Source organism: Drosophila melanogaster, chromosome 2L (assembly GCF_000001215.4).
Source record: "Drosophila melanogaster chromosome 2L".
Lineage (NCBI taxonomy): Eukaryota > Metazoa > Arthropoda > Insecta > Diptera > Drosophilidae > Drosophila > Drosophila melanogaster.
Genome location: NT_033779.5, coordinates 18,811,994 through 19,353,717, shown reverse-complemented (window position 1 = coordinate 19,353,717; position 541,724 = coordinate 18,811,994). Strand labels below are relative to the sequence as shown.

Below are 541,724 nucleotides of genomic sequence, written 5' to 3'. Positions count from 1 at the left end.
TATATGCATATATTTGCATAATTCATTCATAAGTGAATTTTTGTATTCCGTACCTTGATCTGTAATGAACGTCTTCATTGGACCGTACTTCAGTACAAATAATTCAAATATAGCCTTTGCAACTGTTTTAGCACTTTTATTTGGTGTTGGAATAGTTACTAAAAACTTGGTTAGATCGCATATGATTGTAACTGCATACTCATTTCCGTCTTCCGATTTCGGTAGTGGACCAATGGTATCAATTAAAACAGTATCAAATGCTGTTGCTGGCGTTGGCATCAATGTTAATGGAGTTTTCGTATGTGTTGTAATTTTGGCTTGTTGACATTTCAAACAAGTCTTTACATACTTTGAGATTGTCTTGGTCATCTGGGGCCAATAATAAAATCTTTTGATTTTTGACTGGGTTCGCGAAATACCAGTGTGGCCTCCTTCTATAGGATCATCATGGAATTTTGTCAAAATTTCTTTAATCTGAGCTTCGTCATTTTTGTCTATAATTATCACCTTTTGTAGAATAGCTAGTTCTACTTTTTCGAGTACTCGGTTGCCCTTTATTTTAAATTCATTTAGTGATACAAATTGGAACATCTGTTCGCTTGGTGATATTCGCATTTTTGTTATTTTATGCATTCCGGCTTTTGAAATAAGCCTTTGAAAGAATTGATTTAGATCAAATGTTTCATTAGAATACAAGTCATCAACATCAAAGCGTGAAACAATTGTTTTTCCTCGTTTTAATAAACACTTGTGTTTATCTATTTTGATTAAAACATATTTCTTTGTGTCATTATTATTGACAACTTCATAGACTTTGGGCTTTTCTATTGTTTGCTCTTTTTCCTCTTGTATTTTGACTATTGCTTCGTCCTTACAGGAATTTTCCTGTTTAGCTTTTGATCTGGTGGTAACTTTTAATATTTCTCTGTTGATTGTTTTCAGATCTTTTATTGTTATGCGAGACAAGGCGTCCGCAATATGGTTATCTTTCCCCTTAAGATATTCTACAGTAAAGTCATACTCTTCTAAATCCAGCCTCATACGAGTGAGTTTTGAACTTGGATTTTTCATAGAGAATAGGTATGACAATGGTCTATGATCGCTTTTTACCATGAAATGCTTGCCATATATGTATGGTCGAAAATGATTTATGGCCCAATGAATGGCCGTTAATTCTTGTTCTGTAGTGGACTTATTACTTTCACCTTGAGTGAACATTCTTGAAGCGTATGCCACTGGAAGTTGTTGACCATTGTGATCTTGTGTAAGTACCGCTCCGCATGCCTGTTTACTAGCATCGGTTGTTATGCAAAATTCTTTACCGAAATCTGGGTACTGTAGTAATGTTGGTTTCATTAATTCTGTTTTAAGGTATTCGAATGCATCATTGCATTCTGCTGTCCATTCGAATTGAACATTCTTTTTACAAAGCCTCGTTAAGTGGCGTGAATGATCAGAAAAATTTTTAATGAAACGTCTGTAATAATTACAGAAGGCTACGAAACGCCTAGCACTGTCGGCATCTGTTGGTATAGGATATTTTTCTATAACTTCATATTTGGTGTCATCTGGGAGTATACCTTTATCGGTACATTTGTGACCCAAATATGTTACTTCTTTCATAAAGAAAGAACATTTCCCTGGATGTAGTTTCAAATTATGTCGTCTACATAGCTCGAATACGTTAGTCAAATTTTTGAGCATATGTTTTTCTGAACAACCTATTACTACTAAGTCATCCATATATAGAAATGCTTGCGATGGTTCAAGACCAGAAAATGCAAGTGTCATCATACGTTGGAAGGAGTTTGGTGCTACTTTCAGTCCGTATGGTAATCGCGTGAAGCGATATGAGCCATTGGCTGTTGAAAATGACGTTATATCTCTATACCTTTTTTCTAGTTCTATCTGGTGGAATCCAGACATTAGGTCGAGACATGAAAAATACTTTGCTCTTCCTAATTGATCAAGAATATCTTCTATTCTTGGAAGTGGAAATTTGTCTGATAATAGTTTCTTATTTATTTGACGATAGTCAACTGCTAATCGCCATCTTTTTTCCGTGGAATTCGGAAGTGGTTTCTTTGGAACCAAAAGTAATGGACTATTATATTCAGACATTGATGGTTCAACTATTCCATCATCTATTAATTTTTTTACCTGTCTGGCGATTTCTGGTTTTTGGCTATCTGCCATGCGATAGTTTTTTATATAGACCGGTGTTTTTTCCCCTAATCTGAGTTTTTGTTTGTAGAAATTGTTAGCCGATATTGGTTCTGTTTCTAGACCAAAAATATCGCTAAACTCGGTGCATAACTTAGTTAGTTCATTATTGAATTGTTTAGGGAATCTTAATTGTTTTAAAATTTCTTCAGTTCTATTTTCCTTTTCTACTGGTGTTGTAAAAATGTCATAGTCTTTCATTGATTCGCATTTGATCTTCGCGCTATCTATTATGGCGTCTTTATTATTTGTATTTATAATGCGAATCAATGCGTTTTTGCTATCGGCAATGGTGCTTGCTACTATTATACCTGGTTGCAGCTCCTGATTTGGTACTACCACCGTTTTTTCGTTAGTGAGTAATTTGACTTGTCTGATTACTTCGCATCTAGCTGGCAATAAGAGTGTGTTGGAGTCTAAGTTATGTGTAATTGGTACACTAATCTGTCTACTGAAGTTATTGGGTCTTATTGTGAACCAGTCTTTGTTATTTTGAAACTCTAATACGCAATTGTATTTCTTGATAAAATCTATTCCGATTATGCCATCGCATGGTATCGGAAAATTCTCAGGTACTACATGAAATTCATGTGGCACTAGAACATCCTGCATGCGTATGTCAAGATCTACTGTACCTATAGACTGTATGGTTCCTTGCCCAATACCTGTAATATTTGATATATTACTGAAATTTATATTATTATATTCCTTTGCTTTGGCTTTTAGCAATGAAATTTCTGCACCTGTGTCTATTAGTAATGTAAGAACTGTGTTTGTTTCATGGTTTTTTGTCTTAATGAAAATACTCAGATTTAGGTTTACTTTAAACACTTTTACTGTTGATCGCTTAAGGGGGTCTGGCTGTTTTCCGATTGTACGTTACGCACATTTCGGTTGTTATTATTATTCTGACTTTGGTTACCCCTTCGGTTACCTCCGTCTCTGTTATTACCGTGGCCGCGGTAGCCTCCGCGACCTCTGTTGTTATTATTATAACCTTGGTTATAATTCTGGTTATAATTATGGTTATAATTATTTCTGCCTCTACCACGATAGTAGGCATTATAATTACCACGTCTATTATTCCCATTATAGAATAAGACTGTATTTGAATTGCCGGTTATTTCTGTACTGCAATGTAGGTATTTTTCCATTGCGTCGTTGAATGTACTAAATGTACCTGCAGTTAAGATCATTTTAAGTGCCTCGTTGGCACAGTTTTTGGTCATTGCTGATATCGACTCTTTAGTCGCGAATTTGTCAGCATTATCGGCGTCTAATCCGCCGTCTATGTAAGCTGCCTCGAGCTGCTTACGCATACTGTCTATTTCTGTAACATACTGAGACGCGGTCTTGCCTCTTTGTTGGGCATTTATTAATTTGGCCTTTATAACGTCAGGCGATTCGCCTTTTACGTTTGCCTGCAATATGGTAATTATTGCCTGTATCGTTGTCGCATGTTCTACTTTATAGTTTAATGGGCCAATAATTTTGGTCTTTATGACCTCTACTGCTAAAGTTTCTTGATCTCCTTTAGTTAGATCCGTCAACTTAAGTGCTGTCACAAACCTGTTTAAATGGAGTTTCTTACCATCGAATTCAGGTACTGTGGCAGATACCTGTTTAACGTATGCTCTCTGAGCTTCTAATGCGTTGGCCATGTTTCTTGTATTTGGTTGTACGGTATTAAATTTTAATTCTTCTATTGATTCGATATCGCTTTCGATATCTAAATCTTCTAACGGCTGCGACTCGTCCAAGTCTCTTAACTGGCTTTCGTCGAATTCTGCTATTTTGGTTAGTTCTGTTGGGACTTCTATTATAATACTGTGTCTAACGCTGGTATTATGTAGTCTTTTACCAAATGAACTGAGAACTTTGAAGCATTGGACTTTATGTTCTTCAGTGAGTTTGCTTTTGTTTGTTACTATTAGGTTTTGTAATGTGTTGTATTGTGTTATCAATACCTTTATGTGAAAAATAAGCGTCTGAGTTTTGATCAGCGCGGTTTTATTAATACATTTATAGGATTTATCAAAAGCATCTCTAATATTGTTTATGGATATGGTTAAGTTTAGCCATTCCATGTATGTACCTTTTAGCGATGTAATCGCACTTGTACCTTTTTGGTGTAGTTTCTATTAGATTTTGTCTAAATCATTGGCTCGACTCATGTAAGTCTTTTCAACGATCTTTTGTGAAACTGATAAAGTTTTAAGGCCAGGTTAAAAGGCTGATAGGATAACTAAAATCAAAAATAGTAAGTACATTGAATTTAACTGTGGGGTTGTATCCACGACTTATGTCCCATTTTGATATGGGGAAAATTAGTCTTTATTTGTATATCAAAAGTACAAATAGAATTTTAACTTTGAGAATTGGTCAATTATTGTTATCTCGATCAGATATAAATATAGCTCGAAATTTTAATAGGTCTAAACTGTTGTTAAACATATTTTTACTTGATAGATGAATTCATTATACTCAGTTTACATCGGTTGCAATTTGCAATTTTACAATATTATTACTTATTTTAAGTTTAGGACTGAGTATAATGTGTTAGTTATGAAATGGGTCCCTGATAAGTTAGTAATTTTGTTGCAGCGGAAACCGCATCGACAACATTAATATAATATTTGGGCGGTTGAGGCTATGGCGTATAACGCAGCCCGCCGCTTTACTTCGCACCACGAAGTTGTTGATTGATGGCTGCAAGGCGCTCTTTGTAGCGCTGCCGGTCTTCCTCATTAGTTGCCGTCTTCAGTAGTTCGATGTTGAGCCTCCGGGCGCTGAGCAACTTAATCCGGCGGCCACCCCTCTTCTTTTTAGGTGGCTGCTCCCTCGCTGCAGTCCGTGCCTTGTACTCTTGTATGGTCAAGGGCTTTGGTCCCGCGGACGGATCTACCTCTATTACCTCTTTGATACTTGGCAGATCCCTTTGCTCGACAGGAGCAGGGTGTTCGAACGTCTGCTTGGTAGACATTCGCTGTTGTCATGTGCGGCGCGCCGGTGGAATCCTTTATCCTTTATCCTAATCCTACCCTCGCAGGATGCCGTGCTAATTGCTGTTGCGGCTTACAATGGTCGAGGGCAGTCTTTCATGCAGACGTCTGGTCTTTTCGGCTTGGGTGATGTTGAATTTTCAGTTATTTCTTCATTGATTATTTCTATTTTTGCTGAGTGAGTTGTGGTATTCGGCTTTCTTTGCTGGAGGTTTTCTTTCAGAAAGTCTAATTCGGCAGTTAATTTCTGTGCCGTTGCCCATGGGGGCGGTGTTTTATTTGTATATCATAGCCACTTAATATGTGCTATACCTTTATTTTTGATTTCCTGACATCCGCGTTTGCCCATTACCACACTCTACTCACTCAGTATTTTTGTTTCTTTTTTTTTCATCAGTGTCCCGTCTCTAGGTCTCCCGCACTGGTGTAAGGGGCGGCCTGCCTCTCACACCTGTTGTCGCTGTTTAGAATTCCCAAATCAAATCGGCAATATTAGCAGCATTTCCTCAGTAATCCGAAGATTGCAGGTTCGAGTCCTGTCACGGTCGCCATGTAATAAACCAATATATGCCACCAATTGAGAACACGTGTTTTCCTTGCAGTTGGGTGCAGCCGTCAGGCCACCTTTTTATTTCTTCTTATCTCTTCGAGTAGCAGAAACGGTTCTGCCCGCTTAACCTCTACAGAGTGTCTAATCTTACCTAAATACTGCGACTGCGCCGCCGTCGACAGCGGCAGAAGAGCAGCGTATATATATATATGTATAAGAGAGAGAGAGAGAGAGCTTATGCGCATATATGGCCAGCGGCCAGCGTGGGGATGCTGACTTAGCTTAAAGCATAAATGGGTGATCTTATATCACGCTCACTTGAGACATTTATTTATGCAATGCAACTAAGTGTTGCTGTGTACTTATAGGTACAGTGTACCCTCGATATATGCACATACTACACAGGTCTGGGATTTTTCTTGGGTCTGCTGGCCAGTATGTAGGCTTACCCGGGGATACATAGTCTAGCTTGTTTTCTGGCTTCGTAAGCGCATTGTACAATTGCTTACCCTTTGGCGACACAAGTCGAGATCCCCAATGGGTGTGCTTGGCGTTATAGTCACCCGCTGCGATGAACCTGTCACCTAGTGTGTTAAAGAATTCCATGAATTGATCCTCAGAGATTGGAAAGCGCGGTGGGCAGTAGACTGCGGCTAGAGTCGTTGAACCATTGTTGAGTTGTAAGGCTATGGACGTAGATTGTAAGTAGTTTTTGTCAAAATTGTTTAAGTGGTGGTGTTTTATGCGATTTCTGATGAGTATTCCAGTGCCTCCATGAGCTTTACCATCTGGATGATTTGTACCATAGAACAAGTATCCTGGTATATGAAAATTGTTTTTATTTGTGAGGTGCGTTTCTGATAGTAGCATTACGTCGATGTTTTTTTCGTAAATGAACTGTGTGAGCTCTTGTGTATGCCGTGAAACGCCATTTGCGTTCCACAGAGATATCCGTAGGGAAGCCATTATGGGGATTTTGAAGATACAAGAAGTTGAATCAGGATATTTTGGTTTTTCATGAGCTCTTGCAAAGTATTTTGCATGAACGTCATGAAGTCTTTCATGCTTTGCTGTAGGGATAGCATCATAGCTTCGATGCCACTTTGTTGTGTTTGTTGGATGTTTGTCGGTGTATGTTCGGAATGAGCAGTTCTTGTCGGTGGGGCGGGCACTTCTAGTCCGGATTTTAGGGCGCTAGCGAAAGAAATTGTTGGAGTAGTGCTTGGGACAGTTAGGGGTGGTTGAAAAATCGGTTGCGGAGAGTAGAAATTGACTTTGTTGTATGTATGTGCTGTGGCAATACGTTTGTTTAGGCGGCTCTTCAATTCTTTGTACACCACACAGCCTCTGTAGTTTGCAGTATGTTTTTCCCCGCAGTTACTGCATTTCTTCACAGACTTATCGTCCTTGTTTTTGGGGCAGTTTGCGGTAGTATGAGGTTCGCTACAGACAACACATACGGACTTAAGGGTGCAGTATGCCTTGGTGTGGCCGTATTCTTGGCAATTAGTACATTGAACTGGATTGATACGTTTGTGCGGCTCCTCCACGGTGATCCTCCGATGTAGCAAGTACTGTAAATTGTATATTGGGTGCACTTCGTTTTTCTTTAGTGCCTGGAGCTCTGGTTCGAGTTCTATTTTGAATAGTGGCTGCGGAACTTTGTCTTTGTTTAAAATATTAATAGCTGTCTTTGCAGAAAAGTTTTTGGCCTTCAGAGCCTCAATTATCTCAGCTGGTGTCACTGTTGCTTCAATGCCCTTAAGTACTACCTGTAGCCCTTTGCAACTTTTTAATTGGTATGTGTAGTAGTTTTTACCAGCATCATTTAGGTATTTAGTCACTATACGGTGGTCTGCTTCTGTTTGGATCTGTAGTTTTATTTCATGAATATTTCCTTTTTTAAGTGGGATAATGTGGAACTTGCTGTCACCAATCAAAGCAACGAGTTTATTTACAAGTGCATTTGTACTTTGTTCTCGTATGAAAATTGGTGGAGGCCTGGTCTTTTTTGGTTCCCCTACCGTTTTTTCGTTGGGTTGTTCGGTCGCAGAATCAGCCAAGATAGCATATCGGTTTGAATTATTTACTGCAGAGTTTTCATTGCCGTTGTTGGTTCGATTGATTTTGGGTTGATTACCTGCCTTATTGTTTTGAGGGCTGAGCTTTCTCTTGATTTGGATGTAGCGATCCATGCCAGTCTGCACAGTCGAAATCGACTTCTGCTTTTGTTTTGATTCTTCTTTACGTGCATTATTGTTGTTGCAAACGGTCAGTGCTGCTGAATTATTTACAGCTGGCACAGCGATAATTAGTTGGGCCGCTGACGAAGTTGATGTTGTGGCAGTTGCCAGTGAGGTCACTGCACTCGTTATTGCAGTGTTACAGTTACCCGGGACGGTCGTTTGGCGCTGCGAGAGGAGCGGGGTAGGAGAGGCGGTCTCTTCGCTCCACGACTTGTGAGCCGAAGCAGGCAGAGAGGGAGAGCAAGAACGCGGTCTGTCGTTCGCTGAGGGCAAAAGTTTCGAGTTAGTTGAAGGTGAGGGTGCTCGATCACCGATTTGCGGTGAGACGAAAGAAAAGTATGCATTGTTGCGTTGTAAAGAGAGCCGGCGCTCGTCTTGTTCACATTGTCGCTGAGAACGTATGTCGTTTTGATTCATTGTTCTAAGTCCACATATAACAATTACCAGAACAATATGGAATAATTATTTATTTTAGTAAATAATTACTATAGTCAATAATTGTTAGTTGTGCAAACTGCACTTTACACTTTGTGTTTAACTTTCACTATACTGTTGTAGTTTTTAGAACTTGCTATTCGTAGCTTGAAAGAAACACGTCTCCACCCGAAGACTGTGGAATGCCGAACTGACAAAAAATGAATAACGATTAAGGTTAATTACTATTGATTCTGGATATTACAATAAGCCGGCTGGTCAAAGCCGTTTTTTCTTTGGTGCTTTTGTCAGCCGGCCAAAATTGTTGGAAAACGTCAACTCTTGAAATTTGAATGATTAATTTGAACCTATTTTCGGAGGGCCGCCACCAAAAAGGGAAAACCAAATCTCTGCGTTAACTGTGCCAAATCGCTTGACTTGGCAGAGATTTTGCCCTAAAGAGATGGCTAATTTCGCTGGCACAAATTTGTTACAATCAAAAGCCGAAAACGAGAAACGAGAACGATGAGCCCACGGCTGGAAAAAAGGCCAACCGAGCAGGCAAAAAAAAAAAAAAAAAAAAAAACAACAACAACAATGAATATTAGGCAAAACAAAAGGAGCAGCATCATTTATCATAACGACGTGAGGCAACTAAGAAACGATTCACACAAAGATACGGATGCGACTGGGGGATTCCAGGGGGTTCGCAGTTTCCAAGGGGTGTTGCCAGTTGGGCTGGAGACATGGCTCAAAAGCATGTTAAATGTTGACATGTGGTGGGCGGTCGTTTTGGGGGTGGTGCCCAGAGCTTGTAAGCGAGATTGTTGTGCGTGATAAGCCGGGCGAAGGGGTCGAAGTGGGGAGCTTAGAAGGCGGTTCCCGGCAGGCGCCGATCATTTGTTTTATTTATTTTTCGATTTGGCCACAAACTGCACAAAAGAGCCGGAGCGGATTGGAAGCCAATGCAGCCACAGTGACATATTAGCCATTAGATGGGGGAAACCGAAACCCAGGCGCAAACTGATGTGGTGTAGCCTCGAATATTGGCTGGCTGGGGTTGCAGAGCCAGAGGTTCAATGCGGTTACGGTGCAGATGGAGTCGCAGCGCCATCATTTATCATCTATTGCAATTTTGTTTGCCTGCTAGGATTGGACAAGATAAAAGACGCCTGAGATACCCAGAGGGTTGTCCATCTGCCCCACGTTTCAGACTGTTTGCTTAAGCAAAATTACTTGTAGTCACAGCCTGAGCCTGGTATATTTGTCAAATGGAGATAATGGCGGAGCAGAAGCCCCGGAGTTGATGAAGGAATACGACAGTAAATCGAAGGTGTTGCAATCGCACCAGTTTCCATAAATTGCCCACCACTTACGATTCATTTATAAACATCAGTGATCTATCTTCCTTACACAAGCCATTTATCTTTAAAAGTCCTACAAGTTAATACGAAGTTAAAGCTGGCTTTTGTTGGTAGAAATCACCACAGAAACATTGGATAGAGTTCAATTACATCCATCTATCTGTTAATTTCAAGCCTTGAAACTGCATTTATTTTAAATAAATCAGCATCGTTAACCTCAAATGGTGCATTTGCAAAGCAAATACTTGCGCCCTTTACCCTTTGGAACACCCCTCTTTAGATCCACCACTCCCTGGCCAGAAAAAGAACCCAAGTTATGAGATGGTCACTGCCAAAGCGCTGAACCCGAAGAGTGACCCCGGCGAAAACTCTAATTTTTTGCCGGCCTTTGTTTAGCTTTGGGAAAAATCAGCATAGGAAATCGGCACAGCGGAAAGCACTTCACGAATTGCAACGCTAATTACATGAAAATGGAAACCGAAACGTAGACATTTTTCGTTTTTTTTTTTTTTGTTTTTCTTTCAATTTTTTATTTTGGAATTCGAGTGTCTCCGGCCAGGCGGTTGGGCTGTTCTATGTGGATACTACTCCGCTCCTTGGAAGCGGTGTAACAATGGTCACGACTGTGACTCTGAGCAGTAGCAAGCTATTAAAAAGTTGCAAAAAACACTCGCAACGACAGCATCATGACTGCACGCTCCGAAAAATTCGACATACGATATGGGAGACCCTCGACGCCGCCACCACTACCATCACATCTCTGAGCGGCTCCTCATCGCAGGCACGCCCACACCGAGAGAAATTCCATCGCTTTTCGCACCAAAGATCCTTATTATAATGCAAGCAATCACCCATTTTAATTATGTGAACTTAACTGTAAGAAATCATGATAAAATAATAATATCTTTATGCTGTTGAGTTCTATTAGCGACTCCTTGTCCTTGCAATGGAAAATGAACCACCTTTGATTACATTTCATGTAGATTTGAAAAGATTACATTGCCGTTTTCTCTCCATGCACCACCAAAGGCAGCCAGTTATGAACATGGCGGATAATACGGGCACAAAAAGGTTAAAAAAGTTCAAGAGCCACCCGCGCTGGGCGCATGCAAGTGACATTTGCTCGTGACATGAGGTAGACGACAGCGTATCCACTTCAAGACGCGGCCCTCGACAATCCCATATACCATATACCATATCCAAGTCCCATCCCCACCCCCATCGGCATCTGCGAGCACCTTATAAAAATGCAATAGAGCGGCAACTTTCACGTGAACCTGTGAACTCTTGGCATGGGCATGGGCATGGGCATGGGCATGGGCCTGGGCCCAAGTGACGACTCTTGGCCGGGACACATCTTTCTGGCCTCGGTGAAAAGGGTCAATGGAAGCGTGTCTGAGGCTGAAAAGCTGACTGCCTGACTGCTTGCCTGCCTGCCTTAGGGAAATTGCGATGGGGACAGGACGCGTTGCATTTGATTAAGTCATGGGCGCTATTTTTAAAATGCTGCCGAGGAATTTGTCGTAGCCGCAGCAGCTCGGCAACAGCAACGTGCAACATGTTGCACATAGCAAAGGAAGTTGCTGGCAGGGCCCATTGGGGAGCCAAGTCTGCAGGGCCCAAGTAAACCATGCACAGGGAAAAAATATGTAAACTAGTATGTTTAGAAGTAACTACACATCTTTGCAACATATTAATATTAGGTAAATACCATCCTACGAAATCATTTGAATCACGAACCTACAATTGTCTATATCAATATTGTAGGTATTGTAGAAAGAGAGATTTTTCTAGAAGTGGATGTGTATACCCGCATGTCTGACACAATTTATACGCCACCCAGTTGAGCCATTTGCCGGGTCTGCCTTCACCATAGCCCTCGCCATCGCCTTGGAGCACATATACTGCATACTATAGTTCTTCGTCTAGGGCGATGTCTGGACTGAAAGTCGGTCTACCTACAAGCTCGCTGATTTTTATTGTTATTGCCAGTTGTCAAAGGAAGTGCGCGTGGCGTTCCTCCTCTCGGGTGTTCCAGCGATTTAAGTAAATTATTTCCTGGGCCGCAGTTTGCCAGTTTTATTTGGGGGAAAGTTGAATGCACTGAATGCCCCCAAGTGGCAGTCGAAAATTGGGCAACGGCCGAGTGCCGTTGTCAATCAATGTGGCTTCACTTCACATTCGGTTTGTGGGGTCCCAGGAGACAGGTTAGGACGATCCGTGGAATCAGTTCGAAGCTACCTGCTGGCCTCATTATCATTAGCATAAGACGTCATAACAATCCAAATGAGTTGGCAATCGCGGCCAGACATCTCGGAAAAAGAGGGAATAAGACTAAAACAAATAAAAACACTACTGGAGATGCTTCATTAACTCGGAGAATCGGCCTGGTCAAACCGCAATCAGCCAGGCAGGTAATCGAAGTAAAGGGCACAAATCCCCCACACACATGGGTTACTTTGTTTGTCTTACCTTGTTCTTGTTTTGCCAACCTCAGATCGTCGCTGTTCCATTGCCGCTTCTCCCTAAATCCAGTTCGTGCTGTTGTTCTACATAGATTTCCAGAAGATACAGATACAAGAGATGATAAACTCGAAAATAGTTTCCAAGGAATTCCCTGAACTCGAGCGCTCGTCCGTGTTTATTTATATAAAATGTTGCCGGCGACCGTCTGTGGATCGGGTTGAGCAAACAAGCCTCTGGAAAAACTCATTGCACTGAGTGCATTCAGATAGATTTACATACAAAGTACTGGATGAGTTTGTTTTATCAACGACCATTGGTAATGGTAATGGTCCCAAGGAGGAAATGGAAAGTGCACGTGTTCAGTTTATAGAAAAATAAATACGATAGCTTGTTGGGGATTTGATATTTATGATATGATTATTTCTCAGTTACTTCAACCACACCCTGCATTCAGTGCATCACATTTCTGTTCTCATCGTATCTTTCATAACTAATCGAGAATTTTCCTTTACTTTCAGGCGTCTCTGCTGAGGTTTACTACGTTCGCGAAGGTCATATAAATAACTACGCTTTGAACTTCATTGTACCAGTTCCGGCGAATGTCAAGGACATTAGTTTCACCTGGCAGTCGCTGGCGGGGCGTGGCCTTCCCTACAGCATCAATGTGGTCAGCTCCGATCAGGAAGTGCTTCCTCGACCGGCGATCAATGTGTCACACAGTGGGGAAATCCCCACGACCATACAAACCTGGTCCATTGCCCTCAAGTGCAGCGGATTGAAAGCGGCGGAGGTGGATGTGACTGTCAGCCTGGAAGTGGTGCTCAACCGGTCACTGAACAATGTAACTCATCTGGTGTTTCGGAGGAAGAAGATCTGTCTTATGAATGACAGTGCCGAGGATTTGTCGGAGGATGTGGACGATCCCCAGTTGCTGGAGACCGTAATGTTACCACCCACTGGATTGATCACCCTGGTCGTTGGTGTTTCTGTGGCCATGGGATCTGTGTGCCTGCTCCTCATGATTGCCTATTGCGTCAAGGGAGCAGCCAACAAGAGGCAGCATCATCAACACGGAGGACAGCCCATGAGGACTTCGAGCTTTCAGAGACTAAATACCCATCCGCCCTGCCAGTCTTCCATGGGATCGGCTGCTTATATGACGCCTTCGATTATAGCTCCAATTCATGGCTCCTCCTTGCCACGGAAAGTTCCAGTTTCCGTAGAGCAGCAACATCCGGAGGAGCTTCATCGCCGAATTTCCGAGTTGACCGTGGAGCGCTGCAGGGTACGACTATCGAGTCTCCTGCAGGAAGGAACGTTTGGACGAGTTTATCGTGGCACCTACAACGACACTCAGGATGTTCTGGTCAAAACGGTGGCCCAGCATGCTAGCCAAATGCAGGTGCTTCTCCTTCTCCAGGAAGGAATGCTGCTCTATGGCGCCTCTCACCCTGGAATTCTCTCGGTTCTCGGCGTTTCCATTGAGGATCACACCACACCGTTTGTCCTCTATCCCGCTCTGAACAATACCCGCAACTTAAAGCAATTCCTGCTGGATCCAGCTTGTGCTCGCACTGTGACCACCATCCAAATTGTGATGATGGCCTCGCAACTGTCCATGGCATTGGATCATCTGCACAGCCATGGAGTGGTGCATAAGGATATTGCCACAAGGAACTGCGTGTAAGTACTAAACAAAATTTTGGAATTCTTGTCTCACTTTTCCCGTAAATAGAGCATTTAAAATGGTGAATGAAATATTTGAAAGTCTAACCTAGGATCGTTTTATATTCCTTTCTAGTATTGACGATCAGCTGAGGGTGAAGCTCTCCGATAGCTCCCTGTCCCGCGATCTCTTCCCCTCGGACTACAACTGCCTGGGGGACAGCGAAAACAGGCCAGTTAAGTGGATGTCCCTGGAGGCACTGCAGCACAAACAGTTCTCCGAGGCCAGCGATTCGTGGGCCTTCGGAGTTCTGATGTGGGAGTTGTGCACCTCCGCTAAGCAACCCTACGCCGAGGTGGATCCTTTCGAGATGGAGCACTATCTCAAGGACGGGTATCGTCTGGCCCAGCCCTTCAACTGCCCCGATGAGCTGTGAGTATTCGAGTCGATAGAGATCTTAATCGATGGTTTTACTAATTCAATGGTCATTCTCTTATCTTTTCATTTAAGGTTTACGATCATGGCCTATTGTTGGGCCCTGTTACCTGCCGAGCGGCCGACCTTCGCCCAGCTGCAGTCTTGTCTCTCCGAATTCTATTCACAAATCACGCGCTATGTCTAGGACAAAGGTCATCAATGTCATCCGCATGGGAATCGGCTCTTTTGAAGAGTTAAGGAGTTTAGGCTTAGTTGAATAAAGTCCTCTAGCTTACTCCACTTTGTTATGACAAGATTTGCCAAATCGAATGTTTAGCCCTTCCTTGGTCCAGCATCTGTACATATAGTTTACACATTCAGCTCTTTAAGTAACTATCTTTAAGCTTACTCTACGATAAACTCAACTCTTACCACTTAGATGAAATACATAGTTCAGCTTGCACAGTTCTCCTTGTAATCCATCAACACTAGCTAAAACAAAGGCCGAAATCAAATATAGTGATATTTATAAATAGAGATAGCGATGTCTATAAGATTACACATACATATTTATGATGCATATAATACATGTTGTATGTTTAGCATTTTTGACAATTTACCGTTTATACGAGAGATCAAACATGATATACAAATATATACACACATATATACACTCATATATATGCCAAAACAATTCCAGCAATTACCAATTTGTTTTTATGCGATTTTATGGTTTCGTCGTTAAGGTTTTATCACCGTTCTCCGAAGGGTTCTTTTCCAGCTCAGGTCACGCCTTCGTCCTTGAGCCTTGAGGTCGGGACTTAGGCTGTCTCCCACACTTTTCCGGTGAAAATCGTCCAGGCAAATGAAGGAAATTTACGGCTTTCCTACTCGAAGGCACCGAAGCAAATGGCCGAGCAGCAAAGTTACGTTCACGCACACAAATTAGCCATAAATTTTAATTTTACATGACAATGTTTCTGGGCTCGAGTGAGGACGAGGAGAAGGAGGTGCGGGGATATAACCTGAAAAGAATTTTCCCAGCGACCCTGGCAGATGAATCAATTTTTCTTCTGCCTGCCAAGCCACCTTAAACTCGATGTGTGTCCTTGGCAGCGTGGATGAGCGCGGAGATATACGACTATAACCTGGTGCTGGGAACAGTATGTAGCCCGCAAATAGCATGTGCTACACATGTCCGTCGTCCTTCGGCTATTGTGTTTGTGCTCGTGGGCGGACGTCCTTACACTTCGAAAGCCATTGCCAGAGAAACGACGACGACATATCGTAAATATTTTGACAGAATCGCCTTTTGCTTTCGTCTTGGCGTTGTGGCCATTGTGTTGCCAGCATCAACTTCCTTTATCCTTGGCACCTGCTGTCCCTAAACAGGACAACATCAACAACCACAGTTGCCCCGTTCCTCCTGGTAATCCGCCTGTTTGTGCGACTTGACCCGCTCCGTTTGCCTGGCATTTCTGGTTATAGCCTTAAGCGGCTTTAAACTTGCTGCCTGTTGCTGTTCGTGTTGCTGCTTGGCTTGTTTGGCTTGTCGTCATTGCTGCTAATATATATTAACCCGAACGGAACAACAGGGCTAACATTACGTATGCGATCCCCCACCGAAACGCAAACACAGTCGACTTGAGCACATAGTGTGTTTATAGTACCAACTTTATACTTATTAGTTGGTAATGTGGCATGTTGACTGCAGTCCAGGGACAAAATCGAGATGATGGCCAAGTGGGGAGACGATAGGTGAAGACATTCACAGTGCACTTGCGGGCCAACTAGTTAACTATTTTATGAATGTGGATTTAGGGTAAATAGTACAGAATACCTAACTAAATTATATCTCCTTATTTTGCACACATACATCTTTGAATGTGGGTGGGTACTGATACTTGAAAATACATTTACCATGTGCCAGTGCAAAAAATTTAATCATTTTATCTGCATCGTATATTCGTCTAGACAGCTCCTTGTAGAGATTCCGGCATGAAAATCTTAAAGTGATCGCTTCCGAAATCCGTCCATTGTAAATTTTGCCTTCCACCCATCGAGATTTCCCCCTGTAAACAAGCTTCGCAGACAATAAGCAAAATACTGACTTGCATTTCCGGCTTCTGTTGGGGCGCCAACGCCAGACAAGTCCCACCAACATTGATTCCATTCGGAGGAACAGTTCCTGGCCCAGCCCCACCTCATCAATGCCGATGTACGTTTTCGAACATTTCCCGGGAAGTTGAAAGGGGGCTTGTGGTGCCACCATTTCCATTTCACATGGCCATGCGATTTCCATGTTACATCCACGTCGGACTCAAGTGGCAGCCACGCCCCCGAGTTCCCCCAATTTCCCCCATCTACTGCTCGGCATAACCCTACCACCCGCACTCGCATCGGTGATAATTTAAAAAGTTTATATGGCCAAACTGCCACGGATTGCCAGTGCTGCCGTTGCCTTGCACCATTCTAATGACAACTTAAATAAACATCAACAATGGGGCATTGCGAGGAAAATTGTTGGGGAAAATCCAGCCAAAGTCTGAAGAAATATTCATGAAAAGATGTGCCAAGCTTCGACTGAAAGATACTCAGTAGAGCGGAAAAATACAACTTTAAAGTTTAGATGGTTAAACTTAAACTTTTTAAATAAGAAATCGAATAAAAGATACCATTATTATAATATATTGTATTATTACTATGCATAGTGAGTAGTAAATTGCTTGCCTTGTCCAATGAGATTCCAGTTTGTTTGGCGTCAGCTCACAAGTCGATTGAACCATTCAACTCCTTGAGTACCCATTATAAAAAACGATCTGCGAGAAAATGGAAGTTCAAGTTTCCCATCGTCTAGGGCGGCCCATTGTGTGGAAATATTTATTTTCTATAAATTATTTTCGATTATCGCTTCTGTGCTGCGCTTTCCCGAGCTGGAGAACTAAATAAATACACTGAACTGCAATTAAAGCTAAACAAAATGCATAATTTCTGCTCATTTGTCGATAAGCCGGCACTCGATTGGGAAATACCATCGTCCCGCTGCTTTTATTGGAGTGGGGGCTCAAATTTATGTGCCTCGCTTCCGCTAATGGAATTTTAATGTTTCATTGGAAGTAGACGCATAAATTGAGTTTTGGTCAAAACCCAATAACGGGGTCCGCAGAGAAGAAAATACTCATTGTGTTCCCAATATTTTTATTTTGAAAATCACGGGAAATTGTTGTTACAAGCAAACGAGTTGGCCCATTTAGTACTAGTACATTGGCGCCGCATTTCCACGGAATTGGACAACAAACAGAAATAAATAATAAATAATACCAAACACATTTTGGAATTGGCTTTAAGTAGAGAAATGCAGCAGGTAACATGGAGTTTGAAAGTGATAGAATTTTACAAGCCATTTGCATTTGTGTATGCGAACGAAAGCCTCAAAAATGTCAATTATTATTTGAAGTAAGAATCAACTCTATTGCAGAAAACTTAATACTATTTGCTTAGCAATAGTGTTACTTTCGCAAAGTATTTTATAGCACGAACTCTCCAAATTCCTTTGGTAATCCGCACTGGGAAAACACAGCTTCCGACTCACTCTGGAAACATATTCGATTGCACATTTTGTTTGCAAAGCGAAGTCCTTGCCAACTATTTGGCAGATAGAAAAATGTAAGCCCTAACTCAGTTATTCACGCAAATCCTTTAATGCCATTTATCATATGAGGTGCGCACACACAATTCAAATTCATGTAAAGCACAATGCATCCTGTCCTGGCACCGATCCTGATCCCTCGGCAAGAACAACATTAAATTGAAACAAATTGAACATAAAAAGCATTCAAAATAAGGCAAACACCTCGACGATGAGGAAGGTGCCAGGACTCAAGTCCCTGGAGCCAGGACCCAGCAGCCGGCAGCCAGGACCCGAAATTCAGGACACAGACGAAGACGAGTTGCTGCCAAGGTAAACACACACAATGACACCGAAAACTACGAGCGAAAGTTTCTAGTGGTAAGTTAATTTTTTGCCAGCGCTGCAGCTGCACTGTGAAAAATCGGGAGAAGCATTGTAATGATGCATATTTGATTTTAATTTAAGATTTTTATTTATAAATATTACAACTAGTACAACTAACAAAAGGAATGAGATAGAATACTTGTACTCTGATTATACATTTATTTTAGTATGTCTCTATAAACTTTCTCGCAGTGTGCTCTGCTGGAAAATCAGCAAAGGTACACAACAGCCAAGGGAAGAGCATAGGAAACGGAAGTATTTTCTGTTGATACTGAACTCAATTTAGACGAAATCAAGTCAAACATGGCAGCTACCAGAAAAAGGGGCAGGGGACGGGCGGGTGGCGTGGCAAGCGGCCACAGGAAATGTTGTAGTAAATCATGTGGGAGCCGTGAGGTAAGTGGCAGCCGGAGGATGTGGGTTGTGTGTGCAGACCAGACGCCAAGGAAATGCGAAAGCGAATGCGAGTGCGAGTGCTCAAGACGATGTCCTCCCACACTTTCCCGATGCCGAAAGAAGTTGACAAAAATACAAGGAGCAGGAAGAAAAAACGAGGAGTTGCCGCCAGGAGCTTGATTGATGTTTGTGCTGTTGGTTGTTGTTGTTGTTGTTGTTTGCGCAGGGCGAAGCGAATCGGCGTATTAAAGTTTCGATTAAAGATTTCGATTTGGGCGGACGGCGATTCGGGCTCTTGGCCACTAATCAATCCTTGTCCAAATATTTATGTGTTCCGAATTGAGTGGCTTGGACCAAAGTGAAAGTCAACTAAATAACTAAACATAACTAAAAAAATCGTGGGAAGAAATCATGCATTTCGTTATAAAGCAGTGCCATTTCATATAGATTTGCTCATGTTTTCAATGAAAATATATGTATGTCAACTGAGTTTTTGCCATCACTAGTATAGAAACTATAGCTATGAGCTGTGCTGAGCATAACAAACAGACAAAAAATGGGTAGGAACCATTCCAGGTTGATATTTTTTTTAGGTTCCACTACGGGACTCGTTTAATGGCCTTAGTTTTCTGCTCGTTTGCTCGTTTCGAGAGGAAGGAAGGATTTAGGGTTGGAGTTAGGGGTGCTCAGCATGTGGTGGCAGGACTTTGTGTCCTTGCAGTCCGTCCGCACTTTCACTGCCCGCCGCGCTCTATTTACAGTTTTCGGGAAAGAGGGAAGGAGGAAAGGACAACGAGTCCTGTGGCCTGTGGGACACTGCGGATTTGCCGGAATTGTGTTTGGTAAACATTTTTCGGCTCTCTGTTGTTTTTAATAAGAAAATTGGCCAAAGGCCACACAGACACACACACCCAGCGGACGCAGCGGAGCCATGGATGAGGATTTCGTATCCCAGATTGCTTTTAAATTTTGGCTTCAGTTCTGCCTTTTTTCTATCTATCTGGTTTATTTTGCCTGCTTTGTCTGGCTGGTGATTTATGTGTTTGTTTTGGGCTGCTCTGTGGGTCAAGCCGTGGATGAGTGAAACCGTTTATAGGAATTAGTCGGGTAGTGCCAGTTCAGCTCGGGTTGAGCCACGAATGCTGGCTGGGTAAACAGAACCCGAAACAAAATATAAATTTGAAAAAGCAATTGAGTTGACAATTTCCACCCTGGTCAAAAATAACATTCAATAGCTCTCACTCCAATCTCCCAGTCGCACAAATAGACTTCGATTATAATCTTGAAAGAAAATACAATCGAGACGAAACTGATTCCCTAAGCAAACATAAATATGCATTAGATTTTCTCATCATATTAAAATTTAAATAAATATGAAACGTATGGCATACGAAATATGAAATAGGTTTCGGGTAGAACACATCAAAAGCCAATGAAAAAGCGATACAAATCGCAACTGAAAAAATCACATGGAATGATGCTTGCAGCGAGGGAAAATATCTGAGGAGGAGTGGGAAGGACCGTCGTTTATCTCAGCCATCAGCAAAGGGTTATGTTTTTCAAATCGGGATAGGGAAGCCTTCGATCTGGGCGTAATCAATTAGGCCTAAAGGTAAACAAACCCAGACGAAACTCGAAAAAATCGTTAGCCATAATCGAGTCTAACGATGATGACGATAATGACGATGATAATGCAGCTCCCGTTGACAGAGACCCCAGCTTAGACGCAATTCATTTGCCGATAATCTCCCAGACAGAACCCCTTCAAGCCAACTGATTAATGTTGATTATTGTTATCAGATCCGGCGTTGGAAGGAGCAACTTTTCATTTGATAAATTAATGGGAATATTGGGAAGGTCTTTAGCCCACTCAGATACTCACTGCTCAGTCGATTTGAGAGAGAAGCTAATTAAAAGTGTTCCAAAACTGTTAAAAGGCCTGTTGAAATAAAAATAAATGAATTTTCAATTAACGAAGCCTAGAGTGTTTAAAATAGTCCAAATAATACAGTGAAAAACACAAGGAATTTCACACATGAGTATTTAAGAGAGTGACTTAAATATTTATTCATTTATACTCAGTACAACATCCTTTATAGTTATTGCAATTGTATAAGCATATATTATTACCCCAACACAATTGTATTGTATCCAATAATTATGTTATCCCCGCATAATAGTTTCCACCTCGCTTGCCACACACAACTATGCAATCTTCGACAACAAAGTGCCTGCATTCTATCTAAATCATAACCAGCTTGCCTCCAAAGCACCTTATTTGTCAACTCAGTAACTTGAAAGCATCTTTGACTTCGCATCTCAACAGTATTAGCTGTGCGACGAGAAAAATGGCTTAAAAGAACGCGCCAACATACAGATCCTTCCATCCTGGCCTTAGCCCAACTACCAACCCAACTTATACAGTTACTACGAGGACAGTGCGTTGCAAAAAATCAGATCAAAGGAGAGCTGTCACCTCTCTCAGTTTATATATATATAAATCATAAAATCAGCGTTGTTGAAATGCTTTTATCATAACTACAATGAATGAAACCAGTGACCTAAATTATTGAGAATTAGTTAACTTATTTGCGAACTTGGCTCTCTCGCAGTTGCCATTCAGCATTTACTTGTCGTAACAGGAAATGTGCTATATTTTCCATTTAAAATCGAACTTCCGCTATGACACGGACTGTATCTAGACCAAAATGCTATATACAACTGTCAGGCATCAACGCAAAAGTGTTGACAAAAGCGGCCGACAACATCAGACGTCAACAGATGCGGTCCACACTATCCGACCACCGAACTGCCACGCCCCTCTGGCTACCGCCGCCCCCTTATGCCAGGACAGCGGCAAATCCAAGGTATTTTGCAGCGGAAATAAACCGCGCACATTGCACAAACTTTTGAGTCTTTATGGCAGTCGCGGAAAATTGTCTAAGGGGGAATAAAATTTGCCCAAGTTTGCTGAGCATATTAAAAAGTGGGATAAAAGGAGGAATACGGATGGCAGGGGATGGGAGTACATATGTATAGGAAAGGAACTGTAAAAATTTGCCGCACCGCCAACGGAAATGAAATAAATAGGAAAAATAACTGGCTTTAAAAGGAGGAGACAGAAGTTTATAGTTGTAGTCTTCAGCTAGTTTTCTTTTATGGGTGGAAAGTTCTTTTTTCTCCTCGCATGCGACTTCTCGCCCACGCCCCAATCTCCAGCCCCCTCTCAATCTTCCACCATCCGATGCAGCTGCTCTACAGGGGGCGGAAAGGGCGTGGCCGGGGCTTATTTAGCATAAGCTTTGGCCAATGCCACCCATCTGGAGAAGTGCGCACACAAGCTGCCAAACATGGCAAACTAATTCCGTATGCAAACTTGGCCCAAACCCAAACCAGAGCTCACCCAGACAACCAAGAACCAAGAACCGTGAATGCAATGAAGGCCCGTTTGGCTCAGACGGACCACCCCAAAATGCTATTGAAATTTCGGAATTTGCAATAGCAGAAATCACGAGAACTAACTGAGTTTTATGGCAAAATAATCATTGGCACCCGTATGGCCTATTGATTAGCATTTGCCTCCAATTCCGATTGCCTTCATCTCCATCGTCTCCTGAATGGCCTTATGCTAATGCCCATGTTCATGCTGTTCATGTTGCAGGTGCAACGCGTTGGCATTTGCATGCAAATTAGTTGACAACGTTCAACACTTGGCTTCGATTGGGTCTCGTCGGATTGCCATTCTCGAGATGGTCAGTAATCGAGGGGCAAACGGGGGGGGACTCATCGAGCAGGGGGTCAAGGTGATTTAGTAATGTTGAACTGGGTAACACTATGAGAAAGCTTACATATTCTGTTGTATCATCAACCAAATGCGGCTAAAAGATACAAATAGAAGTTATCTAATAAAAATATGCTAAAAAGTTTGATCAATTTTCTTTAATTCAGAAGTAAGATAGTTAAAGTCGAGCCGCATATCATTTTCTTTCATCTAAAGTTTTCTTTTAATGTAGTTTTCATTCAGTAGAAGTAGAGCCGAAGAATTCTAAGTAACATATTCCCCAGTGCGATTTTCCCCCTTGAGCCAGCACATACTGAACTTAAATCAAATCAAAGTCAGGGCGGGCATAAATGTAAATCTTATATTTGGCCATGCAAAAGTATTTTCGTTTGTCTACATACCCTGGATGTGCTGCCCACGTTGTTGCTTCATTTGCATTGAGGAAAGTCCCACACAGAGAGCTGGAAAATGGGGAAATCTATGTGCGGCAACTCCTCAATTTGGTATTCCGTTCGTCGTCTGCTGCCTACTGCCAAAGCCCAGAAACTCCTTCTCCCTCTTTTTAATCAATTTCTGTCAGTTTGGCTGTCAGTTTGGGCCAGAAATCCACTCGGCCTGCCTGCCGTTCGGGCCACATACAACAGGATGGCCAAATGTGCGGCCATTTTCATGGGCTGGCTGAAATTATGCGCATAGTTTTTCCAGTTCGTGACACTGTCCAGTGGACGCGGCAAGGTTTTTGGGTGGCTGAACTTGGTGATTTTTAATTATGATAAGTCGCTAGAGACATTTCCGCAGCCGATAAGAATCTAGAGCAAATTGTTGCAAGCTCTGCACAGCAATGGCATTGCAACAGAAATTGAAGTGCAGGAAAACAATTTTGTTCCGTGTTTATCCGGCAACATTGAAAGGCCGTGAATAGAGGAGCGGAAATGTGGGCGAAAAGTGGGCGGAAAATGGGGGCGGAAAATGGGGGCGGAAAACGCACTTTGATGCCACTGACCCATTGATTCAGTTTCCGCCATTGAATGACGGAAAATACTTGCATTCAGCAGGGAAACACATTCTAGTAAGGAGTACACAATTCGCAAATGGTCAGGGAAGTCGGAATCAGTTTTAACTCATCCTTAATTATACGTTTTAAAAACCCCAGAGAAATTGAAGAAACAAAGGAAACTAATATTAAGATACACTTCAGCGATACGTGTATAATAATAATTCGCCTTAGGCATAATCAGCTTAAACACATTTTCCCATTTAAATGCGATTTTCCAATGAATGTGCACTTGCATTGAATGGCTCTGTTTATTTTGCCATTCAAAAGCAAATCCCTCAACTGATTTCAATCTGGGCCTTTTGTTGGCCTCTGCCCGAGTACTCAACCCCGATTAGGACCTCACAGAGGGTCTGGAGGATCGGCGACCACTTAAGCACCTTAAAGACGCTGGATGGCGTGGGCTTGTCGGCACCTCCTTAAAAAATGGTCTGGCGACCCGCCCATCCTGCGGTTGCCGCTTCCCTGGTCCACCTCCGGATTCTCCTCCTCACAAGAGCTAAGCAGCAAGTCCAAGATGCGTGCATGACGCACTGCCTCGTTGGTATTCTGGCCCAAAGCGATCGTGTTTGGGAGGCATCTTAACTCATTTCATTTTATTCCATCTCATCCGGTCTTTTGAGTATTTGGAGGCTGCTTGTTGGCACCGCGTATCGCGTTACTTATGCAAATAATTTCAGTGGAACCAAGCAGACATGGACAACTTGGCTTCGTCTTCATTTTTCCATCGAATAATTTTTGGTGTCTTTGCCAGTGTCTCAGTGTGAGTCGCAGCCCCGTTGTTGTAATTTAATAACCAGGCAAGTCATATTTTTCTGCCTCCTGCTGCTTGGGGCCAGAGCGGCATCGAAATGGAAATGGAGCTCGGCATCGGGAGTGGGAGGAGCCGTGGGTTGTTGCTGTCGTGGCTTTTAAAGCACTTGTGCAATAAATTAAAAAGGCGATTTCGTGTCGCCCGTTGTCGCTGCCCTCCCCCCCAGCCCCACCCCTGGCCAAGGAATCTACTGCTGGGGGCTGGTGGTGGGGAAACGGGCAGCAGACAACAAGTGGTGGCAGACATGCAGATTTTTGACATACTTGTTTGCATTTTGCTGCCGTGGCTGCGGCTGCTGCTGCTGTTGCAGCTTCTCCGCCTGCTGCAGTTGCTGCATCAGCATCCGCATCAGCAGCAGCTACAGCAACATGTCGCAGTTGCCTCTGCCCGACAGCCACCTCAAGCTATGGGCGACACAGAAAAAAGCTGGGACACTATATTAAGAGAATAAGTCCACCCTAAGGTGGACCAAAAAGAAATTAACAAAAAAACCCTTTTAAATGTTAGCTTTTATTATATAGAGCTGCAAGTATTTCCCACAGCAGAATCTGATTAAAAACTTTTGTAGTTTTGTTTCCACGTCAAGTAATATTTTCTTGCAGTGCTGTGGCCATTTCCCGCCCTGTTACATGCCACGCCCCCTGGCAGACATGACACCACAGTTGGGGCCAGCTCATCATCATCCTCATCATCTCCATCATCATCACGAGCGTCGCCGGCATCTCTGGATGTGAATCTGATTCCGAATCTGAGCCTGGACAGGCGCTCGGGCATCGTTTGTCAGCTTAAACGTGTCCCTGTGACCACGCCCCCCTCCCCCCCACCACACTCCCCCTGGCCGGCTTTCCCCTCGCGGACAGATGCTTAGCATACCCGGGGAAAATTGTTTTTCAACTGCAGCGTAAGGATTTATGTCCCCACTGGGGGTCTCGATGCATCCAGCATCTCTCAGCTGCTAACTCCCGATTCCCAGCTCCCAGTGGCCAGCTTGGCCATTTAGTGGCTGCCAGTCACGCTATGATTTGACCCACTTTTATTGGTTCCAAATAAGCCGACACGTAATGAGCTCAAGGCTTAGCTGCGAAGTGGACATTTGGAAAGAAGCACATTGCGAGAAATCGAGATCGTTTTGAAATCATCTCAAATTTAAAGAGTTGACATCGGTCTGATTTGATTTCATGCTAATGAGTTTGCACTCGAAATAATCCAATCACATTCTAATATTTCTTTGCCTTTGCCCTATGCCTTTTCCAAATACCAAATACAGATTTCTATGAATGCCTCTATTCTTAGTCTGTAAATAATAAAGAAACTACACATGTGTATTGATATGTGGCCACATTATTATTATTATGTCAAAGTTGCAAAGAAGTATTAAAATTTTATCAGTGCATTGGCAGTTGGAGCACCTGCCGGTAGGAGACCGGTACATTGGCACCTACGAAGCTGTCGACCAGAGAGTAGTGGTCCTGTTGTCCTGTCACCCGACAATAAGCCGGTTCCCGACCCCCCACACCGCCTGCTAAAAACACAAAAGACCCAAACACACAACTTTGGCAGAAGTCACAGCAGGCCGTCGGGAGATCGGACAAATTGCTGGGCAGCTCTGGTGGGGGAAATGCAAAATTATGACAACTGCATTTGCAGTGAGCCAGCTTCTCCTGGCAGGAGGTCTCCACCGGGCATCCAGTTCTCTGTTCCTCCGGTACTCCGGTGCGCCTGTGCTCCGGTTCTTCTGTTCTCCGGTCGAAGCCCAGTTCCAGTTCCAGTTGCAAGTGTCAAAGTTAACTCGAAATTATTGTTGGCTAAACTTTTGTGGCGCTTAGTTGCAGTTGCTGTTGCCGGGGCTTCCCATTCTGGCCAACTGAATTTATTGTTTGCGGTGTTGGGCAATTGCAGTTGTTGTGCCTCGGCTTAATCAACTGCAATTGCCGCCGACTGTTTCACAATGCCTGCATTTTATTCAACCGTTTTTCCCGCAGAGTTGCACCAAAAGTTTTGATTGTTACTGCAGCAGGCACATCGGTGGCCAACACGATCAATTGAGTACCCAATTTTCCACTTAACCCGCCGTTTGACCTCAATTAAACCCAGCCTAATCCGAATTTCACGCTGCTCAGAGACAAACACTCAGTCTTGACCCAATCACCTTGGCCGGTGGCTGAGGTGTCCTCGCCCGACTACGTTTATACCTGGGTGGAAAACAAACCAATTTTCCATTTCCCAGTCGTGACCTTTCATAAAGACAGCGTGACACTTTCGTCGGTCGGGCTGACAGGCACGCCCCTTTCCAAATGTTTCTCAAAACCCTATCTATATGTGTGTATTTTTCAATTTTCGGGCTGTCAGTCCCGCTGAGAGGCAATCAGTGTCGGGGCCTCGCCCACGAATACTACACATACTATTTTACTATAAATCGAAAGGACCCGGTACACTCGGCTTTGCGGTTAGCAGCTGGAGGCTGCCATCTCCTCCAGGAATGCATCTTGGGATCACGCACAGTCTTTCGGGGAAACCCACCGTGGAATCGCTTTAAATGTGCATTAAATAGAATGCTAAAATATTTCGTGTCAGCACACACGATAAAGTCGAATAACTGCCGCATCAAAATGCAGAAAGTTGCATTCGCAGTTTTACACTGAAATACTTATGCAAAACGCTGTATATTCATTAATAACTAAAATTTCCATTTGGTTATTTCATTATTTACAAGAAGTACTTACAACCGCGCAAATACCAATTCTGTGCAAAATATTTAGTTCTTCTATTGGGGTTTTCCCTTTATCCTTTATCCTCAGAGAACAATAGCAGATTTTAACTTTCATGGTGCGCTTCGTCACTACGTGAACTCGGTAGATGCTGCGATGCAGCGATATTAAACTTAAATTACTATTTTCCTTTGTTGTAGGTATTTCATAGCCGCATAAATCAAGAAAATAAAATATTTATTCAATGTCTATGTGAAAATCTTTTAAAGACAGGTACAAATAGCTGTAACATTTTATGTGAATACTTTGGTTGCCATATTTCTCTAGCAAATATCTTTTAAGTTAAATATATTCAATACTATATATTTTCTTTCAGTGCCGGCTGGGGCGCAGGACACGAGTACGAGTGCCAGGTTCAGGTTCTACCCACACACACTTTGTCTTGCCATCCCAGGCACAACTCAAACTTTGATGATAATGACGCTGCATAAATTGCATTTTAATGTCAACAAAGAGACAAATATTATAATATCCCCAAGAGTCCGGAGTGCAAAGAGTGCATCGCAGACCCCAAAGACCCCAATTGGAGGAATCCCCACCCCATTTCCCCATTACCCGGCCAGATGTCAAAGTGCGAACGCAAACGTGGAGAATTATTTGCGGCTGGCGAAAGATATTTCCTGTGGCGCGGCGAAACTTTCATGCCACATGCAACTTGCTGCAATCTAATGGAAATTTATGTTGAAAGCATGCCATCCCGCCCCTGCGACTCTCCTCCGCCCCACCGATGATTGCTGGCTGGTTAGTTGACTGTCCGATCGGCAACAATGGCAGCAACAATTTGTAGGCATTTTCATATCGAACTGGCCAAAAAAGACGACCCAAGGAATGACACTGGTCAGCAAAGTTTCAGATTGGCAAAGATAAATGTATGGTTTTTACCCATTTTATGTGTTTAGGAAAGTTAAATAACAGGGACATAATGAACTGTTCCTCATACTTTATATAGGTATTTAGGGACTCCATTAGTATTGCTAATTTACACTATATTTAACTATTGCTTGTTGCTCAGTGTAAGCTTCAATGCAAGTCACAAATGGCCGTCGGAAGAAGGCGAGGGAAATGTAATTTCGCAATTATTTGCTTGCCATGGCCATAACTCACAGTACTTGTCATCAGTGGCGGTGGAGAGGGGGAGTGGGAATGGAGTTGCTGGGGAGTGTGGGTGTGGGTCCTAGCCCCGGCTAACCCACCCACTCCCCTTTGAGCACTCCTCGATCCTTTGTGGCCTGTGGATTTTTGCGGCCTGCACGTTTCCAATGCCTGAACTTTGACACACATTCACCCGCGCCCATCGCCCATCGTCCATTTAATTGATAATCGCAGGCCGGCGAGGAAAAGAGAGAAATATGCTCCACGTTGGAGCCTTTGGGGCGTTTGCCGTGAAAGTTTGTGGGATGCAGATATGGCCTAACTATTTTAATGTTTTTTTTTTTTTTTGAAAGGTTTCGCGGGTTAAGCGGCATATGGAAGTGGTCCAACTACCTGGTATCCATTCCCTTTTCTCAGTATATCTCCCTCGGCTATCTCGTGACCCTTACACGATCAGTCTGCGCAGATAAGGATTATAAATCATTTCTACAATATTTTCCACATAAACACACACACACACACACACGCACACGACAATAAATCAAAGCAGCAGGGAAAAAACTGTCAGTTGGCGCCAGTCACCAGCGTAAAGACAGTTTTCCTAAAGATTCTCACATTTAACCAAAATCGTTTAAATGATTAATGTCAACGCTACGCGTTTATGATAAACCGTCCAAAGGTAATTTGCATAATTGCGCCTGCGACCTTTGCCGTCGAGGAAATAAAACCTGATTGGTTTCGAGTAAAACAATATTCAAGCAATGAATAATGATTTCCCTGGAAAATCGTAGTTCCCATCGAGTGAATACATTTTTTGGCTTGCATTTTTAAACAGACTGTCATCCTAAATGATCGAAAAGAAGGGTGTTTCAAAGTTTGGGAATATGTATATTTATTTTAGACAAGATTAAGTTATATAAGATACATTATATCTGTATTATATATTAGCTATTTAAGTTTAAATTGTGAGGTAATTGTAGGAAAAAACACAAAAATCATTACAAATATAATAGGTTTTAGGTATTTTGCTTGCATTTAATGATTTAATAATTATTTTCTTAACTCCATTTTTGTGTTTCCATCGTGTAAATTGCAAAACGCACTCATTGAAAGCAAAACGTGACATATCACTGTAATAACAAAGCTTTTCAAATAGTATAAAAATAGTTTTAATTAATTGTATAAAATGTGACATTTAGCGAACAAACAAACAACTCAGCGCAATCATGGATTTATACAGCTAATATAAATAGCAAAAATCGCCATAATTAATTGCGTGAAATGTGAATGGAAGCAAACAATCGAAACTAAGGCAATCAAGCCGGTCTCAAATATCCCGATTTAATGAAATCGTTTTCAATTCAGACGTTAGTACCTACCTGCATTGTGTCCACTTTTGTTGCACCTGATCATAAATCACGTCTTTCGACGAACTTCTTATCAGCAGCCGAGTTTAGGACCTCGGGCTGTCCTACATGCAATCGATAGATAAGAGCAAAGGCACACGAATCGTAATCTCTGACCCGAAATCGCTGTGTTGCTCTGCTTAGAATTGCTTTATTACCCCGTGGATAGCAACACTTCCCAAGAACTTTTCACCTATACGAAATCGGTTGGCTGCCTTTTTAATTGATTGCTGCCTGCCTCGTCCTCTCTCTCTCTCTGCATTATTATCACAACAGGGCAATCTGGCTTTGTAGCCAGAAACACGATAAATAACAGCTCGCAGCGGGGATTTGCTGGCTGGAGGAGAACCGAAGACCCTTTCTAGGGTCTCTGTACGTGCCCTGCCTGCCTGCCTGCCGAGGGTTTGGGCCACAAAGACCATAATGAACCCTTTCGCTCCGCACCTCGTCCGCCCAGGGGCGCGATAAACATCGGGCATCGTTAGTCTTTCACTCCGTCTTCGTCTTCTTATGTTTACCCAACACAGCATATCGCCAACCTCCAGGTTCAGGTCCAGCTCCAGCTCCAGCTCCATCTCCAACTCCATCTTCATCTCGATTTCCATCTGAGGCCTTGTTTTGACTGGCCGTTTTGCTCCGCCAGTTGATCTTTGTTTGCTTCGTGTGCTCTTAACGAGCTTGTACTTGGGCTATCGATTAAGCGATCCCAATCTGAGGCAGTGGACCCAGTGATTTTCACTTAGCCAGGAAGCAGCTTATTAAGTGTTTTATAGCCCGCTCGAATTAATTTTATAATCGCCTTACGTCGGTAACAAAAAGCAAGCGAACTTCTGTAGGAAAGTGGTTATCACTATGATTTTATAAGATCATTTAGGATTTCCCACCTCCTAAACTTGCAAGTAGACTTCAGAGTATCTTGACTGTTGTGAGAATATCTTTCAGTTGAAGTACAAACTGAGGCCCTGCTGCTTTGTTGTTCCTACAAATTACTGACAGGAAAGGACGATAAAACTGTCTGCTGCCTGCGGCTTAGTCAGCTGTCAGCACTTGATAGTTGTGCCACCAGAACGAGATCAGGCCGCACCCAGATGAAGTCTTGCACTGGGAAGTCGTATCCGGAGATCCGAAAACTCCTCCAGAACCGAAACGGTGCCAACACATGTGTCGTCATTCCCTTTCGTCGCTGGCATTATTGTGACAGTTCATTTGTCACATCTCCTGATTTGACGGAATGGGAGCGGGAATGGCGGGCGAGTAGTGCGGTGGGCTGGGCTGGGATCTACAGTGAGCCCTCGGCAGATGTGTGAAAAGTTACCAGTCACCATTTTCCATTTTTTCCATTCAGCTGCCACTTGAGGGCCTCGAAAGGGGCGTGACCCGTGATCACAAAGGAAATCTTAATTGCCGCTTAACGAGCAATTGAGGACTCTATTCAAGGGAGTGGCGGATACAGCTAAAGACATACTTATAAGGCGGTAGAAGTGCTGCATACGATAACATTTCTTTGTATACGCATATTACTTAAAATAATACGAAATAGCTTAAAAGAACCAATAAATGGTATGTATATATTTTCCATAACTCATGAGCATTCTAATCAGCGCGGGTCGGTATCGAAGAAAGCCACCTTTAAATGTGAATTTATTGCCCCCATCGTATTTGTTTTCCCCCCTCGTGCGTTGCCCCAACCCCAGCTCGATCCCAACTGGATCCCGGCTCCCATCATCGATGACCCCATCGGAATCCACAGCGGTCTTGTTAGCAAAATCACCTGCAGTGCAGACGGCCAAGCGGGCCGAAGGAATTAATAATTCAGTCTGGAGCCGCCCAATGGCTTTTTGCCGGACTCGATTGGGCCTGTATTTTGTATTTTGTATTTTGAGTTGGGGATCGGGATTTTGGCTACCTGCAGAGCAATACGTTCAGCGCCCATGTGAATGATGCATTCTGAAGCTGACTTGGGGGCTTTTTTTTTTGGCTCACTGAATTATGGAGGCGACTCTTGTCAAATTTAAGGTAATTGATGGCTGCTGTGAGTGGAAAGCCAAGTATCGTGTGTAAGGCGGGTAGCGAAAAAGTTGATTTCAGGGTTAAATAAACACTTTTGGTAGGATGAAAGGGTGGTAGAGACGGAGGAGTAGCTGCCCAGAATGCTCCGCGTATTTGAGGCTTCCTTCTTTTTACCGAACGTTTTGGGAATTTCATTAAAAATGTGCCTGAGTGACAGCGGACATTAATTAATTAATTTAAAATACGCGAAAGGTCTTGATTGAATTTTAATCTACATCGCTACGTGAATTCCTACTGTACAAATATGTTCGAATCAGAATTCTCAATAATTATTATTTGTTTATTTCCCAAAAGGAAGAAAACAGGACACATTTGTGTTAGAGGAAGTTGAGTTCCTTAATTACTCGAATTGAACTGCGACCCCTCGTTAATTAAAGCACCAATTCAAAGTTAAGGCCAGCAATTTCATCCAGTTAGTCCCAACCTTAAGTGCATCCCATTCAAATCCATTGTTAACATCCAAAATCAGAGCCAACTAGTTCGTTTTACGACCCACAAAACAGGCCCAACATTTGACTTTGATTTTGGTTCTGGCCCCACAGAGGGGGCATGGAAAATTATGTAAATTTGTGCACGGACAGGCAGTGAGAAGACTGTAAACATGTCGCATAAATTTAATTAATTACGATTTCTTTATCCAATCGACCCAGTTCGGAGTGCAGTGCTCCAACTCCACCTCCACCTCCACCTCCACCTTCGCCTCCTGGGACTTTGGAGTAAGCGTTTTATGGCCGCACAGCAGCCGCCTACAGATCATCGAAGATTAGGAACTATTTGGTGGACAGAAAGGGGGGTCCACATGCCCCAGGGCCGAAATCACTTGATCACACTGCCCCAGGCTGTTGTCATCCAATCAATGTGGAGTTTCACAGGGCCCGTTTCTTATTCAAATTCGATTTAGTTTTCCATTCCGGTTTGGTTCGGGGATATGGCGATCCAGGGGGAGAAGGGAGATGCGGACTGACCGCCTTTGGCAGCTCATTAAGAAAGTTGTTCCGCATTCATTTTTTATCGCCATTGTTTATCGTGCCGCTTGATTATCTCGCTGTATTCCTATTTGGAGCTTTCCTCTCTTCATCTGGTCGCCTTTTTTATTGTCGGGCGTTTATTCTATCTAAATGTTTTGATAAGTTTCCCGAAAACTAAGGCCGGGCAGTTGGAAAATTTATGTGGCATTGTTTGTCATTCGGTTTATGGCTTGTTTAGGTGAGATGAAAAGCGATATGGGGCTTTATGTTATGTCCGCGTTAGTTAGCGCAACAATATGCACCTGTCATTATATCACGATGTAGTTCCTTATCTAATCTTAAATCGCTTTCTATTTCCCATATCGCCGTTGGATTTCCCTTTCTGCATCACTCATCCCAAAAACATTATTCATCTAACCAGCAATTTATTATCATATGCTTTACATTTATTATAAATTCAATTCACAATCTAGTGGTAAAGAGTATTCCATACAAACATTTTCATTTTAAATACTTATTTAATTACAGCATTTAATGCATTAGAATATACATTGAATTTTTAAAAACATCTTTTATTACAGCATTTCATGCCTTAATTTACACATTGCCAGGGGGTTAATGAACCTTAAATGCGAGTTTCGTTGAAAGTAACTATGAACACGGTCGTAAAATTAGCCTGTCTATACATTGTCTTGTAAATTGTAAATCTTGTCTGAGCTTAAACATGTCATCGCTGCTTGGGGACATCGTCATCATATAATCATCGGACATATATAAACTATAATTTTTTTACGACCAACTTCCCAAACTGTCCGATGCGGGACATAATTTCGACATTAGGGCATCGTAAAACCGTCATGATAATTGAACGAAAGAATAATTTTCCTCCTCCGCCTCTGTACGAGTATTTCTGGGCTTTTTATGAAGAATTACGAAAATTTCATTAAAAAAGAATCGAAGGGCAGACCGAGGCAAGAGGGAAATATTTTATTAACACTTCGTTCCAATGAAGATCAATATTATTTTTAAACGTGAATCTCTGGAGCGCCGCAGACGCCTAACATTTCCAAGCAAAAGGGTTGAGCTGATCAAAATGGGCGGATGGAAATCTTTGTGGTATTTTTCATCAGCTGCAACAAGGCGGAAATTCATTTCAATTTACCAACGAGTTTTCCAAACACGCACTTTAATTGTACCATAAAAACGTCAGCGCCTCGCAGTCGAAGAACTATTCTTAATTTGTTTATTTTAATTTATATTTGCTGAAGTTTTTATTTATTTCCCCAACTAGCTATTTGTTTTTTGTGGGCCTCGAATACCGAGAAGCGAGCAGTTTATAAACACATGAATCACTCGGCAAGCGGAAACTTTTTTGGGCCAGATTTTGTATTTTTCCCCACTTTCCTCGAGTATCCTTTTGGCTTTCTTGGTACTTTCTGCCTGGGATGGCCAGTCATTAGCCGGGAAATTGCATGAGGCGCCCCCTGGCGGTGATGTTCGCAATTTCTCAGGAAAACGAACCACACCAACCCAACCCATCCCATTCCATCCCATAAAGTGCGATTCCCCACCTCAGACTCCGCCTAGGTAATTACCGGTCATTAATAATATGCAGATGTGCACTCGGTTCCTTTTGGGGGCCAGGACTCATCAGCTCGCATTCACTTGTGCCATTTCTGTACCACTTTTCGGCTGTGTTGTGTTTGTTTATGTTTCTATGTTTTTATGATTTTATGGACCACATATTTTTGAATACATAACCATTCTCAAGTGGCCGTCCCTTCGTTTTCCTCATTTCCACTGCCTGACCCCCCGGGACCGCCGGCAAACAAGAATTTTATGATGGGAGAAATGAGCATCTTCCGTTTTGTATGCCAAGGTGACAGCGAACAGGATCCTAAGGTATGGGTAAGTAGCATGGGATGTGGGGAATGGAATTGCCCGGGGGAGGCAAATTTAATTGTATAATAAATTGTATTCAATAAAAAATGTGTCCATTTTTCATATCCTCTCAATCGATTGGCATCACACACTCAATTTTGATATATTCGCCCGTCTACATACAGCAAACCAGTTGGTTGCTATATTTTCTCATTTGTCCAAAATACGAAATACTGGCATGCCAAAATTGCAGCCTAAAATGAAAAATGGAATATTAAAATAGGAAAATGTTGCAAAATAGAACAAAATATGTGTATTTCATAGTAAATCATTTGTTCGAAAATGGCTTTATTAAACTACAAATAGATGATGGCCTAAAAGAGAATGACCCGACATTATTGGGTTTATAAAGGAAAGCGTATATGAAAATGGCCAGTTTTTACTAGTTTACAGTTTATTAAAAGTCGTTTGTGCCACAAAACTACATAGATGCCTTTGAAAATACCAATTTTCGCCATCCACAATGACAGTTTTTTGCATCTGCTCTCCGACTCGATTACATCGAATCTGGCTCGCCTAATGAATTGTCTCGAATAGTGAAATAAAATTTTATTATGCATCGCTGCAGCTGTTGCATGTTGCAACTAATGAATAAGTGTAAATCTAATGGAAAGGCGTTAAGCCAGAATGGAAAATAGGTGGGATGGCAGCTTCATAGCATCAAGTGCTGCAAAAGAATGCAAACTGCGGCGAAATTCAATTAAAAATGTAAAACAACTCAAAAGCGTGCAACAAGAGTGAGGGGGGTGGGGGATGGATGGTGGGCGGAAGCGGGGGCTGACCGATGGGGCGGGTGAGTGGGAGCCGATGGAGCGTACGAGAAGCGACAATGCAAACGAACCCACTACATGCAATTAGAAGAGGAGGCGAGTGGATCCGGCAGAGAAGCTGCCCAGAGGAGACTATCCGGGAATAATACACTAGGAAAAAATATAGTGTTTAACAAATAAAATATGACATTACCTTTTAAGTTTAAAATCCTGTCGATCGTTGCATTACGATAAATAATATTTATCTGTCAACAAAGATGCATTTAATCTGTTTACAGCAAAGATGCATTTAATATTTACAGATACAAAGATACTTTGCCAGAACTGAGATACTTCTTAAACTATCATTTTCAGAAAATTGTATTTACCTAGTTCCTGATTACATTTTTAAATACTAAGCCTTTGCATTTTTTTCAGTGCATGTGCTGGCACAGTTGGCTTTGATTGCTCAATATGCGTGTCTGGTGGGACGGTTGGTTTATTGTATCGCGGCTTTAGTGCGAATAGAGAGTGGTTCTCCTGACCCGACATCCCCATCCACCGAATCCCATAATGCCCAGCGGAATGGATGGACCCGGGCCGTAAAATTGACAAAGAACTTAGTTAAAGTGGACACAACAGCGTCATTACATCCGCGTGCAGACTCGAAAGCATGGCCTAAATGCAGAAAGGAACCTGGTTGCAAGGACCCCCAAAGGATTATGCCATAACTAATGGATAAATATGGTTAAATAAGCCAAGATAACTTCAAATCCGTGTAAGCGCATAGTCTTTTAAGATTATTTACTGTACAAAATGATGTTCTGGCTAACACCTGTCAAGTGCAAAGCCTTTTTCTTCAATCAACCTCTCGAGGACCCAAATCAACCCTGGAAAATGACCCAGCTAGATAGACAAATAGAATCCCCAAAGCTAAATATTTCTGCTGATATTTTTACTCGACTCAATTAAAGTTTCGCTCCGAAGGCGGGAATCCTTTGGCATGCCCACAAATCGCGGTCCTGCAGCCAGGACTATCATTTATATGGAGTCTAAGGAGGAATAACTCTGTTCCACCCTCGTCAGAGATTTATTTGCCGAGATTTTCGGGGAAAGAGTTGTGGCCCCAGCCGCGTGATTATCCAGTGCATTGAACGCGGCCAGACATTAATTACCAGCAGCTGTTGGAGATGCCTCTCCAGCCCCCAAAGATCCCATTGGGTTTTTGCGTTTCTTTTTTTTTTTTTGAAGATCCCAGTTCCCAACCGCATTTTTTGGCTATTTGTGAACGATTATTTGCCCCAGTGTGGAGGTAAAATTTAATATTTTTCACTGCGTCCGCTAAGGAATTTCTGTGTTGTCTTTTGTGACCCAAAAGGAAAAGAATTCCGTGGGATTTCCCCAATTGTTGGGGTTAGTATAAGTTTCAGTTTTTAGTTGCACCCCCTTGCTTTGAAATGGTTATACAAATATCCGTGATTTCCCTTTATGCATTTTCCCCTGCTCTGCGGTGTGTGAGCACCTCTTTTATGGCTGCACGGCTTTTATGGTGCTAAAGACATTAAAACTGTCATAGCATTGGGCACTTAATTTGATATTCGAGCGCGGGGGATAATTGGAGCAGACTCCGTCGTGGCGCATGAGGATGCCGCAGGAAACGGGATCCGCTGCAAGTCCCGTTCGGCGGCGCTCTTCTTGCGACGTGGAAATCATTTATGACAAATACTCGACGGGTTCATGGGTGGGCCACACACAGCAGGCTCGGATGGTGGGGGATTTTTGGCGTGGGAGTCGACGGATGGGTGGGGCAAGTCGCTCTATTTCGGGAGTTGAGCAAACATTAGCTGGCCCTTCGAATGGTGGATCCAGTTACAAATGTCTGGGAAAGACGTCTTGAAAAAGTACTCTCTTAATCACTAATGTTTTTCATTTTGTTTAAAACACTTCCTTTTTTTAAAAAGGGGGGAATCGCTAAGTAGAGTGTCTCGACTATGGACTGCCCATTACTCAACTAAAATGAGTGCGGAAAAGAGCGCGTTGCAAGTAGCAGAGCGAGTGTTACTATTAGTATATAACCTTTTATGAAAGCCCATCTGGGCGATTTAGATCTGGACTTAATAAAAAGCAGAGCACAATCCGTTTTAAGCTCTTATAATGGATATATCGATGTATATGGACGGAAATGCCTCCTGCTCCTTCGCAGTCAATCAACAGGTGTACAAAATATGTAGAGAGTGTTATTCGCTAAATAATTAATCTTAACAATATTTGTATGTTTTTCTTATACAATATTTTGTCTATAAAAAACGGTTGAGCTAATTAAACAAATTTATATATTATTTACAGCATCAAAAATGTCAAGCTTTGGAATTATTAATGATATGTTAACGCGTGTTAGCAAATACAATAAGGCCTTCAGTTTTAATCAATATTAATGTAACTTTTTTTGGATTAATGTAATTATTATTGTTAGACCGTTTTTAAGCCTAAAAATAATTATTTTAATGGAGTTGCACACGTTTCCAATGACCACAAATGAGGGTCATACATGAGTTCATGATGGTCTGGCATATTGTTTCCAGGGACATCGTCACTCCATGACTTTCTTCAACTTTTCTTGCCCCAAAAGCTGGCACGTTCATATCGCAACAAGCTGCGGCATAAATCAGAATCGTAGTCATCGCAGGCCGTTTGCAATTGCGGCGCAAAGGACTTTCCCACGCCCGGAAAGGGGTGGTGATTCAGAGGGACTCAGAGGTTTCCCTCCCGGCCATAAACCATGCGTTGTTCTCGTTGCTGGGGTGCACATAAAAAAGCTCTCTCCCACAATATAATAAACAATTTCCTGATAAATCGCCGCGAGCTGGGATTAAGTCTGCCATTGGGCAGTGGGATTGCCATTGCCATTTCGCCGGGTTCTGCAACTCACTCATTGGCATGCCGCGAATGGCCAAGAAGACGACGACGGCGGACCATGAAATTTATGGCAAACTCAAATTTATGCATTTTAAAAAGTAAGCGAAGGCGAAACAGAGACGTACGTGTCTAATGTGCGAATAGGGAGAGCCTCATTAGGGCCTCCGTCCCCCTTTGCTTGGTTGCCCCCCGGTTGCAATGTTGCACAAATAACTCAAGTTGCAACTAATTACGACGCATTTCGTACTTAACAACTGTGGCAATAAATTTCGAGCGTGGCCCATGACACGACTGACGTCAACGACGGCGACTGCTGGTCGCCGTATTTCCCGCGGAGCCGCCAGATTTCAGACCAGATTTTTTCCGGCCCCTCCCCCGGAAAGCCCACCGTTTTTCTCCTTAACACGCCTCGTCATCATATTCGGAAGCAATACATCATTCGCGTCGGGGAGTTGCGAAAAGAGCACTCAGAGAAATAAGTTGCAGCCATATAATATTACGATATAAATTATGTTATCCTAATAATTCTTAAAAGCTGCTCTGTATTCTCTACTCACATACATGCTGACCACGAACTGCAGTTAAAATCATTTCCAAAAAAAGTCAAATGTATTCCTAGTAGTTCCTTAAAATATCCATAAGTAATCTGATCTAAAAGAAACTACTCCAAATCAATAGGTTTTCGAGTCAATAAATGTCCGTAGCACGTAAGAAACTCTACTTGTTTCTTTCAGTGTGGTAGAAGTAAAATCTTTCTTATTTTGTATTTAGCCAATTATAGGCTAACAACACTTCTCCTAGTGTACGGGGGGAGTAGGGTCCATGTACGCGGCATGTGTCACGATGGCAACCGAGTCACTTGCCGCAAATTGGTTTGCATTTCGCAGGGGCGAGGGCTGAAAAGCATATCCCATGCCTCATGCACCATGCCTCCCATCTCGTTAGTTGTGCTGCATGCGCAGATTGTGTTCTTGATGGGTTAAGAGGAAAATGGTAAGTAGGGGGTTAACTTGGATGTCGAGTCAGGTAGTCGGTTCGTATAACTGAATTTCAAACTGCGGACGACATGCATCACAAATCGAATTATATCTTAGGTACCAAGATTTAGATATGTATGATGATAACATTAAATCATTGACCAGTTGCATTCGTTTATTTCATTGATTTATAAAATCAATTCCAGTATAGAGCAGTGTGGCTTAAGCTCATTGTTTAGTATTACTCGCTTTAAATTGTTCCATAAGTTAATTACTCCATTGTTTAAATAGTGCCGTTCTATGCTAATTGAATTAATTCGCATCGGCGTGCCCCTCGTTTTATCGTTAATTTCAATGCAACCAGACAAAGCCTTTATTCAACTTCATACCTCAGACGTCGAATTAACAGCTATATTAGCACCTGACCGCAACAACTGCAACTTTCCCACCTTGCCATCCGAAACTCACGGATCGCCGACTTTGTTAGGAGGGGGAGGGGGGTAGAAGGACAAAACACGCGACACCCACAAATTCGCGACAAATTCGATAATCAGTTGTATATAAACGCATTTAATTGTAAGTCAAATGTCGCATCAATTCCCGGTCACGCACCGAAACAAAAAAAAAAACACAACACAAAAACGAGGAGGAGGAGGTGCATCGCATGCATGCATATGTATCCCCATGTCTGTCCAAATTTCAAGGGCTGCATACAAATCGCTGCCACGCCCCCTTCGCCTAATCAGGCAAACACATGTGCGCTCCATAATTACATCGGAGCTGCAGATACGTGCGCTGTTCACTGAAACCCGAAATTAAGAGCAGTGCAACAGCGGCGTGCGGCAATGGGAATGGAAATGGAAATGCCAACAAATAACTCGTACTACTCGTACCCTACACTCCGCCCTCCCCACCACTGTACAATATGCCCCGAATGCAGGTAGTGCAGAGGTGTCGCATGCCCCAAATCAGTCGGCAGTTGTGAGTGGATTAGATATGAGCAGAGTGGGTCACATAGAAGGGAAACAGTGATTGAACAAAGTTTTCAATTTAATTTTCATATATACTGGACAATGCTGTAATATAGACTAAGAAGTAGCTAGCTAAGTAATCAGCACATATTATATCATTATAGATATAATCAGTATATCATTAAGTTTAAGAAAAAGTTCGAAATACTGCTTAGTTTAATATATTTTCATTTTATAAATATATTTAAACTTTTTTAACTTATTGAGATATGTTTTATTTCAAAGATATTTAGTTATATTTATTATGATATTCTATATAATACACCTTCTTATCGCATCACATTCAGCTTAAATTGCATAGATGGACTTTTTCCTGGTAACCCAACCATCCAATCTGGCCATCCTTCTCTGCATTTTGCCACCATCGATGCGCACAGCCCAATCGCTTCCTCGCTAATCACTTTGATTGCCAAGTCACCGACGACCCCCTATCCTCACTGTCCCCTCCCTTTTCTACAAGCCAACCTCCATCCCACGCAACCCCGCCCCCTTCCCCGCCCCAACAAGCGCCTTCATTATTGCACTCATCACGTGCGAGCTGCACCAGCAACAACTGCAACAAGAACGCCGGCAATTGTAGCAACAACCGCACAATCAGTCGGCTTGTACCCAACTCCCCATTCCCTGCGCCCACATTAACCCCTTTCCCAAAAGTTTTCCCCCGATTTTCCACTGATTTTCCCCCCTTCTCCCGCTGCGGACTGCGTAAAAATCACTCGTTGGCTATTGAAGTTTTATTGGGCAGCGCCGACGATGTTGCAGCTTGATGTTGCTGTTGCGAGTGCTGTTGCTGCAGTGCCACAGTTGCTGCACACAGTTGTTGTGTTGGTTACCGCTGTTGTCATCGGCGGCGTCGTCGTTTCCGTTTGACATTTTGTTAACAATTTCGACCACAATGCGTTTTCATTGCGATCCGAAAAAGATGGGCGGAGATTGCGGGGGGGATTGTGAATGCGTGTGAATGGTGGATGAATACTTGAATGAGTGCAGTTAGTGGATCCCGAGGGGGAGATCCGGAAAATCGGAAAGGGGGGATGCCTTATTGGTCGGGTGAATTGAAACGACAAATGTCACGAATCTAATGAATCGAAACGTGCCAAAGATTTGGCCCCCAAATTAAGGAAGTGATTTGGGGAGTGTTGATATATGTGGACATGACATGCTTGAGATGGAAAACTTAGGGGAAAATTGGGAAAATAGCCACATTGACTTGTGTAAAAATATTGGTGTTGATGTGACAATCATAAATTGGATAAGTCTGGATAGTTTCTAGTTCAACTAATGACATTTGAATCAGCTTCACCTCAGACCAAGAAAGGCCATCAGATCCTGACTACCAAGGTTAACTTGGCTCTATCTTGAATTACTTACGACTGACATTTTCCGTTGGGGGACGTCCAAGGGGCTTCCTGTCTCCTAGTCTCCTAGCCTCCTAGTCTTCTCGTATCCAGCTGGATGAGCAAGGACAAGGCCACGCACTTACTCGCCGAACAAAGCTCGTGCCCCACCCCAAGCACCACCCCAACCTCCTGCTCATCAGGCGCAATGTGGCAACATTGTGCAGCTCTCACCCGCTTGCTCCCCCTCCCCGGAGACACTGACATTGCAATTCCGCCTGCCATTCTTTTTTCAAGCACTTTCATTCGAGGGACCGTGTTGGGGTGGCGCATTCCTTCCACAAACCCGAACCGGGACCACCCTTACCCGGATACGGACTTGGGGCCTGGGGCCCACTTGTAACCGTCGTCGTCGTCGCTCGGCTGGCCGCCCATTGTCACTGCAACTTTTGTTGCAAGGCGCTGCGCTTTAATCTTAAACACGCCAGCGGAACACTCGAGCGATGTCAAGTGGACGCCTTGACTGCTCGACTGCTTGACTGCCAGCTGCCGCAGTTTCGCTCGCAATGCCAGTCAGCGGCGAGATCTGGAAGTCAAGACCTGACGAGCGGAGATGGCACAGACCTGCTCCAGGATGCCAAGATGTCATGGGGGAATTCTGATACATATATATATTTATGGTAGATTTAACAATATGTGTAGCCGTTGAAATACCTTTTACCTACGTCAAATACCTTCGTAGCGTACTCAAAATTATTTCATGTGAGGTCATACTATAACTATTTAAGGATCAGCAACATTACTCAACGACATTCTTCTTAATAATGTCAATTTGTTGCATTAACATTTTCGTTATTAAAAGTTCTTCATTGAAGTCATATATTTGGCAAAGAAGTATTATGTTTTCAAGCATTTTTTAATGTTATTGAAGACATTTATAATTTTCTTTCTTATTTCATTATTATGCCCAAGGAGAAGTTAATTGTCGTAGTGGAAGTCTGTAAAGTCTCCTTTTTTCGTAGCATACAAGATATTTTGACGTGGTTCATAAGTGATAAATATAAATAAATAATATATATTGAAATAGCTTGAAGCTTTACTTAAACACCTCAAGTAAAGTTTGGAAAGCAGTCAACTGAGCATATCTGGTGACTACGCCCTCAACGCGACACCGACAATTGTCCTGGGCACACGCAAAGTAGACGGTTGACTTGCAGCCAGCTCGTGGATGGTTGGGGCCCCTATCCGCCCCTCGACGACCCCTTTTAGCACCACACCCCCAAACCCCCCTCCCTTTCATGTGACCTACGCGCGAGGAGGGGGCGTGGACCCTCCAAGTGTGGCATTGGCTAAAGCCCTGGTGCCTGATTTCCATTTCATGCCACGCCCTCGCGCAAAAGCTGCTTAGACACCCAAGTCGAATCCCCAAATCCTTTTAGCCATCCTCAAGTGTTTATCTATATCGCTGCTGCGGAACCCGAGTTCCGCCATTCCAGATCGACTGCTGATTCTCCTGCCAGGGGTGATGTGAATTTAAGCGACACTTTTCTATTGAATTATTTTAAGCGGCTAAAAGCAAAAATAATTCTATAAGAATGTGAAAGGTGCTCATATGTAATCATTCACATGTTATTGCAATTTGGAGTAATCAGATGCGTATATATAGATTACAAGAACAATACAATGATTTGGTATTTTAGAATATCTAAAAACGACTTGGCTCAGTTTCGCCTTTTTTGGCATGTGCGCATTTAATTGAAATTTCCACAGACGCCCACTTTTCGGGCAGAGGGCGTTGGCGTTGGATGCCACGCCCCCTTTGCCAGCTATGTTACGCACTCGCTTTCGTCTTGGCAAATTTTAATTAAAATTTTCGTAAAGCATTCACGTTTTGCCGGCATTTTTTTCCAATTGCTTCGCCGCCGCTTTAAAGTGTGAAGTTCCGAGACATTTTCCGGTTGCCGCTGGGCCCTCAACGGCCCATTTCCACCCACTTTGGTTGGTGGGGGCTGTGGGTGGTGTGGCTGTGGGTGGTTGAAATATTTAACATGCAAATGAGTTTGGCTGTGCATAAAGTTTCGCTTTAAATGTGTTTATTTTAGTTGCCACGCCCACTCCGCCCAACGCATCGCTCGTTAAAAAGAGTTACAAAGTTGGTGAATATTTTAACACTTCTTCGCTGCGTTTTAGCATTTATTTAGTCCCAGCCAGGATTTGCCATCTGACCCCCCTTGCTTCTTACATCCTTAGCTTCTTTGCCTATTTGCCGGCTTTTAATGAGTTTTTCAATTTCAATGAGTTCGGTTCGGTCCCTTTTCTGTCACTTCATTAGGCTACTCTCTGCAAACACCTTTGGCTCGAATCTGGCACTTGTCGGCGAAGGCAAGGACAAACAAACATCGCTACTTCGGAGAAAGGATACTCGATACTCTGAATGGCACTTGTTACCTAACCCGTGTTTTGCCTCCTTAATTGAGGAGACTCGGACAAATATTTGTTGTGTTAAAGAACACTTGATTGCTGGCGACATGCAGTTGGGAATAAAGAAGTTACATTATAAACGCAATAAATACAGAAATCTTTAAGCGGGCCTGATAATTTTGCTCATTCATGGGATACAGAGGTATGTATAACCAACTCAATTATGTGCAACCATTAGCAACGTCTAATCTAATCGATCCTAAAGTCAATTTGCTCTGAAAGAAAGCACAGTATCCCAGTTAGAGTCCAGTGCTCCTCCCACTTCAGATGGATTCAATCATGACTAACTATAAACAGACTTTTCAAGGAGTCTCCCTCCCCAGCTCACCTGTGTTTGCTTAGACGTAGATGGCGCCACACCAAGACATTCCCAGCCATCTCCATTCAGGCATCAGGAGTTGGAAAACTTTTTGCATTAGCAAGTGCAACCGAACCCGTCCTCTGCCACCCAACAAACTGGCTCTTTGTCTCCACTGCAGCGACTTTCTGGGCTCGGAACTGATTGCAACTGGTGTCTGTGGCATAATTGATTCGCCAACCACCGAGGAGTCGGCAGTGTGTATCTTGCCACTAAACGCTTTGCTGACAAGCAGCCACTTGTCTGCCTCCAGCTCTCCAGATCTCCAGCACGGCTCCTCATCGTGTTAGTCAATCAGTGACTTTTCTTTGGCAACAAATTTCCCAAATGAAAATGCAACATCATTTATCAACATCAAAACGGCAAACGGCAGCACATTGGCCAAGCCAAATGCACTTGAACAAAAGTAAATTGGGAATTAAGAATTTAAGTTAATGAATATCAGGAAACTAAGGACATTTTTGTGATTTTTGCTTTAAGAATAGTATATATTTGGGAATAGGTGTGGTTTAAAGTTAAGGCCAAGATGTTTAAACCTGGTCAACTTCACTTAGGTTGCAAGTTCCTTTTCCTAAGTGTATATGCAAATGGGGAAGGGAGAGCTAAGGAGCCACCTCTTGGTTACTCTTGAAGTAGCAAAGTTGAACACTCAGCACTGCACTTTGCAAGTATCTGAAGGGAGCTGGGCTGCAATAAAACTTGGGCCAGATGCCACACCTCTTAGCCACAAAGTTGGACTCATTAGAAGGCGCCGGTCCTAGGTTCTCACATCAATGGATTTGCATGCACTTCATTAGGCGCAGTTCCAATGGACGCCCACATGGTAGTCACATCACCAGCCCAGCTCCGATCATCCGTCCATGTCCTCCGGCCACATCAATGACAATCCCAAAATTGCTTGCTGCCTGTTTACTTTGAGCCCCACTCCCGGCATTCGAGCCATCCTTTTGGCCAGGCTAAGTAAACACTGCCCAAGTGGAAATAAATTACAGACGACTTTGTCATGTTGTCCACTCTGCCAAGTCAGCCTCCTTCGAGAGTCTTCGAGGGACTTGCCCTCCCGCCCGCCACCAGCGTTTTGGCTAAATAATTGCAATTTTTATCAGAGAACGCAATAAATGCCAGACAGTCGCCGAGAGTGGTCAAACTATCCACTGACTATCACTATCATCGCATCGTGGTTATAATAATCATCGTCATTGCCATCGGAGACTACATCAATGAGGCTGTTGCTTCGGGGACTGGCGAAAGTTGTTGACCGGTCGGTCGCAGTGGGGATACCATAGCAAAGGGTATTTCGATTCCTCGACCAAATACAGAGCACATATTTGAGAATTCACTTACCTTTGATTTAAGCACTTTGATTTGAAAGTAGGTACATTTTAGTTTCGATTATGAGGTATCTACTTTTGAGATGTTGTTTCATTACTTCGTGGTTAGTGTATTCCATCTTCTAGGTGCCACATTTTTGACGAATTTCTTGTTTCGCCAAATGGCAAACTTTCTTGGAGAGACGTCTCGGCTCATATGGCTCGGCACTTAATTGGATTTCTGCTAAAATTGCGTTTATTATTGTGGTCACTTTGACAGGGCCTCTATCCCCACCGCCTGCCGTCAGTTTGAGTGGCTCTTTATGAGGTGTAAAGGGGCCAATCAGGTCCATGGATCCCAAGCATCAAGCTCCCAGCTGCCCCACTCATCTAACTCCCCCAATAAGAAGCTGCTGACCAGGCGGTAATTAAGTTTTTGGAATGCCCTGGTCTATGCATAGCTTGTGGTTTCTGTGGTCTGTGGTTCGCCCGGATCGAGGTGCGAACTGGGTGGCAGATATATAGGTGTCTTAAAGCCACCTGACTTAAAGGCGAAGCTCGTCGGACAGGCAGCAACCGAAAAATCTCATGTCAATTGTAGGACATAAATCAGCAGCTAGTTGAATTGAGCAGATGTAAAGATGCAAATGTGAGACCCTTTGGTTCGGGGTAGTACATTTATCCAGGTTTACTTTCAGTGAAGGACCTTTGGGTGCTCAGCGCCGGTAAATGGCGACAATTTGTAAAGCGAGAGGAAAAGCTGTTGAATGGAAAGCTGGGTGAATGTGAATGCGAATGCGAATGCCTGGCCCACATGTGAGGAGGATGCCGCTTCTTCAGCTCACTTTTTATTTGCCTGACCCAGTTTGGCGACGAGTTTTGTGTTTTTGTAAGTCTTTCGACTTGATTACACTTTTCTGGCCCAGCTGAATGGCGTTCTGATGGGATCTAATGCAGCTATCTGGCTACGCGATGCAGTCCACTTAGTGCCGGTTAAGCTAAGTGCACTAAGTCCACTTTCACTGCCACACTTTGCTTATCTGCCAGTGCGAATTCCCCCTGTTCTATGCAAATCGGGGTCCTTGAGCCTGGACACTTCCCCCCAGATGCTGCCTGGTTCTGCCCCTTCCGCCTGGCCTGCCATAATACACTTGATATATACGAGTATTTTTGCATACCACTCGACTCGTTGTTTCGCCTTGTGACAAAGTGTCAGGAAGGGTCGGTCGCCCGACATTCCGGCCATATCTCGAGATGGAGCTAGAGCTGGGAAGCTGTAGCCAAATCTGAATGCTGAATTATATTAAAAATTACCGCCTCTGCTGGCACTCGTTTGCCACTGAGGGCTCTTGAGATTTATGGCTCTGTGATTATTGCTTCACTTGTCTGGAGATAGAACAGAATCTGTCTCATAAATCCCACGTCACTTTGGATTGGTTTATCATCCGGAGGGGTTGTCGTATGCTCAACTCAGTGGATTTAATCCTAAGCAACTTCCGGTTTCGGGTTCTTAAGAAGCACTCATTCCTATGTTCCTATAAGGGTAAGCATCCCGCCACGGGCCACACATTCATACAATTAAGCACTTAATTGTCTGACAGGCAAATTGCTTTGTCAATATTTTCACCGAGTCACCGACCCTCTCTATCCATCCAGCTATCCGTCCATCCACCCATCCATCCCTATTCCTATCCATACCCATCGCACCCACTCTGACAGCTCGAGTGGCGAACTTCATTACCCAAACCCTGGGAATCGGGAGGAGCAAAACCATCAAAGAGGCTTTCAAGTTTGACCACAAGTGTTGTTGTTGTCGTTACCTAAAAAGCTTCCTTTTTCCTACCAGCGGAGGGGATGGGGGATGGTTTGCCTGATGTCTGCCTCGTGTCACTTATAAACTTCACTTTAAGCTGTCAATATTTATAAATATTTACACGCCACGAATGGTGGCAGGATTGGCTGTGGGTGCGGGATGCGGGTTGGGGATGTGGGAGTGGGCAGCCTTGGAGACCTGGTGACCTGGGTTCTCTGGAGTGGCGCTTGATGGTTTTACGTTTCCATCTAGGAAGATTATGGCTCTGACATGACCTAGACTTGCAGTAAAAGGAAGCAGGTATTTTATAACAGCTCGTTTTTTTGGGGAGCTTAAATAGGTGGTAAAGTGATGGCTTTAAGACTTTACGTAAAGGAAAACTTATTTTACTTAGTAACTATTTTTTTTGTGCTTTAGAAAAGATAACTTTTCTGCTCGGATATTCTACTTAAAGAAGAGGGCTTTAAAAGCAAGTCGGTGGAGTTTTTAATCATTGTGCATAATATAGTATCATATCCTGCACTGTAAATAAAAAGATATTATTGGCCTAAGCCCCAGGATTTCTTTAACATCCAGCCGGTGGTTGAAAAAGGCTAATCCACATCTGACAATCATTAGGCGTAATAAATTTCGGCTGTCATCCATCTAAAACCCTTTCGAAGAGACTACCTTGTGGACCCCGACTCCTCCAGGCGGATAACAAAGGAAAACGATAAAAGACAAGAGCTCGCTTCCTTAAAGTCTGAATTCGAGGGCCATAAATGTGCAACATAATTCTCGGGGCTCTCGATTGGAACGATATTTTTATGCAAATTGTAATCAAGGAGCAGAGGGCACACAATCGGAATCACACACGGGCATATGCCGAGCCCAATTCGAGCCAATAAAATGCGAACAAATGCCGCTTGGATAAGTGTAAAATTTACAATTCCAATTCCGCATCCGTTTTCAATTTCCCAGCAGTTGTGCCGAGAGTCTTTAAAATCGAACAATGGCCTGGAAAATTGTTAGGGCTTAAGCAAGGGTCTGATAACAATGGGACTTAAGGAACAATCCCGCAGATGTTTAACACATATTTTGCACAACTATTTAAGCCGTTGATTTCGACGCCCAATGAAATTAAAATTTTTCAATGCGATTTGTGCTGTATGATGATTTGTATTTGTATTCCTCGCAGGGGTTGATCTCTAATGAAGCCATTAAGGGTAGGCAGCTCCTCCATCTTGGCATGTGTGTGGTTAACTTTCGGCAAACACAGAGGTCCATAACTGTTGTCGTTCCAGCCGGCAAATGAATAAATTATCAACTGTGTATGTGAGGTAGGAAAAGTCCTTCGGCCCCATCTCCATCCCATAGTTGACTCCCAGCTTGAGTGTGCTCTAATTGCAGCTCCTTGTCGTCGGGCCATTAGAAGCCGGCACTAATGGCTCTCATTCAGGGGGTGGTCGGGTGGTCAGGTGGGTGGCCAGGTGGCTGGTTGGGTGGTGCTCCGGTAACTTAAAGTCACCAGAAGCCGCAGTAACATTAGCGCATAAAAAAGGCATTTGTAAGACATGAAAGGTACTCAGTCAAGTGAGTTGTGGGCGGCAGGTGGCATTTATCTCCGCCCACCAACTCCGATGACACATTAAAGGCAAGCAAATCGAATTCACGAATAAATGTTACCCTACAAATTAAGGGAGGTTACCAAATAACCCAAGCTGGTTTAAAATCTACTGCATTCCTTCAAGATTAATTTGATAAAGGTGACAAGAAATTTGAGTTTGAGAAAAGCTGTTTAAGTATAACTCGTTATTTCCAGAATACCTACCAGCTCAAAATATTTGCCTGTTGCTCCAATCTCCAAGTACAGCATACCCCGTGAATTGCTTGGCAACGGGGTACAAAAAAGGAAGACAAATCAATGCAGGTGTCACAAATGTCAGCCGACAGCTTTTGGATCCCTTCCCGCTTCCTTTGAGAGAGGATATTAATGTCGCCAAGTGAATTGATGATGCCGATTGTTGTTGTCCCAGGGCATAAGCCGATTTGCCATCTTATCACAGGCCCCGTCGCCCGACGACGACTCCGTCAGTAAATCCAGCTCCATCTCCGACACTCCAACGACAATTCCTATTCTGATTCCGATTCCGATTCTGACTCTGATTCCGGTTTCAATCTCTGAGGCGAGCTTTCATAAAGGGACCCCCCCCCCCTCCACCGATTGACAGGCATAATAAATCATGTGTTATAGTATTAATCAAGCTCCTTCTGGCTTCTTCGACTGGTTGCTCCTTTGACTGCTGAGCCTGCCATTGTTGTGCCGGATAATCGCTTGACATTTATTGCAGCTACCGGCAGGATGTGCTCGCATCGACTTAAAGTCCTCGCTTCAAGTTGTCCTCGCAAAGTGTCCTTTAATTGCGCCTATTTCGTCTGCTCCTTTCGGCCTGCCAGTCGTGCATTTTGCAGGCATTGTTTCTCTAATTGCTATTTGTCGCCAGTGTCCCATACAAGTGGGCAGCCATTCGTCCTCCGCCGCCCAACTTTTCTGTCTGGCCGTCACATTAAGAACTTGTAAAGTTAAATTAAGTGTTTCGTCTAGTAAGCGGGAAAAAAGCAAATGGCAGCAAAAGCGCCAAGAAGCTGCAGAACTTACGAAAAGGATAATTGCGGGGGCGGAAAGGTAGTTTTCCCTTGCTAATAGTTGTCTGCTTTTAAGAGATATATTTGTTAAATTTTAAAGGAAAGAATTGGTTAGAATTCAAATGATAGGGAAGATAAATGTATTGCATTTTGAGAGGAGGTTCAAGTTTAAATTGGAAGGAAGAAATTCAAAGGGTCTGCTCAAACTAGTTCTGCAAAATGTGTAAAAATGGGAGTCTGAAATATGCTTTGCCCCATTTCATGTGCAAATTCTACATCACATTGCAGTTTGACATTCAAAGCGCATAGTTTATCTGCAAAGTTCGAAGTAATTGGGACAACAACTGTGATAAACAATTCTAAAGCTCAATTTCGAAACTGAAAGTATTTCAAGAAATGCTCAAGCAACCCTCGCATCAGCGTGGCCTCGTTTCACCTACACCGCATTGCTGGCAATATTATTTAATTCGCAGACAGTTAATTGTAATGCAATTAAGGGATTAGCTGGGAATGCCATTAGGCTTTATTGTTCATATGAACAGGACAGAATGAATTGGTATCTGCGATGATAAAATTCGGAGAAGGCGGCGGCTGCTCATTTATCTAAAAGATTCATTTTAATGACAGGCACTTCAAAAACTCAAATCTAAGCGGGCATAGAATGCGTTACTCAATTATTTAAATTGCAGGCAACAAATCTAAAGTGTTTGCATGATTTTACTAAGAGCCAGCCCCATGCCGCCAAGCAATTTAATGTAATTGCTGTCGCACTCAAAAGTAAAATCCGAAATGTACAAAAAATGACTGCCGGGCGCTGTGGGCCAACTTGCGGGCCAACTTGTGGCCCATCCATACGGTCCATTTAAATAAACCAAATGTTTATTTTGCCGAACTACTTCGATTTCGATCGCTTCGTCTTACCATTGCTTTTTGTTTTTTATTCTTGCTCGAAATAAATGTCTGTGCATTTTAGTTTGCTTTCCGTTTGATTTGATTTTTAGGCTACGTATATCGTCGAGTGTCCTGTCGGTAGTCCTGGGAGTTTTCCTTCGGGCTGATATCAGCAAAAATCGCAAATCAAATAAAGCAAATTGAATAAGAGACAAGTGCCACGCCTCCGCTGGCGACTCAACTCAATGCCCTGGGTGGGCGTACGTGTGGGCGGTAGGTGGAGCTGGAGCGGGGGCGTGGCAACGGTTCTCGGGCACAAAAATTAGTTGGTAGTTCCATTCGAGCCAACGTTGTTGTAAATGCGAGGACAGAAATCAAAATGTTCGCATAAAAGAATTATCTGTGCTTAAGTTAGATTATCCCCGGGCCATAGAATCCAATTGGCAATTGAATGGAAAGATGTCGCAGATTCGATTTGCCAACTTTATTTTCTTGCCCATCGCTTTGTCCTTCCCTGATTTGAAGTTCGTGTGCCACTTGAAAGTTGCCCAGCCTCTGGTATCTCAGTCCTCGAATGCATTTCCTTTTTATCGGATTCCATTTGATTTTCTTTTGGGCACGGAACAACAATGCCCAACCGAATGTTGTGGGTTCTCTAGTTTTTTTTTTTTTTTTTTTTTTTTTTGGGAGGGCTGGCAAGGTTTTGGGGTTAGACAAATGTTATGGGTGCCATAAAGCTGAAGGTGGAGCGCCCATTTAAGTTCTTAGGAATGAGAGTAAATCTGAAAGGATGTAAGGCCTCTCGGTTCAAACAAAAAACCCTAAACAGTTTGGAGCTCATAAATCAAGTCGTACATTTATTCCTTCGCTACAACCCTTCTAATCTCTGATTCGGCTGAATTTTTTTTAAATATTTGCAGTAAAAATAACCCAAACGGAAATTAGTAAAAGCTATTTGAACTTCGTTCCATTAATTAAAGGATTTAAAATCATTTATTTATTTATTTATGCTCCATGAAAAATATTATATTTTCCGACTAGCACATACGTCCAGCGCCGACTTTATCGCCCTTATTGGACTCCAATTCCTGGAGGACCGATGAAAGAAGACTTATTTCGCGCATGATGAAGCTCATGATTTTGTCGATCTCATAGCTGTGGTAGCTGGGAACAATGTCTGCGGGGGTGGAGTTGGTACATCAGCTAGAGTCAAAGGATTTCAAGGACATACCTCGACGTTTGCAGAGCATGCGGTACAGGATTTGAATGCCATCAAACATGCGCTCCTTGTCCAGGTTGTAGAGCGACGTGGTGTCCTTGCAGGCACTTAGTATCTTTTCCCACTTGAGGCAAGTGGCCCGCGAGCTGACATAGGAACGATCCAAACGGGCCAGATCGTTTTTGAGGCCCAAAACGGTCAAGGCCGCCTCGCTGGTGATCTGAACCATTCGCAGGCGCATCTCCTCGATCTCGTTGAGTTTCTGGCTCTCCAGCTTATTGATCTCCACCTGGGCCAACACTGCACAACAAAAACAAATTTAGAATGGAAATTACAGGAGGTGTGGAGAACCCACTTAGAGCGTCACATCGATCGATGCAGTCTTTCGTTGAGATGAAGATGTCCGACACCTCGACTACCTCCTCCAGGACCCTCTCGTATGGCTGAAACTGAGCCACCGTGGCCTTGAGCGCATTGCGAAAGGTGCTCAGTTCGGCAATGGAGGTCTTGAACTCGTCTATCTCCTTGGTGACCTCCGCGTGGAGAACGGTCTCCTCGCGAATCGACTTATCCGCACTGCGCTTTTTGTCCGCACAATCCTTGATGAATCCATTCACCTCGACGAAGCGTTTGCGCAGGCGCTCCTGAATCTTGTACATCTTGCGAATGCGCTGCACATTTAATGCGGCTTGCCGCTTGGCATCTTTGAGTAGCTGGATCTGAACCTGCTTCATGGCGTCGTACTCCCGGAGATTGGCTATGTACAGCATCTCGATGTTATCCCCGGCCGAATCCCAATTGGGCGGTTTCCTAGACCATCCAAGTTTCATTAATAGTATGACTTACATATTGTAGTTGCTCTTTTAGCTTACACGAAGAATTGGTCCTGCTGGCGAGAGACGCGATAGTCATCGATGGCGACCTCTGGACTGAGGTCCAGATCCCCGATCACATCGGTCTTAATGGTGGGCTTACGTCGCGGCATCTTGTCCTATTAAAATATAATCTTTTCAAATATATTGATATATATTGGGGGAATATCTATTGGAGAACGATGTGTGATGAGTAATTCTACATGTATATGGGCAGACAGCACAGTCAAGGATAAAAGGATTAAACCATTTTTTATTACTACATTCAGATATTTATGCAATTGCTGACGTTTCCTTCATAAGTACGACCAGTCGTTAAATCAAGTAAAAACAATTGAAAAGATATCATAATTCTATAGTTGTTGATTAAAAATTAATCATCATCGAGTATCAAGAGTATATTAGGTTCGGCTTGCCGAAGAAGCTTCCTATTTTGTTTTTTCGAAAGAAACCAAATTGTGCAGTTACCATGACACAAAACTGGTTACACCTTCTCAACCATTGCCACGGTAATAAAAGAACCTCCTGGCAACCAATTGTTTTTATGTGTCACCCAAATAAAAAACATGTTCCAAGTAGGTCTTGTTAATTTTTATTACAAAACAATAACACACTTTGAAAAGTAAGCACACAGCACACACAACTACTACTACAAAACGCACAATCCGCGCTGTATCGCGGTAACCAAAGCAAAAAAAAATATAAAAAACTAACAAAAACGTACACTTGAGCTTTTACTTTCGGCAAAGAGATCCAAGATGCCCCGCGTGAAGCCCACCAAGAAGCTCGATGTTCTGGGAAATCTGGACCTGCGGCCGGAGGATGCCGTGGGGGACTATATCAGCTCTAAGCAGCAGAACAAATTCTTCGTGTAAGTAGTGAATCCCACACTGAAAAAAGGCTGAAAGAGAAGTACCCAATCCTAAAATGATCCTGGTAGTGCAGTTTGAGATTTTTGAGAAATTTTACAGCTTCGTAATTTACTGTTGCAAGGATGTCTCTATCTGGTATCAATTATTTGACCTATTCGTAACTTCCTGTAGAATTCCACCGAACTCGGACTCTGCCGGCGACTCCATCGAACTGATATATGTGAACAATCTCCGCGAGCACGAAGCCATGCTCAAGCTGCAGGAGGAGATGCTGACCAGTGCCAAGCGGCAGACCAAGCTGAACTCCGCCCGGGTGAGGAACATGTACAAGATCCAGGAGCGGCTGAGGCGGCGCTTCATCGAGGTGAACAGCTTCATCAAGGACTGCGCGGACAAAAAGAGAGTGGCCGAGAAGACCGCCCAAGCGGAGACGCTCAACCATAAGGAGCTCGGCGAGGGCATTGAGAGCTTCAAGGACTCGATCGGCGAACTCAAGGCCTTTCGGGAGGCTCTCAAGGCCACCGTGCAGGAGTTCCAGCCCTACGAGAAGGTGCTCGACGAGGTGGTGAAGGTATCCGACATATTCGTCTCGCCAAAGGACTGCACCGATCGCTGTGATGCGCTGAGTGAGCATTGCTAATTTATAAAATGAAATAAAGTTATTAATTTTTTTTTGTTCTACAGTGCTGGCTCAAGTGGAGATCAACAAGTTGGAGCATCAAAAGCTCCAGGACATCGAGAACATGCGGCAGCGTATGGTGCAGATCACAAATGATGCGGCTCTAACTGTGCTGGGTCTAAAGAACGATCTGGCCAAACTGGAACGATCCTACAACGAGTCCAGAGTGCAGTGCCTCAGATGGGAGAAGATCCTGGCCAAGACCAAGGACGCCATCAACAACAACTACATGGACAAGGAGCGCACAATAGATGCGATTACCAACCTTCACCGAATCCTTCTACGGCGAAGAGGTTAGTCAAAAAATCTTGCTATTATTAAATAATTTATTCATTTTATTATTTTAGATGTACATTCGTTTCCCGCTCGCGGCGACTTGGACAAGGTGTTGGATGCCATCATGGGCGAAGTGGAAATATTAACTGGCGTTGTAAAGGAAATCGAATCATCTGATCCCTCGATAAAGCACGAGGAAGCCAGAGATAAGTCGCTGTGCTAATTGGATATCAAAATTCAAAGAGTTCATAGGGAAGACTAGGCACACCTCACAGCTATTACAACTATAAAAGCTTATTAAAAGCGAAACTTTTAAAACGTTTGTTTGTTTCTATAGAAAGAAGTGCTTTGTGTGATGGTTCGCTGCTCTTAGCCTGCTCCTGCAGCTTGTGGCAATTGTTAATTGTGCTGAGCTCTGCATTCGGTTGTTAATGCCACTTTCTAATTGCTTTTACCTCATAAATCTTCTCCGCTGCTCCTCAATGCCTCCGTCCAAGTGGATGGTCCGAATTGGGGTCCTGGAGCGGCTTTCGTCGCGTCCTGCTCTGCAGTCATCATAAGTCACCGAATTGTCGGGCACTCAAGACAAATGTGACACTTGCTTATTTAATTAGAGATCTGCAGGCGGGATGGAAGGCCAGTACTTAAGCTCCAGAGTCTGTGCATCAACTGGACGACATTTAGCGCTAACTGCGCCAACTTCGCTTGACGGCTTTTTAATTACGTCAGCCCGGGAAATGTTCCTCTTACCACTGCTCTGCATGACAATTAGCCGGTCTAAAAAAAAAAACCCGCTCTCTGGTCAATTGAAAATTTTCTTGCTATTTTTCAGCAGGGAAAAACTTTTTTAATTACCACCGAAAAGAGACGGTGACAAAAAACAATAGTCGACCATTCGGCCGGCGGCTCTGATTTTCAATTATTTATTGACAGGAGTCTCGATTCGTCGTTTAACCTGTCGAACTCTTGACACGACCTCCGCTTTTTCAGCAAATGCACAAGTTGGGTTTGGGCTCAACACTTTTGCTGCAATGCAACTTTAATGCCGGCTAACTGACAGATTCAACTTCAATAATTGATGCGAAAATGCATAAAACAATTTCGATAAAACAGTTTTTAGATGTCATCGTGTTAATTATGCATATGCTAGAAAAACAATCCCTTTGACCGGCAAAATAATTGGCTTAAACATTTGAATTTGTGCTCTGCCAAAAGTTTGCACTTCTTCAGTGCGAGGAGTGGCAAAAATTAATCAGCACCACAAATTATCGGGATGACAAACGCCCTGCGGACAGAAATAAGTTTGAAAACATCCATACACATATGCGATTCAGAATATGTTTTTAATACCCCAACCCACTCGGTTTCTCTGACATCTTTATGCCATGTCGGCTTCTAGTCGTGTTTTGGTTTCCCGGTGCCCGCTGGTGACATTTCCGCTCTGCCTGGTCTTTGGGTCTTCGGGATTGGATTGCCGAAAAAAGAAGGTGTAAGAAGTCGGACGAGGTGATGTATGGAAACATTTTAATTAATGCTGACAGCTGGAAATGTCGCGGCCACCTTTTGTTGTGTAAATTTCATCGACTCGAGGCGTTGGACTCTATAATTATGATTGGATATCGTTGCACGTTCCTCGCTCCCACTTCTTTCTATTTTCAATTTGCCCCACCCGTTTGCTTCCCCATTGAGCAGCACGTCACTAAATTAATCCGCTTAGCAGTCGCATATTCCCCTCGATGTTTACCCGACCAGACAACCCGAGCAGACCCCATCCGAGCCCAAAGAATCAGATTCGGAGGAGGAGGAACCGGCCAGACGCTTGACCAGACGGTTAAGCCTTAATCCTCGATAGTTGTTGGCCCTTAAACTCTTCTAGGGTTTCCATCGCTCGGGCGTTTTTTTTTTCTTCCAGGTGTCAAGGTGAATGAATGGCACATCGGGGAGTTGGGGACACCAACTCCACTTGACCGGGGAGCTAATTAATGGGTCCGATTGTTAGGTAAATGCTTGTTATATGAATACAGATAGCATAAATTGAGGATTAAGCACACAACTTGATTTCATTCAAATCAATTGAAAATTTATTTCTCTTGCGATAGAAACCTCATAAATAAGTGGGAAAAGATGAGACTTGCGACTAATATATGCATATGAATGCATTTCGATTTGATGCACTTGCAAATTAGAATTAACAATACCAACAATAAAGGCTTTTTAAAATTCTATATGATATTGCATATTCAACTTCTATACTTTCCAAAATCCTATTTCGAGTCCCAACAACATTATAGACTAATGATAAATAATCCAGAAAGCATCAATTTGCTGGTCTCCAACGGGCAACCTCCTCAATGCCAAACGAAACTATTGACCCTGTCCAAGTCGCCTTAACCTTTGCTGTGCCCGTCGGCAAGAACAAGTGAGCTGCTCCTGACCAACGATTTCCATTGTAATAACAATATATAACACACAAATTTGAATAACAAATTAACTGCTACACACGCACACACCATCTCCAGTACACGGGTGACATTCGGGAAGTCTTGGGGACCACTCCTCGTCCTTCTCCTTGTGGCGTGGAACTGGAAATAGCCATTCGAGCTGGACTCCTGTGCGATACAGCGTAGGACATCATACAACATGCAATATAATTGAATGCCTGCAGGATGTATAGACACATGTGTGTATATGCGCCATACACAATATACCAGCTAGCCGGCTACCATAGCCACAAAATATTTGCTTATGTGGCCCAAAGCAGACCATACCCGACCCGACCAGACCAGAACCAAATCCAAGCCGGAGCTGAGTTCGAGCCCAGCCCAAACAGCTTTCGACCACCAGCCAAATGTGACTTTGCAGCGTCAACGTCAATGTTGCATAAATCAACACACCGACGATGGCGATGCCAATTTTGTGGCTCCATATCCGCCCCCGAACCACTGAGCCACCCAACCACCCGACCACCGAACCCCACAACCCCTGAACCGCCGCACCACCGCCGTCTACTTGATTGAATATTTCAAGCTATGCATCTTTAATAATGCGCCACGACGGCGATGTCGATGTCGATGACGTTGCCTCGGGCCAGTTTGTGGCACCGGCCATGCAAATGCAAATGGGCAAATGTAAAATGCAAACTGAAAACTGCAAAATGCAAAATGCACAGTGGCCGTCGAGGATGTAATTTGGGCGTTTTTTCCGTCTTCCTACACTAAACTGACCGCTGTCTAAGTCAGGCACGTCAGTACCGACTCCTGCCGGTTTATGGAGCTGGAAACGCCTTCTAATCAAAACCGACTTGACTTTTATTTTCTACGTGCCGCCTTTTACCCTTTCTTGAGGTGGGTAGGTACACTTTTTCCGAGAGCTCTGATCTAAGAGAATCGAAATAGGTCTTTTTAATTAAGACATTCCGTATCCTTTACAAAGGGAATCCACAATAGATAGTCTTATTCAAGGATTAGATTATATATTATTATTGTACATATAAAGTGAATACCCTGTTTTTCTTCAGTCACTATCTTGTGGCCGCCCGAATATAACTTTAAAACTTGAATTGAGCCAGGTTCTCGGTTAAGGTTTCCTTTTCGGTTTCGGTCTGGCGACATCTAATTGAATCCGACCGCATCAAGATGAAGTTCGTCTTTGCCGACAGTTTTGTTTGGGGTTTCCCTTCCTTTCATTTCATTGCCTTTCCCTTCTCTTCCTTTTGGGTCCATCTACTTTGTGTGTGTTTAGTTGACCGCAGTCAAAAATAGCTTTGAAAAACTTTGGCTGGCAAAGTCTCGCCTGCGGAGCAGTCGAGCTGCTCTCGGTTTCTCGGAGGAAGATGATTCGAAACCGGGTGGATTTTCGGTTGCTGGCATCTTTGTCAAAGTCAAAAGTTTGTCATAGTTCAAGTTAATGTTCTGTGACTTTTCGCCATTTTTATTTTGGCCAGGCAAATGAACCATGTTTCGGATGATGTATTGATGTATTCCCAATTGTGGCATAAAGATAAAGTTTTAATAAGTTTGTCAATTGCTGGCATAGATTGCACTCACTATTGGCAGCGTGTTGAAGAACTTTCGTGGCTAATACAGAACTCTGAACTCAGCTGAAAGGGTCTAAAAAGCAGTTTACTTATCTCGTCTCCGACATTGCAGTTAATTAAAATGTTGCATAAAAATCAGCTACTGCGGCGGCTAATGCTATTATTTCAGCTATCGTTGCGTATACGCCACGTTGCAGCTGGGTGAAACGGCACCCAATCGGCTTAGTTCGGCTCAGCCCGGACTACGGCTAGTGCTCTATCTCCAAGATCCAACAATGGCTGAATTTAATTACGCCTCTGCTGTATATTGTTCGCCATGGCCTAGGTGAGCTGCCCATCTAGGTAGCAACATGAGACGCATTACACATACGCAGCGTTGTCCGGCCATTGTGGCCTTTTCCCACTGGGGCCAACCACAGGAAATTAATTTGGTGTCTGTGCATTTTATTCCCTGGAAAATACGCTGGGGATCCGCAGACAACAAGTCCTAATCCCGCTTGGAACAGGGTGGGTCAACAACAAAGGTTCTCAAGTTGGTTCTAACAATGTTAACTTAACATGCGAGCTTAAATACAAGGAAGTTTTTGATACAATTAAAGCCACAGCAGATGTTACCGTAATAGCCGAGAAGTTCGAAAACATTTTGATTTTGACCAATTACTAGACCTTATTTAAAAACCCATTTGAAATGTACAGCGCACTCCGCACCTGGAATTTATTCAGTGCTTGCAAATTGCCCAAATGTCCAGCCAGAGATCAAGCCCCTCGAACAGATTGGCCGTTAAGCGGCAATTAGTCACACGACAGATTCCACAGGCACTCTTGATTAGGGCGGGGCGTGGCAATCAAAATTACACCCTGTCAATATTATCGACACGCATTATAAGCCCTCTCCACAACCCACCGCCCACTCACACGCCCAAGTCGGTAGCATTTGAGGCGCCTCCGCTGGAGATGATATCCTGCTGACACTTTGGACAGGCCGCAAACCCCACGACTTTGATGTGGGCACCACGACAAGCCAAAGGGCAACGATATGGGGCCCTGACAAAGGTGTGTGTCCACCAGCGGAAGCTGTGCATAATTGGAAAATAGTTTGGACCGTGAACAGCCGGGGGCCATTAAATGGCTTTGCATTTGAGCTGGCTGTGGCTTTCCTCGAATAATTGGCCATGAGATGGGATCTGTTGAAGTGCCTAAAGTTCGGAAATCACTCCGCAAATCAATCTTACGTGAGCATTAATTAAAACGACACTAGTACGAGGGGTCCTGATGAGCTAATTTATACCCCGGACTATCGGGTGATATACAATTTTATACTATTACAGAAACCTAAAGAATCTGAAATCACACAGCATTCAACCTTTTACTACATAGCTGGCATGTTTTTAATTTATCGCGTTACCCTACTTTTGGCAGTTTCTCATTAACATTTTATTAAAACTACTTAATGTCATTCAAATTTATACTCAGTGAATAATGTTCCAATAAAACACTTTTCGAAATTGTACCTGAAATTAAAAACACACTAACACCCTAGGTCTACTCATCAGGCGCCACTTTAATATTCACTTTCCCATTAAGTAAAAGTTGTAGAGTTACCTCCACACTTCTTTGGCAGCTGGCTGGTTGGTAAAAGTTTGCTGGCGTCGGCTCATAAATTTCAAATTTGAACCCATAGACATAAGTTCTGGAGTTTCCCAGTTTTCCGAACAAAAAAGAAAATTCTGCAAATACACAAATCGCAAAACTCATTACGGTAATTAGACGCGGCATGGCACAGTAGGCGGATGCTATATATTTATGTGGATCGGACTAAGTGCCTCTGCGGCTGGTGGGGCATTTGGAGTTTTCAATATTTCAAATTGATTTCTGCTTCCCGCCAACAAGCGCTATCATTTAGGCCAATTTGATGTGGCTGAACTGGGCGGTGCACTGCATGGTCGTTGTGAAGCGGGTTGTGGGTGGGCCCACTTTCTACCTACCATATACAATGCTTATCAACTGTCAGTTGAATTTCGCTCTTTTGGGTCAGTGAGCTCAAATGGGATTGCTAATTGAGTGGAAGGTGGTTAGGGCAGCAGAAGGCGGGGTATGCATCATCCAGTAGCCAGTATGCAGTATCCAGCCACCCCGCACTTTGTAAACACTTCATAAATAATTTGTTGATAAATTTGTAGTTGTTGCTGCTGTGTTGTCGGACATGCTGTGAAGTAAGGCAATAAGTGCATTGACAATGGCCGCGTAATTATGAATTTTACATCGATAAAAATAGCATTTAAATTCATTAATTTTTGCCGCAATAATAGTCCGCACTCATTTCATATTGTTCATTATTGTGCCTGTCGTGCGCTCAGTAATGCGGCAGTTGTTAAGTCCTTTAATTCATTTTCAAACCACTGACACTTACAGGCCATTTATTTTCCCAGCTCAACTGTCCCAGATTGGGTCGTTGAACTCTGATTGCATTTTGACACCGTTTCGAAACCACAGCCTTAAATTCGGCCCTTCTACGCACTTCTCACTGTTACGAGTGCCCGGCGCTCTGTTGCGTAACATTGAGCTTATGTCGGCCAGTAAGTACACTTTCCGTTCTCTTTATTTCGACTCTGTGTGCACAGGCGGGAAAACCACAGCCACGCCCTCGTTTCTCTGCAGCCACCGCCTTCGGGCGTGTATATAAATGCACATGTATATGTAAATGTATATACTCGCATGTGTACACACTGAAAAGTCGACCCTTTTGTCTGAGGCAACCGCATTGAAATTAACTTTAGTGCCATTTAAAGTTATGCGCTTCATAAATTTGCAAAAACAGTTTCAATTAAAATGCGGCCATCATAAAAAGGAAATGCTGTCGGCTCGCACTGCTCCTGCAAATGCAATACAGTTGCTGTAGTAGTTTCTGTTGTTGCTCTAGTGGCTCGTCGTAGTTGCTATATAGAGAGGAAAACAAAGGCGCAGCATCCGTCCGCACGGCCAATAATGCAACTGCCCATGGGCGTGCAGCCAAGGAGGAATTAGAAGGAATTAGAACATTATTCGAAACTTGATATTTACCTAGGGTTTATTTAACCTTATTAGAGCTAAATCCTTAAAATGCGTATTAATTTTCCATAAAGCCAACTCTGAAGCAGTGCGGCATTTTAATGGCTTGAATACTGTTAATTATTAAACGCATTGAGTCGCAAGGCTATTCAGCTTGCATAAGAGGACTTTCCACGCTTCAGACTTTTCCAAACCACGCCACTGGTCCCCAATGGCGGCTCTGCTCACAGTTGGTTCGTTTGCATGGACTACGTCCGGTTATCTGCCGCTCTGACCATGTCCACGTCCACGTCCTCTTCGGCCAGGCGGCCAACGTCATCAACATAATTTGAATGCAATGCTTTTAATTGCAAACTTGCATTAATTATGATTGAACAATTTTAAAATGCAACTGCGCATACAAAAGACATTCTCGCCTTTTCCGCCTTTTTCCCGGGCTGTGAATTTGCGGTGGCTGTGTTATCGGGAAATAAAGGGATTGTTGGCAGCCTTTGTCTGTGTTATCTATTCCTCGCCAGAACTTCAAAGGCGCTTGGGGCGTTTGTGGGGGGGGGCGGACTCTTAATTTTCCCCCACCCTATCCTACATTTACCTCTTATCGAGGCAGCCATTTCCATAGGCTCACCTTGCCTCTGGCCTGCGGCAATTGGGATCGATAAGGGGAAATTCTTAACCTGAGTGAGTTGAGGACGCTGCCCTAGTTAGGTGACGCCATCAAATTTATCGAATTTTGTAAATTGACGGTAAATTGCCGGAGTCAGTGAAAGTTTTTCGTCGCGAAATTATACAAGTTTTCTTCTAACGATGGAAAACTCTTAAGTCGTGGGTTTCGCGGTGGCAAAGTTACCGAAAGAACTTTAAGAGTCGCTGCTTTTAATATATACTAAGAGCTTGCCTGCAATTAATATTACCAACGCTTTTCAATATTATCCTTTCCGCTTAATGAAATTACAATTCAACGGGGAGACCAAGCCAATCGGTGGCAATAGCCAATGGCCATGTGGAAAATTCCGAATTTAATGTATAAATATTTGGTGTTAATTTGTTGTGTAAATTTACTGGCGATATTACCAATTCCGAGTACCGACGGCATTGGTTCTTTCATTCAATCAGGATAATTTCTTAAAAGCGAAAACTGTTTGCGAAATACCCAGAATCTTATTAAAAATTCGTTTCATTTCGGTGGGCTGTGTGGCAAAATGGCAGAAAATATGATAGTGGATGGCAATTGAATCTCTTCGATTAAGCAGAGATTGGTATTGAAAAAATTGAATTTACAGTTAATCAGACATGGCCACAAATGCGCTATAAGCAAATACAAAAGGCAACAACAGACCAAAAAAAAAAATGTTAATAAAACCAAGAGGAAGCGCAACAGTCGAGTACCTCGATTATCAGACACCCTAGCACTCTTCTTTAAGAGGCAAAACGAATGTTTCCTAAAGTTCACATAAGATCAGCATTTTTGTTTTAAAGGGTTGGATTCAAACCATTGATGAGCAAAGTGAGGTGCGATCTACAATTTTAGCAGAATAAGATGTGCATAAGGGCTAGATAATATGCCAGATATTCTTATAGCCGTTACATACTTCTCAACGAATCGAATATACCCTCATAAACTACGAGGTACGAGTATAATAAAAATGGCTAACGATCCCGATGGCCTGCAGCACGGATTGAAGCATTGGCTTTCATTCCACACGTACCTTTTTTACATTTATGTTCCGTTTTTGCCTCAGCTGCTGTGAGTTTCCCCTACGCACCCACTGACCGGTATCATAATTGTTGAATACACCGTTGACGATGGCGCCTATAAAATAAATCAAGAATAATGCCGAGCGGAATTAAAAATTAAACGAAGTGCACCATTTACGGTTCTTGTGTGTGTTTTTTCTGTGTTTTGTGTTCTCCCCCATGAAATCAACCATGGCCACAGTGAGTATCAGATCCTGATGACGGTCCACGTAGTCTACGGGCATCTATATTGCATCCATATCGTGTGGGCATAGCCGATTTTCATAGACGCTTTTTATTGCGCATTTCCCATTGATGTTGGAAATTCTCGCCCGTTTTTCCTTATATGTACATACGTACCTTCTCATGGACCACCATACACCCGCCACTCGCCCGATTGCGTTCAGTTTTTTCTGTTCGCTCTGCTCGCTGATTTTATTTGAATGAAAATTGGCGAATTGTATGATAGACGTTGTCTACGATAGGGCGTGGCATGCGGGCGTGGCGTATGCGTAATATTTTACAGCGCCGCAGGACGAGGAGCTCTCAATCAAAATGGGCAGACTGGGATTGGGGAGCCTGATGGTGGTGGGGTCGTTTGCTTGGCTGCACATCTGTTCAAGTAGCTGATTATGTTTGGAGAGCAAACATTAACTTTAAGAACTTTAAGTGGACTCAGTGGAATTGAAAAATCGATGCAAACCGTAAGGAAATCATTGGTGGTAAAAGAACGATGTTACAATAATTGAAATTAAATATGGTTTTGGGCAAATACGAACAAAATTGATATCGTTTGAACCTTTTTTTAAATTTTACTCAACCAAACAAATAAATAAACTTTCACATATCCATTTATTTCTGTGACCCGTTCTCCGAAAATTGATTTGGGTGGGTGCACGAAATATTTGTCAATCTAACCTAACAAACACAGGAAACTGTGGAAACTGTGGAAGGACTCCCAAACATATTTCCACCAACGTGTCTCCTTTTTGGGCCACATTATTTATGTCAAATGACCCTCATTATTCTGTCTTATTACCGAAATAAATTGAGTTTTGGCTGAAAAATTTGCTTTGTTGACGCTCCACGAGCTGCTCCTCATGTGTAACCCAGCCAAGTGAGCTGTTGTGGACATTCTTTGGACATGTCTTTTTCGTCCTTCCGCAAGTTTTTTAAGTAATTGAAATTAAAATTAAATGGGCATTTACTTTTCGCACTCAAATTGCGAGAAATTGAAGAGAAAATTGAGTTTACCTGGGGCCCGGAAGTGGGGGTGAAACTGTTTGTCCTACTGCTCCATTGAAAATCCGCCACGGGAGACTTCGAAAAGCAGTTTTCACCCCCCCCCCCCATACCACGGTCGAAACTTTAATTGGTGTTGCCGTTGGCGCCTCCGTAAATGTGAGAAATGCCAAATCAAATATTGACGCAAAGTAAGTAAAAGCGCGGACTCTCATTCGCGTGAACAACATGGTGAATTCGATTAAGTGCCACGCCTCCAGCGCCGCATTGTGAAGCCATTAGAGGGGCTCCTCCGCACCATGTCCCCTTCGAGTCCGGCACAAATTGAATTAAAAATGCATCATAAAATGGACGTAGATTTGATTAATGGTCCTCGCCCCAGCTAGGGACACTTAAAATTTAGATTTCAGACGGCTACAAAGTGGCGAAGTATGCAAAAGGGGTTTTCGAAATAAATGACGGTCGAGACTGGTGCGCAAGTCAGTCCAACTAATCATAAAATTGGGTCGTTGCTCATATGCGAGCGACTAGCAGGAAGGACTAGTTTTTCGTCCTGCCACACAGGTCCTTTTCGACGCATTGCCTGTTAATGAATCTCCTTCGTGGATGTAAAAACTTGCAGAACTTGAGATGCTACCATACCCATCTGGGCACAAATTGGGCAAGGACGAGACGCATAAATTAGAGGACAGCGACTGGCTTGCCGGAGAAACTTTTTGCGAAATGAGGATTGAGATTGAGGAATGAGGAGGACGGAGGTTGGAGGGCGGCAATGGCAATGGGTTGGATGGCCGTCGTAAAAGTCAACTGCCATATGGTGAGGTAACAAAAAATAACAAGCCCAAGTGCGAGGACTTCAGCATTAGTCACCCTCTGGTGACACATTACCCGAACCCGGACCCGAAGCCGAGCTCAAACCCCATCCTTGATGTCCCTGCCGCTGATCCTTGGGCGTCGAACGTGCTTGCGGCCCATAAACGTATAAAAATATATATTTCAATTAGTCGCCGCTCTTTTTTAAGGATGGTAGTTTAACTTTGAACGAACAACCATAAAACGTTCGTGAAGCGGTTGCGAGTTCATTTCTGGTCCGCTTCGACAGACTCGTAAATTACGCGGCGGCAAATCGTAAATAATTTTAGACTGCTAATAGGTTTTTACAGCTCTCTCCTAGCAGCAGATGTTCCTGTCTGTTTTCATGACCCATAAAGACACGAGCCTGTTCATTTGGCAAAGGGTTTCCGGGACTGCATGGGGCTTTCTATTCAGAAATACGATATGTTCGCCGCACCGATGATGGATGGAGTGTTTATGAGTTGTCGGCTGGAAAAGTTTGAAGTGGGCGCTTGTATAATTAGGAACATCTATTCGATGCTTTTATTCAACTAATAAATATAGCAGTTTATGTATTTATCAAACGCCTATTGCTGATTTTTGTACACTTTATCGACTCGTTTCAAATACAACGACATTTAGCCACAATTCGTTTTATCTGCTCGACCCGAAAGTTAAAATTTTTACCCAACATTAAGCGCATTATGAATACAGGCCCGAACTATGAAATGGAGGTCTATTTGGTAGACCAACACCCGTGACGATTTAATTCAAATGGACAGATGCGAAAACTTTCGGTGCGCCGCCCAAAACCATCAAAGCAATGCAAATAAAATCAAAACGAATTATTTTCGTAGCATTTACGGATCGGAAACATGGGGGTTTATGTATATGAATGCTGTGCGCCATGTCCTGCCTGCATATTTTGCTTTGCGTGCAATGAAAATTCGCTGCGAATAAATTCAATTTGAATTTGACCGTTTAGGAGACCGATCCCAGGGAAAAAAAAGCCCCAAAGCCCACAGCCGAATAAGCCCAGTGCCGAAAAAGGAAAAATAATCAACCAAAAACCAACCACGCCCTACCAAAAACATTTTGATATGCCCAAAACAAATTGAATTTTCGCTGACGTAAAAAGCGACATAGTTTTGTATGTATGTCTATGGTGTGCATCCCCGATTCCTTTTTCCCTGGACCCACGGGGCTATCCGGATCCGGAAGTGGCATCTTGGTGGCTATGCAAACCAGCTTAAGAAATTGAAAAACCAAATTATTTTCTTGCCCATTTGGTGTTTTTTGTTCATGCTCCTGTTATGTTCATCATTATTCTTCCAAAACTTGTCTGTGGTTTTGTCGATAAGAGCCAATAGCAAAATATAAGTTCGGCCAAAGTAATAATAAATGGCCAAGACAAACGTTGATAGATATAAGCACGCCTTACACTTTGGTGCCAAATAGAAAAGTTTCAGAAATGATTTCAATCTGAGGTGCATGTCGAAAAGAGGTCGAAAAGATTAATTTAACCAATGAACAGTTGTTATTTCAATGCCGAATGGCAATTAGTGTATTTTAAGTTTGAAACTGGGCTATAACTACTGAATAAAACTTGGAAAACATAGCATATTAAATTAAATAAGTTGTGTAATACATGTCAGGCTTCAATAGTGTCAGAAAAACTCTCCAGTTTCCCCTTATATCCGTACTTTTTTTTAACAATTTCCTTCAGCTCCATCAAATTTCCCACTGGGCTTACCGCATCCGCAGCTTCCTTCTGCCGCCGACAGTGGGATCCGCATTCGCATTCGCATCCGCATCAGCATCCGCAGTTAGCAGTAGGCAATTTCAGTTACGACGACAGTCAGCAAAATAAAATGATTTCTTCTATTCGGCGGTCGCTCTGGCAGTCCAACTGTCTGCGAGCAAAGGAAAAACATCATAAAATACGTAACGAACGACGATTTGCCTGCCATCTACATGGCCCGCGTGATACCCTCTAATCGGAAGGTATGTCCTGTTTGGTAAGAACTCCTTTTCAAGGAGTATTTAACAAAATCATATGTATGCTTGTGAAAGCAAGAAAAGCTTAGACACAGCATTAAATAAATTTGCTTAAACAATAAGTTAAATATTTTATAATTAACTTGAGCAATGGGTATCATATCCTTGTAACCAATAGTAGACGTTCCGGCCTGAAATCTACTCACATGTCCTGGGCAGCAGTCCTGCATTTAGTTTGCTGTTCGCATTGCTTTTTGCATGCTCCGTCCGCTGGCAGATAGAATTTTCCGCTTTGTGCGAAAGTTTTCCTTTTCTAGGCTTGCTTTTCCCGGGCCCAGTGAAGCGTGTAAATGGCGCTGACAATGGGCGTTGGGTGGCTTTTCCACGGGTGGAAACGGGTGGCACGTCAGTGGAGCAGCAGGGAAATTCCATCTATCAACAAATCAGCTGCCAAATTCTTGTTCACGCGTGTAGCCATTGACAACGACCAATATGCAGCTCCCCCTATTTCCAGATCGCAAAACTGCTGATGGCGCAATGGTGGCGCACTCGCAAAAAAGTAGCGAATCAGCCGAAACAAGTGCAAAAAGGCGGCGGGCAAATCAAATAAAATTGTTAAATTGAATAAAAATCGGCATCTGGAAAACGGAAAAATATTTGCGCATTTAATGCAATTGCAGACATGGGAATCCCGCCGCTGCCGCGAGGCCAATTCGTACTGTCCCCGCGGTTCTGTAGCCCACCCCCGCACCCGCTCACAAACCCGATTCGGTTCCCGTATCCCGGATCCCTCCTGGTGAATCCGGCTCCCCCGCCAACGGAGCATGCCGTAATTAATGGCCCATCGCCGGCATCGCGTTAATGGACAGATGCTGAGCCCGCGACCCTTGACCCTCCGCACAATGCGATAAGGTCTTCATTTGGCATTCTCATTGGTAACTCCATTAGCGCCGCCATGAGCGGCCCACATTAAGCAAATGTAAATGGCCAACAATCAAAACGGAGCAAACGTTTTCCGCCTCGTACATTAAAGGCACTGGGCTGGTATGTTGGGGATTGCTTAGCGGGAAACTCAATATGGGGCCAGAAAAACGGGAGCCTTAAAGCTGCAAGGATAAACTCTAACACAGCGAAGGCCGAACCAAAATTTCTGGTGAATGAAGTATTGTGCTATCTTTAAGGAATTTGAATTACTCTATTTGTGCTGTTACTTTTTATATCATAGGAGGAAATTCAGACTAACCATAGTTTAAAAAACATAAAATTGCCACGATTATCTTTAATTTAAATAATTGAGCAGAATGCGAGCTTTGCCTAAATCACATTTGAGTTGTGGTCTGCTATTCAGCTATTCACTCAAAGATTGTAGCTCCTGCTCATCTGATTCAGTCACCTTTGTGCTCTGATTTCCTCTGATTAATTAAGGGCCAACCACAGGCCAGTCGGAAGTCGGCAAGTGAACTGTTTCCAGCTGCAACTCTTCTACAAATTGTGTTTACAGTTGCCGCCGAGCAGTGGGCACACTCCAAAGTAAGTTTCAAGTTCAGTCGCAGTGCGCCCGACTCATTATAGTTACACAAAGATGTTCCGGCGCAGAGAATGGCCAATGCAGGAGGAGCAGGAGCAGATGGAGGACATGGACCCGGACCAGGACCTGATGTGGCAGCTCAATCGGAGCTGCTCCTTGGAGAATGACCAAGTTGATGTCTCAAGCAGCCCACAACTTTTTCCTCCCTTCCGCGTTGTTTGCACAATAAATGCCACAAGAAAATGAACGGAGAGAAGGAGTTGTGGGCACTTCATCAGGACGAAACGAAATCGTCAAAAATCGCACTTATCGTCCTGGCTAAGAAGTCGTCGAGCAGTGCAGTTCAGGGCGAAACAACTGAAGCGCTCTTCTTCTTATTGGAAAAACTTAATTTCCGCTTTCGGTGCGAGGAGCGAGGGCCCTGAAAGTTTATGGCTGCCTCAAGAGCCTTTGGAACAACAAAATAAAACTTAAAATAACAACAACTATTTGCTCGTAAACAAGGAAATTCCACCCAGACACTAGATGGATGGATAGATGGGGGTACTACTATGCGAAAAACTTTGGGGCTGAAGCGACCGAAAAACCCTGCCAACGAACCAAACTCTGAATTTGTCTGCCGGAAATCCGCCGGAAATCGTTGGATTGTCCCACTCCCAAACCCATTCCTTAAGCGAGACGAAAAAGGAAGGGTTTGCGGAGCTGAGGAACTGAGGAGCTGGGGAAATGAAGACATTGAAGGCCAAACCTCGAGCAAATTGTCTCGTCTTTAGTTTAATTTCCATGGCTCTCCGACTCACGTTCATCGCCTGGTAATTATGCAGCCAACAATTGGGCCCTGGACGTCGGCCAATCGAGTTAATGTGGCAAACATTTGGCATTAGCCTCTCATCCAGCGCCTGATGAGGAATCGAATTGCTAGCCATTTGACGTACAAATAATTTCCAATGAGTTTGCGGCCCATTGAGCTTCAGGACGTGAGCGAATTGGCAGGATGGGCAGGATGGCAGGATGGGAAACTCGCTTTTGTCCCGAACAATTTGCGATGGTCAGACGTTTGGCTTAAATGTTTGGGCCGACTTCGGGGCTAACCATTGCGTATTTTCCACTGTCTGGGAGTTCCGGGCCTGCGAAACAAAGTTCCAGGCATTCAGGCAAAACAATTCGACATCAATTAATGCAAATGAATGTCTTCATATGTTGGGCTTCTTTACAGCCTTTTGGGCTCCACTGGCAGCAGTTGGCTTTTGAACTCATTAGAGGCCATGAATGCAGGAATGTTGGCTGAGAATGTAATTCCATATGAATTATACAAGGTTTGGGGAGAATTCGAACAACTATGCGACTGTTCCCCTCATGAAGATAGAGCATTAATAAGAGACAGATTAAATATATTTTATTAATATGCTGATTAATTACAAAGTAAATGATATCTAATTCTTCATATGCACTACCTTTGTTGCAAATCGAGTCAAAGAACTTAACAAAAGCCTAAAATGCTTTAATATCATTAATATTTGCCACAAATATTCACATACTGGCTACATTCTAACTTTCGTATTGGCCAAATTTATGGGTATAACTTTCAGCGATTCAACGCACTTAAATTTCAATAACGAGCAGGTAAAGCAGCAGCTCCACGTGATGCAGTGCCGCAGCCCAACATTCAACGACCCAGCACAATGCTTACTCATTCCTCTCCAGTCCCCCGTGGGAAATGGAGGAGTTGGAGCTGAAGCAGGAGCAGGAGCCGGAGCCAGGAGACCCAGGAATCCTGCCCACGTGGGTGCAATGGAAAACTGGCACTTTTCAAGTGGCTCGACACAAAGAGCAGCTGAAAGGGGTTTGCATTTTCATAAATGCCATCGCATAAAGCAAAGTTGTTGAAGCTGTTATTAAGTACATAATTTCGGGCAGGCAGAGAGCAACTATGGTTGCCACACCCACCCATTCGCCCGTTTCCGTTCAGCTTCCTCCGCGACCCGCCCCACGCCCTTCGCCGCAGCAATGTGTTTCTATTTAATTTTTATGAAATTGCAACGCAACCAAAAATGCGAGAAGGCAAAGGCAAAAAGGCAAGCCGCCAAGAACTTTTTGCCGGGGAGGTCGTTAACACGTTTACTACCAACTCGAACCTCGCTTTCTGGTCGGTAAAGGGCGTTCTCCGAGGAGCAACAGTTAACGTGGCGTATGCGCAACGTATGCATTTAATTTAATTTCATTATATTTATGCGCATCTATAGAACATCTGCGTGTGTGAGTGTGTATGGTGTATGTGTGTGAGAGAGGCGTGGCAGGGAAATTGCAAAACTTTCTGCTCGTCCCCGTTTTATGTTAAATAATTTATGTGCCAATGTATGCCACACACACACTCGTTGTCGTTTATGAATTTAATATTAAAGTGCCATTTAATTGACATTTTTTGATCAAATATAACGTTTACGTATATCGCATGCATATATTTAAGCTCATTTATTTTTATGCAGAGCTTGCGTTATATTAAAATGGGCTCTGAAAATAACTCAATTAATTAGCAACAAGTATTTGGACTTTAAAACGATTCCACCGCTCTTGGTGGGCAACAAAAAGGTGCAGTTAAATTTTCGAAAATATATTTCGCTGGAATTCAATTAGCCACGAACTCAGACTTTGCGATGGGGATGGTTGATACCATGACACCATCTGCTATTTAAACAGTTTGTTAATTTGCATTCGCTTTCAGCTAAAACACCTCCAACACTCGTCGGTTTCCTAAACGCTAATAGCCAAAAACGGTGCGATATCACCAACGCCAACTGGGGTTTCACGAATCATTTTATTCGTCGCGACAAAATGCATAAATAAATATTGCGAAAAATTATGCGGAATTTGTGAATGGGAAATTTCATAGGATGGTATTGCGTGCCGGATTTGCTTTTAACTAAGCACTTGGGCGAATGCATTAATGCCGGTGCAATTTAAAATTTGAATTATGTTTTTGGGATACAAATTAGACGGACCAGCTGCATTCGTTAGCTATGCAGATGCTGAATGGAGCACCGAAAGGGTTAGGATATCAAAGGCGAGGATTTTCGAGGGGTAATGAGAGTGTCTTGGCTGCGGTGAATCGGGGATCCAATCCCCAATGTTGGTTTCATTTGAAATGCAAATCGGGTTTTGGATGGGTTTGATAAAGCTGGGATGACGTTTAAGGGCTTAACTTAACAATTTGTTCATTGCTCGATAGGCTAATGAAACACACTCCTGTTTACTAATAAAAAAAAACAGTAATAATAATGAATATAACTGAAGGATTCCATCCACTTATCTCTCTGTATTTTTGATTCGAAGCACGTTGAAAGCATCTGCCAAAACAATGGAACACACTTGAAGCCACTTTCGCCCATCTCCAGCCTACTTGAGCTTTGTTGCGAGCTGGCCAAAACTCTTTGACCAAGTTATTTACAAGCGAATTAACTTATTATCCATAAAGTAAACCCCATTTGGCGGGGCTTTTAAATGCAACAAGCAGCTGGCTTCTGCCGTGCTCCGCCCCTTCCTGCCGCCCATTGTTTGAGTTACTTGCAGTTGGCAATTGTCGGCCCACAATGGACCAGACCGGGCTCCAGACCGAGCAGCAGCATCATCATCATCATGGTCGTCGTCATCGCCGCCGTCGTGGAGAGCCGTGGAAGTCAAACCAAGCGGAAATGCTGCTCTTAGCTCGTTTTTAGCTCGTTTTCAGAACAGCATTTTTGCTCATTGTTTTTAGCATTTCTATGTACTATTCGCTCCATGTTTTCCCGCTCGGCGAGGAGATTTTTGCACGACTAACACAGTTCCGCTTTTTATGTGCCATATTTTAGCTAAAGTCCTTGTTTTTCCGCACGCCTTTGTTGGCTTTGCTGCTATTATTTTTGCCGTGTTCGCCTTTTGTTTTATAGATTCGTTAGTTGGCAACAAAGTGACTAAGGAAGGGGTGGGCGGGGTGGTGTGGGGCTTGTGGAATGGCTAATGCAGATGCAAATGCGAACGTGAATGATTTTTAAGTGCACTTTTAGCCAGATTAAGCATACGCCACGGGGTCCCCATAATTATGCACAAAGCCAGGTGACCCAGTTCCCGCTCCGTCGCTCCCTGCACTCGACTTTTGTTCTCCATACGTCCTTTTTTATGGTGGTCTAGGATTACCCGCTTTGATAGCCGTCAATTAAGCTTTAAGTCAGTCATTGTTGTTGATTAACCCATCTACCCAAATGAACCGCCTCCTTTAGTTAAAAACATAAAAGAGGATGAAAACTCGAAAAATATTTTCCCATAATTGAATTCCGCTCTGAAGTTTTGTTTGTTGTTTTCGTTTTGACGCCCCAAAAAAAAAAGATTTAAATAAACATATACAAATGCCATAAATGTGCAGGAAACTTTTTAATTACTTTATATGCGAACGAACTTCGTTCTGTTCTGTTTTCCTTGTTATTGTTTATATTTAAATAATTTTTCCATTGTCTCGCTCGCTCGATTGCCCTCTCTCTGTCTGAGCTAGGCTTGTGTCCTTGTTTGTTGAATTATTATCATAAATTTGTGAGCTACCCCCCGTTTTGCTACCCCCACTAATTAGAAGTCCTTGTTCCGAGTGGGCTTCCTTCCATTGTGACCCTGTTTGTGTCCTTTGCGTTTGGTGTGTGTACGTGTCATAAAAGTTTCCATAAACTTTTTCACTTTTTTCCATTTTTTTGTTGATTGCTTTGACACTTTTGAGGAATTTCAGTTATTGTTTTTTTTTTTGTGGATTTCGAAGTATAATTGGATTGTTTGGCCTGGATGATTAGCTGTTTTTGTGTTTTCTTCTTGGAGAGCAGAGAAAGGAAATCAATTGTTTGGGTTTTGTTTACAGTGTGCATGGCAATTTTGCCTATAAATTAGCAACATGAGTGGTATATATAAACCAAACTTAAAGCCTGCACTTAGCAACCCGATAATTTAGTTGTGTTTTCTCTTTAAATTGCTATTTTGCAATGATACGGAGACTAGAATGTTCCATCCAACTGGGGACTTAATCGCCAATCTAATTAAAGTTCACCATTCCGCCTAATCCAAGATACCTTAAAAGTTTGCAAACATCCAGAGAGCAACAGTTAAAACATTTGAAAGTTTACATTTCCAGCTCATTAACTGGCACAAACTGTGAACATTTCTCTGAATTCCCAAACAGTCGTAGAATAGAGGGACCTTCAGGTCATATACATACATATATACTCGTATAGTCAACCAGGAAGGATGGAGGCTAAAAGCCCGGGCTTGACCTTCCGCCAGCCAAAAACCAGCAAAACAATGACAGGAGCAACAACTAATGCCTAACTAAGAACATATATTAGGGGTAAGAGACGCCAGTCAGCCCCAAAACTATTTCGCAACCCCAACTTCGTGGGAGACACGCTTCCAAAACTTTCGGGCTGCACAGAAACTTGCCGAGAGAAATTGATAAAATTTCTTAAAGTCGCCTTGGGGACACATTCCTGGCAACGGGCTGATCCAAAGGCAGGAGTTCCTGTGGTCCTTTAAGGACTCGTGGCGAGCAAAGCGCATAATCATTTGCACTGAGTATTTGGGCAAGGCAGAGATACGAGTACTATAAGTGGAAACTGCATGCGCACGCACACAGCAACTGCCAAATTTGCATTTAAAACTGTTGACGGCATTTTATTAAGTTGAAGATAAAACCAGGAAAGCCACAAACTAAAAGTAAAACACGAAACTTTTCCCCCAAAAGCTGCCGAGCGAAGCTGTGAAACGCCACGCACCTACCAGCCGCCACCCAAGGGGTTCGAGTTTTGGGGGCTTGCATTCGGATTCGGGGGCAGAATAGTAAGGCAGTTGGGGAGCCGCAGAAAGCAACGGGTTTCGATGGGGCACTGTGGCAGAATAATATTGAAATTAAATACACGAAGAGAGATTATTTGAGTGGGGTATCGCGTTGGAAACTTTATCCATTGCACTCGTTCTAGAGTCACCCTATTCGCAAGTGGACTCTAGGCCAAAATATGTTATAAATATCGTGAATTTAGTGTTATGGTTATTTCTTAAATCAAATTTAATACAAAGACATTGTGTTAGTTATTATCGAAAGGTGTCTTACACATTTCCATAACATTTCCTATCAGCTAATCCGACATAATTTCCCGACAACTTTACTTGGCATGTTTTTGGCTGAGCCCGAAGGACACTGTGCATCGTTGATGTCGACGCCCTGGTTGTGAATTGTGGGTCCTGCGCCACTCTTCTTCTTCTTCTTCTTCGTGCAGCCAGTGGTCGACGGTCGACTTTGTGTGTTAAGGGATATGTAACTTGTGGGCTGCCTTACACAGCCAAACAATCCCACAGCCCAACAAACCCCACACCATTCCAACCTTAACCCGTTTTCGGGGCAGGTTTTATTTCGGCGAGTTTTTTTTTGTTGTAGGGCCAAAAGTTGTATGTAAACGAAAGTGTTTACAAAATGAAGTTGCCACTTGAACGAGTAAACAAATGAATGAATTCATTGCTTCCTCTGGGTGGCCGGCGGGCAGGTGGGAGGACCTTTGCCCGGGGGTCTGCCATCAGTTCCGGTCTGGGAATCCGCTTTTCGAGGTCGTACTATTTGCCCCTCGTAGGTGTCAAAAGTTAAAGCATCGGAGCGCAAAAGTTGCGCAAATTTTAAATGCCTCACCATTTATATATTTGGCAGTGGAGCAACTTTTTCGGGTCACAATGTGGGCGAGGTCGAGTGGGTGGCTGTGGCTTGTAGGAGTTGGCAGTGGCAGTTGGCAGTTGGGTGGCCTGAAAGTGGGTGGCAGTGGGAGGTGGTGCGTGTGCCAAAGCAATTATTTCCCGCTGGCAGCATTCTAAATTGAGGCTGCTAATAGAGCCAGAGATGGCCGGGAGCAAAGCTCAGTTAGCGGAACACTTGCCATAAGCTATGTCCTCGATTAAGTTGAGTTGCCACCGCAAGAAGGACACAATTAACTGTGTGGCTCAAGCAGCAGAATGGGGATTTTCGGCAATCGCTTTAAACTGTATTTTATTGGGTCAGGCGGCTTAAATTTAATTTCAGCTATGATTACGCACAAGAACTATGGAAATGCCATCATAAGACTTCTGATTATGATTCCTCTCTTCCATAGTGTGCATACTTTCCAATCCACGCCTGGCAAACTCACACTAAATCGTAGAATATAAATTACAGCAATCCTCTCCAATCAGATGTGTATTGTGCAATCCACTTTCGTAAATCCGCTGCAAATAAGTTATTCCTTGGACTCAGTCCGTCTGTTTTGGCCCATCCACTACTTACTGCATACTAAACATTTTAAGCAAATGGCCATAACCAATGGCCATTGGCCATAACTTATGCCATTCAAAATGTTGCCCATACTTTCCACTTTCACACTTCATGACCATAAAACATTTTCGCCTTCTTATATATCAGGGCTAACGAATATTAGACCGGAAACACACCAGAGCGCTCTCCTACTTTACGCCCTATAAACTAGACTAAAGCTTTGGGCCGCAGAAACAAGCCGGCAGCAAACCCAGAACTCGAGTCCCAGTCCCCCAAAATAGACAACTTGAACTTTCGCCCTGAAATTGCGCAACAAAATGCAAAAGTCAAAATTCTGTGGTCCTGTGGGTGTGGTGGGCGTGGCAGTGTGGTGGGGGGCGTGGCTATGAAATGAGCGTTGCCAAATTTTCTGTACTGTTGTGGAAACCTAATGCATGCATAATCAACTTTGTTTAAACTTGGGCGCCATTCTCGCAGTTTTTGTTGCTGTTTATGCTCCAATTGCTGTTAGCCTTCTTAGCTGGTGGCGCCTTATCTCGCGCGTTCTGGCTAAAATGGCGCCAAGTTAAACTCAAGTTAAAGGTTCATTTCATTAATTTGCAAGTCGCATTTAGTGCGTCGATGTCGACAGAAATTTGCATTTAAATCCGGTGACAAAACGAGCAGAAAAGCGTCGAAAGTCGAATGGCGAAAGACTACGACTAGGGCGGGTAAAAAAACTACTGGGGATTTTGGGCGGGTCGGTGGATGGCGAAGTATATGTACATACTACCAACTGGAGGGAACTTGGGTGGCCGGAAGCTGATTTCAGCGCCTGCCAGCCAACTTATGTCACTGGGACTAGCTGACAGATACCCTGCGTTGGCAAATCTGCTCTGTGGCCACTTGAATTTAACCATTTTCCCAGGCTTCTTGCTACCAAATATTCCAACCAACCAACCTCTTTTGCGAGGCATTTAGAATTCCTCCAATTAAAGTAATGGCTGTTCATAATGAGTTACCCACAGTTCATGAATCATTGAATTATTTTATCAGTTTATCATATATATATTAACAAGATTAATACATACCACTTTTGTTTCTCTGCTCCAGAGATGGTTACTTTTATTAATATTTAATCACAATCCGTATTAACTAGTAGTGTGCTTCAGAAGGCGACCTTTTTCTCTCAGGGTGACTCATGCAAATGGAATTGTTTAGCAAATTAAGTTGGCACTTGAGTCGCTGGTAACTTTTCCGCCACTCATGGCCGCACTCGCTATCTTTTCATTAGCCATTAATAACTTGATATCGATGAGCGAACCGAGGCCGCACAGATCCTTGGGGCAGAGTGCTCGGAATGGTTTTGGGAGCTCAGCTAGCCGCAAGTCGACAATTGGATACGTTGCCGGGACACTCGACCATATCCATTCCATTCGATTTGGATTTTGCCAGTTCCGCCTGCGGTTAGACGCAAAATTATGTTTACCACTCGGCCGTGCCCAAATGCCGCTAATTGGCTGGCCACTCGAGTTGGCAGATGGCTGGCAGGGTCTTCAGCTGCAGGTTCAGTTCGAGTTTCAGTTCCAGTCCCCCAGCACTCTGATTTAAGGCTTTAACTCCGCCATTAAGCATACGCCGCGTGGCCGCATTACAAGAGCAGCTCTCTGAGCACTCTATTGCCTGATGCGCGTCACGCTCCTTTGCATAATCAGCAGTCCCGTTCTCGTTCTCCTTCCCGATCCCGCTCCAGAGTCCTTGAGCACTCGAGTCCCGATTCATTCGGGGGCTCCTCCATTAAGTGCCGCGTGGGAAACGGCGCAGCTGGCTGAGTGGTGAAATAGGAGCCAAGGAATATGCGGCGTAAGGGACATGGCCAGGATGGACGGCTCTTTCGGCTATAAGCGTCGCCCTGTAGCCGTTAAAATAAACACAAATTATTTGTGTAAACTTTGCCGAGATCTCCCACTCCCAGCAGCGCACACTGTTTGGAATATGAATTGAGGGATTGAGATGCCTAAGTGGCCGCCACTCCCCATCCACTAGACTCTGAGTTTGATATGGGGGCATTGGGCATCGCATCCCAGCAGAAGTTGATTGATTGAAATTGATCGGTTTGCAACTGAAAGGAACTCCTTGGCTAGGGGCAACGGATACGCAACCCTTCTCAGGCCTGTCACGTCATCGGTTCTGAGAAGTTGGAGCTGCAGACCCAGTCCTGGACAGATTCCCTGGGTCAGGGATAGTTAGGTGTGCCAAATATGCAAATCGATATGTCAATTTGTCACGCTTTTCATTTGGATGCTGCGTAAACGGCCCAAATTGAAATAACCAACAAAGTTGTTTGTTATATGAGCGAGGTAAAAAACACAAATTGTTCCTCAACTTTCGATGGAATTAATTGTATTTATTTCCTTCCCCTTGAATGGTTTCTTAAGGCATGATTATATTTAATAAAAGTTCTGTTTCAATTGCCACTCAAATACGTAAACAGAAAACCTCATTTTGCGTTCGATACAATTTTTGTTAACAACTTAATTGACTGGATCTCGGAAGTGTCGGGGCCATCAAGAACAATTTCCAGTTTATGCTCGATTCGGTTTACCATTTCAACACCCACGCAATGTAGAACATAACTCATCGACATTAGAAACATCGATGACGACAACAAGAAAAGCGACACCGACGAACAGTGAACGCCCGTTTCATGTTCCGTTCGAATAATTCTGGAGTACCGAACGAAAAAAAAAAAAGTTGAAAAACCATCACAGAGACACACAAATCGCAGACGAATGTCAATTTCTTAGCACGGACATTTTCGGGGGTCGGATCTTTAAACGTTGCCGCTGCAACGCCACATATTGTAGTCATTAATTAAAACGTTTTATGGATTACATGGAGCGAGGCGAGGCGTGTTATTTTTTTTTTCATTTCTCGTTTTTGGGGGAAAGAAGAGCGTGTATTTTCACCTTTCCAATGATTTTTCACCATTTTTCAGCTGGCCACTAAATCACTTTAATATTCAAATATTTCCAGAGTCTCGACGACCCGAAACGCAAGAATGAAAGACAAACTCGAACAATAAAACATAAAAATGTCAGGGAGATGCCAAGGCCCCCCGACAGGAAGCCGGCGTAGTGGGGGCAGCTTGAAAGAATTCCCATCCCCACTCGTCTATTGATATTCTATAGGGGGCCTGGTCTGGCCTGGCCTGCCTGGCAGTCGGGGTCCTACGGAGGAGCGAATGTTCGCTATAAAAATGTCACATAAATACCACGCCGAGTCGATCTGAATGGAAGTTTCTTGGTTTTGCCGGCTCGTTTTTCGACAATTGTGACCCAGTTTTCGAGTCCAAGGAATTCCAATTTCATGTGTGGATGTGTGTGGATGTGTCGATGTCGTTGCCATTACCATCATCCGGTTGCCGGAAATTAAATGCAATGACAACCGAGTCCCGGCCAGGCCTAAAGCCGCATACTTAAACCCTTTGTTGACACAACCAGATGTCTAACCCATCGCCACCAATTCAGCCCATCCTCATACCCGCTCACTTCACTTTGACGCCTCAAAGTGTCAGAGGCAGGAATCAAGCAGCTCCTTTCACCTGTCTTCCGTGCTTGTATTTGTGAAATATGCCAAGGAGGTGCAAACTCCTCCCTCGAGGTTAACCCGCCAACTGCACATCAAAGGCAATTCCCAAGGCGGTAAAGAGTTTTCGGCTGACTCTCGCTCATTTGCGTGCGATGGGTATACCCATACCCATAAGCATGGAAATGCAGGGCCAAAAGCAGTTTTTAATTTATTTTATGCAACTTGTAAAAACACCAAAAGCGAAAATTGTCAAAGGCCGAGAGCCGAACACAAAGGATGAAATTCAGAAAACTTCTTTGTGCCTTTGTGCACCCTTCATGGGGTCGATGTGGGTTAAGAGCTGCGAGTTGGGTGGAGGGCAGCTGGATCTGAAGTGTTCGGCGGCAAGTCAAAGGTGTTCATCAAAAGGCAGCTGGCAAGTGCTTTTCGCGGCGTACAAACAAAGTTGAAAATCTATATGCTATGGAAAAGGCTGTCACTTAAATATTTTTTATTTGGACTTAGTATCTTTAAATCTGAAAAATCCTCATTTAGTATAAAAAAGGGCGTATATAACAACAGCACTGTATGACATTTGGCTTTGGCTCGTTTAGCGGTTTGATTCGTTTCAAATGGTATATATATTCTTGATCACGATCACTTGCCGAGAAGATCTGTCATTTTGTTATTCTTTTTGCCGTTTTCCATCGATATGCTAAAAATTGTTATGATTTCTTGTTCTCACTCCCGCTAGATTTTTTTATATATTTATTTATTTAGAAGCGATAAGTCCATACAATGCAGTAACAGTAGCATAACAGCGCAATTGACACATAAATGAAACCAAACCTCTCACTAATCCCCCACTAGCTAAGTTTTCGTAATTCGTGCAAATCAAACTCTCTTCTTTTCGAACTTCCTAGCCCAGTATACCCTTATTCTACGAGTAATGGGATAGCATTTTTAATGTTTTTTATTCATTTTCAGTCTAAAACTCCAGACACTTCTTTTCGATTAATCAGAGACTCGCTCAAGACAAACATCTCTTAATTGCATATCATTCAGCTTATGATAACCCTTCAAATGCTGAAACTGCATTAGGAATAAAAGCACTCCAGATCCATCGAGTGCGGATCCCATCAAAGACAGGACGATGCCACACCCCCACCAACCCGTCCAGAGGCGCCAAATGCAAGTGTCAAAAACTTAATTAAAAACGCGTTGCTCGAGCTGCTCGGCGGCCAAAGTGGCCTGGCAAACAAACTTGGGCGCCAGCTACATCTACTTGCACTTCTGCTGCAACTGCAACTACATCCACATCCACGGCAGGCACTTAATTAGACGTTAAACACTTGTAAAGCGCTCAGCGATAATGGATGCGTGAGAGGAGCGAGTCCTTAAGGATCCGGAGTTTGGGTAATTCGCCTGGCGTCGAGAACAATTAAGCAGGAGCTTACAAAATTATTAGACAATTTGTAAGACTTCATCTGATTCGGCTGATTGATGAAGAGCTCAATAGCTCAACTAATTGTGATCATTCTAGGTGAAATTTAATATCTTCCTCTATAGAAAATAGGTAAGTTTGTTTTTAGGAATCAGAGTAAAAGAACTCCCAAGATGTTGTAGAAAACGCCCACCATGACGGCTAAAGCGCAACTAAATGAAATCATTGCCCATTTCATGAAATTCCCTCTGGTTTATGAAATCATTTTTTAACATCATCTGTGTATTTAGCAAATTAATTACTGTAGATGCGATGTGAATGTGTGGATGGTGAAGTGCAGAATAGCAGACCAAAGATAGTTACTCGGTTACCATACGCCAATCTTGGTCTAGTTATTTCACAGCAAGGAGGAGGGGAAAGCAACCAGCTAACCATAAATAGAGGGGATATTCAGTGCCGCCGCCGTTGGAGGCATTAGAATCAACGATACCCGGGTGGTGCTGGGGAGCTGCCAAAGGGAAATCGTGTAAATTGGACCACACAGACACCAGTAACAAGCCCGTCCAGGCCGACCGGGTTAGGACCCAGCCAGCACCACGTTTTGGCCTGGCCAAAACATCAACTCAGGTGAGTTGGCATGCAACTCCTCGACGAAGGTGGAACGGGCGAAACTTTATGCATATCATGTGCGGTGGGACATTCGGGGGCAGGGGGTATATTTCAGTCTCCCCTCACATATATTTTGCATAAATTATCATCCGAGACTGGAAGGCCAGGGCAACAAACAAGATAATGCCACGGTGGTGCAACATCATTAAGGAAATTACTCGTAGTACCAGCAGCAGGTACTTACTGCTCGTAGTTACCCAGTTACAAGATCTCTGCACACAGCTCACCTCAAAATACTGCACTGAGAAAAAATTAGTAGATTCGGAAAGTGTCCTAATTAAAAAGGTGACAAATCGGTACGGACTAGTTATTCGACTTTGATTATGAAAGTGCGAGGTAGCTGATATGCTAATATACAAAACAATAGTTATCGAGATTACACATCAGCTCCACCTAGCGGTGGGGTACCTTATGAATGAAGAATCCGATTTGAATAATTGTTAGAATGTATTTTTTGGGCATTTTCTTCATGCTGGATCCCTTAATCTCTCTTTAACTCTTTAAAATTGTATTATAACACACTGATATATTGTATAATTAACTCGTTACTGGTTTCTTCCTCTGTAGCGCTGTTTGCTAGGTGGTAATTCTGGCCATTGAAAATTATCATAACTGCTGCAAGCTCTGGTCGCTGTACGTTCTCGATATTTGTAATGCAAAAATAATTAATGTGAGAAGAGCTTTGGCAGCTTGGTGTGGTTTTGGTTCTGGTTCTGGTTTTGTGATTCTGATTCTGATTCGGAGTCTCACCCTGATTCGGATCCCGTCTGCCTGATTGTGCGACTTTTGCTACTTTAATCGTGGTCGTGGTTGCTTTAATTAGTTCACCTGCACGTAGCTGTCTTGCCATCGAAAGGCTTACAAATTAAGCTATTTGCTGTAGTTGTCCTGTTGATTAGCCTGGGCGATGGGATGAGGGAAACTCAAGTCGACTCACGAATCGCAAAACAAATTGGATGATCTTGGGGTTAACTTTAGGGATGGAAGTTTGCTTTAGTCGACAACAATTTAAAAAAAAAAACTGTACAACTCCAGCTGATAATCCCAAATATATTATTCATTTGTTTAAAAAATAAAGAATAAATTGTTGATGTCAAGAGAGCAAATATAAAACTACAGTTGAAGTCATACATATATTACGTTTTGTGAATAAATAAAAATGTAAATTGTTATATAAACAGTGTGTGCAACACAAAAGCAAAGCGAAAGTGGGCGTGGTTTTGTTACTTTTTAAAACAAAGTATTATGTGCATACTGTAAAAATGAATTTTCAAAGAAATGTTGGCTTTGAAGAGTTTATTTAGTCTTTAGTATTAAATTAATGAACCCGTTCAAGTGAGAACAGAACAGAATATATTTATCCGACACCATATATTTTTATTTTATCAATGCTCTTTGTCCGCATAAAATGAAATTTCCAGTAATATTGGTTTGCATTTCCGCAGATGCTCCATGCGGGACACACAAGATTACTTTCATCTCGAACATTTGCCGCAGAAGGCAGCCTTTGGTAGACCCACAATCACTTTCACTGCCCGATTCCACCCAAATCCTGCACATGGCCCACAAATCCCAGCCCAGGCACACAGATTCACCGGCAGTTGGAGAAGAAATCCTTGTAAGGATGAAACATTTTGGTTTCGCTGGCTTTGCTCTGCTAGTTACCCGAAATTCTACTGCAAATTACACAAAAATTAAATGCATGAATAATTCGAATGGTTGCTGTGGTCAACAGCCCGAGACCCGTAGGCGTGGCACCGCCCTGGCCTTGGCCCCTCCCAAACTAATCATACAAAAGGACCAGAAGGACCTCAAAGGACGCAGGCAAATGTGGGGGAATTGGGTTAGATGCTTTGTATTTACACTGCATTTTATCGCTTTAACACTCTGACACAATGAATATAAATATTTGGACAGCAAAAACAGCAGCAACGGCATGTACTGGTCCTGCAGGACATGGGCTTCAGCTCGTCCGTGTGGGCGAATGTGTGGACTTGACCGGCGCATAAATTTTAATATCAAATGAAATGCCGAACGACAACTTTGAAATTGTACGTGAATTTCATCTGACCATTTTTATGTCCGCCTAACAGGTCAGTTTTTCCGCAAAAATGCTTATGACATATCGATTTATCGATCGAGGAGCAAATACCTTGTTCGGCTATTAAAAATTGAAAGGCATTGCCTTGTTTATGGACGCTTTTAGTTAACTTTTTGCAGCGGCACAGAGGGGGGGAAACGAAGTAGTAGCAAACTCGATAGACCCATAAATTGGGGCCCAACAAGAAGTCAAAGTTCGTTTAAAAGGAGCACTCCGTGTACTCCACTTCCACTTTGTCCGCAACCTTTTCGCCTGGCAAATTTGTCGCAGGAAATGTGCGTTGTGTTGTCCTTTAGCCTTTTCGGGTAGGTGCCAGTGCTGCTCCTTATTCTGCCCTCCGAGCGAAATCAATTTCCGCCGTGGAAAACCGCCTGCTCCGCTGTTCGCCCTTCAGACCTTGCAACCTTCTTCCTGTTGCACAAATAAATACTTCGCACCGGATGTTTGGGTCACAATTTTCGCCTGATTTACACACACAAGGAACTGCGCATTTTATTTTATGGCTGAAACTTCAAATATACAAAATAATTGCACTTCCCTTCATAGATTCCTTTATACGAAATAAGTTCGCAATGCAAATAATTCCATATTGCTAACTGCCTAAATATGGTTACAGACAGTAAGTTCTATTTAGCTTTGGAAAATATCCATACATCATCAATGACAAATGCAATAAATATTTAAAATTTAATCATTCCATAAAAGGTGAGCAAACAAAAAAGTGTGTCACATTTGTTTGCATGCGAATTAATTAAATTTCGGAAATGTTTGATGTTTATTTAAGTTTTAATTAAATCATAGAGCAAAATTTAATTAGTTAAAGCATCACATTGTGAAATTCAAAAATCAATACCTTACAAATTTCATTCGAGAATCGGAGTTTAATTATACGCGTTAATGCCTGGCTAATAGCGAAATGGTAACATCGAACGTGATTGAAATTACCTAATGTTCGTAGGTCATCGAGATTTCTCTTGTTTTACAAAAATCTCCAAATCCAAAGCCGCTGGAATTAAAGTGTGGCAACTGGAGATTCCCCAAGACTCAGGTGGCCTTTCTAAGCTGGATTTAAGCTTTGCCCGAGAACGGCTTCATTAGTTGCCCGGCACGACTTCGTCGACATCCACATCCACGTCTCCATCTCTATTTCCGTCTGCTCTGCTGTCTGAACAAAAAACCGCAAAAACTTTAAGGCACGCACTGCCTCTGTCCCACTCCCAATTCCAATACCAAGTCCAAGCCCAATTCCATTCCCTTTCTTGTTCCCGAACACAGTACCGATCCCAATCCAGATTCCGACCCCTGGCCAACCTGTCCGGGCCATCCTCGGAGTCCTTGGCCAGTGCTCAGCTAGCTGATTCTTAAGTCGCAAAAAGAGTGGCAAAGTTTGTGTGGACTTGGTTTTTTTTTGCACTCCTGGCGCTGTTCGACTGCCGACGGCAAAGTTCCTTTCTTATTGTTGTCCTGGCATGTTGCTAAAAGTTATATTATGATTTTTCCTGCTCGGTTTGGTTTCTGTTTTCCTCTTTTTTTTTCTGCAGCTTTTTGTATGATTTTCATCGTGTTTTGACTTTGTTGACAATTGAAATTGATTTTGCGGTCACTCACAATGGCTGTTGATTTTCGCAAAATGTATTTTTTATGTTATTCACATCACGCAGATTTAATCACACGTCGCATGACCAAATTTGAATCAGTTTCAATGTAGCAAATATTATTTGATATTTCAGTGCGATAAAATTTAGTGCCATGGTGAAAAATATCATTATATTCGTATTTATTTTCTGCCTCTAAACAGGAACACCTAAAAGTCTTTGGCAAATAACAAATAGCACGTCGATACAGCAGCACAAATAAAAATTGAAACCAAACAAATAAATCACGAACAAAATGCAGCGCATTAATTCAAATCCACCTGAAGGCAACCAGGATGCTGAGGGGTCGGCGGGTCAAACAGGAAGATATGTCCAACTTAATTGACATTTTAATACGCTGATAGTCGCCGGCGATAAAGCGCGATTTAATATTCTGATAATTGTAGCACTCACAGCTACAATTATGCCAAACTTAATCGAATTGTCAGTTGGGCGGATGGCGAAAATGCTTGCACTTCTGTATGGCAACGCGTCGTATGCGTAATGTTGTTCATCGTAGTTTACAGTCCCCAAATGGAGAAGCAAAGTATTCTTCACTTGTATTGAAAGAGCTATGGGAATAAATTATAGGCTTTTGTCATGCTCAGTTGGGGCACTTTGGTAAATTTCTTTATTGCTCGCCTCATTAAATATTTAAATATTTCATAGCATAGATCACAGCTTGAGTTCAATTAAATCGCTCAATCACCACCACTGCTTTGTTGCATTCTATTTTCCAAATCAACGTCCCCCTGCGGTTATTCCCACCAGTTTCCCTCGTCTTTCGAAAAACAATTTGTTGTGACAGATTTATAAATGAGGTCCAACACTGTTTCATGAAGTGTAGCCAAACATATCGGCTTCATAAATATTAAATTGGCTTTGGACGTTGAAAATCTATGGAAATTGTTAGCCAATAAAAATATTAATTCCTAAAATTGATAAATTTTTGAAATTATTCTATACTTTTAAATAATAAATGTTTTATATTATATTTAATCAAGCTTTGTGGTAAGTATTACTTTAGTTTGCTTTAACCAAACAGAGTTCCCTGTCTTTGTGTTATACTTTGCTCTGAACGGCTTCCACTCATGGGGCATTTTCTTGGTGAACCAATTTCACAGATATATCCTGCAATTTTTCGATAATCCCCTGATGCCCTTGCCACCTTGGCTGGTGGAGCACCTTGAGCAAATAGTGAGGAATGATGATTTCGTACGTTTTATTTGCGCCTTTTTGTAGCCGACATTAAAATTGAAATTGAAATGCCACCAGGCGGACCGCAGCAGTGGGAGCCAACTAATACCCATCCCAGCGAATCCAGCTGCTCCATCTGATGAGGATGACAGCGTGAGCGAAGCGAGGCAGCGAAACCACGTACAGTGGACACTCGGCTAGCGGGGCATGTGGGCAACTGGTGCCAATCACGGAGTCTTGCTGTTAAGGCCGAGGGCGCACTTTAGCCCGCTTTTTCTCAGTGGGTGGGCACTTTTGGTGCGGGGTGGAGTGTAAAACAAACGAAATGGCGACAAGCGCATAGTTTCATTATCCTTCGTCGGGCAGACGGCGGAGCAGGCACGGAGCAGGATCCGTCGCTACACGAGGCGCATTACAAATTTTCGAAATGAAACTGAAATCAAATAAAGGACGGCGTACGTACACAAACATCAGTCGGACGTCGGAACGAAATCTATATGTATATAAAGAACACCCAGCGAAACCAGCAACAATGCCGCGCAATTAAAAATGGCCGTACTGGACCAAAAAAGCGAAAAACCCATGGATGACCACGGGGGGGGGGGGGTCGTGGGGATTTCCAGAAAAAATAAATAAAACAACCGAAAATTGGCAACAGCAGCAGCAGCAGCAGAAACGCCAACAAAACTGCGGAATGACAAACATGCTGCGAATTTGTAATCTGTAATATGAATTCGAATTTTAAAGATACATTTCCAGTCAGCCAGTGTGGAGCATGGAGCTTTGAGCATGGGTCTTCGAAGCGGAAACGGATGCAGGTGAATATGATTGCAGTTCGATTTAATTGAGTTGCCCTGGAATGCCAGGGAAGTGCCGAACAGACACTTTACATGGAACAGACACACATGCGCAGGCAGTGCGGAAAATAAAAAGTGGGTAAAAACAATCGGAAAAAGATTGGCAACAATCCAATCAGCTATACTGTAATTGGCAAAATGCAAAATTGCGAATGAACGAATACTTTTTGCGGCAAATTGATTGAGAACTCAAAATTGGCGAAATGATGAAATGTAATGCAAATGCGGTTTCAGTTCGGTTTGCTCTTTATTCTGGCCCACAAGTAATGTTTTCGAGTATGGGCCAAATTGTGTGAATGATATGTGCTGCTATATCGAGCGGAAAAGCAAGTGCGTTGAGCATTTATCGTTCGTGGGGATATGTTGGCTTACATTAAATTTAATGCATCAATAAAAACAACTTTACGTGGCAGAGGAGCTAATAAATAGCATTGGAGTTCAATTTTACCTCAGTAAGTATTACTTGGCAAGCAAATATTTAATGGTTAATATTTTGTAGTTATGTATAACAGTTTGTTGTTAAACTCGATAATCATTCTGCTTTTTTAGACACTTTTTCAATACCTTAAAGCACATCTATTCGTGATGAAGTTTTGTTAAGGTACTTTACCACTTTTTCAAGCTAACTTTGTTTAAAGTTCTTCTGGAATTTCTTTTTACATCCGTATCATATAATTCATTTTACACTTCTAATCGATCACTTAACCAATTATACCATCCGTTGCGGAGCATCTACATTCGTTTTTCCCGTTCTGTTTCAAAAGCAAAAACCTTCATGTCGGGCAGTTTTCAAACATCCTAACTGACTGACTGACTGACTGACTGATTGCTTTGTCTTATCAATGCCCTCGAACCGAATACAATTCAATTTGTACAACTGCCACGCCCACCGGGCAAGTGAGTGAATTTGTCTTCTGCTTGTATTTATTTCCTTTTTGGCCTGGTTTTACCTCGGTCTGTTTTGCTGGCGCTTCTAATCAGAATTTGTAACCAATTTTCAATGCTCGGTGCGTTTCCTTTGTCGCTTACGCAATCATCCAAAAACCATTTTGTACCAGCTTCAAAAAAAGCATTTGACTTTGCGATTGAATCAAACAATCAATTATCTTGTCTTCTTTTCTCTGATGCTTTTTTCGTAATATTTCCCTCATCTGCCTCTGGTTCAGCCTTTGTTTGTTACCATTTGCCTCCTTTGACATTTTCCCCAAGTAGTTGCCATTTTTATTGGCCACATTTTTGGAAAATGCACAATGTCAAACGGAACTGACTGGAAAAGAAGACAAGAAATTGGTCTAAAACTGCAATTCACTTGCAATCATTGCCGCGGAATAAAGCATAGGAATCTTCATAAAAGATTGATTAAATTAGAATAGTAGTTTTTTTTGCAATTTAAAAGATATAGCTAGGCTTTTAAGCTGCTAAATCAGAACTCATAAATATGCATAAATTTAACAGCTTATTGCATTTACACTCAGGGTTTTAAAATCTTCAGAACCACTTTTGAGGTTGATATGGGCATTTGAATGTGAATTAAGTTATTAAGCTTAACTAAACGATAAGGTTTGATCGAAATGGAAGTCTGTTTGCTCCAAAAGAGGTCTTACGGATATTTCCACGCCATTTGGGAAGCGTTACCGACTTTTTAGTGGTCGACTCGGCATCGCCGGCCATCTTCAACACGTCAACAGGAAGTCAAATATACGCACACGCACACACGCTGACGAGGGCACTCACACACACAGACGCACAGTCACACTTATGGCGAGGCAAATACAAACATGTCCGCTGCAAAATGGCGAGCATAAATTTCCGCTTCCGCCAGCTGACGTTTTATGGCAGAAGCGAGCGCAGAGCGCGAGAGAGAAGAAAGTGCCAGAGACTGAGTCAAAGATTGTTTATGGTGGCCAACAGTTGATTCATCGCATTTAATGGATAACGCCGAAGCACATTCAGCAGAAAGGGAATCAAATTCGCGAACGGAGTGAGCATATGCGAGTGCTGCCATTTTATGCTGAATTTATGAATTTATGAATTTATTTCTGGCGAGAAAGCGCGAAGGGTCTCTAATATATTGGGGCAATAAATTCGCCAAGCAGACATGTCTCTGTGCAGATGCCCAGGGCGTGAAAGGAGCGTAAATTCCTCCACTCACTCAACTCCTTCATCAATTATGATTATTTACATGTGATGCTGCATGACTGCGCAGCACGCGCCGCTTAAAGCCCCAATTACCAGTGATTGTTTCTCGAAGCGGCCTGAAATTGCATCGCCTGATCCCTCAATTGTTGTCCAGATGGCGATGGCTTATCATTTAATGAACTGCTCGGATCACACAGTATTGCTACACAATATGACCATTGTAGTTATGGCCAATATTTCCCCCTCATTGTCCCCCGTGTGCATGGCCTTTGTTTAGCGCGCTAAAGTCGGCGCTTATTTTTATTTAGGTCAACTTTATTATATGCACATAATTACAAAAGCCAACACACTGAGCCACCCAGAGTGTGTGTGTGCCAGCCGCAGATAAAGCATTTATGAAGACAGACATGTGGGAATTGCGGTGCTGGCAGGACAAACAAAGTGCCATCGTGGGGAAATCCGTCCGCCACCCGCCTTCCGAGTCTCATTTATTTGCGCTGTTCTAATAATAAGAAATAATGTCGTTTCATGTCCTATTCCAGCTTGGCCTATTGTCCATGTCCTTGCTTCTGCTTCTCTGGTCGCCAGGACGCTCCAAATGCCCAAAGTAAAATATTTATGCGACAAAAGACAATTTTGGATTTATGCCCCTCTGTGTGTGCTTGTGTGTGTGTTAGTGTACTTTATTCACTTCCAACCACCAGTGCTAAAAGCAGCTGAGTTGGGCATTTTGTGCCTTTTTGCTTGAACAGGAAATGCTCCATAAATAGCACAGCCTTGTCAGACTCTTTCGTGTGCGAATTTATGTGGCAAAGGCTGGGAAATTGTATGGCCAACATGGCTCGATTGGGGCAGCATTGTGGCCTAAAACTGGGCCAAAAAACCAAAGTGTGCAAACTTTAATTGAGGTTCATTTGGATGGCTGCAAACGCATGGCATTCTCTGGGCAGGTCCCGTTTTAAAAATGATAGAAGTTCGTACTCGTTACTGGATTTAAGCATTGGGTCGAATGTTCTATTTGGCTACCAATTCAAGTCCTGAGCCACTTTTACAGTTAATGAATGTAATCGGCACGTATGTATCAACGTTTAATCTCTGAGACCTTGCTAAAACTCTCAACTCTCAGGAAGTCCTCAAATTTGGCGTAAAAATATAAATAACGACAAAATTTTATTAGTAAATGAAAATTAAGAGTGGTCCAATCCGATCCCATCGTAAATGCGCAGGAAGGCGTTGCAGCGGCGTCGCTCTGCTGGCCGAGAAAACGATCCACCACAGCTCGGAAGGCACGACCGGCAGGACAACCGCTCCCAACGAGCGGAGACGTATCCCTCGATCCGAAAAGGAAAGCCACATTGCGACCCCAACAAGAACGAGGCCACCACACGGTTGGCCAACACCCTCGAGGCCGATGGCAGTGGGCGACCCTACGACATGGTCAAAGACGACGTGCTGCTCGCTTGGCAGCAAAGTCCTCACAAGGACACGTTGGGCTTCTATGGCGTAGGATCGCCCACCCACCAGCCCGAGTCGGTGGTGTTCAACCAGGTGGTGGCCGCCTGCTTGGTCAAGGTCAACGGCGGCGGCACTCAGCGGAGGATCCCTAAACAGGATAAAAAGCCATCCCCAAGGGATACGTTAGCGCAAAAGAACCGTACCCCTCAGATTTGCAAGCCTTTTGTCTTAAACCGCCACGCATTGCAGTCTGATCTACAGCAGATTCCCCACGTTCAACAGCAACTGGATCCGCGACAGGCTTTCGGGACGCTATACTGCACTGATCATAATCAAGTTCCTCACGATTCCACTAGAGTGGCACGCCAGATGTACACCGGCATTTCCAGACATCAAGTTTCTAACATTGAGCCAGCAAGAAAAAAAGACCCACGTGGTCTGCGCCATCCCCAGTGGTACTGCCCCCCGGATGGCTTGGAGCCTCGCCATGGGTGCACCCAGTACGAGTGGGCCAAGCGCAAGCTGGATCCTAATCCCAATAACAATGAGTTTCGGCATTGTCCGCAAGGGAAAGATGAACACAAGAGTCCGGAACCACTGAACTACGATCAGCTGTATAGTAGAATCATTAAGTGCTTTGAGCCAAAGCCTTCTCCAGATCCGCTTTGCGAGCCCTATGAGAAGTGCTGTAAGCCGAAAAGATCCCATGGAAAGGATAATCAAGGAGGAGGTGACAGTCAAATACCCAAAGGACCCAGTAGGCCCACAAAGTCTTCGGGCGATCCAGGTAATCCAATTGGACACGGAAATCGCGAACCAGGAGAGGAAGATAAAGTAACTATAGTGCGAGATGATGGAAACGGAGATAGAGGGGACAAAGAAAATGACAAGGATAAAAATCAATTCGTTAATAAAGATAAGCCAAGAGTTTCAATTAAGGAAAATGATAATGATGGTGATCAAAACAACGATAAAAATAAAGACAAGGTCGTAAATTTTAATCAAGAAGAAAATAAATATAAAAATCAGGATAGATACAAGAATAAAGAGGACAAAGAAAAAGAACGAGAAAAGAAAAAAAGGGAAAAGGCGAAAGAAAAGAAAAAAGGCAAGGATAAAGAAACAGAAAAGAAGAGAGAAAAGGTAAAGAAAAAGAAAGAAAAGAACAAGGAAACGGGAAAAGGAAAGGAAAAAGCAAGGGAAAGAGATAAAGAAAATTATAAAGGAATTGAAAGACCAAGAGAAAAAGAAGAAGGCGAAAGAAAAGAAAGAGAAAAGGAAGAAGAAGAAAACGAAATAGAAAATGAAAATAACAAGGAAAAAGAACTTGGAAAGGAACAGGAAATAGAAAAATTTAAAGAAAGGGAAAGACCACATGAAAAGGATAAGCCAATGGAACGAGAACAAGAAAGGGAAGAAAAGGGAAAGCAAGAAGAAAAAGAAAGGGAAAGAGGAATTGAAAAAGAAAGAGAAAAAGGAAAGGGGAAAGAAAAAGAAGTTAACAAGGAACATGAAACTGGAAAACAAAAGGAAGACAAAAACAGAGGAAAGGATCAATTTCCAGAAAAGGGCAAAGAAAAAAAGCAACAAAAACACAAAGAAAAATATAAAGATGAAGATAAAATCAAAGACATGGATTTAGAATATGAAAAATATGACCGTGATGATATTAAAATTCCAAACAATAAAAAGAACAAAAATAAATCAAACGAAGATAGTAAAATTGAAGAAAATAAACCGAACAGCAACCTGCCAGAAGTGACCTCGCGATTCTTCGATATCCCCGTGGATATGGAGTTCGATAAAACTATCAAAAGAGGAACTAGGGTGGAAGATTACGAATTTCCAGCCCTAGAAATTGTCAGGGACGAGCCAGCGGCTCCGACTTGTAAGCTAAAGGATCCGCCCAAGAAAAAGAAAATGAAGAGGATTAAGAAAGTTTGCAAGGATAAGCCCAAGAAAGTCTGTCCACCTTGTCCACCGGCAGGTTGCCAGTGCGAGATCTGTCACTTCATGGATCGCCCTTTCAACGAACAGGAGGCTCCCTTCATGCGGGAAATGAGGCGTGTGGAGCAGAAGCGCCAGCTGCGTGCCTATTACCGCCAGATGCGCCATCAGGAATACATCCGGGATCGATGCAAGACAGAGTACCGGGCGCCCAGGCACCAATGCGATCCGATCTACTGCTCCAACTTCTTGTGCCAAAATCCCCGACTCGCCGAGCACTGCGATTGCCTGGGAGCCGTCCAGGAGCTGCAGAATCTTCTCTCCGGCTCCAAGGACAACGAGGATCACAGCAGACTGCTCCTGCGCGTCGAGAATCTCCGGAAACGCGTTTGCCAGCGAATGTGCGATTGCATTCTGGCGTGAACTGGATCGGAGGTCTTTGTGTTTGAGAAAGTACCTATGTGTGTATGGAATATGTTTGGCTCCTTGGAGTATCTGTTTTATATTAAACAAGACATAAAAAAGTTTTTTATGCAAGACAGCTTTTCCATATTGATGAAACCCGAATACATACTCTACATTTTTGTTAGTTTACAGTCGAAATGCGTTTTTTGAACAGCCTCTGAAGAAGCCTTTTAAGATGGCAGACTTTCCACTCCAAAACATTTAAAAAAGTAAGTAAAAAAGTAAAAAGTTAGACACTTTGCCACTCATTCATAATTCTGCTAATGCAGAGCAATCAGCAAACAAATTGTGAGTGTCAATCGCAAGCAAAAAATGACAGAATCCTTAGGCAATCAATGGGTTTGGGTGTGTTTTTGGCCAAGGCCCAGCATTACAGCCACTTTATTTTCAATATCGAATTTCCCAAAAATTTTTCAACAGCCGCAAACACTTGAACGTTTTCCCAGCGCTCAATTAAAGGCCATTAGGCAGCAGTGCGTGAAGGGGTTTGGGGGAGGAAAGTCCACAGAAAGCTATCAAATACTACCCCAACCCCTTGCCCAAATCCATTGCAATGTGGTGCTATGTATGGCCAAAGGATATACTGGAAACACGCATTGAATTTCGCAGACAAAGGACAGAGACTTGTGGGGAATTTTTACCCCATATGCACAAATTCACATGGTGAAAATCTGCCCCACGTTCACCCATCTGCTCCTCGGAATTCCCTCATAGTATTTTGCCCCGGGCACATTACCAGACGAAAAATTCAGTTTTGATCCTGTGGGCTGGGGAGTAATTAAAGTTTTGCTCAAGTGTCGATAAATTATGCGGAAGACGCTCTATGCAAATGGCTCACAACAATACGAGCAGCTGCCAAGCTGGGCTTGACGAACTGACAACCTGACACACTGCCGGACGGACAGATGGATAGATGGACGGACGGATGGACGGACAGACTGGCGGACGGAACGACGGACGGGCTGCTGGGCTGTTGGGCATTCTTTCAGCCTCCGAATGACAGACACTTCATCATCGTGTCCTTCGGCGAGTGTGTAATTCATCACGCGAACAACCGCAGCTTCCTCATCTGCCCATTCCCCCAAAAGTGACATGACATGTTGAGCCTGCAAAAGTGGGGGAAACGGATCCCAGATTCAGTAATTTCCCATCTACTGGAGAAGGCTTTAAGTTCGGTGAGCCGCTTTTCGTGATGAGGCAAAAGGAATGCTATTAAGCAAGTTGACATTAATCGTTTTGACTTCCAGCAGCAGAAGGATGAGGACGGGGAGTAGGCTGGGGGAAAAGTCAAGGCTGCCTCATGTGTCCTGGTGCTAATGAAGCTCTGGTAGTCAGTAGGCTGCTTGTAATGCGAAAACAATTAAGTATGTAAAATGCAAATGACGGGCCCTAAAAATCTTGTCAAAATGCTCGTCATGCATATTGATAAGCTTAAGGAGTGGAACCGAAGAGGAGGTCTGAACATTATGTGCAATTAGTACGTCCTACTTGCCTGTCGTCAGTGAATAAATATGAGCCATAAGATGGCAAAATACTCAGGTACGAGTATATGTATGCATTAGCCACATGTTATACATTAGCCACAAGCCGTTTGAAGAACATAATTATTACATTAAAATTTGAGTTGGAACTAACAATATGTACTATCAATGCATACGTTCGTTATAAACTACTCCTCAAACTAAAGCGCATGTTACTTTAGAAATCTAATTCAAGCTTTAGATTTCAGTGCTCAGTTTATTCCAGGTGCAGCCCAACGTTTAATGAGCTACTAATTCTCGAATCCAATCTTCAATAATGTGCAAATAAATATGCACTTAGCATCCTCCCTGACATTTTGAATGTATGTCCGTTTTATGAATTCGATTTTGACCAGAACAAAAGCCTAATTAGCCCCAATAAGCTCGTCTGCAATCAGTTGTTATGTGCTTAAATCCTAATTTATGTGGAGAATAGGTAAATTGTTGGTGCAGTTGGAATGATAAAACGCAAACTGGAAAATGGTTAGAGGGATTCGATAAACAGGATTACGCATACGCCGTGTGGCACACCGCCCACAAACTTCCGTTTAAGCCGCCGGTCTGATTAAACTACTGCAAATTCTTGCATGCACTACCATATATTTATGTTTGCTTAATTAATGAACACTAATACCCTTGTTTACTGGCCCCCAGTCCAACTCAACAACCCTCACTCTTCACCAGCCTTACTTAACCAATTTCCTGTTGCCCAGAGCCAGGAACAAATTTTAGTTAGTTAGTGAAGATGCTGGGATCTATTGCTTGTATTGCTTGCGTCGAGCTGCACATTAATGTTAATGCAATTATGAAATTCAAATCTTGTTTATTTATGTGCCGATAATTCCAGGCTTGACTTAGGTTTACCGAGTTACTGGCACTGACAAAACCAAATTGAATGCTAAAGAAATATGTTCAATATTTGTTAAGAGAGTGTGATCAAAACAATCAGGTGTATATTAAAAAGTTGCCTTTTTGATTGCATCATCCGACGCAATAAAACTGAAAATTGCTCGCAACCAATTTTCTTTCTTTGAAATGAGCAGCCCCTCACTTTTTCCACCAAACTTTTCAGTCTCTTAAGTAGCGCCAATAATATGAATGAAGTTTGAGTGCCTTTACGAGCGCTAACAAGGTATTATGATGGCGATTAGCATTAAACTGGGCCAGGACCCGCACATAAAACCGTTTTATGTACCAAATAAGCAGGTGAGGAGCCCAACGATGTGGGGGAAATGCAGGTGACACTCCCTGCCAACGAATCGCCCTCAAGAAGACGCCCAATTTGCCGCAAATGTTTCGGCTTTTTATTGGACGCGTGCTGCTCTTGTGAGTCTTCAAAATGGCCAGAACATAAAAATTGTATTAAGCCATAAAGTGGAGCGCAGAGTGTAGAAATAAAAGCAGCTAAAATAAACATAAAACGATTTTATATGCGGCTGCCAGACAATTGAATTGACTTCTTGTACTTCTCGCAAAGGCGTGTCTTGATTCATCTATTAAACTCTATTGTTCTGGCAGTCAAAACTCCATTGGATCTGAATCCATGTTTTCGTCCTTTCTACTCACAAGAGTAGAAAAAAAAAAAAAATAGAGATTTTATATTCGATTTTTTCGATTTTCATTTCATATTTTCCTTTTATATCCATTAGTCATTCTTTAAGGGTATATGCGCTTATCCTGCTCAACCCAAAGACTTCTCGGTGTATTCCTTCGCTTTTCATACACATATTCTTCTGGCGCATGTTCTACTCTACAATCACTGCCAAAAGGTAAAACTAAATCCAAAAAAAGCCTTAAACTGAAAAAGGCTAGTTAAGTTTTCTGAGCTGCACAAGAGTTTCATACCTAAACTCACTCATATACAGTTTGATGTGTTAACAGATTAACATATCCATGGACTTTAATTTCATTATGATTTTTGCAAGGTATCTTTTAGTCGTTGCCGAGTTGTAATGTAATATTTTTTGCTGAACTCCTCACGATGTTTGTCATTTGTGAGTTGTGTGATGTTTGTGCGAGGGAAGGTCGGACCACTTGAATCCGGAATCCCCCGACACCGAGTTCGTAGTCTGAAGTCAAGTGCGTTTGTTCCGTTCTCCTGCACTTGCCCCAAATATGATTTCAATATTTTTTCAACTAAGAACATTTCAATTTATGTTCCTTCGGTTCTGGTTTCGGTTAGTTTCTTGCTCAGTATGCGAGTGGCCGCCCTATACAATGTCCTCCGGCTTAGTGCAAACATAAATCGCAGAGCATATTACACAATGCGAGATGCGTGCCCGGCTTCCATGGATGAGGCAAGCAGGAGGCAAGCAGACGCCAGGAGCTGTGCATCTCCTTTTCCTGGCAGTGTTTGCATTGCAAATGGCTGAAACGGTGGTGGGGGCAGCGGATTGAGTAAGCATAGTTAGGGTTACGGGAACAAAGAGCAAACTTTTTACGCTACGATTGTCCTGTTGCTGAACTGCAGCGGCCAGGAGCGGCAAGGAGCGACAGGAGTGGAGACTACCGGCCACTAAGGATCCAGCTTGTGTGGGCAGAGATGAGGGCTCCGTGGCCCTAAGAACCCAGCACGCTCCGATTAGAGCCAGACAACGTGGGAAACTGTTGAACTATCAATATTGCAAGGGGAGCGTGAATGGGATTTTTAAAATATTCATTCGTCCTTGATTAATCTTGTTCTGCAATCAATCAATGCTTGGGAAGGGTCGAGGTTCGACTCATTTTATACTTGCTCAAATAAAGCACTTTACCGTTCTCACCGGAAGCACTGAATAATAAATATTTCGTTACAAGTAATAGTGCTACAAAAAATTAAGAATTTTATATAATATAAAAAAAATTGCTTTGAATGGGGTCATGGACAAATTATTATAAATATGATTAAACTTATTACTTTCAGCTTTTACATGTTTTTTTTAAACTTTAAAAAAGTCGAGATCGAGATCGAGCACTCGAGATCGAGCTGAAAAAAAGTGGCTACTCGAGACGATCCCAGTTCGTTCGTGTCACTCTGCTATCGCCATCGCCGATATAGTTTCTAGCTAAAAAGAGACATCCCCAGCAAGTGGTTCGCCACCAAAAGCGTCCTGGCTGCTCCTCGTCTACGTGTCCTGCCTGCCAAAGCATTCAAATTGTTTACCGTATGAGCGGGGTGCGCACGTGAAAGCCAAAAGAAATTGTAGTAAATTTTAAATGGTACGGCAGCAAAAATGTGCAGCGCCGGCTCCGATGCTCCTCCTCGCCGTGAGCCAGGAAACAGAAGCCGGGAGTTGGGAGCTGGGAGCTGGGAGCTGGGAGCTGGGATCCAGGGAGCCTTGCCTTGACGCAGTGTAATTTATTGGCAGCACGTTTATCATGCCGTCGACTCGGCCTGAACCTGGAGCCTGAGCCTCCTCCTCCTGCTGCTGCTCCTCCTCCGTGTGCTCCTCCTCAGGCCCAGCGACTCGGAGTCACCAGCTCTCTCGCCTACATGCAGTGCAGCATAGTCCTTGTTTCCCCCGTTTCCCCACAACTGCTGCCGTTCCAACTCCATGGTAAGCCCAAAAAATGCAACCATGCGCCGCATGCAAAATGCCTATGCTTAGGCGTGCACTGAGCTTTAAAAAGTGATCCAAAGTTCTTTTGGAAAACATATCTCTTTCTGAAGACCGTTTAGTTTTAGATAAGGAAGGTAAAAATACCCCGTACATTCTATCAAGGTTTTCATCCTAGCTTTGATCAGAAATACATATATGTTTTAGAGACATTTTGGATTTCCATTTTCTTACTCCCTTTTCTAGCAGTGCAGTCTCCACTCAGAGTGCTGCAGTTGGATCTGTTTCCGCCCCGTTTTCCTGCCCCCAGCTTGCCACAATATTTGCACAAATTGCATCCAACGAGCGGGCGATGGCGGGCTCCTTTGCCACATCCTTTTTACTTACTTTTATCGCTCGCCCCAATGTTTGTCGAGCATTTTGAAAGCCGGCTCGAAGCCCTTTTCCCATTGTTTGTCTGCGGCAGCGGCAGCGGCGGCTGCAACATTCATTAAAATGTTGCCAATGTGTTTTTGTGGCAAATTGAAGCTGTCTGAGGCCTCCGCTCTCGGCTGGGCATCTGGGCAATGCATTTTCCGAGTAGTTTCATATGCATAAACATGAGGCAACGGATTAGGCAGCAGGTGGGTGCAGCACGGATGGTTGGAGCAGATATGGCAATGATTTCAAATCAGAAGTCCCCGATGGGTGTGTCAGGTGTTGCGGTGGACTTGCTACGGGGTCTTCTTACTCGGAGACATAGGAAACATCTTTCAATTCCCTGAATACCACGATACCTTATCAATGATTTATTCGCAACTAGTTGGCAAAAAACATTTTAGGATTAAATTTAGATTAAGTCAAGTCAGATTCTTAAATTACGCATACTTATATCAAATCAATTTCACGTCGTCCTTGAGATAGGAAAGTATCTTTCGCTGCGCTTTCTTTTCCTGTTGGCTAACCCCACTCTAACTCTCTTTAGCTGCTTTCCTTCTTTCAAGACTGCCTCTTGTTTCAATTGCCGGTCATCCAGCATGAGCAACTGCATCTAATTGTTATTTAACTAAATCATAAACGTTGGCAATTAAGACGGCGTCCGAACTCCTTCTTTCCAAGGCTTTTGCCACAAACTGTTGACACTTTGTTAGCAATTAGTCTGGTCAATAGAGTGGGCGAAGGAGGAGGGGCCAAATCGGTTGGGAAAACTACTGAGCTCAAGTTGAATGAAGGAGACAGGAGCTGAGACGGAAAAAGTGCCTGGTCCAGACATCGCCTCAAATGTGGAAAATTGCAGCAATTTTTTGCCATCTAATTGGGGCAGTCGCAAAGAGGAAACGGCGATGGAGGAAGCGGCAGCAGGAAAACTGAAGAGGGTCGAGAAGGATGAGTGGCAGCCTGGCCAGAAATTAATTAAAATGCTGACTTCTTTTCTATTTACACAACAAATTGCGGCAAATGCGCATAAATCAAATTGTTCGCACCATTCAATGTTTGCCTTTGCCGGGCATCCTCCTAAAATATGGGACCGCGGGAAAATTTTCATTCAATTTTCCATGCATATTTCATGTGTTTGTGTGTTTTTCGGCGTGTTTAAAGCCGCACTCGACGTGGCCCCTTAAAACAAACCCACAACACCAAGCCCCGAAAAACCCCAGAGCAACCCAACCATGCGCAGGCCAACAGGTTTTTACCACTCGTCGTTGGTGTTTGCGGGGGTCAAATCGGTGGAAAACAAAGCAATGCAGCGGAAAAAATTAAAGAGCTTGCGTCTCAAGACTTTTAAATACCCAGCAAAATCGAAAAATCTGCCGAAAAAATGAATCATGAAATCAATATTCAATCAAATTTAACTAAAATGTTAACTTCGCTGTCAAAAGTTTTGAATAAATTCTGCATAACGGATAATAATTAATCACCGTGCTCACCATGAAATCAATAGACCCCATTAATTTCCACTTCTGCGTGCAAAAACAGCAGAAAAAACGAAATGCGTGAACAAAAAGCGACCCAGGGGAGCACGCCGGAAAATCAGAAAAAAGGGCATAATGGCAGTGGGGAATGGGGAGCTTTTCTGAAGTGGGGGTAAGGGCATTTGGAGCAGGGACACTCGTGCTGCTGGCAGTGACTGTCAGCCTGTTTTTGATTCATGCGTTAAATGAAAATTAATCCGATTTAATCTGTCGCTAATTAAGTTTACTTTGGGCTTGTTTCGCACCTCTCAGCGAAATCCAATGAACAACCCCCAAAGAGCTCCAACCTTCGCTAAGTGTAACGAATCGTATCGATTTCGATATCCACTTATACCCGAGATTGTGTTCGAAATCAATTAATGTTCCAGTTCGCCGTTCGAAATACAGTCAACAATTTGCAAACGCCGAAATAGATTAATGGTTTGACTATGGGAAATGCCTTGATTTATTGCACGGTTAAATAATTCGTTTTCCCATTCGAAATATTTATATCGTGGTGTAATTAATATCTGCCTCTTGTAATAAATTTAAGTGTGTTAATTATAATTGTTAATTGGTTGAAGATAAAAACGGTGCCACAACGCTTCAAGTGGATTACGGTCTTATGCTTGTGCAATTAAGCAAATCTGGCATGGTTATGAAATCCGTTTGTTGTAAAATCCACACCCTTACGACCAATTTCTCTTTTAGAAAACTATTTTACTATGGCTTTTATACGCATACAATTCCCAGAACCGATTCCCATAAACACCTTCATCAGGCTTTAAGCCGATTTAAATAACTGGCTTTGATCGCACTACGGTTTTACCTGCTCAAAGGCCTCCCCAAATCAATGCTGATGATGACACTCATACGCACTGTTGCCCTTTCATTTGAGCCCTTGCTCCACGTCGGCTGTTGTTGACAACATTGTTTCAAACGCACACCAGCACACACACACGCTGATACACCAGCCGCCCATATGTGGGTGTTCCTGGCATATGGCCATGTCTGTGACTTGGTTGGTGCACTTGACAAAATTATGGAATCCTATAACATACAATCGGATGCAATTGACAGAGAAAATCAAAAATCGATATCGATTTAAGCTCTAACTAATTCCATTCAAATAGCTTAGTTAGATGGAACATGGAATAATAATATATGTGTTAATCCATCATGATTAAAGTACTTAACTTCTGATCTATAATTTTGATCACTTCACTCTATAACATCATTTATATTGAATTAAGAGCTTGCCATTTTTTTGCAGTGCTGCTGCGTAGATGTGCTGCTGGCTGGTTTGGCTGTTGACTGCCTCATTTCCATAACGAAAACAAAGCCAAAAATCTGAAGTTTCATTAGACGAAACTTCCTCCGCCCGCCCCACAGCCCCTCCCGTGCTCCGTGTCATCCTGTTTTTGGGCTTCCATTCCGGCGATGTCAAGAGCCGGCAAATCCAAAGTCCTGGTGCGCACAGGATCGTCGTCTGGCAGGCGTCTGTGCCTGCCTAGATAATATGCTTAATACGTTTTTATGTGCTCGCAGTGGTAGGGCCAGGACCTGCATCCTTTTGTCGGCTGTTTCATTGTTAGTGCCAACTACCAACAACCAAATACCAGCTCCCATCTCCCAACTGCCAACTGCCATTGACTGCTACTGGTGCCTCGCGTGAAATCAAATTTCCACTGAAACGACTTTTGGGCCAAAACAAAAACTTTCTGCTGTGGTTGATCTCGTTCGCTGCTGGTGTGTTCTGTTCAGCCCATGAATTATGCAAAAGGACTCTAGGCTCTGGCTCGTTTTGGTTGCCTGTTGGTTATCAGAAACTATTGACCCATTAACGGTTGTTGTCTATACAGGGAAAACTGGGTGTTTGGGTGTGTGAATGGCACTCGAGTGCAACAGCAGACGATGCCAAACAATCCGCAAACTAATTAACATAACGCATTAAAGCGGCAAACACTTTGGAATTATGTCAAGTGGCTCAGCTGGCAGAGGCATCAAAGGATTTTCAGAGCTGGGTGGTTCAGGCTGGTAAGTACCCCGATTTGGGGATATTTAATATCCAATACAGTTGTCTTGCTTGTAAAGAATAATTACTGCAAATGGGATACAATAAGTTCGTAGTTATGAAGCTTAAAAATTAGTATAAGTATTACAAATTTTAAGAATTAGTTGGGTGCAGTTAACTTAACAGAGTGGAGGGTATCCCCCAGCCGATCATCGTTACTTACAAGCGTTTTTCTCCCTGCAAAAATGCATTTGCATCCATCAGGAAGGGAAATGGTGGATTGTGGAAAAGTGTGAAGGATGGGTGCGACTTGGTCGCTGGGAGCTGGAGCTGGAGCTTTGTTTGCGCTTTGACACGCGCTCCGACACTCAAAAGGCAGCTCAAAGAAACTACTGAGATGATGATGACGATGATGTGGATACTGATGGAGGTGGAGATAGTGATGGTGATGGTGTTGCGACGTCCCGACATTTTCGACAGCGAAGAAGGCTCAAAAGCACTAGACGCAGCATATTAAACACTCAAGTGGCGCCACTGGCCTCCAGTTAGTCAAAGAAACTGAGTTCGAGGGCCAAGATGCCATTTTCAATATATGGCAAAAGAATTCGCATGTGATTTGTTCAATTGCCAGAATGGATGGGTATTTTTAATTTTAATTTATTTGATGTTGTTTTAAATATCTTATTATATATGATATGGAAACGCTACAGTTAACAACACTACAGTCCTGCATAACTTGAACATTTCTCCCAAAATACTCAGATCCCAAGATACTCCAGATCGCCGTGTCTGAAATCGAAATAGCACTTTGAAATTTAGGTACTTGTGTCTTAATTTAACGTTAGCTTGAACTTAATTAATTCGATATGGTAAATGTAGTTGAATACAGAGTATGTCGGTGACGCAGGCATTTGGCGTGAAAAGTGCTCGAAACAATCACTTAATCGGCCGCATCTCTAGAGCTGTTAGCACTTGTGCTCGGACTCATTATTCGCTCATTATTTACGTTGAAACAATTGTCGTGGATGGCCGTAATAAGCAATTACATAAAAGTTGATGTAATTATTAATTATTTAATGTAAATATAAATAAAAGTCACGATGCTGTGCGCTCGCGATGAGCGTGTGTGGGCAGCAAAATAAATGTATTTAAATTTATTGCATAATAAAGATTAAATATTTATTTACACAACGTTTCAATTAACTTTCGGCTTTGCTGACCCTCATGCCCACGCACAGCACACTGCATTCCACTCGCGACTACTATCCGGTTTTTGCGCCAATTTAATTATAAAATTTATTGTTTAAGCCCGCGTCAGCAACAAAATGGCGTCCGACAAACCGGAAGTAGGTTGACGCCGGCAGCCAAAAACCAGTTGAACGACCTTCTGGCTCATCCTCGACACTGCGGCGTGTGTGTATTTGTACGCGTATCTAGATCTGTATCCCTTAGTATCCCCATCGTCTGGGAATGTGCCACATTTTATGCGGCAAGGCGCGGGAATGTAGGCCGTAAACTTGCCATAAATTCCCCCCGAGCCACACGCACGCACAAATGGCAAGGAATCCGCTGTGGGTTTCGCTTTATCTTTTCTCCTTTTTGTGTGTATGTAAATTTCACTCAATTGACATTGGTCAAGGGGCTGCAGTTTCCCCCCGGCGCCTGCAGTTTTCCCGGTTAGCTCTCGTTTTCCTGCACTTCAAAGTCAACGCAGCTGTTGCCAGGGCCAGGAAAAAAGCGAGTCCGGAAGCTGTACGGAAACGGAAGTCGCAGTGGCAGTGGCAATGGGATAAAAACCGGTGATGGGGGGGACAACAGACAGAGATGGCCAGAAGTACCAGCTGTGCTGACCAGCCACAGTCCACCCATCACTAGCCGCCCCACTCGTCCTTTTCTTCCGTGCCAAATGTCCGTGGAGAGATGAAAGTCGCGCTGCTGCTGTCGCTTTCAAAAATTCATATTCGTAATTGTTGACTGTATTGTCGCCCCAGGATTGTTGCCACTGCCACAAACACACACTCCGTTCGCCGGGAGGAGTGCAACAGTCAAGATTCGTTAACGGCGATAGCCGCCGATTGGCGGACAATGAAGTGCAAATGGAGGAAATTAAATTGAATGGACTCGCTCAATTCCAGAAATATTCAATCACATATTATTTTACGATGCATTTGCTTAGTGCAACTCTGTAAATGGTTATATTTATTATATTATTATTTATTTGTTCTTTGTACATATGGTATAAACCTTTTAAGACTTTGTAATTATTTTCAATATTAAATTACTTGGGCTTCACTTTGGCTTTCTCCCTCTAGTACTCACTGTTTAGAACTTTCCATTCTCGTTTGGGATTTGGCACTCAGTTGGACCCTCGTGCAAAATGTACAATATTTTACTGGCTAATCTTATGCGGCCGGATCCGCTGAGTTCCGGCTCAGCTTTGCCAGCGTTTTCCGCTATCCGGCTATATCCTCGCTGCATGCCCCATGCATATGTCTTGCACATCCTGTCCCGCCAGCAACATGCAACACGGGGCATGCAACATGCAACGAGCTTAAGAGGTTCCTTAAAGAGCAGCCCTAGGAAGCCATTCGCGGTGCACCAAATAAATTATTACGTTCTGAACCTTTCACTTCGCCATAAATTGTCGCCTGAGCCGCCACTTTATGGCAGCACACCCCCTGCAAATGGTGGGGAAATTATTTTTAGCCCCTTCCTGATAAGCAACTCGAAAATTGATGGAACTTTCTTTCGCCTCCCTGCGGCTCAATGGGTTTCGGCGACACAGAAAGAAAGCACTGTGACTTTGGCTTTAGGTACACTGAAATACGTATTTAAAACAAAATATTATTGGAATCTTCCTATAAAACAATAATCTATTCTAGGAAAAATACATGTTTTATAGTAACAAAGGCCTTGAATACTTTTACACATGATCTTGGCCATAGGTACAACATAATCGTATCGGAATCCTCTTATAAGTTAAAGTACATATTTTTTAAAAAATGGATATATTATATAAAATAGCTTTGAATAGTTCTCCAAAATTTCCAAATTTGTCGCGGTGTGCACTTAGCAAAGTGCCGCCAGCATTATTCCCCACATTATATTTGTGTGGCCCACACCCGCACGGAGTGCATTCTCCACTCCAATTCTCCCACTCCAATTCTTCTGCTCCAATTCTACGGAGCGGAGTCAAGTGCAGACATCGCTTTGTTAATTGCAGACGGGAAGACTGCCGCCACTGATGGGTTTAATTGAAATAATGTGATGCACTCTTGGCGGGGGCACAAGTGGAAAAGACATTAATAATAATTTTGTCTTTTTTGGTTTGTCGTCTCTCTAACGAAGTTCGCCGCCCAAAAAAAATAAGAAAACGGACATGGACAGAGAAAGAGAGGCTTAATTGCCTAAGCCTAATGAAGCTTATGATTTGTCACAGAAGTCATCTACATGCCATTTTGGAGCTCTACTTCAGTTGCAGCTGCTCCAGTTCGTAAGCTCTTGAGATTGACATTTATAATTCCCTCTCTCCGATTTGCTCCGTTTTGAGATATGATGCTGTAATTCTCACTTTATGATATAGAGACAGAGTTCCTTTAAAGTCTATTGTTAAAAATCATATTTCCTAAACTAATTCATCACATGTTAACTTCTTTATTACTGTTTGGCTTGAGTAGGTGTACCTCAAAATCTCTTATTTAAATATCTCTTCCTGTCTCTGATTGCGATTTACTGACACTTGAACGCAATCGAATCCGTAGCTCAGCATTCAATTTGCCAGCGGAATGTTAATGGGTTGCAACCCATCGACTGACCAAAAAAATAATTGAAGCAAGTTTCTGATGAAATGCATTCGAGTGGAAAATATTTGCACGCTTCCACCTCGTCGCTGCCCCAATCCAACTTGGTGGAACTTTATGCAGATTCCCCCATACAACCCCAGTTCCCCTGGACTGCCCCAGGTTTGATCTATTGTGGAGCTGATGCCGTTAAAGTCATCTTTTGGATGGCAAATGGAATGGGACGGGTCGGAGGAGTCGGAAAGGAGTCAGGAGTCGTACCCGGCGAAACTTGCGGCTGCTGCCCAAAAAGTTAAGTGAATTGTGCAAAGTTTTTCGTTAGCTGCAAATTTGTTCGAGGCGCCACGTGAAAAAAAAAGTTGTCGGAAATAAAATAGTATGGCTAGTGTACCGCATCCCACTGTCGAAAAAAGCTAAAAGGTAAATATGGCCCAGAAGCAGCTACAGAACTGAAAAGCAACAATGGCCACACAATGGGCCCCATGGAATGTGCCACCAAATGCAAAAATGGCTTCTGTGGTTTCAATGGCAACGCGACGACTCGGCTTTTCCGGCAAAGGGACTTCCCCGCTTTTCCAACAACATCGGGTGAACCGCTGACGCTACGAAATTTACCGTTGCGAACTTTTATGGTGTTGCACTTGGCCAGGCGTCCGCCAGGTGGCGCCCCAGCACACACACACACACGCCCGTACACACACACCTGAGCCACCAGTTGAATTGACACAGAACAACGTAAAATGAAAAGTTTTTATAAGCGGTACGAGATGAAGTGAAGGGTATGCAGGGCACTGAAGATAGAAGAATTAAATATATCAAATTGAATAATAATTAAAGCATTAAATTATGCCAAGGTTTTTATATTGTATTTTCCATGTAAATATAAACGAAAAATTTAAATAATTAATGGGTAATGTGAGTTCGAATTGCATTCCTCCTGCCGCGACCATCAGCACAGGTGTAATTTGCAACTGCTGTTGTTGCACGAGCTCTTTGCCAGATGAAGTAATAAATGTTGCATTTAATGTATTAGGGGTGTTGCGGTGTCGGAGGATATGGTTCGAGATGGAAATGAGGGAGATTTCATGCTCGCCATAAAAGTGATTTACGAACGAGATTGGTTCGGCTACCTTGGTAATGACTACTTCAAAGGAAGTTCATTAAAGGTGTACGCCAGATGCAAAAAGGTGAAAGTTTCATTGACATGAATATTATTGGCATGATTATCATGATGCTTTAAATGTTGTAAATAGGTGGCTCCGAAGGAGTACGAATACAGACAGAACCAGCAGCTTTTGAATAGTTTTCTACCGAATATATATGACACTCAAACAAATTCCCTAATGTACTTAACACACAGCCAGTCGTCAGCTTTTTCAGGCCACTTACCTTAATGTAGCGACTTATATCCCATTATCCCTCGAAACCCCACAAATGCGCACGTCTTCAGTTATATCGCCATAATCGCTTGTTAAATTCGTATTACATCCAAATAAAGTTTGAGCTTGGGCTTCCCGAACAGGAACCCCACCCAAAAACTGATACCCCACTTGTAGGACTTCCCGATACGAACTTAATGACATTGCTGGGCGAACACGGAGGCATTCGAAATATGTGCGGACCTTGTTCGCCTGTCATGCGATATCATAAATCAAGTTGGACACCCGACCGGCTTAGCTCCTCGATTGCACCATGGGACAGTGCAGCCGATTAATTGATTGTCTAAATGCACTTGTAAGCAACTCGGCAAATCAATGAAGTGTGGAAAACAGCATAAAGTCTTTCAAACCTCCCTCGCACATCGCACTCACTGCTGGATGCGGAGGTCAGTGGAGCTGACGGCGACTCCCAGACGGGCGAATAAAAAATAGAAAGAGGCAAAAAGACAGCGATAAAAAACCAAACCTCGAGAAACAAAGAACTCTTGTCTGGGAATTGGATTTTGCGGTTTCACGTTTCAAATTACCATCGACAGCAGCTGACAGATACACCGGGGGATGGATAGCCAGGCGAGCGGGTAAGAGATTCCCTGGAATGCCGCATCGGAGTTAGCCACTGTTAATTGTCACTATCGTTGTCTGGTCGGATTGGTCTGGTCTGGCCCTGGTTCTGGTTCTGTTTCTGGTGCCACCTCCGAGTGTCGCAATTATGCCGTATAGCATTTCAGTGGGCGTGTGTGGCGCTTTTTTATGGGAATAGCCGGCACATCACTGCGCGGAGAACTGCGGAGAAACCAGCGAATGATTCCATGGTAATCGTTTGGAATTTGTCTGGAATTCATCCGTATCCAAGCCACTCTTCGTTGGCTCTCGAAGGTCTTTGGCTCTTTGGGGTTTGAGGAGGACGCGAATGTGGAATTATGCTGGCAGGTGGTTCATCAAGCTGGTAAGAAATGAAAGAGTTCTTACTTATCCAGTGAAATGGAGAGAATTTTATATACACCTTTATGTTATGGAGCATAATCAATGCTTCAATGTCCATTCAAACATTTAGCTAGCCATTGTGTGTATAGATTATCTCTACTGTAAAGTTGCAACTAAAAGCTTTCAAGAAAGTAATCACAAAGGATATTCTTTCTTGAAGACTTATTGTACATAGATATAATGTCGAAAAAGCAAGCTGGTTTTCCTCACTCCTTGTCATCTTTATTCTTTGTTTCGCACTGCAGTAAGCCTGGTCGGCTGGTTGGCTTAATCATGTTAAACATTTTATGGACAAGGCACGCCGGTTCTCTGCTCCCAGGTCGACTACTTTTTGCTGGTGCACCAGAAAACCTTTTTGCGGCTGTCATAATTGTAATTTTGGTCACTGCAGGGCTGCGGCACAAAGTGCATAAATTTATGATGACTGGCCCGGAGTCAGATTGAGACCAGGAGACCAGGAACAGCCATTCCCGGTGCTATCCCTGACACAGATTCGGCAATGTCCGCATCATAAATGTCACAGAATGGCTTAAATATATATATATAAATATTCATTCCAACTATATGCTAAGTTATGGTGCGGTCCGTAGTCCGCACATCATCATTTCCAACTGGCAGGAGTCTAGTCAGAGTGGCCGGAGCCTTCCTGTGGTTAAGTGCATATTGAGCAGCCTTTTTTGATGGAAAGCAAAAGTTTTCAGCATGCTGTTGCTGCCACTCGAAGTTAAGTGCTTGACCGTTGGGAGGTGGACGATTCAAAGTTGGTTAATAGAATGGCCAAGTGAACTCGAGACTCGAGTTCACCAGGATCGTCTTGGTATTGGTATCAATAGCCGCAGTTTTAAACTTCCTCTCAATTGACCGGCCCTCTACTGCCCCACAGATATTAGTCCATATATATATATCTAACTTACCAACTTAGCCAACTTGTTGGCTAGTGCAGTCAGGCAATCAGTTTTGGCCACTCTTTGTTAGATCGAGTCCTCCCGGGTGCCGATTTTATTGTTGACTGACCATTTACACAATTTATACGTCAACGTTTGTTCTATTTAAAATTGAAAACAATTTCCCCTGGCTTAGGGAAGAACAATGCAAGGCCACAAATAAAGGTCCATCAGATACATCAACCGAAATTGTTATCCACATTCGGATGACTGGATGGCTGGATGGCTGGATGGCTCGATGGCTGCACGGCTACTGAATGGCTGTTATCAACGCATATATGTATATGCAGCCAAAATATATACATATCTAAGCTTGGCTGAATCGCTCTTAAATAACCAAACAATAACTGCAAGTGGAAAACAACACAGCAGGCGATTGCCGTTGGTCTGCACTGCTCTGCATTTTTATTTACTCCCACATGTGCCACAAAAAGGATTCAATTCGTTAAAAGGGCTAGAGCTAACAGAATAGAAAATTGAAAACGAATTTTGTTTGCCAAAAATTTGCGAATAACTTGGTACAAAATAAACAAAATAAGCTACTCAACCTTATAAGCAATACCTAGTTATGAAGTCGATCCTGTGTAACATGAGACGCAACTACCAAAAATCCCTGTTAGCATAAAATAGTTGAAATGTAATTATTGTTTTAGACAAAATCCATTTTTAAGCACACGAAGCTAAGCTCAAATTTATTTTTTAATGATTTCTGGAGCGTGGAAAAAGGCATTAGAAAAACCAGTCGCCTCGTTTTCATCCAATTAGAGTGTTTCCCCCTCCCGCCAACCTTTTCGTGATCAATTTCATTTCCTGCATCCACCATCCGCATCCGCATCCGCATCATATGCATCCCAGCCCATAAAGTTGTACGGCACACCGCCAATAAACATAACAATGGATGGTTTGCTGCAGAGGATCGGATAGGGGCCATGGGCATGGCATGCAGGACCCGTTTAGGAGCAGGACCTCAATTTGTTTTAGCGCTAAAACACACAAATAAAACACAACCTCCTCGCGGCATCGAGAGTGGGGGACCCTTGAAAAAACCACACCAATTTGCAGCTGCAGCCAACATTTTACGCCGGGATATTCAACACCAAAAACATCGACTGAAAAATCGTAAAAACAGTAAAGAAATATCGCTGGAAGGGGCAGAAAATGTGGGCGGTTGGGGAAGAAGCTGGCCGGCGAAAAAATATGTCTATTTAAATTTGTTTTGTGGTCTCGTTGTGTTCGTCTGCGGTTCTTTTAGGTAATTTGCACATTTTACACGCAGACAGGACGAGCACAGGACATAGATACACATTGAACCGTGGACGAGCGGGGCGCTCGACTATAACATAAATATTGAAATGTATTTGGCAGCTGCGCTCGAGTTTCGGCCAAAAGCAAACAAGTGAGCGGATACGAGTATCTGGGTACATCCCCCTTCTTCAGGGGGAAAATGGGAAAATGGGGTAGCTAACATATGGGCTTGTCATAGGACGGCACGTGATTTGCATTTTGAGGCGATTGCCGTCGCTTTGTAATGTGTAATATGTAATCATAATGCAGCGGGAATTAAGGACGATAAAAATATTAATCATACGCCGCGTGGCGCTCATTATGCGCCACTTGAGGAAAATTCCAAGACGCAGCCAGCGGCAACGGGGCCAAATGAAAGAAGAAAAGCCACTCATCGAGCGGCGAGGGGGTAAGCTGGTGAAGAGTGAAGAGTGAGCTCCCAGTGGAATGGAAAGTGAAAGGCTCCTCGCGGAGGGGGCGTGATGTAACGTTGCATGGAGCAGAGTCCTTTTTCCCAGCCCGAAACGGAAGTAGGAAAAATTTAATTAAAGCTGACTACGCTGTAGGCGCCCCACAAACGCAAAAGCTGGCTGGCTGGGCGGGCAAAGTGGGGGGAAAGTTCCCCGCCAAAAGTTTATTTTATTTAAGAATTTTGAGAGAAAGCGTAAATTGTGTTAGGCAAAACGGAAGCAGGAAGATCGATAGAAGAAGAAATCATAAAAGGATAAGGTAATCGAATAATAGTGCTTCAAAGCACTAGAAACTGCCTAATTGTATTGCTTTTCATGCGGCAGAAAATGTTATTTTATTGTCCATACTAACGGGATATTTCATTTCCGCATAACGATTATTATTCGTGCTGAACTAGCAATTAACACGCTATATAATTTTATTTTGATCAGAAGGACATAAATTTCACGACCAACTGCAGATAGGTTATCGCTTTTCGAACTCAATTCGATAAATGAGGCACATTCGCTACTGTTGCTCGCTAAGCGAGTCGCTTGTTTATACCGTGGCCTCCTTTATGTCCAAACCAAATGTCTAACCGAGCGTCTTTATGTCCTGACATGTCCTGTTCTACTCCCGCGTGAGTGTGTGTGTGTGTGAGTGCATGTGGGTTAATAACGTCATTTATTATGCACTTCTTTCCGGCATTTCCGGTATTTACCGCGCACGCGACACGACACATAAATGTTGCCATAAATTTTGCACTGCAGCGCCGCAGGACCCCCGCCTGCATCAGTGTGTGTGTGAGTGAGTCGAATGCAGTTCACGTTTGCTCGGCATTCCTGGTTACGACTCCTCCGACGATGTCTTCACTGCGGTCTCGCGAGGTACGTACTCCTGCTCAAATAACTTGCAATTTATTTGCCACATATATATACATATAGCACGTGTGTGTGTGTGTGTGTGTGTGTGTGTGTTGTGAAAAGCGACTTCCGCTGACGCCTCCGCCATTTTGTTGGCGCGCCGCAAACGCCATTTTGCAAGGGCAACAACATGGCGTCGAAAGAAATGCAAATTCAAGCTGCGAAATGCACGCCACCTGCCCAGAATCCCGTGGATCCACTCTTCACCTGAGCTGTATTTTATTTTATTCCGTTGCCTTGGCGGTTTATAAATTTGTATTTCCCCCCCGTTCTGCTTGTTTTTGCGATTTTACGGCGCAAAACTTTACGGTTTACGCGGTGAAAGTGGCTTCAGTTACGGCGGAGTTCCTTCGTTGCACATAAATTTCCATTTCGTTTCAGCCATTGGTTTTGCCCAGAAATTGAGTAGCTGCGACTCCTCATAAATCTCAGCCAGTTCAATAAGGTAAACAGCAAGCAAAAAAGCGAAGCTTGAACTTTGAAAGTTTTTGGTCCTGAGTTACATGATTTGCATTTATATGCAGTTCGGCTTTCGCAAGACAGCTTCCGCCGGAAGTATATTAAATGTATGTACATGCATGGGGAGTGGGGTTTAGTGAGTTCGTTCTGGCCTTTTAACAATCTTAAGTGCCTGCAATAAGCTGCTTTTGTGGCGGCAAGACATAATCGTATTATATGTTCTTTACTTCGTGTGCATAGTCGTATATAGATACATATATATGTACATACTTATTTGTGTTCACTAACCACATCGCGGACATCACAGCTAATTAATATCAACGGCGACCAGCAAGAAGTTGCTCAATTAGAGAACATCAATATATACATGGGTTTTATGGCTCCACCGCAGTGGAGCTCAAGCCACCCACATCGAAGAAATTGACATAAATTAATATCAGCAGCAGTGGCGTAGAACATGACAATTGTGGAGGGGTTTGCTTAGAAAGAAGTGCCTTGTCTTAAAGATACTTAATCAGGAAACCAACTGTTTATTAACTAACAATAAGATAAAAGAGCTGTAGTATAAATAGATTTCCTTTGTTTACAAAATAATTATTTCAATACTACTACTTATAACAGTTACCACATAATTAGTTAAATGAAATAAAAGCAACTGCCAATCGTCTGTCTTCAAGGTCTAAGATATTACTTACTTTAGTTCTTACTTCACTTACCAAAAACTAGAAGGAAAGCACCCTCTTTAGGCACATATTCTTTTTAAACTACGCCACTGCAGAAAGTAGCGAACTTGGACAGGCGCCATCCTCCGCTTGGCGGGTCTCCTCGTCCTGTTTATTTATTGCCATAATTCAAACTCAATTTTTATCTTTCAATGCTCGTGTTCCTCGTAATTTGCGCGAATTGGCGGCTAAAGGGCGGTGGGTTGGACTGTAAAATATGCAAAAATAATTATGCGCCAAGTGCAACCAAACAGGCAGGACTGTACCGCCTCGCAGTGAATCGCTGCATGAATGCAGTTGTAAATGTGTCCGTTTATTTGTTTGCTATTTGTTTGCCTATTTGCTTGTTTGCCGCTCCTGACAAACAAAATGGTGAGATGATGGTGATGTCTGTTTACTTGCCCGCCCGCCTGTTTTGCATAGAAGGGCGGCGATTTCAAAAATTTAAACTCATTTGATTTGCATGAAATTTCATTGGCTTTCCTCGCTTTATTTACCTCACTTTGATGTGCGTGCACTGGCAAAAGATCTAGTTTTTTATCCGAAATATATTCAGATTTATTTTACACAATGGTTCAGCCAATTTCCATAGCAAGCTATGTTTGTAATGATTGCCTATCAGTTTCTATTAATTAATCTTCCTTCTATGATAAAATTCTCGCAGTGTATTGCTGGCATTTCGCAAGCTATAACTACATAAATTGATGTGCATTTATAATTGTTCGGAATGTACGCACAGTGAGTGCTTTCGTTTTATCACCAGCTGAACAGAACACGAGCCGACCCAATTGCGAATGGCCATAATGAAAATGTAATTTCATTTCTGGCCAAAAGACCCATCACTTAAAACACTCCTCCACTACTCGGCCCACTCGGCCAGCTCCTCATCATCGTATCTGCCTGCGTGCCCCGCATCCGTCGGATTGTTTGTCGTCGGATGCCGTGGCGCGCTGTTGTTTCTCGCTTATGAAATTAATTTTCATTGATTTGGCAAACGTTGAATTCATAATTTTGACGCATTATTTTTGTGTGAATTTCGAATTGTATTTATCTGAATACATTGGCGCATTAAAAGATAATGAACCATTTGGGGGAAGTGTTCGGATTTATCGTTTTCGAGGCTGTCTTTGTTGGTAATTTGCACATGAAAAGCATAGCTTGGCATAATGCAGCACTAATTGCAGATGGGGCATGCCTTGTTTCGATAATGAAAATCGGTCTAGAAATCAAAATATGAAATGTGATAATCGATTGCGCAAAATTTGAAATTCATTATTTGAGCAAATATTTTTTAGAACTTTGACTAATTAGACTAAAATAGGATAATATTCTCTCATCATTCACAACAAGATAAAAATCATTATTGGATTTAGTAGTGAACGTATGTCGTATGTTTTAGTGTTGTGTATAATTGAAATGAAAAATACAGTTGAACATGCTTATTCTACTAATTAAATGCCAAATCCTTTAAAAACAGCAGCAGTCAGTGAATATTCGCAATTATAAATGCAGCCACTTCAGGGCCAATCTCGAGGAAACAATAACCTTGACATCTTAATTAAGCAACTTGCCATCCACAAAATTGGCACTCGAAAATCCGAGAACGACTCCAGCGAAAGGCAGAGGAAAACTTCAACAACATTTAACACATTGCCAAATCTAGCGAAAACCCCCTTTTGCCTTTTCAGGCCCGGAAAAGTGCAGAGCCGGAGCCAGAGAGCTGGACTGGAAAATCTGGGGAGAAAACTACAAGCAGCACCCACAGCAGAAGTTCATGAAAATTTTATTTACACGCTACCAAACGGTCCGAATTAATCTCTTGGCAAATTTATTTGAAAATGTGCCATAAAAATGCATACAAAAAAAAATAAGGAAGGAAAGGAAAATCCTGCAGAGGCGCAGAGGGTGAGTGCTGAGCAAACAAGCTCTATACAATTTTCCCTCACTTGACGCTTTTCACAATTTCCACCCAGCTTTTCGAGTACACATCCCAGACTTCTCTAGTTTCTTCAGCGTGAGCTGCTTGATTTTCGATTTGTTTCTTAATTTCTGCGAATTTGTTCGCTGCTCAACGATTTGGGCAAACACATCGGGAAAACGGCGAGGGGAGGGCGATGGGCGATGGAAAATCCCAGGAGCGTCCACCCAGCCGAGCCATAAATACTTCCTCCCCTTTCTGTCATCAACTGATTTCCCTCTGATTTATTTGCAAATGCGAAATTTGCTTTTTATGTTTCTATTTTTATTTACTTTATATTCGCACCACGACTTCGGTAAGCAGTGTGCACAACATTTCGAGGGTGTGAGTGTCGCCCATGCCACGTCCACGCCCCCTCCATTGCCGCCCCCCAACACCCCGATCCCTCGAAGGTGTGAACATGTTTTCTTTTTGGCTTCCCCTTCGGTGTGGCAACCACCCACCATCCCACAGTTGGGTAATTTTTCCCTATTTTGTTCAGCACTTTCACTTGGCTTCACCGCACTTCGACTTCTTTCCCAGCTGCCATCGCTTTTCCTCTGTTCTTCTCTTTTTCGCCGGCATTCACTATACACACAATAATCATTGCAATTTTGATGCTCCAATAATTTGGAAATAAGTTGGCAACGGTTGAAAGGGTTGTTGAATACTTGGGTACTTGGGATCAGAGGAGTAAAGTTCCTCGTAGTGTTCATCGAGTAAATTTGGGTCAAAGGCATTCTATTAACCAAATACTGCTTTCATTTCAGCCACTTAAACATTAAGAAATATTCAAAAATTGTAAATAAATCACTTGCTTTAATAGCAACTCCTTAACACTGAAAAGGAGTATTGTAAACCAGTCAGGATATTGACAGCTCGTTTGGCTTCCGATCACCCCAGTGGGTGGTGCCACCAACTAAACCAGCAGCAAATCCCTCAGGAGCTCTTTGGCAACACCCACCAACAACTGGCAGCTTTTCGGGTCCCATCCGCACTCGGCTCACACCTAATGAATCAATTCACCTTTATCCATGTGAATCCACCACCGGGCTGTGATTCAAAGACCACCGTGCACACTCCTATCTGGCGGACTCGAAATGAGTCATATGTGAGTTGGACCTGCCCACCGGGAGAGCGGAAATCACACCCGAAAATACCCGGCAAAGAAGCCATAACTCCAACCCCGGGAATTAACCAGGAATCTTCGCCTGCCCATGAATAAAAGCGACAAATGTCAGTTAACGCCTAACGCCTCTTATCCACCCGAAAACCCAAAACAGTCGCGATGTCTGATGTATATAAATTTGCATTAGAGGCAAACGAAGGGTCGCATTATATCGTTTCCTATCAGTTCGGTTCAGTTCAGTTCGGTTCGGTTCGGTTCGGTTTGTATGTTCTCCAACCATCGCCTGTCGTCCTTCTTCATATGCATAAATTATCTGCAGAAAAGGAAGTGCGCAACGATTTCATTGCTGTCAGGATTCCGAAATGGGAGAGTGCGAGAACTTGTTTATATTTAAATTAGTAGGCAACGCAAACAAGCCTGCCAAGGACATCGGCCAAAAGGGTGATGGCACATTCCCCGCACCACCATGGCCACCACAGCCATAGCCATAACCACCAGCCCCATCATAACCAACCAACCCCCTCGGCAGAAGCCACCACCTTCGGTGAAAGGACCTTGAATTGTGACATCTGATTTGCTTTGGTTTGCGCGGTAATGAGCATTTTATGAAGATGCCTCCGAACTGACAACTTAATTAAGTTGCTATTGTATGCACAGGCAGTTGGTGGGGTTGGGGGAGGACTTTGAGAACTCGGAAAGGGAATATGGTTATTGGGTAGAGTATCTTCTTTGTGCGGAACACATTACAGTTTCTTGGCAATCAGAGCTCATTGTGAGCAGAGTGTCACAGCAACATCGCAGTAAGCTCCTTGTGCTACATGCCACATGCCGCATGCCCCATTATGATCGATCGATCCGAACCCAAGTCGAGCTGGAAGTGAGACCGCTGACTGTGCAACAAATAACTGCAATTAATTTCAAGCGTTCCGCTTATTAATTAATAACTGGGCTGGCCAATGACTTTACACCTGTATAAATCTGGATGTTAAATCGAATGAGATATTCAATAATAGTAACTAACTGAATATATGTATATCAGATGTATTATGTACATTATGTATTTTTAAAAGAAAATTATATTCAAAGTAGTGCTATTTCATGGCACAACCTCTTTTAGCTCAGTGTAGGTGTGGACATATCGGTCGATAGTGGGGCCAAACTTGTTGCCGGCTATCTTGGGGCTCAATATGCCTCCGCCCCAGCCCCCCAAAACTGCGCCTGCCAACTAATTTGTGGTTGTTGCAACTCATTAGCGTGCAATTTTGGTGTGAAATTGATTGTTGCTTGCTGCAAGATTTCAGTTAGTCGATCAATCAACTAGAAAACGAGTTTTCGCTCAGGTGAGTGGTTGATAAGTTGCCGGGCATGATTTAGATACGGCAATGGCTAGATGGCAAGAATAATGGATGGATACATTCATTTGGCAATCGTGGTGAACCACATAAGTATGTAATTGATATTTTAATCAAAACGTTGCAGGCCTTGCAATCTCGTTCTTTTCATTCTATATTTCTATTTAGCTGGCTATGATAGGACTGTTTGCACAAACTTGCAAATATGGTAGAATAACTGACATCCAAGCAATTTAAAACGTCTCGTCTTCATTTCCTGGGCTTCTGCTCGTCAAACTCCTCGTTGACGATTAAACATGGTCCAAGCATTTCCATTGTCATACCCATTTCACGTTGGTGCTGTAACCCCAGTCTAATCCCAAACAGAAACCGCCTTCCGACAATGATTACCGACGGAGTCAAATATTTTAATAAAGTGCCCAAAAACTGTCAGTGGCAAAAACTCAAATTACACTTCATTCTACTGGGTGAATTTCGCCCACCCAACTCCACATTTCCCCATCTGCCGGGTGGAATGCTCTGTAAAATGCAAAAGACCCATTCTCAAAGGCATTGTTTGCTGCACGTTGGACTCGCTCGGAGCCGCCTGGTGGCATATTTATTTAAGCAATCAACAGACCGCTGCTGGAGTCTCATGCCTCCTTCCGCAAATCAAAAACACAGAACTAATTCCTTTGACAATGCCACACGCAGTAGCTGGCTATTCGGGTACTTTGAGTGGGAAACTGGGTCCTTCCTCAGGCTGATGTCCCCTCTGCTCGCACTGATGATGCTGTCAAAGATGCATTCAAGGATTAAATTAATGTCACTGCCACCGGACAATGGGAACAGGATGGCACTGGGATCCACGGAGCCTGCAGTGCCCAACGCTTAATTGTTTGTAGGCAGCGTAGTAGCCACTGTGGAGAACCTGCCACCGAAATGACGTCATAAAGAAGCTCTTAAATATGGAAATGTATTCCCGGGGCCAAGGGTCTTCAGCTACATCTTGATTCTGGGCCCTATTCTTTAAATCAAATCGCATTAACATTTCTATACAATTTTCTGCCCAGCTTGACAAAGCGGTGGGAAAAAAAAGTAAAACGAAATAAAGTAAAATACAAAACTCTCGTTGGAATATAAACTGTTCTGTTGTTGGGCGGCCAGAAAGTGGCTGGGGCAAAGCGCATAAAAAGGATATTTGACACTTTTAAATGTGCGCTTATTGTGACTGCTCCGCCGCCCTTCCTTTCCTATTTTTTTTTATACAGATTTTCCTCGTTTTATTTCCTTTGTCTGTTGAACTATTTGCTGGCTGCCTTCAATTTTTGTTATATTTCTTGCGCTCGTTTTTTATTGTTTGCTTTGTGTGTCTTGGGTCTTGACTGCCATCGCCGCAGCAGCCAGCAAAAGTCCCCGAGGTTCCCCGTCCGCTCTGGTAAAATCAAATCTATTGTCATCTTGCCAGCTTCGTCGTAGTGTTTATCCATACACTGCATGAAAATATTGGTTTGCTTTTCGTTTCACAGCTTTAATTGCAGGTTGCTTACATACTTGTACAACATCGATAGTATCAACTTTTTGTACAAATACCTTTCTCATTAGATACCAAATCTTTACCAGACTCTCTTTAAATAAAATAAAGTTATTTCTTACTGTGTATCTCCGCAGGTCCTTCAATAAAAAGGGCCTGCTCCGCGCTTAGCTCTTTGGCGGTGTCCCCATCCATCGCAACCTTCGTATCCTTGGGCTGTGTGGCACGGTTTAAAAGCTCGGAGCCTTTGCTTTTATTGAGTTTTTATTGTTTTTTATACGCCCTGTCCCGATATCGAATCCTATCCTGTCTGCCTGCTGCGGACTCGAGATGCGGTACGTCACTGCTGATAGTTTTATTATCAGGAATCAATGATCTATAAGTATTTTCTAGCCACGTTCCCCGTGGCTTCCTTCCGCTTCCCTTCTGCTTTTCGGTCGCAAACTGTCAGCACGTACAGTGGGAAATGCAGTTCAACTTGATTACAGTAAGTACTGGACTGAAGTTTTTCAAAAAAAAAATCAAAATAAAGGGACTTCTACTGAGAGTTCTGTATCACCAATTAATCTTCTTCGACCTCGTGTCCGATCTTATCATCTATAATATCCATATGCCATACAGTATAACGGTGCTTTTCGTGTGTGTTCACTGTTGAGTTTATAATCAAAAGGGCTTTTGCGAGTAAGTCCATTACTTCCTCCACTTTTAGTGTGGCAGCCACGAAAGCTGGAAATCGTTTGGCCTCCTGCGTGGCAGTCGGCACCATGCTCACAACATCAAATGTATGTCAATAACACTGGCCAACACAATTCGGTTGCTGTCAGCACGACTGGCTACCTTGTCTACATATAAGCCCCTCCACAAGACATTCGGCAAATCGTATTTCAAAAATGCATTCAATTTCCTCGAAAGAGAATGAAAAATAAAAGCAAAAATCGCCGGATGAAGTAAAGAAAATTCACTATACACAACGCAGTCGCAGCGTGAAGCTCTCGAGGAAAACTGAGAAATGAGAAGAATTTTCTGCAATGGTCCATTGAAATTATGACAAACGCATTTCTAAGCTGTCGCATTGATTGAATTTTCCGCCATCCATCGAATCTCTCGTTTCCGCATTCAATTCAGTTACCATCCATCCATTGTGCACTCGGAATTCAGCACCTTTTCATCAACAGCGCGCGACATTTATTCATCCAGATTAGGAAGGGCTCAAAGCGGCAGACATCGAATTCTATTTTGAGTTCGGCTTGGAAAAATTAATTTTCGCCTACAGTTGGCGATTGCATTTTCATTTGTGTCACCTTTGTGTCGACACCTTTTCCCACCTTTTGTGCCTCAATCATCATGAGCGACAGCTACAAGCGCTTAGAAATCAATTAACTAAATCTGCTTAAGTGGCACAAAAGGCACCTGGCTTTCAACAATCGGGGCATATGTTTTCCACTAAATCAAAAAAATTTTAGATACATTGTTTAACAGCTTATGTGCTGAAAAACCGATGGTTATAAACTACTTCGTTTTTATATCGTGTAAAAAATAATATTTCTGAAATGATTTTAGTTGGATTGTTATTCTTATAGATATTCCCCCCTTTCTCATCGTTTTGATTATGGATTATTTTAATTCAGGTATTATATGGCATCTTTTTGGGCCACCCCATCCATAACTCCAGTTAATTGGCTTTGACATTTGAGGGTTTTTATATGGCTCGCTTGGAGGAACCGAAATCAATTTTCATAAATATTGAGACAGGCGCATAATTGATGCCGGAAACCTCAAACAGTGCGAGAACTATTTCCGAGCTCTTTGCATAGTTTCGCATTTTGATTGATGGATGAAAGCGAGTCGGAAAATCGAGACCAAAATGTGGAAATGGCCTCCGCACCGAGACCCGAGACCCGCCATGGACAATGTTATTTATTAGCTATTGCCCAAGCATTTTCCCCATAAATTTCGACATTTTTCCACTCCTCCAAACCGACGATCTCCTTATCAGAAATGATTACTAATTGACTGATTTCCCCGACCCCCGATCGCCGTACTAATGCTGTTAGCCACTTTCCGGTTTCTTTTGTTTTATTAATGCGAATGGCTGAGGCAGATCAAAATCTTCAACCCACACTCAAATTGGATGCCAGGGGTGGTAATCAAGTCGATCAATCATTTGATTGACGCCACACAGCGCCGTGTGAAGGATATGGATGTGTGTGTGAGTGTATGTGTGTGTTGGCTTCCGTGTGAGTGGAAAAGTGGGAAAAGTGAGAAAAGCGACGCAGGCGGTTCCACCTGCTTTCGATGCGGGTGTTTGTAAGGAAAACATGCAAAAAGTTGTTTGGTCAGCAAGCTGACGCTCGTTACTGTTTTGCGGAAAAGTGGAAACAGTGGAAAGGCATCGCTCATCTGGCAAAAGGCAGTTACTTTAACTCTTTTCCGCCAATTGCGAACTGGATTTTCCCCACTGCTTACAGGCGTACTAGCCAAACATAGTACGCCCAAACTGCAATCAACTTTTTTCGCCATTTTCCCAGCCTCGAATCCTTTGCGGCTGACAGCTTTTGATGAGCTGCTCTTTTACACTCTCCCAACTAATCATCAAACAAAATCCATTGACATGTAAACAGCGTTTGATTAATTCTTTCATTTGCGGTTATTTTCTTTTTCGGTTTTCCTCTTCATGATGTTTTTTGCCAGTTTCGCACTCAGGTGGAGTAAATTATTGGCCGTAGCATGAGCACGCCATTTTGTTGTTAGCCTCTCAACAAATTTTTTGCGCCACCTTTACAGGGTATGCGATATTTAGATGGGTGGTCAAGGTCGAACAGACAATCGATAGTATTTTCATAAATACAAAATTATAACTCCCTATTCCTGAGTTAGTTAAATGAATTTCAAGGAATTTTCTAAAAATAAATTCAAGCGTCCCTGACGGTGTGAAGACTTTCGCTTTAAATAACAGAGATATATATATTTTCTTTTGCACCGCCTTTGACCCCGTTGAATTCCAATTAAAAACTCAATTTTCTGCTTCAAGAAAAGCGGAGAAGAAGTGGAAGTCTCCGAGTTGTCCATGGTATTTTGTAGTCGGTAGCGATAATTAAAGTTTGCCTCCTTTGTCGTTTTTGCTTGGTGCCAGTAACGACAACAAACAAGGCAGCAAACCAAACAAAGGTTCCAATTTTTTTAGACTTACTTTTATTATTGAAAATCGCTGGCCAAAAAAGGAGTCAGAACGGCGGGTAAGAAAAACAAAAACAAATGGCGATGCCAAAAAATTCGCTGCTAATTGCTTTTAAAATGCAAAAGCTCAACGGCTGGCAGACAGAGGGAGTTCCTCACAAAGGACCAGCATTGACTTTGCCATGGACGGTTGGACATTTGGACAGATAGACGGACGGACTGGCAGGCAGGCCGGCGAATAATAAAAACCGCAGCTGGCCAAAAACGCGAACAGTGAGTGCAAAAAGTAAACGGTCCCCGTAATTGTTTATGGCGAAAGGCCGAAAAAAAAACACACCCAAAGAACCTTCGCGCTCGGATGGATGTGTACCAGCAGGATACACATAAATCAAGGATAATGGCCAGCGTCGTCGAGTCGTCGTCATCCGTGCGGTTTGAAATCCGTAATTCGATGCCTCTTGCATTGGATTCCCTTCGATTCCCTTCGATTCGATTCCCGTTAGCCGAGTGGAGTCGCGTCGAGTCACTCGTTCATTTCAGCTTTATTAAAAATTGAAAACGCATTCAATTTATTCATTGGAGAGCAAGGTCGTAGTTCCTCGTCCTGCCCAGCATCCCCTTCAAATCGATTCAATAGCTCCGCCCCGGGGGGCATGGATATCTCGGATATTTGTGTATCGGGAGGGTACGGATGATGCCGCACACTATATATTCCTATAGGGAAGCGGGATTAGGGCGTTGTCTGGCCTGACGTTTCGTGGCAGTTGTGTGAAATGCCGCCCCGTCCTGGTTCCTTTCATTTTTTCCTCCTATTCTCTTCCTGTCCACCCCGAGCCGAACCGCCTTGTCTTTAAATCAATGTTAAAGCAATTTGTCACGGCCGACGTTCCCGGTGACAATGGGACCAAGGAGCGTTGAGTGGTTGGCTGGGCAAAGGGGTACCAGCACACTCAAAAAAAAAAAAAAAAAAACACGACACTTTAAATTGAGGCATTTGGTTACGGCGTTTGCCCTCATAAAAACAAAAACCACGATGTGATTGACATTAATAAACAGCACAGACGATTAAACAATATTACTTTATTGTGTTTCTCTTCTATTAAATATTACCCTTCAATTGTCAAACGAAAGCTAGTTGACATCAATCATCATCTCTTTCGAAAGCAATTTGGCATTGCTGCTACTTTTCGCCCAGTGCACCTCCAGCGGATGGCAGAGAACTTCCAGTGGGCTGCCATTACCTGTCAAGTGAGCTGAAAACAAATCGCAATGGGAATGTCAATAGGCCAGGACCAGCAGAGCCGAGTCGAATCGAATCGCAATGCTCCCAATCGAGAATGCAAAGTGGCGGCAAAAAGGCCAACATCGTCGCCGGGTCAAGTCAATTGAGTTAGTGGTTGGTTGACGGATAAAATCAATTCGCATTGCTGAGGCTCGAAAGTGAATTTCGCAGAGTCGAATTTATGCATTTTGTTGCTCCGGTTTTACTTAACGTTCGTTTAGGCCTGTTCAATGAATGCGGCTTAGAGCATTTGAAAGCTCTCGCCCAAAAACTCGCCGCCCCTCATGTGTAATGCGCATAATTGAGTTGGTTGGCTTCGTCCAGCAAAAACATAACAACTCCATTAGAGTGAAACGCAAGCACTCGTAGTGTCCTTTGCTTACAGATAATCCAATTAGAGAGCGGTCGGTAAGCGAAAAGTTCAATTGAATAAAACTGAACAGACACAAAAGCCGAGGCAGACAACGCTAAGCTGGACCACAGCTGGAAAGTGCAAGAAAATTTGAGCTGACCATCAGGAGCTGCAGATGGATGCCATACATTTGTCCGCAAAAGTTGCATGTGGCAGAAGTTTGAATATCCTTTCAAATTCATTCGGACACTTGAAATATTCAAGTTGATAAGCAGCAAGTAGTTTAATTTATGAACAAATAATTAACATTAACTTAACATTTTGAATGTTTTTTCTTGGTTTCTTTTTTTGACATTTTTCTATTCGGATTTTTCTATTTCTATAGTCAGATACAATTTAGGGAATCCAAGATATGTAGACACAATCTATTTTTATTTTCCGGATGGAAAGAGTGTAAATTGAAGAAACACACTTTAACACTAACTTAGGCTAATAAATAACTAGAACATTCGCAATTTAATGTAAATTGTACATGCTCAAAGTTTCGTTACAAGTTTTTCTGACAACTGATGAACTGCACTGGGATGAGAGCACTCGTCCAAAGTCGGATTCAGATTTGAATTCGGATTCAGGTTCAAATTGTGCCGCGTGCGGCAAAGTCGAGTCGATAGCGATAATTATGTGGGCGTGTTGGTTGCCAAATAAGGCCATGGCTAAGGCTTCCCTGCATCAAACGCGAAATGCCGCACGTGTCGTCTATGGTGGGCATATCCTCCTCCATGTACCATGCACCGTGTCCCACAGCGCACATCCCACATCCATGGAAACCTGCATCGCCGGCGAGTGTGGGTGTACGACAATTGCTGATAATCGCGCCTGATCGGCGGCGGCCTTTTTGCAACACCACCCCCGCGGCACCTGCCACTGCCACTCCATTCAGGCTGCACTTCACTTAATTAAATTGCAACGCAGCACCGTTCGCCACGCGGATATGGATGTGGATGTGTATGTGCCGCATTCTGCTTGAAAGTCGCCGCACCATAATCGAATTATGCGGCAAGTCGGTGCTGAAAAGAGAATTACGATGGCAAAAGGTGAATGCAAAAGAAAAAAGAAAGAAAACGCCGGCAGAAAGGAAAAACATTATTAAAAGCTCATCAGCAATTGACATGCGGAGGAGTTGACGAGGCAGGCGGAAAGGTTAGACAGCCACGACCCGCAATTAAACGGAAGCATCAACTTAAAAGTGACTTCATTAACCAACCTTTTAGGGGAACAATGGGCGGGTCCAACCACACTGGAGTCCCCATCGTCATCATCTCCACCCGGAGGAAGTAATGGAGCAATGCGAATATGGAAAGTCAGCTTAACTCGGTTAACTGGGGTCGCGGGATCAATAATTAAGCACGATTGAAACGTAAATCCTTTTTTAAAAAAGCGCTTGGGTGAAGAATATCGAATTAGTGAAACTTGGTTGACAATAAACCATCAGTGCATACATGCTTTTAGAGTGAGTTATACTAAGTCTTAACTAATCCAATCCAATCATAAATTTGTTCTATTATCAGCAATTCACAGTCTTCACTCTCTTGAAGCAACCGTCATTTCATTCTATTTGCCACACACTTTCCAACTTCCACATTGAATAGCTCAGAAAGTAGTGACTTGATGTAAATTCAAGTGCCACCATTCCATTTCTTGTCCAGCTATACCACCTACCATCCACTTTTCCTGCCATTCCGACCAAGTCGCTCCAATATCGCTCACGTGGAGACCCTGAGATGTACTTCGCAATGTGCAGATAACGTGTGCACATTGCCATGCCCATTATCGGCGACATCAGGATCCGAGTGCAACACTCTGGGCTCTCCGTTCTCCGGACTTCGAGCCCGCAACTCCCAGCTCCGGAGTCCTTCATCTGCGATGCAGTCCACGTGCAAGATTTTCAAGCTTGTTGTTTGTTTTTTGTTGCGAGCATCTCATATTGAATGCGACAGGAAAATTATGTCCACACATTAAATTGACGCTGCTCGTTTTTGGGGCGACAAAGCGCCCAAGAAGCGGGGCAAAAAATCGAAGATTGTTGGCAGTTCCAACGTTTAGATACCCAGTTACAAAAACTTAACGCACTAATAAGGGAAATTAAATGACTTTTAGGCAAAAGAGAAATATTTGGTTAAGAAAATGCTTTGCTCGATGGAACAAAGATCACTTTTACACTGAGAGCATAACTATATATGAAATATTTTTAACATCTAGTCTGATATGCCCCAAGCCTGACATTGTACAGGGTATTTGAGGCAGAATGGAGTGTGGAACTACGAGTACTAGTACAGACACTCAGTCACTCGATGTGGCAGCAAGGCATCGAAAACGGCAGTGCGGGGCAGGGGCACATCTTGCAACTCGGGCGCTTGTCAACTTAATTTATGCTCGATTCCGAAAGCAGGCAAACAGCCATATCCATCCTGAACACATCCACCTCCCCTCCATTGCTTTCCCGTTGCACACTGCATTTGGCAAAGGCCATCGATCGAGTCGAATCGGATCGGATCGGATCGGATAGGATAGGATAGGTTCCGTGAGGTGAGTTTCGGTTCGGTTCGGTTCGGTTCGGTTTTGGTTTTGGTCTTGGTCTGGCAGATACAAGATCGGAGGAGATCTGGGAGATCTCATTGCTGTGGCAACTTGCGGCGACATTTTTCATGTCTTCATGTGATCGAAGGCATAAATTATCGCAGATCGGGCTGCACTGCGCTGCGCTGTTTGTCTTCTTATGGCCCCCAGTCCGCGATTCTGCCTGCCGCAAGAGGCATTCAATCTTTGTGTCAACAGAAATTATTTTTAACAGCAACTACAACTGAAGAAGACGCGGCAAACTCGGAGCAACGGAGAAACGAGTCTCCAGATTAATTGGACCTGATTACAAATGTTTTGTATGGCAAACTAGCTGCCACTGCCACTGCAAGTTGCCACTTGAAGGCGACAGTTTAGGCATTGTAAAATAAACATTTGGATCCATTAAGGCTAAAATGTGATAATGGTTACTGGTTAGCATGGCACTACCCCATCTCTAGGTTGAATTTGCAATGCTAAGGCTGCGATCCCAAAAGGTCCATATATGTTGGGCCGATGTTGAGTGATGAGTACGTGGTCGGAATGAGATATGTCAGCCAAGCACCTGCAGAATCTGAGATATTTCGATGAATTGTCAATTCTTGAAATTCTTCGGTTATCTTGTTTTGATTGTGTGGCTTTACTTTATTGAAGTATTTCAGGAATTCATTTTTATAATTATATATGGTATAATACATTCCTAGGGAATCTTAGCAATCTGTTCGACACCCACTTAAGAGCTTTTCCTGGCGATTAACCATACTTTTAACCAAAGATTTCATTTAGGCACCCCATCCAATTTTCATTCTTAATGTGGATATCTGTGGCTTCCGCTTGGATATCAAAATACCGACGTCTGCCGCGAAACTTCGCTCCAGGACTTCTTCTTCCAGCCCGGAAGAAGTCCCAAACCAGGTTGCTCTCCAAGTTCGGAAGGGAGGCAAGAAATACCTTAATAGTTTATTAATGATTTTGCTGCTGCCGTCGAGGGCTTTTGTTGCTCGAGGTGGAAGTTTATTATAAGCGGCTCGAGTAAAGTGGAGTGCAACGAGGGGGATTACTATCTGCAAGTATCAAACCAGCCAACACTTTCTTTTCACGTTTTTTAAACCAATTATAAAAGTATTCAGTGCAAGAAGTTGCAAATGGGCGGCAAAAGGGGGCTGGCTGGCTGGGGCCAAAGTCTATGAAGCCATCATGTGGAAAAACACTTAATTACTTTAGAAGAGCTGCTATGTTGGCACAAAAGTGTAAAGTGCTTGGCCACGCCCCATCCGATGCCCCTGCCCCTGTCCCTACTAGTTCATAAACAGTTAACTAACTGAGGCAAACTGGTAACTCTGGTCGGGGGCCTTTGGAAGCCATCGCCATCAAAGGTTGCTCCTCGAATGCCGCCCCTCGGATCCTCAGCTCCCGGGTTTCCAGGCTGACGTGTATTCGTATTTAAATTAGATTTGCCTGAAATCGTGCGTGATTGTCAGCGTTCCAAGGGTTTCCTTCGCTGAGTTCGGAGTGGAATGCACGAGGAGCACGGTACATATTCCTGGGCAAACACCATTACCTATTGCCAGGAATGTGTGGGTGTGTGTGTGTGCCACTTGAGAAACTTGCAAATTGGATTTCGGTTTTTCGCCCATCACGCCCCCAAAAGTCGGCGGCAACTTTGAGTGTTAAAGTTCTTATTATACCGGAGCCCACGTGGATGGGTGCCTCATAAGTGGCAAAAGGCCTTGCAGCAACGCTCATTCACGTTCTTTTTCTCGACTCTCGAATCTCGAATCTTGAGCTTGAGTCTCGGGTCCGGTGTCCCGCTCCTTGAATTTAAATCATCTCTTCTTTCGGATTTCTGGGTCAATTAAAGTGAAGCATTTGCTCTTGATCAATTAAATAAAGTCCAGTGACAGGCCGCTCGTCTGAAGAGGGACGAGCGAACAGAAAGCGGCATTGTTAATTTTAGTTCCCACTTTGAAGTTCTTCAATGAGTCGGGGCATATCGGTTTGTGAGACGAGCCAGGCATATAACGATCGAAAAGTAATATCATAAAAAAGGGGAATTTCATTAAGAACTTTATCGATTTGAACATATGAAAACTGGGATTAATTGAAACCATTTAAGGTTATCTCCGAATAACTCAAAAGGTATGGCTTAGTCGAATTGCCTTAAGAAATGTTCTATTCCTTTGTTTGTTGTATTTAAAGTTCTGCGATGGGAAGGAAATGAATCATTTATGGGTCTCGAATGCTTGAAATGAATTGAGAATTTGTCTTAATCAGCGTTTGAGTGCTGGGAACGTCACTCCCGCTAAAAAGTACCAAAATTCCAGCAGACATTACGATATCGAGAAAAAACCCCCACAACAGTGTTAGATCCCAAAGCGGAAGTATAAATAATGAAATGAAATGGCTGACAATTAAAGCCGTTTTAACGCGCATTTGTAGCCCGGACACCGCAGGACATTTATCCCAGCCAAGGACAAGGATATCCAGCCAGACCAAGTCCCTGCATAACATAGATAATAAATGAGCCTGCCGGCGGACTGGGGGCGGCGGCTAAACTGTTTTGACTTTGTTAATAAATTGAAAAATTATGATAATGCCACCGGGACAACGACAACTGTGTGGGCACATTAAATTAAACAAAAGCAGCTCCTGGAGCACTCCAGCGACTGCCGCTGGGACTCGGACTTTCAGACTCGTGCAATGCGCAACGCAACATTAAGCAGGCGACGCGTCGCTCCAGGACATTAAGGCCACCGAGGCAATGATGCAACACATTCCGCCGACCGTTGAGGACTCCAAGACGCCGCAAATGCGCAATTACAATCTCCCGTGCCCGTGCCCGAGCCCCTGTCCGTGTCGTGCTTCCTACCCAGTCTCTGGTTTGGATCGTGTTCCACGGTCTACGTATGTATGTATGTATTCGCATCCGTGAGCCAGGACGAGTGCGTGTGCATATCCTGCAGCCGTTGCCTGTGGCACTGCAATAAAGTGTCACTATAAATAAATAATAACGCCCTCAAAGAGAAGCCAACTGGGATACTGTGCGAACTTTCTAGCGGAGCAGCACAACTATCAAATACCTCTTACTACCAAATATTACAAATTATATATAGCAAAACGTATGAGTGTATAAGAACTATTGGAAAAAAAAAAATAATAAGAATATACATTTTAATACATACTTTTAAAACCTTTTAAAACTATGCAGGGTAAATGATTATGCAATAATGATTATTATGCAATGTAAATCTTAGCATAGGGTAGCTGAACCATTTGGAGCTCGACGACTGAGTAGTTCGGCATACCCCGAAACTATAACGAGTGCGCGGTGCGAAACTGTCGCCCAGCACACGCCCGTGCAGCAGGGTGCCCGCTGTGCGAAAATATTGAAAAATTGTAATTGTATCTATAAGATACAATTACAGAACGGAGCCTGACACGTGACCGGTCGCATCGCATCGCATCGCTTCGGCGGATCGAGTGCGAAAAGTCACCAGCGGCGACGTCCTTCGACGACACTTAATGGACCAGAGTTCCGAAAAGCAAACAAAAGTAACGCTTGATTGCGGGCGGATCGCCGAAAAGGGCAAAGGGCACTGGCAAAAAGGGCAGTGCGTAAGCCCTTGGCGAATGCAAACAACCCGATTCGGGGAAAGGGGTGGAACGGGGGCACGGGGGATGGATGTGAGGAAGGGGAAAGTGGACAGGAAGACCGGAAGCGACTAACGTGCCACAGCAGATGAGAGATGCGATGTGATGAGCTGCCGGTGGAGATGGAGTTGGGGCAACATGCCACTGGACTGGGTAAAACACGCTGGAGGGCAGGACGACCGGCTCCTGCTAAATGCGAAATGTTCCGGGCCAACGAAAGTGTGAAGCTAAAAGCAGATGTCACTGGCAAACACCGGGGAGAATTGGAAAATGGGTTCCAGGCCAGATGAGCAGCGTGTTAATGCTTCCGATGGCATTTGCTTGAACAGAATGTTCATTTAGCCAAGAGCTTTGAAGTAAGACTGAAGTAAGGTTGCAGCAAATATTTAAAGGTCAATTTGCAGGTCTCATTGAGGCTAAAGCTATGTACACTACCTCAACATCGATATATATATATATATATACATCATAAAGCTAGAAGTAAATAAAAAATATGACAATATTCTCCCCTTTACTCGCCTCCACTATTAGTTACCCCATTAGCAAATCTCATTATACAAAACGTTTGATTTATGATTGCAATCTATGAATGTGAGAAACGCACACAAAGCACTTCCTGCTGTCTGCAAATCCGGACCTCAAGTCCTGAAGGACTCTCGAGGAGGGGCGCGTGTCCTTCGCTTCGAAGCCTCGATGCCAGGCGCATAAGCAGAGGCGCAGGATCAACTTAAGTACAGGCCACAAGGACGCACAAGAGACGCGTGTCCGTGGCCCAGAGTCGCATAAAGTATATATAATCTCTTATTACAAGTACGACAAAAGCGACCCGACCGCCATATGCTGCCCTGCCACGCCCCCACCCCATGACCACCCACTCGAGCAACCCATCCGTAATCTTGGTCTCCCATTCACTGCAGGCAGTCCGAATCTCCGGGCCCGAATTTATTGCCCCTGCAGTGCAATGCGAACTGGGAAATGTGACTTGGAAGCGGGGAGTGCAACAAGCGCTGGCTCGGAAAAGTATTTATAACTAAGGCATAATGAACTCATATTTTATAACCGCGTTTATTAACCCATTGATAACCAGGCCCTCCGAAGAATTTATGCGTCTGTCTCTGGTCAACCCATTTAAGGGGGTTGACAGATAGCCAAGCAGGGCGCTCTGTGTGTGTGTGTGGGGGGAGGGGGGGACGCAGTGCGTCTATCGGGCTATCGGAGGCAGTCCTAAGCAGGCGGGTCTCGTGACAAATAAATGTCATATTAATGTCACAAAACCCACAAGCAGAATTGATTCGCTGCGGTACTTGGACCCCAAACGCATGTATTCAAATCCCTGTGCTGCCAAACTCAAGAAATGGGTGGGCTGTCTTTGGAGATGAACGTTTAAGATGAACTAAGTTAGGATTATAATTATGTTAGTGATATATATTATACATATATTTATTATAGGAAAAGAATCAAACGCTAAGGATAATATAGAAAAAAAGTTATAATTAGTCCTAAGATATTAACTATTAACTATTAACTAAAAAAAACATTATTTATAGATGCAAGCATGTTAAGCTATGTGGATTAGGCCTTAAATCCCATATGTAATAATCCAATCTCATTCGATATATTTATATACATTTCCGGTCTGATTCGTGTCACGCTCTCATCCCTAAGTCCTCCAAGTATGTGCTTATCCTGCTTCAAAGACTTCGTGAATGGCTTTAATGGCAGTCGCTTTATTTTGGGAATATCTGCGATAAGCATGTATTATGTTTTTGGGATAGCCGTGAAGAGCTGCCTTGTTTTTTGCTTGAGCCAGGACTACTGGATTAGGAAAACTACTGGTTATCACAAAACAAATTGTTCTCAGATATTAAGAAAGAAATTATGGGATAATGTGAGCGTAGACAGGCCATTGGGAATTGGAAACGTCTTCATTCAGCCATCGATGACTCGCATTACCCATTGTTCATTTTCGTATTTGGCCAATTGTTTCAGGTGCTACTTGTGTGGCTTCGTGGATCGGCTGCTTCAGTTCGGGTTACCCAATTTCTGAATAAGCGAAACAAAAGGGAAAGCCGAGACCTATTGACCGCCTGCCAATTTCACGTTAATAATACCCGTAAAACGAGCCAATCCCCTAATGAAGACCTCCGTTCCCAGTCCACCTGCTTCTAGCTGTGATTCTGCAAAGAAGGAGAGAATAGCTAAGCCGTGACCAGGATGACCGGATCGAAACGTATTGTTCTCGGCTGATAGGAACGCGTGTGGTGGTCGACCCAACAGACAAAAGAAAGCAAACACACAGCTACAGACAATAAATAAACAATGGATCTGTTTAAGGACTGCTACCTCATGTTCCCTAACCCCGACCAACTGACTTTCCTTTGCCCACAGGACATGCGTTTTAAATTTGTCGCCTGCATAAATTTTCCATCCGCCTTCGATTATTCTTTCGCATCCATTGTTGTCCTTTCTCGAGCTCTCGAGTGCGTGTTTGGCCTAACAAATTTCTAGCTAATGCCTATTTCCTTTCCCTGGGCTCGCCTTATCCTATCCAATATCCAATATTGTGTAAACAAATGATGGCTGTAGGTGTCGCCTTACAGTTTCCTCTGTCATACCATCCTTTCCCCTCCAGAAACTCTGCGTGTGTCTCATAGATCATGTCTCAGTGGTAGCAGCCTGTTGGATTCGGTTCCGCCCATATCTTGTGCTATCGTGTACTGACGAATTGCTAGGGATAAACACAATTTCTGGAAATAATAGATATAGTTTCAATAATAAGCAATACCTTTCCAATGACTAAATTCAATCAGGTGTTATAATGATTATAATAATAGACGACAGCTATCTGAAATTGCACCGTAAAATGCCATAGAAAGTGGTATAGAAAGAGTGTAATATTAATGGGTATCTTATATTCCATGCATCTAGCGTGCTTTGAAAAAATTCCAGCTTGCTTGAGTCAGTTGACAGTTGCCGGCAGCTGTTCATGACCATTATCATTCTGTGTTTATCTGTCTCCGAATGCGGGTGAACCTATTGACACAATTGTTTTTCGCCCGGAGGAGACCAACCAGGGGTTGGACCTTCCTCCTTGGGACCTTTGACAGGCGGACAATTTGCGCCATTGTCTATCCCTGGGCTATTTTTAATTATTTGTATTATGTTTCAGTTGTCTCCGTTGATGCATTTCAAGTGTAGCCATATCCTCAACCTCTCCTCATTCCCATAAATTTCTCCTCGTTAATGGCATTGGAAATTAATGTACTGCTCGTTGAGGTTGGGCAGATAGATAGATAGATAGTTACATAGATATATAGATAGATGGCAGCTTTTCCAATATTTGCGCCTGCTTTGAGTTCGGTTTCACTTACATACATGGTGGTCTATCGCACTTATGAGGGATCTAATGCGGTTACTGTGTTAGGTCAGTTGGGTCAAGTACTTTCCCAAACGACTTTCCCTTCGATTGCAGCTGCCCGAATCTGAGACCTTGGCTTTCAATTATTCAACCTTCAGCGAATTACCATCCGTTTTTATCCACGAGCGTCTGGGGCGCTTAATGCCTTCAAAATTGCCAAGAGCCATGGGAAGGAATTAGGCTTTATTGCCAGATAATTTCATTATTTAGCCAAAACATAATCAAATGTGCCCATAACCATATCCATCACCGCATCTACCCCATGCACACATCGTACAATTAATTTCATAAGCCGGTGAAAACGTGCCGAGGCAAAGGCAAAAAATCACACAAAAAATATATATATCTGATAAACCAAGAGGTGCTAAAAAGGCGGAGGGTTGGGATTTGGGATTTTCGGGCAGGACCAAAAAGCCGTACAGAAATTATACATAATCCCGTCGTGCAATCAGCGTGTAAATTATAAGGGACGAAGCCTGTGCCAAAAGACCGCAAAACTTGCCAGCGGTCCTGAAAATAAAGTAATGCGAAATAATCCTCGGTTTGTTATCACACACACACCAGTACACAGGGAGAAAAAACCTAGCCCAGCACGACGCCGTGTGCCACACAAAAGCCTAATATTGCCGAGGGTCGGGGAAGACTGGAAAATGCAAAGTGGAAAGTGGAAAGCGGCAAGCGCAGCCACGATATGGAGACAGGATATTTACACAGCGTACAATATTTGCTTACCGTATGTGGGCGCATCCTTAATCTCGTGCATGTAATTCGAGCAAGGCAATAGATTTTCCACAGTACGGTTCTCAATCGTAAGGAAAGGATGTGCACAGATTCTTTCTTAAAATATATTCATCTTCATAATATTCTATTACATTATAGTTCTCTGTCTTAAATTTGTATTTCCATATATTACTACTAGTTGTTATTCGCTTGCATCACATAGAAAATCTTACATAACTTACCGTACATCTACGTACATAGTAAGCTGTACACTTTCGAAACGCACTGTAGGCCCGTACGTATTGAAAACCTATGTGTCCTCCCGCCAAAAAGGGGATGATATATGCTGTTTGCAGTACTCTGGCATCGGTGAAAGGCGATCAGATGTGGGCGGAGTTCGATAACAGGCAAGATATTTATTGAGCACCAAACTTAATTGGTGGTTAGAAACGGCTTAGCTTCAATAAAATGGCGCAACCGAAATCTAACGACATGAATGAATTTAACTGGAGGAGATCGGTGGTGAGATAAGATTCAATTCCAATTGATTAAGGGAAGTCTTCAATTGCTGATTGTGAAAGACTAAATTGAAGTAGAGAAAGTATTTAGTTTGGCATGGCTAGCAATTAGGTAAATACATACATATATAGAGTTTGGGAATATAAACAGAGCTCTTACACACAAAACCCACTTCAATTGGTGCGTATTTAAATGGTGCTCTGAACACACTTTTTGAAATACCCTCCAAACAGGATTCCGTCGCGCAGTACTCAGCAAGGATTCCCTCAAAGGATCCCCCTCATTATCCGGTTAAGTGTATAGCCTTCGATAGGCGTCCAATGCTCTTTCACTTGTAAGCCCTCTTTCGTATTTCTCCTCTCTCTCATTTTTTGTCTGCAACAAAATCAGTTTATAATGGTTTTAATGAAATTTTTTATCTTTTGTTGGGCACAAACACACACACATACCCACGCTGCCGAGGCGAGGCGATGAAAAGCCGCATTGTCATCAATTTTGCCTTTGAAAGGAAAATCACAGTGGACTGGATGGCATGGGCAGGGGGGAAGGGACTGACAAGGCAATATCCTTTTGCCACCCGTTTTTACGGCTTCATAGTTTATGTTGTGCACCATTTTTTTGTTTAATTTATGCACAATTTTGCTCAGCCGTGAGTGCTTAGGATATGGTTTTTGTGAGCCGGCGAACAACAAGTAGGTCATTGTCACTAAATAGTTGCGGCAGCACAGGCAATTGCCCAAGGGTAGAACCTCCAAAAAAATAAACCCATCCGGCCCTTTAAATCCGATTATGTGCGCATGCAACAATTTGAACAATTTGGTGACCTGAAATGGATTAACGCTTCAATGGGAATTCATTTTCGGGCGAATGAAGCGGGCCATACTCCGAATCCTTTTCCAATCAATTGTTCACAACGCTGGCTGGCAAAGTTTCGTGTTTCATCGCTGTCTGAAATTTGAGCTCGAGTAATTCTTCAAAACATCCCAGATACAAGATACAAGATACGTATTTATTTGAGCTCGCAAATCCGCTCATAATTCGTGGAAGTAAGATGTTAATTGAGTTATCCGAATGCACACACACCTTCAAAGGAGTCCCTGATAACTGAATCTTTTCTTCGAGTGTTGTTTTCCGCACTCGGAATTGGATTGAATTACATGGGATGACAGCTGTGTGCTTTATCGCCACTGATGGATTTATTGGATCTCAGTTCTCCCCCTTACGATTACAAAAGGTTAAACGCCATACTACCCAATGCTATGACCCCAAAACATATTTTTATTGAGCTACACATACTCTCCACCGTGACCATTCAGCATAAATATGTTCAGATATATATCTTTGCCCACACAAAATGTGCTTTCAGAGCCGAGAAGTCGAGCGTACCGAGCAATAGAGACTACTGACTTCCAACTGTGCTCCTTGCCAATCTGTCTGCTTATCCATCTATGCAAAAGAAATAACTCGTGTACCGCAGCATTTTATTGATAAACTTCTGCCCACACTCCTCTCGGAAGCCCCTCTGCCATTTCAGCCCCTTCCATTCCATTCCAATACCGAAAAGCCACACCTCATTGGACACAAACCAGCCACGTTCGGAACATGACCGCCAGACCAGGCAGGACGTCCAACTTTTTCATCACTGCAGGCCAGAAAAGCCAGACCAAGAAAGCCAACTCCGAAACAGTTTTTGCAAAAAACGAGAGGAATAAAATATTATATAAATAATGAAGAAGAACAGTGCGTTGTGGAAGTTTGAAATGTTAAGACAGACTTAATATAATCAATTTAAACCTAAAATAAGCTGCAGATGAAATCATCTCATATTGATGCATAATCCAGACAAAACTAAATAGCATTAATCCATAAAATTTAAATTTCTCAACCATTCATCGAATATTCTCAGTTTCCATTTTATATTCTCGCAATGGGCCGTAAATTTGGCCAATAAGTGCGGAGCTCCAAACTTTATGGCCGTGGGTCGGGGAGCAGCTGGAGGAGCGCCAAGTGGAAGACACCTTTTTGGAAATTGAATCGAACGTGAGCCAAAAAAATGCAACACCAGTATAAATACGATGGTGAAGTTGCTCCGTGGACATGGAGAACGGGGGACAGAAATGATTAACTGCTCAACTGCAAGCCGGGCGAGAACGAGTAATGCGAATGCGAATAATGTTGTCGCAGTCGGGTAGCTGGGTGCAAAAGAAAAATGAATTTAAATCAATAAAGTAAAATATATATATACACACACCGTTGAGTGTTGAATGTTGAATGTGTCTCAAGGAGTTTCAGCCGAGAAAAACTAATGAGCAGTGCCTACACGTTTATGGCCAAAAGCCAGAGGCAACTGGCAGGTGGCAGAGTGGCAGAGTCGCCTAGAAAGGCCAGTACGTGAGCCAGTTCGTTCGCAGCGGCTTTCAAGGAGTGTTTAATTTATGCGCCGCATATGTCGCCGTGCCACAGAATTTCCAGGTATATATACATACAATATATATGTTCCTACAGATACCATACCCATCCATGTGTGTGCCTGGATAGCGGCTCCTCGCTCCTCCGTTTCATTGGGCACGTATTCTGGTGCCCCAGAACTAGAGCTGGGCCAAAAAATTTAATTAAATTGCCGTTGCGAGCGGCACCATTACGAGTATTATTGTTTGTTATTGCCGCTTCCTGGCCACCGCTGCTCCTCTTGGCCATCTGCATTCAGTTTTGCTGGCTGGCCGGCAAGTTGCCATAAACAAGTTGCCGGAACGAGCGGGAAACTTCGAGTCAGATTACCGGGGTGTTGAACAAGTTTGCACAATGATAGTCAAATAAATTTAAATAGTGAAAAATATAATCATAATTCTCATTTAAAATTTATTTAAGTATGATTCTAGTTTTCTAGTTTAGCTTAATGATTGATTCGTAATGTTTGGAGAACAGATTTAACTCTTTTGCACACCCAATATCCTTTTTACTGATTCTGTTTTAAATATACGAAATCCTAATAAAGACGGTAGTTTGAAAATTGCGAAAAATTATTGAAGTTAGCTCTACGGATTTCCGCAATTTAAAAAGCCAAACATCAGTAGGAACTCCTGCCAGAATTGAAAGAGAGAATATGGGATGTTTAATCCGGTTGATACTCAGGCAGGCAGGCAGGCAGGCAGGCAGACTGGCAGAGACTGTACAGACACAACATTTATGGACTGGACCAGCAATCGAAGATGGTAGAGAAGCCTCATTATTCTCCGACCGCATTCAATAATCATACAGAGCACGGGAAATGGCAACGGAGGGGGCCGGGGAATGAAAACCGAACATCCCGTCCATGCATGGCACTTAGCCCCATGCCGACGGCCCAGTGGAGCCCCAAAAGAGAGGGTGCCTTAAATTATGCCAATGATTTGTTGCATAAAACCAAGTGGCAAGTGGCAATATGGCAGCAGCAAGTGGATGCCCCAAAAACGGAACCCCCAGCCGGCAAATTGTGCAACTGCAGTCGGCCAAAAGCCAGAGCTAAAACCGAAGCTGAAGTTGAAGCCAAAAATCCAGAGGCTGTGGCAGAGGCAGCAGCACGGGGCACGGTGCATGAGATTCGTAGCCAAGTCAAGTAGAGTAGTTAAGCCCCTCCAACTTGTGCTCCTTTTTGGCCGTGCTGATTTTGGCAGCAAGTGGCATGGCCACATTTGTCGGTTGAATGGAGCTGCACCACCCATTGCACCGACCACTGCGCCACTCACCACCCAACCACCCACTGCTCATTCGTCCTTGTTTCGAGTCTGCATAATTTTTATTCGAAGCCTTGGCAACGTTTCTGTTCTATTCGAGTTTGCCCATCTGCCGGTCATCCTCCTTCGGGCTCAAGTTTGGTTCCAGTTCCGGCCATCCAGTCAGCCAGCCATTCGACATCCTGGCTTTTGGACCGAGATCCTCATCCTTTCGGCCATCGGCATCGGTAATGGCCAAAAGGCAGCCGCATTGCATTGACAATGGCAAATGATTAAGTTGCTTATTCGACAAATTGATGTAGCGTTCGCTGCATCCCAAAGAGGAGATACGCGTGTGTGTGTGTGTGTGTTTTTGGCTCTGGGAGTTCGTATTTCGCCGATATAATGGCCCGACTGTCGCTGCTTTGTGCAATTGTTTCAAGCTGATGCCAAAGGGGTAAATCTGTGCGGTGAATCTGTTCATGGAGATGAGCTGGTTGGGAAAACATCACCCAGAATTACACTTAAAGGGTGCTAGAACAAACTAAGCTTGGCAAGATTTAAGCAATTTTTGACAAAATATTAACCACTGAAAACATACGATTTGTTGCTATCTTACTGACCAATAGCAGCCACACAAGAATCCAATTTATCGACGTTGACAGAGACAACCATTCGAATAACACCAATGCGACAGCGCTTGATTAAGCCAAGTTTATAAATCACATGAGTGAAACTTGTCACTGGCGGCCGCTTTAAGTTCAATTCCCCCGCCAATCGCAATCGCAAGTTCGGCCAGTGTTTTATGAGCCCTGACTGCAGAATTTAGCGTCAACACAAATAACCAGCAATAGAACCCACCGACTCACTCACTCACTCGATTCTCGTACATAGGCAGCCTGCCATACTTGCGACAATTAATCACACGGCGTCCGGCATATGTGGGAAATTTTCGGCCAACTTGCAACTTGCTAAAGGGAAACTCACAGTACTCAACAGTACTGGCCATGTGGAAATGGGAAATGGAGGTGGAAGTGGAGGTGGATGTGGATGCTCGCAAACAGTTTGCGATGAATAATGACAATTGGCAGAAAGTCAAAGGCAAAGTCAAAGGCGCCAAGCGACGAAAAGTGGCGGTGCAAAATGATAAATGAATGCAGGTGGTGTCGACCTTTTCGTTCGAAAAGGGAAGGCAGAGAGGCTAATCGATTGACAACGTTGGCAAAAAGTGGAAAAAGTTTTTAATGAATTTTCAAAGGCGTTATAATCAAAAGGAAGACGAACTTCCTACACAGCTCGCTTCCGTGAAAATCCTCCAACCACTCGAAAAGATAGACAGTCTGCGACTGGAGGCACGCCCGAGTAATTCAATAAAACTTTGCGACAAATGAAGCGGTAGCTGGAGTTGAAGGCTACACAAAAAAAAAAGCAGGGATTTAAGTTGATGGTCGAATGTCTCTTATATCAAAAGAGACTGCATACCGAACAGGAAGAATGAAATGATAACATCGAATTTTAAGGAATAAATAGTTTATAAAAAGTATCTTTATACCATCACTTTTTTTTCTGAGTGCAGCTAAAGTTGGGTAACCGTAACTCCAATCAGGCGATGGCTGGCAAATGAAAATCATTTCCTTCCATGTCATTATTATGTATTTTGAGCCAACTAGCGATGGTTTTCACTTTTCAACCATTGGATTTGACTCATCGACGCGGCTACATCTGCAGATACAGTCAGCGATAGAGCCACAGATACAGATACAGCTACAGATACTTGAAGATACATATATATGTATGCATGAGTACTGAGATAGAGCCCTTCGTTACACCACCGAGCAAACGAAATTTTCCTTTGGCGTTTGTCTGGCGTTGTATGCTTTCCGTTTCCGCTTCCTTGGCCGTTTGCAGTTTTGTTGCTGACGGTGCTGCCTCCCACTCGCTCCGCTTTTCCGAAACTCCTTTCCCATTTCGCAGCGACGGCGGCAATTTGGAGAATTTTTCACATAAAAAATAATAAGAAAAGTTGTATGCTAATGTTGTTCTCTGTTCTGTTCTGCTGCTTCGTTCCGCTGCGCGTATTGGATAAAAAAAAGAAAAGAAAAGAAATTGAAAAACAATTTTTGCATTTGGCATTTTCTCAGCGGGCGGGAAAATCGGTTAGGGTCGAGTGGAGAAAGTGGCTTAAGCAGCGCGCTGCTCTCAGCTTAAAAAACTTAAGAACTGTCTATGGCCATTCTTTAACCCTAGGGGGTACTGGAATTTAAAATCACTTAAAAACGGCCAAAAGTTTTAGGCAACATGGGAAAATGTTGACTTTTGTTACGATTGTTGCACATAATATGCAACTAAACGAACGACTTAAACTTAATGGACAGAGAATAGAAAATGACTGATAATGTGAAGTAGAATTAACTTAGTTCATTAAGAATATTAGTGAAAATATACAACTTATAGTTTACATCATTTACATCGCATTCGCATCTTAATTCCTTTCCTCTATTTATTGCCCGTGACAACCGCAGAAGAAATTAACTCTAACTTCTTCAAAAAACCCTTTTATTCCTCTCGAATTAAATCTTTAAAAGTAATTCCAAGCGACGAACTTCATCAACTTTTTAATTAGTTTTGCAATCGAAAAAAAAACTTTTTGAAGCGAGCCGAGCTGATGCAACAATCATAGGATTCGTACCAGAAGCTGGCAAACTTTGCCTCATAATTTCAAAGGTAAATATTTATTTTTCAGCTAATGCCCCGTGGCCATAATCAACAGCTTGAACATCCCAGTTGGCCAACCCGACCGCACTGAACCAAACTGGACCACGTCGCGTTCTCGACAAAGTAATCAATTTTTTCGAGGACATTCGAGGCCCCGCGACCCCCGACTTTAGCAAAGTTGGGATGCAGTTGGCCAACCCATTGCCACAACTGATGCCTACTCCCTACTCGTGGGTTCAGCCAAATATAGCTTTTTTTTTGGATAAATACTCCAAAAAGTGAAGGTATAAAAATTCGATTAATTGCACGAATGTGAATAAAAAATTTGCAATTTAATTATCGAGTTTATGAAGGAACGACAAAAGGGATTTTAGTGATAAGTGATGTTAAATGGCTCTAATTCATAGATTACATAATCAGGTCAGATCTTAGTGATATAAGTTATAAAATAATACATCTATTCGTGAGCCTTGACAGATCTGTAATCTATAATTTGGAATGATTTGCCCACTTTATATACGGGACTGGACTATTTACCTTATTAAGATTTTAAACTTGTATATAGTTAGAATGTTTTTTGACCCAAATTGTTTAGCTGTTTAGCCAATCAAAACCTGTCAGCACTGGCAACTACTCATCAACCCACGCCAGCTCATCCAACGAAAAGTTCAGACATCAGGTAGCCGCAGGGAGCGGAGAACGGTAAGCAACTGGGGAACATGGGCAACATGGGCATCATGGGGCAGGACGCAGGGGGCGGGAGGCTGGCATCCAGGATGGGGCATGGCCGATGGCATACCAAATGGCACCCAGCGGACGCCACTCTCGCTGACTGACGACCGAAATGTCGCCCCACTCTCACTCACTCGTGTTTTCCCCGCATTTCCACTTTTCCGCTTTTTCCGCTCACCGGTTGCTGGTGTTTTATGGTATTGGGCGGGGGGGTTTTCCCATTGCCGTTGCAGAAAACTTTTCCAGCAGGCTAAAAAATTGAAATGCTGCCTCACGTGCCACCAAATTTTTTATATTTGTTGATTTTTGGCTTAGAGTGTTGACCGAAAACAAAGTTCCAGTTGGCTTTTGTTTTTCAATTTCCACTTTTTTTTCCATACTCACTTTTTTTTAGCGATGGTTTCCATTTTCCGCCCATTTTTCGACTTCGGTTTCATTGCTACCCTTTTTGACGTACCAATGTGGCTTTCGTTTGTTTTGGTCGGACTAGCTCACCTTTTCTGCGCTTTTTAATAACTTAATATCCTTTGTACGCCCCTCGGTGTTCGGTGGTTTAATTTGATTGAAACGCAACTATTCGAGTTCAGCGATTTTGAGCCCTTTGATTGCGTTCCGAGTTTCTTTTGACTCCATAAATCTTTTTAGACCGCAAGGCGATTTTTATGGATATTAACTGACTGCTGGCAATTTGTTGAAAAAGTCAAAGGGATGCGCTTTTTCATCGGTGTCACTCGAGTCACGAGTTCGCTGCTCTTTCATCGATATCACTTTGAAGTTTTGAACTTTTAAGAGTTAGTTGAAAGTTTTTTGTGGCATTGGTTTCATCCTGCGTTGCAGATTGGCCACAAAGTATTTTTTGTGATATTTTTTCATAATACTAGGTTTACAGTTGGGCATTTAAATAAAGTAACTTAGCTTCATAACTAAACTGTATACAGAAGATTTTTCCAGGAATTGGTTAACGTAGCCAAAGCTGCTTTTTAAAAGGCTCTTTAGTTATCAATGATTCAAAGGTAATATTCGTTCGCTCTATAAAGAACGAGAAGAAACACTTTTTAAAATGAACTAAATTTATGCATAAAACAGGAGATTTGTGACTCAGTATAAGCCACTTTCGTGGAGGACGGGAGTCCTTGATGGTCGCGTACTTATTAGCTTTCGATTTGCGTGGTGGCTTTAGCCAAATTCCCCGCCTGTGGGCACGTGCCAAGCGGGCAGCCGACTCGGAGCGGTTTTAAAGGATCCAAGGAGGAGGATCTAAGAGGAGCAACGAAGAGGAGTAACCAAGAGGAGGCGGACAAAAACTAGTCTTCCCTCGTTGATGGTGTGACGGGCATATTAAAAAGGACGCTGCCAACATCATGTCCTCAGCATGACGTGCCAAAAACTAAGTAGTGTCAGCATGGCAATCAAAAGGCATGCCATGACCTGGTCCTTCCACTCGCCCGACCTACAATTCACGTGCAGGTGTGCGGGAAGGACCTTACCTGTGTCAGTGGATACAGTGGATAGTCCCTAAGGAGGACTTTTATGAAAACTAATAACTAATATGTACAAAATTATACAATTAAGTCACAAAGAGTTAAAAGGCATTGTTTAGCAATTCTAAGAAAACACATGATTTTTATGTAACTACAAGAGGAGAATTCATGATAAAGATATTATTTTTTTTTGCTATAAATGTCGCTCGAGACAGTTGCCATTATCGAGTGACACCTGTAGTGAGAGGTAGGGCACATTGCCTACTCTCAAATAGGCAGTTGGCATTACATGCTTTTGTGCTGCAAAGAGATTGGTTCGGCTGCGTTGGGTCTGGTTGGACTTACTCGGGGCTTGGGGCTTGGGGATAGGTTTCTGGGTGGTTGGGGGCTGGTGTAGGTGGTAACCAAACAGCACATTGCTCTTAGAGTGCGTTGTTTTAGGCTAAGTGACGGGCGTGGCCCGGCTCAATGAGAATGCCTTACTTACCGCAGAGCGTTGCTCGTGCCATTTCCCCTCGGCCCACTTCAAAAAAGAGGCAGCATTTGGTTTTGTTTTTAAATATTATGCACGGACGTTTATTGAAATCGTTTTCTTTTGTGTCTCTGCCATAGAAAACCATAAGAGTAACTTAAGAACTAATGCAAACTGCTTAAGTATATTACACAAAAACTTACAACTCGAGACTGCACTACGCGTACAAGGAGGCGGTAACTTAGGGTTAAGGATTTTGGGGTCGTATGTGCACTAACATTAGATAAATATTTCGAGTCTTACTAGCACTACGGTTCTTAGACATAAACACACACTTGAATACATGTCCATACATAGATATATGTATCGGTATCGTATTGGTATCCCATTATAATGGCAAACTTGCAACGCTCTCTGTTAAACTACGACATATTTTTTGGGTCCTATCCTAGCACTGGTTTTTCGTGGGGTTCTGATTTAATGGATCTGTTTTAGCTACGATTTGTATATCAATATTTGCTATTTATTTTAATTCATTGTGGATTTTTTCAAGGATTCTCTTAGTATCAATTTTACTGGGCCTTGGCTCTTAATTTTTTTTTTTTTTTTTTGAGAGAACATTTGTGTTTTTCTTAACAGGGGAGTTCATAGGGTGTGTTTATGTTTTTCAGATAATCCTAATTCTTGCATTGAAATGTCACATGTCCTTACTGACTAAATATATAACTAGGAGTTATGTGGATAGACGTTTTCAGGCCGCTTCACCGTTCACCGTCCGCCCTCCACATCTTCTCATAAGTCGTTCGTACATTTATGCCTGGGGAGCTGCTACGAACCCCAGTTTTTAGGCGCTACCATTTAATATGTCTTTGGGAACAGAGTGGACGACGTGGTCTGTTGGAAAATCTTGCGACGTCGCCTCTTGTTATATTTACAGGTCTTGGCATGCTTCAGCACCGCTGGTTAAACATATCTGGTAATCTGGGTATGGAACTCCGATAGGCAGATCTGCAGCTGGCTGAACGAAGGTCGCTCAGCTGGCATGGAGGCCCAACAATAGGCCATAATGGTGAAGCTGTAAGTGACAGAGATGGCAAACCATTGCATTAGTTTAAGAAAACAAACTGCGTTAATCATAATAACTTATCAAAATAATATATATATTGTACTATGTATAAGTACATTGGAGCAATACTTACAGCTCATCGGGGCAGTTGAATGGCTGGGCCAATCTGTATCCATCCTTGAGATAGTGCTCCATCTCATAGGGATCGATCTCGGCGTAGGGCAGTTTACCCAGAGTGCACATTTCCCACATGAGAACGCCGAAGGACCAAACATCACTGCCCTCGTTGTAATGGGACTTCTGCAGGGCCTCCAAGGACAGCCACTTGATGGGTCGGTACTCGCCATCGCCCAGAGAATTGTAGTCACCCGGGAAGAGATCGCGACTCAAAGCACTATCAGTGAGCTTAACTCGAAGCTGATCATCAATACTGAGGATGAAAAGGAATGCAAATTAAATTATAATATAATTATAATTATAAGCCTGTTAGTAATTGTTCCAATTCATTTAAATATGATCTTAATCCTTCATTAATATTCCCGCTATATCTACCCTTATTTCTCATTTGCAACCCCATTTTCAAGGGGAATACTTACACACAGTTTCTGGCCGCAATGTCCTTGTGGATGACGCCGTGGTTGTGCAGATGCTCCATGGCCATGGCCAGTTGTGAGCCCATAAGCACCGTCTGAATGGTGGTGACGCTCCTGGCGTACGACGGATCCTGCAGGAAGCTCTTCAGGTTCCTCACACTTCCGGTGGCGGCATAGAGCACAAAGGGCGTGGCATAGTCCTCGATGGAGATGCCCAGAACGGAGAGGACATTCGGATGCGAGGCCTCGTACAGCATCATGGACTCCTGGAGCAGCAGATTCACTTGCAGCTGGCTGGCGTGCTGAGCCACAGTCTTGACCAATACCTCCTGGCAGTCGTTATAAGTGCCGCGATAGATTCGCCCAAAGTTTCCCTCCTGGACGAGGCAGGAGAGCCGGACGCGGCACTTTTGGACTGTCAGCTCTTGGAGACGGCGGTTGAACTCCTCAGGCTCATGCTCATATTCGCGAAAGGGCCGCGTCAGCGTGGCATATGTAGGAGTGATGGTCGATGGGCAGACGTAGATCGAGTTGTGGGCCGTCGACGATATGGTGGGCAGTCTCTGGAAGCTAGAGGTTTTGATGAGATGCACTCCGTTCGAAGGATGTCGCTTGGACGGGCCCTTGGCACAGTAGGCTATCAGGATGAGGGTGGAAACAAGGACCAGAGCCAGAATGCCACCCACAATTAGGGTAACCAGGCCACTGGCCGGTGGCACCAGGTTCTCCCTCAGCATCGGGTCAAAGTCGCGCTTCGATCCACCGGAGTTTCCACGGCCCACTGGCGACTCTGTGACAACCGGACGTTGCTTCTCCGGCGCCTGGTGTCCATTGGCGACCACATGCTCATCGTTTCGATCCACATAGTGAATATCTCCGCCATGTCCCTTACGCGCCGTTTGCAGCAAGTCCAAGTCATCGTCGTCGTACTCCTCGTGCGCACTGTCCTGTTCCTCCCTCAAACAGATCTTCTTCCTTTTGAAGATCAGATTCGTATTGTTATTGGTAGCCCGATCCAGAATGACCTCCACATTTATGGTGACCGTAACCTCGGCATTCCTGGTGCCCGAGCACTTGAGCGCAATGCCCCATGTCTGTGGCTCCACGGGCACATCCCCGATCCGGGATATGTTCAGAATGGGTCGCGGCAACACCTCCGTGTCCGATGTGGCGATATTGATGCTGTAGGGCAGCGGATGGTCCACCAGGGATTGCCACGTAAAGGTCACGTCACTGATGTTCGCCGGCACGGGCACGGCGAAGTTCAAGGCGTAGTCGTTAATGGCGCCCTCCCGCACGTAGTAAAGCTCCGCCGAGACTCCTGCAAATGGATGGAAAAAGGGGTAAGCACATTTAGTACACTTGCAAAAATGGCTCGGCAAATGTATCTTAGCAAACAATCAAACTAACATTAGTACATTGAAGGTGCTTATATAAGTAAGCAGTTCATTCAATTCAATGTTGCGATTTTATTTCGTGTGCAAGCTTGTTGCACATCACCTAATCCGCCCATGCCAATGATAATCCCATCGAGTCGGGACGAAATTAATGATATATTTTTGTGGGCCAGTGAATGGGAGAAAAACTTTTCGCTCAGTCACTCGACCCGACTGCATAATCAATCACACGGGATAACAGTTTTCTTCTGCTCATCGAAGGCGTGGAAAATTGATTTTCCTCCAGCTGGATCGCAACTGGGCAAATATCTGTCGTTCGAGACACTTTAGTGACATATTGAAGGAGTTAAATGGCATGCTGTGCGCTGCCAAAGTGATTGTAATTTTTTTGCCCTGCCCGCTTTTCGACCCTTTTTATTGCGGACAATCAACAAATAAGTTGGCTAACAATGACGGGATGATGGACGAACGCAGAAGCCGTATAGGACCCGCAAGGAAAACCTACATTTTCCACCTAAATTTATGCCTATTTAGGAGCACCGGCTGACACCTGTTCCGACAGCACCCCTTCACTTGTCCTTATCCTTATCTGCAAATTAATCGGATAGTTTTGACAGGTCGTGCGTTGTTCAACCTGCAACTGTTACCTGTGCAACAATGCATTTTTAATTAAATTAGCCGGGCGTCGTGAGATCCCCCCTCCCTACTGTTGCTGTTGCAACTGCGCGGAGGCGCCTCCATGGGATACACAATAAATCAATCAAATTATAAAACAAAAAAAAAGGGAAGTCAGACCCCTGGCCAAGACACGCGACTCCCTTTCGGATGTGGCATGGAGGGGGCGTGGCCGTGTGGGCAGGTTAAATGTTCATGCTTAATTAATGCTGATGTCCCCGCTGCCGCTGCTGCTGCTGCTGCTGCTGCTGTGTGTGTGTTGCATGTTGCTGCTGCAGCATGTTTATTTTAGATTTTTATCGCAGTCGCGGCCCGGCCGCAGTTACATTTCATACTTGTACATTTTATTTTAATTTATGCCACTTATTCCTCGGTCTATTCATGCCACCGGGAACTAGAGGAGCGCATAAAGCGGTCCGCATTATAAACACATATATATCGTACTAATTAGTGGGGCAAACCCCCAGACCCCCAGACAAACCCCACCCCGCCGCTCGCACACGCTTCGTTTGCACTCTGAAAATGTAATTAGTAAGCCCTGTGAGTTGAGTTGAACTGAGTCGAGTCGAGTTGAGTTTAGTTGGGAATGGGTAGGGTAAGGGTTAGGGTATGGTAGGAATGGAGTTCGAGGTCTAAGGGTAGATATGAGAAACTGTCGCATAATGAGCCCAGCTAAGCCAGATAGAGAGCTCGTGATAACTGCAGCGCCGCCGCGGTGCGGGGTCAAAGGGTTAATGGGCCGGAGACATGTGAGGTGCAGCTCATTAAACAGAAAAAGAAGTGGATATGTGAGCGGATATACGAAATGCGATGATAAGAGCCCGAAAGCCGCTTGCTGCAATCCTTTCTGTAACTTAACTTAAGCCATCTTAAATGGTTTATAGAACATAGTTTACAAGAGTCGTGAGGACTTTTTCTAAGTCTAATTTGTATTATTATAGCATTATCATTATGTAAGCCCAAGTTGACCAACTATTAAAACTGCGAAACCCTTTAAACGCAATCTTTATTTGCCCTTCAATTCCTATCAGTCAGTCGCCCATTCTGGCATTCAACTTTGAATACAATTACAATTAAAATTCCGCAGATGTAAAACTTTTGCACCACACCCGCCACACCGCTCGACTTCTAACACAATTATAGGCAAGTAATAGCAATTTACTTTGAACAACCCATCGCCCACAACCCCTCGAACGCCCCTCGCAACGCGTTTTGCATTTCAACTTGGTCTGGTGCTAATTAGAGCTGATTGCCCAACAAATGAAGTCGATGCTGCGGATGTGGAAACGCTGGCGACACGGGGAAGCCAGGTGGCTCGAAGGAAAGAAAATCGATTTGGCCAACATCAATCAGGGCAAAGGACGAAGGGAAAGTGAGCGGGCAGGGCAGACGGCGCCCCAAAACTTCCATTTCCACTTCCACTCGCCAGTTCCACTCGCCAGTACCAGTGACACATAAATTCAGCGTTTGGAGAAAAGTAAAAGTTGTTCAAGCTGTGCGAAAATAGTTACCCAAGTGCAGGAAATATGTCTGAAGGGGAGGAAAAGCAATTGCTTTTCTCGCTGGGTGTTGATAAAACGAAGTGAAAAGAGCGCGGGAAAGAGTTGAGTTTAAGTACAGCCATTTGTGCTGAAGGAACGCAAAAAGGATGAATGCATTTCAGCTAACAGTTTTTGGTGGAAACTATTTTACTTCTATATAGCTGGAAGCTGGAATTTAATTTTTTGACAAAGTCTGCAGTTACTCGCAAAAATGATTTCACATCCTTAAGTCTTTAAGAAACCCCATTTTGCAGGCCAAACGAGGGCGATTTGAATTCATGGCACGACATCTATTTAATTTCAATTACAACCCTAAAAATGCCATAGCAAACGCATCAACCAAAAAAGGGAAAAACTCTTCCACACACACACAAGCAGAGATATGGTAGGAAAAAAGGAAAAAAGAAAATAGCCATTTTTTGCGCTACCAACTGAATATTCCCCCCCACCTAAACTTCCTTTTCCTTTCAGCAACCCGTCCAGATCCTAATTTATGCAAACCCAAGGCAGACAGACATGAGCGAGAGATTTCGAAACCAGGACCAGACTGAAACCCAGACCAGATCATAGTGGGTAGTTTGGATATCATTTTATGCTTTCTTAACATATTTTTTGTCGTTGTTGGTTGCTCGCCCACATTGCGTCATTCGCTGGATTCTGGCTGGGGATTTCGCAGGCCATAAATCCGAAATTGTCTTTTGACACATGAATATGTTGTGCATTAAACCCAGACAGTGGGACCAAAAACCAAAAGGAGACACCCCCGTCGAAAGTCAGACGACATTTTTATTACCATCTGGGGGATGCTCCATCTTTTGAAGGGGGGGAGGCTGGATGGTTCCCGCGGCCGATGATGACATTCGTTTGGGCATTGGCCTAGAAGTTGATGCTGATTTAGGGTCATTACCGCGGGCCAACTCTCTGTTTTCTTGGGCGGGAAAAGGCTTGTGTCGAAATCTAATGGGCTCTGCCATTTCAATCTGCATACGAGCCCAGAAAGCCCTGAATTTATCTCAGCCAGAGGCAAGTACATCGCAACCCAAGCGGATTCAATTTGCTGGCCTCCATGCAGAGGAAGGGTTACTCTCCATTGGGCCTGGGAAACTGCAAACTACATGGCCGTTGTGCCTATCATGCAACTTGCAATTCACAAAATTATATGTTAGTCGGCGAGGCTGATTAAATCGGAGCCGAGTCGAGTGGTAAGTCGGGAATCTGAGCTCCAACTAACCATAAAAGGTCAAGAAAAGTTGGAAAAATATACGAACTTGGTACACTGAAAACACTGGTAGTGAAAAAGAAGTTCATATTTGTAGTATTTTGAAATGATATATATTGTATTTAAGAAATTTATTAAACTGTTGGCTTAAAATGAATAAATCAATATGTCATTGTGTCTCGACTCCACATCATTTTCTTCCAGTGAACCATTGGCCAAGGAAAGGTAATTTTTATGCCCAAATGGTCATGATTCGTGCTCGACTGCGTTGGCCCGACATTTGGCCAAGTCTCGTCTGGCCAAACAACTTTACTTCACCCGGCTGCGATCCACGGAGCGTCAGAGTGTAAGACAAACAAGCCAAAGGACATGTGGAGTGACTGCGACTGACAGTCGGTGTGGTGCCTCCGGCAGATTCCCCCCCTGTTCCGACCAACCAACTCTGTGGCAACTTCATCCAACGTCCAGTAGCTGCCAAGTATTTCTATTTGTATTTCATCGCCCCGCTCGAGCAGCTGCAATTTATTTGCCTTGGTCTTTGGTCTTTCATCTTGGGGTTCTGGTCTGATACCGCTGGATACTGGTACAGCTCCTTATACCGCGATGCTGAAGCTCTTCTTATAGCCATAGCCATGCCTCCATGCGCCTGCAGCACACATGCTACCTCCACCCGAGCCCCACTCGTGTGTTTTCCCTTACATTATCACCTCGACGCGGCCTGGTGCGATGGATATGGATGCTCTCCGCTGGTCAAGACGATAAATTCCGCGCAGGAGGCGGGCTGTGGTGCATAAATTATGTTGCCAACTGTTGTTGGATCTCTATGACGAGGCCCATAAGAGAAACGCATTACATTTATGGCGTTTGCCTGTCCTTGGGGCGGAAGAATGTATATTCTTAAGCCTCGTTACTTGAGTCTCTTCAACTTCAATTAAAAATGTAAAGGAGCAAAGATCGTAACTAGTTACGAAACTATATTGCCTTGCTTTGTGCTCTTCCAATAGTCTTAAATGTGTGTTGAACTAACCATCAAGAAAGAGTTAATTACCGCATTTTATGCTTGAACTCCATCCAAGGTGCCAAGGGATACTATTTAATAAAATTGTATTATATACAAAGAGAAAGACTACGATTTGCGAGCCCTAAAAAGGATAGTTAGACAAAACTCCGCTATTATTTCTCTACAACTGGCGCCCAACGATTTCCAGTTATTTTATTCAGGCTCTACGCAAGCGATTTTCGAAGCTCACTCATAAGGACCTTTCCTGACTGAAACCCATTTGGGTCAAGGCAATTAAACAGCTTAATTATTCTACCACTAATCGGTAATTAATCTAATGCTCAAGCTACTTGGCTGATACGAAGGAGCAGGTCCTTCGACGGGCACTTGGGCAGGTGCGCAGTGGAACCACAAATGTAGGGTTAGTAGATGGCTGTTGCCTTCATCAAAGGCGTGATAGGGAGTGAAGTGAACTGAAATGAAGTGAAGTCTTATTGACTCATAAAAAATCAAAGGCAGCATTAACGGGCGAGCTCTTAAATTTAATGTGATTATCTGGAGAAGTTAATGTGATTATTATCCGAGCGATAGCAACCGACACCTGGCGAAGACAACGGGGAATCCAGTTCATGCGGCAAGACCCGCCCACATCCATCAGTCCTGCCTCCGGGCTCCACCCTCGACAGGGATTTCTGCCATTAACTTGCCACTGGTGCCAAGTTTTTTTTATCAATTTCCAACTTGAATGGGTTTATTTTGTTTGGTGAATAATTTCCGCAGAAAAGGTGGGCATATAACTACTTAGGAACTGCATTACTATGTGAAAAGTTTTCGTAACCCTACTAATTGTCATTTCTCTCAGTGTGATTTGTTAGCCTTTTTGCTCGAGCTGCATTGCGTGACGTAATGAAATTTTTATCACCTCTGGCTGAGGGATCTCCGAATCCGTCTGTATATCGGTGTCTAGGCGCTGTCATAAAATTTATGGTAAGTCATAAAGCGAGGGCGGTGGACCGACCACCACCAGACCACCAGACAGGGACAAGCAAATGGTCTGCTTAGGATTGGCCATGGGTGGGGTTTCTGGGCCTGGGACTGGGTTCTCTGGGGGGAGGGACAGGTGGCACCACCTCCAAAATCTCCACCACCTGGCTGAAAGATGGAGCCCCAAGCGTTGCCCTGCGGTTTACTGGCTGGGTCTGCTCGGGTCAGCTCCTAATGTGTGCTGTGGATTTGGATATGCATACAGCCTCAGTCGCCATGGGTGGCCCATTCCGCAGTCAAAAGACAAAAAGACGCAGTGTGTGTGTGAGTGAGCTAAGTAAACAGCAACTTCCTGTGCTGAAATTTCAGACCAAAAATTTATGAACAATTTTGACAAGGCAGTCGGTTTTTTGGCCAACGCCGGAGGAGCCTCCTCGTCCTCGGGGCATCGTTGAGGGCCCAAACAAACAGTGGAGGGAGCGGCCGAGGCGGATCGTCAGGGAGCGAAACGCACATATTTTTCAATAGCACCCCAGGGATGCGGTAATTTATGACTCTGACCGTGTGAGAGGAGCTCTTGAACCTCCAGTAGTATTGACTTTTTTGTTGCGGACCAGCTGCTCGTCCGACAAACAAGAACAAAAGAGCAGAAGGCGGCAGGACGAGCAGATTAGCATTGTTGCATTGGCGTAGGCGTTGCTGCCACTGAAGTGGACATTGTCACCCATGCCGCCCCCCCAAAAAACCCCACCGAAAAAAGTGGCTGGTGTAACCCCCTTCGGAAACTTTTCAGCTTTGTTTGTTTCGAGTGTTTTTTGGGTCAAGCAAATACACACGCACATATATTTTTGGACTCTGGTTTGTTTTCATTCGCCGTTGAAAAGTGGTTAAGGCTCTATCATCTTGTAAACGTGACGATGCAGAAGGGCGAAGAATAAAACGGAAAATCCAACCAAAAAGTGTAAACTTTGCCACACACGATGCTGAATCAGAAGTTTTTCCCTCTGCTTTTCCCACCGCTTTTCCCTCTGCTCCGTTTGGCGGTGGTTTGCTTTGCTCATCAAGTCCGGTGGATAAGTGGAAAGTGGAAAAAATACATCCATATGTTAAGATCTGTATAATTAGCACAGCTTAGCGGTGAGATAATTGTATGCGGGGGCTTTTAACTAATTAGACGGACGTTAAATAAATGTTTGTTTAAGTGGGTAAGTGGTAAGCATAATAATGACGTACTATGAAAACAAGAACATGAAAAATGCAAGCGGACAACAGGTAACAACTTCATTTAATACATAATCCTTCTTAGTAAACATTATAATGGCTTACAAACTGTTTAAATGACACTTAATTGCCTGAAATTTTGAATGGTCTCTATTTAGATACTCAAAAGAAATTCACTTCAAGTAGCTCATTCCGCTCACTTAATAGATTTACATTTGAATACACACTCATTCACTTATTTATTCATTGATAGCCAACCCCTCCTGGCTTTTCCTACATTTAAATATGTTAATGATTATGTTGCCAATGGCCACTCACCCCCTGAACTACCAGACATTTCACGCTCCACACCGAAGAGAATCCAACAAAAGCACTCACATATCATGAAACAGACATGATAATAACCGCGACTAATTCACGGAAGAACGCAGAGCGAATTGCATTCGCCGTGGAGCGAATCAGTCGAAACCCCCTCGCAGTAAATGAATTTTATAAATACTCAGCTTCATCGCCTAATTAAACTTAAAATAAACCGCAACATAATCAGGATTCTGCGGCTGTCTCCTTCCCCTTCACGTGCCATGTGCAGTTTTCATCGGGCGTGACAGGAAAATTACGAACGCAGCTGATGATGATGATGAAAAAAAAAAAAAACAGGAACTCCTCACTGTCGTCAATTGCAGACATAAATTATATAGGCCAGGCCATGTCTGCTGATCACATAGCCTCATGCGAAGAGTGAAATATATTTTGATTAGCGCCAAACGATTGGCACATGTCCGAGGGTGTTGAGATCCATCATTCCCAACTGACAGAAGGAAATAAGGAAGAAAAAAAAGCAGAAATTTGGGGCAATCGAACGCACTGCAGTTTCGAAATTTGTTTGTCTGAGTTATGGGACTTAGTTTCAGCTCGGCTGTGGACCAAAGTTTTGTTTTTATGATGCCAAAGAATAACGCTCGCAAGTTTAAGCTGCTTTCAAAAGTTTTGTTAAACGTGTTCCACTCGGCTCATAAAATGCTTTTATTCGTGCCCCAACTGTTGTTGTATGGAAATATTAATGTATAATATGCACAAAATTCACGTGCCTTTGCCTGTGCATTAAATATATTTCGAAAAGTTCCATAATTAAACAGCACTTTAAGTTGAAGTATTTGAAATGCAAAAATTTTCACACCTTTCAATAGCTCATGTTTTCCTGGGTTAAATACCCGTAACTACTGTTTTTTTTAAGATAGAAAAGTGCAGTATAAATACGATCCCCCACTCAGCTGTTAGTTCAATCTGTAGATTATCCCCCAAAAGAAAATCATTACTGGCCCCCACATGCATATCGCCTTTTCATGGGCTCTTAAGAGCTCCAGAATATGGTTAATTGCCATCCATGTTATCAGAACACACACACACACATGCACACAGACAGAGAGAATCAGCCAGATGTGTTTTCGTAGAGGGAAAGTCCCCCACTTTCGCTATCTCTTCCCTGTGCGTGGGAAGAAGCTGGAGCTACTGCATCCATGGTAGCTTCTGTTGTGCGGGCGTGTGAAATTTTCCAATAAGCTGCACTGGGTAAATATGTGCTTATGGATTTTTGGAGCTCGAAGCACATAATTGTGCGGAAAGTAATTAGCATTTGGTTAATGGATTCCCCGACAGACCCATAATATGCTTCATTTAGGCTTCTTCAGTGGCGACTTGTGCCTCGCCATCTCGTTGAATATCGATTGGCCGTTCATTACCACCCCTCCTCCTCCTCCTCCTTCCATGCGACGGAAACACCACATTCGATTCCCACAATCAATTCTCTCATATCAAATGGATGCCACACACGCGCCGGCATTTTTTCCTCTGCTTCCTGTCGGTCGTCCGAAAGCAAAGGAGTTGTGCCAAGGAACAAAGGCGGGCAATGAAAAAATTAAATACAAAATAATAAAAAATAATTTACGGGCTCATTACGAGAGTCATGTCAAGATGGCCCAGGGGTGGTGGGAAGCGAAGAGGTGGTTGGAAAGGGAGGAGGACGTCGAGGCGCCCGCCGGAATTCGCCAGCAATCAAAAAATATGGCAAGCATATGACAGTGGAACGAAGGGTGGGTAAAATACAAAGCATAATAAAATGTCTTCCATAAGTTTTACGCATTACATAAACGCATTTATGCATTCTAGCTTAATAAACAGGTATATTGATTTTTTCTTTAGGTGAATATAACTTGTTTTTGTGACAGCACACCACTGTGCCGCTGTCAGCATCGGTAATGTCAGCCTGCAGTTCGCCTGCAGGCGAAGGCTCCTGGCCAGGCACATCCACATCCACATCCACATGCACCCCTGCCACCAGCGGTTGCAAATAAAGCACTCAACGCGGGTTGCACGCAGGGTTGAAAGTAGGAGGAGGAGGAGCAGGAGGAGGAGGACCCCTTGCTCGCCAGGGGTGGAACAGGCTTCGAGACGCTGACTCCGAGGAGGGTTGGGATGGAAGCCACGGCGTGCTCAAGTGCCGGGTCCGCCTGCTATTCATTCAGTTTTCAGTGGCAGAGCCATCCTGGCCGGCATATCGCTTCCGGGCGAAAGTCCTCCTCCCCCTGCGCCCGTTTGTTTGCATACGCAGTTCGACGGCAGGACGAGGGTCAGGGACACCGAGCTGTGATTCTAGGGGGAGCTCCCGGTGCTCCTGGTGCTCCTGGTGCTCCCGGTGCGGCTGCTTGTTTGCACGACGCATTTCTGGTCCATTAGGTAGCGACGTCGTGCCGCTGGAAAGGTTGCTACCTTTCCAATGCCCCTCCTCCGTCATTGACATTGTTGTGTGCGACTTTTGTCACTTCGTCGTACGGGACAGGGGAGGGTTGGTTGGATGCGTTGGTATCCACTAGATACAATTGCTTTTTGGTCGCGTGCATTGGCCTTTGTTTATTTAGACATTTTATTTGCAGCCTAGTGGATGCATTTGCAGGATTAAAACGGACAACCCCCTGCTAATCACCGATCATGATTGTGGGAAAGTGATTTTCCTCCGGCTTAATTGCCCTCAGGCTGGAGTTTTCCTCGCTTTCGGTTGGCCCAGAGGTTATTTGATTTGAGCTTGCCGTGCGCGGGTAAGATGATTTTGGCATTTTCCCAAGGATTAGCATAAATAGAAGAGGCTTTTCCATTGATTTAATCCCCACACGCAATCGGAGCTCGTTCTTGTGAAAGCCCAGCAAGTTTTTCCATCGCCCACATGTGTTTGCCATCGAAGAAGGCCATTAAATCCGCCGCATAATGGACGCAACAATTTGTCTAGGCCCATAATTGGCGGAAGAAAAAAAAAAGAACTCATAAAAACCAAATGATAAACGCCAACCGAAAATTGGGAAAAACTCTGAAGTCGACTGAAAGTTATGCAACTCATTCTGCTCTTCATTCGAGGGGTATGGGAAAATGGGCGGCAACGGAAAACTCTCCCATTTCGTGTCTGACCACCACCAATCATGCAAAATCCGAAAAAAAAAAACTGAAGAAGAAAATGCAACCGAAAACAGATCCCCCAGCAAGAAGAAGTCCAAAAGAACATAAACAATTGAAACTGATTAAATTAATTTGATAACAAGTCCGGACCGACTGACAGAGGAGCATTGAAGCACTTTAGATATGACTGAGGAAATTCACTTTTTCACTGAGGGGGTGAAAATCGAGTTGATATGTGAAAGCACTTTGGGGAATTTGTGGCGCTGCTGAATTGGAATGTGAAATATGATTTTAATTTAAATAAATTTAGTTTAATTGAAAGCTGGATAAATGGGCTGCTTCAAAGCAATTACAGATAGTTTAATTCGGTTTCGCTCTTTTTATTTTGGCCTTTTTTTGGGTTCAGTTCCATGCTACAAATTATAAAGATTGACAGGGAAGTGAGCACTTGGGTATATTAAGTATTATTCATCAAAAACTTGTATTTACAATACAAAAAGTATTGTATTTTATTGAACTTTTTAAATATATATTACCCATATTATATAGGCTATGAATCTAATATTATGCGTAAGGGCTTCTCTCATAATATACGAAATATGTAGAAATAAATCAAATATAATTATTACATTTTATGGCTATTGGCGACGAGATGCAGCTTGCATCGTAAATTGCAGTAAAGCATGTAAGATTATAAAGGGTTATTTGTGGAATCCGATTACATTTAAACAGAAAATTGCTCTGCAGGCACCATAAAACATTCAAAGCCTCCATTTATTGTAAACTCCCCATAAGCTGTTAGTTTATGTTTACTGCACTTTTTTTTGGTTCGAAAACTTTAACATTTTGACTGGAAAATCTGCATTTGTGCACATGTGTGTGTATGTGGGTGCGAATGCATGATGAACAACAAGTTGCTCATGATAATTTGCTATAATTGTCACCCTGAACAATAATCAAGCAAACACAACATCCGCAAATGATTTAGTGATTTAATTAAGCGCAGTGGTGGCTTAAATTACGTAGGCGTTGCCGCCTAACCATAACCGATTTTTTGTTAATGATGCATAGTAATATTGTGCAACACACGGGGATGAAGTGATGGCCAGAAGGGGCACAATGACTAGCCATAATCGAGGGGTGGGGGATGGAAGTGCACGCAGAAAAACTAATCTAGAACTTAAATTTTGTGCTCTCATGCATAAGATAATTATACGTATCATTAGCACAGAAAGTACAAGACATTTCTAAGTATACCATAATCAATTCGATATTTAATTACTATTTTGCTATATTTGTTCATATTCAAATATATTTTTATATCCTTTTTCCTATATGATTTATATAATTTCGAATGAAAGCATAAAATTCCTCCCGACCAGCGAAAAGTTGCACATACTGTTGGCACAGAAGTTGCTGCAGTTGCTGCTGTTGCATCGATTGATGTTGCTGTTGCTGCAGCATCTGATGTCGTCGTCCTTGTCACTGTTGCATCGACATTTCTGCCGCCTGTCTCTGTCCGCGTTGTTCATTTGCCAATTACGCGTTTAACTCTGCATGAAGCCAGACATAACAACCTGGCAACTGAATGGATCGCTACACGCAGCGAAAATTCCAAAAGTAGCAAAAGAGTATCAAAAACTCTCTAGATAAAAGTATCATTGTGTACTCGTTGCACTCAAGAGTGATTTTAAATCACAAACATAATAAGTAAGTACAAGTGTAATTGATGTACTGAGTAAATGTTTTTCGCCGTGTAGACAGGAGACAGGTGGCAGGGGCAACCGCTTGTTTGTGTTGGCGTGGCAAGTTGGCAACACATGCCGCACGCTCGGGCAGATCTAATGCCTTCGCTTCCAACTGCAGCATTAATTATTCCGAGGGTGAAATATTTTTGGCCACGCACGCCAGAGATTTCACTACAACTTCTGGGCCAAATCCTGGGATGCAGATGATGGCGATGATGCTGCTGCGCCCTAATTGAGTTCACATTACTTGCCGAAATATGTTGCGTTTGGGGGCAAATGCTCTTGCTTTTATTAGCCAAACGTGAGTTGGCAACAATCGCCATTGTTCGCCGGCAAATCATGTTCATTTCGAGATGATGAATCCTTCGACCCGCGCCAGTTGAAAGTGTCAAACCATTTAGAGAGTTGGGATGGGGTTGAGATTAGCAAGTGTTGATAGACAGACCCGAAACGTGACTGGCAACATCCATGGGTTACATGGATTAGGGAGGGATCTGCTCAGACAGCTGGCAGGGCTACAAAGTTGGGCAAAGTTAAAAGCCCCATTGAGCCAAGTGTGTGGCGGGGGAAAAGTTTTCCGAATGTTATAGGATGTTATAGGTTCTGGCTATATGAATTTAATTGCTTTCCTTGCCATTAACAGTGGGGTGCCACAAAGCCTGGGAGATCAGTGTCCTAAGATGGAATAATGGTAGTTCCCTTTAGATAACGTGTTACCCTTGACTATCCACACCCAACGCCGACAACTTTGGTCACTCATTGCAACCGCAAAATCCATCAACTGCACCGACTTTACATATCCGCTCATTTCGCTAACGAGCTGGGCCACAGAGCCACCGAACCAAGAAGACCCTCGCCACCGCCGCCCGGCTTGATCCACACCTGACATGGTTTGCATAGCATAGAGCACAGCAATTTGGGGCGCACTTCTGGATGGAGAAGTGGGTGGGCCATGGGATGGAACATGTGTGCTATGGGTATGTGTTCGGGTATGGATGTTAGCCTAACGAACAGTGAATGCCATGCCGCAGCTGCATGCAAGTGCATGGAGCTCTTCTTTGGGCGATTCTCCTTCACTCTGCTCCTGGGTTGACAATTTAATTGATGTGCACTCACACAAAGGCTTTTGAAGCGACCGCTAAAAAAATAAAGTGAAATAAAATAAAATAGAGTGACACCTAGCCAGGCGTTGCGAACACACACACAGTGAAGTCTCGGAAAGTAGGTCAGGCATGCAACCCGCTGTCAGCGCTGAATAATTGGAGAGGGTATCGCCACCCAATCCCGAAAGCCCAAAACCAAAAACCAAAAACCCTCTGGGGAAAGTGCAATTGGAGGAGTCGGGAATCGGGCGAAAAATGAATAGCGGCCACCGCTTAATGGGTTTTAATGCTGATTTCGTTTGACACTCGGCTGACACAACTAATAAATTTTCCGCTGCCATGTCAAGTGGAAAGCCTCAACTGGCCATCCATCCCATAGCAAACCATCCCACCCACTTGCCGTATCGCCTTTGATTGATTGTCTGCTGGCGCTTTCAACTGATTGCGAGGTGTGTAGTGGAGCAGCCAGGACTCGGGGGCCAGAACTGCAATCAAACATGAATTACGACGAGTGGCAGACGCTGATAAGCGGCTAGATAAGCGCCTGATTAGCAGCCCGGCACTGCAGTTCAAATATTTACCCAGTTATTCACAAGTGACGCGATGCAATCTGCGTACCTACATACTCCGCACTCCGCACTCCGAAACTCCTGACGCCCATCAATCAGCCGGAGGCACAAACACGCGAGTGTTGTAAATTTTACAACATAATTTTTGATAATTTTTCCCTATCAGCTATACAGCTCCCTGCGCCCCCGATCCACAGAACACACTGCCTACAAAACAAACACTTTGCATGTGTTTTATGATGCCACATGGATGTGGCACAACTTGGGCCGCTTCACCCTTTCCTTTTGGCCCATGGATTGAGGCTACTGATTTATTTTTTATATTCACTGGGTTGTAAATTCTTTGTCTGGGCCCTGTGACACATTGTAAAACAATTTTCCCCACTTTTATTAGCTTGGCAATCTCTTCGACAGGATTTGTGTGTGTTTCTTTCTGGCGGGGAATGGCTTGGGTCCAAGAAGACGAGGTTGGGGATGGGGATCGGGGCGAGGTATAAATATAAAAGTAGATTAAAGGTACTTGGGCTGCGGACTCGAGCTATCCCAAGCCGATTTGCTTGGCCAAGTGGAAACCTGGTTATTAGATGGAGATAAACAAATCTGTTTTGATAAGGGCTAAGAATCAGTCACTCGGATTTTTAAGCTTATTAGAGTAGTATTCTTCTATGGAAAATAGTTAGGCTAAATAAATAATATAAACTAAACTAAACTAAATATTTAAATACTCATTTTGGTGTCATTTTTTGACTACATGATTTTACTATTTATTTTCTTTTGAAGACGTTTATAAAATATATCTAAAATTGTTTTGTATTGTTTTAAATTGGATAAACTATGAAAAAATATGATTTTTTAAATAAAAACTTTGATTATAGAGGGATTACTTATCTAGAGATGAATCCACTTGCCAATCGAATTTAATTTAACGCAAAGAAATACAAATTTAAATCGCTTTAGCATTTCTATTTATCTAGATAAGTCTAACGAACAATTAAATCAAAGAAACAGGAAATCATGCTAGACAAATAGAATGTTTTCTTGTTTCTCGGTGAGCTGGCCAATTGAAGGAGGGACAATACTACTTTATATGTAGCTCCGAGGCTAGAAACAATTAAAAGGCATATATTATTTACGCAAAAAGAGTAAATAATCCCAGCAAGTCGCATTCGTTTGCCCAGGAGACAAAATCCCGGCTTGGCATAAATCAAATTTGATTTAAAGTCGAACGAACGCACACAAAGTGGCAAATAATTGCCCAGTTAATTGAAAAGCCAAAAGGCAGGCGAAAATCAACACGATTACTTACCGATTAGGCGCAGCACCTCGTGCAAGTTGAGGAAAATATTGAGATGGGCCTGACCGCTGGCGATCAGGGTCAAAAGTAATCCGATTGTTAGCAAGTTGGGGGCCATCTTTCGGATTCGATTAATCCGCCGGTTGTTTAGTCGCAATAAGAGGAAGAGATAGTTTTAACTGCAGTTCGGCTACTCTGCCGATTTTCTATTTCCCGTTTGGCACTCGCTAAAACGATTTAATTTCCGCTGCACTGCTGTTCACTTTTTGCGCTGCATTTGCAATTTTACGAGCGTCGCGTTGATTTCAATCGCGCTGATTATTACAGGAATTATTTGTCAGAGCATTTGGCACTTTGCCTTCTGGCCGGGAAAACTCAGGCGCACATATTTCCCAATCAGTCTCTGTCTCTGCACCCGTTTTTCCTCGCTTTTCTCGCCGTTCGTCCGCGTTCGTTTTCCGCGTTTGATCCGCTCACCGTGACGATTTTCCACAAACTGTCAACTGGATAAACAAACACTTCGCCACGAAGCGAATGGCTTCCACGCCGAGCGGAGTGGAGTGTGGACTGTGGACTGTGTGTGGCGCTCGTGGACTTGTTCTGTAGAACTTGAAGGCTGGAACCCGTATAACAGTCGTGTTGGAACCTCGAACTCGGTTGCAGTTCGAACATCTCATCGAACATCTCCAATTGGCTAAATACCAAAACTGGCATACTGTTCGATATCCTTTATTAAATTAACTAAACAAACATTCATATAAAGTTTAAAAAATAGACCCACAAACTTCCCAAATGAATTCGAATTAATGATGTAATATAATGATTTTAACCTTTTAACTTTTTTTTATTGTGTTTGATTCAATTTCGAATTAAACTCATGTTGCCAAAAATAAACATTACGACATTTTATACTTTATAAATCGTTAGTTTATTACAGAAAGAGAGACAGAAGCTTGCAGAAGCATAAAATAAATAAGTACAGAATATATAAATACGTACATGATTTTAGGTACATCAATTAACAACATAAATAATTTATAATTACAGACTTGGAATGTGTATCAGTCGTTACACAAATAATAGGAACAGAAAATTAATACTAAAAGCACACAGAAGAACCCTAACAAAAATCAAAGCTGCACGAGAAGAATCTTAACTAATACATTTGACAAATCAAATCTTTGGAATATTTGCAAACTGGCCTTGGCTAAGTACTTGATAATTTGACACAATACTTCATTAGTTACTCTTAACATTAAATTCAAGCCTCCAGTTTCAGCTGATCGATGGAGCTTAGAGTAGTTTCAATAAGCAGATTGTAGTCCAATTCGTTTAGACTGGCCTTCGCAGTCAGCAGGTCCAGAAAGGAGTCCAGTGGCGAAAGGGCTTCGGCAGTTAGATCTGCAAGAATACCAACCAAATTGGTCATTAGAGAGGTGGCTATGGTTAAGTTAGATAACAAGAAACAAAATGTGCAAATGGGACAACGACTGGCGAACACTGAACAGCGTTTCTTACCGGTCAGCGATGGGAATGTTTTCTACCAGATGAGAGGGCGCTGCCTGAACGCATAGCTCGATATGCTCAGGACGACCGTGGTTAGAATGAAAAGCAGAAAAACCAAAAGCAGCGAGTGACAAACAACAGTGTTGGGCTTGCCCAAAGCTGGACGAGATGTGTTCGGGTGAAGAGTGTACAAATGAAAAGTTAACGTGTTTATGGCGGGCTAACCAAGCAAGATCTTACCGCTCCGCGCATTATTTCGCGATTGATTCACGCAGGCCGTGGGTCGCTGCTGGTGCAACACCTCCTGCTGCTGACCCGACAGAATGTTGGCCGCATGCTCGCGTCCGCGGATCATAAGGCTGTCCGGATGCTGCCAGCATTTGAGTAACCTTTGAGCACGCTGCTTGGGCAGAGCAGACAAAAGTGATAGCTTCCGCTCAATGCCCAGTGGAGAATCTTCAATATCTGAAGGAATACATTAAGCAATAATGAAATGAACAGTATATGAAAACAAGTATATATATTTGTTACAAACCGAAAACAATGGCCTTCATCACATCCACTTGCAGTTCGAACACATGATTTTCCACATACTGCAGAAACATATCATAGCCCAGCGCACGATAGCCCAAGTAGGTGAAGAACGAGGAGAAACCCTCGGGCAGGGGAAACGCAATCGATTCCACAGCCAGGCAATAGCGCTCGAGGATTAGAAACAGAGAGTGCTGTTGATTGGCAGCCATTTGGTCACTGCAATCATTACAGACGTGAGTGAAAAGTGATCACATTTGAAATCATCACCAACTCACATCAACTGAAAACCCCTCGAGGTCTCCATGCGCGCATCTAGGCCTGCAGCACGACAAACCAGAGAGCAAAGAGCCCGCGAGAGTTCAAGCTGCGCGGAAACGAACTGGGAGGCCACCGCATGCACATGAGCTGGAGCCTGGGAGCGCTCGAAAAAGGTCTCCTTCAGCCAGCGGAAGCCAGTGTTGGGCTTTGACGTGTGCTTCACCAGGTGAACGCTCAGCTCGCGCAGATACTGTAAATTTCGTAGCTTTAATAAAAATGTTACCTCAAGATTACGCAGCAACTCACCACAGAAATGACGTGCTCCTGCTTGCTGGCTGTGCATCCCTCCAGTTCGATAAAGGGCAGCACTTCGTTGCTGAATGGAAAAGCACTTCCGCTACTATAGTCACCAAATCCACCGGTGCCCGTGTCTGGCGAAAGTGGCGTGGTGCATCTGGACAGAGCCTCCGGCTGGTAGCAGGCCAAACTAAAGATCAACTTCTCCGTCACCTGCTCAGCACTGAATCTAGGCTGCTCCTGCTTGGCTGACTCGTTGAGAAGGTCCCATAAGCGAGTCCAGATGTCCGTGCGATAAGGTGAAAGGCGCTGCTGTGGCGAGAGCAGCATCATGCTGGTATTGTGCAGGGTTTCATGAGAGAGACCCACGCTTATATCGGCCACCTTTGCGTGGATTGGTCGCGAGGCTAAGGCAGTAGTCAATGGCAGTAGTCGCATCAGTGGCTTGGCATCCTCTGGTAGTCCGCGAACAGCAGCCGCATAGCTGCCAGCCACAAGAGCCTCCTTCAGCAAAGCCACCGTATCCAGGGAGAGTGGTCGCTCCAAGATATTGTTCAGCAGCTCGGCCAACACATCCATATCGTTCGAGTGCAAAAGGAAGTAGTGGATAATGCTGATTCTATTGTCCAGCGAACTGTCATTGCGGAAAGCCTCTATCAAATGGGATTTGGGCACGGACAACGAGACCAGATCCAAGGTGGCCGCATCATAAGCCAGAGCTCCCCACTTTCGCAAAGGCACCAGCTGTGTGATATCGGGACTTCGATTGTGGGCTGCACACACGATATGGCAGTTCGGTTCGTGCTGCAGTCCCACGTCCAAGAGGTGGACAAAAAAGGCGGACGACACCAGCAAGTGATGCTGGCCGTGTAGCGCAAATGTTGGCCTCAGCAGACGGGCCTTTTGCCACGGCACACCGGGCATGACGCAGTGCACCACATAGCCGTGGTGAAGCAAAGTCACCGAGTAGGCAAAGTGCACATCCCTTTGCTCCGACTGCATCGGCTGGTACAGGTAGTAGTGACAGACGAAAAACATGCCCGAGGTGTCCGCCAGTATGATGAGATTTAGCGAACTATCGTGCACGCGCAAGGGAACCGCATCGTCATCGTAGCTTGGCGATTCCTCTTTGGAGCCATTGGGCAGCTTTGGCAAATTGAGGGGTATATTAAGCTGCAATAGAAAGATGTAACTACACCTATACGTAATACTTTAATCTTTAAGTACCTACCACTGTTTCCGTTGGCTGTTTTTCGTTAAACTGAAAGGCGGAGAGCGTGGGGCTTAAAGTAGGAGTTGTCTGCTCGCCAGCCTCCTCCCTCTCGTCCAGCAGACTGAGGCTCTTGGCCTTCGGCTTCAAGTGAATGTAATAAAGAGCCTGGCACTCGGGATCCCACTGGGCCCAGCTAAAGTTCCTGGCCAGCGTTTCGTAGGTCAGTATGCTGGTGTCTAGCCTCCAGGCGCTGCCCTCGCCTCCGCCAGTCGAGCATGTGGTGGAGCTCTGCTTGACCACGCAGCTGTACTGCTTGATGGCTAGAAAAAACAGGTACGAGCATGGGAGTTAGAGGTGGATAATGACATATACATGACACCTACATTCCTCGTGGGTGAGCACCAGTAGCTTGTCCTGCCAGCAGGTGCGCGTGGCACTCTCGACGCGCCACAGGAACTGCGTCATCATCTGGCGGTTGGAGGGCTCCGAGTTGAGGGGCGTGGCCGTGCCACCTTCGGAGCTCCTTACCTCCACGACAAAGGCCTGATAGAGCTTGCCCTCAGTTTTCTCCACGAAGGACAGCAATGTGACACTGCTGTTAATCGTTGCCTGGACGATCTCACGGCAATTGTCGAGGGTCCAAAGGAGTCGCAGCTGCTTCTTGGTGGCGTGAAAGTGGCCAATGCACGTCTCCTTGCGCTGATCCTCGTCCGCGTACTCGAATATCCAGGACGTGAGCAGAGATCCATCCTGTTCCTGGCCCAAAATGCGCCACTCGTTTGCCTTCTCTGCGATTTTTACGGACATCCATGAGGCTCGGAGTAAATTGGCGAAATACGAACTCACCTTTATAGCCCTGGCTGGCCAGGAGACCGCAGAAGTTGGCTGCCAAGTTCTCCTGCCGCAGCATTTTTATTTTTTATTCAATATTTGTACATAAACATTTGCAACGAATTTTTTCAATCAGCCTGCCAGTGTGCACGTTGCGCGCTTCTCAGAAAATAACGACTCCCGAGAACCGTTACTCGCAGCCACAGGGTGTGCTGTACAATTGAAAAAGCTAGTCCTTTAAATTTAAAAAAATAACAGTTAATGTTTTATGTAAATGAAAACATAAAAAATATATAACTATGGCTAATTTATTTGAACCTAAATATTTAAAAAAAAAATGGATCAAATCTTAATTCTAAGTATTTTCTATAAGTCCAATAACATTAAATAAATCATAAAGATTAGTAAAGAAAAATAGGTAATAACTTACTGTTGTATTGTACTTCTTGTATATCGATATTAATGACTTCCACTTCCATCTCCAGTTGGCCTTCGATGCACAGTTATTATTTACTGAGAAAGAAGCGAAATTAACTAAACTGCAATTCGAGCAAAATGCCCAGCGAGATTATAACCCTTCAATTGGGCCAATGTGGCAATCAAAGTAAGTTCTTCACGTCGAAATCGAAGTTAAGAGAAGCTCCGGCTTGATCGAGATCACTCCATTCCGCAGTTGGTTTCGAGTTCTGGAAGAGATTGTGCCTGGAGCACGGCATCTCCCCGGATGGCGTCCTGGAAGACTTCGCCACCGATGGACAGGATCGCAAGGATGTGTTCTTTTACCAGGCGGACGACAACCATTACATACCGCGGGCCGTTCTCATAGACTTAGAGCCCAGAGTCATTAACAACATCATGACCTCTCCGTACTCCAAGGTCAGTGCGGAAACTGGTCTTATTGGATCGGATTCTGATCTAATCTACTTTATTTTATGTATTTCATTTAAAAAACTATGTAGATGGATATGTGTTTCCCCTTTGCAGTTGTACAACCAGGAGAATGTGTTCCTCTCCAAGCACGGCGGTGGAGCAGGAAACAACTGGGCGTCCGGCTTTAGCCAGGGTGAGAAGGTGCAGGAGGAGGTGTTCGACATTCTGGACCGCGAGGCCGATGGCAGCGATTCGCTGGAGGGATTCGTGCTCTGCCACTCGATAGCCGGCGGAACTGGGTCCGGAATGGGCTCATATGTCCTGGAACGGCTGTCCGAACGCTTTCCCAAGAAGCTCATACAGACGTACAGCGTTTTTCCCAATCAGGACGAGATCAGCGACGTGGTTGTGCAGCCATATAACTCGATCCTTACCCTGAAGCGTTTGACCAAGTGCGCGGACAGTGTGGTGGTGCTGGATAATACCGCACTGAACCGCATCGCCACCGAAAGATTGCACATCCAAACGCCCACTTTTACGCAGATCAACAATCTGGTGTCCACCATCATGAGTCTGAGCACCACCACCCTGCGATATCCCTCGTACATGAACAACAACCTCATCGGTCTGACCGCCTCGCTCATTCCCACGCCCCAGCTGCACTTCCTGATGACGGGATATACTCCGCTAATGTCCGACTGCGAGGTATGATGATATGACATATGTAAATGGGAATGCAAATAAAAAGAGGCAACCACTTTCAGACCAAGACAAGCGTTCGAAAGACCACCGTTTTGGATGTAATGCGTCGCCTTCTGCAGCCGAAGAACATGATGGTTTCCGCGCTGACGGACAAGCAGAGCCGCCAGTGCTTCGTCTCCATACTGAACATCATCCAGGGCGAGGTGGATCCATCCCAGGTGCACAAGTCGCTGCAGCGCATCCGCGAGCGAAAGCTGGCCAACTTCATACCATGGGGTCCGGCCAGCATCCAAGTGGCTCTGCCGCGCAGCTCGCCCTATGTGCAGTCGGCCCACAAGGTATCCGGATTGATGATGGCCAATCACACGGGTATCAGTTCGCTCTTCAAGAGGGCCTTGGCCCAGTACGATAAGCTGAGGAAGCGCAACGCCTTCCTCGACAACTTTCGCCGCGAATCCATGTTCCAGGACGACCTGACCGAACTGGACATCGCACGGGACACGGTTGACTGCTTGGTGCAGGAATATGAGGCAGCCACCCAGATCGATTATCCCCAGTGGAGTCCTGCTGTCGAAGCTTCGAAAGCCGGTTAATCGATAATTATTTATAATTCAACCGTCAATACTTTTTATTTTTTTTATCAACAATAATATATGTATTTAAAATACTTTATAATCAATTTAGGAATTATAAAAGTTTCCAGGAATGATTCAACTTACATAAATCAAGCAAAAATAACTCTGAACGAGGTAGGAAGTAGTAACGATCACACCTCAACACACAAAAGTTCTGATATCAACTTTTGTGTGAAAAAAAGGGTTTTTTATTCAACTAAGGATATACAATAACTAAAATTTACTTATTCGTTAGTTAGTTTAAAGTTGGTCAACACAATCACTAATTCCACATCCACATGTATCTTGATATGTGTACATTTTTATAGTCATATTGGCTTTGATTTTTCATGTCACTTCACATTTCCCCGTAACAGACTGAGCGAAATGAATTTTCCATTCGTATTCCAAAATTCGATGTGTTAACACCTTTGAAAATAGTTTGTGTCTTACGTTTTCCGGTACCTATTTTGTTGTTTCTAAGATCCTATTTCTGTAAATAGGCCAAATGTAAGTGTTTAGTTCACATTGCATAGAGAACAATCTAATTTGGTTTAAAGTCCACTTAGCTGCCCTTTTAGAAGGAAATTAGGATACCCTGAACGCTTTTCCCCAAGACAAAATAAAATCGTAAGTGAAAACAATTTATATGATTAATTCTTAGCTTTCCTTTCACTTGGAAGATCATGTGCTGCGGACCCTGTGGACCTCGCTGCTGCGATCCGTGCGGCGGATGCTACAACTGCTGCGTGGAACTCTGCTGTGTACCCTGCACCCCAGCCTACATCCAGTGCTCATTTATGCCCTGCGGACCAAGAGGCTGTTGCTGAAGTGGGGATGTGCCAGGTGCCGAAACACGTTCAACCATATTGTACCTGAAACACTCGTAGATACCCAACATGTCCCAATAAACGAATTTTATAAATGTTAATAGATTGTGTCAAAGATGAATTCTATATTTCGACGCCGTGCTTTAGCGTACTCAAGGTGAAACCTGCTTGATTTGGAGACGAGTCCGATCTCGAAATTTATATTTTCGTGGGGAAAAAATGGAGATTCAAATGCGAGCAAAGTCGTTTGCAATTTGAGAATGGTTTGATCTTATGATCTGCCGACAACTTCGTGTCGCCTTCGCACATCCTCCCAGTGCGCTTCGTCACTACGTTGGCTGCCGTCAACAGACACTATACAAATTCGGTGTTTTAAATTAAGCCAGTGGTTTCCTTGACTGTCATAACTTCTAGAGATATTCAAAGAGACAAATTAACAGCCAATCAATCTAGTAGTCTTTGAATTGGATATCTGTCAACAGTTTTGGAGATGCCAAATGTCGAGAAGGGATCACATTCATTCTTTCCCCCAGCCTCGGTTTGAACACATCTAAAGTAACACAGGAACAGGAATCCCAATGACCAACACCTTTTGGAAATAAATTTCTTGTCGTGGTCAGTCTAAATATATTTTAAATAAAATTCATCTAAGTCTCAATTTAAACACATTTTCCAGACAATATTCTCGTTTCGGTTCTCGAGTGAGTGCGTATCCGTGATCCTTGTTTACTTTGTGGATTCTCTCCATCCATTGACTTCCACCCAAATATCCTAATCCTATCCAAGATGTGCTGCAATCCTGGAGGCTGCTGCAACCTGCCCTCCTGCATCCAGTGCACCAACTTTTGTTTCAACTGCTGGACGGGAACTGCTGCAGTGCCATGTTGCCGAGGTAGTTGCATTCCGGGATGCAGTAGCAGCCCTGGATGCCGTTGCTGATTATCACCAAAATTATTACACAAGTCTACAACTAAAAACTGAAATAAACTAACAGATACCCCAAACGAACAAATTGTAATCTTAAATTCTGTATTCATTTAGTGGTCAAACATCGACGAGAAGGCTAAATGTAGAACATTCATTTATAGGGCCATTTAGTCAAGATCACGGACACGAGACGCTTACAGGAGATGCGAGAGGAATGACTCTTACTCCACCTAACGGAGGATATGCCTTGTTACCCCGCAGCCATTGTATCCTAACGAGGGATAAGTAGCACGCAGGAATAAAATTCAATTCATACCAGTTTTAAGATTATTCAATATTTGAAGCCCAACTATATCACAACATAGTTCATATGGGCACAATCTACTAGAATGGGTTGAGTTTGTTCTTCATTTGCTAGTACATTACAATAATAATTAAGTTGAAATCGACGGTCTGCAGGAATGGGTCTTATTGGGTGTTGTGTTTAACATAAGGGTTAAACGAAAATGCCGTTAAGAATTTGCCATGGTTTGATTGCGACAACTTGTATCTGGTCACACTGCCCCGAAAAAGAATCAAATCTGGACTAAAAGTAAACAATTAAACTGCTAATTCTCGGCGATAAGGTGTTCCCATAAGACCACTTGGTTCCATTGCCAAGATGACGGACGGCAGCCACTGGTTGAACTGGTGTCGCCTGTGCGCCAAGGACGACGCCCACGGCAATGTGAAGGTGCAAATGAATGAGAATTCTCAGGGAAACTGGGACAATGTCCTGATAATGGCCATTCGCAAGTACTTCGAAGTGCAAGTAAGTGATATGAAACATATGCTTCAGTAACTGTTATGTGAAATATTTTTTCGCCAGATGCAACTGGAGGACGAGCTAAGCAGCGTGCTGTGTACGGAGTGCTATACGCTTATTAGCGAACTAATCGATTTTGCAGAGCATGTGACCAAAGTGCAAGACATCTTTGAGGTCCTGCGGCGAACAGAAACAGATGGGGACCAGGAAATGGACGTGGCTGCACTGCGTCAGCAGTTTGGACTGTGCGATGACGACTGGACGCACATTATAAAGCCAATTCCTGCTCTTGAAATGGAGTCCGATAATGTTTATCAAAAACCCGCCGAACTATTAAAGGACTTTCCTTTGGCGGAGACAAGCAGCCAAGAAATGGAAATATCGAAAAGGACAACAACAACCCACTTAATTCAAACCAAAAAGAACGTAGAAATGGAGATACCCAAGCAAGAATTCATCGACTTAGGTCCCATTCTGTTGGAAAAGAACACAAGTCAACTGGACATGGAGGATGTGCTAGACGAACTGCCTCAGGAGGAACTATCGCAACCGCGCCTCGACAGCACAACCTCTCCGGCCTCAATGGAGAATGATGTCAAATCAGAAATGCTTGACAGCTGTGAAGGAGACGACGATTTCCTGCCCGTAGATGGCCAGCTAATGGATCTCGTCGCTGTGGCAACCACGCCAAATACTCTGGAATCAACTGCCGAGGAGAAGGCCAAACGGGGTCGAATGGACTGCGAGAAATGTGGCAAGGTCTACAGAAACCGCGCTTCATACGAGAAACACTTGGAACGCGAGTGCCGCCGGATCGAGCGGCGTGTGAAAGTGGACAAAACAACAACAACCTGTGATATTTGCAACAAAACGCTATCCTCCGCCACAGCGCTGAAGCTCCACAAAGAGGGCATACACCAGAATGTCAAGCCATATATCTGCGATAGTTGCGGCAAGCAACTGAAGACAATAACAGCACTAAATGAACACAAGCTGGTTCACACGGAAAGCCGTCCCTTCGAGTGCACCGTCTGCAAGGCGGGCTTTAAGAATCGGGCTCGGCTGAAGGCCCACTACCAAATCCATGCGGAGCCCAGTTTCGTGTGCAACATTTGCGGCAAGAAGCTGCAAACGCGTCGCACCTGGAACATGCACAAGGTCGTGCACACCGAGGAGCGGCGCCTGAAGTGTGATGTCTGCGGCGCTCTCTTCAAGCGCTCAAAGACTCTCAAGACCCACTTGCTGAGCCACACGGGGCTGCGACCGTACGTTTGCAACTACTGTGGCAAGTCCTTTGCCTGTAATGCCAATTGCCGGTCGCACAAGCTCAAGAAACATCCGCAGGAAGTTCAGCAGGAGGATGGAGCACGGTTGCCCTCTCGCCTCAATGTTCCAACGTTGGATGAACTTCGCGTTATGTGAGTTGTAGTAAAGAAAATCTAGTTTATTCGATTTATTTAAATGCTTTATTTTCAGGACTCAAAAGTTACCAAAAGGAACAACAGAAAACTAGTTTTAGCATGATTATAATCATAATATATTTTACCTTTAAGCTGGCATCAGATAGGAATGTGCAATCTCAAATTTTACAAACAAAGATCTAAATATATTAAGTAAGAAAGTCATTTAAGTCATTTATGCTTGCCAAGTAGCAAAAACTTGCCAAAACTCACTGATCGAATAATAAAACGCATTCGAGTTATTTAAAAACAAAATAATTTTATTGTTGTTTAATGGAAATAGAAATTCTTACAATACAATTGTTGTTGCTGGTTGTTCTTGTTGGTTGGTTTAATATTAATGTTACACAACATTTTTTAAATGTTAATTAATACCGTATTTTAATATAATAATAATTTCATTTTTTTTTTTTCATTTTTTAATTACTTCGAAAATTGTGGCCCCTAAGCATTAAAAAGACTTTTATTTCCTTCTCATATTATATTTCAAAAATTCTCGCTGACGCTGTCGACTTTGCCATTGGATTGGATTTGCCATTTTGAGCACAGTTTAAAATCTGTTGTCATATCAAATTCAAATAGGTATTCCCGAACTCGCCACTCTAGCTAGCAAATTTCAGCTTTTAATAAATTATTATGATTTCTTCTCTGTTTTTACGTTTTCCACATGTATAAAAATATTCATATATAATTTACCGTAAGTACCTTTTGTTTCTCTTACACATTACATTAATGAGTTTTTATCTTGGGTTTGCCTTAATGTTTTATATATATAGGTTTATATATAAAATGCGCATACAGTTGGAATCTTAGTTAGTAATAATAGTTAATGAGTTAATAACGTTCACATTCAATTACATCGTATTCAATTAAGTACGATTATGATTACATTTTAATTTTCTTCTTGACGAGTTTAAATGTAATTCAAAGAAAAAAAAAACAGTTGGTTGTGCTCAAAAATGTTGAAGATTCAAGTTAAATGCCTTTCCGGTTTCGTTTTGTCAAAAAAGTGGCTTGGTTTACTGGTTTAGATTACATTTAATTGTGCTGGATTTGTGGGAAAGATGGATTAGTGAATGACTGGATGATTGAGTGAGTGAGTGAGTGAGTGATTGAGTGACTGACTGATTGAGTGACTGACTGATCGAGTGAGTATCATGCAGGGTATCTGAGGAGCCGAGCTGAGCTGATCCTGGCAGTAAGTTAAGTCAGTTACAAACTTAAACCGAATGGTAATTGCTCTGTACTGTGGTTAAATCTTTGTATGCATGTTAGAAACAGTATATGGCATATAGTATGCATTTGGTGGGCGTGTATATATTTCCTTTTCCTTTCCTTTTATTTTATTTTCCTTTTTTTCATTTCAACGCAAAAAGTTAACAATTTCCCCGTTCGAAACAGCTGAGAATGGCCTGCCTGACAAAGTCTACGTGTAATATAGATTTTCTTTATATTTATATAAGTATTGAATAAAAATGCCAACCCTCTCAATGATATACATTATTTGCTTGTCAGTCCATATTTTCCACATTTTCTTGTCATTTGCTTTAACATTTTTTTTTTGTCTTTGATTTTCTTTTTTTTTTTTATTTGTATTTATCTTAAGTGTAAAACAAAATTTGAGCGAAATATACGATTTGTAACTGAACGTACAGTGTAAACAATTAACCATAAAGAAAACATATTACTTTTATTACTTTAGCTGATAAAATGTCTTAGTTTCATATGACAACGTAGTATATGAAAGCCATTTAAGCAACACCCTGTATACAGTATTCACTCGTTTTTTTCCTTTTTTTGTGTACGTTAAAATTCAACTTGGCTTTAGCGAGAAATTCAAATTGCGGGGAGACATAAAAATCAATCCTTACACGGAAAATTGGTAATTGGTAAATCGTTAGCTAAACATAATATATATGTATGTATACAAAGAAAACTTAATTATAACGACATTTAACATTAGATTGGTGTTCCTTTTCATTTTCTGTTTCATTTTGGTTTTGGTTTTTGTTTTTGTTTTTTTTTTTATTTAATATTAATAATAATTAATTATAAAAATACATATATGTATGCATGATGACTAGATGATGATACCATGATCGGCTTAGTTGCACTATATAGCGTTATAAATATTAAAATCTATGCTGAATGATCGATTATGATTAAGATGAGCTAACATTTATGCATATTTCAATGATTTAGCAACGTTGATTCTTGTCTGTGTGAATTCTTTGTGTGCGGTTCGACCGTAGAGACTCATTTACACTAATTGCAAATACATTAATATTTATATAATTTTTGAGTCCCGAAATTGATTTAAAATAATTGCGTAACGTAAACTTGTCCATGCATCGCCATTACATTACATTCCTTCTTACATCCTCTTCTTCAACAACAAATTCATTAACATAACACAATTGTATGGGGAATGTTTGGTGATTGATTAATAATATTTCGTTTCTTTCGCTTTTCTATTTCAAATGAAATGTTGCTGTATTCTGTCTGCCAAGAAGCTCTTGCTGGTTTCATTGATGTTGCTGTGCAATTTGTGCAATACTGCAAGAAATGAAATTAAAAATTAAATAAATCAAATGTTTTCATGTGAAAAATATGAATCTTACATTGGATGGAGGGATAAGTGCAAAAAAATAATATTTTTTAAAGATAAAAGGTTACCAAACGCAGTACCATATTAAAACAATAAGTACTTCTACAAAAAAAAAGTGTGATAAAAAAATGGTTTTTTTAAGCTTCCTATTTAGTTATTGCATTAAACATTGCCCATTTGGTTCTGATTTAAAGTTAGATAAACTTGTTCTTAAAATGATCGGCTTACAAATTATTCTCATGTTTTCTTTGCGTATTTTTAGAGTTTTTAATATGTCGTTTTTCGTTAAAAATTACAAAAATGCTTGGGATATGAATTTGTTTTTGTTTTTAGTTTTTATTTTTCATAATCTTCAATAGGAAGAATAAGCAGCTAACAACAAACAGTTAATATGCCTTACTTTGCGTATATGCATTATTATTATAGATTATATTCACGGATGTATGTATATAAATATTTTATTTGCAGCTAGAAAAATTAGCGAAAATATTCATTTTCCTTGTTCTTGTTTGTCTTGCGCGTTTCGAAATTTGGTTTTGGTTTTTAGTTTTTTAGTTCATCGAGAGTGAAAGTCCGCATTCGGCTTAAAGTCAATTTAGTTATAGTTATAGTTATAGTTTCTCAGTTTAAACAAGTGCATAGGGAGAAAACAAGCGAAAGGAAACGGAAAATCTGTTCAGAAAAATTCCCTAAACGAGTCTTATGTTCATTTTATTTCACAAGAGTTTTTCATACATATACATATACATATATTTTTTTCACGTTTACGTTTTTGAAGCAGTCTAAGATTTTGTTGTTTTCGAGTGTTAAAAAACTGTTGAGTTCACTACTAAGTGGCTTGGTTTCTTCGCCGTTAAACACACACATAAATATAGTTTTTATACTCGTAGATATACAAGAATGTAGCGTTAAGTAGCCTAAAGTGTAAAATGTATTACAGATGGAGAAGTCCAGGACTTAATCCGGGGCTTCAACTTCAACTTGTTTTGTTTTGTTTTGTTTTGGTTTTGTTTTATATAGTAGCAACATTATAAATATAAATATTCATATATATGTATGTATATGTGTATAATTTGTTGTGTAAATCCTTCAATTCGTGTATAAAATCAGTCATAGTTAATTATTTTGTTTGGTATTTATCATTTATGTTAGTTGTTATGTTGGTTTGGATTGCTACTTGAATGTTCGGTGAAGTTCGTGACCAAGCGCTAAAAGGTCGAAATAAAGTATCTTGTTCCTCAATTTCTAGTCTACTTAATCGTAGAGATATAGCCTATATCTAATGCGACAAAAAAGGGAAACTAAACTAATGCGGGAATGAACCGATCATTTGTCATTAATGCTATGTTGTTGAGTTACGTACAAATTACAGACATTCAAACAGACACTACTCAAGCATGCATATTAAATATATATATATATATATATATTGTTTCTCGTATCTTTTGCCTATAATTCACTTAAAACATTTGACGGAATATCAGAATTGAAGTTCTACTTAATGAAAAGGTCCTGGCACCAGCGAAAAACGATTGCCGATCTGTTCGAAAGGATAACTCCGATCTGAGATTGTTTTCTTTTTTAAGTTGGGTGCTGGATGACAAAAAGTATACACACACACACTCAATGGTTATTCAATTAGCTGCATACATATATCTATATGGTATGTTGTTAATAATTTAGTGGTTTAAGCATTTTTCGTTCAGAGCTTTCGTAGCCTAATGCATATACTAATAATACTTAAAAACACTTCTACGAAGCCATTTGAATTTTAATTTACTTTTGGATTTGCGTTCCATTCATATATGTATGTAGTTTGCTGCTGTTTTGCCATTCCTCGTTTCGAATCCCCGAACTGCCTTCCATCTACTAGAATTCGTACAAAATTTAAATTCCATACAAACATGCTCAACAATGCAGACAAATGACTTTGATTTACATTTTTGTTCCGTTCCTTAATAACATTTATCAAAAATATAAACTACAATTAAAATGATTCCTCAGATATGACATACAAACACCAATATGCTCGTAGCGCTCGTACCTATCTATACATCTAGTACTAACATCTAGTATCTAGTTCTGTTCTGCGTAACTTGTGCCTGACAGTCTCTTCCTCAACCAATCCCAAAAAGAGAGAGTGGGACCGATCCGTAGATGGATCGCGATCCCGATTCGATTTCGCTTCGATTCGATTCGATTCGATTCCGTTCAACATTCATAGAGAGCTCCTAACAATCACAAAATAATAGTAGCCATAATACGATTATAATACGTGTATGCATGTCATTGCCATTTATTAAACAACACTTACGCTTAGCACTACTCAAATGGTGGAGTTACTTTACTTTTGAATTTCCATCTCAGAATTTTCCTTACATTTTTGGCGTCCTGTTTCCTTCATACTTTCTTTTCTTTTTCGGGTTTTTTCTTCATTTTTTTTTCTTTGGTGACACGAGACTTTGGCCCAAAAACTAATCACAAATGGCGACACACGCAAAATGCCCAACTACATATACTATATATCGGCAATGTTAACATACATAAATTTATAAATTTATATATATATATATATATATATATATATGTATAGAGCGAGATACCAAAGCAAGTGTCACGGGGCACTTAACGCCCAGTTTGGTTATATAAGTTTGGGTTAGAGCACAGTTAATTGGCGGTATTAATGGTTTACATATCATATCAATCGATCTGGAGTATCGGAAATAAGACGCTAGTATAGTTAGTTTTGATAGCTCACTGTGCTATGGTTACACACTGTATCTTATAGGTATGTATATGCATGTATAAATAATTTTGTGTTTTGCTGCCCCTTACCCGAGATTTAAATATATAGAAATATATATTTAAAAAACTTTTATCGGTTTTCCATTTTTGTGGTTGCACAGTCTATTAGATTCTCAATTCATCAATTTGTTTATCAACATACATTCACATATATATTCATATAAAGATTAAATAGTTTACCACTACTACAGATAGATCTCAGGGGGATCGGGGGGAACGAAAGGACAGGAAAGGAAATTCGGCCTTAGTGGGTTAACAACATCGCATCTGTTCAGATCAAAGTATAACCAATACTATGCTAGAAATGCTAAGAAAATAAGGATACAGCTTCAAATCAAAATCAAAAGTAAAACGAAATAAAGCAAACAATTGGTTGGTTCTTTTTATCAGAATAAGTATAAAATCTTTAATGGTTTTTCAGTTGGTTTTTGTGGCATTTGTTGTTGGGTTGTGTTTTGTGTGGGCTTTTACAACATTTTTGCACAGAGCACAGATGTACATTTGCTGTCTATTGTTTATAGTTTGTTATAAAATAGTCGTTATCGTGTGTGTTGTGTCCCATGTTGTGTGTTCGTAGTTCGTTTTGTTTGTATAACATTTAAAAATGTAATAATAATAATAGTTGATAAACATAAAAACAAAGTTATGCAAGCACAAAATACAAATAAAACTGCTTTTTGCAAAAACTGATTGTGCACACTAAAATGCTAATAATAAATACAATTAAATAGTACGCATTATGCCGTAATAAATACCATCAATTTGCAGTATCTTATGTGTTTTAGTTTTTCTTTTAGTTTTATTTTCAACAATTTTTATATAAAAAAAATTTCAACAGTTTTTGTGTACTTTTTAGTTTGCTTTTTTTTTTTTTGGCTGTCAAGTAAAAAGTGTTTCTCACACAGAAAACGTACAATACTTTGTTTAAACCCTTTGTCGTTATTACAGCTACCATTACATCGATACATTAATCTTCAATACAATAGGTCGATTAAAGTCAATTAAGATTACAACAAGAAAGAACTAAAAAATATATTTTCGTATATTTAATAATCTCACTTAAGTAGATACACACAAAACATAGGTAATTATCAAATAATTAAAATAATAGGTCAAGCAAATCAGAAATTACACAGAGCAAGGCGTTTTTTCAAAACAAACAAGGGAATATAAAGAGGATGAGGAAGGGGGGAAACTATATTAGTTAAATACTACGTGTTTAATACAATATTGTTAAATTATATTCAAGAAATCTAATACCTGCTTACGTGTGGGCGTGTCAATGGGGTCAAGGGGGCGGGGTTCGCGTCGCGTTCCAAGCAAAACCAACAAAAATACATAGTGATTACTTTTAAAATTACAAAATAAACATTTTTTAAATGCTGTTCCTGTTAATGTTGCGTTTGTAGTCTCAAAAAGTTGTGTTTCCTTGCCTTAATAGTATGTTCACTTTAAATATCTAACGTCCTAACTGCTTTTAACTAACCCTTACTTAAAGAACACTTTTGTTAGCTCTGCAATCATCATTTGAGGCCTATCCAAGTAAATGCTTTAACTAAATCATTGCAATTAGAAGTCCATGTGCACACGGTGCGCAACAGATCAAGAGGATATGTGACGATTCCTTCGAGTACCATATCCTGATTGTTGCCCACCGTGTGGCTTTCGTATTTAGTCCCTATTTCTGTCAAGGAAGTAAACATAAGTGGGCGATTGGTCTGGCTTGGCTGGGATGTTGTTTCCCTATTCGCGGTTTCTCTTTATAACTATTCAATTATTTGAGATTTTTGATTTACTGATTTAAGTGTTTATCGTATATTAATAGACATACTTTAATTGTATAATTATAATAGTTATAAATGTTTCAAGTCTTCTGCGCTGATTGCCAACTTTTAGTTAAATGTTACTTTTAAATACTCAATTAGATCTATGCACACACATCCTCAAGATACTTTGAATTCGCACTCGAAGTTACCACTAACTAACTTGGTGCACATAAATATCGCCTTGTTTTCGTTTGATATACACATTTTTCCATGTTTATTTAAATTCAATTTGACAACAAATAATTTTCGCATATAATATAGTAATATATTTTGGGGCAAAACAACAAATTCGTCCGTCTTCCTTGCGAACGAAGAAATTATTTTAAAATATAAATGCCTAAACAAAAAATAGTTCAACAATCAAGAACAAAAATTTCAACTATTCTCAGTGCGTTCAGTTGTTTTTGTTTAAATTAAATTAAAGAATCGCCAGTGGGTTTTTGTCTGCATTATTATTACGGTGTAGGTAGGTAATTCCATCTTTTCTTTCCGCTGTCGTGGTTACAATAAAACAATGGAAAACATAAATTCTAAGCGAGTATAAAAATTGTGAATTGTTGTTTGTGTCGCGGTTCGGTTTTGGGTTCGGTTGATTTCGTATAAAAGTAGCAAACATGTCTTAGAGGATAATTAATTAATGTATATAAATATAAATAATCAGTAATCAATAAGTGGTATAATCAAAAATAATTTATAAACGTAAAAAACAGCTATATAATATATAATGTATCAAATGTTTATGCAATCAAAAATAATAATAACAAACAATTTGCGCAATCATATATCTAAAAATTACAATCAATTATTAATTAATTAATGCTCGATACGCGGCTCCATTTTGTTGGCGGTTATTTGTTAAGTTTATTTTATACCAACTTCTTTTTTTCATAATTTTTTTCCTTTTTTTTCCTTGCAGTCGGCAACGAACATAAAAAAAGTGGAGGGATTTCTTCTGGTATCTACTATATATAGTTAAAAAGTGTCATTTTTTTTGTTTGTTTCGGTTGTTTGCTTGTGTTTGTTGAAAATACGACTTGCACGCGAGATAGAGATACGAGGGTTTGAAGTGAGAAGTGTGCAAAGATATAGAGAGGCGGCGGCACTATCCGATTTGAACATGAACATGAATACACATAATATATATTTATCATAAACAAGTACGCACAAATAAAAACTAAGCTTAACAGTGTAAATATATATAAAAAAAATAAAACAAAATTCAACAATAATTTAAAAGATAATAAAAATCATTCCAACAGTGTGCGTGTGTGTTATTACATAGCGAGCAAAGTCTAAGGCTATGAGAGATGACAGATCGGGGGAGATAGTAGGGATCTTATAGATTTCGATTTCAACTTCGATTGTGTAGATTTAGAATTAGAGCTGGAGAGACCGAGCAAGTCAGACTATTGAGAACTTAGCCTATAGAAGTAGTGAGTGCCGGACCACAGATCCTCCTCCTTTCCGGACTCACATCCATGGAGTGTGTGTGTCTGTGTGTTTACATACCCACTGGCGCCAGTTGGACATAGCGATATATGTAGAGCCGATAGTCCTTGCTGGCCAGCACCACACTGCCGTCGTCCATGAGCGCCACATCGAAGCACTGCGCGTGCTTCACCTTCGACTCGAGCGCCGAGATCAGCTGCCCGTCCTGCGTGAAGATCGTCAGGTTGAAGTTGTTGTGGTTGTCCGCGATGAGGATCTCCCCGTTCGAGTTGATCCCGACGCCAATTGGGTAGTTGGTAATACCCTCGCCGCCAATCTGCCGCAGATACTGGCCCTCGTAGTTGAACACCTTGACACAGTGCGCCCGATTGTCGCTGATGAAGATCTCCTGCTTGTCGTTGACCACCACGCCGTTGGGGAACTCGAGGTGCTTAGAGCACCCGAACTTGTGCAGCACATTGCCGTTCTGATCAAAGATGATCACACGCATCACCTTGCATTCCACCACAATGATCCGTCCCTTGTTGTCCACGGTCACGCCGCGAGGATGCTGCAGAATGGTGGCCCCGAATTTCCTCACAAACTGGCCGTACTGATTGTAGATCTGTATCTGGTGTGTGGGCGAGCGCTCGGTGACAATAATATCGCCGGAATTGCGCACCACGGCCACGCGGTTCGGATAGAGCAGCTGCGAGTCACGCTTGCCGCACTCGCCAAACTGGAACTTGAAGCGTCCCTCCTTGTCGAAGATCTGAATGCGATGGTTGTTCGTATCCGCAACAATGATGTCATTCTGGGCATTTACCGCCACACCGCTGGGCTCCGTGAACTGGCCCTCCATCACGCCGAATTCGCCAAACTTGCAGTGGTAAATCATCTTCTGTCGCTTGATCTGCGACTTGGGCGGATAGATAGTGGCCGAAAGCAGCTTGTTGGTGAGGTCCAGCAACGACTCTGAGCTCACAGTACTTCCGCCAGCTCCAGCGCCACTAACCACGGATCCTCCAACAGCAGACAGGCTGGCAAATGCATCGGCCACTGCAGAGCTACCGGACACGCCGCTTGTCACCGATGAAAACAGATTGTCGCTACCGCCGTTGCTCCACTTCTCGTAGGGATTGTAGTGGGCCACGGCACTGGTGGCCGATCCATTGCTGCCCGTGTAGCCACCTCCTCCTCGCTTGGGCATCAGCTCACCGAAATGCTGTTCCACTGCCAGAGCGTTCCGATCGCGACCGCCCAGCAGAAGTCCTCCGTTGCTGAAGGCTCCCACTGCTCCGCCTGCGCTAGAGCTGCTATCCAACAAACTGGCGCCACTCAATCCAAGACCCAAGCCATGCAGCGACGATTGCGCCTGCAGCTGTTGATGATGGGCCGTCTGGTGATGATTGTGGTGGCCATGATGGTGTGACTGTTGGTGGTGGCCATGGTGACCACTGCCCGCGCTGCTCGCACTGCTGTTGCTGGCGCTCTGTGTTGGTCGGGCAATTGGCGGCTGCTTTCCGTGGCCATTGCTCGTCAGGCTCATGCCAGTAGGTCCACCATCTGAGCTGTTTGCCCGAATGTAACCAAAGGTGTTGCGCACGCCGGCCTGAATCGACTGATAGTTGGACATAAATTCGATCTCGAATGGTAGCTGCATCTCCTGAATGCCCGTCTGTAGTTGTTGCTCCAGGGATTTGCGCAGGAGAAGGGCCTCTGTCAGCAAGGATGATGGCGGAGCAGGACTCCGCTCGACCGCCTCGCAGGTGGCCAGTCCCTTGTCGATCAAGTCGCGGGAGCGTTGCTGCCACGAATTGTTGCTGTTAACCTTGGCCGTGTACAGCGTCTCCAGTTCCTTGAGCAATTCGGTCTTGCGCTCGTCCAGCATGGAAGCGAAGAACTGGTGCGTCTCGTTCAGCTCGTTGTGAGCCTTTTGGTACTGCAGCTTCACCTTGGTGAGATTCTGGTCCGAGTTTCCAGCAATGCCGACAATCTCGCCAATTTTGCCACGCATATCGGCGAGCAGAGTCTGCAAAGCTGACTCGTTGGCTGTGGATCCCGTAGAGGTTGTCATTCCGGGGGACTGCACGTTCTCCAGTTCGTGGAGACCTGTGGAGTGCTCCAGTACAATGCACTCCTTGCACACCAGGATGCAGCAGGTGCGGCAACTGAACTTGAGCAGCTCCTGTTTGTGTCGGGGGCAGAAGAGTTGTCGCTGCTGCTGTTGCTGCTGCTGTTGTTGTTGTTGTGGGTGCAGTGAACCATAGATGCTATCCTCTCGCTGTTGCTCCTGGGAATTTGCCTGCGCGGCGGCTGCCAGTACAATCTTCGAGAGTTGCGACATAGGCTGCGCCGGCAGCAATTGTTGCTGCTGTTGCTGTTGTTGCGAGTCGAGCTGTTGCTGCTGCTGCAGCATCATGGTCAGCGAACTGGCGTACTTGAACTCATTCGACGCCGGATTGTTGCTAGGCGATCCAACCGACAGCGGAGTGCCAGTGGTGCTCGCCTCAAAACCCTTAATCAGGCACACATTGTGTCCGTTGAAGCAGTGCATGAACTCATGAGCAGTTACACAATTGGCGCACAGGTAGCTCTGGCATTCGAAGCACTTGGCCACCGCATCGCTGCACTTGCTCTTGCAGGCGGTGCAACGTGGCGGAGATCCATTGGCGGATGTGTTGCTCGAGGAGCTGTTGCTGCTGCTGTTGCTTCCCTTGCCCGCACCCACGACCAGACTGCTGATGCCCGAGTTGCCGCCATTGTTTGAGGACTGAAGATTGCTGCCGATAACGCCTGGTCCATTGCTGCTCGCAACGTTGTTGGCGCTGATCACACTGCTGCTGGTACTGCCGCAACCGCTGAGGCCGCTGGTCGAGGAGCTGGACGATGACGAAGACGAGGATGAGGACGATGACGACGAGCAGGATGAAGAGCTGGCCGAAGAGCTGGACGATACGGAGGCCGAAATGGGATGATGGCCATTGATTACAGTCACCTCAGAGCGTGATTTAACGCTGCTGCCGCCCGTGTACTCATCACTGCAGATTGCCGAATCGCTTGCCGGTGGCGATGAACCGCTCAACGTGAGCGGAGAGTCTGATAGATAGCCGGCGTGTTCGTACGATTCAATCGAGTTCGCCCCGCCCCGCATCGAGTCCAGAGATGGTGTCGGTGAGGACGCCATCTTTATGTTGTAAGTGCCGTCGGTGGCTCCGTTTACCTTTAGGAGTAACAGCTGCAAGGAGAAAGAACAAGTGGAGGGATTAATTAAACAATGTAGACAATGAATACATTTATTGGAAAATACGGACTTATAATCTAATCGATTTAAGTTCCCCACAACGAAGGTGAATAATCTTAGCAATGGTTTCAATGCTTCCTGTGCCAACCACGTGTTTTTTTTTCGCCTACTCTCCGCCACTTTCGCCCCTCAAATCGACTGACCCATGAGTCACCTGCGGTCCTTGTCTTTTATCCTTGTGAGTCAGCATTTCCTCCACTTGAACCAAAACGTTGTGGCATTTCCATGGCCCCTCCAAACAAACAAATGTGCCACACCCCACAAACAACGGCCCCTTTTCCTTAGTCATCCCCTTTGTTATCATAATTTGTAGTTAATTGCCTCCTTCCAATCCTGCTTTCATCCTGCTCCATGCTCCATCTAATCCCCCAAAGCGCGACAGCTGTGAACCGTGTTTTATTAAACATTTTCGAAGACGACAGTTGAAAGGTATGTGGCTTGTGTATTCCCCTTGGTATTACTATTTCCCCAGCCCAACAGACTGAATCGAATCAAACTAGGATTCGCGCCCCCACCGAATGCTTTTAAACACAATTCCAATTTCTTACGGCAGAGTGAAGAAGCGGGGCTAAAAGTGAAGCTGTACGCCTGGATAAAAGGACTTTGACCGGGGAGGAAATCGCTGCCCGTCTACATCTACTACCCCCTAACCTTTATCCTTTGCGCGGAGACGGACACAAATGCAATAAACGCACGCACAGACAGACAGACGGACAGGACAGGACAGGACAGGACACCCCGTAATCATAATTTTACTTCCCCTTTTCGCTGCCTTCGCGGTTCGTTGCCTTCGAGAAGGACGGCGAATCTGAAGTTGGGTAGAATGCGAGCAGTAAAAGCAGGGAAAACGAACGGGGAGTTTCACAACAAGCCCCCGTCGCAAAAAAGTAAACAAAAAAAAAAACAAAATAAGGAAAACTGTGGAGCCCCGGAGAAACTTCTCTAGATTTCCAGACCAGGCGAAACTTTCGTCAACAAGAAAGCCAACATAAAGGCAATCCAAGTGAAAGCAAAGAGAGGCAGCTGAAAATCAACCCCGAAAAATGCGCCCAAGGGGGGAAGGTTGTATATGTCAGAGGGATGGGAAGGGTGACTGCAACTGTCTAGACTGGATGTACATTTATCATGCACATACACCCAGACCTAATGCCTTTTCCCAATGCTCCCTAGAAAGTCCTTTCTAGCTCCACAAATATTCACTTTTTCGTCGTGAAGGATATTACTTTGTTTAACTTTGAGGTTAATTGGGTTGCCCAAAATAGCCCTCTAGGCGTAGGTACAGGTATGCTAATCCATTCTTAGAAACATTGGAATAGTAAGTTTGTTACAAATAAAAAGAAGAATACGGAAGGCCATTAAAGGTAAATAACGGTAAATAAAGGTAAATAATTATTTAATTTACAAGAATAAAAACATTTATCTCCAACTTCCAGTTCCTGTGCAAATAATTAGGGACTTCAAATTATAAAGCTAAATTATATTTACAGTTTAGTTGCCGCCTAATCTGAATAGCTATACCAAATATGGGCGCGAGAAATCCCTGATAAAGAGCTGCATATATGAATGTATGTATGTAAAATATATCTACCGGTAAATTTCCAACAAAGGGAAAACTGTGCAACGACGAAAACTAAACGTAAAACTCATTAAACGGAGATAAGCCGACTTACCTTTACTGCTTTGTTGTTGTAGTTTGTTGTAGAATTTTCTATATATTCCAGTTCGTTTCCTGGTTTCCTGATTTCTGCTTGTTGTTGTTGTTTCTCGCTGCTGGTTGCGCCGTGTTGCTGTCTCGCTCTTGCTTGCTACGCAGTCTATATGATAAATTGCGTGGGATGGTTGCCGTTGTTTTGGTTGTTGTTATTGTTGCAGTAACAAGTTGAAACAAATTTGTGTAGCATACTTTCAAGTGCTGTCAGATAATTGCGTCGCGCGCACAAAAGGCTGCAATGGGAAGAGAGAGAAAAATGGTTATTAGGAAGGATAATTGAATGCAAGGTTAATTGAGAGCTCTTGTTTTTGGTTTATTTTATGCATTACAGTGACGTCGTGCGTCGGCAAGGACACTGCAAACTAATGTAATGTTAAAATCTTCGCTAGTTATGTACAAATTGCGTGACGTGAATGCTACGCGGCTCCCTGCAAAACTAACTCTGCGCATAATGCAGCGACCCGGGTAAAGCTCAGGTCCCCGCAAAAGCAGCGACGCCGGCAGTGGCCGCGACAGCGGAGCGACAGAGAGCTGCAAATGTCCTGGGGATTTTCCAGCTCCCAGCAACAACAACTACTCCGCAACTGCAGCCATGCAATGCAATGTCACACTCCACAGACAGTCTGAGAATTTTTTGGCTGCCTGTTAACCGAGCAACTTCCAGAAAGACAGGAAAACAAAGTGGCGAAAAACCCGGGAAAAATCAATACACCCTATTTACGTTTACTAAGAGAGCGACCAACGCGAGACGATTCCCAAAATGAGCGCTCTTTTTGCCGAACTGTTGAATGCCGGCTGCAAAAGCAACAATACAACTGCACACATCACCACCCCCATTGCGCTTATGTTTTAGCAACCCCTAAAACAATATGGCGGCGAGTCACCCACAACAAAATAAATAAAAAGAGGAAACTTCCCCCCAGAAAGAGCAACAATTTTCCACGCCAAAATACACTTTTTTTTGCGCGCGCTACAGGTTGCGTGAGAGAACGAAAGAGAGCGTGGAGAGAGCAGCGAAGAGCGAGTGTCAAGAGAAAAGCGCAACAAAAGCAGGAAGCGATAAACGATAAATACACACAGCAAAAACGTAGCAGACTTTGCGAAAAGAAATTTCATCCCGTGTTGATAAAAGATACATTAAAATAGGAGAGTATATCTTAATGCAAATTTTTTCCCATACTCTAATCAAAAATCAAAATATTCTCTATGCCAAATAATATCGACTTTTATTTATATTACAAAACTGGTTCTTTTCAGTGTACTCTGTGCGCATGTTTTTTTCCAATTTGGGCAACGACCGCATCCAAAAGCAATAACAACCAAACGTTCTCTCGGCCACCAGCCTCTCTCCCTCTGCTTTGCCTATTCCTTTCACTCAGCATTTCTCTGTTCTATGTTGCCGCAGAACTTTCGAGAGGAAGAGAGGAGACAAGTATGCTAGAAATGACGTTGCAGCAGCATCATCGCATTCACATCTCATCAACATAACTGCATAGCGAAAATTTCTGTATACCGACAAAGGCGGCAGCGGAAAAGAGACAAAAGACCCAAGAGGGCGAAGAGCGGAAGAGATGAGGGGAAAATAGCCAGACGACAGGCACATAAATTCGCACACACACATTCAAAAGAAATACAAATTTACACGTGTAAAATAGCGGCATTTTAATGTTGCTTCTGCAACATTACGAGCTGTTGCGAATCGCGGAAAATGAGGGAGGGCAACAAAAAAACAAGCGGTGATCTTCAAAAGGTATCGATCACACCTGAAACGCACATACATGAGCGTAGGAATAAAAAAAAAACCTGACTCATAAATCTACCACCGGTAATTTCAACAAATTAGTTAATAAATACAAGAATAGCACCAAAACGTCACCGTTCAAAGTGGAAACCAAACATAAACATGGGTTTTTTTCTTCATGAACTTCTGAAATACCCTTGAATCACAAAAATTCACTTTACTCTGACTTTATTCTATTATATTAACCTATTATTTTATTTATAGTATAATTGATTAATAAAGTTATTATAATCTTTATGTAAGTAAACCTGCTATACTATATTTAGTTAGGCGTCTAAAATACACACTTCCAACATGTCAAAAGTGCAACACCCCTAATTAGAGCATCAAAAACAATAATTTAGCGTTTCTTGGCGGGGGGAACGAGGGGAATTGATAATGAACGAGTTGTCTATCGATTAGATTAGCAAATTTTGGGAGATAGTTGACTAGTTGACGGAGAACAAACGGAAGAGTGGTAAAACGGTTCGGGCCAAATCAAACTGACAGTTGGTATTGTATATCATGACAAGATTAATATCATTTGGGGCCACGAGTCCATCAGAAGAATGGAATCGCCTCCACTTTTCGAGAAGAGGGAGTGGAGCTCAATGTCTGTGCCATATGTTTTACTTAGCAGTATTTTTTTTTTTTGGTGGATGGATGGAAGTGTAGCAGGGGGTGTACGGACAAATTCCAGACCGCTTGTAAAAGTGTTTAAAAATAGAGCGGGCTAATAATCAGAAATGCGAGTGCAGTGCACTGAGGGCGTGCCCGAACACCCTGCCGCCCTCCTCCCACCATAATTAAGCACGAGAAGAAAAGAAGAAGAACCGAGGGACGGCGGAAGAACGAATAAGAATACAAGAAAGGGAGCAAAGCGAAGCGGAGCTAAAGAACCGACGTGGTTACCCCATGTGAGAAGTGGAACAAACTGCGCACAGGCATTACTAATGCAAAACAATTTGTACAAGATTATAAATTTCATGGCTCAGAAGAACTGAAGAGAAAACAAAGCGAGGCATTGCGATGTGCTGCTGATGACGATGATTATGGAAAAAATAATGATCGGGAACAAGAGCGCGCAGCACCAAGTTCAAGCCAAATCAAGATGGTGTGTGGGAGAAAATAGGGGGTGCTGACTGTACGTGAAACAACAGTGGAACGCTCCTATCGTGAACTTAGAACCAGTCATCGATGGTGCACCCTACTGTACAGTGCTTTACATCTTTGAAAAGACTTATGAGAATTTTAGACGATTTTATGAGGCTTCACTGTAATTCCGCAAAAATGCATAAACCCACAAAAACAACTACAAAGAGATGGGGCTAGAGGAGGCAGGGCGTTCGTTCTGGTTGTGCAGCAAAATAAACAAGGCTGTGTTCAACTTCCATGCATTCCCCTGCGGAATGTTTTTGGGGTTGCAACTGCAGCAGAGTTCAATGGTACCAAAAGCAGCAATAGCGGCAGCAAAAACAAAGGCAATTACCATGACACACACACCCACTGCCAACAGTGGTGGGCATAATATTGTGCGGTGCGTATGTCAAAATGCAAAATAGTCCCAAGTTTTAATAGAAAAATAGATTTACACTTGTTTACGATTTATCGAACAGTTGAATGGTCTCTATACATGTTTAATATTAAAAGCTAATGAGAGCGAATCTCGTTTTAAAATAATATATAAATTACTTTGCAACATTCAGCTGTATATGGTGCTCTTGCAACCACTTAAACATCATTCAGTGATTTAGTCCCAATATTCTGACCGCAACTTTATGTCGAGGATACAGACGTACTCAAATGCAGCGAAAAGTAAAAGAAGCCCAGCACAAAGAGCAAGCCATAAAACAGAACAAAGAAACTACCTTTACCTGCTTGACAGGCACACAAATCCACAAATACATACACACACTCTTCTAAGCGAGACAGCAGCAAAAATGCCGTCGCTCGGCAGATAAAATATCCGTCCCGATCCCAATTCCAATCTTCATCCCATCCTACAGCGACCATCCCATTCCATTCGCATCCTCGATTTCATCGCAAAGGCACCGCCAGCATCACGACCGCAGCTGCCTTGGTTTGATGCAAATTACGCTACAGTAGATATTGGCAAAGAGCAAATGTTTTTAAGATAGGATCTGGATATCAATATTATCATGAATCTTCTTCTTTTGATGTTAATCATTGTGAACGAAAATTCGGTTAGGATTGGAAAGAACAAAGTATTTCAAAAAGTCTAATCCGATTAATACCACCATTGGTTGGTATTAGAATCTTTTAATCCTTTATCATGTCGTTGCTCCTCGTCTTCATCTTATAACTTAGCATATGTAAACTTTTATTATTGAACGGATGTAATTTCATATCTCCAGTCTTTATATTGTTTTGCGTTTCGTGAGCTAGGTAAGACAAGTTGACTCAAGACAAGTGACAGGGAAGGGGTACTGGAATGTATCTCCTGTTCTTGCCTAACTATTTTACTGTTTTCCCTTGTGAATTTCGTCGAATTCTGCGACGATTGCTTCTCTGGTATTTTTTTGTTTTTGGGTTTTTGTTGAATTTTTTTTTATCAGACGACGCCAGCGATGCGTCAGCAGCGAAGCGACCCCCAAAGCAGCAGCTGCTGGTGAATGAAATTGACTTGACGCATTTTATTGAAGGAGACAATGGGCGAAAATCCAAGAACAACAAAATCTGCACAAGAGAGTTTTATTGTAGTCGCGCGATGCATGGGTGGCGAGGGAATGAAGGAAGAGGTAAAGCAGAAGAAGAAGAATAGCAGCATCCAATTTAGCAGAGGGTCCCGAGATCCCAGACGCTCCTCTCCTCTGCCTCTTTCACACTCTCCGCTCGCTCTTCTCCACGGGCCGTTCTCCCACGACCATCCATCTCCTTCTCTTTCCCACTCGCATCAAAGGCCCCGCAGGTCAACGGCGTCGTCATTGCAGTTCTTGTTCTTTTTTCGTTTCTGTTGTCTGTTCTTGTTTTTTTTTTCATTCTGCACAACATTTTTCTTTCTTACTGCGCTTTGTAGTGTCTGTGGTTCGTTAGTTGCCGCTTCTTCCCCCACTCTCCTGCTGCACTGTGAGCGAGGGCGAGCGAGATGGCAAGTGTCTGTGTGTCCTGCACAGTGGTGGTAGAAAATATCGACGCAACCTTGCACAGGTACAGTGTCGGCTGGGAATATTCCATTCCATTCAGAATTTTGGTCAAGTAAAACGAAATACCATATAAGGACTTTCTATGTAGATTCGCGCACTCTTTACTTCAAAATAGTCGAGAGCAAACTCACTTCCTTTGTTTTTTTCCAAGGTTAGATGTGAGAGCAAACTGTATTTCCAAGTGTGCAAAAGATCAAATTAACTAAAAGTATCTACAAGCTTAAATAGGCCCTAAATATTTCACCTCATAAAGGAAGTTTAAACGCAGATGCACATGCCATCGTCTTGTGGTGCAACATCATCTAATCAATTGGAACGTGTTCTCTGTACGCCTCATTTTCGTGTTAACTTTCGATAAATATTTGCTATCTACTTTAACATTTTCAATTAGAGATGTACCAACTTCGGGTTGCCTGCGTTATCTATTACGTGGTGGTAAGCAACGCTCTCTGATAATGAAAACTCGCACATGAACCCAAAACAAAGCAGAGCAAAACACAACGAAATTGGTACGACAAAGATTGGCGGGGACAGAAGAGGGAAGAAGAACGACCCCGACCGAGTTCTAGAAAATCTCAGAAAGTAACAAAACAGCACAGGAAACGCATTTACACAAGGCGTTCGGGTTGCGATGGCGAATCGATTGGAGATGGCCCAAATCGCTGTTGATAAAAGAAGGATCGTTGTCAATTGTATCTGAATTGTAAATCAGAAAATCTTCAAAGCAGCTGGTAATCTACAGTGATCACTGGGCGAATGCGAATAAAAGTGAATTAGATCAGACTTGTAAGTCTTTAGGTAAACCCAAGAAGATTACTTTCGACTGCTCCAAACAATACAGTAACGAGCTAGAAAAACAAGGAAAAAAACATAAAATTATAATTGTTCAACCCTTCTGTTTGTTTAGGGTACAGTTGTACCTATTTATAAACAGTAAATTCTCGAGTTTTCAAAAAGGTTGCCCGAGCTGGTGTTTACGATAAAGTATAAAGTGTAAACTAGTGCAAAAACTAGTGCAATTTTATGATTAATTTAAACAATCTTCTTTTCTGTTGCTAGCAGCATGCTTTTGCATTTTTTAATCAAATAAATATCTGGCCGGGGTCCTTTCTAATTCCCGCTTCCGAGTAATCACTGCACACAATCAGTTCGACGCAAAATATAAAGCCCGGCGACAGCTTTTTTAATCAGTAAGCGTAGTTTTTTATTTCTTAGCTCTGCTGGCGACGCAAATCGAGCGTGAAACAAGACACATGGAGTAAATAGCATTCGATATGTTATGTTTCGTCTTTCCGTTCTGCTCGTATCCATATCCACATGCTTGTACGCCAAACCCCAAATACTGGACCCAGAGACACAACACAGATAGGAACAAATTTGAAACACGTTTTTAGATTTTGGTTTCGGTTTTGTTTTCGCCTCTTGTGTTTTTGCTTTCGGCGTAAATAAAACAGGCACTCACTAACTCACTCGAACCGGCAGTTCGTATATTAATGAGAAGCCCCAAGCGTGGTTTGCACGTCGATCAGTCTGTCAGTCTACAGTGATTAAGTTTAAAGAACATTGCCGTAATAATTTTGGTTTAAAATACACACAGAAACAAGAAAACAAACTCGTGTTTTATTCTTCCGCATCGCAGCGGCAACAGCAACAACAAATGCAATAACAATAACGATATCCACAACAATACCCATGAACACAGTCGCTGCCGACGCGAATCGAATGTTGTTGGGGAATTGTTTGAACAGTTGTGTCGCGATAAATAGGCTCGACTTTCGGACTTTTTGGCCGGGGGAAGGTCGTCGCGCATTGGAGTTGAAGGAAGTGTGCACACCTCTAGGCTTCAGAGGTTGATAAACCATTTCATCATTATCAGATTATTGTTTGCTCTTGCAAATACAGTGGTTATTGACCAGGGGAATATACAGAATAGTATTCCGCAGAAAGAGAATATGAAAGCAAAGTTAAGGTCGAGGGGATATGTACAAGCGAATTTGTAGTATTGCACAAACTGAAAAAATATCTTAGATTTTCTACATTTTTCACTCTTATTTTATTTATGTCTTTGGCGAGCATCAACATTACACTTTTACACCAACTGCTGGCCGTGACTGTGGAGAGCAGACTGTGGCGCAGAGCTAAATAAGAAATGAGATAATAATAACAAAAGCGTAGAAACGTAGAAGTTAATGCAAGCAAATAACAACAATGCGCGCGGACGTCGAAAAGAACAAACACACATACACAAACACGCTCATAAACAAACGCCAAAGGAGGCGAAGACCAGGAGGGGGAAAAGGCAAGAATAAAATGTTTTGTTGCATTGCAACAAACAGCAACAGCAACAATGCAAGTGATGCGCCGCCAGAAAGAGATAGATGCACGAGCAAGAGGAAGCGCAGCAGGAAAAAGGCAGCACCAACACACTGTCACTCACTCACACAGGCATACATACAGTCACGTACGCGATTCTAAACAAGTTGATGAACTCTACGGCATCGGTGGAAGAAGAAGAATGAGCAGCAAAACTAAACAATTTGTTTCTGGTGCTTTTGTTCGCTTGTATACTGAGTTAACATTTATTTGCTGCAGATATGTATATCTTGTAGCATACGTACATAGGCTAGGTATGTGTATGTTTCTGTTGCACTTAGATTTACTTAATATTCCACTAGTATTAATACTTTATATTGCTTCTTTTCGCACAGTTCACACGCACGCACACACACTAGCAGCAGCAGTAGTAGTGTATTCTCTCTGAACGCGACGGGAAGTGAACGCGAACAAGCGCCAAACTGTTGTTTATCCGGCGAGTGTTAAGAACTGAATGAGAATGAACCAGCATGGCGAAGAAGAATTTTACAAGACGCGGAACGAGGAACGGAAACGAACGGGAACGGAACGAACGAACCAAGCCGACAAAAGCGGCCAGCCGAAAAAACTCACTCAACCAGTTTTAGCCAGCGGGAGAGCGAGAGAGACAAAGAACCAGCGAACGGGACCGAGAGAGAGCGGGAAATCTAGTTTCTGCAGAACGCCACGGGGAATGGATTGGCAATTGGAACGGGTGTTTGTATGCATGTACATACCTACATACATGCGGCGATGAGACTGACCTCTGACAACCTCCTACACTCGCACACGTACATATGTATGCGGCATATGTACTCGAACAGAACATAAATTGCGCGAGGGAGCAGTGCACTCCAAGTATTCCGGGCTCTGTATGTACATATGCGAGTGGGAGTGAGCTGCACTTACAAAGAGAGCGGCAAAGGAGACGGCGGCGATGAAGTCGGAGAAGAAGAAGCACGAACGAAGAACGAAGCGCAGCAGAAGAGCCCGAAAAAGGGCTACAAAGAGCGGAAGCAGTGGAAACCGCGCCACTGGTCGTGGGGTAACTTGTACTATCTAGCCATTTTTTGGGGGCTAAGCCCCATGCATAGAACCAGTGCAGTGAGTCAAAAGATTATCATCCGCGTTTATTTTCGGGTTTGTTTCGCAATAAACGATTATTTGTATTCGCATAAACTCTGATTTCGCACAAGTGTCATCAATTGAATGGGAACCAGAACTGGAAATGATTACAGGTCTCGTTTTTTTTTTTAATATGGGCTTCCAAAATTTTCATTCTTTTGAGTTTCGGAACATTTTGTTTTCCAATGAATTTTGGAATTTGTATAATTAAAAATCAGAAAGGAAGCTAGTTTCAGCTAGACGAAACCATTGTTTATATTTAAAAAATCACTGGCGTATGCCGAATTAGAATGCATTATATTATCACTTTTTTGATATGATAAAGTAGTCCGATTTTAATTAAATTAAAACTAAAATTACATATTTTCAAATAGTTTGTGTATACCAAATTAGAACACCGTATGATTCAAAACCACCAAGGTAAATTTGTTTTCACACCCACTTTTAAGCCAAACTTGACTCGTAATATGTGTGTTTCGTACAGAGAACGAAAGACCCAATGATCAAGACCAGAAATCATTGGCTTTGTGGTAAATAGTAGATGTCTAAACCTGTGTATAAGCAAGTTCAGCTTTTTATGGTCATTACCAACTAGGCTAGTTTACAACTGGTGACTTTTCCTGCTATATAGCGCTGATGCAATAGGAGCTTGTGAAAGAGAGAGAGAGATGGGGAATGGGAATGGGAATGGGAAGGAAAGGAAAGGAAAGGGGGCAGGTAAAAGTCTGCGCGCTTGCGTCATGTGCGTTTTCAACGTTTTCAACGTACATAATATTCCGATCACAAGAAAAGAATAACGTGAAATGGCAGCGGCAGGCGTCGACTTCTCTGCCGCAGCGATACGTTGCGATGCGATACGTCCGGGGACTTTGGAGAATAAACCAGTCTAGAAACACCGCTCGGCTCTATAATTATGCTGCTTGTTGTTCGAGAGTATGTTTGTGTGTGTATACAACAATCCATGCATACCAACACCACTAAATACACCTATGGATGGATGTATACTATAGTGGCTGCCACAAAGGGCCTTAAACTTTGTTTAAAGTCAAGGTCAGTGATTTCTTGTGCGCCAATTGCGATGCTATCGCATCACTCGTGAGGCTGCGTGACTCACACACTGACGCACAGAGCCACCAACCCACGGATTTAAATTTCTTTTCGGTACCAGAATCCAGATTTCTAGTTCCATTACGATATTCATTTCATAGTTATTTTTATATTAATGCGACATGTGGGATTTAAAAAACCATTTAAGTCTTCCTTAGAAAGAACAGGTGAAAGATTTTCTCTTCCCTCACCGCATTTTCATACCTCAGTTAGTTAACTTAAATGAAGATACTTGAGTTTTTCATAAATATCCTTAAAATCATACCCCTAGGGTATTTAAAATATTCGATACCCTCTGTAACCTACCTACCATTGTCATATTCACTCTTGTTTAGCCCGCCGCAATTCCACGAAGCGATGGGTTCAAGTGGCTTTCTGGGATTGGAATGGGAAGATAATGGTGCTGCTGCTGCAGGAAAACAAGTGGAATAGTGGAATATGGCACGGGCACAAGATCGATATGTCCATATTGTATATATCTGTAGCCATCTCTGTCGCGCCGCCAGAGCCACGACTTTTGTCCTTGCCGGCGGTTCATGAACCTTCGACTTCACTCCTCTGACGAACGACGTGCTTAAAGTAGCGAAAAGATACGGCCGCAAAAAATCCAACAAATACAAAAGAGCGCAAAAAGAAAAAAAAACTGCCAGCCCGCCAATGGCAAAGAAAAAACAATTACGCCAAGCGTTGAAATACATATATTTTTGCTACGACCAGAAATACAGTCAAGCCTCGCAAAAAATGCTATTCATCTGCCACAAGGCGCATTTGACAACGAACCACGGAACCATTCAAACATAGAATTGTACTAGCAGCAAAGAGCCATTTTAAAGAGTTTTGTTTAACAAACAATCATGTGTGCGCACATGTAAGTCATAAAAACGTTGGACTTGCAGTAAAATTTATGCGCAAACTATAATATTTGGGTTACCATAATTTAATGACAATTGTAAAAATTTGCTGTGGGCATCTAAAGTGAACCTTGGCACAAAATAAAAACTAAATAAATTGCCAACTCATAATATTTTTAGGTTTGTCAAGTCTTCTTACTGAGTATAAAAATTAAACATTTAGTCAACTTTATATTAAACTCAAATGGGTAACAGCAAATGCAGCACGACTTTTAAAATAGCTAATACTTAAAGTTGGTTTGTTGTTAAAACAGCCACTTAACATTTTTATTATCTAAATACCGAAAATCGTTTAAAAAAAAAGGTTGTTTTTCAAAGTGGGAAGAGCATAAAGATATTAAGATGTTTTCTCAAACATTTATTAATAACAACATTTTGATTTAAATGAAAAGGTGTTGACATCTGAATTAGAATGAGCGGAATAAATTCGGAGTGGTACATTTCTTCGGATGGATGGAGGATTACATTAGACCTCGACACCGGAACGTTCATTAGCCGACCAAACGACCGACCGACCGACCTCAGCCTCAACTGTTTTATTGCCGTATTGACAGACAATTCAATCCAGCGCGTTTCAATAACCCGGCAGTGCTAATCTATTCCATGGGTGAGAGTGAGGCGGCTGCTTGGGGGGAAGGGGGATGGCAATCGAGCGATCGAGCGATCCCTTTTAGCAGCTGTCACAAGAGCAGCAACAACAACAACAACTACTGCCGCCAGATGTTTCCCTTGAACGGCGGAGAGGGGAAAGCCCAGCCCATAAAGCAACCATATAAAATACAACGATCACATATTTGTTATGGCTCTTTCAATAATTTTTGGGAAAGACGTTGAGCTGGAACAAAATGTGACACTTGAAACCGGAAATTAGCAGCAGCAGGCGATGCAATGCAGCTGTCGCTCCCTCTCTTTCCCTCGCTCCTGCTCTCGCCCCGTCTCTCTCACACGCTTCGATGCCAGGTGAAGCCCGTCTCTTTCACCCGCTCGAACTGTGCACATACACTAATCGAATGATTCGACGATCGAGCCTCCTCTCCTACAGCAGGAAGTGGTGGAAATTCTGAAAGTGTTGCATGTTCTTCTCTCATCTATGAGTAATTTGTCAGTTCCCTTGTCACTACTAATGAACGGGTTTATGAACAGGATTACAAGCAGTTAGTTACACCGTTTGGTTCCGGAACATGAGCTCCGTTTGCATGGTCTAATGAAAGCCCTCTTGAGCGAAGAAGAGACTAAGCTTTCTTGACGGTTGTTTTTATCATCATATAAGAAGTAGCTTACTTGACAAAAAAATATCGATCAATACACCATTCTATTTACAGCTTTAATAAAAATTGCTAACCTTTCAAAATACAGAATACATACAATTCTTAGCAAATACCGAGAACTTGAAAAATGTTTTTTCTTTGCAATTCAAATTCGACAGGATCGGAGTAAGTAACTTAAGCCACTTGGCCCGCATTTCGTGGGGCATATAGTAAAATTGTTGTTTTATTTATGAGTCGAACTAATGTCCCGTCAGTTGACTAAGGACAACGCCAAGAAATAAAAAATAGTTTTTAGGAGAAATAGTTTCACGACTTTATTCTTTGGATCTCAGCTTAAGACTAAAAATCAAATGCAAATTGGATTGAGGAGAAGCCTCAGTATTTGAACAATATTTGTATTTCGGGAGAGCCTCGCTCTTGGGTTCTTAAGATTAGGTAGCGTTGAAAGAGGGCAGTCAAATCTGCTTAGGTCAGGCTTTAGGATGTTTACAAGAACGGCTGCGCTGCCAAAGATAAACGAATGCTGCGCAGCTGGGATACGTTATGGAAAATTACTAGAGTGCATTACTGATTTCTTTGAAATAATGGAAGTGGCTGGTTTGGACCACCCAAATACGTCACTCCCCTTCCCTTAAAGAGAAGCCTATACTTGGGCTGGGATTGATGGATATAGTGTGGGAAATGGAGTTTCTTCTATTTCTGTTTGTTGTGGTGTGTTTTGATTTTGATTTTTTCTTATTTTAAGTTTTGCATACAGCATCATAAATGGTTTAAATGATACATATCTTAAATATGAGTACAACAAAATTAGTGCGATTATTACAATGATCATTTGTATGTAAAGTGTAATATTGTTCTCTGAAATCATCTCAACAATGTCGTTGTGTTTTACAATTTTTATTTTTGTTATATTAAGTGGTGTGTATAGTGGTGTCAAATCTATTTCTGGTTCTAACAGATTTTCACTTAAAATTATATTATTGATTTCTATTTTGCATTGCGTTACTCTTATCATTTTGTTTCCTTCTATTTTTATTTTATTAATTGAATTTTGGCAATTTTGGTTAAGAATTGTTTGGGTTAAGTTCCAGGTTACAATTGTGTTTGGTTCTATGTATTTTATTATTTCGTTCGTGTGTACTGGCTTAAAATTACAAATTGGATTTAAGTGTTTAATAATATTGGTGACACATTCATTTTTTACTTCTTTATTTTCGGTATTATAAACTTTATTTTCTTTTTCAAAATATGATTGTGTGTCTGTGTAATCTAGCTGATAGCCGTTGGAGTCTGGGTAAGGAATTATTTTAATTGTGCTTATTAGTGAAAGGTAAATGGGTATGTGGGATATGATTAATACTTGGTTATCATTGTAGTTAATCCAAGTGGATGTTTTAATGTTCAAAATGTTTTGGCTGTTCACATTTTCAAGTTTGTCGTAGTTTAGTAATTTGGGGTTAAACAGTCCAAGTCTGGAAAGCTGCATAGCCATTTCCAAATCTTCTATGTATTCCGTAAACTGCATTAGTTCGAACAAAAGACTGTCAATGATGGTGTGGTTATTTTTGCATTCCGTCATTTACCAATCGTATGGCGTCGTTGAGTTCATGTAATTTTACTGAGTTATGGACGTTGATTTCAAGTTTTTTCTGTATTTCGACTCGATCATTTTCATCTAGTGTTCCAAATAGGTATTTAAAACCTGAACCCACAATGTTAATAAGACCCCGTTTGTTTCTATGTTTCAGGGTTATTCCGGCTAGTTCTCTTTTTATTTTATTGTATAAAAAATTGATCTGGGGTGCATGGTAATCGGTTCGTAGTCTTTGCTCAAAATAGTCAACCACGATGTCTATTTCAGTTAAATTGATTTTTAAGGAGTGATGTTCAAAGGAGGATGGTATCTGTACTGGCTTATCAGAAAAAGGAGATATCCGTGGTTGGTGTCAATATTATTAATTTGAATTTGTTGTCCATGAACAGCTGTGATCAGTATAAACAATAGTGTTATCGGGTACCAGGTGCCTGTGAAATTGAGAGTTTATTATTTTTCTTTTGTTTTTTGAATTGTGTTTTGTAGTAGTGCGTAACTCTATTTCTATTAGTGATTTTGTAATGGTCAGGGTCTGTCTGTTCTACATTTTTGGTTGGTTTAAATGGGTTTTCTAATTTGCCTTTCTGTAGTGGACCTTTTCTGTAATTAGTGTCAATATTAAATTCCTGTCTGTCTTCATTTATTTTGTCTATTTTCTTCTCTTTAATTTTTTGAGTGTCTAATATGGGATGCCCAGCGTATAAGAAAATTTGAGCAGGTGTCTGTCCAGTAGTGTCATGTTTAATTTTATGGTTGTATGTGTAGAGGATTGTTTCTATCTTGCTTAATTTTACTTCTTCATCATCAGATGAATTGATTATACGAATTTTTTCATTTATTGTTTTGTGTAATCTTTCGACGTCTGCTACCCCGTTTTTTGCTGTATTGAGCTGTAATTCGACTTCTTCTTCTTCAAGCCATCGCTTTAAAGCTAAACTGGAGAAAGCTCCGTCTCTGTCTGCCTTTAATAATTTGGGTTTACCTAGTTGATTAAAAATGCGCATTAATGCGTTTCTGCATTCTATCCAATCCTTAGTTTTAATTTGCTCAAGTGTAGCGAATTTAGAATAAATATCAATGCAACTGATGTAATGTTTTCCCTCAGATGAATAAATATCTACTACAAATTTTTCTCGGCAATGTTCCGGGTTGGGTGTGATTTTTAAAGGCATTTTGGTGTTTCTATGTTCTGTTTTGGCCAAATTGCATATGTTGCATTCGTTTATTATATTCTGAATTAATAGTTGGCTATTTGGAAAGAAGTGATTTTCTTTAAATAATTTTGTCATTTTCTGTATACCAGGGTGTAAAAGTTTTTCATGTGATTGAAGTATGATTTCTTTGAATTCGGCGTATGAACCAACGTTCTTTAATAGGAAAAGACTGCGAATTACTTTTGTGTAGGTGGTATTAACAATTTCTATGTGTGCTCTTTGAATAATTTCAAAATCTACATCGCTCTCAATATAAATGGTAATGTTTCTATGGATAAAGTGATCGAGTAAAATTTGTTTGGCCTTTTCAAGTGTCATTACATCATATTGAATTGTGGTAATGGAGTTACCGAATATTTTTGAATGCTCTACTTTATTTTTATCGGATTTAATAAAGATTATTTGTTTTTTGAAATAATTTATTGGTTTTTCTGTTAAATGAATAAGGTTGCTATTGTCCTCTTCTGCACTATGTTGAGTAGCTTCACTATGATGATTTTCTTCAATTTTAATTCTTGATAATGCATCGGCAACTGAATTTTCTTTCCCTTTAATATAATCTATTTTAAATTGGTATTCGCTTAATCTAACTCTCCATCTTTCTAACTTAGCATTCGGTTCCTTTAAGTTATGAAGCCATCTAAGAGGTTGATGGTCACTGGCAATGAGAAATTGTCGTCCTAGTAAATAATGTCGAAAAGTTTTTGTGGCCCAAACTATGGCAAGTAATTCTTTTTCGATAGCACTGTAATTTAATTCGTGATCGTTAAGTGTTCTACTAATAAAAGATATAGGATGACCGTTTTGAGAAAGGACAGCCCCGAGGGCCAAGTTACTTGCATCTGTGGTTAAAACAAATTTCTTTTCAAAATCAGGTAATTGTAAAATTGGGTCACGAATTATCAAAGCCTTAAGTTTTTCGAATGCCTCTATGTACTCAAGTTTTTGTGTATCTATCTTTGCTCCTTTTTTTAAGTAGCTGGTCATGGGTTTTGCTATGTCTGCGTAATTTGGAATAAATTTGCGATAATAACCTGTTAATCCAAGGAAAGCTCTTATCTCTTTTACTTTTGTCGGAATTGGGTATGAAACTATGGCTTTAACTTTAATAGGATTTGGTTTAATACCATCAGGGGTAACTATGTGACCAAGAAAGTTAGCTTCCTTTTTTAAGAACTCACATTTGTCTAGTTGCAATTTTAAATTTGCATCTGCAAGCTTTGTAAAAACTAATTGTATTGAATTTAAATGTTCTGTAAGGGATGTTGAAAAAATTATAATATCATCCAGATACACCAAACAGTGTTTGTTAAGCAACGGTCGAAGGATATTATTCATGCACCTTTGAAAAGTAGCGGGTGCATTCCTAAGGCCAAATGGCATTCGAAGGTATTCGTAATGACCGCTTTTTGTGGAGAATGCAGTTTTAGAAATTGATTCTTCGTCCATTTCTATTTGATGAAATCCCTTTGCCAGATCGATCGTTGTAAAATATTGGCATTTACCCAGTTTGCCAAGAATTTCGTCCATATTTGGAATTGGATATCTGTCAGGTATGGTTATTTCATTTAGCTTTCTATAATCAATTACTACTCTGTACTTATTTACGCCAGAAGCATCCGGTTTCTTTGGTACGACCCAAGTAGGACTATTGTATGGAGAATTACTTTCCCTAATTAATCCCTGATTCAGCATTTCCTGTACTTGGTTTTCTACTTCGATTTCGTGTGTTTGCGCAAGTGGGTATTGTTTCGAATAAATTGGGGAGTTATGTGTTGTATTTAGTACGTGTTTAATTGTATTTGTAAATGTTAATTTCTCTCCCTCCTTATATTCAAGATTTCTAAATTTATTTAACAAGCCTTTTAACTTAAAAGTTTCCTCCTGATTTAGGTGATCTAATCGAAACTGTGAAAAATCTAATTTTTTTATTGATTCCTGATCTGAGCTTGCAATTGATTCTGGTGTCCTTTGGATATACAAATTTTGGTTTCTTTCGGATTCTGAAGTAATTAATTTGTATGTTTGATCAAAAAGGGTAACTGTATCATTTTTGTAATTAATAACTGATTGAGCATTTTTCAACAATTTTCTGCCAATTAGCATATCGTAATTATTAGAAAATCTGTGCACATAAAATGGTTCGGTTTTTTTGAAAATACTATTTCTGGGTAACATAATCAAGTCGTTCAAGGTAATAGGGCCATTTGATGTTAAAACTTCACATCTACTATTTTGAATGGGAAGACAAAATATATTTTCATTGATCATATTAATTGTTGATCCTGTGTCTAGAAGGCATTTGTATGAGCGCCCTTTGTATACTATTTTTATGTATTCGTATTTTCCGGGGCTGTTAACCGAAAATTTTCGTTTAGTTCAGAATTATTTTGGTTTTGTTTGTTATTAATTTGTACAGATTGGACTTGTTGTTGCCCTTCATTAATGAAGCTATGATTTTGATACGGATTGTATTGATTTTGGTTAAAATACTGTTGCTCGTAATAATTAGGTTGGACTTGTTCGAATTCATGCGCGTCTTGGAATCTAATTTCGTCAATAGACATTTTAGTTTGTTCACTGTCCGATGGTCTTAGTCGTTTAGTAATCGGGAAGTTAGTATTTTTATATGTAGAGGGTTGTTGTAGTCGAGGGTATGTGTTTCCTCTAAAATGCGTTGTTTGGGGAAATTGGGCTTTGTTGGGATATTGTTGGAAATGATTTTTTTGAATAATGGGTTGTGGGTTTATGTATTGGTTGGGTCTGAAATAATTAGGTGCGTGCCACATGGGTGGGTTGTTAGTTATCTGCTGTGTATAGCTAGGTCTAAATGGTTGAATGTATTGATTAAAATTAGGTTGGAAGGGTTGGGAATATTGTGAGTAACTTGGTCGATTTTGAGTTTGAACATTTGTATTGAATTTTTGTGTTTTCGAATTCCGGTTAGAATTTGAATTTTTATTACGATATTCTGGTTTTTCATAAAATTCAAAATTAATGTGTTCTTCATAAATTCCCTCATTTTGTGCAATGGTAATTAAGGATCTTAAGTCTGTAATATCGTGATGGGCTAAAATAGTGAATAATTGTATTGGTAGTTTCCTTATCAGTATCTTAATAGATTCTTTAATACCCTGAATATAAATAAGAAAATCCGATTGGTTACCTTCCAGGTGTAGTTTCGAAATTAGTAATTGACGTCGTCTCTCCGCTTCTTCGCAGAATGCTCTTAGGCTTCCTCTGTATGGTGTCTCCCTGAAGTTCTCCAGAAGTTTGTAATTTGGTGTTTGAATTTTAAATTCCGCGATGAGTCTTGCTTTAAGGGTAGGCCAATCTTCGATGTTCGGAAGTCCCAAAGATCGTGTAATTTGTCCGTCCAAGTTCCTTTCGATGGCTCCCAGTAGAATCCTCTGTTGTCGGACATCATTTGTTTGGTAGAGCGAAATTACGTAATCCACTCTGCTGATAAAGGTGTGAAGGGTTTCTGGATCACCCTTGAATGGCATAATGTCTTTAAGCTGCCGACGGGCTTCGGCAAGGTTTATGTCGCTCAGCGCAATAATTGGTTGTGACATTTTTATTGTAAAATTTTTAACTTTTGTGTTTTATTTTTTTGTTTTGTTTCGGATTCAATGTTATTATTATTTTTAAGCTTTCTAGTTTCACTTGTTTGTTTTTTTTGTTTTGTAAATTTTTGTGTTGTATTATTAAAATTCTATATTGTTTTAATTTTTTATTTTTATATGTTGGTTTTAAAACTTAGTTGCCTTTGGACTTAATATTTTTGTTTCGTATTTCACTTCCACTTATTATTGGATAACCGAATTGGAATTATAATCCAAGTTGAAGAGTTTTCACGAATTTATTTTGGGAGATGTTTCGAGCACTGGACTATAAAATTTAACTTATTTTCCACTCGAAGGTTCTTTTTTTTCGGATACTTTTGTATCCTACCGACTGCGCCAGTAAAATTGTTGTTTTATTTATGAGTCGAACTAATGTCCCGTCAGTTGACTAAGGACAACGCCAAGAAATAAAAAATAGTTTTTAGGAGAAATAGTTTCACGACTTTATTCTTTGGATCTCAGCTTAAGACTAAAAATCAAATGCAAATTGGATTGAGGAGAAGCCTCAGTATTTGAACAATATTTGTATTTCGGGAGAGCCTCGCTCTTGGGTTCTTAAGATTAGGTAGCGTTGAAAGAGGGCAGTCAAATCTGCTTAGGTCAGGCTTTAGGATGTTTACAAGAACGGCTGCGCTGCCAAAGATAAACGAATGCTGCGCAGCTGGGATACGTTATGGAAAATTACTAGAGTGCATTACTGATTTCTTTGAAATAATGGAAGTGGCTGGTTTGGACCACCCAAATACGTCACTATATACATATATATTTTTGGGTCACTTTTCAAGGTTCGAGGCCGATGGTTGGATCTCGGTTTTCAACGCCTACCATATCCCCTTACATTAAAGCTAATGAGGGCACTTCATTGAACTCTCTTCTGTCGTCTTTCTTTCTTCCATCTTCGGTGTCTTCCCGCTGTGAATGTGCACTTTTTTTCGGTATTGTTTTTTGCACTGACCTCATAATTCGCATTAAACTAATAAGCGAAGACGACGCCCCCTCAGGAAATTTCAATCAGCTTGTTGAAATCCAAACTTAAGTTTTGGCTTTTTCCGTACTGCTACCCTTTTTCTGTGTATTTTTGCTTCTCTTTTGATCAGATTCTCGGAAAGTTCACGGTTTGGTCAAAGTGTTGCGAAAAAATATTGTTGTGAAGGGGCGAGATACTTTTAACTAGAAGCGAATGGCGAAACTGAAACCGAAAAAGAGAGATGGTTCCTCAAAGCGACAGCGACATTCTGAAAATGACATTAGTTTGAACATATTAAATAAAAACGTTAACACAGCAGACATGGAAACCCACCAACGGCAAAAGTCAACGAACGGCTAAAAAATTCACGAACTTGAAAAAGTGTGTAGCTAACGCCGACGTCGACGCAGGCAGAACGGCGATGTCAATAAACCAACTAACCGGCGACCTGCGGACCATGAATAGACAAAAAAAAAAGTTATAAAAAAAAAGACAATAACGCGCAAACTTGTTGCTGTCGCTCTACAACCAAAAAAACAAGGCATTAATATAACAAAAATGGAAATAGAATCTGTGATTCCATCAACCAAATCTCTTGATAAATGTCCTGTATCACTTATGCAACGAACTCCAAACGGAAGTTGAATCCACAAGTCTAAGCTGTATAATCGAGTGTCCCGACAGAAAAATATCCTGCTGGTTTATCCAAATGATATGAATTTTGGTATGTGGACAGGAAGTAGATGAATAAACGATTTCTCCTTTGATCGTAAGCCCCTAGCTTTAAAACTTTTCTCTTTAACAGACTTTCGAATTTCGATAATAAAAATACCATTTTTATAGTATCCTTTTATGTACCTTTGCACGAACACAATATACCCTCTAAAATTTACGAGTGCCGGGTATAAAAGATAAATAATAACAGCATTAGCACATGTTTCGCATTTGGTATGTGTGGGGTCTCTCTCTCTCTCTCTATCTCTCTCCAAGCAGCCATCTCCCTCTAAAGGGGCGCCCGCATGGCATACAAATGAGAAGAAGAGGAGCTACTCCAGACATCAGACGCGTACGTGAGATATGATGAATAACCCGACGTCCGTCCCTCTTCCGCCTGCCCCATCGTGACCCATCACTCCATTGAGCTCCACTTCACATGCTGGCAGGTACTGGGTTTCTAGTACGAAGGACACGCGGCGGCAAAAATGAGAGAGGGATATGCCAAAGCGGTCGGTCTCCACATAGATTTATTGTCTATGCGGATGCGAAAACAGAAGAAAAAAAACAACAAAAAGATGAAGCACAACGCAACCTTGAATTCCCTTTCCTTGGACATCATCCTACATTTGGGCAATTAAAAGTTCTTACCTTTCGTATATATTCTTTTCGACGTCTGGTGGTCAAGTTAAACGGTTTTGCCTGAAAGAAACCAAAGAAATAAATTAATCATATTAGATTTGATAGCCAATTAACTGCCATGCAATTATTGTTATAATTTTCTTCGTCAAATCTAAAGCTCTTTAAGAGAAGATGCTTAGAAACAATGATTTTGATCTTTAAACAATATGTACGTGTGCTGGTTATACAATGCTTAATTATAATTGAGAACCAAATTGCTATATTTTATTGAATGACGACCAACTTAATGTACAGATTATGAAGCCATTTGCTAGAGTATAAAGCCCTTAAGTACACGCATTACGTCTAACGTGTCCTTTGGATCTCTTGTACTTCCTCTCCCCCCCCCCCCCCACACCACTTCTTTTATTTGGTTTCCCCTGCGAAACACTTTGCGTTAATTATGCACTGAACACAAAAAAAGCAGCCTGCCTGCGGGTGGCGCTGGCTGGGGGTTGATGGAATGATGGGCGGTGGGTGGTTGGGTGGTTGGGGCCGCATCTCAGAACTTTGTCACTGCGGTCTGTAGCCAAAGGTGGATTTTCCTGTGTGTGTGTGTGTGTGTGTGTGCGTGTGTGTGTGTGTGTGTGTGTGTGGGCGGTACTCATGTAATTGATGAACGCTGTTAATTATGACCGGCTTTAACTGTCACTTTTTGGGCAATTTCTCAGGCCCAGTGGTTTAATGAAAAGTGGGTGGTGGGTGATGGTTGCTTGGGCGGATAATTGCTGGGGAGATGACACATTAAGTTCCACCTTTGTAACCTGAAATCGCTGATGCACTGAAATTTGACTTTGTAAGGGGTTTTCTTTTCACGGAAGCTTCAGACAATACAACTAGTTTTTGTATTTTTATTTTCTTGACCTTTGATTCCTAACAGATATAACAACCAGTTTGGGAAACAATGTGTTAATCAATGATCGTTTAATATAATATTACATATTATTTGTTTTAGCAATAATGCTATCTTATTGTCAATCAAGAAGTTATCGTGTAAAACAAAATAAAATACAAGCAATACAAAAAATACAGTTTCTATTACTGTTTGCTGATTCATACAGGATATGGTGCTTTAATGCTATCCTTACCATAAAAACCATTAAGATTAATAGAAAATTTATTTCTTGATAAAATTCGAATAGCAGGAAATAATATGTAAACTTATGTAAAACAGTTCTGTTTCTAAGTAGATATATTAAAACTTGTTCCAGTTGAGTTGCATGATGGATAGCCAATCTGTGGTGTGGAATGATTGACCTGCGAGGAGGAGTAGGAGCAGCAGAATAATCGGTGGTGCCCCAAAGCTACATACAACCTTCCTTTCTGGTTTTCTTCGCGACTCGGTTCGGTTCAATGCCGCAGCGTCTGTTCCAGTTACCAATCCGTTCCCCAAGCGCCCACGGTTCGCGATCTTCACACGCGCAAAACCAAAAAAAAAAAATAAATAAATATAAAAAGAAGGTGGTGAGGTCAGCGGGAAGGGGGTGGTGGCACGGGGGGGGGGGCGGTAGATAGGTTAGCTAAGCGTCTGTTTCTGTTCTTTTGTTTCAAACTCGTTTATTGGCTCTACCTAGGCAAGCATTTCAACTTTCAAAAAGAGCCAAAGTCAGCGACCAGGTTATAGTACCCACATCTATGTATATATTCTACATATAGTATGCCTGTATGTATGTGTGTATATAGTATCTGTGCTTTGGACCCCGTGACTCCGGCGAAGAGGCTTTTGTGTCTGTGCTCTTGGCCAAAAAATCGCTTTGTTTTGCACTCAACGGCGTGCGCCTTCTTTATTATTATCTACCTCTCCTTTGCCAGTTTGCTTTTTTCGAAAACTTTTGTTCTTCTGGCGCATTCTCCCTTCTGGGGTTCTTGGTTCTGGGGTTCAGAATGCCCCAGCCGGCATTAGGTTCCCTCCCCCTTCGACCATCCGCATTTGTCATTTCACAGCCTCTGCTAATGTGTTTGTTACCTTCATTTTGGGGTCTCCGGCCGAGAGTGTGTTCTTTCACCTTTAGTGGAAACTTTTTTCTGTTTCGGCAGAAGGTCAACGTTCATAATTGCTTGTGATACACTCTTAAAGCCAACGAACCGCAAGCTCTTGCGACCAACGACTCCATCTCGCAACGCTACGAATTGCGATATTAGATGCGGCAAATTATGATGTCGTCCACAGTCAAAGTTGGCTAAGAAGGAAATTTCCATACAAACTATTTTATAAATATATAGCGCACATTTTAATGTATTTATTTGCAGATTAATTACATTCTTTGTATTATATTTAAAGTATTCATGATAGGAACAAAAATTAAGATTACACGAATTTATGAAATTCTTAAGATTTCAATTGTCTTTAGGGATTTGTACATATTACTTTAATATGGAAAATATAATCAACGCAAAGCTCGACTTGATTTGTTTGAACTTTTTTAAGTTCCTCTGTCAACACATAATTTTTTTTTTTTTTTTGTTGGCCCAACGGAAATGGCACTTTTGGGTCGATCCAGAGGTTTGCTTTGCTTTTAAGTTCCGTTTCACCCATCCCCCTGGAGTCCCCCCCCTCAGCATAATTCGCACACCCCTTGATTATTTCTTTAATCAGATGTGGGAAGTTCTTTGAACTGAACCTGGCAAAGAGGCGACCTCTCATTCTCCCAGGGGCCTTTGAATGTTTCCACTGCCATTTCGAGTGGGTTACTCCCCACTAATTTCCCAAAAGAACTTTGGCGTAGACCCGGTTCTCTGCGGAGGGCTATGTACTCGGGGCAATCAGAGGGTTACGTTCGGTCAAAAGTTCCGCCAGATTAACGATGGGGCCAAGCCCGGAAAACATTAGTTTCGGGGGTGCCCCAGTGTAGGCATCGCAGCTCAAAATTGAAACAATTAAATTATTCCATAATTATATGGATTGTCTTCTATGCTGGGTGAAGAATTAAATGAAGGGAACTCCAGTCGAGAGCCACGCCTGCACACAGCAACATCATTATCATTAACCAACTTTATGGATAGCATTTTATTAGAAGTTGTTTGTACTTAAATGAACTCAAATTGGTCGAGAAAAGAGGAAAGAGAAATGAGCCGTCAATTGAAGACCAAACATTAAAAAACGAATAAGGCTTTGGCATTTCATTCAAGTTGAAGGGAATTAAAAGCAGGTAAGTGCATAATGCAACTGGTAAAAAAGCATAAAAAATAAAAGTTCATTTTTTTTATATTTTAACATTATCATATTTTCCTGAGTGTAACCTACTAACTAAACAAGAACAACAACGACAAAGGCCAATCATCACGCAATATCAACAGCACAAAGGCTCTGAAGAATCGGAGAAGAACGTCGCCATCAGTTGAAGAATTGAAATCGGTGAAGAATCGGAATCGGAGAAGAACGTCGACAGCGGCGTTGGCGTACGAGCATTGACCTTCACTGGCGAAGAAGAAGAAGAAAAGCGGTAGAACCCACTGACGGCAGCCACAACAATTTTAAGCTTGTTCTCTCTGTTGTTGTTGATGTTGTTGTTATTATTATTGTTGCTTTGGCCATTGGCCATCAATCAGTCAGTCAGTTGTTCGCCGTCTCACTCACCCAACTGCAGTTTCCTTAAAGCTCGGACTCTCCCCGTCTCGCTTCCCCTTTTACTGCATCTATCGCTTAGTCACCGCAGACAACGGTAAATTTGCTTACGTTTTTCTGGTTTATTAAACACAGTATTATTTAACACTGACATTTTACAACCAAGAAACGCAAACGCCAAATGCAAAACAAGTTACACTGAAAAAAACGTTGTTTTGATTTAAGTTGTAAAGTTCGGTTTTAAATTTTTGCTTTGACGCATTAAGTTATTTCAATCAAAACTGAATATTAAATATGTGCTATTTGTTTAAAGGTTGTATTCTTCGAGAGGGGTGGGGCAAAACCGATCCATAAATACTCCTTAAATTTATGCATTGATCCTACTGTTAATATATTCTTTCTTAAAAGGTGTAACAAGGTGTTACGAAACCGAAGCCCAATAATGTTTTCCAGCTAATCACTGTAAAAAGCGAGATTAAGTTCTTCAAATCGAAGATACCTTTTTTCTAAGTGCCCCATGGAGTCGCTGCTCTCAACGCCGACTGCTCTGCCAGCGCCAAATGAGCTGTGGGGGGCGGGCCGGGAGGCGGGCGGGTACATTCACTTCTCGTTTTGAGCTGAATCACCATAAACCAAGAGCCACGAGTTGCTGGCCAGCGAAAGAATAAATAATAAGTGTCTTTTGGGGCGCGACAGAGTGAGCAAGCGAGACGGAGACAGCACCAGAATATCTAATAAGAAATCAGCAAAACCGAGTCTGAAAAACGTGTTTTTTTTTTTTGTTTTTCGTCGTTATTCCTTATGTTTTTTGTATTATTTGTATTCCTGCTCGTATGCTGTTTCACTTATTTCTTTCTTTTCGTTAGATTTAGAATTGTTGGTGGAGCTTGGAGGGGCGGAAAACCGGGAGGTGAATCGGGGAGGTTGGACGAACGGAACGAAACGGTCAACTGAAGCTCTAAGCTCGACACAAAAAAAGTACATTGTGAAATCATTTCTATTTCTAAACAACAACAAGCGGAAGCAACAACAATTGGTACCACAGAAGAATTTGATAGGTGGTGACTACAGTGGTCGATCGGAAATACTCGATGCGCGAAATCCGGCATAGCACTATTCCAACGATAAGGTACATGAATCATGTCTCAAAATATCCGCAAGTGTGATGATGGAAAATGTTTTGAAATTAAATTGATACGTTTGGCATCAAACTTCATGAATATTCATTATTACTTATTATTAGAGTGCTCACTGTAAGCATGTGCAAATGGCTCCTTCTTGTCCCACCTCCAACCCAAAGGCGTTTACATTGTTTTATCAGCAATTTCAGTTTCAGCTGAACCACACTCTGTATATTTCCACATACAGTGTTTCAATATGGATTCGAGTCGTCGGTCTGAGAATTCCCGAGCTGTTCTTCTTGCCCGCCGCTCTGTTTCTTCTCGCCCGCTGTTGTTATTGTTGTTAGATTAATTTGCTTTAACAGCTGTCTTGTCGTCTGGTCCGCGAACATACAAATATACTCGTAAACCGAAAGCCAAACAAAGTCAAAGACAATTCCGAAGACTCCAAAAGCAAGCAGCGTGTGAACTTTTTGTGGGGGGAAGAAAGGAGGCATGGCTTCCAATGCTTTCCAAGTGCAAGAAGACTGGAGAACTCAAGGCTGTGAAGAATCGAAGTTGGGGGATGCCAAGAACAACGCTGCCCCGAAGGAATCCAAAATATGGGCACAGTGAAAAAAGGCTAAGCTAGAAACTGGATTTAGTTACCATTTTAAACTAATTTTCCACAAACACGATATTATCCTTCATGGTTAAAACTAATACACATGTGCACATAGTCTAAGCATCGTCTTAAATCATTTTAGCTGAAGTTCACTGTAATCCCTTAGTTCGAAACTTTGCTCTTTCGAATACAACAGCAGAAGATCCAACAAAAGCACATTAAACAAAGAAACACATGCTGCTGTTTATGTTCCAAGAAAATCACACAAATGGAGCTTGAAGGAGACGAAATTCTCCTGAAAGATTTCAGCTGAGATAATGCCCCTCATCTTTACCCCCGCCTCTAAAAACTAGATCTCCGCAGACCTATTACGATAATGGCATCTAACTTAATAACAAAGGCCAGGCCAACCTGTTCATGCAAAACGGAAACGTATCTTCGTAACGCATCCCAAAAGCCATTTCCCAACAAAAAATTTGATAAAATTCCCACGAACCCAGGGTTCCGGACACCCCTCGCCTTGCCGTTTACAACCCTCTTTACAAGACCCATAAAGATTCATTTACAAGACAGTTTTCTTGGGACAGTTCCACCATTTGCATGCGTTAAATTTTCGCATATTCATGAGGACGTAAGGACACAGGACACAGGGCAACGGGTATCGGGAATCGGAGACCGAAGTTGAGCGAACCTGAAAGTCGAGAGAAAACTACCCCTGACGGTTAACAAAAGTAAATGACCTTTAATAATGTTGCTCGGCAAATTTCACGGGCAGCATGAAAAGCGGAAAACAAAGACAGAACGGCTACGGAAACTGAGTAACCAACCGGTCGTTCTCTCCAATCATTCAACTAAAACCCATCAATCTGTACAGAGGAACCACACCCAAAATAACCTCGCGGGGGCGGAGGCAATAAAATCATTTTATGTCCATACCCCCAAAGGTAAAATAACACTAAAACAAAAGCTCGCGAGCGGTAGTGCTCTCTACACAGAGTGCAATTAAAGGTGCTTCTTGATTTTTATGCCGCCATAAACTTGCAATCGAAGATCCAGCAGCGTAATCAGGAAAAAGGGGAAATAATTGGGGACTCCAATTTGGCAATGCCTTCACTTGTTACTTGTATGTTTTATTATGCGAGAAATGGGTGTAAAACCCTAATATACCAAGTGAAAATGTTAAAAATTAAATAAGTCAACTGTCTTTATATTAATCTCAATCTCAAATTAATTTAAATATACTTTAAAACTTGCGCTTGGCTTAGCTCCCTGTAATATTTCCTTACTGTGTACAGCAGTTTGCACATTTTAATATATAGAATCGTAAAAAATAATAAATACAACAAAATTCATAAAACCCCCCCCGATAAAGGTGTTCTCCAACGACGGCAGGGCGTTGAATGCGCCGCATCCATTCCACCCTCAAATTCCATTCAGCATATGAAAATCAAATCAGCGAGGGTTGCCATTGTACTATGCAAACAAACAGATGTGCGTGTGAGGGGGACCAAAGCGTGTGTGTATGTGAGTGCTTGTGCTCTTTAGGGAATGGGGGAGGGTAGTTGGGTTGGTTTGGTTTGGTTTGATGTGGCATGGGGGTGCTGCTTTGGCTGGGGCGGTCTTCCGTCTGTCTGGGGTCAATGCACAAAAATGCGTAGAACGTGCTGGTGTCCGCCGATTTCAGCAGGGGTTTTTGGCTTGAGCTCTGCTGGAAAATCGTTCACTTTTCGCACTCACCAACACACGAACCCGAACGCCCGCACGCACACAACCAGGCACCCAGACACACACACACACACGCACTGATGCTGGGGGCTGGCCCAAAAGTTTGTTGACCCCAACGCGAACAGACAGCAATGCGTAGTCGCATATATATTGCGTACAGTGAGCGCCCGCCCGCCGCTTTGGATTGATTTTCAAAGGTGATTAGCCCTTGATATTGGATTCATTCGACTTGCGACTCAAAAGATTGAAAATCCATTCAAACGCATTTGCTGCCCAACGAATAATTACCAATTATTTGGAATATACTTAATATTAATATTAATCATTATATTTCAAATTCAAGTCTAACTATTGAATGTTATTCAAATCGAATATGTTTAACTTCCAAACTTTGAACCAATGTCACACTTAGCATGTATTTGGTATTAACTATGTGCTCCTCTACTCCTAGTTACCACTGTTGTATTGGGAGTTCCTGTATTTCGGGGTAAGATGCGTTCCCCTTTTCTTCGCCGTCGGCCCAGGAGGGTTGATTAGCACCCACCCCACCCATCCGCCCGACCAAGCGAGCGCAGACCTTGAGCCGCCTTCCAACCCAACCTTTCTCCCCGGGCATTAATAATATGGCTGACATGACTATTTATTTATTTGCAAGACACTTTCCCTAATGTTACGGCCGAGGGGTGGGTGGCCAGACGACGGAGGTCCCACCCACCCGGAAAAGGATCAAAGTCAGGAGCATACGACACGCCGTCGCAAGTTCTACATACATTCATATACGTATTTATGTATGTAAGTGGAAACCAACCCTGCCAAAAAAATAAGCCACAACCGGGGGAAAAATGCAAGTTGGACAGAATGAAAAAAGTGAAATAAAGTAAAATGAAATGAAAGCGGCAGCTGTAAAGTTCGACAATAAAAGCGGGAAGCAGCAGGGCGAAAAGGGAAAAAGTGAAACGAAAATGAAACGAAACTAGGCACAGGACATCCACACACACACACACACACACACGGGGGATGCGGTGCGAGTCCTTTGAGGAACCGAGCAGCAACCACCACCACCGAAACAACATCAACAACATCAACTTGAACTCCCCATCCGCAATATGGGCGATGGCAACGGCAACAGACGGCATCGGACACATTTTACGGCTGCCCTACGGCGTATTATGCAAATCCCTCCAAGCGTATTGTGAAAAAAAAAATGCTCAAATAATGCACGAATAAAACATGCATTTCAATTGCGAAAACCACAAGGATGTCTGGGTGGCTTACAGCGCCATTTCCCTTTCAATTCACCTGAAACTAAAGGCCGGAAATCAAGAGCCACTCTCTTTTCGAATTTTGCTGGCTTAAATGTTCCCGGAAGCAGCGGATGTCGAGATTTAGGTAACTTAGTTGAAGGATTCGCTATTCTAAGCCAACATCATAGACTTTAGGCTTATAATCCATGTAGCTTTAATAATCAATAATTAGAACTATTTTTCACACAATATGTGGAATATACAATACATATGTACATACATGTATCATGTATATGTACATACATATGACAACTAAATGATCTACGGTTTGTTATTATATCCTCCTAAAATATGGCTAAATTTCGATACCCGACACAACGAAGACCAAAAACAAGGAAACCCGAACAAAGGCGAAACAAGAGAAAAATGCATGTGAGGTTTTTGTTTGTTTTATGTCTCTCTGCCGGCGTCGCTGCTGCTGCGTCTGGGCAGCGATCACGCACACATAGAGAAGCACACAGAAGAAGGAGGGAGAGAGGAGGGGACTCAGCGCAGCTTCCTTTTGACTGGCTCTTCTTACAGAGGAAAAAATGATGTGGCTGTAAGTATCACTTGTTCCTATAGATCTTAAATGTGCAACCAAGTGATTGTGTGTTATTTAGTATTGGCATTGTTGTAAAATTTATTACATCACAAATTATCAAATAAATTTATTAATGCACTGATTAACAGTAATGGTACTAAACTCGAACCTATTAATCAAATATTGCACTTTTCGGCTTAAAAATTTGTCCTGTTGTGTAGTTACTTTACTTGGTTTTTATGTTGATTTTGGGAATTCTAAAAATGCTTGCAGCTTCATCCTTCTGCGTCTCTGTCTCCTTCTCTTCTCCTCGATTCCCCCCACCCCCTATTCGTGGCCCGCATCGAATGCAGCAGATGACAGGTTTTCGCTCTCCTCCGCCCCCTGCTTTGCTGTGCTCTCCGGCTTTATGGCGCTCCCCACCTCCTTCGTGACTCGCTGCACAGGATGTTGGAATATCACGTCGTCGTGTCCGTGTTCCCGTCTGTTCCTTGTTCTCGTGCTCTTCGTCTTCGTCTTGTGCCATTGCCACTTCACCTTTTTTGTCTGCATTCGAGCTAAAGGGGCTCCCCTTTAGCCCCTTCTTCACCTCAGCTACTCCTTCCACTTCCTTTCGCTCCAAAACTGTCTGTGTATTTTATTTTATTTCGTTTCGTTTGGCTTTCGATGTCTGCAGCATCCTTGGAACTTTCTGGCACAGTGGGCCCAACAAAAATATTGCATGCACCATTGATAAATATAGATAAATGATCGAAAGAACACACCATTGCTATGTTTACTGACAGAATTATTTTCAAAAACTCGTTAAGCATTTATTAATTTACCAATAGAATCGGTAAAAACCTTAGTACCATTATACATAGAATTTTTGTTTTAAAATTCAATTTATAACCTGTCCTTGTCAAGTCAGCACACTGTGTCTACATCGTGGACAGGTATTTTGTACCTCAAGTGGATTATTTGCAATATTCATGGCACAAGGTGGAATATACACCACCCTTGGGAGGACTTAAAATTTCGGGCTCCCCCTCTTTTATAATTTATTTTCACGTGCGCAGCTATACACAAAAAATACTTTTGTATTTTGAATTAATATAATTTTAAAATGGTCTACCGTACTGCATCCTTTTTCTATGCGTTTATTACTTTCTACTAGTTTTCGTTTATTATACGTTGAAAAGATATATTACACACGAGGTGGTGAATTGTTTACGAATCAGCTTCGCGAGTAAATGCTAGGGAAGTTATTTTCTCTATGTACAGGCCATAGATCGCTGTTGCTATGTACATATGTATGTATGAATGTATATATTAGGTTGTGTTTACATACATATTTACATGGGCCCTCTGGATCGTATTCCCAGAACCATTTCGCACTTCTCTTTTTCGTATTCTCCCTTTTTGCCACGATCGTGACGGTTATATGCAGTTCCTTTGTTGTAACCACTACAAAGCCAAAATAATTGCAAACTCAAAAGAAACCCATAAAAGCAAGAATAGAGTTAGCCCAGGAGAGAGAGCAGCCACTTTTTTCGGCCAGGAGAGAGCAGCTGCCTCGCTCTCACTCACACACGAGCCACAAAAACGCCGGCTCTCAATACATACATATATACATACTTAAACTGCAGGCCATGTAAAAACAAAAACAACAAGGCAAAAGGGCGCCCAGCATAATGGGGGAAACGAAATGGAAGAGGAACGCAGCCTAGACTAAATTGCAACAACTGCAAATTGGGGGGAACGCATGGCGCCAAACGAAACGTGAGACAGACTCGCGCGCACTGCCATACATACACGAAAAGTGATTATTACAACACAAGCGCTGCGGCGCGTGGGCGCGAGGAGGGGGAACGCATGAGATAACGGAACATGCTGCCGCATTAGTCACCACCAAAGCACAACAGATGTGTGTACATGTGTGTGTGTCAGCTACCACCGAACAAATGAGTGCAAAGGAGTTAGCAGGATGCCGAGAAGGAAGCGGAGAGAGGAATGGCAAGGGGCAGGGGAGAAGAGCATAGCAACCAGTGGAAACAAAATACAGTGAGTATTGGCTAAGAGCTATTGGGTATCTTTGCAATAAAGTGTTGCATACCCTAGGGAGAAAAATATTTATAAAAATCTTATTGGATTAAAAAACCATACATATTAACGAAATTAAATAAAAAATATTTTTAAAATTTTACTGGAAACTACGTAAGATCATATTTGATTGTATTCAACCTTTTGGTTATATGCATATAAATCGTAAAGTACATGTTAAGAAACCGAATACTGTTATTCTCGTAATTGGTAATTGAAGATGCAGACTGCGAACGTGAATGCAAAGTGCCAATTAGGAAATTTAACAATTTGGAAATAAAAGTCTACATTATTGGCAATAACTAACGAAAAGCAGAACAGGAGGCACAGTAACGAACAAGATAAAGCTTTAGTTGAGCCTCTGAACTGGTATTTTTTAGCCATCACTTCCGCCTTCGCGGGCAACAGCGTCGACGGCACGGCGGCAGAGGCAGCTGCCTGTTTGCAGCTGTGTGCGTGCACAAAAATAAAAGGGCGCATGAATTTGCATAATTTTCGGAACCAGATGGGGGGCGTGGCCGTCAACAAAATTGAAATGACAACTCGAGCTTTTCAATACCGCTTATTTATGTATGCGATGTTATTAATAAGCACATGGTGGGCATTAAACAAACCTGTATTGCAGTCAATTCCTGATGGAAACGGCGAAAAAGCATGTAAAATGAATTGCCGATTCGTCGTTGTATGCGTTTTTCCCGAGTGTCGGTGTTTTTGGAGCAACTTCACGTTGAATGCATTGCGCAAATAATTATGTTTGCCGTTGCAGTTTTTTTGTTTTTGTTTTCTTCGCTCCGCTTCGCCTCTCTGCTTCTTTCCTTGCCGCCTTTTCTGCTGATGCTTTCAAACAAACCAACACTCACACACGTATGCAGAAGGCGGCTTGCAATTATGCTAATGCGGCTGTTTGCGACACTTTTTCTTCTTTTTTTTGGCCGACACCGCACAAAACTGATTTCGCAGTTGGCCCAATAAAATTGGCCACAGAACAAAGCGAATTAAGAAGCAACACACACAATTCAATGCTCTGTCTGAAAACCGCGTCCGTGTCAGAACGCGTCAAGAACTGGAGCTGGTGGAGACATCGGCGCGCTATCGATACATCGATGACGTTACCACGGTATTTATGCATTTACTTAGAAGTAACTCATTTGATTTTCAAGAATTAAAGTCAATGTTGGTATGACACTTGGCACAAGCAAACAGTAGGAATGTTTCAGAAGACATACTCTTTTATACATACACAACTTAAATTTAACAGTTTTTTCGGGAAGATATGGCTAAGTTTTACTTAAATTCAAAATGGGATAGGCATCTCTAGTTTTTAGCTACATTGCATTCCAATTGGAATAAGCCGTCCTTAGCTACTTAAATCGATATGTTTCGATGACTCTAACATCGATTGCCGAGGCATGTGCCCTGCACGTTTTTTGTAAACAAACGAACGAGTATTTGAACAAACTGAAAATGGGAGCATTGGCAGAGGTAGACAATGCATTAAATATGCAATGTGAGTAATTAATTCTTAAATACTTTCCCCAGCTGGCTGGTGATGAGAAAAACGGCGAAGGATCTCGTACTTTTGTGTTCACCAACGAGGGCCACACGCTGGGAAATGCGCTGAAAACGATCATAGCCCGCTACCCGGAGGTGGATTTCTGTGGCTACACGATTCCGCATCCCACGGAGCAGAAGCTGCACTTCCGCATTCAATCCCGTCGAGACAGAGCCATAGATATACTTAAACGGGGACTGGAGGATCTGGAGGGTCTGTGTGATCATACAATCGTTACGTTCGAAAAGGAGATGGCCGAGTTTAATGCAATGAAAGTGGAAAATTAGATATATATGTATAAAGAATACTTAAAACTAAACCACGCTGCGCGCCTTCTTGGGATCGTAGTTGGGCTTGCGTAGATGATGATAGTTTGGCAGGACCTTGCGCAGGAAGTCGATCTGCAGGGTCTGCGATCCCTGCTTGTCGATGGCCTCGCGCTGCAGGCCCTGCTCTCCATAAACAATCGTGTTTTCGGGCAGGCGTTGACTACCATGGATCTTTATTCCAGCTCCCACCACACAACCGCTGGAAACAGTGACACCGGGGCCCACATAGCACTTGCTCTCGAAGACGTTCTTATCGCCAATCTTGGCCGCTTCCACTTGGCAGCCGACTTCAAAGACATTGTGAGTGCCAATGCTCAGGATATTGTTGACATCCCAAACGGCGCCCGGCTCCAAGCGGTGAGCTACGGTGGCATATTCCTCTATGATGCAATTCTCCCCAATTATTATGGGACCTGCGTCGGCGATAACGGTGGCACTCGGATGAACCACACAGCCCGACGAGAAGGTGATGTCACCGCGCAGGCTGCTCTCCTCGCAGACCACCGCCTTGGGTAGGATTTTGATTCTGTTGAGTGGCAATAGTATAGCTGCATTTCGTAAATTAGTTTTGCAAGTACTTATGCTGCAATCACCTGTTTTCCGAGGGCATTTTCTGTTTTCTTAAATTGTTTACGTTTTCTCACGAAGGTGAGAAGGAATTTATATTTATCGATAATAAATGAGGGCTTGCAAATGAGGCGATATATTATAGCCAGATTTAGTTACTTTAAAATATCGGAAAGGTAAAAATAATGATTAAAGACCTTTGCATAAAAAAACCAGATATAACAATAATGACGTCGAACTTTATTGCTCAAAAACCAAAATAATGTTGAATACTCATTTATAAACAATACATACTGATTCCCGTTCATAGGGATAGTTGTTTTTATAAAACCCTTTTATGCAGAGAAATATTTTTTAAGAAATAAACACAATTATTTATAATGTAATAGAAGATTTCCCGTCCAAAAATCAAATTATTGCATTTTTAAACTTTCAGCCCCCCACTTGACAATCGGCGTTTTCCAGCACTTGCTTTGCATCGTGTCTATCGAGTATCCGGCGAGAGGTATCGTTTTGCCAAAGTTGTCAACTTGAAGCTGATGCAATTTTGTGCGTATATTAGCGATATTTAAGTTCAGTTCTTAGTAAACTCTTAGTCACAAAGCAAGCAAGATGCCCGCCGATCAGTTGGCTGAGTTAACCTTGGGTAAGCACGTTTTTAAGTGATAGAACTGGGCCAACTATTTGGTCCACGTTGCCAGCGAACCAGATGTATCGATTCATAATGTGCAATGTTGATATGTACGACCATATGCAGGTGCAATCTTTACGTCGGAAAAGAAGGGTAGTGATGAGTCCGGCGATGGCAGTGAGTCCAAGCCCTTCAAGACCATCCTGCAGGCGATGCGTCATGCGGGCAAGGAACCCTTTCCCACGATTTACGTAGACACCAAGGATCCGAATGCAGCGGAGCCCTACGAGCCGGCTGCCAAGTCCCAGCTGAAGAAAATTCAGAAACTGTTCGTCAGGGAGTCGCACAAGAATGCCGATAAGCTGCAACGGGAGGCGGAGGATGCGGAGAAGCGCCAGCAGAATCTGGAGGATGCTCGAAAGGTGAAGATCTCGGAGGATCCCAGTCTGCCGGTGGCCCGGAAAATTCGAATCTACGAGGGCACTGCCAACCGCGACTCGCGTGTCAAGGTCTACGGTTGGGTGCATCGTCTGCGTCGTCAGGGCAAGTCCCTGATCTTCATAACACTGCGCGACGGCACCGGTTTCCTGCAGTGCGTGCTAAACGATCAGCTCTGCCAGACCTACGATGCGCTCACCCTGAGCACGGAAAGCTCTGTAGTCCTGTTCGGTACCCTGAAACTAGTTCCAGAAGGAAAGACGGCGCCGGGAGGGCATGAACTGAACGTGGACTACTGGGAGCTGATTGGTCTGGCTCCGCCCGGCGGTGCCGATGCCATTCTCAACGAGGAAGCACAACCGGACGTGCAGCTCGACAACCGGCATATCATGATTCGTGGAGAGAACACCTCGAAAGTGCTCAAGATGCGATCCGTTGTGACGCAAGCATTCCGTGGCCACTACGAGGCGCGTGGCTATAACGAGGTGACGCCCCCGACTCTGGTACAGACCCAGGTGGAAGGTGGCTCAACGCTCTTCAAGCTTAAGTACTTCGGCGAGGAGGCCTACCTCACCCAGAGCTCGCAGCTATATCTGGAGACCTGCCTGCCGGCATTGGGCGACGTCTTTACCATTTCCCAGAGCTATCGTGCGGAACAGAGTCGTACGCGGCGTCACTTGGCTGAATACACGCACGTGGAGGCCGAGTGTCCGTTCCTAACTTTCGATGATCTGCTTGATCGATTGGAGGATCTGGTCTGTGACGTGGTGGATCGTGTTCTGAAGTCCCCATGGGGTTACTTGGTCAAGGAGCTTAACCCTGACTTCAAACCGCCTCAGAAGCCGTTCCGTCGCATGAACTACGAGGATGCCATCAAGTGGCTGAAGGAGAACAACGTGACCAAGGACGATGGCACCTTCTATGAGTTTGGCGAGGATATTCCCGAGGCTCCTGAGCGCAAGATGACCGATACCATCAACGAACCCATTATGCTGTGCCGTTTCCCAGCGGAAATCAAGTCCTTCTACATGCAGCGCTGCAAGGAGGACCAGCGTTTGACCGAGAGCGTGGACGTTCTGCTGCCAAATGTGGGCGAAATTGTGGGCGGGTCGATGAGGATCTACGACAGCGAGGAGCTGCTCAAGGGCTATAAGCGCGAAGGCATTGATCCACAGCCCTACTACTGGTACACGGACCAGCGCGTCTATGGAACCATGCCACATGGCGGCTATGGTTTGGGACTGGAGCGCTTCCTCTGCTGGCTGCTCAACCGCTACCACATCCGCGAGGTCTGCCTGTACCCTCGATTCCTCGACAGATGCAGGCCCTAGGCAGTGCAGGAGAGAGCAATCCGTCAGCCGGCATTTACAGGGGTCGTAGAACTTCTTGCTACCTATAAATTTATCTTCTGCTATTAAAAATGAAATTTAACACATTTATCTGCATTATCTGCATCTGCATAATTATCAAAGAATAAAGGCCGCGCCTCCGCTTCATTCAATGAAATAAACTAAACAAATTTGCGATACTTTAAAAGGGTATTAAAGAAAAAATGAAACTCTGTTGGGGAAGGAATCAGCGAGTCAGAACGTGCGAGGCAGTGAGAAACACACAGAACACGGAAGGACGAGCAGTACAAGTGGAAAGCGATCCTTGGAGTGGAGGAACAAGGATCTGGCGTGTTTGAAAGGGACAGTGGAGTCAGTGGTCGGTAGAGGTGGTCCCAGGACGAGCGTTTCCTTAGCCCGTGGACTATACACCATGCCCCATAGCATCCTGATCCCGCTCGTGTTGTCAAGGAAACATAGGACAACGAAGGCAAAGCGTCGCAGGATTAACGCCGTAGGAGCAACGAGATTACCGGAGGAGTCAGCCGTGAAAACAATGCAGTAAAGCGACTTTCATAAAAACCTCTTCTCCTTGGTCGGGCAATCACACAAATCATAAATTTGATGGGACGAACACATAAACTCCCTGAGCAGATATAAAAAAAATAGTTAGTTACAGAGTATAGAAATGTAGCCAAATAAGCACTTGTGAACTTTTTGATGCATTTAGGGCTTATTTATGAAAAACAATGCTTGATATGATATAAGCTAAAATAAGGTGAAAGTAATTGGATTCAACGTAGGTGAACATGTATTATTAAAAGCTGAAGAATGTCACCTAACAAAACTGGATCCTTTTGAGATGATCGATACGAACTTAATAGACTTTGAAAGTTATGATGGATCACAAGAAAGACTATGTAGACGGCACTAAGAGTTGTGCCAAGAGGGGAAATGTTGACAGCTGTCTCCCAAGGATGAGCAGTGTCTTGGTGGTGTCTAGATGACCTAGTTGGTGAAATCATCGCTCCCGATATATACAATTTACATCCTATGCTATAATCATTTCAGTCAGCGTTTCCATTCAGCTTGTGATATTGTCGAAAAGTTGCTCGATGTCGTTGTCTACGAATTGCTCCGAATTGCCCATAGCTTGCGTCTCATCCAGCTCCATGTCCTCTTCTTGCGTCTCCTCGTCCTCGGCCTCGTCTTCATCCTCTTCGTCGGCCTGGGTAACTGCCTCCACTTCGGCTGTAAGATTCTCCTTGCGGTAATGGTTGCGCAAAAGTTCGCTGATCGAGGCGCAGACAATCTGACGCACTTGAGCATCGAATCCCGGCGGCAGCCAGCCCGTGCGTTCATTGCACACAGCTCCGGTAAGTGGAGTGGGGATCTTCTCCAACATTTCCTGGATCCTCGTCATACGGACGTCGCAGTAGCGCAGCATGCATTGCCTGGAGCGCGGCAGCTTGTGCTCATCGAAGTAGGGATAGTCAATGTCCTGAACCAAATCAGAGACTCGATCCTCGATGGGCGCGAATGGAGCGTTCGCCGCCCTCCGTTGCTTTACGAACTTCTTAGCATACACGAATTCGGAGAGACCAGTGCTGAATCGGAGTCGGAAGTCGAAAGTCTGATAGTAGCGACTATTGAAGTCCTTGCGGGGATCGTAGCCGAAGCGAACATACAAAGTGCGCCACGGGCCGTTGCTAAAGTAAAATGCCAGCGATGGAGTGATGCACTTGAGTTTGTCGTTGGTCAAACCCGATTCATATTGCAGCGCGATTCGGGTCCAAATTGGGCAGTCATCGAAAAGTTTTTTGACCAATGCCAGCTGCTCATCCGAAACGTACTTGACCTTGAGTCGTTTAAGGTTTTGGGAGTCTGCCTGGGTGGGAAAGCTGTCCACCATGTTGAACGAGACCACGCCCTGGTTGTCGTAGGAGGACTTGGACTGCACGCCCAGCACCTCATGTTGGCCGTCTTCTGAGGGATCGATGCGATACGTGCCCGCATAGACAGTGTCCACGTGGGTGAACAATTCGGGCAGCGCCAGCAACTGGCTGTGGCGACGTCTGTGGGAAAAATACGATGCTTTTACATACTGAGCATTAAAATGATTAATTATACATGCTATATAGCTTTCAAACCAGGATCTCATTCTCTTGGTGCACAGAGCACGAATATGGACAAGTTACTCACTTAAAGTAGTCCAAGTCGGTGGTGTTTTTGGGTTTCAACTGGTCCAAAGCGTACGTGAGCTCCTGGGCAGCATTTGCGTTGTCACTTTTGGGAGTTGACCAGAGGGGTAGGTATTGGAAATCACAAAGCGCTTAAAGTAAAAGGAAATTAGAATATATCGTGGATGGAATTCCGACCATCTACTCACTTTCAAAGGTGAAGCTCCTGCTGCAGTGGCCCAACACCCGCACAAAATATTCCGGAGGCCGTTGCTTGTCCTTTTTGTGGCGCCTCACGGTTATGGATAGCAGGACACCAGTCTTATCCGTGCAGTCCCCAAAAGTGGGTTTGTTGTAGGGATTCTCCGGATGGAAGTGCAACGCCAATCGTTTCACTTCGTCGCCCAAAACCTGTGCATGGAATAAGATATCAGCCAAGTTGCCCGATTGCCTGACCAGGTTGAATTCCATACCTTAGACACATTGATGATGCCGCCCAGAGTGGCTATCATCCGATCGGGATTTACCACTCGGCCGGGGTACTCGATCAACTCATATTCTTTCTGCGGATTGAAACTCAATTGGCGCGACATGATATGAAACTGAGGTGAGTTTAACGAATTAAACAGCTGTTAGGGGAACAGTGATGCTCTCTACTAATAAATTCGAGCAAAAAAAAATGAGCAACACACAAAATTGAATGTGCCATGAAGGTGTACCCATAAGTCCTTTAAAACTAGTTATTGCCACAAATAAGCCTATAATATAAGAAACATAATTTGTAATAAAATAAATATAGAATATTATATATATATATAATATATTTTTAGCAATTTGATTATTATTGTTTGCTCACCCAGTGCTGAAAATAGCTAGCTTGGCAGCACTGCATGTTATCGAATTACCTATCGCTAGCCGGTTTGTTTATAGGCAATCTTGAAAATGTCGGGTAAAAACAGAAAACGCACGGCCAGCAGCAGCAGCAGCGGTGAGGAGCCGGACAGCGAGGAAGAGTCTCGCCTAAAGGACCTGCAGGAGCGCGACGAGTTCGCCAGCCGGCTGAAGAAGCGGGATGACGATCGGACGCGCAATGTGGTTGATTCCACCGGCGGACGAAGGGCCATCGAGGAGGCCACCAAGCGACTGAAGCTTGAGCATGAGGATCGGGACAAGATAGTGCCTCACCTGCGTCTGCAGTCGCGTCGCCAGTACCTGGAGAAGCGCAAGGATGACAAGGTGGCCGAGCTGGAGGCGGACATCCTGGACGATGAGTACCTCTTCGATGAGAGCGTGTAGGATCATAGCTTAATCCTTACCTACATAGGTATCCAAATAATCCTGGTTTGCTTTCAGCCTGACCAAACGGGAGAAGGAGGAGCGCGAGTACAAGAAGCAACTGCTGAACATCGCCAAGGAGCACGAGAAGGCGCGGGAACTAGAGCGCATCCAGCGTTATAATATGCCGCAGGACCTGAAAAAGGGAGAGCGATGTATGTAGACAACGTACGTTGGTCCTCGATAAATACTTATATGTTATTTTTCCACTTAAGCTGAATACGTTGAGGTTGATGAGTTTGAGAAGCAACCCAACTCAGAGCAGAAGAAATGGGAGGCTGAACAGCTGGCTTCGGCGCGTTTCCATTTCGGCGCGAAAGATGCCAAGGCGGAGGAGGAGTATGAGCTGCTACTTGACGATCAAATCGATTTCATCCAAGCCCTTACCCTGGACGGAAGTCGAGAGAAATCATCTAGCCGACAGCCCGAACTCACGGAGAAGGAACGCAAACGTTTGACATTGGACGAAACCAGAAGATCACTGCCCGTTTATCCGTTCAAGGAGGATCTGATTGCTGCTGTAAAGGAACATCAGGTGCTCATCATCGAAGGAGAAACAGGCTCGGGCAAAACGACACAGGTGCCGCAGTACCTCGTGGAAGCTGGTTTCACCAAGGACAAGAAGATGATCGGATGCACGCAACCACGTCGTGTGGCCGCCATGTCGGTGGCAGCACGCGTGGCCGAGGAAATGGGCGTGAAGCTGGGCAACGAGGTGGGCTACAGCATCCGTTTCGAGGACTGCACCTCGGATCGCACCATTCTCAAGTACATGACGGACGGCACCCTGCATCGAGAGTTCCTTTCGGAACCCGACTTGGCCTCCTACAGTGTGATGATTATCGATGAGGCTCACGAACGGACACTGCACACGGACATTTTGTTTGGCCTGGTCAAGGATATTGCTCGCTTTAGACCAGAGTTGAAGCTGCTCATTTCCAGTGCCACTCTGGATGCGGAAAAGTTCTCCGCGTTCTTCGATGATGCACCCATCTTTCGGATACCTGGTCGCCGCTATCCAGTGGACATATTCTACACCAAGGCTCCGGAAGCGGACTACATCGACGCGTGTTGCGTTTCAGTTTTGCAGATTCATGCCACTCAACCTTTGGGCGACATTCTAGTCTTCCTCACGGGTCAGGATGAGATCGAGACTTGCCAGGAGGTTCTGCATGATCGCGTAAAGCGGCTGGGCTCCAAAATACGTGAGCTGATCGTTATACCCGTCTATGCGAATCTACCGAGTGATATGCAGGCCAAAATCTTCGAACCCACACCGCCGAATGCCCGAAAAGTTATCCTGGCCACAAATATCGCAGAGACTTCGCTAACCATCGACAACATCATTTATGTAATTGATCCTGGGTTTGCCAAGCAGAACAATTTTAATTCCCGCACTGGCATGGAGTCGCTTATGGTGGTGCCCATTTCCAAGGCCTCCGCCAATCAGCGAGCGGGCAGAGCGGGACGAACTGCTCCGGGAAAGTGCTTCCGTCTGTATACGGCGTGGGCATACAAGCATGAACTGGAGGACAATACCGTTCCGGAGATACAGCGTATTAATCTGGGCAATGCGGTGCTCATGCTAAAGGCTCTGGGCATCAATGATCTGATACACTTCGACTTTCTGGACCCTCCGCCGCACGAGACACTGGTATTGGCTTTGGAGCAGCTATATGCCCTGGGTGCACTTAATCACCATGGAGAGTTAACCAAGCTGGGTCGACGGATGGCCGAGTTTCCCGTGGATCCCATGATGGGCAAGATGCTGCTGGCAAGCGAAAAGTATGTAATCGATCTAACAAACCAGAAGTGAAATAATTCGTATAATATTCGTATATTTTTGTTTTAGATACAAATGCTCCGAGGAGATGGTGACCATTGCAGCCATGCTGTCCGTGAATAGCGCCATTTTCTACAGGCCCAAGGACAAAATCATTCACGCGGACACAGCCCGAAAAAACTTCAATCACATGCACGGCGACCACTTGAGCCTCCTGCAGGTCTACAATCAGTGGGCGGAGACGGACTACAGCACCCAGTGGTGCTACGAGAACTTCATCCAGTACAGATCGATGAAGCGGGCTCGCGACGTGCGGGAGCAGCTGGTGGGACTGATGCAGCGTGTCGAGATCGACATGGTCAGCTGCCTGCCAGAAACAGTAAACGTGCGCAAGGCAGCCACCGCTGGTTACTTTTACCATGTGGCGCGACTCTCGAAGGGCGGTCACTACAAGACCATCAAGCACAATCAGACCGTGATGATACATCCGAACTCCTCGCTCTTTGAGGAGCTGCCGCGCTGGGTGCTCTATCACGAGCTGGTGTTCACCTCCAAGGAGTACATGCGTCAGGTTATAGAGATCGAGAGCAAGTGGTTGCTGGAGGTGGCTCCGCACTACTACAAGGCCAAGGAGCTGGAGGATTCGACGAACAAGAAGATGCCAAAAGTCGCCGGGCGAGCCGAAATGGCGCAATAATTTTGAGGGGGTTTTTAGTTTTCAATTAATAATAAACTTTTATTGTAAATTTCACCATTTGTAGTTTGATATTGTAAACTGGCTTTGTTTATTATTATTCTTTTTAAATTTCGATAATCGATAATCTTAGGAAACAATCGAATACGATTCTTATTAGTACGTTTCGATATATGGCGGCCCCACCGACAGTTGTATTATCGATAACAGGCCGTGTGGTTGTATTTCGTGTTTTGCATTTCAAAGAGCAAAATTGCACAATAATTTAATTTAAGTGCAACCAAAAACCTTTAACAAGTGAGTCTATGAGCGAGCCGAGCTAACTGCGTTTGAAGACCAGGAAGAACAGGGGATAAAAACACGCAAACAGCACATTGTCATTAAACCATGACGTTCTAACCTAAAAACTGATGAAATTTCCAAGTCCAGTCGGCTTTCATTTACATATATAGTTTATAGAACAGTAACTAAATACATTACGTTTGTTTTATTCAAAGGATAATGGCTGCTCAGTTCTTTAATCGCATTGGCCAAATGGGCCTCGGAGTGGCCGTTTTGGGTGGCGTTGTCAATTCGGCATTATATAATGTGGAAGGCGGCCACCGGGCGGTCATCTTCGATCGCTTCACCGGCATCAAGGAGAACGTGGTCGGCGAGGGTACCCACTTCTTCATCCCATGGGTGCAGCGGCCCATCATCTTCGACATCCGGTCCCAGCCCCGCAACGTTCCTGTGATAACGGGCAGCAAGGATCTGCAGAATGTCAACATCACGCTCCGAATCCTGTACCGCCCCATTCCAGACCAGCTGCCCAAGATCTACACCATTCTCGGCCAGGACTACGACGAGCGTGTCCTGCCCTCCATCGCGCCTGAGGTGCTGAAGGCTGTGGTCGCCCAGTTCGACGCCGGCGAGCTGATCACCCAGCGTGAGGTGAGTAAAAACATCAGGAGAGCCCTCAGTTTCTTTAGGATAAAGCTTTTTTGATGGGCCTTGTGTTTCACCAGAGGCGCTTATGTTTACTTAGTATCAGGTCATCAGATCTCATCGTATTTCACGCGTATTTTATTTTCGATTTAAATTTGATTGTGTAAGCAAGAACGCGATCTCGGCGCTTAAGTCTAGGCTTATTGCTCTTTTGAGAATTGAAGCTTAAGAATTGGATTATTATTCAACTTATGCAGTCGGAAATATAATACTTTCATGCCCGTACTTAACGTGATTACCTCTTTGCAGATGGTGTCGCAGCGCGTTTCCCAGGAACTGACTGTACGTGCCAAGCAGTTCGGCTTTATTCTGGATGACATCTCGCTCACGCACTTGACCTTCGGTCGGGAGTTCACGCTGGCCGTCGAGATGAAGCAGGTGGCCCAGCAGGAGGCGGAGAAGGCGCGTTTTGTCGTGGAGAAGGCCGAGCAACAGAAGCTGGCGTCCATCATTTCGGCGGAGGGTGATGCCGAAGCCGCTGGCCTGTTGGCCAAGTCATTCGGCGAGGCCGGAGACGGTCTGGTGGAGCTGCGACGTATTGAGGCCGCCGAGGATATCGCCTACCAGCTATCCCGGTCCCGTGGTGTCGCCTACTTGCCCAGCGGACAGAGCACGCTGCTCAATCTGCCATCGACCATCGCGCAGTAGCTGGGTGCATCTAGTTCCGTTAAGTTGTAACTACCTATAGCATTTACTAAGTACTTTTCGATTTTGTTTCTGCTGAAATATGCACTACTCTAAAGCGTTCGCGCCCGACTGACTGGAGAATACTAAGCGAAACAACCAAAATTTGTCTCATGTAATCGGTTTTTCCATTATCTTCCCGATCGGGTTCGAAATCCGGTCGCAGTGTGCGCTCCGAATGCGGCTCAACTTTTGTTGTTTCCGTTTGAGTCGTTCGTGTGCGCGTCCTGCTGAATTGGTCCTTAAGATCGGCACCGGGCTTAAAACAACTCCAGTAATTGAAAGAAACACAGACCGTAAGAAAATTTCATTATGTGAACAAACAATAAATGATAATCCCTACATGAGTGGGCTTTTAAATTGAGTGTGGTTATGGTTATGCAGGAAATGTTATTTAATTTATGAACTTTTACTTTCTTTTTACTTTACTTTTACTTTCCCAATTAATTACAGATCGATCCTAAAACGAATCTAATCACTTGCCCATATCATATAGATTTAGACAAAATACGTGACCTATTGAAGCTCAGCGATGTGATGTGTACACCAAACACCCGCTCGCTTATCTCGGCCCTTGTTTACCCCATATGATGCCTGTTTATGCAATCCCCCTCTCAAAGGCGCCATTCGACCCCTATAAGCGGAGAATACTTTCGCATTCATTCGCAACTCAAGATGGTCATAAATCAAATTGTAGTATTCTTCGCCTCAATCGACCCGAACTCCAGCCACCCGTAAAGCAGCATAATGTGGGTGGGTAGTTGGGCGACTGGTGGCTGGTGGCTGTTGGCTGGCGTGTGGGTGGAGCACCCAGCGCATTAAAATCGAAAGCAGAGCCGTTGGCATGGCGTATAAATCTGTTGATTCAGCCAAGTGATTTGCCAAAGTGGCTTCGTTGAAATGTCAGGCACACGCACTTTGCTCGCACTCAGCAACAGTTGGACCACCCGCAGGATTCTCAGCAGCCCTACACTGAAAGAAATTATTTTCTTTTGTCGTAGGCTAAAAGTGTTTACTTGATTCTTTTAAATAGTAATTAAAGGAAGATAATGATTTTCCTGTCGTATTCCAATATCATTAGCCGAGCCGATATACCCATGTTTGTCTGTCCGTATAAACTTCGAGATTTTGGGAACTTTAAAAAAAAAAAACGGTCACGAAAACAGTTTTGAAAAATATTTTGAATTTTTGTATTATATCTCTCGATATATTTGGCATAAACATTTAAGCCACATATTTATTGTTTCTTGCCAATTTCTATTGATATTTCAACTGAATTTTGAAATTCCGGCCAAGTAACTGGCATCCAAAAGTCGTTAGCTTTCTATAGTAATTTTGAATTTTTCTCAGTGTATGCGGAACTGCCCGCTCAAAAGGCTCAACCTAGCCCACTTCCCCTAGCACAATGCGAAAGTGAGTGAGAGCATTGGATTATTTGACGTCACAATTCCATGAGCGGTTCAAAAAGCACGTCATATGTGGTGCTCTAATAACCGGTTTCCAAGATGCGCGTAAAGCGTGCCATTCCACGGCTTAATCAATTTCTTGTCTTTCCTACGAATATAACTTTGTTTACATTTTTTTGCGTGATTTTTTCTTCGGGGAGTCCAAGAAAAACCCTGTTTCGAGTGACTCATAATTGGGGGATTCCTGACGAGATCGCTCTCTTTCCACAAATTCGAGTTGGGAAGCACGTGAGTAGAATTCAAAATGTTTTGCTTGCTGTTTTAAATATCACTAGGTTCTCAAACTAATTTCAAAAATAATCAAATTAAGTTCACAGAGCTGGCAAATAAAATGTAATAGCTTGCATGTATGTATATATATATATTTTTTTAAATTCTAAATAAATCCATGGAAAATAAAGCCTTTGATATCCAGTTACTGATTCAGCGCCCAATTAATGCATGTTCCAAAAAAGTGTCAAAAAACGTGCACAAATCAAACGAGAGCTGAATTTGTTTTTACGACAGCGGCTGCGATTCGAAGTTCAGCGGCTGCGGACTGCGATTGAACCGGTCCTGCGGAATTGGCAGCGCTGCTGGACGGGCTTTAAAAGCCATGGCCAAGAGCGGGCAGCGCTCAGTTAAGAGGAGAACGCCAAGCGCACAGCAATCAGCACCGAAATATCAGCATCGAAATATCAGCAAATAAATATTAGCTGTTCTAAACCAGGAGGGCAAACTGAACTTGGAGCAAAGATTTAGTTCGGAACGGAAGTAAAGCTCGGCAACAAGTGCAAACAATTAAAAGCAGTTAACTAAAGTGCAACGGTGAGAGACGAAAGTGTGGCTCCTCAACAGCCTCAGCTGCCTGAAGTGCTTGGCCAACATAATGAGTGCATGTGCATGCGAAAGATTCATTTCGGGGCTAACGCTGCGTATACGTAATGTGTATCTAAAACTGGGCATATACTATAGCCTTGCTTCGGTTCAATTTGATAGTTCGGGCCCCGAATTCTATAGTGCTTAAGCTTTTCTCGGCTTTCGGTATCTGCATGCTTTTGTGTATCTATTAAAATAAGATTTTAGCTGGCAACAAGTCGTCGTCTCAATGCCAACTTGTTTACGTTGTTAAAATTGGAATTTAGAAAAAAAAAAAAAATAAAGCAGTCTTGATTAATGCAAGAATGCATTAAACATTCTAATTACCATACTAATTCACAGCCTATACTTAAGCAGCGCACTCGATGGGAAAACGCTTTAAACTATTAATACCTTAATACCTTATTATTATAACTATTATCATCATCGTTTTGCCTATCAAGTAATTAGTATTCAATGTCGTTCATTTGTCGTGTTTGCAGCGATAGCATTTTTTGTTTGAGCTGCTGCACTGATTAGCACTATCTTCAAAAACGCACTTCTATTAATAACACTTTCAATAATCGCACATTCTTTCATATTAGCTCTAACCATTCGAGTTCATATCATTGCAAAAGTCAAACGAAAAGTAAATCTCTGAAATGAGCCACATACCCATTAGTAACACAATTCCAACAAAACAAACTGATGGTAATGGTAAAGCTAACATTTCGCCGGATAAGCTGGATCCCAAGGTTTCGGTATGTCTATTGGGTTTAGGTATAGAGCCAACAATTATGCACGTCTGATAACCAAATACTTTTGCATCCACATCAAGATCGACATGGAGGCGCCGGAGTTCAAGGATTTTGCCAAGACAATGGTCGACTTTATAGCCGAATATCTGGAGAATATACGCGAAAGGTGAGCCAGATTAAGACTCCCTACTCAATTAGCTTGAATTAAACTTAATTTAGCGTATGAATTTCATTTATATGGTATCAGAATCAGTCGCTTGACCTCAGCATTTTACGTTCGAATCGAAAGTTCGTTCTGCTCGATTCGAATCCCCGGGCAAGTGAATGACATTTCGCACACGTTTTGAGATTAGTCACGGGAAAGTCGCACCGATCGGACATTTCCATTGCTATATATATCTATATATATATATCATTTTGTTTAGGGGGTTGAGGCGACCTTCCCATTAGCTCGAGGGCCAAGTACTTTCGCTGCTCTTGGGCCGAAAACTAATTAATTAAATGGCTTTGTTGAGTTGGCGTGTCAAGGTCGTTTTTCATGTATACGAGTATAGATATAATTGCACTGCTAACGCCTTGGCCAAAAGCAATTCGGGTATTTCACTATTCTTGGGCAATTCTTCTAACGGCTTCGTTTCCATTACCTTGAAAATCAAAGTCAGCTAAGTAAACAATTTTCTTACTACAGCTGCTGAGTTTGTTTGCCCATCGACAGTCGCTGAAATTAATGGTTAATTGAAAATCAAGCTTAAGTAGAGCGTAATATAATAATTCATTTTGCTTTATTAAAGTTCCTTCGACATTGAAGTTTCAAAACTATTTTCTTAGTTAGATAACTTTTTAAACGAATCTTTGTTAATTGAAGATACATATATATAGAGAAATTATCTTTTTATTTTCTTTTTTCACCTCTTAGTAGTACTTCCTTTTAATTGAAAGGATAGAAAATCCCACCATCATTATCAGCATTGCCTCTCTATCTATATTCTGTTCCCATAGCAATTTGCTACATATTCGTATTGATTTTCATGGCAGTGGCAACAAGTTGGGGGTGGTTGGATGGGTGTCCTTCAACCCCAATGATTCCTGATGCCTTTGTTGGCTAACTGAGTTTCGCAGCCAATTAGCAAGGAGCTTTTACTGAATGGGCGCCAAAATGCAATCAGAAGCTAACGCAATTTTCGCAATTACAGGCGCGTTCTGCCGGAAGTGAAGCCTGGCTACCTGAAGCCATTGATTCCGGATGCTGCGCCCGAGAAGCCGGAGAAGTGGCAGGATGTGATGCAGGACATCGAGCGAGTCATCATGCCGGGCGTGACACACTGGCACAGTCCCAAGTTTCATGCCTACTTCCCCACGGCCAACTCGTATCCAGCGATCGTTGCGGACATGCTGAGTGGAGCGATTGCCTGCATCGGATTCACGTGGATCGCCAGTCCCGCGTGCACGGAACTCGAGGTGGTCATGATGGATTGGCTGGGCAAGATGCTGGAGCTGCCGGCAGAGTTCCTGGCCTGTTCGGGCGGCAAGGGTGGCGGTGTCATCCAGGGCACGGCCAGTGAGTCCACACTGGTGGCTCTGCTGGGAGCCAAGGCCAAGAAGTTGAAGGAGGTGAAGGAGCTCCATCCGGAGTGGGATGAGCACACCATCTTGGGCAAGTTGGTGGGCTACTGCTCGGACCAGGCTCACTCATCCGTGGAGCGGGCTGGTCTTCTGGGCGGAGTAAAGCTCCGTTCCGTGCAGTCCGAGAATCACAGAATGCGTGGTGCTGCCCTGGAAAAGGCCATCGAACAGGATGTGGCCGAGGGTTTGATTCCCTTCTACGCGGTGGTCACCCTGGGCACCACCAACTCCTGCGCCTTCGACTACTTGGATGAGTGTGGACCGGTGGGAAACAAGCACAATTTGTGGATCCATGTGGACGCTGCCTATGCCGGATCCGCTTTCATTTGCCCCGAGTATCGCCACCTGATGAAGGGCATCGAATCAGCAGACTCTTTCAATTTCAATCCACACAAATGGATGCTGGTGAACTTTGACTGCTCGGCCATGTGGCTGAAGGATCCCAGTTGGGTGGTCAACGCGTTCAATGTGGACCCTCTTTACCTGAAGCACGACATGCAGGGATCAGCTCCGGACTATCGTCACTGGCAAATCCCACTTGGACGGCGATTCAGGGCACTGAAGCTCTGGTTCGTCCTCCGGCTGTACGGTGTCGAGAATCTCCAGGCCCACATCCGCAGACACTGCAACTTTGCCAAGCAGTTCGGGGATCTCTGCGTGGCGGACTCCAGATTTGAACTGGCCGCCGAGATCAATATGGGATTGGTCTGCTTCCGGCTGAAGGGCAGCAACGAGCGGAACGAAGCTCTTCTCAAGCGAATCAATGGACGCGGCCACATCCACTTGGTTCCCGCCAAGATCAAGGATGTCTACTTCCTGCGCATGGCCATTTGCTCGCGATTCACCCAGTCCGAGGACATGGAGTACTCGTGGAAGGAGGTCAGCGCCGCTGCCGACGAGATGGAACAGGAGCAGTAAAGTGGTTGTGCAGGTCTGTTCCGTGTTTAGTATATAAATTAATATAGTAAACTTAAATTGGACCAGTATGATATATAATGCATTGTGACTTGGAACCCGGAACAGACCATACACTTTCCACTTGCGACATGTTTAGGGAATTTACATCGCAACAAAAGATGGTTCGTCCATCGCTACATTATATTTATAGTATCCTATCATTGTATCATTGATGTTGTTCATGATTTTTATTGTTAACGTTATGCGCCTAATTAAAACAAATGTATTCTGCTTAAAAATACAAACGAATTGTAACTATAAATTTTGACTAGTTTTCGTGTTGATATACACTGTACAATTTAGCAGCCCATTCGGATTTCCCATTGCACTTAACCGCAGTGCACGCTTTTCAGATAGTAGTCAATAATGCGTTGGGCTTCTCGGATGCCACTGGACCTGGCGGCATCAATGGTTCCAAAGCCTCTCAACGAGGTTGCATCCCCAGCAAAGAGCAGACCGGGCGACTTCTCGCCCAGCGGAGCGGCCAGTCGCTGGACATCCCGGGCACTGCTGTTGGTGGAGAAGTAAGGACGACCGCCGAGGTAGCAGGCCGACGTACTCCAGTTGGAACGCAGCAGTTCCTGTGGGTACGGCACCAGGTGACTGCTCACGCAGCGCCTTAGCAGACCAGTTATCTGCTCCAGCAGCTCCTCATCGGGCAGCTTCTCGATCTCCTCGTAGTATCCGCCACCCACATGCACCTCCAGCACATGCTGACTGCTGGGCACCTGGCTGATCTCCACGACCTGCTGCGTCCAGTTGCGTTCGGGTTGCTGCTCCACGGAAGGATTCAGAAGCGTTCCCAGTGGCCGCAGGCTTCCCTTTAGCCAACGCCCAATGGGCTTCTTGTAGGAGAGATATATCTTGAGGGGATTGCCAAAGCCGAGGTTGCGTATAGCCAGCATCTTGTCCAGCGGCAGCGTGGGTCGAAACAGAACGCCCGCAAAGCTTTTGAGCACGCCCAGCGGCAGGGTGCATATTATGTGATCGGCGTTGTAAAGACTGCCATCCAGGCAACCCACACTTTTCATCGGCGCTGGTGTCCACTGTATCTGGCCCACAGGCTTTCCGGTCTGCAGCTGCGCTTTGTCCATGTTCTGAATGAGATCGTCCACTACATTATCTAGACCAGTGGGCACATACAGCGGGCGCTGTTCCTGCTGCACTGGACACTTGGTTATGTGTTCGATGTTCACGTACTCCAGGCAGCATCCCAATATGCTGCCGAACTCCTTGAACAGCGATTGGAAGATCTCGCGTGCCGCCAGTTGATCCTTAGGATGCTGGAAGGAGACGCCAATGATGCGATCGCTTTCTGTTCTAAAGTAGTTCATGACATTGTCCAGCGAGTGCAGGTCACCACCCGTTTTAACTCGTTCGGAGACCTTGAAGCCTCGGCAAAGCTGCCGAAATAGCGTGTCGATAAGCTCGACCATGGCTGGATTGATGCGGCTTCCATCCTGAAGATAGGTGGCCCGATCCGGCTGCTTTATCTGCTTCCCCAAGCCTTCCGTGTTGCGTAGCAGTTCATACATCGAATCCTGCGATCCATCGATCTTTACCCACTTGGCGCCTAGTTCACAGTAGGTGTCACCAAAGCGCTGGGTGTTAATCCTGCCGCCATAACGATCTGTGGCCTCCAGGATCACAGTGCGCCGAAAGCCGTGCGACAAGAGGTGCTGGGCCGCCGAGAGACCGGCGAGTCCTGCGCCCACGACCACTATCTGGGTATTTTGGCGCGCCGCCTCCAGATCTGGACTGCGTTGCTTGTCGCCGATGTTATCCGCCTGTAGAACCCGTGCATTGTATAAGCTGCGCCTGCTGGCCAGTTTAAAACTGCGGGGAACAAGAGAAGGTTTAGTTTGCACATTCAAATCCGCTGGAGCTGTTCAACTTACCATTGCATGGCAAGCGGGCCTAGTTTCCTGGAGTTCCGAAAGTAAATCAAGTTATTTTTAGAATTTTGCCAGATTTTTTAATATTTGTTGACAGGCTGAGAGGCGTATAGGCCTTTAAAGTGCCACACGTCCAAGTTGTTTTTAAAAAGCAGAATCATAGTATCCACCACAATGGTCGCCGGTTATCCAATTGCAGTTTGGGTGTCTAATTCCAAACTTGGCTGAAAGGGTTATAGTAATTCTTATGTATTTGTATGTTACATATATGATTATTTACCTCACGGAAATCTGAGAATTCGTACAAAGGCGAGCCGCGGCTGCTTCTATTCTATATTTATGAGAAATGGCACTAAACGCTATTCAAAGCTAATCAAAATATTGAATTAAGGGAAACAGATATTTTTGTTTTGTTTATACTTTGTTATTTAACCGATATCAGGTGGTCCAATTGGGAGAAACAGCTGTTTGCCTGCGGATGCGACACTGACGATAGACCTTGGCGAACTTATCGAAGGGCGATGAAGAAGTGTATCGATTCATAACCAAATGCAGTCACACTAAGCCGCGAAAATTTTGGTTTTAAATTTTAAAATAAAGTCGACGATATTTGTAATGCTTAAAAAACTAAAGCCTCGGCAGAAAGTTTAACAGAGAATGTTGGGAACTTTTTCGACAAAAAAAAATGACAGGGAAAAACCACTCTACCTTTATAGAAAACGTGCCAAATGATCGTACATTTAATTTCACTTTATTTATAAACATGTGGAAAGTTAAAAACTACATCGCAAACTAACTAGGTTGTCCCTAAACATAAATAGTTTATCCGTTTTTCTCACTGAGATTTCTCGTGCGTTGCATTTTCGGTGCTCAGATGGATCTGGAAGTGCTGCGCAAGATCGCCGACGTTTCCCGATTTGCGGGCCACCAAGGATTGCTCCGCCTGCAGGTCCGTCAGTTGAGACTCGATCTCCTGCCAGGCGAAATCAATATCGGAGGCTTTGGTGTCCATGCCGCATACGACGAATCGCAGAAACTGACGACCCGCATGCTCGGCCTTAACCATGTAGATCTTCTTTCGATCCATAAGCCGTTGCAGCAACTGGGTGGTAATCTCATTGTCACCTTTGGGCCGGAAACAAACCAGTCCCAGGGCACGAGGAGCCACCAGCTCGAATCGCGAATCCTTGAGCACAAGCTGCTCAAACTGTTTGGCCAACTCGATGTGCTTGCGCACATGGTTTCGCAATCCCTCGGCTCCCAGAGTGCGGAATGTGATCCAGACTTTTAGAGCTCGGAAGCGGCGACCCAGGGGGATTTGCCAATGACGGAAGTCAGGAATTTGCGACTGACCCTCGTGCTTGTGCTTCAGGTAGATGCGATCCACATTGAAGCTGTCGACCACCTTGTTGGCATCCCTTAGCCACATGGCCGAGCAATCGAAGTTGACCAGCATGAACTTGTGCAGGTTGAAGTTTAGCGAGTCCACGCGATCCAATCCCTTTCGCAAATCCGAACATTCCTCCAGAGCAAAGGCTCCACCGGCATACGCGGCATCAACATGGAGCCACACCTTGAATTCCTCGCAGACAGCGGACAGGGATTCAATGTCGTCATAGGCACAAGTGCCCGTGGTGCCCAGAGTGGCAACGCAGATCACCGGAATCCTGCCCGCTGCCACGTCCTCCTCGATGGCTCCTCTCAGTGTATCGCCTCTAAGTACGAAATCCTCTCCAGCCGGCAGCAATCGAATCGGCATGGCAGCCAGGACTCCAGCCTTCTCAATGCAGCTGTTACTCTGGTCCGAGGAGTAGGCCACCAAGCGGCCACGCACCTCACTTTCGCTCAGCTCCGGATGCGATTCCCTGTAGTTGGCCACAGCTTGTTCCCTGGCAGCTAGGACAGCCACCAACACAGCCTCGCTAGCTGATCCCTGGATCACCCCGCCTCCTGGTCCATCGCTGGCGTGCTGGAAGTGTGCGGGCAGCTTCAGGAACTTGGCCAGCCAGTCCATGACCACCACCTCCAGTTCTGTGCAGGCGGGACTGCAGATCTGTGGGGGATTATACGAATTATTATGTAAGAAATTATGCATTGAAGATAACTCCATCCGTTTGTAATACACTATTAAATCCGGAATACATACATATAGTAATTTTTACAAATATATTATAATTTAAACTAGGGTTTATTTCACTAAGTTTTTGTTCGGTGGTAACTTCTTTGTTCGCAATGACAAATATTGTTTGCGAAACGTCTAGTTTGGGTTTGGCTAATCAATTCTATATACATTTAAATTTATTTGTATGCCTTTAAGGTGAGTCTGCTGCCCAATAACTTTTATTTGGTGACAATTGCCGATTGATTTGTGTGAACAACTCTCTTCGGTCCGGTGCAGTGGCAACCTGTTTGTCGAGTTCTTGGATTCACTTTCACCCACCGCGCACAATGAGCGCCCATTCAGCCGGCCAAAACAATGGGCCAGAAGCAGCAGCAGCAGCAGCAGCAGATTTCACCATAAACCAACATACCCAGCTGAATCCGATGACGCCGAACCCGCTGGCCAGCATCTCGCCCACAATGGAGGGATACGAGGTGCTGGTGGGGTAGTAGGCATGCATGTGAGGCGACTGCCAGTGGGTCAGTCCCGGCTTGATGACGCGACTAATGTCGCCGAGGACATCCTTCCACGCTTCGGGCTCTTCCGGCATCTCTGTGGGCAGCAGGTCCAACAGATAGCCTGGCTCCACATTGGGCAGTACGTCGTCATCCCGAATATTCTCCAGATAGTCGGCTATGTAGTCAATGGCGGCCTTGCCGAATTCCCGAAACTCCTTGGCATCCATACCGCTGACAATGTTGCGATATCGTTTTCTATTTGCACTTTTTACGTTCTGTTTGTTTTGGTTTTATTTCCCCGTTTTCGTTTTTGATTTGTTTGCCCAACTCGATTTCAGTTCCCGATCCGTTGATGCTCCTCCAAGTTGCCTGAGGTTCACTCTGAAACCGATCGCCGGTGACGGCTGCCTTTTATACTCCGACTTCTCTGGACAGCCTCCAGAGCTGTCGGTTCAGCCAATCTGGCTAGTTTTGAGAAATCATTAAAAACCGGCGCAACTGACTTGTTTTATTCTTTTGATCTAACTAATTTAGCTTTGATTCGTTGATACTTTAAAATTCAAATGCGAAGTTTGTTCAATTAACATAATCAAAACATTAAAATACTGTTGAAAGTTTATAGAAAGGAGTGTGTACTATTTTATACTACTTACACAAAGGGGTATATAGTAATAGGTTTATTCTTTTATACGAGAGTGCCATTCAAATACTTTTTTTTTCAATTTAGCTATTAATTTCGAAAATACCTATATCCGATTGCTCTGCACAGTGATTTGTGAAGCGTGTCCAATCTGCGAGATTAGGGAACGAATCGGTCACCGGGATTATAGTTGGGTTCGTATATTTCGTGCCATATATTTATAGAAAAACAATTACTTGGCAATTTTCTTAATCGTTGAGTGCCTATCTCCTGAGCATATTTATCGCATAGTTCTTTGAATCGATAAGGATTTCTCAAGTGTTGCGTTGATTTGGCCAAAAGATTTTGTTACCAACGACACTCGAACAATAGCTGGTGGGAAATCACTTTGGGTCACAAACTGTTCCCACTTTTTTGTTGGTCGGTTGGCGCTCTCTTAGCCCCTCTCTCTTAGGCAAATTGATGACAGAAATTATAGTTTTAAAACCAATTGATTATTGTTGGTTGTTATTGTTGTTGACTCTAATGAACAATAATTGTAAATTCACGTGTGAATAATTTAAGGCTCTTAAAATGAAACTCTTTCAAATTTGTCTCTTTATCACAATAAAAAGTAAAAAAGTTCAGTATTAATAGTTTTTAATATATAACGATCATAAGCTAATCAAACGTGTATATTCGCTATATTTATCCGAATTTAATTATCATGGCAACACTTTTCAGATACAATTAGTTTTTTTAAGTAATTATATGAAATTTAAGTTTTAACTGACCTTTTTTTTTATATCATTTTTCTAAGAAAACACAATGAAGAAAGTTGCTTATGATTGTTCTTCCACATTAATTCATTCACATTCACGCACGTATTTAATATGAATATTCATTTAAAAAAAGGAGAATCTGCTGGATTTTTTCACCATTTACATATGTATATAGCTTACCCAACTGAATCCAAGGACTCCGATGCCCGCGATCAGCAGCTCACCGATGATGGAGCCCGCCGACGAGGATGACGGATAGAAGGCATTGAAGTAGGGCGATTGCCAGTGGGTCAGACCCGGCAGGATGATGTTCTCCAGATCCTTGAGGACCTCGCGCCAATGATCGGGCTGCTCGGGAATCTCCTTGGGCAGCTGATTGATCACCGCATATGGAGCCGTGCTGGGCAGGACATCCCTGTTGGAAGAAACACAGAATTTAGAGGCATCGCTCCAAGGATAAAAGTCCAGACACACACCTCTCACGTATGCCGCTCAGATAGTTGATAAGGAACTCGATGGAGGCATGGCCAAATTCACGGAACTCATCAAAGTCCATGATCCTGGTTAATCCAAAAAAAAAGGCGCGATTTACTTTGGGGGGGAATTTGGGTATTTAGCCGCTCCGCTGGTTCCGCACTTGTTCACCGCTGACATTCGAATCTACAAATGAGCTGGCTGCGCTTTAACCAAGTCTCAATGAGCTCCGAATCTCGAGACCCTCCAATAAAAAGTTTGGGGGGGAACTCCAACAACGTTAACAAAAATCCGGCTATGTGTGAAAATGTGCAGTGGCAGCAAGTTTTTTGTCTTTCTGACTGGCCCATTGCCGAGATTTATGTTTATGTAACTACCAAAAGACACAATAGCGAAAACAAGATCGCCGGACAAAAGTTAAAAATGTCGGTGAAGAAAATTTAAACAAACTGCTTGTTAATTGTCTATTAAAATGTGTTATCCAAACACTAGCACTGCTGCTTACTAAATCTCCGCCATCCCCCCCAAAACCCACTGCCGATCCGGTTCCATATCATCACATCATCAGCAATTAACCGTCCCAAGTCGAGCCCATTTGGCAAAATACTTCATGTGTCTAACCATTAACGGCTCCATTAGACAGACGTCTGCGACAAAAGCGTTGGAAAATTTGAAAGTCAAAGTCGATTTGGTAACCGCGGAAGTGAAGCTCCGCCTGGGATGCCATAGATTGGGATCGCGTTGGATTGAGTGCATCGGTTTCATCAGCCATTTCCATTTCCATTTCCATTCACGATCAGTTTCAGTTTCAGGGTCACGCTGCATTTTTATGCTCTTACCCTATATTTTTTTATAATCGGTACTAGTTGGGTTCAAGGGTATGCCGTGTTTTCGTGTTGTTCCGCACGCGTAACGAAAGCCCAATAAGAAAATGCTGAATGTTTAATAAAGGAAATATGTAATATAGTTTATACAGTTTATAGTTTAGCTTCTGTGTAATAGTATCCAATATATATTACAGGCAAGCTGTAAATGATGATGATACAAAAGTCTTAGTATAAGTATGAAGTAATACATTTTACAGCATAAGATGGAATCATGTTTTTTTCTAATATTTATACGTACTTTGTATCTGGCATTTTATGCAGACTTTCTCAGACCGGGCATACTTTTCGAGCGACCCACGCACTCCAGCTGTTCGCGTTCCTTGCTCCGCCGCAGCGCGGAACCCAACCCACAAACGACCTTCCCTGCTAGTGTCCACTTCGGTGGGTGGGCGGAGGTCATCCGTTGGGAGCGGGGGCGTGGGGTTCTCGAGCATGGCGTTGGGGTTCAAAGTGTTTGGCAAAGTATTTGGCGCGCTCTAAGCGGCTCATAAATAAATGCGAAAACAAAATCGTTTTTGCAGACGCAACGCATTTAAGGGGTTTTCGGGACGGGTGGCAAGTATCCACTATAGATATAGGGGTTCCGAAACTACACAGACAGCGAGAATCCTATGCAGATACAGCGAACTCATGGGCAACGGGTGACTCGGGCATGGAGTAGCAACTTCCCCCCTCTCCCATCACCCTGCCAGCTTTGGGTTTTCGAGTGCGCCGGCGCTGGAACGACATCGAACTCTAGGAATAGAAGCGTATGGCCACCCCAGCCCCATTTTAATGGCGACGCTGGGGCGATAAGATAATGGCCACTGCCTGCGCATGCCTGGAAGTTCTTGTTGCTTTTGGACTCTATCGTCGGCCGATTTCCAGCGATTTTCAATATAAAGGGGCGGTGCCTGTTTTCCAGTGGAGACCCCGCATTTTTGGTGACCGCGCGCCGCGTATTGACTTGGACCTTTGAGTTAAGTTTCTCATATTTGTTTCGCCTCAGTCGACGTCGCTGCTGACTTTTAAGTGCTGTTTACTGTTGTTTTGGGGCCAACGAAGGTGTCGCGCTCGACGTTGGTTGGCTTTTTGTTCTACCCACTGTGCTGTTTTCCTTTTTTCATTTTTTTTTTGCCCCTGCACTTTTGCAGCTCAAGCTTCTTGAGGCAGAGGGAAACAAAAAAAAGTTTCCACACCTTCTTTTTTCGACGAGGCTAAAGTTTTTGCGTTTTACAAATATTGTAATGCTCTTGGAATTTGGACTTTTCGGGCAAATGGGCATCGCCAGAGAGCGACACACACATGCGCACGGCCTCCAAAAAGAAGCACAAAAATGTTGTCGCTGCTGGCGTTGTCGCCTCGCCGCCTTGTTGCCATTGTTGTCCTGCCATTCAGGGCTGGCTGTATGCATTTTACCATATCATTTGTGTCACATTAGGATCAATTGGTAAACACACGCCCGCACACCCGCACACACCCACAGATAGTACGTATACGCACGGCGTACCCATGTGGGCGGCCAAAAGGCAAACGGCAAACGGCACACGAATACAAGACGAAAGGCAAAAAACAAAAAAAAAAAAAAAAAAAAACAACAGCGTTAAAAGCTCGCACAGTCGAGAAAAAGCGTGAAAAAGTGCGCAAAGTAAAAAGGAGAGACGACAGTTTGGACGGCCAAGAAAATAAATAAAGATGCAGCGCGGCAAATAGAGGGGATTCCCACCAGCAACAATACCAGCCGCCTGCCAGTGTTGCCGCGTCCAGGGTTGCCGCCGTACCGTTACCGACACCGTTACCGTTTCCAGACCGTTACCTTACCGTTGGGCAAACACCGTTAGCCATGCCGCCGCCATTTTGTCGCACTGGCTTCGCATTTGCCGTCGTCGTTTTCGCTGCCGAATCCGTTACCGTTACCGTTAAAGTTGCCGATGCCGTCGCCAAAATGGCGTTCGCATAAAATCGCGTTCAAGTGCCGCAGAAAATTCAAACGAAATAATACGAAATGTTGAAATAAGAAAATTAAAAACCAGCCAATAATTAACAAAGTTAACAAATACTAGAGTTGAGTGTTAAAGTGACGCAAAAAATTTTAATAGGGTAAATGCAAATCATTTCCACTGGTTTTACGATTCCGTCGCATAACGAAAGGCTCAATAAAAAGGCTAAAATTCTGAGGAACTATTGAAAAGAAAGCCAGCTTGATTAAAAAATGGAATGTTACATTTTAACAGTAGATCCTTAAAACAAAAAAGTCTATTGAGCAAATTGTGTTGAGAAGAGTTACAAAACCAAGATACGTTTAGGATTTTAAAATGTTTAGTATATGAATTTTAATACTAACACGATTGGATTTTGTTTGTTTTAAGATTTAAGGCAATCAAAATAAGATTAATGTGCGATTTCCAACTCCCGATGTTAGCCATTTTAATTTCAATTTAATCTTAGGAGCTTTGCTCCTAAAATTAAATTTCTATAAAATAAATTTCATAGTATTTTGTTTCATTTATATATGATCTTCAATCTTAACTAGTTTCCAAATACTGAAGAACTATTAAATGGAAATTTCCGATTAATTATTCTACGTTTTAATATTTCACAAAAAATAAATTGTTTACCTATTTTGTTTGTTTGAATTTCTATAAAATAAATTATCTTCAATCTTAACTAGTTTTCAAATACTGATAAACTATTAAATGGATATTTGCTATCAAATATTCTACGTTATAATATTTCACAAAAATTTTTTTTAACTATTTTGTTTGATTTGGGAACCATTAGCAGTTCGTTTTTGATAAAAAAACCTTGGACATTGACCGTTTTTTGATAGATAGTATAGTGCACATCCGATTTGTTGTCTTCGCACGAGAATTCTCCTCGTGATAGACGATGAATAGATATGCGCCAAACGGTCTTTTGAATATCTACCGATCAGTTTGGCCCTATCCTCGGCTTACATAAAGTTTACCCGCCTTGCACTTGGTCGAAAGCACCCGAACAATAGATGGTCTAGTGTGCCCCGGTATCGCAAACAAATTCAAATTGTTCAAGTCCCTGGCTACTTCAACTGATAGAGCAGCCGAGCACTGAGCACGAGCCCAACCGAGTGGCAAGACTGGAATCTAGATTCTACCGTAGAAACCGAAACCCAAAGAGACCGCCGCGATAAGGGAAAAACAGTCAACCGGGCCACTGTTGGGCACAAACCAATGCCAGTTATCGAGCAGACAGCGATCCCGCCTAGCGGAGTCTCGTTTAGACGCTAAACGGGAAACGAGTGCGGTAAACTAACACAAAGATTGCTTTTTAAACACCAAACAGGGCTAAAGATACAAACGTGTGCCAATTGGAATAAGCTAACTGAAATATACATATAACTCATACGACGCGTGTTCAAATCGCCGGCCCCTCAGCAATGATGCAAACCCTGAAACCACCGCCACCGCTACATCATCACCACCAGCATCAGCACCAGCTCCAGCATCCGCCTCAGCAGCAGCCACATCCGCATCAGCAGCTGCAACATCCGTTGCAGCAGCAACAGCACCTGTCAGCCATGGATAATCACCAGCAACATCAGCCGCATATCCATCAGCAGCAGCAGCAGCAGCAACAATTGCCACCCACGCCGCAGGCATCTCACCTGGTCGGTGGGCAGCAACAGCAGCAGCAACATCCGCACCACAATCACCTGGCTGTCGACCAGGATGACCCAAATCCCGAACTGGTGCTCGCCTTAATTTCCAGGAACCGGGCGCTCGAGGGTAAGTGGCCAAGTCATGCCATCTTTGATTCAGTCCTGTCCATCTGAAGGCTGCCTAGGAGATTTTCCTGCACAGTGAACAAAAATGTTTGCCAAGAATAGTATATTATTAAAATGTTTGGTTTTCAAACTTAGATTACATTTTTGAATTTTATTTATCAATTTATCAATTTTTGAAATGAAAGAGAGAATAGTCGTATTTACATTAAAAAATATCGTGGTTTCTTAATTTTGCTTTAGTAAATATTGAGAATACAGTTTTCATGTTAAAACCGTATATTTCACTTCTGCTGTAAGTTAACCCTTTGAATACACTTTGCCCATGTGTTGGCCGCGCCTTAATTATGCAAAGTTTTTGTTTGCGCTCGCCCTTTGTTTTTATGAGCGACCAGAAAGGTCTTGTGATGAAGATGAGTTGGGGTTATGAGGTCGGTCTTTTAGGGTCACATAAGAGCCTTGCGGTTGGCCTGGCTTTGGCTTTGGCTCCTCCGAACTGGGGCTTAAGTGTTTTTCAATTAAATACGAAAGCTTTCCCGGTGGCAGACCACCATCTTCACATCTCCACATCTCCACATCTCCGAGCAGCTCATTTCGAATGCCCTTTTAGGAGGGCTCAGTGTTGCGGCTGCTCGGTTGGACCGCCTGCTTTTTTATGCACTCCGCCACGGAATAAATGTATGGTCCGAGGGGACTTCCTGCAATATATATAACTGGCAAAGTTCCGGCAGAAAGTTTTCTTTGAGGATATATGCATGGTGAATGGCTCCGAAGGAGATGATTTATTGCTGCTTGAGATGGCTCAAGGATGGTCAAAGGGATTTCTTTGTGCGAGTTGCTTATGATCCAGGCCTGTCACATTTATGATTTCGTTTCATACATGTGCCGCACTCGAAAATCCCACGCCAAATCAATCGGCAATCCCCGGACTAAAAGCCAGCCCAGAAAGTTGACAACTGACTGCGGATTGGAGTCGAGTCGAGTCGCGTCGAGTCGCGTTGAGTCGCGTCGAGAGTGGAGAAGATGACATCGGACAGGGACACGCGCCGCTGATGAGAACAAAGCCGTAACCAAATCCAATGCGAAACTGTTGACAAACTCCAAATGTCTCCGGCATTGTTGCTAATGCGCTGGGAATACCCGGTCACCAGTGGAGGCGGTCGTCCACTGCACGTGTGTTCCCGGCCGAAGTTTTCGGGCATTGAAAAGAGCAGGCTCAGCCGTTTAGCCATTTTCCCGGCTTCAAGTGCGGCGGGATTTCGTTTTTAGAACACGCGTAATTACAAACAAATAAATATAGATTCCTGGGTGGAAAGGAGGGGGGGGGGGGACGGATCCGGGAAACCGCATGTGCTGGGACCTGCGGATCGCCTTGGTCGAGCCTTCGCCACGTGTCACTAATATCCACTGCATCCCTGACAAAGTGCGTGCACTTTGGAAAAATCCAGTAAGTCGGGAATGACTTATCCCGTTTTTGGTAGAGGTCCAATTTGAAGCGGAACGGAAAATCTAAGGTATTCTTAGTATAATATATTATTATAATATCAGTATGATATCTTAAACACCTTAACCAACCTGAACTTTAATCATGATTAAATCTGGGCACATTTCAAGGGAAAGGATTGGAGTTCTGGTTGACTACACACTTCATGAAACTGGAAGTTTTAGTAATGTTGAATCTTGTTTCTAACCTTCATGTTTCATTTACTGCTCTTTTGTTGCAGTGTAGTTGTGTACTTTTCTCGCAGTGTAGCTGGGCTGGGCTTAGCTGGTGTAGCATGGCAGTTCGTCGGTGTCCCAAAGGACTCGAGTGACGTGTGCCGGGCGATGTGCAAAACGAGCAGAAAAATTGAATTATGCGCTTGCGGTGCTTCTTTCGAACCCATGGAACCCCTGGAACCCCTGAAAACCCTGGAGCTGCCTCTGCCTTTAGAGCCTGCCCTACCCCGAAGCCAAAGTCCGCCCATCACCCCGCCCATCACTCGTTTCGGGCAATCGACAAATATTTTGTTATTTGCACATAAACATATTTATCGAGTTTGGGTTTGGTTTTCCTTTCGCTTGTTTCAAGTGCGTACGCGCACCAGAAAAGCGAAGAAATGGGAAAACTGCGGGGAGGGTGTGGTGGAGGGAGAGGGGGAAGGGGTGAAGGGTACGACTGTACCCACGGGTGTTTTGTTTCACCCGTTCGCCCGTCAAAAATTGTGTAAATATGTTTATCATTTCCACTTGCCCGGCGCACTTAGTGCTCGGCAAACAGACGATCCACCCCGCTGCCAGGACCTCGTTGTCCTTGTGTCCTGTGTGTGACTGGAATTCTTCCCAACGCACTTGTCGCTCAACCGCCGGCCGCGTGTCCTTCGTTAGCAGTTCTTGTGTGGCTTTCCTATTAACGTGCCTACAGCCCGAACCACCCCCTAAAACCCCCCACCACTCCAAGTCCTTCTAAGCGTATCCGTTTTCGGTTTGTTCCCCCTTCCTTCCTTCCCTCTTTCCTTCCTTCCCCGCGTTTCCGGAATGGGTTCCGGCAATTGTTGCCTTTGGCTTATGTAATTTGTCATAATGTCAACAGGCGCAGATCACGCAGTACAAGCAAACACTTCACTCGAGAACTGATTGTCCATTGAAAAGGCTGAACGAAGTTTGGCAAGCCCATCATTTGTAGTCGAAAAAGTGATTAAGTAGATGACTTTTTAAAAGAGCTCAATTCGCTTTGAAGATATTGGTATGTTTTGTGGACTGGATTTGCCGGAGGTCAATATTTTTATAACTCAAAAAAATATATTAAATGGAATAATAAATCTGTATGCTGCAAATGGGGATTGAATAATTATTTTTATTGTGGTTTATATATTTTAAATGTGTAAGAAGTGATCACATGTAGCTGTATGCAATTAGATAGATCACTGGTCCATTTGCGCCTCTGATTAAATGCATCTCGCTGGCCAGCAATTCCCGCAACTCCCCATGAACGGTCTGGATGTCCTCCTCAGTGGCTCCACTATGGATGGGCACGTAGATCTCCCAGAGGAAGTCCGCTGGCGGATACGCGTAGGGATTTTGTCTGCTGGCATACGAACTACTTTGCGAAAGGAGCTCGTAACCAGGCACCGTTCGGTAGCTACTCTCTGTGGTGTAACCTGAGATTTGGGATTCGGATTCATCCGATTCAGATGGAGATTCCGATGGTAGAGACCATGGTGTCATCGCCAAATCGCTTCTTGCGGCTAATAATCTGATTCCGTTATCCTGGGATCGCGATCTGAGCGGTTGCAGATGCCTTATTCTGCTAGATTCCATACAGATCTCCGAGTGCGTTCCCTTGACCCTGTTCTCCATCTCAATCGGATAAACTCTCTTCTACCACATGCAACTACTATTCCAGTTCGAGATCGTAAAGTTTGGAAAGATTTGATTCCACATCGGCTGGGCAATCGAAGTCTGTGTTGGTGCCATAATCCTCAGTAAAATCGGTTTGAGTATACGAACTGAATGTCTTGTATATCCTGGCCAAATCGCGGCGAAAGGCGTTATAGGCAGTCAAATTGATATCGGACATCTGTGTGAAAAGAAGTATATATACTATATAGAAAAGCTATATTGAAATAATTTATGTCCTCACCTTTTTTTTTTTTTTTGAATTTTGAATTTCGGACCGAAATTGGTGTCCTTGTTATATGTTTAAGGAACGGAATGTAAATGAATTATCGAGTTGAATTTGACAAATATGGTAGGGCTTCCTTGTTTATTATTAGAGCATATATACATATATATGAAAGCTTACTGCATAAATAGAGCTTCCGATGAAAACTAATATCCCATGCAGCTTCTCTATGAGGATCTTGTTATTTTTCCAAAAATAGAGCTGTACAGGAAAAGCAGCTCCCCTGGGTACATCAATATCTTATACCTTCTCGGTGACCCCAATACCATTGGAGTCCGCTGTCTGTGGAGCACACTTTCAGCATTTTTCATTGCGGCAAAAACAAGAATGAAGTCCCGAATGGAAGGTAAAATTGTGGGTCTATCCAAGGCCCCCCGCTCCGCACTCTCCGTCGAAAGTCTGGCAAACAAAAGCAGGCTCAGAGCCAAGTTGAGAAATCAGTTGATTCTGTTATTTTTCCCGGTTATTGTTGGCTTTTCGTTGCCGTCCACTCCGTTCCTCCATGGCGTCCACATAAATCATTTTTTCGCCATTTTTCCGTTTTCGGTTGACGGGGAGTTGGGATAGCAAATGGTAGTGAAATGGTGGAGCCTCCCTGCACATTTCCACCTTCTGCATATTTGATGACTTTCTGGGTCTGCGCTTAGCATCGACGACAGCTTTTTGACTAGCCAACTGCCGGCTGGCTGGTTGGTTGGTTGGCAGGTAAGCCAAGCGACGACCTCCCCACCATTTTCTAACCACCCACCTTCGAATTTTCCTTTTTCTCTTTCCTTTTTTTTTTTTTAGAACTTTGATGCTCCCCCTTGAAGAGCTTTCTTTTCTTTTCTTTTTTTGTGGGGGGTTGAAGGCGAATGTTCAAGTTATGTTAAGTAAATAATGGGGCGTTCATATGACGCGGCAAACAGGGGAGGCGTGGGGCGTTTTTTACTTCGGCAGGAGGGTGTACACAGTCATGTGTGTTTTTGGAGCCAACTGTTTACTTTTATATTTCTTCGCTGCTAATAAAATAAAATAGGAATTTCGCTTCGTAAAAAGAAACGGCACACAAATGGTTGGGGACGTCAGCTGAGAATAGAAAGACATCTGGGACTGGCTTTGTTAAGGCGCCATTCAGGTTGGTTTTAAGCCATATATGTGAAATCTAAGACAATTATTGTACGAAACTGGAAGTAGTATGTTTCAAGAAATTCTACCTTAAAGCCCAATTTGTGGGAGAATCATGTTGTAGCTATGAATCACATATATGTACATGTATAAAACTGAATTAGCTTTGTTAAGGAATATAAAGGTGGGATTTAAGGAATGTCTTGTATTAAATATTTTACAAAATTATGAAATTATCATTGCTTTAAAATTCAATGAGTGTGAAAATGAAATTGTATCTTAGAATGCTATACAAGTTCTTTATAGGCTTGGAAACGGTACTAATTTTTACCTGTAACTTCTTATATGAAAAGTATACAAGATTAAACATAAAATAAACTTTAAAAATAAAATAAAAGCAGTAAAATTTTTGAAATCCTAGGAAGTCCTAACATATAAATGTATTTCCCATTTTTTATAAAAGTGAATATTCCTTGTGTTAGTTGCGTTTTATTTTTATTATTGATTCATAAATACACATCTTTTTAAAATATTTTGTACGCTTAAAGATGTTAAGTGGATTTGAGGACTGGAATATAAAACTTGAAGTAATATTTATTTATTTAGTCTAACATTTATTTGGTTTCCACTTACCACGACGCACAAGTTTTGTGTATTTCGCAAAGTAAGAACTTTTTTCGCTGCTTTGAAGTAAACAAGTGGAATGTATAAAAACTTTTCGCAGCTCTCTTCATACATAGGGATGTATATTTTTCTATATATATATATCTATATATATATATGTAGGGTATACTAGATAGACCCCCCCTTGAGTGTGTTTGTGGAGTGCCTGTGGCGGGCAACAAGACAGCATTGCGTTGTTGCAATATGCCGTATGTAACTGAAGTGAACTGAATATTTTTTGTTTGTGCAGCACACTTTAGGAGCCCCATTTCCACGTTCTCCCCACCACCACCCCCCCCCCCCCTTCCGTGAAAAACAGCAGCCACTCCCCGTTTGGCAGCTGGCAAAAGCTGTCTCAGTCCTGCTCTGGCTTCTATAAAAAACAATATCCCGCAGCGAACTTTATTAAATTACACGATTTTGACAGTTAAGCAACAGCCAGCCCCTCCGAAATGTACACGCTTTCCACTTTCCACTCCCCCCCCTCCCCCCACCCTCCTGCGGAAATCATAATTTTTCTTATTTTATGTAATACGCTCGAAGCTGCCAACAACCCGGAGAATCCCGGAGTAACATCCTTGATGCCCTACCCCATCCATCGCAGAACTCTGTAGCAACGTGTTGGGGTTCAGGAGCTTTCTGGTATTCCTGAGGGGCCGGTTTAGGCAAATACGAGTCGAAAACGCTGGCAATAACAAAGTGCGCAGAGATACAAATTCCTATTTTATTTAATTGTCAAAACCTTGCAGAGAGTTTTATGACTTCATCATGTTAAATACAAAGGGCTTGGTACTCGACTTGGTTTAGAATTCTTACATTTGGTATGATTTTAAAATAATACTAGAAAATGTTCCTTTTTGTAATGACAAAATTGCCTTTCGATTAAAACAAACTATAGTTACATTAACAACAAGAAGTACACCTATAGTGCAATCTCTAAACTATCAGATACCCGCTACTCTGTCAACTTTCTAGCTTTTATACTTTTGTTTACCCTATGAATATCGTATATAGAAGTTTAGTTAAAAATTTCACTGTAATAAATAAGAATGTAACATTTAGATAGAGTATTTCGACATTTGGCTTGGCAACTCTGGATAACCTCCGGGGCGCTTTTTATTTTTAACGCAATCCAAAATCCTGGCAATACCAACCGGGTTGGTGGAACATTTTCGTGGTCTTAGCCCCTGGGGCTGTTATCAATTCAAGGCGGGCGGGAGGTAGTACCCATGGTAGCCGACTTGGATACCTACTACTTGGTGGTTTTATCATTCCGCAATTAGCGCACCCATGTTCGCTCCCGCTTATCATCGTCTCCGGACTCTGGAGCAGTAGCTTCGCGTTTGGGGGATATCTATTTGCTGCTGGGTGTAAATATTTGAACGGCATTTCAGTCGATACCTTGAACATTGATAAGGCGTGCGCGGCGGTATCTAAGTATCTGGGTATCTGTGTATCTATAAATACGCAACTTGTGCACTCTTCTCGTTTTCTATTTCGATGTGCCCCGCTTGTAGCTTCTTGGGAGCCCCGTGTTCCTGCGGTTATCGTCGTCTGGTACAAGATTTGCCCATTGAGGAGGCAACACGGTTGTCGACACTCTGTTTCATCGGTTACAAGGTGGGCACCTCCGGCTCAGGTAAAAATAAAAAAAGATATAAAACAACACACACCGAATGTACCTGCATCAGTTGATAAGACCAAACACCAAACATGAAACAGAAACTGTGTTCCGAATGAAGTACGAGTATATGTTGGTTTGCTTGCCAATATGTTGGTGCTGAGGGAAGGAAGTGATTTTTATGGTTTTATTGGTAAGAGGAAGCCCTCAGAGTTTACCTCGGCAGCGTTAAATGAGGCCTATTAACATGAATCCGGCGGATAATGCACACAATTTTTCCCTTTCATACCGACCACCCCAGAGAAGTTCCCCCACTTCCGAAATTTGTATGCAACCAACCCCTTTTGGTGGCTGGGCTTTTATGCTCTTATTTTATCACTGATTATTTTCCACATCGCTATGCTCTTTGTCTCGCTACCCGGACTCCTTTGTCCGAAGGATATCTAAACAGGTGGTCCCAGCAGGTGGCTACAAAGCCGGGATCCTTTGTCCATGGATCCCACCATCCACCATCCATATCTCTATATAGCCCATTTATGCAGTATTTACCTTTCAATCAAGTCGGGATATAGTTGTTTGCATTTTTGATTCCATATTTTTGTGCTTGTGTTGTGTTTTCTTTGGCCTGCAAAGTCAACCGCACATCATTAGCAACGGAAACCGGAAAACTCTGACTTGGGGTGAATTCAGAGATCCCAATAAATGGGTATGGGTATCACAGAAGACAGAAATTAGTCAAATCCCATTTCATTTTCCACTAGTTGTGTAAACAGAAGTGCTCACTTCCTCCATCAGTTGCCAATTGATCAGTTGGGTGAGTCACGATCTGTGGTCGAGTAAGCCCCTAATTTTAGCTGAAATTATCTATTGGGTTTTTTTTCGCTAGTTAAAGATAATCGCCGCATAGACAATGCCAAACAGTCGATGTGTTTATTATTGGTACTTTTTTTGTTTAATGTTGTTCACGTGAGATCCACTTCTGTATATGCTGGAAATGCTGTCATTATAAAGCAATCCAATTCCCGATATGTCATTTTCAACAATAATAGCCGCGATTAGTTAACTTATCACCAGTTCCAAGGAGAGCCCAATTTCCCAGCAATCAGAGCAGCGGGCGGAAGGTCTTCAAGTCGATAAAAGAGCAGAGTTGGGATGAGCCAGGTGGTCAGGTTGCAAAGGTCGATCGCTAGACACTGAACTCACCCACACCGAAATGAAGAAATGTGATCGCGGATTTGGTGTTTGTTTTGATTCTATTTTCCACACCGAAATCAGTCGGCGGCAGTCAATCCCACGAGTATCGCCACTTATGGGAGCTTATCGGGCTTACGACTTGATAAGTTAAGTTTTGCCTAACCCTTACCAAACCCAAACCCACTGAATCAGATAAGTGTCACTCTAGAACCGTACAAACAGGATCGAGTATTGACTGCTAACGGAGACCCTCTCGACTTTAATATACCCACTAGTTGTGAGCTTGATAGCTTTCAAAGCAGAGCCTTTTAAAGTTATGAAATACCAATAACCCAGAAGTTTGCAATCATAATTAAAGGATTTGGGCATTTCATAATATTAGTATTATATTTCATATATTTTGCTGAAATTCTTTTACGAGTATTAGATATTTTTGACAATCTATATTAATGTAAGCTAAAACTAATGTTTATATACCTCTCCCACAAATAGAAATACTTTTAACAACTTGTTAATATTATTTGGCATAACAACTTTGGCTTTTACATCCTATGTATATTAAATTAAAATAAAACTAAGGGATATATATTTCTATCACAAATGGATATGCTTTTAACTCTTTTTTTAAATGGGTACACCTACATTCATTTGATGGTTTTCCCGTGGCCTTCTTCAGTGGGCTGTTTGCCCAGAGATCTAAGAAGTGCCGCTGGAGGTGCTGCTCCGGGTTCTCTATTTGTATCTGTATCTTTAACTGGTGCGCTTTCTGTTTCAGTTTGCCGTAATATTTACACAGATTGCTGAACTATTTTCCAACGAAGCCGGGGCAGGCACTTGAGAGTGTCAAGCAACAAGCGTTGTATAACTAGCGATGGCCTCAGATTCGTGGGTACCGGGGCTAGAAAAGAGTGTGCCAGATGGAGCTTACGAGCCACTCCAAAACCTGAGCTCCGTCGAGTGGCCATATAAACACTGGCTGCATACATACATATGTGTGGCACTGATTGCACCTCGAGTAGTTGATTGGGGCAATTGAGAGGGGGTATAAAGCCCATAGGAGTACCTATGCACATACATTCCTCATACATGCTACTTGGATTTAAGTCCAATATAATCGTTTATTAAATCTAGAGTAAAGTTATTTATATGCTTTGAAGTCACCGCAGTGCAGCCGCTATCTGGGATGTTTGTCCACAGCCGGATTGCAGTTGACCCAGTAATCCGAATGTGGGGGAAGGGCAAAACTCTTGCCAACCGATAAGAGAGACGCTAGAGCACCTCCTTCCGAAATCCGAAATCTGAAAACCCCGAAAATCTCAAGCTGGCAAATAGATAAATGGGTTTATTGTGCCGAAGCACATGACACACCATGCTAGTTGCGATTTTGACCTGTCCATTGACTTGAGCGTATGTCGCAAATTATTCGATGCCGCGTTGAAAGCGTTCATTGAACAAAATGATTTTATTGCATGAGAGACCAAGGTCCTTGGCCACTTGAAACCATTCGGCCATATGTTGCCATTTGTGACAAAACTGCACCAGACACGCCAGCTTCGGGTCCGTGGAAAAGGGGATGGTATCCGTATGTGATCGGGAAAGTCGGGAAAAGTCCTGTGAAAGCGGGAAAAGTCGAGGGGTGGAAGAAGCTGATAGCTGGTGCGACTGGTGCGCTTGTTGTCGTTAATGCCCAATGGGTGGCAAATTGTTTTTTATTATCGCTCGGGCCGTAGCGAGACAAGTTGTTGGGTGGGCTTGTGGGCTGGACTTCGGATGGGGATTCTCTTTCCGGCGGAAAGGAGTAAGGTCCTTGTACCCCGGCTCCCTTGTCGATTGCGTGAATAAAACTTTAATGGAACGACACAAATCCCTGTTTGTTGCCCAGCCCAGGCACACTCGTCTCCCCCATCTTTGGTGTCTCTAATGCAAAGTAATTGAGTGCGAAAATGCCGTCAGTTTTGTCAGAGGTTTTTGTGGCCTGGCGCTTGAATTTTTGATACTTTATGCCACATCCCCGGCACGTCCACTTCCACACGGATATGCGCAGGCATAAAGAATGCACTCCAAGTGCATTCCACTCCCAGTTGCCAGCACATCGGGGAATCGCACAGCGACGCAAAATAAAAGTTTAAACGCCAGAATGGGGAAGTGAACTCCGAATGGTCAAACTACTTTGGGTTCCACGTAGAGAAAAGGATGCTTTCGTTACATTTTATATGAACAAAGATACCAAGTGAGCATCTAATCACTGCACATCTTAAAAAGATAACTATTTCGAATTATAGTTTCTTGTATATCCTTAATTATCAATAATATTTGGCTTACGTTTAATTATCCTTAAGTTATCCTTCAAATTGTGATTCTCCTACAACTCTGCAATTTGCACAGTGTACATGTGCTGGGGTTGAACTGCTGAAGGGCTGGCGGTAATGTTGTGATGACCTCTGGGTAGACATGCAGTTGGGTCACCAATGTGGGCGTGTCAGGATCAGGACATTCCCAGTTTCTTGCCGCAGGGAGCTCACGTAAATTGGTGATTGCAGCGGGCCATTGCACGTCTCAATTTTTTTGTTTGCCGAATCTCAACTGAGAACTTGCAGCTAAGTTGAGTTTATGGCCTCAACTTCAAGGAGGCAGTGGGCGCAGCTGAAATGGGTGGGCGTGGCTCTGTGGACGTGACCATGCAGTTACGACAGCCAAAGGGGCACAGATTGAAAGTTTGTCCCTGGTGCGAGAGGATGGCGAGAGTTATGAGCTACACTTTATTTGTCACGTGAAGGAACCTTCATAAAAAGAACACATAAATCCCAGACAATATTTATGTTCGCGATGAAATGACCCAAGATTTCGATTTGAGTTTAATAATTTAATTTAACTTGAAATGTGTGTCTCTACGCCAAGTCAATTAAAAGAATTCCATTTTTATTTACATAAGAGTTTGAAATACTGCCGAATAATAATTGAAATTAATAGGAGTTCAAGAATATGAATCCAAGAATATGAGTATGGTTAAAGCAAAATGAAAGAGCTGAAGATGTAAAAAAGTAAAATGTCATTCCTTAAAGAGTTACCCATAAATTCTGGCCGAAATTGAATCCGCATCCCAATATTTCCACTCCTTTGCACACAGATTTGCTGCGTCCTTTTCGAGCGCACACTTTGCGATCCTGGGTCCTTTTATAAATATGGCGACGTCCATTTTTGTGGCTGATAATTCAACAACAGGCAAGCAGGCAGGCAGAAATAGCTCTTTGCTCCCTGCTTCCAGTTCCGTGCTCCCCCATTTTCCCAGTTTCCCCGTTTCCCACTCCACATGCTCCGGATTTCTCCCCCATTTCAGAGCCTGGCCAACCATTTTCTGCGCCATCTTGGCTTCATCAAACGCACACAAAAGACCATAAAGGCAAAGCCAAGATAATGGAGCACAGAGCACAGTCGAGTAGTCGAGCTCTCGGAGCAGGCAAATAAAATGGGCACCGAAACGAAGTCGTTAGAGTAGACGTACCCAGCCGAACCACCTACCCACCTAACCTCCAACAGCACCCGGCTAACCCAAGCCAACCCAAACGATTCCATGCCCGTTCCCCACCACTCCATACCATCCCATACCATCCCATACCATCCCATACCACCCACACCTAGGACTTTTTGTGCCAGCTTCAAAAGAGGAAATCACCCCAAGTGTGTATTTTTATAGAGACCGCAATAAACCTTTTTCTTCTGCCATTTTTCGTTTCTTTTTTGTTTGGAACTCCCACTTTTCGTTCTAATACACTCGAAAATAAACAGTTGTGTAGTTTTGAAAGTAGCTTGACTTGGGCATCGGCCAAAAGTTCGGATGTTGAAGCTTACATATTTAACGATTCTCAAGATTATGCAAATCTTTAAGAAAGTAAGCATTTGAAAGAAATGCAAAGAATAATTATGAGTTAATATTTTGCAAAGTTTTTAAATCTGCTAGATAACAAAAAATTTTGCTTGACCAGAGGAGTTGTCTTAGTGCACGAAGAGGTTCTTGGGGATCTGCCTTGCCCAGTGGTTGGTGCCCGCTTGATGAAGTTGCAGTTGAGACACAATACGGACTGGACGTGGTAGTGGTGGAGGAAACGGAAATCGCCGTCCATAACCATAAAGGCGGCTCAACGAGGCCGCTCAACGAAGGAGGAGGCGAACCCGATTGATGATGGGCACCTAGCTGGGGAGCACTCAAAACTGAAGAAGTGGTGGCCACTGTGACCACCTCCCCACTTCGCCGCCAACTGACATCCGACATGGGCCTTCCATGTCGACGTCGTTGTCGCCTATTCTTCGAAGCTGCAGCACTTTTCCGCCCGTAAACCATGGACCGTGGACCGTAAAAGCGTAAACCTTTTTTTCCGACATTTTACAGCTACGGTCAAGGGTGCCGGTGGTCGTTTGGTCAGCTTGCAGCTCGGACTTGACGCTTCAATAGCTGCCAACGGGCGCGCGCCTTTTGTTTGCCAGAAAAAAACAGAAAAAACAAAAAAAAAAAAAAAAAATGAGAAAGAAAGGAAATAACAGTCGCCGAACAAAATGTTTTTTTGCAAAGTAGCCGAAAGCCAAGCGCATCACAAAAGCTTCAACAAAAAGAGGAAAAACTGAAACGAGCAAGACTGAAACAAGAATGAAAATACGGAAAATAGCAAAATGTGTGTGGCGAGTGGATCCCATTGTTTAATGGCCGTCAGATGGAATGTGCGCCATAAATTGAAAAGTTATTGTGTTGCACGGACCGCACTGCCACGCCCCCGTTTGCACCCCAGCCCCCCCCCCCCCACAATTTTTCCTGGTCCAATTGTCCTGCCAAGCAGTTTTTGCTCTCAAATTGTTGAACGAACATATTTGACAGTTAATTTTTGGTTAAAGCATGCAATTTAATGCGGCTCTTTTTTTACTTTTTAGTTTTTTTGTTTAGCGGTTAACTACTCGGAACAGTTTTGGAATGAAGTTTCCATATTAGGAAGGACATTTGTACTAGGCTACCGTAGGGTTTAAGGTGTGTTCAGAAACAAAGCAAGAAATTGTAAAAAAAGGCGCTTTCAAAGCAAAATACCCTGGCAAACCATTATGAAGAACCACAATTAACAAATTGCATAACTGCCGCAAAGAAAGGAAGAACAACATTCCGTCCTAGAAAACCCATCCACAAAGACTTAATCAGACTGCCCGAATGCCGGGGGAAGAAAACGGAATACGAAACAAATGCATAAAGTAAATTATAATAGGCATAATAAAGAAGGTCCTGGTGAAAGGCGAGGTAAACATGTCGCAGCGCTTTGTTGCCACTTACTTTGAATGACCAGGAGCGGGCGGTGGGGCAAGGACATAAGTGCTCACGGCCCGGAATTAAAAGCAAACGCATTAAAAGGTGCCCAAAAAGACTTTCACCTCGGCAAATGGCGACGGAACACAGGCGACAAAATGGCCCAGCTGCAGATGGGGTACTTCGTCGTGGGGACTGGGGTTCTGTGCGTCCCCGTGACTTAATATTGCATGAGCTGATGGTGGGTGCCTGGAGTCGGATGGTGTGGTATCTGCTACTGGTAACTGGAGACCAGGTCGACCACACGACACCGGCAACATTTTTAATTATGAAACACTAAAAGTGGCAAAGCCAAAGTGCAACACGCCGTCGGTTGAGGCACGGCACGCGCTAATGGAGGGGAGTCCGTGATCCGTACTCGCACTCCGCACACCGTTCTCCGGATTTCGGAATGGCGGCGGATAGCCTGGAATGGGCGGAGTTCTGGGGGCCATTGCTATTAACTTAAACGCCTCTTTGCCGGTTAATGGAAATGAACCTGCTCGTCGTCGCCGCTGTCGGAGATGGGCAGTTATCTGGTTAAGACAGCTTAATGGTGCTGAGCACACGCACCTCACCTACACTGTGCGAAAACTGGTGAAATTTTCTAAAAAGCTGTACATTAGAATTAATCTGAAATTTAAGGAAGGATAACTATTTTCACTTGGTTCACAGTTCGAGGAACGTTCTGATTCATCTCACTGATTATTTTAAGTTTAAACATTTCTTTTTAAATTTTGTTTAGTGTAAGGAAAGCTGGCTTCATGCTAACACGGCCAAATGGTGTTGGGAGTCCTCAGACCCGTTTCCGTATCGAGTTACCATTCCAGCCCTAATTGCAGGCACGTGTGAGCCACTTTTAACGTGGCTAACAAGTCAAGTGCGTGGCTCGCACCTACGAACTCAGCAGATAGCCAACGGAACTCCACTTTGAAAAGCTGAAGGGGGAGCATAAGTCGCAGCTAAGCCGAACGCGTTTTTCCCGGAGTTTCCACGCGGCTAGAATTTCCATATGACGATGATAACTATCCGAGGGTTGGGCCCTTCACGCAGTCGCGTGTCCGGGATGATGAGTCCACTTAGCGCGTCGAGGGTTGCTCCTTCCTCGACCCCGAAGCACCACAGTTGACGCATCTCTGGTTACAGGAGGTCTTTGAGCATTTGCCTTTTTTATTGCTCCGTTTGCTTTAGTTCAATATATCGATGACTGTCCCGTCGTCGCTCCCTCCGTGTTAAGTGATTCCCATCTTTGTACGGACACACAAACAGTCGCATTCAACGGATGCAACAGTTGAAGTCCTGCTGAAAACTCCACGCCGAGGGTTGCTGGGCAAATTGATTAAGGTCATTATGCAGCTGGGTAGACTGACACTTAATCCCAGCGGCATAATCAGCAACATATTGCAGCAAAAGGCAAAAAAGCTCCGCCGTGAAAAGTAGCAAGTCTTTGTTTTCCATCGAAAAGTTTTTGAGCACCCAACCCCTGTGGAGTGCGAAGGTCGGAGGTGAGTTCGAATGGTTAAGCACCAAGCCGTTCCTTTTATGGCTTACCCATTTTAGTTGCACAATAAACTTGCCTGGCTGTCTTCACCTGGCCGACAAGAGGGAGTGTCCACGGAACCAGTTTTCCAAGGCACCGGGCGCTCCCTTTTACCAGGAAACAGGATTATTCATGAGGTCAGTTGGCAAATCTGGATCTGGCTAAATGCATATCCCAAATCCTCGCAAGCTATACATATCCGAAATCCACTTGCTGACATATGACATCAACGATCGTTGCAACAAGTGAGAACATACCGAGAACCTGTCCAATTCCAGACCGAGGAGCAAACCATCCAATTCATGCTGGAACGCCCCTTAAACGCTGCAAATGCTTTTATTACATTAAAAGCATTAACATTAACTACGGTATGTAGAGCACAAAGTACCCCCGAGTTGTGCCCAATATGTCATCAATGCGCCCGAGGACTTAACCCACTGCTGCCTGGTGCTGCGCTTTGTTAACACCCTGCGGATCTTGGGGTGGCAAAGTCCTCGAAAATGCAGAGGCAATGAATATATATATTGTGTGTTCGTGAAACTCCGAAAACAAACAGCGGGATTTTGTCATAAGCGAGAGCTCAACGAAAATTCCTTTCTTATTTGGGTTGAAGTGGAGTGGGGTGAACACTTGGTCCTGTGTGGTGTAAACAGAAGTATCCTTAACAGACTCTTTACAAATATCCTGAAGAACTAAGGAAAGCTATTCCTAGTAATTGCTTATGGTATAGCATAACTTATGTTTTGTTTGTCTCTCTATTTCTCTTTCTTATTTATGAAATATTTTAAATTACACAAAAAATTATTAAAAAAGTTAAATTTCATTTAATTAATTTGTGATTTCCCACCACTGTGCCAGATCCGCTTGCAAGTCCTTTCATTCGGAACTTGACTTTGTCAATGAGGCTGCTTCGAGTCAGTCATGAATTCGTCCTGGGCGAGTCCTTTTGTCCGCCACCCTCGTTTCGTCTTTATTTAACTTTGTCGAATTGATTTCGTTAGAGCAACAACAACAACTGCTCAAAGGGGCGGGTGATCGAATGGACAGGGGGGTGGTGGGGATGGGAGAGAAGGAAGGATATGGGCCAGGATAGCGGCAACACCCTCGAACAAGAGCGTTTTCCTTTGCCTGGTGATGTTTCCATTTGTACAAAATAGAGCACTTAACGGGGAAAACTGCAAACAAATTATTGCACTTGCTGTCACCAGACTGACTCTGCGTCTGTGTGCGTTAGTGCGAGTGCCCCGCCCCAGGAGTCCTCCGTCTCCCGTCCTCCATTCCCGTTACCATATCCGACCATATCCATGACTGGCGCTGCATACACTTAAAGGATTACAAGCGGATCTGTCGCTTGTTTGCCGCTAAATGGACGCATTTACCAGTTCGCCCATGGGTTGGTGGGTGGTTGGGCGGTTGGGCGGTTGGGCGGCGGATCACAATAGCCGGCGCTTTTTATGGCCAATGAATAGATGAATGAATGCATGACAAACTGACTGGATGACTGGATGACGGACTGGCTGACTGAGCGACTGAATGAGTGCGAAAAGCGGCTGGGGATCCGGATGCGGAGGCTAAGGCGAAGTTACTTAATGGATTTGGTTAAGTGCTGCATTGACATTTTGATAAATGCTTTGGAACAGATGCGCTGCCAGTCGCGCGCTCAAGGAGTCCTGGAAAGCTTAAAAGGGGGCGTTGCCAGGCCGCCACACCCATCTCCATTTTTGTCCTGCACACCGCCAATGCTTTATGATAAATAGTTCACCACTCGGCGGTCCAAGGATGGGGCTACCCATCCAACTGGACTTTCTTCAGCTAAATCTATTGACCGGAAAAATAGTCTGATGGTGGAGTAATATACCAAAGGTTTCTGAATTATACACATTTTATTGGGAAAGGCAGACTCTTAGTTAGTAGTAGGTGTGTTGAAAAACCATATACATATAATGCAAATCCAAATGCGATGAGAATATATTGTAAAGGATAGTCACATCTGTTATGAAATTATTCTTTTCATTCTTAAGAACGAGCCTTTTATTAAGATAGAAAATAATATCAAAATAAATGAACTTAAAATTGTATTCATGAATATTTTCTTGTTTAATTTAAACCCAAAATTCAAACATTTTTTATCCTTTAAAGCAACCATAATAAAGGCAGGTGATTAAAGTTCCTCAGAAAAGCCCTTGGCTTTGTGTTGCTTTTATAACTTTTTTAATGTCCCTTCTTGACCAACTTAAACTAATTTTTTGAAACCCACAGTCAAATCGCTTTGTATCTCGCCCGCAAATCAACCCCAAATAAAGTTGAGTGCCACTTTTTTGTACTTTGTTGCCCCCAAATGGCGAAACTTTTTGTTTCGTAATGTGGCCTACAAGTACCGCCTAATTAGATAATATGCGGCGGTTATTGCCTTCGTGTCCTTTCGCCTGGCCAACGAGTCCTTGCAGATGACGCCCTGGTTTTCCAATGCAAAGTGACGACGCGTGCAACCACTGAACTGTCAAATTGTAGCCAAAACTAGAACTAAAACCCAGCAAAATAATTTAGTATTTGGAAAAAGTTGTGGATATACCCTTAACAAGAGTACACAAAATACATGATTATTTATTTTGCACCGAAGATTTTGTTTTATGTTTTATCTTTAGAATTTTATGGATGAATTAGTGTCGAACGGAAAGGTATCTCTTCAAGTTAGTTGTTTTAAAATCTCTAGCTAAAAAAAGCACTTAAGGTCTTAATCCCGTTTCTTTAATTCACTTCTTAGACTATTTTGGAATGCTCTGTTCTTCCACATATTATATCCTTAAAGAACGGATATTATAACCCACATGCAAATATGTAGTTTTTGGCCAAAACTATTCCACATAGTTTTATTTAAATATTTCCGTTGAAAACACCCGTGGATAGGGTATGTGCTTAAAATAAAAAAGGCAAAGTCGAGGAGGCCGTCGCATAAAAAGGACGACCAGGACGAGGACGACGCCACCGAGCACAATTTGAATCCTAATGGATGCGTGCGGCGCGGCAAACGAGTGGCACGCACGCGATGAAGGCACATCTGGCGGGGATTGCCGTGTCCTGGAGTGCTCGACTCCTGCTCCTTCTAGCCTTACTTTTTTCCTGACCCGGACCACGGCGGAGGTGTAAAGTTCACGTGTGCCCACTTACCCAGCCCACGGAGCACGGATGCCGTTTTATTAATGCTTTTGGAGTGCTTTCAATATTTTATCGCGCATTTTGCCCTATGAGTTGGGTTGGTTCGCTGCCTTCTGGCAGCACGATATCAATCGTTTCTGGCCGTTCCCTCGCTCCCTCGTTTTCCCCACTTTTTTTTTTACCCCTTTCGAAGTGCATCGGTGTTGCGTAATAACTTTTAGTTGGTCACTTTGCTGTTGGTCTGCTAGGCAGGAGAAATGTTTCAGTGGGAGGGGGCATACATATAAATAGTGGCCCACCGCCCTCTATTATGATTATGACTTTGACTCTTTATCTAAATGGGTCTTTTGTTTGTCCATGCGCGGACTCCGCAAGTGGCGGAGGTGGAATCGAGCTATGTGGCTATATGAGTCCGTCGCTCCGTACTCCATACTCCATTCATGTTGATTACGGTCATTTGCCGTTTGGAGTCGTCGAGCTGCAATTGGTGGGCACTCTTGGCGGCCATCGAGGTGGGGCAGATCAATCGAGTTGTCAATCTAATTACCTGGAAAGGATCTGAACAGATGTCAGCGCTGGCCCAAAATAACATAATGTCGCGGAATCGATCAGAAACGGGCTAATTATATCGATGGTATGGAGTCTAGAGAGGCTATGACAGGCAGAACTCATCCAATGCAAATGCTAAGTTATTAAAAAATCGATTTCCCTTCCCTTGCGATGATGCACTGTATTTGTTAGGGTTTATTCAATTTAAATAAACTTTAAATGCTTTTGCTTGACCTGTAATAACAGTGTCACAAATTTTTGGGAGTTTAATTCTACTGTTGGTTTGGCATTTTAGTCATGTTTATTTTTCGGCATCGTGGTGAGCTTCGAAAAAGAGCTAAACCAGCTCAGCCAGCTAAACTGAGCGGCAACAAAAAGTGTATATAAATTATAAACCGAACAATATGAAAGAATAAGCTTCGAGGCATTAGAGTGGTGGCAACGCTTTTAAGTCTTAACGTTGAGGCAACACGACAGGCTAAAGTCGCCAAGGGACTTTTGGGCCACGAGTTGCAGCGCAACTATGAAAGCCAGCAGGATATAACCAGAGCTTACACTGCAAGAAATAGGGTCAATGCTATTTGTGATAGTTCATTTAATAATTCTAAAATATGTCGATAGGAAAGGTTTGTGGGACTCTTAAACCAGTTACTTAACTTGAGTGGCAATAAAAAATATCTGCTTGATATCTTACAGGAGTTGTCATATTTGTAGTACTCAAGTATCTTTTATTATGGAAGAAGATTATACTCTACAGGTTTAAGCATATAAGTAGTGGCGCAATACCATATTCCTGTTGATATAATACTCTGTTTTTTATGCTGATATATAGCCGAGTTTTTGTTTCATCTGTTATTTAGCTGTTTTGCTGCAGGCTGGCCATTTTACAGGGCGTGCCCGCAACCCCCATTGCACCCTCTTCGGGAAAATGATTGTAGTTGTTGCTGGATTTGAGTGTATCCCCCATTCCCACCACCAACACCCACCTAGCACCACCCACCGCCCACCTGGTTGATGAGCATTTGTCTTTCGCCCGTCGCGATTAAGCAACAAGCTCGGCGAAAAGGAAAGGCGAGTCGCTGGAGTTGCGTGTGTCCAGTTTGAGAAGTCGAAGATGTGTCGTGTTTTTTGGCTGTATGAATTTTTGAAAGCCCTGTCTCTGGTCGCTTAATACCATAATATCGGGGTGGAGCGATGTGCTTCCACGGAAACAGCTGCTTTCGGGTCCTGCGAGACGTAATCCCGGCTTTGGCTGCCTTGCCGGTTGTCAGCATAGTTGAGCTCCCCTCTGGGTCCAGGAACCCTGCTCCCTGCTCTCCTGCTGTCCAGAGTAATGCTTAGCGACATGGATAAAACCATACATATGTATATTGTATGTTGACTTATGTATATTCCTGTTTGCCTGGCTGCGTGCCGCTCAATTTGCCTTCGATTGCGAAGCCGCCATTTTGCCCAGGGCAGCCATTCAAATTCGCTTTTCTTTTTCGCTCTTTTTGTTGTGAATCCTGTTGTCGAGTCCTGACAACGCCACTGTCTGCCATGAATTTGTATCGGTTTTCTTTCATTCGACGAACACAATTGTGTGCTTCAATTCTTGTGACCATTTCAATGGGCTTGCGAAATCCCCAAGAAGTAGACTACGAATTTAAAGTGCACATATACATATGTATGAAGGAAAAGTTAAATTAAGATGCATCAAAATAAGTTTGAAATCTGATTTCAAAAATATTTTAGATACATAAATAAATACAAGACAAACTTAACTTCATTTCAAGTTTTAGTCACCTGTAAAATAATATTCATATGTATATCTTGGTTACTTCCAGAGGTCAAATGTTTTATTGCCATTTCTTGTATTTAAAAAAAAAACTGTTATCGTTCAGTGTATAATGCCATTGTAAATAAAATCTGAGAAGCCTAGAAGAACTGCAGAAATAACAAAGATACACATATTCCAACCAGACTGTCAAGTCAAATTACAAAGAAGAGCCTTTATAAACTCTCCAAAGTCCGAATGCCAAATGCGAGTGTGTAGGTTTCCTCGTTTGCATGCGTGTGTGTGTGTTGGCTACGCACATTATTTTGGCCTTTGGAAAATGACCGAAACCAAGAGGCCGAGAGCGCCGACCACTTGGCAGCTCATAGCCATAAGTCTCGTCTCGTCTCGCCTTACCAACCGACTGGCAAACTGACTGACGGACGGTCGAAGCGCTCGAGAGTGCTTTAATGCACTGAGAGAAATGTCGGACCGACTTGCTGACACCACATGTTGTTCAGTTAGGCATTTATATTTTCAATTAGCATGATCCAAGGAAAATTTATTTAATTTTATTATTGATGTGCGATGGAGACAGCGTTTTGAAATTTGAATAAACCTATAGCTTAAGTTCGTTAGAATTTACGGTTTTCCGTATAAAAATCAAAGATCTCTAAGCATTACACTGAAAGAAAAGAGTAATAGTCGTTGGAATAGAATTAATTGTGATATTTCCAATATGACCATTCGATACTCCTGCAAACAATTTATTTTGAATTGTAGAATAATAGAATTTTGAATATAAACCATAAATCCGGAGCATTTGATTGAATTTTCTCGGTGTGGGTTTTTGGCTGCAAAGGGTTAGGGGTTAAGGGCTAAGGGGGTTCGTTGGGGTTAGGGGTCAGGGGTATGGGTAGGGGTTTCTGGGTGGCAGGTGCGCAGACGTTGCTCTCGATCAGCCGGTCGGTCGGAGTCAGTCAGTCAGCTATTTAACGGCTTTAAGGTCATTTTCACAGTTACGAAACAATGACACAACAATAAGCAATGGCAGCCAAGTGCGCTCAAACACATACACATTTGCACAAGCACGCACACACACGAACGCACGGGCACAGGATATGACGGGGTAGAAGAAGAGTCGACCAAACTGCAGTGCAGAACAATGCAAACATATTTATGTGTATTTTTAGTGCACACCAGTGTGTTTTCCAACCGAATTTGCCAACAATGCGAAAGCGAGAGAGAGACCACGAAAGTGGAATAGAGGTGGGCCGAGTGCCAGAAAGAGAGGGCGGGTGCTGGCAAAAAAGCCGAGCTGAGCAGAGCTTTTCAAGAGACCACTCCCCGAAAACTGCAGGCGACGTCGACGCACACAAAACAACCAATCCCAGGCACAAACACACAAAAAAGCCAAAAGAAAACCCCCCTGTAACACACACACACACACACATACGTACGCCAGACGCACACGCATGCCAGTGGAAAATGGAATGTGGCAAAGTGTTACAATGCAATTTCCCCGCTTTTTGTTTTTGGCGACCAACCCAAACTCAATTGTTGAGGCCAAAGGGAAAAAATACAAAAGAAAAACAGCGAAAAAAAGGCCAGTCTGGAAAACTGGCACAGCCAGAGCAACAACAACAGCAGCACACATTTGGCACAGGGTGCAGCTGAATCGGCTTTCCAATTGGAAGCGCTAAGGGTTGGGTTTCCCATTCCAGCTGTGATTATGTCAGCCCCTGTATGTGCGCGCGTGTGTGTGCGTGTGCGGGGCTGCATTCCAGTCCACCCCCTTCTCCAATAAGCAACCGAATCGTGGCCCGTTAGTCGTCAGTTGCTTTCCAAGCCTCGAAGTTGCCGCTCGGTTTTTTTGCCCGGTCATTCGTGCAGCTAAAAGTTCTGTGATAACGGTAGACAACAAGCCAAGTCGAAAAATACAAATAAAAAGTAAACTAAATCCGAAATTCGTTAGCGCAAAAAAAAAGTTTTTCCAAAATCAAGTAAAATGTGGATTGAGCCAACGGAAACCACAAACAATGTGAAACTGTGAAAGTGATGGTTGATTGCTCTGCATAGGAAAAGAATCCAATCAGAGTGCGTCGGGATTTCCACCGCCAACAACAGTATGGAACTTTTGAAGCTAATGATGTTCAAAAGTGACTTCCTGTCCAATGGCAAATGTGACGATCGCGTACCGCCGATTAACCTGAGTCAATTGCCAGAGTTCTTGCTATGTAAGTAGCAAAAGGAGTTACCACCTGATATGTTATACCTAGTGGGTCATAGGTCGTGCCAAGCCTAAGACAAATTGTGGGATTTGGAAAAGAGAACGGTCAAGGATCTACATTTATATGGATCGAATGTATAGTGTTGTTATGGATAATGATGATTAAAAAAAAACATATCAATTAGAAGAGTAATCATCATAATTCTATTGATTTAGCGTTATTCTCTTTCTGCAAATGTCAAAAAAAAGAAGGACAAATCATCAAATTCGCGGTATAAATATCGGTTTTAATCACAATATGAGTTATTTTCTCAATTTAAATAATGAGTTTATAACAAATGTCGTTTTAACAGATTCTTAATTTGCTTTTTGATTGTTTTTCCAAAGGTATAATTTCAAATGTTATTAATATTATTAATATGTTTCGGCACAGTTAAAATCTTCTTATAAAATTAAAATATCGCAGTGAAAAACAATGTGTAATGCAGTTATAACATAATAATCATTTTTATTATTACTCAGAGAATATATATATATTTGTAACTCTCATTTTGATTTTTTAATTTAACTGTAATATGTGCACGAAACTCTAATCTTCTTGAAAATATCTTTGAAAATCTTTTTGGTAGAAACACTTCGTGATTTTCAATACCTACGCTCTAATCGGAATCTTTTCTATATAGTGACTTTTTAAATAGACGACAAAATCAAATTCATTTTTGATTAAAATAGCTCAATTAACAGTTGTCTTGACTCGGTTGTGTGCGTGCATAGGCAAAAATATTTTACTGAAACGAAATCGAAAATATAAAATTTTAAGAACAAAATGGGTAAAGAAAAACGGAAAACTCTTAACGCCTGTGCAGAAATAGACCATCCTACATCATAGCATTGATATCATATTAATTGGATATTCTTCCGTCTTCCCACAGCCACAATCCCGAAATGCGGCGGCTGCCACGAGCTGATCCTTGACCGCTTCATCCTCAAAGTGCTGGAGAGGACGTGGCACGCCAAGTGCCTGCAGTGCAGCGAGTGTCATGGCCAGCTGAACGACAAGTGCTTCGCGCGGAATGGCCAGCTCTTCTGCAAGGAGGACTTCTTCAAGTAAGTAAATTTCTCAAATGCCAAGGTCGTTGGCAGGGGGTGAACATTGGACGCTTTGGTAGGCCAAATTGGTTTAATGAAAAATCTCCTTCCATGTCGCACTTGCCAATGTTCGGGTCGAACAGACGTTACGGTACAAAGTGTTCCGCTTGTGATATGGGCATTCCGCCCACGCAGGTGGTGCGTCGGGCGCAGGACAACGTCTACCATCTGCAGTGCTTCCTGTGCGCCATGTGCTCCCGCACCCTGAACACCGGCGACGAGTTCTACCTGATGGAGGATCGTAAGCTGATCTGCAAGCGGGACTACGAGGAGGCCAAGGCCAAGGGTGGGTCATCCTTTTACCATTCTCCTCGAAGAGCTCCTTCTAATCTGTAGATTGCACTCCGCCACTTAGGCCTCTATCTGGATGGCTCGTTGGACGGCGATCAGCCGAATAAGCGTCCGCGCACCACGATCACCGCCAAGCAGCTGGAGACCCTGAAAACGGCCTACAATAACAGCCCCAAACCCGCCCGCCATGTACGTGAGCAGCTTTCGCAGGACACGGGCCTGGACATGCGGGTGGTGCAGGTCTGGTTCCAGAACAGGTGCGTCCTACTGCGTTTGCCCCTACTTTTCCATGCTTTACCTATGCTCCTCTCCATCGGCAGGCGGGCCAAGGAGAAGCGTCTGAAAAAGGATGCGGGCCGCACGCGCTGGAGCCAGTACTTCCGCTCGATGAAGGGCAACTGCTCGCCGCGCACCGACAAATTCCTCGACAAGGATGAGCTGAAGGTTGACTACGACAGCTTCAGTCACCACGGTGAGTGCTTGAGCCTAGAACGGTTTGATGAAAAATAGTCAAAGAGGTTTAAATTGTCAAGTAGACACTTGTCTGAGAGAGTTTCAAAGTTCAGTGCTATTATATTTTGAGCAAACTGAATATTTCCAATATTAGATACCTGAAATATTTCTAGAAAACAAACCTTATATTCCAATTAGTGATAGTGTAATTTGTCATATTTGTTGGATAGCATTTATAATAACCGCCCTGCTACAATCTCCACCTCTGCTTCTTGCAGATCTGAGCAACGACAGCTACAGCACCGTCAATTTGGGCCTGGATGAGGGCGCCTCGCCGCACAGCATCCGCGGATCCTACATGCACGGCAGTTCGAGTCCGTCACAGTATCCGCCGAGCAGTCGCTCGCCGCCGCCAGTTGGGCAGGGCCACACGTTCGGCTCCTATCCGGACAACATAGTGTACACCAACATAGGTGAGTGTCTGCCTCCCTGGTTCTTCCAAGTCCTCAGAACTTATGACCTTAGCATTGGTTTCAGATCAAGCGGTCGGGTCTAGTTTGCATGCCAGTAAGGCGCATCACCGCCTCCACAGTAGCAACAACGTCTCCGATCTGAGCAACGATTCCAGTCCCGATCAGGGATACCCCGACTTTCCGCCCAGCCCCGACTCCTGGCTGGGCGATTCGGGCAGCACCAACACGACCAGCGCCAACAACAATGCGAACAACAACAGCAGCAGCAGCCACAACAACAACAACAGTAGTGGCGGGGGAAGCGGCGGGGTGAGCGTCAGTACCGCCCCCAATCCGTCGGCGCCCGGCGTACATTACTGATACTCGAATCTGCTCTTGCGCTACTTTGAGATGCAGTCGCGCAGTCTGCTGCTGGCCGCTGCCCAGCAGCAGCAGCAGCATCAGCCACATTCGTCGCAGCTATAGCAGCGGCATCACACTGAACGCTCGCAACCGCAGCAGCAGCAGCAACAGAAACAGAAAAAGCAGCAGAAACAGAAAAGGCAACAGCAACAACATTAGAGGCAGCAACATGTGACTTGGCGAGCTGCAACATCGACTTCAGCAACATGAGCGGAAATGCTTGGCGCCTGAGAAAGGTGGCAACGCTTCGCGTGGCTTTACCACACACACACTCACTCACCTACACCACCACACATCCACAACATATTGTTTATGCCCTAAGCCTTCTTAATTTTTGGGAAGCCTACACCGAAAACAAAAATCCAAAACACAATTTGCTCAAAATCCTTGATTTCACTTCGGTTTGCCAAAAGGTGGGCTTAGCTTGAAGATACACCTGACACGGCTTGAATGTTACTAGGCGTTATGATTATCTGTTTCGAACGATTACTTCGCTCTATCATTTAGATTCGTAGCCCTGATATTTTATTGTAAATATTGTATATTTGTGTATAGTGAATGGAAACTAAAACTGAATTTTAAATTAATTAAGTCTGTATAGCGTCAAACAAATGCGGGGCATGGCGAGCACAACATTGGTTAGGCCCTGCCCAGAAAAACCAAAACCAACAAAAACATCAACAAGTTATTTATTGCTTTATATAGGAATACAAGAAAATTGCATAGGAGAAATATCAATTACGAAAACGTGATGTCGTATTTATATCTAACGAATAAAAGAATTACAAAAACCAAAAATATTTCAACCAAATAGAAATGTCAGTAAAAAAAAACAGCAACTACGTAAATGATAAAACGAATGCGATGAAATAAATTACTATTTGACACATAAGAATAAAAGACAACAAAAATTGTTAACCAGAAAGGTGTATTAATTCATTTTAAGGCTTTCTATGAAGTATATATATTTTCCATCAAGATCATTCGCCTATGTTATATGATAAGTATCAAGTTTTTCTGCTTGCATATCCACATCCGCCTAGCATTTTCTACATGATGTTTTATATGTATCTGATAGTCCAGCTTTGGTTTTCTGTGCTTCACACTTTCCATTATTATACTGTCAATTAATATGACTCACTCAACTGAGTTCAACATTTCAAATGGAAGAAAATGAATATATCGATCCTGTGGTCGTGTGCCACAAGTTGGAAGTGCAAGAAAATGAGATGAGGCAAGTGGATGCAAGCGGAATACCCAGCATCCTTCTGGTCAAGCAAAGTGGAATTCTGCGGGCGGTTGGCGCCATGTGTCCACATCGTGGAGCTCCCCTTGCGAAGGGCGTTCTGTCCAGGAATCGGGTGCGATGTCCTTGGCACGGAGTTTGTTTCAATCTGGAAACTGGTGACATTGAAAACTTCCCAGGACTAGATTCGCTGCCCTGTCATCGAGTTAATGTCGACTCCAGAGGCCAGGTGCTCGTCCAAGTGAAGCGATCTTATTTACTACGACACGCAAGAATAAAATCAATGGCATGCCGTAACTGGCAGGACCAACGACACTTTGTGGTGGTGGGAGGTGGTCCTTCAGGTGCTGTCTGTGTGGAGACGCTGCGCCAGGAGGGATTCACTGGTCGCTTGACCCTCGTCTGCGGTGAAAAACATCTGCCCTATGATCGAACAAGGATCATGAACTTGTTGAACACGTATACCAAGAACTTGGCCCTTCGGGAAGAACAGTTCTACAAGGACTACGGCATAGAGATGCAGTTGGGAGTATCCGCTGAAAGGTTGGATACGAATTGCAACACCCTCCATTGCACCAATGGCAAAACGTTTCCTTATGACAAAATCTATATAGCAACAGGTTATTCCGCCGTCACACCAAACATACCCGGAGTGCACTTGAAAAATGTGAAAGTCATTCGGAATATTGGCGATGCCAGGAGCATATTCAAAATGGTGGACAAATCAACCCAAGTGGTGTGCCTGGGTTCCAGTTTCATGGCTGTGGAGGCTACGGCCAATCTGGTTTCTAGAGCGCGCAGCGTTACGCTGGTAGCCCGGCAAAATGTGCCTTTCAAAAGCACATTGGGCGAGTTGATAGGACAGCGGATACTGAAGCTCCTGGAGGAGAATAAGGTAGATTTGCGCATGAGCAGTGGAATCATCAGGATTTTGGGAAACAGCCGTGGTGAGGTGGTTGCAGTGAAACTACTGGATAACTCTAGAATTCCCTGTAATCTGCTCATTCTCGGCACTGGTTGTCAGTGCAACACGGATTTTCTCCAGCGGAGTGGTATAAACATCAATCCCAATGGCTCCGTGGATGTTAACGACTTTCTGCAGACTAAAGTACGCAATGTTTATGTGGGCGGGGATATAGCCAATGCATATATCTTGGGTGGGTTTCCAGATCGAGTAAATATAAGCCACTATGGATTGGCGCAATACCACGGACGCATTGCTGCACTGAACATGAGTGGCCACATTGCCAAACTGGAAGCCATTCCTTTTTTCTACACCGTGATATTCGGCAGGGCCTTTCGCTCCGCAGGATATGGACCTTTCAAGGACGTTGTCATCGACGGAAGTCTCGAGGATTTGCAGTTCGTAGCCTACTTCTTTGATGACTACGACAAGGTGACTGCAGTGGCATCCTGCGGTCGGGACCCCATGGTTGCCCAGTTTGCCGAACTGGTGTCGCAGGGAAAAGAATTGTGTCGGTGTCAGATCGTCGATCCCAAGGGGCGAAATTACTGGCTCACGAAGTTAAAGCTTTAGAACTAATTCTCAATATACAAAAATTTGTTAAGTGCTAAAGCTTATTCAAAGTAATTAGTTTATTTAAGGAATAAAGATATTTCTGCTTATTTTATTCCTCAACCCTTATATGGACATTATATTTTAGGAATATTAATTATTTTAGTGCTCTGTTAACTAATTCTGTTAACTAATTCTGTTAATAAAAGCTTTGTATTAACATTCGAATAAAATTCGACTCAAAGCTTTGTGCTGCTATAAAAAGCTCATTTTCGTTTATATCTATTTATGTATCGTTTGATAAAATTCATGACTTCTGTACATTAATTTAAAGAGGTTATATGAATGTACTCTTTTGAATGGACACGGCGGGACAGTCAGTGGAACACGGCGGGGGATGACGGGACACGGCGGCTCATCGAAGGATATGCCGGTAAATTACGAAATTATGGCAGGACATGGCGGGACATTTTCATATTTTAATTGTAAATTGTAATTCAAATTAATTATAAATCTTGTGAGTTTATATCGATTTGCCAAACAACTTTTTGCCACGCCCACATACACAACCGCCCAAACCTTAAAAAATTTGTTTTCCCAATTTCTAGCGATATTTCATAATATATTGAAAACGTTCACACTTCCAGCTGAGTAACAGGATGATAGTCGAGAACTCTCTCTTTTGTTATAATAATATCCTGGTATTAATAAAGTAATTAAAAACTATATACTTATTAATTAACAAGACAGAATGCTATAGTCGAGTTCCCCGACTACTAGATACACGTCAGCTAGTGGGAATGCGATCCCGAAATTTTATAATTTTTCTAGGATATCAGTGATATCTGGGATATATATATTGGTGAATAAAATGAGAAAAAATTTAAAAATTTTTCCAAAGTTTGGGTGTGACCGGTTCGTCAGCTTTGATAGAAAATTTACAAGACTAATAAAATTATAAAAAAAAATTCGAAAAATGGTTCAAAAATGTTGGCGGTTTTGTGGCATCAGAGAGGGAGTGGAAACATGGGTCAACAAACTTGCGCTGCGTCTTTGTCTCTAGAATCTGTTTGCTGAATCTAAACCTTCTAGCTTTTATAGTTCCTAAGATCTCGACGTTCATACGGACTGACGGACAGACGGAAATAGCTAGATCGACTCGTCTATTCATTCTGATCAAGAATATATATACTTTATATCTGGCTATTAGGGGATTATAATTTCTCCAGCGACACTATGTACATTTGGAATGATGAAACTCCTCGTATTCATGCTGATCTTTGCTCTGTTCCTGACTTCAAGCCAAGCCTTTAATGGTTGGTACACCTTCAGGCCTGCTAAGATCTCAAAAAAGAAAACACCGTAACTATGATAGTACTGTACTCCTCCAAAAACAGTTCGAAGTCCCTATTTAATAAAGATGGGTTAAAACCTAAAGGTTAACTTTAAATGAAAAATGTACATTATATCGAATGCAGTGTTTTTGCATCTCATATAACCCCGAACAATTAAATTTTTTGTTGATGTTTCATACAGAGCGGAGGGTAATTCCCTATGTGAGTTTGCCATTAATATTTCAGCAATTTACTGACAGTTTAAACACGTTAATGGGCACATCAAAGCGGTAATAAGAGTCACATAACGGTAACTCGTCTAGCAAAACTAACTTTTTTGCACACCCATGTTCATGTACATATGTACATATCACACGTTTGTATTTATGTGAATATGATTGCTTCCGTCCACATGGAAAAGCATTCTTTTGTTGGCCATTTAATGGGTTAACAGTTTAGCAGGTAAATTATGCAATATGCAATGTAAAACGGTCACAATAAGCATTGTAATTAATAAGTTATTTTTGTTCTTTCCAAAACAAGTGATAAATAAAGAGTTCACTTTCGTAAGTTTCCGAATTGGTTGGTACAGCTGCTTTCAAATTTTGTAAAAAACCACAGAGTTATCGACATTGGAAAAGGACTGACACATGTGTTTCAATGTACTGGGGGTGAGCAACCATCTGTTCCATCTGTTCTCTTAGCTGCAGCAACTCCAGAAACAGGAGCGTCGTCCGGAGGAAGTGAGTGACGACTTCCGGGATCGCTACGACGTATTCCACCAGGTTTTGCCCAACTTCCCGGTACCGAAGAAACCTTGATGGGTTGTTCCAGGAGCAGCAATCAATATCGATCTTCACAGACGCCGAATCATCCGGCGAGGAGACCTGCGAATCCAGTCTGGATCTGTCTGGACCAGTCTGGATCAGCTCGGAGTCACTAGATCAGCATCGGGATGGACCGTCATCATTAGACCACATTCATTTAAAAAGTGAAATTATGTCTTTGGTTAAGTGTTTGCCAAGTTGTCGAGCTGCGTTAAACGTAATGAAAGTAAAACGCTGCCATTAAATGTTCGACAATAAAAAAGGAAAATTCAGCATAAAATTATAAAACAATTTGGTGGTCAGTGGTACTGGCAAACACATATGTATATTAAGCAATTTAATGTGCGTTTGTCGCGCTTGTTTTCCTGCCTAAAAAACTGGAACCGGCTGGCCGTTTGTCCAGTGAAATGCGCCAGCTTATCAAATCTAAATGATCTCATTCAACATATTTTATTATTACCCAAAACAAAATAGAATGCGAGAAACGTAAGCTAATCTCACTTAAATAATAGCATACATCACCAAACAGGGGAAAGTGTAGGCCAAGTGGAGCTTGGGAGTGGCCTACCAAAAGCGGAAAATTTTAAAGAAGTTGATTGAAAGTGATATAAACTATTAAGTAATAAGCTGAAATGCTCTGAAGTTGATGATACAGATCAAAGTTATATCTATTTTGTTATGTATACCACTTACTTTGTGTATGTTGTAGGGCATTCTATAGTTCCTAAGGCCTAACCCACCGACCCTAAACTCACTTTTACCAAAACGACCACTAATGGCCAGAAAGAAAAAAAAAACACACAGTGCACTGCGGACGGATTCACGAGATCGCTTGCAGTGGACAGACGGATCCGCAGTTCTGCCATTAAATGCCATAGAAATATGTATCTATCTGAACGGCTGGAGGGTAAATTACAACCTGGAAATGGTCGCGAATCGAGACCAAACTGTCATAAAAATCAGTTAATAACCGCAGACCAGTATATAACAAAAAAATTAATATGTGTGCGATACACTTATCTGCTTGTGTGAATACGTAGATTTTCATTTTCATTTGGCCAGATCGGCCAGTTGGGGCATCGCCTCGTTTAGTTGACTGAGTTTTGTTCACCTGCACGGTTCGAATTACCGGAAACCGAAGTTCTGAGCCCTTACCTACAAATAGTATTACAACTATAGAGTATAAAGTATATATCCAAAAGTTTAAGAAAATGTACGCGTTAACAATACTTTTACCAATTTTGCAACTATTTGCAATCGTTCGAGCGGAATCGGGAGAATTCGGTAGGATAAAGTTTAAAAAGTGGTTGCTCTCTATAAGCCAAGAAAAGGATAATAGTGCTACTAAAAGTGATAAATATAACATTATCAAAGTTAGAGAATGAATATTACTATAACTTTTAATATAATATCATTAAGTATCTTGAATCTTAAAATGACTCCTGTGATGGTATCTGTATCATGAAATTCGATTTAAATGTGAACGGTGCATGAAAAATCCCAATAGTTAGTGTCCAAAAACCAAGACCCAGCCTAACATAAACATCTTGCAGAGAAACTCCTGGTGCCCGTGAGCCACGGAAGCGCAGAGCAAAGGAGCGGAGCACGGAGCAACGAGACTACTGGACACTCGGTGGCCGCCCGCTCCTACTACGACGTGGTGCAAAACGCCGGACAGACGGGCTGCTCCGTGGGCACCGAGTGCACCCCGCTCCACGACTGCACCGCCCTGATCTACGAGGTTGCCCGGAGTTGCTACTACGGCGACAAGTCGCTCTACTGCGGCGGATCCAGCGAGGAGCTGCCCTACGTCTGCTGCCCCAGCAGTCCGTTGGAGAAGAACCAGGTGTGCGGCAAGTCACTGGTCCAGGGGCACTTCTACAAGGGACTGGGCTCCTATCCCTTTGTCGCGCGCATCGGCTTCAAACGTAAGAGCTATATAGTCCCCAGATATACATTTTTTGTGTCAATAATAGATTATTTCTACATGTTTCTTAATTAATTGTTAAATTATTATTTAGATGTCAACACTGGAGCTTTTGCTTATCCGTGTGCCGGAGCCGTAATTGCCCGCCGGGTCATCCTCACGGCCGCCCATTGCGCTCTGGCCAAGGCCGATGGACACCGACTGTAAGTTGGCCACTGGATGCAGTGCATCACGATGGTTACGGGTTGGCAAGGCATCTGATCGACTTTCTCCCACACTCCGCACTTTTGCAGGTCATCGGTGCGCGTGGGCGAGTACGATACTAGTAGCGATCCGGACTGCGCCAACACCGGATTCTGTGCACCGCGGTCGGTCAACCACGCCATCAGCCATGTGATCGTGCATCCCGACTACAAGCAGGGCCAGTATCACCATGACATTGCTCTGCTGGTGCTTAAAACGCCGCTAAACTATTCGGGTGAGTTCTGGGCGGGAATGGGGAGGAGGCACCCCTATATATGTACATATATCTAGATTCATAAATAGATATATATCGAAGTCCAATGGGTGGTTACGCTTGGCAGTGTCGGCGTTAATTAAAAATCGTTTTGTTCTGTCATCTTTCCGACCACTCCACACGACCTACCGCTCCAAGCTCACATGTCATGTAGCTGATTCGACGAGGTTGGGGCTTCCGATCCCCACATGTCACTTAATTGGGCGGCGTCGGGCTTTGCTGCGTGTTTGCTGTACCAACTAATGGGTTGATCGCGACCTGGTCACTGGATCCACTTTGATTTGTGGCTTTTGGCCTCGGTTCAATGGCTTCGGTAATGGTATACCCAATGTATCGAATGTAACTCCTCTCACACGCAACGAGGAATCCTGGTCCATTCAGCACTTCACTTCATTGAGAGAACTTGGCTTGTGTTTACGATACTCGCAAATTGTGGGTTCCCGCTGCCGCGGACTCGAATCACATCGAACGTGATTCTGATGGTCTGAAATTGAATTTGGAGGCGTAAAACCATATTGCACATAGCATATCGAATAGGGGTCATTAGGGAGCAGCGGACGGTCGATCGGTGAGGCAATCGATTGGCTAATTGCAATTTGGCCAGTTCGTAAACAGATCATTACCGGCGACCCAAAAGGGGCGTCGCCCAGTTGGCTGGCCAACTTGTTTGCGTTCATCCTTATTGCTTTATAATGCCCAATAAAATACAGCGGTCCGAGATAAATCAATGGGCCCAGAGCAAGGGCGTGTTCCAATGGGGAGCTCCTTTTTTTGGCACAAACAAAATTATTACTTGAGACACTAAAAGAGCTGCTGCCAAATATCAAAGAAATGAAGTCGCACTTTTGTACGATAAATCGAATTCTATGTGCATCGATCAGATCTCATCTAATAGATACATTTGTATTTCAAACTAAGTGCCTCTGTTTCGGGAAGCCCCCTTTCGAAAAAGTATACGCAAGCCCCTTTGGGCCAGAAAACAATGTTGCAGATTTGGGCAGGTAGCGATCAGAAGTCGAACGTAAGATTAATGGCGGCCAACCCATTTCCAATCTCGCACCGCCAGTGGCTACACAGCCCATCTGCCTGCAGAAGACACGCGCCAACCTGGTGGTGGGCAAACGGGCTACCATCGCCGGTTGGGGCAAGATGTCCACGTCGAGTGTCCGCCAGCCGGAGATGTCGCATCTGGACGTGCCGCTGACCAGCTGGGACCTGTGCCTGCGCAACTACGGCTCCACGGGTGCCCTGGAATCGCCCAACTCCATCGAGGGTCAATGGATGTGCGCCGGCGGCGAGGGCAAGGACGTCTGCCAAGGATTCGGCGGAGCACCGCTTTTCATACAAGAGAACGGCATCTTTTCACAGGTAATGAAACGCATTCGATTCACCGTTCAATAAATCATAATTTATTGCTATCTAGTGCTTGAAAAACTTTATATATGTATTTATCTGCAACTAAAACTTAATGTAACTTATCCCACAGATCGGCATCATGTCCTTTGGATCTGATAACTGCGGCGGTCTGCGCATCCCGAGTGTCTACACATCCGTGGCCCACTTTTCCGAGTGGATTCACGACAACACGCCGCCGGAGTAGACTCCACTTAAGTAGAACCTAAAATTGCATTATTTAAATAAAGATATGAATAAATACCAACAGCGGACTATATTCATTATTCAAAGCTATCGTAGAAAGCTACTGCGTTCTGTGGCGCTGCCCATTGATCTGATATGTTGATCTGAGTTTACACGCACCCAATCACTTAATTGAATTAATTGAACTCTGACACGAACCACTCGCCGGGGCTGAAAAATAAGAAAATGATCTTTTATACAAATAAGATGACGATAGGGAAGTAAAACATGTGGACAATTGGAACCCCACTCTACAATCTTTTCTTTTTTTAAAATGAATGTATTTATTTGATATTGTTTGAGATAGATGTTGGCCATATTCAACTAAAACAGATTGTGATTATAGCATTGAATATTTGAACAATTAATGAATAAAACTTGATATAAACTTACCCATGATAAAAAACTCACATGATGATTCTTATTTATTCCAGCAATTTTTATTTATTCCTTTTATTAGAGCACATTTAAAAGGGAAGACATTTTTCAATTAAGTGGTTCCATCAAATGAGTTAATCAAGGTGAACCACTGATTTCAAGCACAGTACACAAGAGAAAAAATGCATATGAATTAATGTGGCATAATAATATTTTGAAGCATATACTTCAGAATCGATACTTCATATATCTTAGCCAATTCTCCAGTAACTTTTATTTAGAATTCACTTTAGCCATATTCCCTGTTTTGTGTCAGAGCTCCACCTTCTTTTTTTATGCACGTTCTATGCTCTCCGAAACCGAAAACTCCTCATTGCCGGCTCGTTAAACTTAATCGCTCCAAAGTCTGCATGGGAATTCTCCTGCATGGGCTTTGAGTTGACCATGTGCGTGCGGAGAGAAGAGTCCGAGATGCCGATGAGGATGCCGGTACCGGTGCCATGTGGCTAATTGGAGTCAGCTGTTTTTATGAGCCACTGGGATCAGCTGGTGGTTTGGCAGGAGCTGGAGTTGGAATTGGTGCTGGTGCTGGAGCCCATAAGTGGGGCCATAAAAATCGAAATGGCTGCACTGCGCCAAAGAGCGCATAGAATCGGAATAGAATGGAATTCCTCGAATTCCTCGATTGCTGGCCATTGCATAAGCTGCGTACAAATTAACTGCCCGCGCTGACAAATTAACTGGCTCACATTCCCGCAGAAATCAAACAACGGCCTAATCAATTCACGAGAACACTTTGCCCCGCCGAAGGCAGAGTATCTGTCCATCGGCGAGTCCCGGGGACGGCGGCGATGCTGGGGCAGAAGCCACTAAATGGAAAATCAATTTGTTTGCTCTCCGCGACGGACGAGCTTCCCAGACGGTCAGTCGGCAGTCGATCGTCGCGAGGTGAGCACCGCGTCGCGCTCTCGCATCTCCCATTTTGCACTGGGCGAAAAGATCCTTCGAACAAGGTCGAAAATATTTTAATTGCCTACCGTTGTTGCCGTGTGTGTGTGTGTGGCCATCAAAAGTTGCCCAAGAATGAAATTCTGGATTTTTTCGATTTTTTAGAATTCTTATATTTAACAGTCTGGCTGTTTGGCACCAACTAATTGAGGTGTCTAATTGTATAGCTAAAATATATTAGTGAACTACGACGATCAATTCTAATTTCGCTTGCAGTGCGCGAAAAAGCACAAGATGTTTTTACAGTGTAAATTACAAAATACAATTTCTTAAAAACTAAGTGCTTCATCCATTGAGGTAGTGACGATCAAAGTGTTAATTCCCCTGGAAATATATTATATATTATAATATAAATATATACATTTAAAAAGAAAATGTATTTAAACTATTAAAGAATTAGAATTATAAAGATTTAATTTATGCCCATTATTGTATAAAATTTAAAACGGAATCGCTAGAATCTGTATTTAAAAAAATACTATCAAAAATTATCAGTGATTTTAAAAATTGTTATTTTTAAAAATGTTTATAACACACTTGTTTTTCAAGCTCAAGATCCTGATGCCGAGCTAATAAAGAATATTTGAAAATTTGAGACAAGCAGACCTGCTTTCTTGAAATGAGTTGTTCTGTTGTTCTGCCCAAATACCATAAGAGAATTTATAGTTCTCTATTAGGAAAAGATGATTTGAGTGTATGGCAACCCCCGCGAGTGAATATAAGAGCCGAAGATCGCTCTGCATGAGCCCAAAACTAATCCAATTAAAAAACAAACAATAAACAAATACGATCGAAGGAATTGTTTTTGACGTGCGTAATGCGCTTGTGTGGTAACGTGTTTGTTTACGCTTCCGATCTAGACAGTGAACCAAAATAATTAGCGTAGATTTAACAACAAAAAGCGAGCCCTCCGTGCGCGATATTTCGCCAACGATAGCGAGAGCTCAAAAAAAGCGCCCAAGTCATAAATATCGGTCCTAATCAGATGGACGCTGGAGAGTAAGGGCGCTAATTGGGCGTGCTACATATGTATGTACAACTAACTGTAAGCTGATCGGATCGAAAAAAAAAACATAGGTTCGGTAGAAGCGTCGCAATATGTGGGGGCGACAGCGCTGCCGGCAAAAGAAGCTAAAGAGGATAAGCGAAAAATAAACTTCAAAACTCTTTTCAAGTACAAGCTTGGCAACATGCACTGCGGCAACATGCTGCTGGGCGTTGGCCTCATGTTCCTGGCGCTATATGTCCCCTGCGCCGAATCCAAAAAGGAGCACGAGTGCACCAGCATCGACATCCGAAACGAGTGCAAGAACATGCATCTGCTGGACAACTGCACCGTTGTCACCGGATACGTGATGATCACGCTGATCACTATCGAGCAGCGCTGCAATTTCTCGGAGTACTCGTACCCACTGCTCACCGAAATCACCGAGTTCATGATCTTCACCGACGTGCGCGGCCTGGTCAACATCACCGAAATGTTCCCGCACCTGACCGTCATTCGGGGTCGCCGGCTGTTCCTTAACTACGCGCTCGGAGTGACCAACATGCACGAGCTGGAACAGGTGAGAGATCCTACGTACAGTCCATTGAAAATGGAAAAGATTGATCCTTAAAGTGCTCGTGTTATAAGAAGAAATCCCAAATTTCTTGGACTATTTCTAATTCTGAACCATTTGCATGATTTTTTCCTTTTAAAACTTGTGTAAAATAATCTCCATTTCGATAACTCCTGAACTCCCAGTTGGTATTTCCCAAATTGGTGGCAATACAACGAGGACAAGTCTACATCGGCAGCTGCCCCAAGCTCTGCAGCATCGGCCGTGTTAATTGGGATCTGCTGACTCTCACCAGAGGCGAGAACAACATAATAATGGTGAATAAAAACTGCAGCACACCGGTTTGCTCTGGATGCAGTTCCTCCCACTGCTGGTCGAATCATTACTGCCAAAGATCCATCAACGAAAATGTCGCCAATCCAAAGGCGTGAGTATTATTGGAAATGAATGCAGACTAACTGTTTATACTCTCCTTGAATGGTAAATTCGAATCCCTTATCAATCGCAGCAACATAAACGCCTGCCATGAGGAGTGCTTGGGCGGCTGCAAGAACAACTCATCATCCCCAGCTGACTGCAGCGTTTGCCGCGGACTCAGTGATGATGGTGTCTGCGTGAAGAGCTGTCCGAAGGACAAGTGAGTGAACACTTTCTGTCGCATCCGGCTCTATAAAGACATACTGTCTTACAGGTACGTCATGGAGAACTATCAGCGCTGCTATACGAAGGCCGAGTGTGTGCTAAAGCACGGCTATGTTATTTCCGGATCACAGTGCGTAGCTTTCTGTCCCAGCGGCTACAAGACGAACAACCGGTCGGAGTGCGTGCTCTGTAGCCCCGATGAGGCTTGTATCAGCTTCTGCACGCCGGAGTGGCCAGGAAAAGCGTTCACCGTATACAATCTGGCTGATGCAGAGAATTTGCGTGGCTGTCAGATCTTCAATGGCAGCCTGGTCATCACAATCCGCAACAAGGTGAACGAGACGCAGCTGTACCAGAGCTTCACTAGTATGCGCGAGGTTCGTGGGCATGTTAAAGTCTATCGGTGGGTATGATTTCCTTGGCTGTTTCACTGCCATTTAACATACTTATTTCTTGTCGCAGTTCCTCCCAGCTAAGAAGCTTGCAATTCCTGAGAAACCTAGAGCGCGTTCACGGTGATCCCCTAGAGAATCGCCACTACTCCTTCATACTTTATGACAACAAGGAGCTGTCCGAGTTGTGGACACCTTCGCGGCAACTGGAGTTCATGGAGGGCGGCATGTTCATGCATCGCAACAACAAACTGTGCAACCGGAGGATGCGAGAATTCCAAAACGCTGTGACCCATGATAGAGCCCTGGACTCCCTGCAGACCAACGACCAGGAGGTGCAGTGCAGCCCCTTGAAATTGCAGCTATATGTGCAGGTAAATAGCTTGTAGCTTTTCTTAAGAAATAAAGTGCAAATTTCTATTTTACTTATATACAGAAACGAACCCATCGGTCTGTGAAGCTAAGCTGGCTCAAGTCTCAAACAAGCCAGAAGATCGAGCTGATCCACCGACCTTTATTGCCGGGGAAACTATACCACGAAGAAAGTGAACTGGACGCGCCCATATGTACACGAATCAACTGGAAACGACGCCTGCTCTTCCCCGACGATCTGATCGAAAATGGCACACACTATCTTTTCGACTTGGATGATCTTCAACCGGACACACGGTATGTCGTCCTGTTGCGTACTTTCGGCAATGATGAGGCGCATGAAGCGTATGAGGCACGCAGCGAATTGACCTACGTGCAGACGGAGCTGGACATACCAAAGCCTCCGTTGCTGGAGCTGGTCAAGAAGACGGATAGCTCGCTGACGGTTCAAATGGCCAGTCACGACCATGTTAGCTTTCTTCTGACGGTTTTCGAATTAAGCGATGATCAGGATTATATAGAACAGAGGAACTACTGCCACCAGCCGTCGTACGTGTGGCAGGACATGGACGGCCCCAGGTGGATGGCGTACGAGGACTACGACGACTGTTGTGCCCAGAAGGCCGAGCAGTTTGAGGACTCTCGTTTCATTGCGGACATGAGGGAACAATATCGCTGCACCCTTGATGATCGCGAGCAGTGCCGACGACTGGCACATACCGAGGTCTCGCTTCCACAGCTTCGGCTGCCGGGAAACACCACGGAGTACGAGCTTAAGGCGCTGCATCGCTATCGCCTGTACGCGCTTCAGCTGCAAGCCTGCAATCCACTGGGATGCAGCAGCCACACAACGCTCTACGGACGAACGAACTATACAATGGGTGCCGATCTTCTCACCCAACTGTATGCCTGCCATATTCCGGAAATGGACAAGTACATTATGCGCTTCGAGGAGCCTAAGAAGCCCAATGGCCTGGTGACCAACTACGTAATCCACTTTCGCAACAACTTCTCGCAAACCCACGTCGGGTGTGTAACGCGGATGGATCACCAGAGTGCCGGCTACATGTACGTGAAGCAGATAAACATCACTTTCACCGAGTGCGCTGTGCGGGTCCACTCCCTGGCCGGCGATGTGATGACGCCCTACATGCCAATCAGCCTGTGCAGCGACGAGGACCGCCTACAGGCGTTTCACAGCAGGGAGGCCAAGGATCTTTCGCCAGAAATCACAGACTTGCCAGCCACAGCGTCACACGGCCGCGGCATTAGCATATTCCTGATCTGCTTCCTGTTTGGGTGCAGTGTATCGCTGGTTTGGGTTCTTTACAAGCGGCGATGTTGGAGAAAGTTGCCGGGACTCCGGCGATATGTGCCAGTGCGGGAGCAGTGGCTTCGGGACCGACAACAAACCGAGGATCGCGAAATCCTTGTCGACGGTTTTGAGACAGTTCGATTTCAAAACAACAACAACAGCCAGGCGGACGATTATCCCATGTAAACGATAATATACATTTGTATGTGAAAACTTACATTGCTTGCTCAAGTATAGACCCTAGGTGGAGGATGTGCTGGGCTTGGTTGTGGGCTCTGACTTGTCGGCGTCATCGTCCAGGTTCTTGCCGCTGGCCAGGAGAACAGCTGGAACGCTGCTGGAGGTCGCCGGCAGGACTTCGCTGTCGGAAGGGGGTGTAGGCGTCCGGGGAGTAAGCAATTGTTGGCGGTTCCTCAGGCGCTCCATCTTAGCCTGCTCGTACTCCTTGAGATCGGACAGCTTCAGCTGGATGGTCTGCAGTTCGCGGCGTCGCATTTTTCCGGGATGTTTTCTTTTGGGGAGGAAGTATACAATCTGTATATCTCGATATCGATTAAGCATATAAGTTATCGGATGCAGTAGCTCGCCAGGGGTGACATACGTTAGTCAACATATCGATAACATTAGTACCACTTTACCATTATTAACATGAGGGGATTTTTTTAAATTAAAATAATTTTATCTTTGAAATAATTTATGTACCTAAGTATTATTTTTTTTGGGAAATAAAATATACAAAACTTTGTCGCCGATTTTTTCTTCACTATACAATGTTTACATATATTAGATATCAACCTATTTGTCTTGTACAAAATCTATACCCCACCAAACTAAAGATCTATTTACAAAACAATTTACTCCTCGTCACCAAAGAGTCCTCCCAGTTCCAAATCTTCTCCGCCAGTTCCGGTCAACTGGTGTGCTCTGAATACCGTAAAGAATTTTCCGTCGCTTTTCGAACTCCAGGCCTGCTCATCCGACTCGGCGGCGATGTGCCGGGCGTGCTTGGGCGGTGTGAAGTGGGTGTACGTGCAATCCGTGTAGTCAGCCGATGGAGGGTCAACCTCACTATATTCCAGATTGTAGTGCTCCTTCAGGAAGTCCACGACCTGTTCTTTGGAACCCAAACTGTTGAATTGCACTCGAAGATCTCGCTTCATTTGAGCGCTATACATAAAGGTGAGGTGGTGGTGAAAGCACTGGAAAAGCAGGTTATCCCCGGCAGCAGAGGCTATATCTAGCCACTGTTGTACACAGGACAGTGGCGTTGTTTTACCATCTGGATAGTTGCTATTGAAGAGAGCCGGATTAGCAAGCAAGCCTCGAGCAGCCATTACACCAGCTGCTCCCGTCTGTTCATGCATATCGCAAGCATCCCTATAGCTCTCCACATTGCCGTTGACTATCAGGGGGATCTGCAGGGATTGGCGCACCTGAGACATGGCTGGGATGTCTAGCGTGTCCTTAGAGTGTTTTTGGGCTGGCGTCCGACCGTGAAGAGTTAGAAAGGTGACGCCCGCGCTCTCCAACTGACGGGCTAAATCGATAGTGCGCTGCAAGGACTCCTCTCCTCCCAGCAGACGCATCTTCACCGAGACACTGAAATCCCCGGGCAGTGTGCGCCTCACCTCCTGAACCACTTGATGCACTAGCTCCGGCTGGCGCAGCATTCCGCAACCGTAACCTTTCGCCATTGCCCAGCTTTGTGGACATCCGCAATTTAGATCGATGCCATCGACATATGGGTAGATGAGCTGGGCGGAGGTGACGAATTCCGTAGGATCCTTGGCCGCAAACTGAGCGATCAGCGGCTGGTCATCCGCACCCGTGGAGAACTCGTTCTGGCGGGCCTTTTCGCTGTTGTTAATGGAGTCTGAGATCATCATGGGCGTAAACGCGAGTTGTACTCCATTCAGTCGTACTAGACGCCGAAATTCCAGCTTACTATAGCGCACCACTAAAAAATACATTTGCAGATTTAACAATAGAATACTGGCTAATCGTATTTTAGGATTTACTTGGAGCGCTGACCCGCACGAAATCCGATTGTGCTTCCGCGAACATCGCAGCGATGTCGTGGTGCGGTCTCTGTTGCGGCAGGTGCATGGTTATAAAATATTTAAAGGTAAACAAAAATAAACAATTGCCAAACTTGATACAAAACCGCAATAGCCTATCGGTGGTTACCACGTGAGGGAAATCGATAGACCGGCAAATAGGTTTTATCGATAACATTGCTCGTTAATAACGGGTTTAGGTACGTTGGTTTGTAATAGTGGGATTTAAGTAACGAATAGATTTATTTTTTTTCTTTAAAATTTTGAAAAACATACACTAAAGCCAAAGACTTTCCATAGTTTTGGATAATGGATTTATCTAACGATGGTTTTCTTACATTTGAAATTATTGTAAATAACGCGGTGAAAGACAACCCTAAACTAAAGTTCCGTCGTGGCCACTCCCCAGTATTTTCGCATTCTACTCTCGTGCTCGTTGAAGTCATCATCGTCGTGCTCCTCTTCGTCCAGGATGTTTCTCTCCCTCTCCTGGGTAACGGCAAAGTCGTACTCGAAATTGTAGGGCATCAGGCGCTGAAGGGATCCAAAGTAGGCTGAATTTGGTCCTGCGGATCGCTTGACTGTGCCTCCGTGAAACTTGGGCCTTGGCTTGGCATCAAACAGATTATAGCCGTAGCTGTGGGCCTGCTGGAAGGAGAGGGCACTGCCAAAGTGTCCAGGAGGCGCTTGCTTCACCTGATGATATGAACCCAGGGGCACAGAAGTCGTTATGGGTTGGGGTAATTGAGGAGTGCTGGTCGAGATGAACTTGTTGGTGACAGTCCGCATCAAATTCGAGGTAAAGTCATTGCGTTCTGGGAGAACTGTAGCTGCCATGATAGCATTGGGTACGGTACGTTGTTTAGTAAAAGACTTAGAGATGGTGTTTAGCTCCTTATCGAACAGCAGCTGGGTGTTCTGCTCCAGCATGTACTCCCAGCACTTGAACTGCTCCTCAGAAAGCACTGATTCTGATACCGACTCTGTTTCGTCCAGCATCTCAAGCTGTTGCTCCTCCTGCAGGACACGGGCATGGGCTAGTACGAACTCGTCGTCCTTATCCTTGGCCAGCAAGTCCCGATCACTTTGCCCACTTGGCGAGGATCGTCCTGCCAGCGGCTCCTGTTCAATGGCTCGGTGGCGACAGGCATTGCTCCGGTCGCAGCACGTTCGCTTGCAAACTGATCCACTGGACAAAGGTAAGGAAACCGGCTGGGGCTTCTTGCGCACACTTTGTTTAAGCTCTCGTATCAGGTGGTCCACATCCGTACCGAGGTGGCGAAAGCGAACCACAATTACACTGAGACTCTCCGCCGCAGCAAAGCTTTGAGCAATGTCCACCAGTCGCTTGGCCGCAAGCAGGGAATTCTCCTCCTTTCGGATCTCTCGGGCTGCACGATCAATATCCATCACTGACCAGAGCTGAGCATTGCCCACCACCAAGTACTCATCGTCGTTGCTGAGAATGAGCTTCAACAAGGAACCGCATTCAATTTGATTGGACTAAACATTTGGTTTGGTAGAAACTTACCTCTAACACATGTGGATCTGGCATGGAATGAATCTGATCCTTTTGAATGACATCCGGCTTGGTAAGACGCAACTGGGAGGTGCGTCGTATCAGGTAGGCGTCCAGACCTCCAGTGCTTGCCATGCGTAGGACGTATCGCTTGCTCTTCAGCGGTCTTACTTTGGAAGGAGCCCGTGTCCTGGTCAGATGGAATAAGGCGGCACTCCGCACACTACCACATTGTTGCTGCGCCGCCAGCAGGGTAAACTTCATGTAATCCCTGACCGCCGAGTCCTTGACCATCTGCTCCTGCTTCATCAGATCGGGCACCAAATGAGACATCTCCTGGGCAGCCCGGCCGCGCCCCTCCAATGCCTCGAACATCCCGTACAGAGCCTCATCAGATCCCCCGTAGTTTGCTGCCCTTAGTTGGTAAACTGAAAGCTTCCGGCAATCACCAGAGCCAGGAGTCTCCGCAAATCCCATGGTCCAAGGCCCACTGGTCTTGTTCTGATTCCGTTGGGCACTCACCTGTCTGATCTTGGTAGTAGGCAAAGCAGCTCTATTGTTTCCGGAGACATCGACTAGGCTCCAATGGCGCTGGCTCTGGCTCTGACAAACCTTGAACTGCTGCTCGTCCACCTAAAGTATAATGTCATTAGTTGATCAATAACAACCGTGCCATTTGAAACCATAAGTGTATGGGTTTAGTTTCTCATATCTTACCTGCAACTGCAAGTTTCCCGATAGATCCAGGTACTTTAGATTCCTTGATGGAACCAATGCTAGCAGATTGACGCGATCCAGATGATTGTGCGAGAGATCAAGGACCTTCAGCATGGCCAACTTCGCAAGTTGCGGCGTGCAGAGGAGCAGATTGTTGCAGCAGCGTAGCACCCTGAGCTGACCTAAAGTGGCCACCTCCTCGGGCAGTTGTTGCAGCATATTACCAGATAAAACTAGGATCTCCAGTTCCGGCCAGTTGCGGACACAGGCGGCGGGCAGGACCCCGATGCGATTGTAGGCCAGATGGAGAACTCTCAACTTGGCGGCATTGTGCAAGGGCTCAAAGATGCTATCATTCAGGTGATTCCCCGCCAGGGATAAATTAACCAGCGCAGCATGGTTATTCTGTTCGTAGCGTGGCAGGGTGGACAGTTTGTTGCAGGAGACATTTAGCGTTTCCAGGCGAGCGTGGGTCACGGCAAAAAAGTTGTCCGGAAGACTCGGTAGCTCATTGCTTTGCAACTGCAGACTCCGGATGCTTGAAAAGCCCTCCGGAAATTGGTCCAGTTGCTTCAGATCGTTGTATGCCAGGTCTAAGGAAACCAGCTCAGTTATCCTGTAGTTGCGTAACAGTACTGCCACGTTGTTAAGGCGATTGTGTGAAGCATTTATGGCGGTCAAGGAGGCACATGCTCCGACCCAGTTGGGGAGCTCACTGAAGTTATTGTGAGAGATGTCAATGCGCTGCAACTTCAGCGGAACTGGATGCGTGTTCGTTGTGGATATGTTGTGCAGGTCTGGAATTTATTGAAGAGTAATAGAAGTGATACTGTTTTAGAATCCTATTCATTTTAATTCTACCCATTACGCATAGAGTATGAGAGTTTAATAGAATAATAGACCCTATAAAGTTCAGGATCAATTTCCGTCCGTCCGTATAAACGCTACTTCTTCTACAATATAAGCTTAAAGATTAAGATTAAGCAATAGATTATAGAGACGTAGGCGCCACAGATAAAGTTTTTATTTAAGATTTAAATGCAGAATGTGGAATACATTCAATAAGAACCCCTTACAATTATGGTCGGCGACAAGTGTCTGCAAATTGGTGCCATTTATGATCAGTTCCATCAGCTTGTTCCGGCTGCACTTCAGCGTCTCCAGTTGAGCGAGCGAACTGAGATCCAAGACCTCCATTTCGTTTTCGCATACCTCCAGCTGGGTCAAATACTGCGGACGAAAAGAGAAAACGGCGATTGGGGAAGATGTACAGGCATGCCAGCCGGATATGGAGTACCGGAAGCCGGATGTCGGATACCGACAGCCGGAGTGGAGTCAACTCACATTGTAGTTGCCAATCAAAATGCTGCCGCCCAGTTGGCTGCCCTTCAGGCTGAGCTTCTGGGGGGATGTCTGGCCAAAAGTGGCGGCCTGCTCCTCCTCTGCCGCCGTCACCTCGACGGGCAGTGGATGCGGTCCACTGTGGCTGGCACTAACTTTCAGCTTCGATTTGTACGGATCCGCTTGCTTCCTCGTGGCTTTGAGCATTGTTCCGGCCCTCTTGGGGGTTTCTTTTATTTCACTTCGAGCTCTTGGCAAAGACTCCAACTTCGCTATGCATCAACGAACACCCATCGAGTGGCGATCGCAGCGGATTTCATTTGTTTTAGTGGGGTAATAATCCACTACACTGTTATTTCTAAAACCTAACTGCACTCGGTCACTAATTCATATCACCTTTTGCCTGCACTTATTAGTTCTTTAAAGGGGACTTGCCGAGATGTGGCAATAGGCAACTGTCTGAATTTGGTAATACTCCTACATGTTACTATATGATATCCGCACCCGATAAAAGCGACCGCTCAACTGAAGACGAACACGATAACTACGGCTATGATGACTCTGGGCCGTTACTGAAAGACGGACACGCTTGAGGGATCCTCGGTCTTTCGGTTTCTTGTCGTATTGCCCAAATCCGAGTTGCACTCGAGACGTGGAAGTACAGTGGTACCCTTTCTGTGTGAATTTAAAGTTCGTAAGTTTTAAAAGTAAAGTAATATATGCGATATTACAAAGTTTCAATTTAAATTGTAGTTTTTTTAAATGTACTCCCCCATGAATAATGGATATGATCTTTAAAGTTTAAAGTTGTAATATTAAATATTCCATTCGCGCTATACAGCACCCACTGTACAGCAGTCTTTTAAAGCCTAGAGAAGACTTGGTCATTGAAAAGAGGGTGAGTTTCAGCAATCCGATCAAAGAGCACGAGGGGCTCTCTTAAATGGCCACCTGTTGGAAAGAGGTAATGTCGAAGATCAAAGGAAAACATAAAAAGGCAAAGTGCAGGAGCTGAGTAAAACAGTTCGACTTGTAGCTTTGTGTTTGTTACTCGAATTTTAGAAACAATTTGTTTTTATTATTTCAATGAAATATAATAATTGTTTGTCATGCCTACGCATTAGCAGCAAACTCAGAAGAGTGTGTATTTCATGTAAATCATTTGCTTCTATTTTCATTACCTTGCAGTTCGTCTGCTGACTTTACAAAATTTTAACAACGTCTATACATAAGAAACTAAGGGCAGGCAATTGTATTTTGTGGTCAACCGTGGGCGGTTTTGGCGTGACCTTAACGGTTATTTCTCTAACTTGACCAGTTCATACACAGTTCATATACAGTTGCCCATCGGGGTTCAAGTTGTGAGTACATAAAATAATCATTAGACAGAGTGCTTAGCAGTAACGTACGCCCTATCCACATAAGAGTGTATCATATACGATTGTTTGCTTTAAAATAATATATATATATATAATGTAATATATATATATATATGTGTGTATATAAGTATGTTGGTATTTATATAAAGTACAAAAAAAACATTGCTAAAAATACATGTTTAAACAAAGGAGCAGCAAATAAATAGATGGCGGAGTAACTAGAGTACAGGGTGTTAGTAGATCAGAGGGCTCGGTTGGAATCAGAAGTCGGTTAACTATGCACACTGTGCTGCTACACTCGTTTGTTTATACACATAATCAATTTTAATATATTTGCTAGTTAATCCGTATGCTACGTGTGTTCTGTTTTCCTGGGCAACTCCAATCCCCTCTCCCAGTTTCGTTTCATTCCGTTTCGTTACGTTAGGTTACGGTATGGTTACGCCCCCCGTCGTGGTCGCGTAATGGCTTACGTAATGGTTCTTTAGCTTAATTCGATCGTGGCATTTGTAACATATCTGCCCGTTGAGTGAGTTTACGGAAACGCGGAGCGCAGAACGCGGATTAGGATTATTACTTATTGCTGTTGTACATTCAACTTAACGTTAGAAATATTAAGAGTGGCATATGACTAAAATTCGTTATCGACTATGTGTGTGGGAGGGGCGTGGCAGGGCAGGGCATGGCAGGGCGCACCTAAATCATTCTTATTTACGGATAAGGGTTGTCAAGACTTAGCCGCAACCGCAGCCGCCTGCCGATCCTCGAATTGAATTAACGCGAATTGAGAGGCTTACGGAACTAAGAGACGTGGCAAAGGCGAGAAATTTGATTTCCGCACTACACAATCATAATAAATGGTAATTCGTATAAGTAGGTAAGGATTATGCATAATCATTAATATAGCAGTAATAATATTTCCATATATGTACGTTAATATACGGTCCCTCCGTATTATTTCACCGTACTGGTCACCGTCCCCGCAGTCGCCGTTGAGTTGATCTGCACACTGCCCACGTCCTTGTGGTGATCGCCCGTGGCGCTTGAGTCCATGCTCGTCTCGGAGTAGTCCAGTTTGTAGCTAGCGCTTCGAGTCACATCCTCCATCGACGCCTCCTGGCATTCTCGCCCGCTGTGCGTCTGCGATCCACAGTTGTAGCAGGAGATCACTTTCGGCGCGGTTCCGCCACCACCCGCTCCCGTGATGGGGCAGACAGTGAGGGCACTGTACGGCGTCGTGCTGGGGACTTGCTGCTGCTGTGGCGTCGGCACCGTCTGCACGCTCACCGCGTTCGTACTGACCACGGCCGCTGTGCTTTGGAGCTGGGCAGGCGTTACCGCGGTAGGAGTTCCTCCCGCTGTCATTGGCAGGAAGGCCAGGCTGGTGTGGAAGGTCGGGTAAATAAGCTCACCGTTGTGTGGCGGACCCATCGGATAACGGAAGCCACCACGCACCGTCTGGGGAGGCGGCGCACTATGCGCTTGGAATATCGTCTGCTGTGGCGGCGGGGGTCCTCGCTGGTGATATGGATAGCTTGTGTTGTAGGTTGTGGGCGGCGGTTGTTGCGGCTGCAGGAGCACCGTTGTCGTGGGTGTGCTCACCGGAGACTGGCTGATGAGAAGGGTCTGGGGCTGCTGCTGCTGCAGGCTGGCGCTGCTGATGGTCTGTGCATCGCTGACGATGCTTGGCGTGCCCGTTGTGTAAACCTGCTGATAGGTCTTATCCATCCCATTGCGTCCGTTTAGCCGCTGCTGCAGATTCATTTGCTGCTGCTGCTGCTTGTAGCTGAAGTGGTGTGGCTTCGGCTGATAGTTTCCCAGACCGGTGGGCAGTACTGTCGTGATCATGCCCATTCCCGCATCCACCGAATTGTGCAGTGGCAGTGAGAGCTGCGTGGGCGTTGGCGTCTCAGAGGGCGACAGGTCACCACAGGATCCATTCGAGCTGCCCGATTCACTACCCGTGGTAGCTGCACTTTTGGTGGAGTTCATGGAATTCATCATCGATCCACTGCCATCGTCGTTTATATTCATACTCTGCATCATAACGTTCATGTTGTAGTTGGGGTTCTGAAAGTGATGCTGCTGCTGTTGTTGCTGGTGCTGTGGTATGAAGGTATTTGCCTTGACTCGATGATTGTGTCCTAGACGCGGAAAACCGTTGCGGATGAGTCTGTGCAGACTGGTTCCGCTGGAATTACTGCTTCCGCCTTCGTTGACACTCTGTAAAGGTAAGTTATTTGTCGTATAAGCGATATGATTATGGTGATTATATGGAGACTACTAAATATTGCCGAGCTAAACAATGGATGCTAATGCTGATATTAGTTAATTTCCTTTAAATTTAAATCTTGAGTTTGCTTCAAATAAATAAACAAATTATTTAGTTGTTTAATAATTACATCGTGCTGCTGCTCGCCGCCAATTGAGGTTGGCGGCGGGGTAGTCTCCGCCGAGGGACGCCGCGTGTTCTTCTGATCCGCCATTCGCTGGGACATGCCCCTCATCTGCTGCTGCTGATGTGGTTGCTGCTGCGCCTGCAGTGGAACGTTAATAAGGGAGCGGTCCCGCTGAGGACTCGTGGTGCGACTACTCGATGGCGAGGATTGCTGACTCAGCATCGGCGAGCTGGCAGGTGGCACTTGATGGTCCAGACTCTGCGGCTGCTGTTGCTGCAGAGCGGGCTGTTGGTGGGGCGGTTGTGGCACGTAGTGACGCATCGTCCATCCCGTGTTCTGGTGACTGATGATGGCACTAGTGTCCGCTGGAATGGTGATGTTAGGCTGCATCAGGTGCGGCATGCCATCGACACTGATCTGGTGCGTTCCATCAGAGCTGGGCAGAAGCTGTAGATGAACAGATTAAGTTAATAAACTTTTAGTGGTTTTCTATTTAAAGATTTACCTTTTGAAAGTGCTGGGGAAAGATCATGGGTATGTTGCCCTGCGGCGTCTGCAGTACCTGCACCATTTGAGGATGTTGCGGGTGCGGGGGCGCCTGCTGCGGTCCTGGTATTTGGTGGATCACGTGTGGTGGCTGCTGCTGAATGACCAGGTCATGTGGGGACGGCGGGTGAGGATGCTGGAGCACTGGCGTCTGTGTCTGTCTTTGCATTTGAGGCGCGAATCGCTCTGCTACCAACTTGTTCTCCTTGATCTTAGCCAGAATGCCGAAAATCTTCTTTTGCTCCTCCATGGAGAACACCGGGTGGATGGCTGCCATCGTGTAGACCAGCAGCAGCTCCAACAGCGTGTCCTGATCATTAATGCAACTGAAATCGCACTCGCCCCAGCATTCCAGCGTGCGGTAGATCTCACTGACGCAGTTCCGATTGCAGGCACGGATAAGCGCCAGATACAGGGCCATCTTGCGCCGGATCTTCCGGTCGGTGGGATCGCCCTTCTGGCAGTTCACCATGTCGGCGGCCAGCTCGTGCGGGTTATTCGCCCGCAGCTCCATGCCTCGCAGCGTCTCCGAGTCGCAACGGCCCTGCTCCTCGAGGAGCGTGCCCAAAAATCGCAGCTCGAATGGCAGGCAGGCGGTGAGCAGGGCGTACATCGTTTCGATCCGATTGTAGCTCTCGAGTTTCTCAAACCACTGCAGAACGTCCTGTTTGCAAATCATCTCCACGCTTGTCCCAGTCCTTTTCACCTACCGATCCCGAATCCCTGCAAGCGGCTGCACTGCATCAATGGCCACCTAATAGTGTGCCCGTTCGCCAGTTGGCCCGTCTCCGAATGTGTGTGAGTGTGTGTGTGTGCTCGCGTCAGTGTGAGTGCTCTAGTTACGTGTGGTGGGTGCAAAAGGCGTCCAGAATCTCGTTAGGTGGCAGCAGCAGCTGCTGCATCACAGCCGGAATTGTCGAAGGCTGGCTGAGATCCGCTCGTGGACACCGGCCCAGCTTCCCGGGGCACTGTTAATTGGCTTTTCGCTGGCTTCTTCGCCACTAATCCGCTCACAAAGGCAGAGCTGATCGGCTGCTGCTGCTTTTCCTGCTGCTCTGCTGCCCACAACTACAACTAGTCGCGTATATTTTGCGCGTTAGCGGGGTAGGGGGTGCGCGGGCGGCGGGTGGCGGGGGGCTGCACCACATTGGCCAGGCACTCGCTGCTTCGCAAAACGCTCGCTGTTCGGCCGCTGTTATTCGGAGGAGACTACTCGCCGCTGTCACAAAAAACCCAGCAATTTCCGCGAAACTCCCCGATAGGCGCGCGTTGCACTTTTCGGCAGCAAAATACAGTACGTAGGATCGCGTATTAGGGCATTTAATACGCACGGCCTTTAATTAATTTGCATTGTGTGCACCTTTTTGTCTAAAAATTTTTTCCACTTTGATTTGTGTGACCGTGGCTGCTGTTTGTGTTGTTTGCGCCAGTGTGACCGTTAATACTGCCGACCAAAACCTTCGTCAGAAAAAGTGTGCTTTTTGTGGAAGGTCGTGTTTAAAGTAATTGAAATAATATTTGCATCTTTTCCATCTATAATTTACATATCATAAATTACCTCTATCAATCAGAGAAAAGTCCTGCCAATGTACTTAAGGGATCTTTAATAAAATAGCTTTGGAGGGAAAAGATCTAAAGAAGAATATGAATCTATGTTGCCAGACTTCGTTTTAAATTAACGCGCCAAGGCTGCCAGAAGAGTGACATTTTTAAAATGTTTTTCCATTTCTAACCGAATTGAAATTTTTGATTGTCTACCAACAACAACATACAACTTTTTGCTTGAATAAAAAGAAAGATCAGTTCTGAACTATTTTTGATTTCCAATACCTAATTAAAAAAGTTCCGAAATTATTGTAACTTATTTAATTGCGGATTATATTTCTATAAAAATGAATGCAAGCACAAATTAATTTGCAGAATCAGCCGCTTAGAAACCATCCTCATCATCCTCGGCCATCTCCTTGGCCAGCTCAAGGTCCTGCTGCTCCCGCTCGCGTCTCTCCTCGGCGCTCTCCAAATCCTTGCCGTAGGACTTTGGGGGATAGCGCATGGCCTTAACGCTCTGGTTGTGCAGGTTCAGGCAGAACGAGATGCGCTCGTGAAAGGCCAGCTGCGGTTCCCGGGTGCTGTAGATGTCCGTACTTTCCTTGCTGCGCATGAAATTCTGGGCTGGGTCCAACGTAGCCTCAATCACGCCGTCCCGTATAGCCTTCGATACAATAAACTCGGCATCCTCCGCGGAGTCTAGCATTAGCCGCTTGGCAATGTCTTGCGGCGAGATGCGTGAGTACGATAGTCCGATGGAGCGGATTGCCGTCTTGATCACATTGTGGCGCAGCCGGATAATCAGGGTGAATGTGTGGTCCAGTTGGAACTTGGGTCCGTATTGGGATACCACGTCGCCGAAGCGCTTCAAGTTGCCCAGACGCACGGCCTGCGTGAGCTGGAAGTAGGCACCAAGAGATTGGCGAAGACCGGCTTGCCGGAACACCACACGCTCCGGGATGTTGCCCAAAAGCAGCTCCACAACGATAATTAGCTTTTGAACCGTCTGACGAAAGCCGATGGCAGCGTGCTGCGGCGACTTACGCAGGGCCTGGACCAGATGCTTGTGGGCATCGCTGTACTCCAGCTTAGCGGCCTTAATCCGACCTAGATAGTACAGGAAACGCGCCCATTCATTGTTGCTGGCCGATTCCGGGTAGACGGATTTCTTTACCAGCTTGTCGGCTTGGTCGTACAAAGCATAGTGCAAGTAGTTGCGGAGCAAACAGTTAATAAGCACCGCCTGGCCTTCAAAATCATTACGCAGCGTAGCGGTGCGCAGACGAGCGTGCAGGAACGAGCGTATGCCTTCCAGTGAGTTTTTTAGCTCCGCCACTCTTGAAAAATAGAAGTAGGACTTGGCACCAATCAGATCAAGGGTGCGTCGGTTTTGGATGGAGATTTTGGCCATTAGGGCGTCGGCGCTAATTCCGGCCCGCTTTAAATCACTGGCGTCGATGAGCTTGACCAGCAGGAGCAGGTAGAAGTAGGCATCGACCTCGGCGATTGGAGCCTTGGTGGCAACTTGTTTTTTGGGAACATCGGGCAGCTCGGTGGCGTCTTTCTCCACAGCGGGCATCAAAGCCACGGCCGCCTCACGATCTGCACCAGCGGGGTAAATACTCTGTGCAAGATTCCGGAAGACGACGCCGTTCAGCTTGCGACGAGTGTTGGGCAAATTGCGAAGGACGCGCAGGATGAAGCTGTTGGCGGAAATGAGCCATAATAAGGAAGGGACAAGATTTTAATTCTTGCACTACTCACCGCGACTCTTTCGAGGCTACCCCCTTCTCAATCTGACGAATCTGCTCGCGGATCTCCTGCACGGCGGCCACATCTTGGTTCTTCTTCTCGTCAGCCAGCGTCTCCGCCGTTGGATCCACCTCCATCTCCACGTCGTTAGCACCGATGTCCGTTGCGTTGGTCATTTTGTAATGGAACTCTCAATTTACTGGGGTCACAAATATAGCCGACTTTTCTTTTGTTTTTCTCAATCCCAATCAAAAATGCCTAGTAATGTCGCTTCTTCTTCTTATTCGTTTTCGGCTACAGGCAGTGCTGGTAAATTTAGTTGGTTAACAGAGCTGTTAAGCCGTTACGTTTCAATTTATCGATACGTTTTACGGTACACTGAGCGAACTTTCAGTCTCATATGTTATAGGAATTTATTTTTAATGTTTTACAGTAAATGTATCTATTGCTTTAATTTGGGTTAGGAATTTCTTAAGTTACGCACTCAGTAAAAGCGTATTTTTATTTAAATTGCAATAAAACATTACCACAATTCCGTTAAGCCTTTTCTTAAGTTACGCACTCAGTAAAAGCGTATTTTTATTTAAATTGCAATAAAACATTACCACAATTCCGTTAAGCCTTTTCGATATCGATACTCCGATAACATCGCACGTTATTACTATTACAAAATAACACAAAATAAAAAATTAATACGGAATATGAATTAAATTAAAATTAAAGAGAATAAAATGTTGCGGTACAGACAAGTGGTGGGTCTCCTTCAGCGCCGTAATTTCTCGGCCGGAGCAACGAGCAATGGAAGTGGATCTTCCGGGGGCGACAAATCCGGCGAAGACCTGCACCCCATACGACGAACACTCCGTTTGCTCGGGAACGATATGCGCAAAGTTAAGGAGTTCTTTGTACCAAAGGAACCGGAGACCGAGAAAGTTCCCATTCCGACACAGAGCCAGTTTCACTTTTCAGGGGAGCGCGACAAGAGCAAGGAAGCCACTGTGCCGGATGACTTCCAGACCCATTGCGATGTGCTCATCATTGGCGGCGGTGGAGTGGGCAGCTCCATCGCCTATTGGCTGAAGGAGAAGGCCCGCGACGGTCTTAACGTTGTGGTGGTCGAGAAGGATGACACGGTAGTAAAATGATGTGTACCAGTCTACCCCGAATATTTAATTTGCCTTCCACATATTTCTAGTATGCCCAGTCAGCCACGCGTGTTTCGGTGGGCGGTCTTTGTCAGCAATTCTCCCTGCCCGAAAACATCCAAATGTCACTATTTGCCGCAGACTTCCTGCGAAGCGCAAGAAAACACTTTGGCGAGGAAGTGCCTCTCCAGTTTACGCCCCATGGCCATCTGATGCTCGCTGGCGAGGAGCACGCGGAAAGCCTGAAGCGCTCCTCTCAGCTACAAAACGAACTGGGTGCCCGAAATGAACTTCTCACTGCAGATCGACTGACTGCCAGATTCCCCTGGCTAAACACCAAGGGCATCGCTTTGGGCTGTCTTGGTCTGGAAAAAGAGGGCTGGTTTAATCCGTTGGCACTTCTGAGCAATTTCCGACGGTCAGCCAGTGGCTACGGCGCCCATTTTATCAGTGGCCAGGTGGTCGACTTCGAGTTCAAATCCCAAACGGACATTTCTGTTGTCACAGATCTTGGTTCCAACGAGGGTGCCTACACGGGCTTGGAAAAAGCGGTCATCCAACTGCCCGATGGTACGCGACGCACTTGCAAGTTCGCCCTGTGTGTAATAAGCGCCGGTGCTAGTTCCGAACAAATCGCGCGATTAGCAAGGATAGGCGTGGGTCCAGGAATACTTCGGGTTCCGCTGCCCATCAACGCACGCAAGCGATACATGTACGCCATCAACTCGCAGGCCCAAAGTGCACCCGGAATGAATATGCCCATGACAATAGATCCGTCGGGCATCTTTATTCGCAGAGATGGCCTGGGCGGCAACTATATTTGCGTGCAAGATTCGACGGAAGAGTATAATAGCGCGATGATTGATCCGCAATATTTCGCCCAGCACATCAGACCCCATTTGTATAATAGAATTCCCGTTCTTGGAGAAGCCCAAGTGGTGGATAGCTGGGCGGGCTGCTATGATCATAACGTATACGACGAGAACGGCATTTTAGGAGCTCACCCGTACTACAACAATCTGTACCTAGCCACCGGTTTTAGCGGACACGGAGTACAGCAATCTCTGGCCGTGGGCCGAGCCATATCCGAGCTGATCATGGATGGTCAGTTCAGAACCATCGACCTCTCTCGTCTGAGCTTCGACCGGCTGATTGTTGACCAACCTATGTTCGAGTTGAATAATGTATTAAGCTAGAATTGTTGATGGTGCATTAAAACTAAATGCAACAATTTAATTAATGAATTTGAACTATTTGAACTGGCCTGGAGCAGGACCAAACAGACCTACACCCTGCTTGCTTGCGGCGCGCGATGGGGCAAAACCCAGAAGCTTTTGGATGTTCTGACGAATGGACATGGTGCACAGGATGTAGAGGAATATAAAGGAGCAGTCCGTATAGTCGTCACCGGACAAATTTCGGTGACTTAACCCCTGGATCCAGGAGATTGGTGTGAAGGGCAGCTGGGCAACCACACGGCCGTCGAAGATGCTGTTGAACATACTCAACAGGGCGGTGAAGGCGAATCCCGTGGCGAACATGGTCTTCATCTTGACAAGCGAGAGATCGCGGTTGTTGTTTTTCAGTTTTTCCTCGTCGCGCTCGATCTTCTTCTTTACCGCTTTGTCCAGGGAGTCCCCATGGATTTCCTTGCGGCGCTCCACTGTAACAGAATGCGGGTTAGCTCCTGACCATTCATAGCACCCTTTGACCGACTTACGCTTTTTGCTCTGCTTTTCCACCTCGGTCTTTAGCTTTTGGTACTTCTCCGTCCGGTAAACCATCACCCATGTAAGACCTAGGCAAACAAATATGTAGGGTTAACTAAATTAACTGGCGTTTTACTTACCTTCGCCCAGGAAGGCGGTGCAAACCGATATAAAAACAATTAATATTGTGTCGGACCACATTTTTTCACTAAATTAATGTTAATACAAATTAAAACTCATCGATAGCACTATTGACATAAATCATTAAGCGGCTCCGATAGCTTATTAACATGGACTATCGATTAAAACGAACTTATTGTTGGGGGTATTCTGGTACTTTAACGGACAACTTCATTTATTCTTTTTTAAGTTTAATCAATAAATTAGACTCGCGATTATTAATAAAAGCAGTGTTTTTACTAAAAATTGATAAGGAAAAGTAAATAAATGGCAAAAAGTTCATACTTTATAAATCTGACCTTATATATAAATTAAAGAGTATTAAAATTATAATAATATGCTCTAAATACCATGATTCTTACGAATCAAAAACATTTTCTATAATTTTGAGGAATTACATTCTTTTCTTTTTCTGTTCGAATAAGTCGTGCGATAAGCATATTTCTCAGACATTTAAAACACATTTTTGGGTTTTGGCATTGTCACAAGCTTGCCGACTGATGTTAAATTGTATTTCTAAGTTCATTAAAATTTTAAGAAATATTTGATTTTACAATATTTTAATCAATTATTTTATGTTTGTTTATTGAATAGATATAAGCATGGTAACTTGCTGCAGTAGTTTCAAGAGTCCGATGGTAAGTTTCCATGGCGTTGATGCTGATCTGATGCCGGCGCATTTCTGGTTGCTGTGGTTTCGTTTTGGGGTGAGGTGACGTTAGGCGCTGTAAAATGCTACATTTGAGGAAAGAAATCAAATCAGGTTATATATATATATATGGAAATATATATGCTATATATATATGGAACAACAACAATGAGAAAAATAACGAAGAAAAGAGAGTTTGAAATCTCAAAATCAGAATGTGGATGAGACGTTGGCGAAAGTATTCAATTTGAAGTCGGTTCAGTTCAAGTTGAATATTACAAACGTCGGCCTAATTGGGAACGCAAAACGCTCGAAAGAAAAGAATTGAAATTATTCGGGTGGTGATGAGACCCTGCTGAAGTTTTAGTTGCTGTTTCTTGAAGTTTTTTTTTATATGTTGATTTAGTTTTTGAGATATCAACATTTATTTGCTCAATCTCAAGCCTCCGCCTAGTAACGTCTTCGCTCCCGCTCGCGACTGCGAGATCGTCGCCGTTCGTTGGAACGATTGCGACGCGTCTCGCGCTGGCGGTCACGATCCTTCTCCCGCTCTTTCTGGCGCTCCTCCCGTTCCTTAATACGCAGCTTGTGCTCCTCAATGCGTTTCTGACGGAATGCCTCCTTTTCTGCGATCTGAAAGCCGGAAGAAATTTTATTGTTCAGGCGGACTTGGTCTAGAAGTGATTCTCGTTGATTGGAACTATTTATCTCAGCAACTTACCGCTTCCGGCGTAAGTGGCAGCCAGTATATGCAAGGTGTTCCCTTGGTTTTTCGAAATAGATCATCTAGTAGTCTGATAGGCGGTTCATTCTCCTTCTTAGTTTTGGACGCTATTTAAACGGGGTGTTTTTGAATTTCTCATGACAGGAAAATGTATCCCACGGGCTTTACCTGGCGATCCACTGCGGCTCCTTGCATGTGCATTGCGATCAAGTCGCTCCCGCTCCCGATCGCGTCCTCGCCCCTCTCTGTCCCTAGAACGCTTTCGTTCCTGTCCGGCTCGCTCCGCATCCCTAGACCTCGAGTCCAGTCGATCCTTGCTGTCCCGACGCCTGTCGTTGCTGTGTTTGTCGTGGTCGCTTGGTTCCTTTTTGCCAACATCCCATTCGCGTACAGGTCGCGCAGGCTGAAGGAAAAAGACAAGTTAGCTCCGCATTTCTATGCTGTGATAATAATCCATTACTTTTTTGTCAGACGGTTCCAACCGGGACCAAGCGTTGCCCGACTGCTGGTTATCTCTGGTGTTTTCCTGCCCGTACCTCGGAGCCTCGTCCTTCGTTGAAAGTATTGCCCGATCCATATCAGTGCGACTGCCAAAATCTACATTCAAACATTTGGGATTTGACACTGGCCAGCGAACTCCGTGCAGGGCATGTCGGGTTTCGATGGCCTCGCTTAAAGGTTGAAAAGCAAAATAATTGCAAGTGTGAGTTTTTTATAGGCATATTTCACTGACTCCCTGGAGATTAGGTTCTATTTGCGCAACTACAATACTTACTCTTCAGTGGAATAGGCAACATAGCACTTAGACTTGATCCGATCTATCCAGAAACCATCTTCCTCAACGATCTTTCCCGTCCGCGCCAGCAGGCCTTTCAGCTGCAGCACTGTGAAGGGGCGTACCAAATTGGTGATATAGAGCACGTGGCTGGCGCGGTTTCGAGCAGGACTAGGGTCACGGACTATGTGTGGTGCTGCCGTGGAAACTGTGGCTTTGCTCAGGCTGACCTGGGCTGAAACCGTGTCTGCTGCTGCTGGAGGAGCGGCTCCTGCTCCTTCATTATCTGCCGACGCCTCTGCGGTGGTGTCGCAGGTGTTGGCGGTATTGCCCTTGTTATCGCGGTCTTTGCTTGCTTCAGATGGGGGCGCCGGTGAAGCAGATCGCTCTGAATCGCGATCGCTGGTGACCAGGCCTTCCTCCTCTGAGGACGATTCCAGTTGCACATCGCTTAGGGGCACTGGCTGCACCACATCGGCTATAATGTTCTTCAGGGAATCCGTCGAAATGGCAAGCACGGGCGGGGTACGATCCGAAGACTTTTTGTTAGTCAGCCACTTTCGCTTCCGCACCGACCGTTGTTGCTGCAGAACTGGAGCACCGGTTGTGTTGGTTGCGCTGCTGTTTAGACATGGATCGTGCTTGTCGTTCGAAAGATCTGCTGGTTCATCGTGAATTTGTTCTGGGTTTTCGTCTATCTGCTTGTGGTTTTCCTTGTGTTCCTCCTCCTCTGCGGGTTGCTGTTCCTTTATCTGCTCCTTGTGCCTCTTCTTGGTTTCTCTGCGCTCCGCAGGAGCGGAGGCTTCTTCGTCCCTTTCATCGACCTCTTCTGTCTGAATGTCTAATACATCACTAGTCGTTTTTAGATGTTCCTCATCCTTGCTGGAAGGAGAAGGAACCTTTACCTCTTGTTCTGGCTCGCTCTGCTTGGTGTCATCATCAGTGGAAGTGGGGACCTCCTGCTGCGGTTTTAAGTCCTCTTTCTCAACATCATCATCCTTGACTACAGCGGGTTCAGCACAGGATTCATCGTCTTGAGCCTGCTGATCCTCCGTCTTGGCACGGTCCTCGGACTCGCTCTCATTAGCCGCGGGTGGCGCTACAGTCTTTTCCTCCTCGACAGCGTCCTTTTCAACATCCTTTCCATTCTCCGGCTCCTCCTCGGGTATGGTGTCCACCTTCTTGTCGCCGCCCTTGGACTCCGTGCGCTTTCTAGGCGTCGTCCGGCTGCCGCGACTCCTGCGCACTGGCGATGCTCCAGATCCGGCACGTTCTTCACTGGATGCCCGCGCCTCATTGATTTCTTGAGAGGCTGGCGGTACTTTGGGGCATTCGGCCTCATTATTTTGGGCCACGACCGGAGTCTCGACCTCGGTCTTCTCGTTCTCCGACACCTTGCGGGAGCGGCGACTTCTCCGTGCAACTGCCACCGGCACCGGAGCGGGCGACGACGACTTTTTTCGCTCGCTGCGACGTCTCATGGCTGTCCGAAAATCGCTGGAAACTCGCTGCGACGCTGGAAAGATCTGAAATAAAACGTAGGTACAGCCGGCGGACCCACAGCTATTTCATGCACTGCTTTGCGAATTCACTCCTCGTTATATTCTGCACCTTTTCTTGATAAGAAAAATAATTTTACTAGGCGAAAGAGCGTCAATCCGCCATCAATATACAGGGATGCTTTCTCTCGGTCTATCGCCCCGCTGACGGCTATCGATAGTATCGTATGCGATGGGGGAAGGAAGTACCTTATTACGAAAAACTTTATCAAATGTACTTAAATGTTTTTTATTCGAGATTGTTAATAACTCTACTTATCAATTTATTTTTGTTCGCAGATTTAACTTATGAACGAAATGTTAGGTACCAAAGTTGCCGATAAAGTTTTGTTTGACAGTGTCATCTCTAAAAAATTTAAAAACCTTTGTTTACGAAATCTTAACGAAACATAAATATATTTGCGAAAGTATGATAGAGTAGAAATTATTTAAAAGTCTTCTATGTTCTTAATCAAGCGTTACGAAATGTACTTTTAAAACGTCTTTACCGCGCTTTGCAACACTACATACGTGCTATTTCATAATTTTTAATACCATACCTGCAACATTATAGGTTTTAGTTAAATAATTAATAAAGCCCTAAACATGTTAGTGAGAAATATTTGCAAGTTTACGCAAGTTATGGGCAGGTTCCGCGTTGTCGTGAATCCCAGAGATTACTGTCATCTTGCGCCGCTGAAGAGAAGCCGTTATCACCAACGGTCAGAATTCGGATGTCGACCGCTGTGCTCCAATGCTGCGGGCTACGAGGTGTCCTGGGCAGCTCCGCCCGCTTCTGGCTCTTCCGGTGGAATGTTTTGGGCATTTTCCGCTGCTTTCACTCTGAATCTGTTTGGTGGCGCCGACGAAAAAGAGGAAACTCCGGAGGAAAAACTGATCAAGACCATCAAACGATCAATCCTGTGCATTCAGAGGGAACAGTACGACAAGGCCGAGCAAATGCTTCACCTGGCTCTGCGAATGGCGCAGGATATTCAGAGCAAGGACGGCATCACATATGTGTTTGATCTGATGGCCAATTTGGCCATGGAACGCGAGCAGTTTAAGAAGGCGGAGAAGATATTCACGGACGTTATGAAACGGCTTTTTGCCGAGGGTCACACCGAAGAGAGTCCCAAGGTGGGTGACCCACTTAGACACCATAACCAGTTAAGATCTCTTTCATCTTTAGATACTTCACATCAGCTCCAAGATAGCACACATGTCTCAGCTGCAAGGGGATCTGGAAAAGAGCTTTCAAGGGTTCACTTGGACCTTGCAGCAGTTGGCTAAGCTACTGGAGAAAATGCCCGACGACAAGGACATACTGGAGCTGTATGGCTTGACAAAGAATTGGTATTGAAGGTGTTTCCATTGCCGCTAACCAAGCCTTTTTTCAATACTTTTCCTTATGTTTATTTTCCAGGTTCGGGCAGCTGCTGATGAAGCAGGGAAAATACCTGGAGGCTAAAAACCTCTTTAAGGAGGCCTTCGACACGCTCATAAATGTTTATGGTGCCGTTAACGACGCCTCTGTAACCATCCTAAATAACATCAGTGTGGCGTACGTAAACGTAGGTGCGTCTATTCTTCCAAAGTACTTGAAACACATTAGACTAATTACAGCTGGAAAAGTACGCCGAGGCAAGGGAGACCCTTTTGGAGGCCATGGAGCTGACTAAGGAGCTAAAGGATGCCACCCAGGAAGGCATTCTGCAGGCAAATCTGGGTTTGGTGTATCTTCGCGAGGGCCTGATGTCGCAGGCGGAGAACGCTTGCCGACTGGCGTGGAAACTGGGAAAGCAACACCAGAATCCCGATGCCGTAGAGCAGGCCGAGTATTGTCTCAACGAGATAAAGACAACCCTGAATGGAGAGAAGCGCCAGTGAGGATTCTTTTTACAGTGTAATTTTGACTATTTATAAAAATTTCATTTCGAAGTGAAGCACAAATTTGGAAGGCTTAAAAAATCTTAAATAACGCCGCATTGTTTATATTGGGAACTAATAGCGGTTACTGACTGTTGAAATATAAGAAATTTAAGTAGTTGCTCATCGTTTTGAGTAGGTAACGAACAGAAATCTTTCAAATTGTTTGCGGCACACTTTCAGTACATGCAATTAGATCTTTTTTGTGTTAACTTTCCACAATTTTGATATTACTCGAACTTGGCGATAACGATCATTAGGGCTACGCCGGTTAGCAGCGCAAAGATTTCCTTCAGCGACTGTTTCAGTTTCGTAGACTCCTCAAGCAGCTCCGGCAGGACACTCACTGTTGCGATGTAAATAAAACCGCCGGCTGTGAAGGGCAAGACCCATGGGGCCGATCCGTCCCCGCCTCCAGCTCCCAGAAGAGCTAGCGCTGTGCCCGCCAAAGCTCCGAGCGCTGTGACGAGCTGCAGAAGCATTGCCTTTCGCCTGGAACAGCCAGACTTTATAAGAATGGCAAAGTCACCAATCTCATGGGGCACTTCGTGCAGCAGAATAGTGATAGTGGTCACAATGCCAATGCTGTTGCCCGCCAAATAGGAGGCGCCGATGGCCAGGCCATCGGTGAAGTTGTGAGCAAAGTCCGCCGCCAAATTCAAGTAGCCGGAAATCTCCACTTCGCCTTCTGGCTCCGCTTCTGGTTTCTTGGACTTGATCTTGGCTGGCTTTGCCGGTTTGTCTCCATCTCCGCTGTCTTCTTTGTCAGAGGACTTTTTCTTAGCAGGCACTGGTTTTGGCTTTGGTGCTCCATGGCTGTGGCCGTGTCCTCCATGACCGCCCTTTAGAATGCGTACCAGTTTCTCCACTGAAAGGAAGGCAATGATTCCTCCAAGGACCCACAGACCAATGCTCATATCGTGGCTGTGACCATGTTCATGCTCCTCGCCATCATGATGATGATGGTGATCATGGCCGTGATCGTGGCCGTGTTCTCCATGACTGTGTGGATGCGTGGCATGAGGAATCAAGTGCAGAAAGGCATCACCCAACAAACCGCCAGAAGCAAAGGCCAGAAGCACTTTGAGACGCGGCTTCATCGCCTCACTGTTGTCTAGGGGAATGATATACAGCAGCACGAAGGGAGCGGCACTGATAAGAAGAGTTGAGCCGATCGAGTGCAACCAAATGGTGCTCATATCTATAAGAAATTTGGGTCAACTCGGGCATTTTAAGAGTGGTAGTTCGTTGATTACCCAAATCCGGCTTTGCCTTGGTGTGCCTTTCATCGTGCCCGTGATGATGGTGTCCGTGGTCGTGGTCATGATCATGATCGTGCCCGTGATGATGGTGTCCATGATCATGCCCGTGGTCGTGGTCATGATCATGATCGTGCCCGTGGTGGTGGTGTCCATGATCGTGGTCATGATCATGATGATGATGGTGCTCCGCCCGTGGAGCCTTCTGCGGATCGAAGTTTTCGTTGGCTTCCCGCGAGTATTTGAAACTGGGATTGCCCTGGCCGGCGCACAACGCCGGGAGCGAGAAAAGCACTGCTCCCAGGATTACGACCAGTGCCAGCTTTTGGTACAACTGGAGCTTACTGCACTGGTAATCAGCCACTTGTTTGGCCATTTTGTCCTTTACTTTAGTTTCGCGTCGGACTGCGGCCAAAGTGTTGTGACGTGTTTGCTTTTTTTCTGGCTACGTTGTTATCGATTAGCGTGTAAATCTGGAGGTATCGATTGTTTCGCTCAAATAAAAAATAAACTTGTGTATATTTTCAATTATAAGTTGTACTTTGCCGCTTTTGCTTACATTAACTTTTAAACGGAGCTTAAGATCCGACAGCTTGCCAAGTCAATGCTTACAAAAATGCAAAACATTTAAAATTTATGCAGCGTACTGAAAGAAAATAACTTGTTCACACTTTGCCGTTACAACATTTCAGTTTTAAAATCTTTCTAAACTTATTATATATTCAATTTTAAACTAAACCTTTTAAATACCAATACAATTAAAAGTCACCCCAGCATATTCAGAAATAAAGTATCTTTATTTTCTGTAGGCTAACCACCGACATCGATTGAAATTCACTCAATTAAATAATTTTATATTTGTATATTTGCATTTAAATGACTATTAAATATTTGTATGCTTTAGTTAGTTTCCTATGTATTTATCGTTACCAGACATGGTTAAACGGGGCTAATAACTAGACACGAGAAGGTGCACATTAATTTGTTGCGTGTTGCGACGATGCCGATGATGAACCGATTAAAAAAGAACTCGTAAATTTCGTTTGTGATCAATAAATAATAATTTCGATTTGCACATGACACGGCAATGTGAGTGTGTGTTTGTTTTGTGTATGTATATATACAAGCCACTTTGGTTGCTGTTTGAATTGCTGCTGATCCTGCCGCCTTTGCTTTTCTTTCGTTTCCGTTACCGCCGTTCAGTACAGGTTGATCTTCTTGAGTATTGTCTTGCGACACATGTGGCATGTGCGGAGCGTTTCGGCACAATGGGAGCACGCGCCGTGCCCGCACAGGAAGGCCACATCCCTTTTTCGCTCCATGCAAATACCGCAGAAGTGCGACTCCTCAAACTCCAGCACTTTGTTCTCCAGATAGCGAAGTAGATCCCCGGACGGTAGGCGAGTGGGGTCACTAGGTGACGACGTGGACGTGGGCAGGGCCACCACTCGGCCGCTGACCGTCAATCGCCGCTCGATCGCCACGGCACAGCGGAGACACTTTTTCATTCGGATGCCGCACTCCTCGCAGGCGATCTGATGCTGACACGGCTCAAAGCGCACCATCGGCAGGATCTCATTGCACACAATGCACTCATGGGGACCGGGGACGATCACCGGACTGGTACTGGGTCCCGCCGCTCCGGCTTCCAACGCGGTACTGCTCGAGCTAGTGGTAACCGGAGGCTTGGGCGCCTTCTTGCGCGGTGCCACCTGTGGAGAGACGTTTTGCGGTGTTGCGTCGGAGTTCAGTTTCTTTACGCCCGGCGAGGCGGAGGGCGTGGATGGAGATGCTCCAACTCCAATGGCTGGGATATCGTTTGGCTTTGGCATTAGTTCAAATGTCTGGCGCTGCGGTGGTGGGGGTGCTGCAACGCTTCCAGGTCCGGCTCCATTGGATTCAGCTCCAGCAGACGCAGAGCTCTCCTCACCGTCGGCTGATCCTGCGGACACTTCCAAAGCTTGAAGATTCCTAGGCAGCGATTCAGCTTCGCCCTGCTGCCCAAAAATCAGTTGCCTGATGTGGCGGTCCGTTATCCACTCAAAAATGCTTGCATTGGCGTTGTTCAGCTCCACTCGGCAGCCGGCCCTCGAAAGATAGATCAATATACTGTACATCAAACGATCCTCAGGACGAATGCTCGAGTGTACTAGACTCAGGTAAAACTTGTGAATCTCAGGAGCCTCCTCTGGCTGAGGCTCCGCGGCCGACTGCAGATTGGACTTCTTAATGACGCACAAGTGCATCGCATTGTCGCCATCCTCATCCTTGGCATTCACGTCGCAGGAGAGGCGAACGAGTCGCTCGATTACCCCGGCATGGCCCTGGGAGACGGCCAGTAGGAACGGCGTCTGTTGGCGATTATTGCGTATATCTAACTCCGCTTGGCCCTCAGTGACCAGCGTTTCCACAACCTGGGCATGACCGTTAAGGGCTGCCAAATGAAGAGCCGCAAAGCCATCGTCTTTGCGCACATTGACCAGCTGGCGGGAGAGCAACAGGATACGGCGAGCAGCTACCACGTTTCCTTTAAGCGCTGCATGGTGTAGCACGTTAAAGCCGCGATTATTCTTAACCGTAAAGTCCAGATTCGGAGCATTACAAAGCAACTCCACAACTTCCGTATTCTCTTTGCCGATTGCGTCGTGAAGCGCCGTATCCCCGTACGAATCCTGAATGTTTACGTTGGCATTGTGCTGCAGCAACTCACGCACACAGTGCGGCGTTTTCTTGTGCGCGCAGATGTGCAGTGCAGAGCAGTGGCTCGAGTTTAGGAAGTTCACCTCAGCACCGTGCTGCAGCAGCACTCTCATGGTGGCCGGCTGATTGCCGAAGGCTGCGTAGTGCAGAGCTGAATCACCTTCCTTGTCGACCGCATTCACGTTGGCACCCTTGGAGATGAGGTAGCTGACAAGATCGACGTAGCCCTGATGAGAGGCCACCTGAATACAAGCCTTGCCGCCACTCATCACATCCACCTGGCTGGGATTCACGTCCAGGTACTGCCGCACGAAATCCAAATGGCCCTGGGCAGCCTCGCGCACCAGCTTGTCGGCAACCGAACTACCGGAGAGGCCAGAGAGCGGTGTCATTACATGGTCAGCGCGTCGGTGGCTTAGGTCCATCATACTGTTAGAGCGCTCAGCTGCTGTTGCCAAAGGAGAACGCTCTAGTTTGACACATTTCGGATTCAGGGTCCACTCGAAGCCGTCGTCCAACTGCTGGATGCGGAGGTCACCGTCCGAGTACACCTTCACTACCTTGCAAATTTTTCCAAGGGCCTGAAAAACATTTTTTTTAAAGAATACTCTCAAAAAAGATTTAACATAATCTGAATACTCACGTGTCGCATGATTTCTATCCATTCGCCGTGACCCTTCTGCAGCTGCTGCACTTTGTTGGCATCGTTGATGATGGTGACCAGGTCACCGACACGAAAAGAGACAACCTTAACGAGTGCGGCGGGATGAAAGGTCCATCGATTGGGACAGTTTTCATACTGAACACTGTTTGGGTTTCGACTGTGTTAGAAATCCAAATAAAATCAACCAAATTATATATTCTCACCGTATATCCCCCTTGTCCGTGATGCGGTGTACTGTGCCCAGTTTGGACAAATGCTCGACCATGCGCGGATTCCATCCGCCATGGCCCTGCTGCAATTTCATTAGGGCGTCAACCTCTAGGCAAACCTTGACGCGGTCGCCCACGGAAAAGCTTGGCTTCACCATGGGCGCCACCGGCTGCAACTCCTCTGTCTGACCTAGAACAGGCATGTGGTCCTTATAGTAGTGACCACCGCACGTGGCAGTAATGTACTTGAGGTCAACGTTTCCCTTGTGACCTAGACGGTAGACGTTCGTCGATCCGGTTACCCACGCTACGTTGGCCACGCTGCGACACGATTCGTTGTCCCAGCCTCGGATTTCCATTACCCGACCCGTCCTGCCTTCTCCGCCGTCCTGTTCGTTCCACTCCCAGTCAGGACCGCGCACTACTTTGGAACCCACAAAGATGCCTCGCAGCTGGATGCGCTTGGCACCTTTTCTCATGGGCAATCTCACGCCCAGCGAGTTGGGAGTCGTGTAGCGGATAAACGGGTGCTCAATATCGTGCAGATCCTCTGCGTAGCAATAGGCGCATAGGTGATAGTTGGGACACTGGGCGCACTTGAATACTATGCCAGCGATACCCGCCTTGGAACAGCCATCGCAGACAACATTTGAGTGACGAACTCCTGCGAAAAAAGAATTCGAATATAAGACCTTATAAACAATGAACTATAAATAATTGTAATTTGGAAAATTAAAATTAACTAATTGAATAGATTTCTTAAATATCGTCACTTACCAACTTGAGCATTATCTACAATTATCAAGTCGTACTGGTTTTGGTAGCCCACACGGTAGTTGGTCCGGTGTCCGGAATCCCAGTTGACCACGACAGTGTTTTCTGGCGAATGTGTCGATCCGCAACGTCCGATTTCGCAAACGGTTCCAACGTGACCTTCTCCGTCGTCTGTTGCGTAAGCAATGAAACAAAGTCGAGAGTGACGTGATGTGAGTTGGAGAAGCTATAGAGCTATAGAGCTGCCACAAGGATGCTCCTAGGGCTGCATTGTGTGTACATCGGCATCACCATCCCCACATCCACATCCGGTGGATATCAGACATATGCAGAGCGCACACTTCCCCCTCATAAACAACGCGCCGTGACTATAAATACCCATAATCATTGACTCGGGCTCGGGCTCCAAGCGGATTTTTGTTATGCACTCGGACTCGGGCGTGCAGCTGCTCTATAATTACCCCGTATCACGGGTGTGGATGTGGAATCGTTCTCTAGAGGGTGACATTTGATGTTGGCCTGGGGAGGAATGGGAGCACCGATGGCTGGGCTCCCATCTGAAAATTTGTTTATGTCTATTTTCAACACACCCCAGTCGGAGGAATACCAAGGTCCAAAAATAAACTCTCCACATCGTCCCCAAATATCAGGCCGGCTGGAGCTGTGTAACTGCTCGCGATCCCCACCCGTGTAACTAAAAATAAACACTCAAAAAAAGGTTGGAGACAAAATGGCACGCGCCCTAGCGCCTGACATGTGCATATGCATTCGCTGCACAGGCTGGAATAGGGCGACTTGGGGAGGGGGGAACACATACCATGACCTAATCCTAAACGTGTGCAGCTGCTTTAATAGGATCCTTCAATAGGCTTAAACATTACTGCGTTTATTATCAAATTAGGCTTTGGTGATTGGTTTAACTTCCACAAAATGATTCAAATTGTTTTTGAAGTGTATCTGAAGAAATGTTCTCTCTTGGTAATATTCATTTGCAACTATCAAAATGTAATTGAAAATTATAGTGTTCTACATTCCTTTCATTTTTGAGGTTTTGAGTTCTAATCTCTTTTCATGGCACATATAATACAGTCGGTTTATCAAGCTTTCGAAACGATATAAGCCTCATCATCTAATTGTTTGTAATACGTTACGAATTTGTTCCAGCGAAAGACAATTAATTCAATTAAAAACTACGCAATATTATTGTTTGGCGGGCAGCTGCCTACGGACGTATGTATGTGCATATGTATTTACCTGCCACGTAGGGTGGCGTACTATATATGTACGTACCATCGAGAGCCACACATCCCCGCCATATATATGTACATATGTATGTATATGAACCATAAAACGAAGCGACGAAAGCAGAAGCAATTGGTAAGCGCAAGAATTTCACTGCTGCCGCAGTGAGTGTTGCTAAAAATAGCGGGCGCGTCCTCTTTACATTCAACAACGCCCCGAGCAGCAGCAGCGGACACGGACGTACACCTCTCCGTCCCATCCCGTCCCATTGCCCCACACCCCTCCGCACTCGCACACTCTCAACGGACCCTCTACGGGTGCCAATGCCAAGTGAGTTGCGTTTGGCGTATACAGTAAGTATTGGCCACGAAGTGATTCCCTTTATGCCATATATTCATTATTTATCATGTCTTTTCTACATACATATTATAACAAAAATTAAAGTATCAGTAGATTAAATTTGATCAAATATTGATCGATCGTAAGAGGTATAAAAATGTTTATTTAAGATATTGCTTATTATTATTACGCTATCAAATCCAAAATATGCGGATAAAATCAGCTTAATAAATTATAAACATGATTTTTTTTAAGGACAGATATTGGAGTTTAAACAGAAGTAATAATCCCATTGTAAAGCCCTTTTAATCGGAGAACGTATGACTAAGTATGGGTTTTACCGAAATTGAATGCCTAAGTTGGCGACATCCCCACCGCCTAATCTCTACCGTACGCAAATTTCGATCTGAACTATATAACAAAAACACCCGTATCTATAAACAGAGAGCGGATGGCAAGTTAATTCGCCTCTTTGGAGGTGGGTGAAAGTAAACAAGCTGGCCCGTGGCTGCCTGAATGCGTTCTTACCTTGATTCGACCAGATCCAGTTGGGTCCGCGCACCACTCGAATGCCGGGCGGAATGGAGGCTCGCATGGCGTTTGGTTGGCTCAATTTGTGTAATCCGATTCAGCCTGCAAGGAGGATAGCATAAATGTGACATTTGACAATACTCGGGGCACGGCGTTTGATGGGACCTGGCTGATAATTGGGTCAACTAAATGGCGGCCCCGTCAGCGCATGACTCAAAAGGAGAGGAGCATATCGGGGTCATCTCAGAAGTCTTTGTAGGCTCAAGCATGGAAGGGTCTCTATGAGCATGTTTTAAAACATTGCAGTGGCTTAATTCTAAGCAAGAAATTGTACTCTTCACAAAATACTTAAGCAGAATTAAAATTTTCTAGAGATTTCTGTATTAAAACTCTTGAGATTTCTTTGTTAACCCTTCGCATCATTTATGGGGTGTCGGGGGAGGAAATGCCATTCAAATGCCAGATATGTTTCCCGATCGCCAGCGCTTCGGTTTCTGGCAGTCCGAGGTTTTGTGGTGTGGGTGCAGCCCAGAAGCTCGCATGACGCATGCCGATAAGACGGATATATGTATATATGCACCGTCTGAACCTCCGATTTCAATTTCGATACGGATTTCTCATCGTCCCGCTGACAAAAGCCAAGTGCCTGTGACTTCTTGGTCAAGCAGCGAAGTCATTCAAGGAATCGACCCGCATGTGTTGTTTACGAAAGTCCAAGCACACACTCACACTCACGCCCGTTTTGCCATCGCACACATATATATACGTATGTGTATATATTTTACAAATATATACTTATGCAAAATTGAGTATGTGAAAAGCGATTATTGGGGGCTTGGTTTGGATTTTTTTTTGGGCTTACCAATGCAATTTGTGATACTGTCGCTTAGCTCCAGCTGTTCGCAATGAAAAACTTAAAGTTCTCAAGCCTTTAATGGTGCATTTTATACGCGCGTGCGCTTTTTAATGGGCATTTAGTGTTTCCTTTCGCTAAAATGCAGTGACACCGTTGCTCTGGTTGCCAAAAAGGGCATAGTTCACTCGCACGCGATCTAATTTCCGCACTATTTAACACACAGATACCGCACTTATGGTCAATTTCGCCTGGACATTACAATTTTTTAGTTAAATGGCCAAAATTCACTATTTCGCTAGAACTATTAAATAAAACTACAATTTAGTGTGCTTCTTCTTTCTATCTAGAGACGGCCGTGCAATATGACATCTATTCGATAGTGATCGATAACACCTAGGGAAAACGATGACTGGAGGAGATATACCAGCTATAAAGAACACATGTTATTATTTTATTTTTGGCAGTCCATAAATTTACATAGTTGTCAATCGCGGAGTGATTACTTATTTGTATTCATGTTCGGTAGCGTGTGATGAAAAGAGCGGCCGAAATGGACGAATTGACGTATCAGACAGCTGTAAAAAAGGGTACGCTTCTATGATATAACTACTGAGAGGTAAACAAATAAATATTGTATTTTTTAGCCCAACTGGTTGAGAGGAATCCCCAGTTGCAGATAAACCCCATGCGTGTGTCCATGCACCAGGAGGAGGATATCATCGAATTGGCCCAACAAATTCAGAATGCTGATAAACAATTGAAAAACACAACTTGCCAAAAGCTGGGGGTCATAATGGAGCAGGTAAGCTATACTCCTCTTTAACAATTATAATACAAACTAATAAATCTTTCATAGATCAAAATGCTTCAGGCCCAAGCGATGGAGATACTTAAGGAGTCCACTCTCAACCGAGATCTGCACAGTGCGGCCTGCAATTTCACCAAAAAACCCGGACACATCTATCATCTTTATCAAAGGCCATCGGGTCAAAACTATTTCAGCATGCTATCACCGGAAGTACGTTTTGTTTGAAAATAATTCTAAAATCGCATTATTAATGGATGTACACTTTCAGGAATGGAGTCTCTCCGTTGACCAAACATTCAAAGGCAGCTACAGGTTGGAGTACGATTTGAGCTGGACCCCACTGGACAAGATTAAGGAGCAGGATGAGAAGCTAAAGTGGGCGGAGCAGTGCATGCTAAAGGCACTAGATGGTGGGCGTGGTTCGGCCATGGCAATTGACTTTAATATAAGCAATGATTGACAGAATATATTAAAAATTATTTTTATTAACATGAGGTTGTACCCAAACTTCGATGTTACTGATATTAAAATTATAAAAGCTCTAGGGTAAAATGTATTAATTTTAATTTAAATATTAACATTTATATTTTTATAAACATACATATTTAATTCCTGTTTAATTTTGTAAACATGATAAATAATAAATAACGATATTTTCTATCGATAGAGAAAGTGCATCTCAATGGCTTTCGATAGCTGTCGTGCAGTTCGATGTATGTTTTGGTTTTTAGTGCAACAGCTGAGAGCTCTTTTTTTGTGAAATTGTGCATATTTTTAGTTTGTTTTGTTTCGTTTAGCGTTTCGTTCACACCTGCAACATGTCCGCGCCCAAGAACGAGATGTACTATAGCTTGCTGGAGTGGTTCAAGACCCTCAATCTAAATGCCCCGCATGCGGATGCGGAATCCTTAGCTGACGGAGTGGCACTGGCTCAGGTAACTATATATACATATATAGTTCATCAATATTTAATAGCTCCTTTATTCACAGGCTCTTAACCAGTTCGCCCCCGAATCCTTCACCGACGCTTGGCTTTCCAAGATCAAGGCCAGTGCCGTGGGCAGCAACTGGCGATTGCGGATGAGCAATCTTAAAAAGGTGACCCAGTCCGTGTACGACTACTACAGCGACGTACTGAACTACTCGCTGAGTGATTTCTCGAAGCCTGATCTGCAGAGGATCGCTGAGAAGTGCGACTTGGGAGAGCTGGAGCGTCTGCTGCAGTTGGTCCTTGGTTGCGCCGTGAACTGTGCAGAGAAGCAGTCCTACATCACAGAGATCATGTGTCTGGAGGAGGAACTGCAAGCAAACATTATGCGCGCCCTTCAGGAACTTGAGGCCACTAGGCAAGCATCCACGCCGGAGGGCGGTGTAGCCAGTTCCTTGTCCCGTGGCTCTCGCACAGGACTCCTGGACAGCAAGGCAGTTCAGGAGGATCGCGACGCCCTGGCACAAAAATGCTTCGAGACGGAAAAGAAAATGCTCCTTCTCATAGACGAGAAAACGAATCTCCAACAGGAGTTGCATAAGCTGCAGCAAGAGTTTGCCCGCCTAGAGCAACACTCCACGGTGATCGGAGATGATGGAGTCTCTTTGGGGCCAGTTCAAACAGGATCTGTGCGCTACAACGAACTCCGGCGTCAATTGGACCTACTAAAAGAGGAACTTCTTCAGTCTGAAGGAGCTCGGGAGGACCTTAAAATCAAGGCCCAGCAACAAGATACCGATCTGCTGCACATGCAAATGCGCATAGAGGAATTAATGGTACGGTCAACACGATTACATTTAAATTTTATGTTATCATCATTTTCTTACAGAAAAGTTCCGCTGAAGTGACCACACTGAAGGATGAAGTGGATGTTCTGCGGGAGTCCAACGACAAGCTTAAGATATGCGAGGCCCAGCTTGACACGTATAAAAAGAAGCTAGAAGACTATAACGACCTGAAAAAACAAGTAAAAATTCTGGAGGAGCGTAGCGCCGACTATGTGCAGCAGAATGCGCAGTTTGAGGAGGATGCCAAACGATATGCCAACACCAAAGGCCAAGTGGAGCTGTTCAAGAAAGAGATTCAAGACCTTCATGCCAAGCTGGACGCCGAGAGCAGCAAGAATGTAAAGTTGGAGTTTGATAACAAGAATTTGGAAAGCAAGAACCTGGCTCTGCAGCGGGCCAAAGACAGTTTGCTCAAGGAGCGCGACAACCTTCGCGAGGCAGTCGACGAGCTGAAATGCGGACAATTGTCCTCGAACACAGCGCTGACAGGCACCACGGTTTCCAGGGAACTGCAACCGTCGGCCACAGTGGAAAAACTACAGCGACTGGAGGCGGAGAACAAGGCTCTGCGCGAGGGACAGGGTGGCCAGACAGCTTTGGCGGTTAGTAATATTAGATAGCATAACTTGGCCACTTTATATTAAAACACATTTTTTGCAGCAACTGCTGGACGATGCCAATAAACGCTGCGAGAATTTGCGTGAGCAGCTAAAAACAGCCAATGAACGCATTCTTTCCCTGTCGCATGCTTCTCAAAGCGATGATCCCATTTTAAAAGAGTAAATATAAGATTTTCACTATTGCATGTATAATTTTCTATCAAAATCTTTTCTTTTATCCCAGGAGCGAGTTTGGTAAACAAATCAAACAGTTAATGGAGCTAAATGAACAAAAGAGTGAGTCATGATTACTGCCATAAGAAAAAAGCCTTCTAATATTTTATATCAACACAGCACTCCAACTGGAGGAAGCAGTTACCCAGAGCACGTCTCTGCAATGCAAGGTGACTCAGCTGGAAACCAATTTATCAGCGCGTGAGCAGGAAATTCTGGTGTATGACGCCAAATACCGAAAATGCGTGGAGAAAGCTAAGGAGGTGATCAAAAGCATAGATCCTCGAATTGCCAGTGGTAAGTGCTGGAAAATATAACAAAAATTTACAATAATTGTTGAAATTTCAGCTCTGGATGCTAGCGTACTGGAAAAGAGTGCTGATCTCGTCGAGGAGGAGCCCAAGCCGAAGATGAGTGTGATGGAGGAGCAACTCATGACCTCCGCTTTCTACAGACTGGGTGTCAATGCCCAGCGTGATGCAATCGACTCTAAGCTGGCAATATTGATGGGCTCTGGCCAGACATTCCTTGCCCGCCAGCGGCAGTCCGCGCCCCGCAAATCCCTAAGTGCAATGAAATCAAAGTAGAAAGCATGAACCTGAAGAGTAGGCTAAGTCTCATTTCTTGTTTGAAAACTTATATAACTAATATATAATACAAGTATTTATTGGACCTCCGCAAGGATCTATATCGTATTTATAGTACATACCTTAATAAAATTGCTAAAATGATTCAATAGAATTACCAAAAACAAGAACGTAATTTTTCCCGTACCCCGACCACTTTCAAAACAGAATTCAAGTTTTTTTGTAAATATTTTTGCTTTATGTATTGAATTAAATACATTTAACGCAGAGTTCAGGGCAAAAACAAATGCATACATAAATGAAAGGGTAGCTCTCCTTGGCTCTGGAACCCATCTTGTAGAGAGTCTTGGGCGTTGGCACAGGTTGGAAATGCAATTTGGAGAGATGCAGGAGCTACACAGACGAGCGGTAATAACAATAGGTGTCATCCTCTACTTGGCGATCAGTGGGGGCAGCAAACCGCCGGCTGCCGGCTGGTTCTCCCCTAACTAACTGGTGGTGTCTACATACTTAGTACGTAGGATCTCTGACCTAACGGCTCACCAGGGTCGCCACATGCTCTCATCTTGCCCAGCTGCTGCTGCAGCAGCTGCCGCCTGGGCCATGTAGTGATACTCCTCCTCCTGGCGTTGCCTTAGAGCCTGACGAGCGGCGTTGCTTGTCTGGGGTCGCGGACTGGTCGCCGGAGCCTCGTTCTCATTGGAACCGATGCCACTCTCGGATCTTGGTGAGGATTGCTGCGTGGCGGGCATGGACTTCAGTTCCGACATCGAGACGCCGGAACTGACAGACGCTGCCACCGAGGCAGGTCTCTCTTGGTGCACCGTTGGCGTTCCGGCACCGGAAGTAGCCATTGCCGCAACTGAGGCTCCTGCTGAAGCGGCCACAGCCATGCTGTTGGCATAAGCCGCTGCTGCGGCAGCGACATGGGCAGCCTCCAAGCCTCCCGGAAAACTGGGACTCAACTTGCCGGCCAAATGTGGTTGAACCCGTTGCAACTCTATCAACCGCTCAAAATCCGTTCGGGTAGCAATCGGATCCACCAGCGGCTGGGCACTAAGGCCAAGGGCCGCTGCCAGCTGGACATAGTGGGGCGGCAGGACCAGGACTCCGTTGGCGGACTCTGGTTGCTGCTGCACGTGCGCCTTAAGCTGTTGCTTGTACTGCTCCAGGACATTGGCGCACACCTTGTTGCGATCCTCCTCGTAGCTCAGCTCGCTGGGAGCGACGGCATCTACATGCGGCGACGTCTGGCCTTGTGTCTGGCTTTGCACCTGTATTGGTATCGGAGTTTGCGCCTGCGCCTGGAGTCCACGATTGTTGTTCTCATCCTGGGGTGCTGGCGTGACGGGCAGCGTCCTCTGCTCAGCGGCTACCATTTTCAGACCCTTGCTGTAGTCCACTGGATTCGAATCCTGGCTGCTGTAGTCCAGCGAATGCTCCTCGGGCTGCGACTTCTTCCCGTGATTCAGGTCGAAGCAACTGCTACTGCTGGGGCTTTCGGCAAACGCGGCCGTCGAATGGGGACAGATCTCCACGTCGATCTCGGCTATGCACTGGTCCAGGTGGCGCAGCAGTCGCGCCTTGGAGCCGGGCTCCGCCAAGGTGGGCATGGTGCCCATGGGCGGCGGTTCCGGGGTGGCCAGGTAACGAGCCACCTCGCGAGCGCAGTCCGTGTAACCAGCTCTGTATTTGTTAACCGCTGAAAGAAAATCAGGATTTGAATGTTATTATCTAAGTTTCAATATAAGAAGTTTGCCTAGGTCCTAAATTTAATGAATTTTATTTTAGATACAGATATGTTCTTCAAGATGTATTTATAAAATTACATTTTGTAGCGAAAATGTAAAGTCATAATACGAAAATTTTTACTTTTATATGGAAACTTACTGGGATCGTCGAGATTGCGATGCCGCTGAAAGTGGCGAACGGTTAGCTCCAGGATGTCCGCCTTCTCCAGCTTGGTGTGCTTCGCCTGGCCCTCGCCGTTCTTGGCATTTTGGGTCTTGGTGGACTCGAGGATGAGGGCCTTCAGGATGGCCAGGCTCTGGTTGATTCGCGCCCGCCGGCGCTTCTCCATGAGTGGTTTGTTTGTCCGCTTGCTGATGTCCTGCGACGAAGTCACATTCTGCGTTGAGCTCACCAGCCCGATGGACTTTATGCCGCTGCCATTAGTTGAGCCGGCGGCGGTGAATCCGATGCCTGGCGGAAATACAGAAGGGTCAATAATTAATACAATTATCGCTATAACCTGAAAGTTTTTTGTAATTTAATCATTTATAAACAAAGTTATCTCGTTCGTTTCAGAACTTTTTGAAGTTGAAATTCTCATGTTCAGTTTTTCAAGTTACATTATTTTGCTTATTATCAATTTTTTGTTGATTCAACGAACTTCGGTTTTAAAATTAAACATCTATATCTATATATCATCAAACTCAAATGAAATTCTTTTGAGTTGAGGTTGCGAGTTCCGAGTTGTGAGCATAATGGAGCTTCATGTTTAGTTTCAAGACACTTTGGTGCTTTTATTTCATTTTGCTTTTTGTTTAAGATTATTATAAAAGTAATCAAAAAAATTTTTTATTGTTTGAAAATTATTTAATTTGATACTTCTTGGCCACAGGTGGCTTTTTCTTTGCAAAAGTATGTTTTCTATTATTTTAACTTTTGTTTAATGGTCACTAAGTAAATATAAATATATTAAACAATGGTGAGCCATGTGGGACGTTTTTTTTTTGTGGAAACTTGTTTTCTATAATTTTGTTTGCCAAATATTTATTAGTCACATTTCACTTTAGAAGTTTAGGACACGTTTAAAAGAGCAGCTTATCATTTTGAACTTCTAAGTCCTATTTTCTGATAGAATTCAACTTATAAAGCACAAACTTGTTTATTACCAGGTGCTGATTTATTTTTTGAGTAATCCTTATCACGTTTTGCTGTCATTTTCTCATTTTTACGAAATCCAAAAGAATTCGTTGCCCGTCGTCAATTAGAATGAAATGCCTCGTTTTCTCAATTTGGCTTGATTTGGGTTTAATATTTTCGAAACTTTCAGTTTAGAATCCACCCGCCAACAATCACGTCTTTTTGGTGGTGGAATCAGGATTCAAATTCCACTCGACGAGGAGGACACGCGTCCGTTCTGTTCGAGGATTCACGGCTAACTGACGGCGAGCAGCGAAACAATTGCGACTTTTCACTTCGTCGCCTGTCGGCTGTCTGGCTGGCAATGGGGTTTTCCGATTTTCCGCTGCCGCGTGCGCTTGGCTTGTGCAAAATTTCCCGACTGAAATGCTTGGTTAGCTCATGTTGCTGCTGCTGCTGCTGCTTTTGCTGTTGGCAGTGGCACGAGCCATCGTCGTGTGGCGCAGCAACCAAAGCAGATTGGAGTCAACCGACAATAAAAGGAACAACAACAAAAACATCAGCGACAGCAGCAGCAACAACAACAATAGCAACAACAACAGCTCTAGCAATCAGCAGGAGCGGCAACAGCAACAAAGCCTGTGGATGTGGCAGCAACAGCAACGCCTGGCTGCCTGCCACGTTAATGGTGGTTGTGGTAATGGTTGCCCCACCGACCTCCACACACATACACAAACACACATAGATTTGGCGAAGAGCTTAACGACGCAGCGGAGGCATGTTGCCAGTGGGCGTTGGGTGGATGGGCCCGTGGGCGGAGGGAGGGGGCTGAGTGTAGCAAGGGGATGAGGGATTGGTGGCGCGCTGGCTGCGGCAAATGTCAGGCAGCCCAAGCGACAAGCCGGATCGACGTGCCGCCATTTGGACGGACGGCGTGACCATGTCTGGCTTTCACACACACACACACACACACACTGGCACACCCTCAGTCACAGACACAGGAACTCACTCATACACAGGCATACAAATCAATTCGCTTAGGCGCAAATATGAAACAACCCAGCACACATGGCGGATGAGGGTTATTTTGGCAGAAAATGCAAAGCATACTTTTCAGGGCATGGTGTAGGCTAACAATTTAATTGATTAACTAAAGCAGGCTAAATGAATAACTTATTATTAGATTGCAAGACTTAATTAGTTTTTATTTTAAGCAAAATATTTATTTGATTCCAAATCATTCATATTACCTTTTTTTCTCGCCACAACAAACTGTCGACCGAAAACGTGCTGCACACTTTGTTCACTGGGTGGACTGCGTCAACGGCGGGTTAGCCGGAGCCGGGATCTGGTACGGGGTTGTGGCCTGCGGGCGACGAAGCAGCTCCTGCTCCTTCGACCGACTGGCTGTGGGTCGTGCGGGGTCAGTGGGGGTGGGATGGCTGAATGGATGGATGGATGAGCGGGCGTGTGGGTGTTTGCTGTCGCTGACTTTGCCATTCGGCTGCCCGCATCGAAATCATAACACCAACGAGGCGAAACTTCTGCGGCGCAGCAGTCGTGGCAAATAATAAGCCAGGCCAGCGGAAAACGGAGGAGGGAGCCAGCGAGGAGCAGGAGCAGGAATGGTAGGAATGGCAGTAGTGGCTGGATCCAGACGAAGACAACTGTGACAGCGGCAGCAGAAAGGACTATTAGATAAATACGATTGCTGGTGCGAGTTTTTGGGGGCGCAATGCCGTGGCAACAAAGTTGATGGCTACAAATTGGCAGGGATGTGGGCGGGCACACATCCACATCAGCGGCGGCTTAACAAGGTGCGCAACGCATTGCAATTCCCGTCGATTTAAACAGTCCAAATGCGGCCAACAACAAGTGCCCCAAACTGCGTGCCATACAATATGGAAATTCCACATTGCTGCAGTGCGCCCACATGTGGCGGGTTCACAGGACTCCGACACTGCGTGTATCCAAAACCAATCGAATTTGTACGTAACATAATGCGTCACAAGGTTGGCAGGATAATCGGAGCTTAGCTCTTTTTACAGACGATGAGTGGCATCACATGGCTGTGCCGCATTGTCGGTATTCATATATCAAGAGCTGGTTACATTATGTGGCAAACTCCAATGATGTGACTTAAAGGGACGACTTAGTGAAAAGTGGTTGGCCAGAATCGTGAGGTATGTACTTATAACCCGAATTCTAGGTAGACAAAGTTCTGGGATTATTTCATCACTAGTTCTGGGAACATGCACTTAAATATTTTGTATAATAGAGCAGGAATCATATACTTCAAAACTTGGTACTCAGAATACTCGTACTATCAGGGCATCTCTTACCAGCCATAATAGCCAAACTCCCTCCTCTTTTCGCTGATTTAATTAAGACAGATTCCGGGAACTGATGCCGCATTGTGGCTACGTAGAATTTCAATTTGCAACGCCTGAACAGAAGTTTCCCCCGCGGCAAGGCAAGGCAAACAACGGTGCTTTTGTGAAATTTTAAGCGCCAATTTGGAAACGGGGGAGCATAATGAGCAATTAGCAGCCGCATCTTAAAGCTGGCGAAGGCCAGAGCCTCACCCAGTGACGCCTAGTGTGGCTCTCCTGTGGGTCGTTGGCACTCGTCAGGTGGCGTTTTTATGCGGCCTGGCCAGGTGCAATCAGTGTGGAAAGCACAAACATGGCCGGGGCGCGGGAAGTGCTCTCCAAGCTACGCACAACGGATCTGGGGGGATAATGCCGAGGATGGCGAGAATATATGTGCGTGGAATGAGGACTGGCAACCCAATCCACTTGGCGCATGTTGCCAGCTGCCATTGCCGCCAGCCAAATTACTGAACTGAACCAAACTGAACGATGACTTGAATGCTGCCCTCGCGGCCTGGGAAGCTTGCGTTGGTTGGGATCCGGAGGCGGGTGGCTCCGTGGGTGGCTCCGTGGGTGGCTCGGTGGTTCAGTGGGTCTGGGCCAGTCATGTGGTGCTGGCACACACATAAATCGTTTATAGCCACACCGAGAGCAGGCAGTCCGCCACCAGCGTCATCATCGTCATCGCTAAAAGCCCTGCCACGACCCTGGGTCTGGGCTCCAGTTGTACGGCTTTGGCTCTCCGGCTTTTCCACTTCCTCCACTTCTCGCAACCCCACTAGCCGCCTCACTTGCTGCCGATGTTTCTGGTCGACTTGACAGGCCGCCCCATTGCCACTGCCACGTCCCCAGAGCCAACCCCCTCCCCCCTCTCGGATAACCTACAGCCCACCCTCTGCCCTCCACAACCCACATCCCACTCAGACGTGCGGGAGAAGTGGCATTGTAACAGCCGGCAGCAGGCCACATGCAACCTTCGGCCACGGATCGCTGACTGAGGGAAATACCCAACCCGCGATAGAAAGCTACACTGAAACAAAAGCAAGCTATGATTTACTTTAAGCATGTATCTTGAAGTTGGACCCAAGGAAATAACTATATAGCGTATTATAACTTAATAATCAATAGTTTTGCTATAATCACAAGTTATGTTTGTTTTATCTGAAATTCAATTGGAGTTAGTTTTCGAATCAGAGTTATGCTAAAGCAGAAATATTTTAAATATTTTTCCCATAATAACTACTTTATTAATATAATGAACATGCCCTTAAAGAAAAATTTGCTTCTGTGCATTCCCTGCGACTGGTAGTCGGAGTCAAAGGTATAAAAGGCAAGTTAAGCGCAGACAGCAGTGGCAACCGGAGCCCGGCGAAAGGGGAACGGATGAAGGGCGGAAGGACAAGGGAGCGGTGGCAGTGGCAGGAGCAGGCTGGAGACGGATCTCGTGCTCAGTACCGGCAGCGAGAACAACAATAACAATGCGAAAAGGTATTGGTGGCAAAACAGAACTGAAAATCAAACTGCGGGGGAAAAAGGACCAAAGGACTCGCTCGCACACAGACAATCGCACTGGCGCACCAGTGAAGGGAAAGCCCCACAGGAAAAGCTTCGGAAGTGCGCTCCATGCCGCAATGGCAACGGAAGCAGCACAGGACAGGACAGGACAGCCAGAACGAACGAGCGGTGCGGTGGGCGGGTTGGTTTGCTGGTTCGGTGGCGGTTGGGGAAGGCAGTTTGTCAAGTGGCGGAGGGGAAAAGGACACGAGGCGTAGCATGAGCTGGTGGCAGAGGGCCATGACACGACCTGCTCCTGCCGTTGTGTCGGCTAAAGAGAGAAAAATGACTAAATCAAAAGGAAGTGCGCCACACTGTGCGGTGTAAGAGCACGTACAATACGCCGCACTATGGGTAATTTCACCTGTTTTATTGGCATAAATAAATATATCGTTATCTATTTCTTGTTTAGATTTGATAAGCTGGCTCATTTCACTGGACAAACGGCCAGCCGGTTCCAGTGTTTTAGGCAGGACAACAAGCGCGACAAACGCGCATTAAATTCCTTGCTAGTACCACTGACTACCAAATTGTAATTAAAATAAAAATGAAAAATAATTTTATGCTGAATTTACTCTTTTTTATTGTCGAACAATTAGTGGCTACGTTTTACTTTCATTTACTCGACCACTTGGCAGACATTAGACGAAAGACATAATTTCACTTTTTAATTGAATGTGGTCTAATGATGACGATCCATCCCGATGCTGATCTGCTCGGAGTCACTATCCAGACTGGATTCGCAGGTCTCCTCGCCGGATGATTCAGTGTCTGTGAAGATCGATATTGAAAGCTGCTCCTGGAATAACTCATCAAAGTTTGCTAGCATATCGTCGTCTGGCTGTTCCGGTGGCGGGTAGTTGGGCAAAACCTGGCGAAATACGTTGTAGCGATCCCGCAACTCGTCACTCACTTCCTCCGGACGACGCTCCTGGTTCTGGAGTTGCTGCAGCAAAGAGAACAGATGGACCCGGTTTGCAATGCTGCAATCGGGTAGCAGATTGCTCACTCCCAGTACATTAAAACACATGGTGTTCAAGGTGTCAGTCCTTTTCCAATGTCGATAACTCTGTGGTTTGAAATCTTTAAATAGTTACAAAATTTGAAAGCAGCTGTACCAACCAATTCGAAAAATTACGAAAGTGAGCTCTTTATTTTGAAGGTAAATGCAGTGCATATATGTATATATTTTATACCCGTTGCTCGTAGATTTCGTTACTGTAAATTTTTATTGCGATTTGCGAAAAAACTTTTTGTCACTCCCATTTTAAAGCAGTCCAAAACTGCCACTCCCGCACTTTTGAAAAGTGTTTAGATTTTTCTTCGTTTTATTATTTGTATCGCCAATTTTGATCTGTATACCGAAAACACGGTATCCACGCCCCTCCTTTAACCTACAAAACGACCAAGCCGGTCGCGCCCCCACTTTTGAACAATTTCAAAAAAGATATCCCAGAAAACTTATGAAATTTCTCGTTTGCATTCACACTAGATAGAGTAACGGGTATCTGATAGTCGGGAAACTTGACTATAGTATTTTCTCTTGTTTTTAACTATATTAAAAGTTGAAATTTTATTCTAGAAGTTGGTCGAGGACATCACTTGATTAATACACAAATTGTTATTTAAGTTTACACGCCCAAAATAAGCAACATATTAGTAAAAACACATAGTACACACCTGAGGAATGAGAATTCAATTCAAATTTGATTTGTTAAGGCCTTGTGGTTGAAAATATGTACATACATATATGAATTTAAGTAATCACTACAAAAGGAAAATCACCGACGCCACGTGCTTTATATTTACAAAAGCTGATTTTACAGCTGTTATTTTGTAACATTGGACTGTTAATTTTACATTTGCGTTACATAACATAACCCCTAATCCGTCGAGAAAAACAATTATAAATGATTTCAAAATTTTACAAAATAACATTTTTGCCAACAAATCAGGTGAAATTCCCCACAGTGCTCCACTCCGCCTTTATTGGAGCTCCTCTGCGTGTGTTCAAGTGCGAGTATCTGGGTGGGTGTCTGTGTGTATGTGTGCTGGCGCGTGCTTCGAAGAACGAAAGCATGATGGCTCGAAACAACCGACAAATCCGTCCAGATCGAACTTAATATAACAGTCGCAAAAGTTCGGCGCTATTGATATTTCCAGATATATTTTAAAATACATTTATTTAAAAATACTTTGAATTCTAGCATGATTGAGGGTAGGACACACATAAAACCAATTTGAAAGCTATTAGCACTGAATTTATCAGTGTAATGAATTTATGTAATGTACCGAAGTATGTACCTGAGGTACCGAAGGTGGTTAAATAGCTTTAACGTCTGAAGGATAGCACTTCCGAAAACTTTGTCGGCTGCGCAAAGGCATGGCCACAATATGGTAAAGGCCGTACGAAGAAGGGGAAGGGGGGGGAGAGCACGAGGGGCGCAAACAGAGCAGGGAGCAGTGGTGTGAAAAAAATTGAAATTTGCGTGAGTGCTCCAACTGCGGCACTAGATAGGATGGTGGCACGGGCGGGGTACGGCATGGCATGGCATGGCAGGGCATAGGGGCATGGCTTGGTTTGGTTTGGCATGGAAGCTCGACAGCCGGGCATCCTGGCATCCTGGCAGCATGGCGCTTGGCTGCCTTCCAATTCCCAAGCCCCCGTGGGTGTGTCTGTGTGGGCGGGCATCGTTTGCACTTCAATGCTAATGTTGGCTTGGCAGCGACGTCTGTCGTCGACATTTTCCAAGCCGAGAGTATAGCGGATACAAGGGATTGGGGGTCGGCGAGAGGAGGAGGAGAAGTGGCGGGGATGAGGGGCGCGGGCCATGGCCAGGACGCGTGTCGCTTGTTCGTTTTGGGCATTTTTGGGATTGGCAATGGCAGTGGTGTAAGCTGGACTTGATCAACGGGGTCTTTGCCAGAGACATATATCATGGGTTCATGAAGATTTCGTTCTATTTTATTTTATTAAAAAAGGGATGCTATTTTTATATTGTAGATCTGAAAGGAATCGTATAGCACAGTATATACATTATAAAAGCCTATTAACCGATATTAATTAAATACTAATTTTTAGCCAAGATATGAACGCTGATATAAATTTTATCTAATGTATTAGCTTATAGATAACAGTATCCAATGTTTTTTTTTAAGTGTATGTCTTTTGATTTCCGGATATGTTAATGAACGCAATTCAATTCCGTTCCGATAGGTTTTCGAGATCCTTGTTAGAGGAATTCTTCGGGGGATTTCTTTCACTGACGCGCTCCACTCGGCTGGCTTTTCGAGTGAGTCGTGTGTCCTTTGCTTTTCAACGGCAACAATGGGCGCTCTGCAGGTTTGACCCTCGAATGTAGGAAACACTTTTTTGTTTTCCTCTGCCGTCCTTTAAACAAAATTGCTGCAAGCTGCCTGACTGGCAAACGTTGCATGCAAAGGGTCCGCATCGAAATGGGCGAAGTGCGACCAATTTTGTCGACCTAATCCCTAATGACAGCAACTAACTCACAGTGCACAAGTTTGGGACAACAAAATCAGACCAAACACAAAAGCACAGCCCCAACCAAAAAGCCTGGCTGCAAAATTAAAGTTTAAAAAAGGTTGCCTACCATTTTTTATTCGTTCAGCGCTGACGGCAAGTGCCAAAAGTTTCCCCTGATGCACAGTGGTCGTTTGTACGAAAATAACTTGGGAGAATTGCTATGAATGGAGCCACTAATCGAACGCACTTAAAACGACCATTCGCAATCATTTATCTAAAGTAAACCAAAGGGAAATGAAATTATGATTAAAGAAATTATTCATTAGAAATGAAAATTAACTAAACCATTTTTATTCTTAGGTATATTGAAGGTATAAATTGAACCTAAATGTTATTCCTGTCTTTAAAATGCTTTAATCGTTGTCGTTAAAAAAGCATTTCTACCTCCTCTTACATATTCAGTTGGATATCGCAGAGCCCTTTAATTGCTTTACTACTAAACCACTGTATGAGTAATTTCGAGTGTGTGGGCGTGTTGGTTTTAAATGCCGTCGAGTTTTCCGAGTGTTTGTGTTGCTTCGGCGGCGCCCTTTTGCGCGTCAATGACTTGCTTCTGCTTCTGCTTTTGCTTTTCCTATGCTGCCTCCGGCTGCCACATGTCAAGCCCAAGCCCAAACCCACCTACCGGATGACCCACGAGCCATGCCCCATCCACTTTGCTACCCCCACTCTCCACCACCCGTCGGGCACACCGCATTTCGCACACAACTTTTGCCGCATTAAATTTGACGCAAAAAGCACGCGCGCTGGCGGCGTCAAAAAAAAAAAAAAAGAAAGAAAAATTGGGAAGGGGGAGGCGAGAAAACGAATGAGCGAATATAAACGAGCAGCAGAGCCGGCAACAACAACAAGGTCTGAGCTTGGACCCGCCGCCGTCTAAAGTCGTTGTCTGACATCCCCAACCACAGGCCCACTTCCTGACCCACCACGCCCCCTCATCAGGCGTCAGGCATCACCCACCAGCTACCACTCACCACTCACCACTTACCACCCACCAGGCACCACGCCCGCCGACTGCCGGCAAACAAGCGTGACCTGCCACGCAGCAGAGCGACTTTGACGCACAGAAGCTGCACTTCGAGAAAATGGTTAAAATTGGAGAAAATTACGAGAAATTATCGAACTGGCTAAGTAATTTAGCATAGTCCTTCGAGCCAGATACTTGTGCATACTAGATAACCAGCGATACGTTTTATTTACTCCTACTGACTATGTAAGTCAGCACGGTCCTTTGAGCCGGATACCTGAGAGCTAGAAGACAGTGTTAATCGCATTACCCGTTCACATCAATTGCTACAGGATAACCAATGTAAACTTTTATTTACTCTTTCTGACCAGGCATCTCAGCATGATCCTTTGATCCCTTGATACTTTTGAACTAGAAGACGGTGTGGTTCATATAATTTTAAAAATGACTAGATAATGGACATGGTCCATTAAGACCGATACTGGTATTAAATAATATGAAATTCTTTAAAAAAGATAAATTTTCCACTTCATTTGAAATCGGAAATACACTTTTTTCAGTGCATCGCGTGGAGGGAATAAAGTGTGGAACTCGCAGCTGTGGGATTCGAACTCGGTCTCGAGCTCGGGCGCCAGAGCCAATAGTCAGTCATCAAGGCTGTTTGCGGTCTGCTTTTCGGGGCGCTGTCTGGCTGTATGTGTATGGATTATACATCTATACACGTACACACATTCGTGTGGGAATAAACACCCGTGTAAATGTGAAAGTGTGTCCCGTTGTGTGGGCATTTGTGCGGCGCAAAAGGAAAGAAATGAATCGAAAAAAGGCAACAACCAGCAGCCAAAAAAAAAGGTTCGACTGACGACCGTCAGAAATATTTTATGGTTTCGCTTTTGGCACCTCGCTCTGCACCTCGTCTTTCCATATTGATTTGCCACTTTTAGCGCAGTTTTCAGAAAACCGCTTCGCCACAAGAATAGCATTCATAGAAACGATGGAGGCGCCACCATCCAGCGGTAATTGCGAAATAATTGCTGAGACGTGGGAAAAGCTGTCTCCCCACGCGACCCCCACTCGCCAACTTTTCTGCGCGGGGCGTGGCGGCGTCTTTAAGTTGTTGACTTCGAGTTCAAACACAAATCCGCAAACATTCGTGCCGGCTCCCCCAGACCTTCCCCCTTCCAGCTCCCCTCTGGCCATTAATTGGTGGCGTGTTAGGAAGTTAAGCTCCTGCTGCCGCTCCTCTGCTTCACTGAGTCCTGTCATTACCCCGGAGCTAGATGTCGGAGCGTAGCAAGTAATACGTTGGCAAATACCCATACCCCCAGCCACATGCCAGGACTGCGGGAGCACCCTCATCCATCCACATCCGCCCACCACCCCCTACTCTACCCACTCAGCCCACTCAGATGGAGGCAAGCTAAGTGTACATTCAGCTGTCTGTCGCTGACGCCACTTAAATACATGCGCATACAAGGAACAACAAAAATCCTGCTACAGTGGCACAAAGGGAAGGAGTTTTCTAAAAAAAAAAGGACAAGCTCTTCGTTCAATAGAAAATCAGAGGGGTTCTGCTATGCATTTCAAGAAATATGTATTTCCTGGAACCTGAAATCTAAAACGATTTCTAAAGAACTTTTCAACAACTCTTCGCACTTTACGAAACTGGCCTCATTATAACACAAATAAGTAGCTTTCATTATCTCCAGCTAACCTCTAATCGTATACAATCGAATAAATATTTTTAAATCATTTTAAGATGATTTAGTATTTTACTATAAATGCAGATAAAAGGCAGTTCTACAAATGTCAAACAGAATTATATTACTAAGCAACATACATACATATATATCAATAAACGCACAAACATTCGAATTACACATCCTTTATACTGTCGGCATGGACTACCAATCATTGATTACAATCAGTGGGTGTTTAACCAATGGATTCGCCGGCGTAAAGGTCCCCAAAAAGCCCCCATCCTTCCTTCTTCTGCTTGTCTGGGGCATCAAAGTGAAATATTTAGCTTAATGAAGCAACGACGGCGTTTCCTGCCTCGGCCAATTTAGTGTGAGTGTGTAATTCTTTAGCTATTATGGCTGCCCGGCAACCGACTGTCATAGTCATCTCATTCCATCCCCATCACCATCCCCATCCCAACCAGCAATTTCCCCATTCCTGCCCTTCTTCACCTTTAGCCTTGGAGTCGCGCCACCTGTGACAGACGACGGGTGGTGGGTTCTCCCCCTTGGGTATAAAAAGTTACGCACGGACCCGCCGGATTACCCCGTGATCCTTAGGCAACCGTCGTGGTCGTTGCTTTCAACGTTTATCTCGGCTGAGGTGGTGGCGGCAATCAGAGTCGCCCAAACACTCAGACACACACACGGACATACGCGAACAAGGGAGCCTGCTACCCACCATCATTTCCGCAACACTGCTCCACCGCTTTGGCAACAAAATGTCCCACAATTACCACTAAGGCCACATCCACATTTACAGCCACCTCTAACGAAGCCGACGATGATTCCTATGACAATTTTCTATAGCTGGCAAGTGGCAACTGCTCAACGACTCACCACGGATGCCCATGGACCCCCAACTGACAATCAGACATTGCCACCGCCACTCTCGTTCGGGGCAGCGAGTCGCCACTGTCCGTGTCCGTGTCCGTGTCCTGGTCCGTGTCCTGGTCCTTGTCCGTTTCCATGTCCTTGTCCGTCCGTCTGTCCGTTTGTCGGCGACCCCTTCGCCGGCCAATCCCTTCTCTGGGCCGTTATCATGTCTCGGGTTTCAAAGTTTTCTCATGTTGCCAGGCTCTACGGGCCAAAGGGATTGCGAGGGGAAGGCGCCGGAGGGACCTAGCAGACGGTCGCACGTAACGGATGGATGGGTGGACGTGGAGGACCACACCATGGCAATCGCATTCGCACTAACACACACACTCGCTCGCTGACACTAACACAATCGCACCACAGGAGCGGCATTGCGGCTAAAAAGCCATACTCCGTCGGTCCTTGCCCGGCAAAAGCAGAAGGCTTCAGGGCTTCAACCAGAATGGAGAACCATCAACGGCACAGCACAGGCATGGAATGCCTAAATCCACCAGACTTCCACAATGGAACCATCAAAAGGGGTTTGGCATTGTTGAATACCCTAAGACAAATAGCAGGTGAAAATATTTATTAAATATGATATGATCATCCTAAGCAGCAGAGTATAACTTTTGTAAGGGGTAGAATTTAAGGAAAGTTAATTTATTTAAAGAACATGGTTTTAATACTTTAGTTCTCAGGTAACACTTATAGTAAAAAATCCATATAATTTAAAGGCATACATTTAATATATTACTTATATTAAGAGCTCAATTAACCTAGTTTTATTTTACGACCTAGTAACTTTGATTTCATAATATACATAGATAAATAGAATGCAGTACAACGCAGTTTCGATTTGTTAGGATTTCCAAAAAATATGTTTAGATTCTTTTTGCTTTAAGTTTTGATCCCAAGATCTGCGCAGCAAACGCGCTTAGCAGAGATTTTTGGGGCAACCATGTGCGTAATTATATGTACATAGACAATAAGTGGCTAAAGTAGTTCTGACCGACTAATCGACCCGAGATTCTCCCCGATAATAGGTAAGTGAACATCCACACTCCAGACGACACTTGCCAAGCGCCCTGCAAATGGGGAGCCTCTGCTGCTGAAGCTTTCCACCATCCATGTCGCCGCAGAACAGCACAAAGGCCACACAGCCACCCACTTAGCACCACCACACACCACCATACACACCACCCACCACCCACGGCCACAACAATAAGGCGTAAGCCCAGACTCGACCTCCGTCTGTGTGGGGGTGGGGTGAGATTGGGTTTGCTGGGGAGGGGGTATCTATGTGCGAAATCAGCCAACTCCGAAGGCAAAAGCAAAGGCAAGCTGCCGCCGCCTGTTCGTCTGGCTTCCGCTCGGAGTTGCCTGCAATTATTCCGTTAGTGTTGGGTGGGTTACCCAACAAAATCCCACCAAGCTACCCAAAGGGGGCGCCCGGGCAAACAGCAGCCCACAATGTGCGCCCAATCCCCTGGAAAAGGCGCGTCCGCATCGCTCGTTACTCACACCAACAAGTGCAGCTGCTGCTGTTATCCTTGGGGGCCCAAAGTCGTCCTGTTGCCGTTGCCGTTGCTGTTTTTGTCGACACTTTTTTCACGGCTTGCTCGCTTGGCTGCTCTTTCGTGCGTTGCCACTGCCAGGAGTCCCATTCCGAGTCCAACCAGTTCCGTGCCCTCGCCTCGCCTCGTCTCGCCCCGAGAAACTCGCAACCTGCCAAACCAAACCAACCGCATCGTCGCCCCCGCCCGCGGCTCTTGCTGCTTGTTTTCCTTCTGGGGGGCTCCTCCTCCTCCCCGTCCTTTTTGGCCTGAAAATCAAAACACACGTCTCGGCGTGCGGCGCACATCTGCATGGAATTTCTAAAGTACGTGCCACGGACAGAACGGACAGAGCGGACAGAACGGACACAGGCAGCCAACGAACGAACGCCATCGTCCTGGCCCGATGCCATCGCAATGCCACAGCCGGCAGCTCTGGCGTGGTGCTCCAACCTCGTCCTGCGTTCGGTGTCCTTACTCCTCTGCGCTGTGGCACATTCATGGATTACATAGCTAACCGTGCCAGGAGCAGCCATTCCTATTCCGCCGTCGTCGCCTGTCTGTTTGTATGTATTTGGCGGCATGGCGGCGAGAGCGTGAACCGAAACATGCAGAACCTTTAGTGAAAAGACGCACTGAGCGAATATGAATATGCGAATAAGGAAGAATTTAAAAATTTATATATTACTTATTTTATTCGAAAAGTGGCCAAGATAGAGATATATTAGTAATTAAGAACTTACAATTCTTCTAATTTATAAGCTGTTTTCTAGGTAAAAGGTATCTGAAATGCGTGATAAATCTCATAGCATTATCCTGCAACTCTTCTACAAGTTTTGAGAATTTTCCAAAATGTTTATTAACATTTCATCTTTCAGTGTTCATTCGACACTGGCGGCGCAGAGCGCGCGTGCGGTGTTCAAGCTTGGCATTATAATTTCTTGCTCGGCACAGTGGCGGTGGCCCACGCACACACTTGCCAAATGGCACACAGACGGTCGCAGGAGCAGGATAAGGCTGGCAAACAGGCAGGCTCACACACACACAGGGCGCACATTTTAACACTCTCGACAATAAACAGCATGTCACTTAGCTCAAACTTCAAAAGTGCGCCAGTCTGTGCACAGGACTTGGGCTTCGGCAGGACTTGAAAGACGGGCGACCGAAACGGAGGAGCAGGACGTGGGGCTGAAGCTGGATCAGGGGCAGGAGTCATCGCCGCAGTCACCGACATCGTTATGCGAATGCCGCCAGCAGGCTTCCGTGCCGTGCCAAACTTTTTTATTTGTCATCCTCGTTCGTTCGCTCGACAACAAGACGCGGCGACAGCGCGAAGTTTCCACCAGAAAGGCGGTTGGGGCGCCCACTGATGGGCGATAATAAACAGGCCCAGACCAGACCACACCCATACAGGCCAACCCACCCACTCAATCCCACCCACTTGGGCAGACGGGCCAAGGCGCAACGGCATGAAAAAGGCGCTGGCTGAAGTGTGCCTCCTGGTCCTCGAGAGCATCGTCGTCGTTGTCGTCGTCGTCAGGAACAGGCGCTTGTTGATATTGCCTCCCAGTGTGGCATTAATTGGGGCTACTCCACTTGGATAAAGCCATACCTGCTGGAGCTCCCATCGGGATATGATTATACCCAAAAAGCAAGCAACAAATAAGACTGACGGGGTAATTCCAGAAAGGTGATTTTTCAAATGGGATGCCATTCAGATTAGTTTTACGTCTTAGAGATCTGGATGATAGTTTACTAGTTGGGACCAACTACTTATAAGTAGAAAACAGATAAGTTCGATTTCGATTCATTAATAATTTATATTAGATAATAAGTTGGGAGCCTACCAATTTACTTTTTAAATCTGTGAAGGTTGAAATTTCGATAATAATCATTGATTTTGAAAAGAACATTTCATAGCTGGCAGAAGTATTCTTCCCTAGCAAAGAATTCTGTTTGTACTTAAGATTTGAGAAGAAATATATATAGATCGTGTAAGAGTTCAACTTAGAAAAGCATAGAAAAAGTTTTTAAGCTATATTCAAAATTTCGCAAAACGTCAAGCAAACAAAGCAAAATATAGTACAAAGGCATCTGGTTGATTCAGTGGTACAGCAACTTTTGCCGAACGGAATATTCCGCCTTATAAAATTCCGTTAGTTTACTTTACCTGGCAACTTCAGAAGCTCATAGTCCAAAAATAAGTCGATTTGCCCCACTGTATGTGTAAGCGGTTTGATTGTCATGGCAATTCGAAAGCATTTGTCGGTCGCTCGCCACCCACTCCACATCGACCACATCCCCCACATTTGGACGGAGGCAACTCGACGCAGACACAGAATTCCACATCGCAGCGAAGTCCTGGCAAATACCATTCACAGTCCCCGCCCGCTCCTCATCCGGTGAGCTAGTAGAGCAGCAACATCGGCAACGACGGAGGACAACAGCAAGGGGCGGAATGGCAGAGGCATGGCAGCAACATCAGCCACTTGCCACATTTGGCTTTCTGCCAGGACCAGACTCCAGGACTCGAGCGGTGGGCGGGGAACTCAGGCGGGGTGGGTGTGGCAGCCCGACGGCAACAACAAGTACGTTCCACACAGCAGCAGTAACGACTGTGCCAGCAGCAGGAGCAGCAACTAAAAATGCGACGTGCGAGATTATCGTGTCGCTTGTTGGTCGTCCCCGTCCATAGTCCGTAGTCCTTCGTCCCTCGTCTCTCGTGCTTCATTCTTCGCCCCCTAATACGTAGTCCGTACTCCCAGTGGCAGTGCCACACAGACACACACAAACTGTACGGCTGTTGGTATTTCTGTGGCTGCGCACAAGCTCCCCTGCCACTGCCACTCCGGCTATCCTGGCACCCCAAGTCCTGGCCACCACCGCTTCGCCCCTTCGACGGCGACACCATCACCAGCAGACGGCACAACTTGCTGCCGCTGACGGAGGCAACTGCTGACTGCTACTTATGGCGCTGATGATGGCCCAATGACAACAACAGCGCAAGCATATTAACGCCTGCGGACTGGGTGATACCTATGTATATAATCAAGGAGAACGTGCAGTCTATACAGTTCCTGTTGCATAAACATGTCTATCTAATAACTTAGCAATTTTCCCATGCGATTTATATACCGAAAACATTCCATACATATTCTAAACTTAGCAATCATGGATACCCATATGCCCAACAAAATTCCCAGTAGTCGAGCTCAGCCAGAAAGCATGCAGCGTGCGCACGCGAGGATAACGACTCGACTCAACTCGACTCGACTCTGCTCGACTCGAGGACGAGGACGAGGACGAGGACGAGGACGACAACCAGCTCGACAGAGTGTGCGTGGGCGGGACGAGCGAGTGGGAGGAGGTCATGCCATGATGTGGACAAGGATATGGATGTGGTGTGGGTGGGTGTGGGAGTGGGTGAACTGTGTGCGACTAATTGGGTGAGAGAATGTGGGTGCTTAAATTGGTTTCGTGCTTTCGTGTGACGCGTGCGGAGGCGTGTAAAGCCCGGCGTGTTGCTGTGTAAGTGTGCTGAGGCTGAGGGTGTGTGCGTGCCCACGAGTATGTGTAAGTGTGCAGGCGACAGGCTGCTCTGCGGGTCCTTCAGCCCCTGCCATCCCCCCTCTATCCACTCTGTTGTTGCTGTTGGCATGAATGCTTGATGGCGTGACGGCAGCCGGTTGTTGCCAGCAATCGAAACGAACTCGATGGAAGGATGTGTTCCTCCTTTTCCTGCAGACCGAATCCAGAAATACCCAATCCCGGCTAGGCCAAGTGGTAAAGCTACGAGGATCACTTACGGCCATATACTACAAGGTTTTCAAATTCAAACCATATATTCCGGGTGTGTAGCTAATATATCAATGTTTAAATTACGTATATTGCCAAACCATAATAATAAAATATTTGTATTGCTGTTACTTACTGATATCTACAACAATTTGGAGGCACACGACCTTCGACAACAGCCTACTGGACTCCCAATGAGGGTACGCAAACACAATTTACCCCGCCTGTATGTGGATTTTATTTTTGCGTGCTCTTCCAGCACAGCAATGTCCCGGCTCACAATTTCAGCTCTGTACTTTGGATTTGTGAGCTCGTCCGTGCAAGGACTTCTCTCAGCCAGGACATCAGGACGTGGTCGTTACCCGCTGGCGCAGCTGGTTTACGATCCCTACTGAACTCGAAGCCGTTAGAGCGCCGAGGCTCTCCGCGAGGCGACACTGCTCCTCCAGGATTCGTCGAGCACACGGTTGTCCTGGATCAGAATGATCGTGTGCTCGTTCTCGGTGGCCACCATCGTCTCCTGGCGGCGGGTGCGCAGCCGCACGTAACTCAGCTCGTCCCCATTCTCCAAATCCTGCACCATGGATCGGGCCAGAATCACCAGTGGCCTCATCCGATCGGCGTATATGCGGGCCACATTCGCTGGCAAATTGGTCCGCACCGGAACTCCATTGCCATCGATCAGGATTGCCCCCGTCACGCCTGGCAGCTGAACCAGCCGATCGAAGGTCATCTGCACAGTGTTTGACGCCATGGCTTCCAAGAGCGGAAGTGGATCCCTATTTGGGTGAACTATAGGGCGGGGGCTGTATTTGTAGGTCTGGATGTAGGTGACTTAAAGCAAACACACAGATATTTCGATCTCTGTTTCAAAGATCAAGTGGGAAGTGATTTATTGAACTGATTATTCAATATGTAAGTCTTAACTAGATAAGATACAAATATTAGAAGCTATTATTTAGTCAAAACTATGTTACATTGGCATATATCTATAACAATAATTTGCTATCAAGCAAATGGTTCAAAATACAGACTGAACCTTATGGATAATAAAATATAAAATCCTAATCCTGCCTTAAATTTTATGTCCTGCTAACGATCCATATCACGTAAGCTACCACAGGGAGATGATTTAAGTCAATCCTATAATAGAACCTTTTACTATATGTGGGAGACCAGTAGCCACACAGATCGATGAGCATTTCGCAACTTCATCATCGCAGCGACTTGGACTTAATTTCGCGGGGGAAGTTCAGAGCTCCCCCGTGGCTATTGGCAAGGAGATCCCAGCATCCCAGCTTCCCAGCAGCCAAGCATCCAACCATCAAGACAGCCGGCTAGTGAAAGAATTTCCGGACTCTATGTCAAAGGTTGAATCTTATTTGTGCAGCAGCACGCGTCGCCAGGGGAATGGAAATGATAGGACAGTGGAGGTGGAGGATGTAACGACCCAGACGAGGCGCCACCACCCACGGTGGTGCAGGCGGCAATCATTCCTGACAGCATGCGGCCACGTAAATGGCGTTGAATTACAGCCCGACAATCGAAGTGTTGAAGTCCCGAACTGAAAAGTTCACTCCTGCCCGTCCGGCAGCGGCAGCAGCAGCAGCCTGTGCATCATTCATAAGCCGGCCCAGGCCACAGATTGTCTGGAAGCGAGTCGAGTGCGCACGCACGCAACGAGCCGATGATGATGAGCTCAGGACTCCCAAACAGGCAACTTTATGACTGTGGGCCATGGGTTGGCATTGGGTTGTGGTGTCGTCACGTGCCGGTAGCCGTCTGCGACTGACTCTGACTCCGGATGTGGATGCGGATGAGGATGCGGATGAGGATGCTCCGTGCCGCCCTCCTTGGAGCTCCCTAATCCACGTTGTATAATTCATTTGGCGTTGCCGACCCGTTCGCCGTGCGGAACTATTTATTCAATAATTCGACGTAAAAGCTTGACACAGCAATCCGGGGTTGTGAGCCGTCACAAAGCAACTGGGTCTCTTCCAATCACGCAGTTGTAGATACCTTAATGCCCACACCCACTGTTTAGTGTTTTAAGCTCTATCACAAATAGATTTTAAATAAAACACATGCTATAGTTCAACACTTTGGGTGCTTGGCCAACATTTAAAGGTTCAAAGAGCTAAAGCATAGAATCATATTAAGATTGTTGGCATTGCATATGTTTCGCATCAATAAACGCCGTGCCATCTAATTTTAGCTTAGATTGTTGCTCGACGCATTATCACGATTTAAAAAAATTTAAATTCACGCACGCATACAATCTTCAAGAAGGTTGGCAACTACAAATATTCGAAGTCGAAAACGGCGTTACCAATCGTCATAACTTTGGAGGTTGTACTGGCTAAAAGATAGTTTCGGTGCGTGTCCACGCTAATTGTGGATTGTGTACACGCTAATTGGTATTTTAACCCTATTTGTATTAATTGGTGGTATTTTCTCGCATCCCCCCGTCGGTCACACCAACACAAACGTGGTACCCATTTCCGCCTGTTCTTCCTCTTTCTTTTGCCATTGTCAGCCGACGAAGGTGGGTGTTTTAATTTTTCATCCGGCTCCACAGAATCACTCGACTAACTAATTTCTATCGCCTGCAGTGCTTTAACCCAAACTATCAACATGGTGGCCGTTAAGAAACAAAAGAAGGCTCTGGAGAGCACCAACGCCCGTCTGGCGCTGGTGATGAAGTCCGGCAAATACTGCCTGGGCTACAAGCAGACCTTGAAGACCCTGCGCCAGGGCAAGGCCAAACTGGTGCTCATCGCCAGCAACACGCCCGCCCTGAGGTGAGATGCCCATGCGTCTGCTGCTAAGCAGTAGGTTTCCACTGTGCCCAAGTGACCACGTTTTTGATGGAACCATATGGAGTCTGCCCTTAAAGCTGACTGAGAAGTATGATTCCGAGTAGTGGAGCAGTGCAATCAATCAATCTCAAGCTTCGGGACTGGTTCGCTTTAGTCTACGGCGCTTCCAAATGGTTCCTCCAACAACGGGCATGCACATCACTTGGGGTAAGAAGCCGGCATATAAACACCTAGCTGTAGTCTACTGCCCATAATGATGATCCTATTGATTCCGAATGCCTTGACGAATCCTTTTTATACTAGAGACTCTTTCTGACGCTCGAACCAATGGCTCATCTGTTCCAAGCGCCTTTATATCGGTACTAACATGTGCTCTTCACATTGCAGGAAGTCCGAGATCGAGTACTACGCTATGCTGGCCAAGACTGAAGTCCAGCACTACAGCGGCACCAACATCGAGCTGGGCACCGCCTGTGGTAAATACTTCCGCGTGTGCACCCTGTCCATCACCGATCCTGGAGATTCGGACATCATCCGCTCGCTGGAGACGGCCTAAACATTTATTTTTAATCGAACAAGACGACACAATAAAGTTTTGTATGAGCAGAGATAAAGTTTAAAATAAAAACACTATTGTTTTGGTAAATTCAGTGAAAGCAATGTTGGGATTATCATCAAAAGATTTGGCACGTGATTCTTGTTGTTTAAGTAGCATTTTATTTAAAAGAAAACATTGTCATTTTGCTTTACTCCCTTAAGTACAAACGTTTTGTATTCTATAAAACTGAATCTATGACCACGAAATTCCCTTTCCATTACAATTGGGCCCAATATACATTACGTAGACAAACACATTAATATGATAAAAATGTTAGCTTCAAATATGGTTTTGTTTGGTCTAAAATAGAAGGAAAAGTTAGTTTATTAATGAAATTTTCGACTTTAGTACTTACATTCTCTGCAACTTTCAGTAGATGATCAAAGCTGGCCTTTCCCGTCTGCATAACCATTCCATGGAACACTTTAGCCTTTGACGCGGTCAACAGCTCATATGGAGAACCGAACTCGACGACGTGACCAGCATCCATCACCAAAACTTTGTCGGAGTCCATAATGGTGTTTAGACGATGAGCTATCGTGAGTACTGTGCAGTCCTTGAATTTGTTTCGAATGGTGGCCTGAATCAGGGCGTCCGTCTGAGGATCCACATTTGCCGTTGCCTCGTCCATAACTAGGATTCTATTCTCGCGCAGAATGGCCCTTGCCAAGCAGACTAACTGGCGTTGGCCTACGCTAAAGTTGGTCCCGCCCTCAGATATGATGCTCTGCAGACCCGAAGGCAACTCCGAAATTTCCTCCTTGAGGTGGACGTCCTCGAGGGCCTTCCAAAGCTTATCATCGGGATATTGCTCGAAGGGATCCAAGTTGTATCGCATTGTGCCGGAGAACAGAACGGGTTCCTGTGGAATAATGGATATCTTGCTACGTAAATCGTGCAGACCGATATCATTTGTGTCCAGACTGTCGATGAGTATTGCTCCATCGTTGTAGGATAGTCTGAAAAGTGCATTGATAAGGGACGACTTTCCCGCACCTGTGCGTCCTACGATGCCCACTTTCTCCATGGGCTGAATCGTGAAGCTCAGTCCCTTCAGCACACAAGGCGAATTGGTATCGGGCTCATATCTCAGGCTCAAGTCCTTGGTCACCAATTTTCCTTCTTTGGGCCAACTCTTCGGAGGTTGCTTTTCCGCAGGCGAATTAAAATCCCCTTCAGGATCCAGATCTTTGTATTCTAAGACTCGCTCCACTGAGGTCATTGCGTTCTCCAGCTCCGCAGACTGACGCATGCCCCACTGCACCATTCCTGTCATACCCAGTGCTTGGGTAATTGCCAGACCTATCTGGCCAGCATTGTGCAGAGGAGGATTGAAGAAGTTGTGCAGTATCACCGATATCACGTACGCCACACAGAAAAGATCTAGGTAATAGCCGAAGGCACGACTGGTAGAAACAAAGGTGTAGTAGCCGGAGCTGTGCAGATCCTGGTAGTTGTCATACTGGCCGATCAGAGTTTGCTGGGCGCCCATCGCCCGGATTGTGGGAAGTCCAACAAGAGTGGCACTGAAGTGCGAGTACATCGGCGACCGAGCCACGGCCTCCAAGCGCTTCACATCTCTCGACGTCTTCAGGTAAAAATCGCGCCAATAGTAAAATGCTAACATCATTGCAAAGGTGTTGATCAAGTACCACGGGTTGGTCACGCACAGCACGCAGATGATGCCCGTCAGGGTGAGGAAGATCTGTATACAATCCAACATAACGGCGGGCATCACCTCATCCACCTGACCCAGGTCATTGGCGAATCGATTGAGGATCCGACCGGAGGGATTGGTGTGAAAAAAGTACAAAGCCGTGCGTGATAAGCCCTGGAACATGGTGTTGTGCAGCTCAGTGGAGGAGTGCATGGTGATGTTGAAGAAAAGCAGAGTTCGGAGCAAAGCACAAATGACCAGGCCCACATTAATGGCAGTGAAGTAGTAGATATCCAGCGTTGATGAAGAAGCTGTGTTCTTAACCCTATTAAAAAAGAGTTCCATTTAGAAATATAAATATTTTCAGATTTTTCAAACACTTACCAGTAGGAAAGAAAATAGTCCCCGCCAGACGCCAGAATCTGAGTGCCAATACACAGCATTATCAGGACAACAAAAACCAGGACGCCGCAGCCTGCGCCAAAGTATTTCTTGTACATGGACAAGCCAATTTGACCACCACTGCGCGACTCCTGCGACGACACCGCACTGGGCTTTGGTTTCTCCTTTTCCACCATGGATTCTAGCGAGGATGAGCTTCCATTGGAACTTTTAGTGCTTAAAGCGCTACTCTGGCGGGAAAGGTTCGGCGACGTTATGATCTCATCCCCTCCCCCGCTGTTCTGGGTACTTTCCACCAAGAGCTGGGCAAAGTCCTGCCCGCTCTTGAGCATCTCCTCGTAAGTCCCGCACGCCGAGACGTGACCCTTGTCCATGATAACAATTAGATCGGCGTCCTCCAGAAACTGCAGCTGATGGGTGACAAGTATCACCAGCTGTTTGCCCAGGAAGCCGCGCATGCATTCATCGAACAGGTGCCTACCCACATGAGTGTCCACTGCGCTGAGAGGATCGTCCAAAAGGTATACATCCGCCCTGCGGTAAACAGCTCTGGCCAAACATATTCTCGCTCGCTGTCCACCGGACAGTGAAGCTCCGCGCTCGCCCACGATTGTCCCATCACCGTGCAACAACTCCAAATCCCGCTCCAGGGCACACCGCTTGAGCACAGTTCGATAGCGCTGCTTGTCCATGGGCAAGCCAAATAGAATGTTGTCGCGAACAGATGCATTGAAAAGCCAGGGCTCCTGGGAGGCGTAGGAATACTTTCCCGAGACTTGTACCGATCCAGATTCAGGCGGCAGCTCTCCTAGAATAGCCTGAATGAGGCTTGATTTGCCCGATCCCACGGGTCCAATCACAGCTACCAATTGGCCGCGCCGCAGCGACATATTGACGTTGTTTAAGACAAGATCGTGTTGCTCCTGGCCCCAGCGTGCTCTCAAGGCTTTGATTTCCACTAAGGTATCTGGTTCCTTGCCAATGCCAACGGGATAAGACCTCTTCTCCACTTCTTTCAGTAAATGTTGCTCCTCTTCGGCTTTTTCGTCCCTTCGCTCCGACATATCTATTACATTTGCCTCCTCCCGCATCATAAAATTAGTTATACGACGCATTGAGACCAACAGTTCAGCGAACTGCGACATTCCACTCGGAAAGAACTTGCTCACAGTACGCCTAAGGATGTTGTAGAAGGCGGTGACGCAGAAGGCGCGCTCTGCCGTCAGTTCGCCTCCGCCCAGGACGAATCCCAGAAGGCTCACAAAGATGGCTATGCGACCCAGGGTTATCTCGAAGGAGAGCAGGATGCCGCGCAAAAGGTTCATCTGGCGAATGGAGCTCATCTCGCTGCGCCGCATCTGCCCTATAAGTTTACCAAATGGACGCTCCCAGGTGTACATCTTGATAACCTGGATGCCCGAGATGATTTCGTTCATCATGCGTACTCGCTGATCCGTCCTGAGTGCCGTCTGCAGCCGCAGCTTTGATGTTACGCGGCTTAAGTAGGTTTGCAGTGGTAGATAGAGTACTAGGATGCTGATTCCGTAGAAGGAAGCCATTCCAATCTGTTCGTACAGGAAGTAGGAGGCAATCAGCAGCTCCAATGGCCCCAGCCACAGAAAGTGAAAATGGATAAGACATCGATCGAAGCGGTTAAGATCGTTGGAGAGCAAGTTAACCACCTGTCCGGTTGTGGTGCCTCCCAGCGAAGTGCGACTGAGCCGCAGGGCTTTTCGGTATATAGCGCTACTTACTGCCACCCGCATTTTCATGGCCAAGTGCTGCAAGAATTTAGAGAGAACACAATTACATTCAAGTTGACTTCAGTATTAAGTTACTGAACTTACCATCATTCCCATCATGTATGGGTGGGTTAGAAGAACGCTGGCCAAGATACAGGCTATAAGGAGCACAGCGTAAATTTGGGCATTGTAGCTATGGCCGTTTCCATGCTCGCTGAACTCCGATATGAGTCCGGCCAGAAGAAGCGGCACAGTGGCCCTGAAATAAATCAAATTAATCCGAATAAATTATAAGTGACACATTGACTGATAAAGTCCACGACTCTTACCTGGTTCCCAGTTCCAAGGCGGCAATTGTTATACCGGACATAATGAGCCTCCAGCCGAAGACGCGTCCGATGACCCGCAGGACACTTGGTTTACGGCCGGAATCACCTTTTCGGCGGCACCGAGCCACCTCGTCCTCCCATCCCTGGAAGAACTCATCGCCCAGGCTCGCTGCTTCATGCTCATTCAGCGTTTTGTACAGATCCGTGGGCTGAAGCGTCTGTTTGCGACCCTTGAACAGAATGGGCAGGGCAAAGCTGGAATAGGAAAGTAATTGTGTAAATTGTTTTCGCAACTGTGGCTAGCTTTGAATTATGCTACGAACAATATGTGGTATCCGATAACGGTTGTCTTCGGATGTCACTTCTCAGCGGCAGTTGAAAAGAACATTCATAGGTGAGTACATATGTATGTACGCATGTGCTCAAAGGAAACACTTCTTAGCGGTAGGATGAAACGTGAGCGTACCAGAACATGAGCGAGGATAGGATACCTGCCGACTCGCGGGGATTGGGTGGAAGTTTACTGGCCTGCATGGTTATGTAAATGTGCAGGCAATTTCACAAGTTCTCATAAACAAAAGACGCGGAATTCAGTTCTTATTTATCAGCAATTCATCACTCATAAGCGTGCACTGTATGTAGGCAGCAACATAAGACGCGAATTTCATCAACTATCGACAGATGCTGAATCTCAATTTCGCAATATGATAACAACTGACAACGGAAAACTTTCCATTCGGACGAATCGCAAAACACAACAAATCACTTGAGCCGTCCACGACGCCCCGCTTTTCCAATCATTCTGTTCAATGGTAGCGAATGGCAAGCGCTTCGATGCCAAATCGAATGCCCGTTGAGCGCCGAATCAGCTGTTCGACCGGCTGACGCAAGGGCCGTGCGTGTGTGTGTGCAAAAGCGCGCCGATTTAGATACACACACACAGGTATGTATGTTTACTTACATGGTCACTTCAGCCTTCAGAGCATTAGAGTGGACCACTCAAAGATAAGATAACGGCTTTCTAATTTATTTCCCATCCTATCGTAGCCCTTTTTACACTGTCCTATGCTATTGTATTTATTGTGTTGAAAATGTATTATATTTTAAATAAAAATATAGTATTACATATTATTTATACTAATGTAATTCATGTTTGCTAAATTAAAAAAAATTTAATTTTAGGCACCTTTTTGAAACATTAGGGTGGAGTTCGGACCGATATGTCATTAGTCATGTAATAAAGTGTAATTACTTTGTTTATTTATCTTTTTATGTATCGACTTCAATTTAGATATCACATTCTACTATCTAGAAATTTTATTAATATTATATTGACAACGGTTGCACCTTCCAGGTGTATCAGCAATACATTTTTACCTATTCTCTTGAAGTTTAGTGCAATAAATTATTTTCAATTTAAATGATTGGCTTTCTAAGCTTGCCCCACCACAAATGGAAATTCCATAGATATCTTATTCATCATATCACTAAATGAGGAAAACCTCATTAAGTCTACAAGTACTACTCTTGTCCTTATCGCGCCTGTCAGCTGTGATAACACGTACTCATGTACACATCTAATAAATATAATTTCTATAACGTATTCCAATATTGCAGCTATGATCAAAACAATAGGGTTTTTATATATATTTAATGTGCAAAAAATCAATTTCCGAACTGAAAGTGTGAAAGCTTCAATGGAGTAATATTGGGGAGATATTAATTATTCATTAGCGATTTCGGCTCGTCAAGAGGGAAGCATAAGGCTCGGTTTTTCAGATTTTTCGAATTCCTAAAAAAGGAAATTTTATAAATATATGTATGAATTCGTTTACAGATGCCTACTCTTACCCGTTGAGAAATCTTCAGGAGAGTGTCGTATGTTGCCTGACCCGTCTGCTTGACCAGGTCTTGGAAGGCATTAGTATCATCGGCAGTTAAAAGCTCATAGGGCGTCCCGAATTCCACAACTCTTCCAGCATCCATCACCAGTACACGGTCCGAGTCCATGATGGTGTGCAATCTATGGGCCACGGTAAGGACGGTGCACTCCCTGAACTTGTTTCGAATTGTGGCTTGGATCAGAGCGTCCGTCTGGGGATCCACATTGGCCGTCGCCTCGTCCATCACAAGTATTCTGTTGTCGCGCAGAATAGCTCGTGCCAGGCACACCAATTGGCGCTGGCCCACGCTAAAGTTGGAGCCACCCTCTGTGATTTTGGTCTCCAGGCCAGTGGCCACACTGGCCACCACATCCTTGAGTTCCACCTCCTCCAGCGCGCACCACAGCCTGTCATCGCTATACTCGTCGAAGGGATCCAAGTTGTGTCGCACTGTGCCGGAGAACAGAACTGGTTCCTGGGGTATGATTGAGATCTTGCTGCGCAGGTCATGTAGACCCATATCATTGGTATCCTTATCGTCTATGCGCACAGATCCATCGTTGTAGGACAGGCGGAATAGAGCGTTAATCAGCGAGGATTTGCCGGCTCCGGTTCGTCCCACGATGCCAACCTTTTCCTTGGGCTTTATTACAAAACTGAGGGACTTTAGAACGCTTTCCGATTTCAGATACGGCTCGTAACGCAGACTCAGCTCTACAAATTCTATTTTTCCTTGCTCTGGCCAAGATTCATGTGGTTTTTTGTCAGCCGTGGCTTCCAGTGGTCCCTCTGGCTCTATTTCCTCGTATTCAATCATCCGCTCCACGGAAATCATTGTGTTTTCCAACTCTGCCGACTGGCGGACAGTCCACTGAACCGTGCCCGTCAAGCCCATGGCCTTGAATAAATGGAAATTATATTAAAAATCAGACATATGTGAATGTGCTTCCGGTCGTATACCTGTGTTATAGCCAGGCCAACATCGGCTGCACTAGATGGTGGAAAGATGAAGAAGGACAGCGTGATCATCGCTATAAAGAGCACACAGAATATATCCATCCAATAGGCGAAGGCTCGCGAGGTGCTAATGAACATGTAGGAGGCGGAACTGTGCATATCTTGGTAGCCATCGAATTCCGCCTCCAGAATGCTTCCGGCCCCAAATGCACGAATGGTGGAAAGGCCATTAAGAGAAGCAGCGAAATGTGAGTAAACCGGAGATCGAGCTGTCAAAAGTTAAGAAAGTTTTAGCCAAGTGGTAATTAGTTGGTCATTAGGCACTTACTACTGGCCTCCAAGCGTTTTACATCCAGCGAAGTTTTGAGATAAAAGGAACGCAGGTAGTATATAACTATTCCAAAAGCCAGTGCTGGTATGAGAAAGAGGGGATTGACAATGGCTATGACAATAATATTGCCGCCAAACAGGAGAAAGTCTTGGATGACGGTCATTATTATGGTGGGCAGCATCTCATCCACTTGACCCATGTCCTTAGAGAACCGATTAAGGATACTTCCCGCAGGGTTCTTGTTGAAAAAGTACATGGAAGCTCTGGAGATCCCTCGAAACATTGAGTTATGCAACTGGATAGAGGCCCTCATTGCCAAGTTGAAGAACAGAAAGGATCGTTTTATGGTCACCATAATGGATAGCACTGTAATCAACATATATATGTACGCAGCGTGCATTTCGAAGTCCGCATCCTTAGCATCTGTTGTGTAGTTATGAGCTACCATTTTCTCATTTCTTGAGACCCTAAAAGCATAGGGATTACGAATTTTAAATGATTTCGAAAGTGACAAAGTAAACGACACCTTACCATGGGGACAGAAAGTAATCTCCAAGAGAGGCTAGGCCCTGGGAGCACACGAAAAAGGTCATTACCACAGAAAAGGAGAGGAATCCGCCTCCTGCCCTAAAATAATCGACGTACACTCCTAAGCCGTTGCGACCCAGTTGCTGCCGCTGTAGGTTAATCTTTTGTTCCTCCCCTACATCCTCTGGACAGGATTCCGCATGGGAGAGTACAGATTTCACACTGCTGCGCCGTTGGTCCGTGATACTGGAGGTTCTTGATCGGTCCTCCGCCGCCTCATTGTCATTGACAGGATCATCCAGCACGATGCCAAAGTCTAAACCCGATTTGTGAAGCGACTCATACGTTCCCACAGCCTTTACCTTGCCCATTTCCATGATCACAATCTGGTCGGCCTGCTGCAGGAACTGCAACTGATGGGTGACCAGGATGACAATCTTATCTCGCAGATGGCCACGCAAGCACTCTTCGAAGAGTCGACGGGCCACGCTGGAGTCTACGGCACTCAGAGGATCATCCAGCAGATAGATGGACGCATCCCGATAAACAGATCTTGCCAAGCTGATTCTCGCCTTTTGGCCACCCGAGAGCGATGCTCCGCGATCTCCCAATATGGTTTTATCCTTCAAGGGAAGTAGCTCAAAATCTCGTTCCAACGCGCATTTCCTCACCACTAAATCGTATCGCCGACGATCCATTGGCTGACCAAAAAGAATATTCTGACGCACGGTGCCGGAGAAAAGCCACGGCTCTTGCGAGGCATATGACATCGATCCAGTAACCTCGATCTCTCCCGACTCGACACGCAGTTCACCCAAAATGGCTTGTATCAGACTGGATTTTCCGGAGCCGGTGTGACCCACAATGGCGACCAATGCACCAGCGTGGACCTGCAGATTTACCCCACTTAGCGTGTAATCGGGCGAGTTCGTGGTCCACTTGGCTTTTAGTTCACTTATGGATACGCAATCTTCCGAATTGTGTGGAGGCTTCTCGGGAGCACGCATTGGTGTGGGAGTCACTAAGAGTTTTTCCCTGGCCTCCTGAAGATCTTCCTCAGCCCCGTTGGAAACTACATTTTCATCCTTCGCCACTACCTCGCCGGATAGCAAAAGCTTCTGAACCCGCTTAATGGACACGAGGGTTTCTGCAGTTTGCGTCACACCCACTGAAAAATATGCTGTCATGTTGGTGCGTACAACATTGTAATAGGCTGTGATGAGAAAGGCCACTTCCGCTGTAAGGAACCTGCCCATTAGCACAAATCCTACCAAACTCAGGAATATGGATACTGGAGTCAGGAATCTGTTGAAGGACCAAATGAGGCATTTCGCATAGGCCACGTGCCGGATGGAGTTGATCTCCTTGTGGCGGGCATGGGCCACCATTTTCTCAAACGGCAGCTCCCAAGCGTACATTTTAATCACCTGAATGCCAGCGATGATCTCGGTCATTATCCGCATCCGTTTGTCCGACCGGATAGCTGTCTTCAGTCGCAGCCCAGAGATCTTTTTGCCCAAATACATTTGAAGGGGTATGAAGAGCAGTATAAAGGTCATGCCAAACACGGCAGCGATTCCAATCTATTAAACAAACTAAGGTTTTTACATATCCCATATGAATTTCTCGGACCCCACCTCTTGGTACATCAAATAGGTTACCATTAGCGCTTGCAGTGGGGCCAACCAAAGATAGTGGGTAAACTGAATAAAGGTGTCCATTCTGCCAAGGTCATTGGAAATTAAATTGATTATATGTCCGGTAGATATTTCGCCCAGGTCTGTTTTGGTCAATCGAAGGCATTTCCGGTAGATCATGCTGCTCACACCCACTCGAATCTTAAGGCCTGCAGTTTACGGATTAGAAAACTAATTTACAAAACGCTTTGAGCAACATCAATAAGTAAGGAACACACCCAGGTGAGTCACGGCGAATGAGTACGGGTTCATAAGGATCACTTTGAGTGCAGAGCCTAAAATCACTCCGCCCGCGTAGGCATATGCCACTCCATTGGATGTTGGGCTAGGATTGGAAAAGCTGGATATAAGCTTCATGAGAAACATGGGCTGCACCGTGAGTATAACCTCCAGGCAGAAGAGAACCAATCCGAGGAAGACGAAGTACCGACCAAAAACACGAAAGAGTACTCTGAGCAAACTGGCGTTCTTCTTGTTGGTCTCCAGTTCATTCGCCCAGGAAGAGCATAATTTGTTGCCGAGCGACTCTTTGCACAAAATAGAGATATGAGGATGTATATATGAAAATATTATTATATATACACCAAAAACACTTACCGGCCCTATGCTCTTTCAAGGCCCTGTAAAGGTCCTTTGCACCCAATGTGACCTTTTGCCCCTTAATAAAAGTGGGAATGGTATACCTGAATTATTTGAAAAAATTGTTCACACTTGAAAAATATGTTGGCGTCGCACGTTTGCACTATCTTACCAAAAGGATAACGCAGAAAAAATATTCGATCGTTCTCGAGGATTCTCCGGGAGATCTTCATTCTTAAAGGACTGCATTTTATTACGATTACTACGTTATGTTTCGCTACATAACAAATATTATGCAAGTGAAACAATCCAGACAGCAAGAAATAAATTTGAATTAATGATTTTCTAATCAATAAGTAATTAGCCATTAAACAGCTTGTCTAAAATGGGACAGAATACGATTGTCGAGCTACCCGACTATCAGATACCTGCTACTCAGGTAAAATTTATTCCACACGCCTTCAACGTCACTGGCACTTTAAAATCTTGAACTTCTACTATAATATAATGACCAGCATTTTTGGTCTTCTGCAAAGAAGTCGTTACCAAGAATCTAAAGCTTTTTGTAATTTGTTGACGTAGGTTTCCGAGATCTCGACGCTTATATGGACAGACATAGTCGGATCGAATGATCAAAAATATTTATACCTTCTAGGCTTGAAGTCACTTGCACTTTTCAACGTATAACATGCTTTCCAACGAACTAATTTATTAAATTGCAATGCCAGAAATTCAACTAAACAGCAATACGTCCGCGCGTAGAAAAGATCTTAAAGGTACTGAGTGTGAGCAACATGATTAGCTCTCGGTGCTAAATTCGCCGGAGATAACCCAGATTAGATTTCGGTTATATTTTTTGAAGATAATGGCTTTATGTTGAATACCAGTCTGGTTCAAAAAAACCTTAAATGATATGCTAAAGATAAAAAGATATAAAAGTATGTACTTACTATTTGTACTTTGTTTTATTGAATCATTTTGTCTAGACTTCAACTTAAACCTTAATAACATAAAACACCGGCATGTGCAGAATTTAAGAAGTCGCCCAAATACAATAAATAATAATAATTTTTATTAAGACACTGAGAGAAAAATTAAGTTTCGATATTAAATTAGGAACGAACGATAAAAAAAAAAAAAACTTAAAAGCAAACACATAAGTTCAAGAACGAGTAACCGAAATTATAAACTTGAGAACGAACGTTCACATATAAACAAAAGTCTCACTTCAATCCTCAAGTATCGTTAAGATATATGACTTGTAGTTAAGGCACATTGTTTATATGTTATTAGCCAGAAAATTGGGCAATACAGCTTTACATATATAATTGTACACTTTCCTCGTAGAATATAAGGGTTAAAAACTATGAAACAAGAAAGTGTTTTTGACCCTACAAATGTGTATTTATTCAATTAAATCTGGGTATCTGATAGGAATTGAGTTCTTTCTTGTTAGTTCAAATTACATTATTTTTTTTATCAATGGAACTATAGTCAATCCATAATCAAATGGAAAGTTTGTCGAACCTGTAAAATCTGGAAATTGAGATTATTCATGCAGTTTTTGGTGGCGCCTTTTATTTTTATACCCTTGCAAATGGTACATTGATTTCATTCAGATTCGTATATTCAACAGTAGAGTCGATACAGTCATGTTTGTCTTCGTTCAATTTCAGTTAGTATACATATAGGTTGGACCACTATATCATATTGCTGTTATAGGGATAATCGAAAAATAATGGTAAGTATTAATATATGTATGAGATATACAACAGTTTTTGACCATATTTTAATTTGATGAAAATCAAAAGAAAATATATCATATAACTGCCGTACAGCCAAGGCAAACCAAATTTTAATTAAAGTATTTAATTATCGTTATAATTGTGTTCAATTATCCGCCGGCTAGATCGGAAACAGGAAGTTACTGTTGATGTATATTCGTTTAAGGAAATACGGTAAGAACGTTGGCAGCATGGGTTAATTTTTCAGCTTTTGCAAAAGCTCCAAAGTAAATGCAGGCTTGTGGTAACTATCATCGCATGTGAACAGCGTTGTACACACACACACTTGCACATTTACACCTGGGTATTGAAGTTATCAGCTAAAAGAGAACTGACTTCCTCCGATTGTACATATATATATATATATATATATATATGTATACAAACATATATATGTGTGTAGAGCAGATAACCACTGCATGCGGAGAAGAGCTTGGCAGGTGTTAGTGAGTTCAGGTGAAATTGATTATGCGAATGGGGGTAAAAAAAATATGGCCAAACAGTGAGGGAGCCAGTTAAAAAACGGTGGTCGATCCAGCCGGTCCGACATTTCAGTTGAGAAGCCAGAAAGAATAGAAAACCGAGAGCCATGAGAGAATACAGCCTGTGTATGATTGTGATAGCAGCTTTCATTGCCAGCCAGCTGGACAGCACCTCAGCCCTCCGTAGGTTACCACATTTTGGATGAGTTTTTTCAAATGACTTACTTCAAATTATTATTGCCATTGCAGAGTGCTATTCGTGCACATCGACGACGAATGACACTGGAAATTGTTTAACGAGTCCATCTACTCAAACTTCTATAGAGTGTGATAATGAATGCTATACTCTTATTAACGCAGGTGGGTTTGTATGACTCATGACCGACTATTTCATATTCTTAGACGGGGGTAGTGGCCCTCTTATCGATCAGTGCAACCAAAGGTGATAAGCGATTATCTCTTTTTCTTTTTGATAGCTATTGATCCTTGTTTTCTTTTCTAATTTCGTGCGGATCGAAAAAGGTTTATGATGTTGTGACTCATTTGGCAGTTACTGCACTACCTGGCTTTTTCGTGTTGTTGTCTAAGATTTAAATATTGCGTATAATTTGATTTAATAACGAAGAGAACGCTAAAGTGGAGTCACTCGACCATCAGATACCTCTTTATTCAGCTTGTGGGAGTTTAAGGTACACATTTAAACATTCTGTTGAAGTATCAGTAGAATCTGGCACGCTTTGTGGGCTTTAGAGTGGGCGTGAAAATGATCTGAATGAAATTAGCACAGCTTAGGCGCCACTAGAATCTGCAGGCTCTCAACTTATAAGGAATATATAAGTTATATTAGAAATCATTATAAGTTTATATTAGAAATCATACGAAGTTTTGCTCTGAACCATATTCCCTTGCATCTAGTTATTGATTTTCTGTATCCCAATAGGAACTCTAACTCGTGGCTGCTTGATTAATGGCACTGCGTGCACCTTACCATCCTGCTCGACCTGCAAGGAAGACAATTGCAATTTGAATTTGGTGTGCCAGCAGTGCCTCGGCGAAGCGAATTGCGCCACGACCAACGTGACGGATACGCAATACAATGCAGTGTGCCCCAATAATGGACAGGTCTGCGTGAATCAGTTGAATGACAACAAGACGGTGACCCGTCAATGTGGTGACCCCTGTGCTGCTGGAACGGAATCCACGTGCTCCTCATGCTCGGCATCCCTGTGCAATGTGGGACTATTCCCCGCCAATCGTCGCCAGTGCTATAATTGCTCAGGAGAGAACTGCAATGCGGTCTCAAATACCTTGGTCGCGGGATGTAGTCAAATCGATGCCGGGTGCTTCACCACCGGAACGTCTGCGAGCAACATGACCCGTGGTTGCACATCGGCCACCACGGAAATCAAGTGTGCGTCGGACAGCACTGATCCCAGTTGCCTCGTCTGCAACTCCGACTTTTGCAATAGTCCGACCTACGAACGAGAGGCCGGTTCCTGTATCATTTGCGAGAACTGTGCGGAGCAACAGGTTGCTACCAATGCGAAGTCCTGCGGACAGGCCAAGTACAACCAGGAAGTCGGGTGTTATACCATGACCTCAGGAACCAATGTTACCCGAGGGTGCCTAAACACCTTGGAGGCTGGCTGCTCTACAACCAATGCCTGCACTTCCTGCTCCGAAAATGGCTGCAATGTGGCTGCCGGCGAGTTCCAGTGCATTACATGCATTTCGAATGAGGTTTCCGGCTGCTGGTCGGCCAAATATCCGGACACGCTCCCTTTGATCAACTGCCCCAATGGAACGTGCTACAGCGGAGTCTGGAGTAAGTTGGTACCAAGTCTAAGCACAGCGAATCAATGCTATAGTTTTCAAAGATTTTATTTTATAATGTAAAAGGGTATTCCCAAATTGCATTATTATTATGCCAGCAAAAATCCTAACAATTGCCTTTCAACATTTTCCCCCAGATGAACTTGGAGTGCGAGGATGTTTTACCGCTGCCAGCCACCTGATGCAGTACCAGTGCAATGCCAAAGTGGAGGCCCATCAGTGCGAATTGTGTACGGAGAGCAAGTGCAACAAGGTACCCTTCAATGGAGCAGGCGCACTCAGGAATGTGGGCGTGGTCGGCCTTCTGACGGGAGTGGTGATCGCTCTACGCAGTGCCCTGTAATCCAACCACCTCCACGTAGTTGGATGATCCAATCAAATTACCGGGTGCCTGGGTCTATGAGTAATGTTAACTATTACAAAGCAACAGACAAAAAGACATAACCTAATTATAGGAGCTGAAGCATTTTAAGAACACTTCCATAATCCCAAATAAATCATTTTAATAAAACAATTACTCTTTCACAGTAGTTTAGTAATTATGTCCTTGGAAAACCCTGTTTTCATTGATGGCTAGTGGTAAAAGAGTTTTCAACCTGCTAGGCCTTATCAAATAAAGAAATAATCACAACGCCTTATCAACCGCAGTACCATTAATAATATACTTTGTACATATATGTGTGTATATTTATTGCATCAATCAAAATGAGAGTTTATATTAACAATAGTTCGAAGAAATTTGTTTGGGTGCACTAGAAGAGCCAGTTGGAAATGTCTCAGAAAGTATTTGTAGCATTCTTAGGTAACTCAAATTACATTTTCCATTACATGACGATGGTGATTTCGCCGAATTCCATAATTTTGGTTTTCAATTTGCCATTATTAAGCTGAACAGGCCTATAATATAATCATAAGTTTGCATTTTTCACTCCTAAAGAGCCAGCCGGCTAAACAGAAGATCATTAGACTTGAGTATATTATTCGCGATCCTGCATTCGTGGCCAAACCATTTTTATCTATTTCCACATAGTTGCAATCGTCTTCGAAACACCTCTCACAGAGTTCTGCATGTTTCTCGCAGTGTTCCAGTGAACTCTCGTCCATGTCGGAAATGCAGCTTCTCACCATAAAGCCATCTGGTCCTCCAGCACTGCTGTTGAAGTTGAAGTACATAGATACGCAACCGTTCAATTCGCCTAACTTTATGTGGCACATCTTTTTGCCCTTCCTAGTTCTGGTTTTCCCCTCATTGGGTGAGCAAAATTTACAACTGAGGCATCTTATAGGCGGAGAAAGCGTTGTTGTTTCCTCGACAGGTGACGAACTTTCCTCCATTCCGGTGGTATGGTCTGAGCTCATAGTGGACTTTACGGTGGGTAACACTGTACTTGTTTGCTGCTGGTAAAGTCCCTGGACTTCGAGGACTGACAGTATAGTAAGTAGAATAATATTATTGGAAAGCAGACACATTCTTAAACAAAACGTATTTAATTTCTAGATATATTCAATTTTGGTTCCGCTGATCCGTGCTTATAGACACGCTTCGATGACTTAGCCAACTGCAGTCTAGGTTCTGTTGAGCCATTTTATATCCTCTAAATGATATGGTTTCAGGAAACGTACTCAAGGGACCAAATTTAAAAACCGTTCCCAGTATCCCTGATCCATTAAGCAGCTGCTGAACAATAATTATCTTGTAATATAAGTACTAGTTATGTTCTCAATCAAATGTTTCGCCTTGAAATGCTTTATTTTATATACATTTGCATATTAAGTACAGTATATTTCACTATTTAAGAAAGAAAACGAAAATCCCCACGCGCTGCAAATAGATTAAGTTTCGTAACAGAAATTTATATTAATTGGGCTTATGTATTTCATAGATAAACTAATTTATCTAGACAGACAGCGATATAATCTGCGATTTTCAGTATTAGTCATACCTATCGATTTTTAAGTATGCCAATCTCCATTTACTTTTTAATTGTTATGACTCAGAATAGCGTGGGTGGATTTTTAAAAAGCCACCTGCCAGCTAACCAAACCGATGCTCCAGATAAGGAATAGCACCCCCGGATGATGGGTGACTGCTGCAGAGCCCGGAGTGACTTCATATTCAGTCATGTTGTGAACATTACAATTGTCCTCGTAGCACGTGGGACACAGCTTCTCATTCTCGGCGCAATAGCGAGATAGCTCCATATCTAACTCGGATACACAGCCCCGATGCAGGAAGTACTTCTTCCCCGGAACGACATTGGGATCGTTGAGCAGTATGGTGCGACATCCATTCCTTTTGCCAGGTATCGGGCCGCAGTTTGACTTTGTTTCATTGGTGATCGTTTTGTTGCAGAACATGCAGGAATAGCAGCTTAGGGGTTTCTGTTCTGGATCTGCAACTGGGGGCTTGTGTGGTGCCAAGGTTGTTTCTTCTGGGGGTGGAGTTGTGGTGTCCTCCTGGGGCCCATCAGCCGGGTAATCGGGCGATCCTCCCATTGGTTCCTCAGTTTTGTTTGTTGGGTGAGTTTCCAGGACCTCCTCTAGTGAAGTTGATGGGCGAGTATCGGGAGTCACTGAAGAGTCTGAAGACGAGTCCGAAGTATCCATATGTCCGGACGATTGGTCTACTTTGTCGGTTTGAGGAACTTGAGTTGGCGCAAAGCCACCGGAATTCCCGGTGGATTCCTTTTCTGGCTCTTCTTTGTCCCCTTCTAATTTGTTATCCGTTTCCGAATTAGTGTCTAAGCTTGTGATTTCCGGTTCCTTCTCATCCTCTCCAGACTGGTGGCCTACCTGTCCAACTTGACTTTCAATAGATGACAGTTCCTGTGTAGGCTCAGGGTCATCAGTTGGACTTTGTGTTGTGTTCAAAAATAAGTGACTTTGTCCTAGGGATTCTGTGTCATTTTCACCGGCTTCAATGCCTGAGTTTTCTGACTTTTCACCCGCTAGTCCGCCGCTTAAGCTGAACTCTTCAATGTTGTCCTCCTGCGCCCTGCTCCATTCAAGGAGAGCAGTTAGGGAAATCCAAATGACCAGCAATCTCATCCGCATCGTGGTCACCGATCGGTTGTAGCTTCGCAGAGTGTATGACTCGGATGGCGAATGAATCTTGAACGGAACCCGCCGAGTGGATGGGCTTATCAGAATGTATCTTTCGTTATCGGTTTATCCCCGTTTTGAAGAGCTCTGCAAGCATGGGTATTTGCTCCGTTCTGGCCACCGATGGGTTTGTTATTCCCGACTTGTCCCGTGCCTGTTTAGCTGGCAACTGAGGTCGATGGTCATTAAGCCGCCTGGACATGTGGTATGTGTACTCGAATCCGCTGATTGTCACGCAATTATCCGGTCTCTAAATTAAATCGATATGTTGGGGCGGTCGCCGGACCCTTGACCCACACTTTTGAGTAGCTCCAGACTTTCCCGCAACAAATGCGAGCCCTTAAATTATTGATGATGTGAACGTTTCGATGGAACCTATGGGACACTCCGATAATGGGGTCAAGGCACAGAGCACATTATGGTCATGACATTTTTGGCCATTATGCATATGCCGGAATAAAGTTGGGTAACCTTACAACTGTGGTTGGGAAATTATCTATATCGAAAGGATTTCGTTAGGACATCAAGCAACTCTCTATTTTAAGCCTTAAAATAATTGAAGAATTTCTACCAACGTAAGTTTTTTATGGTGGCAATTTAAGAACACATTTAGCGAGTGTAACTTTTTATTTAAATGATAATGTTTGGTTATTTTAAAGTTAAATGGCTTTTTCCAGCTTATCCTTATCAACAGTTCGCCTATATCAACTCATTGTTATATTGTCTGATAAGTCATAAACAGATTAGGGATTCCAATTTTGCAAACAAAGGTGCACTACATTCTTTATGAGCTGTCAAAATGCGTGGACTGCAGACAAATCGCCACTCAAGCTTCCACCACCTGCTCCTCCTTTTCCTGGTCCTCCTGAGATGTGAGCTACCTGCGATTTCCCACGGAAAAATGCGTTGTAACCTTAGAGGGGTTTTTTTTTTTAATAGCAGACCGTTGTTTTGGCATTGTTTGCTACCACTGCGATTCCATTGCCCTGCCGGAATGTTCCCAGACCCTCGGAGAAGTGGGAGTTCTTCCCTACAAGGAGTGCGCTACCGAGCTGACGTGTGCCATGTCCATTGGTAAGTGAACCTAAATGTGATTTGTAATTGTTTCTAAATCGACGGATAGTCGGCCATTTTATAGAATCTATTTTTGCAATTCATTAATATTTCAAAGGTAAAGACCATTGATATTGATTGATACATATTTGAAATATTTAGTAACTCCGATTTTCTATACCATTAATCGCACACAAATTAGTGGACTCCATTACATACCGCGGCTGCGGAGCAGAAACCCCCATCATCGGAGCGACTTACTCAAAGACTTGCTCAACGAACCTGTGCAATGCGGGTGTCTATCCGCCGGGACGACTTAAGTGCCATCATTGCGCTGGACAGGAATGCGTGGCAGCTCCAGCATCCAAACCAAAACCCTGTCGCTATCATTTGGAAGAGGATCAGTGCTACACGGATGTCATAAGTTCTTCAGATGCCTACAGAGGTTGTACCTCCGAGCAGAATCACACGCTGTCCACTTCCGCCCAACTGTGTGAGATCAATGGCTGCAATGAGGAGCAAGGAGCTTGGACCCAAGTCTGCGCCACCTGCGATTCAGCAATCGGCCGGGGTTGCAAGATAGATCTCTTTCAGGTCAACACCGGCAGGTGCAATGTTAGCTTATACGAGGAATGCCAGCAGGATGTTCTGTTGGGTGAGCAAGAGGATAAGTACTGCTTCAGCTTTCGCAGACTAAGCCGCGTTGTCAGAGGATGTTCTACTAAAATTCCAACAGATTTGGAGCCGTATGTAGAGCAATTAGAAAAGTGTAATACCAGTGACCACTGCAACGCAGGATGCATTACGCAGCAGAAGTGTTTTACATGCAACTCCGTGGATCAGGAACTTTGCCGGACAAATATTACGGCTATAGCTAATAGCACTTGTAGCTCCGCTGAGGCCTCTTCCTGTTTCTCCTGTGAGTACTCCAACTGGAGTATTCAGCGAGGCTGTGGAGCACCGCCGGAAAATCCTCAAATCACCAAGTGCTATGAATGCGATGAAGGCGCTGGGTGTAATAGTAAGGATTTCACCCGGTGCTACCAATGCAGCACGGATCAAGCGGGAGCAGGCTGTGCAAATTGGGAAAGTCCTGGCGAAATCTACATTGAAGAATGCGATGAACCGGCTGCACCATGTGTGGTTGTTTCCTTTAACAACGCCACCACTGCGAGAGGTTGCCAAAAATCGGACTTCAGCTGTGCTTCCGCAAATGTGGCCAGTTGTCGACTATGCGAAGGAAGTTTCTGCAACAAAGGATCATTTCCGGAGGAGCGCCTCTGGTGTCATCAGTGTAGGGGAGTGCAGGACTGCGAGGAGATCTCCAGGGGACAAACGGCTATGCCTTGTCCGGCTCGAGCAAATGAGCCGGAGGATCAAGAATTGGCCTGCTTGGAGTACTTTGACATCAACAGTAAAGAAATTGTAAGAGGATGTCGTTCCAATCCCGAGCTATACTACGAATGTCTCTTAAGGAGTAACCACTTCGACAGTTGTCGCACTTGTCACAGTCAGGCATGCAATAATAGTCCTGGCCGGGAATTAAGAGCCAGCTATGAGCTGGAGGCCAAGGCATTGTCCTTGTTGCAAGGCAAGAGTTCCGCAATATCCATCAAATTTTCGAATGCAGGTTACGGAGTTTGGTTGATCTTTAGCGTTATCTATATTGTAACTTGCTGAGACTATAAATAAAAGGATAGCAGAACTTAAAAGAAAGGTCTCTTATTCCGGGGGCGTATATCCAGGATTTAAGGCACGACCACGGTGATTGAAGGAATAGAACGAGGGGAAGTTGCCCAAGGTGTCCCAAGTTTTCTGTTGCATGTCCACGGTGGCGCGAATTTCCTTGAAGTTGCCAACGATCTCGATGATGTTGTAAATCACAATCACCAAACTGATGACGGTCTGCAGGATAATCTAAGGATTGATAAAGGAAAACTTTTCGTGAGTAACCATGCAAGCACCCTAAATGCACCGAAACCTACGTCCAATGGAAGGCTATTCCATTCCTGCTCCGTCAGCCTCAAATAGGTGCGATCTGTGGAGTAAATGCGGCACTTAGTGGTCCAAAGTTTATTTACCACAACAGTGACGAAAACTTACGATGGGCAGCAGAAAAAGCAGCATGTGCCAGGCTGGCAAATCCGGCAATTAGCAAGAGTTTGTTAAACAGTTTACTGCCCATTTTTATTGAACAATTACGAATTACAATCACAGTCGGTACAATTTTCTACAAAATTTTGCTAAATTGCTATCAAAATGCGGGCACACCTAGGGCTGGGAGCTTTGGACGATAGTTTAGGGTTGTCTGTATACCTCATATGCCGTAATATATTTAAGAATCTTAAATTTAAATATTTTATTGGGAACAACATTAAAATTATACAAAGATTGATTTTGTGATCAAACTAATTATATAATTATATTATAACTATATAAACATACAATAAATATTCGGTTACATATTTTGCTTAAGAAAGTTAAAAACTTTCGTAAAATTTGAAACCGTCTGTTCATCAGCTAGCTTTAAATAATGATTATATACATTATTAGTAACAGAATGAATTAAAAAAATTGTAAGGTATATATATTGCCTCGAAATTCAGCTGACTTTGGTATTTGTCAGCACACGGTCACTCGAAAAATGCCGCCGCGCCCGCTGGTATATTTGAACGCTCGTGTCACGGTCGCACTTTCATTCGTCTCTCAGCGTTCAGAAGATTCGGTAGTCGCGGCGGTCGAAGCGGAACACCAGTTGTCCAATAAGAAAGCCAATTTGCAGCAAAAAAAAAAAAAAAGACCGGCAATTCAAACGCACCTTGCAACTGTTTTTTCAAAGCCAAAAAAGGACTCAGGGCCACTCCCCACGACAAAAGCTTACGTGCAACGAGTCCGTGTGTGTTTTCCTGGCGCATCGCCGCATTTGTGTGTGTATCCGGACATCTCTTTTACGGTCCTTTTTGCGTGGGTGTGCCAAAAGGAAGAGAGAGTGAGAAGGCAGCAGAAAAGGGCAGAAAGGGAAATTCCAGCACACTAAAAAGCGAGTCAACAAGGAGCGACACAATGTCCGTTTCCTCGAACGCCTCATCCGCCTCCAACAAGGACAGCGTGGACAGCCCCAGCAGCACCACCAACACGGACAGCTCCGAGCTGACGCACATCCTCAATCGGCGCCAGGAGATCATGGAGTCCCAGGAGGCGGGCATCGAGGTGCGTCGCACCTACAAAGTGGTCAACGTCTACACCGACTTCCCCGAGTTCTCCCGTAACCAGATCAAGGACTACCAGAAGACCTTCAATACGTAAGTGAAGGCCGCCGAGCAATATTTACTTTTGTCCAGAGCCACTTTAAGGCGCAATATAAATTATATTAATATGGCGAAAAGGAAGCCAACATTTTGTTTATTGTTTTTGAAAACACCTGAGCAAAATCCGTTGCAATAATAATAGTTTATGATAAGTAACGATCATCTCTAGATTATTAAATAAATACAGTGTACTAGACACACTTGTATACATTACAAACGTTTGTAAATGTATATCTATTACACAAGATAATTCAAAAACAGAAATCAGTTTGCAAAACTATTTTAGGGCTTTCAATTTGCGCCAACCTTTACACTCCTTTCACCTGCAACGGCCACTTTCCCAGGCATCTCACCGCATTTGCGTCTCATTAAATGGCAACATAAAACTCATGCGCCTAATGATCATTTAAATTGCATTTACTGCAGCCCCTCCTGCAGCCAACCCACCCCTCCCCTGCCCCCCTGGGCAATGGGGCATGACTCACAAGTACTTGCGGAGAAGTTTTGTCACAGTCACTGGCTTATTCCCAAGTCGTGCTCCCGTCGCGCGGATCATGAGTCAAAAGTGGTTTTCTGCCCCAACACTTTCAGGCGGATTCAATTATCACACCACAGTCGAGCTCCCCTAAGTGCAATTTCTGTTAGCAAAAGCCAATCTTAAATATCGGTAATTCCGTTCAAAGTCATCATTCGATTATAGTGGCAAGGAAAAAGCTTATCCCACGTTAATACTCGTAATTCATTGAAACATTCTTTATTTATCTCTAAGGTTCTAATGCTCGACCTTAAGACTTAATAGCACCCATAGCGGTTATCGAGGTTCCCTTGTATTTGTTTACGGTTTTGCATTACCACCCGACAAAGCCAACTGTCGTCAGATGGGCCACCTTGCGAACGAAATGTGTTCCGAGGCTCTCCTTTCCCAGTTTCCTAGTCTTGTGGTGGATCGTTTTAGTGATAGCCCATCTTGGGTTTCGCTCAATCAACCGCAGCTGTATTGCGCAATGCCTTGTTAGATTAAATCTCTAGAATTGTTATTTAAATTCAAGTAGTTGGCACGTAGGGTTGTCTAGGCTGATAAGATATCTCGGTTTCATCCGAGCTGATTAGCGGAGAATCGCCAAGCACCTGTCACCTCTCCTAAGCGATTCAGTTCTTTACTCAGCTAAGGTGAGGCTGAATCACTAGGCAATTAAAAAATTATAATGAGAATTCATTATAATTAGCACGCTTAAGATAGTAACTGATTTCGCTTGTCTGTATCACTGGCCAGCTAAATAGGCAGTTAGTTAAAGTTTTCTTAAGCCTTCTTATTGGCTCCTCCCCAAAAATCAGTTCCTATGCATGTAGGCCAAAGTTTTGAGCTCTGAAAAATTGTCCAAACGTAAAAAGCCTGCATTACGGCAATGCGAACGTGTTCTGCAATTGTAAAGCAATGCACAGGCAGCAAAAAAGATAAAAACCAGAAAGAAAAACTCCAGGCAGTCTGGGAAATACTGGGTGCATGTGCCACAAATGGCAGACAGACAAGAGACTTTTGGTCTGCGATTAGCTAATGTGGTGGGTTACGTACATCTGTACGTACATATATGGATTATAAGATTCGATTTGGCCAGAAAACAGTTGTGCTTTGATTATACAATTGTCAATTTTGGGTCACCAATGGAGGAAATACAAAAGTACGCATACTCGCAAGCAGAAGTTATCAACTAGAATCTTAAAATGTATTTGTTCAATTTGCCGATGCGATGGACAGCTTTCATTTATTCAAGAATTGAATACGGCATTTTCACGATATTTGTAAAAAAATCCATATTTAAAGGATTTCCAAAGCTGATGCGACATATAGAATAGAATATCATACAATGTCATAACAGCAAGTTCTTAAAAAAGTTTTAATACATTGTATTTTAGTCTCGACGAACATGACAACGTTACAAGACGCAAACAAATTTTACATGAGGATTCACTCGTAGACTTACTCACGTACTTTATTCAATTATCTCCGTAGACTTTAGTACTTTTTTCAAGCCGACCAAATGTCAGCAGACATTTACCCCGGGTGGCTTGATCTTCTTGGTTTATTTTTGCGGTCGGAACTTTAAAGAAATAATAATAACAAAACCGAAAAAGCGCAAAACCGGCTGAAGTAGCGCCTTTGTGCCGGGCCATTTGGCATTTCCAGTCACGTTGGATCGTCCGGCAACTTAAAGTGATGTGCTAAACTGGCAAGTTTAAAGCGCTCAAACCCGATCGGATTTAATTAAAACATGAGATATATTCGAGAATCGAAAGCAAAACGCCGCCTGAGTCACGCAATAAATTCGTTTTACAAAGCAATTTGTATAAACAATTCGCCACTGATTCAGCCGAGCGAGCGGATTTCTGCGAACATGCCGTCCGATAATCAAAGTAAATGCAAATGTAAACAAATTCGTTTTAAGACGTCAGAGTTTCAGAGGAAGCCAGTGCTGCCTCTCTCAAACTTCCCAAAAAGATAAGGTCCAGATAGTCTACTGACCAAGCAGGGCTTTCAAGGGTATACTATATTTACTAGATTTATACTGTGTTATATACACATATGTATACAGTTTGTGGCCTAACCTATTATCGCTCACGCAATGTATTACGATATCTTTGTAGTTTCTTGTAGTTTCCTTGTTGTTTTTCCTCGCAATACGCCATTTTCCGCACGGATGTCTGCTGAAATTCAGAGATATACAACGGCTCTAACTTCCGGGAGGCGATAAACAGCAGAATTATATCGATTATAGCAGCTTATGGCGTCGCGAGTCTGTCAAATTTAATCAAAGCGGGTAGTTCTTTGCATTTATTGAGATTTAAATGTAGCTACATCGCCTGTTTGCAAAGTTGATAGGCAAAAATCCATGGCAAACTGGAAAAACAACCACCAAAGAATCACTTACGTTTTACATTGTAGTTACAATTGATTCAGTTCTGCATAAAGGTTTTTATCAGATACAGTGTTTACTCATTTGGTAGTATTTCGATTGCGCATGCTATATTTTCGAATAAAAACGCGTTACTCATTTAACAAATACAGTGCGCATATAAAATGTATTAGTCAGTACTTTGCAATGTTTTTATTAATATCTTTGCTTTTAAATTTCTCCATATATTGACATCAATGAGAAACACTAAAATGTCCTACACCATCTATCTATCTATCAGCATTATTTTGATTTTGACGTAACAATGAGTAAAAGCCTATTTAATACAAGCAGTCTATGAATGCACCACCACAACTTTGCTAAATAGATAGAACCTTTTTCTCCCAGAGATGGCAAATATGGCAAAAGCTTTCAATTAGGCAGTGACCACTGTGGGCGTAAGGCGCTTTGTGCTTCCCCTCAGTTTTCCGTTGGGGGTGCTATTAATGCCAATGGCACTCGTACCGTTGGCTATCGTCGCTCTGGTTACAGTTTGCATTTCGAGTTCATGGACAAAAGCAACGTACTCGTACGCACTTTACAATGGGGTTGGAATCCGTTTCTGTGGGGACTTTTGTGGAGGTGAACCTTTAATTAAGTTGCCATTGCCACCACAACGCCCATTATCACTCGGGCATAACCCCTTGACTGGACTGCCCCTCCTGCACTTGTGTACATGCGAATTATTTATTGCGAGGGTTGCTTTGCAGTCCAGGACTTGTGCGTTCTTAGAGAGCTTTCTCCTCGTCCAAATGCATATTTGCATTCGCCTAGGTTCATTGACACCAATTCGGTTGTTTGCAAATGCTGTTTGCATGCCTGCTCTGTGGGTTCGGTAATCTGCGGCGATGGAAAGCGGGTTTCCCTGTGGCAATCGATAGTGCTGCATTATCGCACACCCATTCACATTTCCGGCTGCAGCCTCCACTCGTAATTATTTCCGCGCACATGTGCCCGACCTTTTCGCATTTGGCCAAAAATCACGAGTAGCGAAGTGTAGTTGTGGAATTGCATCCAGCTGGCGACGGGCAGTCTGGCATGTCCACAAAACACGCCAAAGAAAACGCAATAATAAAAAAAAAAAAGAAAAACCAAATTGACGTACAGTAAACTAGCTGACAAAGGAGAGCCAATGACACAGTGGGACCCCCGCCTCGCGTCCATCGACGCTTCATTGTGCGTATTGTGATTGCATTTTATGCGATTTTGTGCGGTTGCGGCACAAGTTTGGGCACTAAACTAGCATAGAGTTAAAACTAATAGCTAAATAAAGAAATAAAAGATTTTCTAGGATATAATATATAATGTCAAGAAAGGATTTCTTCTATTCTTCCATAAAAGCTAATTAAAAACATTTAAACAAGCATTATTGACAAAGCTCAGTAGTATTTTATCACACCACATTGCAGTGCTATTAGATTGGCCACGAGTGTGTCAGCATACGTAGAGTGGCAACTACTGCATTATTGTCGAGTGTTGTACACTCAATTGAGGAAATATCAAATTATGTGCGAGCCAGTGGCGCATCATCACCACTCATCGTCCAGCCATTGTGGTGACCCCGACTTGCTGCAATTAGTCACTGTATTTGTACATTGTCCAGTTTGTTTGTTTGATTTACTTCTGCGGCGATAAGGAGAACTCAATGCTGTGCTGCTGTTTCTGGCTTCCTGCAGCAACTAAAAATAATCTGAGATGCGACCCACGCAACGCTTCTTTTCCCGCTTCCCGTCGTCTTGGCTTGCTCCAATTTCGAAATGTCAAAATGTGGCGGGTTTATTTCGGGAATACCATGCCCATTTCATGAACCATTTGAAATGGATGGGAAAGACCCCCATTGGAAGTGAGAATAGTCGTCAAGGAAGGGTTAAATACAGATATATAATTACTATAGTTGCTGTATGAAATACCACAGACGCTAAATAGCTGCTCTAAACACAACTTCCACAGCCGCTTGCCAGTCGTGTCTTTTATTGATTTACAATTTTACATACCTGTGTTTGCGCAGGCCATGTGCACAGGTGCATGTTTGGTTTCGAAACAGAAAACATCCATTCGATCCATACGATCCAGGCCATTCAACATTCGACGTCGGTCGAAATAAACAAGCGCGATTGTGTATGCAAGACATTGTCTTTGAACACTTTTCGCTTCGAATCGGCCACAATAGATGTGGCTATAATGATGAAACCCGCCCTATGAAGACGCACGGTGCATTTTAAGCGTATTTTAACCGTTACCGCAAAGTTCAAGAACTCAACGCTCTTCCAACTGCAGACGCGTCGCAGTTTGGATCGCAGTAGCAAACCCTTTGGCATTAGCCCACATCGAGGGCACAAGAACTCCATTCACAATGGAGCTGCAGTGCGAGGCAGTTGGCTGCTAATAGCGAAAACCACTGTTCAATCTAGTAATCGCAACTCAGTTGCATTTGATACAGTAATGGGTTAAGTATTAACTCTTTTGGCAAAAGAAATATATACAAGTGTTTATTTATATTTGCACTTAGAAGCTATTTGGAAAATCTTTCTAAACCCGCATGTTCACATATTTAGAATGGGAAAAAATGTGGGATTTGTTGTAAACATAAATGATTGCTATTATCTTAACCGCAATTGTTAACAAAGTGCCCGGCGAAGTACATGCATAGACAAATTTACGATGCAAATTGCGGCAGGCATAAACGGCAACACCAATAACAATGGCCAGCTGACCCCGTTATTTGTTGAACTGTGCACGAAAAAAACGATAAAGAAAATCGCATGTATATATAGCATAGAGCATATAGCATATAGCATATGGCCCTGCTACAACAACAACAACAACAACATTAGAAGCTCCGACCACATGCAATGGGGCAGAAAGATGTACATTCACACGAACACCCCCGAAAACCTCGGAGTGTGAAGTTGCACGATTCATTGGTACGAAAACAATCAATACAAATTAGGCTAAATCCGAAGGGGAGGCTGTGGGTTGAGGCAGGAACGGATGATGTTGCCCCACACAAAAAAACAGCAGGTGCTCGAAAAATATACACAGGAAAACGAATTGGAATCTAATAATATAAAATGAAATTCTTACTTACTAGTAACATTTAAAGTGGGTATTTAGGAACAGTTACATTTAGTTTTGAATCAAGTACCTTACATATATACAAAATATCAACACCCCTTAGGTTCTTTTACTAATTAGTAACTTGATAAATCATAAAAGATTTAAAAGTGTATTCACTAATAAGTTCTTGAAGGTAATATCATCTGCTATTCCTCTGCTATCTGTTGCCGTCGTCCCACCCACGTGAATACCCCCTGTAGTTGCTGCTAAATTGATAGAATATGATTTAATAAACACAAGCGGCGTCTTGTTTAATTGAATGGAGCAGTTGGAGTCTGTTGTGATTACCGAGACCGAAACGAAACGAAAGCCAGACAACGACACCTTGATTAATTCGAAAGAAAATAATAACGAAAGCAAGAAAACGGCGGGCGAAAAGCAAAAGTGCCTCCAATTGTCACATTGACGCAACTCGAAGTTGAAGAAAAGAGTGCAATTGGAGTTAATTAAAGAGGCGATAGCGTAACACTGGCCGTCGTTAATTGCCCAACTGGGATGGTGGCATTGATGGTAATGGTGACACCTAGCCATCATCGCAGACACGCCTGAGATGATACAATTTTCATTGCATCGCGGCTAATTACTTTCACTCGCCTTCTTTTGCCGCAAAATCATGAAAGCACGCAATTTGTCGATATGGATTCAATTATTAATGAAACGAAAGCGAAACTTCCATTGCTCGGCGGCTGTAATCTAATAGATACTATTTCGTCATTAGGTGGCGGCTTCTAGGCGAGCGAGAAATCGAAACTGAAAGTTGCGACTATTGGATAACATCAAGGTGTACACACACATGTGGCGGCCGATCGTGGGTAATGGGTATATATTGTCATATGAAGTGGCTGCTTCCTTTTGCTGATCGTATTTTTAGCAAGAGCTCTAACTAGTTTAACTAGTTTCAGCTGGCGATGATCATCATAAGCAGCAGCATCCTTCGCCTAGCTCGCAAGGTCGCTGGTTTGGAGCCTGTGCAACTAGTTTCCGCCACTTTGGATGCTGTTGCTCGTGTGGCAAGTGTGGCTCATCTGCCGCCCGCAGCAACACGCGATTTATTCAGACGACAGCGCGTGCTTCTTGCGTTTTCTCTTTTAATATATTACACAATTATATAGTAAATGGGCTTTATTTACATTTCCATCGCTATTTCCTGCCCACACTTTGGCGGAAGTTTGAACTCTTGACTCGCCAATTTTGGTCGTCGAACTGGCGATAAATGGCGAACGGGAATCGTGAGGGAAATTCTCCAAAATCAAGTTGTGCACGATGTATCTGTTTATTAGCCAAAATATAGGAGTTAATGCTTTTTTTAAACTCTGACAAAAACAGCTTAGGATCAACAATGTTTGCAATTCCCATCAATTCAATTAGAATACTAAGGCAAAGCACTCTGCTTCTTTTATAGAGTCACAAAACAATTAAAAACCATATTTAATATTTTGATATTAATATGTTCTGTTACCGATATGATAATCTCCACATTAACCGAAGAAATTTGACCCTACACGCTGTCGTGTAGATTATGGGTCTATTCCTGGGTGCTATTAATGTGCCCGCCGCTGTTGTTTGCAAATTTAGCATGAAATTGGGTTGGCCGCCGACCATAATTCCCTGCCACCCACCATATTCGCAGACATCGTGCCACGCGACCTTTGACGCCAGTGCACCCACGTTTGCATTATCGATTGCTAATCCCCGACATTGGGAGTCTCGTGTCTTGCGGTTGGTCAATGACCAGCGGCAAATGTGCTCACTCTCACCCTTCCCCTTTTTTTCGATTCCCAGAGTGCTGACTAATTGATTTGCATCTGTTTACCTTTCGCTTTTCCAGATACGATACGGCTCGTGATGGCTTCTTGGACCTGCAGGAGCTGAAGTTCATGATGGAGAAGCTGGGCGCTCCGCAAACCCATCTGGGACTCAAGCAGATGATTGCCGAGGTGGACGAGGATAACGATGGCAAGATTTCATTCCGAGAGTTCTTGCTGATCTTCAGGAAGGCCCAGGCCGGGGAACTGGACTCCGATTCTGGGCTGAATCAGCTGGCCCGCCTCACGGAGGTCGATGTGGAGCAGGTGGGAGTGAGCGGAGCCAAGAACTTCTTCGAGGCGAAAATTGAGCAACAGCTGCGGACGAACAAGTTCCACGACGAGATTCGGGCGGAGCAGGAGGAGCGCCGGCGAGAGGAGGAGGAGCGGGCCCAGCGGCGTCAGCAGTTCCAGCAGCGGGCAGCGATCTTCCAGTAGAGGACTTAGGTTCGCCCTTAGTCTAGCGAGTAATTATCTGGCGTAGGTTAATCGAATGTGGAACTAATCCCGGGAGAAGAGGATACGCTTCGTACAAGCATTTTTCAAGCATCACATACTCTAATTATATTCATACTTATCGCCCCATACATATAAAAACTCGATTTGCTGGCAAAAACATCTTGGGAATTGAATGTTATCTTTGACTAATGTTTGTTTTGGATCTTTGAAGTACCCATCACAACTTATCAAGTAACAAAATATAACGTTCAATTTCTAATATATATTTTTTTAAAACCAACCAAACTGAGCCACTCTAGCCAGGGACATATGCATACATACGTACATTAATAACGATCATACCAAAAGCGTATTTATAGTTAACCTTTAGTTAAGTTTAAAATGTTTTAGATTAAGAACTACTTTATTGTTTGGTGTTGCGCAAAATTTCATTGTTGAATTACGTTTATCCTTGAGGGTTCTCCAAAATGTATGCTTTTTACTTTATGATTTTGTACTTTTAGTGCCATTTTTATGTTCTTCGTTTTAGTTTTGTTAAAAATAAAATTGATAGTTATATTAAGCAAATAAACTTGTGAAATTCAACCTTCTTTGTATATACTAATCCTATGTTGGCAGTCAATCTTAGTTTTTTGCTTGGATCAGCCTAAAGTAAAACAATAAGTTTCGATTCAGTATTTCACGTTTAAAGTTAGCGATTTAAGCAATACTAATGCGTTAAATACGAATACACAAGAAAATACACGTACTTTTAGAGAACGTTTACTACAAACTTATACTGCAATTTAAATAAATAAATGTATATAATACAAAATATTTAAGATCGCCTTTAGTTTTCCCCCTTTCAACCTTTTCAAAAATGTTGTTCCGATTTGCGAAACCTCGTTCCTGCTCAATGAAGCGTCGGTTTAATTAGGTTAAATTACTTATTGTAAGTAACCTTGACTAGCGCCAATTTCATTCCCGCTGCGAACCCTTCATCACCTTGCGTGCCGTACTGGAAGACCACCAACTAAGTACCCCATAGAGTGACTAGGCTTAATGCATTTAGTGCATCGAGATTCAGATCATCTGTGGAAAGAAAATTGTAGTGGCGTGTTATCGCACATTGTTTTTTAGAAAACAAATTGGTTTTACCTCCAAGATTATAGCATTTGCTTGAGTAAATACCATTTCCTTGTCCAATCGTGAGTCATCTCCAGGGCTTCCTGTTACTCCCCGGCAGCTGGACCTTTTCGCAGGGAATGCCTGCACCTCAGCATATCGCATTTCAGGGCGTAGCGATGCTGGCAAACCGGACACTCATGCGGCTTGAGCTGCAGGTGGTAGCCCTTAATGTGTTGAGACAATCCGTTGCGTCGCTTGAAGACCCGCTCACAGATGCCGCACTTGTGTTGCCGCTCCGTCGAGTGGGTGATGTTATGCTGGCGTAGTCCGTTGAGCGAACCGAATGATTTTTTACAAATATTACACTCAAATACTTGGGTGGGCGTAACTTTCTTTTTCGAATTCATTGCCGTCTGCACCTTAGTTTTGGATTTTTTGGGCCTGCAATTGAGTTCATGACGACGATACAGGCGCCAGTGGGCAAAGGCGATGGCCTGGCAGTGGCGACACTTGAAGCTCTGAAGGCGCCGATGGTTTTTGAGCGACAACGATTGACATATGTATCGCATATGCTGGCGAAGACCCAAGCGGGATCGAAAAAACTTTAGGCAACCAGAACAGCGTCCTGAAAAATTGGGTATTAACTTTACAAAGTGTGCTTTCTGACGACGGTGGTGGTGTAAGTTCTTAAACTTTGAAAATCCCTTCCTGCACATCCGGCACACATAGGTTTTTCTGTGCACCTTCCTTGGTGACTTCAGTTTTTTGCATTTCAGCTGCAACTTACGATACCTGTTAGCCAGTTTAGCGTAGCTAGCAGTCACTGCAACCAGTTGAGGATCAGGTGCGGGTGCTGACAGTTGAGTGGCTGTCGGTATAAGGTCTTTGTGATGCAGGAAACTACTCTGCATATCTAGTATATCAATCTTTTTCCTAGGTTGCTTGGATACAGGACTATTATGCCACTCCAACGGCCAGTATTCGGATTGTTCAGTGGCCACAAGACCTCTGTTGCTTTCCATTTTCATTGGAGGGTTCATGGTTAAGCTGGGAAGGCATATATTCATCGGAGGAACACTAACCATGGGAGTGGAATTACTGTGACTGTGTGCATAATGCTGATTTAAGCTATCTATTGTTATAAATTTGGCAGTGCACAAAGTGCAGTTGTGAAGCCGAAAAGCCGCTGAGGATTCGACCACACTATCGTTAAGTACCACGATGTTGGGTTTGATCGACGTGGGAGGAGCAGGCTGTGGCAGCAGCTCGCAGATCATTGGGTTAGGTATCTGGCTTACATTGGTCACAATGGGCTTGCATGAGCGCGGTTCGGGGGCCGAGGGAGGGTCTATATTATCCTGAAGAGGAGGGGGATCAGCAGGCGGAGGAGCTGCGTCTGGCGCAGCATCCGTTCCCTCCACCTTTTCCGTTTTGTACTGATGCGGGGGTAGTTGCCACTCCTCCTTCGCATAATTGTGCTCTTCGGTTAGGAGTTCGTTTTGCAGCATTTCATTAGCCGTTCTTCCAGGCTGTAGTCTCTCCGACTGTCCCACATCCGCATCGTCTGGAATATTGATAAACGGATCGTCCAGATTGATTATCTCCATGATATCACAATTGTTGATAATGTCTTGGGCATTTAGCATAGGGAACTCGCAGAACTGAAACTTTTGTTCAGTTTCTTCCTGATCGCAGCCATCGTCCTGCTCCAAACCCATGTCCAGTTCATCAGGAAAAAGATTGTCCAAGCTCTCGCAGGCCTCCTGTTTCACACGAACCAAGGGTTCCTGTTTGATTTTCAGTTGTCGGCGGTATTTTCTTTGCAATTCACTCTGCGCCAACATCACCACATCGATGAACTGGGAAAAGCGCTCCAATTGGAGGCAGCACTCCTGGCATATTTCCTTGGGCAAGGTGTCGTCCTGAAGAATCTGTAGCGTAGGAAAGCACTTCTGGATCATGCCAAAGAGCTCAAAACTCTTGTCAAACGAGGAGCAATTGATGGCCGAGGAACCACAAAAGCGGCAAGTGGCTTTAACACCTGTTGCTGCTGATTCGGCGGCACTAGAAAGAGTTTGCTTGTGCGTTGGCCTATTGCTTGGGGACACCTGTTCCAAGTGCCCACTCATGGAGTCATCTTCCGAAACCCTAATTGATGGCACAGCATTTTTCTTAAGCGTTTTCCGATTATTGCTGCAATTAAAGTCCTCATCACCAAAGTGCCGACTGCACAGCGCACTCCATTTTGAGGGCATCCACTGAGCACTCCTCTGGGTAAATTCCTTCCATTTCTGTAGAAGATCCTTCCGTTTGAATGGAAATCTTTGGGAGAATAGAAGCTATAGTGTAATCTTGTCAATTGAAAATCAACTCACTTACCTGTGAAATGAAATGCTGCCCGCGTGCACATACTTATGGCTGCAATTTATCACGGCGCAGTGGGCGGGCATCTTAAGGTATTTATGGTACAATAATTTGTAATAATTTGCAAATTTCTGTTGTTTACATCTGTGAGCTAGCTGTTGTTTGCTAAATCAGCTGGTTTTGTTTTGCTTCTGAAGTGTTCAGTGTTGGAAAATGCGTCTCACATATTGTTGATAGCGGTCTTTTTTCTTGCAGTTCTGAATTAATAACGAAACTTTATTCATTTGTGTTTGCTATCAAATACGACCAAATATAATGGGATTCCGTATCGAATAAAAGCAAATTTAGGGTTAAAATTATATGTTTGTTTCTTGTAAATACTTTTTAGTCGAGTAATCAGCATGATCGTATAACCTGAAATATTTAAAATGAAATAAAAATTTTAATATTGTTAGATTACAGAAAATTTGCAAAATGGCAGCTGGGCACATTAAATCTTATCAACAAACCGAACAGCTGACACACACGTCCTTACCCAACCACCCCCTTTCAAAAATAATCCGTCACACTTATCAATTAGCGCGTTTATGATCGCCCCTCGGCCCCACAAATCGCCCAGATGCTCGGCCCGTGAGCATATTTATTTTCTCTCGCCCCACGGAAAACTTCCACGGGCTTCAGTCTGTCGATTCGCTCGAAAGCGCGCTGTACGCACAAGTTGGCGGAGGAGAAGGCAAGGTCAAGCAAGGTCTTTCTTTTCGGGTTGGTAAATAATCTAAATTCTACGTGCGTGCGCGGGTGGTGAAAGCATAAAAGAAAGAGAAATGGCTCAGGTGCGACTGCTGGTACAGGGACTTCGGCGTAGCCTACTCAATGTGGGCGTGGCCGCGCCCAACGAATCCACAGCGACCCACAAAAGATCGCAGCACAGCTCGTCGAGCTGCGGGTAAGTCTCTTGAGATTACGATAGGGTTCTCTCATTTTCGGGGGTGTTCCGATCCTAAGAATCTTTTCACTGTTTGCAGAATATCATTTAGGTGTTCCAAATGAGCTAAGTAAGCTTCTTTTCATTTAGAATGCGCTTTTAAAATCATGTTTAGTTAAGCAATGTATATTCTATTTACTTTTGTATTCTTAATTGCATAGCATAGTCTTTTCACTGCAATCTGCAGCCTTTATCTTACTTATTAGTTCCCAAGATCTCGACGTTCTTGCGGTCTGACAGTCGATGAACATATTGATATGGCTAGATCGACTTGACTGATGATCCTAATCAAAAACGTGCCCGCACACTCTTTACTCTAACGGATATACAAACATCTTTCTAACTTTTAAAAACTTTAGAAGTCTTAAGTTTATTTAATTTTTGAGGCTGTTAGCTGATATGTTTTGTATTCCCTCAGAGATTATGATCTGGTTGTCGTTGGTGGTGGCATCGTCGGCGCCGCATCTGCCCGGGAGATTGTCCTGCGCCATCCATCCCTCAAAGTGGCTGTCCTGGAGAAGGAGTGCAAGCTGGCAAAGCACCAGAGCGGCCACAACTCCGGCGTCATCCATGCTGGCATCTACTATAAGCCTGGAACCCTGAAAGCCCGCCTTTGCGTGGAGGGCATGCATTTGGCCTACGCTTATCTGGATGAAAAAAAGATCCCGTACAAGAAAACCGGGAAGCTAATTGTGGCCACGGATGAGAAAGAAGTGAAGCTGCTGAAGGATTTGGAGAAGCGTGGCATTGCCAACAACGTACCGGATCTGCGAATGATCGAAGGCAGCGAGATTCAGGAGATCGAACCCTACTGCCAGGGAGTGATGGCGCTCCACAGTCCGCACACTGGTATCGTTGACTGGGGATTGGTTACCGAGCATTATGGTCAGGATTTCAAACAGTGCGGTGGTGATATCTACCTGGACTTCAATGTCAGCAAGTTTACCGAGACCAAGGAGGGCACCGACTACCCAGTGACCATCCATGGCGCTAAGCCCGGTCAAACGGTTCGTACCAAGAACGTATTAACCTGTGGCGGTTTGCAATCCGACCTGCTGGCTGAGAAGACTGGATGCCCCAGAGACCCCCGCATCGTGCCTTTCCGTGGAGAGTATCTGCTGCTGACCAAGGAAAAACAGCATATGGTCAAGGGTAATATTTATCCGGTGCCGGATCCACGTTTCCCCTTCCTGGGAGTTCACTTTACGCCGCGAATGGACGGATCTATCTGGCTGGGACCAAATGCCGTTCTGGCTCTGAAACGCGAAGGTTACACGTAAGTCTTCTTAGAGCTCATATTTAAACTTGTCTGACACTTCACTTCTTCCAGCTGGGGTGACATTAATCTTTTCGAGCTTTTCGACGCCCTGCGCTATCCGGGCTTCGTAAAGATGGCGAGCAAGTACATCGGTTTCGGACTCAGCGAGATGTCCAAATCGTGGTTCATTAACCTGCAGATCAAGGCGTTGCAGAAGTACATCCCGGATATTACGGAGTACGATATCCAGCGTGGTCCCGCTGGAGTACGTGCCCAAGCAATGGATCTGGATGGCAATCTGGTGGACGATTTTGTTTTCGATCGCGGACAAGGATCGGGAGCGCTAGCCAAGCGAGTGCTTCACTGCAGAAACGCCCCATCGCCGGGCGCTACTAGTAGCTTGGCCATTGCCAAGATGATCGCAGACAAGATCGAGAATGAGTTCTCTATCGGCAAGTGATGCCTCTATCCCAAATAATGTAACCAAAGTCCAAAACTAAGTCCTATTTTCTGTTCTGCCTTTATGTCAGTAATGTCTGTACTGATTCGCCACTATCGCATTTCTTTTCGAAACTGTAATATTGATCTATTGTGTATAAAACAAAATTAAAACTTGTGTAGGTTTCTAAGATAGCCTTTAATTCAGTTCCAGTATATGTCGGTTTCTTCTTTGAGGTGAATCATCGTCCTTAATGCCCAACACCTTAATCTGCTTCTGTAATGATTTCTCCTCCAAGGCAGATTGTATCAGTTTTGTGCACTTTTTGTTTAAAATTTTCAGACCGTTTGCAGCATGCTGACGCATTTGAGGATCACAGGATTCATCCGCTTCAATCGCTTTTAAAAGGCGATAAATGGGGAGTAACATTTCCTGGTAATCCAGAAGGTTCTCCATGCCGTTTAATAGTTCAGCTAAGACCAGGACTGCTGCACGCTTAGAGGGAACATATCCTCCGGTGGTTAATTCGCTATTAACAAGTTGGAGTAACTCGTGGAAGAAGTTCTGCACTTGAAAGGCCAAAAGGCGACAAAGCTGGGCAAGATTGGCAAAGGCTGACATCCGGAATTCGTGAACAGGAGACCGGGAGCCGTACATGAAGCAGTTGAGAAGAACAGCCTTGTATCGAAAGCAAAGAGGACCTGGATGGGATTAGTATGAAAGTTTAGGAGTTATTCTTAGCTGTGTAGAACATTGCTTACCCAACTCCTGAGCGACTTTCAGAATAGCTTCACCCACTACGAGGCGGTAGTCTAAGTGAGCCGTCTCTGATAGGTACTCATCACTCAATTTGTCCAGCACATCGGACTCCATCACATGAACAAGCGACACAAAGAGCCGAACACAATTTAAGAAGGTGTAGGATTCCTTATCCTTGAGAGTGGTCAGGGCTAACGCTATGATAAGTTGACCCTGCGCTAAGGTAGCAGGATCTCTTTTTTTCAGCAAATCAATCATCATCTGAATTCCATACACTTGCATGTGGGATTGTTTTTCCTCTATCAAGGACCGAGCTCTTTGAAAAGGTTGTATTTTAACAGCCTCACTTGGTCGCCATGCGCCGTGAATTATTGTAAGCAATGATTTTACAGATTGCTGGATAAGAGGGTTGGAAGATCGAGTACCCAACAGGTGCAATTGTTCTTTCAGTTCCTTACAGGCCTCTGAAAGTTGAATATTCTCACTGCCCTCAAGAATTTCCTGCAAGAGGTTTAGAACGAGAAGTAGGATCTGATCCGTGGTATCTTGCTCTCTAGATCGGTGGACAAGCAAGTCTTTTAGTATATGTAGAAGCTCCTTGGTATGTTGTGATAGCTGAGCTCTTAATGGTTGGTGGGCTACCATTTGGTTTAAAGCAATGAGCAAATCTAGCTTCAGTTGATATTTGGAGTGCAGAAAGTCTTTGAGCTCTGCTTCTGATGAAATAAAATCTACGCTGGCTGAAGATTTATCATTTATCTGTTTAGCTATGAAGCCCAGAAGAGAGAGGAAAACTTTGCAGGTGAGGGAATGATGAGAGCTTGATGTGAGTAGACCGGGCAATATTCTGCCCATATCGTGATCTGCTAGATGATCTTTGTGAGCTACTTTAACCTGAATTTGAGTTGTGTTCATGGAAGGCAGGATTATAATGCGTGGGTTTAAACACTTCCAAGGAGGTTCCTTCTCAATTTCCCATTTAAACAGCTTCTGGAGTATCGCAGGTAATTCGTTTTTCATTTCTCTGTTGTCCAGACAACGCAAAATAATGGCAGAAATCTGCGATGACGCCGGTAATTCCATTGGAAGGCCATCGTAGAGTTGGAGCAGCAAAGGAAGGTAGGGAACGAGTAGATTACTGGGTAAGCAAGCTACGGTTGAAGAACAAAAGAGATGCTGCCATAAGAGAATGCGATTGCACAGTTCCTGGTGATCCATTAAGATAAGGCCATTAATAATGTCTTCTGGGTTACAAAGCGTTTCCCAGTGTTTGAATAATATTTCTTTTATCAGCTTTTGATTTGTATCACTTAAATCGTAAAGTCTTCTGAGCGATAGGACACCGGCGCACATTTTGTCCGCATTCTGCAGATAGAACTTACAATATTCTAGCACCTGGAGAACCATCTTCTCTTGCGCTAACTGAGAAAATCCTTTTCTGGCCACAATACTAGCCACAATTTCCGCATTTCTGGAAGAATTCACATTGGGATTTTGATGCAGGGCCTCAACAAGACTAGCAAATCCTTGGGGTAAGTGAAGCTTTCCTAAGAGTTGACGGTGCAATAATTGGGCCAGAGTTGGGCAGAGAGTCGTAGCTTTAAAAAGCAAGATGTTGCGAAAGAAATCTGCTTTGGATTCATATTGCCAGAGGTAGGCTATAGCCTTATCCAGCAGTGGAGAGTCTTGCTGCACACGTAGACTCACAATGGCCGCCAGTAGATCCCTTTGCACCAGCTCCATCGAGTTGGCTATGTGGTATTGTCGAATATGCAGTAGATTAATAAAGAACTGAATGCTTAGAAGCATCAATGAAAAGTTAGCTTTGATTTTCCCCTGAGCCTCACAAAAGATGGGCGACTTGTAGAAATCCTCATGTAGCTGGCATCGAAGCGAGTAATATGATAATTCTTGGGAAGCCTGGATACACAATTTCAGGTGCGCTACCGAAATAAGATCCTCCTTGGCGTCGCTGTGGAAATTAATGTTCCTCATGATCGAATGTAGCACATGTTGCAATCTTATTATATAGCATATAGTACGATCCGAATCGGGATCAATACTAGATTCGTGATCGTCTGTTAACTGATATTCCAGGCACAGCTCATGCAATTGCTGACCAATCTCGAGTTTAGCATATTTTTCCAAAATTCGCAGGTTGATTTCCAAGGCTTCGGCAGTCCCTGAGTTATTCGCCGTATTTGCTGTCGAAATATTAGTATTAGGGATACTACAATTATTATATGATGTTAACCAATTTACCTAGAGCTTTACTAAACCTTAAACTCTCTAGAAGAGCAAAGTACTTGGCCGTATTTATCATTGTTATCCCAGCAAACTACAATTTTGCGAATTTAGCGACCATTTGCTAGAGATGCTTGTTTACAATTGCACCAGCACAATCGATAACATATTGATAAGGGAAACACGATGTTGGCAGCATAGCTAATTAAAACTGCGCGATAGTTTAATGCAACTGTAGCTATATGTTTTATTGAAAGTAGAACCATATTATCTTTTTAAATTGGATCAAATTACAAAAAATTGTTATCATAAAACCTATTTTGTAAACGGGGATTTCCTTGTTTTCAGAATTTCGAGATTGCAACCAACTTATCTATATATCGATAGGCGGCTGCACCAGCCGCGGGTTGCGCATCTGACTGCAGCAAAGCGCCCTGGTCACACTGGCCCAACAACTCGAGAGCAGCAGGAAAATCGAACAACTTTCTTTTTCCACTGCATTGTGTGTGTGCATGCAAAAACACAAAGTGCGCAGAATAGCTTTATTCAGCTAGCCGATACGACTCGAAAGTGGATTAATTGGCCAGCGGCACCGACGCCCCGCCCACCGTCAGCCGCCCTCGCAAAATTAAAAATTGCCAAAAACACCTACGCGCAGGCAATTAAGACCGTGTTAGCTAGTGTGCGTGTGTGCTCGCGAGTGTGTGTGTGTGTGTTGTGCTGCTGGGGCAGTAAACATTTTCTAGTGAAAATCGGGGGAAAATGAAGAAAATCCTGTCTAAGTTCGAGCGCAATGAGAACTCTCGACTGGAGAATCCGCCCAACAGCAGCAGCTCGTCGTCCTCGAACGAGAAGAACAGCTTCGTGGGCAAGGTCTTCACAGTGGGACGCGTCACGGTCACCGTGGAGGATGTCCTGGCAGAAGGTAGACGACTATATATACACTCTTATATATGTGCTCCCATTCCCCTACCTACAACACGTCGCCCGCGATTATGCTTATCACCTGCCTGATTTACAGGTGGGCAGTAGCCTGCCGTCCGCTTTTCGGTCTCGCCCCTCGTCACAGATTAGATAAACCCCTTCAGCGCGAGAACTCCCAAATGTGGGGCGTACTCAAAGCGCTAGAGAGCATAAAAATCAGCTGCGTATCCTCCATAATTGGGGACACCACTTGTCGCATTTCCGATTAAATCCAAATAAATTACTCCCAATAATTTCTGTATAAGATGTTAAACTCAAAACAGCTAAAATCTGACTTTGATATATTATCTTTTAATAAAACTGTAAAACATTTTAAATTATTTCATTAATTATGAATACTAAATACTGGTTTGTAACCTAAATTCCAACTAATTGAACTGCAATTTTGCCCTTGGCATAGAACTACATATTTATGTCCATAACTCGGCTCTCTAATGGCGTGCAGATATTTCGTCCAAATTTATGTCAGTCTTTAAAGAGTTTATTTTTGCCAAAACCAGAAATGCCAGCATTTCTATTGTGACAAATGGGTGTCCGCGTTAGAGAAACCCGACTGTACAAACACAGTTACGGTTCTGGTTGGTTTTTCCATGGAATACCCATTGAATTCCCGTAGCCACTACACATGGCCACAAATCAATTGAATCAATTATGTTAATTTAGCCAATGAAGCGGCAAGACCAACACTCATCAGCCGACTGTCTCCGACAGTCTTCCGTTTTTCACCTTTCGCCGAGCTAAATGGCAAAGTTCGCCCCTAAGGAAATCGCCTGTGCTGTGTCCTTGTCCTTGAAATGCGGAGTGCTCCACTCCACATCATCCTGCAGTGCAAGTGCCTCCTTGTTGGCCTGGCACCAGTACCCTCCGCCCAACATTTGATCATCTAACGATTGCTCACCCACCGCCTGGCCAGCCATTCGCCACCTTTCCTTTAGCCATTACGTAGTGTTTTTTACTTTTTATACTTTTGGCAAGCGGACTCGATTCGTAATTTTGTTTTGCGCTGCGCTGGCGCCGCTGGCAATTAGTCAGCTGTTGTCGGGCATACCCTGTAATTAAAAAGGCGGAGCGTTTGACGAACACGGTTATTTGGTTAAAGTTATTGAATTAGTATAACAAATTATAAACTAAATTATATATTATTTATTAATTCATTTAATCCAGTAACGTAACTATTGGTATTTCATTTAAGAAAGAGAAAAAATAAATAGAGTCTTTTGCAGATGCTCAATGAATAAAATGCGCGTATAGCCAAGTTTAAACTGCTCGATATGCTGGATACTTCCAAAGTAACACTGTGCTTAATCACCTTCAATATTTACCTGCTTTCTTTGATTCGATTTTTGAGCAGCCAACAACAATTACAAATGACTAAGCGACAAACGGTTAACGAATGAAGCTTTCCCGCCTTAACCCCTCAGCCCCCACCCTTAACCGCTTACTGCCCACCTTGCAGTTGACGCCCCTTCAGACGTATTTTCTACCCTCGTTTGCGTTTCGAATTGCCTTCTCGCGTTTTCTCGCATCGCTACAATTGTGCATTGTTATTGTTGCTTTTCATACTATTATTACTGGATGTTGTTGCTGTACTTTTTGCCAATGTTGATTTGTTGCTGTTGCAACCTTCAGCATTGATTAACATTTGACGCCATAATTTCACAAAGTCGAGCAAAAATGGTTACATTTGCTGGTCCGCTATTCACTTCTCTCTATCGCCTACACAGGGAGAAATGGTGTGTGCATTTACAGCAAATGTTCCATAAATATTTTCAATATTAAAACATTCTCCTAATCGTTGCATCGTCTATGCATCTAATGTATTGAGATCATTTTTTTTTCTAATATCATTTCATTTTATATCTAATATATATTTTTATGTTTTTTTCTTAGTGACCACTGTTCCTATCTTTTTATTTTGCCGCCCCACCGCCTTCCCCCGCTGAGTATTGTTATTGTCGCATGTTATTGTTGTTATTTCTGTACGTGACCTTCAATAGTTTAGTTTATATTGCGTTGCCTTTTTATCGTACATTTTGAAGTGGCGTAAAGCGACAGGTGGAGAGGGCTGAAATGTGGGGGCATTCTACTTGAAATTCTATTTGCAATAAACTGAAATAAACCTCATGCAAATGGCCTGTTAGGCAAAACATGTGTAAATCGTTCCATGGCCAGACAGTAACTGCTATCACTCGAATTCGGGTACCCTCTACTATTTTAACACCACGGGGGGATATTTGTGAACGTGAAATGTTTATAGTAAAGAAATTCCATTATTATCACGTAGATATATGGCATAAATTATGTGGGAAGGAATGGCCAAAGATACGTGTGCTATAAAAATGTGACACATATTTCCTTTTAATAAACAAATTAGTTTATTAATTAGCTACTTCCTGCCATATAAAATAAAATATTCGTATATATGTATTATGAATATACAATAACAGGGTATTCATCGGGTTTAGCTTACTCGCAGTTTCCTCCCCCATTCAAATATGCTATGTTGTTTACAGCTGACAGCTGTTATGGATGTCTAGCCCGTCAACTTACCCCATGCTCTAATGCTCTGTTTTTCTCTTCCCCATCTCTTCAAAACTCACGCAGGTGGTTTCGCCATGGTCTTTTTGGCAAGGGGCAACGGCGGAGGCAGTTCCTCGGCGACCAAGTACGCCCTGAAGCGCATGTACGTCAACAATGAGCACGATCTGAACGTAGCCAAGCGGGAGATACAGATTGCGGTGAGTAAATAAATCGGGACAAACAAACCTAATCTAATAGGGCAATCACTTTCACTCCCCCAGAGCAACCTGAGTGGGCACAAAAACATCATTGGTTATGTGGACTCCAGCATCACGCCCACGGGAAACGGGGTGTGCGAGGTGCTACTCCTGATGCCCTATTGCAAGCATCACATGCTGGCCATGATGAATGCGAGGTAAACGAAGTGAATCTAAAAATGTAGTCCATTTGATTGCGGAATTCGAATGTAATCCAATGAAATTCGCCACAGATTGCACGTTGGCTTCACGGAGCCAGAGGTGCTCAACATCTTCTGTGATATTGCCGAGGCTGTCTCTCGATTGCACTATTGTCAGACTCCGATTATCCATCGGGATCTTAAGGTGGAGAACATTCTGCAAACGGACGCGGGCAACTTCGTACTCTGCGACTTCGGATCGGCAACGGCCAAGACGTTAAATCCTCAACAGCACGGAGTCACCGTGGTGCAGGAAGAGATCCAAAAGTACACCACTCTATCTTATCGGGCTCCCGAGATGATCGACCTGTACGGGGGCAAGAGCATAACCACAAAGGCGGACATCTGGGCACTGGGTTGCATGCTCTATAAGCTGTGCTTCTTTTCCTTGCCATTTGGGGAGAGCACTTTGGCTATCCAGAATGGACAGTTTTCCATTCCAGACTCCTCAAAGTACTCGAAGGGCATGCACCAACTGATTAAATATATGTTGGAACCCGATATGGAGAAGCGACCAAACATTTGGCAAGTTTGCGAGGTGGCCTTTCGACTGGCGGGCAAGGATAATCCCGTTCAGAATCTCCATGTGAGTGATGCATAATGTTTGTGTTCAGATTCCTGTATGATAATCTGTTTGCTTATTTTTAATCAGAAAACTCCCATTCCAAACTTCGACCTACTGGTAGTGCCTCCGTTTGAATCGGAAGCCAAGAGGATCAGTGCAGCGGCCTCCAAGGCGGCGAAGGCTCAGAATGTGTCAGTTGTGGAGGCGGGAACCAGTGTAGCTCCTCGGTCTCGTCCTAAGGGTTCCTCATCGGTACATGGAGGAAATCCATTGGGTCTCGGTTTGCCTCCCAGTCCCTCGCCAAGACAGAATATCACTTCTCCACAACCCCAACCTCAACCTGTGGTCGAGCAGTTCCAGGCCAACTTCCCAGCTATGCCACCTGCTGTTCCTCCACCTCCTCAAGCTGTTACTCCGGCAGCTCCTGCTGCCAGTAAACTCTTCGAGTCAAGTGGCTATCCAGATCCATTCAATGAGCCAGCTGCAGCAGTAATTCCTACTGAATTTCTACCAGCAGCAGAAGAACCTAACAAGGAGGAAGTGCCTCAGGACTTAAACGTCATTGCAGGCACGCCCACCAAGAGCATGTTGACACCGCCCAAGCCAAGCGGAGGAGGTGGTCATAGGCGTAACGTAAGCGACACCTCGGCCTTCAATAAGTAAGTTGCATACAAGAAAACAGAAGCTAATCTAAAATCAAGAATACACATTTTGATTCTACAAATTTTAATTCCTATCTTAGTTACCTGTTTAAGCACAAAAGTTGTGTCTTGTTATCGTTTTTAAAGTTTACTCGGCCAGAATCAATATAATTGCTTTCCCCCAAAGGTTTCAGCCTGAAAATTAAGATATATGGTTTCATAAATATTTAAATATTCTTGATGTTAGACATTTCCAAATGCGTTGGTCCTGCACGATCTGTATGTGTTCTGTGTTCTGCTCTTCTCTTGCTCTTTTACTCACTCTCTGCTTGTCTCTTTCTGTGAATTCCCGATCCTTAAGAGCTACAAGTGACCAGGATGAGGCCGATGAGCCACAGAGTCAATAGATTCATTGTAGCCTTAAGATCTCTTGCATTCCCGTACTTACTTTTCCTGCTTTGCTTGCTCTTTTTCCTTATTATTAATTTTCTTCCATCACTCGCTGATCATCTAATCATTCATTTGTTTTGTTGCGCTCCAGAACTTTTGCCAATGAGACAAGTCAGTTTCTGGCTCCGTTTAACAATAACTTGGCTGCCATGGGCGACGGTCAGCAGACTTTGGCTAGTGCTGCCTCGAATCCCGGGATATATGCATCTTCAACGGCAAACTCAGCCGCGGTATCCATTAGCGAATTAATGAAACCAGGACAAACGGCGGTGGAAAAGCGAGTTGAAGCCTGGAATCCGTTCGAAGAGGAGCAGCCTTTCAGCCAGATGACTGAGGATCACATCTTTGAGGCGGAGTTCGACAAGATACGACAGAGAGGCAGTCAAGGAAGTACGTTTTGGAAGAGAGCGTTTTGCCGCAATATTAACTTCTTTAATGCTTTCAGGCATCACAGCAAAATCGGCATCCACAACTTCCACGCTAACACCAACGGAGCAGATTCCCTCTGCGGTTGTGGCTCCTGTTACAGCTGCTCCTGGTGCAGTGCCTCCTCCGCCGATTGCTGCCGCTGTGTCTCCTTACCCGTCGCAGGTCTCCGAGGATCCATTCGGATCGGCGCCATTCAGTTTGCCACCCGGACTGCGCGAGAAGGCGAGCTCGCTGCGCAAAACCGGAGGTAAAGCATGAAATTCTACCTTAACTGTTTGCAATGCCAGAATACGTTTAGTTTTCCGATTGTCGCTTTTGTTCGCTCTCAATCTCAATCCAGAAAGTGAAAGTGATTTGAACGTAGACGTAGACGTAGTCTAAAAACTTCCTAGTAACGCTATGCTCAACTCAGCAAAGTGCCGCCAAGGCGATCTCCTCGATATCCTCCATCCAAGGAGCCGCTTCCAGACCACATCGGCAGCCGCCGTAAGATTCGATCAGCTCCAGCAATAAATTAACCGTATACTAGCCGATCGCTGCTCGATCGAAAAATTTAGCGTGCCATATAGATGGGGAATGACCCGCGAATACTACTTAAGTGCAATCAATCAATTTGTAAATACCCCATGCACCTACTAACCAACCAAAAATATCTCGACGAACCTTCTTATCTTTTGTCATATGAGTTTATTCGGTGATTAATATGTTTTCTTCAAAGTGAGCTGTAAATCCTTAAACCTATTTGGTGAAAAATACCACCAATCTTATGTTTTCCAAAAATTATACCCCCATAAAATTATATTTCGTCATGAAAAGTTTTATTTTTTTTTGGTAAATATTCAAATTCCGTTATTAACTTTTGTTTATTTCGAAAAGAAATAACTTTTTTCCCGTCCCTCCATTTCCGTAACCATCATCAATCTGCGCGCTTCTAAAAAAGTAATACTTGGTGCTGGTACTGTGCTTGATACAAATTATCAGAAAACCAACCCAAAACTAATAAATCATATATTTGAATATATTATATCTAGGTATTAAGTTAATTTAGTTCTTAATGGTAATAAATTAGCGGTTGTGGTTCAAAAACTAACCAATCAAAAGAACAAATTTCAATTATTTGTATTGTACAATTCATTGGCTTATTAGTGAATGTATCTACTCTGTGTGTAATTGTAAATTAAGCTATCTAAGAGAAGAACTAGAACTATTTATTCATGTTGTTGGCGTAGAGTGTGAAGCAATTTAATTCTTTGGCAATAATTTGCATATCAGAGTTATTACATACTATACATACATGTGTTAAACGTGCAATTCTAAAAATTAATGCTAAAAAGATTATTATTATTATGGATCTGTAGATCTGATTAAAGCTAAACACGACAGCAAACTATTAAAATTTTGTACCCTCTGATCGTTTTTCAATTCTGCTTTCGATGAAGTTCGCATAAAACTCCAATCTCTTCGGATTTGGCAGCAGACAAACAAACAAAAGTAATCCAAACAATTGTTAATTATCACTACGAGAGAGTCCAATCAACGCAAGACAATATACATATGTACGATCAAGCTCGAGATAGTCCAATAATGTTTTCCGAATTGTCCAAATTGATCACTTTTGTTCTCTACACACAGACACACCAATTGAAATGTTCAATTAGCTTTAATTACTACTCTTGTTAATACTGTAAATAATTAAGCCAATGGGAGAAAACCCCTTTAAGCGTTAAACCAAAGAGCTAACACTTAGTAACTAGATTTACTCAAAATGAGCAACCGATAAGCGCAATGAAAGCAACAAAAGTCAGGTAACCAAGACACATACATACAACCAGATTATCAGATGACAGCAAATACAGATTATATCTATATATACATAAAGCACTATATATTTATACAAACCAATTAAAAAAGGGGCGTTAGCTTAAGCTCAGCCACGAGAATTGTATGAGATTTAAACCAAAACTGAAGCAAAACTGCAATAAACTCTATATTATGTTTCAAAAACTGAACATTCACAAAATGTAAATCGAGCTAACTAAATTTATGGGCTGCACTATGATAAGTCATTGATTTGGCATGCACAGCAAAACATTTGAAGTTATAAACTCTAGAATTGGCATTTGCCCAATTAAACAACAAAATGTAAGATGAAAGTTGTGCATGCCACCAAATCAACACATAATTTCCCAAATTAATTGTTGGATCAAGATTTTAACGTATTCCAGCTTCTATCGTCGCCTTCGTCATTCAACTAACCAAACTATTACGTATACGTCACGTTGAGCATAAAGCATTCATAAATCACTTGGTAACATATTACATTCCAGGGGATAACAACCACGTGTTCTCACATTTATCATCCATAATTAGTTGTAGAACAAACTGCCGCTAACCCGTAAACCCGTAATCTCATTACCTTACTGCATAAAAGTCCTTCGCTCTCGTCCACAGCGAAATTCATCGGCGTTTCATCTGGTGGAACAGGAGGCGGAGTGGCCACGCCTATCGGCTTGGTAGCGGGAGGAGCAAACACCGCCACCTCTTCCAACTCATCCAAGTGGATGCTCTCCCCCACCCTGGAGGTTTCCAGCGAAGAGAAGACCTCGCTTATCAGTAAACTCAAAACAGACTCAGAATGTGGAATTCCAGGCGCTGTTGGAGGAGCTGGAGAAGGTGTCTCTGGTTATGTTAAGCTACCTGTAGAAGATCGCAACAAGTACGAGAAGCTGCGCAGCAAAGATCAGCCGACTTCCGATGACTCCGATTCCGAGGCTTCGGAGTTCTTTCAACAAGACAGCGATGAAGGAGGTGGGGGCATCTTTAGGCAAATGCAGATGGTGACAAGCAATTTGCCGGAAACCATCCATAAAATCCAACAGGTTGCCTATCACAAGGTGGACAAGACAGCTCATCTGCCAATTGTGAAGAAACTTCGCGATAAGACCAAGAAACCCACAACAGCTGCCCATCAAGCGGCCCAACAACTAAATCTCATGGCTGCCGCGGTAGCTGCACAAGCTGAAGAAGCTGCCAAGGCGGCGGAATCCGACGGTGATTCGATCGGATCTGCCAGTGACCTGCGGGCAGAGGATGATGATCTGTTTGACGAGAATCCTCGCCAGACACAAGCCAAGCAACGTCGTCCTCTGCCAACAGAAATGGATGGAATAAGCGAGTCAGTGAAGACCTGTAGCAGCTCTGCCTACCATGCAGAATGTGAAAGTGTGACCACCCATGAAGACGATGTGCGTAGTCGGGTGGTGGTGAAGGTGCGGATGAGGAAGAAGGACCGTGCCCTTGTGACTGCCACTGGCGACCCAAGTGCTCCGTCTGAAGAACTAAGTCCCACTTCGAGCGATCTCTTGCACAAGTTCGGCGATCGTCCGTTGCTGCTAGATGATGAATTGGATTATGGTTCTGGAGAAAGCAAGAGTAGCACTGAATCTCCTGTGGCTCCAATTCTGCCAACAAATCCCGATGTGCAGGAATCAGAGGAGGATGTGTTCGCCCTGGCTCCATTTAAATTACCAGTCGGAGTTCCTTTGAAACGAAAGACTAAACCCAAAGCTAAGCCCAAGCCTTCGGAACCCGAGATGTGGACTTCAACGCCAGTTAAAAGCGCCGCTGTCGGAGATCCTTCTACCAACTTTGCCAGTTTTCCAGCGCAGCTCACGCCAACCAATAATGTGGGGAACTCTGCGCAGCTGGATGAGTTCAATGAGCCAATTTTCAATCCCTTCCAGGAAAACGCACAGAACACGCAATCAGGGGAAACTAATCAATGCGACCTGTTCGGCTTGGAACCATTTCCACAGGTAATTCGTACAATCGAACAGAACCCACAGCACCACCAGATCCACCAATTTCCCAGCCACAACAACAATAACAATGTGATCAAAGTGCCCGCCTCCGTATCTGTTGCTCTTCCTGCCTCCGTTCCTGTATCTGTTTCCGTCAATTCGTCTGCCCCACAACTGGTGACCATAAATCACTCGATTATTATCAACAAAACGCCGGAGCCACCGATGAACTATAATAATAATAATAATAACCAGACTGCTAAGTCGAGTGGCACCAGCAGTGTCTATGTGAATGTGCCGTCTTTCTCCAGCATGAGCACCAGTTCCTGCTCCATTAACCAGCCACAATCCTCACCAGCAGCTGTGATTCCAGTTCAGGCACCTCTTCCAGTTCCAGTTCCTGCCCCTGTTTCCGTTCCAGCCGTTCCAGTTCCAATACCAGCGGTCGTTACCCATCTGCGTCCTTTGCTGCCCATTGCCGATAATGCGTATGTGCAAATCTCCCAAGATCGCTGCTCAGATTTCACACCGGACGACGAGGAGGAACCCGTGGTGTTGCGTGATGCCGATGTGGTGGCAGACGGAATCGGTATACCTACCCCTGCGAAACCCAAGAAGGAGAAGTCCAATCTGGCTGTAAGGGTTCTGCCGGGAAAGCTCACCCAAAAGGTAAAGGGGCATTCGTACAAAAAAGTAAGCGCGGCTGCCCTTGGATCCACCAGTTCCCTTAGTTCCGGCAGCAAGCAGAAGCACCAGCGATTGCAGTACCAGTCCCACGATGATGACGACGACGAACAGGATCAGGATGAGAATCGAGGTGCTGGAGGCGGCCGCAATTTCCAATCAAACACCATTCAAAATTCTGCCAAAACCGGCTTCAGCAACATGAGCTTTGAGGACTTTCCCTCGGATCAGGAAATGGATCGTCTGTCCAGGACCATTCCCTTCGAGGTGGTTAGAAACGAAAAGATGTTACTCGAGGCGGAGAAGAAGTTCGGCTCCCTCAAGCGACGGAACAACTTGTTCTCATAATGTGGACAGTGGGGCGAGACCATCAAGGAGACCTGAGACTGAGTGTTTCAAATTATGTTGACATTTCGTTTAAGCTTTTCTCCGTTCCGTTTTTAATGTGGGGTTCCAAAAATAACCAATATCTGTATTTTTTGAATATAGTATTTATTCGCGTGTAGCAATGTTAAAAAGTGGCTAGTACCCATACATATTATACACACAACAAGAACAATACCTATAACTGTTATTTAGTGCAAAAATTTAAACTAGTTTTAGAAGCGAAACATGTTTTAGAATTTATACAGTGCGTAAGTTTACCAAAGTTACATTTATTTTTGTGGCATTTTTCAGCTTGAAGTATTTCATGAATTATATATTTATACAAAACTATGTGATTATACACCCACACCCAATAACAACCAAAAAAAAAAAAAAAACAATTTATCACCTAAGCCAATTGCATTCACTAACACACCAAGGTATTTAAGAATTAATTATTCTATCCGTATCGAATAACATACGCGTTTATGTTAGTACACCAATTGTTTTGCATTATGTATTATCTCGACTATATAAAATATGCATATTGTATTTATAATTTACTTCAGTGTTTTCTTTGGTTTCCTTGGGAAAACGCAACAAACTTGCCGCCCTCTCCTAAGCGAATGAAATTTGTATATCATCAACTGTATCAGCTGTTGGGTTGCTTCTAGACAAAAGATAATGCACAGACATCTGTTGCTTATCGAAAAAAATGTATATATAATGTTGCGGTTAAGTACCTCATACAAGTTTTTCTTCTCGTCAACCGCTTGTTGCTATTTTAGTACCTTTGTGACATTAAATGCCATTGAATTTTTACATTTTTACAGTAGGAACTGAACATAACTTGATTCCTACTTGTTTCGAAACATCTTTGATTCTTTATTAGATAACTATATTATTATTTTATTATATTATATGTAGCTATGTAGCTAGCTACAAAATTCAAGACACATTTCTTAGAATTCCAACTTATCGAGTGCTCACTGCACTCGTAAACAAAGAACAGCTGAGATGTGTTAGGGTATGTGTAGGTTTTTGCGTTGTGGAAACTCATACAAGATAAGCGGAAAAAGTTGCCAGCCCAAGCGAAAAAATCCGACAAAAATAACAAAAATTCCAAGTCGGCAATACTTACAATATCACGTATCTGTCAGATACGAAATTTTGTCGTATCGCATTGTACGCTTCCAGAAATTTGCAGTTTAACGGAAAACGTACAGCAGTGAAGACATGGAAGTGAATCAAAAATGGAACTGGGACACCAAGCCAATTCTGGTCAAATGCGGAGGATTCTCCTCGCAATTGGCCAAGAATGTCACCGAAAAAGTGGACGGTGATCCACTGTGGGGATCGCGATTCGATGCCACCAATCCGGAAGCTGTGATCCAAACACATCTGGACTTTCTTCGCAACGGAGCGGATATTATTCTAACCAACACGTATCAGTCCAGCGTCGAGGGATTCGTGAAGTACCTGGGCGTGACCAGAGAACGAGGTGTGGAGTTGATCCAAAAGAGCGTTCAACTGGCCAAGCAGGCAAAGGAACAGTACCTTAGCGAAATCGGTTCTGAAGCGGAGTCGGCTCTTCCACTGATCATGGGCTCAATAGGTCCATATGGCGCCTATCTCCACGATGGATCTGAGTACACCGGCAACTATGCGGACAAGATGTCCAAGGAGGAGCTGAGGGCGTGGCACAAGACAAGAATTGAGATTTGTCTCGCAGCTGGAGTGGATGGATTGGCCCTGGAAACACTTCCATGTCTGATGGAGGCAGAGGCAGTCACCGAATTAGTACTGGACAACTTTCCGGATGCCAAATTCTGGGTCTCCCTGCAGTGCATGGTGAGTAATATCGCAAAAAACAATAACATTCTTTATACAAAACAAGGGTAAAAAATATATCGTTCAATTACATTTAAAAATCCACTTTATGTTCCGATATTTTCAGGATGAAAAGCACATGGCTAGTGGAGAAAACTTCGCGGAGGCGGCTCTCTCCCTCTGGCGGTTGGTCCAAAGTCGGAAGGCTGAGAACCGGCTCCTTGGGATCGGTCTGAACTGTGTAAACCCACTATTCGTGACCCCTTTGCTATCATCGCTTACCAAAGTGGCCGGTTCGGATCGCATCCCACTGGTGGTCTACAGCAATCGCGGCGAGATCTACGACGTCGAGCAGGGAGATTGGACTGGAACCGGCGAGGAGGTGGTCAAGTTTGTGCCCGAGTGGATCCAGCTGGGAGTGCGCATCGTTGGCGGCTGTTGCCGGGTCTATCCGACGGACGTGTTGGCGATCCGCAAGTACGTCGATGGCCTCAACATAAAGCCGTAATCGGGAGAGAACTCCGGTCACTGATAGCAGCCTTGTCGCTAATGCGAAAGCTGTTTCGTGTGACTAGACCTAGACCTATTTAGTTTGCTAAATACATATACGCGAGTACTAGATGTACCCAGATCAGATGGCTTCCTAATCAGCAGAGTGTGGAAAAAAGCGTGGACGGCTGGCTGGGAGACAAACACAGATTAGGCGGGCGGACCAAAGGTAAACAAGTGGGCTGGGGATATGGGCAGACGTTCGCCCAACGACTGTTTTTGCCAACCTAGCTCAATTTTTGAGTCCAAATCAAAACAATTTTCTATTCAATTATAACACAAAAACGTGCATTTGTCCTTTGAAAAACTTGCTGTGTTCTTAGCTTTCTATTCTTTATAGCCGGATTTAAATTCTTTAAAATTAATATTGTTAAAAGTGTGTATGTATGTACTGATGTAAAGCAATAAACTACAAAAATATCAAAAATAGTTGTTTTAGTTATCTTCAATATATCATATTTTTAGTACAGTATTAAAATAATATCTTCATTAGAGATTCATCAAATCTAATCACTTCTTACATATGTACCAAGGCAAACGCCTTCTGGTACGCAAGGTACTTTATAGAGAAGGGTATGCCCTTCTATTCTTGCGGTTCTCGACTTTATCACTATGAAAGATATTTCAAAATTTTTTGGAACTTCATACCGCATTTTTAAAAGAGTACTTACATTTTTGGCTGTTGAAGCTTTTGAGGATGGTGGAGCCACATGTCCACCTATTGCACTCTGACCCAATCTGGCAATCAGCCTAATCGGATACTTCGTTCAAAAAACATGATTTTAACGGCCATTTTCAAATTGAAAGCCTTTTGTCGGTCAATCTCTTACTTTACATTTTACTTTATTTATTTATTTATTTATTTATTTTTTTTTTGTCCAAATATTAATAACAATCATCACTTTAAGCTCATCTCTTTTAGAGGAGATTTTATTTGATATATCTTATGTCTTATTTCCTGTTCATTAGCGATTTGTTTACCAGAATAGGGGTTAAATGTTGTTTTTCTCTTTGACATCAGTAGACCTATTTTTGGACCATAATCTATTGAGTGCGGTCGGAAGCTCACCCATTTTCCTTTAAGGAGGACAGAGTCAACAACCAAGTACATCTTGAAGTGTTGGTCCTAGGCGGCGTCCAGAGGTTATCGGCGTCGACTTAGCAGATGCGACATCCCGAGCAGAGTCACTCGGAAGCCAGAACCACGCACAGCGGCGCTTTGACGATTTCATCAGCTTCATCAGCCTCGTGGAGGGGGAGTCGCAGTCCACCCGGACAATCCAATCTGGCTGGCCAGCGTCTGGCAGCTGTGCACCGGGCTTATCACCCACTTGGTGGGGGCACTCTCATGTTTGTGTTTGCCGTTTTGTTTTGTTATAAATTATTATAAATATTATAAATTTCGCCCTGATAAGCCGAGCCGCACAGCTGAGTGGCCCTTCGGAAAGTATAAAAGCCCCTCGACGATACGTGAAACATTTAAACGTTCGTCGAGCGTCCATTGCGACTGATCATATCCACCGTTCCGAAAGATTTGTGATAACCACTTGATAACCAACCAGCCAGTCTAGTGTCTAATAAAGTTGTTATTGAATTTGCCCATTTACAAGATCCATAAACAAGCTGTCAAGGTGAGTGCGAGACCTTATCGTGTGTTTTTCGCTTCCCTACCGATAGATTTTGATGACAGACGGTGTATACACTATCCAAGGAGTATGCTTAAAAGTGCAACAAAGGGATCTTATAAGCAATCTAAAAATGTTATGCTTGGAATACTTACATATATTAAATATTAATATATTTTTTAATTTGGAACAAGAATAGATCTTGAAACGTAATAAATGATTCACTTTAAAAGATATATATTTCTCAAAAATTGTTGCCAAATTTTAAAGAGCTGATGTATATTTTGAATTTAGCGTATACAGAATAAAATGTTTCAGGCTTTTAACTCGCCATTTATTGAGATACGTAAAAATGTGACCTTGGTTTTAAATTTGTATACTATTCAGTGAAAGCTGAATACTCCTAGAATTAAATCTTTTTTATAATAAATCATAAGACTCATATAACATATATCTTAGCTAAAGAACTTTGAGCTGTTTTTCTCAGTGTGTTTTTTAGATTAAGCCACTGGTCTTTTGTTCTGCCAAGTTCGTTGAACTGAAAAATAGAGATTAGTTCTTCCGATACATTGTATAACATCGCCCTGAGTGCAGTGGAATCCAGGTGGCAGACGCAATATACATATTTAATTATCTCGCAGCCCGCTGACGTAGAAATGTAACTAATAATCAATTTTCAACGGATCATCCTCCACCCCTCTTAGTAATCTTTCAATCATGGGTTTGACGCGCGTGCTGGTGAAGGATGGCGGTTTCGGCACCCAGATGACCGTCCATGTGGGTGACTCTGTGGATGGGGATCCGCTATGGAGTGCCCGCTTCAATGCCACCAATCCGGCGGCCATTATCAGCACCCACCTGGACTTTTTGCAGAGTAAGCAATTGTTTTCCGGTAGCAATTGGCAACATACTAACTGAATTTTCCCCTTGACAACACCAGATGGTGCCGATATCATTTTGACCAACACCTACCAGTCCAGTGTCGATGGTTACATGGAGTACCTGGAGCTGGACGAGGAGCAGAGCATCGAGCTGATAAAGAACACGGTCCGCCTGGCCCACATCGCCAAGGAACGCTATCTCACCGAGTGCTATCAGGCGCAGCTGTCGGTGCAGGAGGGTAAGTTGACATCCATGAGGTCCAGCTCGGGCGGGATTAATTTAGATTGTGGTCAAGTGAATGATGTGGTAGGGTCATTACTTTTAATACTTTCTTTAATACTTTATTTTATATATAGTAATATTTACCAATTATATATTCCAATTTATTGTTTTTAAAGGATACCCTTTGATCATTGCCTCCATTGGACCCTTTGGGGCCCACCTGCACGATGGCTCCGAGTACACCGGTAGCTATGCCGACTTTGTGCCGGCCAAGGAGATTACGGACTGGCATCGCGTGAGGATCGAAGCGTGCTTGGAGGCTGGTGTGGATGCGCTGGCCATCGAGACGATTCCCTGTCAAATGGAGGCGGAGGCCCTGGTGGAGATGCTGTGCGATGATTATCCGGATGTGAAGTTCTGGGTGGCCTTCCAGTGCAAGGATGAGAATACCCTGGCGCATGGAGAAACCTTTGCGGACGCGGCGAATGCTATTTGGGACCTCTTGGCTGAACGAAATGCCCAGGATAAGTGCCTGGCCATCGGAGTAAATTGTGTGCATCCGAAGTTTGTGACCCCGCTCTTTAAGAGTTTGAATGGTGACCGCGAAGTGGGTGAGCAGATACCGTTGGTGGTGTACCCCAATAGCGGAGAGGTATACGACGTGGTCAACGGCTGGCAGGGAAGGGAGCACTGTGTGCCCTTGGCGAACTACGTTCCGGAGTGGGCGCAACTGGGGGCCAAGGTCATTGGGGGATGCTGTCGCACTTATGCGAGGGATATACGCCACATCGGGGAGGCCATTCGCGACTGGAACAAACTGAAGAAGCTCTCATAGGGATGAACTTCTAAGCTGGGGATCTCAGTACCTTCGAAAAGAACAAAGTAGTTATCCATTTAGTACTGTAAATAAATGTATTTAGTTATTAAGGCATACAACTTATTTTAATAAAACAGAAAAGACAAAAGACAAAAAAATACTTTTTAATTTTCTAAGATCCGAGATAAAACATTAATAAACAAATTGCTCTTAATTCAAATCCCTCAAAAGTGACGCCTTCCATTTTTTTCAAAAGTTAAAAAATGTAGTAATGGCATTCAATGGATTTTTGCATCTCATGAGTAAAATAATTTAAGGAGAATTTGAATTCTAAATATGTGAGACTTCTAACCGTAATGGGCACACTATAAATCAAGCTACAAAAAATTTACATAAATTAAGTTCTCCTTTTTCGAAATGTATTTTTTTACACGTGAATTGTGTAGAGATGGAATGATGGAGAAAATACTATATTTGTAATAGTGTGGAAAACAATCGATGGTCATCGACAGTACTATCGATAGTTGCCAGTCGTACCAACGCCGAAAGTGACAGCCAAAAAAGAGAACCAGCTGTGGAGATTTGCAAAAATTTCGGCAATTTTGAATTTGTACAGGAGCGCCTAGTTAAATACACACAAAATGTTGATCAAAGTGAAGGTTAGTGTGGAAGATATGGAGTAGCAAAAAAGTAGGATAAAGATAAATCACAGCCATCGTGCCCAGCGGGCACTTTGAACAACAACAAAATCGTCGAATATTACAGTCAATATATGTGTGGCTGGATTATTAATGTAAATATGTATTATCTTTCCATTAGACCCTGACCGGCAAGGAAATCGAGATCGACATTGAGCCCACGGACAAGGTAGATCGCATCAAGGAGCGCGTGGAGGAAAAGGAAGGCATTCCGCCCCAGCAACAGCGTCTTATTTTCTCCGGCAAGCAAATGTGAGTCTTTCTGGCTATTGGTCATTGATTTTAGCTTATTTCGCATGCGATCCCCCCCAGGAATGACGATAAAACCGCGGCGGACTACAAAGTGCAAGGTGGATCCGTTCTTCACTTGGTATTGGCTCTGCGAGGAGGTGATTCAATCCTAACACCTTGTGTGTAACTAGCGTGTTCATAAGTGGAAAACATTCATTTAAAATTCACTCAAATATATTAAGCTTGAGAAGCGTCATATGGAGAATTAATATATGTAAACTAAAAAGAAGTCTTAAAAGTGGTTTAGAAGAAAACAAAGTGTATTCGCATCGGAGGAATTTAGACAGAATGGATTGGGGCCAACCGGGTCCGTAATAAAACATGTTTTTTTGTAAGCCAACATCTAAATCATTCGAAAAAAAGAAGAACACTCCACAATGGTGGGCTAAGGTTTAAAACATATCAAAAAGGCATTTATTTTGTCTCAGTGGCAGATTGTAAGTTCAGTTCTGTTTAACAAAACGTCCGACTAGCAGGTGATTCTTTGGCGTACACTGTTCGGGCTTTAAGCGTGTGAGAATGACCTGGTAGCCCGCCTCCTCCGCCTGCAGCAGGCGATCGGTGTCCACCACGGACATGCAGTGGAGTCCTTGAAGCGTGGTTTCTGGCTTGCAGTTGGTTGTCCCCATCTCGTGTGCCTGATCTGCCGAGTGGGCAATGTACAAGTAGTCCTTTGTGTCTAACACCTTTTGGAACGCTTTGCTCAATGGGTACGAAATGTGAGGCATGGGCTGCAGAGAACCGTAGCAGCAAGGACAGCAAACAAAATGTGCCTTGGCTCTCCGGCACTGCTGCAAAACGATATCTGTCGCCGTTCCACACGCGTGCAAAGAGGCCCCGATCTTGAATCCTCCGACAAAGTAATCTATGTTGCATTGGTAAAAAACGCAGTTGGTCAAACCCAATTCGTTTGATCTTTTCTGAGCTTGAAGCAGGGAGAAAGCTTTGTTTTCCATCACAATAATGGTACAATTTGGCAGCTTGAGGGCCAGCAGTATGGCCAAATGCCCTGTGCCGCTGCAGAAGTCCACAATGCGGTCGCCCGGTTGAGCCAGGGAAACCACCGCATTGGCCAAGTTCTCTAGCTGCTGCCTCTTGCGCTCGAGTCTCTCCTTGGGCAGCGCTGAACTCTTAGCATGTGTGGGCTCAATCTGCTCCCAGTCGATCAGCTGCTGGCCATAGGTGTGCTCCGAATCGGAATTAAATTGCAGTTGCAGCGAGGAAAGCTTACTTAGAGCCGCTTCCAACTCCAACTGACTAGTGTAAATCCGATTTCTTGGCTTGTATCGCTTGGGATCGGCTTTGTACAGACTGGTGGCCTCGCAGTCGGGGATTCCCAGTTCTCCGGGAGGGGTCTTAATTGCTTGCGGCACATAAAGATCTCTTAGAACCCTGGCGCATTTATCGCCGAAAGAGTCGATCTAAAACATATAATATTAGCTCTAGTTACTTTTACAGATCAAATCTACAAACCTCGCTGAACCAGGTACTAGTGAGTGGAAAATGGGGCAGCATCTGCCCGCAATGTTGGAAGACAATTCTCAAAAGGGGGTACAAAATTATATCCGCAATTGTGAAACTGATGCCCTCGGCGAAGCGGTGCTCAATAAGCAGCTCTTCCTTAGGTGTAGTGCACTTGATTTGCACTCGTTCTCTCCTCTTGACCTTGCCGCCATTCTCAGTCTGATTGGCCTGCTCTCTGGCCTGTTTATAGATGTTATGCATCCTCACCGGTTCGTTCATGTGCTGCTCGAACCTCACTACTTCTTGGGGGACGAATTCCAAAACTTGCCCACTATGAAGTTTACTGACAACAGCCACTAAATCCACCTCACAGAACTTAGTCCAAATCGATGCTTCTGACGGAGCCAAGAGGCAGCTTCCCTTAAAGCCTAAAAGTTTCTTGAGTTCCTCATTTGGTTGTCTTGCAATAAGCTCTCTGAAATAAAGGAAATATTAGGTGAATATGGATTCTTTTATTTACCAATAACCAACCGGCAAACGGCACACGTTCCTGCTATGAATGTATTTCCGTCCTTCTCGTAGATTGGAAGTTTTAGATCCTGGATGGCAGGCAAGGATGCGGCATCCCTGCATGTGATGTGCCGGTCGGTCAGTTCCTTTTTGAGTTGGGAACTCCGTAAAGCTATTTTACCGCCTTCGATCTTGGATGGTAACAATCGTTAAAAATCTTTAATTAAGCTACAAAAAAGAATTGTGGCCAACCTTTGTGGAAACGAAGTTTACTCGCACATTTTTGGGATCTTTCAAAAATTTGTAAGTAAACAAAGCCAAGAACGAGGACACACCAGTATAAATGGTGGTCTCTTTTTGAGTGCTGATCTCGATCTCCAGGTACAACTGATCCATAGTTTAATTAACCGATCATCAAAACAAATTGGAAACTAAACGAAAATCGAAAATAAAATAAATTAGCGAGAAAATTATAAACCAGCTGGGGGCCAAAAAGGAAAGAGGAAGAGTCATTGGCATTCACCTGTCATTTTAGTTGGCGATAAGTACTTGGGTTATCGATTACTAATCGGACTTATGTTTGGCGCACTATTTAAATTTGAAAAGCATTTTCACATGCCTTAATTTTTTTTAGAGAGTTCTAACGTAAATTTTAACAATAAATTGTTATTATATTAAAAATACCTGGGTTGTGAAGTGTACTTAGACAAGTTTTTAATAAAGTACTCATTTTTGAACACCGTATTTTTAATACGCCCTTTTTAATTTGATGTATTTATGCTATTGTTCTCAATAAAATATGAAAAATATTTCTGAAATCCCTTCCGAACGCAGACTAGTTTCGGCTCGCCCTGAGCAGATACCATCCTCCTTTTTATGTTTCTGCCGTTCCCATTCTTATTCCCACTAGCTTCCCTTTTTTGCCCGTTCCCAATGACGGCTAAAAATAAAGAAGTGCTGCTTGCCTCCGTTCTTCTGGCTCAGCAAAAAGGGCAACATAATTGTGGTTATACACTATCGTTGGAAGTGGACTACCGCTTTAATGAACAAGTTGACTTGGGGCGATTTAAGTTTTGTACCGTTTAATAAGCAAAATCTCCATAAATAAACTAAAACTAATCCTAAATCAATATTTGTAAATATAATTTGTGCATATGTATATTAAACACAACCAGTTTTTTTTGGAATGGTAAGTGATATAACTTTCTAAATCCTTAAACTTACAAAGATTGAGACAAATTAGGGAGACTTTGTAATGATTTCAAATTTTGGGACCTGCTCGAATGGAAGGGTATTACCCGCCCATCGATGGCGAGTTAATTTTAGCCATTCCGAGGAACGGTGGCCCAAGGAATGGGGAATGGGCATAAGGTAATGGTAATGGTGATGTGGAATGGGAGCTCGACCGAATGTTGCGACGGCTTCACTTACCTGCTGCACTTTGCTGCGCGCCTGCTGCGATTTCTAATCGAAACGAAACCTTCTACCCTAATGATGGCCTCGGGGAATAACCTTGGCCCTTTGTTAGCTGAAAAATCGGAGTTTTTAATCGTTTTTTGGATGGGGGACGAGAACTCGATGATGCCACATATAACTTGCAACATGCTGCATGTATGAGATCGCTGCGCTCCAACAGCTGTTCGCCTGCTCGAAGTTGTTCCGTTAAAATCTGTGCTAGGGCAGAGGCCACAAAATGTTGCACAAAGGGCCGGCAGCAGTCGTCCCGCTCGCACTTGCGTGCTCCTTGCGAGCCCTTCGCCAGGCGATGCAACACCCAGCACTCTGGTATCTGGCCCTCTCGCTCGCGCTTAGAATTCTTTCTCGCTTGGAACGACATGGGGAACACAGCATGGGAATGGGAATGGTAATGGTAGTGGGAATGGGATTCGGGAAGGGGCACTGTGCTCTAAACGCTTTCCAACGCTGCTGCTCGCCTGTTCCCGGACACCATCGAAATTTCACATGTATTCCCACGGCCTGAATTTTCCCATGAAGAAGAGGAAGAGGATGGGCAGAATTTCAACAAGAGACAGCCGGAGAATCGCTCACACACACACTGCCTCTTTTTTCCGTTTTTTTTTTTTTTTTTTTTTTTGTTGCATGAGTCTGCTCCCAGGGTCGATGCACCGGAAAATATTACCCCTTTTATTATGAGATCAAGGGACACACTTATATGTTACAAAGAAAATATTTAAAAGCTATTTATTATTTAATACTATCTGAAACAAACTTTTGAGCTATCAAATTAGCTTACAACTTCCAGTTTTTAAAAAATCTAAAAAAATCTAAAAAATATATAAAATATTTATATACACTTTTATTTATATTATTTATTTTTTCACAGCATATTATTAATTGTCCAAAATGTAAAAGTAGTTTGAAGTATCATCCTTCCTTACTTTGGTTTGATTTCGTCCAGTGTATGGTTCTTCCGTTCCTGCGGCTCTGATGGTCGTTTTGTTTATGCTGCTGTTGCTGATGATGCTGCCCCTTCTCGAATTCCCATCGCCCTGCTGCTCCTCGACCTCCTCCCGATCCATGGCAGCGCCTCCAGTCCAGACTGGTCCTGGTCATGGACCCTTGTCCTCTTCGTACTTTACTTCTGCATCCGCTTGGGCTAACATCTTCTTCATCTGCCTCGCTCGAATCGCGTCCCTCCGCAGCTTCGCATTCCATTTGGTGTCCAAGTCTGGCTTCTTTAACCTCTCCTTTGCTGAGGCTTCTACTGCATCTGTGGCACCGTGGGTCGGTTTAGAAATAACTTACAGAAAACTACATAGCATCTACAAAAGAGATCCAAATAGCATATCGGCTAAAGAAATTGTAAATTGGGATCAACAACTTCTCCTCAAGGGCGGCGACCACAGGCGATACAAAAAGTTCCCGATGGCCGAAATCAAAGTCGTGGTCAAGTGCACACCATACTGCAATGGAACGTAAAAGAATTCTAGACCCTGGAGAGGATTCACTCGTATAGAGTGGATGTTGGTAATTGGTACTATTGCCATGGTCGGGAGTGCAGGACACATACAGCAAACTGAAGAACAGGATTTGGGAAAAACCAAACGCTTTGAATTTTGAATTAGAATGAAAGTCATAAGAGGAGAAACCTACTGTGAATAAGTTTAAAAATAAACCAGATGTTAAAATTCGACCATTGTTTGTTTAGATTGGTTCGGATACATCTTATACCCACTGTGCGACACAAAATGCGGCCTTGGTAAGCTGCAGGAATGCCTAAGCAATTGCGAGACAACTGAAGCCACTTCCTCCTCATTCGGCTCCTTCTCCCCAATCTCCGGCCCCTGTCCCACGTCCTTGTACAAGGCCTCTTCTAATGGTAGCTCCACCGTTGTCGTGTCTCCTCCACTCACCCTCAACCCCCGCAGTCCACTGCTCGTTTCAGCAACTTCGGTTTCCGATAATGTGGCATTGACTTGGCAGCAGTTATTCCAGTTATTTGTGCCACACTTTGCCAGACATGCAGCCATATGCTCCGGCTACTGCACTCCTGGTCCGTCGATATGTTCAAGGATTTTTTCATGCTTCCAGGCATGCCGATGACGTATGTTGCGTCCTGCTCTAAAATTTGAGCTCAGAGTTACCTCAGGAAATTGCTGTATAGGGAATGTAGGAATCTAACTTTGAGTGGGAAAATCAGGAAATTTTGAAATTAGGTTCGATCATGATTGGAGAAAAATGATGTTGTATGCAGGCAGTTCAAAAATTGGTTAAGTGTAAATATGAATAGCCCAATATATCCCGTCCGCAACTTAATGCATTAAAATTAACTTTATACCCAATTCTACCGATATTCCTGAAAAATGTTAAATTCTCGTTCCCACTTAGACTAACTGTGTAACGGGTCGGTGAACTTAACTATATCGTTCTCTCTTGTTTTTTTTTTATGATGTACGTCTTTATAAGATCCCACAGTGTAACCTTTGGTGAGAGTAACTTAAATATTTCCTATTATTTATTGTACCACTCTGCGCCTTTGCGGTTTTAAAATTGTTGACATAAAGTAAATCGATTAAAGTCCACATTTGTAGAGCCAATGCAATCAAAATTTTAGCGAATCAGATTAAAGCCATTACTTCAATTCTTCAATTTAAGTAGTACTTTTTTTCTCTTTTGTCCCACTGTATTACATCTAATTTAACTGTCTAATGTCTAATAAAATCAAGGCTAAATAGTTGTGGCTAAATTGTGATGGAAATCTGAAATGGTTTAAATTCTATAGGTTGGATTTTCCAAACCAAAATTAGACACCGGACATAAGAAGTAGAAGGGAAAACCGCAGAGTGAACTCAAATATGTATTCTGCTCCGGAAACGCCGAGTCTAACTCTATCCACCACTCAATTCGCGGAATGATTTCCCCAAAACCACCACTCCATCGTGGCCCCGCTCCACCCGCACACGTTCACACATACATAGTACACCCTCTCAAAGCGACTCCATGGCGAGGCAACAAACGAACAAACAAACAAGCACGCAGCGCAGACAAACAGACTGACGTACGTGGGCCTGAGAAATTCACACTCAGTTGAAACGGAACGAAATCGGAGGTCGAGTGACTGGCAACGCGATAAATCTCATGGGTTGCTGGCTGCGGAGCCTGGCCGCCTGTTCGTTAGAGTCCATGAATCGAAATTGTGTGGCTCAAGTGACGACGGTGTCTTTTTCGACTTCGTTCTCCCGTTCGATGCCTTAATTCAAAAATTAGTGTTGGTTACGTTGCACTCGCTTCAATTGACGAGTGCGATACTCGCATGAAGATGATACTTTCCGTCTGGGAAATAACTTGTTTTTAATATCTGTCGGTAGGTAGGACATACTTGGAAAACAAAAACATTATATGTACTTGCTGCTCAAAAGTTGAGTTTGGGGCGGAGCTAGTACCGACTCCGGGCTCGGGTTCTTTGCTTTCGTCTTTTTCGCTCCGCCGGCGCTTCTGATTCGAACAACTAGAGCAGTGAGCAGCATCATTTAGATTTAGACCGGAATTGTAACAGGCGCACAGCGCCGATAGACCGGTTCATCGACTCGCCGCGATTATTCTCGCCCTCTAACTGTCCCGCTCTGCCGGAGCTCGGGTTGTCTCGCTCGCCCGCGGTGAGCTTTCGGATGGAGCTTTGCGGTTAAGGGCCAATTTTGAAGGCAATTTTGTAATCCAAAAATTTCAAATTTGAGTTCTTTTTTTCTCTTTCGCTGTTTTACTTTTCTCCTGTAAACAAAAGAATTATTGTGCATTTTTATAGAAAGTTTTTGTAAGCGTTAATGTGAAATAATTGTGTTTGGTATTTTTTCTGTTTTTTTTGTTGAATACTCAAAAAGTTGCTCTTACAATTGAATTTACTTATAATGTCGATTAAGTGCGCGCTCGTATCGATAGTTTAGCTTCTATCGATTACCCAATGACAGATATTGCACAATTGCAGCCCAACGCTTAAATCAGCTGGCTCTGCTCGGCTGAGTTTGGCAGAAATCAAAAATTCTAATTTCTCTCTAACCGACACAAGACAAGCAGCAGACAACTGGAATAGTGAAGGGGAATCTTTCAGGCATTGATTGAACACATCGCGGTTTCTTTAGACTCGTTACGCCTTTGGAAAATGCTACCAAGTCCACTGGCGTTGCAAAATTCTGCGATAAAAACAACAAAGAAGCGACGTCTGAAATAGGAGCAACAAAAAAAACGAAATAATCAATTAAAATCAAAGTGAAAGCGAGTGTTTTTCGCGGAGTGTCTATAACGTTAAACAGTTCATCAGGATTCCGATTGCTACAAAGGACAAAACCAAAAGTTGCGTGAACAGCTGCAACAGCTGCGTGGGCAGCGACGCGGCAGAGACGCCGGCATAAGCTGCGCAGCAACAGCAAAAACAACAAGCTTTTCGGTCTTTTTCTGTTTTCTTTCCAACAATGGAAATGCGTGAGGTCTTGAGTCGCGAGGGCAGAGAGGCGAAAAATCTGCTCGTCTACCAGTTTTGCGATGAGACAACCTCAAGTGGTGCTACCAGTGGTTTCGGATCCACGGGCGGCGACGTTGGAGGAGGATCAGGTGGCGATGGACCAGCTGTTGGAAGCGGAGGCGTTCTTTTAAACGGTGACTGTAAGAACCATCAACTGTTGCTATTGAATATCCGGTACTTGAGGAGTTTTTCTCTTAGTTATAAAATTACTTTTAGGAAGAGACTCATGTAAAATGCTTAGTCATTACATGATAGTGGCAACTATTGTCTAAAAAATTGCTTATAATATATATAACGTATGTTGTATAAATTAGTAGGCTTAATTTGTTTTAAAATGGTTAATTTAGGTATTCCTCATGTCATAACCTTATGAAAACGTTACAATTACCGAGTGTTCGACTTTTAGCAAATATGATATTTTATTTGAAATTCCCATTAATAACTTAAATCTTTTGTAGGCTATCGAAAGCCACCCATGGTGCCACCGAAGTCGCCCAACGGCACGCCCAAAAACTGTCAATCGCCCACTTCCCCACGTCTGAAATCCTCTGCCAGTGTAGGATGCGGCGGAGGCAGTAGTGGTGGGCCACGCGTGCGCAGCGCCTCCACAGGAAGGGACAAGAAGTCGGAGCTGCAGGCCAGATACTGGGCCTTGCTATTCGGAAATTTGCAGAGAGCTATTAATGAGATTTATCAGACAGTGGAGTGCTATGAAAACATTTCCAGTTGCCAAGAGACTATTTTGGTGCTTGAAAACTATGTGCGAGATTTTAAGGCGCTTTGCGAATGGTTCAAAGTGTCGTGGGACTATGAATCTCGACCACTACAACAGCGTCCCCAAAGCCTGGCTTGGGAAGTGCGCAAGAGCAATCCCACTCCCAGAGTTCGGACTAGAAGTCTCTGCAGCCCCAACAACTCGGGCAAATCCAGTCCAGCCTTGTTTCCGGGTACTCAATCCGGAGAAACCTCACCGTTCTGTGATAATGGACAGATTTCGCCCAGGAAATTACTGCGTGCCTATGACCAAGTGCCAAAGGGAGCAATGCGACTGAATGTCAGAGAACTTTTTGCAGCCAGCAAGAGAGCTACTCAAGGATCATCTCAATCTGATAACATGGAGGGTCCTCTAGATTTAAGTGGCGACAAATCTAATTTCGTGTTGCGCAGCACGCAGTATGCCCAAACGGATTTGGAGGATCCACATCTAACTCTGGCGGATGTCAGGGAGAAAATGCGCATGGAGGCGGAGGAAAGAGAAGCTCAAAATAGAATTGAAAATGAGGCTTTAGAAGAAGTGACCATTCCAATAGACAATGAAGACGCAACGGAAAGCTTAAACAAACAAGAGCCATCTTCGCTCGAACTACCAATTCATAACGTAGCGGATTTAAGCAAAGAACCTGAATTAATGGAAGCAGCTTCAGAAGCAACTGCTCTAGAGATGACTGTGGCTTCTCTGGAGTCTATGGAAAACGCCTTACTTAATCAGCAGGCAAATAAGGAGCCCACGCCGCCAAGCACTGTCATTAAACCACTTGCGGAAATTTTGAAGAAACCACAACCCTTAAATCCTTTATCAGGAAACAATGTTCAAAACAGTCCCCTTAAGTATTCCAGTGTGCTAAATCGTCCTTCGAAGAAGATGATTCCACCACCTGGAGGAGTAGCAGCTCAGAAGACCATATCAACCAAACCGGGTCTGGTAAAACCGAATTTAACGACTACAGTCAATGGTTTACGTAGCACCAAAACAGCTACAGCTCCTCCTGCAATAAAAACAACTGGAAGAAGTGGATTACAGCGACATCCCAGGCCCTCCAGCAAAACCGAGTGCTATGGTCCACCCAACAATGTGGCATCTAGATTGTCGGCACGCTCCCGAACCATGTTGGAAATAAATGGAAGAAACACCAATTCAAGTGCTAGAACTTTACCGAAGAAAACTAATCCAGGTTCCATTTTAAGCACGGCCACACGAACTAAAATGAGTTCCAGACTAAGTTCTAGAGAGGATATAACTAGTTCCACATCCACTCTGAAAGCTAGCAATGAACAACTTTCAAATTCAAGAAACACTTTGAAGGCGGAGAATCAACATTCCGAACCAAAACAGATTCAACCTCCGACTGATGCTGACGATGGATGGTTGACTGTAAAAAACCGAAGAAGGACCAGCATGCATTGGGCAAACAGATTCAATCAGCCCACAGGCTATGCCAGTTTGCCGACGTTGGCGTTGTTGAACGAGCAGCAAAAGGAGCAGGAGCACAAAGAAAAGCAGAAAGGCGAAGACGACGGCAAAGTTATCGTCAAAACAATATCGGCTAAAACTAAAGCTCCAATCGAAGTGGCTAAGGCTAAAGCGAAGACATCAATAGTCATAACGCGACCAGAAATCAAAAATGCCAAAGCTAAGGTTAATTCATTTCCCGTTCAGAAAAGCAACACTAATCAAGTGAAGAAACCAGAGAAGCAGGAAAAGTCTGACACCACAGCTCCCGCAGCAATTGCTTCCTCAAGTAACACTCGTAACAGCAGCCACAGTATTTGTGTTGGACGCAATTCCATTATCAAACGACAGAAATCTGATCTTACAGGGCTTAAAATGACATCCTTGCACAAGGAGTACATGAGGAGTGAGAAGAATGCGCTGAGAAAACTACAACAAAAGGAGCAGGGCAACCAGCAACACAACAGCAGCTCCTCTTCCGCGGAAACCGTAGTGGAATGTATGTACTTAATCACGTTTTAAACTAATTACGATCTAGTAAAAAATTTGTATTTTTCAGCCTGCAATGAAGACCATAGCAAGATCGATATTAAGATACAAACCAACTGCGAGTTCTCCAAGACCATAGGCGAACTCTACGAGAGCATTGCCCACTGCAAGCTCCCAAGTGGAAGTCTTAAAACCAATGCTAGCACCCTGAGTGCTTGTGATGAGAACGAAGAGCAAAATACGGATGACAACGAGGAAGAGCGTAATGAAAGGATCTTAGGAGAGGTTCAGGAATCCCTGGAGCGACAAATCAGGGAGCTGGAACAAACTGAGATCGATGTGGATACGGAAACAGATGAAACGGATTGTGAAGTTCAGCTGGAGGAGCAGGACGACGGAGTTGATGGCTTGGAGATGGGCAGCGGCGATGATTCGGCTGTTTTTGTGACCATGAGCGATGATGAGAACGCCAGCTTGGAGTTAAGATACCAAGCGCTGCTTTCTGACATGTCTTGGAACGAAAGAGCTGAGGCTTTGGCCACCTTGCAGGCATATGTTGCCAGACACCCTGGAAGAGCTCAAGAGCTTCATCAGAAGTTATCATCGCCGTCCAGGCGTCGTTCCCTACAGGAAACTCTGAAAAAATATCAAGCAAAACAGGCGAGAGCCCAGCAGAAGCGGAATCTGCTTCAGCAGGAAAAGGCAGCTAAGTTACAGCAGCTATTTTCAAGGGTGGAGGATGTCAAGGCAGCCAAGAATCAAATTATCGAAGATAAACGTCAGAAAATGCAAGGACGACTCCAAAGGGCAGCGGAAAATCGAGAACAATATCTAAAGCAAATCATTGAGAAAGCACATGACGAGGAGAAGAAACTCAAGGAAATAAATTTCATTAAGAACATAGAAGCTCAAAACAAGCGACTCGATCTCCTGGAATCCTCCAAGGAAACAGAGGGTAGACTGCAAGACCTAGAGCAGGAAAGGCAAAAGAGGGTGGAGGAAAAATTGGCCAAGGAAGCCGCTGTCGAAAGACGACGACAAGCCCTAGAAAAAGAACGTTTGCTCAAGCTCGAGAAGATGAATGAAACGCGCCTGGAGAAGGAGCAGAGAATTGGTAAGATGCAGGAGCAGAAGGAGAAACAGCGACAGGCTCTGGCGAGAGAAAAGGCCAGGGATCGAGAGGAGAGACTTCTAGCCCTACAAGTCCAACAACAACAGACGACGGAGGAGCTGCAGCGAAAGATTCTCCAAAAACAAATGGAATCCGCTCGACGTCACGAGGAGAACATCGAACACATCCGGCAAAGAGCTCTGGAGCTGACTATTCCCACCAGACAGGCGGACGAGGGACGTGGCGATCAGGACGTGTCCGAGGACATCTTGAATGGAAACGCAACAAGCACCACCAATGAGGATTGTGACTTATCCTCTTCTCTTTCCGAGGTGGGGGGCAACAACGCTCACACGAGGAGCTACAAGAAGAAGATGAAAAAACTTAAGCAGAGGATGAATCAGTGGTGAGTTAAATGAGATTTCTTAACTTTTATTGATGGAATTTAATCAATTGTTATAGTATTTCGAATTGGGTAGTTCCGATAAATCGTTAAAATCTTAATGGGTTGGATTAAATTCGCATTAATCTCAGATTGGAATCTGTATTTATTGAGTTGTATGCTCTTCTTACAGCGCTGCCGAGTATTTGGAAAGTTTGGAGGCCTTGCCCGCACACGCAAGAAGAGATAGTACAGTTCCCAAGCTGCTAAATCTGGTGGTCAAGGGTGGAGGTGCCCAAGGACTGGATAGAAACCTAGGCAACCTTTTGCGTGTCATACCCAAAGCTCAGACCTTAGATTTTCTAGCTTTTCTCTGCATGGATGGCTTGGGCATACTGGCCAACCACGTGATTAGCAAGGGCATGGATGAAAACTCAGAGATCTCCCGGAAGTGAGTTGACTTTGGACTTTTTTACCTTTTGAGTATATCGTTAATATCGCTACTTTATAATGCTCTAGGTCCGTCTATTTGGCCGCGCAGCTGTACCGGAATGCCTGTTCCGTGTGTCCTCAGATTGCTCGTCACGCTCTTCTGGGCAATTCCATAACCGTTCTGTTCGATGCCATCAACAAGAGTTTCCAGGTAATCCTCAAAAGCAACCGCTGCACAAAAGAAACTTTCTCGAACTTTTGGCCACCCAAAATGCTCCACAATAAAAGTGTCGCCAGGCAGTCGTCTCGCCTCGAGGCGTTGTCCGTGGGATTGGGGCAGACCCAACTAAAGTTGGCAACTCACAATTCCCCAGGCCACGTCGAAAGTCGCCTATGTGTGTGGTATAAATTCGTACTTGGCTAGCGTTTTATTCCTGCCGGCAGCCACTTAACACTTGGCCGCGTTTATGTCTCTGTCCAACTTAAACCCGCTATAAAGAAATCCTAGTGGGGCGGGAGTCCGGAGGATTAAGCGAAGGTCTTGCAGCAACTATATAGTCGTGGAGATGGCCATTTATGTGAACTAAGTGTAGAAAAGTTGTTAATATTTATTTTGTATTATTCAATTCGATTGCCTTACAGAATTGTTTAGATATGCCACTATTTTAACACTAGTTTTTTGAATAGTTCTATATATTTCCATAAATATTTATTATATATATTAATATATACCACATTTTTTTATTATACAAGTTATGCAAATTTATGTAACTCCCAATTGGTTTGGAAGGGCATTTGGTGGTCGATTAGCCCGCAATACCCTTTTGGCCCTGTTTAAAGTTTATGTTTTGCTGGCTTTTGTTTTTGCTCGTTTCGCTGGCGTTGTTTATTTGTCATTTCTTTGACGCTTTTATTTGGCGCTGCCTTTTGTTTGTTTGGCATTTTTATTTGAATTTTATTTACTGGCCTCGTGCGCTCGCTTGTCTGTCGCCTGGCCCATCAATTTTTAAGCACTAGGTCGGTTCCCTGATCCCTGCCCCCCATTGATCTCAACTTTCTGGAGCTCTTCACTCTTCTGTCCAATTTGTCGGCGTGTAAAATGCTTATATGTACATTTGCGGCTGCTGTTAAATCAATCGTTAAATCGCATAAAAAGCCACTCTTCCACCCAATATATGTAAATTTTTGTTGCCTTTTTTTAAATTTATTGGTGCCTATATAATTGTACCCTTTTTTCCGCGAGAACATCAGGTCAGATCAGAAAAAAATAAATATATATAGAATATACATATATATCAAATTTACAGAAATTAAAAAAAAATATGTAAAAACAAAAATATTTGATTTTTGTGATAGTAAAAACAATAATTTATGTTTTTTATATTTGATGTAATTTTAAAGCTTAAAGAAATATCGTTCAACACGTATAATTATATATATATTTTCTCAAGACGAAAAAGTATTGCAAATCGGTTTTCTTCTCCATTTTGATAGGACATAATTTCTTGCTTTTTATTTAAATCTATAAAAATATTTTGACGGCGCATCGCACTTCGGAGTTGTTGTTTTGGTCGTTGGCATTGTGTTAACTTGGCTCGTGTTCATTGTCGCTCCCTCCGCCCCATTGTCCCTCTCTCCCCCTCTCCACGTCTACTTCACCTTCCTTTTTTCGTTGATGGATCATGTAAGAAGGTGGCATAAGAGAATGGAGTGAGAAGAGCGGCGAAGAAGGCGCAACAGAGTAAAAAGTTAACTGTAAGTGAGCGAGGGAGAAACATCAATTAACTTTTTGATTGATGTGGATGTCTCTTTCTCTGTTGCTCTGTCCGTTTGCTGTTGCTGTTTAAATTGATAATTAATTTAAACACGCGACAAGGAATTTCACTGCTGGCCCCAAAAAGCATGCAACAATCATGCGGGTGCTACTTTAATGACTTAGATAGTAACCCACTTTTCGCAGGATACTTGTATATTTATCTGTCGTTATCTCTTTAATTATTTATTAGTGGTGTTTCAATCAACAAATTGCCCAATGCACTAAGCTTAAACAAACATTTTCGTTGCAATAAGCGCTTTATTAACCACAAGATTTAACATACATGATTACTTAAAATTCGGAAATTGTAAATATTTTGATTGATTTTTATTCGAAATTCAGTCGTATAACCGAAATCGTGTCCGTATTAAGTCCTTTTCGATCTCTTGCAGTTACCCGAAGAAAAATCACCACAACATCCGGTCGAGTTGTCCACGGAGCTAATGCTGGCCTGCACGGAGGCGCTGTCCTCGAGTTACGTGAAAAAGAACACCCACCCAAAAGTTCCGGAACGCCTGCCGGACATGATAAAGTGAGTACAACAACAAGTGCAGCTACGCCGGTTTATTGCGGCCAACTACAAAAACTTCGAATGAAAAGAGGGGAAATACGCGAGTTCGAAAACCGGTGAGAGTGGAAGCGAGATGGCCATGGTAGTCGGCACTACTGCCATCCCTTTCGCACGCCGGAGAGGGCGTGTTCTACTGCGCGAGAGTGGGACAGCAAATGCGGCTGCGCTGCCAGCGCCAACGTCGCTGCTGCTGCGCTGCCCGCCCTGCTGCGTTTAAAAAATATTATTTTTAATTTAAACTTTTATTTAGTTGGTCACACTATCTCACAGCATATGGGTCGCCATCGCATTATTTTGGGGTTTAGCACACAAAAAAACAAATGGACTACGATTCTTTAACAACTGTTTACTCTATAATATGATTGTTCATTTAATTCGGTTGTGTTTTGGGCATTTCCATAATTTTAGATGTGATAAAATTCAATTCTATATTATGCACATATTTATAGTTAGTAATAATTATGCGTTTAATTCTGTTATTCACATGAAATTAGTGCACTCTCTACGTTTTTGCATTTTTAAGTTTAAACTCAGATAATAGCACTTCACTTTAATTTTGCGTCCTGCTAGGAGCTTTAGAAACCCTTTCCACTTTCTTTTCCATCTGATTGTTTTCCTTTAATTTGCGCTCATTTTCATGGGCAAAAGTTTTAATCGAATTGTTGCTATTGTTGACGTTTCCATAGCTGTAAAATACAAACGCCATTTTGTAAACTTTTTGCACAACGAAAAAGGATTTCACTTATCAAATGAAACTATTTTGATTTGCCTTATTGCAATTTTAATAAATCACAAACTGTTTATGTAAAATAGTAGTCTCAAAAAAATATGATAATTTTCCCTTTATATTGAACTTTAAAATCCAATATCGTAAAAAACATGGTCTGCAACATATTTTTTATGTATTTTCTGCGTTTGTATCAGTTAGTTTTGTGTGCTTTTATCCCTTCATTGTTACATAAAAAAAAAACTTTGTTGCCATGCATTTTCCAATTGTGAATTGGCTTTTGTGTGTTACATTTGCGTTTGTTTTTGTTTCGGTTTTCCTGGCCATTTTTTGTGTTGGCTTTTCTTGTGTGTGCCATGGCTTTTGTTTATGCTTTTGTGTGTGCTCTGGGCTCTGACCAATGTTCTGCCTTTTCTAGCTGTTTGCTTTATTTTTTTTATTATTCCTTCTTGTTGACTGCTGTTTTTTATGTTCTTTGTCAATTTTCGTTTGTTTATATTTTCAATTTGGTTACAAAAGCTTTTCGTTTATTTTATTAGTAAGCCATTGTTGTTTTATTTTTTATTTTACGTTAGTGTGTCGTCTCCTTTGCAGCCTTTTGTGGTGGCTTCTGCCGCTTTTTATCCTCATTCTTTCGGTTGCTCGCCTTTATTTCTTCGGCCATTTTTCGTAGCGCGCATTTCGGCGCTCAATTCAATTACAGCGTTTGCAAAATCAAATTTTCTTTCGACTATAATTTTCGGTGAAACAACCCCCGGCTGGCCCACCCCCTTTTATGGAGCCTGCACCTTGCGCCATTTTGCCTTGAAAATAAATAAACTTGGCTGAATGGGAAACTCAATTCGCCGCACTTGAATGGTCCGCCATCTTGCACTTCTTCCTCTTCTGGCCCTCTTCCGTTTCCGTTCCCGTTGCTTCATATTTTTTCTGGCCACGAGGTATTTGGAATTTTCCGGCTTCCTAATTCGATTGAAGCTTTCTTTCTTGTTACTCTGCGTGCCGCTTTTGCCGGATGCATAATTAAATTTTTGTTTACTTTTAATTGTTCAGGTGCGGGGCTGCTTCGAATATTTTGTTGTTCATTTGAATAAAGTTTCGGGGAGTCGTGTAATCGAATTAAAGTTGACAAAGAAGAACTTTTATTCTAGACAAGGGTTTTCATTCTTCGAGGGCAGTGAAACTTTGTTTAGCACTACGAAACTTTTGTTAAAAGATTTTTGCTTTCTACACGAAGAACTCTCAAATTCACAAATATAAAAGTTTGTACTTTTCTAATTAAATTTGACTTTGCTTTGTTGAATAATTAGAAAATCACAATACCAGATTTTCTTAAGAGCTCTGCGAGTTAGCTGGCGTTTCATACTATCATAATTTCTCCATATTCTCCATAGATTAATCACAGCGCATCCATGTCGATTGAAATTCTATTTGGTTAACCATAATGCCCTTCATAAATCCTGCCACCATCCAGTATGTCATCCCCGTTCTAGAACCATGACAAATTTGATTTGCCTCGCTCGGGCACCTTCGCATCAAACAAAAAGCTGTGCGCAGATCTACGAGATATCTTTTTACACTGTAATTGATTTATAATTAATCAACACAGTCATTAGCCCTCTTGGTAAAAAAACGGGAAGTAAATATATTTTAATCACGATTTGATCATCAATCGCAACAACTGAAAAGGCGGCTCATCGCAATCATAACGATGATTTGGCACGCGATAAAGCAAACACCCCTTGGCGCGGAATCGAAACCAGAAAGCAGAACCCAAACGCAAGCCCAATCCCAATCCCAATCCCAAACCGAAACCGGAACCGGAACCCCTTTCACCTTGCCACCCCTAAAAAGCAGTCATAATGAAATATATGCATATTTCTGTGCTTGTAAGGGGGGAAAACAAAAGGTCTTTTCGATATTCCCCAGCTTGTCTGGCGATGCTACAGCGACTGCCGTTTCCACTGGCAGGATGTCAACAAGGAGGACATGCTGGCAGAGTTACTTCCGCTTGCTGGCTCAACTACTCGACTGCTGTGCGGCAGTTAATTTAATTACCCTTTAAGTAACCAGATCGAATGGCCAATTTGGAGTTATGGCCGGCAGGCCTTGGAGCTGCTGCATCCATATCCTGCAGGATGTGCGCATGCAGAGTCTGAGTGTGCCACTTTTTGTGGCATGCAGTTTTCAGTTGACATTGTTACGGACTTCACTGAGCAAATAAAAAAAATGTATTCAAATTCGCATTTCAACAATCAGTAAATCACGGACAAGAAATCAAGTTCTTGGCCTAAGTTCTTTATAGTTACATTTCTAATTGAGTTATTTAGAAAATGTTTGTTGATTCTTCTTCTTGTCTTCGATATATTTTCATACATTTCATTCTCCCAGTGCCAATAAAAATCATCGGCTCAATTACAAGGACAGTATCTGGCATCTAAGCACACCCACACACACGTGCCCCTGGGTTTTATTTTACAATCGACATATTAGTGCAACTATTAAGACCTTAAACTAGACAGCAGCCCACTCCGCCCACTTCGATAGACCATGGTCTTTGACTCTCCTATCTGGTCAAATGTATTAATTTCATTCTGGGTCCTTTGTCCTTGCTGCTCTTCTCTCTCTCTCGTCGTTTTCTCGTACTCCTTTGGAAATATGCTTCGACGTGTCCTGTTTCTCATGTTTCTTCTCCCTGGCCCTTTGTTTGCTGGCTTTTTTATGTGCTGCGTTTAGTATCCGATTTCAGCCAACCCCCATCCCCCCCCTCGTCTCTGTTGATTCTTTTTGACAAAGGCTGAGCATAGGGAAAACTCGGCTCAGTTTCTGTCTGTTTCGCTTTGTTTGGCTTTGGTGAAGTTTCCTATTTGCCCACTGCGACGCTCCTTTTGTTTGCCCCTCGTCCTTTTCACAATTCCTCCCACCCCCGCATCAAGGAAAATCAAAATATTGACTCTTAACGGTGTGCCTATTGATCTTTCAGCTACCCCGAAAATGTCAGCGGGGGAGGGTGGAAAATTTGTTGGCGAGGGGGGGGGGCATCAAATTCACATTGAGCAGTCATTTTAAATTGCTCGAATTAAAGAGACATTAGGAATAATGCATTTAGGAAATGCATTTTTCTTTTTCTTTACTGTATTTAACGATTAAAGAAACGTGTTGATATTTGCTTTAATACTGATTGAATCAATTGAAGTATATTATAATAAAATTGATTTAAAAGTCTAGTTATGTTCACTGCTTATTACATAACTTTATTTAACGATAAGGACCACCTGACAACATTTTGCATGTCATAATTGAATTCAAATCAGAAAACTGTCACACAACTAATCAGAGTTGTCATCTCAGTCCACGAGTATTTCTACTCCGACTGCAGTCAACTGCTCAACAGAGCTCAGTTTCAATTTCTATTTCAGTTTCAGTTTTCGTTTTCAGCTCCCGTTGCTCATCTGTTCGTTTCGACATTCAAACTGTCAAAAAGTCAGCATCAATTACAGTTACAAAGACATCATAGCAAAACCCCTGCACGAAAACCCACACAAATATACCCGAAATCGGAGCAGCGGACGACAGGGGCGGGTGTTCGAGGGGGTGTGCCACAAAGGAGAGGGGGTCAAGGGTCAGAGTAGTAGCTCAAAAGAAGTGTAGCCCAAAACTTCGCTGTATATTTGCATCAAAATGCATTTGGCCATAAAGGACTGAGGAAAAAACCATTGTCGAGGTGCGTTTTAACTGTTTGGGAAACCTTGCTTTGGGATACTAGTTTTAAAGTATATGTATATACTTTATAGATTATAGATAATTCTATTTTGATTTATCCATGACTGTCTGTCCGTCCGTATGAACAGCGAATTCAGGAAATATAAGTGCTACGAAGTTGGTTCTACAGGCAGATCCTAATGTATCGCCCACAATGTTCATAAAGTCGGATAGATGTGCAGTCGCCGATTTAAACGAGTAAGGGGTATCAAATAGACTGCTGGCAAGACTGGCTACGTAACTTTTGAGTTTACCCTCTACTCGCATAACCCGAAGAGGTCATATGCAAAAGGCTGACATATGCGCTGACATTTTGCATGCAAAAAGGCGCAGCAGCCTCAGCAGATATGCCCTCCTCCCCCGTCCGCCCTCGAACTCCTGTCCCTTGTCGAGCTGCATGTCAAAAGTTTGATGAGTGCCTGTCCAGCTCCGCCGCATGTCAAAGGACGAGCAGCGGGAGGGGGGGCGAGCGGTACGGCTTTGGCTATTGAATTACCTACAGGCTCAGTCCGAGGCTGAGCCACTCTTCGTTTGAGTGCATTCGCTTTGATTTTGGCCTGGTTTTTTGTTGTTGTGCCCACTGCTCTGTTTTGGGTTTTTCCTCTCTGGGGAAAATTTCCGGGGTAGCGGGTGGGACGGCAACCCACCCACCAAGATGAAGTTGTCTCTGGTAGGCGACATATGTAAAATGTGTAAAGTGCAGTGCCGGTTACAGTTAATTTAATGCTCGTCAGATGCGAAGTACTATATCTCCGGGATGATAATGCACCCTCTATAAAATCACATCCTTCCTGGTTTCGTTATTCCATCACTTGAAAAAAAAAAAATCAAACAATGTTCGTTTAATCCATTAAAGATGATAATTATAAACTCAAAACATGGGGATTTAAGCTAATGGTGGCGAAATGTATTTAACATTCCATTCTTATTTCAAATAAACCTTGTTACTTCTAAGAGTTCTGTTCATCGAAGGAATTGATTTACACAGCAGAAAGTGTTTTTTCCAGTGCAGTTAATGCGCGTTGGTAGCTCGCAAAGCAAACAGGAGCAGGGGGTGATTATGAGGGGGTGGAGATAAACAGAACGGGAACACAAAACAGGCGCAAGGACAAGGACAACCAACTGACGCATCACTCAATCAAATGGCAATTGTGAGGGCTTAACACGAGGCCTCGGGCCGCAACACAATCGAAGTGCCGAGCAACCCTCGCTCTATAGTTATATGCATAGATAGATAGATACGAATAGTACCGGCCGCATCCCCTGTTAAAGATCCCGATACTGGGACCAAAAACTGGTGCAAATTAACACGCTAAGCACTTGAATCGGACCAAATGTGGCATGAGTAATGCCCTCAAGTGGCCAACAGATGGCGCACATTACAAGCCGCTAATCCGGGAGCTACCCTACATGTATAACTTAGAAGCGTACCCCATACGGTTTTTCAAAGCGCCGCTTGCCGCTTTATTCGCATAAAAATTTACGACAAAACTAAAAATCTTCGCAAAGTATTCTTTGAAATGGTCCTGCCGTAAAGGTCATTTAGCACTAAAGGAAAAGTCGCTCCTATCGTTATGGCTATTCAATGGTTGCGGAATGTTTTCTGGAGCATACTTATACTTACTTATATATGGGGGGCGCCGCATGATTGGGCGGCGACTTTCCATAAATTCTAATTTGATTTTGCCACTAAAGTGCCATAAGAACGCAATTTGGTTTCGACTCCCCATGCATATATTCATACTTGTACATTTATTTGGAGCAGCGCTGGAACCCTACGTTGGGCATAATTTTTTACGATGCTCACTCTGCGACATTTTCATTCGCTAGCCATTTTCCATTTTCTACTTTTCCACACACACACACACACAGAACGGAAAAGCCAAATCACAGGCGCCCATTTTCACTGACTTTGGTCCCGGACTCAAAGTTTCCAATCCTGAAAGTCTTCAAGGGTATATGAACAATCTTAAGTGAGTTGTTGGTTTTTTCCTAAAAACAGTTTTTTAAAATCTCAAAAAAACCATTTAAATAATTTTCAGGTACAATTGTACATACATATTATTGTTAAGTTATTTCCCAACTTTAAATTAGCTGCATTAGCAGGGTATTTAAATCTTCGCCTTGCCTTTCCGCGACTTGGTTACTTTTAATGCCCGTGGCATTTTTTGTGACCCACCTCCTGGTCGTGTGTGTTGTTCGACTGGCTTTTGTTGGCCGTGTTGCTATTTTATTTTATTATATGCACTTTTCTTCTACAAAATGGCGGCAAACGTCGCCGCACGGTCCTGTTCGGGGTCCTTCTATGGCTCTGGGACGGATCTTAAGGAGGAGCTGCTGTTGTGGGGGGAGAACATCGTTATGGTTGCGGTTATTTGGCGCCATGTTTTTGTGCTGCTGCTGCTGTTGGGCTCCCCAGCTTTTTCTTCTTCGCGCCTCGTTTGAGTTTTACGAGCGGCTTTACTTTCTGGCAGCTATTTCGACTTTGGCTTTTTAACAGCCTCGCAAAGGTTGACGGGGGATTTGGCGACCCAATCCCAGTGGCAATTCCCATAGAAAAATCCCGTCATCGCGCTGCCCCACGTGTGTTGTCCATTTCTGACGTTGATTCTTCCCCCATCCAATTTTATATTTTCCTGCGTTTCCCAATTTTTGTTTTTTTTTCTGTTTTCTGGATGAGCATCTGCGGTAGGCAGGAGCATGAGCAATCGCCGCCTTATGTGGCCCGGTGACAAGCCCCATATGGAAAGCAGGCAGACACTGAGAAAAAAACCAAGCTTACATTCAGCGAAGATATTTCAGTAGAATGTAGATAAGTCTATAAGTTGTTGTTGCCTCATTGCACTTCTTTTGGGTACTTAATTTTCTCTCTGTGCATTTGGGTAAAAACTGCTGAAATTTTATTTTCAACGCGCGTGTCGTAATTGAAGACGCCCAAACTCTTTCCCCAGCCCCCTGTCAAAATATACATATATATATTTAATATAAGACAAAACGTTTACCCCGTTGCCTGTCGCCCCAATGTTTTTCTGTGTGAGTTTTTGGGGTAAATGGAAAACGCATTGGGTGGCGTTCGTTACTAAGAAAACACAGGAGATGCGACGCGAGATGGAACGGAATGGTATGGGTCTGGTATGGCATTGCTCTATGGATGGATGGACGGATTGGATGGACGGGTGACGTGTTGATGAATTTTCATTTTAAGAACTCGGCTAGACAGGATCGGGATTATATATCCCACGGAGTGATTGCCACATCCGTGTTTGTCTTCGCCTTTCGTTGGCCTACCGCATGCAGATTTCATTTTCCATCCCATATCTATAACTCGGATTTACTTGAGATATCGCTGAGATATTTTCTGCCTGCTTCTTGGGTTTCATTTCCCCCTATTTTTCCGCACTTTTTGCACACTTTTCTGGCTAAGTCTTGAGGGCACACTTGACAGCTCAATCTCGGCACTTGCCAGGCACTCTTTAACATCATTTTTTTTTTTTTTTTTTTACCCTTAACCCTTGGTTCTCCGCGTAATGCGAGTTTAATCACTGATGTATAAAGAATAAAAGTGAGCAACAACCCCGGGGCCCATCTATCTGCATCCCTTTAAACCCGAACTGACAACCAAATGTCTTAATTTATTCATAACTTTTTATATATGTTTATTAGACTGCGCACAGCGAGGGGAGGGGGGAGGACTATTATATTGTTGTTCCCGGCCAAAATGCAACCCCTCACCCCGCCTTAAACAATTTCCATGTTTTGATTTATGAATGATAATGCGCTGTGACACATCCGAACCCAAGCGGAGCGGAGCGAAACCAACTGGATGGGCCAGGAGCTGAGGTCTTCATTTTGGCATATGTCTGCATTGCGTTTAATTTGCATTAATGGGCGTGGTAATGGGCCTGCTACCGTGGCTTCCGATTTTTGGGCGATTTAATGAGGCGCAGCATTGTAAAAAGTTTAACAGATTCCGCAGTCTCGCAAAAATATGCACGCCTGAAAGTATTTTAAATAAGGGGTTCCATAGCAACTGTCGCAAAAAAAAAGGGTTACCTTCTGCTGGGTGGGCGTGGCAGGGGGCTATAAGTCAATAGCTGATATGGTGATTATAAACCAATTTTAGGGGATTTAAGAGTTATACGTTTACACCTTTCTTCAGTTTCGTATCATGCTCAAGCTATTGATTATATTTCGAAACTTTACTGCTAAGTTCACTTAGCCCATAAGAGCGTTGATTAAATTAAGGCACATTTTTTAGCCGATTTTATGGAACGAGATATTAAGCCAAGAACTAACTTTACTATCTCTTTAATCCACTCATTATTTCACATTATTTATGATGAGCTGAAAAGTCCAAGGCGCAGAGATATGCATACATTATGTACAGATGTATCTCAAGCGAGGACAATCCTTTCGCTGCGGTTTTTGCTAGGCGCCATACCCCGATTTCGACGCTACCTTGCGGTTCGCGGCGCCTCTACAGCCATCTCTTTCGGCAAGCTTATGCCGCTCTCTTTCTGCCACGCCGTTGAAAATCAATTTGCATCAATTTCTGGGCTCGGGCATCCTCATTCTCCGACTGAATCATCATCGTCATCCGGCGACTGGTGCAAGGTAAATGAATTAAAAGTTGTCGCTGCTCCGTACGGCGATACGTACAAATTCATTTGCATTCAGAAATGAAAATAAAAACAGGGGAGAGTCCAGAAATTAATTACGATCTCAACTGGAACTCTTATCAGTCGAAGGTGCGGCCCTGAAAAAACACACAGCTGCCTTTTTCGCCACTCCGCCAGTCATTTGATTTGTATCTCTGTTGTTCTTATTTTACACTTTTCTCTGTCCCGTTTTTTATTTAATGTTTATTCGAAAAATCTGAAATTAGTAACCATTTTCGCAAAACAGAGGTGTTTCGACGGTTTCCGTTGACAGCTGTGTGACCACCAAAAAATTAAAAAAAAGGTGCCCTTGGGCAGGGCGTGACCGTAGCTGATGTCCTGTCGAGTCCTTGAGCATAACCAATTGGATTCGATTGGATTACACAATTGAAGTAAAATTATCAAATAGCTCTCTAAAATGTGAGGTCTACCTTTTTATAAGTTTTATGATAGGAGCTTCCTTTGTGTTCGACTAATTGATGATCTGTAATTGAAATATTCGACACAAGTTGTGCAACTTTTAGTACGGGTATCTAAAGTGTATACCTTGTACTTTATATACAAAAATAAACTAAGTCAGTTTGCTAAACACAAAATATGTGATTTAGTTGAAGTGGTGCACAAAACATTTGTTGATTTGAATATTTAATGAGTATAAACGCGGACTTTTTTAAATTTGATTTCCAATCGATCTAGATTTCTCATAAACCCCCCGTGGCGAGAACTTTCAAATTGCACCCAATCATAACCGCATCTCCGCCTCAGCCAAAACATTTACAAATGCAATTAAACCATAACCGTCCACCCAGAGCATAAATTCCATTCGCACATAGGGGTGTCCTTTTTCCAATGACCATTTCGCTATGCCTGCCACAGGAAGGATAGTTTCGTAAAAAAATCAAAAATGCTGTGCGCCCGAATGCGGTCAATTCAATTTCAATTCGCTTCTGAATTCCGAATTGCATTTTCCGGGCAATAATTGATGGGCAGCGGAGCGATCGGTCCTCTTCCACTCGCTGTTGTGCCCTCTTTCAACAATGGGATAAGTCTAAGTAAGTGGGTTATTAGCACCGCAGGATGTCCGAAGTGGCAAAAGGACATGCAGGCCGAAAGGAGACCCCTGCCGGCGAAGGAACCCTTGCTGGGCATTAGAGAGTCACGTCCCAGCTTCTGTTGATGTGATTATTGTTGTTGGAGGCGTTTCGTATTAGTAATGTAAACATGCACAAGGAATAATGTGAAAATGTCTCTTTCGCATTTGCAGTATAACTACCAATACCAATCGGTATCGTATTCGATTTAGTATTACTTCCCTTTTTGTAAAACAACGTTATATATCCAAGTAAAATAATAGCACAGATTGGGTGCTTTTTTTCTCTAAGTGCACCGAAAGGTAAGCAGCAATTGAAATTCACGAGAGGACTACCGTTCCGAGTCTAAGCTCCATTAGCCACAATTGAGATCTCTCCATTGCAAATCCCTGTGACATGACGAATTGTCTTAGTCCTGGCCGGGATTTATGTAATAAATATAACCCCCTTGCCACAGTTTTAGTGACAGCTGCTGCACGTGCTGCCCTAGTAAGCGCCATAATTATGATGATAAAATGATGATGATGATGACGATGTCACACTGTTGGTGTCTCTTAATGATAACGATGTCCCTGCTCTCGCCCACTGATAAGGTTACTTAACACCACATGCCCACATTTTCCGCGTCGCCCATTAAAAGTTCACCCTCTCGCAGTAGTACAACAAACCCCGTTACCCCTCGGCCCCCGATTCCCTTTATGGCCATAAAGGAGTCGACCAACTTGCAGCATGAAATTATTTAACACGCGCTCTAATGCATAAACATGGCCAACAAAGTTGGCAACCGAAGCCCCGGTACCAGGTGTTGTGTAATTTCAGCATCATCAATGATAGCCATAGTACCCGCCGAAAAATTTTGGTTGGGGTTGTGCATAAAGTTTTGTAAGCAGTTCTATTACATTATGATTTAAAACGGCTTTTAAAACAGTAAAAACATATTTAGATCCTTCTTTTTATAGTTGTATAGTTTAAATTAAATCCTTATTGAGAATGATATACTCGTATGTATCGAAATCCCTTGTAACTCCTATTTAATATAATTCGCAGCTTAGAATAAAAGATACATTTTCAAGATAGGTCCTCTAACTTGTGTGGCTTGCTTTCTCGTCCGAGGGTTGCTTCAGCACTTTTGGTCCTCCTAGCCACTTGTGGGCAATCAGAGCTCTCGACTTTGGCCGGCTGTTTGACTGCCGATTTCTACCCCTAAAATGCGACTCGAGTTGCATTGTTTTGACATGACACCCGAATCGGGATGCCCGGGGATACGTATATATGTATGTATGTATTGTCGGCCCTTCAGAAGGGGGGAGTTTGGAAGTTCGGGAATGGCAAGGCGCAGGCGCGACAGTTTTAACCCTCCGAAAGGAAACAGTTGCTCTTAATCAAGTGCTGACAAGCGGCGGAGAAACAACAATTTGAAATTGCATTTTAATCAACTCCGGCTCGTGCGCGCATTGCTGAAAATTAAGGGGTAGCTACAGGCTACCGTTCCCTGATTTCCTTTTTTTTCCGGTTTAGTTTTCATTAACACCTTTAGAACCGATCCGTGTGTGTCGCTTGTTTTGCCTGCCAACTACAATCGAATTTCCAATGTTGTTTTAGGCCACCGCAAGGCGTTGAGTTTTATGCACATGCCTTTGACCTGGATCTGAATTTGAATCGGGTTCGGATGCGTATGGGTTTCCACGTGTTGTATTCTCAGCTCGGATGCAGAATGGCAGCCAGCTGGCGTTTTTCCAGCCTTCGTTGTTGACTTTACTTGATTGAATGAATTTGAATCTGATGAATTTCAATGGTTCGTGTTGAAATTGAATTACTGCGAAAGCTGCTAAGCAGATTTGGTTGTGAAAACACAGAATGTGTTGGGGTTAAAAATGTCCAACGCATTTTGGAATAACTAGACAGCATTTGAATCATTTAACCTACCATCATTGAATCATTGACTATAAAATCCTTCAGTTTGCCACAGAAATGAATGCGTTAGTCAAATTAAATTAACACTCAGATTTTCATTGAGGTATTATGAGGCAAGTCGAACCCATTGATTTAAATTTAATTTGCCTAATTTGTTTGTCAACTTTTTAATCTGTCGAAACATGGAGTCCAATAGAGTTAAAGCGTTTCGCGCCCAGAATTTAGCCACCAATCTCATAAACAGTTTTAAAATCGATTGTCCAATTGTTTTTTGAAAGCCACGTGCTGTGCAAATTTCGTTTCAAAGCCCACCGACAATGGCAATATAATTCTTTCATATGCTAATGAGCAGCACGCGTCTAGCATTAAATGTGCTCAAAATGCAAAACCGATTAGCAAAAGATTCAGATACGTTCGCCCATAAAATACTGCTAAATGTTCGTAAGCAAATACGAGCGGCATTTGCGAAGAGTGTGTGAGATCCCGGGAAATTGTGACATTGCATCCATTTAGCAGCTTTTGTAGATTCAAGTGCAAGTCCTTCTCAAACCATTTGGTTTTATTGTTTTTGGAGATGGCAATTTTTGCTTTTCGCTAACGGAGAGTGAAAGAAAGAGAAATTGTTGTGCAAATAATTTCAGTTTGCTTGATGTTTTGATTTCAATTAGGCGAGTGCTGATTACAAACACTAAAAATATCAAACAAAACCTCGTTCTCTTTGTCCGTTCATTATTTTCTGTGTGATTTATCATAATAAACGAAAGCGAGTCATCAACAAAAGGAGCTCATTCATCGTTTGATGTTTACAATACAAATGAATGGCATACAGATTTCTGCTATTTAAGTGGCAAGCCATAAACATATACAGATCCATAACATTCTACAAATGAATGATTGATATGCCATGACAATGTCCTGCCGCAAAATCTGAAAATCCAGAATTGACCACCGAAGCTGCCGTGGCAGCCGTGGCAGCGTTGAAAAGCAAACACGGGCCAGCAGCAATTTTGATGCCATACTATAGTATAGCCGAAAAATCCATTTTGACCCCTTTTGACACAGCCAGAAGTCCTGTTCGCAAATAAAAGCGTCCATTACTCAAACGCTAACACACACGCACATAAGCAGCCAAACGCACACACACACACACACACACACACACCCACTGGAGAGGCAAACAAAGCAGCAAGGACTACGTGCCACCGCCAGGATGAGACCCAAAGTGTCCCGCTCCTCTGTATCTGAATCTGTATCTGTGCTGCCAGTTTAAGATACTTGCTTGAAATGAGTTCTGATTTCAGCATTAACTGAAAGTAGATCGAGGACCTTGGCATAAAAGCAAAGGTTTTCTCAATATTAAACTTTAAACGCTTTTCAAGTTTTAAAATTAATTTAGGTAAATGAAGTTAAAACAAAACTCTTTTTGCGAGCTGAAAAATAAAGCTAAAAGCACATCACTGCTGATCCCATGCTGATTTCTGGCGTTGTCAACTGTAAACATACTTGAGCTTCCTGTTTTGCTATTTGTGCCTCGCATCGCACACAGGACACTTAGCGCAGACAGGCGGACACAAGGACACAGGACGAGCGGACTAACGGACATGAGGACACCCGGACGCAGGGACAATCCACACGATGTTTGCTCTCCTGGTTGGTCAATCTAACCCACCCCACCAGCCTCCTACCCGCTGTCCCTTTGGCCTCGGCTGGACAAAAAGTACTCGGCAAACTCATCAGCACCACAAAAATATCCTTAATAATTTTCTTAAACCAACAAGCACAAAGCTAGCACGGAGCTCGAAGGATGCTTTTACCCCCGTTCTGCGGGTGAGTTTGTGAGTGGGTGGCCGCCCCTTTTCCGCCGCCAGTGAGCTGTCATCGTTTGTCATGTGTCCTGGCCCGAGTTTCGCCTGTGGAAAGTATTTAGTTCGTTGGTCGCATCAATCCAAACACAAAATGGCCAACTCCCCGGCCAGCGGCGTATCGGATGTGGCCGAGGTTTCCTCTCCCAGGACAGGACAAACCGAGGACCGAGCACCAAGGACTAAGGACCCCGGGCAGGACATAATCGTCAGTGCCGTAAAATAAACAGCAGCCAAAAGCAGCAGCCAACGATGGCGACAAAATAAAAATAAAATGCGACAACATGGGGCGCAAATGGTTGTCGAGGGGGCAAAACCACTGGCAGGACATCCAGACAGGACTTTTTCGGGTGTGAAAAGGCATTTGGTGCAAAGCTCGAAATAAAAATAAGAATCCCCGGCGAAAAAAAAATTAACATCCTTGTTAGTTGTGAAAACACGTTCGCTAAATACGCGCGACAGTTGCAGGCGCACCAACCCCCCTTTTTAATCATCAAGGACCTTCCTCGAGTTTGAGTGTGTGTGTGTTTGTGTGTGTGTGTGGGACAGGCGCAAATATTTTAACAAGTGTCAAATGCACACGCTACTTAACTCAAGCTCTGTGTGTCTTGTTTATTAAACAAAATAGTTGCAATTGGCAAGGAAAAAGTGCAACCCCTTGCCGCTCACTGGAAAATGTCCTTTTTTTTGTAGAAGAAACACGAAATGGTTCCCTTTCCTCTCTGTACTGGAAAATGTCCTTTTCACGGGCGCTTGTAATTTGGGCATTTGTGTGCATTGATTTCGGCACTTAAGACGCATAATCGGCAGAATAAAACAGTAAGGGCAGCGGATTTATATACACTTGAAATAATTTCGCCCTCAAATAAGAGTTTAGTCATGCGAATCCTTTACAAAAAGCCTTTGTCAACTAATGGGAATAGTCTCTTCATTCTGTGAATAGGTTTAGCAATTTATTTCAAATTATTTAAATACTTCTAAAAATCTATGTAGTTTCATAGCAGAAGTTTTTGTCAGTGTAGTCAATGAGCAGCACAGTTCGCTGAACAACAATGTGCAGAAGGAAGGGACTAGGGGAGGTAACCGGAAGCGGGAGGGACCAGGAGCAGTCCTGGAGGACCATGGGCATGCATTTCGGGCTCGCATAAGCTGGATTAAAATCAAAACAGATTTGCGCTGACAATGACAACAGGCATCAGCATCAGCATCAGAATCAGCAACAGCAGCCAGAGTAAGGACATGTTAATGTTCACTCGGAGGTTAAACAGGACAACAGGACACAAGTCCTCCACCCTCGATATGTGAATGGAAACACCTTGCTGGCAGAGCAAATGAAATGTCATTTGCGCTTTGATTACCCGGGATGAAGAGGAGTCCCTCCTCTCCGGCCGGTGCGGGGATACTTGTTGTTGTGCGAGAAGGGAGTATGAATTTAAATCGCTTTCAAATCATATGACACATGGTCGGGTTCCAGTCGTGTTCTACCCCGTGCCTTTGAACGCTCCGGGCGATTAACAAGTGTGGAGTGTCCTGGCCCAAAAGGTAGCCAGTTGAAAGGGGTAGGAAGTGGGTATAGATCAACAGAACTATGGACAACATATGGACATAGAAAACACGTGGCAAACAACGAGAAATCGGTCGAATGACTACGGCTAAATAGCAATGAACAGAGAATTCAATGGGGATTAAGTTAATTAAATATATTTATGTAGTTATTTTGATGATATCAATTGAATACTTATCCTTTTTCTTTTCCAGCTATGCTGTGATTACGGGCTTGATCGAAATCCTTTCCCGTCGCATTCAGAAGGTGCGGGAGTCCATCGAGAGCAACAAGAGTGTGATGCTGAGTCTGCTGACCACTTTGGGCTTCCTGTCCCGCTTCATTGATGTTTGCCAGCCGGGTGAGTCACACTAACCGGCTTCTGAAGTCGCACCTGCCAGAGTGCAAATAAACCGGAGTAGGATCGTTGCTTATTCGTTTCTCTATCCTCCGTTGACAGGTCCTGCCGATCCGACACGTCTGCTGAGCGCGGCCAAGTCCACTGAGCTCTTTGGAACCGTTTCGATGCTCTATGGCTGCGTGATGCCAATGGGTGAGTTTTAACTGAACCAAACAGTAGCTGAAAATTGAATGGCGGTGGAGGGGGAGGTGCTAATTAGATTTCAATGCACTTTACGAACAACCCATGCAACGTGATCTCCTCGCAAAGGCGGAAATTAGTTTTGATTTTTCCGTAAGCCTCTAATGTTTTATGAGTGAATATCCGCTATCGCTGCTCATCCGCCTTTTCTACCTATTTTCTGAATCTTTTTCTTATTTTTTTTTTTTATTTCTGTTCTGTTCTGTTTTTGCAGGTGAATGCATTCCACCACGCACGACCGCCCTGGCGGCATCGACTTTTCATCTCTACGTGTCCCTGGCCTCCTTGGATGTGAACACCTTCCAGGTGAGTTTGCCCTTCAACGGGTGGGGGGTTTCTTGGGAGTTTCAGCGCAAACGACAAACGTCGAACGTCGTGCGTCGCCGTTTAAACAAATCAAAAAGTCAGCCAGCCAGCTCTTAACCCAATACGAAGGCACAGTGGTTAGGGCCTCAAAAAAACCTGATAATCTTATAAAACATTTAAGTTAAATATTTTATAATGAATTTACAAGGTATTTAAACTTTTAGCAATGATCTTTTTATTTATTATATAATGAAGAGTTTTGAAAAGTTTAAAATAATTTATTTTACGAACTATGTATTAAACAGTTCGACGAACTGTTCTAAAAAAAATTAATATTTATTGTAATTGTTATAGTTATTCCAATTTATTTGGAACCTTAACTTTTATCCATACTTTCACCAATGTGACTCGATTTTTCCTGCTCAAGCAGCGAAGCGCAGAGAAAATTTCATTAGAATTTCTCTCTTCTGTTTTATTTTTTTGCCGTGGAAACTGCTGCTGGTGGCGTGTGTATGCGTTTGGCTTTTCTTTGCTTTGCACTCCTAAACTTTGTCGAACGTGAAATCGCCTGGTGAAAATTGAGAAAATCGGCAACAACAACAACAATAGTAGCATCGACATTGGCGTGAGGAAAATCAGGGGTGGGGGAGGAAAAGTTAGTGTAGACGTTTAAAACTTTGCAATTGCGGCGGCTTGCAATCTGCGAGTGAGTTTCGACAGAGTGATTTGCATATTGCCAAATGTCGTGACAGCCACCACGAGAATTGTGTATTTAGTGAGGTGGGATTTTCCGGAGGAGTTCGCTGGTTTGGGGAAAATGCACAGGAGTTCAGGGCAGAGTGACATTTGCCGAACAGACAACACAGCGCCAAATGACAAACACAACATGAGGCACAGACGCCATTGAACCGCGATGACATTTCGCTCTATACCCGTGTACCTGTGAAAATTCAGAGCAGAAAGTGGCCAAAACGGCAGGATTGGGTGGTGGGTGGTTGGGTTGCCTGCCTGGGGAGCATCAGGACATGAATTAGAGGATGGGTGGCATACGCAAATATTTTGACATTTTACTTGGGCCAAATGTCGGCTGTCGTCTTGGCGTGGCCTAAAATATTTATGCCAACCGTAACGAAAGGAGCCGAATGGCGTTGGAATGGGCCAAGTTCGGTTGGCATCCAAAACCGCGCCAATGAAACAGAATATGGGAGTGGTACAATCGTGAATCTAACTGAGGCTCAGCACTAGAAGATTATTGGTTGCAAATAATGGAACTTAAAGTACTTGTAAATACAGTCCTATATCGAATTATATCTGTACACATAAAAATGATGTGTGATACATTTGTTTAAAATGAAAAGGATTTACCTTTGACTTTTTAACCAGCTAACAAACTGTGAAATAGCAGTGTTTTTTGTTTTGCAGAGTGTGGCAGCTAGGTTTTAATTTCCTGTGTACCTTCATCCGGGTATCTGAGCTCTCGAGTTTGTGCGTCTGTTCTGTTGCACGTGTCAATATTTAACAGATGCAGGCTGGCAGAGGCAAGGCTACGCACTTGACAAACTAATTTGCTAGACAAACTTTGCCGCTGCCAAAAGCTCCGACCACGAATTGCACTGGGATTAGAGCTATTTGTTTTAAATTACCACAAAAATAGATAAGGGTTTCGTTTCGGTTGCTCGTCATCACCAACATCATCAGCATCATCATCAAGTTTTGAGCGAGGGTCGGTTGCTCCGTTTCTGGCAAATAATTTGATTCGGTTTTAATCAGCAAACTCAATTTTCGAGAGACGGCTCCAGAGGCCGCGCTTGTTTTTGCGTAAATATTGACTTTGTAAAATGAAATTTTCAAGTTTAACCCAAGCCCAAGCCAATCCGAAGCCCACGCAATTTCAATCGTTCTCGAGCTCTCTCTCTCTCTCTCTCTCTGTTGTTTTTTTCGTGCTGTATTTTTTCGTTTCCGGCTGGAAAATCCTTGCCGCTCGCTCATATCCTGCCAGGGTCGGAAAAGTGAGGGGGCGTTGTTCTAGCCAGCCAGGCATGTCAATTGTTTGGCTAAATATTTGCTCAGTGCTCGTACTCTTACTCATACTCGAACAAGTAGCCAGTTTCAGTTGTTGAATTTCGAGTTTCGGGTTTTGGCCTGCCAGGACAAACAAATTAGAAGCGCTCTCTGGCTCGCTCGACGAGTCCCTTATGCAAATAGCACGCAAATATATAGGCAGGATTAAATAAACAATCGGGCCGCAGGACGTGCCGGCCCTTCATTTCCTGCCCTAAACAAGTGGCACTCTTTGATATTTGCTTTGACTTAATTAAAACATTTGCTCAGTGATTTCGGCTTCGGTTATTTTTTGTACCATTGTTGTTGGCTTGTGTTGCCAATTAAATGTGTTTCGGTATTTTCAGGAGACCCTAACTGTGGAGGGTCCTTTGTCGCTGAAGCTGTTGGACGTGATGACCGTCATCCTGAACTGCAGTTTAGTGAATGACCAATGGACAACGAACAGCGAGAGCTGCCCAATGCTGATTGACCTTGTCGCCTCGATGGCCTTTTTCTGCGTTAACAATCGCAGACATCAGGACCTGCTGATATCTGAGCAGTATGCCGTGATCTTCAAGAGGATGGCCAAGCTGCCCACCCAGTTTAACCCTGTGATTTATCCCTTCCTGGTCACGGTTTCCTTCAACAATCCGCCAGCCAGAGAGTTCCTCAGCAAGGACTTCGATTTGACGGTAAGGGGCTATTAATATCTGATGACAATCGAACTTGATATGATTTGGCACATTGAAATGATGGTTTATGTTTACAACAATTATTTTCCATATCCTTGCAGTTCCTAGATGAGTACAGCAAATCGGAGATGGCCCAAAGGAATGTGGTCATTAAACTGATAAACAGCCGCACCAAAGACAAAATCAGCGCCGGTAATAAGAAAAATGCGTAGATACAAGATACGCGCGAGGGCGGCAACTTAATATATTCAATAAAGACATGTATCACATACAATGATCCTTCAACCTGAAGACCCAGCTTTCTAAGTGATATTATTTTCGAAGAAAATGAAAAATCTGAAGGACAAAACTACTTGAAACATTCGCAAGGAGATCAACAGCAGGATAACTGAACTTTGAATGCAGAAGCGGCACTCAAAACAAACACTTGTAATATTATCTTAAACTAGTTTACTAAACAATCACTTCATCTCACGCACTCTCACACATTCGCTAAACACATTCAGATTATTAGATTTTATATTAATATATACACCTAGGACATATACTTATTGTAACTTATGTTTAATGCAAAGTATTAACATTATTTAAGCGATCCTATCAAACTCCTACCCACAAGCACATAACAAATTCTCGAATACCATCAACAGCTTTCACCAATACACAAAAAAAAAAAAAAAAAAATAGAAAAGGTAAACATAAATGCAATTACCTTTTTTATTTTTATAAATCTCAACATAATTAAAAACAACGCGAATGAAATAAAAAACTGAACAATCAAAGTCGTTTCGAGAGTGTAAATACTTGTATGGTGGCTAAAGGGGGTTGCTTTTTCATTTAATTAAATCAATATGCAATGTGTAATTTCACAGTAAATATTTATTTTATTAGTATGGTAGAATTATACAACAATTGTTTGATTGACTTTTTATGTTGCTGTTACTGATAATGTTAAATAAGTACTAGCAATGAGCTTCAAGACCATTTAAAACAATTAGATCATTTGCTCCTGCCTTTTTTTCCAATGCATATAAAAATGTAATTTTTTATAATTCCTCCTGGCCAGGGGGATCAGCTTGTTCCTCTTACGTTTGATGTGCTGCAGACAATGAAACGGAGACCTGGCAATTTCCTTCTCCCCTCATCCCCCGAAAAACAACAAATTAAAAACGACAAAAATAATGTGCCCTAATCATTTGTGGGCGTGGTCCAGAGGGGGCGTTTGGGGTTTTGTCAGCGAGACAAAGGCACAAAACTCATCAGTGTCGTCGGCAACGCTGAGACATCGCGCAGTGTCCTTTTGTCCTGCCGACTGAAAGGGGGGCGTGGCAAGGATTCGGCGGGGGCGGGCGGTTGGTGTGGGCTGGCCATTGTCTCGATTGTCCTTGTTGTTGCACCTAGCCCGGAATTATATGTGTCACACGGCGCGAGAGCACAAGAATCAGAGGGTGAAGCAAGCAGTGGCCGCGACGACATCTAATTTCTTTGGACATTGTACGTGTGGGTTTTTAATGCTGCCATATGCACAACCCCTGGGCAGAGACCCTTGCTTTTTACTTTTTATTTTGCCAAATTGAAAGAACTCGAACAACGACAACAAGTATAATAATAATGAAAGGCCTCAAGACTCGTTTTCTCTGGCGACAGATTGAAGTCAGTCAACTTGAAATAAAATGCGACAGCGCTGAACAGTTGCACAATCAAATGGGAACAATATGCGGCGGATATCCTGGAATATCCTTGTTTTCGATCGAAAGGTATGCTGGACTTATGTGGCAACGTCAGCAAATATCAAGCTGTCTTGCTTTTAAAGTTGTTGTTATATTACGTATAATTTTTCGTGATATAATTTAATTTGATAAATAGAGACAATTTTGCAAATTACTTAGGAATTAGCTCGAAAACAAGTTTATACACGTTTATACTCCGCTATTTACGAGGTAACAAGAGTTAATCACTGATTTGGTTCTTATTTCCCTTTTTTTGTCAAACATCATTTTTAATTTGAGGCCCGGAAAGCAATGAACAAATTGGTGTTAGCAGAAGCCAAGTGCTCGGGCACAAAGAATAGAAAATATTCCAGCGAGTGGTTGGGGGTGCAGTTACAGTAGCAGTAGGACTAAAGGTGGAGTGGGTGCACTTGCCGCAAATGAAAGTGCGTCAATCAACCCTTCCAGCCAGCTAGCCAGCCAACCACCCAACCATCCATCCATCCATCCATGCAATCCATCCTATCCATAAAAAGTCATAATTGCTATGTAGATGCCAGGACTCCCACTGTCCAACTGTCCACTCGACTAATTGCCGCAAGTGACTAAGCAGACGACATCGTTGAGCGGCAATGTCAATATATCACAAAATACCAATTTCACCTTCTCAATCAAAATTACGGCCGACTACAACAGTATCGAAACGGCAAATAGAAGTCACCCCCGGGGGAGCTGCGTTTTGTGTAGATTAGTTTAGCATAGTCAGGGGCAATTAAAACGGAAAAGTGTGCGTCTGGGTTGCGTGCAGTGGCCTCATAAGACTCGGGATGGAGGTCATTTATAGCGGGGCGGTTGCTTCGTCCTGGTCGGCTTAAAGCCGCCAAAAAGTTAATTGCAACTTAAAGAGGCGCAGCAGGACCAACTGATTTTCAGGCGCGGCCAGGAAAAACAAATTTCGGACCACCACACAAAGTTTGTTGACCAACGGAAACCAGAAGGAGACGAGCTTGAAACAAGAAAAGAAAGTTTTTGTCCGAATGCTAAATACTCTACCTAAGATGATATTTTCCGTACAATAAATGAAGAGAAATGGCTAGAAAATTAAAGCACTTTTGTGAAAAACATTGTTCTATACCCAATTAAAAAGGGTATGGAAAGGATATCACAAAAAAAGGGAAAGTTGACTATCCTGACTGTTCATTTTTTGTATCTTTCGTATGTTTTGTTTTAGCATTTTTTGTTGCGCCTCGACTTCCGGTCAGGATACGCGCCTAATTTGTTTACATGGGCTAGCCAACGGTCAATGCTTTATTTTTGCGCCACACCCAATTGATTTCCCTACACAGAAAATAAAAATCTAACATTTTTTTTTAAACATTTTAGCTATCTGGCTAAATGCAGGCATTGCTTGTTTATAATACCTTAATCATTTTGAATTCAATTTTGTGATAATAGTACGATTTTATTGAAAAGCAAACGATATAAATTTACATACTCGTATTTCTGTTCTGTGTATGCTGCGTTGGGAACTTGGTCATGTAGATTCTACAATCCTGACGTGTCCCGTGCACATTATGCGCGATGCATGGTGTCCGATAAGAATACAGGACTCAGAAGGACTCGCAGGACTCAATGAGAAGCGCATGGGGGTTGACTTTCTGACTTTTATTCCCGGACTTAGCGGACAAATAATGTGAGCAACAATGGCATTGCGTGATGACCTTATGATGACACCCAGCTGATTATAAAGAAATATCCAGGACTTGGCTTGCGTGCTCGCTTCAAATTCAGCGGAAATGTTTGCAGCAACGGTAAATTATGTAACACACGCAGGATATTCGGAGGCGGGGCAGCTGGAACAGCCTTACCCATTGAAAATCAGCGGAGCGCAGTGGCCTAAGCTCCTGTTGCCAACTCCCGTCCATGGACAATGTTCTTAAGCGGCTTTGCTGATGCTCATTTGCACGTATAACTCAGCAAGACCCGACTGGAATAAACTCAACTCAACCGAGTTGTACGCTCAAAGGCAGCGAAGCGTCACGGCTTAAGGGTACACAGTGAAATATTATTATTTTTTTATATAACATATATTTTAACATATATTTGATCAGATCACTCGAAAGAAAGCGTGTAAACGCCATTTCTATTAGCTTATTAAGGACTATTTACTACGTGGCAATGGAGCTCGTGTGCACTATTGTAGTGAATATCCAAGTATTCGACTATAGCGCTCTCTCTACTGATCGCTAGGATCAAATTTAGATTATATACAGATCATACAGAAAAGTTCACCATTATCTCTGTGTTCAACTGTTACTATCCGAACGCAGCGAAAAGGATCTGTGTGTTTGTGCAACTATTAGTCCCCGAACCATTTTCTCGGAGCTTTGCTTTCAGCTCCAAATTTATGACCACATAAATAACGCAGCAGAAAAACCAGTGGCAGTCGAAGTCTGAAAGAGATAGAGCGAAGGACGGCGAAAGAGATGGCGGCAGGGGGACATCCACCGAAAAACCCCCACATAACCAAAACGAGATTAAAACGAAGATAAGAGTACCTTGGAAAAATATGCTATTTACGGTAATTATTTGTGGTGTTACCCCAAATAGGTAAATTGTATTTTTGTGATTTATGGAACAAACTCTTATCGGATACAGTTAAAATAATGATAAAATTAACTATAGTTATTCATTCATATTATTGTCTTGGCTTCTTTCTCACGATTTACTTGTATTTACTCAATAGGGATTTTGTAATTTTTTTATACATAATTTACTATTTGTGGTTCCCTGTAGAGTTCCATCATGTCCACCAGTCAGTATCCGTAAGCTAGCCTCTAGGGTATGGTAAAAAAAAACCTGCTGCTAGCATTCATTCATTTCATATGCATATTTATAGCTTAAATAAATAACAAATAATATGGCTATAAATTTTGTCACTCTCTTTTGTTTCAATAACCAGCCAGAGAACCGAAAGAGAACCCAGCAGAAGGAAGCCCATTCCACCGACGTGTTTTTATATATGTGTATATTTATGTATCGGGCGCAGTTCATATTGATAAATATTAAATATGCATAAATAAAACTCGACTCGACTCGACAAATGAACGGCGAAAATGTTTGTTTGATGCCAAAATGCCACACTCGAAAAACTAGTTTGGGGTCAGGGAAAAGCGGTGGGGCAAGCGGTGGGATGCGGGGGAAAAATCATGACAGTTTTCTGGCCATAAATCACTGCCATGTGGCCTAGGTATCTCTGCTGTCTCGATAAGCCCGCCACCGGAGATAACACCAATTTGTTGTAGCTAAATCTTTATCGCAGCACTTCCGTGCGGTTTCAGTTTTTTTTTTGTTTTTTTTTTCGAGTGCAGCAGGGAGATAAATTAAAACCATGTAAGTGGTTAATTAAACGCGTTTTACCCGCACTCGCGCCTGCCTCATATCGCATATCGTTCTCGAATATATAGCATATGTTGTGGGGCGCACTCGATAAGATAGTCAAAGATACGACTACCGGTTGAATGGCAAGAATGAACTGGCAAAATATTACAAGTTCAGAATGAAAATATAGCAAGCAACTAGTAGTGTGGAATATGAAATATCTTTTGCAAGCATATATGATACGATATGATACATATTCCTAAAACTAAAGACAGGAACTTGTATACTATCTTATGATACTAATTTACACTTTATGATTTTTATTTAACTTAAGAAGAGAGCTTTTATACGAGATGGGTTTTATGTCCTTTTTATTTTGAGTGGTGTCTGCTTGGGGCAAAAGCGTTGACAGCATTTGTTGAATTTTCAAATTGAAGCGGCAAAGAGATGCCATATCCTGGTGGAGGGCGGAAATGGGGTTCAGAAAAACTGTATGTTGTAAGGCATTCCATTTTCATCATGTGCTATCTCGGAGATACATATTTTCGGTCTCGCATGCAGATATGCGTTCGGATATGTACATTGTACAATATTGCATAAATTATTAATGCCAACTTTTATTTATTCCCATTCTTTTGCCCACATACGATACGTATTTTTACATATTTGAAGACAGTTGGCAGTCGGCAAACAGACGCACACTCGAAAACAAATGCGATGGTATAGACAGTCAGTCAGTCAGTCCGCCTGTCTGTCAGTCGCTCGTCATATTTGCGTGTTTGCATTTAATCATCGAAATCCATGCAGCGGCTGTGGCAGTGGCAGTGGCATGCCACGCCCACACTTCTGGGCGCAGACCACAACCCCTTCGGCAGAACCCCGCCCACTTCCGCCTCTCTGCCCTCGAGCAACTTTTGCGTTATTTGCATTTGCTGGAAGTTATTCTCCGTCGATTCGCCTCTTTTTTTTTCCAGCAATATAATTTCCACTTTATGCGCTGGCTTCAAAAACAATAAAAAGAGAGCAGCCAAAAGTATTTGGCTTATCCAGATGACGGGCTGGATCTTCCATTATAGCATAGTCTTCACTGTCCAGTAATATTAAAAGATATCAAGAAGACCAGGAAAATCTTACAATATCCTATACTTTATATAGACATCAAACTCTCAGATATGTAAGCGCATAGTTACAGGGCATATGATTGTTTTAAAAGGAAAAATTGTAATTCTAATTGACAGCTAACATAGACTAATTGGGGCACATCAGTGCACTTCTCCCACAATCATCCTGACTTCACAAAAAATGAAATAATCTCTCATAATTGTCAGCTGACATGATACAACTATTTTGTTTGCATTGTTACGCAGATTGCCAATGGATTGCTTGCCTCTGGTCATGTCCAGTCAGCTTTTAGTAATCGGAAAAGCTTATCGGGTGGTGAAAAGTCCCCCAACAAATTTCCGCAATGAAAACAACTCCATCAATAAACCAGGAATCTACTCCAGAACACTCGAAATCAAGGTAGCAATGAGGACGACAATCTGTCAATTAGTTATCATGTTCAGTGTCAGCACAATATGATTTTGATTTAATTTTATGGGCCAAATCACGAAATGGGCCAAAGGCGTAGATAAAATGGGCGATAATGCTGGAAATGCTGATAGGAATACAAGTTAAACCTGCATTCCATATTTATCATAAAATCTATCATATAATATGGCATGATAGTAATGTGATATGAACTTTAATACTTGATTGGTATATGTTGCAAGCTATTACTATGTTTTCTTTTTAAACTGTAGTTATAGAACCACTGTACATATAGAATTTTTCTCTCAGTGCAGCGAGCGAAAGGGATAGAAAATGAGATATAGACGTAGCAGGGATATTCAGGGATCCTTTGTAGCACCGCAAACTGTGTCCAGCATTTTTGCGTGTTTATAAAAAATTAAAAATAAAAATCAGTGCCCAGTGTCCTCGTTGGCAAACCACGTGCCACGCCCCCTGCATACGCCCACACTGTCCACTCTGCATGCCACATGCCATCGCAGAGGCAACCACCGCCCTTCCCTCGTCCACCAGACCATGCCGAATTTTGATTAAAGTTGGCTTTTACACCGACGGCCATCATCCATTGTTGCCACTGCTGTTGGCCATTGTTATTCTTATTTCTGTTGTTTTGCTGCCACCGCTAAGGCAACGCATTTGGAATTCGAATTGGAATTTCAGTATAGTCACAAGTCCTTCGATGAATAACAAGTTCTACGAATATGTTATATTACGTAATATTTATGTGGTCAGAGAATATTAATTAAAAAAAAAAAACAGTATCTTAAACGTGAAAAATATTAAATATCTTACCTTTATTAAATATTTCTTAAAGATTGAGAATTAATTTAGGTAAAAATGTTATTAATTGATCTTGTATTAATTTGATGTTTCGAAAATGTGTACTTTTTAAATATATACCCATATACATATGCAGTGTATTTTGTTTAGTCTGCTTTAGTTCGCTTTCAGTTTTTCTTAAACTTTTTCTGTCTGGACTTTAGTTTCAGGTTCTGCGCTGCAATGTTTTTCGTACTTCCATTTGGTTTTATTGCATATTTGTATTTTGCATTGTTATTGGCCATGCCTGGTTATTTTTGTGTGTGGGAGGAGTTGAACGAGGGGGGACTCTCATTTGTTGTTGGCTTTCCCCTTCATTTTTCCCCATCAGCCGCACATGGTTGGAAAAATTCCATTTCCCAACTTATTCCCTTTTTCTCTTTTGCGGTTGTCCATTTGTTGTGCGACTCTGCCTTTGTTTAACTTGTATCTTTTTCAGTTTTTTTTTTTTTTAGGCACGGACGGATTGTGTTTTGCAGGCTTTTTCCAAACTATTTGTTTGCTACATGGGCATAAAATAATTTGCAAGTGATTTTCAGCATTAACGACAAGAATGGAGGCATTAAAAATGCAAAAAGCGTTGGCTCATTCATAATGCAAGGGCCAAATAAGAGAAAAGGGGTTAAAGGTGGTGCAACTGCAATCGCATGCATAATAGATAAACGTGTGGGCACGGGGGGCATGGAGCCTGGGTACCCAGCAAAGCCACTTTAATCAACTCTTCTGCGGTGCATTTCAAAGCAAACGTCAGCCAATCCGGGCGATTCCGGAAAAGCCCCCGAACAAAAGCCGTACAAAACCCAAACTGAGCTGTCAACGCTTCTCCAATCCAATCCTATCCAATCCACCAAACCCAGCACCCGACGTGTCTCCCCAACTTTCAGCCCGATTTGCCACCCAGTTCTCCTTCACTCCTTTTGGCACGATTACAAGCTTTGCGCTCGCTGTTTCTGCTGCATGCAAATCCCCTTTTGACACTTGACCGGTTGACCAGCGCAGGTCAAGCAATTTCCTCCCGCAAGTCACCACCCACCACCTACCGCCCATCAGCGAGCGTCCATGGGCCACTACCTCATTTCCTTGATGGCTTCGTGGGTGTCATAATTTGTAATCCTGCAGCGCAGCCTGTTTAATTTTCACACCTTTGTGCTCGTCGCTGCAGCAGCTCAACTCGAATTCCCGACACACGACCAACGGCGGATTAAGCGGCTCATCTGGACATTTGGCCAACTGGTCACTTGACAGCCCCGCACAGTGGAACACTTGACCCCAGCGAGGAAAATTAATAAGCTAAAGCGAACTCCAAACTTTGGTCATTACAGAAGTGCATTCGTTTGGAGATTAGCCAAAGGGTACATCAAAAGCTAAATGAAAAAGATTACTTTGAGATACAAGTTATGAACAGGGTTTTTAATCGATATCAAAGTGGTATTGAGATCCTGAGTAAATATCGTGCTATAGCTAACATTTAGTAAATTAACATTGCTCTTAAGTAAAATGTAATAAATAATGGTAGTTTACACCTGATTAGATACATTTAAAATGTATTGGAAAAATCTCTTACAACATGTTGTGCAAAATTATGCAATAAGTGAGACATTAGGACAAATGGAAAAAATCCATAATCATTCGCCGAACAAAAATCACACAATTCCTGCCCATCCGTTGCTTTATCAGCGCCCTAAGTTTATTTTTTTATGGATTTCATTACCGTTTATGACTGACGAGAAGAATCATTACTGCCGCGTATTTCTCCCACAGCTTTCGACGGATTTCGGTTTAGCAGGGTTAAGTAGATACATATGCATATCCACCAAATCGTTTAGCATGATAATCGAAATGGATTTGCCCCTCAAGTGCTTGCCCCTTGTCTCGAGTCTGTGTCTCTCTAATGCTGCATGCCCCGCCGCTCCCTTCTGCCCCCTCTCTGTCCTACGATTCAACGCCCGGTTTTGGCAATGCCTCAAACGACAAGCTGGCCTGCACTGAAAACAAATAGCATTATACTTGAAGTATTTTTGAAAATCTACCTTAGTCCATATACTTCAGTTTAATAGACAGGATAGATAATAAGTTCCTAATTACAACACATTTTTAAAATTATCATAAATTGATATGGTAGTTCAATTGTATTTGGTATACATTTTGAGATGGCTAATGGTTTCTTCCTCTGTAGAGATTCAAACAAATCTTCGATGACCGTCGAAGGCGTTGGCATCGCTGGTGGAGCGCGGGGAAGTGGCACTGGCACTGGCACTCCAGTTGGTGGATGAGGAGTCTGGGTCTTCGGCTGAGCCTGGCGCTCGCCATCATCAAGTTGGCGTGTTTATGGGCCAAGCGGCACAATTAACATGTCGCGGCTTTTAGCGTCTCTGGCAGCGGCAACAACTTCGGAGGCAGCTTGCACAAAATGACATATGAGGCGCATAATTGAAACTTCAAAGGAGCAGGGGCGGCGTTCGGGGCATAAATTAGGCGGCTGATCGCTCCGGAATGGCGATGTTGCTGAAGGTGAGGACTTCCATCCGCCGAGAACACGGGGTCGTCATCGTTTTGGTTCCATTAGCGACGTGTGGCGGCAGCGGGGAAGTTACACTGGCAGTGGCAGTGGAAGTGGCAACAGCAACTGAAACACCGGCCACATTAGCTACAGTAGCCCCCGTCCCGTTTGTCGCGCCGCGCCCTTCCATTAACACAACATATATCCGTATAGTTGCCGTAGTTGTTGCTACATGGAAATCAATAAAAATCTGCGTGTGCGGTGATCTAGCATTCCAAATGGGAACTGCCAAGATCCACACAGAGCGAAAAGTAGCTGGCTAACTTGCAGCGAAAGATCATAGAAATTCAAGGCACATACACTAGTACTAAAATAAAATATATAAATTATAGAAGGAATTTCTTTATTTTCTATATATAAGTATTAACTTTCAATGGCATGCATAATTTAGGTGAACTATCATTATTTTCGCCCAGTGTGCCCCTCAAGTTCAAGGGGAGACCGCCAGTGACAGGGACGGCAACTGTCGCAGAGGGAGATGAAAAATGTTGTCTCATTGTCGGCATTTCTGTTTTCCCGCCGATTTCCATATTTTACGCCATAAATTAAGCACTTGAGGAGCCCGAACGCCGAACCACTTAAACGGCCAAAGAAAATTCTCAATTGTTGCAGCGAAGATAAGGAAATTGAACGTTTTGTCTGGGCTAAAATTCCGAACCGGAAGAGTCAAATCCGAAGATACTTGGCTGCGTGTGGGAAAAAAGAAAATCAGAGAAAAGCAGAGAAAAGCCCGCAAAGGGCAAACGAACACGCAACAAATCTGCCGTTTACTTACCAGCACTCGCCGCACTTTCCACCCGAAAAAAAACCCATATGTGGAGACACCTTCGACCGCCAAGTCCAAGTCCAAGTCGAGCTCCAGCCCCAGTTCCATCCGACGGAAAATTTTCCGTTCGAGTCTTCCCGGCAGACACTTTGCTGCAGCTTAAGCACTGCCAGACACGCCAATGGCAACCAAAGTCAATAGCCAGACAAATGAAAAGCTCTGCTCGAGAGCGAAAAACTGTGAGAACCGAATGTTGGGGCCAGGCTTCAGGGAAAGTTCTAAATAATGCAGAGCAGGCTAGACAGAAGATTGAGATACTCTTTTAGGGAAGGAAAACCAAGAAAACTTAGAATGCAAATGATTGGCAAACAAGAAAAGAACTAAATTATTGGATAAAAGATATATGTAGTTATATAAGAAATAGTTATCCCAACAAAAATATGTGGATATTATAAAAGAACTTAAAAGCTCATAAATTAACATGTAATAATAAAAAAAAATTAGTTTGTAAAAATCCAAATACAAACTAGTACAAGAACCCAGTATTGGTTGAGCTTCCCTTTAAAGAGGTAGAGCATAAAACGGTTGATTCCGCACGAACAAGCATCTTGGCCGGGTTCAGGCCCGTTCTCCGCCCAATTCGACTCATCTTGGCCAAAGGAGCCAGCGGGAAAGCTAAAGGCAGGAAGGATGGAAGAAGCGGGAGGAGCGGGAGGAAGCCCCAGCGAAGCGTAAACATTTTACACTTTTGTGTGCAATGAAAGCGACGCCATCTTGATGTGGATGTGAATGAGGATGTGGACGCGGGGGAATTCGTCGGCGAAACGGGTTCGCAGTCGCCAAAAGGACTATAAAATCATTTGAGCGATGCCCCACACACCGAAAGCAGGCTTCTTCTTTTGAGCAGCCTTTCACTTTCTTATCGCGCCTGCTGCAATTTGTCATAAATTCAGCAAGTTATAGGCTAGCTCGTAAAGTGCATGAAAAATGCGACAAAATTGCAGCAAAAAGTAAGTAAAACACACTGCACCCGGAAAAGGGGGGAGGGGCAGACGGAATGGGATGGGATTCGTTTGCTGCTTAGATGGCAACTAAGTGTGGTTCCTGGTGGTTCCTGGCGGTTTCTCTGCATCCTTGCCAACCCGTAAGCCAAAATGCAAATGTAAAGCAACACCTCGTACCTCTTCCACCACGCCCACCACGCAAAACATTTGCATTAATCATGTTTGCATTGCATTATGCAGCAGCATACAGTAGCAGATGGGCGGCGGCCTAGAGGGGCGTGGCCGGGCTTAAAGCCCGTCAGCACACACTCCAAATATGCGCTGGGTTTTGGTTTGGTCTGCTTTTCCATGCGAAGGACAGAAACTCATGCATAAATATTTTTTTGCATAAACAAAAGTGTTGAAAATGCAATTTGCCCCGTTTGTGGGCAAAAGTGGGCGTGGCCGTAGGAATATTCTGCGGCATGATGCTTAGTGTGAGGTCAACACCCACAATAAAAACACAGAAAAAGAAAATAAATGTGTGCGGGTATGATCCCGAAACAAGAAAGCTACAAATATGCGGTTAGTAGAATATTTCATGAAGCTTACACTTGGGTGGGATCTACACTGAAAACTACTTCAAAAAGGTGGCACTGATTGTGGAATTTGTAAAAGTAATTCACCGCTATTGGCTAATAATTCATAGTTTCTGCATACAAAATAAGCCAGCATAAAAGTTTATCTTTAATAACAATTAAAAGAACAATCAAATGTTTCAGTTCCAAAAAGAAAAGGAACCAATTTCAAGCAACCAACTAAATCCAAACTGTATACATAATTTCATATTTTCTGCAAGCCACAATTATTTCGCCACTGTTTATTCCCCATGGAAAAATAAAAAGTCCCATCCCCCAAAAAGGAAAACAGAGCTTTTTCGTTGAACTCTTAGCTTCTGCCCGTGGACATTGTCTCGGGGCCAGAAGAAAAACGACGCGGCCTATGCGGCGTATGCGTATGTTTCGAGTCCACATTATGTATACGCACGGTGGCACCATCCTCCTGGGACGCAGGGATATGCTGATGGCCGAGGGGAAGCAGACACATTTATATGGCAAACTGTTTTTAATGCTTTTAATGCGCCAAAGTGTTGTTTCATTTTCATTATTTGCACAAGCTGCCACACATTTAAATGCCAGTCCTCCCCTCTGGCTGGCTGCCTGCTTGTGTGTGTGCAGCTGTTGAGCTATAATCATAATTTCATAAAGCACATTTTCACAAAAGCTTTCAGCACCCTAAACTGCATTGTAATTACAACGAAAGCGCTGGCATGCGAAGCGCGGGGTTTGGACATCGCAGGGGTGTTGCACAAGGGGCGGGAGGGGCTGATGTGCACTACCACCACAAAGGATGAAAGGATCCGCCGTACGTCGCGCATTTTTTTGCTGCGGCAACGCCAAGGAGCGCAAGGATACCGGTATCCAACATGCTGGAGCGCAAGCTGGGTTGCCAGCCCAGCTTTAGTCGCCCTCTCATATCCAATTCTTGAAAACTAATGCTCTGTTTTCTAAATTCTTTTCTAATCGGGAAACTCTCCAAACACTCCCATATTTATTTGCGTATAATAATAATATAACTATGAAAACATTTTGTGAGCTTATTAAGATGAATTTAAAATTCTCTTTAGATTGCTAAAATTCCTCGAAGTTTTCCGCTTTTTCCCTACAAAACCTGGCAATCCTGTATTGCTGGAATAAGAGGGGAATGCAAGTAAGTTGGGCGGTGGGGGGATAGGGTTGACAACTTCACTTGTTACACTCGTTGTTGTTGCTGTCCGGACCCCGATCCGCGCTTCCCCATCCTGGCCCCCTTGCATCCTTCCCCCTCGCCCAACTGTGTGTTGCGTGTTGATTTCAACGCATAAATATTTCAAAAGGTTCAAACAAAATGGCGTCGACGCGCAATAAATACCAGAGCTATGCATGTGTGCTTGTGCGAGAGAGCGAAACTGCGCCTGTGTGTGTGTGTGTGTGTGTGTGTGTGCGAAAATGTAACCCTTTCTGGCCGTGTAATAAAAGTGAATTTATGCAATATTTCTGCGCCTTTGTGCAAATGGCATTTGTAATTCCTCGAACAACAAACAGCAACCAACGACGAAAGTGTCCTCTGCAGGCGTGTTTGTTATGCTAATGGTCTACCAACAAGGCATTATGCCCGATCCAATCGAGTGCCATCGCAGGAAACACGAATTTTCGCGCTGAATCTATTAAATATAAATTAAAACATTTGCCCAAAAATATTCATCAAGAGCGTTTCACCGAAGTTTGGAAAATTTGTTCCTGCTTTCGGCGATACAAGAATTGACAAATGGGCTAGCCATTAAAATTATTTATTAATCACAATTTTTTTTGGATAAAATGGAAACATTTTTTAATGCCTACTTTTAAAGTGTGGATTGTGTAAAATAGCATTCCAAGGGATTTTATTATAAAGTATTGAATTTACTCACTCATTTAAAAAGATGTAACATAATAGATAATTTACATAATAGTCGAGTTCCTCGACTATCAGATACCCGTTACTCAGGCAGTGAGTTATATCGGCAAAAGTTTATAAGACCAATAAACTTTTTTTTTTTTATTTTAGGAAGTTTCTAATTATGAGGGTTTGTCAGCTTTGGGCTCTTTTCAAAGCAAGCCAATGCACCTCGAACAATTTTTTCCCTAAGCGAAGGATCAATTTCTTCATTCACGTACTTAGGTTCCGTAGTGTGTACACTCAGAAAAATGAATACCGAAAATCGCCTTAAAAAATTATCCCCAGAAAAACTTACAAAATTAATGTGCTTTAGTTTTTTAACTTGAGGATAATGATCATGGTCTTATTTTCAGTCGTTTTAGTAAATTGAACAATTATTTTTATGAGTGTGTCAACTAAATCTTATTTATTCGGACCATCCACACCTGGACACCTCCACAACCCAAACTCTTGGACTTTCTGCGAAGAATTATTGCAACACTTGTTCCCTGTCACCACAAATGTTTGTCGAAGGGTTAAGGTGGCCTGGCACCAACACCTGGGTACCAGCCAAAGAACCAGCCGAAGCTAAAATGCTGGTGAATTTTCGTGCCAGTTCCAACTTGCAGAGCCAGGGGAAAAATGGCAATGGAAAAATAAATATCAAAAACAGAACAATAGAGGCGGGAAAACAGCTCTCCATCGCCTCGGGAGGTTCGCATACGTTTAAAATATGGGAAAGTGTGGAAAGGGAGGTGATTTTCACTAGCTTAAGAAGGCAAAAGGCAAAAAGGCCTACAAATGTCATTCAAGCGCTTGGTTGCACATAATAGGAAAGGAACCAGAAATGGTACACTGAGAGAAATATATCGAGAAGTATGACTGAAGACTTCAAAATAAGAACTCATATAAAGATAATGTTTTATTTTAGTTTAATGAAGATAATAGAAATTTAAACATTTTTTTTTTTGATCTGAGTCTGGTTTTGTTCAATGCATTACTTGGATGGTTAGGAGATGTTGGCCTCCTCAAGTGCCAATGGTTTTCCGCTTTTGGCCGAAACGGAAATCCATTAGGTTTACCCCATTGTGTCCCGCTTTTCAGCCTCTCAAGCGCTGCAGTTTGCAATTGCGGGAGAAGATTTCCGTTTGACATGGCACAGGCCGCCTTAACCCATTGTGTGCCAACTGCTTAACACTCTTCCCTTCACAATCTCGAAAACGTTTTGCATACATTTCGATTTGGGTCGAATCGCAGGTTTATGCGTTTTGATTAGCATAAATCAAAGTTAGTCGGAGGTAGCCATGACTTAGGCACGTCTCCATCGGTCGAAAATCACCGCATCTATATCTACTTCGCTTGTAAAACACACAGAGGAACTGCTTTGGAAACACCTTTCTCTTGGCAAAAACAAACATGTACATACATACCATACATGCATATTCAAATACGAAACCAGAAATCCGAGACGCGACAAAGCGAGCCTGATGAAAACATTAACATTATACCCGAGATTTTTTATAGCTACTTCAATTTTTGATGGTTGCGCAAGACCGAGATGCCTTCATGCAAAATTGGGTGTTATGATTACTTTGCGCTACAAGAGCAACAAATATAAATATTTATTTCGCTTTTAACACAGCAATAAACTAAACTTATCCAAATATTTGCTTTATGCTCTTGATGTACGTAATAAATGAAACAAAAAAGTAATGAATATATCTAATAGAGAATATAAATGGAAACATGAGCCTATTGAAGATTGAATAAATTAGAAAATGTTGACAGTAAACCTTGGCGAAAAAAGAGAATTAAATCGTCTTCGTTTTCGGAAGCCCTTTTCCCTGATTTGGGTGTTCCTTGTGACAAATAAGAATGCGCATGCGAGTGTACCATAAAATTCGTTAAGTATTCGCCGCGACAGACAAGAGACAATCGTAAAAACAAAAACCCAAAAACACAAAAAGAAGCCTAACACAGCGCACAAATCGTTAATGACGAAGTATTTGTGTTGTTTTTTAATTGCCCGTTTGGTGGCTTGACAGCCAACTGGGAAGTTGATGAATTCGCGACGCCCGCATCGGTCAACAACATTTACATTTGGCCAGGTGGACAGGCGGAGTGAGGAGGGGTTAGGTGGGCAAATACCCGCTGGAGTCACCTGTTTTCTTTTCTTTCTTTCTTTTTTTTGTGGGCAGGAAATGCAGCGCGGCTCGTCAGTGTCAGTGTCAAAAGTCGGACATCGGACGACTGAGGCATTACAGAAATATCTTGATAACTCAATCTCCGAATCTTAAAAGGGGGGAGGATACTGCGGAAAACGCCAGCGTCATGGAAGTCAGCCTGTCAGTCAGCTCAGATCCCAGCGGATCATGACTTCGCAGTTCAATGGAGCAGGAGCGGTGGAAATATTGCCACAAAGCCGTGGCCACAAATTGGCTTGATCGGTGCCGGCTTGAAGTCAATTTGCGACGGCTTAGGCCCACGGATCGTTCGATCGATCGATCGATTGGCATCAGTCTGACTCTCATCTGACTGAAAATCGGAAAACTGACTTGCCGACTGACGGACTAAATCTGCCGAGCAAGTACTAAGTACCTGGGGATGAGGGACAAACGAGCCGCGAAAGTGCTCCACAAAACATATGGCACACAATTATCCAACTGACAGTGACGATGTGTTAAGAAATGCCAAAATACAAGCGAGTTTTCGAGGTTGAGAACTAGGTGATACTGTGGAAATGTTGTTTAGTACTTTAAGTAAAGTAAAGTAAATGTTCGATTAACCTTTATATAACTAATAACTAACTAGTTTCAGAAACAATTAAATATGTAGAAACCAATGCGGCTCACATTGAAGCCTCCGAAAACCGCGAGATGCAATACACCCGCTTGATACCCTTTCTCCTACAAAAACAAACACCGAATAATGGAATATGAAAATGATGAAGGAAGTTAATGGAAAATCTGTGGCACCCAAAGGCCAGGGCCACGGACTGGAAGCGGCAGCCGTGGATGCAGCAGCAGCGGATCCCAGGGAACCAGAGGCGGCACATGGCGCCCCCTGTGCGGCATTTATCATGGGGCCTCCGGAGCACTATATTTAGACGACGGGCTAATGGATGCAGCAGGGAAAAATAGAGGCAGATAGGTACAATGGGTGAGGGAGCGGGTGGCAGGCAGATCCGATCCGAAGCGAACCGAACCGGCACAGGCCACACTTTCAAATTCATATTTATTGTCTAGGCTGCGGACTGAGTGCATTTTTATATATGGCAGTCCATTTGCCGCCGACTCTCCCACCAGCTCCCAAAAACCAAAATAAACAATAATTGAACATGCACGCAAAGAAATTAATGAGTTTCATTAGCCACCTACTTATTGAAAAACTTAATAGGATGTATATAAATGTCATAAGAATTCAGGAACTGAATCAATTCCTCAGAATATGAACTCATTGAAAATATGTGCTTCGAGAGTGCACTTAAATTTCTTTGCGTGTATGAGCGGAAAGGAAATCGCATTGTAGTGCACAATCAGGGGGATACAAGGAGCCGTGTAGGCCGTGAAATGCGTGGCATTTTAAAAGGTTCCACATTTTGGGGGTCAAAAAGTCGGGGGCTAATTGCATTGATTAGCTGACGGAGCGTTTTGCCGCGCATCAAAGTCGCCTTCGCGGCCAGGAGAAATGATGGGGCAACGGTGGGTTAAGGCGGGGTACTGAGGCAAGTCAGCTGTCACTCAAGTGGCGACATGTTTACTTGGTTGGCAGTCAAAAACGGAAAAAATAAAAAACCCTTGTTGCCCCTTTGAAGCCACAAAACCAAAGCCAAAAAAAAAAAAAAAAAAAAAAAACGAGAAACGAGAAAAAATCCATAGAAAGAAAGAAGAAACCAAGCCGAAAAATACGGAAACGTTTGAGCCATGCCGCAAATGAAAGGAAAACATTTTGTTGTTTGCATTCATATTTCAATATTTTCCTCTCATGGTTATTGGGTGGTGTGAGATGTTATTAGAAGATGCTTGAATTCCAATCTACCGAGCGATCGATCGGTGGAGTAAAAAGAGCGGTGATCAAAGGTGAGCGACTCCGGAGGGTCGACGGTCGATGGGCAGTCGCCTAATGCCGCTGGCGATGCCAAATTGACATAATGTGGCGTTTAACAAATTCCCAAACAATGCACATCCATCAAAGATCCAACGGTCAGGATCAGGGCTGCACAAGTGACCAGGGGACTATAAAGATATTGAAGATTGCATTCAAAAGATATTATTCTCAAGGGAGGAAGTGTAAATGAAATATTATTGGGATACTTTGGTATATCGAATTAGAATGAAGAGATGCGATTTTGTATATTTGCATACCAAAACCAATCAATCTTAATAGATGATTCGTTGCTGTACATGCGCTTTAATATATTCCCATCACGTAATGCTCTACATACATTCCCCAGCCCTAATCCTCTCTGAAATTCCCCTCCAATTGAGTCGTATCTGAAGAGGCGGCCAAAGGCGTATCTTTTTGGAGGGGCAGCTGCATTGGCGATCGGCGTTCGATCGCCGCGTTGGATAAACCGCAGCCAAAGCCGAAAAAGGTGTAGAAAAAGTAAATGACATAATGCAGCATCATCACGGATGGATGGATGGTTGGATGGATGGATGGATAGATTGAGGGCTGATCTTTGGATCGGCAGACAGGGCATTAGGCTAATCGGATGGCCGGTGGGTCACCCAGACAGATATTGTAACACCAGAGAGATAAGACCCGAGGAACAAAAAGTGCCGCCCTTTGTCGCCATCGCAACGCTTTTCACGCCTCCGCCAGCCTCCAGATGTGTTCCTCCCCCCCTAAAACCGAATCTGAATCGGAATCTCTATCTGTATCTGCATGTGGACGAGCATCTTTGTATCTCCGCATCTCGGCGTTCCACTGTGTGTGTTTGCCCAGAGATGCGTTAAACGGGGAATAAGCCGCTTTTGTAGTAAGCATGAGCGCCTTAAAGAGACCTGAGCTCAGGTAAACCTGTTAGAGTTTAGTGTACGAAGGCCACAAAATGGCCGAGAGCGTCGCTGTAAATTCGATTTGCATTTGGGCCAAGGGAAATCCGCCAGTGCCCGTGGCCTAATGCGTTAATCACTTTTCGAAAGCGTCAATTGAATGTCGCGTGGCAGGAACTCGGCAATTTTGATTGAGGGGACGAGATGAGATCGAAATCAACTACGAAAATCAACTGCTCTAATAAATTGTCGCCCGAATGACTTGTGTGGCATGGGAGAGTGGGAGTTCCTTGGGGTGACGCCTTACACTTGTCCCTCAATTCGATCCAAGCCGCCATCCGAGAAACCACCCATCTGCATCCATCCGCTGGCGAATGGCCGCCACGTGTGCTGGACAATTGTTGTTTATACTAACAATTTGTGAGGCAGGAAGATGAACATTTAGCTGGATAACCCAATCCTCTTGCCACGCCTGATTGCCCGCCAATGTGGCCTATTGTTTTGCTACTTTTCCCCCTTCCCACCGACCAAGTCACGTGGATCCTGCACGTGCCGCTGGCCACCGATGACGATGACTGCGACGATGATGACTCCGCCTCGATTCAACTCCCCCGGGGAGACACTTCCACTCCGCATCCACATCCACTTGGTCTTCGGCGGTTCGGTGGTTGTTGTCCCTGCTACGCTTCATTCCGTTTCATTATGAGGCACGTGTGCCTTAACTTCCTCATTGAAACACTTGGAAAAAATGTGTGCACCTACTAATAGTGATATAAGAGTTAGAAGCACGATAATAGTAATTAATTTAAATTTAAATTAAAATAGAAAATTCAATCGTTTTTTTTTCCAATGCATAACGTGATATTAACTTTTCCATAGTTTGCAAACTTTTAGGCACCTTGTTCTTCCTTACATTAAAATAAGCTTTTTCAATTTTTTTCGAAATCATTTAAAAACAAGTGATTATCCATTAAAAATGATTTTGTTTGAAAAATATTTTTGTTTTTTTTAAGCTAAGATACTATTTATATATATTGGCGTAAAACACGTTTCCATAATGTTCTCTACCATTTGAAAAAAATAGAGCTTTAATTTTTTGCAAGTGTATAGACTGCCTTTCCCACTTCCGTAACGCTCTTTTTTGGCGTGTTGTTTTTTTCTTCGCCGGTTAACTTGCAAGCGTTGATCCTTTGACTTTTGTGCTCAACACTTTCGCTTCACTCCAAGGATTCGCAATCGCCCGAGGCCTGGGAAATTGTTTTCGTCCATATTGCGCGTTTTTGTCACGCTGCGTGTCCGGCGCGTGCACCACTCCCTCCGCCGCCCACCGCTTTCCCGAGCCCCACCCCATTTTCCGACCTCCCCACCCCCACCTCTACCGTTTTTTATGCGGGGCGTGTAGTGTGGCTAATATTTTCCTGCCGGGCAATCGCATGGCAGAAATTTACTCATTACCATCTGCGGGAGGTGTTGCATGGATGGATGGTGGATGGGATGTTAGGGGTTTTGGGACACATGCGGTGCACTTGCAGCGGTGGCCAATGTTTATGATGATTGAATGGGAGGTTTGCAACTCGAGCCCGGGTCACAGGTTGCCTGGGAAAATGGTTGATGGGAATTACCAAGGATGGAAATTGCTCGGGGGAAGAATAAACGAAATTTGGCCAGCTCATGGACAATGTTTCTATTATGAGTGTGGATGACTTTTTGATTTCGTGAAAGTCACTTTTGATAGAACATAAATTCGCTTTAACTTTGCGCAACGAAAATAATTACAATTAGGGGTTGGGAAAAACAGCAGGGTACATTTTGAGGTAATTGTTAAAAGTTGGTGAGAATTTCCAAAGACCAGAAAATGTTTGTTCCCTCTAAAAATTCTACAATTCCAATTCTTGATTCCTAGTCAGAGAGAATTAAATATTTGAGATAATATTATATATGTATACTTACCTCTGTTAATTCACATTTGCAATCAGATAAATGTAGCCCAAGTGTAATATGAAGTATCATATTTAATAGAAATTTTCCCAGATATCTGTTTGAGCAATTAGGGCCACGACAACTCCTTTTAAAGCTGAAATAAAAGATCAATTTCAAATCACTCAACTAACCCAGCCAAAGTCACGCGAAGACAATGACACAACCATGGACAACCATTGAGAAAACCTTTTGAGGGCAAGGTAGCAGTTATTAGCCAGGACCAACCCCTACCACTTACCCTTCCTCGGATTTTGGCAGGACCATAAACTGGGAACAGGAAACACAGGCACTTCCTAGACGGGTGATTTATAACTGATTACGCCTGGAGAGACACGCGGACAACAGGTCAGGTAGGGAATCGGCCAGGAGGTACACCATTATAGGGGCTGGCATTCCACAGCCATGACGCAACCGAGAAGCCAAACGAAGAAGAAGATGCGACCGCTGGACAGGCAATCCTCTCCAGGAGAGGTAATGAAGTGGGTGCGCTTCTCTGCTGACGCCGCCGGCTTATTGCGGTTGACGTTGACGGCGACGCGGTGGGCGATCATTAAGCGATCGTTCCACGGTCAGTTGCTCTCTTTCCTTACACGGTGAAAAATAGTCCAGGCACTTAAGCCCACGAATGATGGGCTGGGTAGTAAATTGATCCCATAAATCATCTAATGTTTGTGAACATGGAAATAGTATATATTGTTAATATGTAAATATTTTATAGATGAAATAGAGACATAAAAATAATTACCTTTATGATTTCGTACCTACGATTTTGTTATGTAATAGTGTGCATCTTCATACTTCTTTTTTCCCTCAGTGCATCATCTCTTACCCCCTCTCCTTGCGTATACCATTGCTTGTCGCGCCGCATTGATTGTGACCAATAAATACGCAATTGATTTCGGGCTTCTGGTATTGCATGGTCGTTCTGGGCCGCAGTCTGGAGTCTGGAACTCAAATTCAGGCCGGAATCCAGGTAGGGCAGCGACGACTCGTCTCTTATCAGTTCGGGACGCGAATTCCTGACGTGCGGACAACCTTAAGCGTTCCTTAAGCACATTAGAGGCCAGCGACGGCGGCAGAATCGGAATGGGAATCGGAGACGAGATCGGTGTCCATGGAGTTGGATATATGTGCGAGTGTATGGCTGGGGACACCGATCCGAGGTCGCGTCTTTATGATTTATGGCGTACATGAGCGATCGCTGCTGGCAGTCAGTCTCGCACTCTTATCGACAGCTCACTGTAAGCAGCTTAGCCCGACGCATTTCTCCTTCAAACTGAGAAGGGCCAAAGCTACCGCTCAAAAATCAAACTGATGGGTATTTGGTGTAACATTAAATACTTTCAGTGGTTGCTTAAATACAAAATGAAACTTAAAATGTAAGTTAAATTGCAAGGAAATGAGGTAGTTTTTATGGTTTGAGCATTTTGCACAAAGGGTTCAAAAACTTCTCCCTTGAAAAGCTACGCCTTAGAAACTTCTAGTAGAATTGAAAATACCACTCGACGGCGTAAGAAAAACTACGAATTGGAAGTACGGAAAAACTGTGTATTTTCCTGCGGCTTTTCCGCAAAAGCGTGCATAAATTGTCTGCGGCAAGCGTCGAAGGAGCAGAGCAACAACATCAGTGACTTGTAAGCGCATATGAATAAATTATTGAGGCTCACACACACACTTAAACACAAACACACCGACACAGTGCGTGCAAAAAGCAGAGACTCCTTTGAAGTCGTGTTTCCCTTTCTGTGGGCGAGTGCCATATGGTGGCTATTTTTGGTGATTAAGCAGATGATACTCGGGGTGCATAAAAACCGGGCAACAACCAAAAACCGGCGACCCAAGTCCAAGTTCGTGTGTGCAGCAAAAAGTTCATCGTCATTTCAACGACTAGGATCATAAATTTACTAACCCCAGAGCTGAAATACCAGAGCCCAACCCAAAGGAAAGTCCCTGTAACTGCCAGAGTTTAGTTCGAGTGGAGTTCCATTCCAAGTACTCCATTCCGGAGTACGGCAAGTACGAAGGCTCGAAATGGCTGCGAATGACTTGAAATGGGAATGTGGAAAAAATGCGCAGGAAAAACCAGGCAGAGAGGAAATCAGTAAGGCACAAACGTGAACTGAAACAAAACGAACCCCTGAAAAGTTAAGACACTTTAATGGCAGTTCTAATGCTTAGCTTCCTAAGGGCTTTCCCCGTGCGATGTGTGTGAAAAGTTTCTTTAGCAGGGAAAGTGTCTGAGATCGTTTGGCGAACTTGTTCTGAGGATTTTCTCGGTGATTCATAATGAAATGGCTGCGTGTATGTAGAGAAACATCGTTGTCGAAAAGTTCATTGAAATGGGAATAGAATAAAGTGTGTGAAAATATCTCGCAAAAAGTTTGGCTTCGTTTTATTGTCGCTTTTAAAGCTATTTCAAAATATGTTTGATTTAATATACAGAAACAAGATAGGAAGCTTCTGCAAATCTTCTTAAATGTATTCGAAATTTTCCTCTACTTGTGATAAGTAATATTTTTATTTCAATAATTTTGCAGCTTAAGTGAGATCTCCAAACAATAAAAACTGCAATTGAATTGCTTCGATTTCAGTGGTTAAATTTAGCCGGCTTGTGTTACCTTTTCAAACCAAATAGCAGCTGCCGGCGAGTATCTTCAGTTGGTTCAGTCGCTGACATGAGTCATGTATCGATATAACCATACCATATACATATACGCCACAGTGGTGCACTCCACTTACAAATAAAGTAACCAAAAGGGGTGTGGGGCCACGGGAAAAGGCAACCCCTTCTGCTATTTGAAACAGAAAATTATGAAGTGCCAGCGACAACAACGGAGCCGCCACTTGAAATCCATTAAATATTTGTAGAAACCAATAAAAGCAGAATGCCAATGGAATATGTACGAAAAGTACACATATACAAAAACCACAAAAACGGCAACTGTGCTGCTCGAGTATCGGGAGTTCCGAATCGGAGCAGGGGCACCGCGATTGGAATGGGTTTGCAAGTGGAGTGGGCAGGCCGAAAGGACCCTTCAAGGATAACACGCGACTGCGCTGAACGGCAGCATCAGTTGTTGGCACTCCGATCTGAAGGATCTCCGAAATCAAAAGTGTGGAAACTTCAGTGTGTTGAAACGTGTGCCACGCGCAGCTGTCACAGAACGCGATATCCTTTGGTCAGTCGATCCTCGAGTCAGCTGCCATCCCGCTACACTTCGAGTCGGATTACCAGAGGCGCCACATAGCTCGGTATCTGAAACATGTCAACACTTTCAGCACACGCTTCAGATTGCAGTAATTTCTCTTTATTTTCTAGAGCTAAATCTATTTTTACTGCGAAGGATCCCACCAACGACTATGAGCATAGGTCTAAAAATATTAGATATATTTAACCTAAGTAAACTTTAAATGGTATACTTTCATTTAGTTTCTTTTCTATCGAATTTGCTATGTGTAAATTTTATATCCGAGCTGTTAATACTAAAGTATACACGATAATTATACGGGTCAGAGCCAGTCCATCGAAAATGTCAACATTTGTTTCGCATTGCAATTTGCAACATTTCCCTATAATTTTCCTGGGCCTAATCTACTTACATGACCGTAGAATCTTATCAATCAGCTGCCGAGCTTAAATCACAGGGCTCGTGATGATTATAGGAATTACGCCTGAGGAATCGCCGGATTCAATTTGCGGATCATGCAGCGAGCACTCCTTGTTGCTCACTTTAAGCCACTGACTTCAGGCCATTAATCAAACTATTAGCAGTAAATTTTCGGCCTCCACCCACACAACCACCCCAGGGCACCCCAAGTACACACCCCTTTTTGGAGTGGAAGTGCAAAAAAGACCTCGGATGCGGATGCGAATGGGCAGAATATATTTATGGATTCGGGACTACACTTCGAACATACGCGATAATCACGATAATGCATCCTGTAATCAACTAATAAGGCTCATCTAGCCGCAAGGACATCCCTCCCCCAAGGACCAAAACATGACTACCAGGGGGTTGGCCCGAAAATTGAATTTAACGCGCAATATTTTGTGCATTTTCCATGTTCGCTGTCTGGGACTGGGATCTTATGGTCCACGGTCTATGGCACTTGGGGTGCTTGCGGAAAATGCAATTCATGTGTTTCTGTGTACACAAAAGTTGAGAGTGAAATTTATGACTCGATGCGAAGCGCAGGCTTTTCCGCCCCTTCGACATCCAAACAGAGGGGTGCGCGTTGACTGCGGCCAGCCTCAGTAGGATTTTATTGGAATGGGTCGGAGGTTATGGTGGGGTCGGGGGTTACGCTATCAGTCCGACGCACATGTCACGAAAAGCTAGTGCCACAGTCTAGTCGAGATGCCACCGAGTCGATCTCAATCCTGGCTGATTGAAATATGTTGCGATATTCGATACGGCTTCCAGGATCTCTTGCTCTCAAAACAAGATGCTATCATGTATGGTGGTCAGAAAGCGAAGGATTAACTTCATCATGGAAATAATGGAAAGAACAGGACTTCTGCTAACTCAGAATATGTAAAATATGTGTTTCAAAATTCAATAGCTCACCACTCACAGCCACATAAGCAAATCAATGCTGTAAAGTGAAATCAATTTATTGAAAATTCGTATAATTTTCCCGTATGATTTCAGCCAATCAGCCTGCTGGCCAGCCACATTTCCACACATGTTTTCCTCGGACCAAACCAGATGCCCCCTATTAGCCGGGAATATCTCCAACAAATGACTTATGTGCCATCAAAGAGAACTAAATTTGTAGCTCCTCTCGCCGGTCTACCACATTTTTATTTTATTTTATTTTTGGTCTTGTCTGGCTTACAATTTACACGAAGTCGGCCTTGTTATCAAAACGAAAATTTGTTCGCCGATAAGGCGTTACAAGCTGCAGGAAAATAAGAAGAGCTAGCCAGCCGGCTGCAGAGAGAGAGATAGACGATGAAAGTGGAAAGAGAGGGCTGCAATCTATTCAAATGAGACCCGCTGGAGGGGCAGAAATTAGGAAAGGTATTAAGATAAAACTGGGCCACAAAAACGAAAGATACACGCCCTGCAATGGCGGCCTGCAGCGAAGGTCCACGAGATGGGATCACCTGGTCGAGAGTTTGAGTTTGAGGTTGGGTTCGAGGTGGGTAGGTCCCCTTCTTCAGAGCCCCTCTGCTCCGCCGATCTTCGCCTTGGCCGCCTTCTCCGCCTTTGTGTGTGCGTGCCGGAGTCTTTCGATTGCATTGGCGCCATGTTTATCTAATTTGGGGACATTTATGCATGGCATTCCGCGCGGTTGTTTATAGGTTCGGTTAAACCTGCACTGATAACACACCATCGGGTGCCCAGGTCCCGGGTTCCAGGTCTCGGATCCCAATGCCCAGATCCAGTCTCGAAGCCTCTGACTCACCACAACAATAAAACCCGACCCGAGCAGAACTCAGAACTGCGGCAAGGTGAGCTCTCTTTGGCCGAACTCTCGGGCCTGACAATTAAGCGACCCGCCGGCGTCTGGCCTTATGAGCATGTATGTATGTGTGTGCCCAAGTACGTATAAATACACTGAGGAAAATAGATTTCAAGTTTTGATTGGCGATATAATGACAATATTGCTTATCAGTTGGTTCACTCTAAAAACTATAATAAGTACTATAAAAAGCAAGATCGAAAGTGCTGTCAAAGTTGCTCCAGTTTCTTTGAGTGCACTTGACTTTTGGTCTGGTTTTGGTTTGAATTTTTATGGAGGTGCGCTGCGATGGCGGAGGAACTCGTAGTCATTTGGCTGCCGCTTATCTTTGGAATGTAACTTAAACTTTAAGGATTATTGCCTACAATAAATTTGCGCGAGTCTTTTAGGGCTGTAAGTCAATACGTAGGACAAAATCCCCAAATGCACGCTGCCACGCCCCCGCCCCGCCTTCGCCTTTCATTCGCCGTTTCATCATTAGCGCTAATTAAAAGCGTATAAACTTTCACCCTCGCAGAGTTCAGCGGTATGTGTTTCTGGCGAAAATACGCTTTCAAGCCTTTTGGACACGTGCCGGGCTGCTCGATTACCTGGCTGCTAATGAGGAGGCGACAGCGGAGGAAAGGATTCATTGCATATTTCTTATGTTTCCCCATTTATCCTGCTCATGGTGCCCCCTTCATCTGGCCGCCTGTCAGTGGCCCCATGATTTATGACACACACTCTGGTCCAATCGAATGGCCAGAAGTCATAACACCCACTAAAGCCAAGCCAAGTGGAATTCCTCGCCTGTCCGAGCACAATCCACTGACGGGCGGCTTAAAGTGCACTGTAAATAATTTAAGTTGCCTTGAAAAACAAAAGATCCAAACATAAATGATATATAACAACTATATAATAGATACCTTTAAACTTCCATTATAACTTTGCTTATTTATTTATTATTATTTTCGATGACGATACCCACTTTTTCTGGCAGTGCTTGTCGCTGCTTCGAAATCACAACAGCCGCTGTCTGGCCACGCCCCCTCTTCCGCCTCTCGCTCCGGGAAATAAGCGCGAGGCAGCCAAGCATGTCCTGATGCGATGACGGCGACACTTTTTCCATGCGGTTGTCAAAAATATATTTTTATTGCCACCAAAATGACAACACTTAGCTCGGCTCCCCTCGCCACCCCGACCATCCCATCGCCGTGGCCTGTGTTCTTTGAGGCAGCTTCCTCTTTTGCGGGTGTTGACTGTGCGCTCATTCAAATCTTCCGCTTGATTAGGCGCCAATTCGCACAAAAGCTTTCGAAACACAGAATGTGGGCGGGGCTGCGCCCTGCAATCATGCAATGCGTGTGTGTGTATGATTGTGTGCGTATTTAGATGTATGTGTTTGGGTAAGAGGGGTACGTCTCCTAGGGGTTGCTATTGTTCACGGCCACGGATTTAGCTTCCAGTAAATTTCACCGAATCGTTACATTTGCCTCGCGCATTAAAGTTAATGACAATACGGAGTTGATAATACTTGACAATTTTTTACCAGACCATATGTCAAGGGTTAAACGCCCCTGACAACTAGCCCATCATCATTATGAAAGGGTTACTCGCGAACTAAGCCCAAGTCTCTGTGTCCTCCTCGAGCGGTTCATTCTGGGCATTATGTTTTAAGATTGCCCCACCAGACTCTCAGATCCTTGCTATCAGCATCTGGCAAAAGGCAGTCGTCAATCAGGTTGGTTTATACGCTTTAAGTCCTGTTCTTACTCCCGCACCCAGCAAACGTCGTTGTCCTCTTATTCGGTAGTCAAGCTTACTAAGCCATCTTTTTGTAATGCTCTGATAATTAGAAAATTGATTCAGAAAGCAGGATGTTTGTAGTATTGGACATGAAGTTATACCTTTAGGTATTAGATATAAATTATCGTAAATATAAATTTGTTCGATTTTGCCCAGAAAAGTATAGGTAAAATATAAGTTTTTTTCAACTGTTTCCCCAACAAATTAGAATACGTTGCTTATAACTTCCTATTTTATGAAACTAATATTTGTAATCCTGCATAGTGCATATGCATAATTATGTGTTGGTTTCCCTATGATGTTTATTTTCATAGTGCTCCAATATCTAAATTTCAGTGAACATTTTCTTAGAAATATACATTTTAGGGTCTTCTGAGCCCATATCACCATGTTTAACTTGAGCATTGTTTTTGCTTCCGCTTTTGTTGCTACTGTGCACTTTTGTTCACCATTTTCGTCCAGTCCCCGCCCCCTCTTACGACCCCGCTTACCATACGCCCCCGACCCCCGCCCATTGCGTTCTGCTCCCCTGGCTGTTCACAGTTTTTGCTTTTCCTCTACTCTGCATAAATTTTCCCTTAAGGATTGTCGCTGCTCACGAGTACACACGGATACAAACGCACACATACCCATAGGCGGTGGCAGGCAGACACACACAGGCGAACAAAAGAGCTTCGGTGGCAGGTGCCAGCAGTAACAACAACAACAGTAGAAGGAGCAGGAGCAACAATTTACAACAACAATGGTGGCAGCAGCAACTAAAAGGGTAGCAAGTACCAGTGGGCAGGTGGACGACCAAAAGGGGTTCGAAAAAGGGGAGGAACTGGGTTTCCCCAACAAGACAAGTTGCAAGCAGCGTTTGTTGTGCTTTATCCTTTTTTTATGCCTTGCCCCCTGACAACAGAAACAGGAAAAGCGGTTGCCGCCATTTTTAATATGGCGCACAGTCAACACACACAAACAAACGCAATGCTCGCAAAATTATAGTAAAGTGGTATAGGAAAGATTGTAAGTTTGAAAAATTTGATTTATTATAAAAATATATATATAAGAAAGTCAGTCTAAGTTTTCGATATACCAGCTATAAAATTGAAAGAATAGCTTTATAGTGTCATTTATATCAATGATATGCTAACATTAACATTAAAATAATACATTTTTTTTAAATATACCACAAAAGGAGCTAAATTCTATTTTAAGTTTACATTTCCTTTCATGGGTACTTTAACTGAGCTGAAAGCCACTGTGCCAGTTCAGATGAACATATCCTTCTATGGCCGAAAGGACCTCGACTTAAAGGCAGCTAAAATATAGCCCTTCTCTTGGCCTTTTCCATTCGCCTGTGGCTGCCTTTTTACTTTTACGACTGAGCGTGTGTGCCTGTGTGTGTGTGTGTGTGTGGGTGTTTTGGTGCACGCTAACCTTCCTCCCATTGCCCCTCCCCCTTCTAGACTCATCAGCCCTTCTTCCAGCCAGCCTCCTTTTTGGATTTGCATATAAACCACTTGCAAATGTATGCGCGCGCACAAACACACCCACACTAAGCTATTTGCATTGCGGCCGCACGAGAGCGAGAGAGACGGCAATGAGGGAGAAAGAGAGGGGACTAGCGAGCTTTAGCGTCATATAAATTTTCGATTGATATGCAAACTTAAAAGGAACCGCAAAAATTATGCTCCACTGAGCAAATGCGACGCTCAAGCGGTTGGTGGACGGACATCCTGTTCCAGGACACCACCAAGGTGCGGGTGTGTGAGTGTGTGTGGGTTAGTGGGTGTGTGTGCTACTTTGGAGTAGTACATGTTCGTGGGTTGATTTTCTCACCTATAAGAAAATAAATGTTTATTTCATTATTAAATTATAGTTTTACCAAATACTTCATAGATGATAAATAGGAATTTAATAAAAAGCGTTCTTAACATCACAAATCTTGAATAAAGATGGTGAGAATGTAAGTCACCATAATTGAAAAGTATTTTATGAAGATATATATTGATAGGTCTATGGTTTTCATACATTTAAATTTGTATTTTAAAAAAGTATCGCGATCCTTGGACATTTCTAATCAAATTCTGCAGCATAAGTTCAGCTACTGCTTACCTATTTGATATCTTTAATGCCCAAGTTATGTGCAAAGCTAAGCTATTAGCCTTATAATATGTACCGTACTGTACTAAACTGCTTAAATTCCCAGATGTGTGCCGCCTGGGCGCGTAATAAAAATCAACAAGCTGCTTGGCAAGGCAACTTACTGCCATTCGATGGGCGGATTTTCTGTTTGAAGGGAGTAGGAGCAGGGAGTTGGTTGTCTAAAATTCAATGCTCGAATGCCAGGAAAATCGGGCAACCAACAAATTCGATGGCCCGAAGCCGACCGCCCAAAACTAAAGCCTCTGCTTAAACATTTAACGAACTGCAGGCCAAAAGCTCGACAGGCCGCGCTTGACTGACAGTTGACTGCGTTGTTCGATGTTGGGTTATTTTGGGTGGTTGGGTGGTTGGGTGGTTGGGTGGTTGGCCCGTTGTCTGGATGTTCCTGGTGGCCGGGCTGTGCATATTCCAGTTCTGACGCACAGAGAAAACCGAATGAAATATATTTTCCAATCAAATTGAAATGCAAACATGTGCAACGATTGTGTGGAATTTCGAAGGGAGTCGGGCGATAGATAGATAGATGGATAGATGGCTGCCTGCCGTCCGGATGCAGCCAAAAATTGGAATTGAAAAAGTCATGATAACAGAAAATTGCACGCTCTGTGACTTTGAATGACAGATGAGTTTTCCTGTGGCTGCTGCTGCTGCTGCTGCTGCAGCACGAGCAACAAAAACAATAACAACAACGGCAACAGCCGCATTGCCACTAACTAAAACAACAAAGCGTTAACAATGAAAATGTCGCGCACGCGTTGGCGAAAAAAAAAATAAAGAAAAACAAAGACCAAAATTCGGAGCGAGGAAAAACAAATGACAGCTGCAAAAATGGCAGGCGGAAAATGGCAAGAGCAACAAAACGACGCCTACAACAACACCCAATGAAATAGTGTGTGGGCCTGGAAACTTAATTCAAAATCAACAATGGGTAACGAAATATGAAAGATAAAAAGGTTGAGCGGGAAATTGGACTATTAAATACCCTTAATTTAAGTCCGATTCGGAAAGAATATAAATGGTGTTAGAATCTTGTTCAAAGGTAATTTATAATTCATTGACTTCTGCGCTTGGAAAGAAATAGCATATGCTAGGCCAGCTAGCTATGATATAATATTTTTGAAGAGTGTTCACGTTTTTTCAATTCCCTTGAAGATGGCACATTTGTTGCTTGTATGAAAGAGCAGTTGAAAATGCGGAAACGGAAGTGGACTCCGCCACAAAGACGTTGACAATAAGGGCAACGTGAGGACCCAGCGTTTCCCATACAAAACCCCAAGTAAACCGAAGCAAACTAAAGATGGTTGGACCCAAGGAACTCTCCTCCACATAGTGACGACCTTTGAGTTGCCTTTTTTTCCAACGTTGGCCTAGCTGGCTGAATGACTGAATGACTAACTGACTGAATGACTGTGGCACTGACTGACTGGCTGGCTGGCTGGCCGGGTTGGCCGCTTCCGCTTTTTACGTTCATTGCCTCTGCCACAATTTTAATTTTCCTAATGGATATCGATCCTGCAGTCGTCGTCGCAGCGGCAGCAACAGCAACGACAACAAAAACAAAACTGGCTGGCAAAAAGGATAATAGACTTCTTTATTGTGCATGCGACTCTATAAAAGTCAACTCCTGGACTTTGTTGTGCGCTCCGCACCGCTCCGCTCCCGTTCCTCACCGCTCCGGTCCCGCTCCTCACCGCTTTTCTCTTCTGTTTTCCTGTTTTCTCTCCTGTTGTGTTCTGTTGCTCATGCGAAAATCGAGGGGGCGGCGGCGAGGGAAAGTTGGGTGTTCGGCGGATACACAAACCAGGCCAGACACAAGCACCATCACACACCTGGGCACTGAAAGAAATTATACCCTCTTGTATGTTAAATATATCTGTGGGAAAGCGAAACAAGTTACGAATGTTATGTGTCCCTAATGGAAATGAATATTCAACTAATAACGAAAATATTTGAACATATTTTAAAATTTTGAAAATAATATAAAGAATCAGTATAAATACATTTATAAATGTCACATTCAGTATGATTTCTATTAAATTTAAAACATTTTCATTATTAATTATTATTGAACAATAAATTAGCAATTAATAGGCATACATTTCTCACAGTGCACTCAAGCACACAGGGCAGGCTGCATAAATACTTAAGCAACAACCTCACACAATAAATAATCTGCTACGTCATGCAAAACTGAAACTCCAGTAGAGCCCTTTGAAATTAGAAGGAATGTGGGGTTCCATGCAGTTGGCAGACATTGGAAATTAGATTTTAGCCCGGCTGAGATGCCACCCCCTATCAGCCCCCACCGCCCCCCCTCGACAACCGTGTAATCCGACCGCAACTACACATGGCAACGTTTATTCGGAATTCCATTTTACATCTGCCCCGGATCCGCCAAAAGTGCGAAAATTAAATGAGCCACAAGTCGGAGCGAAAGGACGAAGGACCTCCACACCTCTGTTTGTGTAGGTGTTTTTCCTAGTTTTCCTGCCCCTGTTTGCATAAATTTTTGCCCACTTCTTTTTGCCAAATGTTTTTCGAGGATTGAAAATTGCCTAAACCGTCGTTTGGATCGCATTTGGGCATATATTTGCATTTGCTTTGCGGTCTGGAAATAAACGAAATGGAATAAGTTGACCGGGCAGATGATGGCGAAAAATATCGGAATAAGCGAAAGTGAAACTTAAGAACGGTTTAAACTTATTTAATTAGGATCCATGAAAGGGCAAAATTCTAGGAACACAACGTAATCATTTGCATAAACGTAGAACTGCAATAAATATTATTTGCGCCCAAGGTTGCGATTTTGTATATATTTATTACAAGAATGCCACTCACCTTCATTTCAATCAATATATTTATTTTCTAGAAGATTGAAATCAATAACCATAACTCTTTGGGAAATGTACTGGAAAACCTTGAAATCTATATCTTTACTTATGTTAATTACAAATGACTATTTGAAATAAATAGTCAAGTTATACCATAAGTTCGATAATATAAATGCTTATACTATCCTACTAGAATAATTTAATATTTTGCATATAAGAGTATAATTACATATAATTACCTCCTGAAGCATTAGTGAAGCATCAAACAGAAACAACTCTATGCAATCTTCCTTATTAGCTGCCGCCAACAATTAAAGCCAAGTTAAGCTCGGTAGCTTAGCAATTAGGTCCAGGACAGTAAGTTGTCCAATGGCTAAGATCAGCCGTGGGCTTAAGCAGAAAAATGCATTAAACAATGGCTAATATAGCATGTCTGCTCAATTTCAATTAAACGAATCGAAACAAAACTATTTCAACCAACAAGTTAAACGTTGTTCCGACCATATCGATGCGCAGTGGCTTGAGTGACATGTCCTAATTCGTAAGCGTTGACTTTTACCGGCATTTCAATTAACCCAATTAATGGACGGGACCTAATTAAATTTTGAATTCATGTTGCCAGCAAACGCACACTCATCCAGCTGCCTAGTTGCCCCGCACACAGATACGCCGGCACACACACCCTCGCAGGCGAACACACAGACATCAGTCAGCTGTTTTCTGCTGGCCAGCTGTCGTTCGAGTGCGAAGGAGATGGCGCGAAAGCCTCGCAATTCGGGGGTGGTTGGGGTACTGTTGGGGGTGGCAGAGGATGGTGTTGGATGGTAGCAAGGGGGTGGCTCGCTGTAACAAGTATGTACTAATGTCGGCGTCTGGCTAACTGAGACACGGCTATGAATGAGTGCCCCAAACGGAGCAAGCGGGCCACTGAAACTGTAGCTCGATGACCTTGATTATACAACACAGCAGCAGCGCCACCACCCCCCAAACCAGCTCAAACTCTACCAGACCCACAAGCAGCCCTGTTCGCAGCAGGGCCACTCCTTCAAAATACCCTACGTCAAATAAAAATGGCAAAAAAGTAGTCAGAGGCTACAGACACTCGAAAAAATAATAAGGAAATCTAACTAAATTGTACAGTAACACAATATGTTTATGATGTTAAACTTAAAATATTATAAAACTAGATTGTATCTCTATCACATATTCTATATAATTTAGAAATGTGCACATTTAAGTAAAATAATTTACCACCACAACTCATCTTAAACTTCTTCCTGGCCTACAGATAAGCATTCTTCAAAATTGCTTAAACAAGCTTTTCTTCGAGTGCACCCCAAGAGTCGGTGATGGTAACTGGTAACTGACATTACAACAAATCATCGGCCAGCAAATGTTGGCAACTGGGTGCCAAGTCAACGAACTGCTAACCGCAACACAGACACCGACCGCCACCCACTCGAACACATATATAAATTGCCGTACGGGGGCGTCATTAAAATTGCAACAGGGCCTTGAAGGAGCAACAGAGCAACAGGGGGGGAGGGGGTGGAGATTGGAGCGCTCCCCAAAAGACCAGAAGACGAAATCAAAAGATCAATAATTATTATGATGTTGCAGCACACCCGAAACGAGACGCCTTCAGACCGCAGAGCCAAGTCAAGACGGGCAGGTGAGACAAGGGGGGCGGAAAGGGGCGAAAAGGGGAGCCCCAAAAGCGGAGGGGCTACAGCCGAAAAGTTCGACAAGCGCATTACAACAGTTCGGGGGTAGAAAGACAGACGACGGATGAAGAGTGGGGTAGGGTTGGCCAGGGGGGTGCGCTTGCTTACAAGTGCAACCATTTTGTAGTACAAACTTCGAAAACCAAAAGCGAAATTGGCAAAACAAAAGGCCAGCGAAGGGAGCGAGGATGTGGGCCCACCTCCTGACTGCCTCCATTTGTGGATTGTGGATCCCGCAGCCACAGCTGGAGTCGGTCATGCGCACTCCGTCCAACCGATTGGCCCGCTTCGCCGCCATTTAGAAAAGGCCCACCAAGTGGAAGCGAAAGAGATGGGCTTGCTGCCAGAAAAGGACGGAGCGTGAGAGCGCTGCCCGCAGAGCGAGTGCGACAAAAACACCTGTTCCTGTTTCGAACTCCCCCCCCCCTGCAGGCCGTCAGTCCATCGAGTCGGCTATCCGCTATCGGCTATCCGAGAAGTACACGCAGAACTGGCTCGGAACCGGTTGCAGCTGCACCAGTGCCACACCAGTTCCCTACCCTTGCGGAGCGACGAGCTAGTCGCACTGCTCTCGCAGGCAGAATGTATCTGCGAGATACATTTCGGGGTGAGTGGCTGGCTGGCTCGCTAGCTCGCTGGCTCCCTGGCGTGCGGATAACGTACGGCAAACGGAACGAAGCGCCGACCGGTTTAGTCGTTCAGCAGTCTCCGTGCAGTGAGCATGTTTGTGCGCCAGACATCGTCGTTGGTCGGTTGTCGTCATCGCTACTATATAGCCGTCGTATCGCGAACATCGACCGTCTTAGCTCGATAGCCGTCGGATTTGCCTTTTCGGATGCGAGAGACTCTTAAATCCCTCACCATAGATCCAAATCCCTGCGAACAAAACGCGTGTGCGCACACGGATCACACAGCCGTGATAATCCCGCTAAATTCGCCGAAAACCCAGTGCTCTGTGTCCCGGTCTCATATTGAGTAATTCAAGCAAACTTCACGGAATAAGTAAACCAGTACAAGTGCCTTACACAAATATCCCTGCTCAATGCCGGAAACTTCTTGAGTACGGCCCAAAACGAAAAGGCGCCCGCTCTCAAGATTCCCAGCCCACAAATATCTCGAGTGTGCTTCGCCGAGTGTCCTGTCAGCCAAATATATGGTAATGGCAGAGATTGGTGGCCATTTGGCTCACCAGCTACCGTTGCACAATCACAACCACAATCAAACTGGATTACAGCCATCGCTGGTGATGAACCATCACCTGGATTTGGATTGCCATGGACACGATGTGATAAGTGAGTACCGATATTCAAGGGCTGCTGGCTTTCCGATTTCGGGCTATTTGGGCTGCATCCTTGAAAAGGACGATATTTAATACTGGAGATAGCACGATCACTTACCTAGGGACAGTCTTAAAAAAAGAACAATGGAATGCCCTTCCACAGTTTGGATATGAGGCTATTGTATCTTCTAGATACATTTGTTGGTTCTAAGTACTTTCGGTCTGTTTAAGAAGGCATTACAGTTTTTTTCCTTAGTTCCCTTAGATTTAAAATTTGGATTTAAATAAATGTCCTGACAAATAACTTAGAGGCTAATAGGGGTTTAGTCTAAAAAAGCGCTTTGTTGATCCACTGTAAACCAAGATTAAATTGCATTTTAAATCAACCTATTCAGAAATTGTATACCTGCAATTGAAACATCATTACATAGATCACGCATCAGTGTCGAATCATTTGCCGCTAATAAAGCTATTTAAAGCAGTTAATGACTTATTTATGGCTATTGTCCTAGTCCCCAAACAAAAATTGGCAAATTAAATAGTCATTAAACAAGAGCCACTGATGGGTAACTTTCTCGATTCGTAAATATGGAAAATGAACGAGGAAAGCCCGCTTTGGACATTAAAAGCCAATAAAATAAGTAAAAAGCCGTGTTAACAAATGCTCGCACCCAAATCACAGTTGTAAACTTGTCTTGCTTATTTTTGAAACATTTTAATGCCCACCATTTTAAATTCCAGATATCAGAGATCAAGGCTCGGACTCAAAGGTTCCGAGCTTTAAAACCATGAACTGTTAGTCAAGTTTATTTGTAACGAAGGTCGAAGTTATTTTTATACCAAAATCATTAAAAAGTTCAGGCACGCGTTGAACTCTTTCATACCTTGAGTTTTTAATTTTGCCAATGGATGTGATGTGAGCAAGGCTGCGCTAAAGTAATTACAAACAAATTAAAGTGATACCAAGAAAATACGAATCCATAAATAATTTTTATTGTGCCATTCTTTTGTCAAATTGGAGGATCTTTTTTTTTGTATATTGAACGACTTTCTGAGGTTCTATCTTTAGGTTCGGGATTTCTTTCGGGCCACAGTCGTTAGCCGACTTGTCGCTGCAGCTTTTGTAATGGGCTTAGACCCTATCTCGACCTGTCACTTGTTGTTTCAGTACGGCAATAACTGTTAAATTATAGCCGTATTTTATTTTAAGCACACTTTACATATTATATAGAAGCCAATTAACGGTTGAATGACATTTTAATGCTGAGCAATTAAGCGCGCAAGCAAAGCGGGCAAGCAATTGCATGAAAAAAGCTGAAAAGAGCTGGAAATGTATCACAAATGTATCTCATGCGATAATGTGACAAATTTTTAACTAGCCTAAAGTTTGTTAACCAAAATGCATTTTATGAATTCATAAACCAAGAGTGTCATTAAAAAATGCCATCCGTGTGTGACAGAAAGAGGAATATATTTTATTCAAATTTTATTTCGTATGCTAAATTGTGACAAATGTTTTGGCTGACAGTTGTCTAACCAAACGAACGACCGCAGAACACAAAAAAGCCAAACAAAAATTCCGAAAAAAAAAGGAAAACATGAAAAATCATAATCATAAGCACATATACTACATACAATGGGTTCGGGGAAATTGAATTATATATGAGGCTGGAATAATGCAGCACATGCAGTTGTAGCTGCGAATCATTTAAATTGCATTGAATTTTAGTAATTGTAATTTAAATTCAAATTAGTTGTCGGCCATGGAGCGCTGGTAAATATTTAATGTCCGAACATTTTAATTTGAAAACTTTTCACAAAGTTTCCTCCCCATCGCTCTGCTTAGTTGCTCTGTGAGTTAGTTGGCGGCTGACAAAACTTTAAGTTAGAGTTTTCCAGCTTCAAGTTGATATTTGAAATGAAAACAATTTTTGTAGTTTTCGTTTCGTCCCCCCCCCCTCTAGTATCAGCCAGCTCCACTCTCTTTTGTTAGTTCGCTTGGTTCCGAGGCGAGTTTTGTTTGTTTGTTGATTTTTGAGCGCTGTAAACATTTTAATGAGTTTTCCATGTCACAGACCCAGGCCTCCAGTCAACATGTCGTTGGCAACTTCTCAAGTAGTCGTTAAATTAATTAAATATAGTAAAAACAAAAAGAAATCGCCATCTGAAGTATCTGAAGAGCCTTTGTTTACTCTCCGTGCTCTATAGAAAATTATGTAAGTCCGAGATCGCTGCATACATCAGGGCGTTGAACTAGTTTCGGTTTTTCATGTTGGCGGCTGCCATAAAATTGTACCACTTTATGTTGAAGACCATCAAAAATTGACAATTATTTGCGGCCATAAAAGCCAAGCGATTTTTATTTTTATAGTTAACCAATTAGCCAAAAATTTGAATAAAATGCGAAGCGGGGGTGGCACGGATTTTCCCCTTACTCGTCGTACACATGTTCCCTAATCTAATTCATATTAATTCCATTTAAATTTCTCGCCAGCAAATTCACCGAATGCTAATTGGCATTTTCGATGAATAAACACAAAACCTTTCGAAAGTTAATTGTGAAAAATGGATTGGGCAAATGTTTAGCCAATGCACAAAAAGTTGAAATAATTTTTCGAATAATTTGTAAAGTGTCAATCGTCGGCCATATAAGGTTAAGTCGTCTGCGAACGAAAGAGAATGGAACCGAGTTTTCAGATGAGGCTGGTTATTTAGCCATAGATCACCGATCTCAGATCTCTTGGTTATTTATAGAGCTGCTGAAACGTCAGTGAAAGGAAAAGATGTTTCGTATACGCAACGCGATTCGATTTAGAGTGCCATAAAATTAACTATATTACCATTCTAAACATGCTTCGATCGATTTCGTTTGGAGTTTTTTGTTGTTTTTGATAGTTTCGTATTGGAAGATTCACTGGGTTAAGGTTGGAAATTGATTGAATATTTGCTTGAATAGTCATAGCGCTAGGTTTGTTATTCTTTCATATCATTTTTTGGCCTAACTTTAAGTGCATAACAACACAAAAACAATACGACAGTGGTGACGTCAGGAGGGAGCCACACCCATTAGTTCGAAAAAGGCAGACAGACGTTATCTATATTTTACGAGTTCCTATCCAAATTCCTGTTGTCCCTGGCTGACATTTTTTGCTTGCCTTCCCGTTTCCGGTGTGATTTTTATTTCGGAATCCCTGCTGCTGCTGCTTGGGGTGTGATAAAGTTATTTAGGCGCAATCCATAAATTCCCGACCTGAACCCAAAGGCCCAAAAAGGCAGCGCAGACAGAAACGTAAATCCCAAAGCTTATCTGATTTTGCACTTCGGTACCCGGCACTAGATCAATATGTTATGTTGGCCGGAGTTTTGGCTTGGCCCATACCTGAGATTCGGACCCAAGACAGCAGTGCGCCTGCGCCCAGTGTCACCAGTCCAGTTCCCCCTCGCCCTCGATATTCCCTGACATCATTTGAAATCTGTGCCCGATGTGCCAAAAAAAAAATCAGGTCTAGAAGACAGTTGGCAGCCATCAAAACAACTCTCAGCCTCCTGCGTCCAGGTATTCTCTCAATTCACCTCAGAGTCTTGGCTGCTTTGCATTAATTAACAGCTCGCTGGGTCGAGAAATTAGGGAATTATGCCTGGAATTTCCGTTCGCCACATAAAAACAGTTGTCTGATTAACTGATTAGCTTAGAAAGAGGCTTAGATGATCATGAAGATGGGCAGAAATAGTGGGTGCTTGAAAATTGCATCACTGCAGGAATGGCAATTACAATTCAAAGTACACATTATATATTAAGTAAAACTGTAGAATATTACTTTACATTCAACACCATTTATTTAGTTTGCCCTCAAAAAGCAAAGCCTTAAACTTTAAGTTTTACGAGCACTTTAAGTCAAGTGGATGCTGCTAACTTTAAGTATCGATGTGATTGCACAGCCTCGACCTGATTAAAGTACTGACTCGAAAAAAGGCTAAATATTCCATATTCCATGTTATTTTCGAGCTAAAATGTTTTTAAAGCCCAGTGATTCCGTCGAAGCTCTCTAACCTAATTAATGCAATTCAAGATATTCTTAAAGCCCTCGCCTGCTGGAATTGGGCATATTAAAGCAGCCGCCTGACTATTAAAGTGCAATTAAATTTTTTTTTTAATTCTCCGTGCCTTTTTCCCTCTCGCATTTTTGAAAAGTTCATTCAAGGTGTCAGCAGCTTGTCAAGGTGAGAGGCGGCTACTGTTTGCTCGGCTGTAGAAAAATATTAAATTTCAGCTGGGGAAATCGCCGCGAGAAGCCATGAGGGAGAAACCAGAGAAGCGGAGAACTGATAAATGTGCAGGCCAGAAATTAGTCGGGAGTTAACCAGGCCACAAAATAAGGGAACAACTGACGGCCACGCCCGTTTATCGCGTGAGGACTTGGAAAACAGGAGGAGCCCCAGAGCTCCAGGGCGCGGGAAATCGAGGGAAAGGCGAAAGGGAAAATGGGGGAAACTCGTGCCTCTCTCCAGGCGCTCATTAAGAGTGGCGAGCGTTTTGCATTTCCCGCTGGGATTTTCGATGGAGCACCCGCAGCGCCATATGACACCTGGCCAAATACATACATACATACGTAATACCAGTACACATGCAAGCCCACATATATGTATGCCCCGTTCAGGTGCAACCGGGATATACCCAAGCTCCCGTGTGGCATTTTGGCGTGTTGCATGCCATGCGGTGGCCACTTTAATGGCGTCGTTTTTAAAGCTTTATTCTGGCCCATACCCACTCTAGTCGCTGGCTTTATGAGTGTCACTTTTATAACCCTTGTTTTAATGACTAATTAAGCATGAAAGACAATAAAAGAGCCTAGGTAGGACCCCTAAAAAAACAGATACAACCACGGGCTGCCTAGAAAAACAAACTTTTATGCGAGATCCATAAAGTGAGGATGAGGACTTCAAATACTTGCCGCTGGCGTCAGCTGGAATCCAAGAGGGAGAATCCAATCACACAGGCCAGACGCCACTTGAGCAGATTGCACAATCCGACCAAAAAATCGAGATCGAATTGAAGTGCAACAGTGGCCATATCCCATTACACTCAGGGGTGCACCAGATCCATCTTGTTGGCCCGCTTAGAACCACTCCACTCAATGTCAAGTGGAGTGTTCAACAGGTTGGACCGCCCGCCGAGGACCAGACTGATGAACTGAACCCAAAACCCCGGTCTCGAAAGGCGAGACCAATTTCGATTGTCGCGCCACGGGGCGACTCATTCAGCGACTCGTTCGGTTCGGTTATTATATATATATACCATATATACATATGGATATTAGGGATCGCGACTTTGGGCAGACACGTCGCCAGTCGGTAGCCGCAATTGCCGTTAGTTACCTGACAATATTTTGACGGGATAGCATATCCCGACGGATGGTAATGGTCGCAACCACTAAGCCAGCTCAAACATCTCTACCTGCAACCCGGGCTTGCGGCTCATTATGTCAAATTGAAATGTTGCCACACGGCCAGACGGAAAGAGAGGCATTCACCTGCGGGCAGAGGAGGGGATGTGGCTGGGAAACAGGCCAAACAAGTTGCTGCCTCTGGTTTATGTCCAAAACACCGTTGATTTCTCGGTCTGCCACGAATCATAGGAAGTCATAATGCTCCCCAAATTGGATCACACCAAAAGTTGTTTCGCGAGTGGGAAGCATTCTAGCTGCCTAAAACCACTAAAGTTGAATAAGATACATTTTCTTTAGACGAATTCGCTTTCCAGGGATTACTAAGATCCAATGACAGTTAAGTGATTCGTCTTCGAATCAGCATAGCTAACCTTCAAGCCATTGTACATGGACCTATGAAATTCATATCTTAATTCCTCCCACTACAAAGAGAAACAACTGGCAGCCATGCGTTTGCCGTTGTAAACAAAATGTAGCTCATTATGTCAAATTGAATTGTTGCCTACAAGGCGAGCTGAAAACCGACCAAACAAGTTGAGGAGTTTGCAGATCTTCCAGCGACTGCCCGCCTTTTTTCGAATTTGTATTTTTCTTTAATTTATGAGGAAGTTGGCGGCGAGCGTTTTGTCGCCGCCTAAAAGTGGGTAGACCACGTAATACATCTTCCCCGGCCGACCACACAGATCAGCAAGTGAATCATGCGGTTTACCCGATGGAGGTGAAGATGGAGATGGAGATCGAGATCTGAGATCCGAGAAGCGAGAATCCGAACCCGATTCGCAACTAGGCGGGATAGTCGGGGAATGTGAGAGGGAAGAGCGACGGGTTGGAGGGCCATAAAGCAGCCTACTTAAATTGCCATAAAACAGAGCAATTTATTGGAACGCAGCCAGATCGGCAGGAATCGGAATCGGATTCAGATTCACATCCAGAATCGTACTCGTATCCGAATCGGACTCGGAATCCCCCCAAGCCGCCACATCCACAGCCTGCCATCGCGTTGATTGCAGTCCGAGTTGATCGCAGAGCTCTTCGGCTCTTTGGGTCTGTCGTTCTCTGATCTGTGGTATCGAAACATGCCGCTGCGGTGCAAGGATCCTTTGAAATTCAAATTTTATGAAGCTCATTAAATATAAATTTGTCGTTCGAGACTCTCCTCCAACTGGAACACAGAGACAGAAACTGAGAAACTGTGAACTCAGTCGAGAGATGCAGGCTGTGTGTGTGTGTGTGTGTCTGCGTATACGACACCCAAATAAAATAATATAAATTAATTAACAAAACGAAGCCGAAATGAAGTTAAAAATTTGCATGAACACGGGCCCAAAGCCTTTGGCGGTCGGCGGTCTTCGATATTTACCTCTTATTTTCATCTCATTTTTTTCTTCTTATTGGTGTGGAGTTGCGTGTGCGTAATCGGCCGGGGTTTTAAATACTCTATGGCAACAGGACCCCAGCCATTTGGTGGCGATAATCAGGGAGGGGGGGGGGTGTCTTGCCGGCAACGCGTTAAATGGGCAACTCGGTCTTCGAGTGCCATAAAGCAGGCGGTGTCTTTTAATGAGGTCTTAAGTTTTTATAACGGAGTTGGAGTTGCTGCATCCACCTAGGCGCGCATGCTGCCAAGGTGGCTTTGATTCCGATCCTGACTTGGCCACACCTCAAATGCGGGAGATTGGAGCAGGAATTTTCAAAAAGGGCATGGCATGGTAGTAGGGTGCCAAAAGGATTAGGTATTTTCCTGAAATATCTTCAACGCATTTATATACTTTTAAGCCAATATAATCATAGTGCGTCTGCCGTTTTAATTTGTATAAGGCAATGCCTCACTAGACTTTCCACAAGCTGAAAATAGTGCAAAACTGCGGCTTTATTTATGTTGAATGCCATAAAAAAAATAGTTGGATCTGAATCAGGTACAAATGCCAGAACAACACCTCCAACAAGTACAAGAACAACTACAGCCAGCGACAATGTTCAAGTGCAAAAGGGGCACGCAGTCGCAGTAACAACCAAAAAAAAAAAAAAAAAAGAATGAACACACAACCTGGCCAGAAGGCAAACAAGGCCAGAATGTCCGGCCAAGGAGTTCGGCTTATAAGAAGGGAGGTGGTGGAGTTGCGGCGTGAGGGGCAGAGGTGCACCCTTTGGTGTTGTCGTGTTTGCGCAATATTTGCGACAAATAAAGCATAAGAACTGTTAAAGTTCACACGCATCAGGTCAAATATTTACACAAAACAGCCGAGAAGAGACAACAAGCAAAGGCAGCACAACAAGAGTGGGCCAACAACAGCGACAGCAATGCAAAAATGTGGTCAAATTGCACACATTCTAATTAGCCAAAAGCCGAAAGCAATTTATGATAAACCGAAAGCCATAAAAAATTAGACAAATTAAAATGGCAAAATATGGATATGCAAATCGGAATGGGAATGTGGAAAAAATGCAAATAAAATTATGCGCAAAACATGCAAAACGCAGCTGGGTAAAAAAAAAAACTAAAATGGTCACTGGGAAAAAGCAACAATCAAATGCATTAAACAATTTGTTACCACAAACCCGTTTTGTCCCAAAAAGGCTAAACTGCATTGGGAAACGGAGTTCCACCACCCCCACCCCCCTGGTTTGTTTGCCTTTTTACCGATAATTTTTCTTTGTGTGCGGCTCACTTTAATTGCAGTCGAATCAAAGTCAGATTTTTGAGTAGATTTTTGTTCATTACTGACATTAATTTGACACTTTGAAATGACGGCTCGACTTGGCTTTCTCCAGTGCCAGTGACTGAGGTGCGGTTGTTTTCAACCTTTGATTTTATTTTATTTTTCACTTTACTTTGTTGTGCGAGGGGCGCCTTGTGTTAAAACACCATAAATAAATGTCGCCCGCTTATCGCTCTGGCCGAGAATCCTGCGTCGGCGTCCCCATCGCAAGACAAATGCGTTGTCAACGCAACCTGCCTAATAACCCATCATGATCATCACTTAACCGGGCCCAAACAGAGCCAAAGAGAAGCCCCAGACGCTGCGATTCTGGCTGCAGTCGGGCTCGAATGAAAAAAAAAGACACTATCGGTTCTTGTCATCTGTCGGCGACATGCGGCACTGAGGGGCAGGGAGATGGGGAAAACCGAGAAATGCACTCGGAAAAAAAACAATTAACAATTACGGATGAATTAAATTTGTCTAAGTAACTCATATATCTGGAGAAAAAAGAAAGGCTGCCTTGAAAGGATTCATAATATATTTAAAAACTTCACTTCATTTTATAACTAGCTTTCAAATATAATTTCTCAATTGCCTGTTTTCAATCTATTCAAGCAAATCAGCTTTCCTCTTTAATGTTTGATATTATTTTTGAAGAACGATGCACACATATAAATCCAATGTTTGCTGCATATGCATACTTGTTTTTTTGAGTGCTCTCTGAAGAGAACGAAGATTCAAGCCTTGATTCTCGGGCACATCGGCATTTTGTTTTCAGCCGCCGACACACAAAAAAGGTCATTTCCGTTCTTCACTCAGCCAGCTTGCAACATGCAACAAGCACACAGCAGCAGCAGCAACAGCAACATCGACGGTCACCGCAGCAGCAACATCGCGCCGTCCCGCTCGCCGGAGTGGGGATGTGGCATAAATTGTTGCAGGCCCATGTCCATTTTGAGTCCAGGCACTCTTTGATGTCGCGCCTTCAGCAGCCGGCCGATGGCATCTCCCCGGTCGAGTATTCAAATTTGGCTTCAATAAAACGACAGCCAACACCATAGCCATCGCCATCGCCAATAGCAGCAGCATCAGTATCCGCCGCAGCAGCAGCAGCAGCAGCAGCAGCAGCCGCAGCAACAACAAGAAGAGCCCACAACAGACGTATTCAGTTAACTGCGACGGCCAATTCGAAAATCAAACACTTCAAAGTGATTGCCTGGCGGCGGCTTCTTTTGGATGTGTGTTTTTTCAGAGCCCCTTGTTCCCCCATTGTTGATTCTTTTTTATATGCATATTTGAGCAGAAGAGTCAGTTTGCATTGATCAGTTATTGGCTGCGCTTGCTGGGTTACACATGCCAGCATTCGAGATGGCAGCGTGACACGAAAGTGCAGCTTAGTTGGTTATAGAATATTAATGAGATAAATCATCAAAAACAATATATTTATCTAAGGTATGATATGCATACCTCTTTCTCAACTCAAACACAAGTGCACATCTATTAAGATGCAATAGTCTTGCATTTCTGGCTTTGAGTAACAGCTTAAATCTACTTAAAGTATCTCCATTCCTCTAAGCCAATTCCGCTTATCTTACGAACTACTTAAGTTACTTGCTGGTTAAGTCTAAATCTATTTGCTTCATTAGTTCCACCGACTTCATCCCTCCTAAATCACTCTTAAAGTATCTAATGTATCCCTTATTTTTGACCTGCCAAACAAAATTCAAAACTCAGCTTGTGTTAACCCCTTATGGTATTGTGTGTTGTGTGTAATTAATTAGGCAAATTCGTACCCAGACAGAACGAGAAAGATACATACATACATACAAAATATCGATCGAGATAACTCGGTGGGGTTTTTCGACCATTTCCCCCGACTTACTTTTCGCCAACGGCTGAATTAAGATAATGCAGTCCCATTGTCAGAGCAACTGCACAACTGCACTTAATTAAGCCAACTTAAGTCAGAGCCAGAGATGCTAAATTCCCAAAACTGCAGACACAATTGAAGGTATCAAAGTCTCGGGGACAAACAAATCACAGACCGCAAAACTTCCTTTGAAGTCGTTGGAGTGAGAGGAAAACCAGTGATTGCCCAGCCCACACTCGAAAGACAATAGCCTGGCCAACAAAACATGGCCTAATCAGTGGCCAAAAGCCGCACTCTTCACTCCTCTCCAACGCTCGCAACCTTTCTGTCCTTCTCTCGCCTCGTATCTACAAAATTGATGAGTCTGTCAAAATGTGAATTCGAATTGTCCAAGCGGAGGAACAGAAAGGAAAAAATACAAAAACATCCATTGGGGCACGTGTTCCGAAGTTTCGTCCTCGCCGCCTGTCATCATTAATTTTTTAAATCGTTCCACAGGTAACAAAAATATAAACTGAGGACTGGCGAACTGAATGGACCTCGGCATCAACTCGTTTAAGAATCCCACAACAGCTTCCAGGAAAATTGACAAATTTTCCTAGAAGCCACGAGCAGCCTGTTTCTCTCCTGCAAACTGCTCTTTAAGTGGGATAACTGGTTTATTTTTATAAAAAGAACTGTGAAATTAGTACAAAATTCAAGATTAGATTAAACATTTTAAATACTTTATATATATATAACTTAAGTTTTCATAGAAAAATTTAGTTTTATCAAAAGTTTTTAACACGAATGAATCTAAAAACTGGAGTTCCGTTTTTCTTGGTGTACTCAGTTTATAGTCATGTGAAATTCCTAGTTTGGTCCGAAAAAAGAAGCGGCACTTGCTGTGCCACTAAAAAGCGATACTCGCTGTGTGACTGCGCTTTGTATTTACCTTATAACAAATATGCCATAAATCAAAGGGTGCCCTTAACCCTCAACTGGCCCCCCGTCCCTTGGCGAAGACACAAACAGTAGTGGCTTTTGAAATCGCGCCCATATCCGGCGGAGCTTCCATAATTTTTTCTCGCCCCTCATTTGCGTTTGTGGCCAAGAGTGGAGAGCCTGGCCAAAACGTATCTTATCGATGCTTTGCATTTTGCATGTTGCCCCTTGTCGAGCAACAGTAAGGAAAATAAGAAAAAAAACAGCGCACGAAAAGAGTAAGAAGATGCTGGGCAGCCATTGCAATGTATTTGTATCTGTGAACGTGCGTGCTGTTGTATCTGTATCTGTGAAGTAGCCCGAGTTGATTTGACTGCAATTTTACTTGTTCCCTCATTTTTAGCCCCCCTTTTATGTGGCCTTTGAAAGATTGCCGACATTGATAAGAGGAGCCAGCAAGAGAGATGGGTAGCACGAAGGAAGAGAGAGAGAGAGAGAGAGAATCAAGGAGGAGACCGAGAAACACTAACCACAATCTTCGATTCACTTCTTGGTGGGCGTTTCTTGGCACGAATTCCTTGATATGTTTATTGCTCAGCCATCAATTTCCCGCAGATCAATAGATCAAGTTCAAATCAGAGTCCACAGACTGTCAGTCCATCACAGACACGAAACTTTACTCGTGTAATTTAGATAAAAGTGCCTCAATGATGCATTTAATTGGTCACGATACTTTTAATCTAAGTTCGTGAAATCCTTTTATCCTTTTGAAGGGAATCTATAAAGGCGGAATTTAAATTATATTTTTATTCAAGACTGATACTCTTGAATCTGTACACCCTTCACAATTTGCAAACCTTTAAGAAATCGTTTCATTCTATTTCGAGCAAATTAAAGCCGTGAAATCTAAGAAAACCCAGTTAGAGCCCAACTGTCTGAGTTCCCACAGAACCCCCACGACAATGAAAAACACGGTTTTCCGATCGACAAGCAATTACAATACATCATATGCAACTCACACAAAGGTTGCCGAGGTCAAGAGCAATGGCCAAAAAGGTGTGGCCATTAAAAACTTGAACACCTCTCAGCATAAAAACGTGAACATGCCCACCAAGATCAAGTGCTGCTGCCACAGAGTCATGGAAAATGTTTCGTTATTTAAATGGAAAAGATATACAGACTAGGTACGAGCAGAAATAGCAAAAGCAAAAAAAAAGCCAAAAATTTGGGCAAATAGTGAATGAATGAGGAAGAAACAGAAGTGACAGGCAAAAATGGGAAACACGCAGCTTGCGAAGCGTTTTCCTCGTTAAAAGTGAAAAAGCCGCAGTTGCCGCATGTGCCACACACTCACACACAGCCCCTTTACCACGCATTAACCCCCCAGCGCCCCACCTTAACCCGCACCACCAGCTATTTCACTCACCGAGAGAAACCGCCGACACAGTCGAAAAATTCATAGACGACAACACGAGACAAAATTGCATTTTGGTCCAATGTGCGCCGCACTGAAAAATCTCCCCAAAAAAAAAAAGGAAAATAAAAGAACCACGGCGCGTCAACCCCCAGGAAAACTAAGGGGAGCGTGGGTGGCACTTTGTGGGTGGTGGGGAGGCCAACAAAATGGCAACATAACATGCAAAAGATACGCCACAAAAGCGGAAAAACCCCCGCCCAAACGGAAAAGCAGCACACAGGCGCAGGAGTTGCGTTTAAATTCCCATTACAGCCATAATGGCTGCGGCTGTGTGCGTGCGTGTATCTGTGTGTGGCCATGTGGGTGTATGGGTGTATGGGCGCAAAAGAAAAATGAAAACGAACTGCGCAGGATCATTAAGGCAACAGAAGCCCCAATCCCTGTCTCTGTGACCAAAAATACAGGAGCCAGCAATACATAGATGCCAAAATCACGCACATTCACAAATAACTGTCAGAAATTCATACAAACAGCGAAGGAGCAGGAAAAAAAAATCCAAAACACTGTCCAAGGGAACGCACAACAAAAGATACTGCCAAAAAAGGCAAAAATGGTGGCTGTGCAACAACACGCGCGCACACACATGTGTCCATATAGGGTAGCATTATATAGCAACATTTTGAAGGCAAAAAAACACAAAGAAAACAAGAGAAAGACGCACATGCCCCCAAGCCAAGAAAAAAAGTAAATAAAAGAAAAAGACCCACAGCAATTGGAGGCTGAAACATGGAAGTAAATGCCGCCTGTCCGTCCGTCCGTTTGTCAGTCTTTCATTCCCTCTAGCTGTCAGTGTGTCCGAGTCCGCCCGTCTGAATCCGAATCCCCAGCACTTGGAGCTTGAAGAGCAACAAATACAAGCCAAGTACGATGGCTTTCCTTGCCAGATACTTAAAGTATCTCTTAAATACCCTCAAAAATGTACGGAAGTTATGTACCCGAATGTTATCTTTAAAGTGTCAGATTAAGGGAATAATTGAAATACCAAAATAAAATAATACAAAATAATAACCAAACCATCATTATTTTAATTTGTTCTTTATCTGAAAGTAAATTTTAATAATTTTTATATTTATTAAAAATAAAAAAATGCTCGATTGCTGCAACTAAGAAACAAATATTTTCAGTTGTTCATTGCAAATTAATTTATGTACATTGCTATGAAATCAATTGAAAATATAATTGTATCCTAGGCTTATCAGCTGCAATGCCTCTATGAAGGGTATAAGAAAAATATAAACCTACAAAAATTGGCGAAAAAATAAGGAAAGAATATACACGAACAACAACGGCAGCAGCAACTTGTCTGCTCCGCCTTTATAAATAATTCATGTGTAGCTACAGCGAGTGCGAAAGAAAGATACGCCAGATATATATACACATACACCCTGGGCCCCAGCCCCGCCCCTTTCCGCTGCTAGCCGCCCCTCTTCCTGCCCCTAACCACTCCCCAAAAAAAAAAAACAAGAAAAAAGAAATACTCAGATACGCGGCCACGTTTAAAGATACAAAGATACAAGCAAGGCAACAGATACAGATTTTATCTGTGCACGAATGTGTGTGTTTTTGCGATTTTTTCTGTTCTTCCAATGTGTGTGTTTTTTTGTGTGTGTGTGTGTGTGTGTGTGTGTGTGTGTGTAGGGGGTGAATTGTGATGGGAAAGGCGGAGAGGGAAGCGAAACATTTAAAACGTGCTAAACGCGCGTCAAAGTTTTTCTTAATTTTTCAACAGCAGCCGGGAAAAAGTTTTCCTCTGCCAAGGATTACAGCAGCACATAGTCGTGGGGGGGAGGGAGCATGTACATAATGTGGCAATGATTGCATTGATTTTTTCTCCCCATTCCGTTCGCTTGCCACCCAAAGTTTGGCCAACAAAAAAAAAAAAGGAAGGGAAAAGCAAAAGCAAAGCAACGGAAGAAATAAAGCACGAGGCGAAGTGGAGGAAAATGTTCAACTTAAATACTTGAAAATGGCTGCTGCGTTTCAGTTGGCTTGGCCAGGATTTATGAATTTTTCAAATGTTTTTCCCCCAGAAAAACGCCGAAGACCCATCCGAAAAGGAAAACTTTTGTGGCAGGAAAAGTTTCTCCATCGCAGCTCAGTCTCTCGACTCCAAAAAAGGGAGTGCGGCACTTGGGTAAACAGGAAAAGCTCGGATTATTTGATAACAGTTTGTTAATTAGCGCCGTCTTTGCTGTCTCACTTGCTATTTGTTTACGTTTCCAAAGGCATAATTGGCAAAATTAATTTAAGTTTGTGCCAAAAAATATAAGTATAGAAACTGCTAGGCAAAGCAAATTAAAGTATGGTGGAAAAGTTGTTGAGCATCCAAGGCTGCTTTTCCCGTCGGCGAATATAAATTTATTCTGTATACGTATCTAATTTTATTGTAGTTTGTAAATTAATTGAAGGGTGAAGGAAATATCAAAAAACTTTGGTTCATATAACCTACATTTAAAATATAATACTCGTACTCCTAACCTGCATATTATGTGTTTCCTTATTGAAAGAAAAGTTAATCTCTTGAGTTGCATTTTTCTTTGCGAGCTTATACCAAGTAGATACTAATATTATACTTTTTGTGCGATTTCAGAAAAACAACGCCTATCTCACTGCGTCGGATGTGGCGGCCAGATCCACGATCAGTACATCTTGCGCGTTGCCCCCGATCTGGAGTGGCATGCGGCGTGTCTGAAGTGCCAGGAGTGCAGGCAGTTCCTGGACGAAAGCTGTACGTGTTTTGTGCGCGATGGCAAGACCTACTGCAAGCGTGATTATGTTAGGTGAGTTCGTGTTTATGACTAAAAGGTTCTGTATCTGCTCCGCTTTCCACGGCCGCATCTCAATTCGAAACTAAACCCCTGATGATTGCCCGCGGGGGGCATTATCTAATTTCCACTCGGCCCAACTCTCATTCGAAAGCTATTTGCTCAGCCCTAGGCACACACTCGGTGTCATGCGCTTGGCCTTTTCATTTTCATTTCCAATTGTAGCGTTCGGCAAACGTTTAGGCCGCTGTTCTGTTAGCCAGGCTTGTTAGCCCAGCCAATTAGCCCGCTGATGCCAATACAAAAAGGCAAATACTATGTTCTAATCAACAGCTGGTCCTCGGTAGCCGGAGACTCGGGGAATTGGGTATCTGGGTATCTGGGATTTGGGGTTTGAGTTTCATCATCGCTAAATGTATGACGTGCAATAAAATCGGTGTGTTTGCATCGTTTGTTGTTTTTTTGTTTTTTTTTTTTTGTTGCCATCGTAAAGCCGGCGACCGGCGACCAAAGTCGCAACTATTTGCCATGCAAATCTTTGAATAATTGATTAACACGTGCAAAGCTATAAATTAACACTTTTCCACCGGCACACACACACACTGTTCGCTCGGATGATTGATGAACACTCGGCTCACTCATCGATGTCGGCACTGACAAAAGAATTTTATTTTATAGCCATAAACAAGCTCTGCCAACACCCACCACCCCCCTTGAAATTGTGTCGTTGGTGAACTCATTCAAGGCTGTTTACAAGCTCCAATCATGGGATCTTCATTCGATTTGGGAAATACTACCATATATTGTCATTATATTAGCCAAGTTAATAATCTATAATACATAATAATTTTAATAAAACTTGAACCCATTGAATAATACTATTGAAAACAAAGAGGATTCTGGTTTTCTTGAATAAAAATGTACTTATTATTCTAAAATATTTATTTATTATCATTTCCAGGTTATTTGGTACAAAATGTGATAAATGCGGCAACTCCTTCAGCAAAAATGATTTTGTGATGCGGGCCAAAACGAAAATCTTTCACATCGAGTGCTTTCGATGCTCCGCGTGTGCGCGACAATTGCTGCCAGGTGAGTTTAATATTTGCCTAATATACCCCTTCCCCCCATTGCCCCTTCGCTCCCAGCCCCCACAGCTTATTTGCCCATCAAACAACTGACTGTTTACCTGGAATTTTAGGCGATGAATTCGCGTTACGCGATGCCGGGGCTTTGTACTGCAAGGAGGATCACGATGTGCTGGAGAAATCGTCGCAGAGCAGCCTCACTTCTTCGTCGGTGGAGAGCAACAACAATATTAGCAGTAGTAACAACAACAACACCAACCTTAGCAATAACAACCATTCCAGCGAATTGGGTTCAATGTCAGGTGAGTGTCCCATTTGGCCCCTGATTTTAGCCCCCGCCACCACGAAGAGGAGCTTCGAGTGGGGTTGCTATTGGGGCCCGGATTCTCGCTGGATTTGTTGACTCGGCATAACAACCCTTCATCTAGGGCTCTTCAGTTTTGGGGATGTTACTTCTATTGTTTGCCCTTTCAGTTGACACTGTAACCAAATATTTTCTCGGTAGTTTCCGGTTTCATGCCATCTATTTGGCTATCTTTATGACTCATTCATCAGCATTGCTGCATCGAATCGTTAATAAGTATAATTAGTTATGGGAAAAACTAAATGTGATAACATCCTCCATTATTACTAAATTCCAAAGCCTTAGAATTTGAATCCCAGTTATCAAAGTTAATACCCATTTAAAGCTTCTCATTGGCAACATCTGCAATACTGTCCCTCATTTTTATGGAGCTTACAAAGCCCCAAGCCACATCCACTATCGACCATTTGAATTTCCCGAGGCGAAAAGTCAACCCATTCCGAGCACCATTTCCCCTTTTCTTCCTTTTCCACTTCATTCGCTTTCCACCGAAAAGATTGCCAATCCTAATTAGCCCAAATTGGTCTGGTTCTGTGAATGGAGCTGCGACTGTGGGCCACAAATAACCAAACAGTTCGGCATCGCACAAAAGCGACGTGCTCGTGTTTTGTTCTTAGAAAGACAGCGTTACATCCTTGTAAGTGATATAGCAGAGTAAACAGAAATCGGCAAACGTCAAACAATGTACGACAATTGTCAAACCATATCGTCAACATAATCTCATTGTTTAACCAGAACGGAGAGAATCGACGGAATGGTTACTTGGAGCTGGTGCTGGAGCTGGAGCTGGAGCCAGAGTCGCCTTATCAACATGGGGCGGCGATGTCAAACGATGGATGCCAAACGTGTGTGGCGGCAAACCCGCCGCCCTGCCCTCCTGTTTTGCAAAAGGGTTTCAAATAAAGGGAAAAGTATATTGAAAAATCAGCTGCCAGGGCAAACAAAAAGTCCGCATTGCATCGATGCGTTCAAGCGGGCAAACATTGACAAGCAACTTCTTGGGAATTTTACTTTTGTTTGACTGGCTTCGATCGAGGGATCGAGGGATCGACAGGTCGTATGATCAATCAGGCAGTCGGGTAGTGGATGGCATAGCGCACCATTCATAGTTCCACTTGCCGGATTGTTTGTTTGTGCTCAACTCGAAAACGGCACGCAGTCTGGTCGAGTGTTTGCCAAACCGCAGCGGTCGCGACTCTTTGAAGTTCGGCACTGAGAGAAATTAGCGTCGTAACTGCGCAAGAATAGGCTGCCACATTCTGGCCAATAGTGGTAATTACTCACATTTGTATACCCCAAAGTAGTCCCAATATTGGTAATAGTTTTTGCAAAATTCGCAAGCCTCGATAAGAAAAGAATGAGAGAAAATTCCTTCAAAAGAACCATACCGCCACGATAAAATCACCGATCGATCTGTACGATCGAAAACTAGATAACACCTTGTTTCGGGGGTTGTGAAACACGACTTAATTACCGGGGATCGATGACAATGGGGAAAAGCGTGCGCCTTTGATCTTTCCATACCGAATTCTACGCAATTGGCCATATTTTTGGTGCAATTGTAGTCGGCCGGCCAAAAGTGAGGTAGAACTAAACAGTAATAGAAGCAAGACAACAAGAGCAAGCGAGCAATCTACCTCAACGGCACTTCAAAGCGCTTCTTTTTTGCCAAAAATAGCAAACGAATTGATGGAGTATCTTTCTGTTTCCCATCTATCTATTTCCCATGCAGATTCTGGCAGCGAATCGGGCTCACACAAAAGTATTAGGGACAAGCGACCCTCGGGGCCATCGGATGGCAAGCCCACGCGGGTTCGGACCGTGCTCAATGAGAAACAGCTGCATACGCTCAGGTGAGTGGTCTATTTCACATTAGAAATATATAGGAAATGTTTTAAAAATAACTTCTTTCAGAACCTGCTACAATGCTAATCCGCGACCTGATGCGCTCATGAAGGAGCAGCTGGTGGAGATGACGAGCCTGTCGCCGCGAGTCATCCGAGTATGGTTCCAGAACAAGCGCTGCAAGGACAAGAAGAAGACCATTCAGATGAAGCTGCAAATGCAGCAGGAGAAGGTAAGAAGACCACATTCCACGTGCCCATACATATCTCATTGAAATTCTCCCCTGACAGGAGGGTCGCAAGCTGGGCTACGGCGCCATGCAGGGCATCCCCATGATCGCCAGTTCCCCGGTGCGGCATGACTCCCCACTGAATCTTCAGGGCCTGGATGTGCAGACATATCAACCGCCATGGAAAGCCTTAAGCGACTTCGCCCTTCACGCCGATCTCGACAGCAATGGAGCGATCAATACCCACACGCCCGCATTTCAGCAGTTGGTCAATCAGGTAGGGATATATGTACAATTATTTTAAACGGGATAGTAATCCCTCTAATCCCTTTATTAAACCATGATCGGAAACGAGTTTATTTTGATTTTAACGTGAGCCAAAGCCACCAACTAGATTGCATAATTTTCGCTATGGTTGTTTGCTTGCCAATTGAAAACTGGTTAGGATATATTATAAATATGCGAGAAATAAACCGATTAAAAACATTTTTGCCATACGTGTATCAATAAACTTCACAGACGATGATGAATGGATAATAAATTAGTAGTTTAGCTGTTATCACCAAGATGACCGTGAATACATTTTATTTCTATGTCTTTCAATCCCCCCAATAAATGTTTACATTTCAATAAATACACAGATTCTAAAAAAAAGAAGAAGACAAGTACATTTTCGATTATGAAAAATAAGTTATGAGGATATTTAAATAATCCACAACTGACATCTAACCCCTTTCCGCTCCCTTCCCGCAGATGCACGGCTACGACCTGAACGGGATGCCCATTCTGCCGCCGCATCCGCACTCGCATCCGGCGCAAGGACCTCCCCACCAGCACCCCCCGCCCCCCGGCGGACCGCACAACCATCAGAACCAGCAGCCGAACCAGCAGCCCGGAGGCAGCAGTTTGGACTCCGGGATCACCTCGCACCACCATCCGGACAGCACCGACTCCTACGTCACCTACCTGGAGAGCGATGACAGTATGCAGGGCAGTCCGTAGACAATCGAACCGAATCTAATCCAGCTTCTTTTGTTGCTCCCAGAATCCAAGCTGGCGCTGACCCCGTCGTCCTCTTCCTCGGCCTCGGCGGGCACATCGATCTCCTCGCCGCCATCGGGCGTCGGAGCAGGGGGTGGCGGTGCCGTGGGCGGTGGTTCAGGTGTCCTGGGCTTGGGCGTGGTGGCCAATCAGTCGGCCACCGAGCAGCTCATGCAAATGCTCCAGAAGGTAACGGGCTCGGCTTCCCCGGCCTCACATGCGGTTCTCTAAAAACAAAGGGCGCGCAGAGGGCGTGGCAGGAAGCTCGAACGTGAGGAGCTGCAGTCGATCTTCATAAACTCGAAAAGTTGTCTTGCAAAATATTGACACCCGTGCTGAAATTCTGGTGTACAATTGAATACTTCTTTAAATACCCAAATCATTTGTACTTTATTCAATAATTTTATCAAAAAGTGTTCCCATTTTACTTCAAAACGATTCGAAGTTTCATCAATAGTTTTATCCAGTAAGTGGAGTTCGACTGTATTCGGGGTTGTGCAATTCTTTCTGTCCGCATTTTCATATTCTACTCATGTGTATTCTGTACATTTAATTTTATTCTGTTTGATTCGGTGCCAAAAAATAGTCTGTAGGCCGTTGGCATTTTGTGGATAATCTGGCTCTGGTTCGTTATGTAACATACACTTTTGTTGTTGAGTTCGAAGAAAAAAAGATCATGAAAAAATTAATGTAAGCTAAACAAAAATGCTCACACACTTGAAAAGTTATTACAATAATTTCAGACACGAAAACAAAAATTATGATAACAAAAGGAAAACAGTTACTTCGCATCAAGTAGGGAATTTCATTAAACATAAATTTGTAAATACCTTTTATATATTAATAATAAACAAATATATTTTCATTCAAAATGCAAAAGAACCGATCGAAAGAAAGCATTCAAAAACGAAAAGAGAATCTGACTCGTGTGTATTATATGGTATTTGGGATGTCAAATCCGAGGCGTAGCTATAAACTATAAAGGCGCACTTGGCAAACTTGTAAATCGAATTAGCAACAACAAAAGCATCTACGTTAAGTTCATAAATTGTATGGCAAAAGAAACACAAAATTATTATAAATAAATAAATGCAGAAAAGCGGACGGGAATTTTATGTAAGCGAGAAACAAAAACTGTAACTAAATCTAGACTTATTTGTTAGTTTTTAAACATTTCCGAAATGCATTAGAAGACGAGGGAGACAACAAATCCGGCAGCGGAAAGGCAGAAAGAAATGACGAAGTGTACCAAGGATGTTTATGAACTGTTTCGTAAAACAACTAATGTATTTTCAATAATATTTAACTAATATTAATAATAAACAGTGCATAAGTAATTTTAGTAACTATAGAAAATGTTTAAATGAAATTACAAACGAAAATAAAACCACAAAAAAACAAGACGAAAAATAACAAAAATACCCTGTCTTATTTTTAAAAGAAGATATTTTAAAAGAAATCATTTCATTTCTTAATTTCGTTGTCACACTGCTTGCAATGCTAAAAAGTACTGCTTAACACAATTGATGAACTGCTTCCATACGGTTTGAGTCACGGTAATGTGTAATATGAATCCAATTGGAATGTGTCTGAACTGCTTCTGTGGTTGGGACCTTTGCTAAGGGAATGGTATTGCATTTTTTAGTCATTATTATCGCTTTGTTAAACGATATTTTTCAAACTTCATACCTTGGTCACACTGTCTGCCAGCTGAGAAATTATTTTTATTTAAATTGTTTAATTAAAAATCTCAAAAAATGTCCATTGCGAAGCGTGTGCAGGTGCGTAAGCTCACTACCCTCAATGTGCAATAGGTAATCATTAAATTTCCTCCGGATTTAGCAATGGGCAACGTTCGCGCGCACTTGGCACATTTACGATTGCACCTGGCAGAATCCATTCGAGTCGGCAAAACTGGTTAAAACGCATTTATTGGGCCTCCAAAAGCCCATTTACCACCCAATGAGTAAGTGTTATCCTTTGGCGCAGTTTTTGTTTAGTTTCGATCTCGACAGCGTTTGATTTAAGCCCTTTTTTGGGGTATTTCGATGTCATTACATCACCGGCGTGTTTTCTTAGTTGTTGTTGTTGTTGTTGTTGTTGCTGCTGCAAGTATAAAATGAAAACAAATAAATTTTAATCCAAAAACGGTAATTATTTGACCATTCAGCCTGCGATTCAAATAGTAGTATGAATTCGGTAATAATCCTTGTTTGTTTAATCCTTAAACAAATATGTTTAATTAAAAATCCTCATACTCATAAGGATCTACTAAATGGTCGCCGATTATATATAGTTACTTCCTCTGCTAAGACTAAAACTACTATTTGGAGCGCAACTGAATGACGGTTCAGGTATTTCATACCTTATTTTTGACCAGTGATTATTGTACTTTTAGGTTAAGCAAGTAATCCCCAACGGCCATCCAATAAAAACCGTACATGTAATTTTCCAGATGACTGCGGGGATCATGTGGTGCTGATCAACACGCGGGAAATCGCTTTGCCCGGTGACGAGTGGGTGAAGAGGGTTTACTTCCACCACACCGGCTATCCTGGTGGCGCTTCGTGGACCCTGGCGTGGCAGCTGCACGAGAAGGATCCCACGATGGTGATGAAGAAGGCCGTGTACAACTCGATGCGCGGAAATCTGCAGCGCAGGCACACCATGCAAAGACTGCACTTGTTCGCCGACGATCAGGTGCCCGAGGAAATCCTGCAAAACGTCACGAATCAAATCCGCACGCCGCGCTCTATTCCCCAGCGTCTGGATCATATCGACAAAGAAACGCTGGAGAACTTCCCCAACATTATGGATTATCCCAAGGATTATATCTTGCGTTGATATGCTGATAGGAAATCATTGTAATTAAGATAAATACAAAATATGGAAAAAGCTTATTGAAGTTTTAATTTTTTTTTTTCAATTCTTATTTTCTATAGCCAAATTTTATGTGATTTTATTGTTTATTACATGGTATAACGGCGGCGACTTCACTAATCTAAAAGCGTGAGATTTTTTTGGGCTGGCAATACTGCAAAAGGGATGCCAGGCAGCTAAGCTTCAGGTTAATTTTTATAGACTTTACAATTTATGTCAGAATAGCAAGAATTTAAAGAAAGTAACTTGGCACTGGAAATAACGTATTTAGTTTGGCAAGCTGCTTAATTTATTTCATAATTAATAGATTGTTGTGTCTAACACTTTGCGATCCTCGACAACCCTGCAATTTACCGGCTGTGTGGCAGTGAATTGCAACTTATTCATCTCATTTGTATCTGCTTCATTTTGCACCCATATCTATCGACGCCGCCCACGAATTATTTTAACGTACGTGAATAAATATACTATATAGAAAGTGCGGTCATCACTTAACGTAAATATCTTAAACCACACAACAGCAGCTGTTAGAATTTAACCACAGCTTTTGGCTTATCTGTGCACATTTTTATGGCATACGATAGCACTATCGCAGAAAGTTAACAATTTTCAAATATTTCTTACTCTTTTTCAGTCTCTACTCGCGGCTTGTGCACTTCACACAAACTACTCCCGATTTACCAAGTACAAAAACGCAACATGGGTCGCTTAGGAGTCGTGGATCCCAGTTCTTACTCGCAGCCCGATTTGATCACCACTGAGCACAGTGCTCTCAACTGGAAGATCGACTTTGCAGCAACCAAAATCCAAGGAAGCGTGCTCCATCGCTTCAAGGTGTTGACTGCCAATCTGGACAAAATTGTGAGTACTTGGGGGAACGCACTGGATCCAGCATAAGAATTCTGGAAGATATTCATTCCGCGGCATGTTCCTAGAACTTCTTATTTACCCATTTACCTTACATGTAACTTAGCTCCTTGATGTCCGCGACATCAATGTAACCAATGCCACGCTGCTGGCCGGAGGCAGTGAGCTCCCGATCAACTTCTTTATCAGCGATGCCGTCGATGATATTGGCCAGAAGCTAACGCTGGAGTTGCCATCTGGAACGGCTAAGGGAAGGTAAAACCTCGGCGATAGATAATCTAATCTATGAAAGTCATTAATAATCTAAAACACTCCTATCTAGCCTTAACGTTCGCATCGATTACGAGACTTCAAGCAGCGCCAGTGGGTTGCAGTGGCTGAATCCCACCCAGACTTTGGGCAAGGAGCATCCTTATATGTTCTCCCAATGCCAGGCAATCCACGCTCGCTCGGTGATTCCCTGCCAAGACACGCCAGCTGTTAAGTTTACCTATGATGCCACAGTGGAGCATCCCAGCGAGCTCACGGCCCTGATGAGCGCCCTTATCGATAAGAAGGAACCGGGAAAGACACTATTCAAGCAGGAGGTGCCCATTCCCGCTTATCTGGTGGCCATTGCCATTGGCAAATTGGTTTCCCGCCCGCTGGGGGAGAACTCCAGTGTCTGGGCTGAGGAAGCCATCGTGGATGCCTGCGCCGAGGAGTTTTCCGAAACAGCTACCATGCTAAAGACTGCCACTGAGTTGTGTGGTCCGTATGTCTGGAAGCAGTACGATCTTCTGGTGATGCCCCCCTCATTCCCCTTTGGTGGCATGGAGAATCCATGCCTCACCTTCGTAACTCCCACTCTTTTGGCCGGTGATAAGTCTCTGGCCGACGTTGTGGCTCACGAGATAGCCCACAGCTGGACTGGTAATCTTGTGACCAACAAGAACTTCGAGCATTTCTGGTTGAACGAGGGCTTCACTGTGTTCGTGGAATCCAAGATCGTGGGAAGAATGCAGGGCGCCAAGGAGTTGGACTTTAAAGTAAGCATATCACTTGAGTTGCAGTTCAGTTACAAGCCTTCAACAATTTCTATCGCTCTTCCTAGATGCTCAGCAATCTCACGGATCTGCAGGAGTGCATCCGCACTCAGCTCAACAAGACACCCGAGCTGACTAAGCTGGTGGTGGATCTATCCAACTGTGGACCCGACGATGCCTTCTCTTCAGTGCCTTACATTAAGGGTTCGACGTTCCTGCGCTACTTGGAGGACTTGTTTGGCGGACCAACCGTTTTTGAGCCTTTCCTGAGAGACTATCTGAAAAAATACGCCTACAAGTCGATTGAGACGAAAGATTTCCAGAGTGCTTTATATGACTACTTCATCGACACGGACAAGAAGGATAAGCTGAGTGCTGTCGACTGGGACTTGTGGCTGAAATCCGAGGGAATGCCACCCGTCATTCCGAACTTCGATGAATCCCTCGCTAATGTGACCAAGGAATTGGCCAGTCTCTGGAGCTCTAAGAGCGTGGCTGAATTGGCTGACAGTGCGGAGATCAAGACGACCATTTCCATTCACCAGCTCATTGACTTCCTGGGCAAACTGATCGAGAGCAAGGACATTGTCGATTTGAACGAAGGCAAGATTAATCTACTGGAATCCACATACAACCTGAAGAGTTCGAAGAACGCCGAGGTTCGCTTCCGATTGAATCGCTTGATTATCCGTGCACGCTTGATAAAACGTCTGGATGAGATCCTCGAATTTGCCAACTCCAACTTCCGCATGAAGTTCTGTCGCCCCATCTACCGCGATCTGGCTGGTTGGCCAGAGGCCAAGCCCGCTGCTATTCGCAACTTCGTCAACGTCAAGGATCAGATGATGGCCGTCTGCTCGCATACAATTGAAAAGGACCTGGGGCTGAAGTAAATCTAAGCCTGTTGCATGCATTTCCGAAGCACTAGAATAATCTTGTTGCATTATAATGATTTGATTGTCACATTTGAACACATTTAAACAGAAGAGAAATAGATTTGATTTCTAAAAAGAACAAGTGAAATTAGTTGATTTTGTTTTTCTTGAATTAGTTGTTTTTATTAAAAAATAAGCAAAACTACGTTTATAACAAGTTGATTTCCATGTCCATGCTCATTGTAATCTTCCAATTCTAATCTTCAATTTTGCTTGCAATTTCCGCGCGTTACCTTGATACCGTATAGTTACCAATTTAATATCCTTTTTAGTTATAGCTCGACATTGACCAATTTCAAGGGTGTTGGTGTTCGTATAACTAATCAAATGGGCGTAGATCAGGTTGATCTGCGTTTCAAATTTCTTGTGGCTTAAATTCTTTAAATTTCTCTCTCGGCTCGTAGTACACATACACACAATATATATTAAATTTATTATTGTTTGCTTTGCTCGGCTGCTTAAATATTTCCTCTCTTGGTGTCTCAACTTCTAATTCCGACGAGTTTCGCGTGTGGTTTTAAACTAATTAACAATTTTGTCCGTTGTGTTCGTTCACTTTCTACGTCGACCAAAGTGCTGCAACATGCTTCCAATTGATTTTCCCGAATTTAATGGCTTAGAGATCTCTGTAACTATTCCCCTTCCTTGGACGCCTGGCCAAGCTCTCCCTGCTGTGTCCTTCGTCTGGCTGAGGCATTAAGAACTATCACGCACTAGAGTTATCATTGGAACGGGACGTGGATGGACCGGCACCCTGATCATCGCCCAGCACGAATGTGGGACTCTGGCGGGATGTGTGATAGTGGTAGCCCTCTCGATAGCGCTGATTGGGTTTCGACCGTGCGGTTTGTGTGTGACCCAATGCTGGACGCTGATTGTTGAGCTCATTGGGTCGTTTGGCTGCAAATGAGACATGTTACCATCACATCACCCCAAATAGAAGTAGTTAAATAGATTCCTTACCAGGTATATAAGGCTTTTGATTATAGGACGATTGTTGTTGTTGGTTATACAAATCCGACGTGGTCGCATTGCCATTGTGATGATATGGCGTCGCCTGCAGATCGGTGCTACAATTAATGGGACTCATCGGCGTCATCTCGCGATCCTCGATGAACAATTCGCTGGCATCGTCGGGCACCTGGCGGTACTGAGTCCACGGCCAGGATGCGATGCCCGACAGTAGAAATGCTTCCACGGCGCACAGATAGCCAATTATCTATTTGAAAGCGGAAGAAACCAGTGCTGGTCATATAAGCGAACTTAATGGGCGTTTCGATCTTACCCCAGTGGCCAGAAGCGTGTCCTTGGAGTGCTTGGATACCCATGTGTATTCAGTCGCATATAGCACCATGTGGACAAGCAGTGTGGAGCTCAAAATAAATATCAAACCAACACTCAGGTACATCCACGTATTCTGCGCGAAAAGATTTCCACATTTAATATACGCACTACTGCATTATAACATTTTGTACCCACCACTTTTGTCCAGTTGAATGGGAACATGAGGGCTATATGCGATATATCCAGAAAGAGCATGAGACACGTGATGAGTAGCGAAAAGAGCGCGCAGAAGACCATCAGCCTCAGGCGTCCGATGAGTGGCAGTAGAAAGAGGCCCACCTGTACGGTGCCCGCGGAGCATTCACAGGCCAGGCAGGCAGCCGAGGATAACTGGTAGATAGAAAGAGGTAGGTTTCTTGTTAGCATTCATGCCCAGGGGCAGGATGGGTCGCTCGACCACCAACACTTACCACCAATAGTATGCGCACAATCCCTGTAGGCGATTTCAAGTGTTGCGGATCACAGTGAAGGGCGACGCCCCAGGGCAGGGGGGTGTGGCCGCCCCTCTGCTTGTAGTTGGCATGGGAGTCCCAGGAGGTGCAGGTTCCGAGGGGGGATTCCAAGGACAGCGAGTGCGAGTGCGAGTGGGAGAGCTCGCCGGCCCTGCTGCCAGCTATTTCAAAGTCCTGCTCATCGTCCAGCTGACAGCAGACCGGCTCCAGCTCCAGCTCCCGAATCTCGTCCAGCAGCAGTTCTATCTCGTCCGTGCCATATAGATCAGATACAGACGGTATATAACGTTGGGGTTGTTGCATTGCCCGTGGCGGGATGTGTCCCACATCACCGATGGTTGCCCCTCAACTCACAAAAACTGCGCCCACTTTTCGTTCTATCTCCCTCTTCTCTCTCTGTTCCTTTCACTCTCTCTCTCTCTCTCTCTGTTGTCTCCTTTTCTCCCTCAACTATTTGATAGCTGCAAAGATATTGATAAGATTTTTATTATTATTTTTAACAATTTTCGGTTTGTCTGCATTGTTCTCTTAAAATACGCAAACATAGAATTACTTTTTCCAAGCACTTTGTCATAGCACTTATCAACAAATACGTAGCTCTTGAATAAATTGTATGTAATTATTTCTGGTTTTATGAGATTCCTTTATTGCACCCGTTACTATTGAAGTAAAAGGGTATACTAGATTCATTGAAAAGCATGTAAAAGGTGGAAAGGGCGACCAACCCATTCTGATCAAGATATCACTAGCTGAATGGATCTGTATCTCAGTCCGTTCGTCCGTCTGTGTTATCCGCATGAATTTCGAAATCTCGGGAACTATAAAAGTTATCGCTTACTCTCACAAGGCGCCATGAACTGTGACGTCCAGTTTCCTTCCCTATGCCAATAGAATGCAAAAATTTCTCCGTCGCATCCCCACCTGCATGGGTAATGGGTATCTGATAGTCTATGAACTCGGCTCTTGCGTTCTCCCCTGTTTATAATTTCTCCACATGCGTTGAGAGGCAAAAACGAAACCAAATGAGTTCGGAACGCTCCGCTCCATTTGCTATGCTATAGAAATTGATAACTGCCAAGTTGCTGGCCCTCGTCGCTCATTAGATGTCCTGTCCCCTCGGCCCCTCCATCTGACACCACCCCTCGCTAAACCCACCACCCACCCTCCACCATTTCAACCGCCTGTGCATAACCATAACGGTAATTTGATATGAGTCGTCGACGACTTTGACGTCGCCGTTGCCTGGCTGTCACTCATACGCCATGTGGGCCGCCGTGGAAACGCGCCGCGGGAAATCCCCCTGGGTGCTGCCAGTCTGAATACGCTTTCCCTGGCTGCGGCAGGCGACAAGTTTCTGCGGAAATTTGTTTATGGGAAAATGAGAAGCAATGAGGACTTTAAGCGAAGCGGAAGGGTAGCCGTATGGTGTAATATGAAAGTAGCAAAAAATGTAAATCACAATGATGTAGGCAACGAATGAGAGGGTTTCTGCACTTGAAATGAATGGAAAAGCTTAGCATTGCAATGTGTAGATAGCTAAAGACTTGTAAATAGCAAAACAAATATGTATAAACGCTTATATTTAAATACTTATTTGTAGTTCTGAATCCACGAAATCGCCTTTTGTAAGACTGACTTATCATTCTTTTAAATCCCGTGCAACTTCGCTTATCCATCCCCGCCGGAGTACCTGGATGGTTTCTGCATTTATTATTTTTAATTGCATCTGATGCGACGCTTCGATAGTCTACGTACCAGATGATGTGGCTGCCAACTGGAAATTAAATTGAATTGGTTTTGTGTGGCCCCCATTCCCCGATCTCCTCCCTTTTCCATTTTCCCATCTCGACATCAACACTCTGGATTTTCCCTTGCCCTTGGCTGAATGCAATGAAATTTTGCGGAGCATTTTTTGTGCCACTCGCACACACACACAGACTATTACTTTGGCAATTAACACAGACACGAGGAATGTGTAAATGTGCATGCATCATAAAAGCCCAACTCCGTGGAGAATTTCAACAATTTTCAGCTGTCCGGCTGCATTTTCCTTGAGCTGTCATAATCAGGACACAGCTGAAGGTAGCTTATGCTCCTTGTTGTCAGATGTCCTGCTGCTTTCCCAACTGTTTTGCCTGTTGTTTTAGCACCGCAAGGACTCTGCACAGCAGGACACGAGTAGTGCAGCTGGACAGGAAGAGCCAAGGATGGGGGTCAGAATGGCGGACATACACACACAGACACAGGCCCAGGCACAGACATACACATCTGTGAGTAGGACAGGCAATGTAACAATTGGTTCTCTCTCATTCTGTCCAAATATCCTGCCGTTCTTTTCCCGCTCTCTCGGGTTTTTGTGAAGTATTTGTTGGTGGCACTGTTCGGGTTGTCCTTGCTCCAGTTTTGGTGGCCCGAATGGCCTCAGCCTCCGGTTTGAGCTTGGAGGCCCTGCCCCACTCCCGTTATCCATCTACCTATCCGCGCCCCTATCCACGCCCTTATCTCTGTCTATTATCGGTGCACATAATCTCCCTACGCTGCTGAAGGATCTAATGAGAGTCCTTGTCGGCACATCTCTCTCGTAGAGGACATGCCCTATCTTAACCAATTTTCCCATCGATGGAGAGGCATTAAACTCTTCGCTTGCAGCCCCTCTTTTTTCAGCTTTCGTCACACAACCAAATGCATAATTTCACACACAGAAAAAAATTAATTAGATAACTTTACGCAATTAATCAGACACGTTTCAGGCCATACGTGTTTTCACTCTTTTTATCACGCATAATCAAATTGCAAATAATAAATATTGATTTAACACATTCTCGCTGAAATTCAATTAATAAATGGCCATTCGAATTGAATTTGAGCTAGATATGCAATCGGGTTGGATTTAAAACACTTTTAAACGTGGTTTTGGCTTTAATAGGATTTTGGCTTTGAAGTGCTATTGGTATTGGTGTTCATTTAAATGTTTATTTTTTATGAATAAATATTAAACGTATGCGAAGCTAAATAATCCCAGTTCATGGCCCATTTTCTCATAATTTGTGCAAATAGATGGGCCTTAAAGCTCCTTACTTAAACCAGAAATGAACGTTTTTGCCAGTGCTCCATCCGAAATCAATTATGCTGATCTGCATGTAAACTGACTGGGCTTCCTGTTGGGCTCCAACTTTCGCCCCCCATTTCGAGCCAAAGTCCGCAGGAAGTGCAAGTGCTGTGTATGCAAATTTATTGTCAATGAAGGGGATTGGAATTGGCGTTGAGACCCGGATGGAGCCGAGTAGGGGGCTTCATGGAGGAGATATAGGGGTGGGCTGCAAGGGTTGGACACTCGACGTGGGCTCGACTGCATTTCTTATTTATGAACGTGCATAGACAATGCTTTGGGTTCTTGTTGCTTTTTGTTTGAGTTGAGTGCCTCCCCAAAAACAAAGACACATAATGGCGGACAGGCCGTGTGCAACGTGGTGGCATTCAATGGACCAAACTTGCCGTAAATAACTTTTAATAGAATTTTTAATGGTCTCGCTTGGTCGCCCAAAGTCCTTTGGGCCCGTTGTACGGCAATTTGGCTTTAATATAGATTACTGTTATGATTTGTCAATGCATTGAAGGCAGTTGAAATGCGGTTGATTTTGTTGCGGTCAGGAGTAATATGAATAAATTTATTTATGATTTAGCTTCCCTAAAGCTCATATTATTAAATCGTTTAATTTTAAAATAAGACCGCTTAAATTAGTTTGTAAAATAATATCATTTAAATGACATAAAGAGTCATATAAAGAATAAAAAAAACTACAAATTGTTTTAGGCTAATCGAAAACTTTTTGAATTTCAAATTCGATTCAGCAGGAAGAAATTCTACATGCACAATAAATTAAGTGTGTATGTATATGAAATGCAGCCAGGACTTCCAGGAAAACTTATCGGCCAAATTGATCTGTAACAATAAAACATGCCATTGGGCAAAAGTCAGACGGTCCTCGGACCACTTTGAACTGCGTACACACTTTTGCTAAAATTATTGGTATTTTTTCATGCTTTCGTCTTTATTTTTGGTGCAGACAAGTTGACTATCGTCCTCGATTCGTGGCGGCATTCAATGCGGCTGGTAATGCAGGGAAAACAGAGGGAAAAGCGGAAAACTGGGACCTTTTCCTACTTATTATGCCGCCGCATGTTTCTCTATGTTTGCTCTTTTGCGGAATTATCGATTACAAATGAATATTTTATCAGGGAAGGGGAGTTGGCTTGGGAAAATGGAGAAATGGAAAAGGTGAGAGGTGAGGTGCCTGGCACCTGTCGCCTGCCGACTTCCGTTTCCGGTTCGCGACACCCTACAGCGACTTTCAATTAAATGCAACACACTTTTCAAGAAGTGAACTTATACTTATATTGTTTCAAAATGAGTAAAATAACTGGTTAATTATCAATGATCACAATCATTCATAGAATAGAATCATTGAATATCCTAGCTTTTCACTTCTCGGATTCATTTACCATAAAGGAAGTAAATATTTCTCCAAGTGACTTGCTCATTCTTTCCTATTGCTTTTCCCATTTCCTCGCTGCCTCTTTAAACTGCTGCTTAATGTATGGCCCCACTTCTGTTTTGTGTCGCATAATTACCAATGCCAGGATAATTAAGGCAACGTCAGGCTGGCAGGCCACACAAAAAAAGGACAACGAGTCCTGGATGCGGGTCCCGACTCCAGGGATTCCAGTCTGGCATGCGGAGTGGAACGGACGGCAAGTGGGTGGACTTGGGTGGTGGGGTGGCGCAGTGGTGCGAGCACGTGACGAACGGTAATGGCACGCCAAATCACAGGAGAAATGAAATGTTTGCCGGTCGGCAGTGTTCGGAATTCCAAATGCGAGGCGGATTTTCAGGAAGTGGTTTTTTCAGTTTCCTTATTCTATAAGTTTCCAAATAGGAAATCCGCCAAATGAATAGTGCATTCAATTGATGTTTAATAGTTATTATACTAAAAGGTCTTTACACACTCCCATTTCACAATAATCATTTGACTCAATTAATGCATAACCATGTCCTGCCCAGCTTAAATTTCAATTAGAAGGTGTTCAGTGCCGGGAAAGGGATTCCGTTTTCGTGACAACTCATGATCCTCCAAACGAAACTGCTGCATAAACTCCACTTCAGCGTTGCCCCGCTGGCCCCTCATCCACAAAACCTAAGCTGAAAGTGATTAAGGCTCACGTTTCGGGATTACGTAAGCTCCTACAGGGATACTTAACCATCTGCGCCCCACAGCATTTATAAATAATTTGTGCGAGTGTGTGTGTGCGTGTGTTTGAGTGTTGGTGTCTGTTGAGCATATCATGTGTTTATGAGATTCCTGAAATGAACACCCAGCCATCCCACTTCGTCACTAAAACATTTTACCTGAGCTTTTCGGGGCGTCCCCTGACACGTGAGCTCCATAAAAAGGCAAGAAGGCCTCGTCATTTCATGGACGTTGCAGCACGCGAGGCGTCCCCAACCTCCGCACCACTAACTCCCCTGGATTTCAACCTACCCCTCCCGCCGTTTTCACTTTTGTTGGGATTTTCCTAGCCGCTTTTCTCCGCTGCGTAAACACAGCTATTAAATGCGGACTGACCCCAAATGCTGACCGACTCTGCTAGCTATCAACTACAGTTTGCCTTCTATAAGGCGGACAATTTAAATTGAGTTTGGGTGATGATACTCTATAATCAGGTTAACGGAAGAGGTTACTCCATATGAAGATTATTTAATATTAAAGCTACTACTATTGGATATCCTTTTTGATCATCATTATTTTTAGTCCATCTAAATATCTCAAATGTATACCTAAACTCACTTTAACCTTAAGAATTTGTCATAAATAATTGGGCCACATCAATGAATTGACCGCTTCACAAACGGTTGATTTATGGTCGGTATTTAATTATCCCGTGGCCCTTTCCCTTTTGGCCGTAAACGGTCGGTGCAACAACCTCGTTTCGCCGACCTTGAACCAGTTTCATTTTTAAAAATTTCCAGCAAAGCGAAAAGTCAAGGGGGCGCACTGGAAGGTAAAGCATTAGAAGACTTGGCCAACTAAGAACTTTTGCACATATCTCGGCATATTAATAAGGCCCAAAGCGTCTAACGGCCATTTAATCGCAGCCACATACGCACAAACAGAAGTCATATGTATGTGTGGGTGGTATAATATGAGGTTCTATGACAGCAAACTAAAAATAAACAAATGAGCCAAGCCAGAAACACGGAAAAACTGAAAGACGAGTTGAGGCTGCTGAAAAGCGCCTGCGTGGAGGAAAAACTGGTGAGAGCGCTGAGAGCAGGAAAGAGCGGAAAAGCGAGAGAACCATCGCAGTTATTGTTGTGGCTGCCAAAGGATTTCAAGGAAGTGAAATAGCTGCAGACTGAGTTTTTCACAGACAAAGTTTCCTATCTGCTTCCTCCTCTCTACCAACCCCCACCCCTCCCAGTTCCACACCCCTCCTTCTTGCTGGCTTTTTCCTGTTGTCACTTCCTGCGAATCAGTGCGTTTGTGTGAGTGTGAACGTGTGAGATTCAAAACACTCAGTATTTGGATCGAAATATAACAGGCTTTGGGTTTGATATTTACCAAATAAATAATTTGAAATCAAATATAATCATTAATGCTATTCATTTTGGTGGTATTAAATAGCATTAAATCAGGGTTGAAGATTTGTCGAGCCTAATAAATAATAACGAACTTAGTTTAATTGTAGGAATTTCCTTCTAAGAGCCTAATTCTAGGAAAGTACCTTCTATTAGAGTTATTATGAACTGTTCGCGTTTATTACTCCGGAAAATTAGGTATCAATTATATACATAGGTAAGGCATATGATTTCTTATTATTATTCGTAAACAGATTATGGAATAAAATGGGCAGAACGACACTAATGGATGTGCTATATTCAAAAGATTTCTGATTGAAACCCCAAAACTCAAATTTTTCCTAAAGAATTACTATTTCCTTTTGCATTTAGCAGTGAACTTGGTTCAATTGAACCAATTCAGATGGTGAACCATGCACCAACACACACAGGCTAGCTCGCACACATATACGTCCTCGGATAGTCCGCTCTCATAGTATCCTTTTTCTGCGACTGTGTGTGTGTGTGTGTGTGTGGCCCAAAGTGTTATATTGACATTTGGCTACATAATGATTTATGCTGCTGCAGGAGCCGAGCGATCCTTGCTCCTTGTAATTCCTACTGCTATTTTTAGGGGCATGGCCATAATTTATTTTTATGTACCAACCAGCAAACAACAACAACAGGAAGGAGGCAACTACACGCACACACACACCATCGAACAGAGATATATTTTTTGTGGGCAAGCGAAGGGCAAACGCTGGAAAGCATGCTACGATTTTTGCGTGGGAGTTGGGTGCCTTATTTGATGAGCTGACGGGGAGGGGGTGGAGTATTCGTGTATACAACTAGTTAAATAAATTTACACTTGACCCACCTATTTATTTCCCAGCTGTATGTATTTTTATACTTTTTCTTCTCCGAATGCGCGGCACGTTTCTGCTTCCTTTATTTTTTTGGCCAGCGAAATCTTTTGAAAATTGCTTGTGTTCTTATGTGTGCACATCTGTATGTGATGGTGTTTGTGTGAGTGGGTGGCGGGGGTGGTGGTGATGGTCTTCCTCTTCTGCCAAACTCAATATCAGTTCATTCATGGGCCAAAATCAGCTTTCAGTTTTCCCTTCGACTGTGTGTGTAAGAAACGGGAAGCTGCCATTTTATTTGTGACTTCCAGGTTTTGTTTCTCTGTAAAATTTCAGCTATATTTTTTTATTTTGAGCTGTATTATTATACTTTTTGTCGTTTTTAGTTAACACGCGCAGCAAAACAATTTTCATTTTCACACACTCGCACGAAAATCATTACTCAGTATGCACGGCTTTCCACGGGCTTTTCATTTGCCAACCACCGCGCCCCTTTCCCCTCGCCCAACCATTTGGGCCATGCTGCCTCCGCTGTCGTTTCTACTGCCTTTCAACATTTGCTAAAACACTCACACAGTCGCACGTCGCAGATATTATTGGGGCGGCTGGGAGGGGGCGTGGCTGGTCGGGGGTCGTGTGAATGCAAAGCAGCAGAACGAACGTCGAAAGAACGCGACACCAACACAGGAACGAGAGCGGGGAAAGTCTGGAAAACCAACGAACCGACAGCGTTGAAAGCCAGCAAACGACTGAGCTCCAGAGCCCCAAAATGGAAACTGAGTAAGGAGAGAAAGTAAAAGCCAAAGAGAGAGAGAGAGAGGGAGAGAGAGAGAGCGCGCAAGAGAGAGAGACTTATCCTTTACAGAGGCGACAAAAGTTCACGGAACCAGCTCAGAGAGCCACCAATACCAACGCAAAACTATATACAACAATTTATTAACAATTATTTTATCATCACTTTTTCATTTAATTTTCTAGTCAATATATTTTTCACCAGAAATCAGCTTTAATATATTCAATTAAATATTAAATGTAATAGGTTTCAAGCATGATGTTAATAATCTTAGAGCCATTGGTCAAATTGTTACTATTTTTATTTTCTGCACATATTTTCCTCAAATAAGTATATGTTCTTGTGGAAAATATTAAGTATTATTACTACTTAAATCATAGAATTTGATTTTCAATAGAATAGAACTCCCGCTTCGATTTGAAATGCTCAAACATATTGTTTTGATAACAAAATTGATTACGTTTTAATTTTGCATTGCAGTGCAAGTGAATGAGCGACTGCCTTCAATTTGCTGATAAGCCGCTCAATAAAACGAATCTCGCGCTGAGCTTCGTCCCCAGTGATCAGTTGTATTCGAAACTTTGGGAGAATCGAACGTGTGAGCTTCTGGAAAAAAATCCAAGCCAGATCGGGGTATCGGAGGTGTACATACTATAGTGCAGCTATAATTCGGATTGCTTAGAAGGCAGTTTCTGCAAACGAACGAGTCTGGGAAAATGGAAAGGTAGAACTAGGCAGATTTCAAGTGATTAAGTGATTAGTACATAGAAGTAGCTAACAAAGTACCTTCCAGTTTCTGGCAGGAAGTGAAGTCTCTGCTGAAGACCGTCTTCTGCTTTGTGGTGGCTATGATGCTAGTGCCTTTGCTGATGTTATCATTCCTGTGTAAGTGCTCGACATACATCCCCTGCAGTGATCGAAGATCGCCGATCCGCGACACGCGCTGCCCCGCTGATAAGCCGCATAAATCAATAACTTCAAAAGGGGCCGGCCACATAAATAAACGATCCATGGGTTGATTAACCGATTCTCAGTCAGCCAAAGGATCATCCGCCGGTGGAAACCTAAGAACGAAAGATAGTTAGTTATAGAGGAGGCATAGGGAGAGAGCAGAGCAGTAGGAAAGTGAGAGAGTCGTGGAGAAAGTGCTGCAGATAAGGTTTTTGTTTATAAATAAAACAGATTACCTGTTGCACCTTTGCGGAACCCAGACAAGCGACCAAGCGAACCTTGACCAACTGAATTACTCATAAAAATTTCACCATTGATAAGACCAGTCTTCGCTGCGCTTGATGATACCCGCTAATCGTCGGGGATGATGTTGTATAGGAAAGTCTAGTGCTTGATTAGGTTTATCGGGCTGGGGGCTGAAACCATCCATTAAATTCAATTGATTTAATCTCATGGTATACGATTCTTGACCGCGCTGATTATCATTCTTCTTATTTACTTTTTCCAAATAGGGTATCAAGAATGCGGGAATCAAATTGCTTCCCACTGCTTAAATATTTTGTTATTATTTACGTTATAGGCTTCTTTAATGTTATGACTTTGATCGCAGATTGGAATACAGCGCTAGAGGTGGCCAGTGAGCTATTAAATTTCGGCACTTCTAATCCCAATCCATATTCCCAGGTGCTCACTTTGGCAACGAACTATCCAACTATGTGCTGAGCATCAAGTACCCGAACCTGACCATCTCAAAGTCGAAGAAGATCCGCACCTTAATCGACACGCCGAAGAATGCGGGCGTATTTCACTTCCTGCTGCAAGTGGAGGGCGACTGTGACTTCGAGCGGATACGGATGGCCTATGCCCAGCATCTGACTGACCTGAGGGACAAGACCGGGATGCTCAGGTTCCCCAAGCTGCGTCAAAAACTTGTCACCTGTTGGGGGCATTATGCGTGGGTGAATGACAGCAGGTGTGCTCTTCAACATATCATATACCATGATAAATTCAAGGGGCAATTCTCTTCTTGCAGCGGCTTCAACATCAACAACCACGTCTTACTCAGCACCCACAAGTATCGAGGTCGTCCGGTTAGCGAATCAAATATTCAGGAGTATGTCAGCGAGCTGGCCACGAAGTACATCCCATCCGATCTCCCCCAGTGGCAGGTGATCGTGATCCCCAACTCGGATAGCACACAGCCCTACTACATACTCATTAAGCTGCACCACCTGATAATTGCCGAGGAGGAGGATCTGCATGTGAGTGAGATGCTCCTGCTTCAGGATCCCCATAAGAAAACCACAATGACCCTAAGCGATGGATTGGATTGGGACAGTTCGAGTCCAAAACTTTCCCGCTTTGTGCGAAAGCCGGAACACATAAGCAGACTCATCAATCATATAATCCATCTTATCATTTGCCGTTGGCAAAAGTTCATCTACGAATTTGAATCTCTTGAAACCCCCGATGGTTCAACGTCCAGTGATCAGGTTGGAAACCTAAGCCAGTTGATGTCGTTGGTCGTAATTGTCCTGGTGAATGTAATTTTGGGCTATATAAGGAGTCGAACTATGCTTAAGAAACTGAAAAGGCGTTCAGTCAGCTACCGCAATGAAGTGGGTCGTTTTCAAACAATGCGATTGCTGCTGAATAGGGAGTTAGATCAAAGAAATCTTAATTGGTCGGTTGCCAGAAATGCGATCTATAAGAGCATGCAGCCAACTAATTTGGCAAAGGCCTTGACACGTTTCCTTTGGCGTCTAAATCTAAATCATGTTTTGCTCTTACCCTATCACATTTACTGTGAGTTTTTGGCTTTCGCTGATGTTCTGATCAAAGGTAAAACTTCCCATACTTCCACCTATTGCGCCAGGCTGCACTTGTACGTACCCCTTCTACTTTACGCCCAATTGGAGTTTTTCAAAATTATATGGGAACTTTTCCAGGCCCCACGAAACATTTACGAAGTGCTTTTCGAACAGCCCACAAAGGAGTTAAACATTTTGCATAAAAAATCCTATGCGGGCAGGAAAATAGTCTCATTTAGCCGATCAATAAATGGCGCCCAACTCAGGACCCGTAATCAGGGTAAATTCAATAGTGATCTCCGAGAATCCGACTTTAGTTTAACTTGCTTGGCAGGGGCTGTTCACGATTACTTTAATACGTTCTCAGGTGACTTGAAAGTCCCCAATTACTTGAACACCACTTGTAGGACCATAGATAAAGGGTATTTCACAGATCGCAGTGGGGATAAATCTGAAAATATCGGGGGTGTTGTCTTTCTGCAATTGCCTCTAAGGCAACCAGACGCAAATCACACCAAAGAACTCCATCAGATTGTTGAACGAATCAGAAAGCAACAGATCATTATTTACTTAGCGTCTATTGGACAGACCAAGTACAGCCTTCTCACATCCCTTTTGCCTCACGTAATTACCAAAATATTCATCAACTTTTTCTCATACAACTTTCCAATCACAATCACTGAAATCTACGGAGCGACTGCTGAGTTTCAAGCGGCCTGGGGTCAGAATGTCCAGGATGTTCTACTTTTCCGGCCACCACAATCGAAGACCTGCCTTTCCTTAAATCTTCATCGCTTTGGGGACAAATACAGACTGGCTGTGATGGCGGATACCCACCTGGCTCCCGATCACACAGTAATCACCAGATCCTTTGAGCGATATATGGAAACCATCACTCTGTAACTTCCTTTCCTCTCTTTTAAGACTGGAGGGCAATCTCTATATACATAATGTATGCGAAATAAAAACTATTTATCCAGTAGTTAAAAATGGTTTGAGGCTTGTAGCATTAAGCTTAAGCTTAGTCTAGTATTCGGGGTTATAGTTGACAATAAAAAAAATATATTTAGTACGCCTGATCAATCTACTCTAATCTTAGACTATGGAGAAAAAAAACAAATGTTGTAAGCACTTTAAGGACCATGGGGCGCAGAAACCATCAGTGAGTCTTTGGAATAAAAAGATCTAACATTAATAGTTGCAATACATTTAATGCAGCAACTCAATGAGCACAAGGAGCATAAATTAAGGGACCATTACCGCAAGGAACGAATGAAGTCTTCAGAGAATGTGCAAAAGTCCTACAAACATAATTATACGACAAATCAAAATCAGATACGGCAGGACTATTATTGCGATCATTCGTGGGAGGATCGTGAGTCTCCTTCTAACCATGAAGACCATGCTCAGTATTTGTTTTCCAAAAAATGTTTCAATGTTAATTATCACCCGGCACAAAATGAGAAGGTAAGCAGCAATAATGAAATTAATTTTTTTTTTTAATTTCAAATACCTTAACAAACGGAAGTGGAAACACCAGTCGAAATTAAAGGTGATGATGCAACCCAGTTCAAATTACACACCCAAGCAAGCAATTGTTCCAGCATATCTCCTTAATGATAGAAAAAGGCAGAAACCAGTCATAGAACACAGCTGTGGGGACTACCTTCTCTATAAGAATCAAAACTATGAAGCGGACCCATCTAGTAAAAGTGAGCAGTGTGAGGTCGAGGGTGGTTATAATAACATAACCCCACATCGTTTAAACCACCACCAGAAGCAAAAGAAAGACTCTGATTTACTTAATGCAGCTAAGGCTCATTGCCAGGCTGCTGCCGAAAGATTCCAGAATAAGTTTCCTTCATGCAGTAAGTGTTCCTCCTCCAACGAATCCCAATCGAAACCATCCAGAATAACCGTGATCAGTGCGAAAAGCGGAGACGATCTCAGAGCGGCTGTTCGGTCCCAAATAGAGGTCCAAGAGGCCTTGAATGCGTTTACACTTGAAGTGAAGGATAAGAGGGAGGAAGTACCATCCGAAGAAGAACGCAGTACCAAGCCCAAAAAGAGCAAACAAATTACGTCTCATACGCAAGCCGAGAAAGTGGATCCCACTGCCGAATGCGCCCAATTAGATACCCTAGGGGTTGACGATTTAGAACTCGTGGATCTAAGTGGCAGTCCTAGTGATGCCGCTATTACCAATGTGGATGTAAGTGACAGTCCTGGTGATGCAGCTATTACCAAAATGGATCTAAGAGACAGTCCTACTGATGCAGATATTAACAAAGTAATTGATCCGGTTATCAGGAACATTCAGCGCATGTATCTGAACACTCTGAAAGACGAAATGTCCCTCATGGAGTATCTAGTTACGGTCCCGGAATTAATTAAAAAAGCTTTTAAGCGTCCACTCGCTGAAAAAGAGCAAAAAATAACAAGGGAGTGTTGAAAGCACATTTAAATTGTATTTATTCAATGTTTATATATTTTGATCTTTAAAAAGGCAGTAACAAATTACAAAATGTGCACTTTTAAATAACGCGCCAAATATGACTCGCCTATAGATGGCGCACTTACACGTTACAATCGATGTTACGATATATCCATCTATTCTTTCATTCACAAGTCTATCTGCGCGGGTTGCCGCTAGATGGCGCCTAACAGAACACTGTTTATTGACTAGTGTGCACAAACGCTCCACATCTGAAGACTAGAGTTGAAAAACGACAGTGCGAGACGGCTTCTAGAACAAAAAAAAAAACTATTCGCGAATCGCTGAAAACGCCGCTGCGGAAATTCTGCCAGTCGAATGAAAATCGAGTGGAAGAGGGCGCGGGTGAATTGCAAACGGAGCGTAAGATAAAAGACACGGCTAGCTGAGAGGCGTCACGTAGACGGCCGACTGATCGATATTCAATACAGGCGTAGGGCAACACGCACACACACCCATACGCGCGTGTGTGTGCCACTGCACACACAAACACATGGAGAACACTCGAGGTGGCGAAAATAATGTAGAATTGGCCAACGGCGGCAAGGAATCCACGGGAAATGTACGAAAACCGGAGAAGAAGCCACTGGAAGGAGCGGTCGGGGCTTCCAAGCAGCGGGAGACGCCTGAAAAGGGCGTAAACAAAGCGTCGGCAGTGGAAAACAACAACGCAAATGCCCGCGGAAATGCCAGTCCAACAACTACAAGCGCACAGCGAGAAGCAACAACAACAATTACGCCAGTGGAACCAACAGCAGCAGCAACAACTACAAACGGCAACACTTTACCCACACAACAGCAACAACAACTGCAGTCAGGCGATGGCAACGCAAATAACCCAACAACAAATGCACGTATAATGCTAGCTGCAGCTGAAGAGGAACAGGCAGTAGCATCGTCGGTGGCAACAACTGCAGGGGCACCCACAGCCGCAACAACAACTGCAACAACAACCGCGTTGGCAGACACAACAAAAACAAGCACAAGTACGGACGAGAAGACAGGTAAAGTAAAGCGAAATTCGCAGAACACGAATCCAATGTCAACTAATGTGATTTGCACACCCACCCACTCGCCAACGCCGCCCACAGAAGAGCGCAACCACAAAAGGAAGAAGAGAGACAGGGAGCGGGATGAAGACAAGAATCGGCGCAGCAACAACCACAACAGCAGCAGCAAGGATCGGGACAAGGATAGGGATCGGGACAAAGAGCGGGACAAGGAGCGCGATAGGGAGCGGGAGCGCGACAGGAATCGCGAGAGCAGCTCCAAATCCTCCAAGGAGGCCGAACACAAGTCCAGCTCATCGCGCAGCAAGGAGAAGTATCATCGCAGTGATAGGGACCGCGAACGGGAGAAGGAGCGCGATCGGGAGAAGGTGAGCCCAGGAACCGTTTCGAAAGTGCAGAACGCATACAGAAACGTTGATTTATTGTAAACTCTGATCTGATTTCCAGAACATACATTTCTTTAATAAGTAAATGTCAATTTCTAGTAAAACTAACAAACAAAAGTATTGTCAGGGTCTTACCACCCATTTACTACGAATAAGCAAGACACGTGATCTTAAATACAGCGAGTCATAATTCTCAGAACCTTTTATTTTTGATGCGCTACATGTTTATAGTATACTTTCCAGTTTACATAGTGCTAAGTAAACCTCTACAAGATTGCACAGCTGTCCATCAAAGTAGAAATAATGAAGCACTACAAATTTATATTTTCCAGATTCCTTCCTCGTCGTCCAGCTCATCCTCGCACTCGAATCGAAGGAGAAGTTCCGACAGCAGCCGGAGCAGTCAGAACAGCTCCTTCAAGTCGAAGGATCCAGGGGCAGATCCTGTTTTGCCTCAGGCGGTTGTTGCTGCTCTCGAAAAGCAGATTAAGGTGGAGGAGGTCATCAAAAAAGAACCAGTAGAAACCAAACAAGAAGTGGATACAGAACCTACACCAGTACTTAGTAACCTCATTAAAACTGAAGCGGAAATCAAAACGGAATCGACGGAGAAGCCAAACAAACCTCTAGTAAATGGCGAGGCGATAGCGAAAACCCGAGATGAGGTTTCCAGACAGCTAAATTTCGGAGACAAGGTCTCCAATTCCAAGTTAATGCCTTCGCCGGCACCGAAATCCAGTTCGGGATCGAACTCCACGGCCAGCAATCATTCCTCCAGCCAAAGTAGCAGCAGCCGCAAATCCTACTTATCGTCTTCGTCCTCTTCATCCTCCAGCAACCATCACAAGAGTTCCTCTTCGTCATCGTCTCGCCACTCCTCATCTACATCTCGGGAGTGCTCCAAGTGCTACAAGCGCTCCAAAATTCGGCGAACCAGCGTGGGCGTCCAGTGCTTACAGCATGCACCAGCAACTGGACCCTGGCAAACCGTTCAGAGCCTGCCGCCTAGGCCTAACCGAAAACCACCGGCTGGCTTGGAGAACTTAAAGTACGGCTGCTACTTTCAGGTGGAGCAATATCCAAATGGCGGGGCCTCCATTGTTCACCTGTATCAACATGAAATCGACGCATTGTCGCCAGATGAAATGGAGGAGCTGGTGGATGAGTTCTTTGAGGTGTGCTTTGCCGAGGATGAGCAAGGGTATGCCCACCATGTGATGGGTATTGTCCACGATGCCGCGAGGTATTTACCCGATCTACTCGAGCACATGGCCGAGAACTACTCAACGCTGACGGTAAAGGCGGGAGTTCTTGGACGAAACTCCGATATCGAGACCTGTACAATGTCGCAATACAACGAGCAGGTAAATCCATATATAAAGCAGTGCTAGCAAGAAAAATATGTAACAATTCTTGTTCGTTTCTCACCTTTAGGTGGTTCGCAACTATTGCCAAGGAACCTTTCGATATGGACCACTGCATCAGATCAGTTTGGTTGGCAAAGTGCATGAAGAGGTGGGCGGATACTTCCCAGATCTGTTGGGTCGTATTGAAATGAATCCATTTTTACGAAAGGTAAGCACACTCAAATGCTAAAAACACTTGACTAATTTAACTCTCTTATCTCAGACCATGCCTTGGGCTTGTAATTCTATACTCCAAACGGATCCTCGTCAGTCGAACGATGGCCCCATTCTCTGGATCCGTGCTGGGGAGCAGTTGGTCCCCACAGCAGAGTTGAATAGCAAGACCCCACTGAAAAGGCAAAGGTAAGTAGCATTTGGAGCAATATTCTTAAAAACCATTAATTAACTTACACAATTCACATGCAGGACTCGTATTAATGAATTGAGGAACCTTCAATATTTGCCGCGTTTGTCTGAGGCACGGGAGACGATGATCGAGGATCGGACCAAGGCGCATGCGGATCACGTGGGCCATGGCCACGAACGCATCACCACCGCAGCAGTTGGTGAGATGCCTCTCATTGAAAAGCTGCTCCGAAATCGACTAATCGGCGTAATGTTTCTATTATCCGTCCTGCAGGCATACTGAAAGCTGTACACTGTGGTCAAACTTACTCGCAGAACCGCATCACCAAAGACGTGGTCGCTTTTGCCGCCCAGGACTTTAACACAATGGTGGAAATGCTGCAGCTGGACCTGCACGAGCCGCCAATCTCACAGTGCGTACAGTGGATCGAGGACGCCAAACTTAACCAGCTGCGCCGCGAGGGCGTCCGTTACGCTCGTATTCAGCTGTGCGACAATGACATATACTTCTTACCCCGCAACATAATCCACCAGTTTCGCACAGTGACAGCGGTAACGAGCGTAGGTAAGGGATCGAATGCAATTTTTCTCTTCATCGTTCGATTAACCTACAAATTTTTACTCTGCAGCTTGGCACCTGCGACTAAGACAGTATTATCCCGGCCAGGAAGTGATTAACGAGAAGAATAACCCTGTGCTAGCCGAAACACCTCACTACAAGGAAAAGCAAACGATCCTGCCAAACCCAATTAGCCACGACGAATGCGGCAAAAAGACACCATCAAAGCGTGCACACGATGGCAGGACCAAGAAGAAACTTATTGACCTCGATGGCAAGGAGCGTCGATCTAGTGAGAGCAGCATAGACGAGCACCCAGCTGCAGGAAGTTCCTCGCCTAGCCAAAATCAGGAAAACAACAGCAACAGCAGCAGTCAGAGCGGAGCTAGTGGGGTTAGCACACCCAAAAAGAAGAGCAGCAAGGAGGACTCCAAGATAGATATGCGGAAAATGGTTCTGGAGCACAAATATAAGCTGACCAAAGCAGCGGTAACTGAAACCCCTGAGAAGGAGAAGCTCAAAAAGGATAAGGACAAGGAAAAGTCTAGGGGGAAGGATAGAGATAAGGAAAAGGAACGAGGCAAGGAAAAGGAAAAGGAAAAAGAAAAGAAAAACGATACTCCTAAAAAACATGCAACGCCAGCAAAGAGCTCTTTGAGTGAGCCCTCGCCCGCCAAAATTCCCAAATTAAATAATGACACAGCTCCTGCAACTGCACTTCCACTGAAATCTACACCCTCCTCTGCGCCACCTACGTGCACTCTTCCTGTAGCTGCGCCGCCTATCCTGTCAGGACTGCCACCGCCACTCGTGCCTCAGACGCCTTTCATTGATCGTCTAAATCAAAAGGAGCCCGAGATCAAGATCGAAGTAAAGATTGTCTCCGACAGTAAAAGTGATATCAGTACCTCCAATCCAGTTGTGTCAACAACAGCCCCACCACCGCCGCCACCTCCGGATCCGGTTGAAGATGTGGGTAACGAGCTAATTGTGGAGAGCACACCCCAATTGATCGTTGACCACGAAGAGGAGGTCTCTGAAGTGTGTTCCGAGGAGATTGTCGAAATGGATATACCGATACCCAAAGAACCAGTCCCAGCTGCTGCTTTTACATCATTGCCTAATACTCCGTCACCACTTATTAGTGCTCACTCCACTCTGGCTACTGCGCCCATACCAAAATCTTTTCTCCATCCACCAGTACCAATTGTAGCTGCACCCGCTCCTCCGCCACCCAGTCAAATTGTGAAAGTGGTACTCCCAGGCTCTTTGACGCCTCTTACCAGAATGTCAGTGGTTTTGCCACCCTTGCCGCCATTACCACCATCACGGACATCTGCACCGCCACCGCCGCCGCCTCCTCCGAGCACCAAAAGCAGTGCTATCACAATGCCCATATCAGCCCCAGTTTCCACGTTGAAACCCACCTACAAAACCATTAATTTGCCCTCCCACAAGATTATCATCGCAGGCTCCGCGGCGGGAAGTCGAGTCTCGATGGCAAAGGGCACGTCGAAGAGACCTGATTTATTGGGATCCATCATAGCCAGCATGGACAAGCCAGCGGGAAGTGGACCCAATAGCAACTCCTCATCATCGACATCCTCGGCAACAACGAATAGTTCGCTCTCCTCTTACGCCGGTTCCAACAATAGCTTTTGAAACTGGGAAAAGAAATGGACGGAAAGCGAGAGTAGAGGCTCCTATTTGGACTTTATGTGAAACTATATATTTTGTAAATTTAAAAGCACTCGTTATTACGTTAAACGGATTTCGAGTAGCTGAATCCTTTAAAGGAAGATCTCAACTCTGAAAGGGATTTCAATACTTACTGAAGGTTGGCCATACAATTATATATTTTTAAGTGGTGCGCCAAACTTCCGTATATCATGTTTTACATTCTGCAGGAGTCGCTATTATACCATTTATTTTGAAAATTGTTATTCCTTGTTCTGCGATATTGAGCAGCCACAGTTTTGTGCGAACTGAGTGAAATCTCATCCAGTGCCCAGAGATCTTCCTTTGTATATAGCCAAAAGCTTATATGTAGTCCTAAACTTCACATACAAACACCCTTATATTTGATAACGAAACATAGGTTTATAAGCTAAATATGCGGCACTTGATAGAAATGTAGTTTTTTAATTTATTTACACCACCAACCACACCGCAAGCACTTTTTAGATACAACAATTGAAAGTTTTTTAATGCAGGCTGGTACACTGAGCTGTTATAGTGTGTATTTTTAAAAGGCATGCACCTATTGGCCAGAGACACTCGTTCTCCTTATAACAATACATTTAAAGGTCCCAGTTTGATTTCCTTCTCAACAACTTTTTTGAAAAGTGTTTTAAAAGTGCGTAGAACAATACACACATTGATAATTACTATATATATATATACCATATATAACTTTAGGACTAAGACAGCTTACACGTTGAAGAAACAATAAAGATTCGGATCGTACAAAATTAGAAAATGCTTTTGATTAAATTAATTTGGCAAACCCCAAAAAAAAAATTAATCTTTCGATTACGAAAATAACAGTTTAATCTAGAGAAATAATACAAAAGTCGTATAAAAAGCGTATGCTGGATATATTCATATAACTAGGTTTAACAGATCCAAAGCCACCAAGATGCTGCATTGCACAAGAAGAGGAGCCTATAGCTTGGAGCGCAGCTCCTCGATCCTGCCTTGGGCGGATCGCTGCAGGTCCATCAGTTTCATGGCAAAGCCCATGTTGCCCTGGATCTTGATCTTGCCCTGGAAAAAGGCCTTCTGTGGTGGCAGCTTTCCTGTTAGCAGCTCAAAGACATCATCGTCGCTAATGATAAAGGTAACGTCACATTTTTCTGCAATAGAAAACCGAACACAGTATCAGTAATTTGCTTTATAAAGTGGAATGTGCTCACGTGTTCCATTGAAGATGATCTTTCCCTTGCCCTGCTTGGCATCAATTACCCAGAAACCGGTCTGTCCATTGGGTCCGTTGTTGACCTTAAAGCCGTAAATGGCGCGCACCTTTTCGATCAGATTGTCCTTATCCTCCTGCATGGCCTGCTCCAATAGTTTCAGCAGGGGCGCAACCTTAAAGCCATCCTCACTGGTAGCAGCCTTGCCCGCAGCGGTCAGATTGCGAACCACGCTGTTGGCAGCTGGGAAACCCAGACGATACAAGGCAACCACAACGGCACCACCCAGTCCCAGATTGTGCTGCAAAGCCAACTGAGCATTGGGCACCTGGCGCTTCTCAGCCAATCCACGGAGCTGCCAGCAGAGCTCAGCACATTGTGCCAGACCCGTGGCGCCCAGAGGATGGCCCTTCGAGATCAGACCACCACTGGGGTTGACCACGAACTTGCCACCGTAGGTGTTGTCTCCAGCGTCGATGAACTCGCCGGCGTTGCCCTCTCCACACAGTCCAAGTGCCTCATACGTGATCAACTCGTTGGCCGAGAAGCAATCGTGCAGTTCCACAACCTGGACATCCTGGGGCTTGTACCCACTCTTTGCGAACAGACGCTGGGTGGCCAGACGGGTCATATCGGTTCCAGCAATCTTCATCAAGCTCTTGTCGGCAAAGGTGGACGCCGGGTCACTGGCCATCTCCATGCCTACAATTTCGACAGCCTGCTTTTCCAATCCGTGGCGACGCACGAAGGCCTCGGAGGCGAGAATGGCAGCTCCAGATCCATCGGAAGTGGGACAACACTGCAGCTTGGTCAGCACTCCCTCCACAACCTGGGGCGACTTCATAATCTGCTCCAGGGTGTATTCATCGCGGAACTGCGAGTAGCTAAGCGGATGAAATATGTCCGAAGATTAGATAAGGCATTGCAATGATTATAGTTAACTCTTACGGATTATTGACGGAGTGCTTGTGGTTCTTCCAAGCGATCTTGCCGAAATGCTCGGGCTTAGTGCCATACTTCTTCATGTGCTCCTTGCCGGCATTGCCGAAGATCTGGGCAGCCATTGGGCCAGCTCCGATCTCGGCCAGCTCACCCATCTCGGTGATGTGACGCTCCATGGGATTGGCGCGATCAAAGTACTATTAGAGAGTAAAATATTGGATTAGTAATCGGTTTTTTAAGGAATGCAATCTTGTACCTTGGAGGACAGGGATCCACGCTCCATCTTTTCAAATCCCAAAGCCAGGACGCAATCTGCGTTTCCGCTCTCCACGATCTGCTTGGCCAAATACAAAGCACTGGATCCCGTGGAGCAGTTGTTGTTGACGTTATAGACCGGAATGCCGGTCATTCCGACCTCGTAGATGGCCCGCTGTCCGCAGGTGGAGTCTCCATAAACGTAGCCGGCCACCGCCTGCTGCACTTCCTCGTACTTGATGCCCGCATCCTGGAGAGCTTTTGTGATGGCCTCCCTAGCGAAATCCGGGTAGCACACATCAGCTTGGCGACCGGGCTTCTCGAACTGCAGAGGGAACACGAAAGCAGGGTTTTTGTTACCAGATTCTCAGAGATTGACATGGTCAGCCCAGTGTAATAAAATCCTAATCGTGCCACTCCAGGGGGCAAAGGACTGATTCTGATAGTCGTTATAATAATTATATTTATGATAATAGCATGGGGACAAAATCATTCGAGAGCAGATTAGCGTACGAAGTGCAGCGCAGTTCAAAGTCCGGCAATCGCTTAAGATTGCTCAATATTAAAGCTAATTGCAAGTTACCAAAGCTGCTCTTTGAATTCTTTGTCTTGGTTTTGTTTATGTTTATCCTCTCAGATGGCTAATTCGTGGAACACACACCTTGGTCATGCCCACACCGACAACGTACACACGGGTCTTCGACATTTTGCAGCTACAGGATCGCGAGTAAAACAGGTAATACCACAACTAGTGCTCAAGAGCAATTAACTAAATGTTAAAATGAATGGCGATTGTTGGCGATATTAGGAGGCTTAAGCCTTCATACGACTGAACCTATCGGGCTATCGATACCGATTTCCACAGGGTGACCACATTGCCATAACAAAAAATTTAGGGAAGCGAATATTCAAGTACGCGCCCTGCGTACATATGTGCAGCCCTGAATAAAGTGAATGCAGTTTATTTTTTTTATACAAATAAATATCTATAAGAAATTGAAATAGCCATAAAAACCAAGTCAATGGAAAAATTCGACCATTAAATGAGTTATTTTTTGCAACGCTCATGGCCTCTTATTTGAGTCCACAGTTTTGGAGGCATTGAAAAATATCAAAGCGGTGTATCATAGCTGGTAGCCCTGTTGATAGTGCTGTCATATTTAGCGCTTTTAAACTTATAAACAAACAAGGAAAGTGCTCTTATAAGCATTATTACATTATTATTAGACTTTCTAAAAGATAGAGATTCCCACCAAATGCTTATGTTGTATGCACGTTTCTCGTTTACAGATGCATATTTATGAACTGCATAGAAGGTGAACAACAAATTTAACGGGAAACAAGCTGAACCGACAGATCTAGCCTTATCATATCTATCGTATATAAGTCCGCAACCTGTTGATCCACTTCAGTCGATACAGAAAGTCCAATCCGTGATCCCGCAAAGAACCAACAGCCGAAAAATGACCAAGACCAGAGTTTACGTTATCGGAGTTGGCATGACCAAGGTTCGTCTGCGAATGATTGACCTTTGTGCCGCCTTGGGTGTTAATATCTATCCGACCATCTCCTTCCAATTTCCTGCAGTTTGAGAAGCCCGGTCGCCGAGCTGATGCTTGCTACCCGGACTTCGCCAAAGAAGCCATCACCAAAGCTCTCCAGGATGCGGGAATCAAGTTCGAGGAAGTGCAGCAGGCGGTGGCCGGCTACGTTTATGGAGACTCCACCTGCGGACAGCGGGCCATCTACGAGGTCGGAATGACCGGCATTCCGGTCTATAACGTGAACAACAACTGCTCCACGGGATCCAGCGCACTGTATTTGGCCAAGCAGATCGTAGAGAGCGGAAACTCCGAATGCGTCCTGGCTCTGGGATTCGAAAAGATGGAGCGTGGATCATTGTCCGCAAAGGTACACGAGTCCACTTCTAAAAAATCCAATTACTGATCCATTATTTGCTCTTCTAATAGTACTTTGATCGCGCAAATCCCATGGAGCGCCACATCACCGAGATGAGTGAGCTGACCGAGATCGGGGCTGGTCCAATGGCTGCCCAGATCTTCGGCAACGCCGGCAAGGAGCACATGAAGAAGTATGGCACTAAGCCCGAGCATTTCGGCAAGATCGCTTGGAAGAACCACAAGCACTCCGTCAATAATCCGTAAGTTTAGTCGAAAGTTCACCTTACGCGTGTGCTTATCTTATCGCTGAAAACAGAGAAATAAGTAGACCGTAGACCGTCAACCACTCGGTATTGCATGCAGCTGATCCTCATTCACGCCACTTCATTTCTCTCCATTGTTTCTTTTAGCTACTCGCAGTTCCGCGATGAATACACCCTGGAGCAGATTATGAAGTCGCCCCAGGTTGTGGAGGGAGTGCTGACCAAGCTGCAGTGCTGTCCCACTTCCGATGGATCTGGAGCTGCCATTCTCGCCTCCGAGGCCTTCGTGCGTCGCCACGGATTGGAAAAGCAGGCTGTGGAGATTGTGGGCATGGAGATGGCCAGTGACCCGGCGTCCACCTTTGCCGACAAGAGCTTGATGAAGATTGCTGGAACCGATATGACCCGTCTGGCCACCGAGCGTCTGTTCGCCAAGAGTGGGTACAAGCCCCAGGATGTCCAGGTGGTGGAACTGCACGATTGCTTCTCGGCCAACGAGTTGATCACGTATGAGGCACTTGGACTGTGTGGAGAGGGCAAGGCCGGCGAGTTCATCGACGCTGGAGACAACACCTACGGTGGCAAGTTCGTGGTCAACCCCAGTGGTGGTCTGATCTCGAAGGGCCATCCTCTGGGCGCCACGGGTCTGGCACAATGTGCTGAGCTCTGCTGGCAGCTCCGTGGATTGGCTGAGAAGCGCCAGGTGCCCAATGCTCAGTTGGCTCTGCAGCACAATCTGGGACTGGGTGGTGCTGTTGTGGTTGCCTTGTATCGTCTGGGTTTCCCGGGTGCGGCCAAGGCCAAATTGTAAGGGATGGGATCTTGATTTTGTAAATATTTTTATTAAACGGGAACTGCTTTATATAAAACTTAAACTGGTTCTTGCCAATTCTGTTCTGGTAAAATGTATTTTGGTTTCTAATAATGTATCACACGTATTTGACTTAGCAATCTATTGTTTCATAGTTTAAATCCAAAGGTAATTCTTGAAAACCAAAACAGTAATCTATTGATTGGGCTTATTTGCGTTTTAGTTTGCGGTCACCTTTGGGTTCCCTTCTTTTAAACATTCGGATTAGTCCCAAGAGCGTGATCACAGGTAGTAGCAGGCTTAGGGCCACGACCGAGTAGACATCCAAGGAGTAGTAAACAAAGCGGGAGAGATGCACGGCACTTGGTTGGGTCAGAGGAGCTCCTTTCGTCTCCGCCACATGTTCCACCCACCAAATGGCCGTCTCCAAGGGACCTTGGATGCGGTTGTTGTACGATGAGGCCACCTCCTTGGCTCTTGCCTTGAAAGAAGGATCTAGTGCCTTGGTCAACGCTTCGTAGACAGTATTCTCATCCAGTTTCTTAAGCTCTAATTGCAAGGCCATTCCGCGCTGCACCAATGCGGCAATATTGAGGGATTGGTCGCCGTAAATTGGGACACCCACAATCGGCACAGCACTGGAGACCGCCTCCGTGGTGCCCATTAAGCCACCGTGGGACATAAATACCTTTAGATTTGGATGAGCGAGGATGTCTCGCTGAGGCAGCCACTTCCTGATGTGCAGATTTGGTGGCTTATTGGGCAGCGTGTCATTTTCATACTTCCAGATGACCTCCTGCTCCAATCTTCCAATCGCTTTAACGATTCCATCTCTCCGAGCAGCGGAAAGAGAACACGCTTTCAGCTGAGAGCCCCAGCTAATTAGGATGACTCCTTTGGGTGCGTTATCCAGTATTTTCTGAAGATCCGAGGGCAGCGGTTTCGGTGGACTTATATGTACACCACCCACTTCGATGACGTTTGGGGGCAAAGGCTTTGGCCCACTGAGCGAAAAGTGCTGGTTGACCAGCATTAGAGAAGTATTCCTCACCAAGTCCTCCGTGGACGGCAGTCCAGGACCGAATCTTTGGCGAATCAAGGCGTTTCCGGCGGGAACTGTAAACATTCTAGACGAGATCAATGTATGAATGTGTTCGAAGCCCCCAATCCCATATAGACTACTTACTTATACAGCAAGTTGAGGGAGTGCACAGTAATCCAGTTGCCCAATCGTCCCGCAAAGGACATCTCCTGGGATTGTCCCTGGAACAATGCTGATATATACGATGGGATCAGAGGGGCTCCAAATCGTTCATAATGCCATGGCATCAGGGCACAGCTGCTCATTCCAATGACCGGAGCTTGGAAAACATGGGCCACGCTCATCGCACAGTCAGTATTGAATTGCTCCAGTAAAATTACATCGTAGTAGCCAGGAGGATTCTTAAGGATCTCAGTTAGGGCTCTGCTGTGCAGTGTGGTATTGCAGTCCTCTCTTCCCATTTTGTGCAGGATAAAGAACTCTACATAGTGAAATAGGAAGCTGTAGGGCCGTTCGAAGTCCTGGTAAAACCGATAGAAAAAGTGGGTTTCTTAATTTAAGTATAGGTTAAAAGAAAAGGTTAAAATCTGAGATAAGCTCAGAATATAATACTATTGTATAATAGTACATCTGGGGTTACGCTTACACATTTCAAGTTCGTATCACCTAAAATATAATAACACCAGCACTCACTCATCATTTAAGTTATGACCCCTTTATGTACCCTTTTTTTATGGGTATGCCATCTCATTATGGCTTTGAACAACGCACCTCTAAGCTAATAGTGTCTGTCAAGGTGGAGGGCGGCAGCAGGTGGTCCTTGTATCCGTTTGGAGGGTCCTTGTCCTCGAATGGACTGATGACATCCACGCTGTGACCGGCCTCGGCCAATCCGCGCATGATTGGGTGAAAGAACTTGAAGTGACTGATGGCCGGGTGCGGAAACAGACCCAGAATTCGCAGGGAATCGCTGAAAGCGACCAGGGAAAGTAGCGCCAGCAGGCAGAAAACCTTCCAACAACCACACATTGCGCTGGAAAACCGGGGGAAAGGGTCAAGTTCTTGTCGAGTCAGCGGTGCAAATCGATTTTCGTGATGATATGAGTTTTACATGCTGTGGAATGCACTTCTAAATTTAACAAATGCGATTATTTTTTTCATTTTACAATTAGCAAACAAAAATAATATTCTCCGGCGTTTCACTCACACGGGGAGATAGAGCTAGATCCGGAACGGTCGGAAGATGAGCATCAACTGACGCCGGCGAGTAAAAAAGCTCAATTAGGCGCCGAAAGCATACATATACTTATATTTACATACATACACACATACATAATTCAATCTTTTAGGGGGAACTTAAAAAGTATCGCAACATGTAAGTGCTCTTGGCTAGAAATAAATACATAGGGAATTTCATCTACGAATTTCCGAGCATTTGAACATTACTGATGCGCACGGCATTGAAAAAGAGTGAAATATTTTAAAAACTTTATTTATTTCCGTACTAGAAACAATTTTCAGATATTATATTTCTTCTAATATGTTCATTTCCATTCATTTAAAAATAAGTTGTTCCTTGCAGTTGTTCATTACAACATTATAACATTATTTTAATAATATTCCCGTACTAGATACAATATTCGAAAACTACGTTCGTTTTAATCGGGTAAATCCCAATAGTATCAAACATTAAATTAATTTGGCGTCGCTAGGATTACATCTAGATACAGTCCGTGGGGGAGGCGTCTTTAGAATTAAAAATGTCTTACACAGAACATATAAAATATCACATAGACCACAAACGAAGCTGTGCAGGGATGAGTCGAGCTAATCCTTCTTAGTCTTCTGGGCGGCACTGGATCCGCAACAGAGTCGAAGGAGCCACACCCAACTGGCAATGATGCTGCCCAGGACGAGGGCCAACACGGCATAGACATCCAGGGAGTAGTAAACGAATCGTGACATCTCGACGGCACTGGGCTTCAACAGAGGAGCTCCGCCAGTGTGGGCCACATGCTCCACCCACCAAATGGCTGTATGCAGGGCCTGCTGTGGGCGGTGGTGGAACGAGTGGGAGACTACTTTGGCAGCATCGTGGAACCTGCAAATCAAGTACATTTAGTTTCGGCTAAAACAGTGCATGACATGGTACTCTCACTTTTTGTCCAAAGCCTTCTTTAGTGCCCTCATCACCGTGTTTTCGCCTATATCCTCGAAATTCAGGATAGTTCCCATGCCTCGCTCGACCAAAGCGGCCGTATTGACAAACTGATCGCCATACATGGGCGTCGCAACCACTGGGACTCCACAGTAAGCTGCCTCCGAGGTGCCCATGAGTCCGCCGTGGGACATGAACACCTTGACGTTGGGATGGCAGAGGATATCGCGTTGTGGCAACCACTTCATAATGTGCATGTTGGGTGGCTGGTTAGGCAGTGTTTCGTTTTCCCATTTCCAGATAACCTTCTGCTTTAATCGAGCCACCGCCCGAATAATGCCATCCCTTTTCGCCGCCGACAGGGAATTCGCCCGGATCATTGATCCCCAACTAATCAGGATCACTCCTTCCTCAGCATTGTCCAGAATGCGCTGCAGATCGGCAGGCAGAGGCTTCGATTTCTGGATGTGGATGCCACCCAGCTCGATGACATTGGGCGGCGTTACCTTGGGTCCAGACAGCGAGTAGTGCTGGTTCACAAAGAACATGGATGTGTTCTTCACCAGCTCGCCCACCGAAGGCACGTCATGGCCGAATTTGTACTGAACCATGGCGTCGGCAGCGGGAACCGATAGTAATCTGCGACCGAAAACATTAATATAATTGGAGATGTTATGGAGTTCTTAAAGAAATTGTGAGACCCACTTGTACATCCAATTTAAGGCGTGGGTGCTGAACCAATTGGCCAGTCGTCCCCCAAAGTTCATGTGCTGCGACTGGGCCATGAAGAGCGCCGGGATGTGAGAGGGTATCAAAGGAGCTCCCATTCGCTCGTAGTGCCAGGGCATCATCACACAGCTGCTCAAGGCGATCACCGGCGCCTGGAGCTGGTGGGCCACTCCCATCATGCAGTCAGTGTTGAATTGCTCCATGATGATCACATCAAAGCGTCCCGGACGCCTGAGGATCTGCTGCAGTGCTTCCGAACGGAGCGTCAGGTTGCATGTCTGTTTGCCCCAGTCGTACAGCAGGAAGAACTCCTGGAAGTGACTGTAGAATGTGCGCTTCTCGAAAAACTAAAAGAAGAATAGAATGTTTAAAACAATGCCTAGTAAATCATAGTAAGTCAAGTTACTCTGAATATATAGCTAAGTATTTCTCAGATTTATGACTATTCTGAGTACATTTTTTCAATGAATACAATCATTTAGGTTACAATAAATAAACGAAACAATAGATAGGTTTACGACACGTAGATATGTGTGTACATGGGATTCCCCTTTTCACTCACCTTGAGATCAACACTGTTCGTGAGCTTGTCCATTCCGGTGAGGGGGAAATCCTTGTAGTGGGCAACCGGATGCTTGTCCGGGAAGTGGGAAACCACGCTCACGTCATGACCCGCCTCGGCCAGACCCTTCATGATGGGGTGGAAGAAGTGGAAGTGGCTAACTCCGGGATGGGGAAAAAGACCCAGCACCTTCAGCGGACCAGCGGCCTCCACCAACTCGTCCGGTTGGCTAAGTGCTAGGGCCAGGAAAAGTAGGGCAACCCGCGGCGACCACATTGTACCCTACGGCAAGTGAAATAAATTCAACATTTTATTTTAAATTAATCACGAATAATTAATTGAAACTTCTCGTCAAATACTCAATTAAGATCACTTGGTATACAAATTTAGCTATTCGTGACATGTGTAATTATAACTATAGAACAACTTAAAAAGGGCTTAAAATTGTACAAGAAAATGAGACAGAAATATGACGGATGTACATTTTACACATTAAGGTCAATGCTGATTTTTTTAATATATAGCTTTTTAAGAAATGTATTGGTATCCAAAATTCGGAAATTGAATTTAGAAATGGTATTTGCATAAGAACAGATTATCCTTAGCGTTGCACCTTGTGCAGAAACTTAAACACTTGTTGACTCTTGGGTTCTTGGCTTTTCAGTATTTTCGAGCGACCTTGAGCGGGGCGGTGGGCGGCAATGCGCATGTCGCGGATGCGAGAAATGCAGGGAAATTATGTAAAGAATGCGGACGAAAGCAGCAAAGGAAAACACAAGCACAACAAAAGCAACTGCAATTGCATCACAAACGGCACTGCACCCGCTAATATATTCACAATTATCGCCTGGTGAGGGTCTTTCATCCGGAATTCAATTGAACCGCTGAACTGGATACACACACAATATTATCCAAAAAACGCGGAGTCGTCGCTTTCGAACATAAATCCTGTTCTGGCTCACCTTCCACTCTTACTTACTTGTAAGACTGCCGACAAGCGACTGACTAAATTCGGAGACTACATCCGAATGAAAAGCTTTTCGGTCAACGCTCGAGTCCGCAGCCGAAAATGCTCAGTCAGCGATCGGAAATCAATCGCAGTCTTCGGCGGTATTGGCAATCTGGCTATATTGTAGCCAAACTGTTATCATGGCTTCTAAAATAAAATTAATATTTTATAAAACCCTAGGATTCCAGTTTTGTATATAAAAAAGCACTTTTGCAAAAATTTCAAAACTATATAAGTTGATTGGGTTTTTAATCAAATTTGTTTAATTTATTAATAGTAACAGCCGTCATTTATATTTCAAATGAAAGTGAAAACAAGTTTTTGCATTCTTTTTGGTTTATAAACAACGCCTAAACTTGCTGAGTTTTTATCGGGCTTTCTCGTAAGAATTTTAAAACAATGAAAATTGGGGAGAGTGTAGATGCCCTAGTGCACACGAGACTCAACTACCGGATGTAGAGAAAGTCTATCAAGACAAGCACAAGTCTGCCGATTTATTATCAGCCGATGTATGCGTGTTTTGCCCCAAGGCTCCGCTTGTTTACAATTCATCGTACGGGCTTGTTTTCGGTTTACGGAAGGTACATATTGTACATATGTACATACCATACATATATGAACAATAGACAAGAATAGACATTTCTTAGGAATCTTTAAAATTTTCCATGTTAGCAAGCTCTTTTAATATTTCGAAAAAATACTAATTCGGTTACAAAAATGTAATTGCTACAAACAAAACGACACTGTTAATAATAGAGCTGATAATATTGTATAAATTTGAAAGTGAAAGCCGTTTTCATTATCAGTTTTGGTTTGCTGACCTTTCCATTCACAAAAAGCTGAGCTATGTAACATTAATTATATATGTTTTTAATTACGAATAAATTAAGCAAAATCGTTGTCTCAGTAACATATTTATACAATATAATTTTGTTCGGAATACGCTTTTTGACATGCGACCCATTTTCCTGACATTCATTAATTTCTCTGACTAAATCTCAAGTTCATTGAACCAAATAAACATTTATTGCGTCTTTGTCTTAGTATCTCTAGAGATTTTCCCCCGACAAAAAGCTGTTTTGAATATCTTTATGAGCTTCCGCAGGGCGACAATCAGTAGAAATAAGATTCCCAGCCAGAACAGGAGAACATCGATGGAATTGTAGACGATCCAGTTTATGTGTCTGGCTTCACTTTGGATATGTGGAGCTCCCCCATACTTTATGACATGCTCAATCCACCAGGTGGCCAATTTGATAGGGGGAATGGGACGCTGGCGAAATGCTTCGCTGGATCGTCTAACTCTTTCCGCGAATCTGTAAAATAATACAATCAAAAAATGTTAATAGTAAACAGTTATCAAGGAAATCTGAATAGATTGCTTCTTTAGAAACCCATTACTTTTTATCAAGTATAATACGAAGTCCTCTGGTTATGTGATTCGAATCGAAGTCTCTGAAGTCAACGATAACTCCGAAACCTCTTTGTTTCACTGCGCCTGAGTTGAGAAACTGATCTCCGTAGAAAGGTGTCACCAGCATGGGAACTCCACAGTGAATCGCCTCCGTGGTGCCCAAAAGTCCGCCATGGGAGATAAAAGCCCTGATCTTTGGGTGACACAAAAGATCTCTTTGTGGCAGCCAGTCGAAAGTGTAGAGGTTCGAGGGCTGTTTATCTTCCAGAGATTCTAAACTTTTCCAGCGCATTACAAAGTTGTATTCCTTAAGTTGGGAAATGCTTTGGAAAAGCGCACTTCGCTTGCCCGAAGGAAGTGTATTGCTGTTTACCATGGAGCCCCAGCTGATATAGATTACTCCATTGGGAGATCGATCCAGAAGATCTAGCAGGTGCTGAAACAAAAAGTATTTGTTTAACATCTGGGTTTATATATATGTACATATTAAATGTTGTCCTACAAAAAAATATTGTGTAATATTTGGTAATCTCATTAAAATGCGACTGTATTTTTTTCAGTTCGACTGTTTTGTCACATTTTTCATATTGGATTAACAGTGGCTAATCGCGGATTACAAAATAGCATAAATAATCAAATGAATCGCCTGTTAAGGGATCGAAATAATTATTAAATGCTCATGTCTACAATCCCCATTTTATCTTTTATTTTATTTGTTTGAAGTATGCGGTACGATTTAAATATAATGTAATTAGTTGATAAGGAGTTCGGTGACCTACAGAAAAAACATTTATGTGATTAACAAAGATAACCGGTTATCTGGTCAAATAAGACAGTTCCATAGATAATTTATTTTCTTTTAGCTATAAGCTCATGTGAATTATCTATACTGATCTTAAACATTTCATTTGGCCTCTTAAACCGCAGTAAGTGATTCAACTTACTTGTGGAAGTGGTTTTATCGGCCCCACTTGCAGCCCACCCACTTCAATCACATTCGGAGCATAGGGGCGTGGTCCGGTTAGGGCGTAATGCTGATTGATCAGCATCAGACTCGTATTCTTCACGATCTCATTGATGGGCGGCAGACCGGGTCCAAATCTCTCAGCGATCAGGGCATCGGTGGCTGGTTGGGTAATCATGCTGTTCAAGGAAAATTCGATTCAGATAACTGTGCACTTGAGGATCGAGGCAAGTGACACCCACTTGTACAGAGTATTAACGGTGTGGAAATGAAAGAAATTATTCAGTCGATCGATCAGACTCATCTCATCAGTGTAGGGCAGGAAATTCATGGGCATAATGGGGTTAATGAACGGACTTCCCATGCGTTTGTAGTGCCACGGCATTATCGCACAGCTACTCAATGCGATTACAGGTGCATTCAATAGGTGGGCCACCGCTGCCATGCAATCGTTGGAGAAGTGTTCCAGGAGTATGACGTCATATCGAATGGGGGACTTGAGCAGTTGGGTGATGAGGGGTGAGTTCAGGGCCACCTTACAGGATCGCAGACCCCAATCGTGAAGCATAAAGTAGGTGGGCACCTTGAACGGCAGTCCCAGGGGCTTCCATTCGGATTCAAAGTTCTAAAATTCATAAGTGAATACATAATTACGAAATATAGTTGAACTTGAACTTCACCCACACTTAAGTCCACAATATCGGTGAGCAAGGGCATTCCTTGAAAGACGTAATCCGTGTAGTTGGCCACTGGTTTCTCCAGTGGAAAATAGCTATACATGCTAATGTTGTGACCCCTCTCCGCCAAGGCCAAGAACATGGGACGGAAGAAGTCAAAGTGGCTCTTTCCGGGATGTTGAAACAAGCCCAAAATGTGCGCCGCGTCATTGGGTTTCGGTCTTAATAAAAAGGCTAATAAAGCCAGAGGTAGCAACTTCATTGCTGATCACTTTATTCACATAAAAAGAACGGAAAATAAAAATTATTTATTTTAATCGAGATTGCATAATTAACACTTTTAAGTGTTAATAATCGTTTTATTTGCTTGAACACAGATTTTGTTTTTTCTTGTAATATTGGTGAAATAGGGTATTGTAGGACAATCACTACTATTTTGATTACATTCTCATCTTGCTTGAATTTAAAATGGGGCTTTTCACTTTATAGTATTGCATGTGTTACTACTATCTATATAAGTTATTTAATGACAAATAATTCGAGTTACTTGCCGAACTTTATCCCATAGTTATTCTACGAAAACTCTTGGCTAGATGCAACAGAGCACCATCAGAGTTCTGCACCAAAGATCAAAGTTAACACAGGGGAGACAAAAGGTTGTTGTTGCACTTGGTGTTTCAGATACTTTGTTTCTGCAGCTCTGCACTTCGTTGCACTTGCAACTTGAACGTTTAAACTGTGAATATGCTAAGATCGTGACCGGAATTTGACTGGCAATTGTCTTTTGGAAAGAACTTTTAGCGACAGGTTTCCCAAGAGTTTCATACAAAGTTGCGACCATTAAGAGGTGTCCGTCCAATTACTTAACTATAGGTTTAGCCTGCAAGCCTAATATAGCAATTTTTGAGTACACTCTTGAGTACGTTCTTGAACTATGATTATTTTAAACCGAAATAGATTTAACCTTTATGCATTTTTTTTGACCCATTTTTATTTACGTTTTGAGCTATACTTGACTTAGCTTGATAAACGATTTTATTAAGTTATTTTCTGTCTAGTTATTGGCTTTAAAATTGCCGAAATTGTATATTTCAAGAGTAAAGTACCAGCTATATCCGATGCCAGCTTACGATTTCCTATAAAAATTCAAATTGCAACTTGACACAGCAACGATCCGCGATCAACTGAAAGCCAAGGCAACAGCAACTCAGATCCAACTTGGCTAACTGCAGTTACCGTGAGTTGCAAACTGCCCTGTTGCATTTTCCTACTTCTAGACGAGACAGAGTTTTCCGATATATACGCTTAATCCAAACAATCCAACACATACTCCTCGCCAGTCATGAGCAATTTGCGGTGGGCCATTAGATTGCCAAATCAAGGTGGCCTATGAGAGGGGGCAGGGTAATATACCTTTGGAGGGCCTAGTGAATATGCAGATTATATAATCGAAAATGCAAGTGCAGAGACTGGAAGGGGATTTTATTTGCAGTGTTAAATTTTAATGGATAGAAAGAACAATGCAACGAGCTCAACAGATTTATTACGTGCTATGGGATGAGTAATGTTTAGCTTAACGAGTTTTCAATTGATACAGTTATATACCGGTTCTTCATCATCACGCCCAGGTTAATCCATGATTAAAATATAAACAATATTTTAAATATTTGTAGGAAATTATAAAAAAATAAATGAACATTTTAATGTGTAGCTTTGTAATTTAAAAAGAAACTATTTTTTATTCGCTAAAGGTAGCCTTTTTATAGCACCTAATATATATCTTTTATCTTATATTTTAACATCTTTTAAAAAAAGATACCTTGACAAAAAGAAGTTCAAGGTAAGAATTGTAAAATTGTTTTCTACATATTCCTTACATTTCCTCTACGCACATGATATCCCCGATTAATAACATTTTCTTAGCATACACTTAGGGATTTTATTTAGACTGCAACTTTGCTCCTAATTAATCGTAGAATAATGGTAAGATAGCAGAATTTATATATGTGCGTTCCTATGGACTGTGCTTTAAACTTCCAAACAAAATGTGGCTGGTTAAAATTTGTAGCAACTTTAATTTACATTGCGGACAACCTTTAAGTTCAACAATTCGGAGATTCGACACATGCCTTGTTTACTCCGAACTTCGTCACTCGTTCACTTTCGGCACTATGGGTGCTTACTAATTAAAATTCACTTTGACAATTACCGTAATTCTCGAGATACTAATTCCAGAATGTTGCACCATATAAAATATCTTTCGAATGGGCTCAGCTCAACTTTCGTTTGAAAAGAAGGTCGTTAAAATTTAGGGAAAATAATAAGTAAAAATTTTCACGTCTCGCCTAATTAGCGCAGCAGTCACAACAAAAACAAAGCCAGCTACTGGACGCTGTCAACAGCTGCAAGGCGGGTGGAAAATCTGAGGGGGTGGGTTTTTCCCAGGAAGTGCTGGGTTTTAATATTTGCGTCACGTCATTAAAAGTGTGACTTAATTGTGAGCGTTTCACAAGTGAAAAGTTAGAATTTACGACAGATTATCAAATCAAGTGTGAATGGGAAAGGAAAATCCGAGACGTTCACAATTTTTCCGGGCAGCATCCGCAGCTGTTTCCACTCCGGTGCCAATTTTCCTCAAGGTGTTGCCAAATCGATAAGCATCTGAAGAGCGGGCGGGGAAAATCGCACTTGAAAAACTCTTTGCTGAAAGAGGACTTGCCCGGTATCAATTTATTTTAACGTTCAGACATTTAAGCTTCTGAATTTTCCACTTTTCTCACTCTCTAACCCGATCATTTATTTCGTTTTGGCAATAAAATCGAATTTAAAATGATAGGAAATCTTATTGAAAATTCGTAGATAAGCTGTAGAAAGGGTTTTCCTTTGGGGCGGCGCGTGTCCGTTTCAAATTGTAGGCGGGGCATTCGGCATTTTCCAGTCATTTACATTTAATAGAAGCGCATGAAAAGATAAGCGTGTGTGTGTATAGTGTGTGAAATTTATAACAAATCAATAAAATGACAATAGGTGCAAACTTTATCGACACGCCACTGCGAAAATGGGGAGGGAATGAGGGGGATTTTTTTGCGAACGACGTTCTATTCACACTGTCTGAAAACGAAACTCCAGGGTGGTGGTTAAAAGGTGGCTGAAAGTCCGAACGAAAGTTTGCGATAAACAATTTTTCGCACGGAAGTGCAATTTAATGTGAAGTATCCATATAACCGTGTCCGCTTTCCTTTGCAAATGCGGAAATTATTCAGAGAAAGTTTCTAATACATTTGTTACCGCCACTCAATCGCTATGTTCTCTATTTTTTTCAAAGGTGCTATGAGTTTCAGGCGTTGTCTGAGCATTCAAGGATGAACTTTGCAGTTAGACAGCTAACAGAAATAATAGATGTTCAATAGGTTATATGTATATTCTTCTAGATTTCGAAAAACCCCCCATATTTGGCGCAATACTTTTCAAAGATAAGCAAATCATCACTATCACGCTTGACGACAATAAATGTTAATCACCAATTCGTTTAATCAGATGTCTGATCAGATTATCGTTATCAACTCAATAGTCTGCTTAATCCAATAACCATCGGAAAAAGTATCTCACGCACGAATTGAAGGCGCGAACATTGCGTGTCTTCTCATCGCCTTAAGTTTCAATTCCTTTCCTGAAAAGAAGTTATTCCCCCTGTTAGCCATTTAGTAACTTGTCTGCCTTACCCATCACCAACTTGCAGGTGTCTTTAATAGACAGTCCAAACTATTTATTGCCATGTCACGTGATCTATGAAGCTGACGCCAACCGAAGGTTGCCCCCAAGTTTCACCTGTGATTTAAGCCGCTTACTAAGACATTTTCGAGCCAGCCGCGTCTTCGTGCTCTTTCGAATAAATCGATTAACAAACAAAGTTGGAGCAGCCGTGCCCCACGGAATATGTGTGTTGTAGCTATTTCCGTGACAGTAATCAATTTATTTTTGGCAGTGCGCCGATTGCGTTTCCGCTCCAAGAACATGGACGAACCAGAAGTCTGATCCCCTGCAATTTTCCTACCTCTCGTCGCCGCTTTTCCCAAGTCCCTCCCCCTTTCAGCCAGCGAAAACTCTCTCTTGTCTGCTTCGGAAAACGTTTCATTTCGTTTTGGCTTTTGGCACAGCGATTTCCGCACAAATGTCGATAAATCATCAGAACGAAATAGTCAGAGGAAAAACTGGAGAAAGGGCGGTGCACAGAGAGAATTAATTAGAAATAATTCGAAATATATGTAGAGTCCTAAACTCAAAATGTACCTTAATATTGGAATTAATAAGGCATAGAGCTACTTAGAAAATATTTAAAAGAGAAATATTACTTTCAAGTTGTCAGTTTGTCATTTCCTTAATTCGAATTTTGGTTTCAGTTTGACATTCCATACCAATAAGATCGGGGTCTATACTTAGTTATTCCAAAAATGGATGGGCTTTAAATTTTGAAAACATTTTTTTCTCTGTTGACTTAGTAAGTTGAGCCTTTCTGGCTGTTGGCGTGATAGATAAGTTGACAGCCGCATTGAAGGGTTATCGTGGCTGTCTCTTAATCAATCTTCTTTCACTGCCGTCTTCATCTTCCTGGCAATTAATTAATTTGCAACAATGCTACGTACACGTGACCAGGACATGGCGTATTAAAGGAATTTTTTAAGGATATCGTGCGGATGCAGTGCCTCTCAAGCTAGTCCCTTTCTTTAAACACATTAGGGACAAGAGAGCGCCAAGATTACTGTCCATTTTGACGCAACGGGAGTCCTTTTAGGGTCAAGTGCTGGAATTGATGTTTCGTTTATGATTTATCGTCACTTACTGCCGCGTCATGGGCCATCCCCATTCCCATTCCCATTCTCAATCCCATCCCATCCCCTGCTAATGGTCGACATATTGCAAAAGCAGAAACAAAAACTAAATTAGACATAATAGCTGCTTGAGGGGGTGGCAAATAGGTTGTTTCAGATAAGTCGTCATGCTGTCATAATCATCACAAGACAGCATCCATCCATCGCCCATTTTTGCAACGCCCACAAGTAACCCCTGACCCCCCCCTCCTTCCCCCTCATTCAACAATCCTCCGCCTGCGATTTACTGATGTAATAACCATGTTTTCAGCTTGTAATGCGGCAGGGCCACAAGAACACATTCGGTGGGGGGTGGAAGTCAAGTTCCCAAGAAACGGGGGGTGCTGAAAGTAAGGGGGTTCTCGGGTCGAGGGTTGCCCTTTGTTCTGGGCGCTACTTTTGAATTGTTTTTGAAGTTAAATGTGTGATAATTTAATGACTGTCGACGCATCGCTCACAAGGACACACACAGTATCTGGGTGCCACCCACCCAGCCAGCGAGGAAAAGCAGCCACCCCTAGTTATATAACTCAATCCTCACTGAACGCCTAATTTAGTGGAATAATAAAAATGTTTTTGGGGCATAAAATCTGTGGCTGGCTATGATTTGTGCACTTCCGATGTAACAGATTGTCTTTTAATGCCTTCAATTCAGCCAACTGTGATATCCAGAAATCTCTGATCTAATAGGGTGGCACTTATGATATCTACATTTGTGGCTTTTTTGCCTGGCAACTAACTAGTCATCTTTGGTTGGATAACTATTTTCCAGCCTAACTAGTCAGCTGATTCGCCAGCATATGTTGTGTATATCCGATCTGAAACAAGTTCGTTGTTCACGTTGAAATTAACATGCCAGTCCAGTTATTTGCATAAATTACTGGTCTTGACCCCCGAGTGGTTTTCGTCTTTTTTCCCATAGTTGCAGGTACAGGTGGTGATATTTTATTTGCCCAAGAGATGGAGCTCCTTTCTACACTAATTAATTCACTTTGAGTTTTGATCTAAATAAAGTATATTAAACATTTCGGGGAAGTTTTATTCTAGGGTTGGTAAACTTGCTTTTGGCTTTGCTAAAATATGAATAGGAAGATTATAAACACATGGGCAAACGTAGAAATATGTCAGTTATATGCCTGAGTCAGTTAAGTTCCACTTTAACATAGGCATAGCATTATAAATATCTAGGTTGGGATATAAAGTATATATAAAACTAAACATCACCAAAACTAAGTATAACTAAGTATTCAGGTTTCTTAAAGAGACCATACAAACTTATTTTCTTCTATATTGCTAACTAAGCAACTTTTCTTGGAAGGGTTTTCCACCTATAATTTCTACCATAAGCTCTATGGTAGGGCCTAAGAAAACTAAAACTATACAGATTCGGGAGGCAAATTTCTTGAAGAGATCATAGTGAACAACTTTCGCTAGTTGGCAAACTTATCAACTTTCTTAAGAAGGCTTTTCCACATATCTTTTCCATCATGGAGCACACATGTGGGACCTAAGGAAACCAAAAGCCAATGAAGATTTATGCAAATCCCGGGCAGCGAATGTTAAAGCTTTTGATTCGACGCTAATGTAAAAATATGGCACCTGTGTGGAAAAAAACCGAATATCAAATGTGCAAAAATCGCACAGCCACATTTGCATATGACAAAGTGAGGCAGACGGCCGCAAACAATGAAAAATGACTGCGACGAATGCTCGCAGGCTTAGTTGGGGTAATTTAATTTGGCAAAATAAAAAAGTTGCAATAAATAAATTTCCCCGGCCCCAGCACGTGACTACTGCGATTTATGAAACTTAATTAATATGTGGAAATTTGTTCAAATTGAATTTATTGCATTTAAGTATGGTGACAAGCAATCGTCATCGTACGAGTAGTGGTATATCCCTCCTCCAATGCGGTCTCTCCAGCGACGACGTGCATCCACATCCCTATCCGTCTCCTAGCAGAAGTGCAGGTTATTGAACTGCTCCCGATTGTGGGTGACCATCTGATTGTATTTGAAGGCGGCCGACTGCTGGGAGCTGCTCTGAGCCGTGAGCCTGGTGTTCCGCAGGAAACTATCCGCCGGACTGCTCGAAACGGCGTACTTTCCGCCCAGACCCTCCACGGTCCGCATGGGACTCAGGTGCTTGGCGGGAATGGCCTTGCTGGGTGTGCGAGTTTGGTGAACCATTGTCAATGATTTCTTTCAAGTTTCAACAGGAGCTTGGGTGAGCTTGGACCACAGGGGGATTCAGGGCACGCTGGAGAGACGCGTGAGTACGGAGAATTCCAGACAATTGCCGCAGTTACTAGTGCGAGAGCCGCCTTTCTTGGAAGACAGGTGTTTAGATAGACTGCAAGCAAAGAATGGGGCACATTAGTTTATGGCAATGGAACGAGGGAACACGTTAAGCTCTACTAAAACGAATGCACTTCACATTTTGTAAGTGATATTTGTTGTCTTTAAAACTTTAACACGTTGAATTTGCTTCTCGTCTGCATTCTCACCTTATATTATTCAGCAACTTGGCTTTGGTGTCCGGTGTCTTCATTGACACATTTGTTTATGCACTTTGGGGAAAATATTTTTGAAAATCACTGATTAGGTATCGACTGCTAGGCCTTCGAACTTTAGTGTGTTGGCTTTCGAACCGATAGAGGGGCTTTTATATCAGAAAGCGTTGCGGACTTAGTGATATCATCACGAGTGGGGAGCGTGATCGAGATAAACTAGTTTTTGGGGGCTCTGATGCAAAATCGGAGGAGCAGACAGTAGACTTGTGCCAAATTTCTTGTTTACGCCAACGAGTGGTACGTCAATGGAAATCAAGTTTGCCACGCGGGCCTCCATTTGACAGTAAACATCTCTAATAGAATAAACAAACCCAAACACCAAACAAAGGTATAAGTAAACAAATTAGTAAGGGGAATTTTCTGGATCCATAATGTTTCAGGTGGTTTCCCAAGGATCTGTTGAGCATTCTTCTTGACTTGACGATATCTCGTATAGTGTTAAGGTATTCAGCACTCCTGTCTTTATATAGATTTTTGAAAACGCATTTTTGAGCTCCGGCACTCTTAAAAAAATACAACCTTTTTTATTTTCTTTGTCCAGTGTCTGGGCACGTTTTTTAATTATTGAACTGTGTGTCTGGCGCATTTGCATAATGCAGTCTGAACAAAATATTTGGCAGACATATCTGGCTATATATTATTCAAGTCAAATGCAGATTTTGACATTTAAAACGGCGAATTAGACGTTCAAAGTACAATATCCGATTTGCTGCTTTAGAATTCTTCTAACGGGTTTCTTTTTGGAATTACCGCTAGGAGAAGAGCGTAGAAGCTTGGGGGGTCCTGGATGTCATTAAACCTATGAAACTGTTTTTGTGGGATATTTACATTTAAATATTATCCGGAATCTACAAAATAATACTTGCAAGTATAACTAGTTTCTGAAGAATTCAAATGATGCATAATTATTTTCACTAACGGGGGAATCCTTAGGATTTTTTGTACAAGGTATTTCTATATTATCAGGCAATCTAAGAGATTAAAAATAAAACATTTTTAGATTTGAGATTCCATACAATATCTATTGTCTGGATATGAGCATAATTCAGATCGAATCTCTATATATCAACAAACAACAGATTAA

General features: G+C 43.6%; 75 protein-coding genes, 16 long non-coding RNA genes, 2 other non-coding genes and 1 pseudogene across 169 annotated transcripts in view, besides 14 other annotated features; 45 read left to right on the top strand and 49 right to left on the bottom strand.

Moving 5' to 3' along the window:
- Nucleotides 1-6,177: part of a mobile genetic element that runs on past the window's edge.
- Nucleotides 1-8,646: part of a mobile genetic element that runs on past the window's edge.
- dnt (doughnut on 2) overlaps nt 1-15,049 on the top strand; it is a 24,559-nt gene extending 9,510 nt beyond the window's left edge. Inside the window, exons 2-4 of one of the 2 annotated variants that reach the window (NM_001273638.1) lie at nt 12,784-13,948; nt 14,067-14,363; nt 14,442-15,049. In NM_001273638.1, the coding sequence (NP_001260567.1) occupies nt 12,784-13,948; nt 14,067-14,363; nt 14,442-14,553 (1,574 nt within the window). In that variant the 3' untranslated portion in view covers nt 14,554-15,049. The remainder of the gene's footprint in view (nt 1-12,783; nt 13,949-14,066; nt 14,364-14,441) is intronic. The other variant, NM_057993.4, reaches the window with a different exon arrangement.
- A 10,705-nt stretch (nt 15,050-25,754) lies between these two features.
- Nucleotides 25,755-26,351, bottom strand: lncRNA:CR45258 (long non-coding RNA:CR45258). The gene has a single exon (NR_124381.1). It is a non-coding gene; the product is annotated as a long non-coding RNA:CR45258 (long non-coding RNA).
- A 1,260-nt stretch (nt 26,352-27,611) lies between these two features.
- lncRNA:CR45700 (long non-coding RNA:CR45700) lies at nt 27,612-30,780 on the bottom strand. Its single transcript, NR_124380.1, has one exon. It is a non-coding gene; the product is annotated as a long non-coding RNA:CR45700 (long non-coding RNA).
- Nucleotides 30,781-52,117: 21,337 nt separating this feature from the next.
- On the bottom strand, nt 52,118-53,463 carry CG10750 (uncharacterized protein). 2 transcript variants are annotated; one of them, NM_001299155.1, is made up of 4 exons: nt 53,233-53,463; nt 52,716-53,170; nt 52,371-52,660; nt 52,118-52,316 (listed from the first exon to the last, which is right to left on the bottom strand). In NM_001299155.1, exons 1-4 carry the CDS (start codon nt 53,343-53,345, stop codon nt 52,179-52,181), a joined length of 996 nt encoding a protein of 331 aa, NP_001286084.1. In that variant the 5' UTR covers nt 53,346-53,463; the 3' UTR covers nt 52,118-52,178. The 2 variants fall into 2 exon arrangements, with proteins under 2 accessions (NP_001286084.1, NP_609955.1); NM_136111.3 differs by having other exon boundaries at nt 52,118-52,318; nt 52,373-52,660.
- A 321-nt stretch (nt 53,464-53,784) lies between these two features.
- CG17564 (uncharacterized protein) lies at nt 53,785-55,373 on the top strand. The gene is made up of 4 exons (NM_136110.4): nt 53,785-54,103; nt 54,276-54,730; nt 54,789-55,076; nt 55,131-55,373. Exons 1-4 carry the CDS (start codon nt 53,991-53,993, stop codon nt 55,280-55,282), a joined length of 1,008 nt encoding a protein of 335 aa, NP_609954.1. The 5' UTR covers nt 53,785-53,990; the 3' UTR covers nt 55,283-55,373.
- A 25,483-nt stretch (nt 55,374-80,856) lies between these two features.
- On the top strand, nt 80,857-84,604 carry lncRNA:CR44190 (long non-coding RNA:CR44190). Its single transcript, NR_073806.1, has 3 exons — nt 80,857-80,960; nt 81,313-82,396; nt 83,884-84,604. It is a non-coding gene; the product is annotated as a long non-coding RNA:CR44190 (long non-coding RNA).
- Nucleotides 81,081-81,186: a mobile genetic element.
- Nucleotides 84,605-90,660: 6,056 nt separating the features above from the next.
- lncRNA:CR44191 (long non-coding RNA:CR44191) lies at nt 90,661-91,248 on the bottom strand. The gene has a single exon (NR_073805.1). It is a non-coding gene; the product is annotated as a long non-coding RNA:CR44191 (long non-coding RNA).
- A 229-nt stretch (nt 91,249-91,477) lies between these two features.
- On the top strand, nt 91,478-94,286 carry CG31797 (uncharacterized protein). The gene has a single exon (NM_165285.4). It carries the CDS (start codon nt 91,585-91,587, stop codon nt 94,189-94,191), a length of 2,607 nt encoding a protein of 868 aa, NP_724173.1. The 5' UTR covers nt 91,478-91,584; the 3' UTR covers nt 94,192-94,286.
- A 41,296-nt stretch (nt 94,287-135,582) lies between these two features.
- Nucleotides 135,583-136,311, bottom strand: lncRNA:CR44189 (long non-coding RNA:CR44189). Its single transcript, NR_073804.1, has 2 exons — nt 136,049-136,311; nt 135,583-135,988 (listed from the first exon to the last, which is right to left on the bottom strand). It is a non-coding gene; the product is annotated as a long non-coding RNA:CR44189 (long non-coding RNA).
- A 1,439-nt stretch (nt 136,312-137,750) lies between these two features.
- Nucleotides 137,751-138,267, bottom strand: lncRNA:CR46209 (long non-coding RNA:CR46209). The gene is made up of 2 exons (NR_133090.1): nt 138,177-138,267; nt 137,751-138,117 (listed from the first exon to the last, which is right to left on the bottom strand). It is a non-coding gene; the product is annotated as a long non-coding RNA:CR46209 (long non-coding RNA).
- Nucleotides 138,268-145,096: 6,829 nt separating this feature from the next.
- drl (derailed) lies at nt 145,097-163,376 on the bottom strand. 2 transcript variants are annotated; one of them, NM_057791.4, is made up of 4 exons: nt 162,884-163,376; nt 146,680-147,997; nt 146,217-146,513; nt 145,097-146,092 (listed from the first exon to the last, which is right to left on the bottom strand). In NM_057791.4, exons 1-4 carry the CDS (start codon nt 162,987-162,989, stop codon nt 145,981-145,983), a joined length of 1,833 nt encoding a protein of 610 aa, NP_477139.1. In that variant the 5' UTR covers nt 162,990-163,376; the 3' UTR covers nt 145,097-145,980. Both variants share the same exon structure in this region, with proteins under 2 accessions (NP_477139.1, NP_001260566.1).
- Nucleotides 163,377-163,779: 403 nt separating this feature from the next.
- Nucleotides 163,780-167,675, bottom strand: pigeon. 2 transcript variants are annotated; one of them, NM_001201915.2, is made up of 9 exons: nt 167,526-167,675; nt 167,063-167,467; nt 166,698-166,999; nt 165,476-166,639; nt 165,187-165,419; nt 164,913-165,127; nt 164,618-164,842; nt 164,390-164,536; nt 163,780-164,272 (listed from the first exon to the last, which is right to left on the bottom strand). In NM_001201915.2, exons 1-8 carry the CDS (start codon nt 167,587-167,589, stop codon nt 164,412-164,414), a joined length of 2,733 nt encoding a protein of 910 aa, NP_001188844.1. In that variant the 5' UTR covers nt 167,590-167,675; the 3' UTR covers nt 163,780-164,272; nt 164,390-164,411. The 2 variants fall into 2 exon arrangements, with proteins under 2 accessions (NP_001188844.1, NP_476946.1); NM_057598.5 differs by lacking the exon at nt 164,390-164,536.
- A 316-nt stretch (nt 167,676-167,991) lies between these two features.
- gammaTub37C (gamma-Tubulin at 37C) lies at nt 167,992-169,855 on the top strand. Of its 2 annotated transcripts, none has more exons than NM_001273636.1 (4): nt 167,992-168,114; nt 168,184-168,386; nt 168,495-169,085; nt 169,145-169,855. In NM_001273636.1, exons 1-4 carry the CDS (start codon nt 168,066-168,068, stop codon nt 169,673-169,675), a joined length of 1,374 nt encoding a protein of 457 aa, NP_001260565.1. In that variant the 5' UTR covers nt 167,992-168,065; the 3' UTR covers nt 169,676-169,855. The 2 variants fall into 2 exon arrangements, with proteins under 2 accessions (NP_001260565.1, NP_476922.1); NM_057574.5 differs by having other exon boundaries at nt 169,145-169,748.
- A 75-nt stretch (nt 169,856-169,930) lies between these two features.
- On the top strand, nt 169,931-170,625 carry CG46059 (uncharacterized protein). 3 transcript variants are annotated; one of them, NM_001316401.1, is made up of 3 exons: nt 169,931-170,206; nt 170,257-170,330; nt 170,380-170,625. In NM_001316401.1, the coding sequence occupies exon 3, from the start codon at nt 170,383-170,385 to the stop codon at nt 170,524-170,526; it is 144 nt and encodes a 47-aa protein (NP_001303330.1). In that variant the 5' UTR covers nt 169,931-170,206; nt 170,257-170,330; nt 170,380-170,382; the 3' UTR covers nt 170,527-170,625. The 3 variants fall into 3 exon arrangements, with proteins under 3 accessions (NP_001303330.1, NP_001303329.1, NP_001303328.1); NM_001316400.1 differs by having other exon boundaries at nt 170,105-170,206; nt 170,266-170,326; NM_001316399.1 differs by having other exon boundaries at nt 170,118-170,206; nt 170,257-170,326.
- Nucleotides 170,626-170,907: 282 nt separating this feature from the next.
- Nucleotides 170,908-171,753, top strand: CG42688 (uncharacterized protein). 2 transcript variants are annotated; one of them, NM_001273635.1, is made up of 2 exons: nt 170,908-171,141; nt 171,203-171,753. In NM_001273635.1, the coding sequence occupies exon 2, from the start codon at nt 171,313-171,315 to the stop codon at nt 171,463-171,465; it is 153 nt and encodes a 50-aa protein (NP_001260564.1). In that variant the 5' UTR covers nt 170,908-171,141; nt 171,203-171,312; the 3' UTR covers nt 171,466-171,753. The 2 variants fall into 2 exon arrangements, with proteins under 2 accessions (NP_001260564.1, NP_001188843.1); NM_001201914.2 differs by having other exon boundaries at nt 171,070-171,141; nt 171,203-171,527.
- A 262-nt stretch (nt 171,754-172,015) lies between these two features.
- CG17568 (uncharacterized protein) lies at nt 172,016-173,969 on the top strand. The gene is made up of 3 exons (NM_136107.2): nt 172,016-172,264; nt 172,322-173,676; nt 173,735-173,969. The coding sequence occupies exons 1-3, from the start codon at nt 172,115-172,117 to the stop codon at nt 173,769-173,771; spliced, it is 1,542 nt and encodes a 513-aa protein (NP_609951.2). The 5' UTR covers nt 172,016-172,114; the 3' UTR covers nt 173,772-173,969.
- On the bottom strand, nt 173,960-219,902 carry brat (brain tumor). 5 transcript variants are annotated; one of them, NM_001201913.2, is made up of 5 exons: nt 219,442-219,902; nt 207,874-207,924; nt 187,360-187,633; nt 182,467-185,623; nt 173,960-176,274 (listed from the first exon to the last, which is right to left on the bottom strand). In NM_001201913.2, the coding sequence occupies exons 4-5, from the start codon at nt 185,570-185,572 to the stop codon at nt 176,195-176,197; spliced, it is 3,186 nt and encodes a 1,061-aa protein (NP_001188842.2). In that variant the 5' UTR covers nt 185,573-185,623; nt 187,360-187,633; nt 207,874-207,924; nt 219,442-219,902; the 3' UTR covers nt 173,960-176,194. The 5 variants fall into 5 exon arrangements, with proteins under 5 accessions (NP_001188842.2, NP_995726.1, NP_599129.1 ...); NM_057597.4 differs by lacking the exon at nt 173,960-176,274 and having other exon boundaries at nt 181,866-185,623; NM_206004.2 differs by lacking the exons at nt 207,874-207,924; nt 219,442-219,902 and adding an exon at nt 195,029-195,178 and having other exon boundaries at nt 173,960-185,623.
- Nucleotides 194,419-195,850, top strand: lncRNA:CR44977 (long non-coding RNA:CR44977). Its single transcript, NR_124379.1, has 2 exons — nt 194,419-194,971; nt 195,053-195,850. It is a non-coding gene; the product is annotated as a long non-coding RNA:CR44977 (long non-coding RNA).
- Nucleotides 199,316-206,293: a mobile genetic element.
- On the top strand, nt 218,485-220,695 carry Polr1D (RNA polymerase I and III subunit D). 3 transcript variants are annotated; one of them, NM_001273634.1, is made up of 3 exons: nt 218,485-218,788; nt 219,897-219,944; nt 220,367-220,695. In NM_001273634.1, exons 1-3 carry the CDS (start codon nt 218,738-218,740, stop codon nt 220,664-220,666), a joined length of 399 nt encoding a protein of 132 aa, NP_001260563.1. In that variant the 5' UTR covers nt 218,485-218,737; the 3' UTR covers nt 220,667-220,695. The 3 variants fall into 3 exon arrangements, with proteins under 3 accessions (NP_001260563.1, NP_001260562.1, NP_609950.1); NM_001273633.1 differs by lacking the exon at nt 219,897-219,944; NM_136106.2 differs by lacking the exons at nt 218,485-218,788; nt 219,897-219,944 and adding an exon at nt 220,235-220,309.
- On the bottom strand, nt 220,621-221,395 carry DCTN6-p27 (Dynactin 6, p27 subunit). The gene is made up of 2 exons (NM_136105.3): nt 221,302-221,395; nt 220,621-221,234 (listed from the first exon to the last, which is right to left on the bottom strand). Exons 1-2 carry the CDS (start codon nt 221,316-221,318, stop codon nt 220,694-220,696), a joined length of 558 nt encoding a protein of 185 aa, NP_609949.1. The 5' UTR covers nt 221,319-221,395; the 3' UTR covers nt 220,621-220,693.
- A 368-nt stretch (nt 221,396-221,763) lies between these two features.
- Nucleotides 221,764-224,249, top strand: AsnRS (Asparaginyl-tRNA synthetase). Of its 2 annotated transcripts, none has more exons than NM_001273632.1 (2): nt 221,764-221,921; nt 222,033-224,249. In NM_001273632.1, exons 1-2 carry the CDS (start codon nt 221,888-221,890, stop codon nt 223,673-223,675), a joined length of 1,677 nt encoding a protein of 558 aa, NP_001260561.1. In that variant the 5' UTR covers nt 221,764-221,887; the 3' UTR covers nt 223,676-224,249. The 2 variants fall into 2 exon arrangements, with proteins under 2 accessions (NP_001260561.1, NP_609948.1); NM_136104.4 differs by having other exon boundaries at nt 222,033-223,856.
- Nucleotides 224,250-224,391: 142 nt separating this feature from the next.
- Nucleotides 224,392-226,458, bottom strand: l(2)37Cd (lethal (2) 37Cd). The gene is made up of 4 exons (NM_136103.3): nt 226,326-226,458; nt 226,062-226,263; nt 225,875-226,004; nt 224,392-225,747 (listed from the first exon to the last, which is right to left on the bottom strand). Exons 1-4 carry the CDS (start codon nt 226,443-226,445, stop codon nt 224,757-224,759), a joined length of 1,443 nt encoding a protein of 480 aa, NP_609947.1. The 5' UTR covers nt 226,446-226,458; the 3' UTR covers nt 224,392-224,756.
- A 283-nt stretch (nt 226,459-226,741) lies between these two features.
- Nucleotides 226,742-229,720, top strand: l(2)37Cb (lethal (2) 37Cb). The gene is made up of 4 exons (NM_136102.4): nt 226,742-227,144; nt 227,206-227,342; nt 227,403-228,972; nt 229,040-229,720. Exons 1-4 carry the CDS (start codon nt 226,795-226,797, stop codon nt 229,665-229,667), a joined length of 2,685 nt encoding a protein of 894 aa, NP_609946.1. The 5' UTR covers nt 226,742-226,794; the 3' UTR covers nt 229,668-229,720.
- Nucleotides 229,721-229,848: 128 nt separating this feature from the next.
- On the top strand, nt 229,849-232,373 carry Phb1 (Prohibitin 1). Of its 3 annotated transcripts, none has more exons than NM_001169541.2 (3): nt 229,849-229,961; nt 230,162-230,597; nt 230,901-232,373. In NM_001169541.2, exons 2-3 carry the CDS (start codon nt 230,166-230,168, stop codon nt 231,297-231,299), a joined length of 831 nt encoding a protein of 276 aa, NP_001163012.2. In that variant the 5' UTR covers nt 229,849-229,961; nt 230,162-230,165; the 3' UTR covers nt 231,300-232,373. The 3 variants fall into 3 exon arrangements, with proteins under 3 accessions (NP_001163012.2, NP_476607.2, NP_724165.1); NM_057259.6 differs by having other exon boundaries at nt 230,901-231,678; NM_165281.2 differs by lacking the exon at nt 229,849-229,961 and having other exon boundaries at nt 230,065-230,597; nt 230,901-231,692.
- Nucleotides 232,374-232,408: 35 nt separating this feature from the next.
- Nucleotides 232,409-232,478: a mobile genetic element.
- A 933-nt stretch (nt 232,479-233,411) lies between these two features.
- On the top strand, nt 233,412-237,235 carry Ddc (Dopa decarboxylase). Of its 3 annotated transcripts, NM_165279.2 has the most exons (4): nt 233,412-233,608; nt 234,244-234,399; nt 234,477-234,562; nt 235,590-237,235. In NM_165279.2, exons 2-4 carry the CDS (start codon nt 234,301-234,303, stop codon nt 236,935-236,937), a joined length of 1,533 nt encoding a protein of 510 aa, NP_724163.1. In that variant the 5' UTR covers nt 233,412-233,608; nt 234,244-234,300; the 3' UTR covers nt 236,938-237,235. The 3 variants fall into 3 exon arrangements, with proteins under 3 accessions (NP_724163.1, NP_724164.1, NP_523600.5); NM_165280.2 differs by lacking the exon at nt 234,244-234,399; NM_078876.5 differs by having other exon boundaries at nt 233,412-234,562.
- On the bottom strand, nt 237,148-239,317 carry CG10561 (uncharacterized protein). The gene is made up of 3 exons (NM_057260.4): nt 239,152-239,317; nt 238,875-239,095; nt 237,148-238,812 (listed from the first exon to the last, which is right to left on the bottom strand). The coding sequence occupies exons 2-3, from the start codon at nt 238,880-238,882 to the stop codon at nt 237,306-237,308; spliced, it is 1,515 nt and encodes a 504-aa protein (NP_476608.1). The 5' UTR covers nt 238,883-239,095; nt 239,152-239,317; the 3' UTR covers nt 237,148-237,305.
- A 290-nt stretch (nt 239,318-239,607) lies between these two features.
- amd (alpha methyl dopa-resistant) lies at nt 239,608-243,564 on the bottom strand. Of its 2 annotated transcripts, NM_165278.2 has the most exons (3): nt 243,368-243,564; nt 243,072-243,306; nt 239,608-240,924 (listed from the first exon to the last, which is right to left on the bottom strand). In NM_165278.2, the coding sequence occupies exons 1-3, from the start codon at nt 243,445-243,447 to the stop codon at nt 239,707-239,709; spliced, it is 1,533 nt and encodes a 510-aa protein (NP_724162.1). In that variant the 5' UTR covers nt 243,448-243,564; the 3' UTR covers nt 239,608-239,706. The 2 variants fall into 2 exon arrangements, with proteins under 2 accessions (NP_724162.1, NP_476592.1); NM_057244.4 differs by lacking the exons at nt 243,072-243,306; nt 243,368-243,564 and adding an exon at nt 241,403-241,877.
- A 270-nt stretch (nt 243,565-243,834) lies between these two features.
- lncRNA:CR44905 (long non-coding RNA:CR44905) lies at nt 243,835-244,933 on the bottom strand. The gene is made up of 2 exons (NR_124378.1): nt 244,491-244,933; nt 243,835-244,299 (listed from the first exon to the last, which is right to left on the bottom strand). It is a non-coding gene; the product is annotated as a long non-coding RNA:CR44905 (long non-coding RNA).
- Nucleotides 244,934-245,290: 357 nt separating this feature from the next.
- Lim3 lies at nt 245,291-274,462 on the top strand. Of its 7 annotated transcripts, none has more exons than NM_001259159.1 (8): nt 245,291-246,331; nt 247,553-247,995; nt 271,724-271,898; nt 272,024-272,226; nt 272,296-272,488; nt 272,552-272,703; nt 272,963-273,157; nt 273,222-274,462. In NM_001259159.1, exons 2-8 carry the CDS (start codon nt 247,647-247,649, stop codon nt 273,515-273,517), a joined length of 1,563 nt encoding a protein of 520 aa, NP_001246088.1. In that variant the 5' UTR covers nt 245,291-246,331; nt 247,553-247,646; the 3' UTR covers nt 273,518-274,462. The 7 variants fall into 6 exon arrangements, with proteins under 7 accessions (NP_001246088.1, NP_724161.1, NP_001246085.1 ...); NM_165277.3 differs by having other exon boundaries at nt 245,607-245,681; NM_001259156.1 differs by having other exon boundaries at nt 245,933-246,331.
- On the bottom strand, nt 250,809-251,674 carry CG17344 (uncharacterized protein). The gene is made up of 2 exons (NM_136099.2): nt 251,614-251,674; nt 250,809-251,550 (listed from the first exon to the last, which is right to left on the bottom strand). The coding sequence occupies exon 2, from the start codon at nt 251,328-251,330 to the stop codon at nt 250,866-250,868; it is 465 nt and encodes a 154-aa protein (NP_609943.1). The 5' UTR covers nt 251,331-251,550; nt 251,614-251,674; the 3' UTR covers nt 250,809-250,865.
- On the bottom strand, nt 250,809-251,674 carry CG43731 (uncharacterized protein). Its single transcript, NM_001273631.1, has 2 exons — nt 251,614-251,674; nt 250,809-251,550 (listed from the first exon to the last, which is right to left on the bottom strand). The coding sequence occupies exon 2, from the start codon at nt 251,548-251,550 to the stop codon at nt 251,368-251,370; it is 183 nt and encodes a 60-aa protein (NP_001260560.1). The 5' UTR covers nt 251,614-251,674; the 3' UTR covers nt 250,809-251,367.
- Nucleotides 274,463-274,689: 227 nt separating the features above from the next.
- Nucleotides 274,690-276,442, top strand: CG10700 (uncharacterized protein). The gene has a single exon (NM_136098.2). The coding sequence runs from the start codon at nt 274,723-274,725 to the stop codon at nt 276,340-276,342; it is 1,620 nt and encodes a 539-aa protein (NP_609942.1). The 5' UTR covers nt 274,690-274,722; the 3' UTR covers nt 276,343-276,442.
- A 617-nt stretch (nt 276,443-277,059) lies between these two features.
- Nucleotides 277,060-277,511: a mobile genetic element.
- Nucleotides 277,512-278,305: 794 nt separating this feature from the next.
- Nucleotides 278,306-278,726, top strand: CR33315 (annotated as a pseudogene).
- Nucleotides 278,727-279,568: 842 nt separating this feature from the next.
- Nucleotides 279,569-282,587, top strand: CG17572 (uncharacterized protein). Its single transcript, NM_136097.4, has 6 exons — nt 279,569-279,766; nt 280,036-280,410; nt 280,504-280,612; nt 280,703-280,887; nt 281,993-282,294; nt 282,413-282,587. Exons 1-6 carry the CDS (start codon nt 279,694-279,696, stop codon nt 282,524-282,526), a joined length of 1,158 nt encoding a protein of 385 aa, NP_609941.2. The 5' UTR covers nt 279,569-279,693; the 3' UTR covers nt 282,527-282,587.
- Nucleotides 282,588-283,866: 1,279 nt separating this feature from the next.
- Nucleotides 283,867-288,886, top strand: CG10702 (uncharacterized protein). Of its 4 annotated transcripts, none has more exons than NM_001201912.2 (7): nt 283,867-283,955; nt 284,500-285,515; nt 285,695-285,936; nt 286,018-286,146; nt 286,201-286,554; nt 286,614-286,917; nt 286,980-288,886. In NM_001201912.2, the coding sequence occupies exons 2-7, from the start codon at nt 285,141-285,143 to the stop codon at nt 288,414-288,416; spliced, it is 2,841 nt and encodes a 946-aa protein (NP_001188841.1). In that variant the 5' UTR covers nt 283,867-283,955; nt 284,500-285,140; the 3' UTR covers nt 288,417-288,886. The 4 variants fall into 4 exon arrangements, with proteins under 4 accessions (NP_001188841.1, NP_724157.1, NP_724159.1 ...); NM_165274.3 differs by having other exon boundaries at nt 284,167-285,515; nt 286,980-288,446; NM_165276.3 differs by having other exon boundaries at nt 283,867-284,247; nt 286,980-288,446.
- CG17343 (uncharacterized protein) lies at nt 284,045-288,789 on the bottom strand. The gene is made up of 2 exons (NM_136096.3): nt 288,449-288,789; nt 284,045-284,274 (listed from the first exon to the last, which is right to left on the bottom strand). The coding sequence occupies exon 1, from the start codon at nt 288,723-288,725 to the stop codon at nt 288,471-288,473; it is 255 nt and encodes an 84-aa protein (NP_609940.1). The 5' UTR covers nt 288,726-288,789; the 3' UTR covers nt 284,045-284,274; nt 288,449-288,470.
- Nucleotides 288,887-288,991: 105 nt separating the features above from the next.
- Nucleotides 288,992-290,423, bottom strand: Dus4 (Dihydrouridine synthase 4). Its single transcript, NM_136095.3, has 2 exons — nt 290,249-290,423; nt 288,992-290,187 (listed from the first exon to the last, which is right to left on the bottom strand). Exons 1-2 carry the CDS (start codon nt 290,334-290,336, stop codon nt 289,085-289,087), a joined length of 1,191 nt encoding a protein of 396 aa, NP_609939.1. The 5' UTR covers nt 290,337-290,423; the 3' UTR covers nt 288,992-289,084.
- Nucleotides 290,424-290,585: 162 nt separating this feature from the next.
- Nucleotides 290,586-294,589, bottom strand: Phlpp (PH domain leucine-rich repeat protein phosphatase). Of its 2 annotated transcripts, none has more exons than NM_001273629.1 (5): nt 293,868-294,589; nt 293,600-293,753; nt 292,524-293,320; nt 291,819-292,439; nt 290,586-291,757 (listed from the first exon to the last, which is right to left on the bottom strand). In NM_001273629.1, the coding sequence occupies exons 1-5, from the start codon at nt 294,069-294,071 to the stop codon at nt 290,669-290,671; spliced, it is 2,865 nt and encodes a 954-aa protein (NP_001260558.1). In that variant the 5' UTR covers nt 294,072-294,589; the 3' UTR covers nt 290,586-290,668. The 2 variants fall into 2 exon arrangements, with proteins under 2 accessions (NP_001260558.1, NP_609938.1); NM_136094.2 differs by having other exon boundaries at nt 293,868-294,404.
- A 307-nt stretch (nt 294,590-294,896) lies between these two features.
- CG10492 (uncharacterized protein) lies at nt 294,897-299,640 on the bottom strand. 2 transcript variants are annotated; one of them, NM_136093.3, is made up of 3 exons: nt 298,148-299,640; nt 297,646-298,089; nt 294,897-297,466 (listed from the first exon to the last, which is right to left on the bottom strand). In NM_136093.3, exons 1-3 carry the CDS (start codon nt 298,865-298,867, stop codon nt 296,198-296,200), a joined length of 2,433 nt encoding a protein of 810 aa, NP_609937.1. In that variant the 5' UTR covers nt 298,868-299,640; the 3' UTR covers nt 294,897-296,197. The 2 variants fall into 2 exon arrangements, with proteins under 2 accessions (NP_609937.1, NP_001097179.1); NM_001103709.2 differs by having other exon boundaries at nt 295,308-297,466.
- A 396-nt stretch (nt 299,641-300,036) lies between these two features.
- Nucleotides 300,037-301,928, bottom strand: Rpn3 (Regulatory particle non-ATPase 3). Of its 2 annotated transcripts, none has more exons than NM_057952.4 (2): nt 301,501-301,928; nt 300,037-301,439 (listed from the first exon to the last, which is right to left on the bottom strand). In NM_057952.4, exons 1-2 carry the CDS (start codon nt 301,662-301,664, stop codon nt 300,119-300,121), a joined length of 1,485 nt encoding a protein of 494 aa, NP_477300.1. In that variant the 5' UTR covers nt 301,665-301,928; the 3' UTR covers nt 300,037-300,118. The 2 variants fall into 2 exon arrangements, with proteins under 2 accessions (NP_477300.1, NP_001260557.1); NM_001273628.1 differs by having other exon boundaries at nt 301,501-301,789.
- Nucleotides 301,929-302,105: 177 nt separating this feature from the next.
- l(2)37Bb (lethal (2) 37Bb) lies at nt 302,106-303,875 on the top strand. The gene is made up of 2 exons (NM_080530.3): nt 302,106-302,621; nt 302,684-303,875. Exons 1-2 carry the CDS (start codon nt 302,220-302,222, stop codon nt 303,827-303,829), a joined length of 1,548 nt encoding a protein of 515 aa, NP_536791.1. The 5' UTR covers nt 302,106-302,219; the 3' UTR covers nt 303,830-303,875.
- On the bottom strand, nt 303,834-304,642 carry CG10470 (uncharacterized protein). Its single transcript, NM_136092.2, has 3 exons — nt 304,483-304,642; nt 304,354-304,431; nt 303,834-304,296 (listed from the first exon to the last, which is right to left on the bottom strand). Exons 1-3 carry the CDS (start codon nt 304,541-304,543, stop codon nt 303,884-303,886), a joined length of 552 nt encoding a protein of 183 aa, NP_609936.1. The 5' UTR covers nt 304,544-304,642; the 3' UTR covers nt 303,834-303,883.
- A 258-nt stretch (nt 304,643-304,900) lies between these two features.
- On the bottom strand, nt 304,901-308,363 carry Acn (Acinus). 3 transcript variants are annotated; one of them, NM_136091.4, is made up of 6 exons: nt 308,282-308,363; nt 306,671-308,196; nt 306,356-306,566; nt 306,064-306,298; nt 305,893-306,002; nt 305,085-305,804 (listed from the first exon to the last, which is right to left on the bottom strand). In NM_136091.4, the coding sequence occupies exons 2-6, from the start codon at nt 308,149-308,151 to the stop codon at nt 305,622-305,624; spliced, it is 2,220 nt and encodes a 739-aa protein (NP_609935.1). In that variant the 5' UTR covers nt 308,152-308,196; nt 308,282-308,363; the 3' UTR covers nt 305,085-305,621. The 3 variants fall into 3 exon arrangements, with proteins under 3 accessions (NP_001260556.1, NP_609935.1, NP_724153.1); NM_001273627.1 differs by having other exon boundaries at nt 304,901-305,804; nt 306,671-308,363; NM_165273.2 differs by having other exon boundaries at nt 305,541-305,804; nt 306,671-308,363.
- A 206-nt stretch (nt 308,364-308,569) lies between these two features.
- Nucleotides 308,570-310,183, top strand: Ttc19 (Tetratricopeptide repeat domain 19). The gene is made up of 4 exons (NM_136090.3): nt 308,570-309,348; nt 309,401-309,564; nt 309,635-309,782; nt 309,835-310,183. Exons 1-4 carry the CDS (start codon nt 308,815-308,817, stop codon nt 310,096-310,098), a joined length of 1,110 nt encoding a protein of 369 aa, NP_609934.3. The 5' UTR covers nt 308,570-308,814; the 3' UTR covers nt 310,099-310,183.
- On the bottom strand, nt 310,104-311,856 carry Catsup (Catecholamines up). The gene is made up of 2 exons (NM_080192.3): nt 311,394-311,856; nt 310,104-311,338 (listed from the first exon to the last, which is right to left on the bottom strand). The coding sequence occupies exons 1-2, from the start codon at nt 311,770-311,772 to the stop codon at nt 310,368-310,370; spliced, it is 1,350 nt and encodes a 449-aa protein (NP_524931.1). The 5' UTR covers nt 311,773-311,856; the 3' UTR covers nt 310,104-310,367.
- Nucleotides 311,857-312,176: 320 nt separating this feature from the next.
- On the bottom strand, nt 312,177-319,274 carry mib2 (mind bomb 2). Of its 3 annotated transcripts, none has more exons than NM_136089.3 (6): nt 318,718-319,274; nt 317,853-317,957; nt 315,747-315,914; nt 314,964-315,633; nt 314,740-314,902; nt 312,177-314,677 (listed from the first exon to the last, which is right to left on the bottom strand). In NM_136089.3, the coding sequence occupies exons 2-6, from the start codon at nt 317,917-317,919 to the stop codon at nt 312,596-312,598; spliced, it is 3,150 nt and encodes a 1,049-aa protein (NP_609933.1). In that variant the 5' UTR covers nt 317,920-317,957; nt 318,718-319,274; the 3' UTR covers nt 312,177-312,595. The 3 variants fall into 3 exon arrangements, with proteins under 3 accessions (NP_609933.1, NP_001260555.1, NP_001260554.1); NM_001273626.1 differs by lacking the exon at nt 318,718-319,274 and adding an exon at nt 318,021-318,218; NM_001273625.1 differs by having other exon boundaries at nt 312,245-314,677; nt 318,718-319,077.
- Nucleotides 319,142-320,061, top strand: CG31800 (uncharacterized protein). The gene is made up of 4 exons (NM_165272.2): nt 319,142-319,298; nt 319,356-319,513; nt 319,568-319,729; nt 319,788-320,061. Exons 1-4 carry the CDS (start codon nt 319,262-319,264, stop codon nt 319,977-319,979), a joined length of 549 nt encoding a protein of 182 aa, NP_724152.1. The 5' UTR covers nt 319,142-319,261; the 3' UTR covers nt 319,980-320,061.
- Nucleotides 320,062-320,219: 158 nt separating this feature from the next.
- Nucleotides 320,220-322,874, top strand: hook. The gene is made up of 7 exons (NM_057225.4): nt 320,220-320,454; nt 320,510-321,283; nt 321,337-321,897; nt 321,956-322,074; nt 322,139-322,191; nt 322,249-322,425; nt 322,477-322,874. The coding sequence occupies exons 1-7, from the start codon at nt 320,338-320,340 to the stop codon at nt 322,713-322,715; spliced, it is 2,040 nt and encodes a 679-aa protein (NP_476573.1). The 5' UTR covers nt 320,220-320,337; the 3' UTR covers nt 322,716-322,874.
- A 63-nt stretch (nt 322,875-322,937) lies between these two features.
- On the bottom strand, nt 322,938-326,008 carry Sidpn (similar to Deadpan). Its single transcript, NM_078875.3, has 3 exons — nt 325,613-326,008; nt 324,606-324,917; nt 322,938-324,417 (listed from the first exon to the last, which is right to left on the bottom strand). Exons 1-3 carry the CDS (start codon nt 325,659-325,661, stop codon nt 323,255-323,257), a joined length of 1,524 nt encoding a protein of 507 aa, NP_523599.1. The 5' UTR covers nt 325,662-326,008; the 3' UTR covers nt 322,938-323,254.
- A 3,269-nt stretch (nt 326,009-329,277) lies between these two features.
- Nucleotides 329,278-330,047, top strand: lncRNA:CR43700 (long non-coding RNA:CR43700). The gene is made up of 2 exons (NR_073800.1): nt 329,278-329,863; nt 329,922-330,047. It is a non-coding gene; the product is annotated as a long non-coding RNA:CR43700 (long non-coding RNA).
- A 24-nt stretch (nt 330,048-330,071) lies between these two features.
- CG15172 (uncharacterized protein) lies at nt 330,072-331,301 on the bottom strand. 4 transcript variants are annotated; one of them, NM_001273622.1, is made up of 2 exons: nt 331,190-331,301; nt 330,074-330,592 (listed from the first exon to the last, which is right to left on the bottom strand). In NM_001273622.1, the coding sequence occupies exon 2, from the start codon at nt 330,537-330,539 to the stop codon at nt 330,192-330,194; it is 348 nt and encodes a 115-aa protein (NP_001260551.1). In that variant the 5' UTR covers nt 330,540-330,592; nt 331,190-331,301; the 3' UTR covers nt 330,074-330,191. The 4 variants fall into 4 exon arrangements, with proteins under 4 accessions (NP_001260553.1, NP_001260551.1, NP_609932.1 ...); NM_136088.2 differs by having other exon boundaries at nt 330,074-330,578; NM_001273623.1 differs by lacking the exon at nt 331,190-331,301 and adding an exon at nt 330,632-330,700 and having other exon boundaries at nt 330,074-330,578.
- Nucleotides 330,731-331,052: a mobile genetic element.
- Nucleotides 331,053-331,482: a mobile genetic element.
- Nucleotides 331,483-333,846: 2,364 nt separating this feature from the next.
- Nucleotides 333,847-334,322, top strand: lncRNA:CR44184 (long non-coding RNA:CR44184). Its single transcript, NR_073799.1, has one exon. It is a non-coding gene; the product is annotated as a long non-coding RNA:CR44184 (long non-coding RNA).
- A 7,141-nt stretch (nt 334,323-341,463) lies between these two features.
- lncRNA:CR45292 (long non-coding RNA:CR45292) lies at nt 341,464-341,816 on the bottom strand. The gene has a single exon (NR_124377.1). It is a non-coding gene; the product is annotated as a long non-coding RNA:CR45292 (long non-coding RNA).
- Nucleotides 341,817-342,185: 369 nt separating this feature from the next.
- On the bottom strand, nt 342,186-342,852 carry robl37BC. Its single transcript, NM_136087.3, has one exon. The coding sequence runs from the start codon at nt 342,720-342,722 to the stop codon at nt 342,375-342,377; it is 348 nt and encodes a 115-aa protein (NP_609931.1). The 5' UTR covers nt 342,723-342,852; the 3' UTR covers nt 342,186-342,374.
- A 1,559-nt stretch (nt 342,853-344,411) lies between these two features.
- Nucleotides 344,412-345,687, top strand: RpL30 (Ribosomal protein L30). 3 transcript variants are annotated; one of them, NM_079948.4, is made up of 3 exons: nt 344,412-344,513; nt 344,581-344,769; nt 345,175-345,485. In NM_079948.4, the coding sequence occupies exons 2-3, from the start codon at nt 344,603-344,605 to the stop codon at nt 345,341-345,343; spliced, it is 336 nt and encodes a 111-aa protein (NP_524687.1). In that variant the 5' UTR covers nt 344,412-344,513; nt 344,581-344,602; the 3' UTR covers nt 345,344-345,485. The 3 variants fall into 3 exon arrangements, with proteins under 3 accessions (NP_524687.1, NP_001260550.2, NP_724149.1); NM_001273621.2 differs by having other exon boundaries at nt 344,481-344,513; nt 345,175-345,687; NM_165271.3 differs by having other exon boundaries at nt 344,481-344,513; nt 345,175-345,429.
- snoRNA:Me28S-A2113 lies at nt 345,035-345,107 on the top strand. Its single transcript, NR_003762.1, has one exon. It is a non-coding gene; the product is annotated as a snoRNA:Me28S-A2113 (small nucleolar RNA).
- On the bottom strand, nt 345,484-350,351 carry CG31793 (uncharacterized protein). 2 transcript variants are annotated; one of them, NM_001299153.1, is made up of 6 exons: nt 349,839-350,351; nt 349,516-349,770; nt 349,292-349,445; nt 347,427-349,225; nt 345,741-347,367; nt 345,484-345,685 (listed from the first exon to the last, which is right to left on the bottom strand). In NM_001299153.1, the coding sequence occupies exons 2-6, from the start codon at nt 349,554-349,556 to the stop codon at nt 345,665-345,667; spliced, it is 3,642 nt and encodes a 1,213-aa protein (NP_001286082.1). In that variant the 5' UTR covers nt 349,557-349,770; nt 349,839-350,351; the 3' UTR covers nt 345,484-345,664. The 2 variants fall into 2 exon arrangements, with proteins under 2 accessions (NP_001286082.1, NP_609930.4); NM_136086.6 differs by having other exon boundaries at nt 349,982-350,351.
- Nucleotides 350,352-351,004: 653 nt separating this feature from the next.
- Nucleotides 351,005-356,270, bottom strand: CG31792 (uncharacterized protein). Of its 2 annotated transcripts, none has more exons than NM_001273619.1 (10): nt 356,139-356,270; nt 355,663-355,767; nt 355,509-355,594; nt 355,130-355,438; nt 354,852-355,060; nt 353,218-354,797; nt 352,684-353,153; nt 352,359-352,624; nt 351,367-352,296; nt 351,005-351,307 (listed from the first exon to the last, which is right to left on the bottom strand). In NM_001273619.1, exons 2-10 carry the CDS (start codon nt 355,737-355,739, stop codon nt 351,263-351,265), a joined length of 3,972 nt encoding a protein of 1,323 aa, NP_001260548.1. In that variant the 5' UTR covers nt 355,740-355,767; nt 356,139-356,270; the 3' UTR covers nt 351,005-351,262. The 2 variants fall into 2 exon arrangements, with proteins under 2 accessions (NP_001260548.1, NP_724148.2); NM_165270.2 differs by having other exon boundaries at nt 351,158-351,307.
- Nucleotides 355,880-355,929: a mobile genetic element.
- Nucleotides 356,271-357,783: 1,513 nt separating the features above from the next.
- CG10650 (uncharacterized protein) lies at nt 357,784-360,358 on the top strand. 2 transcript variants are annotated; one of them, NM_001299152.1, is made up of 4 exons: nt 357,784-357,939; nt 358,006-358,116; nt 358,697-359,581; nt 359,727-360,358. In NM_001299152.1, the coding sequence occupies exons 1-4, from the start codon at nt 357,864-357,866 to the stop codon at nt 359,930-359,932; spliced, it is 1,278 nt and encodes a 425-aa protein (NP_001286081.1). In that variant the 5' UTR covers nt 357,784-357,863; the 3' UTR covers nt 359,933-360,358. The 2 variants fall into 2 exon arrangements, with proteins under 2 accessions (NP_001286081.1, NP_609929.2); NM_136085.4 differs by having other exon boundaries at nt 359,727-360,101.
- Nucleotides 358,380-358,438: a mobile genetic element.
- Nucleotides 360,359-360,360: 2 nt separating the features above from the next.
- Nucleotides 360,361-361,222, bottom strand: CG46465 (uncharacterized protein). The gene has a single exon (NM_001382169.1). The coding sequence runs from the start codon at nt 361,057-361,059 to the stop codon at nt 360,487-360,489; it is 573 nt and encodes a 190-aa protein (NP_001369132.1). The 5' UTR covers nt 361,060-361,222; the 3' UTR covers nt 360,361-360,486.
- Nucleotides 361,223-361,308: 86 nt separating this feature from the next.
- CG15169 (uncharacterized protein) lies at nt 361,309-362,698 on the bottom strand. The gene has a single exon (NM_136084.3). The coding sequence runs from the start codon at nt 362,641-362,643 to the stop codon at nt 361,606-361,608; it is 1,038 nt and encodes a 345-aa protein (NP_609928.1). The 5' UTR covers nt 362,644-362,698; the 3' UTR covers nt 361,309-361,605.
- Nucleotides 362,699-363,484: 786 nt separating this feature from the next.
- Nucleotides 363,485-365,450, top strand: CG15170 (uncharacterized protein). 2 transcript variants are annotated; one of them, NM_001299151.1, is made up of 3 exons: nt 363,485-363,563; nt 363,634-363,765; nt 363,947-365,450. In NM_001299151.1, the coding sequence occupies exons 1-3, from the start codon at nt 363,491-363,493 to the stop codon at nt 365,422-365,424; spliced, it is 1,683 nt and encodes a 560-aa protein (NP_001286080.1). In that variant the 5' UTR covers nt 363,485-363,490; the 3' UTR covers nt 365,425-365,450. The 2 variants fall into 2 exon arrangements, with proteins under 2 accessions (NP_001286080.1, NP_609927.1); NM_136083.2 differs by having other exon boundaries at nt 363,631-363,765.
- EMC5 (ER membrane protein complex subunit 5) lies at nt 365,387-366,011 on the bottom strand. The gene is made up of 3 exons (NM_136082.4): nt 365,848-366,011; nt 365,730-365,782; nt 365,387-365,661 (listed from the first exon to the last, which is right to left on the bottom strand). Exons 1-3 carry the CDS (start codon nt 365,927-365,929, stop codon nt 365,467-365,469), a joined length of 330 nt encoding a protein of 109 aa, NP_609926.1. The 5' UTR covers nt 365,930-366,011; the 3' UTR covers nt 365,387-365,466.
- Nucleotides 366,012-366,437: 426 nt separating this feature from the next.
- Nucleotides 366,438-376,199, top strand: Swip-1 (Swiprosin-1). Of its 2 annotated transcripts, none has more exons than NM_001299150.1 (2): nt 366,438-367,046; nt 374,949-376,199. In NM_001299150.1, exons 1-2 carry the CDS (start codon nt 366,808-366,810, stop codon nt 375,361-375,363), a joined length of 654 nt encoding a protein of 217 aa, NP_001286079.1. In that variant the 5' UTR covers nt 366,438-366,807; the 3' UTR covers nt 375,364-376,199. The 2 variants fall into 2 exon arrangements, with proteins under 2 accessions (NP_001286079.1, NP_609925.1); NM_136081.3 differs by having other exon boundaries at nt 374,949-375,967.
- On the bottom strand, nt 375,531-379,008 carry CG10431 (uncharacterized protein). Of its 2 annotated transcripts, none has more exons than NM_136080.3 (3): nt 378,871-379,008; nt 376,522-378,813; nt 375,531-376,455 (listed from the first exon to the last, which is right to left on the bottom strand). In NM_136080.3, the coding sequence occupies exons 1-2, from the start codon at nt 378,939-378,941 to the stop codon at nt 376,596-376,598; spliced, it is 2,289 nt and encodes a 762-aa protein (NP_609924.2). In that variant the 5' UTR covers nt 378,942-379,008; the 3' UTR covers nt 375,531-376,455; nt 376,522-376,595. The 2 variants fall into 2 exon arrangements, with proteins under 2 accessions (NP_609924.2, NP_001286078.1); NM_001299149.1 differs by having other exon boundaries at nt 376,216-376,455.
- Nucleotides 379,009-379,269: 261 nt separating this feature from the next.
- L2HGDH (L-2-hydroxyglutarate dehydrogenase) lies at nt 379,270-381,725 on the top strand. Of its 3 annotated transcripts, none has more exons than NM_136079.3 (3): nt 379,270-379,801; nt 380,259-381,116; nt 381,171-381,725. In NM_136079.3, exons 1-3 carry the CDS (start codon nt 379,680-379,682, stop codon nt 381,556-381,558), a joined length of 1,368 nt encoding a protein of 455 aa, NP_609923.2. In that variant the 5' UTR covers nt 379,270-379,679; the 3' UTR covers nt 381,559-381,725. The 3 variants fall into 3 exon arrangements, with proteins under 3 accessions (NP_609923.2, NP_001286077.1, NP_001286076.1); NM_001299148.1 differs by having other exon boundaries at nt 379,345-379,801; NM_001299147.1 differs by having other exon boundaries at nt 379,530-379,801.
- Nucleotides 380,019-380,135: a mobile genetic element.
- On the bottom strand, nt 381,714-384,690 carry Tango6 (Transport and Golgi organization 6). The gene is made up of 3 exons (NM_136078.4): nt 384,559-384,690; nt 382,299-384,500; nt 381,714-382,238 (listed from the first exon to the last, which is right to left on the bottom strand). Exons 1-3 carry the CDS (start codon nt 384,617-384,619, stop codon nt 381,736-381,738), a joined length of 2,766 nt encoding a protein of 921 aa, NP_609922.2. The 5' UTR covers nt 384,620-384,690; the 3' UTR covers nt 381,714-381,735.
- Nucleotides 384,691-384,973: 283 nt separating this feature from the next.
- On the top strand, nt 384,974-395,986 carry Nak (Numb-associated kinase). Of its 4 annotated transcripts, none has more exons than NM_057818.4 (8): nt 384,974-385,465; nt 388,129-388,262; nt 388,326-388,459; nt 388,535-389,087; nt 389,154-389,725; nt 390,249-390,547; nt 390,603-390,833; nt 393,038-395,986. In NM_057818.4, exons 1-8 carry the CDS (start codon nt 385,303-385,305, stop codon nt 395,416-395,418), a joined length of 4,467 nt encoding a protein of 1,488 aa, NP_477166.2. In that variant the 5' UTR covers nt 384,974-385,302; the 3' UTR covers nt 395,419-395,986. The 4 variants fall into 4 exon arrangements, with proteins under 4 accessions (NP_477166.2, NP_477165.1, NP_001286075.1 ...); NM_057817.4 differs by having other exon boundaries at nt 393,038-395,818; NM_001299146.1 differs by lacking the exon at nt 393,038-395,986 and adding an exon at nt 390,927-392,791.
- A 420-nt stretch (nt 395,987-396,406) lies between these two features.
- Bhmt (Betaine-homocysteine S-methyltransferase) lies at nt 396,407-398,237 on the top strand. Of its 3 annotated transcripts, none has more exons than NM_001299145.1 (2): nt 396,407-397,287; nt 397,394-398,237. In NM_001299145.1, the coding sequence occupies exons 1-2, from the start codon at nt 396,673-396,675 to the stop codon at nt 397,772-397,774; spliced, it is 996 nt and encodes a 331-aa protein (NP_001286074.1). In that variant the 5' UTR covers nt 396,407-396,672; the 3' UTR covers nt 397,775-398,237. The 3 variants fall into 3 exon arrangements, with proteins under 3 accessions (NP_001286074.1, NP_609921.1, NP_001286073.1); NM_136077.2 differs by having other exon boundaries at nt 396,549-397,287; NM_001299144.1 differs by having other exon boundaries at nt 396,638-397,287.
- Nucleotides 398,238-398,747: 510 nt separating this feature from the next.
- Nucleotides 398,748-399,134, bottom strand: lncRNA:CR44741 (long non-coding RNA:CR44741). The gene has a single exon (NR_124376.1). It is a non-coding gene; the product is annotated as a long non-coding RNA:CR44741 (long non-coding RNA).
- A 152-nt stretch (nt 399,135-399,286) lies between these two features.
- CG10621 (uncharacterized protein) lies at nt 399,287-401,512 on the top strand. 3 transcript variants are annotated; one of them, NM_001299143.1, is made up of 5 exons: nt 399,287-399,446; nt 399,928-400,044; nt 400,145-400,314; nt 400,381-400,560; nt 400,721-401,512. In NM_001299143.1, the coding sequence occupies exons 3-5, from the start codon at nt 400,158-400,160 to the stop codon at nt 401,377-401,379; spliced, it is 996 nt and encodes a 331-aa protein (NP_001286072.1). In that variant the 5' UTR covers nt 399,287-399,446; nt 399,928-400,044; nt 400,145-400,157; the 3' UTR covers nt 401,380-401,512. The 3 variants fall into 3 exon arrangements, with proteins under 3 accessions (NP_001286072.1, NP_609920.1, NP_001286071.1); NM_136076.4 differs by lacking the exon at nt 399,928-400,044; NM_001299142.1 differs by having other exon boundaries at nt 399,928-400,314.
- Nucleotides 401,513-401,880: 368 nt separating this feature from the next.
- On the top strand, nt 401,881-402,712 carry Nedd8 (Nedd8 ubiquitin like modifier). 2 transcript variants are annotated; one of them, NM_001299141.1, is made up of 3 exons: nt 401,881-402,020; nt 402,181-402,311; nt 402,372-402,712. In NM_001299141.1, the coding sequence occupies exons 1-3, from the start codon at nt 402,003-402,005 to the stop codon at nt 402,475-402,477; spliced, it is 255 nt and encodes an 84-aa protein (NP_001286070.1). In that variant the 5' UTR covers nt 401,881-402,002; the 3' UTR covers nt 402,478-402,712. The 2 variants fall into 2 exon arrangements, with proteins under 2 accessions (NP_001286070.1, NP_609919.1); NM_136075.3 differs by having other exon boundaries at nt 402,372-402,571.
- A 32-nt stretch (nt 402,713-402,744) lies between these two features.
- Nucleotides 402,745-404,834, bottom strand: CG10428 (uncharacterized protein). Its single transcript, NM_136074.4, has 4 exons — nt 404,577-404,834; nt 404,346-404,515; nt 403,824-404,289; nt 402,745-403,771 (listed from the first exon to the last, which is right to left on the bottom strand). The coding sequence occupies exons 1-4, from the start codon at nt 404,718-404,720 to the stop codon at nt 402,794-402,796; spliced, it is 1,758 nt and encodes a 585-aa protein (NP_609918.1). The 5' UTR covers nt 404,721-404,834; the 3' UTR covers nt 402,745-402,793.
- A 1,801-nt stretch (nt 404,835-406,635) lies between these two features.
- Nucleotides 406,636-407,413, bottom strand: CG46304 (uncharacterized protein). The gene has a single exon (NM_001347781.1). The coding sequence runs from the start codon at nt 407,330-407,332 to the stop codon at nt 407,159-407,161; it is 174 nt and encodes a 57-aa protein (NP_001334744.1). The 5' UTR covers nt 407,333-407,413; the 3' UTR covers nt 406,636-407,158.
- A 150-nt stretch (nt 407,414-407,563) lies between these two features.
- lncRNA:CR44740 (long non-coding RNA:CR44740) lies at nt 407,564-408,018 on the bottom strand. The gene has a single exon (NR_124374.1). It is a non-coding gene; the product is annotated as a long non-coding RNA:CR44740 (long non-coding RNA).
- Nucleotides 408,019-408,128: 110 nt separating this feature from the next.
- Nucleotides 408,129-408,220: a mobile genetic element.
- A 1,537-nt stretch (nt 408,221-409,757) lies between these two features.
- On the top strand, nt 409,758-437,371 carry ssp3 (short spindle 3). Of its 2 annotated transcripts, none has more exons than NM_001299140.1 (11): nt 409,758-410,435; nt 410,760-413,030; nt 413,091-414,537; nt 414,707-414,964; nt 415,033-415,156; nt 417,154-417,293; nt 433,102-433,247; nt 433,347-433,439; nt 433,702-433,793; nt 436,202-436,528; nt 436,630-437,371. In NM_001299140.1, exons 1-11 carry the CDS (start codon nt 410,252-410,254, stop codon nt 436,738-436,740), a joined length of 5,193 nt encoding a protein of 1,730 aa, NP_001286069.1. In that variant the 5' UTR covers nt 409,758-410,251; the 3' UTR covers nt 436,741-437,371. The 2 variants fall into 2 exon arrangements, with proteins under 2 accessions (NP_001286069.1, NP_609917.2); NM_136073.3 differs by having other exon boundaries at nt 409,758-410,441; nt 436,630-437,193.
- Nucleotides 437,372-446,970: 9,599 nt separating this feature from the next.
- lncRNA:CR44738 (long non-coding RNA:CR44738) lies at nt 446,971-447,594 on the bottom strand. The gene is made up of 2 exons (NR_124373.1): nt 447,342-447,594; nt 446,971-447,252 (listed from the first exon to the last, which is right to left on the bottom strand). It is a non-coding gene; the product is annotated as a long non-coding RNA:CR44738 (long non-coding RNA).
- Nucleotides 447,595-450,862: 3,268 nt separating this feature from the next.
- Nucleotides 450,863-450,907: a mobile genetic element.
- Nucleotides 450,908-453,223: 2,316 nt separating this feature from the next.
- lncRNA:CR44739 (long non-coding RNA:CR44739) lies at nt 453,224-454,154 on the top strand. Its single transcript, NR_124372.1, has one exon. It is a non-coding gene; the product is annotated as a long non-coding RNA:CR44739 (long non-coding RNA).
- A 2,765-nt stretch (nt 454,155-456,919) lies between these two features.
- Nucleotides 456,920-460,107, bottom strand: lncRNA:CR44737 (long non-coding RNA:CR44737). The gene is made up of 3 exons (NR_124371.1): nt 458,571-460,107; nt 458,109-458,471; nt 456,920-457,425 (listed from the first exon to the last, which is right to left on the bottom strand). It is a non-coding gene; the product is annotated as a long non-coding RNA:CR44737 (long non-coding RNA).
- Nucleotides 460,108-472,456: 12,349 nt separating this feature from the next.
- On the top strand, nt 472,457-494,211 carry tup (tailup). Of its 3 annotated transcripts, none has more exons than NM_057427.3 (9): nt 472,457-473,061; nt 488,059-488,248; nt 489,195-489,325; nt 489,435-489,623; nt 491,418-491,538; nt 491,600-491,762; nt 491,821-492,036; nt 492,513-492,741; nt 492,805-494,211. In NM_057427.3, exons 1-9 carry the CDS (start codon nt 472,923-472,925, stop codon nt 493,029-493,031), a joined length of 1,605 nt encoding a protein of 534 aa, NP_476775.1. In that variant the 5' UTR covers nt 472,457-472,922; the 3' UTR covers nt 493,032-494,211. The 3 variants fall into 3 exon arrangements, with proteins under 3 accessions (NP_476775.1, NP_001286068.1, NP_476774.1); NM_001299139.1 differs by having other exon boundaries at nt 492,805-493,230; NM_057426.4 differs by having other exon boundaries at nt 492,513-494,211.
- mir-4946 (mir-4946 stem loop) lies at nt 486,557-486,672 on the top strand. Its single transcript, NR_048002.1, has one exon. It is a non-coding gene; the product is annotated as a mir-4946 precursor RNA (primary transcript).
- Nucleotides 494,212-494,469: 258 nt separating the features above from the next.
- Nucleotides 494,470-495,690, top strand: mRpL13 (mitochondrial ribosomal protein L13). Its single transcript, NM_078874.4, has 3 exons — nt 494,470-494,581; nt 494,643-494,766; nt 495,256-495,690. Exons 1-3 carry the CDS (start codon nt 494,558-494,560, stop codon nt 495,642-495,644), a joined length of 537 nt encoding a protein of 178 aa, NP_523598.2. The 5' UTR covers nt 494,470-494,557; the 3' UTR covers nt 495,645-495,690.
- Nucleotides 494,470-498,592, top strand: CG10602 (uncharacterized protein). Of its 3 annotated transcripts, NM_136072.5 has the most exons (6): nt 494,470-494,581; nt 494,643-494,766; nt 496,315-496,541; nt 496,654-496,802; nt 496,870-497,575; nt 497,641-498,592. In NM_136072.5, the coding sequence occupies exons 1-6, from the start codon at nt 494,558-494,560 to the stop codon at nt 498,463-498,465; spliced, it is 2,055 nt and encodes a 684-aa protein (NP_609916.5). In that variant the 5' UTR covers nt 494,470-494,557; the 3' UTR covers nt 498,466-498,592. The 3 variants fall into 3 exon arrangements, with proteins under 3 accessions (NP_609916.5, NP_724139.1, NP_724140.1); NM_165268.3 differs by lacking the exons at nt 494,470-494,581; nt 494,643-494,766 and adding an exon at nt 496,039-496,130; NM_165269.3 differs by lacking the exons at nt 494,470-494,581; nt 494,643-494,766 and adding an exon at nt 496,039-496,176.
- Nucleotides 498,593-498,607: 15 nt separating this feature from the next.
- CG17321 (uncharacterized protein) lies at nt 498,608-508,534 on the bottom strand. Of its 2 annotated transcripts, none has more exons than NM_001299138.1 (6): nt 507,797-508,534; nt 500,262-500,764; nt 499,987-500,181; nt 499,793-499,924; nt 499,471-499,726; nt 498,608-499,407 (listed from the first exon to the last, which is right to left on the bottom strand). In NM_001299138.1, exons 2-6 carry the CDS (start codon nt 500,604-500,606, stop codon nt 499,214-499,216), a joined length of 1,122 nt encoding a protein of 373 aa, NP_001286067.1. In that variant the 5' UTR covers nt 500,607-500,764; nt 507,797-508,534; the 3' UTR covers nt 498,608-499,213. The 2 variants fall into 2 exon arrangements, with proteins under 2 accessions (NP_001286067.1, NP_609915.1); NM_136071.3 differs by having other exon boundaries at nt 508,356-508,534.
- Nucleotides 500,982-501,290: a mobile genetic element.
- Nucleotides 508,535-509,138: 604 nt separating the features above from the next.
- CG33120 (uncharacterized protein) lies at nt 509,139-512,318 on the top strand. The gene is made up of 4 exons (NM_176059.2): nt 509,139-509,299; nt 509,369-509,460; nt 510,211-510,499; nt 510,560-512,318. Exons 1-4 carry the CDS (start codon nt 509,292-509,294, stop codon nt 512,238-512,240), a joined length of 2,070 nt encoding a protein of 689 aa, NP_788073.1. The 5' UTR covers nt 509,139-509,291; the 3' UTR covers nt 512,241-512,318.
- An 89-nt stretch (nt 512,319-512,407) lies between these two features.
- On the top strand, nt 512,408-514,090 carry CG31752 (uncharacterized protein). The gene is made up of 3 exons (NM_165266.3): nt 512,408-512,499; nt 512,556-512,804; nt 512,866-514,090. Exons 1-3 carry the CDS (start codon nt 512,440-512,442, stop codon nt 513,787-513,789), a joined length of 1,233 nt encoding a protein of 410 aa, NP_724136.3. The 5' UTR covers nt 512,408-512,439; the 3' UTR covers nt 513,790-514,090.
- CG10600 (uncharacterized protein) lies at nt 514,039-520,008 on the top strand. Of its 3 annotated transcripts, NM_001273618.1 has the most exons (9): nt 514,039-514,194; nt 514,263-514,835; nt 514,926-515,209; nt 515,560-516,591; nt 516,662-516,802; nt 516,857-516,996; nt 517,060-517,199; nt 517,274-517,564; nt 517,629-520,008. In NM_001273618.1, the coding sequence occupies exons 2-9, from the start codon at nt 514,325-514,327 to the stop codon at nt 519,218-519,220; spliced, it is 4,131 nt and encodes a 1,376-aa protein (NP_001260547.1). In that variant the 5' UTR covers nt 514,039-514,194; nt 514,263-514,324; the 3' UTR covers nt 519,221-520,008. The 3 variants fall into 3 exon arrangements, with proteins under 3 accessions (NP_001260547.1, NP_609913.2, NP_001137839.1); NM_136069.4 differs by having other exon boundaries at nt 514,039-514,835; nt 514,923-515,209; NM_001144367.2 differs by having other exon boundaries at nt 514,039-515,209.
- Nucleotides 520,009-520,087: 79 nt separating this feature from the next.
- Nucleotides 520,088-522,489, bottom strand: ScpX (Sterol carrier protein X-related thiolase). The gene is made up of 5 exons (NM_079976.6): nt 522,332-522,489; nt 521,672-521,995; nt 521,422-521,612; nt 520,474-521,357; nt 520,088-520,413 (listed from the first exon to the last, which is right to left on the bottom strand). Exons 1-5 carry the CDS (start codon nt 522,374-522,376, stop codon nt 520,223-520,225), a joined length of 1,635 nt encoding a protein of 544 aa, NP_524715.2. The 5' UTR covers nt 522,377-522,489; the 3' UTR covers nt 520,088-520,222.
- A 75-nt stretch (nt 522,490-522,564) lies between these two features.
- On the top strand, nt 522,565-524,706 carry CG17597 (uncharacterized protein). 2 transcript variants are annotated; one of them, NM_001299137.1, is made up of 5 exons: nt 522,565-522,864; nt 522,961-523,178; nt 523,258-523,581; nt 523,641-523,831; nt 523,982-524,706. In NM_001299137.1, the coding sequence occupies exons 2-5, from the start codon at nt 523,134-523,136 to the stop codon at nt 524,643-524,645; spliced, it is 1,224 nt and encodes a 407-aa protein (NP_001286066.1). In that variant the 5' UTR covers nt 522,565-522,864; nt 522,961-523,133; the 3' UTR covers nt 524,646-524,706. The 2 variants fall into 2 exon arrangements, with proteins under 2 accessions (NP_001286066.1, NP_609912.1); NM_136068.4 differs by lacking the exon at nt 522,565-522,864 and having other exon boundaries at nt 523,065-523,178.
- Nucleotides 524,659-526,948, bottom strand: Ugt36E1 (UDP-glycosyltransferase family 36 member E1). Of its 4 annotated transcripts, none has more exons than NM_165264.3 (4): nt 526,895-526,948; nt 526,459-526,816; nt 525,832-526,208; nt 524,659-525,772 (listed from the first exon to the last, which is right to left on the bottom strand). In NM_165264.3, exons 2-4 carry the CDS (start codon nt 526,714-526,716, stop codon nt 524,854-524,856), a joined length of 1,554 nt encoding a protein of 517 aa, NP_724134.1. In that variant the 5' UTR covers nt 526,717-526,816; nt 526,895-526,948; the 3' UTR covers nt 524,659-524,853. The 4 variants fall into 4 exon arrangements, with proteins under 4 accessions (NP_724134.1, NP_609911.1, NP_724135.1 ...); NM_136067.4 differs by having other exon boundaries at nt 526,459-526,813; NM_165265.3 differs by having other exon boundaries at nt 526,459-526,801.
- A 53-nt stretch (nt 526,949-527,001) lies between these two features.
- Ugt36D1 (UDP-glycosyltransferase family 36 member D1) lies at nt 527,002-530,170 on the bottom strand. Of its 4 annotated transcripts, none has more exons than NM_001259155.2 (5): nt 530,038-530,170; nt 529,137-529,418; nt 528,551-528,921; nt 527,846-528,484; nt 527,002-527,788 (listed from the first exon to the last, which is right to left on the bottom strand). In NM_001259155.2, exons 2-5 carry the CDS (start codon nt 529,410-529,412, stop codon nt 527,515-527,517), a joined length of 1,560 nt encoding a protein of 519 aa, NP_001246084.1. In that variant the 5' UTR covers nt 529,413-529,418; nt 530,038-530,170; the 3' UTR covers nt 527,002-527,514. The 4 variants fall into 4 exon arrangements, with proteins under 4 accessions (NP_001246084.1, NP_001246082.2, NP_001246083.1 ...); NM_001259153.2 differs by having other exon boundaries at nt 527,165-527,788; nt 529,975-530,170; NM_001259154.2 differs by having other exon boundaries at nt 527,165-527,788; nt 530,099-530,170.
- Nucleotides 530,171-531,144: 974 nt separating this feature from the next.
- Ugt36F1 (UDP-glycosyltransferase family 36 member F1) lies at nt 531,145-534,374 on the bottom strand. The gene is made up of 6 exons (NM_136065.4): nt 534,307-534,374; nt 533,208-533,471; nt 532,766-533,148; nt 532,504-532,702; nt 531,547-531,995; nt 531,145-531,461 (listed from the first exon to the last, which is right to left on the bottom strand). The coding sequence occupies exons 2-6, from the start codon at nt 533,460-533,462 to the stop codon at nt 531,170-531,172; spliced, it is 1,578 nt and encodes a 525-aa protein (NP_609909.1). The 5' UTR covers nt 533,463-533,471; nt 534,307-534,374; the 3' UTR covers nt 531,145-531,169.
- A 5,402-nt stretch (nt 534,375-539,776) lies between these two features.
- Nucleotides 539,777-541,070, bottom strand: CG17325 (uncharacterized protein). 3 transcript variants are annotated; one of them, NM_144329.3, is made up of 2 exons: nt 540,575-540,709; nt 539,777-540,420 (listed from the first exon to the last, which is right to left on the bottom strand). In NM_144329.3, exon 2 carries the CDS (start codon nt 540,255-540,257, stop codon nt 540,024-540,026), a length of 234 nt encoding a protein of 77 aa, NP_652586.1. In that variant the 5' UTR covers nt 540,258-540,420; nt 540,575-540,709; the 3' UTR covers nt 539,777-540,023. The 3 variants fall into 3 exon arrangements, with proteins under 3 accessions (NP_652586.1, NP_001286065.1, NP_001137836.1); NM_001299136.1 differs by having other exon boundaries at nt 539,899-540,420; nt 540,575-541,070; NM_001144364.2 differs by having other exon boundaries at nt 539,899-540,420.
- Nucleotides 539,777-541,070, bottom strand: CG42305 (uncharacterized protein). 3 transcript variants are annotated; one of them, NM_001144366.2, is made up of 2 exons: nt 540,575-540,709; nt 539,777-540,420 (listed from the first exon to the last, which is right to left on the bottom strand). In NM_001144366.2, the coding sequence occupies exons 1-2, from the start codon at nt 540,616-540,618 to the stop codon at nt 540,318-540,320; spliced, it is 147 nt and encodes a 48-aa protein (NP_001137838.1). In that variant the 5' UTR covers nt 540,619-540,709; the 3' UTR covers nt 539,777-540,317. The 3 variants fall into 3 exon arrangements, with proteins under 3 accessions (NP_001137838.1, NP_001286064.1, NP_001137837.1); NM_001299135.1 differs by having other exon boundaries at nt 539,899-540,420; nt 540,575-541,070; NM_001144365.2 differs by having other exon boundaries at nt 539,899-540,420.
- Nucleotides 541,071-541,724: the final 654 nt, after the last annotated feature.

What these genes read in the sequence shown, in the direction of transcription:
- CG42688 (NM_001273635.1), top strand. Translation starts at nt 171,313, where the DNA reads ATGTGCTGCAATCCTGGAGGCTGCTGCAACCTGCCCTCCTGCATCCAG.
- AsnRS (NM_001273632.1), top strand. Translation starts at nt 221,888, where the DNA reads ATGCCCGCCGATCAGTTGGCTGAGTTAACCTTGG. An exon ending in GTTGGCTGAGTTAACCTTGG is followed by an intron (nt 221,922 to 222,032) that starts GTAAGCACGTTT and finishes GACCATATGCAG; the next exon opens with GTGCAATCTTTACGTCGGAA.
- CG10700 (NM_136098.2), top strand. Translation starts at nt 274,723, where the DNA reads ATGGAAGAAAATGAATATATCGATCCTGTGGTCGTGTGCCACAAGTTG.
- drl (NM_057791.4), bottom strand. Translation starts at nt 162,989, where the DNA reads ATGGCCCCCAACTTGCTAACAATCGGATTACTTTTGACCCTGATCGCC. An exon ending in CGAGGTGCTGCGCCTAATCG is followed by an intron (nt 147,998 to 162,883) that starts GTAAGTAATCGT and finishes ATCCATTTGCAG; the next exon opens with GAGTCTCGGCGGAGCTTTAC. An exon ending in ATTGCGGCCAGAAACTGTGT is followed by an intron (nt 146,514 to 146,679) that starts GTAAGTATTCCC and finishes TTTCATCCTCAG; the next exon opens with TATTGATGATCAGCTTCGAG.
- Tango6 (NM_136078.4), bottom strand. Translation starts at nt 384,619, where the DNA reads ATGATAAATACGGCCAAGTACTTTGCTCTTCTAGAGAGTTTAAGGTTT. An exon ending in AAGGTTTAGTAAAGCTCTAG is followed by an intron (nt 384,501 to 384,558) that starts GTAAATTGGTTA and finishes ATATTTCGACAG; the next exon opens with CAAATACGGCGAATAACTCA. An exon ending in GAAAGTCGCTCAGGAGTTGG is followed by an intron (nt 382,239 to 382,298) that starts GTAAGCAATGTT and finishes AATCCCATCCAG; the next exon opens with GTCCTCTTTGCTTTCGATAC.
- CG17564 (NM_136110.4), top strand. Translation starts at nt 53,991, where the DNA reads ATGCCCCGCGTGAAGCCCACCAAGAAGCTCGATGTTCTGGGAAATCTG. An exon ending in CGATCGCTGTGATGCGCTGA is followed by an intron (nt 54,731 to 54,788) that starts GTGAGCATTGCT and finishes TTTGTTCTACAG; the next exon opens with TGCTGGCTCAAGTGGAGATC. An exon ending in AATCCTTCTACGGCGAAGAG is followed by an intron (nt 55,077 to 55,130) that starts GTTAGTCAAAAA and finishes TTATTATTTTAG; the next exon opens with ATGTACATTCGTTTCCCGCT.
- CG10621 (NM_136076.4), top strand. Translation starts at nt 400,158, where the DNA reads ATGGGTTTGACGCGCGTGCTGGTGAAGGATGGCGGTTTCGGCACCCAG. An exon ending in CCACCTGGACTTTTTGCAGA is followed by an intron (nt 400,315 to 400,380) that starts GTAAGCAATTGT and finishes TGACAACACCAG; the next exon opens with ATGGTGCCGATATCATTTTG. An exon ending in GCAGCTGTCGGTGCAGGAGG is followed by an intron (nt 400,561 to 400,720) that starts GTAAGTTGACAT and finishes TTGTTTTTAAAG; the next exon opens with GATACCCTTTGATCATTGCC.
- RpL30 (NM_001273621.2), top strand. Translation starts at nt 344,603, where the DNA reads ATGGTGGCCGTTAAGAAACAAAAGAAGGCTCTGGAGAGCACCAACGCC. An exon ending in AGCAACACGCCCGCCCTGAG is followed by an intron (nt 344,770 to 345,174) that starts GTGAGATGCCCA and finishes TTCACATTGCAG; the next exon opens with GAAGTCCGAGATCGAGTACT.
- gammaTub37C (NM_001273636.1), top strand. Translation starts at nt 168,066, where the DNA reads ATGCCCAGCGAGATTATAACCCTTCAATTGGGCCAATGTGGCAATCAA. An exon ending in TGACCTCTCCGTACTCCAAG is followed by an intron (nt 168,387 to 168,494) that starts GTCAGTGCGGAA and finishes TCCCCTTTGCAG; the next exon opens with TTGTACAACCAGGAGAATGT. An exon ending in CGCTAATGTCCGACTGCGAG is followed by an intron (nt 169,086 to 169,144) that starts GTATGATGATAT and finishes AACCACTTTCAG; the next exon opens with ACCAAGACAAGCGTTCGAAA.
- Ddc (NM_165279.2), top strand. Translation starts at nt 234,301, where the DNA reads ATGAGCCACATACCCATTAGTAACACAATTCCAACAAAACAAACTGAT. An exon ending in AGCTGGATCCCAAGGTTTCG is followed by an intron (nt 234,400 to 234,476) that starts GTATGTCTATTG and finishes ATCCACATCAAG; the next exon opens with ATCGACATGGAGGCGCCGGA. An exon ending in CTGGAGAATATACGCGAAAG is followed by an intron (nt 234,563 to 235,589) that starts GTGAGCCAGATT and finishes TCGCAATTACAG; the next exon opens with GCGCGTTCTGCCGGAAGTGA.
- Swip-1 (NM_001299150.1), top strand. Translation starts at nt 366,808, where the DNA reads ATGTCCGTTTCCTCGAACGCCTCATCCGCCTCCAACAAGGACAGCGTG. An exon ending in TACCAGAAGACCTTCAATAC is followed by an intron (nt 367,047 to 374,948) that starts GTAAGTGAAGGC and finishes TCGCTTTTCCAG; the next exon opens with ATACGATACGGCTCGTGATG.
- Catsup (NM_080192.3), bottom strand. Translation starts at nt 311,772, where the DNA reads ATGGCCAAACAAGTGGCTGATTACCAGTGCAGTAAGCTCCAGTTGTAC. An exon ending in CAAGGCAAAGCCGGATTTGG is followed by an intron (nt 311,339 to 311,393) that starts GTAATCAACGAA and finishes AATTTCTTATAG; the next exon opens with ATATGAGCACCATTTGGTTG.
- CG10470 (NM_136092.2), bottom strand. Translation starts at nt 304,543, where the DNA reads ATGTGGTCCGACACAATATTAATTGTTTTTATATCGGTTTGCACCGCC. An exon ending in CACCGCCTTCCTGGGCGAAG is followed by an intron (nt 304,432 to 304,482) that starts GTAAGTAAAACG and finishes TTGTTTGCCTAG; the next exon opens with GTCTTACATGGGTGATGGTT. An exon ending in GGAAAAGCAGAGCAAAAAGC is followed by an intron (nt 304,297 to 304,353) that starts GTAAGTCGGTCA and finishes ATTCTGTTACAG; the next exon opens with TGGAGCGCCGCAAGGAAATC.
- CG31793 (NM_136086.6), bottom strand. Translation starts at nt 350,049, where the DNA reads ATGCAGGCCAGTAAACTTCCACCCAATCCCCGCGAGTCGGCAGGTATC. An exon ending in GCCTTGGAACTGGGAACCAG is followed by an intron (nt 349,446 to 349,515) that starts GTAAGAGTCGTG and finishes GATTTATTTCAG; the next exon opens with GGCCACTGTGCCGCTTCTTC. An exon ending in TACTGAAAGTTGCAGAGAAT is followed by an intron (nt 345,686 to 345,740) that starts GTAAGTACTAAA and finishes CTTCTATTTTAG; the next exon opens with ACCAAACAAAACCATATTTG.
- CG17568 (NM_136107.2), top strand. Translation starts at nt 172,115, where the DNA reads ATGACGGACGGCAGCCACTGGTTGAACTGGTGTCGCCTGTGCGCCAAG. An exon ending in GCAAGTACTTCGAAGTGCAA is followed by an intron (nt 172,265 to 172,321) that starts GTAAGTGATATG and finishes TTTTTTCGCCAG; the next exon opens with ATGCAACTGGAGGACGAGCT. An exon ending in TTGGATGAACTTCGCGTTAT is followed by an intron (nt 173,677 to 173,734) that starts GTGAGTTGTAGT and finishes CTTTATTTTCAG; the next exon opens with GACTCAAAAGTTACCAAAAG.
- robl37BC (NM_136087.3), bottom strand. Translation starts at nt 342,722, where the DNA reads ATGGCGTCAAACACTGTGCAGATGACCTTCGATCGGCTGGTTCAGCTG.
- ssp3 (NM_136073.3), top strand. Translation starts at nt 410,252, where the DNA reads ATGGAAATGCGTGAGGTCTTGAGTCGCGAGGGCAGAGAGGCGAAAAAT. An exon ending in CGTTCTTTTAAACGGTGACT is followed by an intron (nt 410,442 to 410,759) that starts GTAAGAACCATC and finishes AATCTTTTGTAG; the next exon opens with GCTATCGAAAGCCACCCATG. An exon ending in GCAAGGACTTCGATTTGACG is followed by an intron (nt 436,529 to 436,629) that starts GTAAGGGGCTAT and finishes ATATCCTTGCAG; the next exon opens with TTCCTAGATGAGTACAGCAA.
- Sidpn (NM_078875.3), bottom strand. Translation starts at nt 325,661, where the DNA reads ATGACAGCAAAACGTGATAAGGATTACTCAAAAAATAAATCAGCACCT. An exon ending in AAAAAATAAATCAGCACCTG is followed by an intron (nt 324,918 to 325,612) that starts GTAATAAACAAG and finishes TATTTCCGCCAG; the next exon opens with GCATCGGATTCACCGCCGCC. An exon ending in TCGCAATCTCGACGATCCCA is followed by an intron (nt 324,418 to 324,605) that starts GTAAGTTTCCAT and finishes ATTTTCTTTCAG; the next exon opens with CGGTTAACAAATACAGAGCT.
- Rpn3 (NM_057952.4), bottom strand. Translation starts at nt 301,664, where the DNA reads ATGACCAACGCAACGGACATCGGTGCTAACGACGTGGAGATGGAGGTG. An exon ending in GTAGCCTCGAAAGAGTCGCG is followed by an intron (nt 301,440 to 301,500) that starts GTGAGTAGTGCA and finishes TTCCGCCAACAG; the next exon opens with CTTCATCCTGCGCGTCCTTC.
- CG31752 (NM_165266.3), top strand. Translation starts at nt 512,440, where the DNA reads ATGGAGAAAAAAAACAAATGTTGTAAGCACTTTAAGGACCATGGGGCG. An exon ending in ATGGGGCGCAGAAACCATCA is followed by an intron (nt 512,500 to 512,555) that starts GTGAGTCTTTGG and finishes CATTTAATGCAG; the next exon opens with CAACTCAATGAGCACAAGGA. An exon ending in ACCCGGCACAAAATGAGAAG is followed by an intron (nt 512,805 to 512,865) that starts GTAAGCAGCAAT and finishes AACAAACGGAAG; the next exon opens with TGGAAACACCAGTCGAAATT.
- Ugt36E1 (NM_165264.3), bottom strand. Translation starts at nt 526,716, where the DNA reads ATGTGTGGTTGTTGGAAGGTTTTCTGCCTGCTGGCGCTACTTTCCCTG. An exon ending in CAGACACTATTAGCTTAGAG is followed by an intron (nt 526,209 to 526,458) that starts GTGCGTTGTTCA and finishes CGGTTTTACCAG; the next exon opens with GACTTCGAACGGCCCTACAG. An exon ending in TCCCTCAACTTGCTGTATAA is followed by an intron (nt 525,773 to 525,831) that starts GTAAGTAGTCTA and finishes GATCTCGTCTAG; the next exon opens with AATGTTTACAGTTCCCGCCG.
- Ugt36D1 (NM_001259155.2), bottom strand. Translation starts at nt 529,412, where the DNA reads ATGTGGTCGCCGCGGGTTGCCCTACTTTTCCTGGCCCTAGCACTTAGC. An exon ending in CGAACAGTGTTGATCTCAAG is followed by an intron (nt 528,922 to 529,136) that starts GTGAGTGAAAAG and finishes TTCTTCTTTTAG; the next exon opens with TTTTTCGAGAAGCGCACATT. An exon ending in GCCTTAAATTGGATGTACAA is followed by an intron (nt 528,485 to 528,550) that starts GTGGGTCTCACA and finishes TTTCGGTCGCAG; the next exon opens with ATTACTATCGGTTCCCGCTG.
- amd (NM_165278.2), bottom strand. Translation starts at nt 243,447, where the DNA reads ATGGACTTTGATGAGTTCCGTGAATTTGGCCATGCCTCCATCGAGTTC. An exon ending in CTGAGCGGCATACGTGAGAG is followed by an intron (nt 243,307 to 243,367) that starts GTGTGTGTCTGG and finishes TTCTTCCAACAG; the next exon opens with GGATGTCCTGCCCAGCACGG. An exon ending in GAGTCCTTGGATTCAGTTGG is followed by an intron (nt 240,925 to 243,071) that starts GTAAGCTATATA and finishes AATCCCCCACAG; the next exon opens with ATCTGCAGTCCCGCCTGCAC.
- mib2 (NM_136089.3), bottom strand. Translation starts at nt 317,919, where the DNA reads ATGCGAGCCTCCATTCCGCCCGGCATTCGAGTGGTGCGCGGACCCAAC. An exon ending in CTGGATCTGGTCGAATCAAG is followed by an intron (nt 315,915 to 317,852) that starts GTAAGAACGCAT and finishes CTTACGCAACAG; the next exon opens with ACGACGGAGAAGGTCACGTT. An exon ending in GGATAGAAATCATGCGACAC is followed by an intron (nt 314,678 to 314,739) that starts GTGAGTATTCAG and finishes AATGTTTTTCAG; the next exon opens with GCCCTTGGAAAAATTTGCAA.
- Bhmt (NM_001299145.1), top strand. Translation starts at nt 396,673, where the DNA reads ATGGAAGTGAATCAAAAATGGAACTGGGACACCAAGCCAATTCTGGTC. An exon ending in GGGTCTCCCTGCAGTGCATG is followed by an intron (nt 397,288 to 397,393) that starts GTGAGTAATATC and finishes CGATATTTTCAG; the next exon opens with GATGAAAAGCACATGGCTAG.
- Ttc19 (NM_136090.3), top strand. Translation starts at nt 308,815, where the DNA reads ATGTTAGTGAGAAATATTTGCAAGTTTACGCAAGTTATGGGCAGGTTC. An exon ending in TATGGCTTGACAAAGAATTG is followed by an intron (nt 309,565 to 309,634) that starts GTATTGAAGGTG and finishes TTTATTTTCCAG; the next exon opens with GTTCGGGCAGCTGCTGATGA. An exon ending in TCAGTGTGGCGTACGTAAAC is followed by an intron (nt 309,783 to 309,834) that starts GTAGGTGCGTCT and finishes GACTAATTACAG; the next exon opens with CTGGAAAAGTACGCCGAGGC.
- CG10428 (NM_136074.4), bottom strand. Translation starts at nt 404,720, where the DNA reads ATGGATCAGTTGTACCTGGAGATCGAGATCAGCACTCAAAAAGAGACC. An exon ending in TAAACTTCGTTTCCACAAAG is followed by an intron (nt 404,516 to 404,576) that starts GTTGGCCACAAT and finishes TTACCATCCAAG; the next exon opens with ATCGAAGGCGGTAAAATAGC. An exon ending in GGAACGTGTGCCGTTTGCCG is followed by an intron (nt 404,290 to 404,345) that starts GTTGGTTATTGG and finishes CCTTTATTTCAG; the next exon opens with AGAGCTTATTGCAAGACAAC.
- CG46465 (NM_001382169.1), bottom strand. Translation starts at nt 361,059, where the DNA reads ATGTGTCTGCTTTCCAATAATATTATTCTACTTACTATACTGTCAGTC.
- CG31792 (NM_001273619.1), bottom strand. Translation starts at nt 355,739, where the DNA reads ATGCAGTCCTTTAAGAATGAAGATCTCCCGGAGAATCCTCGAGAACGA. An exon ending in CCTATTTGATGTACCAAGAG is followed by an intron (nt 354,798 to 354,851) that starts GTGGGGTCCGAG and finishes TTTGTTTAATAG; the next exon opens with ATTGGAATCGCTGCCGTGTT. An exon ending in AAAACGCTTGGAGGCCAGTA is followed by an intron (nt 352,625 to 352,683) that starts GTAAGTGCCTAA and finishes AACTTTTGACAG; the next exon opens with CTCGATCTCCGGTTTACTCA.
- Nak (NM_057818.4), top strand. Translation starts at nt 385,303, where the DNA reads ATGAAGAAAATCCTGTCTAAGTTCGAGCGCAATGAGAACTCTCGACTG. An exon ending in CTGGCCATGATGAATGCGAG is followed by an intron (nt 388,460 to 388,534) that starts GTAAACGAAGTG and finishes AATTCGCCACAG; the next exon opens with ATTGCACGTTGGCTTCACGG. An exon ending in GACACCTCGGCCTTCAATAA is followed by an intron (nt 389,726 to 390,248) that starts GTAAGTTGCATA and finishes GTTGCGCTCCAG; the next exon opens with AACTTTTGCCAATGAGACAA.
- CG10600 (NM_001144367.2), top strand. Translation starts at nt 514,325, where the DNA reads ATGGAGAACACTCGAGGTGGCGAAAATAATGTAGAATTGGCCAACGGC. An exon ending in AGGAGCGCGATCGGGAGAAG is followed by an intron (nt 515,210 to 515,559) that starts GTGAGCCCAGGA and finishes TATATTTTCCAG; the next exon opens with ATTCCTTCCTCGTCGTCCAG. An exon ending in ACCCCACTGAAAAGGCAAAG is followed by an intron (nt 516,997 to 517,059) that starts GTAAGTAGCATT and finishes ATTCACATGCAG; the next exon opens with GACTCGTATTAATGAATTGA.
- CG15170 (NM_136083.2), top strand. Translation starts at nt 363,491, where the DNA reads ATGCGTGGACTGCAGACAAATCGCCACTCAAGCTTCCACCACCTGCTC. An exon ending in TTTCCTGGTCCTCCTGAGAT is followed by an intron (nt 363,564 to 363,630) that starts GTGAGCTACCTG and finishes TTTTTTTAATAG; the next exon opens with CAGACCGTTGTTTTGGCATT. An exon ending in GACGTGTGCCATGTCCATTG is followed by an intron (nt 363,766 to 363,946) that starts GTAAGTGAACCT and finishes CACACAAATTAG; the next exon opens with TGGACTCCATTACATACCGC.
- CG46304 (NM_001347781.1), bottom strand. Translation starts at nt 407,332, where the DNA reads ATGGCAATAGTACCAATTACCAACATCCACTCTATACGAGTGAATCCT.
- Acn (NM_001273627.1), bottom strand. Translation starts at nt 308,151, where the DNA reads ATGAGACGTCGCAGCGAGCGAAAAAAGTCGTCGTCGCCCGCTCCGGTG. An exon ending in GTTGCCTATTCCACTGAAGA is followed by an intron (nt 306,567 to 306,670) that starts GTAAGTATTGTA and finishes TCAACCTTTAAG; the next exon opens with CGAGGCCATCGAAACCCGAC. An exon ending in TGGAACCGTCTGACAAAAAA is followed by an intron (nt 306,299 to 306,355) that starts GTAATGGATTAT and finishes TTTTTCCTTCAG; the next exon opens with CCTGCGCGACCTGTACGCGA.
- ScpX (NM_079976.6), bottom strand. Translation starts at nt 522,376, where the DNA reads ATGTCGAAGACCCGTGTGTACGTTGTCGGTGTGGGCATGACCAAG. An exon ending in GTGGATCCCTGTCCTCCAAG is followed by an intron (nt 521,613 to 521,671) that starts GTACAAGATTGC and finishes ACTCTCTAATAG; the next exon opens with TACTTTGATCGCGCCAATCC. An exon ending in GATCATCTTCAATGGAACAC is followed by an intron (nt 520,414 to 520,473) that starts GTGAGCACATTC and finishes TTTCTATTGCAG; the next exon opens with AAAAATGTGACGTTACCTTT.
- CG31797 (NM_165285.4), top strand. Translation starts at nt 91,585, where the DNA reads ATGCGCAGGAAGGCGTTGCAGCGGCGTCGCTCTGCTGGCCGAGAAAAC.
- CG15169 (NM_136084.3), bottom strand. Translation starts at nt 362,643, where the DNA reads ATGCGGATGAGATTGCTGGTCATTTGGATTTCCCTAACTGCTCTCCTT.
- CG46059 (NM_001316401.1), top strand. Translation starts at nt 170,383, where the DNA reads ATGTGCTGCGGACCCTGTGGACCTCGCTGCTGCGATCCGTGCGGCGGA.
- Nedd8 (NM_001299141.1), top strand. An exon ending in ATTTTCTCCGGCAAGCAAAT is followed by an intron (nt 402,312 to 402,371) that starts GTGAGTCTTTCT and finishes GATCCCCCCCAG; the next exon opens with GAATGACGATAAAACCGCGG.
- Phb1 (NM_001169541.2), top strand. Translation starts at nt 230,166, where the DNA reads ATGGCTGCTCAGTTCTTTAATCGCATTGGCCAAATGGGCCTCGGAGTG. An exon ending in AGCTGATCACCCAGCGTGAG is followed by an intron (nt 230,598 to 230,900) that starts GTGAGTAAAAAC and finishes ACCTCTTTGCAG; the next exon opens with ATGGTGTCGCAGCGCGTTTC.
- CG33120 (NM_176059.2), top strand. An exon ending in GCTGATGTTATCATTCCTGT is followed by an intron (nt 509,461 to 510,210) that starts GTAAGTGCTCGA and finishes CCATATTCCCAG; the next exon opens with GTGCTCACTTTGGCAACGAA. An exon ending in GCGTGGGTGAATGACAGCAG is followed by an intron (nt 510,500 to 510,559) that starts GTGTGCTCTTCA and finishes CTCTTCTTGCAG; the next exon opens with CGGCTTCAACATCAACAACC.
- hook (NM_057225.4), top strand. Translation starts at nt 320,338, where the DNA reads ATGTCCGCGCCCAAGAACGAGATGTACTATAGCTTGCTGGAGTGGTTC. An exon ending in GTGGCCAGACAGCTTTGGCG is followed by an intron (nt 321,898 to 321,955) that starts GTTAGTAATATT and finishes CATTTTTTGCAG; the next exon opens with CAACTGCTGGACGATGCCAA. An exon ending in AGATCCTCGAATTGCCAGTG is followed by an intron (nt 322,426 to 322,476) that starts GTAAGTGCTGGA and finishes TTGAAATTTCAG; the next exon opens with CTCTGGATGCTAGCGTACTG.
- mRpL13 (NM_078874.4), top strand. Translation starts at nt 494,558, where the DNA reads ATGTCCATTGCGAAGCGTGTGCAG. An exon ending in CCATTGCGAAGCGTGTGCAG is followed by an intron (nt 494,582 to 494,642) that starts GTGCGTAAGCTC and finishes CTCCGGATTTAG; the next exon opens with CAATGGGCAACGTTCGCGCG. An exon ending in GCCCATTTACCACCCAATGA is followed by an intron (nt 494,767 to 495,255) that starts GTAAGTGTTATC and finishes GTAATTTTCCAG; the next exon opens with ATGACTGCGGGGATCATGTG.
- CG17343 (NM_136096.3), bottom strand. Translation starts at nt 288,725, where the DNA reads ATGCGACGCCGCGAACTGCAGACCATCCAGCTGAAGCTGTCCGATCTC.
- CG10492 (NM_136093.3), bottom strand. Translation starts at nt 298,867, where the DNA reads ATGATTTGCAAACAGGACGTTCTGCAGTGGTTTGAGAAACTCGAGAGC. An exon ending in TTCCCCAGCACTTTCAAAAG is followed by an intron (nt 298,090 to 298,147) that starts GTAAATCTTTAA and finishes GTTCATCTACAG; the next exon opens with CTTCTGCCCAGCTCTGATGG. An exon ending in GCGGCGAGCAGCAGCACGAT is followed by an intron (nt 297,467 to 297,645) that starts GTAATTATTAAA and finishes TTACCTTTACAG; the next exon opens with AGTGTCAACGAAGGCGGAAG.
- L2HGDH (NM_136079.3), top strand. Translation starts at nt 379,680, where the DNA reads ATGGCTCAGGTGCGACTGCTGGTACAGGGACTTCGGCGTAGCCTACTC. An exon ending in CACAGCTCGTCGAGCTGCGG is followed by an intron (nt 379,802 to 380,258) that starts GTAAGTCTCTTG and finishes GTATTCCCTCAG; the next exon opens with AGATTATGATCTGGTTGTCG. An exon ending in CTGAAACGCGAAGGTTACAC is followed by an intron (nt 381,117 to 381,170) that starts GTAAGTCTTCTT and finishes CACTTCTTCCAG; the next exon opens with CTGGGGTGACATTAATCTTT.
- CG31800 (NM_165272.2), top strand. Translation starts at nt 319,262, where the DNA reads ATGGACGAATTGACGTATCAGACAGCTGTAAAAAAGG. An exon ending in TCAGACAGCTGTAAAAAAGG is followed by an intron (nt 319,299 to 319,355) that starts GTACGCTTCTAT and finishes TGTATTTTTTAG; the next exon opens with CCCAACTGGTTGAGAGGAAT. An exon ending in TGGGGGTCATAATGGAGCAG is followed by an intron (nt 319,514 to 319,567) that starts GTAAGCTATACT and finishes AATCTTTCATAG; the next exon opens with ATCAAAATGCTTCAGGCCCA.
- brat (NM_001201913.2), bottom strand. Translation starts at nt 185,572, where the DNA reads ATGGCGTCCTCACCGACACCATCTCTGGACTCGATGCGGGGCGGGGCG. An exon ending in TGTCCAACTGGCGCCAGTGG is followed by an intron (nt 176,275 to 182,466) that starts GTATGTAAACAC and finishes CATTTCTTGCAG; the next exon opens with TATTGCACAAATTGCACAGC.
- Lim3 (NM_001259159.1), top strand. Translation starts at nt 247,647, where the DNA reads ATGATGCAAACCCTGAAACCACCGCCACCGCTACATCATCACCACCAG. An exon ending in CAGGTCTGGTTCCAGAACAG is followed by an intron (nt 272,489 to 272,551) that starts GTGCGTCCTACT and finishes CTCCATCGGCAG; the next exon opens with GCGGGCCAAGGAGAAGCGTC. An exon ending in CATAGTGTACACCAACATAG is followed by an intron (nt 273,158 to 273,221) that starts GTGAGTGTCTGC and finishes CATTGGTTTCAG; the next exon opens with ATCAAGCGGTCGGGTCTAGT.
- pigeon (NM_057598.5), bottom strand. Translation starts at nt 167,589, where the DNA reads ATGCTGCGGCAGGAGAACTTGGCAGCCAACTTCTGCGGTCTCCTGGCC. An exon ending in TCGAGGGGTTTTCAGTTGAT is followed by an intron (nt 165,128 to 165,186) that starts GTGAGTTGGTGA and finishes TAATGATTGCAG; the next exon opens with TGACCAAATGGCTGCCAATC. An exon ending in GATGAAGGCCATTGTTTTCG is followed by an intron (nt 164,843 to 164,912) that starts GTTTGTAACAAA and finishes GTATTCCTTCAG; the next exon opens with ATATTGAAGATTCTCCACTG.
- CG17321 (NM_001299138.1), bottom strand. Translation starts at nt 500,606, where the DNA reads ATGCAACAACCCCAACGTTATATACCGTCTGTATCTGATCTATATGGC. An exon ending in ACACGCTTCTGGCCACTGGG is followed by an intron (nt 499,727 to 499,792) that starts GTAAGATCGAAA and finishes GCTTTCAAATAG; the next exon opens with ATAATTGGCTATCTGTGCGC. An exon ending in TCAAAAGCCTTATATACCTG is followed by an intron (nt 499,408 to 499,470) that starts GTAAGGAATCTA and finishes TCTCATTTGCAG; the next exon opens with CCAAACGACCCAATGAGCTC.
- CG17572 (NM_136097.4), top strand. Translation starts at nt 279,694, where the DNA reads ATGTACGCGTTAACAATACTTTTACCAATTTTGCAACTATTTGCAATC. An exon ending in CGCGCGCATCGGCTTCAAAC is followed by an intron (nt 280,411 to 280,503) that starts GTAAGAGCTATA and finishes ATTATTATTTAG; the next exon opens with ATGTCAACACTGGAGCTTTT. An exon ending in AGAACGGCATCTTTTCACAG is followed by an intron (nt 282,295 to 282,412) that starts GTAATGAAACGC and finishes CTTATCCCACAG; the next exon opens with ATCGGCATCATGTCCTTTGG.
- CG10702 (NM_001201912.2), top strand. Translation starts at nt 285,141, where the DNA reads ATGCACTGCGGCAACATGCTGCTGGGCGTTGGCCTCATGTTCCTGGCG. An exon ending in AAGAGCTGTCCGAAGGACAA is followed by an intron (nt 286,147 to 286,200) that starts GTGAGTGAACAC and finishes ACTGTCTTACAG; the next exon opens with GTACGTCATGGAGAACTATC. An exon ending in AATTGCAGCTATATGTGCAG is followed by an intron (nt 286,918 to 286,979) that starts GTAAATAGCTTG and finishes ACTTATATACAG; the next exon opens with AAACGAACCCATCGGTCTGT.
- Ugt36F1 (NM_136065.4), bottom strand. Translation starts at nt 533,462, where the DNA reads ATGAAGTTGCTACCTCTGGCTTTATTAGCCTTTTTATTAAGACCGAAA. An exon ending in CGATAAAACCACTTCCACAA is followed by an intron (nt 531,996 to 532,503) that starts GTAAGTTGAATC and finishes TTTTTGTTTCAG; the next exon opens with CACCTGCTAGATCTTCTGGA. An exon ending in CGTATTATACTTGATAAAAA is followed by an intron (nt 531,462 to 531,546) that starts GTAATGGGTTTC and finishes ATTATTTTACAG; the next exon opens with ATTCGCGGAAAGAGTTAGAC.
- Phlpp (NM_001273629.1), bottom strand. Translation starts at nt 294,071, where the DNA reads ATGCTCAAAGCCACGAGGAAGCAAGCGGATCCGTACAAATCGAAGCTG. An exon ending in TTTTGATTGGCAACTACAAT is followed by an intron (nt 293,754 to 293,867) that starts GTGAGTTGACTC and finishes TTTCGTCCGCAG; the next exon opens with TATTTGACCCAGCTGGAGGT. An exon ending in ACTTGTCGCCGACCATAATT is followed by an intron (nt 293,321 to 293,599) that starts GTAAGGGGTTCT and finishes AATAAATTCCAG; the next exon opens with ACCTGCACAACATATCCACA.
- CG10602 (NM_136072.5), top strand. Translation starts at nt 494,558, where the DNA reads ATGTCCATTGCGAAGCGTGTGCAG. An exon ending in CCATTGCGAAGCGTGTGCAG is followed by an intron (nt 494,582 to 494,642) that starts GTGCGTAAGCTC and finishes CTCCGGATTTAG; the next exon opens with CAATGGGCAACGTTCGCGCG. An exon ending in CCAAGGAGTTGGACTTTAAA is followed by an intron (nt 497,576 to 497,640) that starts GTAAGCATATCA and finishes CGCTCTTCCTAG; the next exon opens with ATGCTCAGCAATCTCACGGA.
- CG15172 (NM_001273622.1), bottom strand. Translation starts at nt 330,539, where the DNA reads ATGTGTTTTAATGTACTGGGAGTGAGCAATCTGCTACCCGATTGCAGC.
- CG10750 (NM_001299155.1), bottom strand. Translation starts at nt 53,345, where the DNA reads ATGCCGCGACGTAAGCCCACCATTAAGACCGATGTGATCGGGGATCTG. An exon ending in CAGCAGGACCAATTCTTCGT is followed by an intron (nt 53,171 to 53,232) that starts GTAAGCTAAAAG and finishes TGGATGGTCTAG; the next exon opens with GAAACCGCCCAATTGGGATT. An exon ending in TGCTCTGCAAACGTCGAGGT is followed by an intron (nt 52,317 to 52,370) that starts ATGTCCTTGAAA and finishes ACCCCCGCAGAC; the next exon opens with ATTGTTCCCAGCTACCACAG.
- CG10431 (NM_136080.3), bottom strand. Translation starts at nt 378,941, where the DNA reads ATGCCCGCCCACTGCGCCGTGATAAATTGCAGCCATAAGTATGTGCAC. An exon ending in GGCAGCATTTCATTTCACAG is followed by an intron (nt 378,814 to 378,870) that starts GTAAGTGAGTTG and finishes ATTCTCCCAAAG; the next exon opens with ATTTCCATTCAAACGGAAGG.
- Polr1D (NM_001273634.1), top strand. Translation starts at nt 218,738, where the DNA reads ATGGCAAGGGGCAGGGGAGAAGAGCATAGCAACCAGTGGAAACAAAAT. An exon ending in ACCAGTGGAAACAAAATACA is followed by an intron (nt 218,789 to 219,896) that starts GTGAGTATTGGC and finishes CAAGAACTGGAG; the next exon opens with CTGGTGGAGACATCGGCGCG. An exon ending in ACATCGATGACGTTACCACG is followed by an intron (nt 219,945 to 220,366) that starts GTATTTATGCAT and finishes TACTTTCCCCAG; the next exon opens with CTGGCTGGTGATGAGAAAAA.
- tup (NM_057427.3), top strand. Translation starts at nt 472,923, where the DNA reads ATGGTAATGGCAGAGATTGGTGGCCATTTGGCTCACCAGCTACCGTTG. An exon ending in CCATGGACACGATGTGATAA is followed by an intron (nt 473,062 to 488,058) that starts GTGAGTACCGAT and finishes GTGCGATTTCAG; the next exon opens with AAAAACAACGCCTATCTCAC. An exon ending in TGCAAATGCAGCAGGAGAAG is followed by an intron (nt 491,763 to 491,820) that starts GTAAGAAGACCA and finishes CTCCCCTGACAG; the next exon opens with GAGGGTCGCAAGCTGGGCTA.
- EMC5 (NM_136082.4), bottom strand. Translation starts at nt 365,929, where the DNA reads ATGGGCAGTAAACTGTTTAACAAACTCTTGCTAATTGCCGGATTTGCC. An exon ending in TGCTTTTTCTGCTGCCCATC is followed by an intron (nt 365,783 to 365,847) that starts GTAAGTTTTCGT and finishes TTTACTCCACAG; the next exon opens with ATCGCACCTATTTGAGGCTG. An exon ending in GGAATAGCCTTCCATTGGAC is followed by an intron (nt 365,662 to 365,729) that starts GTAGGTTTCGGT and finishes ATCAATCCTTAG; the next exon opens with ATTATCCTGCAGACCGTCAT.
- CG10650 (NM_001299152.1), top strand. Translation starts at nt 357,864, where the DNA reads ATGAGAGAATACAGCCTGTGTATGATTGTGATAGCAGCTTTCATTGCC. An exon ending in GGACAGCACCTCAGCCCTCC is followed by an intron (nt 357,940 to 358,005) that starts GTAGGTTACCAC and finishes TTGCCATTGCAG; the next exon opens with AGTGCTATTCGTGCACATCG. An exon ending in GTGCTACAGCGGAGTCTGGA is followed by an intron (nt 359,582 to 359,726) that starts GTAAGTTGGTAC and finishes ATTTTCCCCCAG; the next exon opens with ATGAACTTGGAGTGCGAGGA.
- CG17597 (NM_001299137.1), top strand. Translation starts at nt 523,134, where the DNA reads ATGACCAAGACCAGAGTTTACGTTATCGGAGTTGGCATGACCAAG. An exon ending in GTGGATCATTGTCCGCAAAG is followed by an intron (nt 523,582 to 523,640) that starts GTACACGAGTCC and finishes CTCTTCTAATAG; the next exon opens with TACTTTGATCGCGCAAATCC. An exon ending in AAGCACTCCGTCAATAATCC is followed by an intron (nt 523,832 to 523,981) that starts GTAAGTTTAGTC and finishes TGTTTCTTTTAG; the next exon opens with CTACTCGCAGTTCCGCGATG.
- Dus4 (NM_136095.3), bottom strand. Translation starts at nt 290,336, where the DNA reads ATGCACCTGCCGCAACAGAGACCGCACCACGACATCGCTGCGATGTTC. An exon ending in CGTGCGGGTCAGCGCTCCAA is followed by an intron (nt 290,188 to 290,248) that starts GTAAATCCTAAA and finishes TGTATTTTTTAG; the next exon opens with TGGTGCGCTATAGTAAGCTG.